At 43.8% G+C, this 499,893-nt stretch overlaps 1 protein-coding gene across 3 annotated transcripts; it reads left to right on the top strand.

Moving 5' to 3' along the window:
* The first annotated feature begins 15,317 nt into the window (after positions 1-15,317).
* On the top strand, positions 15,318-465,077 carry SACM1L (SAC1 like phosphatidylinositide phosphatase). 3 transcript variants are annotated; one of them, XM_073549855.1, is made up of 20 exons: positions 15,318-15,494; positions 93,836-93,933; positions 119,335-119,409; positions 166,353-166,480; positions 194,172-194,321; positions 205,431-205,490; positions 221,370-221,403; positions 226,904-227,005; positions 228,229-228,314; positions 264,851-264,937; positions 276,109-276,177; positions 306,672-306,751; positions 347,377-347,475; positions 384,033-384,171; positions 436,685-436,754; positions 446,392-446,464; positions 446,545-446,638; positions 452,856-452,948; positions 455,994-456,051; positions 464,442-465,077. In XM_073549855.1, exons 1-20 carry the CDS (start codon positions 15,466-15,468, stop codon positions 464,576-464,578), a joined length of 1,761 nt encoding a protein of 586 aa, XP_073405956.1. In that variant the 5' UTR covers positions 15,318-15,465; the 3' UTR covers positions 464,579-465,077. The 3 variants fall into 3 exon arrangements, with proteins under 3 accessions (XP_073405956.1, XP_073405958.1, XP_073405957.1); XM_073549856.1 differs by lacking the exon at positions 15,318-15,494 and adding an exon at positions 95,135-95,293; XM_073549857.1 differs by lacking the exon at positions 93,836-93,933 and having other exon boundaries at positions 15,337-15,494.
* The last annotated feature ends 34,816 nt before the right edge of the window (positions 465,078-499,893 follow it).

Here is a 499,893-nt window from a genome sequence, read left to right as displayed (position 1 = left end):
TGGCACCCGACCGCTATCTGCCGCACAAGCCTGACCTCACCATCAGAGGCTCCAGTGAAGACCGAGGTAGCTGTCGTAGTCACGCCCCTTCCAGGGTAGTCTGGTCTGTGGCACAGTGGGGCCACAAATCCCCGGCTCGCGCCATTCAGCCAAGGCGCGAGCGTGACAGTACCATATATCTGCTGGTTGGATTACAGTCAAATACATACTGGGAGAGCGTCTGGGTGTGAGTAAGGGTATATATAAAAGGAGATTTAAAATTTCCCCTACACTTTATACAACTGTCCGCTTCTGATACTGTACCGTGTATCTGCTGGTTGGATTACGGTCAAATACATACTGGGAGAGCGTCTGTGAATAAGGAAATATATATGGATATTTAACATTTTCACTACACCTTATACAGCTGTACGCTCCTCATTTAGTACCATATATCTGCTGGTATTTTTGGTACATTTTCCCAAACATGAAGAAGTATGGTGGAAGAGGCCGGGGACGTGGGCGGGGGGCAGCTGGTACTGATGGTGGTGGTGGTACATCTGCTGGTTATGCCAAAAGCACAATAGCAGCTAAGGAAGGAGATGTTGACCCAGCGTCATCGTCTGGTTCAAGAAGGCCTGTAAGGTTCCCATTCCTGGGTGTAGGTAAACCGCTTTTAAAGCCGGAGCATCAGGAACAAGTTTTGGCTTACATTGCCTCCATCTTTATCGCCTCCTCTTCTGAAGTTTCAAAAACTGCAAGCACTGAGTAGTCAGTGCAGGCTTCTGTGTTTTGAATGGGTCACCGAGGAGGAAAACAAGACCCAGCCAAGTCACAGAAAACCAGAGAGGTTGGTAACTACGCGGATTGCAGACCCCTGATCCTAACCACACAACTAACAGCAGCCGTCAAGCGTACCTACGATGATTCTAGATGCCTCGTCACAGCCGGAGGACTAAATAAGCCTAACGCAAGAAAAGGGAAAATCTAAAACTGCCCCAGAGCAGACCCCACAGGAATAGACAGCCCCCACACATGTATTAACGGTGAGACAAGATGAAAACACGAACACAGGTAGGAAAATAGGCTGAGCAAACGATGGGGCCCACACTAGCTAGAAATTACAGGAAAGGAATCTGTCTGCAATCACGCCAAAAAACCCTGCAAAAATGTCCAACACTTCTGATAGCAAAAATACCCTGAAGTCACTAGACTTCTCCCACTATATCAGCACTCTGGCATATTCTGAGAACAGAGCAAAAAGAGGCCAATCTAATAAGGGACAAAAAGCAAACTGGCACATACAGTGACATAAGAGTGGAAATTCAGCACAGCCCCAGCTGGGGCTGGCTGACCACACAAAAAACTGAATAGACCAAACCAAATCAAATGTGAACATTAACAAAGACAACTTAGCTTGAGAAGGCAGGAACTGAGCTGGAAACTAAGACCTCAGGAGGCAGGAACAAATCACCAGCATGGGAATAGGGAGTCGGCTGTCTTAAATCCAATCTGAGACTCCAGATGTCCACTCCTCTTCCTCATTATCAGGTGGCAGGTCTCTGTTAATTGGATCAGCTTCACTACCTCCTGCCACCACCAGAGGGAGCCCGGGAAGAGAACTCACAACTCCTCTGTCAGCACAACCAGCTCCCTCACCAGAAACCAGAGGCAGACCAGAAAATGAGTTCACAACACTTATGGTCATGAACAACACCTTTCCTTGTGTCCTACACACCCACCAAAAGTGAAAGATGCAGCAGGCCACACTTCAGATTACTCCATGGAGCTCTTTCCACATACCATGCCTGGATTATCAAGTCAAATCCTGAATTCCCCAGTCCAAGATGAATCTGACATGGAGTGCACTGATGCACAGCCACTGCTAGATGATTCTGCTGGTACATTGATCCAGAGCACTACCTTGCCCTCGCAGTCTACTGAGCCAGAATCTGACTCTGATGAAACTCAGGTGCCCCTTCCCGCATACTATACCACCTTACACGGTGACACAGAGGAAGGTGCAGATGAAATTGAAGAGGAGGTGATGGATGAACCAGTTGTTGACCTGGATTGGCATCCATTGGGGGAAGAGGGTGCCGCTGGCAATAGGTCAGAAGAGGAGAAGGATCCGCAGCAGGCATCGTCATCCCAGCAGCGGTTATCCGGCAGGCCCGTAGCTGTCCAAAAACGTGTTAAAAAAATGAAAAAGTTGCATGACAGCTTGGCCAGACGGTCAAATTAGCACTGCGTGCAAGCCCTGAAAAATTATACCATAGTAGGAAGAGTGCAGTGTGGCACTTTTTTGACCAAACTCATATTGATGAGGCAAAGGTTATCTGTAAGAAGTGCGGAAGGACCTTTAGCCGAAATCTCCGAAATGTCTGAAATTTGAATACCAGTTGCATGCTTAGACATTTAACCACCATGCACTTGCAAGCGTGGATGGATAAACAAAACCTCAGGTAGCACATGTGCACCTGCTTCAACTGAAGGTAGCCAGCAACGCTCCACTGCTTCCCCCACTGTAAGCCCACTGGTAAGCACACCAGCAGCAAGAAACATTGAGGTGTCGTCGCAAGGCCAAAGCAGTCAGGGAAGCACAATATTTTTGCAACAAAAGACTGAATCTAGGCCATCACCACCACCATCACCATCACCAACCCCCTGTCAGTCCGTCAGGTCCACCGCTAGTTCCCCCATATGCAGCTCTCAAGTCCAACTCACCCTACCAGACACTCTGAGTAGGACAAGAAAGTACTCATCCTTTCATCCGCGTACACTGGCTTTGAACGCCTACATTGCCAAACTGATCTCATTAGAGATGATGCCCTACCGTTTGGTTGAAAGCGAAGCGTTCCGAGAGCTCATGACCTATGCTGTCCCACGCTATGACCTACCCAGTCGGCACTTCTTTTCTAGAAAAGCCATCCCTGCCCTCCACCTGCATGTGAAAGACCGCATTGTCCATGCACTCAAACAATCAGTGAATGGAAAGGTGCACCTCACAACAGATGCATGGGTCAGTAGGCATGGCCAGGGCCGTTACGTGTCCATCACTGCGCACTGGGTAAATGTGGTGGATGCAGGGTTCACAGGGGACAGCGACGGTGGGACAGTGCTGCCTAGCCCACGGTATAGGAAACAGTTGGCTGTAGGAGTTCGACCCACCTCCAGAAGCGAAAGCTCATCGACAGAGCGCAGTCGCACGACCACTCCATCCACAGCTGCCAGTGTTGCACCCGAGGTGTCCCACTATCGAACAGTTAGTGGTAAGCGTCAGCAGGCTGTTTTAAAGATGATGTCTTTGGGCAACAACAGACACACTGCGGAGGTACTGGCTGACTACTTGCAGCGAGAAACTGAGTCATGGCTGGGCAGTCTAGATCTTGAGCCAGGCAAGGTAGTCAATGATAACGGCTGGAATTTTGTGGCGGCCATAGCCCTTGCCAAACTCACACACATACCTTGTCTGGATCACACCTTGAACCTGGTGGTGCAGTGCTTCCTAAATAATTATCCAGAGTTAACAGGCCTGCTCCATAAGGTGCGAAGACTGTGCTCGCACATCCGTCGCTCGCCCATAGACTCCAGTCGTATGCAGAGGCTGCAGCGATCGCTACACCTCCCCAAGCACCGCCTAATCATCTAATCATAGATGTTGCAACAAGGTGGAACTCCACCATGCACATGGTTGAGAGGCTGTGCGAACAGAGGCAGGCTGTAATGCATTTGTGGGAGGATACATGGTCAGGCAGTTTGAGGGCAGACATGGAGTTGTCGGGTGTGCAGTGGTGAAAGCTGAAAGACCTCTGTAAAGTCCTTCAGTATTTTGAGGAATGCACATGGCTGGTAAGCGCAGACGACGCCATCATAAGCATGAGCATACTACTTATGCGTCTGCTCATGCAAACTTTGACGCACATTAAGGATCAGGCGTCTGCAGCGGAGGAGGAACAGGAGGAGGAGGAGGAGGGAAGCCTTGCTGACAGTCATCCATTGTCTGCTCAGGAAACTGTCCTGGACGAGAGGAAGGAGAGGAAGAGGAGGAGGAGGAGGATGAGGGGGATGATTATTTTGGGGAGGAGGATGCTTCTCGGGGGGCAAGAGAATCATAGAATCATAGAATCATAGAATCGTAGAGTTGGAAGGGACCTCCTGGGCCATCTGGTCCAACCCCCTGCTCAAAGCAGGATTCGCTAAATCATCCCAGTCAGATGTCTGTCCAGCCTCTGTTTGAAGACTTCCATTGAAGGAGAACTCACCACTTCTCGTGGCAGCCTGTTCCACTCATTGATCACTCTAACTGTCAAAAAGTTTTTTCTAATATCTAATCTGTGTCTCCTCCCATTCAGTTTCATCCCATTGCTTCTAGTCTTTCCTTGTGCAAATGAGAATAAAGTTGATCCTTCTACAATGTGACAGCCCTTTAGATATTTGTAGACAGCAATTAAGTCTCCTCACAGTCTTCTCTTTTGCAAACTAAACATTCCCAAATCCTGCAACCTTTCCTCATAAGACAGGGTTTGCAGACCGGTCACCATTCTGGTCGCTCTTTTCTGAACTTGCTCCAGTTTGTTGATGTCTTTTTTAAAATGTGGTGCCCAAAACTGGACACAATATTCCAGATGAGGTCTGACCAAAGAGGAGTAGAGGGAAATAATGACTTCACGTGATCTAGACTGTATGCTTCTGTTAATACATCCTAGAACTGCATTTGCCTTTTTTGCTGCTGCATCACACTGTTGACTCATATTCAGTCTGTGATCTATTAGTATACCCAAGTCTTTTTCACATGTGCTGTCACTTAGCCCTATTCCTCCCATTCTATATATGCTTTTTTCATTTTTATTGCCCAGATTTTTATTGCCCAGATTTTATTTTATTTATTTTATTTTTTTTATTTATTGCCCAGATTTGCCCAGATTTTTTTTATTTATTGCCCAGATTTTTATTGCCCAGATGTAGTACTTTGCATTTCTCCCTGTTAAAAACCATTCTGTTAGTTACTGCCCACTTCTCCAGTTTATTTAAATCTTTTTGAATCCTCTCTCTCTCTTCTCTAGTATTAGCTATCCCTCCTAGCTTTGTGTCATCAGCAAATTTAATCAGTTTACCCTCAATTCCTTCATCTAAATCGTTGATAAAGATGTTGAACAATACAGGGCCCAGGACAGAGCCCTGTGGTACCCCACTTGAGACATTCTTCCAACTGGATGTGCAGCCATTTACGACCACCAAATGTTGGCTTTCCAAGGTCAGGTACAGGGTTTGTGCGTGACTGGAGGGATGTGGATTTGGCAGAAAGTGCTCCTCCACCCGCAACTGTCAGTGCATCATTGACACCTGGAACATTGGCCCACATGTGTTATTATCCTAAAAAGGGACCCCCGCATTGTCAAAATTATGAAGGTTGCTGACTACTGGTTGGCCAGCATCCTCGATCCACGCTATAAAGGCAAATCACAGAACATCATGCCACAGGAGAACCTAGAGCTAATATTGGTGAACAAACAAGCAACTCTGGTAAACCGTTTGATAGAGGCATTCCCAGCACACAGCAGCGGGGCAGGTTCTACCACGAGCCGTACTGGGCAAAATGGAAGAGGTGTTCGTGGTGCACACAGCCGAACTGGCGTTGGAGACAGGGGTTTCATGACCAGGTTGTGGACTGATTTCTCGAGGACCGCTCACACGACTGTTAATACTGAATCGATTGCAACAGACAGGAGACAAAATTACCTCTCCTCCCCTATCGATGTTCTCCCTCACAGTTCATTCCCCTTTGACTACTGGGCCTCTAAACTGGACACCTGGCCTGAATTGGCACAATATGCCTGACAGAAACAAGGACAAAGCTGTCGACCCAAAATGTTGGTTATCATACCTTCATTAAAATGAACCATGCCTGGGTTTCAAAGGATTTTGTACCACCTTCCCCTGATGACACATAGGTTGACAGCAAATGGCTCGCTTTGTCCTCCTCTTCCTCCGACTTCTGCAATTCCTCCATTTGCAGCTGCTGAATGTCCAGCCTACACCTCAACATATGCCAGTTTTTCCACCTCCCTAACTGGGCTGTACCCCCCCAGGGCCAGCGTCAGCACCTGGCGCACCCAGGCAAGTGTCGGGGCCCTGAGCAGGTGGAGGGGCCCACTCGTGGGCAATGGCACTGGCACAGGGCCCCTCACAGTACGCAAAAGTCTCTGACGGTGGGGGGCCCACTCACCATCACAGACACCGTCGTACTATGAGGGGCCCTGTCCCACTGCCGTCGCCCACAAGTGGGCCACCCCTGCTTGCTCAGGGCACCAGCACTTGCAATACTTACTTCTCCCTGCTCAGATCAGAGAGCGCGATGATGTCACGTCTGTATGCCATCTGTCTGAACAGTCCAAGTGCAGAGAGCTGGAATGTGGCGACACTGAGGAGTCTAGAGTCGAGTAGTGCCCAGCGAGGATAGGTGTTTCATTTTCTTTAATGTTTAGAGCAATATATGGGGAGCATTATACACTGGAGAATTATATATGGGGCCCATCATACACTTTAGCATCATAGATAGGGCCCATTATACACTGGAGCATCATATTGGGCCAATTATATGGAGCATTATATGGGCCCATCATACACTGGAGCATTATAAATGGTGCCCATCATACACTGGAGCATCATCCATGGGGCCCATCATACACCTGCGCATTATAAATGGGGCCCATTATATATGGAGCATTATACACTGTTTGCATATTTAATTTTTTTTATGTCAGGTAATTTTTTAGTAAACATTTTCCAAAATTGAAAAAACAGGTAGTCATATACAGGTTATTTCCCAAATAGTGTATTACATAAACACAATAGAACACCACAGAAATCCCTCCCAACTCACCCCCCCACCCTCACCCGAAAAAACACCTCTCGTCTCTCCTGATGCATTTGGTCTCTCACAGCTAAAATTTTTGGGTTATATCCTCCTCAACTCCTCAACGCTCTCATCCATGTTAATCTAGGAGGCGCCAACCCGGGTGTGTCCAACCAAGGTGCCCACATATCTTCCCATTTCTTAGTTGTTCTTCTGTTTTGATACACATATTTTTCCATATCTATATTATTATTAACTGCAGCGGTAACTTCCGTGATTGTGGGTACAGAAGATCCCTTCTAGTGAGCCGCCACCCTTATACGAGCTTGATATAATATTCATGAGACTGCCAGTTGGTCCTCCTCCGAAAGCAGCAAAGTCTCGACCCGCTACAGAAGAGCCATTTTGGGGTCTAGTGCCATTTGACATTGATAGACAGTATTAAGTAAATCATTCACACCTCCCCAAAACCTACATAAGCGAGGACAGTTCCAGGTCATGTGTATCAGATCCGCATTGGGCATTCCACATTTCCAACAATCTGCCTCTGTAGCATAGCCCATTTTCAACAGCCGTACAGGGGTTTGATAAACTTGATGAAGCAAATAAAGATGCGACACTCTCTGCGCCTCGCTAACCGAGACTTTCGTGACTTCTTGCAATGCATCTTCCCATTCCTCATCTGTTAAATCACCTACATCAACTTGACACTTATTCTTCAGCGTCTCCAAACTTGCAACTCTCTTCCAACATGGTTGCATATATCATGGATATAATACCTCTTAATCCTCTTCACATCACTACTCTATCCAACAGCGGAGTTTTAGCTGGATAACCTAGTGGAGCGAGTCGCTGTTGTGCTTCACAAGCATGTCTCAGCTGGAGATATTGAAAAAATCTTTTATTAGGGATGGAAAATGTCTAGATCCTCAAAAGATCAAAACTCCCCTTCAGAATAAAGCTGTGATACTAGTTTAAGCCCTCTCCTCTCCCCTAGCTCAAAACCCTCTAATTTATTTAGCTCTGTACATGTCAAGTTTCTCCAGATCAGGGAATGCGCCATGACTCCCTGTATATCCAATAATTATTTGGCCGTGTTCCATACCTTATCCATGCACTTCATTATCGGAATATTGATAGCTTGACCCTGACGGAACTGCCCTGAGTCTAGCGCCTGCACCAGTAAATCCTTTCCCACTACGCATGTAAGCATACATCCCGAGGAAGTTCGCATGAAGGAATCCTCCTCCCCATCCTCTGAAATGCTGCAACTGCGCTGCAAGATAATACAGAAACGGGTCAGGAACCGTTAATCTCCCCAGTTATTTAGATGTACGCAAAACCTCCAACCGAATTCTAGGAACACTCATCTTATAGATAAGCTCTCTAAATATTCTGTTTATCTGATAAAAGATTCGACCAGGAATCCAAATGGGCGCATTGTGGAGGGCATACAAAGCTTGTGGCATGAGAACCATTTTTCCCATGTTTGCCCTTCCAACCATACTCAGTGGTAACTTGCACCAGTCCTTTATTTTCGGATGAAATTTAGCAAGTAGCGGGGTAATATTTAAACGCTCAAAATCTTGTATATTATACCCAATATGAATTCCCAAGTATTTAAACTCTTTGACTACATTTAATCGTCCGGCCAATTCCAAGGAGTTCTCGGGAGCATCTCCCCCCCACATAATTGAAGATTTCTCCCAGTTAAAACATAAACCAGAGATCACTGCGAAGGATCCAAAGACTTCCATTGCCACCCTCAGAGAAGACGGCCACTCTCCCAAAAACAAGAGCATGTCATCAGCAAACAACGCTATTTTTTCTTGCAAAGACTCATACCCAAACCCCTTAATTTCAGGTGTCACCGGAATTACAACTTCCAAGGGCTCAATTGCCAGAGCAAACAGTAGGGGAGACAGGAGCACCCCTGTCTGGTCCCTCTGTGTAAGTTAATTGTATTTGAGATCTCCCCATTAATTCTACTTTTGGCCTCTGGACTCGAATACAGCAGCTGTATCCAGGCAATAAAATTTTTACGGGAACCCATCTTGGCTAATATAGCCCACAGATATGGCCATTCGACGCTGTCAAATGTTTTAGCAGCATCCAAAGATGCAACAGCCCTAGGTTCCTTTCCCTTTGATGGGATCTGTAAATTTAGATACAACCGCCGGATATTAATTGCAGTTGATTTCTCTGGCATAAAACCAGTTTGATCTGGATGGATAATACTAGATATTACTCTAGACAGCCGCATCGCCAGAATCTTTGCAAAAATCTTGACATCAACGTTTAAAAGGGAGATAGGCCTGTATGACTCTGGAAGACAAGGATCCTTATCAGCCTTGGGGATCACCACTGTGATTGCTTCATTCAAGGACCGGGGCAAGTGCCCATCTTCCCTAGCCGCCTCAAATACCTTCAACAGCTGTGGAAGCATTATATTTGAGTACTGTTTATATACCTCCACAGGCAGCCCATCAGACCCCGGTGTCTTATTCCCTGCCATAGAATCTAGAGCCTCCTCTAATTCCTCCAGACTAATTGGTGCCTCCAGCCCAACAGCTTCCGATTCCAACAGAGTAGGCACCAGCAGTCCCCAAAAAGCTACTGAGCAACTCGTCATAGAACCCGCCTTGCGAATTATATAATGTCTCAAAAAACTTGCTAAAAGTTGCTAGAATTGCCCCAGAAGATCTTTCAAGTTCCCCATTTTTGTTTTTTTTATCTCAGGTACCATTGCAGGACCAGATTGAGTCTTGATCAGGGTAGCTAGTAGATGTCCAGTTCCCTCCCCCTCCCCGAAGTAGACCTGCCGCCAGAAGTATCGTTTATCTGCAGCTTATGAAAGCTTATGTTGGGCTGATCGCTGTTCCGCATCTTTTAATGCATTAAAATGTATATCCGACGGAATTTTCAAATATTGCAATTCTGCTGAGATACAGTTGTGGCCAAAAGTATCGAAAATGATTGCAAACACAAATTCTTTGGTATTATCTTCATTTAATTTGTCTTAAATAAAAAAAACACAAAAGAGAATGAAGCAAAAAGCAAAACATTGATCATTTCACACAAAACTCCAAAAATGGGCCAGACAAAAGTATTGGCACCCTCAGCCTAATACTTGGTTGCACAACCTTTAGCCAAAATAACTGCGACCAACCACTTCCGGTAACCATCAATGAGTTTCTTACAATGCTCTGCTGGAATTTTAGACCATTCTTCTTTGGAAAACTGCTCCAGGTCCCTGATATTTGAAGGGTGCCTTCTCCAAACTGCCATTTTTAGATCTCTCCACAGGTGTTCTATGGGATTTAGGTCTGGACTCATTGCTGGCCACCTTAGGAGTCTCCAGTGCTTTGTCTCAAACCATTTTCTAGTGCTTTTTGAAGTGTGTTTTGGATCATTGTCCTGCTGGAAGACCCATGACCTCTGAGGGAGACCCAGCTTTCTCACACTGGGCCCTACATTATGCTGCAAAATTTGTTGGTAGTCTTCAGACTTCATAATGCCATGCACACGGTCAAGCAGTCCAGTGCCAGAGGCAGCAAAGCAACCTCAAAACATCAGGGAACCTCCACCATGTTTCACTGTAGGGACCGTGTTCTTTTCTTTGAATGCCTCTTTTTTTCTCCTGTAAACTCTATGCTGATGCCTTTGCCCAAAAAGCTCTACTTTTGTCTCATCTGACTAGAGAACATTCTTCCAAAACATTTTAGGCTTTTTCAGGTAAGTTTTGGCAAACTCCAGCCTGGCTTTTTTATGTCTCGGGGTAAGAAGTGGGGTCTTCCTGGGTCTCCTACCATACAGACCCTTTTCATTCAGACGCCGACGGATAGTACGGGTTGACACTGTTGTACCCTCGGACTGCAGGGCAGCTGGAACTTGTGAGGATGTTAGTCGAGGTTCTTTATCCAACATCAGCACAATCTTGCGTTGAAATCTCTTGTCAATTTTTCTTTTCCGTCCACATCTAGGGAGGTTAGCCACAGTGCCATGGGCTTTAAACTTCTTGATGACACTGCGCACGGTAGACACAGGAACATTTAGGTCTTTGGAGATGGACTTGTAGCCTTTAGATTGCTCATGCTTCCTCACAATTTGGTTTCCCAAGTCCTCAGACAGTTCTTTGGTCTTCTTTCTTTTCTCCATGCTCAATGTGGTACACACAAGGACACAGGACAGAGGTTGAGTCAACTTTAATCCATGTCAACTGGCTGCAAGTGTGATTTAGTTATTGCCAACACCTGTTAGGTGCCACAGGTAAGTTACAGGTGCTGTTAATTACACAAATTAGAGAAGCATCACATGATTTTTCGAACAGTGCCAATACTTTTGTCCACCCTCTTTTTTATGTTTGGTGTGGAATTATATCCAATTTGGCTTTAGGACAATTCTTTTTGTGTTTTTTCATTTAAGACAAATTAAATGAAGATAATAACACCAAAGAATTTGTGTTTGCAATCATTTTCAGGAAGAAACTGAGTATTATCTGTCAGAATTGCAGGGGTGTCAATACTTTTGGCCACAACTGTATATATATATATTCTATGTGTATATATATTTTCTTTCGTTTGTGTTTGGAAACCTGTCATTGGGCTCCATTATATGTCCATTTTGCAAGCCTGCGAGAAAATCATACGGATGCCATACGGATTACATACGCAGGGCCGCCATCAGGGCATGACAGCCCTTACTGCTGTATGGGGCCCGGTGAACAGCAGTACAGAAGGGGGCCCGCAGATCAGGGGCCCCGCTCATGTGCTTCTAGTCATCGGGCCCCAAGTGCTGTTCGTCATCGGGCGCCGGGCAGGCCCCAAGTGTGCGCTGCGGCCGGACCTGCAGCGCACACATCAGCAGAGCCGCCACAGCCTCCGACATCAGAGCTACAGAAGTGCTGAAGGACCTGTGGTGACGTCATCATTACCAAAGGCCTTCATCATTGATCAGCCCGCCCCCTGATCACATGACGATGACGTCACCACAGGTCCTTTCAGCTCACACAGCACTGCAGCAGCTCCATCTTCACCGCAGGAGTGTTGCCAGGTAAGAAGAAAGTTTTTATTTTATTTTATTTTATTATTGAAAGGGGAAAATGTTTCCCTGGCAGGATGAAGACAGACAGGGGCAGAATGGAGATACACAGGGGCAAATATAGAGAAATGGGGGCAGAATGCAAGACATGGGGGTAGAATGCAAGACATGGGAGCAGAATGCTGGACATGATCGTGGCAGAATGCAAGATATGGGGGCAGAATGCAGACATGGGGGCAGAATGTGCCAGTAAGACAGGATGGGGCAGAATGTGACAGTGAGACACAGGAGGGGGCAGAAAGTGAGACATGGGGGCAGAATGCAAGACATGGGTCAGAATGTGACAGTAAGACACAGCAGGGGGCAGAGTGTGACAGTGAGACACAGGAGGGATCAGAATGCGAGACATGAGGGCAGAATGTGACAGTGAGACACAGGAGGGGGCAGAATGTGACAGTGAGACACAGGAGGGGGCAGAATGCAACAGTGAGACACAGGAGGGGGCAGAATGTGACAGTAAGACACAGGAGGGGGCAGAATGGACATGGGGCAGAATGTGACAGTAAGGCACAGGAGGGGGCAGAATGTGACAGTGAGACACAGGAGGGGGCAGAATGTGACAGTAAAACACAGGAGGGGGCAGAATGTGACAGTGAGACACAGGAGGGGTCAGAATGTGAGTCACGGGGGCAGAATGTGACAGTAAGACACAGGAGGGGGCAGAATGTGAAAGTGAGACACAGGAGGGGGCAGAATGTGACAGTGAGACACAGGACAGGCAGAATGTGAAACACAGGGGGCAGCATGGGAGACACATGGTGCAGGATCATGGGGCAGGATGGATACGATGTAGACGGGGCAAGATCGGGAGATCATATGGTGGCAGAATGGATACTCATGAGGGCAGGATGAAAGAAAATATGGCTGAAGCCAGGAATGAGACACATGGGGGTCAGGATGGGGGATATTATTACCATAGGGGCTAATTAAGGGATATTATTACTGCAGTGATGTATTTATTTTATTTTTTTGCAGATACTGTTTTAAATGGGGGGGTAGGCGGTCCTGTTTCTGTGCAGAGTGACACTATGTCGCCTTTTTTTCTTCATCTGGTGTAGTGTAGAAGTTGGGAAAAAAAAAATAAGTAATGTGTTCTGCAAGTGGAGCTCTAGATAACTGCTATTTCCCGCACAGACGAGCCCTGGCTGGAAGACATCATGGCGATCTGTGCTGGATGAAAGATGAAAAGCAAAGATGAAGGACTTCACCTAGAGACGTCACTGGTGAGTCAGTGTGTTGCCTGTACACTGACAATATACACAATATACAGAGTGCCTTTGTACAATGTCACCAGTGATCCATGTATTACCTGTACACTATATACAGAGTTCCTGTGTGCAATGTCACCAGTGATCACTGTATTACCTGTACACTGGCACTATATACAAAGGTCCTGTGCATAATGTTACCGGTGATCACTGTATTACTTGTACACAGACTCTACATAATAAGTATAGATCTCCTGTGTACAATGGAACTTATGGTGATAGTATTGTTACAGAACCCCCCAGCACCCCGAATAGGAGATGTATGCCTTTAAAGCAGCAACCGGCCGGCTGCGACTACCTGGGCAGAGGTAAACAAGATATCCCACTTCTGACCTCCCCCCACCTTTGTAAATCCCACGGCTATTGTAATGTATGTCTGGTGTCTTAATTGGAGCCTGTTATCTACTGGCACGACACACATTGATTGTCCTGCTCTCTGTATGTATATATATTCTGAGACCGATGAGTAAAAAGTTGTCACACTGGAAATACATCGTGTAGCAGTGATCTTTTATATGTTCCCATGTTACAAAGCCTTTTGAACCAACGTCCTTCATTCAGAAGCGAGGAAAAGCAGAGTGAACCTCCTGAGAAACGGGGTGGTAATGTAAGAGGTATTACAGCACAGAAGACCCCGTTACAAGTATTATGTTTTTTTATTAATGATCAGTATTGCAATATTCAGACACCATGTGGTGGTAATATGTGGTCTGGGCATGGTGCAGTGGTAATTGTTCCCTGTATGTGCTATTATTCTGTCTCTGTGGTGGTAATATGTGGTCTGGCCATGGTGTGGTGGTATTTGTTCCATGTATGTGGTATTATAGGTCACTATGTGGTGGCAATATGTGGTCTGATCATGGTGAAGTGGTATTTGTTCTTTGCATGTGATATTATTCGGTCACTATGGTAGTAATATGTGGTCTGGTCATGGTGTGGCTGTATTTGTTCCTTGTATGTGGTATTATTGGTCACCATGTGGTGGTAATATGTGGTCGGGACATGGTGTGGTGGTATTTGTCCCTTGTATGTGCTATTATTCTGTCTCTGTGGTGGTAATATGTGGTCTGGCCATGGTGTGGTGGTAATATGTGGTCTGGCCATGGTGTGGTGGTATTTGTTCATTGTATGTGGTATTATAGGTCACTATGTGGTGGCAATATGTGGTCTGATCATGGTGCAGTGGTATTTGTTCTTTGCATGTGATATTATTCGGTCACTATTGTAGTAATATGTGGTCTGGTCATGGTGTGGCTGTATTTGTTCCTTGTATGTGGTACTATAGGTCACTATTTGGTGGTAATATGTGGTCTGGACATGGTGTGGTGGTATTTGTCCCTTTGGATGTGATATTATTGGTCATTTTAAAAATTGAAAAATAAATAAAAAATATACGTAAATTGTATTGGATATTTTAGCAAATGTTTAATAGGTTAGAGTAGAGTAGGGCCCAGCCAAAAGAGTCTACCTTGTTGTGGTGGCAGATCTAAAAAATCTTTTGGCCAAAACAACAGCTGCTGTCTATGTGTGTGATCTGGTAATGGGAACTGTTAATGTATGATTGGTGAGAAGTGGAGTTTTTCCAAGAGAGAGGCGGAACTGTGCACAATTTGAGGGGTGGAGGACGGGGCTGGGGTGGAGCCTGGGCGGAGTCTCAAGGGGGCCCCAAAAATTTTGCCAGTATGGGGCCCCGAAATTCCTAGTGGCAGCCCTGTACATAGGGATGCTTACATGAGAAAAATACGCGGCCGCACCCTGACAACGGATGACATACGGAGCACTATTTAGGGACCATTTATGCGTATTACTGCCGTACAATAGGTCCATATTTTTCTACGTTGTGTGTGACTCCAGCCTAAAACTAGGGCTACAAGGGGTTTTCTCAAATAGCTGCATATCCCTCCTTCGAAAGCACAGGTTATACCGGGAGCAGTAAGTGACCTCTGGTATCTAATAGTCTTCATGTGTGACAAAACCTGAGGAATATTAGTTTCACAGTCACGCTCGTTGCTGCCATGTTTTATCGCATCGCTTTGCTGCGCTCCCGCTTTGCTTTGTGGCTATGTTTGAGCCCAACAGCGCCCCGTCAGCCGTCTCACTGCAGTCCTCGCTGACCGCCGTAGGAATGAGTGCAGGAGCGCTACGTAAGCGGAAGTCGCGTACAGAATGTGACTTGCGCATACGGGCCTGTCATAGACTGCGGTTGTATGCCTGACACTCGGCTGTGGATTACTGTGAAGTCTGCACTGGCTGTGGAGCATGGCGCTGGTCTATGGAAACCTGAAGCTGTGAGTATTTCGTCAGCGCTCATGTCACGTGCAGACTATGGAAGTGTGCGGTCGGCTGTGACTGTGCAGGTCCCGGCGCCATTAGGTGCCGGACACCTGCAGATAAGGATCTGTATCTGACCGGGAAGCCTCCCCAGCAGGACTCCTGGCCCCACTCATCTGCTGGGAAGCCGCCACGGTGCAGCAGCATTTCCATCTCTTCATGCCCTGCATTGTAGGGCGCCACTTGATTATTACTCCTCACCCTGCGGTATTGGGGTGATAAAAGAACTGTACAGCGCCGAGTGCCTGCTCTGTGGCTTTCTGGTCCTGTCCCCGCCCATTGAAGGAATGACGGTGCAGATGTTGCACAGAAAGGAGTGTTCACGCTGTCAGTGCACTTAGTTCTCGGCGCAGAAGCCTCACGTCATAATCAAGATCCCAGTGAAACGCCGCCACGATTTGACACCACAAAGGCCGTGGTTCCCAAATGATAGCGCACTCAAAGGGAACCTGTCACCCCTTTTTTCGAATGAGCTGCTGACACCGCCATCAGGGGCTTATATACAGCATTCTGTAATGCTGGAGATCAGCCCCCGATGTAACCTGAAAGAAGAGAAAAAAGAGGTTATACGCACCGGGGGGGTATAAGCCCCGAAAGGCAGTGGCCGAAGCTTATAGCGGAAAAATGAGCTGACAGGGTCCCTTTTATCCCCTTCAGGACCCAGCCTATTTTGACCTTAATGACCTGGCCATTTTTTGCAATTCTGACCAGTGTCCCTTTATGAGGGAATAACTCAGGAACACTTCAACGGATCCTAGCGATTCTGAGTTTGTTTTTTTGTGACATAATGGGCTTCATGTTAGTGGTAAATTTAGGAGGATAATTTTTGCGTTTATTTGTGAAAAAATCAGAAATTTGGCAAAAATTTTCGCAATTTTGAATTTTTATTCTGTTAAACCAGAGAGTTATACGACACAAAATAGTTACTAAATAACATTTCCCACGTGTACTTTACATCAGCACAATTTTGGAAACAAAATGTTTTTTTGTTAGGAAGTTAGAAGGGTTAAAAGTTGACCAGCGATTTCTCATTTTTACAACAAAATTTACAAAACCATTTTTTTTAGGGACCACCTCACATTTGAAGTCACTTTGAGGGGTCTATATTGCAGAAAATACCCAAAAGTGACACCATTCTAAAAACTGCACCCCTCAAGCTACTCAAAACTACATTCAAGAAGTTTATTAACCCTTCAGGTTTTTCACAGGAGCTAAAGCAACGTGGAAAGAAAAAATAGACATTTAAATTTTTCCAACAAAAATTTTCTTTTAGCATCAATTTTTTCATTTTCACATGGGCAACAGGATAAAATGGATCCTAAATTTTGTTGGGCAATTTCTCCTGAGTACACCGATACCTCATATGTGGTCATAAACCACTCTTTGGGCGCATGACAGGGCTCAGAAGGGAAGGAGCGCCATTTGACTTTTTGAATGGAAAATATGCTGGAATATTTAGCGGTTGCCATGTTGTGTTTGGAGAGCCCCTGTGTGCCTAAACATTGGAGCTCCCCCACAAGTGACCCCATTTTGGAAACTAGACCCCCCAAGGAACTTATCTAGATGCATAATGATCACTTTGAACCCCCAGGTGCTTCACAAATTGATCTGTAGAAAAAAAAAGTACTTTTTTTTTTCACAAAAATATTCTTTTAGCCTCAGTTTTTTCATTTTCACATGGGCAACAGGATAAAATGGATCCTAAAATTTGTTGGGCAATTTCTCATGAGTGCACTGATACCTCATATGTGGTCATAAACCACTGTTTGGGCGTACGGCAGGGTCCGGATGGGAAGGAGCACCATTTGACTTTTTGAATGGAAAATTAGCTCCAATCGTTATCGGACACCATGTCACGTTTGGAGAGCCCCTGTGCACCTAAACATTGGAGCTCCCCCACAAGTGACCCCATTTTGGAAACTAGACCCCTTATGGAACTTATCTAGATGTGTAGTGAGCACTTTGATCCCCCAAGTGCTTCACAAAAGTTTATAACAGAGCAGTGAAAATAAAAAAATAATTGTTTTTCCTCAAAAATGATTTTTTAGCACGCTATTTTTAATTTTCACAAGGCTAACAGGAGAAATTGGACCCCAAAAGTTGTTGTCCAGTTTGTCCTGAGTACGCTGGTACCCCATATGTGGGTGGGGACCACTGTTTGGGTACATGTTGGGGCTCGGAAGGGAAGTAGTGACATTATGAAATGCTGACTTTGATGGAATGGTCAGCGGGCATCATTTTACATTTGCAGAGCCCCTGATGTACCTAAACTGTGGAACCCCCCCACAAGTGACCCCATTTTGGAAACTAGACCCCCCCAAGGAACTTATCTAGATGTGTGGTGAGAACTTTGAACCCCCAAGTGCTTCACAGAAGTTTATAACGCAGAGACGTGAAAATAAACAATTTTTTCCTCAAAAAAATTATTTTTAGCCAGCAGTTTTTTTTTTTCACAAGGGTACCAGGATAAATTGGACCCCAAAAGTTGTTGTCCAGTTTGTCCTGAGTACGCTGGTACCCCATATATGGGGGAGAACCATTGTTTGGGCACACGTAAGGGCTCGGAATGGAAGTAACGTTTTGAAATGCAGACTTTGATGGAATGGTCTGCGGTTGTCGTTACCCAAAGTGACCCCATTTTGGAAACTAGACCCCCCAAGGAACTTATCTAGATGCCTGGTGAGCACTTCGAGCTCCCAAGTGCTTCACAGAAGTTTATAACGCAGAGACGTGAAAATAAAAAAAAAATGTTTTTCCACAAAAATAATCTTTTAGCCCCCAATTTTATTTTCCCAAGGGTAACAGGAGAAATTAGACCCCCCAAAGCTGTTGTGCAATTTTTCCTGAGTATGCTGATACCCCATATGTTGGGGTAAACCACTGTTTGGGCACACGTCGGTTCTTGGAAGGGAGCACCGTTTGACTTTTTGAACGCAAAATTGGCTGCAATCAATGGTTGCACCATGTCGCGCTTGGAGACCCGCTGATGTGCCTAAACAGTGGAAACCCCTTAATTCTAACTTCAACCCTAACCACAGCCCTAACCCCAACACACCCCTAACCCTAATTCCAACCCTAACCCTTGTTCCAACCCTAATGGAAAAATGTGAGAGTTTATCACAGTGAACAAAATGAATGAAAGGAAATTGCAGCCGGCGGGCGCACTGCGCATGCGCCCGCCATTTTCCAATATGGCGGCGCCCATGGTCTGGGACCGCGGGACACCGGGAGCCATAGCGGCACTCGGTGAGTACCGGGGGGTGGGAGGGGGTCAATCGGAAGGCGGGGGGCAGATGATGACAGCGGCGGGGGGCAGATCACCCCCGTTAACCGGTGGGGGGGGGGGCGGCGGCGGATCGTTGTCACCAGCCATGTCCAATGCTACAGCAGCGTCGGACATGGCTGGATTGTAATATTTCATCAATTTTCATTGAAATATTACTATCACTCTGATTGGCTGTTTCACATTTAACAGCCAATCAGAGCGATCGTAGCCACGTGGGGGCGAAGCCACGCCCCCCGTGGTGAAGTACAAAGCCCCCTGTATCTGCGGGTCGAGTGACCTTTCAGTGACCTAGCAGAGGGCTTTAAAGTCATGACACCACGTAGGCGTCACTGGTCAGATTGGTACCAGTTTTCATGACGCCTATGTGGCGTCATTGGTCGTGAAGGGGTTAATGCTTTTTGGAAATGTCATTGTTTGATAATTGTGGTCAGGTACAAGTTTTATTTCATTGTTATCAAAAGAGACATGTCCTCTGATTCATGCTGGCCAAACCGCTCCAGTGTTTCAGAGAAAATAGATCATCCATCCGAAAACCAAAATAGTCTGGCACTGCTGTCTCTTCCCAGAAATGCTGCAGGTGATTGACCAGTGAGAGACCTGTCAATCACCAAGAGTGGAGCTGGGAAGAGAGAGCTGGAGGCAACCCCTGACTAGTCTCTTCTGCTATGGTTCTCTACTCAAAATTCTAATTCTACTGTGGCTACGGAAAGTATTCAGACCCCTTTAAATTTTTCACTCTGTTTCATTGCAGCCATTTGGTAAATTCAAAAGTTCTTTCAAACTTATTAAAATAGAAAAACTGAAATATCACATGGTTATATAAGTATTTAGACCCTTTGCTCAGTATTGAGTAGAAGCACCCTTTTGAACTAGTACAGCCATGAGTCTTCTTGGGAATGATGCAACAAGTTTTTCACAACTGGATTTGGGGATCCTCTGCCATTCTTCCTTGCAGATCCTCTACAGTTCCATCAGGTTGGATGGTGAACGTTGGTGGACAGCCATTTTCAGGTCTCTCCAGAGATGCTCAATTTTGTGTTTAGGTCAGGGCTCTGGCTGGGCCAGTCAAGAATGGTCGCTGAGTCGCTCTGAAGCCACTCCTTTGTTATTTTAACTGTGTGCTTAGGGTCAATGTCTTGTTGAAAGGTGAACTTTCGACCAAGTCTGAGATCCAGAGCACTCTTGAAGAGGTTTTCATCCAGGACATCTGTACTTGGCCGCATTCATGTTTCCTTCAATTGCAACCAGTCGTCCTGTCCTTGAAGGTGAAAAACACCCCCATAGCTGCCACCACCATGTTTGACTGTTGGGATTGTATTGGGCAGGTGATGAGCAGTGCCTGGTTTTCTGCACACATACCGTTTAGAATTATCACCAAAAAGTTAGATCTTCGTCTCATCAGACCAGAAAATTTTTATTTCTCATAGTCTGGGAGTCCTTCATGTGTTTTTTTTTTTTTTTTTTAGCAAACTCAGTGCGGGCTTTCATATGTCTTGCACTGAGGAGAGGCTTCCGTCAGGCCACTCTGCCATAAAAGCCTGACTGGTGGAGGGCTGCATTTATAGTTGACTTTGTGGAACTTTCTCCCATCTCCCTACTGCATCTGTGAAGCTCAGCCACAGTGATCTTGGGGTTCATCTTTACCTCTCTCACCAAGGCTCTTCTCCCACGATTGCTCAGTTTGGTTGGATTGGCCAGGTCTAGGAAGACTTCTGGTGGCCCCAAACTTCTTCCATTTAAGGATTATGGAGGCCACTGTGTTGTGAGCTCATCTGTTCCTTCACCTTTTGTGTCCGAGGATCTCCCTCTTCTGGTGAAGGAAGGTAGTGAGGCTGATTTGGATGAAAGAAACCAAACACCTGACCAGGTGGATTGTGACTGGGTAACAGCAACTTCTGACTGGATATAAGGCAGCCGACGCCCTTCTGAGTCGCTGGTGATTTCTCTGCTGGATTCTTGGAGACCAGTCTGATTCCTGCTTCCCAAAGATAAGTTTTTGCTCTGCTATTGAACTTATTAGTCTTGGTTTTGTTTACCTTGTTTTGGAGTTCAGCCATCCCCGGCTGGGGGTGTGCTGGATTATTATTCCTTGATCAGTGTTCTCTTTTGCTCTGCTTTCAGAATATTCTGAGTGCTGATATAGGGTTTGAAGTCTAGTGACTTCAGGGTCCTTTTTGCTTATCAGTTGTGTTGGTAATATTTTTAGCAGGGTTTTCTCGGATTGCAGACAGCAGCTTTTCTGTCCTGTCCTTTTTAGTTAGCTTGGGCCCCATCGTTTGCTCAACCTATCTTTCTATCTGTGTTAGTGTTTTCATCTTGCTTCACCGTCATTATATGTTGGGGGCTGCCTATTGCTTTGGGGTCTGCTCTGGGGCAGTCAGTTTTTCCCTTTTCTCTCTTTACGCTTATTTAGATCTCCGGCTGTGATGAGGTGTCTAGGATCACCGTAGGAACACTCCACGGCTACTGCTAGTTGTGTGATAGGATTAGGGGTCTGCAATCCGCTAGTTTCCAACCTCTCTGATTTTCTGGGCTGAGCTTGCATTTTTATTTTTTCCTCTCGGTGACTCAATCATAACACCACTGTGCTCTTGGGCACCTTGAGTACTGCAGAAATTCTTTTGTAACCTTGGCCAGATCTGTACCTTGCCACAATTCTGTTTTTGAGCTCCTTGGTCAGTTCCTTTGACCTCATGATTCCCATTTGGTCTGACATGTACTGTGAGCTGTGAGGTCTTATATAGACAGGTGTGTGCCTTTCCAAATCAAGTCCTATCAGTTTAATTAAACACAGCTGGACTCCAATGAAAAAGTATAACCATCTCAAGGAGTATTACAAGGAAATGGACAGCATGTGACTTAAATATGAGTGTCTCAGCAGAGGGTCTGAATACTTATGACCATGTGATATTTCAGTTTTTATTTTTGATAAATATGCAAAAATTTCTACATTTCTGTTTTTTTCTGCCAAGATGGGGGGGGGCAGAGTGTACATTAATGAGAAAAAAAATTAAGTTTTTTTGCATTTACCAAATGGCTGTATTGAAACAAAAAAGGGAAAATTTAAAGGGGTCTGAATACTTTCCGTACCTACCCACTGTATATTTTCTCTGAAATGCTGAAGAGTGCAGCTTAAATTTGTTTACTTCAGGTCCAATTTTTTTTTTATTTTACCAAGGGTAACAGGAGAAATTGTACTGCATAAGTTATTGTGCAATTTATCCAGAGTATGCTGATACCTGATATGTGGGGGGAACCACTGTTTCGGTGCATGGCAGAGCCCAGAAGGGAAGGAGCGCTGTTTTTTTTTACTTTATTTTATTGTCCCTGAGGGGACATCACTGTGAAGTGTCAGATCGCTGACACCTATCCTATAGTCTCTCCACTAGTCTGGGACCGATCCCCTACTGTGACCTGGTCCCTCCACCCGACTACAGTCGGCGTGCATTCGGGCGCCACTAGTGGATTCCTCACTTCTCGTGCCCCTAGGACGCCTTCTTCACTCCACTTTACTCTCCAGTCCTGGGACGAGCTCCTCACTACTTCCAGTCCCATCTACCAACTGTCTTCTCTTCCTGATTCCTCCTCCAACTGTCTCCTTTTACCATGACAACTCTCCACTACCAATTGTCAGTTTTCTCTCCAGCTGTCCTACCCTTATCTACTTCCTCCACCCACACCCTCTACCTAGTTCCTCCCTGGCCTAAAGAGGTCTGTTGTGTGCTAGTGTGTGGGTCCTGGGTAGTGCCCCCTCCTTACCAGAGAGTGGGATACCACACCTCTGGCTGAGGTGCACTACCTCTGTGGCGACTGGACCCTAAGGGGCGCCACACCTCTCCCTCGCATCAGTTGGTTTACAGAGCATCGGAACACCTCCAGGCTAATGACGTCAAAATTTATATACTTTAACATATTGCATATCAGAAAAAACACTGTGCCTATACATAAACACTACAAACATTAGAAACATGCTCACCCACACGGGATGGGAGGGAATGAATGGGTGCTGTCATGGGCTCTGAGAAATCCCGTTACTGGTAAGTAACTTCGTTTTTCTCTATCCTCCATGACAGCATCTCGGAGAGAAATAGAGATTTGTAACTTAGGCTAGTTTCACATTTGCGTCTTTGTGCGCATCGCGCACAAGTAAAAATGCACATGCGTTTTTGCATGCGTTTACGTTTTTTATGTGCATGCGTTCTGTAGGTGTCAAATTTCACAGCAGGAAAATCCTTGAAAAATTCTTTAAACAGACTCCACAAATGGGACATCAAACAATGTTTCTCTGTGTAGGGGGTGGTTTAAACCAGTGTCTAGACATGTTTACTCAAAAAACGCATGCGCACAAAAACACAGACGAACGCATGTCCATGCGCACGCCTGCAGTCCCATGGACTGTAATGCGTTATTTTGTCGCATTCCGTGCACAAGCGTGCGCATGCGTTTTTTTTATTCCTTTGGACGGACCCAAAAATGCAACATGTTGCGTCCGGCACGTCTAGACGCACACCTGAAAGAAATGCATGCGCACGAAAATGTAGACGAACGCATGCAAAAGCAAGACCATGCGTATACCATGTTAAACATAGGTACACATGACGGATGCGCACGATGCGCTGCGCACAAAAACGCTAATGTGAAACCAGCCTAAGGGAGGGACTACAGCCTGAAGAACCCTTTTCCTGAAAGTCAAGTCAGAAAAAGAGGCTAGGTCCAGCCGATAGTGCCTAAAAAAGGTTAAAGGTGATGACCAGGTGGCCAGCTTACAGATTTGTTCTATCGATACCTCCGACCTTTCTGCCCAGGAGGTTGCCATTGTTCTTGTGAAATGAGCTTTCAGCCCCTCTGGCGCGACATTTACACTGGATGAGTAGGCCAAGGCTATAGCATCTCTTATCCATCTTGCCAGGGTACTCTTGGAGGCTTTGAGTCCCTTTCTAGGTCCCTGGAAACACACAAAGAGAGATCCTTCCTACCTCTGGATGGACCCTAGGTACTGAACCAGACATCTCCTGACGTCTAAGGCGTGGAATCTTCCTTCGTCCCAATTCCTAAGGTTAGAGCAAAAGGAAGGAAGGACTACCTCCTGGGACCTATGGAAACAAGATGCTATCTTTTGTTAAGTAGGCAGTCAGGTTTTAATATAACCCGATCATCCAGTATCTTTGTGAAGGGAGGACCTGCAGATAAGTCCTGAATATCACTTACCCTCTGGGCTGATGTTAACCCCTTACTGCCATGTGACGTACTATCCCGCCCATGTGCCCTGGGACTTAATTCCCAGGGACGAGATAGTACGTCACAGTGATCAGCGGCGCCCACGTGGTGAGTGCCGCTGATCACGGCCGGGTGTCAGCTGATTATCACAGCTGACAACCGGCACAATGTGTCAGGGGCGGTCACGGACCGCCCTCGAAACGTTAACCCCTTGCACACCGTGATCAAACACGATCGTGGTGTATCGGGGGTTAAAGGGAAGCATCGGCAGGGAGTGGGCTCCCTCCGTGCTTCCTTGAGCCCCCCACAGCAGCGCAGTGTGCAGCGCTGCTGCGGGGGTCTCCTTCCCTGCAGGTCCCCGGATCCAAGATGGCGACGGGGACCTTGGGGGGGCAGGCAAGAGGAAGTCTAATTCAATGCCTGTGACAGATTGCTGATCTGTCACAGTGATCTGTGATGTGACAGATCAGCGATCTGTCACAGGACAGTGATGTCCCCCCTGGGACAACCTAATAAAGTTAAAAAAAAAAAAAAAAGTAAATATAATTTTTAAAAAATCGCTAAATTAAAAAAAAAAAAAAAAATTCCCTAATTCATTTTTTGGAAATAAAAAAAAAAAAAAAAAAAAAGTACAGTCATGGTCAAAAGTTTTGAGAATGACACAAATATTAATTTTTACAAAGTCTACTGCTTCATTTTTTCTAATGGCAATTTGCATATACTCCAGAATGTTATAAAGAATAATCAGCTTAACAGCAATTACTTGCAAAGTCAATATTTGCCTGGAAAATGAAATTTATCCCCCAAAACACATTTCAACATCATTGCAGCCCTGCCTTAAAAGGACCAGCTAACATTGTTTCATTGATTGCTCCATTAACACAGGTGTGGGTGTTGATGAGGACAGGGCTGGAGATCAATCTGTCATGATTAAGTAAGAATGACACCACTGGACACTTTGAAAGGAGGCTGGTGCTTGGCATCATTGTTTCTCTTCTGTTAGCCATGGTTATCTCTAAAGAAACACGTGCAGTCATCATTGCACTGCACAAAAATGGCCTAACAGGGAAGAGTATCGCAGCTAGAAAGATTGCACCTCAGTCAACAATCTATCGCATCATCAAGAACTTCAAGGAGAGAGGTTCCCTTGTTGCCAAAAAGGCTCCAGGGCGCCCAAGAAAGACCAGCAAGCGCCAAGACCGTCTCTTAAAAGTGTTTCAGCTGCGGGATCGGGCCACCAGCAGTGCAGAGCTTGCTCAGGAATGGCAGCAGGCAGTTGTGAGTGCATCTGCACGCACTGTGAGGCGGAGACTCTTGGAGCAAGGCCTGGTCTCAAGGAGGGCAGCAAAGAAGCCACTTCTCTCCAGGAAAAACATCATGGACAGACTGATATTCTGCAAGAGGTACAGGGAGTGGACTGCTGAGGACTGGGGTAAAGTAATTTTCTCTGATGAATCCCCTTTTCGATTGTTTGGGACATCTGGAAAACTGCTTATTCGGAGAAGACCAGGTGAGCGCTACCACCAGTCTTGTCTCATGCCAACTGTCAAGCATCCTGAAACCATTCATGTGTGGGGTTGCTTCTCAGCCAAGGGAATGGGCTCTCTCTGTCTTGCCTAAAAACACGGCCATGAATAAAGAATGGTACCAGATTGTCCTCCAAGTGCAACTTCTCCCAACCGTCCAAGAGCAGTTTGGCGATCAACAATGCCTTTTTCAACATGATGGAGCAGCTTGCCATAAAGCAAAGGTGATAACTAAATGGCTCAGGGAACAAAACATAGAGATTTTGGGACCATGGCCTGGAAACTTCCCAGATCTTAATCCCATTGAGAACTTGTGGTCAATCATCAAGAGACGGGTGGACAAACAAAAACCTTCAAATTCAGACAAAATAAAAGCATTGATTTTGCAAGAATGGACTGCTATCAGTCAGGATTTGATCCAGAAGTTGATTGAGAGCATGCCAGGGAGGATTGCTGAGGTCCTGAAGAAGGGTCAACACTACAAATATTGACTTGCTGCATTAACTCATTCTGTCAATATAACCTTTTGCTACTCATAATAAGATTGCAATAATATTTCTGTATGTGATAAAAACATCCAAACACACATAAAAACCAGAGGCCAGCAGATCATGTGAAAATATAATATTTGTGTCATTCTCAAAACTTTTGGCCATGACTGTACACATTTGGTATCGCTGTCCCATTAGTTAAGGCTACTTTCACACTTGCGTTTTTTTGTGGGCAAGTCGGACGCACAAAAAATGCAACAGGATGCATTTTGTGCGCCCGAGCGCACACTACAGAAAACCGCATGCGCATACAAACCCGTACAAACGCATGTGTATGTGCACCCATGTTGAAGTATGGGGAAAAAAACGCATGCGTTTTTTGCGATAAAAAACAGCGCAAAAACGCAAGTGTGAAACCAGCCTAACCCCTTTAGCGAACCCCTTAAAAAATAAAAAACGAAGCAAAAAAGTTTTATCATACCGCTGAACAAAAAGTGCAATAACGCGCGATCAAAAAGACCGTGGTACCGCTGAAAACGTCATCTTGTCCCGCAAAAAACGAGCCGCCACACAGCATCATCAGAGAAAAAATTAAAAAGTTATAGCTCGCAGAATAAAGCGATGCAAAAATAATTATTTTTTATATAAAATTGTTTTCATTGCATAAAACCGCCAAAACATAAAAAAATGACATAAATGAGGTATCGCTGTAACCGTACTGACCCGAAGAATGAAACCGCCTTATCAATTTTACCGCACACGGAACGGTGTATACGCACCCTCCAAAAGAAACTCATGAAACGCTGGTTTTTGTTCATTCTGCGTCCCAAAAATCGGAATAAAAAGCAATCAAAAAATGTTACGGGCCCCAACATGATGCCAATAAAAGCGTCAACTCGTCCTGCAAAAAATAAGACCTCCCATGACTCGGTGGGTCAAAATATGGAAAAATTATAGCTCTCAATATGTGGTGATGCAAAAACTATTTTTACAATAAAAAGCGTCTTTTATCGTGTGACAGCTGCCAAACATAAAAACCCGCCATAAATAGTAAATCAAACCCCCCTTTATCACCCCCTTAGTTAGGGAAAAATAATAAAAATTAAAAAAATTTATTTCCATTTTCCCATTGGGGTTAGGGCTAGGGTTATGGGTGTGTTGTGGTTAGGGTTGGAGTTAGAATTGGGGGGTTTCCACTGTTTGGGCACATCAGGTGCTCTCCAAACGCAACATGGCGTCTGATCTCAATTCCAGCCAATTCTGCGTTGAAAAAGTCAAATGGTGCTCCTTCCCTTCCAAGCTCTGCCATGCGCCCAAACAGTGTTTTACCCTCACATATGGGGTATCAGCCTACTCAAGACAAATTGCAAAACAACTATTGGGGTCCTATTTCTCCTGTTGCCCTTAGGAAAATAAAAAATTGGGGGCAAAAATATCATTTTTGTGTAAAAAAAAAAAAAAAAAAAAAAAAAAAAAAAAAATAATTTTCACGCCTGGGCGTTATAAACTTCTGTGAAGCACTTGGGGATTCGAAGTGCTCACCACACATCTAGATAAGTTCCGTGTGGGGTCTAGTTTCCAAAATGGGGTCACTTGTGGGGAGTTTCAATAGTTTAGGCACATCAGAGGGTCTTCAAACGCACATGACACCCGCAGACCATTCCATCAAAGTCTGCATTCCAAAACATCACTACTTCCCTTCCGAGCCCCGACGTGTGCCCATGCAGTAGTTTTCTCCCACATAAGGGGTATCGGTGTACTCAGGACAAATTGGACAACAACTTTTGGGGTCCATTTTCTCCTGGTACCCTTGGGATAAAAAAAAAAAAATTGGGGATTAAATGTTCATGTTTGTGGAAAAAATACGATTTTTTTTATTTTCACGCCCGGGCATTATAAACTTCTGTGAAGCCCTTGGGGGTTCAAAGTTCTCACCACACATCTAGATAAGTTCCTTAGGGGGTCTAGTTTCCAAAATGGTGTTATTTGTGGGGGGTTTCCACTGTTTAGGTACATGAGGGGCTTTCCAAACGCGACTTGGTGTCCGATCTCAATTCCAGCCAAAAACGTCAAATGGCGCTGCTTCCCTTACGAGCTCTGACATGCGCCCAAATAGTCGTTTACACCCACATATGGGGTATCAGCGTACTCAAGACAAATTGCACAACAACTTTTAGGGTCCTGTTACCCTTGGGAAGATAAAAATTGGGGGTGAAAAGATCATTTTTGTGGAAAAAATGATTTTTTAATTGTTCCACTGTATGTTATAAACTTCTGTGAAGCCCTTGTGGGTTTGAAGTTCTCACCACATATCTAGATAAGTTCCTTGGGGAGTCTAGTTTCCAAAATGGGGTCACATGTGGGGGATTTCCACTGTTAGGTACATCAGGGGCTCTCCAAATGTGACATGGCATCCGATGTGAATTCCAGCCAATTTTGCATTGAAAAAGTCAAATGGCGCTCCTTCCCTTCTGAGCTCTGTCTTGCGCCGAAACAGTGGTTCCCCCCCCATATGTCAGGTATCAGCGTACTCAGGACAAATTGCACAATAACTTTTCCAGTCCAATTTCTCCTGTTTCCCTTGGTAAAATAAAAAAAATTGAACCTGAAGTATTTTTTTTGTGAAAAAAAGTTAAATGTTCATTTTTTTTTTTAAATATTCAAAAAATTCCTGTGAAGCACCTGAAGGGTTAATAAACTTCTTCATTGTGGTTTTGAGCACCTTAAGGGGTGCAGTTTTTTTAGATTGGTGTCACTTTTGGGTATTTTCTATCATATAGACCCAGCAAAGTGACTTCAAATGTGATGTGGTCCGTAAAAATAAAATCGTGTTAAATTTTGGTTCCAAAATTGTGCTGATAAGTAATCATGTGGGAAATGTTACTTATTAAGTTTTTTGTGTGCCATATCTCTGTGATTTAAGGGCATAAAAATTCAAAGTTGGAAAATTGTGAAATTTTCAAAATTTTCACCAAATTTCTGTTTTTTTTCACAAATAAAGGCAAGTTATATGAATGAAATTTTACCACTATCATGAAGTACAAGAAGCCACGAGAAAACAATGTCAGAATCACCAGGATCCATGGAGGCGTTTCAGAGTTATTACCTCATAAAGGGACAGTGGTCGGAATTGTAAAAATTGGCCCGGTCATGAACGTGCAAACCACCCTTGGGGGTTAAGGGGTTAAAGTCTTCAGGAGAGCAGTTTTGAAAGATAGGATTTTGAGAGGAGCTGAATCTAGAGGCTCAAAGGGGGGACCTTTTAGTGCTGATAGGACTTGATTTAAATCCCAAGATGGTAGCCTCTGACTGACTGGCGCGCGGCTCTGATGAAGCATGCTACCCACGGGTCACCCGCTACATTATGATTATATAATGCTCCTAGTGCTGCTATTTGTACTTGTAAGGTACTGAATGCCAGGCCCTGTTCTAGTCATTTTTGTAAAAACTCGAGGATCGCAGTAATTGGGACCCCATCCTTAACTCTTACACCTGAGTTGGACAGTAACTTTCTCTAGGTCTTACCGTAAGCTCTTGTGGTGACAGCTTTTCTATTGCTTAAAAGGGTAGAAACTTAAGTTCTCTGAAAAGCCTCTTTCACTTAATCGTGCCCCCTCAAATTCCATGCTGTTAAATGAAGGTTCACTGATTGAGGGTGGAACACCTGCCTCTGGGAAAGGAGGTCCGGGAGATTCGGCAGAACCCAATGACATCCTCAGCCAGGAGAACCAAGTTTTTTTGGGCCAGAAGGGGCTATTAATATTAGTCTCGACTAGAGTTGAGCGACTTTGGTCGGATTGGTTTCACGAAACCCGATACGGCCAAAGTCGCTCAACTCTAGTCTCGACCCATCCTTCCTGACTTTCCATAGGACCGCCGGGATTAGGATAGTTGGGGGAAAGGCATATGCCAGACTGTGAGTCCACGGAATCATGAAGGCGTCCAGGGGCTTGAGGTTTCCCCCTGGGATCTAGGGAACAAAATGTTTCCACCTTTTTGTCGATAACATTGGCAAACAGCACACTGAAGGTTCCCCGTCAGGGACAGGAATCCAACTGATGCGAGTGAGAGGTACCGCTCTTTTATATGTAGGTTCCCTGTCCCTGAAGGGCAGATCCCCTTTCTCTGTGGTGCTGTCACGGGGGATAGAAAAATTAACTTTATGCTCCCCAGCAGCATTTGGCTTTAGTCTCTGGGGTGGTGTCGGTGTAACTTCAGTCACCGCTCTGAGAATAGAACACTGACTGACACTGGCTTTGCATTGTGGCTGGCTGTCAGTCAAGGCTGGGGCACGGTTACTGCGCCAGCAGGTTATTAAACGGAACCTGTCAGCAGTTTTGGCCGATATAGCATACGTCCACTGCCTTTCAAGGCTTATCTACAGCATTCTATAATGAAGATAAATACCGGTCTGACATGAAAAGATAAGGCTATGTGCACATGGTGCAGATTCTGTGCAGTTCTTCAGCAGATTTGGCCCGGCAGAACTGCAGCAGAACTGCAAGTGATGTACAGTACCATTTAAGGCTATGTAAAATAAAAAACGCTTTGCACATGCTGCAGATTTTTCGGCGCAGATTTGGTGCAGATTTAAAACTGCAGCATGTCACTTGTTTTGTGCAGTTCTGCAGCAGTTTTTCATCTGCTCCATTATAGAAATCTGCAGGTGAAAACTGCACGGGAAATCCGCACAAAAACAGCACTAAAGCTCTGTGCACACGGTGCGGATTCTCCTGTGGATTCGCAGTGGATTTGGCCCTGCGGATCCGCAGCAGAATTGCAGGTGATGTACAGTACCATTATTGGCTATGTAAAAAAAAAAAAACAACCCGGGGGGCGTGGCTATGTAGTGGCCGGGAGAAGACACGTTTGTGGAGAGCTCCTCATATCCTGAGTCCATCCTGTTGGCGGACCCGTGGTGCCACGGCGGACTTACCGGTGTCAGACCCCCCTGGCCTGCGGTGCATCTCGGGGGGGCCCCCCCGCTGGAGGCCGAATTTCGGTGGCGGCTGGGACGGCCAGCGGGGCCTGCACGAGTCGGCGGCCATTTTCAGAAGCGCGCGCTATGCTGTGAGACACGGCGCTGGCTCCCTCCTCGCAGCGCTGAGCAGGACAGTGAGCAAATATCCTGAGAATCTGAAGGGGAGTAGCGGTGAGTGCTCTGAAAGATTGGGTCCCGCACTCCCCTCTGCTAAATCGCCCAACTGATCAGTGCTATTACTCCAGGGTCCTTTGGACTCGTCCCTGGCTGCTGTCACTGCGAGCGCTGTGGATTCCTCCCCGGCCACAGGGCCTCTGGATTGCTCCTCAGAGCCAGGATCCATTCTCCTGTGTGGCCCCTCTGCTTTGTGCCGCCCTTATATTATTATAAATCTGCTGTGCATAACTTGGATCTGGGGGGTCTCCTGGACACACTATCTCTGCTACCCGGCTGTGTCATATTGCTACTGAGAATGAACCGCTCCAGGGGGGCAGGAGCAGCTGAAAAATTGAAAGAATTTGCTAGACCTGACCACTCTGATATGAACCGGTCCCTCAGAAATAACCCCTCACAGACTCAGCGTAAAAATCGCCCCTCTGAGGGTGAAGAGGAGCAGGAGGAATTAACCCTCAAGCAGGCATCTGAGCAACTGATGCAGGCCATCTCCTTAACAAGGACATCACTGACGGGGGAAAATAGAGGACGTGTATACCAAGGTGGGGCGTCTTAGGCAAGATATGCAGGCCATGAGGGGGCACATTACAGAGGTGGAGACAAGGGTGTCCAAGGTGGAGGACACCATTGCGCCCATGGAAGCCAAGCTTACGAAAGCGGCGGGCTTGGTGAACGCATGGAAGCAAAAAGCAGACGACCTGGAGAATAGAATGCATCGGAACAACATCCGGGTTATCGGTCTGCCGGTACGCTCGGAAGGTCAACATTCGGAACAGTTTCTGGAAGAGTGGCTCAAAACTTCTTTGGGAGACGAATTCTCCCCAACATTTGCTGTTGAAAGGGCTCATAGGGTCCCTACAAGACCTCTTCCTCATGGAGCCCCACCTAGACCTTTTCTGGCATGTCTCCTCAACTGTAGGGACAGAGACCTACGTCTGGCTCGACAGAAAAGTCCCATCAAGTTCAACAATGCTACGATCTCAATTTTTCCATATTTCTCCATGGAACTCCAGAAACAACGAGCACAATTCATGGAAATCAAGAAGCGGCTCCGGGAGAGGAATGTTGTGTATTCAATGATCTATCCGGCCATGCTTCAGGTGGTCTATGAGGGTTCTTCTATTTTTTTTTTACAGATCCGGCGGAGGCAGCTGAGTGGTTGCGGTCCCACAGAGGGTCTGCTGCAAAGGAATCCTAATGTTTTTTACCGTTAATCAGAATCCTTTCTTTTATTTCTATTATTAACGGTCTGGTTGGAGCTACTTCCATGGGCGTCCGGATTACCAACAATACCGGACACTGAGCCCAGTGATGGTATCCCCGTGTTTATTTCGTGTTAGGAGAGCAGGACTTTGCTCCCGTATTGTTTGTTTTTCCACTTTGATGTTTTTTGTAGTGGTTATATTTGTTCTCTAGATACAATTCGCAGCCAGCAGCATTTTCAGTTTACGTGTGGTGTCTCTTAATTTTACTCGGATATTGATGTAGGCCATGTCCAGCGGAGTAAATATGGGGTCTGAAATGATATTTATGACATGGAATGTGAGAGGTATAAAAACCCCCCGAAAAAAGATCAAAGTCTTTTCGCAGATTAGATATTACCGCCCACACATTGTGTCCTTGGTGGAGACGCATCTGACCAGGGATACAGCCCGGTGCGTACAGAAGCCTTGGGTACAATGGTCTGTTCATGCATTCCATACAAGCTACTCGAGAGGGGTTTTACTGCTGGTACACAGAGATGTTAGATGGGAGGCCAGGGTGACCCGGAGGGATCCTGAGGGACGATTTGTCTTTGTATATGCATCAATAAATGCCAGGAAATATGTAATTTTCTGTTTATAATCTGCCTTCGGCTAATTTGTCCATCCTTCAGAAGGCGGTGAGTTTCGCCCTAAATTATCCGGACGCGGATATTATCTGTATTGGGGACTTCAATATGGTTATGAACAATTGTCTCGACAAATTGAGATTGGATAATGTAGTGGCCGAAGGGGCTCCTTCGCCGACAGCAACCCAAATGTCGTTTATGGAGGGCAGCGGGTGGCTGGATTTGTGGAGAGTGCGGCACCCTAAGTTGAGAGAGTATACCTGCCACTCCTCCACTAAGCGCTCCCTATCGCGCATAGATTACATATTCGGAACCAGTGGTCTGGCAATGTGGGTGGATAGTGTGGAGCATGGTGGTAGGGGGATCTCAGACCACAGCCCGGTCATCCTCAGACTCAGGTATGGGCAATTAAATAACAGGATGGCTTGGAAGTTGAACCCTTTCTGGCTGAAATTGATAGTAACTCCCGATAGAACAATTGATCAACTGCATTGTTTCATTTTATCTCACCAGGAACCTCAGGATATTAATATATTTTGGGATGCCCTTAAGGCATATCTGTGGGGCTGTTTGTCCTCCACAATCTCTTATATTAAGCGGGAAACCTCAAGAGAGGATGGGGTGGTAGAGAGGCGATTGAAGGACTCAGACTGCATACATATCCAACCACACAAGTGGCAATAGGATTGAGTGGTTGGCGGCCCAGCGATTATACGTCCAGCATATAGATACTAAATCTAAGCGCAAATTATTCTTTGCTCGCCAATCCTATTTTGAACTGGGAAACCAAGCAAGTAAGCTTTTGGCCTATCTGGTGCGCCAACATAATACCTCTAACACGATATTGCAGATCCGTGGGTCGGATGCCTCGTTGGTGTCTTCAACTGAGGAGATTCTTGGCTGCTTTTGTAATTATTATAAGTCATTATATGAATCTAAAAGCGCCTCTGATAGTTTGGAGTGTTTGGATTACTTGTCGGATGTAACATTTCCTACCTTAGATCCTGATCAGCAAGCCTTTATGGACGCTGAATTTACTGTGGAGGAGATAGAGAATGCCATAACGGACATGGCCTCTGGGAAGTCCCCTGGGCCGGACGGGTTCCCTATTGAATTGTTTATAAAATACCTGGACATATTAACGCCACTTTTGAAAAAGGTATTTCGGGGAATATGGGAGGGGGTATCTATGCCTGAATCCTTTTACGAGGCAAATATCATAGTGCTCAGGAAGGAGGGGAAGGACCCTTTGGAATGTGGATCCTATCATCCCGTATCGTTAGTAAATGTGGACTATAAAATCTTTACTAAGATTCTAGCCTCCAGATTAAATTCGATTATACTGAATCTTATACATCCTGATCAGACGGGCTTTATGCCTGGTAAGAGCACTTCAATTAATATCAGAAGAGTCCAGTCAATAGTTCAATATAGTTCCTTAATGCCAGACAATAAATGAGCACTGGCATCGTTAGATGCTGCTAAGGCTTTTGACTCTCTTGAGTGGCCTTTCCTCTCCGCGTGCCTACAGAGGTATGGCTTCGGTGATAAGTTCATAAAATGGGTTAAGACACTATATATGAAAACTAAAGCCCGTATTATTGTGAACAATTCCATATCTGAGTCCTTTTCATTACACAGGGGGACCCGTCAGGGGTGCCCACTTTCCCCGGCCCTCTTCGCCCTTGCGATTGAGACATTGGCAATACGTATAAGGTCTTCCCGTGGCATTAGGGGTATAGATATAACGGGTCGGGTGGACACCATAGGTTTATACGCAGATGATATGGTGATATTTATGGATGAGGCGGAGGAAACTTTGCCCCAAGTGATTGCCACCATAGACAGATTCAGTAAATATTCGGGTTTATATATAAAATAGGAAAAGTCTGCCCAACTACCGATGCCCCGACTTGAGACTCTTTCCTCGCTGTCTATTGTATCTAGTTTTAAATATTTAGGAGTTCATATATCCCATAACAGCACGCTCGACTTACAACTTAATATTTACCCATTGCTGGAACTGGTTAGAGTTAAATTTGCAACCTGGAGCAAATTACCCCTGTCTGTGGCTGGACGTATCAACCTGATTAAAATATTACTTCCCAAACTCAGCTGTTCCCTTCAGCACAGTGCTGTAATGGTACCCAAGTCCTTTTTTGTGAATCTTAATTCCCAGGTCACATCTTTTATATGGGGGAAACCAGACCCAAACTTAAATTGTCCACTCTACAAAGGCCTAAAAAAGAAGGCGGGGCGGCGCTACTAGATTTCTTTCTATATTATTTGGCTGGACAGGCTAAAGCTCTCAGTAGATGGATGCCGGGTAATGATTTCCCTCAGGCTGTGTGCACACGCTGCGGATTTTGCTGCGCTTCCGCAGCGGTTTTGGCCGCTGCGGACCCGCAGCAGTTTCTGCTGTGGTGTACAGTACCATGATTCCCTATGGGAATCAAAAACCGCAGTGCAGATGGTGCGGAATTTTCCGCGAGGATTATCTGCGGTTTTCAATCCGCAGAAAGAATTGACATGTCAATTCTTTCTGCGGATTCCGCTGCGGTTTGCCATCTCCTCCATTGAGGAGATGAAAAACCGCAGGTCAAAACCGCAGAGCAATCCGCAGGTAAAACCGCAGGTCTTTTGACCTGCGGTTTCACCTGCGGATTTTACAAAATCCGCGCGGATGAATCTGCACCTAATCCGCAGCGTGTGCACACAGCCTCATTCTGAAAGTCACTTGCTTCACGCTGCAAGAACTGATTGTCCACTGGGTTTCCTGGAGCTGGAGAGGCCTGGTGTCCCTCGTCTACTGCCCCTGCTCCGTCTGGCACGATTAGTATGGAGACAGATCAAAAAAGTGATTGGATTTCGGGATATCATAGCTGAAATGCCCCTATGGAAAAACACCTATTTCTCTAGTCACCTTCCACGACAGCCACCTTGGAGGTTGTCTCCCCGCCCTAATAGGGGACAGGTAAACAAAGAGGTTAAATAACCCTCCCCTTCCTGCTACCTCAGTGTTTTTCCTGTCCCCCTATCGTGGTATGAAGAGGTGACAAGGGGCTGCCGTGGCCAGCGAGCGGAGCCCCTATATACTTACAGAGCTGGGCAGCCGAGGTCGGGGGGTTTGCCTCTCCTCCTCCAGGTGCTGCTCCCGTCTCCACCGCGATGTGACTCGGGACATGGCCGCTCCTCCCGCGCCCTCCGGGGTAAAGCGTGGCGGTATGGTGCCTGCTGGGGTCCTGCACAGCTCCCTGTCTTCCTCCTTCGTCCCAGCGCCACATTGGAGCCAGGGCGCGCGCGTCAGAGGGGGCGGGCAGTCGACCGGAAGTGGCAGTGACGCCCACTTCCGGTTTGCGGCATCCGGCGACCTAGGAAGAGGAAACGCGTGCCGGCTCCCAGGGAGACCCGGGAAACTATCACAATGGCGGCGGGGGTCGAGCATATCCTCCCCAGGGACCAGGGAGCAGGGAGGAGCACCAGGAATGAATGCCCCAATCACCCTTAAAAGGGTGCAGCAGCTCCAGGTAAGCGCAGAGTGTGTGTGCAGAATGGACAGTGAGAAGCCCTCAACTGCAGCATCAGCGGAGCCCAGCGTTCCCCCTCCTACAGTGAGTAGCGGGGCCGGTCCCTTGCCTGTCAGACGAACTAGTGGCACAGGTCTGAGTAAGCTTTCTCTTCTCTTGCAGGAAGACAAAGCCTCTGCCCCTAAAAACCCCAGGTTTCCTTCTGATTACAGAAAGAAGTTATGCCAGCCGTGTACGCAAAATATACTGCGTACCGAGCAACCCTCCCTGTTTGACAGCATAAAGACTCATTAGACAGGAGGTTCAGACCTCCATAGCAGCCTAAACCCCAGCCCAGGGCCCTGCCTCAAAAAAGAGGAAAAGGACACCTATAGAAGCCGACTCAGACTCAGGAGAGGTCCGTTCCTCGGGGTTGGAGGAGATTTGGGAAGATGAGGGCTCCACGTCCACCTCCAGTCATGATACAAAAAAATACTATTTCTCCTCGGAGGATATGGAGGAGTTAGTTTCCATGGTAAGAAATACCATGGGATTTGAGGAGGAGGAGGAGGTTAGGCTCTCAGTCCAGGATGAGATGTTTGGAGGGTTGAAACCCAGAGTTAGGGTTTCCCGGTTCATGAGGTTATACAGGATTTAGTAACTCAGGAGTGGTCCTCCCCCGAGAAAGCACTTACGGTGCCCTCTGAGCTAAAAATTCGGTTCCCCCTAGAAGGAGATAGTTCCATTTGGGAGATCACTAAGAAGACGTCCTTGCCCTTTGAGGATGCCTCCCAATTGAAGGATCCGATTTAATCGCAATATAGAGAGCCATCTTAAAAAGTCCTGGGAAGGCTCTACGAACCTGCTCATAGCAAATATTGTATCCACCTGCGTAGCCAGATCGTTGTTTTTCTGGCTACGTCCGTTGGAAGACCACCTGTCGGGGGGCACTCCAAGGGAGGAAATCTTAGACTCCCTGTCAATCCTCCAAAAGGCAACAGGCTATTTAGCTGACGCTTCGGGAGAAATGGTACGGGTGGCAGCAAGGTCCCTAGTCCTCTCAAACTCGGCCAGGAGAACCTTGTGGCTGAAGTCATGGGGAGGCGACATCACTTCCAAAACGAAACTTTGTGCCATCCCCTTCCAGGGACACCACGTGTTCGGGCCGGTCCTCGATGACATCCTTGAGAAGGCTTCTGACAAGAATAGGTCACTGCCGGAACAGAAACCCGCAAAAAGGCGTTTTTTTTCGTCCCTGAAGGGAACAGACTTCTCAAAGGGCGTTCAGAGGGAAGGGCAAAATGGGTCGATGGAGCTACCCGAAAGGGGGTAAAGGAAGAAACATCCTTGTGCCCCAACAGCAGCAGCCCCTGGAAAAACAGTGACTCCCAGGTAGGGGGTCGATTCACACAGTTTTTTGCCCAATGGCAAGCCACGACCTCGAATCAGTGGGTCCTGCACACTATACAATTTGGGCTAAAACTGGAGTTCGAGCACCCCCCCCCCCCCCCCGCATGCCCCATGGATTACCCCAGCGCATTCCCCAGGTCTGCAAAAAGTTCTGTGGCTTCAGTTAGAAGAACTGCTACGGGAGCAAGTGGTCTCGTATGTACCTCCTTAGGAGGAGGGCAGGGGACATTATTCTCGCCTGTTCCTGATAAAGAAACCCTCAGGAAAGCACAGGCTCATTATAAATCTAAAACCCCTGAACCACTTCATCAGGTACCGTCGATTCAAGATGGAGTCAGTCAGATCAGCGATTCCTCTTATTGGATGAGGCTGGCAGATGGCGACAATAGACCTAATGGATGCGTATTACCACGTACCAATTCATCCGGACCACCGGAAGTTTCTGAGGTTTGCGGTCACCCACGACCGAGGAATCGGCCACCTTCAGTTCAACGCCCTGCCTTTTGGGGTATCCTCAGCACCAAGGGTGTTCACGAAAATCATGAAAGAGGCAGTCATCTTCATTCGGCTTCAGGGGATATGCATTGTACTGTACCTGGACGATCTGCTTATCGTCGCCCCATCAATAAACCGGCTGAACCAGGAAGTATCAAGGACCCTACAGATTCTCGAAACTCTAGGGTGGATACCAAATCTCTAGAAGTCAGCTCTGTTCTTCCCCGAGGAAAAAATTCCTGGGAATCCTCTTGGATTCAGAGAACAGGACGTCCTTTCTTCCCAAAGATCGTCAAAAAGACCTTCGGCAGAAAGTAATCCAGTTCAGAGACCATAGGGCGCTGACGCTGAGGGACGCCATGTCCATCCTGGGCTCTCTGACAGCGTGCATTCAGGCGGTGTCCTGGGCACAAGCTCACACGCGAGTCCTCCAGTCGTATGTCCTGACAAATATGAAAAAATATCCAAACAACCTGTCAAAAAGAGTTCTACTTCCAGGACATGTAAAATCGGCGCTCTGGTGGTGGCTGAGCTACCGAAACCTGAGGCGAGGAGTAAGCTGGGATCAGTTTCCTTTAAAAATACTATGCACCAATGCCAGCCTGAAGTGGCTGGGGAGCCGTGGCCGAAGATTCATACTTCCAGGGACAATGGCCCCAGAACATAAAGGCTGGATCTTTAAACCTAAGGGAGCTGACGGCAGTGGAAGAGTCACTGGAGGCCGCAGCAGCCCTTGCCGAGAACCATCATGTCCGGATATACTCCGACAACGTGACCACAGTGGCATATCTCAGGCATCAAGGGGGCACAAGGTACGCCAGCCTAAAGAAAGTAGCAGCAAGGATCTTCCTGTGGGCAGAGAAGCACCTGTTATCCATTTCCGCGGTACACCTGAAGGGGTCGGAAAACATCCAGGCAGACTTCCTGAGCAGGAAGGACGGCCATCCAGGAGAATGGTGTCTGAACCAAGAGGTGTTCCAGGCTCTAGCCTCAAGATGGGGGGGATCCAGAAGTCGACCTGTTCGCGAATGCACAAAATACAAAGGCTGCGACCTATTTCTTCCTCAGTCCCACGTACGGAGCCAGGGGGACGGATGCATTTGCCCATCCATGGGTCTTCAGACTGGCCTACGCCTTTCCACCAATCCCGATGCTGGCAAAGACCCTACAAAAGATCAGGGCAGACGGAGTCAAGACGATCCTGGTGGCTCCGATGTGGCCAGGACGAAGCTGGTACAGCGCTCTGTTGGACATGGCCCAGGAAGGTCCCTTGCTATTACCCCAGAAGACCGACCTCCTCTTTCAAGGTCCGTTGCTACACCCAGACCCAGCCAAGCTATCCCTAGCAGCCTGGTTATTGAGGCCAACATTCTGAAGGCCAAAGGGTTATCGGATGAGGTAATCCAGACCCTTCAAAAGAGTAGAAAGCCGATAACGAATGCAATCTACGGGAAAATATGGAAAAGACTTTCCTCCTGGTGCCTCCTGAAGGTCCCTAACCCCTCCCATCCAAATATTGCCCACATACTAGACTTCCTACAGAAAGGGTTAGATCTAGGGCTTACTCCGAGTACATTAAAGGTACAGGTTTCAGCCCTAAGTACCTTTTTTGACCAAGACCTAGCCAAACACCGCTGGGTCAAGTGGTTCATGATAGCAGCAGGCAGGATTCGCCCTTCGCTCCCTAGCCGGGTTCCCCCCTGGGATCTTAATTTAGTGCTTAATAGCCTAACACAGGCCCCGTTTGAGCCCCTGTCAGATGTTCCATTAAAAATGCTCACACTCAAAACAGTGTTTCTCGTGGCGATCACATCAGCTAGATGGGTGGGGGAGCTACAGGCCCTTTCAGTACAGTAACCTTATCTCCTACTCAATTCAGACAGTATAGTACTACGCCTATACCCCTCCTTTATGCCCAAGGTGGTGTCAGACTTTCATAGAAGCCAGGATATCGTGTTGCCCTCATTCTGCCCAAATCCTTCTAACCCGAAGGAAGCGAGATTTCATACCCTGGATGTTCGCAGGGTAGTTCTCCGTTACCTTGAAGCAACCAAGGATTGGCGAATTGATCAGAACCTGTTCCTTCAGTATTCAGGAAGAAATAAAGGGAAGAAGGCGGCAAAGAACACGATAGCGGGCTGGATCTCTGGCATATTCTGCAAGACATATCTCTCCTCCGGAGTCGTTAAAGGCCCACTCCACTCGATCAGTCGCTACGTCCTGGGCAGCAAGGGGAAATACGTCTTCGGAGCAGATATGCAGAGCGGCCACCTGGTCCTCTGCGCACACCTTTACTAGACACTATAGTGGATTTGAATAGGGATCTGACGTTCGGCAGACGCGTCTTGCAAGCCGTAGTCCCTCCCTAAAAAATTAACGTTGGCATGACTCCAAGGTGGCTGTCGTGGAAGGTGACTAGAGAAAATAGAATTAGACTTACCGGTAATTCGGTTTCTAGGAACCTTCCACGACAGCACTAATTTCTCTCCCTATATGATATATTTACCTGATGATTCCTGCTCTACTGGCGGTAACTATTCTTGCTAGTATGTTCAGAAAAAACACTGAGGTAGCAGGAAGGGGAGGGTTATTTAACCTCTTTGTGTTCCTGTCCCCTATTATGGCGGGGAGACAACCTCCAAGGTGGCTGTCGTGGAAGGTTCCTAGAAACCGAATTACCTGTAAGTCTAATTCTATTTTTCTGATATTACTAAATCACCCGTCCACTGACTTTTGGATTCAACATAATGTCTCCCTGATAGGAGACCTGTACGATCATGGGACCTTAATGTCTTTCGAACAGATACAGGCTAAGCGTGGTGTCCCGAGATCTCAATTTTTCCGTTATTTACAACTAAGATCTGCTCTTCAGTCGCACATGAGGTGTGTGGGAGTGGGCCGTGCCATTTCATCTCTACCATTGATAGGAATACTTAATTCACAGGGTCCCCAGGGCCTTATCTCCTCTTTATATACGTACATGTTGTCGGTGGGAGCAGAGTCTGCCATAAGCTCAGTTAAAGGGAAGTGAGAAAGACTCATCCCTAATATGCAGGGAGAGGAGTGGGAAGAGATTCTGGAGTCTTCGATCGGAGTATCACCATCTATTAATAATAGAATGATACAGCTGTATATAATAAACCAATCGTATTTGACTCCAATAAAACTTTTTAGGATGGGTCGATTCCAATCATCAGAATGCTTGCGTTGTCATGCGCCAGATGCAGACTTTATTCACATGATATGGCAATGTCTCATTAACCTACAGTACTGGAAAGAGGTAACGTTATGCTTGTCATCACTGGTGCAAACTCCAGTCCCTCTGCAGCCACTGGTCTGCTTGTTTGGGGTATGGGAGGAGGAGGTTTGCGGTCACCATGTTGGGATATTTCTACGTGAAACGCTGTTCATGGCACAGAAAGTATTGGCATTACGGTGGATTCATGTCCCTCTCTCAGAACCTGGATTGATCTAGTAAGTACAATTATTCCATATGAGCGCACATTATATCAGAACAGGGGATGCTCGGGTAAATTTGAAAAGATCTGGGAGAAGTGGAATTCTTCTCATCTTACACTATAGAATGGAGACATTGCGTGTGAGACACTGTGGTGAAGGATAGTAGGCTGCGAATTGGTAAATAGTTGATATAGTTGTAGTTTAGTTTAGGAATTTATAATCGATCTGCATTATCTAAGCGACATGACAGAGGCCTGTGGGATATGATTGATATATGTGTTTACAATATGCAGGCCGTTGCTCTTTGTATATGCTTGAGGGATTATGCATGTATTACTTGTACATTAATTAGAGTGATTATGCTCTGTATAATTCATAACCACAGGCAAATATGTCTGCTGTACATTACATCCTTTCTTGCTTTGAGTTCAATAAACAAATTAAAAAAAAAAAAAAACCCGCTGTGCACATGCTGCGGATTTTTCCACGCAGAATAAAAAAAAAAGCAGCATATCACTTCTTTTGTGTGGTTTTGCTGCAGTTCTCCACCTGCTCCATTCTACAAATCCGCAGGTGGAAAACCGCAGTGGAAAACCGCACAAAAATGGCAGTAAAACCGCACAGAAAATGCACTAAATCCGCAGGAAAAATGCAGGTCATTTGTGCACATAGGCTAAGAAAAATAAGTTTTATTATACTCACCCGGGGAGGCGGTCCGATGGGTGTCACAGATCCAGGTTCGGCGCCTCCCATCTTCTTGTGATGCAACCCTCCTATTGCTTCATGGCCTCCCCGACATCGTGCTCCTATGCAGGCGTACTTATCTGCCCTGTTGAGGGCAGAGTAAAGTACTGCAGTGCGCAAGCGCTGGACTTCTCTGACCTTTCTCAGCGCCTGCGCACTGCAGTACTTTGGTACACAGTAATGTGAGGGCTCCCTCTTTAACCCCATTGGCACCCTGAGATAATCTAATATATAAAGCTCAAAGTGTGTATGTGTGTATGTATGTGTGTATGTCCGGGATAGGCATCCGCACCGTCGCAGCTACAGCCGCAAAATTTGGCACAGTCACACGTCTGGACCCCGAGAGCGTCCTAAGCTATGTTGTGAGGCAAAATTTTAACCCCGCACGTTCCAATTCACCAAACAATTTTGCCCCTATCTACATACTGGGGGAAAAAGTGTGTGCGTATCGAGCCCCGCCCCTCATTATGATGTCATAATGGTTGACTATGGGATGGAGGATGTGTGATGGGTATATGGGCACTGGTCTATGGGATGGAGGATATGTATGGGGTATATGGGCACGGGACTATGGGATGGAGGATATGTATGATGGGTATATGGGCATGGGACTATGAGATGAAGGATGTGTGATGGGTATATGGGCACTCGACTATGGGATCGCGACTATGTATGATGGGTATATGGGCTTGGGACTATGGGATGGAGAACATGTATATGGGCATGGTACTATGGGATGGAGGATGTGTGATGGGTATATGGGCATGGGACTATGGGATGGAGAATATGTATGATGGGTATATGGGCATGGGACTATGGGATGGAGGATATGTATGATGGGTATATGGGCACGGGCCTATGGGATGGTGGATATGTATGATGGGTATATGTGCATGGGACTATGGGATGGAGGATATGTGATGGGTATATGGGCACTCGACTATGGGATGGAGGATATGTATGATGGGTATATGGGCACGTGCCTATGGGATCGTGGATATGTATGATGGGTATATGGGCACGGGACTATGGGATGGAGGATAATTATAATTTGTTATAACTAACCACAGTTACCATGCCCGGGCAGCGCAGGGCTCTTCAGCTAGTAATAAATAATCTTTATATAGCGCCAACATATTCCGCAGCACTTTACAGTTTAACAGTTTCAAAACACAAGTCATAAGTAACGAAGTTAACAATACAATAATTAAAGCTAAAGAAGACGACCCTGCTCGTGAGAGCTTACAATCTACAATGTGATGGGGGAGATACAAAGTACAGGTGTGTATTTACAATGATGGTCCAGCCATCTTGAGGGAGTGACGACTGGATGGGCATAGTGAATGGGCTAGACATTCACATTCACACTTACACTAGAATGACTTTAATTAGTGAACGTGATAGGCCGCTCTGAACAAATGTGTTTTGATGGAGCGCCTGAAACTATGCAAATTGTGGATAGTCCTAATTTCTTGGGGTAGAGCTTTCCAGAGGATTGGCGCAGCACGGGAGAAGTCTTGGAGTCGGGAGTGGGAGGTACGGATTAGTGCAGAGGTTAGTCGAAAGTTGTTTGCAGAGAGCAGCAGTCGGTTAGACCGATGGAAAGAAATGAAGGAGGAGATGTAGGGGGGGTGCTGGACTGGGGAGAGCTTTGTGGGTGATAACAAGTACTTTGAATTGGATCCTATAATGAATGGGCAGTCAATGCAAGCAAAGAGCGGACGTGACCGAGTACCGATTAGCCAGATAGATGACCCTGGCTGCTGCATTAAGTATGAACTGGAGAGGGGATAGTCGAGTAACGAGGAGGCCAATTAATAGAGCGTTGCAGTAATCCAGGCGGGAGTGGATCCATGCTACACTGAGGGTTTTTGTTGTTTCCATGGTGAGAAAAGGGTGGATTTTAGAGATGTTCTTTAGGTGTAAGTGGCAAGAGATTGTATATGGGATGTGAAGGAGAGACTGGTGTTGAACATAACACCCAGACAGCGCGCCTGCTGCCAGGGTGTTATTGTGGTGCCACCCATGGAGAGGGAAATGTCAGATTTAGGGAGGTTAGTAGACGACGGGATCAGAAGAAGTTCAGTTTTGGAGAGGTTGAGTTTCAGAGAGCGGACATGATGTTGGAGACTGCGGACAGACAGTCTTGATTGTTTGGTCCTGATGTTTGCCATGGCCTTAGTCTGACCACTATAGTAGCCTGTTCAGAAATTAGCAACATTTAGGTGGTAAAAAATGTCGGACGCAGTGTGCTTGTCGAGATCTGCCGGCCGATCCCCTGTAACAATAGGAAATTTTTCCTAATGGTTCCTTTTGATCACCGATCACAGTGATTAACCCCTGGCACACTGCGATCAAACACGATCGCAGGGTACCTGGGGTTTAGGGAAGCATTGTCAGGGAGGGGGCTCCCTCCGTGCTTCCCTGCTGCACATGCGCTGCTGCGGGGGCCTCTTTCCCTGCAGGTCCCCGGATCCAAAATGGATGAGGAAGCCTGCAGCACTGCCTGTGACAGATCGCTGATCTGTCACATGACAGTTATGTCCCCTCTGGGACATTGTAATAGAGTTAAAAAAAAAAAAAAAAAGTGTAAAAATAATTTATGAAAAATTGCTAAATAAATTAAAAGAAGAAAAAAAAAAAAAAAAAAAATTCCCTCATTCATTTTTTGGAAATAAAAAACAAAACAAAAGTACACATATTTAGTATCGCTGCGTCCGTAACAACCCACCCTATAAAACTGTCCCACTAGTTAACCCCTTAAAGCATTATTTTTTGCTTTTGTTTTTTTTTTTTTTATTATCATACTGCTGAACAAAGTGCAATAACGCGCGATCAAAAAGACGTATATAAATATCCATGGTACCGCTGAAAACGTCATCTTGTTCCGCAAAAAACGAGCCGCCATACAGCGTCATCAGTGAAAAAATAAAAGTTTATAGCTCACAGAATAAAGCGATGCAAAAATAATTTTTTATATAAAATTGTTTTTATTGCATAAAAGCACCATAACATAAAAAAAGACATAAATGAGTTATCGCTGTAATCGTACTGACCCAAAGAATAAAACCGCCTTATCAATTTTACCGCACGCGGAACGGTGTAAACGCACCCCCCAAAAGAAATTCTTGAAATGCTGGTTTTTGTTCATTCTGCATCCCAAAAATTGGAATAAAAAGCGATCAAAAAATGTCACGTGCCCGAAAATGGCACCAATAAAAACGTCAACTCGTCCCGCAAAAAATAAGACCTCACATGACTAGGTGGGTCAAAATCTGGAAAAATTATAGCTCTCAAAATGTGGTGATGAAAAAACTTTTTACAATAAAGAGTCTTTTAGCGTATGACAGCTGCCAAACATAAAAACCCGCCATATATAGTAAATCAAACCCCCCTTTATCACCCTCTTAGTTAGGGAAAAATAATAAAATTAAAAAAATGTATTTCCATTTTCCTGCTAGGGTTAGGGGTGTGTTGTGATTAGGGTTGGAGTTAGAATTGGGAGGTTTCCACTATTTGGGCACATCAGGTGCTCTCCAAACGCAACATGGCGTCTGATCTCAATTCCAGCCAATTCTGCGTTGACAAAGTCTGCTATGCGCCCAAACAGTGTTTTACCCCCACATATGGGGTATCAGCCTACTCAGGACAAAATGCAAAACAACATTTGGGGTCCAATTTCTCCTGTTACCCTTAGGAAAATAAAAAATTGGGGGCAAAAACATCATTTTTGAAAATAATGATTTTTTTATTTTCACTCCCGGGCGTTATAAACTTCTGTGAAGCCCTGGGAGGTTCAAAGTTCTCACCACACATCTAGATAAGTTCCTTGGGGGGGGTCTAGTTTCCAAAATGGGGTAACTTGTGGGGGGTTTCCACTGTTTAGGCACATCAGGGGCTCTCCAAATGTGACATGGCGTCCAATCCCAATTCCAGCCAAAAAAGTCAAATGGCGCTGCTTCCCTTCCGAGCTCTGCCATGCGCCCAAATAGTGGTTTACCCCCACATGTCGGGTATCAGCGTACTCATGACAAATTGCACAATAACTTTTATGGTCCTGTTACCCTTGGGAAAATAAAAATTGGGGGTGAAAAGATCATTTTTGTGGAAAATTTTTTTTTTTTTTTTTTTTTTTTAAATTTTTTTTATTTTACGACTGTACGTTATAAACTTCTGTGAAGCCCTGGGAGGTTCAAAGTTCTCACCACACATCTAGATAAGTTCCTTGGGGGGGTCTAGTTTCCAAAATGGGGTCACTTGTGGGGCGTTTCCACTGTTTAGGCACATCAGGAGCTCTCCAAACGTGACATGGCATCCGATCTGAATTCCAGCCAATTTTGCATTGAAAAAGTCAAACGGCACTCCTTTCCTTCTGAGCTCTTCCATGCGCCGAAACAGTGGTTCCCCCCCCACATATCAGGTATCAGCGTACTCAGGAGAATTTGCACAATAACATTTGCAGTCCAATTTCTCCTGTTGCCCTAGGTAAAATAAAAAAATTGGACCTGAAGTAATTTTTTTGTGAAAAAAAGTTAAATGTTCATTTCTTTTTTTAAACATTCAAAAAATTCCTGTGAAGCACCTGAAGGGTTAATCAACTTCTTGAATGTGGTTTTGAGCACCTTGAGGGGTACAGTTTTTAGAATGGTGTCACTTTTGGGTATTTTCTATCATATAGACCCCTTAAAGTTACTTCAAATGTGATGTGGTCCGTAAAAATAAAATGGTGTTGTAAAAATAAGAAATCGCTGGTCAACTTTTAACCTTTATAACTTCCTAACAAAAAAAAATTTTGGTTCCAAAATTGTGCTGATGTAAAGTATACATACGTTAAATGTTACTTATTAGGTTTTTTGTGTGCCATATCTCTGTGATATAAGGGCATAAAACTTCAAATTTGGAAAATTGCGAAAGTTTTTTTTCACAAACGCAAGTTAATTGAATGAAATTTTACCACTAACATGAAGTACAATGTCACGAGAAAACAATGTCAGAATCACCGGGATCCATGGAAGCGTTTCAGAGTTATTACCTCATAAAGGGACAGTGGTCAGAATTGTAAAAATTGGCCTGGTCATGAACGTGCAAACCACCCTTGGGGGTAAAGGGGTTAAAAAAGAAAAGTAAATCAAACGCCCTTTAGATAAAAATGCTAAAATATTTTTTTCATTTTTTTCCATTCTTTGCAGCTGGGGTTAGAATTGGAGATTTTTCAAAAATGAAAAAAAAAAAAGACTGGCGTTGCATCGGGTCCTCGTGTATGCACGGATCACCACATGTGTTGTGTGTTTTTTTTTTGTTTTTTTTTGTGTCTAATAGCTGTGGGACTCGAGCATGTCACTTGAGCACCGGAGATATTAGGTTCGTACATGAGCATCCGATGCACAATGGAGTAGCGAGCACTTTCACTCAACACTAATGACATATTCAATATGACAACCTAATTGTCATGATCCCAGTGCAGGTTTTTGACCTGCACATCAGGGGTTAATTATTGTGGCATCTATTTGGTTCAGGGAGGTTTTTATAGCCCTGAGAAACTCCAATCTCTGTCAGTTATACTTTTGCCTTTGGCCGAGTGTTTTGACCCCCTGTGTGCCTGTTCGTTGTCTTATAGCTTGCTTATATGGTTCTGATCCAGTTCTGTTCCCCGTTGTGAGTTTGCCTGTTGATTCTGTACTGTATATCTGCTCTCTGGTTTCTGACTTCTTGGCTATGTCTTGACTATCCGTTCTGTCTAGCCCTTTGGTAATTGTCGTGCTATCTCGTGCTTTGACCCCGGCCTGATCTGGTTATGTCCCTGTTTATGCCAATTAGTAACTTTGTTCCATAGTTACCATTCTAGGAGTTTTCCTGCAGCTCCTAGCTCTCTGAAGTTTAGGCTACGCCCCCAGCAGCTGCGTGCTTCAGGTCCTGCGGGTCTGAAGCACGCGTCTTCTCTGCTGCTGTCCGCTCCACAGGTATCTCTGAGCTCAGTTTGTCTTGCTCAGGAAACGCGCACTGGCTCAGTGAGCAAGTGCAGTGTTCTTGACATTATAACTGACCTTTTTTCTCTCACTTCTGCAGCATGGACCCAATGCATGCCTTATCTGAGCAGGTGAAATGCTTGACTCAGTCGCTGCAGAAGCTAAGTTTGGAACACCAAACTCTGGCCCAGTTCCAACGGCAGGTTGCGGACTCGGTTCAGGGGGCGCTTTCCGCAGACTTTCAGCAGGTGGGGAATAGAGATGTCATTTTAGTCCCACCCGAATCCCCGGTTAAGTTACCAGATACATTTGCTGGTGACAAAAATGAAATTAGAGTGTTTAAGGAAGGCTGTAAACTCTTTTTCTCCTTGAGACCCCGTTCCTCTGGGGACGAGAAACAGAGGGTGGGGGTGGTTATGTCCCTGCTTAGGGGGTCCCCACAAGCCTGGGCATTTTCTCTTTCCTTTTCTGCCCCAGAGAGAATGACTGTGGATGCGTTTTTTGAGGCCTTAGGTTTTATTTACGATGCGCCAGAGTGCGTTTGGCTGAGGACAAGGTGGTGAGTGTCTGTCAGGGGAAGCACTCGGCCAAGTGGTTCTGTTCTGAATTTAGCCGTTGGGCAGCCGAGATTTCTTGGAGTGGTGCCGCCCTTCGGGGGCTGTTCCGTAGAGGCCTGTGTGAATGTCTGAAGGATGCCCTGGCATTCCATCCTCCACCTGACTCCCTGGAGGATGCCATGACCCAAGCAGTTCGCATGGATCGCAGACTGCAGGCAAGAGGTGTTATGCAACTTGAAACATCATTATTCTCCAGTGGAGTTGAGACCCGGACTTCTCCAGTGGCTATGGAGGTGAGCGCTGTCACCTGTGATGAGAAGGAAAGAAGACGCTGTCGGGAGAAGCAGTTGTGCTTCTATTGTGTGGAATCTGGACATTGGAAGAAGGACTGCCCCTCCTGTCCATCATCCTCCAAGGTGGCGGGAAATGACTAGGTCTGGGTAGTAGTCGAGGAGGCTACCCAGACCTTCAGGTACCTTTTTCCTCACTTGCAAAAATTGGGCTTCGGGTGGAACTGGAACTTGGTGATGGTCCTGTTCAGACTACCGCCTTTGTTGACTGTGGCTCTGCTGTTAACCTAATTGATGCCCGGATTATGACTCTTAATAAGATAGGGACAATCAGGCTTCAGGATCCTGTTAAACTTGTGGCAATTAACTCGTCCTCTCTTACCTGGGACGGTATCTGTTTCAGGTCCGAACTTTTTTCTCTGAAAGTGGGTTCCACTCATGTGGAAAAATTAACTTGTCTTGTGTTAGATAACTTGCCTGCAGGACTGGTACTGGGGATGCCTTGGCTACAACGCCATAATCCTACCATTGATTGAGTGACGGGAGAGATCACTCAAGGGGGATGTAAAGATAAATGTTGTAACCTGGGGCCTCTTGTTAACTCTGTTAAAACGGTATCTGTGTCTTCTGTCGGTCTGGAAGGTATTCCGGAGTACCTGAAGGATTTCGAAGACGTATTTTCCGAAAGTGAGGCTGAGGCGCTGCCACCACATAGACTCTATGATTGTGCCATTGATTTAGTACCCGGAGCCAAGTTACCTAAGGCTCGATTGTTCAATTTGTCCGGGCCTGAACGCCAAGCCATGAAGGAGTACATAGCCGAGAGTCTCCGCAATGGGCATATCAGGCCTTCTGTGTCACCCGTGGCAGCAGGATTCTTCTTTGTGAAGAAGAAAGATGGTGGGTTGCGGCCGTGCCTTAACTTTTGGGAACTTAAGATAACGGTTAGGAACACTTATCCACTTCCCCTCATCCCAGACCTATGTAACCAGTTATCTGGGGCCCAATGGTTCTCCAAATTAGATCTCCAGAGGGCCTACAACCTGATAAGGGTTCGGGAAGGGGACGAGTGGAAAACTGCGTTCCTCACATCAGAGGGACTCTTTGAAAACCTGGTTATGCCCTTTGGGTTAACTAATGCCCCCGCTATTTTCCAGAACTTTATCAATGTTGCGTTTTCTGACCTGATAGGCCGTTTTGTCATTTATTTGGATGACATCTTGGTGTATTGCCAAGACAGTCAGTCTCACTTACGTCTACAGACAGTTCTCCAGAGACTCAGGGAGAACCACTTGTTTGCTAAATTGGAAAAATGTTCGTTTTTCGTACAGGAACTGTCTCTTTTGGGGCTGATTGTGTCTTGTGAGGTGTTTCGTATGGACCCTAAGAAGGTGCTGGCGATCGCAGACTGGGTTCAGCCTCGTGATCTCAAGGTGCTCCAGCGCTTCTTGGGATTTGCGAACTATTACCGGAGATTCATTAAAGGTTTCTTTCAAGTGGTTAAACCACTCACAGATCTTACCCAGAAGGGGGCTGATGTAAAAAATTGGTCAGAACTCGCTAAGGAGTCCTTCTCAGCTCTTAAGAAATGTTTCATGTCCACCGCGGTGTTGGTCCAGCCAGACCCGTCCAAACCATTTATTGTGGAGGTGGATGCTTCTGAAGAAGGGTTGGGGGCAGTGTTGTCCCAGGGTCCGGCAACCCCTTACTAATCTCAAACCCTGTGCCTTCTTCTCCAAGAAGTTCTCATCCGCCGAGAGAAACTATGATGTAGGCAATAGAGAACTTCTTGCGGTCAAGCTGGCATTCGAAGAATGGAGGCACTTTTTGGAAGGGGCTATCACTGTTATCACAGATCACAAAAATTTGGCATACCTTGAATCTGCTAAGAGGCTTACGTCTAGACAAGCCCGTTGGTCACTTTTTTTTTCACGCTTTCAATTCTCCATTACTTTTCGACCAGGGTCCAAAAATGTTAAAGCGGATGCCCTGTCCAGAAGTTTTGACCCAGTGTCTCCCCCCGAGCTGCCGTCCTCCATTCTTCCCCCAGGGGTGGTAGTGGCGGGGGTCTCATCAGAGTTGGAACAAGAAATTTTGAGGGCCCAGGCCCTAGCTCCGACGGCCAGGCCAGGGGATAAATTGTTTGTTCCAGATTTATTGCGGCCTAGACTTCTGCTGGAGTTTCATGAGTCTAGGCTGAGTGCTCATCCCGGTATCGCGGCCACTAGAGAGGCAGTAGCCAGGGTTTTTTGGTGGCCTTCACTGGGGTCCAATGTCAAGAGATTCTTTGCTGCTTGTGGAGTTTGTGCCCATTCCAAAAGCTTGCATAACCGGCCGGCTGGGGAACTCATACCTTTACTGGTTCCTGATAGGCAATGGACTCGTCTCTCCATGGATTTTATTACCGGTCTTCCACCTTCCGGGGGCAATACCGTGATCTTGGTGGTGGTGGATAGGTTTTCAAAACAGGCCCATTTCATTCCCTTGACAGCACTACCCTCAGCAGAAACATTGTCAAGTTTGTTTGTGCAGCATATGGTCCGAATGCATGGGGTACCCCTGAATGTGGTGTCAGACAGAGGTGTGCAGTTTGTGTCCAAATTTTGGAGGGCATTCTGTATGAAATTGGGCATCTCACTCTCCTTCTCGTCATATCACCCGGAGAGTAATGGTCAGACAGAACACACCAATCAATCCCTGGAACAAATTCTCAGGTGTCTGACCTCCGCCAGACAGGAGGATTGGTGTGATGCGTTACCGTTGGCGGAATTCGCTTTTAACAACTGGGTGAGTCAGTCCACCAACATGTTCCCATTCCTAATCAATTATGGGTTTAATCCTCATTTTGGGGAGTTTTCACGAGTGGATTCCGGTTGTCCAGGGGCAGAGGGGTCCGTCCCACGGTTAAAAAACCTCTGGGCTGAAGTCCAGCGTAATATCTCTCGGGCCCAGGGGAGGTACAAATATTTTGCTGACAAAAAGAGGGCCCCGGGACACATGTTTCAGGTGGGGGAGAAGGTTTGGCTTTCCACACGTAACATCAACTTGAAGGTACCTTCAGCTAAATTGGGACCAAAGTTCATTGGTCCGTATGAGGTTGTGGAGATAGTCAACCCGGTGGCATATAGGTTGCGTCTCCCCGTCTCCTTTAAGATATCCAATGTGTTCCATAAATCTCTGTTGAAACCCGTGGGGTCTGTCAAGGAGGACTCAGAGTCTGTTGTTCCTCCAGTGTTGATGGAGGGTCACTTGGAGTATGAGGTCGGACATATTGTGGACTCTCGGTTGGTGCGCCGCTCTTTGCAGTACCTGGTCCACTGGAAGGGATATGGACCGGAGGATCACTCATGGGTCCCTGGTCCCTGCTCACTCTGTACATGCAGATCGCCTGGTTCGGGCTTTCCATGCCAAGTACCCGGGGAAGACTGGGGGTCCAGATGCCCCCCGTTGAGAGGGGGGGGTACTGTCATGATCCCAGTCCAGGTTTTTGACCTGCACATCAGGGGTTTATGTCTTGAGCTCAGTGCAGGCTTTGACCTGCACACCTGGGGTTAATTATTGTGACCTCTCTTTGGTTCAGGGAGAGCTTTTTATATCCCTCAGAAACTCCAATCCCTGTCAGTGATGGGCAGTCCGGCTCTTTTTGGTGATCTGGCTCACTCGGCTCCGCTCACCAAAAAGAGCCGGCTCTTTTTGGTGATCTGGCTCACTCGGCTCCGCTCACCAAAAAGAGCCGGCTCTTTTTGGCTCAAAAAAATGAGGTCACTTGGGGGAGTTCCACTGTTTAGGCACATCTGGGGCTCTCCTAACACGACATGGCATCCGCTAATTATTCCAGCAAATTTCACGTTCAAAAAGTCAAATGGCGCTCCTTCCCTTCCGAGCCCTGCTGTGCTCCCAAACAGTAAATTTACCCCATAAATAAGGTATCTGCATACTCAGGAGAAATTACAAAACAAATTTTGGGGTCCATTTTCTCCTGTTACCCTTGTGAAAATAAAAAAAAAAAATTGGGTCAAAAGTCAGTTTTTGGTGGAAAAAAAAAAAAAAAAAATGAAATGTTAATTTTCTTCCTTCCACATTGCTTCATTTCCTGTGAAGCAACTGAAGGGTAAATAAACTTCTTGACTGTTTTTTGAGCAGTTTTTAGAATGGTGTCACTTTTGGGTACTGTCTGCCATATAGGCCATGCAGTGCATTAAAGAGATTTTTAGATAATTGTCCAATTGCTTTTGGTCCCTTTTAAAAAGAGGAAGCTACTTATTAAAGATCTGTAATTCCTAAACCCATACTCCAATTAGGATGTGAATACCCTCAAATTAAGAGTTCATTCAGACGTAATTGATTTTTCATTAGTGTTTGAATGTCAACACGCCAAAAGTGAAACAAAGACAAAAGCTATAATTAAATGAAACATTATCATCTGTTCTGTGTTTTAGAGCAGTGGTCCCCAACCTTTTTTGCACCAGGGACCGGCTTCAAGCAAGACCATTCTTCCATGGCCCGGCAGGGCGGGGATGGAGGTGTGGCAGGGGCAGGGCTTTGGTCATAAGGGGGTGGGGCTATGGACGGAGTTGTAGTTTAGTAGTGCATACTTATCATTTGATTATAACATTTATAATGTGAATGTGACTCAACTCACCATAGGTTTTGAATGAGTGGGAGCACTGGGCTTGTTTTCCTGCAACAAGACTTTCCCATCTAGGTGTGATGGGAGACAGCGACACCCTTGTATGCATGGCTCTGCTCCCACCCTTGTATGCATGGCTTGGCTCCCCCATCCTCCCCCATCATACTTACCCTCACACCGTCTCTGAACCTCCCTGCAGCGGATCCCCAGCGTTTTTGACCTTGCGGAACCGCAGCAGATTTTGCTGTGTTGTACAGTACCATTGTATTCAATGGAAATGAAAAAACGCAGTGCACATGCTGCAGATTTTTCCGTGCGGATTTGCTGCGGTTTCAAATCCGCAGCATGTCAATTCTTGTGCGGAATCCACAGCGGTTTTACACCTGCTCCATTGTCCATGTGTCAAACCGCAGGTCTTTTGACCTGTGGGTTTACCTGTGGATTTTTCCAAATCTGCGCGGAAAAATCCGCAACACCTTCCACTACGTGTGCACATGGCCTAACAATTGTGCTGCGATTTCACTCCTTACCACTGGAGGCTGATGTTGTGTTCTGCAATATCCCTTTAGTAAAATGGCAGATTCTAAACATGTGGAATCCGTCTTGTTTACTGTTTGAGCCTCCTTAAGCCCCATGAATCTCTAGCTAATTATTTGAGTGTTGTGTCTATCTGTTAGTTCCGGAGCTGTAGACTGAAACTAGACTTTCTTACCAAAACTGTTCTTATTTATCTCTGGATTGTTTTCCTACAACCTTTTGCTATTCACATACATCTATTACTGCTTGCTGTTGCTGCTCATGCTCCTTCGGCCACTGGATTCTAGCATTACCACGCCAGTATCGTAATGTCAAGTATTCAATTCATACTTAGAGTGACCGTGGACTAACCACCTTATTATTATCAGTGTATTCTTATTGATTGGTTAACTGACTTATGCTAATTAAGAAGATTCACACATTAGCCTGCCAAATATGTTTCGCCAAGAATTGGTGTAATCAGAGGACTGAGGGTATTATCAGCTCTCCTACAGATTACATGATCTTTTGTAGGGAATCGGTCAGGTCCTCCAACCAGCAGCATTCACTTATTTATGAGTAAATGCCTGACAAACTATCCCTGTATAACCTTTTTCTGTAAAAATTAAGGTTTAAAAAAGCGTTTTTGTCTCCATTTCCTATGCTAATTAGGGCTTTGACTAGTCGATAACATAGCTTGATAACCTAATTTGTGGGATCTGTCATTGCCAGCTCCTACAAAACTCGCGCATGTGCGCCGCTCATTTCGGCAGCATCACTGCACCTCTTCAGTCGCGTGTAGGCTTCCTGGCTTCAGAGGCACACTGCTTGTGACTGGAAGCCATCTTTTGAACATCAGTCATGTGCAGTGTGTCTCTGAAGCTGGGTGTAGGATTCTCTGGCTTCGGAGGCACAGAGTACTTGACTGGAAGATCAGAAGATGGCTTCTGAAGCTGGGAAGCATACACCCCCGCTACAGAGGTGCAGTGATGCTGTGGAAATGAGCGGTGCGAATGCGCAAGATTTGCAGGTGAAGTTCTTGTTGGTAAAGTTTTCATCACAAACTAATAAGCTATTTTGTCTGTACAATGCCTGCTGGTGCAGGAGCATGTGACCAACCTTCTCCAATAGAAAAGCAGCTTTCCAACATGAGGTGTATTAGACTGTTATTGCGTATTTTATAGGAGCTACCGGCTGACAAAATTCCAGGGGAATAAGCAGTGTTGGGAACATGAACTAAAACTTACAAAAAATGTGGATAATGTTGTTGGCTTATTTTATTTAATCTTGTGACAGTATTGTCATGAGCTATGGATCGATATTGCTAATAAACAGCCTTGGTTGGCAGTAGTATCTCCTAAATCGGAATCTTCAGTCTAAATCTTTTCCCATCATTGTGAAAATAAATCACATATATTGTTTTTTCAGTATGCCTCCTTGGTTATTCACAGTGGCATGATGGAGAGAAAAAAAGAAATATACTAATGATGCACACTGTATCACCGATGTCTCTGCCTTCTACCCCGGCAGAGACGCAGAATTACTCGCTGCCGCAGCCCCGTCCCACACTTCCTGCTTTTTCTGCAGATCCCTGGGCACTGTACTCGGGGTGCGCAGTCTAGTCCTCTTAAATTGCTAACATGCGCCGTCCTAAAGTGTCCCCAGCCAATGGCTTAAAGACACTCATTATTTAAGGCACCTCCAATTGAAGGGAGATGCCTGTGCGATGTTGTAAGTTTGTTCCTAAACCCTCTAGTTCTCAGGTCCCAGTGATCGTATTTCTGTATACCTGCCTATGTCAGTCATGCTCGCCTGTCTGTTCATCACCCGGTCCAGTCTGCACCTGCCATTGACTATTTATTCATCAGCCGATCCAGTTTGCACTTGCCTTTGATCTTCTGAACATCACCTGTTCCAGTCCGAACCTGCCCATCTCATCTGTACGTCAGCCTATTCAGTCTGAATCTGTGGTTCCCGTGTTCCTATAGTGCTTGTCTGTATCTTCTGTTCCTTCCATTAGGCCATCCCTACTTGTCAGTCTCTACGGGGTCAGCTATCATCTACCTGAGGTCAGTCCTAGAGTAGCACCTCGTCCCACCTCCTTTTTCTCCTCAGATCATGGTAATGTCCGCCGCTGTGTATCAGAGATCGGATTTGATGTGACAGCTATTTATGCCCAGGCTTTCCTTGGGCCACAGCACAGTGTTTTCACCACCCAGTCCCTTACACGCACATCTAAAATTAAAACATCTTTTATTGGTGTTCAAGCGTACAAATATATAAAATATCAATGAAACAACCTGAGATGCAGACATGGGCAAAGTGACATACCAAAAGATAGGCATAGCAACATAATAATAAACAATGTTTACATAAAATGCTAAGCAACAGAAAACGTCACCCATGATGAACCATGGCTCATGGGTTACAGCTTCAGCAGGGAAAGTGCTACAGATGATTGAAATGTTAAGTATTTATTACATTATCAGAGACTTCATTACATTGTTTTACACATTGCACTTTATAGTATGTCAATTTTTCTGTAGCTCATCTCCAGTACTTTTATTCTGATGAAAAATAAATGGTTCTCAAAATGGTGCCTGCCGCGCCTGCTCAGTAGCATCTACTGCGCAGGCCTGGCCTGCGCCATTTTGAGAGATTTTTTTTTTCCAAATAAATGTATATCACTAAATAAAACAATTTAATACATGTTATAGACGCGATCATGCTGCAGCACAGGCGCTGACGCCTGCCTGCTGAATGTGATTTTTTATTTTTTTTTCAATACATATAATCGTATGTAAAATAGGGGGCAGTTCATTGAGGGATCACTGAGCTGTCATAAGCTATACTATGTAAGTAGAGCACCGCGTAATGACCTCTCCCACAGCCCCTCCCCAGAACAGGAGCATATCATTAACTGAAAATAAGTATTAAACAACCACAAGATGAATTTCATCACCCCAGGTATCATTTTAATCAGTATAACGGCGCCAACCTGACACTGTCTATAGGTTATTCAGCACAATCCTGCTAACAGGTTCCCTTTAAAACATTTGTCCAAAACTAACATTTTAATCCTAGATGCCCATCTACCGTGGGGAAAGAATTATTTGATACACTGCCGATTTTGCAAGTTTTCCCACAAAGTATGGAGAGGTCTGTAATTTTTATCGTAGGTACACTTCAACTGTGAGACAGAATCTAAAAAAAAAACCAAAACAAAAACAGAAAATCATGTTGTATGATTTTTAATTAATTAAATTCCATGAAATAAGTATTTGAATACCCACCAACCAGCAAGAATTCTGGCTCTTAAGGCCCCGTTACATATAACGATGTCCCAGCGATCCCACCAACGATCCGACATCATGAGATCGCTGGGACATCGTTAGGCTGATCGCTGGTGAGCTGTCACAAGACAGCCCCTCCAGCGATCAGGACCAGTGACGCTGGATGCTGGTTTCTAATGTAAACATCGGGAATCCAGGAGCCGCGGCTGTTTACCCGCTGTTTACATTAGAAACCAGCGTCCAGCATCGCTGGTCTCTCGCTGCTACACGCAGCGATGCGTGCTGGCCAGCGGGAGACCAGCGATCGAAAAATGGCCCAGGCCGATGGAGCACGATCGGCGATATCCGGCAGGGGGGCCAGTCGCTGCTCCCCGTCACACACAGCGATCTCGCTGGCGAGATCGCTGTGGTGTCACAAAATCAGCGATCTCGCTAGCGTGATCGCTGTGTGTGACGGGGCCTTTACAGACCTGTTAGTTTTTCTTTAAGAAAGCCTCCTACTCTGCACTCATTACTTTTAGTAATTGCACCTGTTTGAACTTGTTACCTGTATACAAGACACCTGTCCACACACAGTCAATCACACTCCAACTTCTCCACAATGGTCATGACCAAAGAGCTGTCTAAGGACATCGGGGACAAAATTGTAGACCTGCACAAGGCTAGGATGGTCTCCAGAAGAATAGGCAAACAGCTTGGTGTGAAGTCAAGAACTGATTTCACTTCTTGGGGTAATGCTGATTCTGAGAAAGGTCAGGATTCGGCCCAGAGCTACACGTTAGGACCTGGTCAATGACCTGAAAAGAGCTGAGACCACAGTCTCAAACAACATTATTTGTAACACTATGCTGTTGTGGATCAAAATACAGCATGGTACACCAGCACATGTCCAGGCCCATTTCAAGTTGGCCAATGACCATCTGGATGATCAAGAGGAGGTATGAGAGAAGATCATGTGGTCAGATGAGGGAAAATGCAAGAAGTGGTCTGCAATCCGTGTTCCGGTGTGGTGTTCTTGGAGGAAGTATAAATGGGAAGGCAAAGAATCCCGGCACTCGCGTATTGAGTAGTAGCTGTTTTATTGCAATCAAAGCAAATCCATAGACATTTCAACCCATTCCAGGCTTTTATCAATAAGGCCGGTTTCACACGTCAGTGTCCCCGCTACGTGTGGTGAGTTTTCTCACGTACCAGAGACACTGACACACGTAGACCCATTCAAATGAATGGGTCTATGCACATGTCGGCATGTTTTCACGAATCGTGTGTCTGTGTGCAAAGCATGCTGACAAGTCCTTTTCTCATGGACGTATGGGCCTCAAAACGTCCCGCACACGGAGAACACACATTGGTGTCCTACGTATGCACGTACAGCCGCCGGGGAAGAAGCGCTACTGTAAGTGCTGTTCCCCGGCGGCTGGTGCTGAACACGGCTGTCATTATTCTCCCCTGCTGTGCCGCGATCAGCGCGAGCAGAGGAGAATGGTTGAAATCCAAACCCGACGTGGGGTCCCCCTGTGTTTTTGAACCAACCCGGCAAAACTCACAGGTGTGGGCTGCTATTTTCAGGCTGGTAAGGGGCCACGAATATGCCCCCCCCAGCCTAAAAACAGCAGCCCGCAGCTGCCCAGAAAAGGCGCATCTATTAGATGCACCAATTCTGGAGCTTTGCCCTGTTCTTCCCACTTGCCCTATAGCGGTGCCAAGTGGGGTAATGGGGTTTAACGTCACCTTTCTGTTGTAAGGTGACATCAAGCCCGGCTTAGTAATGAAGAGGTGTCAATAAGACACCTATCCATTATTAGTCCTATAGTTGTGAAGGGGTTAAACACACAGCATGAATAAAGTATTTTAATGAAATAAAACACAGTTTTGCCATCTTTATTGTACTCCTAATCCAAGCGACGTCCTCAATCTCTTGTAATAAAATTTAAAATAACAAACCAACAATATACCATACATGTCCAGCGTTCAGTCCCACTGCGTAATTCATATCTGGGGAATAATCCGTTTATGACCGGAGCGGTGCTAATGCGACCGCTCCGGCTGTAAACTCCTGGTGAATGAATGAGAAGCAGCGGGCGCAGGCTCAGTAACTAGCGGTAACGTCAATGAGTCTGTTCTCGCTGCCGGCATGAACTCCTGTGACCTCAACCGTGGGAGAATCCAAGTAATGAGGTCACGGCAGTTCAAGCTCTTGTCAATGACCTCATCACTTGCATTATCCTATGGTCCGGAGGTCACAGCAGGTCAGTTTTCCATTCATTCATTCTCTGCTATTCTCTGATCGCGGCAAAGCAGGGGAGAATAGATGAAGGTTGCGTTCAGCACCTGCTGCCGGGGAACAACGCTTACAGTAGTGCTTCTTCCCCGACGGCCGTCCGTGTGGTACTGATGCGGCACACGGTTGCCATACATATGCTGCACGTAGTGGACGCATGGACACTGATATCCTGATATCTCCTATTCTTCTTTTTCCGGTCCTGGAAATATCAGGACGTGTGAAACCAGCCTAATTCAGATAGAATACAATTGAAAGTTTTATATACTTTCACATCAAGGAAATTGCATCACAATAATGACCATTAATTTAACATATGACTCAGAACAAATCTACAATAATATGCAAAAAAAAAAACCCATGCACATCAATAATTGTGATATTCCCAGAGTAAAAGCAAATCAATAGATCATAGCGTATTATCAAATTGTTCCGAATGGTTATCCCTTCCCATGAAAATTTTTTGTATACAGTGTGTGTGTGTGTGTGTGTGTGTATGTATATATATATATATATATATATATATATATATATATATATATATATATATATATATATATAATGCGTACTGAGTATAGAAGGTACCATTCCTATGTTCTGTTACTTTGTATGTTACCCCCTTTTCATGTACAGCACCATGGAATTAATGGCGCTATATAAATAAATAAATAAATATTAAATAAGATATTTGAACCAATCTTATTTATTGGTGTTATTATTATTATTCAGAGCTGGACAGTCCCACCACATGTGTTCTAGTGTCCCCTGAAGCCCACATCTCCTCCAACATAATGGGGATTGGTCCGGGCCAAAGTGATCCACTTGTACCGGAAACTTATACCAATGAAGGTGAATTTTTTCAATTGTTCAAGATGGTTAAGACATGATGAGACCCGTAACACCTCTCCCAGAGCATCTCTCCAAGCCCCCGGCTCCAGGGATATACCCAGTGAACAATCCCAGAGAGACATAAAAGGAAGTTTTATATCCACATCAGGATCATTCAGAGCCTTGTATAGGATGGACACTCCTTTGGGGCCGGATTCTGGTATTAAGAAATATCCATTAGCTCTGCAATCTATTTTGGAGTTAAAAAAGGGTGATTCCGGTGAAGTTGACAAAAGATGGCGTATCTGTAAGTATTGATAGAAATATCTGCATATACCTGGGTGTTTGGATGCTATGTGATCAAAGGGCAGAATCCCCGAGCTCCCCCTCAAGTCCTGAAGGTTCCTAATCCCCGCCGTTATCCAGACTTGTAAGTCTATATATTAAATATGTGCCTCAAGAGCTTTGAGACACAATACTTAGGGGGATTTTAATTAGGGACGGGGCTAATTTCCTCCAATACTGTAATGCAGCTACCATTGTTGGCAAACTTGGTATATACTGGCTAATCTTAATAGCTTCAGCTTCCAAAACTAGGCGAGGAGAGTTCCTTTTAGCCTAGAATATTTCAATTTGAAGCCATCTGTGGTCCCTGTCCATATGCCACCAGTCCCTGAGTCCAGTTAGAACAGATGCTCTGTGATATGCCAAGAGGTTCGGCATGCCCATCCCTCCAAGATCATATGGATAATATAATAGGTTACTCGCTATCCTTGGCTGTTTATGTGCCCAGATATAACGATTGGCCATTCGTTGAAGTAACAGGATATTCCTATTAGGGATTTTAAAAGGGATGCACCTAAAGAAATAGATAATTTTGGGAAATATTATTTTAAAAATATTGATTCTCGCTATCCATGAGGTAATAATATTATGAAGTTTATCTAACTCTGATTTAATAGTTTTAGCTAGATTAGAGAAGTTATCCACTACATTCTGGGAGCTTGTTAGTGTAATTCCTAAGTATGGGATACTGTCTGGCATCCACTTAAAGGGGAATCTATTCTCAAAAGATCTGCGCAGTGCATCTGGGAGTGCAGCTGGATATATCAAGGATTTCGTAGGGTTTAGTTTGTAATATGGTATTTTTCCAAATTCCTCCAGCACGGACATGACAGCTGAGAACGATGGCCCAATATTCATACACGAGATTGACGTCGTCCACATTAAGTCCCACTTTATGTGTTACCGGGCCCACTGTGATCCCCGAGATATTGGAATCTAATCTTATGCACTAAGCCAACGGTTCCATACATAGTGCAAATATAATGAGAGATAGGGGTCAGCCTTGTCGTGTTCCATTTGTTATTTGGAAAATTCCAGACAAGAAACCCGACGACAGTACCCTAGCTCAGGGAGTTGAATACATTGAACTAATTGCTGAAAAGATGGGACCCACAAAGCCAAATTTAGTCAAGACAGCCCGTAAATATCCCCAGTGCACCCTGTCAAATGCTTTTTCAGCATCCAGTGACAGGAATGCACAGGACACTCCAGAAAGCTCCGCCACCCCTATCAAATCCAGCATTCTCCTTGTACTATCTTTTGCTTCGCGTCCAGCCACGAACCCTACCTGGTCCGGAGAGATCAGTGATGGAATAATCAGTTTCAAACGTAACGCCAGAATCTTTGTGAATAGCTTGACATCACAGTTCAAAAGTGCTATAGGTCTAAAATTGCCTGGGACGGTGGGGGACTTCCCCGGTTTAGGGAGGGTAGTGATAGCAGCCTCCAACCTGGGCGTAGACACTTTGCCCGTTTCTCTCCACACTGTAAATAGACGTAATAGAAAAGGAATCAAATTTTGTTGAAGACATCGGTAATAGACATTTGAGAATCCATCCGGACCAGGGGCCCCATATCGTTTAGTATGGTTTATAGAGAATTGAACTTCTTTCTCAGTGGAAGGGGCATTCAAAAGCATTAATTGATCTGGGGAAATATGGGGCAGATTGATTTGAAGATATTTGTTTATCTCTTGTTGATCAGGTTGCGGAGTAGATGTATCATCTTTTAAATTATAAAGATGGGTATAGTATTTGGAAAATACTTCTACAATTTCAATCGGATTTCTAACAAGCTGTCCCTCAGAATCCACTAAATATTCCACTGTAGATTTCACTTCCCTATATCGAACTCTACGAGCTAGCAGGGCACCCGCCCTATCACCTGTGGCATATAATTTAGTTCTAAATTTCTTTAGATTATGGGCATATACAGTATAGACAGGAAAGTTTCACGTAGTTTAAATCTAATCTGGAAAATTTCTTTTGAAACAGCAAGAGAAGGATTAGACTTATTTGTGGACTCTAAATGGTGTAAACGGGATATACGGTCACTTCAGCTTTTCTCCCTTTTACGGTTTAAAAAGGACGCCTATTGTAGTAAAATTCCCCTAATCACCGCTTTGTGAGCGGCCCATAGTGTCTCATCAGTGATCTCTTTGGAGTCATTTGTCTGGAAATGGTGCTTCAGTTCAGATTTAACCTTTGCAACTATCCCATCATTCAGTAATAACGACTCATTTAATCGCCACCTGAAGGCTGAGCTAACCTGATGAGAGAGTGCTAGTTGTAGAGAAATAGGCACGTGGTCAGACCATGTGCTTAGGTCTATGTCCGCAGATATACACCTCCGGAGGACAGCACTGTCTATCAAGAAATGATCTATCCTGCTGTATGTACGATGTCGGAAGGAATAGAATGTATAGTCCCTTTCACTCGCATGGGAGTATCTCCAGAAATCGTGATAGTGATATTCATGTGCTAGCAATCTTAGCTCCCCCCCGACTTTGCCTTTTTCCTTGTGAACAATCCAAATTTCTATCCATAGGGAGATTAAAATCCCCACATACTATTTTCCCCCCTTGTTCTAATTCGGAAATTTTTTGAAAACTTTCCCCAGAAAAGAATGTTGTCCCTCATTAGGAGCATAAACAGCCGCAATGGTGTGAGGTTCACCATTAAGGGTGCATACAAGAATCAGAAATCTACCCGCCGGGTCTGCATATCTCTGCGTGCATTTAAAGGTCACTGTATGCTTCACCATAATACACCCCCCCGCCTTCTTATTAGAGTTAATGGCGAGAAATATATGTGGGAAATGAGGATGGTGAACACTACAGTTATTCTTCTCTAGCAAATGTGTCTCCTGCAGACAAACTGTCAGCCCGAGATTTCCTTACTTCCCTCCACAACATGGATCGTTTACCAGGGGCGTTTAGCTCTTTCACATTTAACGATAAGAGCTGCACACTCATGATTGTAAACCTGGGTGAAATACTTTTGCATAAATATATATATATTAATTTTGCCTCAGAGGGGTATATACTGGCTGTCACATAATTATATCCTATAGACTTAAGCTACCAAAGTAGACGCGCCTGAAAAAACAAAAAAAACATAGACAAATAAAAAGAGAAAAAAGGAAAAAATTGTAACACATAACCATGAACCGGAATCCTGGCCGACACCGGGTAATGACCGACATAGGTCGGAAGTGGCGCAGAATCAAAATCTGCAAAGGGCAAGATGAAACAGTCAGTCTAGGAGCCCAAACAGAGAAAGGACCCGTCAGTGAGATCGGTCATCCCGACCACAACCCTTCCCTCATTTCAAGCCGGAGTCCAGTCTGGAACAATTCTTTTCTCCCCTGCAGATGGCTGTCTAGGTGGCAGTGGAATCTTCCAACTTGTCAGCTTATCTTCTGCTTGTTTAGGAGATGAACATGTCACTGTGTGACCTCCATACATGATGATCAATTTTACAGGATTAAATCCCTATTTATACTTAATGTTGCCATCTCTGAGGGTCTTGCATATATGAGCGTATTCCCGTCTTTTAGCCAAAGTTGCTGCCGATAGATTGGGAATACCTGCAGATTGTTTAGTTCAGTATGTAATTCAGGAGGTTTCCTCATCTGCTGTATAAATGCATCCTTAGTAGAGGAAAAAATGGATACGGGCTACAGTGTCTCTAGGCAGCGCATGATCTATGTGCCTGGGTTTTGGAATTCTATGAATCCTGTCAATCAGGAGATCCCTTGGAGACAGTGTGGGAAGTACTGCTTGTATAAAATTATGCATGAAGGGGACTAGGTCTTTATCAGCTACCTCTTCTGGTATACCCCGTATACAAACATTATTTCTCCTGGATCTGTCTTCCAGGTCATGCAATTTGTCAAGCACATGAACTAGTTCCCACTTAAGTGCCTCATTTTCATCCACCAGGGCATTAATAGAAGTAGCATATTCCACCATTTTGTTTTGAACATGTGAAGTACGTTCTCCCATGGAGCGTATGTCCCCTCTTATTTCTTTTAACATGGAGTGCATGTCCTCTTTTAGGGAGGAACGGATGGAGGCTAAGAATTCCCTCATATCCCCTTTACTCATTGGGGTAGAGCTGCTATGCCTGTCCCCCTCTGCGTTCATACCTCTTCCAGAGCCTTGTGAGGACATGGAGGACCCGGAGGGGGATGCAGCCGCCATCTTCCCTGAAGCATGTGCAGTCTGTCCCTTGGGAAAGAAATCTGGCAGCCGCGGCGGGGAGCTTTTCTGCGTCCTACCGCGTGTCATGAGCCCAGATATGTGAGGCAGCCAGCATTTACTTTTTTGCAGGTCGGGTGCACCGTAGAGAGCCATCACAGTCTGCATGCAGGCCATGCCCCCATTAAATAAGATCTTGAGACAATTTCTACTCTCATTTTTTATGCATATACTTGTATCTTACACTTTATTCTAGTAAACAAACAAGCTTTGTGAAACAATTTTTTAGATTTACTTTAATTCTGTAATTTCATTACATTAAATCTTACCGTATATACTCGAATATAAGTCGAGATTTTCAGCCCAAAAAATTGGGCTGAAAGTCCCCCTCTCGTCTTATATTCGAGTCATATACAAAGGGGGTCAGAGGGGGAGGGGGGGCGGGGGTGTCAGGTCATACTTACCTGTCCTGACGCTGTCTCTTGAGCCCCCAGCTTCTCCCCGTGCTCTCTCTTCCTGCCTTCAGCGGTCACGTGGTGCCGCTCATTAAAACTCATGAATATGCGCATATTAATGAGCGGCACCACGTGACCGCTGAATGCAGGAAGCGAGAGCGCGGAGAAACTGGGGACTCAAGTGACAGCGTCAGGACGGGTAAGTATAGCGATACTCACCTGTCCTGCGTCCATGGCTGCTTGCTGCTGTCTGTCATCGGTCAGTGACTTAAGACAGCAGAGGGCACGGTGACGTGGTTAGTGCGCGCCGCGCCCCCTGCAGTCTGAACGTCACTGACTGATGACGTGCAGATAGCGGTGAGCAGCCATGGACGCAGGACAGGTGAGAATCTGACACCCAGCGACGGAGAGGTGAGTATGTCATTTTTTTTATTTTTACATGCAGCAGCAGCAGCATGTGGGCAGCATATGGGGGAACAACCTATGGAGCTATTTATGGGGGCAGCATATGGGGGAACCATCTATGGAGCTTCTGAGGACACCATATGGGGGAACAACCTATGGAGCTATTTATGGGGGCAGCATATGAGGGAACAATCTATGGAGCTTCTTGTGGTGCAGCATATGGGGGAACAATCTATGGAGCTTCTTCTGAGGACACCATATGGGGGGAATAATCTATGGAGCATTTCCCACCCTAGACTTATACTCGAGTCAATAAGTTCTCCCAGTTTTTTGTGGCAAAATTAGGGGGGTCGACTTATACTCGGATCGACTTATACTCGAGTATATACGGTATGTTTATTATATTTCATTATGTAAACAGATTTTTATAAATTTTATGTCCACATAAATCTTCAAAAAAATAATTCAAGAAAAATCCACAAAAGAGTTATAGGTATTTCAACTAGAGAGATCTATCAATTGTAGATCAACGTACAGACGACGTCTGCAAATTATAGAGAAAATATGAAAAAGGTGAATTAAAGAAAACTCCCCTAAAGTTTTTTCGAAAAAAATTCTTAAAAAAGATTTATATAAACAAAATAGGGATTTATTAACCCCTTACCTACAATTGACGTAATATTCCGTCCATGTGACCATGGACCTAATTACCATGGACGGAATATTACGTCATCGCGATCAGCGGCGCCCACGTGGTGAGCGCCGCTGATCGCGGCCGAGTGTCAGCTAATTATCATAGCTGACACCCGGCACAATGTGTCAGGGGCGGTCACGGACCGCCCCCGACACGTTAACCCCTTGCACACCGCGATCAAACGCGATCGCGGTGTACCGGGGGTTAAAGGGAAGCATCGGCAGGGAGGGGGCTCCCTCCGTGCTTCCCTGAGCCCCCCACGGCAGCACAATGTGCAGCGCTGCTGCGGGGGGCTCCTTTCCTCCAGGCCCCCGAATCCAGGATGGCGACGGGGGCCTTCGGGGGCCTGAGGAAGCTGGCTTCCTCAGTGCCTGCAAAGCGCAGGCATGAGGAAGCCTTCTGCAGTGCCTGTGTCAGATCGCTGATCTGTCACAGTGATCTGTGATGTGACAGATCAGTGATCTGTCACAGGGCAGTGATGTCCCACCTGGGACAAGGTAATAAAGTAAAAAAAAAAAAAAAAAAAAAAGTGTTAAAAATAATTAAAAAAAATCGCTAAATAAATTAGTAAAAGAAAAAAAAAATATTCCCCAATAAATCCATTTTTTCAAAATAAAAAAAACCCAAAAACAATAAAAGTACACATTTGGTATCGCCGCGTCCGTAATGACCTGCCCTATAAAACTGTCCCATTAGTTAACCCCTTTAGCGAACCCCTTAAAAAATAAAAATAAAAAACGAAGCAAAAAATAATGATTTATTATCATACCACCGAACAAAAAGTGCAATAACGCGCGATCAAAAAGACGCATATAAATATGGATGGTACCGCTGAAAACGTCATCTTGTCCCGCAAAAAACGAGCCGCCATACAGCATCATCCGCAAAAAAATAAAAAAGTTATAGCTCGCAGAATAAAGCGATACAAAAATAATTATTTTTTATATAAAATTGTTTTCATTGCAAAAAACCGACAAAACATAAAATAACGACCTAAATGAGGTATTGCTGTAACTGTACTGACCCGAAGAATAAAAACGCGTTATCAATTTTACCGCACGCGGAACGGTGTAAACGCACCCCCCCAAAAGAAATTCATGAAACGCTGGTTTTTGTTCATTCTGCGCCGCAAAAATCGGAATAAAAAGCGATCAAAAAATGTCACGTGCCCGAAAATGGTACCAATAAAAACGTCAACTCGTCCCGCAAAAAATAAGACCTCACATGACTCGGTGGGTCAAAATATGGAAAAATTATAGCTCACAATATGTGGTGATGCAAAAACTATTTTTACAATAAAAAGCGTCTTTTAGCGTGCGACAGCCGCCAAACATAAAAACCGCCATAAATCGTAAATCAAACCCCCCGTTATCACCCCCTTAGTTAGGGAAAAATAATAAAACTAAAAGAAAATGTATTTATTTCCATTTTCCCACTAGGGTTAGGGCTAGGGTTAGGGCTAGGGCTCAGATTAGGGTTAGGGGTGTGTTGAGGTTAGGGTTGGAGTTATAATTGGGGGTTTCCACTGTTTGGGCACATCAGGTGCTCTCCAAAGGCAACATGGCGTCTGATCTCAATTCCAGCCAATTCTGCGTTGAAAAAGTCAAATGGTGCTCCTTCCCTTCCAAGCTCTGCCATGTGCCCAAACAGTGTTTTACCCCCACATGTAGGGTATCAGCCTACTCAGGACAAATTACAAAACAACTTTTGGGGTCCAATTTCTCCTGTTACCCTTAGGAAAATAAAAAATTGGGGGCAAAAATATAATTTTGCGGAAAAAAATGTTTTTTTATTTTCACGCCCAGGCGTTATAAGCTTCTGTGAAGCACTTGGGGGTTCAAAGTGCTCTCCACACATCTAGATAAGCTCCGTGGGGGGTCTAGTTTCCAAAATGGGGTCACTTGTGGGGAGTTTCAATAGTTTAGGTACATCAGGGGCTCTCCAAACGCACATGACACCCGCATACCAATCCATCAAAGTCTGCATTCCAAAACGTCACTACTTACCTTCCGAGCCCCGACGTGTGCCCATACAGTAGTTTTCTCCCACATATGAGGTATCAGCGTACTCAGGACAAATTGGACAACAACTTTTGGGGTCCAATTTCTCCTGTTACCCTTGGGAAAATAAAAAAATGGGGACTAAAAGATCATGTTTGTGGAAAAAATACGATTTTTTTATTTTCACGCCCGGACGTTATAAACTTCAGTGAAGCACTGGGGGGTTCAAAGTGCTCACCACACATCTAGATAAGTTCCTTGGGGGGTCTAGTTTCCAAAATGGTGTCATTTGTGGGGGGTTTCCACTGTTTTGGTACATCAGGGGTTTTCCAATCGCGACATGGTGTCCGATCTCAATTCTAGCCAAAAACGTCAAATGGCGCTGCTTCCCTTCCGAGCTCTGCTATGCGCCCAAATAGTCATTTACACCCACATATGGGGTATCAGCGTACTCAGGACAAATTGCACAATAACTTTTAGGGTCCTGTTACTCTTGGAAAAATAAAAATTGGGGGTGAAAAGATCATTTTTGTGGAAAAAATATGATTTTTTAATTGTACCGCTGTACGTTATAAACTTCTGTGAAGCCCTTGTGGGTTAAAAGTTCTCACCACATATCTAGATAAGTTCCTTTGGGGGTATAGTTTCCAAAATGGGGTCACTTGGGGGGGTTTCCACTGTTTAGGTACATCGGGGCTCGCCAAACGTGACATGGCGTCCGATCTGAATTCCAGCCAATTTTGCATTGAAAAAGTCAAACGGCGCTCCTTCCATTCTGAGCTCTGCCATGCGCCGAAACAGTGGTTCCCCCCCACATATCAGGTATCAGCGTACTCAGGACAAATTGCACAATAACTTTTGCAGTCCAATTTCTCCTGTTACCCTTGGTAAAATAAAGAAAATTGAACCTGAAGTTTTTTTTTTTGTGAAAAAAAGTTAAATGTTCATTTTTTTTTTTAATATTCAAAAAATTCCTGTGACGCACCTAAAGGGTTAATAAACTTCTTGAATGTGGTTTTAAGCACCTTAAGGGGTGCAGTTTTTAGAATGGTGTCACTTTTGGGTGTTTTCTATCATATAGACCCCTCAAAGTGGCTTCAAATGTGAAGTGGTCCCTAAAAATAAAATGGTGTTGCAAAAATGAGAAATCGCTGGTCAATTTTTAACCCTTATAACTTCCTAACAAAAAAAAATTTTGGTTCCAAAATTGTGCTGATGTAAAGTAAACATGTGGGAAATGTTATGTATTAAGTTTTTTGTGTGCCGTATCGCTGTGATTTAAGGGCATAAGAAATTCAAAGTTGGAAAATTGCAAAATTTTCAAAATTTTCGCCAAATTTCCGTTTTTTTCACAAATAAACACAAGTTATTTGAATGCAATTTTACCACTAACTTGAAGTATAATATGTCACGAGAAAACAATGTCAGAATCACCGGGATCCATGAAAGCGTTCCAGAGTTATGACCTCATAAAGGTACAGTGGTCAGAATTGTAAAAATTGGCCCGGGAGTTAACGTGCAAACCACCCTTGGTAGTGAAGGGGTAAAAAAAAAAAAAAAAAAAAAAAAAAAATTAGGAATAAGGAGACAGAAAGTAAAGTGACTTCTTCTGATCCAAGTAAATTCATAATCCTTATTTAGGACATTAGTAGATAATGAATTCAGCCTATGTAGCCAAAACGCTTCTCTCTAGAGAAGGATTTTTTTTTGTTACCACCCCTCTGTATCGTTATTTGCTTGTTTTTTGTTTTTTTTTGATCAGATAAATTTTTATTAAGGAAAACAATTATAACATATATGACATCAAGCTATTGTTCACATATAATCATATATTTTTATGAACAAAACCCCCCCACCCTTCGAGACCCCCTCAGTGTCTTCCTCATTTCCCATCTGATATTCTTTCCTCAATCCATATACAATTGTATAGTATGAACATCATCTATAACATAATGCATCCTCCCCACAAATCTAATTGCATTCTATCCATGGCTGCCATATCTTTTGAAATACGTCGAGTTTATTTCTCTTAGTATAAATACTTTTTTTCAATAAAATTATATTAAAGTCTCGTCTAGTCAGAGGCTCTTCTCTGATCCAGAACCGAGCTATCAATTTCCTTGCTATGAATAGCAATCTAGCAATCGCCAGTTTGACCATAGATACCGCTGCTAATTCTTCCACATAACCTAATATACAGACCAAAGGGTCTCTGGGAATTACACACCTATATATCAATTCAATCCGATTCAATACTACTGTCCAGAAGGTAGACAATCTAGGGCAATGCCACAGCATGTGTAACATGTCTGCCCGTTCCTGCGAACATCGTGGACACCTAATCAGACCTCAAACCCATCTTGAACAGTCTATCGGGAGTTCTGTAAGCTCTATGTATCACGTATAATTGAGACATCCTCCCAGGTTCGCTCATAGAGATCTTAGGCACATATTCTAAAATGGATTCCCATCTATCATTTATCACTCCCAATTCAGCTTCCCATTTCACTCTAGACTTGATGGGATATTTGACTAGAAAGGTGAATAATAAATCTCTATACACTTCTGAAATTGCCCCCCTTGTCCCGCTGTTCTCCAAAATGGAAGCCAGTTATTTGCTTCTTGACTTGAAACTTAAGCTGCGCAATTGTGTGATTCTTATCCTTGAAGTGGATAGGAAATGGCAATACCATATCCCCCTTTATGAATCGTAGATTTCTGCTTATTAATACGGATTCCAACCAGGAACTCTCACAGATGTTGTTTTATAGACGATGCCAACTCAGTCTTGATCTTCAGCCTCGTATATGGGTAGGATAACCTTTTGCCATAAAGTTAGTTCTCATTTCCTTCAATCAATATTCACAAGTGGACGGTTCAGACACAATCCTTCGTATTCTTTGAAATTGCGATTTTCGGAATCGCTCTCAAGTGAATAAACATGGGCACTATAAAAATGTAAAATATTTTTCAGTGTTTTTCTTAGGCTAGTTTCACATTTGCGCCTTTTTGCGCAGTGTTTCGTGCACACTTAAAACGCAATGAAAAAATGCTTGTAAACGCAGCAATTTTTTTTTCGCATCAGCGTGCACATGACGACAAAAAAACGCAGTGTTTGTATGCGATGTCATGCATTTTTATGCGCATGTGTTGTCCAGATGTCACATTTCACAGGAGGAAAATCCTGGAAAAATTCTTGAAACAGACTCCACCAATGGGACACCAGTGGGCACAAGTCCTGGGAATTCTTTATATAGACCCTGTTTACAGCTGAATTCTTCAGATTTGCTTGCCTTTTTCCTTTGTGAACATGGATTTGCGTTGGAAGAGTTGTCACTTTAACTTGGATTTGGACATCGCGCTGGCTCAGGCTTTTGCATTTGCTTGCCAGCAACAAAGGGAGAGAGAGAGACAGCGAAGACGGCAGCAGGGGCGTTTGTGGATACATCCGATTTATTGAACTCCAGGAGAGCCGTGGAGCGGACCACACCCTCTACAGCGAGCTTCAGGGAAACCCGACGAAATTTACTGACTATACCCGGATGTCCCAAGAAAGCTTCTTGGATTTGCTTGATCGTGTTCAAGAAACAATCCGGAGACAGGACACACAGCTCCGTCGTGCGATTCCTCTCGAGGAACGGCTCCTGGTAACATTACGGTACGTAATATTTAAAAACCAATGCTTGCATAATTGTTTTTGTTCTGCCATGTATTAAACAAAAGCTTGCTGAATTATTTTTGTGCCAGGTACTAATCCTTTTTTATGTTATTGTTTTAAAAAACCTAGACCTACATATTAGTTTTTGTGCTTTCTCTGTTTCGCAGATTCCTGGCTACTGGAGAGACCCTTTCTTCACTCCACTTCTAGTACCTGATTGGAATATCCACCTTGTCGGGAATAGTTGCGGACACCTGCCGGGCTTTGTGGGACGTTCTCTGTCCAGAATTTATGCCCTTGCCCACCGCGGAAAAGTAGATGGAAATCGCTGAAAGATTCTGGACAGTCTGCAATTTCCCCAACTGTTTGGGAGTGGTGGATGGGAACACATCTGGATAATAAAACCCAAAAGAACAGGCTCTGAGTACTATAACTATAAAAAGTACTTTTCTACATTACTCGCAGACTGTTGCGGTGGGCATTGGGGCATTTGGCTAGGGGAATGACTCACAGGCTTTTAAGAACTCTGACTTGGGCCGTAGGTTGTATGGCAACCATTTTAATTTCCCCATGCCACGGCCTCTTCCCCACACCGAAGGTCCGCCACAGCCATTTGTAATGGTTGGGGATAAGGCATTCCAAATGTGCCAAAACCTGCTGAAACCCTACTCCAGTCGTGACTTGGACCACACCAAAAAAATGTTTAATTACAAACTGACCAGGGCCCGAAGAACTGCAGAGTGTGCTTTTGGTATTCTTGTCTCCAGATGGCGCATTCTCAGCACAGCCATTAATCTAAAGCTTGAAACAGTGGATGAGTTGTTGAAGGCATGTGTGGTTCTTCATAATTTTGTTATGGCTCAAGGGCACCCTAACTTTGAACTCGAAGAACCAGCTGCAAACCCATTGCCTGAATTCACTCAGCACCCTCTCAGGTCATCCATTGAAGTTGGCCAAATGAGGGACCAATTTGCGGCCTACTTTATCTCTATAGGACGTGTTGAATGGCAAGATCAAATGGTGTAAAAATGTTTTCTTGTGTGTATGTTAATAAAAAACCTGTTTGGATACCGGTTCTGAGTGCACTTTTTTTTTTTTTTGTACACTCCAACACAATAATCACCTGCCCAGGTGTACTTGTGAATTCATGATGCTGTTTTTTTTTTTTTTTATCATAAAGGTTTTTATTGAGTTTTCAGAAAAAATACAAACTTCTCATACAAAAACATCAAGAACAGGAGCAATGAGTAGCAAGAGGTGGAATAACCTCGAGCCATTATTAGAATATCAATCTGGGACATTAAATACCCCTTCCAACAACAACTTGAACATAGAAGCGGGGAGGGGGGGGGGGGGGAAGGGGAAGCAGCTCTACATGCATGGCATTCTTAGGCACAATCAATTTATTTATGGTGTAGGTGTCTGTATCTGGGGGAGGGCCGTTGCATAAAGGGACGTGGCCCACGGATGCCATTGTTTAAGTCTCACCGTTCTCTTCTCTAGATTGGGGGTCAAGTTGGTTTCGTATAGCCAGTGTAGGTTGGTCCTCTCAATTAGTTATGTTTTTGTAGGGGGGCTCACCGACCTCCACTTGTATGCCACACAGTACCTGCCGGCTATGAGAATGTGAGAAATGATATTTTTTAAAAGATCCGGGATCCCATCTAGGCCAATGTGTAGCACCGCTAAGGTTGGGTTTGGGGAAAGACGGAGACTAGTAACCTCATGGATTAGATTGAACACCTCCTGCCAGAAGTTAGATAACTTAGGGCAAAACCACCACATATGACACAAGGTGCCCCTGTGGTTGCATCCCCTCCAGCACAAAGGTGACATATGTGGGGAAAAAGAAGCCAGTTTAGTAGGGGAGTTGTACCACCGCAGATGAACCTTTTTTAATTGCTCTATGTGATTGAGACATGAAGAGAATTTGTGGATCCATTTTGAGGCTGCGAACCATTCTTGCGACGGAAGCTGAGAGGCTAGATCTTTTTCCCATTTGAGCATATACGGCAATTGTTTGTCCGGTTCCGGGGAGTTTAGCAAGTTATGGATGTATGAAAGGCCTTTGATTTTGCTATTTTGAAAGAATTTTTTAATTGCGGCGTGGTCGGCTGTTGTGGGAACCGGTAGGTGAGGAGCGGACTGAAGGAAGTGACGTATTTGAAAAAACTGGAATAAACTGTGTCGGGGGAGGTTAAATTTAACACACATTTCTGAGTACGGGAGTAGGACGCCTTCTCTATAGAGATCTGCTAGGGTAATTGGACCTCCACGTGTCCAGGCGGCAAGATTCAAATTCGGAATGAAGGCTTCCAGCGATCTAAGGGGAAGGCTGGGACCTAGAGCCTGTGACACTGGCTTGCTCCATAAGGACCAAGCTTTCTTTAGAGCTGCTGTGGTGGGTAGAAGATCGCCGGGGGGCGAAGGGGTTAGGAGCAGGAGTCTATGAATTGTTTAGGGGAGTGGGCCTGTGCCCAGGTGTACTCAATCTGTAACCATCTCAAGTCTGAATCATTCTTCCACCAATCTCGAGCCGGTTCCAGGATAGCAGCTCTGTGATATGTTAGAATATTAGGAATACCCATTCCTCCACCACTGAACGGGGCATGCATACATCTCAGGGCTATTCTAGGTTTTTTCCCAGCCCATATAAATTTACTCATTAGCGAATGAATTTTGGTGAGATACCGTTGCGGAATTGTTAGGGGCAGGCACCGAAGTAAGTAGATAATTTTTGGGAGACAGATCATTTTAAATGTCTGCATTCTCGCCACCCAAGAGAGCGGGAGAAGAGAAAGGCGAGTAAGTTCTTTATCCAATGAGGTGTGCAGGGTCAGCAGATTTTTCCGGATCACGGAGTGTAGCGGGGCCAGTATAATACCCAGGTAGGGGATTCCCTTGTCTTCCCATTTGAAAGGGTAAAGATGAGAAAGAGTGGCTCTGGTAGAGGCTGGCAAGAAGAGCGGAAAAATTAAGGACTTGGTAATATTAAGCTTGTAATACGAGACTTGAGCGAAGGAGGACAGGATCTCCATTACGTGTTGTAGGGACACCTCTACATTAGTGCAAGATAAAATCACGTCATCTGCATATAGACTGACCACATGATTTATACTCCCCACTCGAATCCCCGAGATCCGAGGGCATTCACGGATAGTCTGCGCCAGAGGCTCTATAGAAAGGGCATAGATGATAGGGGAGAGCGGACACCCCTGGCGTGTCCCATTGGTTAATTCAAAACTCCGAGATATAAATCCGGATGCCAGAACTTTGGCGTTAGGGTTAGAGTACAGCGCCATTATGGCATTAAGTATGGGGCCTTTGAAACCAAACTTGGCCAGAACAGATTTCAGATATCCCCAGTGCACCCTGTCGAACGCCTTCTCTGCGTCCAGGGACAGGAATACACTGGGGATTTTCCTCCCCTCAGCCACCGCAATCAGATCCAGCATACGTCTTTCGCCTGCCTCCCCGCCACAAACCCCACTTGATCCGGGGAAATCAGTGATGGAAGAACTTTATGTATTCTAGCTGAGATTATTTTGGCGTACAATTTTAAGTCGCAGTTTAGGAGGGATATTGGCCTGAAGTTTCCTGGTGAAATAGGGGGTTTTCCTGGTTTTGGCAGGGTAGTTATAATGGCCTCTAGATTATTTGGTGAAATATCTGCTGTGGCTCGCCAAGAGGAGAAAAGTCTCAGGAGGAAAGGAGACAGGGTTTCAGTGAATTGCCTATAATAGGAGTTAGTGAGGCCGTCTGGGCCTGGAGCTGAATTTCTTTTGGCTGTGGTCACCGCCTGGCGAACCTCTTCCAGAGAAAAAGGAGAATTTAGTTGCTCCAGCTGTACTGCAGATAACCAAGGAAGATTAATATTGTTTAAGAAGGAATTAATTGCCGTTTGGGTAGGCTTTGGGGCAGTGGGGTAATTTTTAAGGTTGTAGAGAGACTGGTAAAAGTCAGCGAATGCGTTGGCTATTTCCGTTGGGTTGCGTATTGTGGCATTAGAACCCGTCACGAGGTATTCAATTTTATTTTGCATTTCTCGTTTTTTAACCCTCCTGGCTAGTAAGGCACCCGCCCTGTCACCCATCACATAGTACCGCTGTTTGAGGGATCTTAAGTTTTTCTCATAGTCTGCCATCAACACCTGGCGGAGCTGTGTTCTTAGTTTCCTGAGTTCGTCAGATGTCGACAAGTTTGGGGCAGATTTATTGTGGGCTTCCAAAAGTACTATGTGGGACAGTAGAGCTTTGTAAGTTGCCTGACGCCTCCTTTTCTCCCTAGTGGCAATTTTGATGAATGACCCCCTAATATAGGCCTTGTGTGCAGACCAAAGCGTTTTCTCTGTCACCTCCTTGTTATCATTAAAGTTAAAAAACTCTGCGAGGTCGGCCTGCAACTCCTCAGAGATTTGTCTACAGGCTAGGAGGGAGTCATTCATGCGCCACCGGGCAAAAACAGGTGCGCGGTTTTGCTCCTGAACTGTCAGGTATATGGGGGCGTGGTCCGACCAAGCTATAAGTCCAATTTTTGAATCTGAGCAATCCATAATAAGTGAGCTATCAACCAGAAAGTAGTCCAATCTGCTGTAAGAGGTGAACCGAGGCGAGAAGAATGTGTAGTCCCTCTCATTTGCATGTTGGTATCTCCATATATCATGGAGATGCCTTTCTGAAATTATTGTGCTCATCTCCTTCCTCTTTACAGCAGTATTGGAGCAATCCAGAGTGCTGGACATTACCATGTTAAAATCCCCGCAGATTATTTGCTTACCCTCTTTAACGGATGAAAGCTTGGAAAGAAACCTCCGCAAAAAGCTGATCTGACCAGAGTTGGGGGCGTAAACGGTTGCAATAGTATACTTAGATCCATTTATGGAGCAATTAATAATGGCGTATCTACCGTCAGGGTCTAAATGTTGTGAATGTAGTGTGAACGCAACAGTATTTTTTACACAAATGAATACTCCAGCCTTTTTTTTTTTCCACAAGCCAGCAGTATGAAAGGAAATTTAGCATTATTTAACCTGTGCGAGTCCCCTTGGAGGAGATGAGACTCCTGACCACATATTACATCACATTTGGATTTAACCACTTCCCGCCAAAACATGGATCTCTTGGCTGGCGAGTTCAGACCCCTAACATTTATAGACATACAGTTCAGTACCATTGTACATGGAAAAAAAAAGTCTCTTGCCTAGAGCTGCAGGGGGAAAAGGAAGGTTAGGCAGGAAAGAGATAACACTAACAATATTGACATCACTAACATTACTGATGTAGGGAGCATCAGTCCACAAAGAAAAAAGCCCAAAAAAGGGGCCTGCGGTATGGTGGAAATTTACCGCCATGGGGGTTCAGGGTCCTGGTTGAACAGAACCAGCGGACCTTAAAAGTAGCAACTAAGTCTCAGCCGCGACTCAAACATATCACATAACTCACACGACGGACCAATCTTCATTCACTTTATCCTGTTGGGATGATCCTGTAGCTCTTGGAGATCTGGCCGGGAGATTTGCCAAGTTCCATGAGGATAGGAGCTTTGCCAACTGCTGTGGGGAATGGCAGGCGTGGGTATTTCCTGCTCGGAAAAGCAGGATCTTTACAGGGAAACCCCATCTATAGGATATAGCTTCATCCCTGAGAACTTTGGTATAAGGAGCAAATTCCCTCCTTTTTGCCCGGGTTCCTGCAGACAGATCTGGAAAAATGGACAGGTGCCGGAATTGCTCAGACAGAGGGGGTCTCTTTCTCAGGGCTTGCAGCAGGGCTTCTTTGGTCTTGTAAAAGTGCAGGCGAGCTAAAGTGTCCCGAGGGACATCAGCACTGAGGGATTTAGGCTTAGGGACTCTGTGTATTCTGTCCACCAGGAAATCAGTTGCAGTCAGGTCTGGGAGCAGCTCCTGCAGCAAGGAGCCCAGAAAACTCTGCAGCCCCTTGTCTGGTATGGCCTCTGGAATTCCTCTGATTCTTATATTATTTCGGCGGGACCTGTCCTCTAAATCCAAGACCTTGGTATGGAGCTTTTGCACTTGTTCCTCCAGTGCTGCATTGGCATCAATGAGGCTATTGTGTGACTTTGTCAGCTCCCCCATTTTAGATTCAATATGTGCTGTACGGCTGCCTATGGCAGTGATATCTCCCCTCAGCTCAGCCACCATATCTTTTCAATCCTGCTGCAGTGATGAGCGGAGGGCACTGAGCAGTTTCTGCATTGTACCTTTGGTAAGCGGTATATCTGCAGCGTCTGTGTCCAAGTCTGGGCCTGCTGTGGATCCCCTCCTGGATGAGCGTGAGGAAGCTGTGGAGGAGGATGCTGCCGCCATTTTCCCTCACCCCGTGCTGGAGAAGAAGTCTGTAACTTTCGCCGGGGACGGCTTCTTCTGGGATTTTCCCCTTTGCATGCTACGATCCTGGATACCTCCGCAGCACTCCCCCCGTGTGCAGAGAGATTGGTGCCGCTGGCGAGCCGCAATGAGCCGATTAGGAGTCGAAGTGGCTGGAGCTCAGCAGCTAAGTGACCGGTGCCATTAGCGAGCAGGCCACGCCCCCATGATGCTGTGTTTTGAGCATCATTAATTTACTAGAACTCTTGGCCTACATACACACAAGTTGTATGACCTGTATCATCTCTACAGTTTGTGTTCAATGTGCAGCGATGGTGGAGATAATACATATTTGTACCACATGGCCTGATGTTCAAAATAGTGATTTATGGATGCAATAGCATCCTTCACTGTTTGACATCTGACCATGTGAGAATAAATATTAATATAGGATCTCCACTGTGGCTTTAGTATGAACGCAGACTATAGCGATGATAAAGTTTATACAACTTCTACAATACCCAGGCCTGTTGTCATGGTGAAATTAGCACACCTGGGCAGTTGAATACACATATGATTTAAACTCCAGCATCGCTCCAGTATGCGTGCAATAGATAATGCAGACTGAAGCAACGCTGCAGGTTAACTCATTTGTGAATTCACCTGCCTAGGTGTGATAAATACGTATGATAAAAGGCCAGGGTATTGTGCATATGACGTGTATTTTCTCCATCTTCTCAGTTTTTTCACCACAAAATGAATAGAGGATGTAATTAATTACAAGGTATATCTAAAATCCCCTGGCCTTGTGTCACAAAGTGAAATGAGGATGGTAAAAACACACCAATCCTCAATTCACTCTTTATGATACCTGGCAAGGTAACAATAGATATGCCTTGCACTCAACACTATATTCAGTCTGTGCAATATTATCAGACTGAAGAGACTGGTGGTGAAAATACAAGTCATATATTTGTGGTTTTGACTACACATTTCTCCAGGTATGACACAAGAAACGTGTCAGTAATGGAGCTATGTGGTGGCAAAAACAAAGTGTACGCCGCGTTGTGTGTAGGCGGCGAAAGACACATTAATCAAACATTATTATGGTAAACCATAAATTAACATTTATTTTGAACCAAAAAAAAAAATATTTGGAACGACGTTTGGGGGTAGATGGTTGCACGTTGGGGGTATGGAGAGACGAACGGCTGGAAGGCGAGGAAGGGATTCTAGGGGAAGGTGAAACAAAAGGTGGGGCAGCAAGGAGCTCGGGGATGAAACTTGAGGCCTTTGGAGACACAGTGGGAGGTGAGGGGGGAGGGACAGTTAAAGTTTTTCTTTTTTTTTGTGTCTATTTTGTGTGTATGTGTCCTGCCTGAACCTCCTGGAGATGGCTGACTGCCTTGATGTTTCTGACCGCCTGGAGCTGAGTGACCTTGGCTGCATGGGAGCAAAAATTTAATGTAGGTCCCCACTTTGATGCTGCTGCTGTTTGGTGGTTGTATTGCCAGTGCTGCTCCTTGCAGGAGGATTGGTGGCGGCAGTGCTGGTCCAGGCTAGAGGAGTGGTGGCGGCAGTGCTGGTCCAGGCTGGAGTAGTTGTGGCAGCAGTGCTGGTCCAGGCTGGAGTAGTTGTGGCGGCAGTGCTGGTCCAGGTGGTAGGAGTGGTGGCGGCAGTGCTGGTCCAGGCGGTATGAGTGGTGGCGGCAGTGCTGGTCCAGGCGGTATGAGTGGTGGTGGCAGTGCTGGTCCAGGCGGTATGAGTGGTGGTGGCAGTGCTGGTCCAGGCGGTATGAGTGGTGGTGGCAGTGCTGGTCCAGGCGGTAGGAGTGGTGGCAGTGCTGGTCCAGGCGGTAGGAGTGGTGGTGGCAGTGCTGGTCCAGGCTGGAGTAGTTGTGGTGGCAGTGCTGGTCCAGGCTGGAGTAGTTGTGGCGGCAGTGCTGGTCCAGGTGGTAGGAGTGGTGGTGGCAGTGCTGGTCCAGGCTGGAGTAGTTGTGGCAGCAGTACTGGTCCAGGCTGGAGTAGTTGTGGCAGCAGTGCTGGTCCAGGCTGGAGTAGTTGTGGCAGCAGTGCTGGTCCAGGCTGGAGTAGTTGTGGCAGCAGTGCTGGTCCAGGCTGGAGTAGTTGTGGCAGCAGTGCTGGTCCAGGCTGGAGTAGTTGTGGCAGCAGTGCTGGTCCAGGCTGGAGTAGTTGTGGCGGCAGTGCTGGTCCAGGTGGTAGGAGTGGTGGCGACAGTGCTGGTCCAGGCGGTAGGAGTGGTGGTGGCAGTGCTGGTCCAGGCGGTAGGAGTGGTGGTGGCAGTGCTGGTCCAGGCGGTAGGAGTGGTGGCGGCAGTGCTGGTCCAGGCTGGAGTAGTGGTGGTGGTGGTCCAGACTGGAGCAGCACTTGCCATGGTAGTGCGGTGGAGCGAGTCAGTGGTGGCACAGGTGGAAATGCCACCACTGACTGCACGTACTGAATCTGCTGCATAGCCTGCAAGAAAGTATTGTTGCAGGCCTGCATCACAGTCAGCTGGAGATCTGGACTAAGGTGTTCCGCCATGGCCCATTCATTTTTGCTGAAAAAATGGTGCGCTGGTCTGTTGAGGTCCGCTTCCAGACGGTCAAGGCGACTGTCGACAGACTGGAAGCGGTGGTCCACTCGGTTAAAACCGCTGTCCACTCGGATAAAACCGCTGTCCACTCTGTCTGCCAGCGCCTTGAAGCCATTCTGAAAGGCCGACAGATATATTGTGGCACTACTGCGTTGGTGCACAAAAGAAGGTTCCCACACCAGTATAGATAATGTAATAAATTTTGGCACTCAACTTGTCGCAAAGTGAAGATTTTATTTGCAATCTCAATTATAGACGTTTCGGCTTCTACAAACAAGCCTTCATCAGTTAGCTGCAAATCAGATACAAGTGTACAATACAAGTCAGAGGCTACATAGTGTATAGTCATTTAAGATAACATCCGGCGAATACCAAAACAAATTTACAATAGTGCAATAGTGATAAGTGGGACGGGTTGAGGTATAAGGGAATAAAGGAAGAATGGGAAAAAAAAAGGGGAGGGGGGAGGAAACAATTAAGAGGAAGAAAGGAGGTATATAACCTACCCAGACTGCTCTCTTGGAGAGATTTGCAATGTATCTGTAGTGACAGAAAAAAAAAATATATATGTATATATAATGATTGAGCCAAATTAATTAAAAGAGGTAAAGTAAATTAATCATTGATCTGTCACTACTCACTCAGTATCAGGACACCACTGTAATAATGGTGTAAATAGTCTGATCCGTGTTAGTGATTAATCTTGTATATATCTTGAATAAAAAGGAGGGGGTTTTAACTGTAATAAAAAGCTTCCATATAAATGCACCAAACTATTGTGATAAGTGCAAATGAAATATTATAGATACCAACCGGTAAGAATTTGTAACTGGATTGACCGGTAATGATGCCGTAAGGAATCCTATATGAGGGGTCTATAAGTTATAAGGAGGATAAAGAAATTTCACTCAATGTACTGGAAAATTGAATAGTCAACATGCCCCCAATAAACCTACTCACTTAGTGTCAGGCTAGGAGTCACCTGTGAGTTCATGCTCCATAGAATGACCTTTACCACGCTGTGTGATGTGGCTGTTAACAGAGATACATGGTACATGAGGGGTTAACTACCCCTGCAAAGTACTCCTATGTATAGAGGTGTTGGGCTAAGATGGGCTTACCGTTGGTGGGTGGCGGCGTAGTATGCCTTGAAGAACGCGGTATCCACCGCTTGTAACCCAGGTGCCCATGGCTTGTAATGTGGACTTTAAATAGGCAGTGGACGGGACTCCCCTGGACTGACTGGACCGCGTCACCGGAAGTGACGTTGCCGTCCATGTGAATGTGCAGGCAGGGTTAGAGGAATGTAGGGGCGTGTTGTGGGAGGTGGCGCTGGAGTGCACGTCATCCCACTGCATGTAAACAAACGTCCGTGCTCTTTAGATTGTTGCACAGGGAGGAAGTTTGTAAGAGGTGGAAGATTAATCACTAACATTTGCACTTATCACAATAGTTTGGTGCATTTATATGGAAGCTTTTTTACAGTTAAAACCCCCTCCTTTTTTTTTTTTTTATTCAAGATATATACAAGATTAATCACTAACACGGATCAGACTATTTACACCATTATTACAGTGGTGTCCTGATACTGAGTGAGTAGTGACAGATCAATGATTAATTCACTTTACCTCTTTTAATTAATTTGGCTCAAATATATATATATATATATATATATATATATATATATATATATATATATATATATATATATATATATATATATATATATATATAATATAAATTTTTTTTTTTTTTTTTTTTTCTGTCACTACAGATACATTGCAAATCTCTCCAAGAGAGCAGTCTGGGTAGGTTATATACCTCCTTTCTTCCTCCCCCCTCCCCCTTTTTTTTCCCATTTTTCCTTTATTCCCTTATACCTCAACCCGTCCCACTTGTCACTATTGCAAATTTGTTTTGGTATTCGCCGGATGTTATCTTAAATGACTATACACTATGTAGCCTCTGACTTGTATTGTACACTTGTATCTGATTTGCAGCTAACTGATGAAGGCTTGTTTGTAGAAGCCGAAACGTCTATAATTATTGAGACTGCAAATAAAATCTTCACTTTGCAACAAGTTGAGTGCCAAAATTTATTACATATTCTGAAAGGCCGAGCTCAAGTGAAAGAATTCGGGCATGACATTCCTGTCCGAGGCCCTCTGCCGCTGGCGGGAAGTGCCCGCAAAACCAGTGGCAGAGACCTGGGACAGGGGAAGACCTGACATAGAATCATAGAATCGTAGAGTTGGAAGGGACCTCATGGGCCATCTGGTCCAACCCCCTGCTCAAAGCAGGATTCGCTAAATCATCCCAGTCAGATGTCTGTCCAGCCTCTGTTTGAAGACTTCCATTGAAGGAGAACTCACCACTTCTCGTGGCAGCCTGTTCCACTCATTGATCACTCTAACTGTCAAAAAGTTTTTTCTAATATCTAATCTGTGTCTCCTCCCATTCAGTTTCATCCCATTGCTTCTAGTCTTTCCTTGTGCAAATGAGAATAAAGTTGATCCTTCTACAATGTGACAGCCCTTTAGATATTTGTAGACAGCTATTAAGTCTCCTCTCAGTCTTCTCTTTTGCAAACTAAACATTCCCAAATCCTGCAACCTTTCCTCATAAGACAGGGTTTGCAGACCAGTCACCATTCTGGTCGCTCTTTTCTGAACTTGCTCCAGTTTGTTGATGTCTTTTTTAAAATGTGGTGCCCAAAACTGGACACAATATTCCAGATGAGGTCTGACCAAAGAGGAGTAGAGGGAAATAATGACCTCACGTGATCTAGACTGTATGCTTCTGTTAATACATCCTAGAATTGCATTTGCCTTTTTTGCTGCTGCATCACACTGTTGACTCATATTCAGTCTGTGATCTATTAGTATACCCAAGTCTTTTTCACATGTGCTGTCACTTAGCCCTATTCCTCCCATTCTATATATGCTTTTTTCATTTTTATTGCCCAGATGTAGTACTTTGCATTTCTCCCTGTTAAAAACCATTCTGTTAGTTGCTGCCCACTTCTCCAGTTTATTTAAATCTTTTTGAATCCTCTCTCTCTCTTCTCTAGTATTAGCTATCCCTCCTAGCTTTGTGTCATCAGCAAATTTAATCAGTTTACCCTCAATTCCTTCATCTAAATCGTTGATAAAGATGTTGAACAATACAGGGCCCAGGACAGAGCCCTGTGGTACCCCACTTGAGACATTCTTCCAACTGGATGTGCAGCCATTTACGACCACTCTTTGGGTCCGATCACTAAGCCAGTTATGAATCCACCTAACAGTTGCCTTGTCCATTCCATACTTAGTCATTTTTTCAATAAGGATTGTATGAGAGACTTTGTCAAATGCTTTGCTGAAGTCAAGATATACTATATCTACAGCATTTCCTTGATCCACCCAATCAGTGATACCGTCATAGAAGGAAATTAAGTTAGTCTGACATGACTTATTAGTTACAAACCCATGCTGACTCTGTTTAATCACTTCATTCTTATCCAGGTATTGACATACATGTTGTTTAATAATTTGTTCAAAGATCTTTCCTGGTATAGAAGTCTGACTAACCGGCCTATAGTTGCCTGGGTCCACCTTCTTCCCCTTTTTGAAGATAGGAACAACATTTGCTCTTCTCCAGTCTTCTGGCACTTCTCCTGTTCTCCAAGAATTTTCAAAGATTATGGAGAGAGGTTCAAAAATTTCTTCTGCTATCTCCTTCAGTACTCTGGGGTGTAATTCATCTGGACCTGGAGACTTGAATTCATTTAGGTTAGCTAAGTGTTTCCTCACTATCTTTCTGTTTATAGATATCCTGGATTCTTCTGTTCCCTTAATAGGACAGTGAATAACAGTTGATGTTACATTTCCTTTTTGAGAGAAAACAGATGCAAAATAGGAATTTAAAAGTTCAGCCTTCTCAACATCCTGTCTTACCATTTCATCATTTTCATCCTGTAAAAATCCTATAGCATCTTTGACTTTTTTACTTTTGACATATCCCCAAAATCCTTTATTATTGCTTTTGACATCTCTTGCAAACCTCAATTCATTTTCAGCTTTAGTTAATCTGATTTGTGCCCTGCAGGTTCTGCAGACAGCATTATATTCTTCTTTAGATATGCCTCCCTCTTTCCATTTTATAAACATTTTTTTCTTCCTTTTTAGCATGTGCTTAAGTTCTGTGTTCATCCATCCTGGTTTCCTTAAATGCTTCCTATTCTTCCCTCTTTTCGGAATTGTTAACAACTGTGCTTTGAGAATTTCATTTTTCAAGATTTCCCATCCTTCCTGGACATTTTTGTCCTTAAGGATATCCAGCCATTGGATCCCTCCAATTCTCTTTCTGAATCCCTTAAAATCTGCCTTTCTGAAATCTAACCTTGACGTCTGAGTCTTCACAGGTCTTCCGCCTCTAGTTATCCAAAATTCTAAAATAGCATGGTCGCTACCTCCTAGGGTCCCAGCCACTTTTACCTCCTCAACCATTTCCTCCCTGTTTATAAGGATTAGATCCAAGGTAGCAGTTCCCCTTGTTTTCTCCCCTACCTTTTGGAAGATAAAGTTGTCAGCAAGAGAGGATAAGAATTTCCTTGACCTGTTAGTTTTGGATGAGAGAGATTCCCAACAAATGTCTGGATAGTTGAAATCTCCCATGACAACTATGTCATATTTTTTGGAGAACTTGGCCATTTGATGCATAAAGAGTTCATCCATATCTTCAGCTTGCACAGGCGGCCTGTAGTAAATGCCTACAATGGTGTCCTTTCCATTGTTCTGTCCTTGTATTCTTACCCAAACAGTTTCCACAGAACTCCCAGTCTCTGAAGCTTCAATCTCTGTGCAGATATACGCGTTTCTAACATACAATGCGACACCCCCTCCTCGTTTATCAAGTCTGTTTCTTGCAAATAAGTTGTATCCTTCTAGTCTTGTATTCCAATCATGTGTATTGTCCCACCAAGTTTCAGTGATTCCAATGACATCATATTTCTTTTCCTGTGTTAGTAGTTCCAATTCTCCTTGTTTGTTGCCCATGCTTTGTGCATTAGTATAGAAACATTTTAGTTTGTGATTGTTTTCTCTTTCTCCAATATTTTTATTAATTAGATTCTTTCGTCTTTGTTCTTCCTTTCCACTTCTAATAGCAGAGTTCTCAATAGCATTTGTCAGGTGTATGGCTTTTTCTGGTCTTTTGCTTCCCTTCCCACGTTGTTCTAGTTTAAAGCTCTCCTTACAAGTGTAGCAAGGCGACTTCCAAATACATGTTTTCCAGTCTTCGTAAGGTGCACCCCATCTCTAGCAAGTAGTCCATCGTATAAGTAGTTCACTCCGTGATCCAGAAATCCAAATCGTTGCAGACGGCACCATCGACGTAGCCAGTTGTTCACCTGCAGAATCTTATTCCACCTCCTTGTTCCATGGCCATCCACTGGGAGGATGGAAGAGAAGACCACCTGCGCTCCCAGTTCTTTCACTTTCTTGCCTAAGTCTTCAAAGTCTCTGCAGATGGTTTCCAGGTCGTTTCTTGCGGTGTCATTTGTCCCCACATGTAGTAGCAGGAATGGGTAGTCATCTGTAGGTCTGAAGAGTCCTGATATTCTGTCAGACACATCTTTAATTTTTGCACCTGGAAGACAGCACATTTCTCTTGAAGTTATATCCGGTCTGCAGATAGCGGCCTCTGTTCCTCTCAACAGGGAATCCCGCATGACCACCACTCTCCGTTTCTTCTTCACAACATTTTTCTTTCTCCATCCAGGAGGACTCTGAAGGCGTACAAGGTTGCTGTTTGTTGGCAAAGTCTTATCCTGATGTATTTCTTCATCGTTTTCCTGCGTGAGAGCCTGGTACTGGTTTCTGAGCAGTATGGGTGCTGACTGCCTCCTGATCCTCCTGCTTCTCTGGGTCACATGTCTTCATTCCTCTGTTTCTTCAGGTGCACTTCGAATTTCTTCTCTTTCTGTAACATGAAGAGATAATTCTGCTCTGTCCAAGAACTCTTCACCTTCCTTAATGATCTTCAACGTAGCTAACCTCTCTTCGAGATTTTGCAACTTTTCCTCCAACAGGGCCACAAGCTTGCATTTGTGGCATGTGAAGTTTGGCTTTTCCACTGGTAAATCTGTGAACATGTAGCAAGAAATGCAGCTTACCAAATGGCTCCTGGCCTCTTCCATCTTGAGATTTCTTAAAAATGATGAAAGATGAGCCAAAATTCGCACGCCGATAGGCGCGCGGTTTTTCCGATTTCCTCTTTTCAGCTGCAACGGCCAAAACCCAGTGATCGTTGAGCTCGCGGAGACTCTTCACTTATCCCAGAAGGCACTGGGAATATGCAAATGATCTCCTCAAGACTCTTCCCCTGGTTTTCGTCCTCAGCTTCCTGGTCTCCAGTTGTCTGTTGCTGACCTGCAAGATGCTTCCTGGCTGTCGGATGGCTGGGACGGGTCCGAGGTCGTTCGATGAAGGACTGCTCCAGGGACAGGTTGCAGGGTGCTGCTCCAGGTGCTGTGAAAAGAAAAACATTAATATCATGCTTTTACAAACGCCAACTGCTGTGGAATAGAAAAGCTCAGATTAAAAAACAATACAATACTCCAAAATACTTAGGCTCTAGTGGCAAGGACCGGTCTTAGGAACGCCAACTCCTGATGATATCGGTATTTGCGCTGAACCACTGCGAACCTGGCCCTCATCACGAACATCCCTATTGAAGCGGTCCTTCATCGAGCGCCAACGAGTTCTGACTTTGTTCACTGTGGGGAAAAAGAAAAAAAATTAGACAATGCACTGATTGTCAAATCTCTAGAATCACACACCTGTGTGAGCACAGCCAAGAGTCACTGCGGCATCACAAAAAAATACAATATACAATGCACTCATTGTTGACCATGATAACACAAATGTGTATCATGCTAGAAATATGTCTAGCATGACACACACCTCTGTGATCACGGCCAAGGTGACTGCGGCATCACAAAACAATACAATATACAGTGCACTCATTGTCCATGATAACACAAATGTGTATCATGCTAGAATATATCTAGCATGACAATCACCTGTGTGATCATGGACAAGAGTCACTACCGCATCACAGAGCATTGAAATACTTATGAAAATCCTTGCGGACCCTTTGACATGCGTTGTCCCAGCCCTCCATCAGCGCTGCGGCCACCTCATTCCAGAGCTTCCGTGTCACCGACGTGTCTGCGTGCTGCGGATCACGGCTGTCCCACAACGGGACTCGCTCCTGGACCAAGTTGATCAGGGCGTCGTTGTCCAGGGCGATTTCTTGGTCCCGTTGGGGAGCCTAGAACAAGAAGAAAAACATTAGAATCTTGGAAAGATTTGGAAATGAAAAAGATAGAAAAAGATACAGAAAGGAAGCAAGATTGAAGATAAAAACAGGACGGAAAAAAAGGCAGGGGAAAAAAAAAAAGACATTCACAGTCATTCTATACTTACAGGCCATGTCACTGCCCGCACTTGGACTGGCTGCTCCTGCTGTTCTTCCTCACTTGCCATGGCTGATGAGGTCTGAAAAAGAACAACAATTAGCCACGTGTACATGCAGCAGCGAAAACTTACCCAAAATGTAGGGCAGGAAGATACTCTCTTCACGCTCTGCTTGGGCCAGCTCACCCCGGGACGGTGTGTACTCCTCTGAATAAGACATGCTGCAATACAAAAAAAAAAATACATTAGTACACAATAAATTTAAAAAAGGACAGGCAGACATTAGGTTCAGAATATTCACATTCTTGAAGTTGCTGCTTCTCTCAGAAATTATGGCTGCTGTTCTCTCTTCCAGGCTGTCTGTAGATAGTGGTCTGCCAGTGCAAACACCTTTTATCTACACTACCCCCCCTGCGACCCCATAGACTGTAATGTGTTTTTTTGGCGGATTCCGTACGCACGCGATCGCATGCGTTTTTTTGACTAGGTTAGGCGGAACAAAAAATGCAACATGTAGCGTCTAGCGAGTCTAGGCGCACACCTGCAAAAAGCGCATGGGCACGAAATCGCACGTGAACGCGTGCAAGCGCTAGACCATGCGCCCTACATGTTAAACATGGGCACATGGCGCATGCGCCTGATAGTGCTCGATGCACTGCGCGCAAAAACGCTAATGTGAAACAAGCCTTAAAAAGATTAATGCCAAAATGCATAGTCTCATTTTTAATACCAATGTATTTAGAAAATGTATCTTCTGCAAGTTATGAGACACCGTAAAATGAAGTTCCTGCCAAATAGTATTCAGGTATTGATGAAAAGCTAATAAGGGTTCCAGTGGCCCGTCCTATATGCAAATGATGTCATCAATAAATGTGGTCAGATTAAACCAGAATAGAACTCCACTTGCCCTGTTTGTATGAAGAAGGATAAGCACAACCCCAAAAACACTGGCTGAACTGTGAAGCGTGGTGGAGGAAACATCATATTTGAGTGCTATTCTGCAAAGGGGACAGGACGACTGCACCGTATTGAAAGGAGGATGAATGGGGTCATGTGTTGAGATTTTGACCTGCGCCCTCTTACCCTTAGTAAGAGCATTGAAGATGGGTCATGACTGGGTCTTCCAGCATGACAATGACACAAAACACACTACCAGGGCAACTAAGGAGTGGCTCCGTAAGAAGCATTTCAAGGTCCTGGGGTGGCCTAGCCAGTCTCTAGACCTGAACCCAATAGAAAATCTTTTGAGGGAGCTGAAACTCAATGTTGCCCTGCTATATCTGGAGGACTGGGCCAAAATCCCTGCTGCAGTGTGTGCAAATGGTCAAGAATTACAGGAAACATCTGATCTACAGTGAAGGAAATAATTAATTGATCACTTGCTGATTTTTAAGTTTTCCCACTGACAGACATGAACAGTCTATAATTTTAAGGGTAAGTTAATTTTAACATTGATAGATTATCAAATCCAGAAAATCATATAGTATAAATTGTCCTTCCATCTTTTTAGGGACAGGAAACACATAAGAGGTTAAAAGACCCCTCCCACATACACACACCAGTTATTTTCCAAGTACACCACCAGGATGGATGCAATTGTTGTTTATTGAAATTCTGTAAAAGTTTATCATCACACATACAACATTTAAGGGAGGGAATTACCAGTGCTGTCAGGATAGACTCATGGAATCAATATTATCGGTACGTCTAATCCCCGTTTTCCAGGACGTCCCTCCTGATAGCACCATGGAGAACACCAAAGTAAGACATCTGTAGGGTGGGACTACTGCTTGCAGAACCATCTGGACTAAGGGTCCCGTTTCACATAGCGACGCTCCAGCAATCCCGACAACGATGCGTTGGTACGTCGCTACATGGTCTCTAGTAAGCTGTCAAACAGGCAGATCTGTTCAACAACGCAGCAACGATACGGCGATCGATATAACGACCTCGGCAGTCGTTGGTACCTTGTCACACAGCAGCTATTCTGACGACTTATGCCTGCGTCCCTGAGTTGTGCGTCGCCAATGAGGTCGCTTGTTGGCGTCAAACACAGTGATGCATGCTGGCCAGCGGGATGCCAAAGATCAAAAAATGGCCTAGGACATTGGAGAACGATCAGCAATATCCAGCGGGGGGCGGTAGCCGCTATGTGTCACACATAGTGAGATCGCTGGCAAGGTCACTGTTGCATCACAAAATCTGTGACGTTTCAGCGATCTCGCTAATGATCTCGTTATGTGAGACGGGGCCGGCCATTTGGCTACCTGCCAACACATCTAGTTTATAATGTTTACAGAATGTGTTTGTTACACCATGCAGTTGCTCTACAAATTTGATCTACCGAGGCCCCTGCCCTTTCATCCCATGATGTTGCTACTGCCCTAGTGGAATGGGCGCTGAGACCTTCTGGAACAGGCAATTTCTCGGCCTTGTATGTTAAGGAGATGGTGGTTATTTATCTAGCTAAAGTAGGGTTTTGATACCCTTTTTCCCCTTATTTTTGCCCCCATGTTGGACAAACAGATTAGTGTCCTGTCTCTACTCACGGGTGGCCTCCAGATAGTGAATGACTGCCTAACATCCGAAGAGTGGAAGAGTTGATCTTTTGGGGGCAGGCAGAAGGAGGGCAGTATCATCTCCTTATTTAAATTTTGAGAAAAAACTTCTGTCCAAGGACATCTGTTGTCTGTCCCAGGTTGAAAGGATTTCTCTCTGTGTAGTCCCCTTGTGTGGAACTGACCCCATTGAATGCACGATATGCAAGAAGTTAACGTTCCCAAGACTCACATTGCCATCCTTATGGAGACCCAATTTCGAAGGAGCAGCCGAATCTTGTTCTTCACCGCTTCTTGCTTCTCCTCTGGCAACAGCGAGACTCTTTGCTTGGAATCCAGAATAGCCGCTAGAAACTTATTTTTCTGCAGCATTTCTGCAATGTGGCCACTTAGCAATAAAGCGGGGATTTGCCAGTTGTGGACAACCCTTTCAAAGATAATAAGTACCAGTCTGTTCAGTTTCTAAGGGCCCCGTTAAACGCATCAATGTCCCAGCGATCCCGCCAACGATCCGACGTGGATGGGATCGCTGGGACATAGCTGATCGCTGGTGAACTGTCACATAGACAGACCCACCAGCGATCAGGACCAGCGAGCAAGCTGGTATCCAAGGTAAACAGCGGGTATCTAAGAGGCTCTTAGATACCCTCTGTTTACATTGGAAACTAGCTCTCGGCGTCATTGACCGTTGGTCTCTCGCTGTCACACGCAGCGATGCGTGCTGGCCAGCGGGAGACCAACGATCAAAAAATGGCCCAGGATGTTCAAGCGCGATCAGCGATACCCGGCAGGGGGGCTGGTCGCTGATACATGTCACACACAGCGATATCGCTAGCGAAATTGCTGTGGCGTCACAAAATCGGCGATCTTGCTGGCGATCTCGCTGTGTGTGATGGGGCCCTAAGAGTGTTACAAAGTAAATACAGATTGATCTATCTAGTATTTATTTTGCAGATTTGTGTTCTCTAGAACAGTGGTCACCAACCTTTCTTTGTGAGCCATTTAGTTTTTAGCAATGTGTCACCCATAATCCTTTCAACAGGGGTTCCCACTTTACACTTGTTCAGAATTATTGCATTAAGCAATGCCATTAAACTGTTGCATCCAGCTTGCACACCCCTCTGATGGTATCATCTTTTCTCCAGCATACCATATTCCACAGCCTTTTCCCTCCTGCCGATATGAACATGCAGAACTGCTCTCCTGTGTAGGGCAACTCAGAAATGTCACTATCTGGAGACTCTCTCTTCATTCTTGTGTGCTAGACCTTGTGCTAATGCACCAAGCTGGCAAACAGCTGTAAGCCACACATAATGGGCCTGTGAGCCACAGATTGGGGACTGTGTTCTAGATATAAATTCCCAAACCAATTTTTTTTTTTCTTCTCGTAAGCATTTTAATTCCTTGCAAGTATTGGTACCTGGTAAAAGCACCTTCTTGTTATATACTTTTGTACAGCGGTTATCCTGTTATTTTCGGTTTGGTCACGTTAGCTTGTTGATGATTGTATGCTTTGTCTGTACTGCCACAGATTCTTTGGATTGTATTGTGGACTTTTACTTGATCATTGCAGAACATGTTCGGCACTTAGTCCTTTCTCTTGCTGTGTTTGATATTATGTTTTTACCAGGTGGTTGCAGAATGAAACAGTATTTTGTCTGATCCATCAATCTAATTTTCTAAAATTATCAGTTCTGCTAAGCAAAACCATCCCCACATGCTTTGCTCTAGGTATGGTTTTTGCTGTGCCATTTCAAGGTGCTTGATATAGGTAACTTGTGCATCTTGTCTGGTTGCTGAATTCTGTAGCTTTTATGAAGGTATTGTGTTGTATGTTGCTTCTCTTGGTATTCACCTCCTCACTCTGAGGTGTGGCTTAGTCTGTTGCCTACAGGCATTCTGTGCTTGTGGTTTCAGGGCCAGTTCAGGAGAGTTTGCACCCATGGAGCAGTCATGTGGGTACATCACACATTAACTGAAAGCACAGTGGCAGCTGAAATCACTCAAATTGGTCAACATTTTTAAGATTCATTACTGTGGATGCTTCACCTCAATATCAATATGATTTTTCACTCTGATCCCAATGTATTTTTGCAATTCATTTCTTGTTAATTCCTCTAGACACACAACGCCTGAGAAATTTTTTGTGGAAGCCTGTGACGATGGTGTTGATGATGTTCTTGCCATTGACAGAGTGTCTACAGAAGTTGCGCTTACAGGTAGTAATAACATTTTTGCTGTTTACATTTTTTTATGTAATATAAACTTGTCTGAAGAAATACAAAATGAGTGGATTTTAACATACGATAACTTGTCTCAAGAACTTAGGACTTAAAGAGAATCTGTCAGCTGGATTGTGCTCAGTAAACTACAGACACTGTCAAGTTGGCGCTGTTAAGTTGATTAAAATGATACCTTGGTTGATGAAATCCGTCTTGTGGTTGTTGTTTAATCTTTATTTGTAGTTTTCAGTTAGAGATTCTCGTGCTCCTGGGCGGCCTGTGGGGGGCTTTGTGATGCTCTGCTTACATATTCATCTGTATGGCTTATGACAGGTATATGATCTCTGTGACCTTACCCCAATTTTACATAATACATATACTATTTTGAAGAAAAAGAGAAAATTTATCATGCTGCTGTCTGCACTGTTGCATGACACAATGTATGATATACATAATTTTATTTAGGCATCTTTGTTATGTTGGCTTTTTTCATCTTAAAGGGAATCTGTCACCCCTTTTTCGAATATATGCTGTAGATAAGCCCCCGATGTAACCTGAAAGATAAAAAAGAGTTAGATTATACTCACCGGGGGGGGACGTTCCGGTCTGATGGGTGTCGTTGTCCGGTCCGGCGCCTCCCATCTTCATACGGTGCCGTCCTCTTCTTTCCTTCCTGTCATGGCTCCTCCTCTGTCCTGCGCCTGCGGAGGAGCCACAACAGGAGGGAAAGAAGAGGACGGCATCGTATGAAGATGGGAGGCGCCGGACCGGACCACCCCCCTCCCCGTTGAGTATAATCTAACTTTCTTTAATGTTTCAGGTTTCATTGGGGGCTTATCTACAACATTACAGCATGCTGTAGATAAGCCCCGGATGTCGATGCCGGCAGCTCATATTCGAAAAAAGGGGTGACAGATTCCCTTTAATCAAAATGACGGACCCCGCCGCACAGGCGCAGTAGCATCTGTTGCGTTCCGATAGATGCTACTGTGCAGGCACCACCACAGTTGTCATTTTGTAGAGAAATAAAAAGTTAGGCTCCATCAAGATGGTGGCGCCTGCGCAGTGGCATCTATTGGAACGCGATAGATGCAACTGTGCAGGCGCGCAGCCTCCAGCGCTATTTTGATTAAGAGAAAAAAAAATGCCTAAATAAAATGAATATGTGCATATCATAATATTGTATCATGCTATTCAGGTACGGACTGCGACTGAAATTCAGCCCTGGCATTTGATATCACACAGGCCCATGCTGTCACTGTCCCCAAGCACTGTTGGATATATTACTAGTGTTACCCTGGATCGAGGAAATCAAGATTTACTACAAGTCCAATATTGATACCCGTGACCTACTGGGGTAAGTGATGGAGTCAGCGACTTTGTGCTTCGTCACAACTCTCAACAGTATGGGTCTCTTGAGAACACTGATTCTGTAAACAGTGTAGCAGACAAGGCAGCCCACGATCAGACAGGCCCTTCTGGCATTTGCCAGAATTGGCAGATGACCAGTCTGGCCCTGATGCTATAGCGCAGACGCCTGCATGATGAATGTTATTTATTTTATTCTTTTTTTCCCAACAGTAGTATATACATTATGTAAAATTGGAGGTAGGTCACTGTGTGATCAGTGACCTGTCAGAAGTCATACACATGAATAGTTAAAGGGGTTGTCCGGGCTTTTCACATAATCTCAGTGCATATCTCGGCTACAGAATGCTGACAATAAGTAATTTACCCTCTGTGGCCAGTTTGCACTGGTTTGCTAGATATCATCTCTTGCTTGTAAGAAAAACGTCCAGGGGGGGGTGTTCTGGCATTGAAATGAAAACTGGTCGTTTCCTCCTCACTAGTTTCACTTTCCATAGATCACTGTTCAGGGTGTGTCTGGGAGAGGAGCAGCTGGGTGGTTCTACTCTCTGCACTGAGCCTGCTAGAGGGGGATGACTTGTTACTGTGTGAGGAGGGCTTATTCATGTGGTCAGGGAGGGCCTGTTGCTATGGAGGGTGGGGTTGTTGCTATAGAGGGCATGTTTTTAGTAGAGTAGGAGGAAACGACCAGTTCTCATTTCAATGCCAGAACAAACACCCCCCCCCCCCCTTGGACGTTTTTCTTACAAGCGAGAGATGATATCTAGCAAACCCTGCAAACTGGTGACAGAAGGTAAATTACTTATTGTCAGCATTCTGCAGCCCAGATATGTACTGAGATTGTGAAAAGCCCGGACAACCCCTTTAAGCAGAGCACCACATAAAGCCCAGCCCCCCCCTCCTTCCCACTAGCCGCCCCGGAGCACAAGAAGCTCATTAACTGAAAACTACTAACAAAGATTAAACAACCACATGCCGAATTTCATCCCCCCCAGGTATCATTTTAATCAGTATAACGGCGCCGACCTGAAAGTGTCTGTAGGTTACTTGGCACAATCCTGCTCACAGGTTCCCTTTAATTGGAACCTTTCATTGTTCTCTTATTATTGTTCTCTTATTATACATGCATGGGGTATTTACACACGCCGCCTTTTTTAAGCAGATCCCTCTAGAAAAAGCTCTGCAACAAAGTAAAGAATTAACATATGCACATCAATATCAAAACAACTTACTGTGCTTATAAGTCTGTCTTTTGTCAGGCTGTGAAAGCCACAACGAGGTTAAAAGTGACCTGTTCATTCTCATAGTGTTTCCACTTGAAAGTTATTGCTATTTTATATATACAGTTAAAATCAGAACTTTATATACACATTTGCTTATTTTTCTCAATATCTGATTTGAAATCAGAATAAACCTTTCCCATTTTATGTCAATTAGGATTACCATAATTATTAATATTTGCCAAATGCCAGAATAATGAGAGAGAGAGAATGTTTTAAGGCCTTTTAATTACTTACTGCAAAATCAAAGTTTACATACACTAAGATTACTATGCCTTTAAAAAATTCTGGACTGCCAATATGACTGTCTTGTGTTTGGAAGCTTCAGGTTTTTTTTTTTGGCAACATCTGAGTTAATTAGAGACACACCTGTGGATGTATTTTAATGCTCTCCTGAAACACACTGCTTCTTTATGTAGCATCATGGGAAAGTCCCAAAAAATCAGACAAAATATCAGGAAGAGAATTGTGAACTTGCACGAGTCTGGCTCATCATTGGGTACAATTTGAAGATACCTGAAGGTGCCTTGTTCATCTGTACGGGTATGTGCACATGGTGCGGATTCTGCTGCAGTTCCGCAGCGGTTTCTGCAGCTGCGGGTCCGCAGCAGATTCTGCTGAGTTGTACAGTACCTTTATTTCCTATGGAAATTAAAAAACGCTGTGCACATGCTGCGGTTTAAAATCCGCAGCATGTCAATTGTTTGGTGCAGAAACGCTGCAGTTTTACACCTCATCCATTATGAGGTGTAAAACCGCAGGGCAAAACCGCAGATAAACCCCAGGACTTTTGTCCTGCGGATTTACCTGTGGTTTTCTCTCCAAAATCCGCACACCAAAAAAACTACGTGTGCACATAGCCTACAAACAATTATACGCAAGTACAAACAAGATGAGAATCTCCAGCCATCATACCGCTCAGGAAGTAGACAGGTTCTGTGTCCCAGAGATGAACATGCTTTTGGTCCAACATGTACATAGCAACACAAGGACAAACCCAAAAGACCTTGTGAAGATAATGGCGGAAGCTGATAAGATTGTGTCAATATTCACAGTGAAACCAATAATGTATCAACATGGGCTGAAAGGCCACTCTGCCAGGATGAAGCCTTTACGCCAAAAGAAACATAAAAAAGCCAGATTAATGTTTGCAAATGCACACAGGAACAAATACCTTTAAGGCTATGTACCCACGTATGCAGAAAATTCCTGACTGAAAACCGGACTCCTTCCCAGAAAACTCGCTTTTTTTCCGCGTGATTTTTGCGCGTGTTTTATGTGTTTTTTTTCCGGAATGTCCCCAGTCTCATAGAAAATAGTTAGAAATGCGGATTTTTCCGCGACATTAATGAGCATGCTGCGTTTTTTACCGCAATGCGTTTTTTCGTGGAAAAAAAGTATCAATATGCACTAAAAGTGCAGAATTCATTAAAATGAATGGGATGCTTCTTTTAAGCGTTTTTTTAAGCATTTTTGCCAGTAAGAAACGCTTAAACGCTTGCGTGAGTACACAGCCTAATTTTTGGAGATATATCTTGTGGTCTTATGAAATTAAAATTGAACTTTTGGGGCATAATGACCATTGTTACGTTTTGGAGGAAAAAAGAAGCAGCACGGTGGCTCAGTGGATAGCACTGCAGCCTTGCAGCGCTGGAGTTCGGGGTTCGAATCCCACCAAGGACAACATCTGCAAGGAGTTTGTATGCTCTCCCCGTGTTTGCGTGGGTTTCCTCCGGGTACTCCGGTTTCCTCCCACATTCCAAAGGCATACTGTTAGGGAATTTAGATTGTGAGCCCCATCGGGGACAGTGATGATGATGTGTGCAAACTGTCAAGCGCTGCGGAATATGTTAGCGCTATTGAAAACTAAAGATTATTATTATTATTATTATTATTTTATTATTTAAGTTTGAAAAGCCTAAGAACGCCATCACAACTGTGAAACACAGGGATGGCAGTATCATGCTGTGAGGATGTTTTGCTGCAGGAGGGACTGGTGCATTTCACAAAATAGATATCATTAAGAGAAAAGATTGTGGCAATACTGAAGCAATACTTCAAGACATCAGCCAGGAAGTTAAAGGGGTGAAATGGTCTAACAAATGGGGGGGCGTGGCCTAGCTCACTAGCATGTGAGACTTAGGAATAGGGAGCTCCTGAGAAAAACCTCCCAACCCGACTCTCAACTCGACTATTTCATGCCATTCTGCCTGGATACATTTTAGGAACGACCCCCTGACCCTATTAGGAACATTTTGAGACCAAAACCGACATTTTTGGACCTCCTGGAGCATGGAAATCATCTGAGGCCTTCCACGCCACTGGGCCGCAAAGCCTCGGACTAAATTACCACTGTGTAGCCACCCGGACTTCCAGGGCTGCAGCCTCCCTGCTTCCAGAGCCTCAATCAACACTCCTCAACCCCTCTGGACCTGCTCCTAGCTCACCCACACTAGCGATGCTAGTCAGGACCCTCAACCTGCAAGTGGGAATCAGCATTTTATTGTAAGGCCTACCCAGCCTTCCCCTCTGGTTGCGTGATCCGGGACGCAGCTGCGTTTCCGTTGAGACCCCGGTCCAGATGCTGCGGCCTGCAAAAACAATCTCACCACGGGAGATAGTAGGGGCTGTGAGTATTACACTACAGATCGCCCTGACCTCCTCCCCTTAGCGTATATAGACTTTCTGGAGAGCCATAAATCAGCCTAGAATCGGCGCTCTTTATCAGCAGAGACATGAGATCGCAGCTGCATTCTCAGTTGATCAATCTTCTCAAACTGAAACGGTGACGCTGCAAAGTCTCTGAATGCACCTCAGTCTCCAATTCCATCACACCTGCGACCTCTCTTGTGCGTCTTCCATTGGAGTCGCAGCTGTGATCCCGGCAGAACTCATCCTGAGATAAATAATATCGCCCTCTGCGCACCCTCATTTGGAGTCACAACAGAGACCTCCGCCAACTTTATCATCCTTCTGAGATCGCTGGTGAAGTTTTTGCGGTTCAGCTTCTTAGTGGATCCTCCTATAGCATCATGAGCGGCCTTAAAACCATGGGGAAAAATTTATCCTCGCCCTTAAAGCTCAAAACCCTCTGAAATCTGACAAATCATTTAATAACCGACATCATTCAAGGGACCAAGTCAATGCTCGGAGACCCATTAGATCTAGATCTCCGAGAGACCTCTATCACCAAGCGGATCGAGGTAGAAAAGTTACATTTGTACCAGAAGTCCAATTACAAGAAAGCATGGACTCCTCCATAAACGCCAAACGGAGAACGCCGGGAACCTATGGTGAAAAATACTCAAATATGGCAGGGATATCTGAGTCTGAGGAAGAATCTAGTGACTACTCCCCAAACACCACTCCGGCCAAAAGCAGGTCCAAGATGGAAACACTTGGGTTTAATCTGGATCTCGACATTCCTCCTCTGAAATCACAAACCTCTGATAACATGGAGGTCCTATTCAATAAGTTAAGTACCCTACTTGACAAAAAACTCGACCTTCAAAGTAAAAAACTTGGCTTGCAGTTTCAAGAATTCCGCGAGACGGTGGAGAAAAAATTAGTAAACCAGGAGGAGAGGATACATAAGCTCGAGCAGAGATTGTCAGAATACTCAGTGAACCTGGAATACCTATCTTTGGAAATACTTAAGCTCAGGACCAAGATGACGGATCTTGAAGATAGAAGCCGCAGAAATAATCTAAAAATTAGAGGAATCCCGGAGAGCATTTCCCAAGATGAACTTTTGGGCCATATTTAGGAAATCTTTAAGCAGGCCATCCCTGATCTAACACCATCTGACCTTATCGACAGAGCCCATAGGCTACCCCGTCCTCCTAAGCTCCCTATAGAGGCCCCTAGAGATACCATTCTCAGGGTGCACTTTTATCAAACTAAAGAGAAGAGAAGATTTTGAACGATCTGAAATCCAACAAAACTTTCCTGGATCCACACAAGGATCTTAAAGTGTTTCCTGACCTCTCCAAGGAGACTCTGGACCTACGCCGATCATTCAAAAGCATAACATCTGCACTAAAGGAGAAAGGCATCCTTAACAAATGGGGATTCCCCGTGAAGCTGCTGGTTTTCTACAGAGGGAGGACAATACCTCTGTTCTCACTGGAAGAAGGAGCAGACTTCCTCAGGTCTATTAAAGAAGCTCTACCTAACCACGGCAAATGACTTGGGCCTTCGCCATGGAAGATTACCTTGTTTTAACAGGCAGCTTTGGCCTGATTAACCTTTTATTGAAGGTTTTCTCTTTTTTTTTTTTTTTTTCCCGTCCACATTCTGGACCCCGTTGTGAGGAGGTAGTTTCATAATTGAACTATTTGAACAATTTCTTTATTGTGTTAACCTTTTTGTTCAATTCAAAGTTGACGACAAGTTAACTAAAGGTTTGGTAGTTAGTAAAGTTCTATAAGCTTTGTTGTTGCTAGTTCAACCCTCTCCTTGAGCATCCAGCGTAACTCCGCTGCAGACTAATCTTAGTCGGTCACACCGCATTGTAACCATGAGCTTCAAAGTGGCATCGTACAATGTCAGGGGCTTGAACAGCCCAAGAAAGAGGCATATCCTCTGAAAGGAACTCATAGATTCTCGTGTAGATATTGCCTGCATCCAGGATTCAAAATTCCTACACGAGAATCACTCCTACTTTAATCATCATAAATATCCGCATATCTTCGAGTCCTGTAACTCAAAAAAGAAAGCTGGAGTACTGACAATGATTGGGAATTCTATCCCCTTCGAAGCCTTGGAGGAACACAGGGACGAGGGGGGTAGATTCCATATCTTGGTGTGCAGACTGAATGATCAGGTCTGTACACTGGTCAATATATATGCTCCTAACCGAGATCAAGTGTCATTCCTCAACAAAGTCATGAAAAGGTGTCTATTGTGAAAAGAGGTAATTTATTCCTTTTAGGTGACTTCAACATCACTCCCAACAATATTGTGGACTCTTCTTCAAGTTCAAGACCTAATTCCGATAACCTCAATGCATGGTTAGATAAAAATGAGTTACTGGATGCTTTCAGGTGTTTTAATTCTACATCGAGGGAATATTCACATTTCTCTGAGGTACATCAATCTGCATCCAGGATTGATTTGATCGTTACAAATGTATTTTCTCTCACTATATTTAAGGAAATCTCCATTGGAAACAGAACCATTTCTGACCACGCTCCGGTTTTTGGCAAACTTTTATTGGGTCCTCCCTTGAAGAATGCGAAAATCGAAGTGTAGTGCAAACATTTTCCATAATTCAATCCACAAGACCGTCATCCAGGAAGCTTAAAGCTGTGTGCACACGATGCAGATTTGCAGCGGATCTGCAGCGGATTTTACCGCTCAGAAACGTTGCATATCCGCATTGTGTTGTACAGTAGCCTTAAAATAAATGGAAAAAAAAACCGCTGGGCAGACGCTGCAGATTTTTCCACGCGGTTTTCCTGCTGTACAAAATCTGCAGCATGTTAGTTCTTTTGTGTGGTTTTCCATCTCCCCTGTCACCAAATCCGCAGGGGGAAAACCGCAGTGGAAAACAGCACAAAACCGCAATAAAACCGTAGGAAAAATGGAAGAAATCCGCAGGAAAAATGCAGGTCATTTGACCTGCTGATTTCTTCCATTCTGCGCGGAAAAATCCGCAGGGCTAAAAAGTCCGTCTGCACTCAGCCTTAGACAACTTCTTTAGAGAGAATAGAGCTGAAGTGACAAACCCATTCACTAATTGGTGTGCTCACAAGGCAGTTGTGAGAGGCGACATTATTAGCATTACGTCTAAATTAAAGAAAGAGAATAGGGAAAAAATTAACGCCACTCTCGTATCAATTCGTAAACTCGAAAGTACCATTTTGAACCTTGCCTCACCATCTCCCACCCTAAAATTAGAACTTATTAAACTAAGACAAGAACTCAGGACTCAGCTGAACTCCCCCTATGAAGCAATAGTAAAATCTTCTAAGTATAACTATTACACGTCACTCAATAAACCCACGAGGTACATGTCAAACCGAATCAAAAACAAAAGAATTCATAATAAAATTAATAGCATTAACTCGATTAATGGTAGCTCTAAACTTTCGCATCCCCAGTAAATAGCAAATGAATTTGCGAACTTCTACACCAAGCTGTATAACTTGAACCCTGACCCTAAACCACTTTCCCAAAACCTAGAAAAAATTTATAACTATCAACAATAAATTTGCCTTCTTTATCTTCCGATGATTTAGTGTTCTTGTCAGCCCCGTTTACTTCTATTGAAATTAAAGACACCATCAAGAATCTTAATCTCCACAAATCCCCAGGTCCCGATGGGCTAACCAACGCCTATTACAAAGCCTTCAACAATTCTCTCTCCCTTCACCTTACCGAGGTGTTCAATTATGCCTCAGGAAAGGGAGCGTTTCCATCCGAAATGCTGATGGCTTCGATCTCAGTCATCCCCAAAATGCAAGGGGATCCTGAAGCCATATAGAACTCCCGCCCTATTTTGTTAATTAACACAGACATCAAGCTCTATTCTAAGATCATAGCGAATAGGCTTAGTCTGATAATTCCTAAACTGATCAGCAATGATCAGATGGGCTTTACAAAAGGGAGACAACCAGCTGATGCAACAAGGCGAATCATCAATACCATAAAATGGGCTAACTCATCAAAAACACCCATGGCTCTGTTGTCACTCGACGCCGAGAAGGCATTCGACAGACTTAGTTGGTGCTTTCTCAAACAGACACTCAAAAAATTCGGGTTCGATGATAATCTGATATCCTTCATCATGGCCTTATATTCAGACCCAAGAGCCAGTGTAATTTGCAACAACCATGTCTCAGAGCCATTTGCCATAGCGAATGGCACTAGACAAGGCTGCCCCCTCTCCTCCATTCTATTTAATTTAGCTATAGAACCTCTGGCTGAACAAATCAGGAAAAAAACCAAAATAGTAGGATTAAACACCTTAAATCGTCATCATAAGATCAGTCTTTTTGCTGATGATGTAATCCTAACTTTAACCAAACCCGAGATATCCATCCCTGAGGCTCTCTCAGAAATTAACAAATTCTCATCATTGTCTAATTTTAAAATCAATGAACCCAAGTCTAACATTCTCCCGTTAAACATCAGCAAGGACCAAACCAGATGTATTAAAACTGCAGCCTCCCTTAACTGGTGTGACAAAGAATTTGTATATTTGGGAATCACAATGAACAGTAACCTCACTGGGTTAGTTTAAATCCAACCTTAAACTATCTGAATTAATAAATAAGGATTGCGTGATTTTCAGGGATAGATCTCTATCATGGTGGGGAAGGATCCTTACAGCAAAGCTCTTTATTTTGCCAAAAATATTATATATTTTAAGGTGTATACCACTCCCTATCCCTTCCATCCATCTTTCTTACTTACAGACACAGATTAATTCTTTCATTTGGGGCTATAAGAAGCCCAGAATGGCCACTCAAACCTTATTTAAGAAAGGATTGAATGGAGGTATAAGCGTCCCTAACATCACAGCCCACTATTATTCTTTGTTACTTAAACAAAGTGCCCATTGGTTATTAGATTTAGATCCCCCGGCTTAGCTTGACTTAGAGTTTACACTTAATAACAATAAGCACCCTAGATCCATAATCTATAATGCCATAGCGAACAACCTCCAAAAACTCTGTTGCCCATCTGATCTTTCAAGCTGTTGCACTCGCCTGGTTTAAGATCTCTAAACCAAAGAGAGGATCCCATAAAATAACCATCTTTAAAAAAACTCCCCCTAACACTCATTTACTCTATGACTAACCATTCATTATCCCCCATCTGGGCTGATTTAAAAATATCAAACCTTAGAAGACATTTTTAACGGGACGGAATTTTTATCCATTCAAACACTAAAAACTAAATATAATGGCGTGGCCTGGATCGCTTGTGGGGAGGACGTGCTTTGCTGCAGCTCCCGCTGCCAGCCACAAAGTGTGCCCTCTTTGGACCCCAACGAGGGTGTCTGTGTGCCCCCCAGAGAGAGTTGGGCTTGGGGAAGGTGGTGGAGGACAGTGAGGAGGGAACCGCGGCTCTCTGTGAGGAGAGCGGTCGCGGGGAACGGGCCTTGGCGCCAGAGGCGGTCGGGCGCCATCTTTGCTGCTTCTTCCTGAAGAGGCCCGGACAGCAGTCTGCGGAGAGCCGTTGGAGGTGGTGGAGGGCCCGTGGCCTCTGCCGGAGGAGAGACCGCTGACTAACAAGACAAGGAAAGGAAGGAACGGATTAGCTTACCGGAGGAGAGGGAGGTGAGCTGGTCGCACGTGCCTGGCTGGTGAACAGAGGGTGGCCGCAGTGCTGGGTGCTCCTGGTGCATTGCCCGGGGAATCTGAGGCGGTCGCTTCTGCTGCATACAGCGACTGGGGGTTTGGGGGTATCGCTCCCCCCTTTCAGAGATGCCAAGATCGGCCTAATTTTATAGCACGGCAGTGTGAGACTTAGTATATAGTGCACCACATTAGAGCACTGATACCGCCATATTCACTCATGTCAGCGCTCCACCTTTCAAGACGCATGGGGTTATCTTCATCTATGAACATGCATTAGTAGACTTTCCCTGAATGCACGAGGAGTGATTCAAATGCACGCTTTAATTAAGCATTATGGTTAAATCTAATAAAGAGCGTGCAAAATCGCTGGCTACTAGTGTACATCAGGGCAGGCAAAGTGAAATGGAGAAATTTCTGAAAAATAAACCTGGGTCGGCTAGGCCCACACCTAAAAAGCTACATGCAAATGCTGAGGTGGAGGAACAGGTCGAGGACTCGGACTCAAGTGATGATGTCTCAGGCAGGGATATTACCCACTCAGACTCTGGGAAGTTATCTAGATCAGTCTTCAAAAAACTTCTGGCTCAAGCTTTAAAGCCTTTGGTTACGGAGATATCTGGTATGAGAGCAGATTTGTCACATATTGGTAATAGAGTGGAGTCCCTTGAATCATCTCAGTCCTCTCTCATTAGCCACTCCAATGCCGTGAGAGATCATTTGGACTACCACAGAACACAGCTTAATAACTCTCTTCTGGCCTTAGAAGATCAAGAGGATAGGAGTCGCAGAAAAAATATAAGGATTAAAGGCTTGCCTGAAAGTGTCTCTACAGAAATATTAGAAAAATCCACAAAAGAGATCTTTGCCCTCCTAATCCCGCAAGAAAAATGTGACCAAATTGCAATAGAGAGGGTCCATAGATCACTCAGACCCAAGCCCAAGCCTTCTGAACCCCCGAGGGATGTGATCTGTGGCTTGTTGAGCTATGTGGACACCAATATTATTTTGTCTGCCTCAAGAGACGTTAAAAATCTCACCTATGAAGGATCTGCTATCCAACTTTATCAGGACATTGCACCGTCGACTCTTGCAAAGAGAAGGATTCTAAGACCCTTATTGGAAGTACTACGCTCGCGTAAAATCCTTTATAAATGGCTATTTCCGTTTGGAATATCGGTAAATGGGGACGGCAAGCAAATAACAGTGAGGAGTCCTGAAGATTTAACCAAAATATGGGACACATTTGACATTGCTCCTATTGATATTCCTTCATGGTTACCTTTAGATATGGATCTTCGCACGCCTCCTCCTATCAATGCTTATACAGGAGGTCAGGGGGATTGGGCCTCAGTGAAGAAACGCATGCCCCCTAAACGAGGGAAATCTGGGGCGAGAAAAGAGATGCCTCCCTGAGTTCTATTGTGCTCTGTCTAGCCGTATTTTCTTACATATAGACCCGGAAATTTTTGTATAACCCTGTAATGTTTTAGATCACTTTAGTCTGCCTTGATTGGCATCTGCTAATGTGTTGCTGCTTTCATTTAATTGCCTTATAAGCTAACATATACCACTCGTGTATTGGTGATGTAATTCCCTGCTCTGCTATGGGGGGTATGTTTGACCCCCTACCCCTGCCACAGGCAGGTAGTTGGTTATTGTTATCTATCTGTTACTTTACCTTGTATTTTGTATTTTTTGTAGCTCGTCGGCATAGGGCACTTTATCATTTATTTTTTTTGCTCCATCTATTTTACTATGGGTGATGAGGACAATTTCGCCACTATAGTAGTGGCTTCATACAATGTAAAAGGCTTGCGTTCCCCGTGTAAAAAGTCAGGTATTGAACCTTCTACATGCAAAAAAGGCTAGTGTAGTCTTCCTACAGGAGACACATTTTAAAGTGGGGAGAGTACCGGATATGTCTAGATCCCGTTACCCGACCTGGTATCATAGTACGGGTGGGTCGGCGTCTAGAGGAGTGAGTATTGCTATTAAAAAGAATGTTCCTTTTGTCTTGCATGATTGCCTCTCAGATTCCGAAGGAAGATATATTATACTAAAGGGCCTTATAGCCAATACTAAAGTTACTCTGTGTAACCTATACGCCCCAAATAGGAATCAGATTGGATGGCTGTGCAAAACAATGAATACCTTAAAACTATTTACTGAGGGTTTGTTGTTGATGGGGGGAGACTTTAACGTATAACTCAACCCATCCCTAGATACTTCCACAGGCAAGTCGACCCTTTCTCAAAGGGCACTGAGAAAATTACACCTTTCTTTCCAAGAATTGCACTTGATAGACCCCTGGAGGACACTCTTTCCTTCGGGCAGAGACTACACTTTTTATTCCCACCCGTGTGGTAGCTATCATAGAATTTATTATCTATTGACACAAACAACTAATCTCTCATTAGTTAAAAATGCGACTATAGACACTATCTATCGGACCATGCTCCTATTTTTCTCGACATAGGCATAGTAACCCTTCCGCGGCCAGCCAAGTCATGGTCACTTAATGAGACATTATTAGATTCGGATTCCCACATTACGAAACTGACTGGCACTCTTGAATTCTTTTTTCAGACAAATTTACACTCTGGCCCGCCCCTACCTGTGGTGTGGGAATCACATAAAGCGGTAATGAGGGGAGAATTTATAGCTTTGAGTTGAGTTCCCATCTCAAAAAAGAAAGAACAAAACAGGTTGTGTCTATTTTGCACCAAATTAATTCCTTGGAAAGATTGCACAAGAGATCTCAAGTAAATAAGATACAAACTGAACTGACGGACCTAAGGAATTCACTAAAAAATCTTTTAAATATTCAATCGGCCAAAACCTATATGAGAAGTAAACAGAGGTTCTATCTCCACGGCAATAAAAGTAGTAAGCTTATGTATTCACTGCTTAAAAAGCAGCAGGACAAGACGTTTATTAGACAACTCAAAGCTCTAGACGGCTCTTCAATTTTTGAGACCGCTGACATTGCCGAGGAGTTTAGATCCTTTTATGACAGTTTATACAATTTAAGCATACCAGATAGCATGCAAGACCCAATAACAGCTATAGAAAAAATCAAAGAGTTCCTGATTCCACTAAATCTCCCTAAAAGAACCCCGGAAGGCCAATTTCTATTAACTGCTCCGGTTACCCCTAAAGAAATTTTGGACACCCTCTCCACCATTCCAAATGGTAAGGCCCCAGGCCCGGATGGTCTCCCCATTATATACTATAAAAAGTTCATAAAATCATTCTTACCCCATTTGGTGACCTTGTTTAATTCCTATTTGGAGGGCCAGCTTCCCCTAAGCAATCCCTGGAGGCATACATTACGGTTCTCCCGAAGGAGGGTAAGGATCCCAACTTGTGCACCAGCTACAGACCAATCTCATTGCTTAATGCTGACATCAAAATGTGGGCTAAAATACTAGCGGGCAGAATAAGCAACTTTTTACCCAAATTAATTCATGTGGATCAAGCGGGCTTTGTGAGGGGTAGGGAAGGGAAAGATAACTCCACTAGGGCCATACAGTCTATAATGTTTGCCAAGACCCGGCAGGTCCCCTTGGTACTCCTGTCAACGGATGCCGAGAAGGCTTTTGACAGAGTGTGCTGGAGATTTATGGAACAGGTATTGATTAAATTTGGCTTTCCTCCTCAATATATAACAGCAGTTCTCTCTCTCTACTCTCAACCGACGGCCAGGGTCAGGATAAATGGCACCCTATCAAACAGTTTTGAGATTCACAACGGGACTAGGCAGGGATGCCCTCTGTCTCCATCCTTGTTCATTTTAGTCATAGAAACTTTGATACAAAGCATCAGACAAGAACAACGCATAGAGGGGTTGTCGGTGGATCCGGGGACACTCAAAACGCTAGCTTTCGCAAACGATCTGCTTTTCCTCATATCCAACCCGTCTCAGGCATTCCCGATCATCCTCCAAATTTTTCAACAGTTTGGCTCCTTTTCCAATTTTAAAATTAATCTAACCAAATCTGAAGCGTTAAATATCACTCTCCCTCATTCTCAACTTTCCACTATTCGTACACAGACTCCCTTCTCTTGGGCTAATAGCTCTATTAAATATTTAGGAATATTCATAACTAGGAACCCCACTAACCTATTTCAAAGCAATTTCATTCCCTTAATGAAAAAAGTTACAAACCTGATGCATAAATATAACCTACCCACTTTGTCCTGGATGGGTCGCATAAATGTGTTTAAGGCATATACATTATCATGCCTATCATATTGTATGCCATGAATATGGTTCCGATTCAGATACCCCTGACCTTTTTCGGGTCATTAAAGTCACTAATAGGAAAATTTATCTGGAAATCTAAACCGGCTAGGTTGCCTCATAGGCTTCTTACTAAGGCCTCTTTCACACATCCGGTGTCAGGGGTCCGGCGGCCTGCGGCGAATAGCCGGGCCGCCGGATCCGGCCTGCAGCGATGACACCGAATGTACATGCGGCCCCTGATGCGGCTTGGAGGACATTTAAAGGAGCCGCAGCACCGGGGGTCGTGAGAGCCAGCCGGAGAGAGATCGGGAGGCGAGAGAGCAGCCAGAGAGACAGCGGGGTACGAGAGAGCAGCCAGAGAGACAGCGGGGGACGAGAGAGCAGCCGAAGAGAGAGCGGGGGACGAGAGAGCAGCCAGAGACAGCGGGGGATGAGAGCGCAGCCAGAGAGACAGAGGGGGACTACAGAGCCAGCCAAAGAAAGGTATGGAGCGTATGGAGAGAGAGAGAGGGAGGGGGGGGGGAGAGAGAGAGAGATGCGCGCCGGGCACTTGTGGGGTTAAAACTCATAGTGCCCGGGCATGCGCAGTTGAAAAAGCCGGTCCGGCGCTGCAAAAAAAACGTTGCAGCCAACGTTTTTTGCAGACGCCGGACGGCGCATGTTTGCCGTATCCGGCAAAATCCGGAGGCGCCGCATGTCCATCCGGCATGATGCGGCGATCATTACATTCTATGTGAAAAAAACGGATCCAATTCCGGATCCGGTTTTCACAAATTTCGCCGCATCATGCCGGATTTAAAAAAACAGATGTGTGAAAGTAGCCTTATCCAGTCTCCTCTGGTGGATTGGGAGTCCCAGACCCCCTTTTATATTATAAAGCAATCCACCTTAGCAGATGGTTAAAGGTGGTGTCTTGCGCTGAAGGTGGGGAGGGAACTTGTGTTGACCTGGTTCTATTGGGCCCGAGGGGTCTACCTTATCTCTGGACCAAAGCTAAACCACCGGTCGCTCTTAGGCTAGACGAGATACATTACGTATCAAAAGATTGATGTTGGGGGAACTACCGGAGGACACTTTTCCCTCGACGTTAACGCCGATTGGCTCAATACCTTATCTAATAGATTTTGATTTTCAAGATCCATATAATCTATGGTCTACCCTCCCTAGAGAAACACTGAATAGCTTTTATGGTAATAAAATATTACAGGGAGGAGTTTGGCCACCAAGTGCAATGATTCAACCAACTAATTTTCTTCAAAGCCAGCACATTCGACGTACGCTTCTGCAGTTTAGGAAGAAATTCCCGACCAAATCCAATTGGTCCTGGCTAGATATTATGGTCAAACTTCCGCCTCCACGGCTAAAAATTTTATCTCGTATTTACTCACACCTTATCTCTCCGGGAGCACATTTTAAACCCTCATTTATTTACTCCTGGGAAATGGAACTCAACACTACATTCACAGAGAAACAAGTATCTAGAATGCTATCTAGTGCACGGGGATTCTCTAGGTGTGTACTTTTGCAGGAAAATTCTTATAAAATATTGACCAGCTGGCATTGGACTCCCGCGAAGCTCTTTCGGATAGGTCTTGCTGATAAAGTTTGTTGGAGATGCCTCAACTCTGGAGGACATCACACACATATATTTTGGGATTGTCCCAAACTGAGACATTTTTGGGATGGTGTTGAGCTAGTTCTCAAGAAATTGCAACTAATAAAGACTAACCTTAGGGCTATGGAAGTTCTTCTTTCGTGCCCGTCAAAAGATTTCTTACCAAAAAAGCATGGTCTACTCCCACTGATGCTATGTGCTGCAAAACAGCTGATAGCTGTACACTGGAAAGATGTTGCCCCCCCCACATTGGAGGAGTGGCACGTTAAGATAAATCAGGTTTCTCGTCTAGAAGAGCTGTCTAGCTGGGAGATTTTTGACCATAAATCTTATGTGTCGACCTGGGCCCCGTGGACTGGATATCTAGAGGATGATCCTCTGGGTGAGAAATCTAATATCACATGAAGTCTTACTTGGACCTGATGGCCTTTATACTGGGGTAGCTGATCCCATGGTTGCTTACAGAACAGTCCACCTACTCTATTTTCCTAAATACACCCATCAAATGCTAGTGTTCATGCCGACGGCTCCTTTTTGTTGTTATTGATATTGTTCATTATTATGTATCCCTCTTTACCCTTCCCTTCTTTCTTTTCTCTTTTTCCCACCCACATTTCCCTCCCCCCTTTTCCTCCCTTTCACCTTGGACTGACTCCTAAGCAATACTTCGCCAACTGTACTTGTAAAATGCTGTTGTGTCTAATGGTGTGGTTTAAATTTGAAAATAAAGAATTAAAAAAAACAAAACAAAAAACTAAATATAATATCTCCTCGTCCCTGTTTCTCGAATACCTTACTCTTAAAGATAACATAAAAATATTTCTCGACAAGAAACTAAACTTCACTGAGTCATCTATAAAAATACTAAACAATTGTGGTCATCGTATTTTCTGGAGTCATGGCTTTGTTTATGATAACTACAACCAAGATATGGCCTTGACAAAAAGCCCTTCAGTGCTGAGTTGGGAGAAAGAATTAAACTCATCCTTCACTGTAGAAGACTGGGTGGACTCTCTCTCTTTATCATATCACTCCGTACTCTCCATGTCATTGCAGGAGACCCATTTTAAGGTTGTATCTCGTTGGTACTATACCCCTAATAGACTTACCCATATTGGGACTACGAACTCGCCTCTATGCTGGAGGGACTGCGGCCAGAAGGGAGACATCCTGCATGTTTTCTGGAGTTGCCCAATGGTTAATTCCTTGTGGTCGCAGATCTCCTCCCGCATTATTAGCAAACTTACAGGCAAAACCACAACCCTCACACCTCACTCAGCCCTACTTTCCCTTAATCTAGAGGAATTGGACCCTGCCTTAAAAGATATAATCATCCATGTTTGTCTTGTGGTAAAAAATTCCATTGTATTCCATTGGAAGAACCATTTCCTTCCCAAAGTTGATGATATCTTACAGTTGATCACTCAACACAGATCTCACGAGTTGCATTTCGCATTGGCTAATGGCCACTTCAGTAACTTCTACAAGAAATGGTCTAAATGGGACCAAACTTTCCCTACTCCTATTACTTGACTGAATCCTTTAACACTTAGTAATCTCGCTAAAAGCTCTTTTAGTTTTGCCTGTAGCATAACTGATCTTGTATCTACTATTTGACATAGGGTTAGATCTGTAATGACAATCATTATGCTCATTTGTGTGTTTTATGTTCTTTATTACTATTATCATTCTATTGTATAATCTTGTATTCTACGTGTTTAGGCGTTGACAAGATACGTTTGTAAAATGACATCATTAATGCATGTTCTGCATTTGCTTTACATTTTGTCAACTTGTAATTTCCCTACTTCCCCTTATCTTTCCTTCTCATCCCCATCCCTCCCCCCCCCTTTTTTTCTTTCCCCTGCATTTCCCTCTCCCCATTGTTTAAAAGAATAAAATCTTTGGAAAAGAAATGGTCTAACAAACGCAGGCCTGCTATGCTGCTTACGTTCAGGCTATGCAGCAGACTCCGTACTTCCAGCAGCCACACGTGGCATTTCCACCTGTGCCACCACTAAGCCGCTTCAGTTCTTTACAGAGTTCTGCTGCATACCACTGTACCACCACCACCATGCCCAGTCCTGCCACACACCACTACACCACCACCACCATCATGCTGGGTGCTGCTGAACGCCACTCCACCACCATGCCGAGTCCCTCACAGCTGTCCACTGCCACCACCATGCCTGGTCAAGATCCTACACGGCTGACCACCACCACCACCATGCCTGGTCAAGATCATGCATGGCTGTCCACCGCCACCTGGATGCTAGATCCAGCACGCCCCTTCACATCTAGTACTGAAACCACCAGTCCAACCCTCAGACACAGACACAAAAGAATGCAGCAGCCAAAAACCAAAAAGAGACTAACTGTCCACCTACCTCCACCCTCACCTCCCAATGTGTCTGTGTTGTCCAGTTTGTCTCTCCCATCCCATGCTTCCACTCCTAATGTGTCTGCTTCCATCCTTGACCTCCCAGACCCGACACATTTAGTAGGCCCTTCCCCTGGAACACCTTCATCGTCCACACCTAGCCAATCCTCCCAGCTCCACAGTTCCCCCTCATTATTTTGTAATAAGTAATTTTTTTGTGTTGTAAATAAATGTGTTGTTTTTTCCCCTATCACTGCTTGTTCTTTCTTTCGTTGCCGGCAACTCAAACCGCGCGCCGTCAACACACGTCACCGTCTACACACAGTGTTTTTGCCACCTCATAGCTCCATGACAGACACAATCTGCTCCTCCTTTTCTTTCTTTGCTTTACACTGCAGCTCTGCTTCTTGTGTCTGTCATGGAGCTATGAGGTGGCAAAAACACAGAGGACTGAAGATCCTCAAAAAAATCAGAACTAATACAGCACAAAGGGTCAGGGGTCAAAAATGCTCACCTGCCCGTGTGTCAGAACTAGTGCCCTCAGGATGCTGGGTTTTCTGCATCCTGAGTGCACTAGTTCTGACACATGGGCATGTGAGTAAAGATATGAGGTGGATTTTCATCATCTACCACAGCACTGACGACAGAGAGAAGAGGTGTAGTGTAAAACATGGGTGACATAACCCAATCTGGGTATAATCCACTCCCTGTCTCATGCAATCTGCATGAGACAGGGAATGGATTTTTATAAAGACTGTAGTTGTGAACCGGTGATCACCTTATTAAACTTTAAAAAAAAAAAAAGTGTTGTAATGTAGAGGGCACTTGGAACAAGTGTTTCACTAGAGGTGTTTTATTGTCAGTAAACATTAAAGGGACATTTTAACATTCCAGGTACATAACATTTACAAGAACATTTTACTAAACCATTTCATCCTGCTATGCCACACGTCCAATATCAGAAACAAAGTAGGCAGCAAATGTATCCCTCATTTGGGCAACTTCCCTTGTCCTCAAAGGGTGATGATGGTAATCTGGCAATGGGTTACAAACAGATTCATCAAGTTCAACATTGGGTCGCTCTTTAGCCATTATGTAGTTGTGGAGAACCACACACGCTTTGACAACCTCATCGACTGTTTCAATTTCGAGATTAATGGCTGTTCCCAAAATGCGCCATTTCGAGAAAAGCATACCAAAGGCACACTCAACAGTTCTTTGTGCCGTGGTCAGTCGGTAATTAAAAATCCTTTTTATGTGGTTCAGGTCACGAATGGAATATGGTATAAGGAGGTTTCCACACATCTGAAAGGCCTCATGCCAAACCACAACAAATGGCATTGGCGGGCCTTCAGTGTTGGGAAGAGGTCGTAGTAAGGGGAATGTAAAATTATTGCCATACAACCGTCGACCCATGTCCGAGTCTTTAAATGTCTGTGAGTCATTACCACGGCCAAAAGATCCAATGTCCACGGCGAGAAATCTACAGTCCGCAGCTGCAATCGCCATGAGCACTTTAGAGAAGTATTTTTTATAATTAAAGTACTCTGATTCAGTTACAGCCGGTTTGGTAATCCGAATATGTTTTCCATCCACTGCTCCCAAACAGTTGAGGAAATTACAAAATTCAAAGAATTTTTTGGCATTTTCCTGCCAGATTTCTATGGTGGGTAGGGGGTTAAATTCTTCACGGAGAAAATCCCACAAAACCCGGCAGGTGTCTGCAACAATCCCAGAAAGTCTTGAAATTCCAATCCGGAACTGGAAATGGAGCTATGTTAAGCTCTCTTCGGTAGCCAGGAATCCGCCCAACAGAGAGAGAGAGAAAAAATTAAGGGCAAGGACATGGCTTTTAGAACAATAATACTTAGGACAGGTGTTTGGCAAAACAGAAAAAGGAAAAAAAAACAATTATGTACATTGCAGAACAATAATAATTATGACAGGCGTTTATTTTTAAATATTACGTACAGTTAGGTCCATATATATTTGGACAGAGACAACATTTTTCTAATTTTGGTTCTGGACATTACCACAATGAATTTTAAACCAAACAATTCTAAACCCTTCATCCAATTTTAATGTGGATACCCTCAAATGAAAGCTGAAAGTCTGAACTTCAACTGCATCTGAATTGCTTTGTTTAAAATTCATTGTGGTAATGTCTAGAAAAATGTTGTCTGTGTCCAAATATATATGGACCTAACTGTACCTTAGTGTCACCAGCAGACATTCCTCAGCAGGAATTGCGCTATGGAGCTGGGTGTCGTGCCTGCTGATTGTTCCTTGTACACGAAGCAGCAAATCCTGGAAGCTCTCTTGAGACAGCCTCGTGTACTCCAAATATTTTTCCGGGTTTTCACGGAGCTCACTGTATAAAGAGTGGTATGCTCCACGGCTATCCCAGACTTCAACAATGGGGTGTTGCCAAAAGCGCCAACGCCGTCTTCTCAGTCTTTCTCTTTTCCGTTCTTGCTCACAAGCAAATGCAATGGCAAGAAACAAGTTGACATCCAAATCCAGATTCCTATAGAAACTCTCCATGCGAAGATCCATCTTGACGCTGGATACAGTGGTGTCTGTTGTCAAGGAATTTTCTCCTGGAAAATCTTTTCCTATTGAACACGTGCGCATAAAAAATGCAAACGCATGCAAAAACGCATGCAAGCCCAGCGCTATACATAAATTTATGCGGATAATACACTGCGTTAACATGCGTTTGCGGACGATACGCTGTGGACTCAACCGCAAATATGAAACTAGCCTAACAGCAACAGTAAAGCAGCCTCAGGAAAACTGTGTTTTCTGAAGCAGCTTTGCCTCGAAAACTTGTCTGCTGCGCCAACATATAACTCACACTGAATGCAGATACTTGCATATGTGTGCTGTCCATATGACACATACCGGAATAGTAATTAAACATTTTTATGTGTTTAAAGATGTGCCAAGTTAGAGATTGTTAGGTATGAGGTAATAGATGATGGATAAATATCCGTGAGGTATAGAATCGGTACCTTGCATGTGTTGCTTACAGTACATGTTTTAACCAAATAAATGAAAAAAAAAAAAGACGTTGGGGTCCCTCCCATTTTTAGTAACCAGCAAAGGTAGAAGCAGACATCTGTGAGCTGTTACCAGCCCGCAGCCGCCCCTGAAGTGGACCATTGCATTAGATGCTTTAATTCTGGTTCTTCGCCTTCACTCTTCCCAATTACCCTGGTGAGTTGACAATCAGGGTAATAGGGCTTGGAATTAATGTCAGCTGTGAATTGTCCAAAAACACAGCTGACATCCCTGGAGTTGGTAATGGAGCAGTATCTTATCTTACTAACCCGATGCTAAAACCACAAAAAAAAAAAAAACACACTCAAAAGTACTTTATTAAAAAAGATATCCCAGACTCTTTCGTTGGTTCACCAGTTTATTAAAAAAAATCCCAAGCGGGTCCGACGTAGTCCAGGGAATCTAACGTAGCCCACAAATGGAAACCTGAAAAACATAAAATAAGAGAATTAAAATCTATAAACTGTCCCTCGTTCACTAATTTATTAGAAAGCAAAGTTCCTATGCAGGTCCGACATAGTCCAGCGCTTCCCTTGATGTTCCCCGACTCCATCATCGTAAGCCTAAGAGAATGGTTCTGAGACTCCCTAGCAGCCACTCCCAACTCGCACTGTGTTACTTAACTGCTTTTCACAGTCGTCGTGTCTCGCGTAGCACTGCATGAGCCAGGAGTGGCGGCTGCTCCATAGTCTTGGACGACTGATTCGGGGAAGAGCTTGGGAAGCGCTGGATTATGTCTGACCTGCTTGGGATTTTTTTTTCCGTTTTAATAAATTTATGTACCAGGGAAAGTGTCTGTTAGTCCTTCCCCCCCACACACAAAAAAAGTATGTATGTGTCTGTGCTATGTATATATATTTTTTTTAATCAAAATGACTGGTTAGGGCCCCCTTCACTCGTCAGTGTCTGCAGTACATGTGGTGACTGTTATCACATGTACTGGAGACACTTACACACTCAGACCCATTTAAATCTATTAGGCTCCACATCTGTTTGTTTTTTCAGTTGCATGGGTGTCAATACGTCTCGCACATGGATGACATAAAGTGCGCCATCTGTGTGACCCGTACCAAAATAGAAATTACAAATATTTAGGTGTTAGATGTGCAAAAATATAAATAAAAAGATATCAATTAGTGTGGTGTGTATATAGTTTGCTGTACATGTATTTAGCAAAAAACTAATAGAAAAAATGGCATGGGGGGGTCCACCTTATTTTTAATACTTAGCTAAGGGAAAGCAGACCATAGTGAGCTGGTTTTATTAGTTTTGGAAGGGCCCAATAATTCTAGAGCTTCCCAGCCTATTAATATCAGCTTAGTCTTAGTTTTTGCTTAGCCTTTACTGGTTAATAAAAAGCAGGGACTCAAAAAAATTGACGGTTCCCACCTATTTTTATTAACCAGCAAAGGTTAAGCAGACAGCTGCGGGATAATATTAATAAACTGGGAAGGACCATGGTTATTGTTCCTTCTCAGACTTGCAACACAAATTCACAGCTGTCTGCATTCCCTTAGCTGGTTACTAAAAATAAAGGGGACTCTGCTCCAGTTTTATTTTTTTTTACCTAAATGCATGTACCGTAAACTACACACGCATGACACTAATTATATATCTCATGAATAATAATCAAACACCTATACAGCTGGCATTTCTATTCTGCATTCTATTCTAGCACGTGTCACACGAATGGTACACACGGATACCACACAGTTTGGACATAGGGACACTGATAGCACTGTACAGATATTTCCGGTACTGGGAAAAACCACAACGTGTGAATGAGGCTTTCGTAATGAGGGTGTCTGATAGACATCTCTCCAATTCCAAACTTCAGGTTTTGACTTCAGCTGTGTTTTTAGACTGTTAACAGCTGACATTAACACCAAGTCCTATTACCCCGCTTGTCAACGCACCAGGGCAGTCAGGAAAAAGCAAAAGCGAAGCACCAGTATTGGAGCACCTCGTGTGGGCCGGGGGCTGATATCTGCTCACAGCTGTCTGCTTTTACCTTTGTTGGTTACCAAAAATGGGAGGGACCGCTCATCATTATATTTTTTTTTTTTTTGCTTCATTTGGTTAATTTTACATACTATAAGCAACACACTCAAAGCAATAGTTATATATCTCAGGGATATTACCATATCTAACTATCTCTATCTTTTCACATCTTTAAAACCTAAAAATGTTTAATTTCTATTCTGCATTCTATTCCGATATGTGTCACACTTAATGTCATCCGTTTGCGGTACGAATTGTTGTCATCCATGCTGTCAAGAAAAAAAAAAAAAGAAAAACTGACTTGCACAGCCCCATAGATGTTCGTGTGTCTGCTACGTGTTAAAACAGACTCCACGCTTATCGGGAACACATACAAGTGAAGGGGAACTTGTGCAAAACCAGGGCTTTGGAGTCTTGAGTCAGAGCTCGTTTTGGGTGGAGTCAGAGTAGAAACGTACCAATTCCAGTTTAAAATTAAATAAAAATATTTTCTATAAAACTATTAATTTTCATTGGAAATGTAAATAATTTTAGAAATGTTAATTACCTTATTTTGAGGACCAACCAACTCATATTTTGGGGAGGAAAATAGGATTTTGTTTTTTAGTAAAATGGTTGTGCATCTTATAGTGAGCTTTTATGGTAGCTTACCGGGGGGGCGGCAGCTGCGGTGGAGTCCAAGGAGGCAGAGCCGCTGCTGCAGGAAGATGGTAGGAGTGGGGCGATGCTGCAGTCCCCAGCCTGGGAGGAGGGGGTGTTCAGTGGTGCAAGGATACCATGAGCCCCCGGGCTTCCACTAAATGTTGCTGGAGGCGCCCCGCACTTCCCAGGGGTTTCAATGGTTGGATCCCATCGCCCCACTCCTACTGCCGCCAGCTTCTGGAGGAAGCGACCCTGCTTCTTAGGATCTCACTCCACCGTATCCACCCTCTGTAAGCTATATTTGGATTCTAAGATGCACCCCCATTTTCCCACCAAATTGGGGGTATATAAAAATGGGGGTGAGGATTTAAAATTTTGCTACTTCACAGCCCTGGTTATATTTAAGAATGGCAGCTTACAGGATATTTTGGTGGTGGGATTGTAGGATTCCTGCTGTTATACTATTTAAATATAATTTGTATTTTATTTTGCAGCAAAAAAGGACATTCCACCATCAGCTATTACAAGACCTATATGTGGTATTTTGGGTACAGTAAGATTAGTAGCAGGTAAGTAAATTATCCAAGGGGGTGTAGATGGCAAATTAATAAGCAGGGTTCAAGTCTGTGTTTGGGAATTCGTCCCCTCCCCCCCCCCCCGAACATACAAACAGAACAATTGTTTAAAATTGTGTAACACACAAAGTGAAGAAGTACCCTACTGACAATTATGGTGTCTATCTACGACTGGGCTTCATAGGAGATCAATAATTGTAGAGAACACTGCAATATTGTCTTTTACATATTTAATTAGACATTTTATCCTGCAGACACATCTAGAAAATCGTTTACTCTAATTTTTTTTTGGACTATATATGGCACATTTTTTAACAAGAAAAACTCTTGTTAAATGTGTGTGCGTAATATAGTCCAAAGGCAGCTTCCTGTGATGAAAGAATGCTGACACAGCATCCTTTCCCATCACACAGAGAGCTGCTCTCTCTCTCCTCCTTCTCTGTACTGATCTATGTGATCACTGCAAAGCAGGATAGGTAGCCTATTGGCACCTTAACAGAGACTGTACAAGCTGATCAGCTGAAGGACCTTCCACACAAGTAACTCGAGGACCTTTCATGTCATATGACTAATCACATGATGCGTTATGGCTGTTTTCGTTCTGACACTAAGGCTATGTGCACACGTTGCGGATTTTGTTGCGGATTTGCGTTTTTTTTTGTGTGGATTTACATCAAAGCCGCGAAGAGTACCTCAAGCAATGTTAATCAACTGGAATCCATAATTGGTGTGCACATGCTGCAAAAAATTCCTCACTGATTCTCAGCGGTTTTTTTTTCTGCAGCATGTCAATTCTTTTTGCGGATCTGCAGTGTTTCTGCACCCATTGACTTACATTGAGTCAGTCAAATCCGCAGCTAAACCGCAGGTGTAAAATGGTTTGCGGATTAGCTGTGGATTTGCGTACCAAAAACTCTCCTGAAAGGAAGGAGGAAGTGTGTGTGGGCGGACAATATTTGTGGTTGTCTGTGTGTAGCCAGGCATCGTCTGATGGGACTGCTACTCCTCTCTGGCTATGTCTGCTGTTACATATAACAGTGACAGCATGGCATGAGCCAATGATGGGACAGTAGTAGTCCCATCATCCGGCGACTGTTTTCAATTGTAAAAAAAAAAAAAATACAAAACACATTCATACTCGTCAAACACCTAATCCCTGACGCCCTCGATCACCTGCAACAAAAATAAAAACCAACATATACTTACCTTTCCGCCATAGTCCATTTAATAATGAGTGTCCCACGACCCATGACGAATTTGCGTGTAGAACGGTCACATCGGGAGATTTGACCGCACTACACGGCTCCGGTAATACACTGACAGGTGGTGATCCTCCCACAGTGTATCACCGCACCGCCGTCCAAGATCACCAGAGCTAGTGCTGCCCTAAGGCACTACCATTGTGTGAGAATTTTCTCACATAGTGGTGCCTCAAGTGAGAGCACAAACTCTGGTGAACTCTGTGATACACACTGCAGGAGCGATTATCTCCTGTCAGTGTATCACCGTAGCCGTGTAGCGCAATCATATCTCCCGATGTGACTGTTCTACACGTGAGATCGTTGTGGGACCCTCGGTAAATGGACTATGTCGGACAGGGAGTATTTGTGTTGGTTTATTTTATTTTTGTTGCCGGAGATCGAGGGATTCAGGGATTAGGCAATGCCACTTCGGAAGAGCGAGGCTAAGTACTAGAATTGGCGCATTTATAAGATGCGCCATTTCTCGGGCAGCTGAGAGCTGATGCTTTTAGCCTGGGGGGGTGCCAGTATACATGACCCCTTCCCAGGCTATTAATATCAGCCCGCAGCTGTCTGCCTAGCCTTTGCTGGTTTTATTTTTATAGAGGGACCCCATGTCAATTTTTTTCTGGGGTTCCCCTGTAAACTAGCCATTAAAGGCTAAGCAAACATCTGTGAGCTGATATTAATTGCCTGGAAACCTTTATAGCTATTGGCTCCTCCCCAGAATATTAACATCAGACGTCGGCTTTCCCTCTGCTGGTTATGAAAATTACGCAGGAGCCCACCCAATTTAGAACAATTTTTTTTTTTAAATAGATATTTCATTTAACGCAAATTTTGTGTGTTTAACTCTTTATGTACCATTTTATAAATGAGAGTATCTGGATGATGCTGTGTGTATGTATGTATAATTATATTCACTTAAATTTGTTTTGTTTGTAAACATATTTAACCCATTAGTGACAGAGCTATTTTGCAGCTTAATGACCAGGTCAATTTTTACAATTCTGACCACTGTCACTTTATGAGGAACTCTGGAACGCTTTAACGGATCCCGCTGATTCTGAGAATGTTTTTTCGTGACATATTGTACTTCATGTTAGTGGTAAAATTTCTTCAATATGACTTGTTTGTTTATGAAAAAAATGGAAATATGGCGAAAATTTTGAACATTTTGCAATGTTCAAACTTTTTATGCCCTTACATCAGAGAGATATGTCAAACAAATTTCTTAATAAATAACATTTCCCACATGTCTACTTTACATCAGCACATTTTGGAAACACAATTTTTTTTTGTTAGGAAGTTATAAAGGTTAAATGTTGACCAGCGATTTCTCATTTTTACAACAAAATTTACAAAACCAAAAGTAGACCCCCTCAAGGTGCTCAAAACCACATTCAAGAAGTTTATTAACCCTTTACGTGCTTCACAGGAACTAAAGCAATGTGGGAGGAAAAAATTACCATTTTACTTTTTTTTGCAAAAAATTTACTTCAGAACCAATTTTTTTTATTTTCACAAGTGTTAAAAGAGAAAATGAGCCACAAAATTTGTTGTGCAATTTCTCCTGAATACGCAGATACCCCATATGTGGGGGTAAACCACTTTTTCGGCGCACGGCAGAGCTCGCGAAGGAAGGAGCGCCGTTTGACTTTTTCAACACAGAATTGGCCGGAATTGAGATTGGATGCCATGTTCGTTCGGAGAGCCCCTGATGTGCCTAAACAGTGGAAACCCCCCAACAAGTGACCCCATTTTGGAAACTAGACCCCTTAAGGAACTTATCTAGATGTGTGGTGAGCACTTTGAACCTCCAAGTGCGTCACAGAAGTTTATAACGTAGAGCCGTGAAAATAATAAAAAAATCATTTTTTTTTCCACAAAAATGATCTTTTCGCCCCCAAATTTTTATTTTTACAACGGTAAGAGGACAAATTATACCCCCACAGTTGTTGTTCGATTTGTCCTGAGTACGCTGATACCCCATAATTGGGGGTAAATCACTGTTTGGGTGCACGGCAGAGCTTAGAAGGGAAGGAGCACCGTTTGACTTTTTCAATGCAGAATTGGCTGGAATTGAGATTGAATGCCATGTTGCTTTTGGAGAGCCCCTGATGTGCCTAAACAGTGAAAAAAAAACCCCACAAGTGACACCATTTTGGAAACTAGACCCCTTAAGGAACTTATCTAGATGTGTGATGAGCACTTTGAACCCCTAAGTGCTTCACAGAAGTTTATAACACAGAGCTGTGAAAATAAAAAAAAATACTTTTTTCATCAAAAATGATTTTTTAGCCCGCTATTTTCTAATTTCCTAAGGGTAACAGGAGAAATTGGACCACAAAAGTTGTTGTGCAATTTGTCCTGAGTACGGGGCGCATGGGAGAGCTCTGAAGGGAAGGAGCGCTATTATGGAATGCAGACTTTGATGGAATGTTCTGCGGGCATCATGTTGCGTTTGAAGAGCCCCAGATGTGCCTAAACATTATAAACCCCCCATAAGTGACTAGACCCCCCAAGGAGCCATCTAGATGTGTGGTGAGCACTTTGAACCCCTAAGTGCTTCACAGAAGTTTATAACGCAGAGCTGTGAAAATAAAAAAATCTTGTTTTCACAAAAGTGATTTTTTTAGCCCTCAATTTTTTATTTTCCAAAGGGGTAACAGGAGAAATTAGACCCCCAAAGCTGGTTAAATAGTGGAAACCCCTCAATTCTTGCTCCAACCCTAACCCCAACACACCCCTAACCCTTATCCCAATTCTTATCTCAATTCTTATCTCAATTCTTATCTCAATTCTTATCCCAATTCTTATCCCAATTCTTATCCCAATTCTTATCCCAATTCTTATCCCAATTCTTATCCCAATTCTTACCCCAATTCTTACCCAAACCCTAATTCTAGCCCTAACCCTAGCCCTAACCCTAATGGAAAAATGAAAAAAATATTTTCTTTATTTCATTATGTTTGCCTAACTAAGGGGGTGATAAACGGGGGGGGGGGGGGGGTTATTTACTATTTTTTTTATTTTGATCGCTGTGATAGTTTCACAGTGATCAAGATGAAAGAATGGAATCTGCCAGCTGGAGCCTGCAGATTCGTGGCGGGCGCACTTGCACTTGTGCCCGCCATTTTCTTCTGGATCCAAGATGGCGGCGCCAACTGGAGGATGCAGGAGGGATCCAGGACCACCGAGAGGTACCGGGGGGGATCGGGGACCCTATTTCTCTCTCCTCTGATGTGCGATCACATCAGAGGTGAGAGAAATTAAAGGCAAAATCGCGGCTTTTTTTGCGATCGCCGTTATAGGGTTAATAATGGCGATCGCAAAAGCAGGGTCGATAAAAACAGACCCGATTCATGTTCTCCCGGGGCAGCCAAAACCCCGGAGAAAATCCGACGCTGGGGGGCGCTATTTACTTACTCCACACCGCCGTGAATTAATGGCCCTGTGGTTTAAGTACCCTTAACGACAACCGTTAAAAGGCGTATCGGTGGTCTTTTAGGGGTTAAACATTGGTATGTAATGATATTATGGTCTTCAAAGGAGAATGTAGAAGAGGTTGAACAAGGAAATGACATCACAATTCTTTTTTTTTTTTTTTTTTTTTTGTTAAATAATATACACTCACTGGCCACTTTATTAGGTACACCTGTCCAACTGTGTGTTAAGACTTAATTTCTAATCAGCCAATCACATGGCGGCAACTCAGTGCATTTAGGCATGTAGACATGGTCAAGACAATCTCCTGCAGTTCAAACCGAGCATCAGTATGGGGAAGAAAGGTGATTTGAGTGCCTTTGAACGTGGCATGATTGTTGGTGCCAGAAGGGCTGGTCTGAGTATTTCAGAAACTGCTGATCTACTGGGATTTTCACGCACAACCATCTCTAGGGTTTACAGAGAATGGTCCGAAAACGAAAAAAAATCCAGTGAGCGGCAGTTCTGTGGCCGGAAATGCCTTGTTGATGCCAGAGGTCAGAGGAGAATGGGCAGACTGGTTCGAGCTGATAGAAAGGCAACAGTGACTCAAATTGCCACCCGTTACAACCAAGGTAGGCAGAAGAGCATCTCTGAACGCACAGTGCGTCGAACTTTGAGGCAGATGGGCTACAGCAGCAGAAGACCACCCTGGGTACCACTCCTCTCAGCTAAGAACAGGAAACTGAGGCTACAATTTGCACAAGCTCATCGAAATTGGACAGTAGAAGATTGGAAAAACGTTGCCTGGTCTGATGAGTCTCGATTTCTGCTGCGACATTCGGATGGTAGGGTCAGAATTTGGCGTAAACAACATGAAAGCATGGATCCATCCTGCCTTGTATCAACGGTTCAGGCTGGTGGTGGTGGTGTCATGGTGTGGGGAATTTTTTCTTGGCACTCTTTGGGCCCCTTGGTATCAATTGAGCATCGTTGCAACGCCACAGCCTACCTGAGTATTGTTGCTGACCATGTCCATCCCTTTATGACCACAATGTACCCAACATCTGATGGCTACTTTCAGCAGGATAATGCGCCATGTCATAAAGCTCGAATCATCTCAGATTGGTTTCTTGAACATGACAATGAGTTCACTGTACTCAAATGGCCTCCTCAGTCACCAGATCTCAATCCAATAGAGCATCTTTGGGATGTGGTGGAACGGGAGATTCGCATCAGGGATGTGCAGCCGACAAATCTGCGCCAACTGTGTGATGCCATCATGTCAATATGGTCCAAAATCTGAGGAATGCTTCCAGCACCTTGTTGAATCTCTGCCACGAAGAATTGAGGCAGTTCTGAAGGCAAAAGGGGGTCCAACCCGTTACTAGCATGGTGTACCTAATAAAGTGGCCAGTGAGTGTATCTTTTGTTTAGCTTGCAAATCCGCAGACAAATCTGCAGAGATAATCGCATAAAAAAACGCATGGATTTTCAACTGCGGTTTCTGCCAAGAGAGGCAGAATCCACGCAGAAATTTTACAACGGCAAATCCGCAACGTGCGCCCATACCCAAAGTCAGATATGCCGGATCACCAGTGAGGCCGAGTTAAGAGATTACGCCCCCTGGTAATGAGCTCTGAGAAAAGAATGCACACTGGTTGTGAGCAAGTCACTTTTCTTGTTTGTTTACACAAGAAGCAGTATTTTATACCATTTACAGCAATGTAGCGCATGTAGTCCTCTGTTACCCAGGTCATGAAGACCTTTATTTACCATGTACCCAAAACATGTTCTTGCAGACTCTTGAAAACATTGCTTATGATATAAGAAGTATAAAATCTTTGAATCAGAGAACTATAAGGCTACAACAATATAGGAACAAATTCTAGAACCAGGAGGAAAAGCATTCACCCTTCTATATCAATTTCTTCCCCCTTTTGTAAATGGTATAACCTTTTACAACAGGGTCAGTTGGTGTCCACAAAGGCGCTACTGTCTCATGGGTTTAGTACCCATACGGGGGCTTTCTATTTGCTTTGCCCATCTACCCTCAGTGTGGACACTAGCTTCCCTCGTCAGCAATGGTTATCTGGGGGCTGTGATGAGGGCTGCTTCATGCGGACGGGGAGGGCCTGTAGCTATGGAAGGTGGGGTTGTTGCTATAGAGGGCATGTGTAGAGTAGGAGGTTACGACTAGTTCTCATTTCAATGCCATAACACCCCCCCCCTTGGACGTTCTGTTCAGAATATCTAGAAAACCGTGCAAACTAGAGACAGAAAGTAAATTACTTATTGTCATAATTCTGCAGCCCAGATATATACTGAGATTATGTGAAAAGCCCGGACAACCCCTTTAAGTCTTTTCTGCAAAGTCTGGACATAGGCTGTCATAGAATCGCGTTGCATTTGTAGCACCTGTGGAAAGTACAGACCAGTCTTTGGCGCACTACCAAACAGGACTTCAAAAGGAGACAAGCCTGTCTTTCTATTTTTAGTGTGTCTGACTGAAAAGTATGCAAGAACACTAGGAAAGGTCCTTTAGTTACTTGTGTGGAAGGTCCTTTAGTTACTTGTGTGGAAGGTCCTTCAGCTGCTTAGCTTATGTAGCCTCCGTACCGAATAGGAACTGCAATATGTGGTAATGTATAGTGTGTTGCAGAGCTGTGTGTCATATACCTGGGGGTCAGCGGGGGAGGGGGGCGTGGGTGTCACAGATCATACTCACCCGTCCTGGCACTCAATGCAGGCCCCTCGCTTCTCCACTGTCTCCCTTCCTGCCTTCAGTGGTCACGTGGTACCGCTCATTAAACTCATGAATATGCGCATATTCGTGAGTGGTAATGAGCGGTATCACGTGACCGCTGAAGGCAGGAAGGGAGACAGTGGATAAGAGAGGCTGCAGAGTCATTCCAGGATGGGTGAGTATAGCGATATTCACTTGTCCTCGTTCCCACGCTGCTCACCGCCATCTGCTGCTTCCTGTGTCCGTGATGTTTAGCCAGCAGGGGGCGCGGTGACTTGGTTAGTGCGCACCGCGCCCTCTTTTGGCTGAACAGTCACTGACAGAGGACTCGCAGACAGTGGTGAGCAGCGATGGACCCCAGACAGGTGAATATCACAGGTGCCGGGTCCTGAGCAGGAGAGGTGAGTATGGCATTTTTTTATTTTTTTGCAGTGGCATCATATGGGGGCATATTCTATGGAGCAGCATATGGGGGCATATTCCATGGAGCAGCATATGGGGGCATATTCCATGGAGCAGCATATGGGGGCATATTCCATGGAGCAGCATATGGGGGCATATTCCATGGAGCAGCATATGGGGGCATATTCCATGGAGCAGCATATGGGGGCATATTCCATGGAGCAGCATATGGGGGCATATTCCATGGAGCAGCATATGGGGGCATACTCTATGGGGCAGCATATGGGGGCATACTCTATGGGGCAGCATATGGGGGCATATTCTATGGGGCAGCATATGGGGGCATATTCTATGGGGCAGCATATGGGGGCATATTCTATGGGGCAGCATATGGGGGCATATTCTATGGGGCAGCATATGGGGGCATAGTCTATGGGGCAGCATATGGGGCCATAACCTTTATGGAGCATTATAGGGGGCACATTATTCTATGGAGCATCTTATGGGGCCATTAACCTTTGTGCAGCATTATATGGGCTATCATGAACTGTATGGAGCATTATGTGGGGCTCCTGATTCAATATGGATATTCAAAAACATTTAACCTACTGATGTCGCAATTATTTTTATTTTTGAGATTTACCAGTAGCTGCTGCATTTTCCACCCTAAGCTTATACAAGAGTCAATAAGTTTTCCCAGTTTTTGTGGCAAAATTAGGGGGGTCGGCTTATACACGGGTCGGCTTATACAGGAGTATATTCGGTATTTATTTAATGTAGGGAAAGGAAAGAGGGAATAAATATGATTATAAAATTGATTTTTAAAAAAAAAAAAAATAGTATTTTATATATACCCTGGTAAATTTTTTTGTGCTTAGAATTATTAAAATGTATATTAAGGCATCATATACTCAGTATTTAGAGTGAATGCATATTGGATCACTGTTGCATGCTGATAAATTTGATTATTTGCTATGCGACTGAGCCACTAAACTTTAGCTGAGGTCCCTTATAACATATACCGTATTTTTCGGACTACTAGACGCATAGGACCATAAGACGCACCTAGAGGAGGGAATTGGAAAGAAAACCTGAAACAAAAAATGTCAATTCTGTACTTAACCCCTTCATGACCAAGCCTATTTTGACCTTAATGACCAGGCCATTTTTTGCAATTCTGACCAGTGTCCCTTTATGAGGTAATAACTCAGGAACGCTTCAACGGATCCTAGCGATTCTGAGATTGTTTTTTCGTGACATATTGGGCTTCATGTTAGTGGTAAATTTAGGTTGATAATTTTTGCATTTATTTGTCAAAAAATCAGAAATTTGGTGAAAATGTAGAAAATTTTGCAATTTTCAAATTTTGAATTTTTATTCTGTTAAACCAGAGAGTTATGTGACACAAAATAGTTAATAAATAACATTTCTCATATGTCTACTTTACATCAGCACAATTTTGGAAACAAAATATTTTTTTGTTAGGAAGTTATAAGGGTTAAAAGTTGACCAGCGATTTCTCATTTTTACAATAAAATTTACAAAACCATTTTTTTAGGGACCACCTCACATTTGAAGTCACTTTGAGGGGTCTATATGGCAGAAAATACCCAAAAGTTACACCATTCTAAAAACTGCACCCCTCAAGCTACTCAAAACTACATTCAAGAAGATTATTAACCCTTCAGGTGTTTCACAGGAACTAAAGCAATGTGGAAAGAAAAAATGGACATTTTAATTTTTCCAACAAAAATTTTGTTTTAGCATCAATTTTTTCATTTTCACATGGGAAACAGGATAAAATGGATGCTAAAATTTGTTGGGCAATTTCTCCGGAGTACAACGATACCTCATATGTGGTCATAAACCACTGTTTGGGCGCACGGCACGGCTCAGAAGGGAAGGAGCGCCATTTGACTTTTTGAATGGAAAATATGCTGGAATATTTAGCGGTTGCCATGTCGTGTTTGGAGAGCCCCTGTGTGCATAAACATTGGAGCTCCTCCACAAGTGACCCCATTTTGGAAACTAGACCCCCCAAGGAACTTATCTAGATGCATAGTGATCACTTTGAACCCCCAGGTACTTCACAAATTGATCTGTAAAAAAAAAAATACTTTTTTTTCACAAAAATTTTCTTTTAGCTTCAGTTTTTTCATTTTCACATGGGCAACAGGATAAAATGGATCCTAAAATTTGTTGAGCAATTTCTCCTGAGTGCACAGATACCTCATATGTGGTCATAAACCACTGTTTGGGTGCACGGCATGGCCCGGAAGGCAAGGAGCACCATTTGACTTTTTGAATGGAAAATTAGCTCCAATCGTTATCGGACACCATGTCGCATTTGGAGAGCCCCTGTGCACCTAAACATTGGAGCTCCCCCACAAGTGACCCCATTTTGGAAACTAGACCCCCTATGGAACTTATCTAGACGTGTAGGGAGCACTTTGAACCCCCAAGTGCTTCACAAAAGTTTATAACACAGAGCAGTGAAAATAAAAAATATTTTTTTTTCCTCAAAAATGATTTTTAGCACACTATTTTTAATTTTCACAAGGCTAACAGGAGAAATTGGACCACAAATCTTGTTGTCCAGTTTGTCCTGAGTACGCTGGTACCCCATATGTGGGGGGGAACCACTGTTTGGGCACACGGCAGGGCTCAGAAGGGAAGGAGCGCCATTTGACTTTTTGAAATGCAAATTACTTCCAATCGTTAGCGGACACCATGTTGTGTTTGGAGAGCCCCTGTGTGCCTAATCATTGGAGCTCCCCCACAAATGACCCCATTTTGGAAACTAGACCCCCTAAGGAACTTATCTAGATGTGTAGTGAGCACCTTGAACCCTCAAGTGCTTCACAAAAGTTTATGACGCAGAGCCGTGAAAATAAAAAAAAATTTTTTCCCCTCAAAAAATTATTTTTTAGTGCGCAATTTTTTATTTTCACAAGGGTACCAGGATAAATTAGACCCCAAAATTTGTTGTCCAGTTTGTCCTGAGTACGCTGGTACCCCACATGTGGGGGGGAACCACTGTTTGGGCACACGTCGGGGCTCGGAAGGGAAGTAGTGACATTTTGAAATGCTGACTTTGATGGAATGGTCTGCGGGTGTCATGTTACATTTGCAGAGCCCCTGATGTACCTAAACTGTGGAACCCCCCACAAGTGACCCCATTTTGGAGACTAGACCCCCCAAGGAACTTATCTAGATGTGTGGTGAGCACCTTGAACCCCCAAGCGCTTCACAGAAGGTTATATCGCAGAGCCGTGAAAATAAAAAATATTTTTTTTTCCACAAAAAAAAAAGATTTTTAGCCAGCAATTTTTTTTTCACAGGGGTAGCAGGATAAATTGGCCCCAAAAGTTGTTGTCCAGTTTGTCCTGAGTACGCTGATACCTCATATGTGGGTGGGGACCACTGTTTGGGTACACGTCGGGGCTCGGAAGGGAAGTAGTGACATTATGAAATGCTGACTTTGATGGAATGGTCTGCGGGCATCATGTTACATTTGCAGAACCCCTGATGTACCTAAACTGTGGAACCCCCCACAAGTGACCCCATTTTGGAAACTAGACCCCCCCAAGGAACTTATCTAGATGTGTGGTGAGCACCTTGAACCCCCAAGTGCTTCACAGAAGTTTATAACGCAGAGCCGTGAAAATAAAAAATATTTTTTTTTCCTCAAAAAAAATGATTTTTAGCTAGCAATTTTTTTTTTCACAAGGGTAGCAGGATAAATTGGACCCCAAAAGTTGTTGTCCAGTTTGTCCTGAGTACGCTGATACCCCATATGTGGGGGATGACCACTGTTTGGGTACACGTCGGGGCTCGGAAGGGAAGTAGTGACATTATGAAATGCTGACTTTGATGGAATGGTCTGCGGGCATCATGTTACATTTGCAGAACCCCTGATGTACCTAAACTGTGGAACCCCCCCACAAGTGACCCCATTTTGGAAACTAGACCCCCTAAGGAACTTATCTAGATGTGTGGTGAGCACCTTGAACCCCCAAGTGCTTCACAGAAGTTTATAACGCAGAGCCGTGAAAATAAAAAATATTTTTTTTTCCTCAAAAAAAATGATTTTTAGCTAGCAATTTTTTTTTTCACAAGGGTAGCAGGATAAATTGGACCCCAAAAGTTGTTGTCCAGTTTGTCCTGAGTACGCTGATACCCCATATGTGGGGGATGACCACTGTTTGGGTACACGTCGGGGCTCGGAAGGGAAGTAGTGACATTATGAAATGCTGACTTTGATGGAATGGTCTGCGGGCATCATGTTACATTTGCAGAACCCCTGATGTACCTAAACTGTGGAACCCCCCCACAAGTGACCCCATTTTGGAAACTAGACCCCCTAAGGAACTTATCTAGATGTGTGGTGAGCACCTTGAACCCCCAAGTGCTTCACATAAGTTTATAACGCAGAGACGTGAAAATAAAAAATATTTTTTTTTCCTCAAAAAAAATGATTTTTAGCTAGCAATTTTTTTTTCAGAAGGGTAGCAGGATAAATTGGACCCCAAAAGTTGTTGTACAGTTTGTCCTGAGTACGCTGGTGCCCCATATATGGGGGGGAACTATTGTTTGGGCACACGTAAGGGCTCGGAATGGAAGTAGTGGCGTTTTGAAATGCAGACTTTGATGGAATGGTCTGCGGTCGTCATTACGTTTGCAGAGCCCCTGATGTGCCTAAACAATAGAAACCCCCCACAAGTGACCCCATTTTGGAAACTAGACCTCCCAAGTAACTTATCTAGATGCCTGGTGAGCACTTTGGACCCCCAAGTGCTTCACAGAAGTTTATAACGCAGAGACGTGAAAATTAAAAAAAAATTTTTTTCCACAAAAATATTTTTTTAGCCCCCAATTTTTTATTTTCCCAAGGGTACCAGGAGAAATTAGACCCCCAAAGTTGTTGTGCAATTTTTCCTGAGTACGCTGATACCCCATATGTTGGGGTAAACCACTGTTTGGGCACACGTCGGGGCTTGGAAGGGAGGAAGCACCGTTTAACTTTTTGAACGCAAAATTGGCTGGAATCAATGGTTGCACCATGTCGCGTTTGGTGACCCCCTGATGTGCCTAAACATTGGAAACCCCTCAATTCTAACTCCAGCCCTAACCCCAACACACCCCTAACCACAGCCCTAACCCCAACACATCCCTAACCCTAATTCCAACCCTAACCATAACCCTAACCCCAACAGACCCCGAACCCTAATCCCAACCCTAACCATAACCCTAATTCCAACCCTAACCCTAATTCCAACCCTAACCCTAATTCCAACCCTAACCCTCTTTCCAACCCTAACCCTCTTTCCAACCCTAACCCTCTTTCCAACCCTAACCCTCTTTCCAACCCTAACCCTCTTTCCAACCCTAACCCTCTTTCCAACCCTAACCCTCTTTTCAACCCTAACCCTCTTTTCAACCCTAACCCTCTTTTCAACCCTAACCCTCTTTTCAACCCTAACCCTAACCCTCTTTTCAACCCTAACCCTCTTTTCAACCCTAACCCTAACCCTCTTTTCAACCCTAACCCTAACCCTAATGAAAAAAAAAAAAAATAGATTATCTTTATTTTATTAGTTCTGCCTACCTATGGGGGTGATAATCGGGGGGTTTATTTACTTTTTCTTTCATTTTGATCACTGTGAGAGTGATCAAAATGAAAGAATGGAATCTGCAGCCGGCAGATTCGGGCGGGCGCACTGCGCATGCGCCCGCCATTTTCAAAGATGGCGGCGCCCATCATCCGGACCCGAGGGACACCGGGAGGGACGGGGGGACACCGGAGGTACCGGGGGGGTGAGGGGGGGATCGGAGGCTGGCGGGGAGCAGAGGGAATGGGAGGGGGGCAGATGATGACAGCGGCGGCAGATCGCCGCTGTCATTCAGTTGCGGGGGGGCGATCGCCGGTGGGGGGGGGTGGAATCGGTGTCTCCAGCCATGTCCGATGCTACAGCAGCGTCGGACATGGCTGGATTGTAATATTTCATCAATTTTCATTGATGAAATATTACTATCGCTCTGATTGGCTGTTTCACTTTTAACAGCCAATCAGAGCGATCGTAGCCACGTGGGGGCGAAGCCACGCCCCCTGTGGTGAATTACAAAGCCCCCTGTATCTGCGGGTCAGGTGACCTTTCAGTGACCCTGGTCACCCGACCCGCAGGGGGGCTTTGAAGTCATGACGCCACATAGGCGTCACTGGTCAGATTTGAACCAGGTTTCATGACGCCTATGTTGCGTCATTGGTCGTGAAGGGGTTAAAGTGCACCTGTCACCTGTTTTAGCCTCTCTAAGATACGGCCACTGCCTTTCAGGGCTTATCTACAGCATTCTATAATGACCTATGACAATAGGTCATAGTCCCTGTTTAGACTCTTCGGGGTTAAAGTTTGCAACTCATGAATCCAATAGGATTTGTGTTATTTTAAAATCCTGATGCGGTCACCCCCACGTCTAGGGGCTGGGACGTGCTCTATGACTTGTAATTTTAATTGTGAGACACTATGTCCAAACTCGTGGAAATGATGGGGCAGGGGGAGAAGTAGGTTTTTGCACCTGATTGTGGACTTGTGCTTACTTATCCTATCCTTGATGGCCTGAGTTGTTTCGCCCACGTAGAGGAGCCCGCAGGGGCATTTAATGAGATAAGCTACATATCTGGTGTCGCAAGTTGCAAAATCTTTGACAGGGTATTTTTTGCCCGAGTGTGGATGGAAGAATGCATTACCCTTCTGTACATTATTGCACGGATGGACTGAAGACAAAGGGTCAGTGCCTGTTTTTGGAGTTTGTAAAAATCTCTGTATGGAAGTCTTTTCAGTGGGACCTATGTCAGCCCTAATAAGCTAATCGCGTATATTGTTTGGTCGTTTGTAACACGGAAGGAATGGGTTACGAAACTCTGGGATTTCAGGATGAGCCGAAGATAATAAACCCCAATATTTTCTTATTGTCTTGTGTAGAATGTTCACATATGGATGAAAGGTGTGAACAAAAGGTACACTCTCTCTCCTTCACTTGTGTACGCTGTGTCGTTTGTGTGTTTAATGCATCAGCAAAAAATTACAAACTTGGATTGCATCTGTTGGAGCCGTAGTTCACATTTGTCAGGATCAGAGACTATTCCTTGTACTCTTTTAAAGTGTGATTTGGGGATGGCCTTTTTGATGGCAGGTGGGCTTGTACCTGAGACCGAATGTTTAAGTTGGGATCTCTTCTTTCCTCTCTCTCGGTAAATCCTCTTCCACGTGGTGTTCTCCTCCTTTGTTCTAAAAAACGACCCCAGCCGGGATAGTGTGATCCTGTTGCTTGGTCTTAGAGCCTGAAGTTGAAAGTTATGTTGAGGACCTAAAATCAGACCCACTTGTTATAATTATTTCATCTAGAGCCTTGAGTATAGCCGAACATTGTCTGTTACGAAATGTTTGTCTTTTTGTCCTTCATATAATCTCAATACATTTAAGATGGACATGGAGTTGCAGTGATTCTACCGGTCTCTAAGACTCAAAATCTTCTTCGCTAAAAACAATACAGTAGATCCTGCACATCCATCTCCTCGTATTGACCTGTGTCTCATATCTGCAGCTAACCTTGGCCTCTGTCCCAAAAGTCCATTTATTCCCCCACGCAGTTCACACGCATTGGAGACCTTTCTTGATTTTGTTAACACATCGTTTAACTAATTGAAACAAGATATGAATAACCATAAACTCCATTGTCCTTCCAATTTGGACTCATCTGACTTCCAAGCCTTACAGTCACTACAATCTGATAGGAGTATAATCATCACACCCGCTGACAAGTGTGGTGCCATTGTGGTGATGGACAAGTCCAGTTATACGAAGGAGATTTATCGCCATCTCAATGACTCAACGGTTTATACCAAATTAGAGAGGGATCCCAAACCAGCCATTAGAGACCTGATACATGATATCTTAACAAATTTTTGCCACCGTAAAGTAATAGATACCAAGACAGTAGAGTTCTTAACTAAAACAAACCCCATGACTCCTGTGTTTTATACCTTGCCGAAGGTTCATAAAAATTTGGAAAATCCCCCAGGTCGTCCTATAGTGGCGTCCACGGACTCCATTTTGTCCCCATTATTTATCTTTATTGAGAAAATCCTCACACCCTTGATTAAAGATACACCCTCCTTCCTTTTGGACACAGGTGACTTTCTCAAAAAAAAAAAATGGAGAATTGGGTCCTCTACCTTAAGGGGCTATACTTGTTTCCTTTGACGTAAGGGACCTGTATACCTCAATTCCACATGATAGGGGCATACGTTGTGTAGATAACCTACTCACCCGAGCCGACATACATGTGGAAATTGTGGATTTGGTCTTACCATTACTCAATATTGTTCTGACAAGGAACTACTTTATGTTTGAAAACAATTTCTACCTACAAACAAGGGGTACCGCCATGGGATCTAGCATGGCACCTCCCTACGCCAACAGTTGCATGGCTGTTTTTGAGGAGGAAGTGGTTTACACTAATCCACTTTTTCAGACACACTGCTCTGTTATGAATGAGTCACCGGAGGAGGAAAAAACAAAAATACAAGCTAAGTCCAGAAAACCGGAGAGGTTGGTAGCTAGCGGATTGCAGACCCCTGATCTTATTCACAACAACTAACAGTAGCCGTGGGGTGTTCCTACGGTGGTCCTAGACACCTCGTTCACAGCCGGAGAACTAAATAAACCTAAAGAAAGAAAGGCGAAATCTAAACTGCCCCAGAGCAGACCCCAAAGCAATAGACAGCACCCAACATGTATTGACGGTGAAAACAGATGAAAACACAAACACAGACAGAAAGACAGGCTGAGCAAACGATGGGGCCCTCACTAACTAAATAGGACAGGAAAGAAAAGCAACTGTCTGCAATCACGCAAAAACCCTGCCAAAAATAATGTCCAACACGTCTGATAGAAAAGGCCCTGAAGTCACTAGACTTCAAAATCACTATATCAGCACTCAGGTATATTCTGAAAACAGAGCAAAGAGATCAACTGATCAGAGACAAAAATGGAGTTCAGCCAGTCCCAACCAGGGCTGGCTGAACACAAACACTAAGTAAAAAAGACAAAATCTCATGGAACAATAGCAGAGCAAAAACTTAGCTTTAGTAGAGAGGACTAAACTGGAGGCCAGAGCTCAGAGCAGAGAGGATCACCAGCAACCCAGCAGGGCATCGGCGGCTTTATATCCACTCCGAGATTCCGGATGTCCAATCACACTCCACCTGTTCAGATGATAGGTTTTTCCCATCCAAATCAAATTCACTACCTCCTTTCACCAGCAGAGGGAGTTCATCGGACATCAAAGGTGAAGGAGAAAATGAGCTCATAGCACTGCTCCATATGGAAAAGGTACATCGATGATGTATTTTGCATCTGGACAGGTCCTGTTGTGAGTTCATTTTCCCCTTCGTCACTGAGGTCTGGTGAACTCCCTATTCTGGTAAAGGAAAGTAATGAGCCTGATTATCAGGCACCTGAGCCTAATGAGGATGACTGGCTGAGTGGAGTCACGGACTGGATATAAGGCTGCCGAAGCCCTTCTGCCCTGCGGGTGATTTCTCTGTGGACTTCTAGGACACCAGTCTGATTCCTGCTCCTCTAAAGCTAAGTTTTCTGCTTTGCCTGTTAGCATTTGTGTTTGTTTTTGTTTTCCTTGCTTTTCTGGATTCTGCCATTCCCTGCTGGGGTGAGCTGAATCTCCTTTTGCCGGTTGCTCTGTCTTCAGAATATTCCTGAGTACTGACATAGCATTTTGAAGCCTAGCGTCTTCAGGGCCTTTTTCACTGTCAGTCTGTTGGCTCTTATTTTCATAGGGTTTTTCACGGATTGCAGACAGCAGCCTTCCTGTCCTTTCCTACCTAGTTAGCTTGGGGCCCCGTCTTTGCTCAGTCTATCTTTCTGTCTGTGTTAGTGTTTTCATCTTGCTTCACCGTCATATGTTGGGGGCTGCCTATTGCTTTGGGGTCTGCTCTGGGGCAGTTTAGATTTCCCCTTTCTTTCTTTAGGCCTATTTAATTCTCCGGCTGTGATCGAGGGGTCTAGGGCATCGTAGGAACCCCCCACGGCTACTGTTAGTTGTTGTGGATAGGATCAGGGGTCTGCAATCCGATAGCTGCCAACCTCTCTGGTTTTCTGGACTTAGCTAGCATTTCTGTTTTTGCCCCCTACGGTGACTCAATCATAACAGGGTCCCCAAGAGACCTTAACCACCTTATTTGATACTCTTAACACTACCTCGGCATGTCTTTCCTTCACTATTACCAGTAGCGTAAAATGTGTCAGCTTCCCGGACACGATGGTCATAAAAGATGACAAGGGTAAGCTTAGTACCGACCTGTATACCAAGACCACGGATCGTAACAGCCTTTTGCATTTTACCAGTTTACATCCACCTGCCATCAAAAGGCCATCCCCAAATCACACTTCAAAAGAGTACAAAGAATAGTCTCTGAGAAATGTGAATTACAGCTCAAACAGATGCAATTCAAGTTTGTAGAACGTGGTTACCCCCATACAATTTTAGCTGATGCATTAACCCCTTTCCTACAATGGGCGTAATATTCTGTCCATGTGACCTGGGACCTAATTCCCATGGACGGAATATTACGTCATAGCGATCAGCGGCGCCCACGTGGTGAACGCCGCTGATCGCGGCCGGGTGTCAATGTGTCGGGCGGTCACGGACCGCCCCCAACACGCTAACCCCTGGCACACCACGATCAAACACGATCGCGGTATACCGGGGGTTAAACGGAAGCATCGGCAGGGAGGTGGGCTCCCTCCGTGCTTCCCTGAGCCCCCCCACAGCAGCGCAATATGCAGCGCTGCTGCGGGGGGCTCCTTCCCTGCAGGTCCCCGGATCCAATATGGCGACGGGGACCTTCGGGGGCCTGCAAGGAGCTGGCTTCCTCATGCCTGCAAAGCGCAGGCAAGGAGGAAGCCTTCTGCACTGCCTGTGACAGATTGCTGATCTGTCACAGTGATCTGTGATGTGACAGATCAGCGATCCGTCACAGGACAGTGATGTCCCAGCTGGGACAATGTAATAAAGTTAAAAAAAAAAAAAAAAAAAAAGTGTAAAAATAATTTAAAAAAAAATCGCTAAATTAAAAAAAAAAATATATATTCCCTAATTCATTTTTTGGAAATAAAAAAAAAACAATATAAGTACACATATTTGGTATCACCGTGTCCGTAATGACCCGCCCTATAAAACTGTCCCATTAGTTAACCTCTTTAGCGAACCCCTTAAAAAATAAAAATAAAAAACGAAGCAAAAAATAGTGATTATCATACCGCCAAACAAAATGTGCAATAACGCGCGATCAAAAAGACGCATATAAATATCCATAGTACCGCTGAAACCGTCATCTTGTCCCGCAAAAAACGAGCCACCACACAGCATCATCAGTGAAAAAATAAAGTTATAGCTCGCAGAATAAAGCGATGCAAAAATAATTATTTTTTATATAAAATTGTTTTCATTGCATAGAAGCGCTAAAACATAAAAAAAGACATAAATTAGGTATCGCTGTAACCGTACTGACCCGAAGAATAAAACTGCTTTATAAATTTTACCACACGCGGAACGGTGTAAACGCACCCCCCAAAAGAAATTCATGAAACGCTGGTTTTTGTTCATTCTGCGTCCCAAAAATTGGAATAAAAAGCGATCAAAAGATGTCACGTGCCCGAAAATGATACCAGTAAAAACGTCAACTCGTCCCGCAAAAAATACGACTTCACATGACTCAGTGGGTCAAAATATGGAAAAATTATAGCTCTCAATATGTGGTGATCAAAAAACTATTTTTACAATAAAAAGCGTCTTTTAGCGTGTGACAGCTGCCAAACATAAAAACCTGCCATAAATAGTAAATCAAACCCCCCATTATCACCCCCTTAGTTAGGGAAAAATAATAAAATTTAAAAAATGTATTTCCATTTTCCCCATTAGGGTTAGGGCTAGGGTTAGGGCTGAGATTAGGGTTAGGGGTGTGTTGGGGTTAGGGTTGGAGTTAGAATTGGGGGGTTTCCACTGTTTGGGCACATCACATGCTCTCCAAACGCAACATGGCATCTGATCTCAATTCCAGCCAATTCTGCGTTGAAAAAGTCAAATGGTGCTCCTTCCCTTCCAAGCTCTGCCATGCGCCCAAACAGTGTTTTACCCCCATATATGGGGTATCCGCGTACTCAGGACAAATTGCAAAACAACTTTTGCTGTCCAATTTCTCCTGTTACCTTTAGGAAAATAAAAATTTGGGGGCAAAAATATAATTTTTGTGGAAAAAAATATGATTTTTTTTTATTTTCACGCCAGGGCGTTATAAACTTTTGTGAAACACTTGGGTGTTCAAAGTGTTCACCACACATCTATCTAAGTTCCTTAGGGGGTCTAGTTTCCAAAATGGTGTCATTTGTGGGGGTTTCCACTGTTTAGGTACATCAGGGGCTCTCCAAAGGCAACATAACACCCGCAGACCATTCCATCAAAGTCTGCATTCCAAAACGTCACTACTTCCCTTCCGAGCCCTGACATGTGCCCATACAGTAGTTTTCTCCCACATATGAGGTATCAGCGTACTCAGGACAAATTGGACAACAACTTTTGGGGTCCAATTTCTCCTGGTACCCTTGGGAAAATAAAATTGGGGACTAAATGATCATGTTTGTGGAAAAAATAAGATTTTTTTTATTTTCACGCCCGGGCATTATAAACTTCTGTGAAGCACTGGGGCTTCAAAGTGCTCACCACACATAAGATAAGATGGTGTCATTTGTGACGGGTTTCCGCTGTTTTGGTACATCAGGGGCTTTCCAAACGCGACATGGTGTCCGATCTCAATTCCAGCCAAAAACGTCAAATGGCGCTGCTTCCCTTCCGAGCTCTGCCATGCGCCCAAATAGTCGTTTACACCCACATATGGGGTATCAGCGTACCAGGAAAAATTGCACAATAACTTTTGGGGTCCTGTTACCCTTGGAAAAATAAGAATTGAGGGTGAAAAGATCATTTTTGTGGAAAAAATGATTTTTTTTAATTGTACAGCTGTACGTTATAAACTTCTGTGAAGCCCTTGGGGGTTCAAAGTTCTCACCACATATCTAGATAAGTTCCTTGGGGGGTCTAGTTTCCAAAATGGGGTCACTTGTGGGGTTTTTTCCCTGTTTAGATACATCAGGGGCTCTCCAAACGTGACATGGCATCCGATCTGAATTCCAGCCAATTTTGCATTGAAAAAATCAAACGGCGCTCCTTCCCTTCTGAGCTCTGCCATGCACGGAAACAGTGGTTCCCCCCCACATATCAGGTATCAGTGTACTAAGGACAAATTGCACGATAACTTTTGCAGTCCAATTTCTCCTGTTACCCTTGGTAAAATAAAAAAAATTGAACCTGAAGTGTTTTTTTTTTTGTGAAATAAAGTTAAATGTTCATTTTTTTTTTTTTTTAAATATTCAAAAAATTCCTGTGACGCACCTGAAGGGTTAATAAACTTCTTGAATGTGGTTTTGAGCACCTTAAGGGGTGTAGTTTTTAGAATGGTGTCACTTTTGGGTATTTTCTATCATATAGACCCCTCAAAGAGGCTTCAAATGTGATGTGGTCCGTTAAAATAAAATGGTGTTGTAAAAATGAGAACTCGCTGGTCAACTTTTAACCCTTATAACTTCCTAACAAAAAAAAATTTTGGTTCCAAAATTGTGCTGATGTAAAGTAAACATGTGGGAAATGTTACTTATTAAGTTTTTTGTGTGCTGTATCTCTGTGATTTAAGGGCATAAAAAGTTGAAAAATTGCGAAATTTAAAAATTTTCGCCAAATTTCCGTTTTTTTCACAAATAAACACAAGTTATTTGAATGAAATTTTACCACTAACATGAAGTACAATATGTCACGAGAAAACAATGTCAGAATCACCGAGCTCCATGGAAGCGTTTCAGAGTTATTATCTCATAAAGGGACAGTGGTCAGAATTGTAAAAATTGGCCCGGGAGTTAACGTGCAAACCACCCTTGGTAGTGAAGGGGTTAAACACACAAATGACACAGCGTACACAAGTGAAGGAGAGAGTACCTTTTGTTCACGCCTATCACCCATATGTGAATATTCTACACTAGACAATAAGAAAATATTGGGGTTTAAATATCTTCGGCTCATCCTGAAATCCCAGAGTTTCGTAACCCATTCCTTCTGTGTTACAAAATACCAAGCAATATACGTGATTCGCTTATTAGGGCCGACATAGGTCCCACTAAAAAGACTTCCATACAGAGATTTTTACAAACTCCAAAAACAGGCACTGACCCTTGTCTTCAGTGCCATCAGTGCAATAATGTACAGAAGGGTAATGCATTCTTCCATGCACACTCGGGCAAAAAATATCCCATCAATGATTTTGCAACTTGCGACACCAGCTATGTAGTTTATCTCATTAAATGCCCCTGCGGGCTCCTCTACGTAGGTGAAACAACTCAGGCCATCAAGGATAGGATAAGAAAGCACAAGTCCACAATCAGGTGCAAAAACCTACTGTACTTCTCCCCCTGCCCCATCATTTCCACGAGTTTGGACATAGTGTCTCACAATTAAAATTACTAGTCATAGAGAACGTTCCAGCCCCTAGACGTGGGGGTGACCACATCAGGATTTAAAAAAAAAACGCAAATTCTATTGGATCCATGAGTTGCAAACTTTAACCCCGAAGGGTCTAAACAGGAACTATGACCTATTGTCTATTATGTAAATGAATTCATGTTATCACGCAGTCGGACTGATGAAGGCCATGTAGGCCGAAACGTTTGCAGACTGCCTAAATAAAATGTATGTCTTTTTTGGACACTAAGTTGAGTGCCAAGTTATTTTCACCTCTTATGGTAAACTGTCTTTGTAATCGAAAAATACAGTAAAATATTTTTTAAAAATAAAGTATATAGTGTTAATCACTCTATTTTCCTCAAATGAAAATATGGAAAAGTAAAAAAAAAAAACCCTAATTGGTTTTGCTGTGTGCGTAATTGCCTGCAATGAATAAAATGAAAATGTATTTTTCCCATACTGTGAATGTCATATACAATACAAAAAATGGGGTCGGAGTTTGGCCACTATGGCTATGTACCTTTTGGGTGCAGAAATGTTTGAACAGTGACACAAGTTTTGACATTTTAGCTGTTTATCAAAATGTATTTAATATACAGTTCTTTAATCAATATGGGTTTAAAGTGCAAATTCTCATCTTTAATTTGAGGGTAATCACATCCTAATTGGAGTAAGGGTTTATAAAGTATGACTTTAAAGTGACCAAAATTAATTGGACATCTTAACTCAAAAGCTTTTTAACCTCTTTCCAACATCGTGCGTAATAATACGCTGATGTCAGACACCCTCCCTTTGATGTGGGCTCTGACTGTGAGCCCACATCTTTTCCTGCACATGTCCGCTGTTTTAAACAGCAGACATGTGCCACCAACAGCTGCGGGAGGAATCGTAATCTGCCCGCAGCTGTTAAATTCCGCTGTCATTTAACGGGTTAACACGCACTCCGGCAAGCGTGCTGGTAATCCCGCCCATCAGGGCCTGTGTCACATGACCGCGGGTTGCCAATAGGTTGGCATGAAACCAGGGGTTTCCAGCAGACCTCTATGGTGGTTGGCACTCATAGCAAGTCAGCAGTTGTGCTACATACAGGCAATCTGATGATCGCCTGTATGTAGCAGATGTGATCGGGTTATGGCAGCTTTTAGTCTGGAGACTATTGAAACATGCCAAAAGTAAAAAAAAAAAAAAAAAATAATTTTTTAAAAATATAAAAGTTCAAATCACCCCCCTTTTTGCCCCATTCAAAATAAAGCAATAAAAAAATCAAATATACACATATTTGGTTTCACCGCATTCAGAATCGCCTGATCTATCAAAAGACATAAGAATTAACCCGATCACTAAACGGTGTAACAAGAGAAAGTCAAAATGGCAGAATTGTTTTTTTGGTCGCTACAACATTGCATTAAAAAGCAATAACGGGCGTTCAAAAGATCATATCTGCACCAAAATGGTATCTTTAACCCCTTAACGTCCACCGATACACCTTTTAACAGCTGCATTTAAGGGTACTTATTCCTCAGCATTGCTTTTTAACAGAGGCTGAAAAATAAGTGTTAGCGCCACCCTCAGTATCAGAAATTCTCTGGGGTATTGGCTACCAGGGGTAGCTGGGACACCGAAGAACCAGGGTTGTGGAGTCTTAGTCGGAGCCCATTTTGATGGAGTCAGTATAAAATGGACCAGACTCCGACTCCTAAAATATATAATAAATTGGGTACAGTAGTTCAATGCAGTTTGCGGGGAGTGTTTTTTTTTTTTTTCATAAGAATTTGGGGACATTATGAAATGTCCTATAGATGTCTGTCCTATTCCTGATCTAAGGTGTAGACTTTTAGCTGAGATGAATCCGTGCTCCAGTTTATGTTCATTATAAGTAGTGAAGCTCCTCCTCTACAGATAAGGGGAAAATAAACACACAGGGAAGGAAAGCCTACATCCATCTCAGAACTTCTGGAGTGAACAGGAAAGCATTATTAAGTTAAGTACTTCTTAAAGCATATCTAAGCTTTCATTAAATTGTGCATAAATCAATAGTCCGGTATATGTTGTCTTTGTATGCTTGATGTTTAAGTTTGTTTTTCCTCTTAGCTACTGTTTGGAGAAAGTAGCTGCTCTAATGACTTATATACACCATACATAGAATATAAGTAACAGGATCGATGAGGACATATATCTTTTTGTGTGTGTTCTGAAATATGATTCAGCACAAACATGCTCCCTCCCTCCTCCCCTCTTCATAGACTGTGAAGAAATATGATGTGAAGCATTTAGTGAGTTGTACTCTGAGACAAGCTTGACATTGAAAGTTCAGAGTAAAACTATCTAATAACATATTTTACAAACTTTATACTTATCTGTCCTATTGATTTATGCAAAGATTGTTTTATTTCTATCCTAAATTATACAGTGCATGATCCCCTATTCTTGCAAGAATTACAATATACCTTATTTTTTTACAGGACAAAATTATTTTGAGAGCAAATTTACATAATTAAGCAAATATTTGAGAAGCATCTTTTGAAGTATGCTATATTTGAGCATTTCACAGTGACTCAAGATAAAAAAATAATTTTGTGTATAAGTGACCCAGATGAAAACAAATGCTGTGATGCAAAAATCCATGCATAGTCAGGCAGTGGTAAAAATGCTCCTTCAAGAGCTTCCAATTTAAAAAGACATTTACAGCGCTGCCACCCAGAAGTTTACAAAGCTGTGATTAAAATGACCACAGAGGCACCAAGAAACCAGAGACCAGCACTTCCGGCCAGCCAAAGGAGGAGGAAAGAGCATCTCAAACATCAGTTACAAGATATTTTGTAAGTGACAGTTACTGTAACAATGACAGCAGATGTTTTGTAAGACAGCTCATCGAGCTTGTTGTGAAGGACGGTGTACCATTATCATTATTTGCATGACCAGCTTTTACAACTCTTAATGGAGAAATGACCTGCAAACTTGGTGTGTCTCTGGAAAGAGAAAGTGATTTGAAGAAGCCCTTAGCCAAAAGGAAGATCTTAAAAAGACTCGAGACTAGTGATGAAAGAGTAAACTCGTTGGTCAGGTGGTCTCCAAGTATTGTAGCGTGCTCGGAGATTTAGTTTTTGTTGATGCAGCTGCATGATTTGTGGCTGCTGGACAGGCTGAATACATGTGTGCCTGTTTGTTAGGAAATTCCCACGTGTATTCAGGCTGTTCAGCAGCCGTAAATCATGCAGCTGAGGCGATGAAAACAACATCTCCGAGCACGCCGAAATACTCAGAGATCACTCGAGCATGCTTGGGGAAACCCAAGCAACGAGTATACTCGCTCATCACTACTCGAGACGCTTTGTGTTTCTTAAAATGGATGCCTGCACACGTTAGTGAACTATTTTGCTGTAGACATTCGATATGTTTGTGACAACAAAAAAATTGTTAAGACGCTGGCAGTAAAAGATGCTAAACCACATCACAGCAGCCAGTTTCTCCAGACCTTAGTGAAAAAAGTTCTGCAAGATTATGAACTCGCTAAAGAACAGGTTCTTGCTGTTGTAACTGATAATGCTTCAAACATAAGTACAATTAAACTGAATGAGAATAATGAAGGTGAACAGCATCTAGAAGAACATTTCACATTCAGTATGTTGGAGATGGAAGGCCACAGTTCTTTTCCCACAACGGAATGGAGGAACAAACAGATATTACTTCAGAAGAACCGCAAAATGATTCTTTACAATTAGATGATCTTGTTGAAGCAGCTTCACACCTCTTTCCTATTCATCACATGCACTGTGTTGTGCAAACTCTGCAGCTGGCAATAAGACAAGGTCTGGAAGAGGGATATGCTGGAACTCTGGTTAACAAAGTGAGGAAATTGGCTATTTCTGCCAGACCCCCTAAAATTGATTCGATCTTGAAGAGACGTGCTGGAAAAGAGGCAATTGTGGATCAAGCCACTTGGTGGGGCAGCACCTATTTAATGATTGAGCGATTGCTCGAGCTGAAATCCTTCCTTGTAGATATGGCCAACCCTCAAGTAACACTACAAGAAAGCCAATGGACACAGGTGGCTGAGTTGACAGAATTTCTTCACCCATTTAGAGTGACTATAAAGTTACAAGCTGAGGATTTAACTCCTGGCATGTTTATAAAGGAGTGGAAGAACTTGTTGTTTTGCCTGTCCCAAAGAGGAGGTTTAATCGCAGAATGCATTGCTGTTTCAATGAAATGGAGAGACATACTGTTATTAGAAAATAAAATTCTTCTGGCAGCTGTTTGTGGACCCGAGTCATCGTATTTGCTGGATGATCAGCTTACTAAAGGAAATGAAGCTCTGACGTAGCAGTTAGGATGAGTGGGCTATAGGACGGCTAAGAGTAAGAGGACTCGGGTCCGGCCAGTGCTGCTGCTGCCGTTTCTTTATCCTCATCAGATGACGAGTTTGATTTTGAAAAGTATTTGGACGATATGGAGCAGGCAAAGCGTTGCCTCAGGGGATAAAGATTCCACTCCCATAGAAAACAGATTGACCATATTTCAGCAAAATTTTTCACTTGCTCTCAAAGAAGTAGAAGAGTTCAATCGTTCATCAAAACTGACTGTGCAAGAGGCAATTCCTTTATACCCTGAAGTTGTTAGAGATGTTGCCTATGAGGTTACTGCTTTGCCACCAACCCAAGTTAGTGCAGAGATGTTGTTCTCTAGCCTTAAAATAGTCAGATTTAAGGTCAACCATGAAGGAGGATCTGATGGAGGCGATACTATTTCTCATAACAAATTCATAGACTGCACAAATGTTATTCAGTACTTTTTTGTTGAAAACTGTTTTTTTTCCACTTACTGCATAATTGTAAATATGCAAAATGTTTTTGTTCTAAAGTTGTATTCCAATAAATATATTTTATTTGTTCTATCTAAAGGGCTTGATTATTGTATCATGATTAAAAATCTGATATTACCATTTTACTACAGTAAATTTATCACTTAAACTTGAGCCATGTATGAGGGAGTCGGTGTCATGGAAATTAAGGAGTTGGAGGTTTGGCTTACCGCCTCCACAATCCTGCGGAAAACATGATTCGGCGCAGTTTTTACCAACTCCAGTGGTGCGATCACCGTTATTCACGGAATAACGGCTACCACAAAAAAAAAAAAAAACTAGTCCGAGTTCCCATTTAATTTTTCTCTCCTCTGATGTGATCTAGCACCCCAGTTCTTATAAGATACTTGGAATCTCCTGATCCCCCGGTCCTGTCCCCCCGCGTCGTCTTCTGGGAAGTAAACGGCAGGCGCATGCGCAGTGCGGCTGCCGAGATCTGCCGGCGGCACTTAGCAGCAATAGGAAATTTTTCCTATTTGTTGATTTTGATCACTGTGATAGATCCTATCACAGTGATCGAAATAAAAAAAAAAGGTAAATCCAGCTCCCCTTTATCACCCCCTAGTTAGGTAACAATAAATTAAAAAAAAAAGTATTTCCATTTTTCCGTTAGTGGTGGGGCTGGTGTTTTTGGGCTAGGGTTATTGTTGGCTAGAGTTAGGCTTGTGGCTAGGGTTAGTGTTGGGGCTAGGGTTACAGTTGACCTAGGGTTGGGGCTAGAGTTGGGGCTATGGGTATTGTTGGAGCCAGGGTTAGAGTTGACCTAGGGTAAGACACCCGGTCTGATGGGCTGCCTGTGGAGGTATATAAACAGTACTCAAATATAATGCTTCCACAGCTGCTGAAGGTGTTTGAAGCAGCTAGGGAAGATGGGCACTTGCCCCGGTCCTTGAATGAAGCAATCATAGTGGTGATCCCCAAGGCTGATAAGGATCCTTGTCTTCCAGAGTCATACCGACCTATCTCCCTTTTAAATGTTGGTCAAGATTTTGGCAAAGATTCTGGCGATGCGGCTGTCTAGAGTAATATCTACTATTATTCATCCAGATCAAACTGGTTTTATGCTGGAGAAATTGACTGCAATTAATATCCGTCAGTTGTATTTAAATCTACAGATGCCATCAAATGGAAAGGAACCTAGAGCAGTTGCATCTTTGGATGCTGCCAAAGCATTTGACAGCGTCGAATGGCCATATCTTTGGGCTATATTAGCCAAGATGCGTTTCCGTAAAAATTTTATTGCCTGGATACAGCTGCTGTATTCAAATCCAGAGGCCAAAATTAGAGTAAATGGGGATATTTCAAATACAATAAACTTACGCAGTGGGACCAGACAGGGTTGCCCCCTGTCACCCCTACTGTTTGCTCTGGCAATTGTGCCCTTCGCAGTAGTGATTCGAGCGACACCTGAAATTAAAGGGTTTGAATGAGTCTTTGCAAGAAAAAATAGCGTTGTATGCTGATGATATGCTTTTGTTTTTGGGAGATTGTCCATCTTCTTTGAGGGTGGCAATTGAGGTCTTTGGATCCTTCGCAGCGATCTCTGGTCTACGTATTAACTGGGAGAAATCTTCACTTATACCGGTGGGAGAGGCCCCCGAGAACTCCTTGGGATCGGCCGGACGCTTAAATGTAGTCAAAGAGTTTAAATATCCATATTGGAAATAATATACAAGATTTTGAGCGTTTAAACACTACCCCGCTACTTGCTAAATTTCAGGAAAAAGTAAAGGACTGGTGCAGGCTGCCACTGAGTATGGTGGGAAGGGCAAACCTAGTAAAAATGGTTCTCATGCCACAAGCTTTGTATGTCCTCCATAGTGCGCCCAATTGGATTTCTGGTCGAGTCTTTTATCAGATAAATAGAATATTTAGAGAGCTTATCTGGAAGAAGAGTGTTCTTAGAATTCGGTTGGAGGTTTTGCGTAGATATAAAGAACTGGGGGTCTGAGCGGTTCCTGACCCGTTTCTGTATTATCTTGTAGCGCGGTTGCAGCATTCTAGAGGACGGGGGAGGAGGATTCTATCATGCGAAGTTCCTCGGGGTGTATGCTTACATGTGTAGTTGGAAAGGACTTACTGGTTCAGTCGCTAGACTCGGGGCGTCAGGGTCAAGCTATCAATAGTCTGATAATGAAGTGCATGGACAAGGTATGGAACATGGCCAAAGAAATATTGGGTATACAGGGAGTCACGGGGCATTCTCTGATCTGGAGAAACTTGACATGTACAGAGCTAAATAAATTAGAGGGTTTTGAGCTATGGGAGAGGAGAGGGATTAAACTAATATCACAGCTTTATTCGGAAGGAGAGTTTGGACCTTTTGAGGATCTTAAACAGACATTTTCCATTCCTAATGCAAGATTTTTTCAACATCTCCAACTGACATGCTTGTGAAACACAACAGCGACTCATTCCATTAGGTAACCCAGCCAAAACTCCGCTGTTGGATAGAGTAGTGAGGGGAGGAGGACCAAGAGGTATTATATCCATGATATATGCAACAATGTTGGAAAAGAGTGGCAAGCTTGGAGGCATTGAAGAATAAGTGGCAAGTTAATGTAGGTGATTTAATAGATGATGAATGGGAAGATGCATTGCAAGAAGTCACAAAAGTCTCGGTTGGCTAGTTTCACACTTGCGGCATTTTGCGCAGCGTATCGAGCGCACATGAAACGCATGTAAAAAGCGCATGTAAATGCTGCGTTTTTTTGTAGCATTGTGCGCATAACGACAAAAAATCGCAGTGTTTTTATGCGTTTGTAAGCGTTTTTCATGTGTTTGCAATTTTTATGCGCAATAAACAGGAGAAAAAATCCTTGAAAAATTCTTGCAACACACTCCACCAATGGGACACCAGTGGGCGTGTCTTATGGAAATTCTTTATATAGCCCCTGTTTACAGCTGAATTCTTCACATTTGCTTGCATTTGACTTGAGAAACATGGATCTGCGCTGGAAGAGTTTTGACTTTGACTTGGATCTGGACATGAGGATGGCTCAGGCTTATGCCGCTGCTTGCCATGAACAGAGGGAGAGAGAGGGGCAGCGAAGACGGCAGCAGCGGCGTTTGTGAATACATCCCATTATTGAACTCCGGGAGAGCCGTGGAGTGTACCACACCCTCTACAGCGAGCTCCAGGCAAACCCGGAGAAATTTACGGATTATACCCGTACCCGAGAAACCTTTAACTATTTGCTTGGTCGGGTACAAGAAGTCATCCGGAGACAGGACACGCAGCTACGGCGTGCGATTACTCCTGAGGAACGGCTCCTGGTCACATTAAGGTACGTAGTTTTGCTAAACCAATGCCTGGTGATTTTTCTTGGTTGTGACATGTACTCTTCCAAATCTGGCAGAATTATAGTTTTGCCAAGTAGTTCACAAAAGGCTGCGGTAATTTTTTGATGGCATGTATTGAACCAAAGGCTGCAGATATCTAATTGTTTTTTCTTTTTTTAATTTAACGTGTGTAAAAAAAAAAAAAACCCTATACACAAATATTAATTTTTTTTTTTTTCTTTGTCACAGATTCCTGGCTACTGGAGAGACCCTCTCGTCACAGCACTTCCAGTACCGGATTGGAATCTCCACGTTGTCTGGAATTGCAGCGGACACCTGCCGGGCTTTGTGGAAAGTTCTTTGTCCCAAATTCATGTCCCTGCCAACCGCAGAAAAGTGGTTGGAAATTGCTGAAACATTCTGGACTGTCTGCAATTTCCCTAACTGTTTGGGAGCGGTGGATGGGAAACACATTCGGATTATCAAGCCCATAAGAACAGGCTCCGAGTACTACAACTACAAAAGTACTTTTCTACTGTACTGATGGCCATTGGCAGGAGGTTGTATGGCAGCAACTTCAATTTCCCCATGCCATGGCCTCTTCCCAACACCGAAGGTCCACCACAGCCATTTGTAATGGTTGGTGATGAAGCATTCCAGATGTGCCAAAACCTGCTCAAACCCTACTCCAGCCGTGACTCGGACCTCAACTAAAGAATTTTTAATTACAGGCTCACCAGGGCCAGGAGAACAGTAGAGTGTGCATTTGGTATACTTGTATCTAGATGGTGCATTCTTGGCACAGCTATTAATCTGAAACTGGAAACAGTGGATGAGGTGGTCAAGACCTGTGTTCTACATAATTTTGTAATTTCTCGAGAGCACCCGAACTTAGATCTTGATGATGTTGCTTCAAACCCATTGCCTGAATTCACTCAGCACCCTCTCAGGTCATCCGTTGAAGTTGGCCAAATGAGGGACCAATTTGCAGCCTACTTCAACTCAGATGTAGGACGGGTGGAATGGCAAGAGCAAATGGTGTAAAAAAAATTTTCTTGGTGTTATGCTAATAAAAAATAAAAACCTTTTTGTTACCTGTTGTTGGTATGTTAATAAAAAAAACCTGTTTTGATACCTGTACTGAGTGCATTCTCTGTTTTTACACTCCCAAAACCATTAGTAAGTAGCCAGGTGTATCAGTGAATTTATGATGCTGTGTTTTGTGCATCATGAATTCACTAATACTCCTGAGTAGGTAACTCTCTACATTTGTGTAATATTGCACAGACTGAATCAAGCAAGGTCCACCAACAGATCATGTTGTAATGAAATCCATAGCAAGAGCCAAAAAAAAGGATTCCATACAAGATGATTTGTTGGTGGCCCTTGAGGACTGGAGTTGGGGAACCCTGCTGGATCCATTCTGTGCAATATTACAAGAATGTAGATACTGCTGTGGAAAAGACAAATCATGTAGATTGGTTTGGTTTTTTGGCCAACACATATCTATATGACTTGTCTTTTCCACAGCAGTGTCTACAGTCTCTACATTCTTGTAATATTGCACAGAGTGGATCCAGCAGGGTTCCTCAACTACAGTCCTCAAGGTCCACCAACAGATCATGTTGTAATGAAATCCATAGCAAGAGCCAAAAAAAAGAGGATTCCATACAACATGATCTGTTGGTGGCCCTTGAGAACTGAAGGTGGGGAATCCTGCTGGATCCACTCTGTGCAATATTACAAGAATGTAGAGACTGCTGTGGAAAAATCAAGTGGTTTCGTTGACAACACATATCTCCAAGACTGACACAAGAAACATGTCTCAGTAATGGAGATATCTGGTGGCAAAAACACTAAGTGTACGACGCAGTGTGTGTAGTTGGCGATTGATAAATCCAAAGGGAGTTCGTAGCTATATTCCGCTCTGCCGCTTTAGACAAATTCCAGGAGAATGCTGTATGATTGCAGTGGTTTTATTCTACGCGTTTCAGGGGTCTCATGCCCCCTTCATCAGGAAATACCACAAAATACATACAGGTATCACAGACATAAATAGGTTTGAAACGACTCTGGATTTCAAAAAAATGAGCGCCAACAAGTCAGATGATGCAGTGCCAAAGTTCAATGACACCACATGGTTAACAGTTCACCTAGGATATATTACAAAAGTATGCGTATTTTAGAAGATTTTTTGATTAAATTTACATTTCCAAAAGAGATAATAAAGTCAAATTTATGATTTTAACATGGGAAAAAAAGAAAAACTGAAAGAAAAAAGAAAGAACCGAACATCTGCTCAGGTGGACACGAACCTGCAAAAAAAAGGGGGGGGGGGTTATTCCAGTTCAGAGGTGGATGCCTTACAAGAGGACTACCGTATGGAAGCAGCAAGCTACTTTTTCTCAAGGAAAGCATTGCAATCTTTATAAAAAAAAAGGGGAGAAAATAAAAGCATAATTTTAATTCTTTACCAATAAAAAATATAATATAATTTTAGTTAAATGCTGAAAAATTAAATATGAAGTTATTTTTAAGTATAAAAAAAGGAAAATGGGTTTAAAAGATGCTAGATTCAGCAACACACTAGAAACTGTACAGCAGCAGCTCAGAATGAGAACGCAGGACAAGCCGACAAAATAGATTCATTGCTTCATTGATTCAAGGATCGTGGGCAAATTTTATATTTAGCATGAGGCACATAAAAAAGGGTTAATATATCAGTGACAGCAACACACAGGAAGCTGTACAGGAGCCAACTACTGCTCAAAGTAAAAGCGCAGGACAAACCGGCAAAGTGAATGAGTGGCAATCATACAGCATTCTCCTGGAATTTGTCTAAAGCGGCAGCGCGGAATATAGCTACGAACTCCCTTTGGATTTATCATTTCTTCTGGTCACTGAAGACCTGTGGATCTGCAGCAGCCGCTACTTACACGCCTTTATCTCATCCTAATCAGGTGAGCATATTTCAAGATATACTGTCCTTTGTAACGTGGATAAGACCCTATTGCGCTTCTTGTCTCCTCCCCCCCCCCTTTTTTTTTTGCAATAGTTGGCGATTGACACAGTAACCAAACCAATTGCACATTTATTTTTTAACAAAAAGTAAAATAAAAAAACAATTTTTATTAGGAATGACGTTTGGGGGAAGATTGGGATACTTTGGGTGTATGGAGAGGCGAGGAACAACTGAAGGTTGAGGAAGGGGTTCTAGGAGAAGAGGCGATGAAAGTACTGGGGGAAGGGAGCTCTGGAATGGACATGGAGGCAGGTTGAGACACATTAGGAGGAGAGGGTGGATGGACAAGCAAAAGTTTTCTTTTTTTCTTTTGTTTTTTTTTGGCGCAGGTGTATTCTGCCTGGACCAACTTGCACCCTGTGACCGCCTTACTTTGCTCGACCGCTTGATGATGGTGGACTGTGGCGTTGCCCTATAAAATAGCGAATGGGGATCACCCCTTTGCTGCTCTGTGGTGGCGGTGCTGCTAGAAGTGGCAGTGGCGGTGCTCCTACAAGGGGACAAAGTTTGGTCGGTGCTCGAAGAAGTTGTCGTGTCGGTGCTCCTAGAAGGAGGCTGCCTGTCTGTGATCTCAGCAGAAGTTCTTGGGGGACTCCGAGGAGAAGACTTGGTGGCGGTGCTCCTTTGCTGAGGAGTGCTGGCGGTGCTCCTTTGCTGAGGAGTGCTGGCGGTGCTCCTTTGCTGAGGAGTGCTGGCGGTGCTCCTTTGCTGAGGAGTGCTGGCGGTGCTCCTTTGCTGAGGAGTGCTGGCGGTGCTCCTTTGCTGAGGAGTGCTGGCGGTGCTCCTTTGCTGAGGAGTGCTGGCGGTGCTCCTTTGCTGAGGAGTGCTGGCGGTGCTCCTTTGCTGAGGAGTGCTGGCGGTGCTCCTTTGCTGAGGAGTGCTGGCGGTGCTCCTTTGCTGAGGAGTGCTGGCGGTGCTCCTTTGCTGAGGAGTGCTGGCGGTGCTCCTTTGCTGAGGAGTGCTGGCGGTGCTCCTTTGCTGAGGAGTGCTGGCGGTGCTCCTTTGCTGAGGAGTGCTGGCGGTGCTCCTTTGCTGAGGAGTGCTGGCGGTGCTCCTTTGCTGAGGAGTGCTGGCGGTGCTCCTTTGCTGAGGAGTGCTGGCGGTGCTCCTTTGCTGAGGAGTGCTGGCGGTGCTCCTTTGCTGAGGAGTGCTGGCGGTGCTCCTTTGCTGAGGAGTGCTGGCGGTGCTCCTTTGCTGAGGAGTGCTGGCGGTGCTCCTTTGCTGAGGAGTGCTGGCGGTGCTCCTTTGCTGAGGAGTGCTGGCGGTGCTCCTTTGCTGAGGAGTGCTGGCGGTGCTCCTTTGCTGAGGAGTGCTGGCGGTGCTCCTTTGCTGAGGAGTGCTGGCGGTGCTCCTTTGCTGAGGAGTGCTGGCGGTGCTCCTTTGCTGAGGAGTGCTGGCGGTGCTCCTTTGCTGAGGAGTGCTGGCGGTGCTCCTTTGCTGAGGAGTGCTGGCGGTGCTCCTTTGCTGAGGAGTGCTGGCGGTGCTCCTTTGCTGAGGAGTGCTGGCGGTGCTCCTTTGCTGAGGAGTGCTGGCGGTGCTCCTTTGCTGAGGAGTGCTGGCGGTGCTCCTTTGCTGAGGAGTGCTGGCGGTGCTCCTTTGCTGAGGAGTGCTGGCGGTGCTCCTTTGCTGAGGAGTGCTGGCGGTGCTCCTTTGCTGAGGAGTGCTGGCGGTGCTCCTTTGCTGAGGAGTGCTGGCGGTGCTCCTTTGCTGAGGAGTGCTGGCGGTGCTCCTTTGCTGAGGAGTGCTGGCGGTGCTCCTTTGCTGAGGAGTGCTGGCGGTGCTCCTTTCATGTTGACTGGTGGTGTCGGTGGCCCAAGCAGGTTCTGTGTTGGTTTGGCTCCAAGCTGCTGGTGCTGTGGCGGTGGTGGTGCTCCATACAGGAGCAGCCCTTGCCATAGTGGTGGTGGCGGAGGAGGGTCCAGCAGCACTCAGACTTGAGGTGGTGTACTGGTGTCCGGCTTCGCTGGGAATGCAGGTGGCCGTGCAGTGGTATGCAGCAGAAGTCGTTAGGGATGTGTAGCGAGTCAGCGGTGGAACTGTTGGAAATGACACCACTGACTGCTGAACATACCGATTCTGCTGCATAGCCTGCAAGTAAGCAGTGTTGCAGGCCTGTAACACACTCAGCTGTTGCTCAGGACTAAGGTGTTCCGCCATGCCCTGTTCAATTTTACTGAAAAAAATGGTGCGCCGGTCTGTTGAGGTCGACCTCCAGACGGTCAAGGCGCTGGTCAATAGAGTGGAAGCGGTGTTCCATGTGGTTAAAACCACGTTCCATCAGGGAAAAACCGCTTTCCATTCTGGTGGACAGCGCCTTGAGGCTGCCCTTAACGGCCTTGCTCAAGAGCATGAACTCGGGCATGACAGGCCTGTCCGAGGCCCTCTGCCGCTGGCGGGTAGTGCCCGCATAACCAGTGACAGAGACCTGGGACAGGGGAACACCTGACATACCAGCTTCCTGGTCTCCAGTTGTCTGTTGCTGACCTGCAAGATGCTTCCTGGCTGTCGGATGGCTGGGACGGGTCCGAGGTCGATCGATGAAGAACCGCTCCCGGGACAGGTTGCAGGGTGCTGCTCCAAGAGCTGTGGAAAGAAAGGGAAAACATGAGTATCATGCATTTACAAGAAGCATCACCTGTGGAATTGAAAAACATATAGTAATAACAAACCAAAAAAAAAAAAAAACTTGCGCTCTGTGGCAAGGACGGGTCTCAGGAAAGCCAACTCTCAATAATAGCGGTACTACTTTCTTCTGCGCCTTGCCGCTGAACCACTCCGAACCTGTCCCTCAGCACGAACATCAGTGTTGAAGCGCTCCTTCATCGAGCGCCAACGTGTGTGGATTTTGTTCACTGTTGGGGGGGGAAAAATAACCTTAGACAATGCACTTAAGGCAACTTAATTATCAGCACACACACCTGATAGAACTTTGCAAACAGTCAATGCTGCAGCACAAATAAATTCTAGACACAATGCAGTCACTGTTGATCCTGAGGACACTGTTATGTTTCCTGCTAGAATATATGTAGCAGCCAAAACAACAGTATCATCTGGAGCAAGAGTGAAAACAGGATCAAGACAGCAGTTGACAAAGCAATCACTGGTTTTCCGCAAGGCATTTGTGTGTTTGATGCAAGAATATATCTTGCCACAAACACACCTGTACCATCAGGACCAAAAATAAAACCAGATTCAAGACTGCAGTTCAATACACAAAGCAATCACTGTTTTTCCACACGACATTGGTGTGTTTGATGCAAGAATATATCTTGCCACAAACACACCTGTACCATCAGGACCAGAAACCAATGCAGCAGTTGAATACAAATACAAAAATCAATCACTGTTTTCCACAAGGCATTGGTGTGTTTAATGCAAGAATATATCTTGCAAAAAACACACCAGCACCATCAGGACCAGAAACCAATGCAGCAGTTGAATACAAAAATCAATCACTGTTTTCCACAAGGCATTGGTGTGTTTAATGCAAGAATATATCTTGCAAAAAAACACACCAGCACCATCAGGACCAGAAACCAATGCAGCAGTTGAATACAAAAATCAATCACTTTTTTCCACAAGGCATTGATGTGTTTAATGCAAGAGTATATCTTGCAAAAAACACACCAGCACCATCTGGACCAAAAATCAATGCAGTATCACAGAGCATCTTTATACTTACTGAACGCCCTTTTTGAACTTGGAAAGGCGCTGTCCCAGCCATCCATTCATCGCTGCGGCCACCTCATTCCAGAGCTGCCGGGTCACCACTGTGTCTTTATACTGCTGGTCACGGCTGTTCCACAACGGGATACGCTCCTTAACAAGGCGGATTAGGTACTCGTTGTCTATGTACACTACTTCTTCATCATCCCGTTGTGGAACCTAGAAAAAAATATATTAGAATGTTTGGAATTTTGGAGAATGAAAAAGATACAAAAAGAAACCGAGAAGAAGCTAGATAAAGATGAAAATAAAGACAGAAAAAAACAAATCAAAAAACCCCATTACATACTAACATTGCGTCTCCTCGCCACGACTTGACTACGCTGCTCCCGCTCAGACTGCTCCTTCTCAGACCGCTCCCGCACTTCATCTTCACTGCCCGTGTCTGATGTCTGTAAAGAAAAAAAAAATTAAAACACATTTCTAGAGGCAGCTGTACTTACCCAAATGCAGCAACATCCTTACCTCACGATCAGCTTGGGCCAGTTCTTGCCGAGGTGGCGAATAGACCGATCCAGAAGAAGACATGCTGAAATGTAAACAAAAAATAAATTAGTTCATTATAAAATTGTACTGGACACACAGACATTATGTTGAAGAATACTCATATTTTGGCTCCTGAAGCTTGAATCCACAGTTGGAAGGCTCTTGTCTGGTCTCTGCAAGGCTGTCTGTAGAGTAATTGTCTGACCCTGAAGACACCTCCTTTTATCCACACTCCTCCCTAACAATGTTGCTTGTTTAGGGGGAGGTGAAGACAAGTGTCTAGACATTGTTTACTCAAATCGCGTGCACGCACAAGGCGCTGACGTGCGCACAGCCAAGCGCACGTCAGCGACCACATAGACTGTAATGCTATTTTTGGGCGCAAACATGCGCGCGCGACTTTTTTAATGATGTAGGCGGAACAAAAATGCAACATGTAGCGTACGGCGCGTCTGGGCACACACCTGTAAAATGCGCAGCGCACACTAAACGCTGATGAGCGCGTACAATGGCAAGACCCTGCGACCACCATGTTAAAGATAGGGGAACATTGCGCGTGCGCCCGATAGCGCACGATGCGCTGCACTATAAAACGCTAGTGTGAAACCAGCCTTAGCGAGGCGCAGAGAGTGTCACATCTTTATTTGCTTCATCGAGTTTATTGAACTCCTGTACGGCTGTTAAAAATGGGATATGCTAGAGAGGCTGATTGTTGGAAGTGTGGAATGCCCAATGCGGATCTGATTATTATTATTATTATTATTATTTATTGTTATAGCGCCATTTATTCCATGGCGCTTTACATGTGAGGGGGGTATACATAAAAACAAGTACAATAATCTTAAACAATACAAGTCATAACTGGTACAGGAGGAGAGAGGACCCTGCCCGCGAGGGCTCACAATCTTCAAGGGATGGGTGATAATACAGTAGGCGAGGGTAGAGCTGGTCGTGCAGCGGTTTGGTCGATCGGTGGTTACTGCAGGTTATAGGCTTGTCGGAAGAGGTGGGTCTTCAGGCTCTTTTTGAAGGTTTCGATGGTAGGTGAGAGTCTGATATGTTGTGGTAGAGAGTTCCAGAGTAGGGGTGATGCGCGAGAGAAATCTTGTATGCGATTGTGGGAAGAGGAGATAAGAGGGGAGTAGAGAAGGAGATCTTGTGAGGATCGGAGGTTGCGTGCAGGAAAGTACCGGGAGACGAGGTCACAGATGTATGGAGGAGACAAGTTGTGGATGGCTTTGTATGTCATGGTTAGGGTTTTGTAATGGAGTCTCTGGGCAATTGGGAGCCAGTGAAGGGATTGACAGAGGGGAGAAGCTGGGGAATAGCGGGGGGACAGGTGGATTAGTCAGGCAGCAGAGTTTAGAATAGATTGGAGGGGTGCGAGAGTGTTTGAGGGGAGGCCGCAGAGCATGAGGTTGCAGTAGTCAAGGCGAGAGATGATGAGGGCATGGACTAGGGTTTTTGCAGATTCTTGGGTGAGGAATGAACGGATGCGTGAAATATTTTTGAGTTGAAGTCGGCAGGAAGTGGAAAGGGTTTGGATATGTGGTTTGAAGGAGAGATCAGCATCAAGGATTACTCCGAGGCAGCGAGCTTGTGGGACTGGGGAGAGTGGGCAGTCATTTACTGTAATTGATAGGTTCGTAGGGGGGGTCACGTGAGATGGGGGAAAGATGATGAATTCTGTTTTGTCCATGTTGAGTTTCAGATATCTAGTGGAGAAGAAGGATGAAATAGTGGACAGACATTGAGGGATTCTGGTTAGTAGGGAGGTGATATCTGGTCGTTTATTGAACTCCTGTACGGCTGTTAAAAATGGGATATGCTAGAGAGGCTGATTGTTGGAAGTGTGGAATGCCCAATGCGGATCTGATACACATGACCTGGAACTGTCCCCAGTTACGTAGGTTTTGGGGGGATGTGACTGATTTACGTAATACTGTCTATCAATGTCAAATGGTACTAGACCCCAAAATGGCTCTCCTGGGTCGGGTGGAGAATTTGTCGCTCTCGGAGGGACACCAGCTGGCAGTCTGACGAATGTTATATCAGGCTCGTAAGAGTGGCGGCTCACTGGAAGGGATCTTCTGTACCCACAATCACGGAAGTTACTGATGCAGTTAATAATAATATAGATATGGAGAAATATGTGTACCAAAAGAGAACTGTTAAGAAATGGGAGGATATGTGGGCGCCTTGGTTAGACACACCCGGGTTGGCTCCTTCTAGAGTAACATGGATGAGAGCGTTGTGGAGGATATAACCGGAAAACTCTGGCTGTGAGAGACCAAATGTATCGGGGAGAGAAGAGCGTTTTTTGTCGGGTGAGGGTGGAGGGTAAGATGGTAGGGATTTTTGTGGGATTCTATTGTGTTTTTGTAATACATTATTTGGGAACTATCCTGTATGTGATTACCTGTTTTTTCAGTTTTTGAAAATTTTAAATAAAAAAATTACCTGATAAAAAAGAGTTGGCCTGGGGTTAGAGTTGGCCTGGGGTTAGAGTTGGCCTGGGGGCTAGGGTTGGTGCCTAGGGTTAAGGCTGGGGTTGTGGTTAGGGTTATAGGTGTGTTGGGATTAGGGTTGTAGTTAGAATTAGGAACAATGGAAAGGACACCATTGTAGGCATTTACTACAGGCCGCCTGTGCAAGCTGAAGATATGGATGAACTCTTTATGCATCAAATGGCCAAGTTCTCCAAAAAATATGACATAGTTGTCATGGGAGATTTCAACTATCCAGACATTTGTTGGGAATCTCTCTCAGGCAAAACTAACAGGTCAAGGAAATTCTTATCCTCTCTTGCTGACAACTTTATCTTCCAAAAGGTAAGGGAGAAAACAAGGGGAACTGCTACCTTGGATCTAATCCTTATAAACAGGGAGGAAATGGTTGAGGAGGTAAAAGTAGCTGGGACCCTAGGAGGTAGCGACCATGCTATTTTAGAATTTTGGATAACTAGAGGCGGAAGACCTGTGAAGACTCAGACGTCAAGGTTAGATTTCAGAAAGGCAGATTTTAAGGGATTCAGAAAGAGAATTGGAGGGATCCAATGGCTGGATATCCTTAAAGACAAAAATGTCCAGGAAGGATGGGAAATCTTTGAAAAATGAAATTCTCAAAGCACAGTTGTTAACAATTCCGAAAAGAGGGAAGAATAGGAAGCAGTTAAGGAAACCAGGATGGATGAACACAGAACTTAAGCACATGCTAAAAAGGAAGAAAAAAATGTTTATAAAATGGAAAGAGGGAGGCATATCTAAAGAAGAATATAATGCTGTCTGCAGAACCTGCAGGGCACAAATCAGATTAGCTAAAGCTGAAAATGAATTGAGGCTTGCAAGAGATGTCAAAAGCAATAATAAAGGATTTTGGGGATATGTCAAAAGTAAAAGAAAAGTCAAAGATGCTATAGGATTTTTACAGGATGAAAATGATGAAATGGTAAGACAGGATGTTGAGAAGGCTGAACTTTTAAATTCCTATTTTGCATCTGTTTTCTCTCAGAAAGGAAATGTAACATCAACTGTTATTCACTGTCCTATTAAGGGAATAGAAGAATCCAGGATATCTATAAACAGAAAGATAGTGAGGAAACACTTAGCTAGCCTAAATGAATTCAAGTCTCCAGGTCCAGATGAATTACACCCCAGAGTACTGAAGGAGATAGCAGAAGAAATTTTTGAACCCCTCTCTATAATCTTTGAAAATTCTTGGAGAACAGGAGAAGTGCCAGAAGACTGGAGAAGAGCAAATGTTGTTCCTATCTTCAAAAAGGGGAAGAAGGTGGACCCAGGTAACTATAGGCCGGTGAGTCTGACTTCTATACCAGGAAAGATCTTTGAACAAATTATTAAACAACATGTATGTCAATACCTGGATAAGAATGAAGTGATTAAACAGAGTCAGCATGGGTTTGTAACTAATAAGTCATGTCAGACTAACTTAATTTCCTTCTATGACGGTATCACTGATTGGGTCGATCAAGGAAATGCTGTAGATATAGTATATCTTGACTTCAGCAAAGCATTTGACAAAGTCTCTCATACAATCCTTATTGAAAAAATGACTAAGTATGGAATGGACAAGGCAACTGTTAGGTGGATTCATAACTGGCTTAGTGATCGGACCCAAAGAGTGGTCGTAAATGGCTGCACATCCAGTTGGAAGAATGTCTCAAGTGGGGTACCACAGGGCTCTGTCCTGGGCCCTGTATTGTTCAACATCTTTATCAACGATTTAGATGAAGGCATTGAGGGTAAACTGATTAAATTTGCTGATGACACAAAGCTAGGAGGGATAGCTAATACTAGAGAAGAGAGAGAGAGGATTCAAAAAGATTTAAATAAACTGGAGAAGTGGGCAGCAACAAACAGAATGGTTTTTAACAGGGAGAAATGCAAAGTACTACATCTGGGCAATAAAAATGGAAAAAGCATATATAGAATGGGAGGAATAGGGCTAAGTGACAGCACATGTGAAAAAGACTTGGGTATACTAATAGATCACAGACTGAATATGAGTCAACAGTGTGATGCAGCAGCAAAAAAGGCAAATGCAATTCTAGGATGTATTAACAGAAGCATACAGTCTAGATCACGTGAAGTCATTATTTCCCTCTACCCCTCTTTGGTCAGACCTCATCTGGAATATTGTGTCCAGTTTTGGGCACCACATTTTAAAAAAGACATCAACAAACTGGAGCAAGTTCAGAAAAGAGCGACCAGAATGGTGACCGGTCTGCAAACCCTGTCTTATGAGGAAAGGTTGCAGGATTTGGGAATGTTTAGTTTGCAAAAGAGAAGACTGAGAGGAGACTTAATAGCTGTCTACAAATATCTAAAGGGCTGTCACATTGTAGAAGGATCAACTTTATTCTCATTTGCACAAGGAAAGACTAGAAGCAATGGGATGAAACTGAATGGGAGGAGACACAGATTAGATATTAGAAAAAACTTTTTGACAGAGTGATCAATGAGTGGAACAGGCTGCCACGAGAAGTGGTGAGTTCTCCTTCAATGGAAGTCTTCAAACAGAGGCTGGACAGACATCTGACTGGGATGATTTAGCGAATCCTGCTTTGAGCAGGGGGTTGGGCCGGATGGCCCAGGAGGTCCCTTCCAACTCTACGATTCTATGATTCTATGAGTTTCCAGTGCGCCCACCATTGATTACAGCCAATTTTGCTTTCAAAAAGTCAGTGCTCCCTCCCTTCTGAGCCCTGCCATGCACCCAAACTGTGACTTTCCCCCATATACGGGGTATCGGCGTATTCAGGAGAAATTGCACAACAAATTTTGTGGCTCACTTTCTCCTGATACCCTTGTGAAAAAACATTTGGTTCCAAAGTAATTTTTTTTATGAAAAAAAGTAAAATGTTCATTTTTTTTTCATCCACATTGCTTTAGTTCTCGTCAAGTACCTGAAGGGTTAATAAACTTCTTGAATGTGGTTTTGCGTGCCTTGAGGGGTGCAGTTTTTAGAATGGTGTCAATTTTGGGTAATTTCTGTTATATTGACCTCCCAAAACTCACTTCAAATGTGAGGTGGTTCCTAAAAAAAAAAAAAAAAAAAAGTGGTTTTGTAAATTTTGTTTGAAAAATTAACAAATTGCTAGTCAACTTTTAACCCTTAGGCTATGTGCACACGTATGCAGAAAATTTCTGCATGAAAACAGGACTCCTTCCCAGAAAACGCACGTCTTTTTTCTGCAAAATTAATGAGCATGCTGCGTTTTTTTCACGGAAAAAACGCATCATTATGCACAGAGTGTGGAATTCATTAAAATGAATGGGAAGCTTCTTTTAAGCGATTTCTAAGCGGTTTATTTGGTAAAAATCCGAAAAAAACGCAAAAAAAGGCAACGTGTGAACACAGCCTTATATTGTCTTAATTTTTTTTTTTCGTTTCCAAAAGGGTCATTTGGGAAATGTTATTCATTAACTATTTTGTGTAACACCACTCTATTCAAGGGAACAAAATTTTTTTCATAAATAAATGCAAGTTATATTGAAGAAATTTTAACACTAACATGAAGTACAATGTCATGAAAAAACAACCTGAGAATCGATGGGAAGTTCATAAAGAGACAGTGGTAACAATTGTAAAAATTAGCTTGGTCATTAACCCCTTTACTCCCAAGGGTGGTTTGCATGTTAATGACGGGCCAATTTTTACAATTCTGACCACTGTCACTTTATGAGGTAATAACTCTGCAATACTTCCATGGATCCCGATGATTCTGTCATTGTTTTTCTCGTGACATATTGTACTTCATGTTACTGGTACAATTTCTGTCATATAACTTGCATTTATTTGTGAAAAAGAAAACGGAAATTTGACGAAAATTTTGAACATTTCGGAATTTTCCAACTTTGAATTTTTATGCCCTTTAAATCAGAGATACGGCACACAAAAAACTTAATAACATTTGCCTCGTGTTTACTTTACATCAGCACAATTATGGAACCCAATTTTTTTTTTGTTAGGAAGTTATAAGTGTTAAAAGCTGACCAGCGATTTCTCATTTTTACAACACCATTTTTTTTTTTTTTTTTTTTTTTGGGACCACATCACATTTGAAGTCACTTTGAGGGGTCTATATGATAGAAAATACCCAAAAGTGACACCATTCTAAAAACTGCACCCCTCAAGGTGCTCAAAATCACATTCAAGAAGTTTATTAACCCTTCAGGTGCTTCACAGGTATTTTGTGAATGTATAAAAAAAATGAACATTTAACTTTTTTCACACAAAAATTACTTCAGGTCCATTTTATTTTACCAAGGGTAACAGGAGAAATTGGATGCAAAAGGTATTGTGCAATTTGTCCTGAGTACGCTGATACCTGATATGTGGGAGGAACCACTGTTTGGGGGCATGGCAGAGCTCAGAAGGGAAGGAGCGCCGCTTGACTTTTTCAACGCAGAATTGGCTTGACGCCATATCACATTTGGAAAGCCCCTGATGTGCCTAAAAAGTGGAAACCCCCCACAAATGACACCATTTTGGAAACTAGACCCCCCCAAGGAACTTATCTAGATGTGTGGTGAGAACTTTGAACCCCCCATGAGAATCTGTTGCTGTGAACCCAAAATATGTGATCAAAGGAGCTCTCAATGGAACAGAAACAGACCCTTATTAAGCTGAATAAAAAGAAGCAACCCATTAGAGATACAGCGGTAATGATAGGAGTGGCTAAATCAACAGTTTGGTACATTCTGCAAACAGAGGGCTTTGGTGGGCTGGAGGACTCAAAAAGGCCTGGTGGTTGTCCATTGAAGACAACCGTGGGAATGATCGCAAAATATCCTTTCTGCTCTGGAAAACAAAAAACCTTTCACTACTTCCACCCAAGTGAAGAACATTCTTCAAATAGTAGTTGTTTTGGTATTTGTCTACTATAAAGAGAAGACTTTGTGAGGGCAAATATAGAGGGTTTACCGCAAAGTGTAAACCATTGTCTGCATTAAAAACAGTCCATATTAGACGTTGCCAAAAAACATCTAGTATTCAAAATGAATATCTAATTTATAGTAAAGTTAATTTGTTCAATGATTTTTGAGACCTTGAAATGAGAAGGGTTTGTAGAAGAAAAATGGTTGCAATTCCTGAACTTGTCACAGAATATTTTTCTTCACCTCCTTTAATTAAACCTGAAAGCCTACACTTCAATTGCATTTTAGTAGTTTCTTTTAAAAAAGGCATTCAAAGTCCAAATCGCGAAGAGTGGGTCACTGTCCATCCATTTCTGGACCTAACTGAACATTTGTTGATTCTAATATGGTGTACTTAATTATTTGTACTAAATGTCCAACTGGGGGTCTGTATGTGGGTGAGACAGGGCAAAAGCTTACAACAAGGATGAATGCTCATCGTCACACAATAAGAGAAAAAAGAATGGATCTACCTGTGGCAAAACAGTTCTGTATCCCTGAACACAGCAGCGTGGATATGAAATTACTGGTATTGAAAGGTAACTTCAATTCTCAGAGAGAGAGACGAGTTTGGGAGTACAAATTTATGACGACCATTGACACTCTCAGTGCTGGAATGAATGTGTCGCATGGATTTATGTCTTTTTACATCAATTAAGGAATTTCCTTTTAAAACCGTGTGGGGGCTTCACAACACAGAACTAGACCCCAGTCAGAGGACCTTAAAACATCCGGACTCCTTATCTATGAACTGGTCCAATGTTTATATTTATGTTTCTCCCTCTCCCATATTGATAGTTCTGCTTCACGTCACTTGTCTTATCTATTGCATTTTTTCTAGGCTGTATTGTGCATAAATATGTGACTTCTGATTTTGTATTAGTCTAGCCTGATGAAGAGACCTGAGTAGTCTTGAAAGCTTGTAATGTGTTACCATCTTTTCAGTTAGCCATTAAAAGGTATCAACTACTGAGGACTCTCAATCCTGAATATTGTTGATTCTTGAAACTGTAGAAAGTTATTCTGAAAAAGACTTATGCCGTCCGTGGGATGTGTGATTGACATGGACTTAGTGAGCAGTCAGTGAGTAACATTGCTAAGGAAGGCAGAATATTTGCAATTTATTTATCCATGCGTCAAAATTGCTGATGAAGCACAGATGATGAAAACTGACACTGATAAAACACTCATAAAACTCGGATCCAAAACACTGATGACAATCTGATCCTTTTTTTTTTTTTTTTTTGCATACGTGAACAAACACTGATGTCTGAGGGTGTGTGCACACGTTGCAGATTTTGCTGCGGATCCGCAAGCGGTTTTGGTCCTGCGGATCCGCAGCAGTTTCCATGCGGTTTACAGTACCATGTAAACCTATGGAAAACCAAATCCTCTCTCTTTCCCTCCCCCCCCTCCCCCTCTCTCTCCCTCTCCCCTCCCCCTCTTCCTCTCCCTCTCTCTCTCCCTCCAAACCGCACTAGAATCTGCATCAATTCAAAGTATAGGAATCCGCAGGGAAAACTGCATGCATTTTACCCTGCTGTTTCTGCCAAGCAATGCGGATTGTTCTGCACAAAAAATCTGCATCGTGTGCACACACCCTGAGGCTTTAAGAAGGGATTGTTTTCTTGCCTAATGTTTTTCTCCAATCTCTCAGGAATGTATCTGATTGTGATTACCCGTAAGAAGAAAGTTGGTGATCTTCTTAACCATTCCGTTTGGAAAGCCACAGATTTTGATATTATATCTTATAAGAAGACAATTTTGCATCTAACCGATACTCAGGTGAGTTTTGACAACATATTTCTTTTTATGTCATATGTAATTAAGGTTAATCTAACTTTATAAATGAAAGGGATGACATGCCCCTTCCTATTCAAGCCTGGAGACCCTTTTGTCTTGTGTTAGTTTCATTATTGCATTCTGTTATACTTGTATTCTCTTTTTTGCCACCTTATTACGTATACATCTTTAGTGGGTCCCAGTCTTCTTACAATGGCAGGTGGGCAGGCACTTATCAGGGTATAGTCGCATGTGTATTATTGTAGCTAATCCCCTTTTTTGTTTTTACTGCTTGGAGCTATTGGTGCGTTTTTTTTAGTCAAGCTTATTTCTATTGGTATCAGGGCTGTGGAGTCGGTAAGCCAAACCTGCGACTCCGACTCCTCAATTTCCCTTACACCGACTCCAACTCCGACTCCGACTCCACGACTCCGACTCCGACTCCCACACATATTGCTTATATTTAAGTGAAAAATTTATTGTAGTACAATGTGAACCTCAGACATTTAATCATTTTTATGATCCAATAATCAAGATGTTTAGATAGAACAGAATATATATTGGTGTACTACCCGGTTTTCATTCTTTTTGGTACAGATACGATATGGATAGACAGATATGGATAAATGGATAGAGCAGATTTCTAATCTGCTTTTGCTATTGAAAACATTATCTATGAGCTCAAAAACCTTTCAGGTGATGCAGTTTTTTAAAAAGATGATCAGCTTTTGCAGCTGAAAAACGTATCCTCAAAAAACACAGGAAAAACGTTGTGTGTGAATGTAGCCTTAGATCAGGAATATAACAGCCATTTATAGGACATTTCATAACTTTCCCAAACTCCTATGAAAAAATATTCAGCACATCCTGCATTGAATTACTGTACCCAATTTATTATATATTTTAGGAGTCGGAGTCGGTCCATTTTATACCGACTCCAACTCCGACTCCACCAAAATGAGCTCCGACTCCGACTCCACGACTCCGACTCCGACTCCACAGCCCTGATTGGTATCTGGTAGATTGTATAGTGTATTCTATTTACACTTGACCTTATCACACATACTTGTCTCTTGTTCGGTAATGATCACAGCAAAAAATGCAATCATTGCATTAAATGTGTATATATCCCTCAAACATGCATATCTGCAAATGAGTGGTTAATAGTTCTAGATACTCGTTACTGATCGGGGTACAGGGCAACTGCCATATAATATTAGTCCCTTTATGGATTCACTGTCTATTTAAGACCTGTTTAGATTCCTGGCAATAAAAACAGCGTTTTGTTTAGATAATTGCACTTTTCTCATTTAACAATGTATTGTGACAAAGTACTGGAGGGGACATATGTTTCACTAAAGGGGTTGGCTTCAGTGATGGCAACCTAGGAAAATGCTCCAGCACACGAAGTGCTGAAAGGGGTTAATCAGCCATGTTTAGTGCTAGGTTGACTCAGCCTTCTAGAGCAGGGTTTCCCAACTCCAGTCCTCAAGGCACACCAACAGATCATGTTTTCAGGATTTCCTTTGTATTCCACAGGTGAAGCAATTATCACCTGAGCAATACTAAGGAAATCCTGAAAACATGATCTGTTGGTGTGCCTTGAGGACTGGAGTTGGGAAACCCTGTTCTAGAGCATTCAGTGTGGGGTTATTTTCAGGTGCAAGCTCTGGAGCTGTGCTTTCATGTTAACAAGCTGAACCTTTTGTTTGTTCCTGAGCGGGCAGGTTCCTGGAGAAACATAGACTACGCCATATGTTATGTTATGTTTTTATTTTCCTTAAACCAAGAAGGCCGGGTTTGTTTTGTTGACATTGATGTGGAAATATTTTTGATTTGGGTAGATTTACCCCTGTGTGTACTGTGGCCTGTCCTAATTAGACAGAGTCTTATTGAGCGCTCAAGGAAGGAAAGACGCCACACCTGGTTAGCGGCAATACCTTCCAGAAAAACTCTGGAAACTTTATTCACATTCATGGTCTTTTATCAGTTCGTACAGAAGGAGTGGTTATTCATTAACATAAAGGCTTTACTTATCTAATTGGTCAGTTTGACTACATGAACATATATGGGAGAGTTTACCGAAAAGCTGATTCTAGCAATATAATTTACGGCCCATTTTCCTGCTGTCTCAGCATGTTCTGGTATCGGCTGGCACATCTGGCCTTTCTTCCTCTTCTGTATGTCTGGGACAAATGTCACAAGACAATGCTATCATGAGATCACATCACCTCCCCAGACTCTCTCATGGGGGGGGTAGCAGGTTATTTCCACCAACTAGTTATAGAGTTCAAACTGTAAATATGTATCTGTGTGCATTATGGCTATATAAGAATACATAAGTATATAGCAGTATATGGAGTATATAGCCTATAGCAGGCAAGTGAGATCTATATGAAATACATATACATTTCCATAACAACATTGCACTGCTTTATGCACTACTTTTATTAAACCAGTGGAAGATTTATAGAGACTGTGTTCTTGTGTCTACCTGTATGTGCAGTCAAGTGAGCCTATCACCACAGTATAAAATATATTTTGACTGAAATAGTAAGTCACTGTACATGTTTTGACGGTTATATATGTATTAGAAAATTTATGTAATTTATATTGTGTATACAGTGGGGAAAATAAGTATTTGATGCACTGCCAAGTTTTCCCACCTACAAATAATGGAAAGGTCTGTAATTTTTATCTTAGCTACACTTCAACTGAGAGAATCTTAAAGCTAAAATTTAAAAATAAAAAAGTCACATTGCATGATTTTTACTTATTTCATGCCATAAAATACAATTTAATTACGGTAAGTATTTGATCACCTACCAACCAGCAAGAATTCTGGCTCTTATAGGCCTGTTAGTTTTTCTTTAAGAAGCCCTCTTAGGGTACCGTTACACTTAGCGATGTACCAGCGATCCCGACCAGTGATATGACGCTGTCAGGATCGCTGGTGCATCGCTAAGTGGTCGCTAGTGAGCTGCCACACAGGCAGATCTCACCAGCGACATAGCAGTGGTCGGGGGTCACTACTTACCTGTCAGACGAGGCAATCCTGTTGTCCGCTCGCCCGTGTCCACACGTCGCTCGTCGGCGCCACAGGAAGCCCAGCAGGAAGTGGCCGACGAGAAACGGCCCAGGACGTTCTCGTGCGATCAGCGGTAATCAGCGGGGGAGCTGGTCGGAAGTAAGTATCAGACATAGCATATCGCTAGCAATATCGCTGCTGCGTCACAAAATCGGTGACATTACAGCGATATTGCTAGCGATATCGCTTAGTGTAACGGGCCCTTAACTCTGCACTCATTACCTTTTATTATGAATGCATTATCTGTATAAGACACACTGTCCACACAATTAATCACCCTCCAACCTCTCAACCGTGGCCAAGACCAAAGTGCTGTCTAAAGACACAAGGTAAAAAATCGTAGACCTCCACAAGGATGGGTATGGGCAACAGGTCAATAAGCAAGCAGCTTGGTGAGAAGGCAACAACTGTTGGTGCAATTATTAGAAAATAGAAGACATACAAGTTGACTGTTAATCTTCATTGGTCCAGGGCTCTATGCAATATCTCGCCAAATGGGGTAAGGATGATTCTGAGAAAGTTCAGGCATCGACCCTAGTTTAACCCCTTTCTGACATCAGACGTACTATCCCGTCCATGGGACCCGGGCCCCTATGCCCATGGACGGGATAGTGCGTCTAGCGTGATCAGCGGCGCCCACGTGGTGAGCGCCGCTGATCGCGGCCGGGTGTCAGCTGATTATCACAGCTGACACCCGGCACTATGCGTCAGGGGCGGTCACGGACCGCCCCCGACACGTTAACCCCTTGCACACCGCGATCAAACACGATCGCGGTCTACCGGGGGTTAAAGGGAAGCATCGGCAGGGAGGGGGCTCCCTCCATGCTTCCCTGAGCCCCCCACAGCAGTGCAATGTGCAGCGCTGCTGCGGGGGGCTCTTTCCCTGCAGGCCCCCGGATCCAAGATGGCGACGGGGACCTTCCGGGGCCTGCAAGGAGCTGGCTTCCTCAGTGCCTGCAAAGCGCAGGCATGAGGAAGCCTTCTGCACTGCCTGTGACAGATTGCAATAAAGTAAAAAAAAAAAAAAAAAGTGTAAAAATTTTAAAAAAATCGCTAAAATAAAAAAAAAAAAAAATCCCTAATAAATTCATTTTTTGGAAATAAAAAAAAAAACAATATAAGTACACATATTTGGTATCACCGTGTCCGTAATGACCCGCCCTATAAAACTGTCCCATTAGTTAACCTCTTTAGCGAACCCCTTAAAAAATAAAAATAAAAAACGAAGCAAAAGATTTTTTTATACCGCCGAACAAAAAGTGCAATAACGCGCGATCAAAAAGACGCATATAGATATCCATGGTACCGCTGAAAACGTCATCTTGTCCCGCAAAAAACGAGCCGCCACACAGCATCATCAGTGAAAAAATAAAAAAGTTATAGCTCGCAGAATAAAGCGATGCAAAAATAATTATTTTTTATATAAAATAGTTTTTATTGCATAAAAGCGCCAAAACATAAAAAAAGACATAAATGAGGTATCGCTGTAACCGTACTGACCCGAAGAATAAAACCGCTTTATCAATTTTACCGCACGCGGAACGGTGTAAACGCACCCCCCCAAAAGAAATTCATGAAACGCTGGTAGAAATTCATGAAACGCTGGTTTTTGTTCATTCTGCGTCCCAAAAATTGGAATAAAAAGCGATCAGAAAAAGGTCACGTGCCCGATCATGATACCAATAAAAACGTCAACTCGTCCCGCAAAAAATAAGACCTCACATGACTCGGTGGGTCAAAATACGGAAAAATTATAGCTCTCAATATGTGGTGATGCAAAAACTATTTTTACAATAAAAAGCATATTTTAGCGTGTGAAAGCTGCCAAAAATAAAAACCGCCATAAATAGTAAATCAAACCCCCCGTTATCACCCCCTTAGTTAGGGAAAAATAATAAAATTAAAAAAATGTATTTATTTCCATTTTCCCGTTAGGGTTGGGCTAGGGTTAGGGCTGAGATTAGGGTTAGGGGTGTGTTGGGGTTAGGGTTGGAGTTAGAATTGGGGGATTTCCACTGTTTGGGCACATCAGGTGCTCTCCAAACGCAACATGGCTTCTGATCTCAATTCCAGCCAATTCTGCGTTGAAAAAGTAAAAGGGTGTTCCTTCCCTTCCAAGCTCTGCCATGCACCCAAACAGTGTTTTACCCCCACATATGGGGTATCAGCCTACTCAGGACAAATTGCAAAACAACTTTTGGGGTCCTATTTGTCCTTTTGCCCTTAGGAAAATAAAACATTGGGGGCAAAAATATCATTTTTGTGGGAAAAAAATTATTTTTTTATTTTCGCGCCCGGGTGTTATAAACTTCTGTGAAGCCCTTGGGGGTTCAAAGTGCTCACCACACATCTAGATAAGTTCCTTAGGGGGTCTAGTTTTCAAAATGGTGTCATTTGTGGGGGGTTTCCACTGTTTAGGTACATTAGGGGCTCTCCAAAGGCTACATAACACCCGCAGACCATTCCATCAAAGTCTGCATTCCAAAATGTCACTACTTCCCTTCCGAGCCCCGACGTGTGCCCATACAGTAGTTTTCTCCCACATATGGGGTATCAGGGTACTCAGGACAAATTGGACAACAACTTTTGGGGTCCATTGTCTCCTGGTACCCTTGGGAAAATAAAAAAATGGGGACTTAGTGATCATGTTTGTGGAAAAAATACGATTTTTTTATTTTCACGCCCGGGCGTTATAAACTTCTGTGAAGCACTGGAAGAGTTCAAAGTGCTCACCACACATCTAGAGAAGTTCCTTAGGGGGTCAGTTTACAAAATGGGGTCACTTGTGGGGGGATTCCACAGTTTAGGTACATCAGGGTCTCTCCAAACGCGACATGGTGTTCGATCTCAATTCCAGCCAAAAAAGTCAAATGGCGCTGTTTCCCTTCCGAGCTCTGCTATGCACCCAAATAGTGGTTTACCCCCACATGTGGGGTATCAGCGTACTCAGGACAAATTGCACAATAACTTTTAGGGTCCTGTTACCCTTGGGAAAATAAAAATTGGCGGTGAAAAGATCATTTTTGTGGAAAAACTATGATTTTATAATTGTACGGCTGTACGTTATAAACTTCTGTGAAGCCCTTGGGGGGGTTCAAAGTGCTCACCAAACATCTAGATAAGTTCCTTGGGGGGTCTAGTTTCCAAAATGGTGTCATTTGTGGGGGGTTTCCACTGTTTTGGTACATCAGGGGCTTTCCAAACGCGACATGGTGTCTGATCTAAATTCCAGCCAAAAAAGTCAAATGGCGCTGCTTCCCTTTCGAGCTCTGCCATGCGCTCAAATAGTCGTTTACACCCACATATGGGGTATCAGTATACTCAGGACAAATTGCACAATAACTTTAAGGGTCCTGTTACCCTTGGGAAAATAAAAATTGGGGGTAAAAAGATCATTTTTGTGGAAAAAATGATTTTTTAATTGTACCGCTGTACGTTATAAACTTCTGTGAAGCCCTTGTGAGTTCAAAGTTCTCAACACATATGTAGATAAGTTCCTTGGGGGGTCTAGTTTCCAAAATGGGGTCACTTGTGGGGGGTTTCCACTGTTTAGGTACATCAGGGGCTCTCCAAACATGACATGGCGTCCGATCAGAATTCCAGCCAATTTTGCATTGAAAAATTCAAACGGCGCTCCTTCCCTTCTGAGCGCTGCCTTGCGCCGAAACAGTGGTTCCCCCGACATATCAGGTATCAGCGTACTCAGGACAAATTGCACAATAACTTTTCCAGTCCAATTTCTCCTTTTACCCTTGGTAAAATAAAAAAATTGAACCTGAATTATTTTTTTTGTGATAAAAAGTTAAATGTTCATTTTTTTTTTTAAATATTCAAAAAATTCCTGTGAAGCACCTGAAGGGTTAATAAACTTCTTTAATGTGGTTTTGAGCACGTTGAGGGGTGCAGTTTTTAGAATGGTGTCACTTTTGGGTATTTTCTATCATATAGACCCCTCAAAGTGGCTTCAAATGTGATGTGGTCCGTAAAAATAAAATGGTGTTGTAAAAATGAGAAATCGCTGGTCAACTTTTAACCCTTATAACTTCCTAACAAAAAAAATTTTGGTTCCAAAATTGTGCTGATGTAAAGTAAACATGTGGGAAATGTTATTTATTAAGTTATTTTGTGTGCTGTATCTCTGTGATTTAAGGGCATAAAAATTCAAAGTTGGAAAATTGCGAAATTGCGAAGTTTTTTTTCACTAATAACCGTAAGATATATGAATGAAATTTTACCACTAACATGAAGTACAATATGTCATGAGAAAACAATGTCAGAATCACCGGGATCCATGGAAACGTTTCAGAGTTATTACCTCATAAAGGGTCAGTGGTCAGAATTGTAAAAATTGGCCCGGTCATGAACGTGCAAACCACCCTTGGGGGTGAAGGGGTTAATAGATTAAAAACTCAAAATTTGAAAATTGCAAAATTTTTGCCAAATTACTGATTTTTTTTTTCCACAAATAAACGCAAAAATTATCGACCTAAATTTACCACGAATGTGAAGCCCAATATGTCACGAAAAAACATTCTCAGAAATGCTAAGATCCGTTGAAGCATTCCTGAATTATTACCTCATAAAGGGACACTGCTCAGAGTTGCCAAAAATAGTCAGGTCATTAAGGTCAAAATAGGCTGGGTCATGAAGGGGTTAAAGAAAAACTTAACAGGTGTATAAGAGCCAGAATTCTTGTTGGTTGGTTGGTGATCAAATACTTAAAGTAATTAAATTGCATTTTGTTGCATGAAATACCGTATTTTTCACTTTATAGGACGCACCTGATTATAAGACGCACCCCCAAATTTGGTGAAGAAAAAGATAAATTTTTTTCTATGTTAAATGGAGGTGTGTCTTATAATGTCAGTGTCCGTCTTTCAAATTATATACTGTATATGTCCCTCATCCTGGTATCTATATAACCCCCATCCTGGCACATTGCCCCCTTGTGCTGGCACACAGCCCCCCACCCATCCCATCCTGGATATGGCCCCCCGGTCACTATATGCCCCCCTGCTGGCACTCGCATGGCCCCCCTCTATATGCCCCCCTGCTGGCACGCACATTGCCCCCCTCTCTCGTTATATGCCTCCCTGCTGCATATGGCCCCCGTGTCCCTATATTCCCCCCTGCTGGCACACATTGTCCCCCCCGTCCCTATATTCCCCCCCCCGCTGGCACATATTGTCCCCCCTTCCCTATATTCCCCCCTGCTGGCACACATTGCCACCCCGTCCATATATTCCCCCCTCCTGGCACACATTGTCCCCCCCGTCCCTATATTCCCACTTGCTGGAACACATTGTCCCCCCTGTCCCTATATTCCCACTTGCTGGAACACATTGTCCCCCCCCCGTCCCTATATTCCCACTTGCTGGAACACATTGTCTTCCCGTCCATATATTCCCCCCCTGCTGGCACACATTGTCCCCCCCCATCCCTATATTCCCCCCTGCTGGCAGACATGGCCCCTGTCCCTATATTTCCCCCCTGCTGGCAAGCACATGATAAAATAACAAACAGTTAACTCACCTTCCGATGATGGCTCCTGCTTCCAGCTCCCCCCCGTGGCTCTTCCTGTGTCTGTGTGTGCTGACATCCTTCTCCTGCGAAGGCACGAGGCAGCAGCTGCTCATTCTGGCACTTGATTGTAGCTACAGGACCTTCCATGATGTGACCAATAGGACCTGCGGTCACGTGACTCGCAGTGCACTGCTTCCCTGTCTACCAACTCGGCGCTGCTTCAGCACTGAGGTGATGGACAGCGGGTGCAGTGAATATTACATGATCCTAATGAGCGGGAGCACAGGACCTCCCGCTGTCTCTGCAGCCAGCCCACCCCAGCCCTCTGACATGACTCCAGAGCCGCCCCCTTCCTCTACAGCACACAGATTCGGATTAGAAGACGCACCCCCCACTTTCCCCAAAAAATCTGGGGGAACAAAAGTGCGTCTTATAATCCGAAAAATACGGTATGTAAAAATCATACAATGTGATTTTCTGTTTTTTTTTATTTAAAGATTGTCTCTCAATTGAAGTGTAGCTATGATAAAAATTACAGACTTTTCCATATTTTGTAGATGATACACTGCAGATTTTGTAAGTTTTGTCAAATACTTATAGTCCCCACTGTGTGTATGTATGAATTTTACAGTTGTGTTAAAGTGTTTGCTCCCCTCCTTATTTCCTATTCTTTTGCATATTTGTCACACGTAAATGTTTCAGATCAACAAATATTAGACAAAGATAACAAAAGTAAACACAAAATGCAGTTTTTAAATGTAGGTCTTATTAAGGAAAAAGAAGTTCAAACCTACAGGGCCTGTGTGAAAGTGATTATCCCCCCAAAAAATGTAAATTAACTGTGGTTTTGCCACGACTCTGTTGTCGGGTGTCCCGTGACCAAGGGGTCCTTCCCTGTTCCTAACGCTATGGGCGTCCTAGCTCGCCCTATTCCCCGGATTTATTCTGATGGTGAAGATGCTGGGGCCCACGTACCTTGCCTTAGCTCCTGAATCCGCCTTCAGTCTGTACCCTTCCCCCACCCAGGGAAGAGGGGAATGGTAGTATACTGTAGTACACGAACCAAACAAACAAGTTAATAGGAGTAGCAAAAAATACCAAACATACAGATATACTGACACTTGTAACATAAAATGCATCAGAGAGTGGAGAGTGCGGTTAAACCAAAATAGGAGAAGAAAGTGAATTATCAAACACTCAAAACCTAGCCACAACTGATAAATCCACCAAACACCTTCTCCAATAATAGCCACCAGCCACCTCCAGCCATGCAGCCAAAGCTTGCTTTGACAATGAATTCTAGTCAGTCAAGATTATATAGGAGTTGGGAGTGCCTAACAGTGGACAGCTGAGCCTTAATGCAAGAAAGGTTTCAGGAGCTCTCAACTGAGCAGATTAACCCCTGCACTGCTAAAATAAACTTGCACCGTTTAATATGAGGTTGAAGTGCTTCTAATCAGTGCTGGAGTAGAAGATATAAAACGCTGCGGTCTTCTGGCTCCCTCTCTGTTGCAGTAAACCCGTAATGGGTTTATCACATCTTTGGAAAGCGGAGTTGAAATTCTCTGTTACATCCAGGCCTGATTACTGCCACACTTGTTCTCCACCAAAAAAGCCCTTAAATAGGACCTGCCTGACATAGTGAAGTAGACCAAAAGAGCCTCAAAAGCTAAACATCATGCCACAATCCGCAGAATTTCTGGAACAAATGAGAAAGTAATTGAGATCTCAGTCTGGAAAAACTTTTAAAGCCTTCTCTAAAGCTTTGGGATTCAGCAAACCACAGTGAGAGCCATTATCCACTGTGACGTGTGTTTATTACAGTTTATTACACAGTGATATATATATATATATATATATATATATATATATATATATATATATATATATATTCGATATTACATAGTGTATTACATATTTACAATTTATTAGTTTTTTTGTGTTCTAAAGTTGTATTCCAATAAATAATATATTATCTTCTATCTAAATATCTTGATTATTGTATCATAAAGATGATTAAATGTCTGATGTTCACATTGTACTACAATAAATTTTTCACTTAAATATAAGCAATATATGTGGGAGTCGCAGTCAGTATAAGGGAAATTGAAGAGTCGGAGTCGCAGGTTTGGCTTACCCGACTCCACAGCCCTGTTCATGACTGCACCATAAGAAAGAGACTGGGCAAAAATGACCTTCAGGCCAGAGTTCCAAAATGAAAATCACTGCTTACGAATAAGGACATTCAGGGTCGTCACGACTTTTGGGAGAATACTCTGTGGACTGAGACAAAATTTGGACTTTTTAGAAGGTGTATGTCCCATTATATCTGACGTAGAAGTTAAAAAACATTTCAGAAAAGGAACATCATACCAACAATAAAATATGGTGGTAGTGTGATGGTCTGGGGCTGTTTGTTGCTTCAGGTCCAGGAAGCAAAAGATAATACTGACATTACAGCAGGAGAATGGCAGAGGAAACATTTTGTGAGGTAAAATATTGTTTAAAAACAATCAGTGAAATATTTTACCTCACAAAATAAATCCTCTGTGATTTCCCAGGAGTTGTGGTATAGTCCGTACATGGTCAGATACATTCAATTTTTAAATGAACTTTCGTTCGTGGGAAAACCCTTTTAATGTGATCGGCTTCCTCTGCCTGTAGACACGTTGCGCATCTGCCTCCAGGATCAGCCGAATGATTCACTGCACCTGTGTGTAATTCGCGCAGGCGCAGTAAATCAGACAGCCGCCATCTTTGTGCAGACAGATAGCGGCGGTCACATTAAAACTGTGCATGCGATCCTGTACAAAGATGGCTGCAGTCAGTGAATCACTCGGCTGATCCCGGCAGCAGGGTGTTTGCGATGGTGTTCCACTGGTCGTAGCGCGCAAGAGGCTGCGAGTGTGAGCGAGAGAGTGTGAGAGAGAGTGTGTGTGTGTGAGAGAGAGTGTGTGGTGCGATTGTGTTCCGCTGGTGGTACCACGCAATAGGTTGGTACCAGCAGCAGCTTCCATATTGAGACACCCATCACTTGGGTGTCCCAATATGGCAGTCGGTGAACTTCCTCCGCTTGGGATTCTGGGATACGATGACATCTGGACAGAACAGGAAATGAAAATATTAAAAGCAATTATATAAATAGACTTTTATATCCTTTTATTGTAAGAACTGTACCTTTTCTATGAAAACTTAGGCTGTGTGCACACGATGCAGATTTGCAGCGGATCCGCAGCGGATTTTACCGTGCAGAAGCGTTGCATATCTGCATTGTCATGTACAGTAGCCTTAAAAGCAATGAAAAAAAAAAACGCTGTGCAGACGCTGAAGATTTTTCCGCGCGGTTTTCCTGTGGTACAAAATCCGCAGCATGTCACTTGTTTTGTGCGGTTTTCCATCTCCCCTGTCACCAAATCCGCAGGGGGGGGGGGAGTCCGCAGTGGAAAACCGCACAAAAACCGCAAGGAAACCGCAGGAAAAATGGAAGAAATACGCAGGAAAAATGCAGGTCATTTGACCTGCGGATTTCTTCCATTCTGCACGGAAAAATCCGCAGGGCTCAAAACTCCGTCTGCACTCAGCCTTAAAACTGTAATACGTTTCAACCTTGTATACTCTAAAAGAACCCATAACCTTAGAGTGTGTGATCCTGGCGATAAGCAGACAGTAGTATTTCCAGGACTCCTCACCCGTATGTTTGGTGAGTGGTGGCAGCGTGTGTGAAGCACGGTCTTTGTCGGGGTGTGATTTATGCTCCCATTGTAGCATAGAACAGAGGTTGCACGCTGGAATGAGTGAAAGGAGATTAACCCTTGCAGACGCAACCCCCAAGTCATAGGCTGAGAAGCGGGTATGTGACATATTGGTGCAGCGATGGGATAGAATTTATTTCTATTAGAGCATTAGTGCATGGTTTAAGCAATTGTTCCCTGTACTAAAGATTTGGTATCCTTGCAAGGAGTGCACCAGTTCTATAAGGTTCAACTTGGTGCTTACTTAGACATACTTGCAAACAGTTACCCTCCCCCATTTTTCTTTTCTATCTTTTATTTTGCAAAAGGCTGTTCATTGATATGGCAGCCCTGTACAAGAAGCAAAGCAAGGAGGCTCTGATCGCTCTCTGTGAGCTGAGAGGAATAGAGACAGCTGACAAATCCAAGGAACTGCTGATGCGCGCCTTGGTCGAGCAGGACATAGAGCAAAATATTGAATTACCTAGCCAAAAAGAGTCCACCTTGGAGCGGCCCAGCGATGCCAGTTCTTGCACCGGTGATACCCTCTGGAGGTGCCAGTAATGCCAGTTCTGAGAAGCCTATGGACTTTACTTTACAAATGACCTTATAATAGCTGTGAACAAGTGATCCCAATCTGCGCCTGCAGCGTATTCTACAGTACTGACTGAGAGAGAGAGGCTGCTGTTGCAGAACGCTAGTTAGAGAGAGAGGAGGTGGAACGCCGGGCTGAGAGGGCTTTCAAGCTTCAGATGGCTCAGAGAGGGGTAATAGTCCTCAGCTAACCCCCTCCCAGGACATAAATCCAAGGAGACCATGTTTGGGAAAACTTCCCTGTGATGGAGAAGGATACGGACTTGGATACTTTTCTTCGGGGGTTTGAAAACACCTGCAGACCATTCTACCCCGTAAGCAGTTGGTGCAGTACTTAACTCAAGGGTTGAAAGGCAAATCCTTGGAAGTTTTTGCTGGCCTCCCACCAGAGCTAGATGGGAACTATAAGGCAATAAAAGTGGCCCTGATCAGGAAGTACAACCTAACTCCAGAAGTGTATCAGAGAAAGTTTCGGAACCTACAATGTGGAACAGCTGACAGCTATGCGGATGTTATAAGCACCTTGAGGACCACGTTCCACCAATGGATCAGGGGACTTTCTGTTAACAGTTTTGAGGACTTAACGGATCTTATGGTCAAGGATCATTTTCTTCATGTGTGCACCATGGTTGTACCACAATTTGTGTGTGATCGAGAGCCACAAACTGCAGGTCAGGCTGCAGAGATTGCAGATTATGTGGCAAACATGCTGCCTGAGGCGCAGAAGTCATCAGGATTCAGCTGGAAAAGGAGGTAAGTCAAACGGGGACCCTTCTCCCTATGCCTATCGATCACCAGTGCTGTCCAAACCCACCTCCTATAGGGTCCCGGAGACTAGACATTCTTTAGGCTATACATTTCGATGCCTCTCTTGCAGCAAAGTGGGGCACAGTGCAGGCTTCCCTGATAGGGAGAATCGCCCAACTATAACCACAAAGCCACCTGAGCCCCCGCCTTCTGTCCTCTTTGTGGCCAGCTTTGTTGTGAGGACCAATGAGAACTGTCAATCTGTCACTGTTGGCAATAAAATTACCATTGGTCTCAGACACTAGAGCAGAGGTAACTCTGGTGCATCCAGAAATGGTAAACCCTGCCGATATATAAGGACCATGGTCTGTGTGTATCTGGACTGAGGGAAGTGGGAAGACCAGAGGCTATTCTCCCAATGTGTTGTTAGGCACAGACTTGGGGAGGATGATGTCCCACTATGTCCCTCCCTTGCAAGTAAATGCTACAGAGAAGGTGGAAGTAAGTGACTCACCTGAGATCCTGTGTGTGGAGGGAAAATGTACCAATGCACCGGAATGTACGTATGTGGCAGCTGTGACCCCAGAGATTAGAGAATTAGTCTCAAATAGAACTGCCAGAAGAAGAGGGCCATACTATGGCCCGGGAGCCTCCTCACATGGCAGACCTACCGAGGTCCCTGATAACTGACCCTGCAGACTCCGCTTCAGACCAGAGACTGGCATTCACACTAGGACAGGGCCTGCTGACTGACAGTCAGAGCTTCCAGGAGACCCTGCTGACCGATGTCAGTCTTGAGAAGCTCAGATTTCTTGCAGACTAACCCCCTACTGCTTCTGACAAAGAGAATGTACTGGGACCAGGGCAGACTGTATAAATAGACTCTTCCCACTGATACTACAGAGCAATTGGGACTGCAAAAAGCGGCTGGTCGTGTCTTATCTATTTAGGGAACAATTATTAAGAATTGCTCATGAAATTACTCTGGCTGGACACCTTGGAGTACAAAAGACTAAAGCTTGGCTCACACAATTTTTATTGGCCCAAGATGGGGATAGAGCCAATTACTGTCGATCCTGTGTAGTTTGTCAGAGTCGGAAAGTCTGGGAATATACAGAAAGACCCATTGATACCACTGACAGTGATGAGCCTTTCCAACGAGTGGCTGTAGATATCATAGGGTCACTTGCAATACCTAGCAACTCTGTCAAAAAGTTCATCCTCACAGTGGTGGACTATGGTACACGATATCTGGAAGCTGTGGCGCTGTCCTCCATCCGAGCGGACAAAGTGAAGGATGCTTTACTGTTTTCTCTCATGTAGGTTTCCCCAGCGAAATGTTAACTGATCAGGGAACCCAATTCATGTCCAATCTGTTGGAAAGCCTCTACGAAAAAATACAAGTGCTGAATTTTGTGGCCAGCGGCTATCATCCCTAAACCAACGGACTCTGAACGTTTTAACGGGACATTAAAACAAATGCTCAAAATGCTGATGGAGACTGAAGGAAGAGACTGGGAGTGGTTCCTGCCTCATATGATGTTTGCATACAGAGAGGTACCCCAGGTGTTTACAGGATTCTCCCCCTTCAAACTGGTTTATGGGAGGAGGGTCAGGGGGCCACTTGATTTGATTCGACTGTTGGGAGGGTGACCCCAAAACTACGAGAGTCTCGGTGGTTGAATATATACTGTGACTCAGGGAAAGAATGCAAAAACTGAGCAACATGGCCCATAAGAACGTGACCCAGGCAAAATCAACCAGAAGGTCTGATATGACCGTAATGCCAGACTGAGGGCCTATGTGGTGGGACAGGAGGTTTGGATGTTGGTCCCTATGTTACAGAATAAATTACAGGCTGCATGGGAAGGACCATACCCTGTACACAACCGGCTAAATGATGTTAACTATGTTGCGACCCTAGATGAACATGCAAAGCATCAGAAAGTACTCCATGTAAATATGTTGAAGGCTCAACATGACAGGGAGACCTGTGTCTTACCTGTCTGTAGCATGCCTGAAGAGGGGGAAGCTGATTTTTTACTAAATGTGTGAGTCCCTGGAGTCAGCAGAGTTTAACCCTGAGCTATTCTACAGTCAGAAGTCTGAGCTGATGGGGGTGCTCAGCAAGTTCACAGAAGTCTTCACAGGGAAGATCGGTATTACTCACTTAGCAACTTGCTATGAGGATACTGGTACTAATCCCCTGGTAAGGAAGTCTGCATACCGGGTGTCAGCAGAGGTGAAAGGCACACATGAAGGAATAGGTAGAGAAGATGCTAAACCTCGGGGTAATACAAAAATCACAGAGTGCCTGTGCCTCGCCTGTGGTTTTTGTCCCAAAAAGGGACCGTACTATCAGGTTCTGTGTAGACTATAAGAAATTAAATCTTCTTACCACATTTGAGGTCTAACCCATCTAGAGGGTAGAAGAGCTGTTTGAGCAGCTAGCTAATGCATCGTACCTCACTTTCATGGGCTTAAGTAGGGGATATTGGCAGACACCCCTAACCTAAGAAGCTCGGGAGAGGTCTGCCTTTATAACGCTATTTGAGCTGTTTGAGTTTCTGGTGATGCCATTTGGTATGAAAAATGCCCCTGCCACCTTCCAGAGGTTGATGTTATGAACAGGTCACCGAGGAGGATGGCAGGAATAGGCTAGGCCACCAGGAGACCAGAGAGGTTGGTCACTTAGCGAATTGCAGACCCCTAATCCTAACAACACAACTAACAGTAGCCGTGGAGCGTGCCTATGATGCCCTAGATGCCTCGACACAACCAGAGAACTAACTAGGCCTAAAGCAAGAAAGGTGAAATCTAAACTGCCCCGGAGTAGAACCCCAAAGAAATAGCCCCCAAACATATATTGTCCGTGAGACCAGATGAAGGACAAACACAGGCAGAAAATAGACTGAGCAAATGATTGGGCCCAAACTGTCTAGATAGGATAGGAAAGGAAAGACACTGTCTGCAATCACGCAAAAACCCTTATAAATCCAACACGACTGATGTACAAAAAACACTGAGGTCTCACGACCTTTTCCCCCACTATATCAGCATTCTGGTGTAAACTGGCAGCAAAGCAAGAGAGACTAATGTAACGGGGGACTGAACAAACTGACGCAAGCTTAAATACTCCCAATCAGTAACCCCAGATTTCCAATCATCATCGTCAGGTGGCAGACCTCTGTCAATCCGGCCAGCTCCACTACCCACAGTAACCACCAAAGGGATCCCTGACTCAGAAGTAAGAGAATTCACATCAGGTTGGTTAATCACTTATTATTATTATTATTATTATTTATTGTTATAGCGCCATTTATTCCATGGCGCTTTACATGTGAGGAGGGGTATACATAAAAACAAGTACAATAATCTTAAACAATACAAGTCATAACTGGTACAGGAGGAGAGAGGACCCTGCCCGCGAGGGCTCACAATCTTCAAGGGATGGGTGATAATACAGTAGGCGAGGGTAGAGCTGGTCGTGCAGCGGTTTGGTCGATCGGTGGTTACTGCAGGTTATAGGCTTGTCGGAAGAGGTGGGTCTTCAGGCTCTTTTTGAAGGTTTCGATGGTAGGTGAGAGTCTGATATGTTGTGGTAGAGAGTTCCAGAGTAGGGGTGATGCGCGAGAGAAATCTTGTATGCGATTGTGGGAAGAGGAGATAAGAGGGGAGTAGAGAAGGAGATCTTGTGAGGATCGGAGGTTGCGTGCAGGAAAGTACCGGGAGACGAGGTCACAGATGTATGGAGGAGACAAGTTGTGGATGGCTTTGTATGTCATGGTTAGGGTTTTGTAATGGAGTCTCTGGGCAATTGGGAGCCAGTGAAGGGATTGACAGAGGGGAGAAGCTGGGGAATAGCGGGGGGACAGGTGGATTAGTCGGGCAGCAGAGTTTAGAATAGATTGGAGGGGTGCGAGAGTGTTTGAGGGGAGGCCACAGAGCATGAGGTTGCAGTAGTCAAGGCGAGAGATGATGAGGGCATGGACTAGGGTTTTTGCAGATTCTTGGGTGAGGAATGAACGGATGCGTGAAATATTTTTGAGTTGAAGTCGGCAGGAAGTGGAAAGGGTTTGGATATGTGGTTTGAAGGAGAGATCAGCGTCAAGGATTACTCCGAGGCAGCGAGCTTGTGGGACTGGGGAGAGTGGGCAGTCATTTACTGTAATTGATAGGTTCGTAGGGGGGGTCACGTGAGATGGGGGAAAGATGATGAATTCTGTTTTGTCCATGTTGAGTTTCAGATATCTAGTGGAAGGGTTGATGGTTTTGGCATTGCTTATCTCAGTGATATAGCCTTTTTTAGTAATTCTTGGGAGGAACACCTTGTATCTTTCTCAGGTGTTACAGAGGCTTAACACTGCAAGTCTTATTGTTAAGCCTGGGAAGTGTCAGGTAGCCATGTGGGATGTACAATACCTCGGACACCGGGTGGGGGGAGGGCCGCTAAAACCTGAACCAGGAAAGGTACAGTTGTGGCCAAAAGTATTGACACCCCTGCAATTCTGTCAGATAATACTCAGTTTCTTCCTGAAAATGATTGCAAACACAAATTCTTTGGTATTATTATCTTCATTTAATTTGTCTTAAATGAAAAAACACAAAAGAGAATGAAGCAAAAAGCAAAACCTTGATCATTAAACACAAAACTCCAAAAATGGGCCAGACAAAAGTATTGGCACCCTCAGCCTAATACTTGGTTGCACAACCTTTCGCCAAAATAACTGTGACCAACCACTTCTGGTAACCATCAATGAGTTTCTTACAATGCTCTGCTGGAATTTTAGACCATTCTTCTTTGGCAAACTGCAACAGGTCCCTGATATTAGAAGGGTGCCTTCTCCAAACTGCCATTTTTAGATCTCTCCACAGGTGTTCTATGGGATTCAGGTCTGGACTCATTGCTGGCCACCTTAGAAGTCTCCAGTGCTTTCTCTCAAACCATTTTCTAGTGCTTTTTGAAGTGTTTTGGGTCATTGTCCTACTGGAAGACCCATGACCTCTGAGGGAGACCCAGCTTTCTCACACTGGGCCCTACATTATGTTGCAAAATTTGTTTGTTGGTTGGTGTGGAATTATATCCAATTTGGCTTTAAGACAATTCTTTTTGTGTTTTTACATTTAAGACAAATTAAATGAAGATAATACCAAAGAATTTTTGTTTGCAATCATTTTCAGGAAGAAACTGAGTATTATCTGACAGAATTGCAGGGGTGTCAATACTTTTGCCCACAGCTGTAGAAGCCATTACAGCCGGGCCCACCCTACAAACCCAGAAGGAGGTACTGTCCTTCCTGGGTACGGCTGGCTATTGTAGGAAGTTTGTGCCAAACTACAGTGCTCTGGCTAAGCCGTTAACTGATCTGACCAGGAAGAGGCTCCCCCAAATTGTTTCACGTACTCCTCAGTTTAAAGAATAATTTTCTGACCTAAAGTCAGCATTGGCTAGTTCACCCGTCCTTCAGGTCCCAGATTTCACTCGCAGGTTTGTAGTGCAGACAGATGCCAGCACCTATGGGCTAGGTGCGTTTCTCAGCCAGGTGAACCAGCAAGGTGAGGAGCGCCCAATTCTCTACCTAAGCAGGAAACTTCTGCCCAGAGAAGTGGCTTATGCCACAATTGAAAAGGAATGTTTAGCAATTGTGTGGACCTTGCAGAAACTTTAACAATACCTCTATGGGTGCAACGTCACATTGATAACATATCATAACGCCCTGAGTTGGCTCAGCAGAGTAGTTTGGGACAACGGGAAATTGCTTAGATGGAGCCTGATATTACAGTAATATGATTCAGCATAAGAAATTGATCACAGCAACCTTGATGGCTTATCTCGCGAAGGGGGGGCAGAACCAGATTTGCGCTCGGGAGCTGACCTGTAAGTCAACCCCTGTGCACGTTCATAATGAGAGAGGTGTAGTGAAAATATGTATTTGTAGGCGATGTATGACCGGCAGTAAATTATCATCGGTTCTTAGGCTGCAGCTGTTCACAAAGGTGAACCTATGCACCTATGTTACCCTGGGCAAAGGCAGCTTTTCTGGTTGCAGAGTCCCTTCCTGAGAACTCAGAGAATTAGAACCTTTTCACACCTCTGATGCCTTTTGAAGGAAAACACCAAATGGCACCTAGTTGCAGCCTGACACTTTCTATTTACTATGGGAAAGAAAGGTTAAGACAAAGTGCATTTAGAAAAAATAATGTATTCATTGGTAAAGTAGCCATGGTCCAGTAACAAACCTGGAATTAGAATATTAACATGAAAGGCTGATCTATAGATCTGGTCTCCAGGCTAAGCCTATAAAGTGGGCCCACCACAAAGAAAGTTTTTCACAGATTGAGGGAAGCCAAGCTGATGTGATCCATTTTCATATTTCCTCCCTCAGGAAACGGAATAACAGACTGCAAAGTTTAGATATTTCTGTAAGTTTCTCCCTTTTGTTATATAACTGTTTTGCATATTTGTATGTCACTTTCTTTCCATATTTTTATATCCTTTTATTGTAAGCAATGTACCTTTTTAAATTAAAGCGTAAAACTGTAATACGTTTAAACCTTGTATACTCTAAAAGAACCCACAACCTTAGAGTGTGTGATCCTGGCGATTGGCAGACAGTAGTAGTAGTATTTCCGGGACTCATCGCCCATATGTTTGGTGCGGGGTGCGTGGTCTGTGTTGGGGTGTGATTTATGCTCCCATTGCAGCACAGAACGGAGGTTGAACGCTGGATTGAGTGAGTGGAGATAGATTAACCCTAGCAGACACAACCCCTAAGTCAAGCGGGTACGTGAAAGAAGTTTTCAAACCACCCCCTTTTCATTGCCTTTTTACCTATTTTGTTAATTACAACCTGTGTTTAGCAATATATTTAATCTTATTTGTGTGTGATGCATCAGCACTAAACAATCTCAGTTGGTGAAGTGAGAATAATATAGGCATAAATTAAATTTATGGGATCAAATAACTAAAAATTGGCACATGCATATGTATTCACCCCTTTTGCTATGAATCCCCTAAAAATATTTATGCCAATTTCCTTCATAAGTCACATTCTTAGTGAAAGGAAGTCCACCTGTTTGCAATCAAGTTTTACATTGTCAGTATATACACACCTTTGCTGAAAGGCTTCCAAGGCTGCAACACCATTAAGCAAGAGTCTCTGCTAACCAAACACCATGAAAACCAAGGAGACTTCCAAACAAAGCAGGGACAAAGTTAAGTACAAGTCAGGATTGGCTTATTAAAAAAATAAAACAGCATCGCAATCGATGAAGATCTCTCCCGCCCCCACTCCCCAGAGCACCATCAAATGGAAAGAACATGACACCACAACAAACCTGCCAAGAGAGGACCGCACACCACAACTCTCAGCTGGGCACTAATCAGAGGCACAGTACAGAGACCAAAGGTAACCCTGAAGAAGCTGCAGAGTTTGGAAGCAGTGACTGGAGTATATGTCCACACAACCCCAATAAGCCATATACTCCATAGAGGTGGCCTTTATGGAACAATGGACCAAAAAAGCCTTTACTTAGAATTTTTTGTTTAGTGTTAGTCTGGTTTTGAGTTTGCCAAAATATATGTTGGTGACTCCTCAAATGTATACTGGAAGCTGCTCTGGTGAGATGAGTCCAATAATTGAGAATCTGATCAGGCTTGAAGATCACTGAGGAAGCCATCTAACTTGAAGGAGCTGGAGCAATTTTTCCTTGAGAAATAGACAAAAATTCCAGTGGAACGCTCATGGAGACTTGTCTAAAGCAACTTGCATCTGTTATTGCCACAAAAGGAGGGTCTTAAAAGTGCTAACTTTAGGGGGAGAGGGAATAGTTATACACACTGAAATTTATGCAACCCCTGGCAAAAATTATGGAATCACCGGACTTGGAGGATGTTCATTCAGTTGTTTAATTTTGTAGAAAAAAAGCAGATCACAGACATGGCACAAAACAAAAGTCAATTCAAATGGCAACTTTCTGGCTTTAAGAAACACTAAAAGAAATCAAGAACAAAAAATGTGGTAGTCAGTAATGGTTACTTTTTTAAACCAAGCAAAAATTATGGAATCACGCAATTCTGAGGAAAAAATTATGGAATCACCCTGTAAATTTTAATTCCCAAAACTAACACCTGCATCAAATTTGATCTGCTCGTTAGTCTGCATCTAAAAAGGAGTGAGCACAGCTTGGAGAGTGGTTGCACCAAGTGGACGGACATGAATCATGGCTCCAACACGAGAGATGTCAATTAAAACAAAGGAGAGGATTATCAAACTCTTAAGAGGGTAAATCATCACGCAATGTTACAAAATTAAACAACTGAATTAACATCCTCCAAGGCCGGTGATGAATTTTTGCCAGGGGTTGTAGTTATGCCAGATTTCGTTTTTTTTATTATGACGCTAACAAAAAAAGGGATAAATACTTTTGCAAACCACTGTACTAAATCTATACACTACAATGCACAAGAAATTAAAATATTGGCCCAGTACACAATTACACAATATATTGGGATAGATATAATACACACACTCCTGAACATTGAAATTGCAACACAAAGAATAAAAAGTCTGGATTTATGGAAATCATAAAATGATTATGCAAGTGATGAAAAACATGCAGACCACATTTTCCAAACATGTCATAAAAGTAGAATGAGCAACAACATGCGGCCTGGTGTTGTGCTGAAAATCGGCTCCTGGGACACTTTCACGTTACTTCATGAAGGTCGCTTTGCTTACGTGATTGCTAGATCAATGCCCAGTTACCTCTGCATTCACGATAAAAGCGGTCAGTTTTACAAATTTTGCTTGATGGTACTACCACTAGCTTAAACCTTGCTAAACTTGTGTTTTGTACAGGTAATTGTGTACTGGTCCAATATTCTCATATTTCTTTTGTGTTGTAAATGTACCAGTGGGTCAGGATTGTGTTTGTCATAATGCAGAGATAATCATGACATTTTGATTACTATAATTTTTGTGTTTAGTCTTCTCTTCGTTATGGTTATACAGTCCATGTTCCCAACGATGCTGGGTCTACATAGTCATTTATACAGAAATGTGATTTCTTCCCTTTTGGTAATGTCACTTTTTCCTCACCACATTATTTTTAATTAGTTTTTTATTTTTTTTTAAAGTATGTGTTTTATATTTGTATAATAAAGTTTATTACAATAATAATTCGTAACTATTTCTTAAGTTTGTAGATGTGTATAAATTTAAAAGGGATCCTATCCATAAAATGCATCTAGTCCAGGAAATGTTTGTTATACAGAGTACTAGTGAAATATCGTTCGATAATGATGTGTGTAATAAGTATCAGGTGGTTTATTGTACCGTATATACTTGTGTATAAGTAGACCCGAGTATAAGCCAAGGCACCTCATTTTGCCATGAAAAACTGGGAAAACGTATTGACTCAAGTATAAGCTGGGTATAAACAAAAGAGAACATTCAGCTCACCCCTGAGATGTAATTCCAAGCACATGAAGGAGCACGGCTTCCTCACTGCTGCACAGCGTCCAAGGCAATAGGAAAAATAGAAGTGGATCCAGCTCACTCACAGGGCTTATTTAAAAATGAGAAAATTTTGATTGGATGATCCTTAAAAAATTCAAAATGACAAAACAGACATCTCAGATGGCACAGCAATGACAGGGGGTGGTGTGTAATGAGACCATACGCGTTTCGAGCAACACGGCTTTTGAACACTGGTTACAAAGTGAAATACAAACAAGGATTAAAATATACTAATGCACTAATGAGGAAGCACAAAACACATGGGAAGGTATAAGGAAACCGACAAGGAATGAACTTTGCTCCATTTGATCACAGATTGGACATTTTCAATACAATTAAAGACATAAATAAATTTATTAGGGACTTGACTGTCAAAAAGCACTTTTGGTCAGAGGAATCCGTAATTACCAGCTCCGCTGAAGTCATTGTTAATGAATTTAAGAATCTTGCATTTTGTGAGCTGCAAGCATTAATTGATCTGAAGGAGTTAAATCCTTCTCAAAATGACACCCTGGTCAACAAAGTAGCTGGTTTTGTTACTAAGAACCCAGAATTCTATCCAGTCCAAAGTAGAACACCTGCAATGGACAAATTCCAAGACATTGTTACTAAAGACCTTAAAAAACTGTGTGACACTGTTCACCCAAAGAAAAAGCCTAATTTAACTGTAGAGGAAAATGACGCCCTGAAAACCCTTATGACAAATAAAAACTTGGTCATTAAGATGTCAGAGAAAGGTGGTTCTGTAGTAGTTTTGATCAGCTGTGATTATGTTGCTGCTATAGAAACTCATTTATAGGATACAAAAAAGTATTTAGCACTGACTAATGACCCCACCTTATTTTTCAGAGACTAAATCAACAAAATTATTTCTGAAGGCTTTACTTTGGGTATTTTTTCCAAAAAAGAAGCTGAACTTTTAACGGTAACATCGCCTGTTATTCCTATCATGCATGCGTTGCCCAAAACACATAAATCTTTGTCACCTATTTCTATCAGACCTAGAGTCTCAGGCATAGGTTCATTAAGTGAGCATCTGGGCGCGTGGCTTGACAGTGCGCTACAGCCATTAGTATATCGCATACCTGGTTTTTTGCAGGATTCACGCAATGTCTTGTGTATGTTTCAAGATTTTCCATGGTCTCATGAATACACCAGGATTCCATGTGACGTCTCCTCACTCTATACCTGCATTCCACAACACATAGCGGGTCTGGCCATCCAACATCATTTAGACAGGTACAGTGTATACACAGCCGAATTAAAGGAATACATAAAATCTACACTCTCTTTTCTACTCCAACATAATTATTTCATGTTCAATGGAAAGTTTTTCCTACAAATTGGTGGAGTGGCAATGGGGGCCAGATTTTCACCGACTGTAGCCAATCTAACTATGGCGTGGTGGGAGGAGTGCTATGTGTACACGTCTTGCAATCCTTTCTCTTCGTCTATAAAATTATATGCCAGGTATATAGATGATCTGAGTATTGTTTGGGCAGGGGAGACTTCAGAGATTAAAAAATTTATTTTTTATTTAAATGATAATAAGTTCAATCTCCATTTCACATGTAATCATCAACGTGAGAAAATCACTTTTTTCGATTTAGAACTTAATGGTATAGATGGCTGTGGTATGGTCAGCAAAACTTACAGGAAATCTCCTGCTGGCAATACAATACTTGAGGCATGCTCTTTTCATCCTTCTCATGTAACCAAGGCAATTCCTGTAGGCGAATTTATTAGAGCAAAAAGAAACTGCAGCTCTGCTGTAGGTTTCCATATTGAGTCTGAAAACATCAAACAGCGCCTCTCCAAACGACTATATCCCAACTGGAGTCTGAGCAGGGCACATATAATTGCTGACAAGAAGGATAGGACAGATTTACTTAATAAAGTAAAAATTCCAACAACAGATAATTCCAACAAGCTTCCAACTTTAGTTTTGACACACAGTTCATATTTTAAGTCTATTTCCCAAATAGTGCAGCGCAACCTACACATTTTATATGATGACCCAGTTATCACAGACATTTTGAAAGATGGTATTAAAATAGTGCCAAGGAAAGCAAAAACCTTAGGAAATGCATTGTCACCTAACTTACATGTAACTTATGATAATTGGCCCACATCACAACCATGGCTATCCCTCAAAGCTTTTTACAAATGCGGTCAGGCTCCGTGTAAAACCTGTATCGTAGCTTTCAAAACCAACCATTTTTTACAACCATGCTCACAGCAAAAAATTCAGTATTAAGAGCTTCCTAAACTGTAACCGTGACCATGTGGTATATATTATGGAATGTTCGATTTGCAACCTTAAATACGTTGGTTCTACCATCCGTAAGCTCAAGACAAGAATCAGAGAACATCTTTATGACATTGAGGAGTCCACTGCCAGAAATATGTCACATGTATCCAAACACTTTATTGAGTGTCATAATCGCAGCAAAACAGGCTTACGAGTTTATGCTATCGATCGTATACCCAAACATATCCGAGGCGGCAATCACACTGATGCGGTACGTAACAAAGAAGCATACTGGATTTTTTTACTGAGTACATATGCCCCCACAGGGTTAAATCTCAGACGAGAAGTTATGCTAAATTATTAGGAAGAGAAAAGGAAGAGAAAAGGAGAGGAGGGAAGAAAGTAGAAAATATATATATATTTGTTTTAATTTTCAAAAAATGTTTGTTGTTTTTTTTTTGCTAATACAAAATGGTTGTTTCCTATTGTGAAGAATTTAGTATTGATGCATTTACAGGTTATTATTCTTCTCCCCTTTTTGGTGATTTTTTTCCACTTCAAATTATATACATACATTTTTCTGATACATATCAAGTATATTTTGAATTTTTTATAACATATCTTTACTTGTCTTTTAATCGTTTACTGCGCTGCTTGCAATTGTGCACCTAGCCCTTTGTCATTATCTGTTTCCTTATACCTTCCCATGTGTTTTGTGTTTCCTCATTAGTGCATTAGTATATTTTAATCCTTGTTTGTATTTCACTTTGTAACCAGTGTTCAAGAGCCGTGTTGCTCGAAACACGTATGGTCTCATTACACATCACCCCCTGTCATTGCTGTGCCATCTGAGATGTCTGTTTTGTCATTTTGAATTTTTTAAGGATCATCCAATAAAAAATTTCTAATTTTTAAATTAGCCCTGTGAGTGAGCTGGATCCACTTCTATTTTTCCTATAAGCTGGGTATGCATTGTCCCCTAATCCCTATTCTCGTATGCACGGCTCCTCATCCCTGTCCTTGTGTGCATGGTTCCTCATCCCTGTCCTGGTATGCATGGTGCATCATCCCTATTGTATGCATGGGCCCCCCATGAGAAAAACATAAAAATGAAAAAAAAAAACCCTCCTACTCACCTTCCCTGTGCACCCTCGCAGCATCCTATTTCGGCTTCCAGCCGCTCCTGTTACCAAGCGATCACGTGGTGTCCCCGCTAATTAAGGTAATAAATATTCACCTATCTCCACTCAGCTGGGACATGTGATCGGCCGGTCGCAGGAGCTGCTTGCAGCGGAACAAGATTCTGGTGCTCGGGAGGATTCTGAGGGCGCACAGGAAAGGTAAGTAGGAGGTTTTTTATTTTCATAGCTGCTGGAAGCCGGAGGCTGTGGCTGTAACTGTGCGTGCGCTATAAGTAAAATGAATATTCAATGCCAGTGCAGTGAATATAGATTTCTCTTGAGCAGCGGGCACAGTTACCGCCGCAGCTGCCGGCTCCTACCTCTTGTGACCAGCTGCTCCGCCGCTCCCTGTCCCCCGCTGGCTACTTGGACAATGACTCATGTATAAGCCGAGGGGGGTGTTTTCAGCACAAAAAAGTGCTGAAAACTTGGCTTATACAAGAGTATATACGGTATTCAATTAAAAAAGGGTTTTCCTCCTAATTGCTGCATATGCATTTACCAGGTTACCTGGAACTGTTTCTAAGATATTGTTGGTCCCTCTTGTGGTGTTGTAGCGTTCTTTAGCAATTCACAGGACTGTGGAGTTGGTAACCCAAACCGCCGACTCGACTCCTCAATTTCCATGACACCGACTCTGTCTCCACCAAAATGGCTCCGACTTTGACTCCACGACTCCGACAGGGCTGTGGAATCGGTAAGCCGAAGCTGTGACTTCTCAATTTCCATGGCTCTGACTCCACAGCCCTGGCATTTCGCATTGATTTTTTTTTTATTTGAGTTGTATTTGGTTACCACATTAAAGATGTCTGTAATACTCATTAGAAACTCCTCTGCTCTTGACCACAAATAAATGACCGATTTTAGTTCCATGAAAATATTATAAAATCTGCATAATTTTTTATTGTACTAGGACCAATACCGCCATACTACTAGTTTTAGTAAAATTGTGTTGACAGGTTCTCTTTAAGGTACAGTCACCTTTTTTCAATATTTTTTGTTGGTGTTTTTACTTTTATATAGGGGAGAAAACTGTTAACATGAATTTCCTTCAACAGTTACAGGATAATAAAGGGTTCCTTTCCATGATCAACCATGTTCTCAGTGTTGATGGATTATACTTCTCCACTTCTTATGATCTTACCCATACCCTGCAAAGATTGTCCAACACAAGTCCAGAATTTCAAGAAATGAGTCTACTAGAAAGGGTGAGAAAAACACCTCTAAATTACTTTTAGTGTATTTCTTTCTAAGAGTTATGTACAGTGTTGTGAGATTAACCTGATGTATTTAATTGCCACTTTATTCCAGTAGAAGCTGTCATATTTTAGGTTTTCTTTTTAATATAGCAACAGCATGGGGAATTTAAAAAAAAAAAAAAATAATAAAGATGGAAAGAAAACCTGTTTAAAATTTGCAAAAAAATAAAAAAAAAAATAGACCTGACACTCATGCGGCGCCCAGCAAGGAGAAGCTGTCAAGTGCCCATTTGTAACTAGTCATCCTAGTTATCTTATTAGGAGTCCTCTTCTTTTTTTTTTTTTTTTTTTTTTTTTTATAGTACATTTTCTTTAAATGCCAGACCATTTCATAGTGAAACATAGGTATTTGTGATAATCAAGCTGTTTCTGGCCCATGCTGTCCTTGGTTTCGGGAAAATGTATCAGATGGCAGTTTGCCTTTATCGTTGGCATATAGAGAACAATAGTAACCCTGAATTTTCTGCACTGCTTGAGATATATTGGATGTGTTTTGGGCACGCTTTCTTGTTTCACATCTGTCTGTGGAGTTTAACCCCTTAGCGACCGCTTATCTGTACTAAAACCACAGCGCCACTAATTCACGGCGCTGTGGAGAAAGTGAATAGCGCCCCCCAGTGTTGGATTTTCTCCGGGGTCTCGGCTGCCGGGGGTAGCCGAGACCCCAGAGAACATGAATTGGTCGGTTTTTACCAACCCCGCTTTTGCAATCGCCGTTATTAACCCTATAACAGCGACCGCAAAAAAAAAAAAGTTGCGATTTTACATTTAATTTCTCTTTCCTCTGATGTGATCGCACATCAGAGGAGAGAGAGGGTCCCCGATCCCCCCCCCGGTACCTCTCTGTGGTCCTCTGTCCCCTCCCGGTGGTCCTGCGCCCCGCTGATGTCCTCCGGTGGGCGCCACCATCTTGGATCCGGGGAAAATGGCGGGCGCATGCGCAGTGCGCCCACCGGGAATCTGCCAGCTCCGGCTGGCAGATTCTATTCATTCATTTTGATCACGATGATAAACTATCATTGTGATCAAAATAAACAAAATAGTACATAACCCCCCCCGTTTATCACCCCCTTAGTTAGGCCAACATAACGAAATAATGAAAATATTTTTTTTTTTCAGTTTTCCATTATGGTTAGGGCTAGGGTTAGGGTTAGGGTTGGGCTAGGGTTAGGTTAGGGTTAGGGTTGGGGCTAGGGCTCGGGTTAGGGCTAGGGTTAGAATTAGGGCGAACTAGGTTTAGGGTTAGGATTAGGGTTGGGATTAAGGTTAGGTTTGGGGTTAGGGGTGTGTTGGGGTTAGGGTTGGAGCAAGAATTGAGGGGTTTCCACTATTTACCAACTTTGGAGGTCTAAAAATTGGGTCTAAAAAATCACTTTTGTGGAAATAAAAAAGACTTTATTTTCACGGCTCTGCGTTTATAAACTTCTGTGAAGCGCTTGGGGGTTCAAAGTGCTCACCACACATCTAGATAAGTTCCTTATGGGGTCTAATTTCCAAAATGAGGTCACTTGTGGGGGGTTTCCACAGTTTAGGCCCATCAGGGGCTCTGCAAACGCAACATGATGCCCGCAGACCATTCCAAAATGGCACTCCTTCCCTTCCAAACTCTCCCATGCGCCCAAACAGTGGTTGCCCCCCATATAAGGGGTATCCGCGTACTCAGGAGAAATCACACAATAACTGTGGGGGTATGATTTCTCCTGTTACCCTTGTAAAAATAAAAATTTGGGGGCGAAAAGATCATTTTTGTGGAAAAAAATGGATTTCTTATTTTCACGGCTCTACTTTATAAACTTCTGTGAAGCACTTGAAGGTTCAAAGTGCTCACCACACATCTAGATAAGTTCCTTGGTGGGTCTAGTTTCCAAAATAGGGTCATTTGTTGGAGGTTTTTACTGTTTAGGCACATTAAGGGCTCTCCGAACGCAACATGGCCTCCGATTTCAATTCCAGTCAATTCTGCGTTGAAAAAGTCAAAAGGCGCTCCATCCCTTGCGAGCTCTGCCGTGTGCTGAAAAAGTGGTTTACCCCCACATATGGGGTATCGGCGTATTCAGGAGAAATTGTACAACAAATTTTGTGGTTGATTTTCTCTTTTAACACTTCTGAAAAAAAAAAAAATTGGTTCTGAAGTAAATTTTTTGCAAAAAAAAGTTAAATGTTAATTTTTTCCTTCCACATTGCTTTAGCTCCTGTGAAGCACGTAAAGGGTTAATAAACTTCTTGAATGTGGTTTTGAGCACCTTGAGGGGTCTAGTTTTTAGAATGGTGCCACTTTTGGGTATTTTCTGTCATGTACACCCCTCAAAATGACTTTAAATATGACGTGGTCCCTAAAAAAAATGGTTTTGCAAATTTTGTTGTAAAAATTAGAAATCGCTGGTCAACTTTTAACCCTTATAACTTCCTAATAAAAAAAAAATGTTGCTTCCAAAATTGTGGTGATGTAAAGTAGACATGTGGGAAATGTTACTTATTAAGAAATTTAAGGGCATAAAAATTTTAAGCTTTAAAATTGCAAAATTTCTGTTTTTTTCATAAATAAACACAAGACTTATCGAAGAAATTTTACCACTAACATCAGAATCAGCGGGATCCATTAAAGCGTTCCAGAGTTTTAACCTCATAAAGGGACAGTGGTCAGAATTATAAAAATTGGCCTAGTCATTAAGCTGCAAACTGGCTCTGTCGCTAAGGGGTTAAACAGTTATGTACGTGGAGTAATGTTTACTGGATAAATACCTACATTGCCTTACTTGCTTAGAAAATGTCCCTGGAGCTCTTCCAACTCATTTTATACAATACATTTACATCCCGATTCATTAAGACCAGTGTTTTGCTGCTTGCCAGTTTTAATGAACAGTCAGTGTAATTCATTAAAAGTCTCTTGTTACTTCATGAATTTGGCTCATCAGACAAGTGCACCACCATCAGAATTTCTGACAACCTTTTCAGCACCACTGTCCCGTAAGGTCTGATGCATTAGCCACATGCTCTGCCCATTTTATCAGACCTGGCAGGGACTACATTTTTGTGGTTTCCTTTTTTGATCTTCATTGGAACTGTATACTTCTTTTTACTAATAAAATCTTCAGTACTCTTAATAAGGAGTATCCAGTTGAAGGGAACCTGTCAGCAGGAATGTACACAGTAACCTACAGACAGTGTCAGGTCGGCGCCATATCTTTTACTCAAAGCTGAATATAAAGATTAAACAACAACCACAAGACTGATTCCATCACCCAAAGTATCATTTTAATCAGTATATCTACTTACCTGACACAATCCTGCTGACAGGTTCCCTTGAAGAGAACCCATTTTTCCAATTCTTTGCAAGCACATTCTAGTGTGTGGGGGAAATCACTCATGGGATCTCCGTTTAATATTCTATCATGCTTATTGTTCTAGCTACCAGTGCGGTCTTCGGTCTTCTAATCCATATTTTCATATCAAAAAGGAAAAATAACCTTTGCGTAATTTAGAATAATCTCCAAGCATTACCCAGAAATATGATACAACCAGAAAAAGTATAAAGAAATATTTGCTAGTCTTCAGTCTTAACACCTTTACCCCCAAGGGTGGTTTGCACGTTCATGACCAGGCCAATTTTTACAATTCTGACCACTGTCCCTTTATGAGGTAATAACTCTGGAACGCTTCCATGGATCCTGGTGATTCTGACAATGTTTTCTCGTGACATATTGTACTTCATGTTGGTGGTAAAATTTCATTGATATAACTTGCGTTTATTTGTGGAAAAAAAAAACAAAACAGAAACTTGACAAATTTTGAAAATTTTATGCCCTTAAATCACAGAGATATGTCACACAAAACACTTAATAAATAACATTTCCCATATGTTTACTTTACATCAGCACAATTTTGGAACCAAAATTTTTTTTTTGTTAGGAAGTTATAAGGGTTAAAAGTTGACCAGCGATTTCTCATTTTTGCAACACCATTTTATTTTTACGGACCACATCACATTTGAAGTCACTTTGAGGGGTCTATATGATAGAAAATACCCAAAAGTGACACCATTCTAAAAATTACACCCCTCAAGGTGCTCAAAACCACATTCAAGGAGTTTATTAACCCTTCAGGTGCTTCACAGGAATTTTTTGAGTGTTTTAAAAAAAAAATGAGCATACTTTAAAAAAAAATGAGCATACTTTTTTTCGCAAAATTACTTCAGGTCCAATTTTTTTTTTATTTTACCAAAGGTATCAGGAGAAATTGGACTGCAAAAGTTATTGTGCAATTTGTCCCGTGTATGCCACCTGATATGTGGGGGTGAACCACTGTTTCGGTGCATGGCAGAGCTCAGAAGGGAAGGAGCACAGTTTGACTTTTTTCAATGCAAAATTGGCTGGAATTCAAATCGGACACCATGTCACGTTTGGAGAGCCCCTGATGTGCCTAAACAGTGGAAATCCCCCCACAAGTGACCACATTCTGGAAACTAGACCCCCCAAGGAACTTATCTAGATGTGTGGTGAGCACTTTGAACCCCCCAGTGCGTCACAGGAATTTATAACGCCTGGACTTGAAAATAAAAAAAATCATATTTTTTCCACAAATGTTATCTTTTTGTCCCCATTTTTTTATTTTGCCAAGGGTAACAGGAGAAATTGGACCCCAAAAGTTGTCCAATTTGTCTTGAATACTCTGATACCCCATATGTGGGAGAAAACTACTGTATGGACACACGTCAGGGCTCGGAAGGGAAGTAGTGATATTTTGGAATGCAGACTTTGATGGAATGGTCTGCGGGTGTCATGTCGCGTTTGGAGAGTCCCTGATGTGCCTAAACTGCTGAAACTCCCCACAAGTGACACCATTTTGAAAACTAGTCCCCCCCCCCCAAGGAACTTATCTAGATGTGTGGTGAGCACTTTGAACCCCCAAGTGCTTAACAGAAGTTTATAACGCAGAGATGTGAAAATAAAAAAATCATATTTTTTTTTCCACATAAATGATATTTTTGCCCCCAATTTTTTATTTTCCTAGGGGTAACAGGAGAAATTGGACCCAAAAGTTGTTTTCAATTTGTCCTGAGTAGGCTGATACCCCATATGTGGGGGTAAAACACTGTTTGGGCGCATGGCAGAGCTTGGAAGGGAAGGAGCACCGTTTGACTTTTTCAACGCAGAATTGGCTGAAATTGAGATCAGACGCCATGTTGCGTTGGAGAGCACCTTATGTTCCTAAACAGTGTGGAAACCCCCCCAATTCTAACGCCATCCCTAATCCCAACACAACCCTTACCCTAATCTCAGCCCTAACCCTAGCCCTAACCCTTGCCCTTATCCTAACCCTAATGGGAAAATGGAAATATAGAATTTTTTTTTTTAAATTTTATTATTATTCCCTAACTAAGGGGGTGATAAAGGGGGGTTTGATTTACTATTTTATAGCAGGCTTTTTATGTTTGGCAGCTGTCATGCTAAAAGACATTTTTTATTGTAAAAATAGTTTTTGCATCACCACATTTTGAGAGCTATAATTTTTCTATATTTTGACCCACCGAGTCATGTGAGGTCTTATTTTTTGCGGGACGAGTTGACGTTTTTATTGGTACCATTTTCAGGCACGTGACATTCTTTTATCGCTTTTTTTTCCGATTTTTGGGATGCAGAATGAACAAAAACCAGCATTTCATGAATTTTTTTTCGGGGGGGGTGCACCATTTCGCATGTGGTAAAATTGATAAAGCGGTTTTGTTCTTCGTGTCAGTACGATTACAGCGATACCTCATTTGTCTTTTTTATGTTTTGGCACTTTTATGCAATGAAAACAATTTTATATAAAAAATAATTATTTTTGCATTGCTTTATTCTGCGAGCTATAACTTTTTAAAATTTTTTTTACTGATGACGCTGTATGGCGGCTTGCTTTTTGCTGGACCAGATGACGTTTTCAGCTGTACCATGGTTATTTATATGCGTCTTTTTGATTGCGCGTTATTGCACTTTTTGTTCGGTGGTATGATAATAAAGCATTGTTTTTTGCTTTGTTTTTTATTTTTATTTTTTAAGGGGTTCACTAAAGGGGTTAACTAATAGGACAGTTTTATAGGTTGGGTCGTTACGGATGCGGCGATACTAAATATCTGTACCTTTTTATTGTTTGTTTTTTTTATTTCCAAAAAATTAATTTATTATGGAATTTTTTTTATTTAGCGATTTATTTATTTATTTTTTTTTTATAAATTATTTTTACTTTTTAAAAAAATTTTTTTTTTTTACTTTATCACATTGTCCCAGGGGGGACAATACTGTCAGGTGTCAGATCGCTGATCTGACATGTCACACAGCGCTGTGTCAGATCAGCGATCTGACAGGCGCTGCAGCAGGCTTCCTCGTGCCTGCTCTCTGCAGGCACTGAGCAAGCCATCTCCCTGCAGGCCCCTGAAGGCCCCCGCAGCCATATTGCATCCGGGGACCTGCAGGGAAGGAGGCCCCCAGAGCAGCGCAGCACATCGCGGGGGTCTCAGGGAAGAGGCCCCTCAGCACAGCGCTGTGCTGGGGGTCTCAGGGAAGCACGGAGTGAGCCTCCTCCCTGCCGATGCTTCTCTAAACCCCTGGTACACTGCGATCGTGTTTGATCGCAGTGTGCCATGGGCTTTCGTGTCGGGGGCGGTCCGTGACTGCCCCTGTCACGTAATGCCGGGTGTCAGCTGTGATAATGACATCTATCTAATTACCAGAAGGAGGGGGCTTCCTCTTTAATCCCATTGTTGCCATCGCAACTGGATTGTGGTAAGCCGATAGTTGCTATGGAGACCCAAGCCCAAGTAATGTCCTTGAGATCTGCCAGCTACAGTAGCCTGAGAGGCCCAGTCATAAGCAGAATCTAGCAGACATGTAAAACTGACATGTCTTATGCAGTATAATACCTTAGCATTGAAGTGTAGGGATGAGCAAACCCAAACTGTAAAGTTCGTGGTTCGTGCCTGACACCTAGTGTGTGGTGCCAAACTCCAAACAGACTTTCCTTTTACAGTTCAGTGCAGTATACATTTTGTTGAAAGGCTGCAGCTTTTCAATCAACAAGCGTTTAGGCTTTGGACAGTTACGGAGCCATGACAAATATTGGCATGGCTGTGATTGGCCGGCATAACAAGTGACCTCGCTGGATGTCGTGGGGAACCACAGTGGCTTACGTCGCAGCTGCAAAATTTTTTTTTTTTTCTTGTTTTATAACAAATGGGTGAACCAGGGAATGTGTGTGTCTGTCTGTCTTTTATTCGAATAAATTTTTCGGATGTGTAGTTTTATATTTAAATACGGGGTTAGTAATGGTGGTGTCTGATACACTACTCCATTACTAACCCCTGAGCTTGATGTCAGCTGACATTACATAGCTAACATCAACTCCCAAAAACTTTTAACCCGATTGCCACCACACCAGAGCAATTGGCAAGAGCTGAGGCTAAGTGCCAGAATTGGTGCATCTAATGGATGCACCATATCTGGGGTGGTTCAGGGCTGGTCTTATTAGACTGGGTAGGGGCCAATATCAATGGACTTTTCCCAGCCTTGCTATCAGCCTCCAACTGTTTGCTTTGCCTTAGCTTATTTGTAAAAATAAGTGGCCTCGTTTTTTTTTTTTTTTAAATAATGTGCAAAGGCGAATCAGACAGATGGAGTTGATATCAATACGCAGGGAAGGTCCATGGATATTGGTCCTTTCCCAGCAAAATAAGACCAACCCACTGCTTTCCCTTGGCTGGTAATTTATCCCCTTCACCCCCCAAGCCTGTTCCGACTTTCACGACCAGGCCAAATTTTACAATTCTGACCAGTGTCATTTTACGTGGTACTAACTCTGGAATGCTTCAATGGATCCCATTGATTCTGAGATTTTTTTTTCCGGACCGACTGTACTTCATGTTAGTGGTAAAATTTGATCGATATAACTTGGGTTTTAGCTGTGCAAAAATTGAAAATATAGAAAATTTAAAAATTCTCAAACTTTTAATATTTATGCCTTTAGACCTGAGAATCATGTCACACAAAATGGTTAACATTCCTACATGTCTACTTTACATCAGAACAAATTTTGAAACTTAACTTTTTTTGTTAGTAAGTTAGAAGGGTTGAAATTTCGCCAGCAATTTTTCATTTCCCAAATAAAATTTACAAAACATTTTGTTTATTTTTTTTAAAGGGACCACATCACATTTGAAGTGACTTTGAGGTGCATATATGACAAAATAACCCAGAATTGACACAGTTCCCTTCCAACTCTACCGTTCTATGATTGGCATACTTGGAGAAATTGCACAACAAACTTTGAGTTCCTTTTACTACTTTTAACCATGTGAAAATAAAAAAAAACTGAGGGTAAAAAATTTTTTGGTGGATAAAATTTGATTATTTTGTTTTCACTGCTCTGATCTTCTATGAAGCACCTGTGGCTCAAAAAGAATCACATTAAGGTCATGGAGTGGCCTAGCCAGTCTCCAGACCTTAATCCCATAGAAAACCTATGGAGGGAGTTGAAGCTCCGAGTTTCCAAGCAACAGCCTCAAAATCTTAAAGATTTTAGAGATGATCTGCAAAGAGGAGTGGACCAAAATTCCTCCTGACATGTGCGCAAACCTCATCTTCAACCACAAAAAGTGTGACTGCTGTGCTTGCCAGAAAGGGTTTTGCCACCAAGAATTAAGTCTTGTTTGCCAGAGGGAGCAAATACTTATCTCACTGCAAAATGCAAATAAATTTATATAAGTTATACGAGTTACAATGTGATTTTCTGGATTTTATTTTTGATAATTTTAGCATTGCGCTATAGGATAACTTACCCTTAAAATTTTAGACTGTTCATGTCTGTTAGTGGGCAAACTTGCAAAATAAGCAAGGGATTAAATAATTATTTACCCCATTGTATGTCAAAGCCAACAACCATAAGCGAAACAGACTTGTGGCTTATTAGATAAATGTCTGATCGTATATCTTCAACTAAACTGCCATCCTAGAGAGAGGTTATGTCACTGTTATACTACTACAAGAAATGGTCTAAACAGACAGTTTGTGATGCAGCTCGTTTAGCAGATAACGAGTTCTTCATGTCTGGGCAAAGGCGGGTATACCCACGAGACTTAAAAAACATGTGGTTGAAAAAATGGAAGGTCTCTTCAAAAAATGTCAAGCTGAAGAAAAACCAAGAAAAGAAAACTAAACGTTCTGAAAAGGAGGAAGAATGGAACACAGGTTTAGACAACTTGTTTGATATTGCGCATGCTAGGGCTATGGATATGACAATAATGCCGAAAAACAAGGTTTTTTTTTTTTTTTTATGCTCCGATACAAACTGGATACCACGGAAAAATAGAAAGTGTTGATAATAAGTTTGAGGGAAAAAAACAAGAAATTTTGAGGAAAGAGGAGGAAATTACAAGAAAAGATTCAAGAGACAAGTAAACTGGCATTTTGACTTTTTTTTTCTCTCAGTACGTCGTTTAGTGATGGGGTTAATTTTTTTTTATATTGATCGGGCGATTCTGAACATGGCAATACCAAATGTGTATCCCACTTTCCAACAAATCAGACATCAAGAGGTAGTCAGAGTGGCCACATCCCTGGCTTCCTGCTGATGTTCAATATGTCCGAGGTGGGGGCAGTGATGTCAGCACTGACTGGGCGCTTGGCTTGGGTTACGTAACCAATTTCTTGTGAACCCTGGGAATGGGAGTGCCGACGCTACTGGAATTATGCCGGCACGGTAGGTGACAAAGTGTTAATGGAGCCAGATGTGAGAAATGAGAAGACGTTGTCCTAGAGGACAGCTCCCTTTTAAAGGAATCTGTCTTCAGGTTTTGCTATGAAATATGAGAGCACCATAATGTAGGAGCGGAGACCTGGATTACAGTGATGCGGGCTGTGTTGCTGTTTCAATGTAGTTAGTTTTTTATCAACAGGAGATTACTACAGGACTACTAAAGTCTTGCCTGAGAGACAAAAGGACGCCCAACACGCTATACAAAGAGATAGGCGGTAGCCTGTACATATAAACCGCCATTACAATAAGAATTCTACTCCATACGTACTTGAGGCAAAGAGAGAAAAAGGAGTAATGGATTCAGAAGTTAGTAAAAAAGTACAAAAGTTTTTATTTGGCACACAAGATAATAATAAATGCAGTGCTACTGATAATGGCCGTAAGTTATCTCCGCAAAAAAATCCACAGGGCCATAATAGGTGTATATAAAGTAGATGCCGGCAGCTTACCAAGTGGTGCACAGAAGACCAAATCCAGAGGGCGATTTTTTTGCTTACATAACTTACCGCCATTACCGGTAGCACTGCATTTATTATCTTGTTTGGCATGATCACCCCCCTTTTCATAGTTTATGTGCCTTTTTTTGCCAAATTACTTGTTATCGGCGGTTCTGCTTGATATGCAACATCAATGTACTGCATGTGTTGCTGTGATCATGGTTATGTTGGTGCATAGCCATGTACTTCCCTTTCCCTGGTCTGTCCTGTTCGTGTCTCATGATTTTTGCAATTTTGCTATTTACATGTTATTTGTCTGTGCATGTGCCAAATTAAAACTTTTGCACTTTTTTTTTACTTACTTCTGAATCCATTACTCCTTTTTTTTTTCTCTTTGCCTAAAGTCTTGCCTGGTAGTCAAACCAGTCTCCATCACTGATTAGCAGCTTTGTCATTATACAATGTTCACAGAAAGCAGTGATGTAGAGGGGGCTATACACAGCTGAATATCTGAGCTCTACTAGATCTGCAGCAGAGAAAACTGTGATTTTATAATAATGGCAGCACCCAGGAAGCTAAGTGATACATTGCTGGAATCTGGGTCTCTTTCCCTACTTCTTGCTGCTGTCTGATTACATTCTAAAAACAAGCTGACAAATTCCATTTAGCACAACATAAAGAACCCAGGCATCTTTGCTTTTTTTATGAACATATAAGTATGTGGATAAGTCGAATTGACAGTAAATGTTTTGTTTCTTATTCTTTGAATTGACTACTTTCTTGTGCTCACAATATTCATATTCTCTTCTGTTGATTTTTATTTTTTTTCCTTCAGGCTGATCAAAGATTTGTATGGAATGGTCATTTACTAAGAGAATTTTCTGCCCAACCTGAGGTAAAAGTTCTTGGCAATTTTTTGGGAGTATTGCAGGAGACATCCATGCAAGACAAAATGATCTCTAATTTCACAATTCCCTAGTTGCATATAAATGTAACTAGTGAGCTTTACAAGTGGTAGCATACAACTGTTGCATATATCTAATAAGGTTTTTAAATTAGAGTTTTTCTAAAACCTCAGAAATCCTATTAGAACTTCTGCTATAAGGCCCCATGATTTCCATGTACACCCCTGTCACAAAGTTTACTGTATATACTTGAGTATAAGCCGACCAGAGTATAACCGACACCCCCCCCCCTAATTTTGCCACAAAAAAAAAACTGGGAAAACTTATTGACTTGCGTATAATCCAACGGTGGGAAATGGTAAATTATAAAAATAGATATCCATAAAATTAATTGAGACATCAGTAGGTGAAATGTTTTTGAATATCCATATTGAATCAGGAGCTCCACACAATGCTCCATACAGTTCATGATAGGCCCCATAAGATGCTCCATACAAAATACACCTCATATAATGCTCCATATGGTTCATGATGGGCCCCATAAGATGCTCCATAAAGTTCATGATGGGCCCCATAAGATGCTCCATACACAAATGTGTTAGCATGGCTGGTCTGGAGCTGGAATCTCTAGGAGTGGACCCCATGGGCCGTGGCACCGAGGGACCCCGGGCGAGCTGCCTGGTGGAACCGACCCCTATACAGGGACCGTTAGGAGCAGGCCCAGGGGTTCGAGTACCACGATAGCCGGTACCGAGAGGGGCGGCTCAGGATGGACTGGAGTAGGACTGTGGGACTGAAGTGTAGATGACAAGACAGAGCTGGAACACAGGAGACAGGAATAGAGCAAGACAGTAGACTGGAACGTGGAGGGATGGCTGGAGCAGAACAGGAGACAGGATTAGAGGAGGATGGAAGGACTGTAGCAGGATGGAACTGGAACACCGGAGGCAGGACTGGAGTAGGACGGAAGGACTGGAGCAGGATGGAACAGGAGCACCGGAGGCAGGACTGGAGTAGGATGGAAGGACTGGAACAGGAACATCGGAGGCAGGACTGGAGCAGGATGGAACAGGCACATCGGAGGCAGGACTGGAGCAGGATGGAACAGGAACATCGGAGGCAGGACTGGAGTAGGATGGCAGGACTGGAGCAGGATGGAACAGGAACACTGGAGGCAGGACTAGAGCAGGATGGAACAGGAACACCGGAAGCAGGGCTGGAGTAGGACGGCAGGACTGGAGCAGTATGGAACAGGAACACCGGAGGCAGGACTGGAGTACAGCAGGGGACACGGATAGCCGGACTGAGAGGCTGCTGCAGGGAACACACGAGAACGGGACTGTGAGACTGCAGAGAACACACGAAGAAGCGAGGCCCAGTGTGCTAGGAAACAACGATCAGGCGCCTCCCTCAGGGGGAAGCAGCCTGATATGCCCCTGTCTGGTCTGCCATTGATCAGGGGGTGCTTCCGGCTCAGGGCATAGCCGGAACACAAGAAGCAGAAGGGAGGACCGTCCTATGGCGCATGCGCATTGCATGCAAAGACGCCGTTGGTCGCGTGCCTGTCAGAGGTGACCGCCGTGGCTGTCGGGCGGCGAGGTGCTGCGGCATGGGAGCGAGATTTAAAAAAAAATGACATACTCACCTCTCGTCGCTGCCTGCTGCTCCTCAGCATCACCGGCTCTCTGCAGTGACTGTTCAGGCAGAGGGCGCGCACTAAACACGTCATCGCACCCTCTGACCTGAACGTCACAGCCAGAGGACCCAGGAGACAGCTCAGCGTTGGAACAGGGACAGGTGAATATGGCATGGCTCACCCTCCCCAGTCCTGCTCACCCTCCTGGCGTCTGCATATCAGGCTCTGCTACATCTCATTCCCGGCATCTGTATCTCTCTTCCTGTCTTCCTTCCTGTGCTGAGCGGTCAGAGATACCACTCATTAAAGTAATGAATATACGCTCCACCCCCATGGGAGTGGAGACGCGTCCACATATTCATTACTTTAATGAGCGATGTCACATGACCACACAGGAAGAAGACAAGAAGAGAGAAGCAGTCGCCGTGACTGAGATGTAGCAGAGCTGGATATGCAGACACCAGGAGGGTGAGTATATGTCTTCTGCTCCCCTCCCCCGCCAGCTTTCTGGCGTATGACTCGTGTATAAGTCGAAAGGGGCGTTTTCAGCACAAAAAATGTGCTGAAAATCTTGGCTTATACACGAGTATATACGGTATATCAAACTATCCTGCAGCCAGCAGTAAACAATGCAGTGCAAGGTAAATGGTGCAATGGTTTTAATGAAAATTAATTGCTAAAATTCATTTTAGAACAAAAGAGGAAAAAAAAAGCCCTAATGTAAATCTTTTAAGCCAGAAGTTATTTATGAAGGTAAAATACAGATGTATTGGTTTAAAGGAGCAGTCATGTGCCCTGAGTCATCTGTAGGATCTCAATGTGTAGATCAGATTACTGTATCTAAGCCCAGACCTGTGTATCTATTCCCATTATGCACGATACACCACACTGAGCCCTGTATCTAGATATGTGGAGTGTATGATGTGCTGAGATTAGATTCACAGAATGTAAAATGCTGGGATTAATCACAGCACGTGATACACACCACGTATTCAACACCAGGGTATTTGCACACGATCAGGAATGGCTCAGTTTTTGTTCAGGATTTGCCGCAGGTGAAATCTGCACCAAATTTGCATCTGAGGTCACTGACAGGTAACCTGCGTTTTTTGCATGCGTTTTTTCCACGTGCGTTTTTATGTCACTTGAAATAAAGCTAATTGAAAGTTGGCTTCTGGGAAGGAACAAAAAGTGATTTCCTGTTTGCAGATATATTGGGGTATGTGGACCAAGGGGAGAGAGAGACCAAACAATAAATGGTATGCACACCTGAATAAATTTTAAATAGAAAAATCACAATATATTTATTTGGAAAAGCAAGACACACAAATTATGTTAAAATCATTTAAAAACAAAAACATGTACAATATCATAATACAACACCCCTGAACCAAAATTCATATATAGCAATACCACAATCCCTCATAGGGTACAATGCCGGTACATGAAAAATACATGTGTAAAACCATGCTCTTGAAGTCAAGCAATAGTCATGATATGGTCAAAACATGAAAAAACCACACATGTTGGGATATCTAGAAATGGCTGTTATGAAAGAAATTTACCCTAAAATGATGAAAACCCATGGATATCATGTATAGCAGGGACAAATGACCCATGCACACTGCAAGAGAGAGGTGATGAGTACCATCAATATGGACACCAAACCGCATGGTAGCCAGCAGTCCTCTCTCTCCCTCTCTATCTGACCTCCTGGTAGGTGCCCCCTAGAAAGAATATGGGGAAGTCAAAGCACAGAGTTTGTGCTCTATGCGGGCAGGATCTGGACAGTCCATGGCCCACAAAATTATGCCAGCCGTGTATCAGTGACACGGTGGCCAATGAGACCCCTGACTTTTCTTCCACCCTGAGGGAAACCTCAAGAAGGGATAGAGCTGAAGTATGTCCTTCACCGTCAATGTCATCGGATGAGGGAGTTCTGAGGGATACTTCGGATTCCTCTTCATCAGAGGCTTACTCGGGCCTGGGTTACTGCTTTCCTCTGGAGGAGGTGGACAATTTAGTGAAGGTGGTAAGGTCCACAATGGGACTGGTGGACCAGAGACCTAAGAAATCTATCCAAGATGTTATGTTTAGCACCCTAGATAAAAAAAGCATAGTGTGTTTCCTATGAACGAGAAATTGCAGAGTCTCATCAGTAGAGTGGGGAAAAAACGGGTAGGAAAGGCCCCCTACCGTCCTCCTTCAAAAGAAAGTATCCCTTTGAGGAGGAGACCTCCTCATCCTGGAGTAAAGCTCCCAAGTTGGACGTTGCCATATCTAATGCCTTAAAAACCTTATCCCTCCCCTTTGAGGACTCAGGACTATTAGGGTGAGTGCACACGCTGCGGATTCACCTGCGGATTTTTCCACGCGGATTTGCAGGTAAAACCTCAGGTAAAGTGACCTGCAGTTTTCCTGCGGATTTGCCAGTGGTTTTCCACTGCGGATTGACACCTGGACAATGGAACAGGTGTCAAACCGCTGCGGAATCCGCAGAAAGAATTGACATGCTGCGGATTTAAAACCTCAGCAAATCCGCGTGGAAAATCAGCAGCATGTGCACATACCCTTAAAGGGAACCTGTCACCAGTTTTTGAGCCTATGAACAACTGCCACCACCTTTAACTGCTCCTGCACTGCATTCCGCAAATGTGTCTGTCCGCTTTTGACTCCCCCTGTATGCCCCCCAAAATACCATTTGATATGCTCCCGCGCTGTATGTAAATAAGAGTGGTCCGGTCAGATGGGCAGCTTTGCTGCGGCGTACGTCCCTCCTCTTTGCTCCTAATCGCATCCTCCTGCTTTAATTGATATGATGCGTCATCCACATAGCAAACCTAGAGCTCGCGTCTGCGCAGTAGCCTCACAGGACCGCGCAGGCGCACTCTGCTCTGCCCTAATGTGAACAGAGCATAAAATAGCAATGTGCAAGCACATAGTTGTGATTTATGTGAATGGTGAACCAGATCTTGTGCCTGTGCAGTAGCCTCATTCAAATGACGTTGCAATGCACTTTCACAGTGCTGTTTAATGCTCTGCTCACAGTAGGGCAGAGCAGAGTGTGCCTGCGTGGTCCTGAAAAGCTACTGCGCAGGCGGGAGCTCTAGGTTTTCTATGTGGATGACGAATCATATCAATTAAAGCAGGAGGACGCGATGTCGCATGTCTCTGAAAATGAACTTTTTGCATTCACATTTAGATTTCTTCCCTCAAAATCTTGGAGATGTAAGGCTAGTTTCACACTAGCGTTTTTGAGCGCAGCGACGGCCTGCGCACGGCCGCCGCTAAGCCCCGCCCCCTGCCGCGCCTCCACCGGTAGCTCCGCCTACCGGCGCATGACGTTGCTTGCGCCCTGCGTCCCCTATCTTTATCACTGGGGGCGCAGGCCGTGCGCAGTATGCGTTTGGCGGTGCATGCGCCTTTTTGACGGTGCGCCGGCGCAACCAAACTGCAGCAGGTTGCGTTTGGCGCAGGTCGGCGCACCGTCAAAAGGACGCATGCGCTGCCAAACGCATACTGCGCACGGCCTGCGCCCCCAGTGATAGAGAGGGGATGCAGGGCGCATGCAGCGTCATGCGTCGGTAGGCGGAGCTACCGGCGGAGGCGCGGCAGGGGGCGGGACTTAGCGGCGGCCATGCGCAGGCCGTTGCTGCGCTCAAAAACGCTAGTGTGAAACTAGCCTTAGCGATGAACAAGGTGAGCGGTTTCACCAGGACATTAAACTAATGGAACACCATTACCAGGGTTTTTGGAATGACTCAGTGATGGCAGATTACCGTTGGATGTCATATAGGGACAACCCTGAAAAATTGTATCAACGGCAGTCTAATGTCAAGCACTTTTAATTTCTGCTCATATTTTAGTTTATATTTTGCATGTAAAATTATTTTGGTTCAATAAACTGTTTAGTAAGGTGAAGCATTTTTTGTCTGATATGTAGATTACTGTTTTCTTAATGTCGCCAGTATATTTCCCATACATTATCATAATGATGCTGCTCCATGGAAATTTTACATGCTACAGAAAAACTATATACCGTATTTTTTGCTTTATAAGACCCACTTTTAAAATCCCCCAAAATTAGGGGGAAAATGGGGGTGCGTCTTACAAACCGAACACTGTTCTTACTGATGCTTCGGGCCCAGAGATGAGGATGTTACGGTGGTAATGCGGTGGTACGGCGACGAGCGGTGGCCCTGCAGTGGCGGCATATGGCGGCCACCATTCTTCTGAGGTCCAGCTTCTCGGAGAAAATGAAGCAAAGCAGAGATCTGCATCAGTGCCTGCCTCTACGCGATGTCTCCAGGAAAACGGATGCTGCCCAGGCACGGATGGAGCTCTCGGCCCAGCCTCGATGTCACCGCTGTTCAGTGATACTGCGCTCGCAGCTGTTAATTCACAAGTGGATTTCAGCCGGGACGGCTGCAACTTGGCACCGTCCAGGTTGAAAACTTTATTCCCCAGACATTGATTACGGGGTGGGAATTAACGACGGAGAGGTATGGTATATTGTTGTTTTTTTATTTTTCTTTTATTGCAGTTGAACGATCGCTTTGGTGGAATTAGGAGTTTTAAATAAAATTGGAAAACTGTGTTTAGTCTTATTTCAAATAAAGGACTTTATTCTTGCTGTGTCTTTATTTACCATACAACTATAGGATTAGAAATGGATAGGTGTCTTAGACGCCTCTCCATTATTAGGCTATGTGCCCACGTAGCGTTTTTCATGCAGAATATTCCTGAGCGGAAATGCACACCCTCTTCCCGGGAAAAACGCATGCGTTTTATGAAGCGCTTTTGTAAGCGTTTTTGACGCTTTTGTTAAGCGTTTTAGCATGCGTTTTCCTATGCGTTTTTGCAATACAATTGAATGTATGCGGAAATGCGTGCATTTCGGCAAAATTAATGAACATGCTGCGTTTTTTTCTGCTAAGGCTGTGGGCACACGTAGCGTTTTAAAACGCTCACTAAAAACCGCACTCCTTCCCAGAAATCTTGCGGTTTTTTTCCGCGCGATTTCACCGCAATTTTACCGCGATTATGATCGCGATTTTGCCGCGATTTTCACGTGCGATATTCAAGCACTTTCCAAGCGATTTTAAGCATCGCTTGAAAAGTGATTGACAGGTTGGTCACACTCGTCAAACATAGTGTTTGACAAGTGTGACCAGGTTTTTACTATTGAGGCCGCCTATGCGGCTTCAATAGTAAAAGATAGGATGTTAAAATGCTAAAAAAAATAAAAAAAATCGGTGTATATTTACCTTCCGGCGTCCCGCGCTGCATTCCCGGGCCTCAGCGTTCCCAGTAATGCCTTGCGAGACCTGTGATGACGTAGTCTCGCGTTGCTATAGCGATCTCGCGAGACCACGTCATTACAGGGCCTTGCTGCAAGGCACTACTGGGAATGCTGAGGCCGGAAATGCAGCGCGGGACGCCGGAAGGTAAACATACCCCGATTTTTTTATTTTTTATTCTTTTTTTTACAGGGGTATGGTACCCAGGGCCTGGAGGACATTCTCCTCTCCTCCACACCGTGGGTACCAACCGCACATGAGACGCTTAACTTCCCGCATGGTGGGCATAGCCACATGCGGAAAGTAAGCGATTCTCATGCATTCCTATGGGTGCGGAATCGCGGCAATTCTTTGCGATTCCGCACAAAAGAATGAGCATGCTGCGATTTTTTTCCGCGATGCGATTCCGCCACGGAAAAAAGCGCAGCATTAGCACAGCATGTGCGGAATGCTATAGGAATGCATGGGGGGGCGTTCTGTACACGATTTTTAAGCGTTTTCGCTCCGAAAATCGCGGCAAAAAAGCTTAAAAATCGCTACGTGTGCACATAGCCTAAGCGTTTCCGCAGCGGAAAAAAATGCACCATTATCCATGTGCGGATTCCATTATGTTTCCATGGGATGCTTTTCTTAAGCGTTTCCGCAGCAGAAACGCTCGTCTAAAAGCGCTGCGGAAGCGCTTAAAAAAAAATGCAACGTGGGCACACAGCCTTAAGCTGTGGGCTTGATGTCACCAGACAATACAAAGGTGACATCAACCCCAAAAATATGAACCCCACTTGCCACCGCTACAGGGCAAGTGGGAAGAGCCTGGCAAAGCGCCAGAATTGGTGCATCTAATAGATGTGCATTTTCTGGGCAACTGCGGGCTGCTATTTTTAGGCTGGGGGCCTATAGCAATGGCCAATTACCATCCTGAGAATACCAGCACCCAGCAGTGAGCTTTAGCAAGGCTGGTTGTTAAAAACAGGGGGACCCCACGCCGGGTTTTTAAATTATTTAAATACCGTAATTTAAAACAAAAACAGCGTAGGGATTCCTGTATTCTTGATAACCAACCTTGCTGAAGCTGACAGCTGAGGGTTGCAGCCCCCAGCTGTGAGTTTTGCCTGGCTGGTTATAGAAAATATGAGGGAACTCACCCTGGGTATTTCATTAATTTACGGTATTTTGGTTATATCGAATGCAGTGGGTGAGGAATACCCCCATCTTCCGCTCCTGCTGTCACTGTTATTAGCGGCAGCAGGTGTAGGTTGATGGGAGTAATAGTCCAAAAAAACCCCACCTGCTGTCATTGTTCTGATTTGAATATAACTCTCATCATTCTCTGCTCGCACCGATCGCTGGCAGAGCAGGAGAGAATGTTGAGAGCCGTCTTCAGCACTCTACGCCGGGGAACAGCGCTTACTGTAGCGCTGCTTCTCTGGCACTGATGCGTGTCACACGAATGACATCCATGTGTGTTCTTCGTGTGCGGGACGTTGTCTACGGACATGTCTATGTATGTCAGCGTCTCAGGTATGTGTGAAAACTGTCACCACATATACCGGAGACACGAATGTGTGAAAGAGGTCTATAGCTGAGGAGGGAGAGAAGAGCGATTTTCCTCCTCCTCTGCAGGGATGGTTAGTGATTGATGGAGGGAACGGTTGTTGAACTGCCTCTACCAATCACATATTTGTCCCTGCACACTATTTAATGTTGAAACTACGGTACTCACAAGTCCGAGATCCTTTTAGGAAAGGTGAGCAAACAACCCCCATCATCCTTCAGAATATACTGCATCAATGGGTATATCCTAAAGGATGATGGAGGTTCTAGCCATATTTAGTGTAAATATTCACTGTAATGTCGTATCCAAAGTGTTTATTGCAAATGTGACTACCAGTTCCCTTATCTTTCAGAATACATCCATGTATACAGTAAGGCTGTGTGCACACGATGCAGATTTGCAGCGGTTCCGCAGCGGATTTTACCGCGCAGAAACGTTGCATATCTGCATTGTGATGTAGCCTTAAAATCAATGGAAAAAAAAAAACGCTGTGCAGACACTGCGGATTTTTCCGCGGTACAAAATCCGCAGCATGTTACTTCTTTTGTGCGGTTTTCCAGTGCCCTAGAAAGCAGTGCCCACATTCAGGGTTGGACTGGGCCTCCGGAGAACCGGAGGATTCTCCGGTGGGCCCAGGCACTGACACCTGCTGGCATATAGGACCAGCTGACTAGGGCCCCTGCTGCTCCAGGGGCCCCCAGCCAGTGGTGTGTTGCTAATAGCGGCACCCCAGCAGCTGCTATGGGGGGCCCCCGGTGCCAGCAGAGCAGCAGCGGGTGACAGAAAGTCAAAGCCTGTTCCCGCTGCTAAAGTGAAATGAATATTCACGCTTCCCCACACCCCCCTGGGCGTGGAGAGGAGTGACTATTAAGCGGGCAGTGTTTGCTGCAGGCTGCGGCTAACACCGCCCGCTATAAGGATCCGCAGACCAGGGCCCCCGCACCCCCCAGCCCATGGGGACAAAAGACAGGGGGAAGCGGCGTCAGCGTGGCCCCCCAGTGCGCTCCGCAATAATGGAAGAGAGAGCGTCACATGACGCTCCCTCGCCCATCATTACCCTCTTCCTCCGACACACAGTGGGTGCGCGATGATATCACTTCATCGCATCCCGGCTGTGTGACGGTCTGACTGCAGCGCAGCTCCTGACATTGGAGCAGAGCTGCCGTCAAAATCAGTGTGGGAGTGAGGAGGAGAGGTGAGTATAGGTTTTTTTTTTTTAAATTTTTATAGTGAGTCCTGGTTGCATGATTATGATACCCCGTATAGGGAGGGGACAGCATGACACCCCGCATGAGGGGCGGCATGATATACCCCGTATGAGGAGGGGGCAGCATGACACCCCATCTTGTAGATTGTGAGCCTTCGCGGGCAGGGTCCTCTCTCCTCCTGTACCAGTTATGACTTGTATTGTTTAACATTATTGTACTTGTTTTTATTATGTATACCCCTCCTTACATGTAAAGCGCCATGGAATAAATGGCGCTATAATAATAATATAAGGGAGCGCAGCATGATACCCTACCCTATGACGGGGGCTACATTATATTCTTTGGGAGGGCTGTATTATACCATATGAAGGGGGGCTACATTATTGAGAAAGAAAGAACAGAGAACGAACAGAGAGAGAGAGGAAAGAAAGAACAGAGAGAGGAAAAAAAAAGAAAAAACAGAGAAAGATTCTATAAAGATACTATAGCATCCCGGCTCCCATTGTAGTGCCCACCTGAGCCTCCTGGTGACGACATCCCAGAGTCCAAGGCGATCCCACTGTCGGTGGAGGACACGGTGATGGATCTGAAGCATTCCCTGAAGTGCCTCCATGGTTCCGTCACCATCTCCTCCTGGGACACCTTCTAGCACGTCACTTCCGGTGGAACGTCACGTGCAAATTTTAAAGTGCTCCTCGTGGCTCCGCCGTGTACTCCTGTGTAGGCAGGAAAAATAAACTCCCGGTCGGGGCAGTGGTGCAGACTCTATCAAAATTGGGACGGTTGGGAGGTATGAATGCTCCCCACGATACACATTGTACATGCATGGCTCCGCACACCTCATACACACACTGCTCCGCTCCGTACACCTCGCGCACACACCCAGCTCCACTCAGTACACACATGGCTTCACTCCGTAAACCTTGTACACATGAGGCTCTGCTCTGTACACCTTGTACAGACGCGGCCACGCTCTGTACACACATGGCTCCACTCCGTAAACCTTGTACACATGCGGCTTTGCTCCATACACCTTGTACAAACACGGCTCCACTCCTTACACCCCGTACACCTGGCTCTGCTCCACTCCGTACACCCCGTACACACGCGCCTCTGCTCCATACACGTGGCTCCACCCCGTACACACACGACTCAGCTCCGTATACTTTGTACACACAGGGCTCCGCTCCGCACACCTCGTACACACGGCTTTGCTCCACACACCTCGTACACGCACACATCCGCTCCGTACACCTCGTACACGCACACCTCTGCTCCGTACACCTCGTACACGCACACCTCCGCACACCTCGTACACGCACACCTCCGCTCCGTACACCTCGTACACGCACACCTCCGCTCCGTACACCTCGTACACGCACACCTCCGCTCCGTACACCTCGTACACCTCCGCTCCGTACACCTCGTACACCTCCGCTCCGTACACCTCGCACACGTCCGCTCCGTACACCTCGTACACGCACACGTCCGCTCCGTACACCTCGTACACGCACACGTCCGCTCCGTACACCTCGTACACGCACACGTCCGCTCCGTACACCTCGTACACGCACACGTCCGCTCCGTACACCTCGTACACGCACACGTCCGCTCCGTACACCTCGTACACGCACACGTCCGCTCCGTACACCTCGTACACGCACACGTCCGCTCCGTACACCTCGTACACGCACACGTCCGCTCCGTACACCTCGTACACGCACACGTCCGCTCCGTACACCTCGTACACGCACACGTCCGCTCCGTACACCTCGTACACGCACACGTCCGCTCCGTACACCTCGTACACGCACACGTCCGCTCCGTACACCTCGTACACGCACACGTCCGCTCCGTACACCTCGTACACGCACACGTCCGCTCCGTACACCTCGTACACGCACACGTCCGCTCCGTACACCTCGTACACGCACACGTCCGCTCCGTACACCTCGTACACGCACACGTCCGCTCCGTACACCTCGTACACGCACACGTCCGCTCCGTACACCTCGTACACGCACACGTCCGCTCCGTACACCTCGTACACGCACACGTCCGCTCCGTACACCTCGTACACGCACACGTCCGCTCCGTACACCTCGTACACGCACACGTCCGCTCCGTACACCTCGTACACGCACACGTCCGCTCCGTACACCTCGTACACGTCCGCTCCGTACACCTCGTACACGTCCGCTCCGTACACCTCGTACACGTCCGCTCCGTACACCTCGTACACGTCCGCTCCGTACACCTCGTACACGTCCGCTCCGTACACCTCGTACACGTCCGCTCCGTACACCTCGTACACGTCCGCTCCGTACACCTCGTACACGTCCGCTCCGTACACCTCGTACACGTCCGCTCCGTACACCTCGTACACGTCCGCTCCGTACACCTCGTACACGTCCGCTCCGTACACCTCGTACACGTCCGCTCCGTACACCTCGTACACGTCCGCTCCGTACACCTCGTACACGTCCGCTCCGTACACCTCGTACACGTCCGCTCCGTACACCTCGTACACGTCCGCTCCGTACACCTCGTACACGTCCGCTCCGTACACCTCGTACACGTCCGCTCCGTACACCTCGTACATGTCCGCTCCGTACACCTCGTACACGTCCGCTCCGTACACCTCGTACACGTCCGCTCCGTACACCTCGTACACGTCCGCTCCGTACACCTCGTACACGTCCGCTCCGTACACCTCGTACACGCACACGTCCGCTCCGTACACCTCGTACACGCACACGTCCGCTCCGTACACCTCGTACACGCACACGTCCGCTCCGTACACCTCGTACACGCACACGTCCGCTCCGTACACCTCGTACACGCACACGTCCGCTCCGTACACCTCGTACACGCACACGTCCGCTCTGTACACCTCGTACACGCACACGTCCGCTCCGTACACCTCGTACACAAGCGGCACTGCTACATCCACACTGTAAACCCCTCCTGACCCCACACCTAAACTTCCCCTCATCCAGCACCATGACAACCAGCTCTGCAGAGACCTGCATACACTTACACTGAGGGCCCTGATCATGTGACCCTTGACTCCTCCCCTCCTGTGACCTCATCACAAGTCCTGTGCACACAGAAGAGAAGAACATAGCGGCCGGGTGGCAGGGAGATGATCGATTCCTCCTGTTCTGCCGCAGATACAGTTAACGGGTGGGCCCCCTCAGAGCACGGGGCCCTGTGCTACTCCCCCCCTTCTGCCTCCCCCGGTAGCTACGCTACTGTGTGAGAGGGATCTGTGCACCTGCCCGACTCCTTCATTGACACTGCGTGCGCTCTCCACTACTGCAGTGCCAGTGTGCATGTACACACAGTCTTATTTCCAGTTTTGGCAGTACATAAAACAATGAGGAATGCGAAATAATGGTGCACGGTGAGCTTGATCACATTACGAGTGCACATAGCTTCCTTATTTGCAGTCTGAGAACAGACAAACTCTTTAGTATGACAAAAACACATGGACCATGCACACAGTGAGTAAGTGTGTATGACAGTATTCACACCACCAAAAGACTGAAAACACAGTGAAACAAACGTAAAAAAATACCCTGTTGTAAAAAAGTAACAGTAAGTAGCAAGTGCTAGTAAAAAGATAATTACAAAACGGTATTTAGTTGATACGTTTTTTTTTTCAAAAAATGTATACTAAGCCGCTCTACCAAACGTCAAGGTATACTCATCTCAGAGCAGTCCTAACCAATGTATTTAAAAAGCTGATCACGTGTATAGTACCTGCATAAGCAGGATTCAGGCAGGTAAGGTCCGATGTGGACACACTATGGAAGACTGCTTTTGTGTGCACGGCCCATAAGGAAGGGGTAGAACACTTCCCATCTTGCATGAACAAGAGACCAATCAGACAAAAACACATGGGCCATGCACATAGTGAAAAAGTCTGTATGACAGTATTCACACTACCAAAAGACTGAAAACACAGAAAAACATAGTAAAACAAATGTATAAAAAATACTCTGTTGTAAAGATGGGAAGGTTTCCACCCCTTCCTTATGGGCCGTGCAGACAAAAGCCGTCTTCCATAGCGTGTCCACATCGGACCTTACCTGCCTGAAACCTGCTTATGCATGTACTATACACATGATCAGGTTTTTAAATACATCGGTTAGGACTGCTCTGAGATGGGTATACCTTGACGTTTGGTAGAGTGGCTTAGTATAAATTTTTTGCAAAAAAACATATCCACTAAATACCCTGTTTTGTAATTATCTTTTTACTAGCACTTGCGGTTTACTGTTACTTTTTTACAACAGAGAATTTTTATACGTTTGTTTTACAGTGTTTTCAAACTCTTTAATATGTTTGCTTATCTATTGTTTTTTTTAGATTACATGTTAAAATGCATTAAAAAGTACAAAGTTTAGATGTACAACTTATAATAGAAGGCCATCATTGTGTACACGTTCAATATTCATAAATGTTATTGTAATTTATATTTCTTGTAAAACAACCAAGAAAAAGTGTGCGCTTGGATAAACTCAAATGTGGGTGGTACCAAAAAGGGGATGAGTAAGAATAAAGCTATTTAGGACGCTGTTTATCTGGCTGATAGCAGTGGTTTTCAAAGTAATAGTGGTAATAGTTAAAGGGCCTCGAATGGTCCCTAAAAGACTAAACTGTTAGCGCCTCAGAAATAGTTAATACAAGACAATCCCCTGTCGAGGGCTCTGCATAAAAGTCACAATACAAATGCAAATAAAGGATGCCTGTAATAATGCCACGCTGGAGTGCCATGTGTTACTTTTATCTGTATCTTTTACTGCAGTAATGATTTTTTGTAGCTGTACAGGTATCTCTCCCCAACTACTGAACTCACTTTAGTGTTGTTTGTGTTTTAGCCTTCTATAGGCTGCAGCTTTATACTATTATACTTGCAGACGCTGTAGTGTTAAGTATTACCTTTATTTACACTGCTTTTGGCATTATTACAGGCATCATTTATTTGCATTTGTATTGTGACTTTTATGCAGAGCCCTCGACCGGGGATTGTCTTGTATTAACTATTTCTGAGGCGCTAACAGTTTAGTCTTTTAGGGACCGTTTGAGGCCCTTTAACTATTACCGCTATTACTCTGAAAACCGCTGCTATCAGCCAGATAAACAGCTTTCTAAATAGCTTTATTCTTAAGGTACTGTCACACTTAGCGATGCATCAGCGATATGACGCTGTCAGGAACGCTGGTGCATCGCTAAGTGGTCGCTAGTGAGCTGCCACACAGGCAGATCTCACCAGCGACATCGCAGGGGTCGGTGGTCGATACTTACCTGTCAGACGAGGCCATCCTGACGTCCTCCCGCCCGCGTCCACGCGTCGCTCGTCTCCACAGCAGGGAGCCCAGCAGGAAGCTGACGAGAAACGGTCCAGGACGTTCTCACGCGATCAGCGATAATCAGCGGGGGAGCCGGTCGGAGGTAAGTATTAGACATAGCGATATCGCTAGCAATATCGCTATAACATCACAAAAACCAGTGAATTATAGCGATATTACTAGCGATATCGCTTAGTGTGACAGGCCCTTTACTTATCCCCTTTTTGGTACCACCCACATTTGAGTTTATCCAAGCGCACACTTTTTTTCTTGGTTGTTTTACAAGCATTCTTCTGACACTGCTGTGACGGGTGTCTTAGTGTTGCTGCTGGAATCAATCTCTCACATAAGCGCCACTGAATCTCCATTTATATGGGCAGCACGGTGGCTCAGTGGTTAGCGCTGCAGCCTTGCAGCGCTGGGGTCCTGGTTTCGAATCCCACCAAGGACAACATCTGCAAGGAGTTTGTATGTTCTCCCCGTGTTTGCGTGGGTTTCCTCCGGGCACTCCGGTTTCCTCCCACACTCCAAAGACATACTGATAGGGAATTCAGATTGTGAGCCCCACCGGGGACAGTGATGAAATGTGTGCAAACTGTAAAGCGCTGCGGAATATGTTAGCGCTATATAAAAATAAAGATTATTATTATTATTATAGAAATTATATTTCTATATATATTGGAAGTTCCTATAATTACTATTGCAGCTTCCTGCATGATCGATCATAATTGGCTGAGACATGCACTTAAGTTTTTATTAGTTCTTCCCTATTATGATTAATAATGATTAGTAATATGTTACTCTTTTCCCTTACAGATTCATAAATTTGCAGTTCCAGTCATTCATGGATGTATCTTTTGAAATTTAATCACTGAATATTGGGGTTTTAAGATTTTCTAACTTTTATAGGAGAAGCCGTTTTGAGTATTATCATTTGGTTACATACGCTTTTAATGCAATTTTCGGCAACTGTAGGAATATTTAGGTGGAAAGAAGTGAATGGCTGCATGTATCAAGGAGATTTCTTGCACAGCTTTTGAGCAAAATTGAATAAGACATTTTCCATTTACATTCTCGACTATTTTGACTATAAAAACTAGACCAAACACACTGATCAAAACCTGCGAATGTACTTGCATTTTTTTAAAGTTAATTTACCATAAGTACCACTCCAAGTTTTGTTATTCATTTAACCACCTTATTGGTATCAGTATTATATGTTCCTCATCTGTAGTAAAATGCTTAGCAGTGGCCATCTTCTACTGTTGCTCGCGCTGCTCCAGTCACTATATTCCCTCCAAGTAAAATTATCACTATACTCACCTCTATCCTGTGTGGGTGCCATTCTAGCAGTGTTGTCACTGTCTCTTCCAGGGCTCATTTGACATTGTGCCACGTGAGTCCTGCAGCAATTCAGCTGCGCTTCACTCTTCCCTTATTTTGACAAATCTGACATCCGAAGTAAGAGAAAGTTGAGTCTTTTCTCTGACTTCATACGGATGTGAGATTTATCCCAAATGGAGAGAGTCCGAAGAGAACGCTGATTGTCTGCGGGGCTCACCAAAGCGTAATGGTCATACGAGCCCTGCTAGAGCCAGTGTTGACACTGTTGGAATGACACCGGAGATGAGAAGGGCTGGTATTATTTTACTTAGGAGGAACATAACTGAAAAGTGGTTGTTTGAGTAGTGAACAACCCTTTTAACCACTTACCAATATGACGTATACCGATGGGTTGCCATAACAGCCAGGGGTTGTGTTGAAGACCCCTGTGCCTGTCGTCATAATTCTCCTATGAATGCCAGCATTTAGCTGGTGTTCATAGAAGATAGTGATTTTCTCTATACATAGCAGTGCCGAATCAATGCTATGTATAGCACAAGTGATCTTCAAGTCCCCTTAGAGGAGTATTAAATACACTAAAAAGTAAAATAAAAAATCTGGAAAAAAAGGTGAGTTCAAATCACCCCCCTTTTGTCCCATTAAAATCAAACCAACTAAAAAAATAAAAATACAGATTTGGTATTGCTGCGTTCAAAAAAAAGTCCGATCTATCAAAATATTACCGTATATATTCGAGTACAAGCCGACCAGAGTATAATCCGAAGCACCTAATTTTGCCATGGAAAACTGCGTAAGCTTATTGATTCGAATACAAGCCGGGTATACATTATCCCCTCATCTCTGTCCTGGTATGCGTGGCTCCTCCCGTCCTTTCCTAGTATGCGAGGCTCCCCCGCCGCTGTTCTGGTATGTGTGGCTTCCCCCGTAGCTGTCCTGGTATGCGTAGCTTCCCCTCTCCCATCCTGGTATGCATGCTTCCTATTACAAAGATAAAAACAAGCAAACATCCTACTCACCCTCCAGTGTATCCTTGCAGTACCTCGTTCCGGCTTCCAGTAGCTTTTTCTGTGCTGAGCGATCACGTGGTACCGCTCATTAAGGTAATGAATATGCACTCCACGCCTATGGGACTGGAGATGCGTGCATACTCATTACCTTAATTAGCAGTTTCAACGTGATCACTCAGCACAGGAAGTGCTGCTGGAAGCCGGCACCAACGAGGTGCTGTGAGGGCGCCAGGACCAACGAGATGCAAGGCACCCTGGAGAGTGAGTATGATGTCTTCTGGAAGCCGGCGTCTGCAGCTGTCACTGTGCGTGCTATTTGAGAAATGAATATTAATTTCTCTTTAGTAGCGGCACAGGCTGTAGCCACAGCTGCTGGCTCCTGCCTCTGTCACTCATTGCTCCCCCTCCCCGACTGGCCCTCTGGTTAATTGCTTCGTGTACAAGCCGAGGGGGGCGTTTTCTGATTATACACGAGTATGTACAGTAAATAAATTAATCCGATTTGTAGTTCATTGGCCCGGCTGGGAACACAGCCTCAGTGCCAGCTGTGACCTCTATGAGCTCATTCATCAGTAGTTCTCAGCCTGGACGGTCGCATCTTCACACTGTCCTGGTTGAAAACTATATATCCCCAGAAATGGATTACAGTGTGGGACAGAATGATGGACAGGTGAGGGATATTGTTGTTTTTTGTTTTTTTTTTTTGTTTTATTACAGGAGACAAGGGATTCAATGGAATGGGCGTTAGTTGAGTATAACCGGGTTTGTTATTTTTAAATAAAGTAAAAATGTGTTTTTGTTTTTATTTCAAATAAAAGACTTTATTCTTGCTGTGCATTTATTGACAATATAGCTATAAGATTAGTAATGGATAGGTATCTTATAGATGCTTTTGCATTACTAATCTGTCGACTTGATGTCACCAGACAATACAAAGGAGCTCATCTAATGGCTGTGCCTTTTCTGGGCGGCTGCAGGTTACTATTTTTAGGCTGGGGGAGGGCCAATATACAATAGACATGGCCCCTTACCAGTCTGAGAATACCAGCCCCCAACTGTCTGCTTTAGCAAGGCTGGTTTGTCAAAAATGGGTGGGACCCCATGCTGTTTATTTTTTTTTATTATTTAAAAAAAAAAAAAACAGCATGGGGACCCCTCTATTCTTAATAACCAACCTTGCTGAAGCTGTGAGGCTGGCTATCAAAAATGCAGGAGAACCCACACGGGTTTTTTAAAAAAATTATTTAGAGTGCGGGCATCGGCTGATGAATACTCTCAACAGCTGATCCTGCTTTCACTGTTAGTGGCAGCAGGTGTCGGCTTTTTCTAGCTGTAGTCCCATCAGCCGACACCAGTGACCGGAGTTGAACTTTATACCTCTGATCACCGCTGCGGGCTCACACTGTCTTTTGACAGCATGGGAATCGTGGCGGTCTGACCGTTGGTGATGATTTTACCGCCGATCAGAAGCCGTGTTCAGGCACCCTATTCAAGTGACTGGTCTTCGGGTCCGGGTATTGTTCTGGCACCTGGACCCGATCTTTTTTTTTTTTTTAACGTGTTCTGCTGAACCTGCCTTATCCGAACATCCAGGTGTCCGCCCATTTCTACCTATGAGAGCCTCGTTCTGCGTCTGCTAAACTGGTATTGAGAAATGACTTCCTGGCTACTTAGCAAATATAGGATTGATTCGGCCAGTCACAACTGCGGGCACATGGTGCAAAAAAGGATCGGAGTGGCGCTAGGAACAGCAGAAGATGGTGAACATTAAGTATTTTGCTACACCCAGATAACGACCGTTTCTTATTCAACCAATTGTGCTTAGCAGATTAGTGCTTAATCCCTTATTGACCACCACTACGACTTAAAACTGACCAGCAATTATAAGAGAATAGCATCCTCCGACGGGTGACGATTCAGCAGCTGTATACTATAGCTGACAACTTGCTGCATCAGCCATGATTATTGTTGGCACCGACCATGACCTTTTAATCCCTTAAATACTGCTGTAAATAGTGACTACGGCATCTAGATGATAGAGTGTGGGGGCTCCCTCTTTATTCCTATCGGCACCCTGAGATCTTGATCGTGTTGTCCTGATGTTTGCGATGGCAATTCATGTCTGAATAACGGCCGTAAAGTCATCCAGCTATAGTGACCTGTTCTGAAGTTAAAAACATTTAGGTGTTAAAAATTTTTCATTCCTGCCATGTCACTTTGCATTAATTCCTGAAAAGCACCTAATAAATAATAATTAATAAACTACCTGACAGCAGTTTTGAATACGTTAAGGTGTGCTGTTTTTAATATGGTATCACTATTGGGGGATTCCAATTTATAGGACCCCCAAAGTCACTTCAAAACTGAATTGGCCCCTAAAAAAATAAGTTTTGTAAATTTCCTTACAAAAAAATGAAAATTACTGCCACATTTTTAAGCCTTTTAAATTGTTAATAAAATAAATCAACATTTCACAAATGGTGCTCATGTAAAGCAGACATGAGGGAAATGTTATTGTGTTTGTGTTGTATGACTATCTGGATTAAAGGGATAATCATTCAAAGTTTAATAATTGCTAATTTTTTACAAATTTTGTCAAATATCTGATATTTTTATAAATAAACACAACATATCAACTTAAGGTTACCATTATCATAAAGTACAATGTCCCATGAAAAAGTCCCCAAAAAATGGGATATGTTAAAGCGTTCCAGAGTTATTGTTACATAAAGTGACAATGTTCAGACTTAATAAATTTGACCTGATCATTAAGTAGTTAACGTTTACAGGAAGCATGAATAGAAGAGAAAGAGAAAGCTATCGGCATGTAACTGGAAATGTGCAAATACATACTGTATAATCGGTCATTCCTTGACTGTGGAAGAGAGCAGGATATTAAGTGTGTACATTACTTTCTTGGACCTCATTCAGACAACTGTGTTGTATGCCCATATTCTATCAGTGTTTATCACTAATACAACATGTACTCCTTATAGTCTATTGAGCTGTTCACATGTTTTGTGTATTTATTTTTTTTCATAGACGGTGTGTCCGTGAAAAACTTAGAGATATGTCTGTCTTTTTTTTCTGGCAGAACAGATGAAAATTAACAATAAAAGTTCTATGGGTCTGTGACAAAGTCACTGGTAAAGTGCTAGAGGGGAGATATGTGCCACTACGCTTAATGGATCAGTGATCTAAAACCCAGAGTTTTATTCTCCAGCACACCAAGTGCCGTGAGGAGTTAAGCTAATTTATATAATGGGCTGGCTTTTATGTGGACATCCATAGAAGCAGGTGGGTTATGTGGACATCCATAGAGCCGGTGGGAGGATGTCCACCTTACCTCAACCCCAGGGTGTGGCCTGGGGCTTAAATAGCTGGGTTCTAGAGGCAGTCTTGGTTCAGCAGGACTGTAGAAAGCATCTCCATTGGTTTGTGTCCTCAGGAGGAAAGACAAAACCTGTGGTGCTGCAGAGTGGGCAGCTCCCTGCAAATGTATGGACTGTGTACAGCATTTTTGTTTCCTTTGTTTTCCGGTTTTTGCCTGAAGGGTTGTGTTTTACTTTCCCCTTCTTCTGTTGGTTTATGCCACCATATAATAAATCAACTGAAGATTTAAAGTGAGTGTTCCTGTTTTCTACCTGTGTACCGCTGTGAGTTAAATTGCCTCAGGTCCTTGAAAAACATGTACAGCACACTGGGCAGCTGTTTTCTGTCCATGTTTAACATGGCATAGGATAGGAGAAGCTTTGTAATTTATCCATATGTGAAAAATACTAATGAAACACTTTGATACACAGATCCAAAACAACGATGACACCATATTTTTATGTATGTGAAAAACAGGGTGTCTGAATGAGACCTTGGGATTCCTGCTTTTACACTACATCACTAGTTTTCTTTGTGGTCTGGAAAACCCATTTAACACTCTTTTGTGTCATTTATTTAATGTTTCTGTATTTTGTATCAGCTTGTTTTTCTGACCTGTGTTTCTAGTTGTTGCCATACATTCCTGTTCTGTTAATGGAAAATACTTTGATTGGATTCTCATCTCTAGAAGAAGTTGCTTCCGAGCTGGTGTCAGATATTATGTTAGAGGTATTGAATTTATCTTCTTTTTGCTATTCCAAAAACAAAGTATCATGAAATTTTAGAGTCACTATGTGGTAATTAGTGTTCATAAATAAGTTGTTTCCACTTTTTGCCGCTTAATTTTTGACTTTGAAGAAACAGCATTTTTTTGTTAAGTCCCTTTTTTGTATTTGGGTATTAGTTTTTTTTTTTATGCTGAATATTTCAAAATGGCTCCCATGGTTTGTGAATTTTACGCAAAATCAATACGGTAATTCTCTTAATTTTTCTCTTTAAACTTTTTTGAAACTTTTTAGCGCACAGTTGCATTTTCTCCTAAAATGGCACAAAATTTTTGATAATATCTTTTCAGTTTAGGGACTGAAGTACATTTGACAAATTTCAGTAAAAAAAAAAAATTGAAAAATCAGCCAAAAACATCTGGAAACTCCACGCACACTGAATAAACTTTAAAATAGATGCAAATGGAAAACAGACAAAAAATGCCAAAAGCTAGAAAAAAAGAAAGTGCAAATGCAATAATGCATTAGACCCAAAGTGTTTAAATAAGGGAAAAAAAACATATAAATGCTGTATTTTTTGCATGCATGGCAATAGTTCACCTATTAACTTCAGTCCAAGAGTTAGTACGATTATGGTGATCCCAAATATATAGTATTTCTTTGCCTTGTTTTCCTACTTTTGTGCAATAAAATCCTTATTCTGAGAGCCATATTTTTTATCAACAGACCTGTATTAGGGCTATCTCTTTTATGGGTTGAGTTGACGTAACATTTTGAGCTACTTCCCCCCCCCCCCCCCCTTATTTTGTCATTAACTGCAAGGGTTAAAGAAACACTTGCAGCAAATCATTTAGCTCACATTGTGCCTGTAACGTAGTGTAGATGCATTAAAATATTGAGGTGTGGGGCGTTACCCAGTAAATGTGTAAGGGGTGAAAAATTTGTTTTGCATCTCTGTAAAATATGTCAAATTATAAATGATGTACACCAGTTTTGGCTTGAGAAATCAATTGTTGTAAGCTAGATTAGACAGTCTCAATATGGATCTGGATTATTATCCAGCATTAGCCAATATGATAGATTTGCTGTATTTTAAGACTGTATAGACTAAGTTTACAATGTCTGTCCATTGCACATAATTAGTAAGTCTTTCTCCGTGTTCTATACTAAAGAGGCTTTTTGCCGGTGTCTGCTTAAATTCCCTTTTTATTCTGCTTTATATTTTAGGTATAGATTCCGAGGGACATGCAGCAAACTTTGTGGAGACAGAGCAAATTGTATACTGTAATGGCGGAAAAGCCTCATTTGTGCAAGTGAGTTTACTTGTTAATATATTTTTTTATTGGCTTTTAAAATTCACACTTTTGGCCTGCATACAATATTGGAAAAGTGAAGCATCGACTATATTTACTATGAGCATTAAGAATAATTTCTTTCTGGGAAAATAAGAGCAGGTTAATTCAAAATAGGACATATTCAAAGATTGCAAACCATATTGTTGGAAATTTTCTTCACATAATAAAATTTTCCCCTTTCCCAGATCCACCCCAAACCAAAAAAGGGGGCCAAGGCCTTATGTAATTGACCACTAGAAATTGCAATTAGATTGAAACTATCCTCATCCCTGTTAGGGTAATTTATCAAATTTTGCATATCAATCATGGAGAGCTTTAGACTGTGTAGTTCTGGTGAATTATTAAAGAATCTGGAAGACCATGCGTCAGGGACATGCACAGGGGTTGGATGGGAAATTTGAGCCAAAGCAGCAATCACACAGCACTGGCGCTTAAGTTACAACTGTCTCTTCTTTAACATGCTTACCGCTGTATAAAGGCAGGAGGTAGCAGGGTTTTGTAAAAGAAAAAAAAAAAGGCTGATGTTTTCATATTAGGATCACATACACATGTGCAATCCTAAATACATTATCCAGATGTTTTCTAAAAGTGCAATGATTTAGAGGAGTCAAAAATAGTTTTCTTGTGTTTTAGTTGTAGATGTAGTTCGGTTATATGGCCAGTTTCGCACGGACTGTATTCTGACTGAAAGAACTGGCCAAACCACTGGGTCTACCGACCTGCGTTGAGTGCCTTATAGGGATATATGAAGCAATTTGCTCAGATCTGGAGGCCTGGTGGTCATTCTGGGTCTTCCAATTGAGGCATAATTTGTGTTTTATGGATATGTGAAACTGGACTATGATATAGGCAATTATATTTATAAGGTTATCTCAAACATAAAATATCAACAACCCAAATGCCATTCTGGTAGTCCACTATAACATAGACCATCTTGATGATCAATGATCTGACATTTACTGCATAGATAAAGTACCAGAAACCAAGTTTAATGCACAGATTTGGGAACAGAGCCAAGTTTATTTCATAAATGCCGGAAAATAACCAACTAACTACCGTATATACTCGTGTATAAGCCGAGATTTTCAGCCCATTTTTTTGGGCTGAAAGTCATCCTCTCGGCTTATACACGAGTTATATACCTGGGGGTCAGCGGGGGAGGGGGTGTCACAGATCATACTCACCCGTCCTGGCACTCTCTGCAGCCCCCTCGCTTCTCCACTGTCTCCCTTCCTGCCTTCAGTGGTCACGTGGTACCGCTCATTAAACTCATGAATATGCGCCTATTCATTAGTGGTAATAAGCAGTATCATGTGACCGCTGAAGGCAGGAAGGGAGACAGTGGAGAAGCGAGGCTGCAGAGACGTTCCAGGACAAGTGAGTATAGCGAGATTAACCTGTCCTCGTTCCCACGCTGCTCACCGCCATCTGCTGCTTCCTGTGTCCGTGATGTTTAGCCAGCAGGGGGCGTGGTGACGTAGGTAGTGTGCGCCGCGCCCTCTGCTGGCTTAACAGTCACTGACAGAGGACGCGCAGACAGTGGTGAGCAGTGATGGACCCCGGACAGGTGAATATCACAGGTGCCGGGTCCTGAGCAGCAGAGGTGAGTATGGCTTTTTTTTTTTTGCAGCAGCAGCAGCATATGGGGGCATAATCTATGGGGCAGCATATGGGGTATATTCTATGGAGCAGCATATGGGGGGTATAATCTATGGAGCAGCATATGGGGGCATAATTTATGGAGCAGCATATGGGGGCATATTCTGTGGAGCAGCATATGGGGGCATATTCTGTGGAGCAGCATATGGGGGCATATTCTGTGGAGCAGCATATGGGGGCATATTCTATGGAGCAGCATATGGGGGCATAGTCTATGGGGCAGCATATGGGGGCATAGTCTATGGGGCAGCATATGGGGGCATAGTCTATGGGGCAGCATATGGGGGCATAGTCTATGGGGCAGCATATGGGGGCATAGTCTATGGAGCATCTTATGGGGGCATAACCTTTATGGAGCATCTTATGGGGGCATAACCTTTATGGGGCATATTCTATGGAGCATCTTATGGGGCCATTATTAACCTTTGTGCAGCATTATATGAGGTGAATTTTGTATGGAGCATCATATGGGGCTCCTGATTCAATATGGATATTCAAAAACATTTATTCTACTGATGTCTCAATTTAATTTTACTTTTATTGGTATCTATTTTTATTTTTGAAATTTACCAGTAGCAGCTGCATTTTCCACCCTAGGCTTATAAACGAGTCAATAAGTTTTCCCAGTTTTTGTGGCAAAATTAGGGGGGTCGGCTTATACACGGGTCGGCTTATACACGAGTATATACGGTACATAGATAGAGGAACAGTACAAAGCTTACTTACATAGGTAAGGAAACAGATCCAAGCATACCACATAGATCCTGGGACAGAACTTTACTACATAGATACTGGAACAGAACTAAGCTTGCTACATAAATGTTTAGGATAAACAAAGAGCTAATAATGCTAAAAATTAACCTTTTATTATAAATCTTTAAAAGGAACTATATAGTCTGATAGAAATTTCCTACTGGAAATATGACGTCAGACTTCTCAACAAGTGATGAGGTGCTTCTGATTGCTGAGGGTCTGCTTATATCCCTCTTTTTTGGACTTCAGTACCTCCATACCCTTAAACTGCTTAATACTATGCAGATCTCTGCAAGGCCATTGTGGAGATTCCTGTAACTGCAGAACGCCACTTTGTAACTTACCTGTTGTTATCGGAATCTCTATCCCTGCCCCCTACTTGCAAATACACTCCCCTGATGATTCCTGCTTATGTGGGATGAAACGCATCAGTGCTTTTGTAAGGGCGGGAGCAATTGCAAGGCGCACGGCAGGGGACTTTAGCACATTCGTGCCCCCCAATCTTCAGAATTATCTACCTATGTTGAATCTTCATGACAACAAACGGGGGAGATTGATCCATTAATGTGCACTGTTGATATTGAGCACCTTTATTTGGAATTATGGACCTTACTTAGGGCCCTGTTTGGTTTTGGTTCTTGAGTCTGTCAGACTACACTACCGTTCAAAGGTTTAGGGTCACTTAGAAATTTCGTTATTTTTGAAAGAAAAGCACAGTTTTTTTTCCACTTAAGCTAACATTAAATGATTCAGAAATACACTCTATACATTGTTAATGTGGTAAAGGACTATTCTAGCTGCAAACATCTGGTTTTTAATGCATTTTCTTCCTAGGTGTATAGAGGCCCATTTCCAACAGCCATCAGTCCAGTGTTCTTATGGTACTTTTGTGTTTGCCAACTGTGTAAGAAGGCTAATAGATGGTTAGAATACCCTTGAAAACACTTGGGCAAGTATGTTAGCACAGCTGAAAACAGTTTGGCTGTTTATAGAAGCTATAAACCTGACCTTCCTTTGAGCTAGTTGAGAATCTGGAGCATTACATTTGTTGGTTCCATTAAACTCTCTAAATGGCCAGAAAAAACGAACTTTTATGTGAAACTCGACAGTCTATTCTTGTTCTTAGAAATGAAGGCTATTCCATGCAAGAAATTGCCAAGAAACTGAAGACTTCTTACAACGGTGTGTACTGCTCCCTTCAGAGGAAAGCACAAACAGGCTCTAACCAGAGTAGAAAGAGAAGTGGGAGGCCCCGCTGCACAACTGAGCAACAAGACAAGTACAGTTTGAGAAATCGACGCCTTCACAGGTCCTCAACTGGCAGCTTCATTAAATAGTACACGCAAAACGCCAGTGTCAACGTCTACAGTGAAGAGACGACTCCGAGATGCTGGCCTTCAGGGCAGAGTGGCAAAGAAAAAGCCATATCTGGGACTGGCTAATAAAAGGAAAATATTAATATGGGCAAAAGAACACAGACATTGGACAGAGGAAGATTGGAAAAAGTGTTATGGACAGACTAATCCAAGTTTGAGGTGTTTGGATCACACAGAAGAACATTTGTGAGTTGCAGAACAACTGAAAAGATGCTAGAAGAATGCCTGACGCCATCTCCCCTTATCTCTTCTTCCCACAACCGCATACAAGTGTCATGATACAGGTTGGATTATGACAGATTTTGCACAAATAAACTTTTTTTTTTCCCTTTAAGCTGTTTGCTTAAAGTTAGTTTTGCACCCGGTGGCCATTAGGGTCATTACACTGTGGTTGTTTTAGTTCTAGTTTTGCCCCCAGTGGTCGTTAGGGTCATTGCACTCTGGTTACTTTAGTTTAGTTGCCCCTGGTGGCCGCTAGTGTTAGTGCACGTGATTATGAAGCAGGTGTGATTCCCTGGCTCCTACCTATAAAGGAGTAGCAGGTGGTCTCACTCACTGTTGGTGATATTGCTCATTTCCAACCAAGTCTGGTGAAGGAAGGAACGACAGAAAGGCGTTCCTTGCCGCTCAGGGGAGCTCTGGTGTAATTTCTTCAGGCGGAAGCTGAATTCAGGTGTCGAGCTTCAGGGGTGAAGCTAAACTTTGGTGTCGTACTCTGTTGCTGGGAGCAATAGTAACAGAGCTAAGCTAAGTGGTGTTTCTCCCTGTTTGTTACTTTCCTTGTGTGTGTATTAGTGCAGTGGTGGGATTAGTTTCTGCACTGTCCAGTTCACTAGAAAGGGATAGGTGCAGGGCAAGCTAGGGATTTGAGGTATCCAGTTCGTCGCCAGGTGTGGAACCTGCCTAGGGATCGTCAGGAGTGTAGGGACACTGACTCAGGGGAGTACAGGAGGTCTCCACGTCCCCGTTCCCTATTGCAGGGCCCTCCATTGTAACGGTTTCCCTGGTGTTTCCCTTAACTCTGTTTAAATTCGCCCTGTTGGAGGCGGTGTATCCAGTCACACGTGACATTACAACAAGACTTCTCCCGTGCTTCCTCCATACTCTGGAACTCTCTGCCGCAACACATCAGACTCTCACCATCAACGGAAACCTTCAAGAAGAACCTGAAGACCCACCTGTTCCGACAAGCCTACAGCCTGCAATGATCCTCGTCCTACTGAACCACCACACGACCTGCTCTACCCTCTCCTACTGTATCCTCACCCATCACTGTAGACTGTGAGCCCTCGTGGGCAGGGTCCCCTCTCCTTATGTACTTGTGTGTCCCTTGTCTTAAACATGTTTATTATACTTGTGTATATTTCCCCTTTTCACATGTAAAGCGCCATGGAATAAATGGCGCTATATAAATGCATAATAATAATAATCTGTCAAGCATGGTGGAGGTAACGTGATGGTCAGGGTTTGCTTTGGTGCTGGTAAACTGGGAGATTTGTACAAGGTAAAAGGGATTTTGAATAAGGATGGCTATCACTCCATTTTGCAACGCCATGCCATAATATGTGGACAGCGCTTGATTGGAGCCAATTTCATCCTACAACAGGACAATGACCCAAAGCACACCTCCAAATTATGCAAGAACTATTTATGGAAGAAGCAGGCAGCTGGTATTCTATCTGTAATGGAGTGGCCAGCAGAGTCACCAGATCTCAACCCCATTGAGCTGTTGTGGGAACAGCTTGACCGTATCGTACGCAAAAAGTGCCCATCAAGCCAAACCAACTTGTGGGGGGGCTTCTGGAAGCATGGGGTGAAATTTCTCCAGATTACCTCAGCAAATTAACTGCTAGAATGCCCCAAAGGTCTGCAATGCTGTAATTGCTGCAAAGGGAGCGCATTCTTTGACGAAAGCAAAGTTTGAATGAGAAAATTATTATTTCAAATAAAAAATCTTTTTTTCGAACCTTGTCAATGTCTGGACTAGATTTTTAAATTCATTTGGCAACTCAATTGATTAATAAAAGTATGAGTTTATATGGAAAACACAAAATTTGTCTGGGTGACCACAAACTTTTGTACGGTAGTGTATATAGATCCTTTTAAAGATCATGCTAAAATTTAACTTTTATTATTTATCATTCTCTTTGCTTTATCCTCTACATTCATTTTTACAGATTGGTACTGCTATTATTGGCTGGTCCCCAACATTGGTTTATTATTACATAGATGCCACATGCAAATTGCCTCTTCAGAAAAGAGGTCATGTACTCTATAGCACCACCTGTTGTAAGCAGCAATTCTACAAGTCACAATCGACCCTTTAAACGAGTCTTGCAGTATGACTCCGAATAAAAGCCTGATAGTTGCCATAACAGAACAGAGCTAACTACATATATTCAAGAACAGAACTGAGCTTATTGTATACATCTGGTAATAGAACCAAGCTTACTACTTATATACAGAACAGTGCTTACTAAATACAACTGCAAATTCCAAAAAAGTTGGGAGACTTTATAAAGAAAACAATAATTCATTGATTTAGAAATCTCTTGTAGCCACATTTTATTCACAGCAGAGGACAAAAAAATACTAAAAGTTGAGAAAGTTAAACATTTTTCCATATTAAAAAATATATCTTATTTAGAAATTAATAACCGCATCACATCTCATAATTTGGCTGTGTTATCGCACGTGGTACTAGTGAAAAAGATCTGGAGAGTCAATTTTTAAAATACAGCCCCAATTCCAAAAAAGTCTGGGACGCTTTGTAAAATGTAAAAAGAACAAGAATTAAATTATTTTGAAATCCTTAAAAACATTTTATTTACAACAGAATATAGTTCTATATCATAAAGTGAAAGTTAAACTTTTAATTTGAAAAAAATAACTCCATTTAGAAATTGATGGCAACAACTGTTGTGAGTTCATTTTCCCCTTCATTACTGAGGCCCGAGGAACTCCCTCTTCTGGTAAAGAAAGGTAGTGAGTCTGATTATCAAACACCTGAGGCTGATGATGATGACTGGCTGAGTGGAGTTACTGACTGGATATAAGGCTGCCGACTCCCTTCTGCCCTGCGGGTGATTTCTCTTTGGGATCCTTGGAGACTAGTCTGAATTCCTGCTCCTCTAAAGCTAAGTTTGCTGCTCGGCCTTTTGCTTTGGTGCTTTGACTTTGTTTTGCTTTGTTTTTCTGGATTTCTGCCATTCCCTGCTGGGGTGTGCTGAATTCATTTAGCTCTGTCTTCTGAAAATACCTGAGTGCTGATTTAGTTTTTGAAGCCTAGCTGCTTCAGGGCCTTTTTCATATCAGCTTGTTGGCTTATGTCTTTGATAGGGTTTTGGCAGATTGCAGACAGCAGCCTTCCTGTCCTTTCCTATCTAGGTAGTTTTGGGCCCCGTCTTTGCTCAGTCTATCTTTCTGTCTGTGTTAGTATTTTCATCTTGCTTCACCGTCATTATATGTTGGGGGCTGCCTATTGCTTTGGGGTCTGCTCTGGGGCAGTTTAGATTTCCCCTTTCTTTCTTTAGGCCTATGTAATTCTCCGGCTGTGATCGAGGGGTCTAGGGCATTGTAGGAACCCCCCACGGCTACTGCTAGTTGTGTTGATAGGTTCAGGGGTCTGCAATCTGATAGTTGACAACTTCTCTGGTTTTCTGGACTTAGCTTGTATTTCTGCTTTTGCCTCCTACGGTAACTCATTCATAACAAACAACTCAAGTTGGGACAGGAAGAAGCTGGAGAAGGGATGCTAATGAAAAACAGCTATAGGATCTGTTTTTAACTGTCACATGACTTTGTAAAAAAGTTGGAGAAGCAGAGTTTCAGAAGCAAAGCTGGGAAGAAGCTCACCAACTGCATCTAAAAATTGTAGAACCATTTTAGAAATATTGTAAAGACTTTGAATATTCCACCATCTAGAGTACATAATGTCATCAAAAAGATTCAGAGATTCTGCAAATATCCAGGTACACAAGGAGCAAGACTGTTTGGCCGTATTGGAATATCATGATTTGCGACCCTCAGGTGGTACTATTTTTAAAACTGCCAAGATTCAGTCGTGCAAATCACTGCATGTGCACTGGAATACTTCCATAAATCAGTTTGTGAGCCCAGTTGGCTGTGCCATCCACAAATGCAAGTTACAGCTCTATCATGCATTAAAGAAGCAAAATCTAGAAGCACTGCTGTCTTTATTGGGCAACAGTTCATTTAAAACGGACTAAGGCCTGTTTCACACTTGCTTTTTTTTGCAGCGCGTTTTTCCCGCAAAAAAACGCATTGAAAAACGCATACAAAAGCATACAACTGCTGCGTTTTTTTCAAGCATTTTTATGAGCATGCATGAAAAAAATGCAGCGTTTTTATGCGTTTGTATGCGTTTTTAGTGCGTTTTTACCGCGTTTGCGTTTTTTTCCAACATTAGGTGGCCCCTCACACTAACCCAAACCATGACTTTACTAACCCTAACCCTGACCCTAACCCTAACCCTTAACCAAACCATACTTAACCCTGACCCTAACCCTTAACCAAACCATACTTAACCCTAACCCAAACCCTAACTAACCTTAACCCTAACCCTGACCCTAACCCTTAACCAAACCATACTTAACCCTAACCCTGACCCTAACCCTTAACCAAACCATACTTAACCCTAACCCAAACCCTAACTAACCTTAACCCTGACCCTAACCCTAACCCTGACCCTAACCCTAACCCTAAACCCCCTTAACTAACCCTAACTTTACCCAAACCCCTAAATTCCATTGTCTAAACTAATGGTAAAAAAAAACGCATGTGCAAAAAAACGCATACATAAGCATGCCAATGCGCACATATGCTCACCATAGACTTATAATGGGTGTCTTGCTGTAAAAAAACGCATTGCGCGCGCATGCGTTTTTTTGAGGCAAATCGGACGCACAAAAAATGCAACAAGTTGCATTTTGTGCGCCCGAGCGCATACCGCAAAAAAACGCATGCGCGGTAAAACGCGTACAAACGCATGTGTATGCGCACATAAGCGCATCCCATGCAAAGTATAGGGAAAAAAAACGCATGCGCTATTTAGCGCTAAATTACCGCGAAAAAAAACGCAAATGTGAAACCAGCCTAAGACAAAAAAGAAATGTTATCTCATCAGACAAATTTAAATGTAAAATTCTTTAATGGAAACCACGGATGCAGTGTCCGTCAGACTCGGCAGAGTAATCCTGAGTGTTACTAGCGCACAGTTCAAAAGCCTTCATCTCTGATGTTATTCGGTTGCATTAGTGCCTATGGCCTATGTTCAGCTTGCACATCTTGAAAAGCGCCATCACTACTGAGCATAATATAGACATTTTAGAGCAACATATTCTCCCACCCAAGACAGTGGAAAACCACATACTGCATCCATCGCAATAGCACGTCTTCACAGAAGAGTTCAGTGAATAAACTTGTTCGCCTTCAGTCCAGATTTTTGACCAATAGAAAACATGTGATGCATTAAGTAAAAAATCTGGTAAAGAAGACTCGGGACTGTCAAGCAGTCAAAATCCTACATCTCACAAGAATGGGACAACATTCCTCTACCAAAACTCCAGCAATTGATCTCATCACTCCCCAGACATTTATAAACTGTTGTAAATGGAAATTGGATTCTGCACAATGGTAGACATGGCCCTGTCCAATTTTGAGATGTTGCTGATATCAATTTCTAAAGCAGTTGGATATATTTCCATTTTATTTGAAAATATTAACGTTCATCTTCTAATATGTTTTATGTTCTCTTGTGAATAAAATTTGGCTCTAAGATTTCCAAATTTTTGCATTCTTGTTCTCTTTACAATGTATACATCCTTAACAGAACCATGCTTACTACGTAGATACAGGTACATAACTAAACTTACTACATATAGTGCCATGGCTCACTCTATATAGGGAGGCTATGTGGCACCCTGATCTTGTATCCTGTGCACAGTCTCAGCATCAGCGTGGTTAAACGACAAGTAATATGAATATAAATAATACCGTATATACTCGTGTATAAGCCGAGATTTTCAGCCCATTTTTTGGTGCTGAAAGTCCCCCTCTCGGCTTATACGTGAGTCATATACCGGGGAATGAGCGGGGGTGTCAGAGATTATACTTGCCTCTCCTGGCACTTCTCTGCAGCCCCTGCTTCTTCCTCTGCCCTCTGCTTCCTGCATTCAGCAGGCACGTGGTACCACTCATTAAACTCATGAATATGCACATATTTATGAGTTTAATGAGTGGTACCACGTGACCATCTGAATGCAGGAAGCAGACGGCAGAGGAGAAGCAGGGGCTGCAGAGAAGTACCAGAAGAGGCGAGTATGACTGGGGCAGAGTAATATTCACCTGTCCCCGTTCCAAGCCGTGCACCGCTGTCTCCGGGTCCTCCTGCTGTGACGGCAGAGGGCGCGATGACGTAGTCAGTGTGCGCCCTCTGCTGTCACTGCAGAGAGCCGGGAGACAGAGCGGTGGATATCGCCGGTGCCGGGGGCTCAGGACACTGGCGCCTGCCCCCAGCGACTGAGAGGTGAGAATGTCATTTTTTTCTTTTAATGCAGCAGCAGCAAATAAGGAGTATATATGGAGCATTTATGGGGCAGCATTAACCCTTGTACAGCAGCATATGGGGGGTATTTATGGGGCAGCATTAACCCTTGTGCAGCAGCAGCATGAGGGGTATTTATGGGGCAGCATTAACCCTTGTGCAGCAGCATGGGGGGGTATTTGAGGCAGCTTTAACCCTTGTGCAGCAGCATATTATGGGGGGTATTTATGGAGCATCTTATGAGGCAGCATTAACCCTTGTGCAGCAGCATATTATGGGGGGTATTTATGGAGCATCTTATGAGGCAGCATTAACCCTTGTGCAGCAGCATATTATGGGGGGGTATTTATGGAGCATCTTATGGAGCAGCATTAACTCTTGTGCAGCAGCATATTATGGGGGGTATTTATGGAGCATCTTCTTGGGCCAGCATTAACTCTTGTGCAGCAGCATATGGGAGGGTTGTTTATCTGTGGAGCATCTTCTTGGTTCACCATTTAACCCTAGGCTTATATGCGAGTCAATAAGTTTTCCCAGTTTTTTGTGGCAAAATTAGGGGGGTGGGCTTATACACGGGTCAGCATATACACGCGTATATACGGTAATTGTTATTAATATTGAGCAGAATTAATTTCCGTTTAGTCACTGTCTCTCGTGGCTGCTGGGGAAAATTAATTGCCCACCTCTGATGTAAACCATTCCATTGTAGCTCTGGTAGTATGTTTAGGGTCATTGTCCTGCTGGAAAGTGAACCTACGCCCCAATCTCAAGTCTTTTGAGTGTTTAACGGTGGGGATGGTGCTTTCAGAGTGAAGTGCAGTGTTACTTTATCACCACACATAGCATTTTGCATTTTTAGCCCAAAAAGTTGCACTTTTGGTCTCATATAACCAGAGCACCTTCTTCCAAATGATAGCTGTGTCCCCTATATGGATTTTTGCAAACTGCAAATGGGCCTTTTTATGCCTTGCTTTTAAAAATGACTTTCTGTTTGCCACTCTTCCATAAAGACCAGATTTGTGGGATAAACGACTAATAGTTGTCCTCTGGCCAGATTCTCCCATCTGAATTGCAGAACTCTGAAGCTCCTCCAGAGTCACCATGGTCCTTTTGTCTGCTTCTCTAATTAAAGGGGAGGAAAGGAAGAAAACAGTCAAAACGTCCATCATAATATAAAGTGAAAAAAAATGTATTAATCTCAAAGTTACAAACAGATGGAAAAAAACTGTAGCTTACAAAACAGCATACATAAACTACCACAAGGCAGGTGTGACCACGCTTAGTGATGGAAACATCAGTACATACATACTACAATAAATAAGATCCATAATAACTGGAAGCAGATGTCTGTTATGAAGTTACATATATGCATCCAGGAACTCCAAGCAAATGCAAACACGTGTGTGTGTGTGTGTGTGTGTGTGTGTGTGTGTATGTATGTGTATATATATATATTTATATAGTGGTATAAAACCATAATAGTACCTTATGCAGAGTATCAACAGGATCCCACGTGGTCCACCCACCCCAATGCACGTTTCGGAGATATCTCCTTCCTCAGGGGGCGTACAGATAGCACACATGCTCAGGTATAAATATAAACTGAACCGGAAATGAGCAGGGAGAATGAGGCACAGCGTCAACATGGTAGCAGTCACACACACTGGGTCGCTTGCCGCATAGCATAAGATGCCAGAAGCAGGTCGGACCCCATGAGATCCAGTGCCCGAATGCATCGTGGGAGCGGAAGCTGGCGGGGGCAGCAGCAACAAGACGGCGCATGCGCACAAGATTACATCCATCAGCAGCCATAAAGGTTACTGGCAAATGTAGATAACTCTATATAAATAGAGACCGTGCTAATAATCCCATAAATATGCCGAATTATCAAATAAATCCTAGCACATTAAAATAAAAATAAAACTAAACTGGACAAATTGTGTATGTATGTGTGTATGTATGTGTATGTGTATATATATATATATATATATATATATATATATATATATATATATATATATATACTGTATATATATATATATACTGTATATATTAGCAATGAACCCGTTCTACGCCCGGGTGGCGAGCATTTTTATTGGTATTGGTATATGGTCTCCCATCCTGGTATATGCTTGCCCCTCTCCTGTCCTGGTATGCATGGTACCCCTAATCCCTATCTTGGTATGTATAGTCCCTTCACCCCCCAATTCAGTTATGCATGGTCCCCTCACCCCCCTTTCTTGATATGCATGGTCCCCTCACCCCCCTATCATGGTATGCATGATCTTCTCACCCCCCCATCCTGGTATGCATGGTCCCCTCACCCCCCTTTCCTGGTATGCATGGTCCTCTCACCCCCCTTTCGTGGTATACATGGTCCCCCTCACCCCCCTTTCCTGGTATGCATGGCCCTTTCACCCCCCTTTCCTGGTATGCATGGTCCTCTCACCCCCAATCCTGATATGCATGCTACCCCTCCCCCCCCATCCTGGTATGCATGTCCGGCGCCATTTTCTTCAAAAGGTCTGAGGAGTGTGGGATTGTGCGGCCATAACTTGCACCCGATTTCGGTGCCACAACCCGCCGTCTCCTGACTTCACGGCGAATACCCATTCGGTAATCTTTTGTGCCGTGCTGTGAGAAGGCGTGTTGCTCCGGAATCGGCACCTGCGCAATCCTCTTTCCGGTGCCATTGTCTTGAAGACACACTGCAGTGTGAAGACAGTGTGTTTTCCACAAAATGGCGCCGGAAAGTGCGGACTGCGCATGTGCGGCTTCCGGCGCCACAACTCACCCTCTCCTGTCATCACAGCAAGACGCAAGACCCCGCGGCCACACCAAATCGGTATGGTGTTGTGCCGGCGATCTCCTGGGGGGTGCATGTGCCGTCGATCTTCTGGGGGGGGTGCGTCACTCTGTCTGGAGCCAGACTGCGCAGGTGCGTCGTGCTTGTGCAGTCTATAAAGGCTTCAGACAGAGTGACATTTAGCCCATGTGTATATATACACATGTTTCTCTCTCGCAAAGACAATCATGTCAAGTAATGCCGCACCATTCCCACAAACAAAGAATAGATCACATGTGTGTCGGATAGATATCCAAGGTCACATGTTCAATTAGGATAAAAAAAATTTGGGCCATGGGTTCCTAATAGCCACTCGACATGGTCATTCTTAAGGGAAATGGTTGCGGTTTCACGGATACAAGCCCGCATATGTAAGTGTCCTAATTAGACCCACAGCATTTGGCACTCATTTAGAAATGTTCAAAGAATAGAGCCATATTGAGGAAAAAATCCCAAGATCTTAAAAATATAGAATAGGAGAACATGCATATGTATATACATGTCCCTATTAAAGATTAAATTTGAGAACCTATGTTCAATATAACCCCAATGATATTACAGAAGGTAAAGAGAAATGGATCTATTAATGAAAAATGCCAAGCTGCTGGTATATTGAGAAGGTGGCATAAATGTGCAACAATCACAAGTTGATATATGTTCTACAACAGAGCTCCTCATTTTATTTTATTTGTTATTAGTACAATTGCCACAGTAATTAAAAGAAATCCAGCTGGATCAGGCCCAAAAATAAGAAAATCTCACATGTAACAATTGCGCGATGAGATCACAGAAGGTGAGTCCCATATGGTACTGTAGAAGAGGAAAACACATTAATTCCCTAAAAAGAAGGCTCTAAACACTAATAGGATATAATAATTCATGCACAAGGTACAAAATGTTATTAAAAAATTATACAGCATAATATTTAGAAAAGAGGGCCATAAGGCTGACATAAAAAGAACCCTAATAAGCACAAATCTTCTCAAGGTTTCGAGGAAAAGTTCGACAAAATGGTCCTGTAACAGGTAAGTCATGCAAGTGTCCAAAAAAGGAAGAAGAATGATGAAGAATGTCCCGCCACAGTTGATGTAGGAAGATGGTATAATCTCCCAAAGAAAGGGCAGACTTCTGGAATGGAGCACAAATTTGTAAGAAAAACTGACAATGCAGAATAAGAAAATGGCCGTTGGAAAGCAGATGTTAACCATAAAAACCGGAAAAAAGAAGCTCCTCATTTAGTCCATTCGGTGACATGCTTTTGAGATTATATATCCAATGGGGTTCCCGGCGGAGAAGTTCCTTGGTCAGGTTGCCACCCCAGATGCTTCCAGAAACCTGGTCCGCCACCATAACACGCAATCTATGATACCTGCCATTATGGTGTTCTAAAAAATGGGATGCGACCGAAGAGATGGGCTTACTCATTTCTTTACCCTCCTTCGCTTTGCCAATATTCGAAATGTGCTGTTGAACTCTTCGTCTGACCTCTTGGTTTGTCTGACCTAGTATATTTTTGGGCATGAGCATATAAGAAGGTATACCACATTTCTAATTGGCAGTTAGAGTACAACTTCGTCCTTATCGCTTCTGGAAAAATGGCAAGGGTAATAACATCAGTGGCAATCATGTAGGGACAAACATTGCAGTTTCCCAATTTTCTGGTGGGTCTCCTGAAATGGCTCGATGTCAAATGATCCTTTAAATTCCTTGCTCTTCTAGCAACTATCCTAGGGGAATCGGATAGAAAAGGTCTGTTTGGGTTCTTTTAACAGAATACCCCAATATTTTCCCAAAATGTTGGAAACATCCTGCCACTGATTATTATATACCGTAATTAGGTTGGTTGTACACTTATCCCGGACTCTTGGTTGAAGGAGAGCTGTCTGGTCACTCTTTAAAGAGTGTTGAAATGCCTTTGAAATAATCTTTCATGGGTACCCTGTTATGAATGGGTCACCAAGGAGGATAGCAGGCCCAGGCTAAGCCACAGAAAACCAAAGAGGTTGGCAACTAAGCGGATTGCAGACCCCTGATCCTGTCCACACAACTATCTGTAGCCGTGGAGCGTACCTACGGTCCTAGAAGCCTCGGCACAGCCAGAGAGCTAACTAAGCCTAAAGCAAGAAAGGTGAAATCTAAACTTCCCCGGAGCAGACCCCAAAGGAATAGATAGCCCCCAAACATATATTGTCAGTGAGACAAGATGAAAACACAAATGCAGGCAGGAAAATAGACTGAGCAAATGATGGGGCCCACACTGACTAGACAGGACAGGAAAGGAATGACTGTCTGCAATCTTGCAAAAAACCCTGCATAAAGTCCAACACGTCTGATGCACAAAAACACTGAAGTCGCACGACTTTGCTCCCACTATATCAGCACTCTGGTATATTTTGAAAGCAAAGCAAAAAGAGACCAATATAACAGGGGACAAAACAAAGTGGCACAAGCAGTAACATATGGACGGTGATTCAGCACAACCCCAGCCGGACCTGGCTGACCCGCACAAACCAGAGGTAGACAAAACCAGATCAAATGCAAACAGACTAGCAAATGAACCACTTAGCTGAACCATGCAGGGACAGAGCAGGAGACATCAGACCTCAGGAGGCACAGGAAGAAAATCACCAGCAGGGATAGAGGGAGTCGGCTGTCTTAAATCCCAGTCTGAAACCCCAGATCTCCAATCGTCATCCTCATTATCAGGTGGCCAGCCTCTGTCAGTCAGATCAGCTCCTCTACCTCCAGAAACCACCAGAGGGAGCCCAGAAAGAGAACTCGCAGCCCCTCTGTCAATCTGACCAGCTCCACTACCTTCAGTATTAACCAGAGGGAGGCCAGAAAGAGAATTCACAACAGTAACCCCTTTCAGATAAACAAGCAGATGGATCTTGTGCACCTTTCCCGAAATCAGCATCAGAGCTGCAATTTCTCCTTACCCTGAGAAACTGGCCCTTGGGAAGGTTCTTTCGTAGATGCTGGGAGTGAAAGCTTGAAAAGTGAAGCAAGCTGTTTGTAGCCGTGGTCTTGCGGTAAATGTTAGTCTGAATCTGGCAACCCACTTTCATCACCTTTAAGTCTAGAAATTCCACCAATGTTGTAGACAGAGAAGCTGTTAGAGATGTTAAATGGATTATTGTTCAATTCTACAATAAAATGCTAACATTCAGCCTCTGACCCAGTCTAAAGAACTGACAGGTCGTCAATGTAGCGGAACCAACATAGCACCTTGGTTTGGAAGGCATGCAACGGGCGCACCTGTGTCTCCTCCCACCAGCCCATGAAGAGGTTGGTATAGGAGGCCGCACAGCGTGCGCCCATTGCAGTGCCTGAGATCTGCTTGTAGACGACCCTGTCAAACACAAATTAGCTGTTCGAGAATATAAAAGATAGATCTATAATGAACGACTGGTGTCTATGATCACCTGTGTGTTATGAATTCCCTGGCTCAGACTTCTGAGCCGAAGCTCCCCCTGCTCCCTCCGTAGGTACGCTCCACGGCTACTGCTAGTTGTGTGGATAGGATCAGGGGTCTGCAATCCACTTAGTTACCAACCTCTCTGGTTTTTTGGTGGCTTAGCCTGTTCCTGCTATCCTCCTCAGTGACCCATTCATAACAGAATCACCAGCCATACTGTAGACTCTAGGGTACTCAAAGGAGGAGAGAATTGTAAAAAAAAAAAAGTGTCAGAATTTTTTTGTAAATTTTTTCCTCTTTTTCTCTGGGGCCGTAAGACTATTTTTTGTCTAAATGGAGACTAAGCAATTGTCTGATCGTGTTGAGCAGCTCGCTGCTGAAGTGCTGGGAATTTCTGCCTGTCTCACTCAATCATCTGCTGTTGAACCAAAAATCCCTACTCCTGATATGTTTTCTGGGGATCGGTCTAAAGTTTTGAATTTTAAGAATAATTGTAAACTATTTTTTGCCTTGAAACCTAACTCATCGGGGAGCTCTGTGCAGCAGGTTAAAATTGTCATCTCTCTGCTGCGCGGTGATCCCCAGGATTTTGCTTTTTAATTGACACCCGGAGATCCTATTTTGGCTAATGTGGAAGCGTTTTTCAAGCCCTGGGATTGTTGTATGATGAACTTAATGCTATTGATCAAGCTGAGAAAACCTTATTGACATTGAACCAGGGTCAGTATTCTGCAGAGTTATATTGTCAAAAATTCCAAAAGTGGTCGGTCCTTACTAAATGGAATGATGATGCCCTGGCAGCTCTCTTTCGGAAGGGCCTGGCAGAAACCATAAAATATGTTATGGTGGGATTTCCTGTTTCCTCTGGTCTTGACGACTCTGTCATTGGCCATTCAAATTGATCGTCGTTTACGTGAACGTAAAACTACACGAGAAGCGGTGCCGCCTTTCGAACGAACTTCTGAACTCATGCAATACGATAGTTTTGTCTAGGGCATAAAGTCAGGAGTTTAGAAGGCGTAATAAGTTGTGCTTCTTTTGTGGGGACGCCTCTCATACTATTTCTGTCTGCCCTAAACGAGAAAAGCGTTTTGCTTATGCATTTGCGGTGGGCAGTGTACAGCCTAAGTTCCTTTTGGCGATTACCTTGATCTGCTCCTTGTCTACATTTTCCGCTAAGGCTTTTGTTGATTCAGGAGCAGCTCTGAATCTGATGAATTTTGACTTTGCCAAACGTTGTGGTTTTCCCATGATACATCTGTGGGCGCCTATCCCTTTGAGGGGTATTCATGCTACTCTTTTGGCGGAGAATAAACCCCAGTTTTGGACCCAGGTGATAATGCGGGTCGCCCCGGACCACCAAGAGAATTGTAAATTTTTGGTGTTGCACAATTTGCATGATACTATTGTTCTGGGTTTTCCTTGGTTGCAAACCCATAATCCTGTTTTGGATTGGAAATCTGTGTCTGGTGAGTTGAGGTTGTCAATGTGTTCTTAGTGACACTCCTGTTTTCTCCACCTCTCCCCAGTCTCATGATATTCCTGACTATTTGGCTAATTTTTCTGATTTATTTAGTGAGAATAAGTCTGTGTCTTTGCCTCCTCATAGGAGTTATGACTGTGCAATTTAGTTAATACCCGGGTGTAAATTTCCCAAGGGTCGGCTTTTCAACTTATCGGTACCTGAACATGATGCTATGCGATCTTATATCAAGGAGTCGTTGGAGAAGGGTCATATCAGACCATCCTCTTCACCTTTAGGTGCTGGGTTTTTTTGTTTGTGGCCAAGAAAGATGGCTCATTAAGGCCATATATTGACTATCGTTCCCTTAACAAAATCACTGTTAAATATCAGTACCCATTACCCCTGATTTCTGATTTATTTTCCAGAGTTAAAAGTGCCTGTTGGTTTACCAAACTTGACCTCAGGGGGCGTATAATCTTATTCGCATCAAGCACGGGGGAGGAATGGGAGACGGCGTTTAATACCCCGGAGGGACATTCTGAGCTCACTAATGCCCCTTCCATCTTCCAATCTTTTATGAACGATATTTTCCGGGACTTTGTGGATAAGTTTTTGATCATTTATCTGGATGATATTTTGATCTTTCCAGTGATTGGGATTCTCATGTGGAACATGTCCGGACTGAGTTCCGGATTTTGAGGGAAAATATTCTGTATGTTAAGGGATCGAAGTGTCTCTTTGGTGTACAGAAGATTTAGTTTTTGAGATTCTGCCTGCCCAGGTGTGGATTCTGTGGTAGAGAGAATGTAGCAGATTTGGGACAAAGTAGTGGATAAGTTGTCCCACTCTCAGGAAAAGGCCCAACGGTTTTCCAACAGGCTTAGGACCATTGGTCCGCGGTTTAAAGTGGGTGATATGGTTTGGTTGTTCTCAAAAAATATTCCCATGAAGGTTGCATCTCCAAAATTCAAGCTAAGGTTTATTGGACCTTATAAGATTTTGGAAATCCTTAACCCCATTTCTTTCCGTTTGGCTCTTCCAGTTACGTTTAAGATTCATAATGTTTTTCATAAATCTTTGTTGAAAAGGTTTGTGGAGTCAGTGGTTCCCATGGCGGCGCCCCCTCACCCTGTACTAGTTGAGGGTAATTTGGAGTATGATGTGGAGAAGATACTGCTGCTGACATCCATGCCAAGAGATTGGTTCGTGCCTTTCACCGGGGGCCCATCCTGGTCAGCCTGGTGTCGTGGATGAGGGTTCGGTGACCCCCTCCTCAAGGGGGGGTACTGTTGTGAATTCCCTGGCTCAGATTTCTGAGCCAAAGCTCCCCCTGCTCCCTCTGGTGATTACTGGAGGTAGTGGAGCAGGCCAGATTGACAGAGGTCTGCCACCTGATGATGATGACGATTGGAGATCTGGGGTTACTGATTGGAGTATTTAAGTCTGCAGACTTCCTGCAATCCCTGCTGGTGATTGCTTTCCTGTGCATTCAGAGGTCTGATGTCTCCTGCCCTGATCCTGCATTGTTCAGCTAAGTGGTTCATTTGCTAATCCTTTGCATCTGATCTGGTTTTGTCTCTCTCTGCTTGTTTTGCGGGTTCAGCTTGCTCCTCTGGGGGCTGTGCTGGACCACCGCTCCATATGTTACAGCCTGTGTCAGTGTGTTCAGTCCCCTGTTATATTGGTCTCTTTTGCTTTGCTTCCAGTTCATACCGGAGTGCTGATATAGTGGGGGCGAAGTCGTGTGACTTCAGTGCTTTTTGTACATCAGACGTGTTGGATTTTTCAGGGTTTTTGTGTGATTGCAGACAGTGTCTTTCCTTTCCTGTCTTGTCTAGTCAGTTTGGGCCCCATCGTTTGCTCAGTCTATTTTTCTGCCTACGTTTGTGTTTCATCTTGTCTCACCGACAATATATATTTGGGGGCTGTCTATTCCTTTTGGGGTCTGCTCCGGGGCAGTTTAGAGTTCACCTTTCTTGCTTTAGGCTTAGTTAACTCTCCGGCTCTGCCGAGGCGTCTAGGGCATCGTAGGTACGCTCCACGGCTACTGCTAGTTGTGTGCACAGGATCAGGAGTCTTCCATCTGCTTAGTTACCAGCCTCTCTGGTTTTCTGGTGGCTTAGCCTGTTCCTGCCATCCTCTTCGGTGACCCATTCATAACACCTGTGATTTGCTGATTCATGTAGAAAGAGACTGCCTCGATGCCCAATGTATGACTTATGCACGTACTGTATATAACGATGCAACATCCATCGTGGCCAGTATAGTATTTTCTGGGACAGTCAAATCCTGCAGTTAACACATTAAATGAGGTATCTTGCACATAAGAACCTCGACAAATAAATGGTTTTAAAAAGTGGTCCAAATAGATACATGGTCTCTCAAAAAGACTGCCAATGCCCGCCACTATCGGCCTACCTGGTGGCTCTTGGATTGATTTGTGCACTATGGGAAGTAAATACTAAGTTGGAACAACCGGAAAGGGTATAGTCAAAAATTTATGCTCATTATTACTCAAAATATTATGTTTGGCCGAGGTTAACAGACGGTCCAATTTTCTTTTAAAGATGTCTGTAGGATCAGAGGGGAGCACTTGATAACAGTTAAGATTACTCAACTGTCGTCGTGCTTCTTTTAGATACAAATCAGTAGGCCATAAAACAATGTTGCCGCCTGTATCCGCCTCCTTAATATCAAAGATGGATTTTCCTTCAATTTGGACAAAATTCGTCTCTCCCTGGATCCAAGATTCTCCACTTGATGATCCGTCAAACTGAATTTTGCGATATCTTGACTTAGCATTTCAAAAAATATTTGAACCCCAGGAGAAATCGACAAAGGGGGTGTAGCTTGTGAGGCAAACGACAGTTTATTTAAGGCAGCATCTAAACCCTCATTTTCCTTAAGCAACTCAGTGAAATCATTAAACACCTGTCTCTCATCTTGAGGTAATGAATTGATCGATGGTTGATGGTAGAGAAGCTTGAAGATGAGTTGCCTACAAAAAAGATATACCGTACATCTTTTGTAAGAGTTAATTTATCCAATCTGTTCATAGGGGAGAAAGACAGTCCCCTTGATAATAGTTGTATTTCCATATCCGATAAAATGTAATTAGACAGGTTAATTACTTGTAAATTACCTAAGTTGGATGTGTTCACTGTTATCACTTCCTCCTGTTGTATCTCAGCTGCCTCTAGTGCATTAAATGAACATAAGGATGAGTGACCTCATGGAGATCAACATCCAACACTGCGGAGACACCATCACATGTTTCTCAACGCAGTGATCTAGAGCAATGCCCCCATCCCTTGTGGGAAATATGCAAAAGCATGTAAATCAACAGCCGCGGAGACACCATCACATGTTTCTCAACGCAAGCAATGACTAGCCAGGTCTTTCCCCGGGAATGAACAACCACGGGAAGGGCAGTCTCCAATGAAGGAAACCACCTATGCCAAAACATGGTATCCATCCACAGACAGCCGTTTCGGGGTATTGCCCCTCATCAGTGTGGAGTAGGAAACTGGCTAGTAGGAGCAATGCCTAGTGAAAGGCTATGAACATAAGGATGAGTGACCTCATGGAGATCAACATCCAACACTGCGGAGACACCATCACATGTTTCTCAACGCAGTGATCTAGAGCAATGCCCCCATCCCTTGTGGGAAATATGCAAAAGCATGTAAATCAACAGCCGCGGAGACACCATCACATGTTTCTCAACGCAAGCAATGACTAGCCAGGTCTTTCCCCGGGAAGGAACAACCACGGGAAGGGCAGTCTCCAATGAAGGAAACCACCTATGCCAAAACATGGTATCCATCCACAGACAGCCGTTTCGGGGTATTGCCCCTCATCAGTGTGGAGTAGGAAACTGGCTAGTAGGAGCAATGCCTAGTGAAAGGCTATGAACATAAGGATGAGTGACCTCATGGAGATCAACATCCAACACTGCGGAGACACCATCACATGTTTCTCAACGCAGTGATCTAGAGCAATGCCCCCATCCCTTGTGGGAAATATGCAAAAGCATGTAAATCAACAGCCGCGGAGACACCATCACATGTTTCTCAACGCAAGCAATGACTAGCCAGGTCTTTCCCCGGGAAGGAACAACCACGGGAAGGGCAGTCTCCAATGAAGGAAACCACCTATGCCAAAACATGGTATCCATCCACAGACAGCCGTTTCGGGGTATTGCCCCTCATCAGTGTGGAGTAGGAAACTGGCTAGTAGGAGCAATGCCTAGTGAAAGGCTATGAACATAAGGATGAGTGACCTCATGGAGATCAACATCCAACACTGCGGAGACACCATCACATGTTTCTCAACGCAGTGATCTAGAGCAATGCCCCCATCCCTTGTGGGAAATATGCAAAAGCATGTAAATCAACAGCCGCGGAGACACCATCACATGTTTCTCAACGCAAGCAATGACTAGCCAGGTCTTTCCCCGGGAAGGAACAACCACGGGAAGGGCAGTCTCCAATGAAGGAAACCACCTATGCCAAAACATGGTATCCATCCACAGACAGCCGTTTCGGGGTATTGCCCCTCATCAGTGTGGAGTAGGAAACTGGCTAGTAGGAGCAATGCCTAGTGAAAGGCTATGAACATAAGGATGAGTGACCTCATGGAGATCAACATCCAACACTGAGGTCACTCATCCTTATGTTCATAGCCTTTCACTAGGCATTGCTCCTACTAGCCAGTTTCCTACTCCACACTGATGAGGGGCAATACCCCGAAACGGCTGTCTGTGGATGGATACCATGTTTTGGCATAGGTGGTTTCCTTCATTGGAGACTGCCCTTCCCGTGGTTGTTCCTTCCCGGGGAAAGACCTGGCTAGTCATTGCTTGCGTTGAGAAACATGTGATGGTGTCTCCGCGGCTGTTGATTTACATGCTTTTGCATATTTCCCACAAGGGATGGGGGCATTGCTCTAGATCACTGCGTTGAGAAACATGTGATGGTGTCTCCGCAGTGTTGGATGTTGATCTCCATGAGGTCACTCATCCTTATGTTCATAGCCTTTCACTAGGCATTGCTCCTACTAGCCAGTTTCCTACTCCACACTGATGAGGGGCAATACCCCGAAACGGCTGTCTGTGGATGGATACCATGTTTTGGCATAGGTGGTTTCCTTCATTGGAGACTGCCCTTCCCGTGGTTGTTCCTTCCCGGGGAAAGACCTGGCTAGTCATTGCTTGCGTTGAGAAACATGTGATGGTGTCTCCGCGGCTGTTGATTTTCTAGTGCATTAAAGACCATGTGACCATGTCTGATATCACCGTCCTTTTCTCTTTTGATTTGGCCGATTTTCGGCGACCTCTTCTGTTGCGCTTTCTTGGTCTCCTGTGCCTGAGGATAATAAAGTCCCCTTTATCACGTACAAATGTTCTCTTTTTTTGTATGATGTCTTTCTCAAAGGCATCAATAGTCTCCTTAAGACGTTGTTGAAAGGGTAACACCACACTCTGAGTCAAAAGCATTTAGTTGGACTTCCTTCTTAATATTCTTTCAGTTTGTTGATAAGGTTGCGATCATGGTCAATTAGCAAATTAATCAAAATGGAGGAACATTTTAGAAGACCAGCTTCCCATGTTTGTTTGAAATCATTCTCTGCTTCCCAGGCCGGGAACATTTTTACCCTTAGCCCCGTGGGAACAATCCCCAGTTATACTCTTCCAGACTTTTTACATTCCACCATGTCTTTGTTAATAGTTTATGAAGATTAGTGATTTCAAAGCATAATGCAGTTGAGGAGCTATCCTACACACCATCCGTACTGCCTATGCCAAAGGCATTTTCAACCTGACCCCTCCATGCTGATTCCCTGGTCAAATCCATAGTGAAAAGCACAGAAGTATTTTTTTACATGCAAAAAAAATTCTGAATAGATGCTATAAAGGTGTTTTTATACTAATTATACCTAAAAAAACACAATAACCAAGAATAGTAATTGTGACAATATTCACGAATAAACAGCGTGCCAACACTCCACAAGAAAATTCGGAGGAGAAACCACCAAACAGGAACCGGAGAATATATATATACAAAACGTGGAGGGCATCACTAATGAATATCAAGCAAGAGGGCTCACCATGGGCCTGGAGAGAGCATAACATGAAGAAACAAGAAAAAGATCACACCCATATACCAAGGGAGCACCTCAATTGCATATATAATAAAATAGTAACACTTTATTAGCCAATAAACCAAACAAGCAGAAAAACACACAATTTAGGTTAAAAACATTTAAAATACAGCAAAGAAAAGGACCTATGATGAGTTAGTTGTTCATTCACTCTTTTTGGACCTCTCTCATGGTCCTTATCGAAAATGAATTGCACAGCCATATCTATGTCCTTGTATCCGTGAAACCGCAACCATTTCCTTTAAGAATGACCGTGTCAAGTGGCTATTAGGAACCTATGGCCCAAATCTTTTTTTTATCCTAATTGAACATGTGACCATGGATATCTAGCCGACACACATGTGATCTGTTCTTTGTTTGTGGGAATGGTGCGGCATTACTTGACATGATTGTCTTTGTGAGAGAGAAACGTGTGTGTATGTGTATATATATCTATATATATGAACGCCTTAGCATGTCTGTCTGTAACTGAAATCCTGCTGCGCTGATTGGTCGCGGCCGCCAGGTCCCCCCGCCAGGCCGCAACCAATCAGTAATATGCGCAGTGCGCAGGCGCAGTTCGCAATTAGGATGCATGCCACCGCTACCGCACGGGCGTCAGCAGCGATGCAGCCAGAGATGCCCAGCGCTAGCCTGTGCCCAGGGTCCCGAGGAGAAGACTCCTCCGGACCCTCGGTACCATAAACGTGTAAAAAATAGAATTAAAATAAAAAATAGTGATCTACTCACCTTCCGACAGCCCCCGGAATCTGTCCCTCCTCTCCACGCTCTTCCGTTCCCAGTACTGCTTTGCGCGAAATACCGCTGATGTTGCACTCTTGCGAGAGGACGTCAGCAGCAGTCTTTGGCGCAAAGCAGTACTGGGAATGGAAGATGCCGGCAGCGTGGAGAGGAAGGACAGATTTCGGGGGCCGTCGGATTGTAAGTATATCACATTTTTTATTTTAATCTGCCGCTGGCCATATTCTAGAGTACCCGATGCTTTAGAAGGGTGGTCGTGTGGTTAATGGGAGGTATATGTCACATGGATGGATGCTCCCTGCAATGCAACCCAGAGTATTTTGTTGTTAGTGTACATGAGCACTAATATGGCGTTTAGTGCACTGGGTCTGGGTTGCGGGTAGCTATGAGAGATGGGAGGGTCTGGCTACCCATATTGCCTCACCTTTGGGTGAGGGTGCGGACTGTACCCCATTTTGCCTGAAGATATGTGTATGTTCAGGACCTGTAGTGAGGCCCTGACCATGTGACCAGCTTATGTGATCCATACCTCACCTATGTGTGTGTTATGATTGGGTCACCGAGGAGGAAAACAAGACCAAGCTAAGTCACAGAAAACCGGAGCGGTTGGTAACTACGTGGATTGCAGACCCCTGATCCCAACCACACAACTAACAGCAGCCGTGGAGCGTACCTACAATGATTCTAGACGCCTCGTTACAGCCGGAGGACTAAATATGCCTAAAGCAAGAAAATGGGAAATCTAAACTGCCCCAGAGCAGACCCCAAAGGAATAGACAGCCCCCACACATGTATTGACAGTGAGACAAGATTGAAAGCACAAACATTGGTAGGAAAATAGGCTGAGCAAACAATGGGGCCCACACGAACTAGAAAGATACTGTCTGCAATCACGCCAAAAAACCCTGCAAAAATGTCCAACACTTCTGATAGCAAAAAAACCCTGAAGTCACTAGACTTCTCCCACTATATCAGCACTCTGGCATATTCTGAGAACAGAGCAAAAAGAGGCCAATCTAATAAGGGACAAAAAGCAAACTGGCACATGCAGTGACATAAGAACGGAAATTCAGCACAGCCCCAGCCGGGGCTGGCTGACCACACAAAAAACTGAATAGACCACAGCAAAACAAATGTGAACATTAGCAGAGAACACTTAGTTTCCATCTCAGTTCCTGTCTTCTCAAGCTAAGACCTCAGGAGGCAGGAAAAAATCACCAGCATGGGAATAGGGAGTCGGCTGTCTTAAATCCAGCCTGAGACTCCAGATGTCCAAATCTCATCCTCATTATCAGGTGGCAGGTCTCTGTTAATTAGATCAGCTTCATTATCTCCTGCCACCACCAGAGGGAGCCCGGAAAGAGAACTCACAACTCCTCTGTCAGCACAACCAGCTCCCTCCCCAGAAACCAGAGGCAGACCAGAAAATGAGTTCACAACAGGTGTGGTTACTGGGCTATGTAATTAAGGTGTTCAGCACATGTGAGTGAGTGTGAGGGAGTCTGTCAGAGTGTGGACAGACTTCCATGTGTCCTGGTGGGACACTACAGAGTGGTCTGTGTTCTAAAGAAGGAGAAGCCTTCCTGTGTCTGCGGCTGCAGATAGAGCTCTGCTATGGAGATTGCCCTGGCCTGTGTGTGCATAGGACCTGAGGGAGCCAAGCCCAGCTAAGGACTGTTTTTGTGTTGCTGTAAGACTGTTTGCCTTTTGTTCATGCTTCAATGGTTTATGGAGAAATTAAACCAAATGGACTCGTTTTAACCCTGCGTGTTCCAGTGTTTACCTCCAAGACCTGCAAAGTGAGCAACCCCCGTCCACAGACAGTGTGGAACGCTACTATATATATACACTCACTGGCCACTTTATTAGGTACACCTGTCCAACTGTGTGTTAAGACTTAATTTCTAATCAGCCAATCACATGGCGGCAACTCAGTGCATTTAGGCATGTAGACATGGTCAAGACAATCTCCTGCAGTTCAAACCGAGCATCAGTATGGGGAAGAAAGGTGATTTGAGTGCCTTTGAACGTGGCATGATTGTTGGTGCCAGAAGGGCTGGTCTGAGTATTTCAGAAATTGCTGATCTACTGGGATTTTCACGCACAACCATCTCTAGGGTTTACAGAGAATGGTCCGAAAAAGAAAAAAAATCCAGTGAGCGGCAGTTCTGTGGCCGGAAATGCCTTGTTGATGCCAGAGGTCAGAGGAGAATGGGCATACTGGTTCGAGCTGATAGAAAGGCAACAGTGACTCAAATTGCCACCCGTTACAACCAAGGTAGGCATAAGAGCATCTCTGAACGCACAGTGCGTCAAACTTTGAGGCAGATGGGCTACAGCAGCAGAAGACCACACTGGGTACCACTCCTCTCAGCTAATAACAGGCATCTGATGGCTACTTTCAGCAGGATAATGCGCCATGTCATAAAGCTCGAATCATCTCAGATTGGTTTCTTGAACATGACAATGAGTTCACTGTACTCAAATGGCCTCCTCAGTCACCAGATCTCAATCCAATAGAGCATCTTTGGGATGTGGTGGAACGGGAGATTCGCATCAGGGATGTGCAGCCGACAAATCTGCGCCAACTGTGTGATGCCATCATGTCAATATGGTCCAAAATCTCTGAGGAATGCTTCCAGCACCTTGTTGAATCTCTGCCACGAAGAATTGAGGCAGTTCTGAAGGCAAAAGGGGGTCCAACCCGTTACTAGCATGGTGTACCTAATAAAGTGGCCAGTGAGTGTATGTATGTATATATATATATATATATATATATATATATATGTGTGTGTGTATATATACATATAGATATGTACACATACATACATACATTTGGTGTAATCAGCGTATTGTTTTTTGCTGCGAGAATAGTGTTTCTGTGCTCAATATGACTATACTTTCGCAGTGTATAATATATTATACATATATGCGCTTTGAAAATTCAGTACATCTTGCATGCATACCTTGTGAGAGGATGACGCACGTGCATTTTTCTCTTGTATTTGACACGGCTATGCGAGCTTTTAAATGATCTGCATGTGCGCATTGGCTTTTTGGCACTTTGCAGGCAGATGATCCTAATGCGCCTGTGCCGTCATGGTATGCCTGACGTATGCACGGCAATGAGCATACCATTGACCTGCCTGTGTACATTGAGTCTGCATCTTAAGGGCATGATGTTTCTAACGTGCCTGCGCCTTTACGTCATATCTGACGCGTGCGCACTCCATTCCGATGCTTTTGCATCCTGCACTTGGTTTTCTGCGCATGCACTGTGTACTTTTTTACTGAACTTTATTTACAACGCCTCTGCGTGGACATTGACAAGATGGCCGCATTCATGCTCTCCCATGTGGTCCATCGCGTTCTCCTCCCTCACAGGTGAATTACATATTGAATATTTATTTGTGTGTATATATAGTTCACAACCGCCAAGCAGAGCATGCTACCCTTTCCCTGAGGAAGCCACAATCGTGGCGATACGTGTGGGAACCTATCCCACACTCTTTCTCCCCAAGCATCCAGAGCTCTGGTTTAAATCTTGAAAACCACACCTATTTTGGTGTGTGAGTGCTCTTTAGTCTAGGAATGGGTTTGTTATTCCTTCTAATATCTGTGTGTTATCAGCCTTGCATTTTTGGCTATTATTGAAGGACCTGCATTTTACAGGCTAATTACCTTTTTCTCAAATGCTCTTTCTTATGTTTCTCTGAGCCCATATGGTACTGTTCACATGCACTTTATAGCCATATAGGACTTATTTGGTGATGTCTATATGTATTCCTTAGCCATATAGGATTCACTATTGGCTATTGTAACATACATATGCAATATCTTTGACAGTGGTTTCTTTGTATCCACTTATCTGGGGATAATTTTGTGTGGGAAGTCATTACCTATATAAAAGGTATGACTCATCATAGGTCCTTTTCTTTTTTTTTTATTCCAAATGTTTTTAACCTAAATTGTGTTTTCCTGCTTGTTTGGTATATTGGCTAATAAAGTGTTACTATTTTATTATATATGCAATTGAGGTGCAACCTTGATACAGTTGTGGCCAAAAGTATTGAAACCCCTGCAATTCTGTCAGATAATACTCAGTTTCTTCCTGAAAATGATTGCAAACACAAATTCTTTGGTATTATTATCTTCATTTAATATGTCTTAAATGAAAAACACAAAAGAGAATGAAGCAAAAAGCAAAACATTGATCATTTCACACAAAACTCCAAAAATGGGCCAGACAAAAGTATCGGCACCCTCAGCCTAATACTTGGTTGACCAACCGCTTCCAGTAACCATCAATGAGTTTCTTACAATGCTCTGCTGGAATTTTAGACCATTCTTCTTTGGCAAACTGCTCCAGGTCCCTGATATTTGAAGGGTGCCTTCTCCAAACTGCCATTTTTAGATCTCTCCACAGGTGTTCTATTGGAAACAGGTCTGAACTCATTGCTGGCCACCTTAGAAGTCTCCAGTGCTTTCTCTCAAACCATTTTCTAGTGCTTTTTGAAGTGTGTTTTGGGTCATTGTCCTGCTGGAAGACCCATTACCTCTGAGGGAGACCCAGCTTTCTCACACTGGGCCCTACATTATGCTGCAAAATTTGTTGGTAGTCTTCTGACTTCATAATACCATGCACACGGTCAAGCAGTCCAGTGCCAGAGGCAGCAAAGCAACCCCAAAACATCAGGGAACCTCCGCCATGTTTGACTGTAGGGACCGTGTTCTTTTCTTTGAATGCCTCTTTTTTTCCTCTATGTTGATGCCTTTGCCCAAAAAGCTCTATTTTTGTCTCATCTGACCAGAGAACATTCTTCCAAAACGTTTTAGGCTTTTTTAGGTAAGTTTTGGCAAACTCCAGCCTGGCTTTTTTATGTCTCGGGGTAAGAAGTGGGGTCTTCCTGGGTCAACTACCATACAGTCCCTTTTCATTCAGATGCCGATGGATAGTACGGGTTGACACTGTTGTACCCTCAGACTGCAGGGCAGCTTGAACTTGTTTGGATGTTAGTGGAGGTTCTTTATCCAACATCCGCACAATCTTGCGTTGAAATCTCTTGTCAATTTTTCTTTTCCGTCCACATCTAGGGAGGTTAGCCACAGTGCCATGGGCTTTAAACTTCTTAATGACACTGCGCATGGTAGACACAGGAACATTCAGGTCTTTGGAGATGGACTTGTAGCCTTGAGATTGCTCATGCTTCCTCACAGTTTGGTTTCTCAAGTCCTCCGACAGTTCTTTGGTCTTCTTTCTTTTTTCCATGCTCAATGTGGTACACACAAGGACACAGGACAGAGGTTGAGTCAACTTTAATCCATGTCAACTGGCTGCAAGTGTGATTTAGTTATTGCCAACACCTGTTACGTGCCACAGGTAAGTTACAGGTGCTGTTAATTGCACAAATTAGAGAAGCATCACATGATTTTTCGAACAGTGCCAATACTTTTGTCCACCCTCTTTTTTTATGTTTGGTGTGGAATTATATCCAATTTGGCTTTAGGACAATTCTTTTTGTGTTTTTTCAATTAAGACAAATTAAATGAAGATAATACCAAAGAATTTATGTTTGCAATCATTTTCAGGAAGAAACTGAGTATTATCTGACAGAATTGCAGGGGTGTCAATATTTTTGGCCACAACTGTATATGGGTGTGATCTTTTTCTTATTTCTTCATGTTATGCTCTCTCCAGGGCCATGGTGAGCCCTCTTGCTTGATATTCATTAGCGGTGCCCTCCACGTTTTGTGTGTGTGTGTATATACAGTACAGACCAAAAGTTTGGACACACCTTCTCATTCAAAGAGTTTTCTTTATTTTCATGACTATGAAAATTGTAGATTCACTCTGAAGGCATCAAAACTTTGAATTAACACATGTGGAATTATAGAATTAACAAAAAAGTGTGAAACAACTGAAAATATGTCTTAAATTCTAGGTTCTTCAAAGTAGCCACCTTTTGCTTTGACTTCTGCTTTGCACACTTTTGGCATTCTCTTTATGATCTTCAAGAGGTAGTCACAGGAAATGGTCTTCCAACAGTCTTGAAGGAGTTCCCAGAGATGCTTTGCACTTGTTGGCCCTTTTGCCTTCAGTCTGCGGTCCAGCTCGCTCAAAACCATCTCGATTGGGTTCAGGTCTGGTGACTGTGGAGGCCAGGTCATCTAGCGTAGCACCCCATCACTTTCCTTCTTGGTCAAATAGCCCTTACACAGCCTGGAGGTGTGTTTGGGGTCATTGTCCTGTTGAAAAATAAATGATGGTCCAACTAAACGCAAACCGGATGGAATAGCATGCCGCTGCAAGATGCTGTGGTAGCCATGCTGGTTCAGTATACCTTAAATTTTGAATAAATCCCCCAACAGTGTCACCAGCAAAGCACCCACCCACACCATCACACTTCCTCCTCCATGCTTCACGGTGGGAACCAGGCATGTAGAGTCCATCCGTTCACCTTTTCTGCGTCACACAGAGACACGGTGGTTGGAACCAAAGATCTCAAATTTGGACTCATCAGACCAAAGCACAGATTTCCACTGGTCTAATGTCCATTCCTTGTGTTCTTTAGCCCAAACAAGTCTCTTCTACTTGTTGCCTGTCCTTAGCAGTGGTTTCCTAGCAGCTCTTTTACCATGAAGGCCTGCTGCACAAAGTCTCCTCTTAACAGTTGTTGTAGAGATGTGTCTGCTGCTAGAACTCTGTGTGGCATTGACCTGGTCTCTAATCTGAGCTGCTGTTAACCTGCGATTTCTGAGGCTGGTGACTCGGATGAACTTATCCTCCGCAGCAGAGGTGACTCTTTGTCTTCCTTTCTTGGGGCGGTCCTCATATGAGACAGTTTCTTTGTAGCGGTTGATGGTTTCTGCCACTGCACTTGGGGACACTTTCAAAGTTTTCCCAATTTTTCAGACTGACTGACCTTCATTTCTTAAAGTAATGATGGCCACTTGTTTTTCTTAGCTGCTTTTTTTTCTTCCCATAATACAAATTCTAACAGTCTATTCAGTAGGACTATCAGCTGTGTATCCACCAGACTTCTGCACAACACAACTGATGGTCCCAACCCCATTTATAAGGCAAGAAATCCCACTTATTAAACCTGACAAGGCACACCTGTGAAATGAAAACCATTTCCGGTGACTACCTCTTGAAGCTCATCAAGAGAATGCCAAGAGTGTGCAAAGCAGTAATCAAAGCAAAAGGTGGCTACTTTGAAGAACCTAGAATATAAGACATACAGTATTTTCAGTTGTTTCACACTTTTTTGTTAATTAAATAATTCCACATGTGTTAATTCGTAGTTTTGATGCCTTCAGAGTGAATTTACAATTTTCGTAGTCATGAAAATAAAGAAAAGTTTTTGAATGAGAAGGTGTGTCCAAACTTTTGGTCTGTACTACATATACATACATATACACACTTACACCTCAGCGCCATTAAAAAGCAGCGCTCTGGTTTAAGTACCCTTAACTGCCGCCGTGAAAATCTGTATCGGCAGTCGTTAAGGGGTTAAGCATGTAAAACAGTGTCACGCCAGCTATATAGGTGGTCACATTTCATCATTCAAATTGGCAGTGGTGGTCTTGCCTACAGCAATCAATATCAAGATCATAAAGATATCCCACCAGTGCCACCAATTGTCAGGACAATAACACAATTGACTGGCGATTGATGGAGAAGACGACTCATTGCTACTTGACAGATTATTGGGCACTTTCACATTGAACGTATAGTAAATACACATCCGATTCCACCATTAACCAGCAGCAGTCTAGGGAAAGCCAACACAGATATTTATGTTATTTGGTATGGTCACTGCCAAGCTCCCCAATAACCAAAGCAAAACTAAGTTGATTGGACACCTGTGATTTGTGACACTGAGGCTTCAGGGGTTAAGTTTGAAAAGCAAGAGGAACAAAGCTATAACATTTTATAGATTTAAGGGGAATCTGTCACCGTCTGGGACACTTTTCAGCTATTACTATGGGCAGACAGGTAATAGAAATGTTAATCTAGTCTTACCTGTATGCCTCATAGTTGCTGTCTGGATGTAGAGAAATAGACTTTTATTTTAGGTTAATGATTTCTTCCAGGCTCCGGTGCGTGCGGTGCCTGGAAGAAATCCCTGCCTCTTCTCTTCATTATACTATCACACCACTCCTTTTCACTTCATACTGACCTTTGACGTGCAGTTGTGGCTCCGGAATCCCGCGCATGCACCCTGCACTTGCTCGGCAATCTGCACCTTTTCCTTCTCTCTATGGTCAGTGTATTCGGTGTTCTTGTGCGCCTGCGGACCATAGAAGAAAGCAAGAGGAATAGATTGCTGAGGAAGTGCATGGCACATGCACGGGATTCAAGCACCACAACTGCATGCCCATGGGCGTGGAATGCAGTGAATATTCAATTCTCTTTAGCAGCGGACTCAGGCGTTAGCTGCAACAGCCAGCTTCTGCCTCATGTGGCCTGCGTCTCCCTATCCACAGCCAGAGCAGGTACATCCAGACTATAAGATGCACTCCCCCATTTTCCTCCACATTTTTGCTATGAGACAGCTTCTGTCAAATAACAAATTGCCTGGATGTGACAATAATTCAATAGAGCTAATAGTCTTCTGAAGTAGCAATTGATGTCATCACATGCCTGAGTAATTTATGGATAACTGGTAAATGGGACAACGACTGGACAACATCAGTGTTTATTCCTGTTCTTCAGAAGGGAGATGATACAGATTGTGGAAACTATCAGACTTTTGCGCTCATAACTCATATCAGTAAAATACTACTGAAGATCCTGCAAAGACATTGTGAGGGATCGGCTCTGCAGTAGACGCTGGTTCACACATGGGACTTAGTTCGTTAATTGAAAACAAACAATCTGTTTATTAAAAAGTTTATAAACCATCAGGGTTACAAAATAAAGTACCCTCTTCCAGGTAAACAATGGTATAACAGAACAAAACAGAAAATAACAAGTCCACATAACACACGGGCTCAGCCGTTTAAAAAGTGAGTCTTTTCCTCACCAGACTCCAGCAGGGTCTGAGCAGCACATGCAAGGCCTCCTCACCTTGCACAACACACAGACCAAGTGAGACAGCCCCAGCTACCTTAAATCAGACAATTCAAGACCTGGACTGAGGGTAAGTGAGCAACTGATCCCACCCAAATCTCTCAGCTGCTTGTACAACATGGACCCATTATCCCAGCCCATTAAAACACCTCTCAGCACTAAATGAGCCTGCTTCTCCAGGTCCTGCATCACCGAGGCATTACACCTTGGTGGACACATACATCCCATCCACAACCTGTCCAGCTGGCACCATACAACTGTTACAGCCTTACTTGACAAAGAGCTGCCAGATGAGCAAGCGGGGTTCAGAAAAGGCATAGAAACAAGATATGCGATTGCTAATATTCCATGGATAATGGAAAAGGCCAAAGCAAACAACATGGAAATGTATTTTTGCTTCAACTACAGCAAAGCCTTTTTTTTTGTGTGGATCACTAGAAACTTTGTGTTGATCACTAGAAACTTTGGAATACCATGATAGATATGGGTGTGCTCGAACCATCTGATCAGCCTCATTAGGAACCTTTACATTGTTCATGTAGTAACAGTCCGAACACTGCAACACAACATGATTCAAAGGAAAGTGAGGCTTCACACAAAGCTGCATCCGGTCATCATTTCTCCTCTTCTCTTCAGTTTATGTGCAGTAACTATTTTCAGGAAGGCTGGACTTGCCAAAAAAGAAGGAATCAAAATTGCTGGACGAATCATAAGCCATTTTAAATACAACAGACGATACAACATTGATAACAATAAGCGTAGATGGATTAGATGACTTATTACGGAGCATCAAGAAGGAAAGCTCGAACATGGGACTGCTCATCAACACCAAGATATTGACTACTGCCAGGTAAGACTAGGACACAATTGAGATGAATGGCAACAAACTGGAAGTTTTAATATTACCTCAACCTACTCTGAAAGATAATGACTCCAAATGCAGCGATGACACCGGAAGCCAATACAATAGCTATGAGCAAATCAACAATGAAGTCACTGGACAAGGTCTTCAAATCCAGGAACATTTCACTGACAACGAAGACACAGTTTCTACATAGTTTGGTCTGCGCGGTGGCTCAGAGGTTAGCACTGCAGCCTCACAGCGCTTCGGTCCTGGGTTCAAATCCCACCAAGAACAACATCTGCAAGGAGTTTGTAAGTTCTTCCCATGTTTGCGTGGGTTTCTTCTTCGTACTCTGCTTTCCTCCCACACTCCAAAGACATGATAGGGAATTTAGATTGTGAGCCCCATGGGGGACAGCAATGATAATGTGTGCAAACTGTAAAGCGCTGCGGAATATGTTAGCGCTATATAAAAAGAAATATTATTATTATTAAGATTATTCTCTATGTTAACGTATGAATGCGATACTTGGAAGATAAAGAAACCCGACAGAAGATTCAACGCCTTTGAAATATCGTGCTGGATAAGATGATTTCAATACCATGGATGGCAAGAAGAACAAAGAATCAATTTTGGAACAGATCAAGCTATGACTTGCCTAGTTTGGATACATCATCATACGAAGCGAGCAATCTCTGGAGAAGGACCTCGTGCTTGGAAGAATAGAAGGAACAAGACGTAGAAAGAAGACCAGCAACCCGATGGCTTGATACTATGAAGATAACTTTGGAGAAGACTCTGGGCTTACACGAGATCGATCTTTCTGCAATGCATTCATCCATCAAGTCGCCATGACGGAGTTATAATAATAACACTCTGTATCTCTGCCCACTGAATATGGGTTGTAGGTCAGAACCTACTTTATCAAGTACCAGCCACTCCCACCTACCTCCCCTGATGACCTCAGGGCTCAGGTACCAAAAAATACTTTCCATACATATGAGACATGTCATATACAACTAGCTGGACAATATTAATTCTGGCCTAAAAGGCAGGCCACACAGCAATGCAGGTGAACACATTCAGCACTGCACCATGATGCTGAAAATGTCCACCATATCTATAGAACCTACACCTGTCACAAAAAAACTATGCGTAACTAGTACGTGGTCCCACAAAGACTGGGATATTGCCCTATGTTGCCGTAAAGTCAGGAAAAGCATTATTACACAAGCATAGAAAAGTATCACCACACCAGTCTTTTTCTGCTCAACGGGGTTTGGTGACAAATGGGAAGAGATTGCCAGCTCTTTTCACCATGGCCCTGATTCACAATTCATAGTTAAGCCATGCGCCTTTGCTTAATATGAGGGTGACAATTGTACCAATTATACATTTATGACTGGTAAACATACCTTTAGCCTTCTGAATAGAGCATATTGGTGTATAACCAATAAATGTGCTTATCTCCTATCCCATAACATTATTACAATCTACACATTACTAAAGAAGGTAGCAGTCTCATACAAATATTGCAGAGTCCTTTAAATATAACACAATGGGTTGAATATATTTTGCTTTCTTTTGTAGACTCGTGGATCAATGCCGTTTTTCTGGTCACAGAGACCAAACTTGAAATATAAACCAAAGCCTCAGATCAACAACGCTGTAAATCATGTAAGTATGCGTTTCCATTTATTAATTTCGTGCCACATCTTAAGCATACTATCAGAGTTAAAGAGTAACTAAAATTTGTATTAATTTTTATATGCTGTTTTAATAAAAGGAATCTTATTTTTTTTTTTTTTTAAAGTACGATACTAATGGTATCTTAAAATTGGGCTTGGGCAGCCCTTTTGAAGTATGTAACTTTTATTGCTGCAGTTTCTTTGGTTTGCATGCTGTAAACACTGGAGAATTCACAGCCGTGCACCTGCTTGTCAAGTATATGTAAGTCGAAAATGATTCCGGAGACAAAGGCGCATATCTACTCGCTGAGCGCACACATAGATGGGAGTACAGATGCTGTACATAACATGTTCTTTCTGTTGCGTCTGTACTGAACTCTGATGGAGAAGCTATCCTCTCTGGGTGTTTTTGAGAGAATTTAGAGAAAAATGGCATATAGGATTCCGCCCCCCTACAATCGACTGAAACTGCACTCATCAAAGTGACCAATGACCTTCTGACAGCAAAACGTAGCGGTGACCACTCTCTGCTCATTCTTCCGATACTATTGACCACTATCTCCTAATCTCTAGGCTCCAGTCACTAGGCATTAAGGACACTGCTCTCTCCTGGTTCTCTTCCTATCTCTCTGACCGCTCCTTCAGTGTTTTGTTCTCTGGCTCCACGTCATCTCCTCTTCCACTTGCTGTCGGGTACCTCAGGGCTCAGTCCTTGGCCCCCTTCTTTTCTCTCTCTACACGGCCCCAATTGGACAGACCATCAGCAGATTTGACTTTCAGTACCATCTTTATGCCGATGACACATAACTTTATAAGTCTTACCCCGACCTTACCCCCGCTGTACTACAGAACGCCAGTGACTGGCTGTCCGCAGTCTCCAATATCATGTCCACTGTCTGAAACTCAACCTCTCCAATACTGAACTACTTCTCCCGCCATCTGCTAACCTCCCTAAATATGACATTTCCCTCTCCGTGGGTGGTACCACAATAACACCCCGGCAGCAGGCGCGCTGTCTGAGAGTAATGTTTGACACCAATCTCTCCTTCACATCCCATATACAATCTCTTGCCCGCTCTTGCCGCTTACACCTAAAGATCATCTCTAGAATCCGCCCTTTTCTCACCATGGAAACAACACAAACCCTCACTGTAGCATTGATCCACTCCCGCCTGGATTACTGCAACGCTCTATTAATTGACCTCCCCGTCACTCGACTATCCCCTCTCCAGTCCATAATTAATGCAGCGGCCAGGGTCGTCCATATGGCTAATTGGTACTCGGACGTGTCCGCTCTTCGTCAGTCATTACACTGGCTGCCCAGTCATTATAGGATCCAATTCAAAGTTCTTGTTCTCACCCACAAAGCTCTCCACAGTGCGGCACCCCCCTACATCTCCTCCCTCATTTCTGTCTATCGGCCTAGCCGATCGCTGCGCTCTGCAAACGACTTTCGACTAACCTCTGCACTAATCCGTACCTCCCACTCCCATCTCCAAGACTTCTCCCGTGCTGCTCCTATCCTCTGGAATGCTCTACCCCAAGAAATTAGGACTAACCACAATTTGCATAGTTTTAGGCGCTCCCTCAAAACACATTTGTTCAGAACGGCCTATCACATGCACTAATCAAAGTCATTCTACGTGTAAGTGTGCTTGTGTAGCCCATTCACTATCTCCATCCATCCTTCACTCCCTCAAGATGGCTGGACCATCATTGTAAATACACCATTGTAAATACACACCTGTACTTTATATCTCCCCCACCTCATTGTAGATTGTAAGCTCTCACGAGCAGGGTCGTCTTATTTTGTCTTATTTTGCTTTAATTATTGTTAATGTTGTTACTTATGACTTATGTTTTGAAACTGTTATTGTTGGCGCTATATAAAGATTATTATTATTATAGGAAAAAACAGGACACGTTTAGTTACTGTTTATGCACCACCCCTTTTGTTGAGTGACTTCACATGGCAACCATCGTTTGTGGCTGACTTTCTATTTGTGTGTGTGTGTATGCAATGATTTTTCAAGTTATTTGAAAAAATATCTTAAATGGGTTGTTCAAGATACATTTTTGCATGCTGCCAAGCTTTTCTCATCATAAACGGACTTTTAATGTATGTTTATTATCAATTCTGTTACTATTTTGTCATGTATGATGGTCATGTGGGCTGTGATGTCACTCTGGTGGCGTTACAGATACAGTCCAACCAAGACTGAACTGCCTAGGAGTCCACGCTTTCCACTTCAGTTACGAGCAGTTCAAAAAAGTTGGATCACACATGCTCCTTCCTCAGTGTCTCTCTTCCAATAGTTCATGCTTCTCTCTTTCCTATGTGATCCCTGCAACAATGCAGAATACACGGCACTGCAGGGATCAAACATAAATGAGAGCGTAGTGTGACCCTGTTCCCTGTCCCACTGTAGTGGAAAGTTGACTGTGGAGACCCGTGTGTACCCTTACGTCGCCCCAGGCCATAAAAGGCAATGCAATGTTTTGCTTTAATTAAAGAGCCAGGAAAAAACTCTTTGAATCTCTTAAAACAAGGGTGCAAACTTTTCTGGCTCCCTTTGACTGACGGAAGCACATGGAGACAGCGCGGCACACATACACATATCCGCCAATTAGTATGGTAATTTAACCACCTTTGACATGTATAAGGGAAGGAGGGTGGGACAAAAGCTTCAAGGGGTCAAACGGAGGTAAAAGAAAGTTACTGACCTGGGCACCTGGATTTAACCCTTCCAGGTGTGGCTGTTAGGACCCTTACTCTTTAAACCCATTGGACAGCTGGCATCCCAACTAGTGTATCACCTGGAGAATGGTGAGAGGGGGGAATTGGGCACTGAACTGTATTTTTCTAGCTTTAGTCATATGGGCTCCACAGTCAGTGGCACGTTCCTTAATTTGTACCGTGCCTACCAGGTAGGCAGCACATGCCCCAGCTCAGTCATTTTTGTGGGGGTTATGCATGAATCAAGTGAAGGGTATCCTCACTCCTTCGCCTCCCAGTAGACTGGTTTAGAACGCAGCCCCTGCTCTGTCATCTTTTAGTCTTGTGGAGATTGCACAACCTATCATCCATAGAAGTTAGTATTGTGCTGGATCAGATAGAGAGAACACAGTAATTACAGAATGGGGTGAAGTTAGAGCATAAAAACACTGGAATGTGTAGTTTATGATGATAAAGGAATGCCCAATTACCAGGATGTTAAGAGACAAAGATGAGGCATGTGTTTACCTATATAAAATAATTTTGTGGGTATTGTCAATAAATAAAACTGATCTACTTAGAGATATTTCAGGTATTTTTTTATGTGAATCTTAGAAAACCTGTTTAATGTACCGTATCTTGCACTGCTCATAACTGTAAATCTCAATGGGGCCATGGACTATAACTATAATGATGCTGGCATATCGAACGTGCGCTCTGTCGTGCATCATTTTTGGGAGTATATGCCTACTGGAGGTGGGCACCCCAACACAGTCTGCTACATAGTCTAATACGCTCAAATATGATGAATGCCAGAGTGCGCGTTTACTCTGCTAGCACCAATGTAGTCTATGTCCCCGTCGGTGCATACGTCCGAATCCCATTTTACGGAGGATTTCGAACGCAAGACCCGACGGGACCCACGATAAGAGCGCAAATTGGCGCAATGTGAAAGCACCCTAAATTACATCACTGCAGCCGATCAACAAAGACCTGAACTGTGACAAAGCATTCCTGTATCTGGGGACTATGAGTAATAGGAAAGTTTATTTGATCAGAACCTATGGATTAATAAAAGCCTAAATACTACAACCCCTTTATTCTTCTTTGTGAACAGTCCTCATGTGAGGTCACTGATCCAGTATAGCCGAGCCACTACATAGATCAGGGATGAGGAACCTCAGGCCCGTGGGCCATTTATGACCCATGATGACCTTTTCTCCAGCCCCTAGGCAGATTCCTGCATTGCTTGGTCTGGCAACTGCATTGACTACTGAACACTGTGGCGCATACAGTGAAAGATTACATCATGACAGTTGTCAGTGTCAGGACGTACTTAATGGGCAGAGATGGCACATGATGCGCTTCTGTCACAAGGTAGAAGAGGGAGCTGCAGGGTTTCCTGTGCTCCTGCCCCATGTCTCCTGAGATGTCTAAAAGGGAATTTTTCATTAGTAACAAACCTCTTAAGCCATTTATAAGTGCAGGCAGGTCATAGGAAGCTAAATTACCAGTGTGAAACATGTAGATCAGGAGAACAGGCTCAGCCAATACAAGTGTCTCACTGGTTTTGCCCTTTTTCATTTAAAGGGAACCTGTCACCAGGTTTAACCTATATGAAATATGGCCATCACCTTTCAGGGCTGATTTATAGCATTCTATTATGATGCATGAAAGCCCCCTATCTGACCTGTAAGAGAAGAAAAGGAACTTTTATTATACTCACCTGCAGGGCAGTCCAATCCGAGGGGAGGTTAATGTTCTTGTTTTGGCGCCTCCCATCTTCTTATGATCGTTGTCTTCCTTCTGGCTTTGTATGGATGACGTATCCCTGTGTCATCCACATAGTCTCCTCTGCATCATGCTGCTGCGCTAACGCACTTCTCTGTCCTGTTGTAAAATTGCGTGGTCACAGAGAGACCTTGACGCGTGGCTGCTCCAGCGCATGCACACACATTCAGTGAAGCTGGGTACATACACCCGAATTCAGAACTCGCGTGCGGGGAGCCTCCCCACACTGCAGAAGCATGGGTTTTTACAACATATTTTAAACCGTGTTAGTAATGCAGATTGCGTCACTAAAAACGCACTTGCGACAGTTTAGTTGCTACAAATGACATGACAGGTTCCCTTTAAAATAAGCTCCGTGATGTAGGGTAAAACGAAAAGAGCAGCAGAATCAGGGGAGCGAATGGTCTCTTTATTAGTCCCAGTACGATCCAACAAAAATCATATCATAGGCAAAAAAAACTTCAGCACCGAAAAGACTATGGCGAACGAAGATCATAATATAAGTGAATATTTTATTTTGATCCGTTTCCACCAAAAATGGCATTGATCAAGGACATCTAAAATGCATATAAGTACCATCAGAGGTATATTAGCACATATAATGTGATAAACACAAGACAGACAAATAAAAAAAATGTATAAAAATTATATGCAAAAAAAAAAACCCAGGGGTGTTGAGAACAATTAATAAATAATAAGCAGGTAATACATAATTGAGAAAAAGTGAGTGGAGTGGCATTTCTGAAGGAGGAAAAAATGGAGGGTGGAGGGATCAGGATTACATAGAGTCAAGGAGCATAATGAAATCGGGCATAGTATTTAGAGAACTGCTTACAATAGACATAAATCACATTAGTACAAACTAGCATAATCATCACAGGATAGTAGTCAAATGCATTGAGGTATAGGGAGAAGAGACCTAAAAGTAAGGGAGATCTTAATTTATTATTTTGATCAGAGTTTGATTTGCATAATCGACCTGATTCTCTCAGATGAGCGAATATAAAGTCCTGAGTTCAAACCCCACCAAAGACAACATCTGCAAGGAGTTTGTGTGCTCTCCCCGTGTTTCCACACTCCAGAGACATACTTATAGGGCGTTTAACCCCTTCATGACCACCAATACGTCTTTTTACTGACCTGAGATATAAGAAAATATCATCCCCACACAGGTGACAATCCAGCAGCTGTCGGCTGTCCACTATAGCTGACAACTTGCTGTATCACAAATGATTAGTGTTCGCACCATCCAGATCTGTTTAACCCCTTATTTGCTGCTGTCAAAAGTGACTACATCTAATAAATGGTTAATAGATTGTGGGGGCTTCTGCTTTAATCTAATTGACACACCGTGATCATGATTGTGTGGTCCTGATGTTTGCCATAGCAGTTCATGGCCAAATAGCCCCCTTTAGAGTCTCCCGGCTATAGCGGCCAGTTCAGATGTCAGCGTCATTTAGGTGGTAAGCAAACACTGTTTCCTTCCTGCTATACCACTTTGCATTAATTCCTGAAAATCACCTGAAGCGTTAATAAACTACCTGACAGCAGTTTTCAATATGTCGAGGGGTGCTGTTTTTAAAATTGTATCACATTTGGGATCTTCCAATATCTAGGACCCCCAAAGTCACTTCAAACCTGGATAGGTCCCTCAAAAAAATAAATTTTGTAAATTTCCTTAAAAAAATGAAAAATTATTGCTACATTATTAAACCTAAAAGGCTAATAAAATAAATTAGCGTTTTAAAAATGGTGCTGATGTAAAGCAGGCATGAGGGAAATGTTATTTATTAATGTTTTTGTGTGATATGACTATCTAGATTAAAGGGATAATCATTCAACTTTTGAAAATTGCAATTTTATTTACATTTTTGTCAAATTTCTGAAACTTCTATATAATAATAAATGCCCTAAGCAACTTCCGGTTGTAACAACTTCCGTCCAGTTGTAACCGGTGACGTCACCGCACACCTCTTTCCATGTTAACCCTCAACACACACACTCCACTCACCTTTCACCATCTCCACTCACGTCCACTCACGCTTTCACTCCACATACGACCCTTTCTCTCACTCCGTCTCTCATACTCACGCCGTCATCGCCGCTGATCCACGATCCCCGACATCATCTTCCGCCGGCGCCATCCTGGATCCAGACGTCCTCCACGCCGGCGACATGTTCTTGCGGCGACGCCATTTTGGATCGGCGAAATCCCGCGATAGTCAAGATGGCGTCGCCGCAAGAACATGTCGCCGGCGAGGACGACGTCGGGATCCAAAATGGCGTCGGCGAAAACTCGCGTGATTTCACCGACGCCATTTTGGATCCCGACGTCGTCCATGCCGGCGACATGTTCTTGCGGCGACGCCATTTTGGATCGGCGAAATCCCGCGATAGTCAAGATGGCATCGCCGCAAGAACATGTCGCCGGCGAGGACGACGTCGGGATCCAAAATGGCGTCGGCGAAAACTCGCGAGATTTCGTCGACGCCATTTTGGATCCCGACGTAGTCCACGCCGGCGACATGTTCTTCCGGCGACGCCATCTTGACTATCGCGGGATTTCACGATACTCAAGATGGCGTCGCCGCAATAACATGTCGCCGGCGTGGACAACGTCTGGATCCAGGATGGCGCCGGCGGAAGATGATGTCGGGGATCGTGGAGCAGCGGCGATGACGGCGTGAGTATGAGAGACGGAGTGAGAGAAGGGGTCGTATGTGGAGTGAAAGAGTGAGTGGACGTGAGTGGAGATGGTGAAAGGTGAGAGGAGTGTGTGTTGAGGAGTGTGTGTGTTGAGGGTTAACATGGCAAGAGGTGTGATGCTATCGCATCCTCCCGATGCGATAGCATCGGGCCATAATCTAGTTTTATAAATAAACACAAAACTTATCGACCTAAATTTACCATTATCATAAATTAGAATGTGCCACGAAAAAACAAACTCAAAATCAATGGGATTTGTTGAAGCGTTCCAGAGTTATGACCACACTAGATTAAGGCCCGATGCTATCGCATCGAGAGGATAGTGACACACATCTTGCCATGTTAACCCTCAATACACACACACCTCCTCAACACACACTCCTCTCACCTTTCACCATCTCCACTCACATCCACTCACTCTTTCACTCCACATACGACCCTTTCTCTCACTCCGTCTCTCATACTCACACTGTCATCGTGGCTGCTCCATGATCCCCGACATCTTCTTCCGCCGGCGCCATCCTGGATCCCGACGTTGTCCACGCCGGCGACATGTTCTTGCGGCCATGCCATCTTGAGTATTCTGAAATCCTGCGAGTGGACATTAGTGGAGATAGTGAAAGGTGAGAGGAGTGTGTGTTGAGGAGTGGTGTGTTGAGGGTTAACATGGCAAGAGGTGTGCTGTGACGTCACCAGTTACAACTGGACGGAAGTTGTTACAACCCGGAAGCTGCTTAGCGCATTTATTATAGTAGATTAAGGCCCGATGCTATCGCATCGAGAGGATAGTGACACACCTCTTGCCATGTTAACCCTCAATACACACACACCTCCTCAACACACCACACCGCCTCAACACACACTCCTCTCACCTTTCACCATCTCCACTCACGTCCATTCACTCTTTCACTCCACATACGACCCTTTCTCTCACTCAGTCTCTCATACTCACACCGTCATCGTCGCTGCTCCACGATCCCCGACATCTTCTTCCGCCGGCGCCATCCTGGATCCCGACATTGTCCACGCCGGCGACATGTTCTTGCGGCCATGCCATCTTGAGTATTCTGAAATCCTGCGAGTGGACATTAGTGGCTCACCATTGTCAGTTTGAAACACGACTGCTACTTCACTGACAGTGGGATTATTGTAGCGTCGAGGGTCTTGAGTACGATCTTGTTTAATAGCCATAGTGATGTTTGGCATGACAGTTCCGTTTTGTAGAGATTTAATTTTTTCTTGTTCTTCCACATCACGTAACATTTGATAAGCTTCCACAAAAGGATTAATAGTTTGGATTTGAAGGGCAATAATGTTCATCAATGTAGGATGACATTTTTGATTTTCTTTACATCGTAAGCGTTGTTCGTTTGCGGTAGTGGTATCGAGAATGTAAAATTGGGCAAATGCGCGTTGCTGGTCATCTGAGGGATGTAGTGTTTCAGTTCTATGATAGATCTGGCCATGTATGCGGAAACAGTATGGGCCATATCCAGGAGGTGGTGAAATATTTGCACCCATGGAGGCAAAAGCAAAGGAACTGTTAATACTTCGAATATTATCCATGAAATTTTTGCTAAATTCACTTTGCCCTTTCAGCAAACATGTAAAGACATCAGGGTATTGTAGTATGGGTACATGGACTTTACCCTTCTGACAGCAGAGCGTAAAGTTGTTATCAGAAGGTATCTCTGCTACAAAATGCAAAGCTTCGCAATGCTCACATACATGGGTCATGTCACCACAGCTGTGTTCGGTAATACTATTTTCATCATTAGTGAAAATGTGAGGTTGTAGTAGAAGTGCATGTCCAACCGATGGGGTGCGCCTAGTTTTGAGACCAACGTATATTTGTCTTGGTTGCACTTTCTGCGGGCTAACTGCAGCTTGTATGTGAAGAAACTGTGTGTTGGTATTGACTAATGGTGGTATTGATAGGGCAGAAACAGATTGCTGATTAGTTATGTCAGTGAACGGCATATGGCATGAAGTGTGGTAGTAACTTGTTCCACATGCTGATGTGGAAGCATCCTGTTGTGAGTCTACTAATAATGATGAGGAAGAAGCCGTCTGTTGTTGGCGGTGATGGCGTGTAGAGGCTTCTTCAGCCAATGTAATAGATTTAGAGTTAGGGGATTCGTGTGTGAGACGACGGCGTTTATAAGCCTTAATCTTGTCAAGTCGATGCTGTTTTTCCTCAGGAGTCTCATTAGCACGGCGTTGTTTTTGTCGTAGTGCTAAAGCTGCTTTCCTTTCACTGGCATTGGCATACTTTTTGTTATGACTCATGTTGGCACAGGTAAAGGAGTCTATTTGGCAGTTATCTGGCAGTGAAGAAGGCGTCCTGGAGTATTGTAGAGTAAACAGATACTAATTGACCCTGTAATTGCCCAGCAGTAGTTATGAAGTGGTAGTGGCAAATTGGCCCTGTAGTTAGACACCGGCAGAGGAGCAATGCAGCAGTAGTTATGGCGGTAGAGGCAAATTGATCCTGTAATTAGACACCGGCAGAGGAGCAAGGCAGCAGTAGTTATGGCGGTAGAGGTAAATTGGCCCTGTAATTAGACACCGGCAGAGGAGCAAGGCAGCAGTAGTTATGGTGGTAGAGGCAAATTGGCCCTGTAATTAGACACCGGCAGAAGAGCAAGGCAGCAGTAGTTATGGCGGTAGAGGCAAATTGGCCTTGTAATTAGACACCGGCAGTAAACAGGCAGATGACCAAAGCAGCAGTAGTTATGGCGATAGAGGCAAATTGGCCCTGTAATTAGACACCGGCAGAGTAGCAAGGCAGCAGTAGTTATGGCAGTACAGGCAAATTGGTCCAGTAATTAGACACCGGCAGTAAACAGGCATAGGACCAAGGCAGCAGTAGTTATGGTGGTACAGGCAATGCCAAGCGTCCGCACAGCAAGTCGGCGTGAGGTAAATGACGCAATTTCACGAATGCAAGATGGCGTCGGTGAAATCTCGTGAGATTTCGCCGACGTCGTTAACACCTCTTGCCATGTTAACCCTCAACACACCACACCGCCTCAACACACACTCCTCTCACCTTTCACCTCCACTCATGTCCACTCACTCTTTCACTCCACATACGTTCCTTTCTCTCACTCCGTTTCTCATACTCACACCGTCATCGTCGCTGCCCCGACAATTTCCTCCGCCATCCAAAAAGATGGCGTCGGCGAAATCTCGCGAGATTACGCCGACGCCATTTTGGATCCCGATGTCGCCCACGCCAGCGACATGTTCTTGCGGGACGCCATCTTGGATATCGTGAAGTCCCGCGATATTAAAGATGGCGTCGCCGCAACAACATGTCGCTGGCATGGGCGACATCGGGATCCAAAATGGCGTTGGCGTAATCTCGCGAGATTTCGCCGACGCCATCTTTTTGGATCCCGATGTCGTCCACGCCAGCGACATGTTGTTGCGGCGACGCCATCTTTAATATCGCGGGACTTCACGATATCCAAGATGGCGTCCCGCAAGAACATGTCGGCGGCCTGGAGAACGTCTGGATCCTGGATCGCGGCGGCGGAGGAAGATGTCGGGGCAGCGACGATGACGGTGTGAGTATGAGAAACGGAGTGAGAGAAAGGAACGTATGTGGAGTGAAAGAGTGAGTGGACATGAGTGGAGGTGAAAGGTTAGAGGAGTGTGTGTTGAGGCGGTGTGGTGTGTTGAGGGTTAACATGTGCGTGTGTGTGTGGTGACGTCACCGGTTACAACTGGACGGAAGTTGTTACAACCGGAAGCTGGTTAGGGCATTTATTATTATAGATAAAGTGACAGTGGTCAGAATTTAAAAAATTGGCTCTGTCACTAAGGGGTTAAATTGTGAGCCCCTTTTGGGACAGCAATGGTAAAGCACTGTGGAATATGATGGCACTATATAAGCAATGCATAATAATAATAGGTGTTTTTTGTTTTTCATATTTTTTCAGATGGATGGATTTCAGCGACATTTTGACTCACAGATAATTAGTTATGGAAAACAAGTTATAATTAACTTGGTAAGTGTTTAGAATTTGTTTTGAGTTGAAAGGGCATTTCCAACTAATATAGAAGGAAGCAACTTGTATGTCGTATCACTGTCCACTTGTGAAAAGCTGAAATGTATTTTCATTATATTTTATTCTGCAATATACCGGTAATATTTCAGATTTTCTAATGTCTCAGAGGAGACCTGATTTATATGTATAAACATGTGTAGTCAGTACAAAGGACTGGCACACAACTTATTCTTTCCAAAGACCGTACTAAGGACCAGGGGGCACTCATTTTTGATTGAAGTCAGACCATTCTGTCAGCTAAATAGGAAAGGGTTCTTTACAGTTAGAGCAGTCCGACTGTGGAATGCCCTTTCAAAAGAGGTAGTAATGGCGAACAGTATGACAGCCTTTACCATCCGAGCCGTATCCATACGTCCCTGAGATCTGGTACTTACTGACCTGGAACATATGGATACGTCCCGGCGAACTCCTGCACCGCTCCTGGCACTTTAACCCCCTAAATGCTGCAAACTAATGCGATTGCAGCATTTCAGGAACAGGCAGAGAGAAGAAAGCCCCTCTGCCCTATGATCAGAGATCATGTGATGTCATCGCTGGGTCCCGATCGTTGCCAAGGTGACCTAATGTTGTCATGGTAACATCCAGGTCACGTAAGCTAGCAAACTTGATGAAGCAACTTTGTCCGTGCACAGCTAACAGTTTTCATAGCATAGTGTTGTGAGTTCATTTTCCCCTTCGTCACTGAGGTCTGGTGAACTCCCTATTCTGGTATAGGAAGGTAATGAGCCTGATTATCAGGCACCTGAGCCTAATGATGATGACTGGCTGAGTGGAGTCACGGACTGGATATAAGGCTGCCGACGCCCTTCTGCCCTGCGGGTGATTTCTCTGTGGACTTCTAGGAGACCAGTCTGATTCCTGCTCCTCTAAAGCTAAGTTTTCTGCTTTGCCTTTTTGTTTTTGTTTGCCTTGCTTTTCTGGATTCTTCCATTCCCTGCTGGGGTGAGCTGAATCTCCTTTTGCCGGTTGCTCTGTCTTCAGAATATTCCTGAGTACTGACATAGTCTTTTTGAAGCCTAGCGTCTTCAGGGCCTTTTTCACTGTCAGTCTGTTGGCTCTTATTTTCATAGGGTTTTTCATAGATTGCAGACAGCAGCCTTCCTGTCCTTTCCTATCTAGTTAGCTTGGGCCCCGTCTTTGCTCAGTCTATCTTTCTGTCTGTGTTAGTGTTCTTTCTTCTTGCTTCACCGTCATTATATGTTGGGGGCTGCCTTTTGCTTTGGGGTCTGCTCTGGGTCAGTTTAGATTTCCCTTTCTGTCTTTAGGCTATTAAGTCCTCCGGCTGTGATCGAGGGGTCTAGGGCATCGTAGGAACCCCCCACGGCTACTGCTAGTTGTGTTGATAGGTTCAGGGGTCTGCAATCCGATAGCTGCCAACTTCTCTGGTTTTCTGGACTTAGCTAGCATTTCTGTTTTTGCCTCCTACGGTGACTCATTCATAACAGCATAGGAATGCTCCTGCATCTCTGTGCTATACAAGCAATCAACCTGTAAAAGTGAAAGTCCCATAGTGGGACAAAGTAAAAAAAAAAAAATTTTACTAAAAATTAAAAAATTGTAACTATTAAAAAAAATCAAGATAATAAAAAAAATCAAAATATATTGTACGCATGAATAAATATTTTTATGAAAAAGAAATATAAGCAATAACAGTACACATTTGGCATCACCTCATCCGCATTGACCCAAGCTATAAAACTGTCCCACTAGTTAACCCCTTTAGTGAACACCATAAAAAAAACAAAAAAACCCAAAAAACATTGCTTTATCATTATACCACCGAACAAAAAGTGGAATAAAACGCGATCAGAAAGAGTAATATAAATATTGGGCCCGCTTCTTTTTTTTGTTGGGCCCGCTTCTTAACATATTTATTAATGACCTTGTAGGGGGCATATGGAGTAGAATTTCAGTATTTGCAGGTGACACTAAACTCTGCAGGGTAATCAATACAGAGGAGGACAATTTTATATTACAGGAGGATTTATGTAAACTAGAAGCTTGGACTGATAAATGGCGAATGAGCTTTAATGGGGATAAATGTAAGATCATGCACTTGGGTAGAACGAACAAGATGTATAATTATGTGCTTAATTGTAAAACACTGGGCAAAACAGTCACTGAAAAAGACCTGGGTGTATGGGTGGACGACAAACTCACATTTAGTGGCCAGTGTCGGGCAGCTGCTGCAAAGGCAAATAAAATAATGGGATGCATTAAAAGAGGCATAGATGCTCATGAGGAGAAAACAATTTCACCTCTATATAAGTCACTAGTGCGACCACACTTAGAATACTGTGTACAGTTCTGGTCTCCGGTGTATAAGAAAGACATAGCTGAACTGGAGCGGGTGCAGAGAAGAGTGACAAAGGTTATCATTCGCATATTATAGTGAGGTTTCAGGCCCAGCTTCACCCTCCTCTCCCCCCCAGTAGGTCAAATTGCCTCTCCATCAACAATCCTCTTGATGGCATCCCAGAAGTATCCAACCATGGACCCCATATTCTCTCAAATTTTTTCATTGTTTCACTTTTTGTATATACCCTTTTCCAGACTAATATTATTTATCCTATTTTTCAAATCGCTAATCAGTGGAGGTAAGGGATTAATCCATTTGGATGCGATATTTTTCCTGGCTTGGAATAAAATGCATGATATTCCTCTATTTACTGGATCAAATTTCATGTCATCTAATAATCCCAATAGACATTTTTGGGATCTGGTTGAATAACAATTTTATAGACTTTCTTTATGATAGACAGAACTTTCCAGTATATCCTCCCAGTTCCAAACATTCCCACATCATATGTAATAATCCCGCATCATCCATTTTACATCTTGGACGCTTAGCATCAGTTCTATACCCTAAACTCTATAAGAATCTGGGCGTCTTGTATTTCCTATGCATTAATATAATTTGAGAAAAACTCTCGTTTAAAGATAGTTGAGGTATCAGATCCAATGCCAAACTCCATTGATCTTCTGAAATCTACCCTATAACTTCCTCCCATTTTTGTCTAGCTAATGTAATGAAGGGTAGTTTTTTTAAAAATTATTTAGAAGAAGTCTGTATATATCAGAAATACAGTTCTTGGTATTTCCTTTTTACAATACCAGATTAATAAAGGAATTATCTGTCCGCAAAGGGGTCAATTTTATTTGTGCATTAAATGAGTGAGTAAGCTGCAAATACTGATAGAATTGTTTTTGTCAACCTAAATTCCTCCTTCAATTGATCAAATGATTTTAATATACCATCACATAATTTTTGTTGTACCGAAAGTATTCCTTTATTCATCCAGTTCCGAAATCCCTCTAGTTTATAGGACTCTGCATATTATTTATTAAACCATATACCGTAGGTGTATATTCATTAGTTTCCTATTACCATTAAATGTTTACCTCTATCCCACACCTTATAGAGTAATGCTAGTGCTGGGCATATTGATTTCTTATCCACGTTATTTAATTCAACCAGATGAATAGAGATATTCCATGGTGTCCCAGAGGTAATAATCAGCTTCATAGAACTATTTGAATTTACAGTACTATTCCAGCTACTAAAATTCTGTAGTTGTGCTGCAACGTAATATATTAGCGCATGGGGGACCGCCAGTCCACCAGACTCCTTGTCACTTTGTAAGTGCTAAAATTTTATTCTTGCAGATTTTTTTTTTCAAAATGAGAGAGTGAAACATACTATGAACTTTCTGAAAATAAGAACTAGGGATCCATATAGGGGCATTATGCAGAATATAATTGGGGCATCAATATAATTTTTAAAACGTTTCCTCTCCCCACAGCTGATAGTGGTAGTCTACACCATGCTTCTATTTTCATTTTAAACCTTTCCAGAAGAAGGTGTAAGTTCGGGGATGTATAATCGTGAGGTTTTCTTTGTAGTATTTATACTAAAGTATTTAAATAACTCCACTATTTGTATCTGAGTATGTTCCAGTATAACCCAGCTAGGGGGATTATCAATTGGTAGAAGAATTGACTTATCCCAGTTAATTGATAGGCCTGACCATTTACCAAACTCTTCAATGATATTCATAATAGAATCAATATGTTTTTGGACATCACCTATGTATATCAACAAATCATCTGCATACAGGGATACCCGTTCATCTAAATTACTATATTCAAAACCCACTATATCCAGGATGGAACGTAACATACAGGCCAAAGGTTCAATGGCCAATGCAAAAAGGGGAGACAATGGACATCCTTGCACTGTGCCCCTCCCCAACGCAATTGTATCAGGTAAAAGACCATTGGTTCTTATTTTAGCATGAGGCCCAGAGTACAAAAGTTGTATATATGATAAAAATTTAGGACCCACCCCCAATTGTTTAACCCCTTTCCTACATTAGACGTACTATTCCGTCCATGTGACCTGGGACCTAAGTCCCAAGGACAGAATAGTACGTCTAGCGCGATGAGCTGCACTCACGGGGGAGCGCAGCTGATTGCGACCGGGTGTCAGCTGATTATCACAGCTGACACCCGACACTGTGTCAGGGGCGGTCACGGACCACCCCCGACACGTTAACCCCTGGCACACTGCGATCAAATATGATCGCAGTGTACCGGGGGTTTAGGAAGCATCGGCAGGGAGGGGGCTCCCTCCGTGCTTCCCTGAGACCCCCACAACCGCAATGTGCAGCGCTACTGCGGGGGTCTCCTTCCCTGCAGGTCCCATAATCCGAAATGGCGGCGGGGACCTTCGGGGGGCCTGCAGGGAGGCGGCTTCCTTATGCCTGCAAAGCGCCGGCATGAGGAAGCCTGCAGCACTGCCTGTGACAGATCACTGATCTGTCACAGCAATCTGTGATGTGACAGATCAGCGATCTGTCACATGACAGTGATGTCCCTCCTGGGACAATGTAATAAAGTTAAAAAATAAAAAAAAGTGTAAAAATAATTTATAAAAAATCGGTAAATTAAAAAATATATACAGTGGGGAAAAAAAGTATTTAGTCAGTCAGCAATAGTGCAAGTTCCACCACTTAAAAAGATGAGAGGCGTCTGTAATTTACATCATAGGTAGACCTCAACTATGGGAGACAAACTGAGAAAAAAAAATCCAGAAAATCACATTGTCTGTTTTTTTTTCATTTTATTTGCATATTATGGTGGAAAATAAGTATTTGGTCAGAAACAAAATTTCATCTCAATACTTTGTGATATATCCTTTGTTGGCAATGACAGAGGTCAAACGTTTTCTGTAAGTCTTCACAAGGTTGCCACACACTGTTGTTGGTATGTTGGCCCATTCCTCCATGCAGATCTCCTCTAGAGCAGTGATGTTTTTGGCTTTTCGCTTGGCAACACGGACTTTCAACTCCCTCCAAAGGTTTTCTATAGGGTTGAGATCTGGAGACTGGCTAGGCCACTCCAGGACCTTGAAATGCTTCTTACGAAGCCACTCCTTCGTTGCCCTGGCGGTGTGCTTTGGATCATTGTCATGTTGAAAGACCCAGCCACGTTTCATCTTCAATGCACTTGCTGATGGAAGGAGGTTTGCACTCAAAATCTCACGATACATGGCCCCATTCATTCTTTCATGTACCCAGATCAGTCGTCCTGGCCCCTTTGCAGAGAAACAGCCCCAAAGCATGATGTTTCCACCACCATGCTTTACAGTAGGTATGGTGTTTGATGGATGCAACTCAGTATTCTTTTTCCTCCAAACACGACAAGTTGTGTTTCTACCAAACAGTTCCAGTTTGGTTTCATCAGACCATAGGACATTCTCCCAAAACTCCTCTGGATCATCCAAATGCTCTCTAGCAAACTTCAGACGGGCCCGGACATGTACAGGCTTAAGCAGTGGGACACGTCTGGCACTGCAGGATCTGAGTCCATGGTGGCGTAGTGTGTTACTTATGGTAGGCCTTGTTACATTGGTCCCAGCTCTCTGCAGTTCATTCACTAGGTCCCCCCGCGTGGTTCTGGGATTTTTGCTCACCGTTCTTGTGATCATTCTGACCCCACGGGGTGGGATTTTGCGTGGAGCACCAGATCGAGGGAGATTATCAGTGGTCTTGTATGTCTTCCATTTTCTAATTATTGCTCCCACAGTTGATTTCTTCACTCCAAGCTGGTTGGCTATTGCAGATTCAGTCTTCCCAGCCTGGTGCAGGGCTACAATTTTGTTTCTGGTGTCCTTTGACAGCTCTTTGGTCTTCACCATAGTGGAGTTTGGAGTCAGACTGTTTGAGGGTGTGCACAGGTGTCTTTTTATACTGATAACAAGTTTAAACAGGTGCCATTACTACAGGTAATGAGTGGAGGAAAGAGGAGACTCTTAAAGAAGAAGTTACAGGTCTGTGAGAGCCAGAAATCTTGATTGCTTGTTTCTGACCAAATACTTATTTTCCACCATAATATGCAAATAAAATGAAAAAAAAAACAGACAATGTGATTTTCTGGATTTTTTTTTCTCAGTTTGTCTCCCATAGTTGAGGTCTACCTATGATGTAAATTACAGACGCCTCTCATCTTTTTAAGTGGTGGAACTTGCACTATTGCTGACTGACTAAATACTTTTTTTCCCCACTGTATATATTCCCTAATAAATTAATTTTTTGAAAAGTACACATATTTGGTATCGTCGTGTCCGTAACGACCCGCCCTATAAAACTGTCCCACTAGTTAACCCCTTTATTGAACCCCTTAAAAAATAAAAATAAAAAACAAAGCAAAAAATAAAGCTTTATCATCATACCGCCGAACAAAAAGTGCAATAACGCGTGATCAGAATGACAGATATAAATTAACCATGGTACCGCTGAAAACGTCATCTTGTCCCGCAAAAAACGAGCCGCCATACAGCGTCATCAGTGAAAAAATAAGTTATAACTCGCAGAATAAAGCGATGCAGAAATAATTATTTTTTATATAAAATTGTTCTCATTGCATAAAAGCGCCAAAACACAAAAAAAGACACGCGGAACGGTGTAAACGCACCCCCCAAAAGAAATTCATGAAACGCTGGTTTTTGTTCATTCAGTGTCCCAAAATCGGAATAAAAAGCGATAAAAAAAAGTCACGTGCCCGAAAATGGTACCAATAAAAACATTTCCAAAATGGGGTCACTTGTTGGGGGTTTCCACTGTTTAGGCACATCAGGAGCTCTCCAAACTTGACATGGAATCCGATCTGAATTCCAGCCAATTTTGCAGTGAAAAAGTCAAACTGCGCTCCTTCCCTTCCAAGCTCTGCCATGCGCCCAAACAGTGGTTCCCCCCCACATATCAGGTATCAGCGTACTCGAGGACAAATTGCGCAATAACTTTTGCAGTCCAATCTCTCCTGTTACCCTTGGTAAAATAAACAAAAACTGAACCTGAAGTAAAATTTTTTTTGTGAACACTTTGTTATTACACTGGTTTACAAAATTAAAAACAACAGTGTATGAATTAGTAGCGTTCATTCTCATGTCTGGTCATTAACCGTCCAGCAATATTTCACATACATCTAACCACACATTCTAACTTGTCATCTCAGTATACATTTACATTTGCGTATAACGTTGACCTCGAAACTTGGATCGATACCCATTAACTATTTACATAACAATAACTAAAAATTAACATTTCCGCTGGAAATACTGAGGCACCTGTAAATGTGGTTTGGGCACACACTCCCACGTCCATATTCTTAGGCACTTGTTACATGGTCATCGGTGTTGCGTTCCAGAAGTCCCATATTTTAAAGAATTTCCCAGGGCACCCTCTATTTTGATTACCATGTTTTTATATGGAATCACTGAATTGACAAGTTCTACCCATGATATAGTGTTGGGTGTAAACTACCCTTTCATCTCAGAGCAATTAATTTCCTGGCCAAAAATAGCATCTCTGGGAGAAATATATATATATTTTTTTCTAACATATTTATTGAATTAAAGAGCATTACAATAAAAGAGATACATACAAATCTTGAAGTAACAAGCTATTTGGCAGGTGTAAAACTCACAATATCGGTTTAAAGAGCATTACCAGAAAGTAAGTCATGCAGGTTTGAAGGAGTCCAGCTTGTTATGTGCTTTTATTTGATAGGCATAATACTCATAAATGTTCCCCACCTCTCGTAAACCCCCCCCCCCAATATATAAACCCCTTAAACGACTCTGCATTTGATTAACGATCAAGTTCAAGGAATAGGATTATGTTCGCTAATTTTCTGAAGAAGATACCACTGGGTGTTTTCAAAGTGTGTCCTTAGTGTGTCCCTGGTATCTTGAGACGGTGATGGGATGAACAATGGCCACGTACTCAAAAATCTCCCAGTCAATTTTGAGAAATATTTTAATATAATGGTCCCCATTATTTTCTTCCACAACCCCAAGCAGCCAAACCAAGGAATCCAGGGGAATTGGTATTGCTATTAGGGATGACAAGAAGGTGGTAACCTCCTGCCAGAATGTATGTACACCATGGCACCTCGGACATTTAGAGGTCTGAGTATGACCCATTTTTGCTAATTTAGCTGCTTTAAGATATGCTTGATGGATTCTATATAATTGGGTCATTTTGTTGTTAGCTGATGGGGAAACCTTGATTGAGGACTCCAGCATCTCCTCCCAGTCCTCCTCCTCAATGATAGGAATCAAAAGCTGCCTTTTTCCCTTAACCGACAATGGAGTAGAGTCCATGTTTTGGCTTCTTGGTGTTGTGTGTACAATCTATGAGAGCACAGCCATTCTGACCTGTTGCCACTCGAGGGCTCTGCAATATATTTCTTTTCAGATTCTTTTAATTTAATGTCTATTTCTGCATCTTTCCTGGTTGTGACTCTCTTATCGTATGAGATTGTAGATGAGAGACGGCCCCTTAAGGGCCCGTTACACATAGCGATATCGTTAGCAATATCGCTGTAGTGTCACTGGTTTTGTGATGTAGCAGCGATATTGCTAGTGATATCGCTAAATGTGATACTTACCTCCGACCGGCTCCCCCCGCTGTCTGTCGCTGATCACGCGAGAACTTCCTGGACCATTTCTCTTTGGGCGCTTCCTGTGGCGCCGACGAGCGACGCGTGGACGCGGGCGGAGGACGTCAGGATCGCCGCGTCTGACAGTTAAGTAGTGACCCCCGACCACTGCTATGTCGCTGGTGAGATCTGCCTGTGTGGCAGCTCACTAGCGACCACTTAGCGATGCACCAGTGATCCATATAGTTGTCGGGATCGCTGGTGCATCGCTTTGTGTAACGGTACCCTTAGATATGCTTTCAATGTGTCCCAGAGTAAGTTGACATTATGGGGTTCAGTTGTTATAAAACGGTCTAGTTGTGCAATTGTTCTGTCACATGGGCCAATTAATTTAAGCCAGAATGAATTTAATTTCCATAATGGTCTGCGAGTGATACAGCCAAACTTAAAGGCCCCGTTACACATAACGATGTCACATCGATCCCACCAATGATCCAACATGGATGGGATCTCTGGAATATCGTTAGGCTGATCGCTGGTGAGCGGTCACATAGACCCTCCAGCGATCAGGACCAGCGAGCAAGCTGGTTTCCAATGTAAACAGCGGGTATCTAAGAGCCACGCGGCTCTTAGATACCCGCTGTTTACATTGGAAACCGGCGTCGCTGATCGCTGGTCTCTCGCTGCCACACGCAGCGATGCGCGCTGGCCAGCGGGAGACCAACGATCAAAAAACGGCCCAGGACGATGGAGCGCGATCAGCGATACCCGGCAGGGGGGCCGGCTGCTGATCCATGTCACACACAGCGATATTGCAGGCGAGATCACTGATGCGTCGCAAAATCAGCGATCTCGCTGGCGATATCGCTGTGTGTGACGGGGCCTTAAGAGTTAACACCACCGGGCTGTGGTCTGACACTCCTCTGCCTCCATCTTGTGCTATATCTACCCAGAACGCCAAATTATATAGTCCAGACGCAACAAGGTGCGTCTGGTAGAGGAGTGAGTGACAAGTGTATTCTCATGTGCTCGGGTGTCTCAACCTCCACAGGTCTATCCACCCATTCCCTTTTATATATGTAGCCATGTTGGTGGTAGAAGGTGTTGTTGAAGTGTCGCCACTATCTAGTCGTAGTTTATCTAATGTATTATCCATTATGAGGTTAAAATCGCCCATGCATAAAATATATGCCTCTGGGTAGTTCAATGCAAAGCTCACAGCTTTTTTTACAATGCTTATATTGGCTGGTGGTGGATTATATATACAAAGAATAACATCATTTTTAGAATTAATACTCGCATGGACAAATACAAAGCGTCGCTCTGGGTCTCTACAGGAGGCTTTAACCTCCCATTTTACTGACTTACGTATAAAAAGAGATACTCCTCTTGAATAGCTTGTGTGTAAGGAGTGTAACGACCATTGCGCACCCATGGTTTATGGATCCATTTGGCTTTATCTCTAGTGAGATGAGTCTCTACCAGGGCTATTATATGAGGGTGGTATTTCTTTACCTGTGAGAAAAATTTGATTCTTTTCCATGTGGATTTTAGGCCCCTTACATTCCTCATACATACTAGCTCAGAGTTCACAAATTCCATTCTATAACTTTTTACCAGTCTAGTCGTTTGGGCTTCGGTACGTTCTTATGAGATTCCATATTTATCCACATTGCAGAGATTGCATAATCTTGAGGGGGTTCCTTCTAAAGTACCTAGCAGCTATCAACCAATGAATAAGAGTCATTGCAACAAAACCAAGAGGAAGAAAAGCATACAGTTGACACAAATAGACATTCTTGGTGTATAGCATTTTTGTACTTGGAGGATACCTTCACTGATCACAGTGTCCAGTATAGTTGGATTTCGTGTCTTCCAAGTGGAGTTCCTAATGCTCGATTAATGGAAACAGAGTTTTACAAGCCACAGTAATGATCGCTCTGGATAACTTAAAGGGAATCTGTCACCCTTTTTTTTTGCCCTATGAGCTGCCGGCATTGACATCAGGGGCTTATCTACAGCATTACAGAATGCTGTAGATAAGCCCCGATGTAACCTGAAAGATAAGAAAAACACGTTGGATTATACTCACCGGAGGGGGCGGTCGGTCTGATGGGTGTCGCTGACCAGGCCGGCTCCTCCCATCTTCATACGATGCCATCTTCTTCCCTTCCTGTAGTAGCTTCGGCGCAGGCGCACTGCTCTGCCCTGTTGACAGATTCCCTTTAAGGAGTTCATTTCTTATTCGGTCCAGGATGTCGTTGAAGCCATTCTGACAATTCTTTAGGAGTTGAAAAGAATGTCGATGATCCCTCATGGAGAATGCGCAAGCGGACAGGGTAAATCATGGAGTAGATGATATTTCTGTCCTGGAGTTTCGGTTTCACATCCATAAATTGTACGCGTTGTTTTTGTAGGTCCACTGAGAAGTCAGGAAATACTGAGATTGTGGTGTTATCATAATTGATGGGACCTTTATGTCTGGCCAAACTTAGAGTGATATCTCTTTCCTTACAATTCAGAATACATGCAAGGAATGGACGTGGAGGTGCACCGGGTGGGAGAGGTCTGGCCAGGACTCTATGCACTCTTTCTACCGCAAACACTGTATCCAACAGAGAAACACTGGCTGTGGGTCTCTTATTCAGGGCTCTACACCACCTCTCCCACATTGTATCTGATAAAGTTCAGATCCCCAAGCAGGTTGTGGGGGAGGGAGTGCTCTCATTGCTCTCTCTCTTAATGCCACAGAACTAGGAGCCAAGATGGCCGTTGACACCTCCAGAGCTGTATTCTATGTGGTTGATTTGTTGTTCCCTGCCCAACTGAGGCTGAACCAAATCAGCCACTCTGGAGCCAGGTTAATTCCACCTCAGGATGATGACGTTTACGGGCTTACCAGAGCCTCAGGTGTCAGGTATGATGCAGGATCATGTACGGATGGCAGAAACTCCACCAAGATGCAACCTCTCAGGGCTTACATAGCCACTTTCCCCAGTCATTTGCGATATTCTTGGTGTCAACTGATAGAAGTGAGATGGGACGATATGACTCGGGTTGCATTGGATCTTTTCACGGTTTTAAAATTACTACTACAATTTTTTCATTTAAGAAAGTCCTTACTGAGAGCTAGAAGAACCTGGAAAAATATGTAGACAATCCTTTTATGAAGCTGAGGTTGAAGTTTTATTCAGAGATGAGCAGCAGCACAGTTCATGGAAAGTCAGTTAAGATGAAGCATGCAGGCACAAACAGGGGTCCAGACAGGCAGAGTAACGCTGGGATGTCTGGCGATGGTTTGGCCCCGAATTATGCCTTTTTATACATGATACAGACAAAAAAAAACTGCATTTTTCAGCGAAATGCATATACATGGTAACCTCATAGAAAGAAACATGTTTTTAGAATGATGAACACGATAACACAATATGACAGTATTAATGAACATTTCCCCAAACTACATTAAAACCCGTAAAACTCAATGTTCCTTTCAGAAACTGTCATTAATCTAATCACGGGTCTTGGGCTGATCCCATAAATCCGTACCTTTTGACAAGTATACAGGTCTGTTTTCCAATATCACCACCACAAGTACACTTATTCACCATATTATTACCTCATTGCCCTGTAGCTGATCCAATTAACGTGTGCGTATGTCCACTACACCTGCTAATGGATATGATCTCATTTTACATCTCTTATTTGCCTAGGGCTTCCAGGAGAGCATCTCATTAGCTCTTTTAGGTACATCTTATTCCTTTTTTTAGAGGCTGAATCAGTTGGTTCCTAACTTTGCACCAGATGGCGGCCTGGTTCATCATGGCTGCTCAGTATATTATAGCTGATCATTCTCTTAGAAGTCCACCTCTTGTACTCTGTCCAGAGTACAACCTTTACATTGAGGTAACTGGAGGTGAATTGCAGTAGACGGAATCCATTGTTTCATATCCCCGAGATACAGAGGTAGAAGGGCTGTCGGTACCTGGATCCAGTGGTAGGTGGAGTGGGTCTTTCAGAACTACTAACCCTGGGGGGACGTGGTCTCCTGTAACGCCTTAACACATGGGTGTAATTGTCGACACGGGCTTGCAGCCGGCACAGCTCTTGGACATGGTTAAGATTCTGGTGCAGAAATGTTTGCTTACAGCTTATATAGAGCAAACAGCTGAACACAATCCCGCCAAGGAGGAACGCCCAGAGTGCGGGATGTGTGAAGAACTGTACTGCTGCATTTTGGAATGGGGGGAAAAATTTTCCCGTGAAAAATTTGATAATCTTTGCCCACCAAGAGTTATTCAACTCCTCATATTGTTTAATCACCTTCTGAATTATTTTTTTTATTGTTGGCTACAGTGAGTAAACTCTGACTGGTCTGAATGTACAGTTTCTGGAAATGTTCCAGAAATTCCAGGTCTTGAATCATCTGATACAGGCCCTTGCCCATGGATATATGGGGAGAGGCTTACCTTGGGGTACAGTATATTACATTGTACTCCCTTCTTAACAGGATGACTGGCTGATAAACCCATTTTTGTTCATCAACTCTAATATCGATAATTGGTGTGACTGTACAGTATAATGCTGGCCGTGCTAGGCCTGTAATCATGCCGGAAGGAGTGCGGAAATTGACATATTCTTTAGTAGGGACGTGGAAGCACATTTCTAAATTATTAAACTGCCAAAACAAAGGGCCTCTGAGTTCCTTGAGAATGAGAGGGCAGGTAGTTTCCTCATTCTCCAAACAGGGGCGGTTCTGGACATAATGACTCCATAAGAACACACCAAATCAGAAAGTTCTTGGCCACATAAGGTGGTAGAAATTTTTTGAATACCATCTGGAGTTCGAACATAATTAAAAGTATTGTCTGTCTGGTTCCTAACCCCAATAAGTTTTGATGGACTGAGCCCATATCAATTTGACTCAGGAGAGGGTGAACAGAACCTCGGATGGGTAATAATGCACCGAAGGTACAATCTTCCATATCAAGATTAGTACATCCCATCCTCCCAATTTTCCACCAATCAACATGCTTTTTTGCAAATTCAGTTATACCTGGCCATGTGCGGCCCATTTCCCATGGCCAGTGACCGTTGAGAAGAGTTTGGAGAAGTATCTTGGTGTTGGTATGCATTTCCCCCTGTAGGGCACTATAAGCAAGAGCATGTTGGGTTACATTGCTAATTTCCTGGGTAACCTGGAATAATGCTCTAATCTGACTTTTAAGATAATCCATCATTCGGGCCTGTTACTTTTGATTGTTGATGTTCATTTGGCCTTGGATGGCACTTTGGACTAGGGACACATTTTCAGAGTCAGCTCCAATAGCTGCAAGAGAGGATAATCTACTACTGGGTGTCTGGAGGTCTACAGTATTAAGGACACCTGCTGCTGTCTCTGCACCTCACAAAAGAGTATCATACCACTCTTTTCTTTCTTTGTAAACCAGATTCAGGGCCTGAGAATTCCTGTTTTACGAATAATGCTACGCTTTGAAACCCTAGGGTTTTGAGTGGATACAGTCCTGGCTGTCAACTCTTTGAAAATTCATGCTGAACCCATGTAGGAAAGGGGCACATGCTGGGATATGTTTTACTAAATCCCATACTGACACATTGAGGTGCCATGTGAACAAACCATACTGAGTATTTAAAGAGATAAAATGGACAGTATTGAGAATGCGGATTGGGTTCACTACTCGTGTGAAAACCGTTTTTTTACATGCTGGACTAGTTCCCAAGGTATTAGACCAATTATGGTTGGTACTGGAGTGTTAATTCTAGAGGGCATATTATACTGATCCATGCTGAATATCAAGGATCTACGTGGGACTGTGTGTAATTCGTAGATAATACAAAGAAATCAAAGTTAGTCTGTAGTAATCTCTGGTCAAGGTCTTGGAATGTAAAGGGTACACTGTAAAGTCAGTAGCACAACCCCAGGATGTTTTTCTCTTTCCCATTTCCCCCATCTGGGGCGTTTCCCCACCAAAGAGAATCCCTCCACTCTTTTCCAATCATGACAGGACAATTGCCCTGTGTAGATTCGTTTGTAAACTGAGTAAGTATTTGATCTTTCCATGGGGTCACAATGTCTACACTAGAAGCACACATTTGTCTTCCTAAGTGCAGGGTCAATGTAGAATTGTCTAATGATGCTGCATTATTAATACTTAAAGCTCTATTCATTATATAACACTCATTGACACAGAGATACTGTGGTTATATAATATTTTCTACGTGAAAGACCAACACATGTTGATGCTACTTTATCAATACCAAAAATGAAGGAACAAGGCCTCCCTTTTCCACTTGTTACTGCCCCATCCTCGAAGAAGAGATCTTTTTCCATAACTGGTCTACTAAAATGAAAAACTTGTTCCTGGGCACAAAAAGGGAGAACAAACAACCCCAGTTCAAGACACTAAAGTATAATAGAAGTCAGTAACGTTTGAGTCCCAAAGTAATAAGGAGTCCTTGAATCTTCTGCTCCATGTATCCCGATCCTCCTGTCCTCTCGTCTCTGGATTCTCCTGAGTCTTCTCCCTCTGTCACTGTATAGTGTGAACCACCATCTCCAGATACTCCGGTGGATCCGTGGCTTCAGAGTTCCGTCAAGGATCTGTGAAAAACAAGAAAGCGAAGTATCAGTTCTTACCAATAGTCTTAGAAGAATTCTTAAGAAGCTTACATTAATCAATATGAACAATTTTGACACCCTTGTCCCTTGGTTGGCTGCTCCTCCGTACTCCCAAAACTGTGGGGCCAATGATTTGAGTAACAACAAAGGGACCTTCTCAATTAGCTTCCCAGGGTCCTATTTTTCTGAATTTTTTAACCATGACCTGAGCTCCTGTAACAATTTTAGACTCGTAGGATTTGGTATGGGCAGTATTAGTGGCCGGGAGTGCCTCTACTCAGTTTGAAAAGACAGCCACTAAAACCTGAGCATATCGGAAACCACCTTTTAGCAGGATTGAAGGGGCCAATGAAATCAATTTGGATAGACTGCCAGGGTCCCTCCGCTACTGGTATTTCGCGGAGATGATGCTTGCCTTTTCCTTTAGGGATTTTTTTGTAAGCAAATTAGGCATTCATCATGTATCTCATGGCACAAACCTCATAATTGGGGATGCCACATTTTGTTTTGTATAAGCTCCAGTAGAGCTTCTGGTCCTGAATGAGCAAAAACTGAATGGTTAAATTTAATCAAAGGCTTAATCATTGTTTTGGGGATATGAGGTACCAGCCTGTAATTAACCCTTTTGTAATACAGGCACTCCCCTTTTTCAATGGGCAGAGAGTCCAGGGAATGGAATAGGGATGAGTCCTCCATCCTTCTCCTCTGCCTTTATGAGGTCTTGGGAAAAAAAGAAGAAACAAGGGGAGCACTCAGGGCTTTTTAGTGACTGCAGTGATGATCTCTTAGGAATATTTGTCATCGTCTATAAGGGCGACTTTCTTGACTGCGTGATCCACATATGCATTGCCAAAAATTTTGGGGTAAGGAGTCAGCTTCTGGTGTACTTTAATTTTACAGGAGGAATATAAATTTGGGAATTGTTTGCCCCGTTGCACAATTTGTCTGAGAATATCTGCATGTTGTAAGGGCTTATTTTGTGAATCTACCATCCCCCTCAGGGCCCACACATTGAGATACAGAGTGAGGGAAGAAACAACATATGCACTGTCACTGAAAATATTCATAGCTTTGGTGAACGCTAGAATGACCTGCAGAGCTTCTTACAATTCAGCTCTCTGGGCAGAGAAGTGACCTGGGAGCTTATACTGCAGCAGCATTGGTTTAGCTGGAAACATCAGAGCGTCTGTCCTTGCCCATGGAAAGGGGGGCAAGGGGAGCACCCCATCAATCGTTTCCTGCGGTGGGAAGCCCCAAAAATCGATCCTCGTCTGGACACGGCTTCTGCCCAACAGCTCCCACCTCTGCCCCAAAGAGATCCTCAGTAAGAGGCCGATCCTCGTGTTCCACAACTCCTTTATCAAAGCAGCATAGGGGCGAGGAGGAGTGACCGCTCCCTGAATGGCATGGATCTCCGGGCATGAAGGATTGGTAGCTACTGGGGAGGAAGCAGGAGCAGAAGGCTCTTCTTGAGACTGGGCTAACCATTTGGAGACCGTTATACTGCTGATACTGCCTAGGGTCATTCACCACTGGATGCGGAGGTCTAACTCCAAAAGGAAGTCTGAAGAACTCCCACGGCTGCTGGGTGAGGTTAAATGGCGCTCGGGCTTCAGTCCCTGGCACAAAATTGGGATAAAGACATCTGTGTCCAAGCTGCCCACAAAAGTAACACATAGGATGACCCCTTGTGGGATTCCGGGGGGGGATCTGCCAAATGGAACCTGCTCATTCTTGGCACTTGCGCATACACCCAAGGAATTTCTGGTCTCCTTGAATCAGCAGATACACCCCGAGGTGATTGGTACGCAAAAAACATTGGACTAATCACCCTTCACCTCGGACTGCATTGTCCTAACATTTGTCAGCATAGCCTCCACAACACCTTCAATAGATTCTGCAAAACTCCTGATTTAAAAACCCCTTCCAAGGGCAACCTTTTGTTACAAATTGTTCCATCTTAGCAAATTTATCACCCTGGTCCATAGTATCTAAGGTCTTATCAAACAGAACACATCAGGCAGCAACCCATTTATCTGCTTCTGCTCTGAGATCATTCCCCTTCTTAATTTTAAAGGAATCTAACAATGCCGGAGAAGGCTTCCTCCCCCCTAACTTCATTCTCCCCTGAGATGCTGTTAGATCATATTGAATCCTTTTTGCTTGCTGGGCTTTAACCCTGCTGTGGAACCATGAAAAAAAGTTACTTCTTTGGTACCATGGGGTCTAAATGACCCCAGTCTCAAAATCATCATATTTCATTAAAATGAACATACTGGTTGTTCAGAATAATCAAGTTTCATTCTGTCATCATTTCAGAACAGTTATAAAATCAAACGTAACTTTGAAGTGATTTATTTGTCATCATCAAACACAAACTGAAATTTATACCAAAAAATGCTCATGTCATACAAATATCCAGACTGGGTCTTGTATTTCACTTTAGCACTTTGAATTTTTTGGTTCGACCATTTGACAACTTCTTCAATCAAAGCATTGTTGAAAAAAGTTCGAATGATTTCAAGGGTGTTATCTGCAAGATGTCCATAACCCTTTGGTACTGGTTTGGTCTTGACAATGTTTCGGATTGGAGTTTGTTGAATAGTCTTTGGCTGTAGCAACCACTTATAGCCATCTTTGCCAAGAATTTCACCTGAAGTATCATCGTTGTCGTCCTCCTCATCGGAGGAATTAGCGTCGCCAATGTCAGACAGAATAGCACTTTGTTCGCTTTCTGAATCCGATGCGGCATTGAGATCTGCGTCACTTTCGACCCAGCTCAAATTATCTTCCAAATTACCTTCATTATCAGTATCCACATCGCTAGAAGCATCCAAAGCTGCTAATATTTCATCAGAAGTCATCACAGTTCGTCTAGCCATTGTTTATTTACAATTCTATTACAAACCTGTGAATAAACAGAAAATATAAAAAAAAAAAAAAAATCAGACAATAAAGGTACTATGGGGTCAGGAGAGTCCCAAACACAGAAAATTGAATATAACTTTGAAACAAAATTGAAAAACAAACTCAAAATATCATCAACATAAGCAGAAATAGTTAGGTCCATATATATTTGGACAGACAACATTTTTCTAATTTTGGTTCTAGACATTACCACAATGAATTTTAACCCCTTTCTGTCACGTGACCTACTATCCCGTCCATGTGCCCTGGGACTTAATTCCCAGGGACGGGATAGTACGTCACAGCGATCAGCGGCGCCCACGTGGTGAGCGCCACTAATCGCGGCCGTGTGTCAGCTGATTATCACAGCTGACACCCTGTACAATGTATCAGGGGCGGTCACGGACCGCCCCCGACACGTTAACCCCTTGCACACCGCGATCAAACACGATCGCGGTGTACCGGGGGTGGTTAAAGGGAAGCATCGGCAGGGAGGGGGCTCACTCCGTGCCTCCCTGAGCCCCCTACAGCAGCGCAGTTTGCAGCGCTGCTGCGGGGGCTCCATCCCTGCAGGTCCCCGAATCCAAGATGGCGACGGGGACCTTCGGGGGCCTGCAGGGAGCTGGCTTCCTCAGTGCCTGCAAAGCACAGGCATGAGGAAAGCCTGTGCAGTGCCTGTGACAGATGGCTGATCTGTCACAGTGATCTGTGATGTGACAGATCAGCGATCTGTCACATAACAGGTATGTCCCCCCTGGGACAATGTAATAAAGTTTAAAAAAAAAAAAAAAAAAAAAAGTGTAAAAATAATTTTAAAATCGCTAAATAATAATAATTAAGAAAAAGAAAAAAAATATTCCCTAATAAATTCATTTTTTTGGAAATAAAAAAAACAAACAATAAAAGTACACATTTGGTATCGCCGCGTCCGTACTGACCCGCCCTATAAAACTGTTCCACTAGTTAACCCCTTTAGTGAACCCCTTAAAAAATAAAAAACTAAACAAGAAATAATGATTTATTATCATACCCCCAAACAAAAAGTGCAATAACGCGCGATCAAAAAGACGCATATAAATATCCATGGTACCGCTGAAAACGTCATCTTGTCCCACAAAAAACGAGCCGCCATACAGCATCATCAGCAAAAAAATAGTTATAGCTCGCAGAATAAAGTGATGCAAAAATAATTATTTTTTATATAAAATTGTTTTCGTTGCATAAAAGCACCAAAACATAAAAAAAGACATAAATGAGGTATCACTGTAATCGTACTGATCCGAAGAATAAAACCGCTTTATCAATTTTACCGCAGGCGGAACGGTGTAAACGCACCCCCCAAAAGAAATTCATGAAACGCTGTTTTTTGTTCATTCTGCGTCCCAAAAATCGGAATAAAAAGCGATCAAAAGATGTCACGTGCCCGAAAATGATACCAATAAAAACGTCAACTCGTCCCGCCAAAAATAAGACCTCACATGACTCGGTGGGTCAAAATATGGAAAAATTATAGCTCTCAATATGTGGTGATGCAAAAACTATTTTTACAATAAAAAGCGTCTTTTAGCGTGTGACAGCTGCCAAACATAAAAACCCGCCATAAATGGTAAATCACACCCCCCGTTATCACCCCCTTAGTTAGGGAAAAAATAATAAAATTAAAAGAAAATGTATTTATTTCCATTTTCCCATTAGGGTTAGGGCTAGACTTAGGGCTGAGATTAGGGTTAGGGGTGTGTTGGGGTTAGGATTGCAGTTATAATTGGTGGTTTCCACTGTTTGGGCACATCAGGTGCTCTCCAAATGCAACATGGCGTCTGATCTCAGTTCCAGCCAATTCTGCGTTGAAAAAGTCAAATGGTGCTCCTTCCCTTCCAAGCTCTGCCATGCGCCCAAACAGTGTTTTACCCCCACATATGGGGTGTCAGCCTACTCAGGACAAATTGCAAAACAACTTTTGGGGTCGAATTTCTCCTGTTACCCTTAGTAAAATAAAAAAATTGGGGGCAAAAATATCATTTATGTGGAAAAAAAATGATTTTATTTTCACGCCCGGTCGTTATAAACTTCTGTGAAGCACTTGGGGGTTCAAAGTGCTCACCACACGTCTAGATAAGTTCCTTAGGGGGTCTAGTTTCCAAAATGGGGTCACTTGTGGGTATTTTCCACTGTTTAGGTACATCAGGGGCTCTCCAAAAGCAACATGACACCCTCAGACCATTCCATCAAAGTCTGCATTCCAAAACGTCACTACTTCCCTTCCGAGCCCTGACGTGTGCCCATACAGTAGTTTTCTCCCACATATGGGGTATCAGCGTACTCAGGACGAAATGGACAACTTTTGGGGTCCAATTTCCCCTGGTACCCTTGGGAAAATAAAAAAAATTGGTGACTAAAGGATCATGTTTGTGGAAAAAAAGCGAATTTTTATTTTCACGCCCGGGCGTTATAAACTTCTGTAAAGCACGGGGGGGTTGAAAGTGCTCACCACACATCTAGATAAGTTCCTTGGGGGGTCTAGTTTCCAAAATGGTGTCATTTGTGAGGAGTTTCCACTGTTTTGGTACAGCAGGGGTTTTCCAATCGCGACATGGTGTCCGATCTCAATTCCAGCCAAAAAAGTCAAATGGCGCTGCTTCCCTTCTGAGCTCTGTCATGCGCCCAAATAGTCGTTTACACCCACATATGGGGTATCGGCGTACTCAGGACAAATTGCACAATAACTTTTAGGGTCCTGTTACCCTTGGAAAAATAAAAATTGGGGGTGAAAAGATCATTTTTGTGGAAAAAATGATTTTTTTAATTGTACCGCTGTACGTTATAAACTTCTGTGAAGCCCTTGTGGGTTCAAAGTTCTCACCACATATCTAGATAAGTTCCTTGGGGGGGTCTAGTTTCCAAAATGGGGACACTTTTGGGGGGTTTCCACTGTTTAGGTACATCAGGGGCTCTCATTCTCATTCAGAGATCACTGAAGAATGGGCTCTCCAAACGTGACATGGCGTCCAATCTGAATTCCAGCCAATTTTGCATTGAAAAAGTCAAATGGCGCTCCTTCCCTTCTGAGCTCTGCCATGCGCCGAAACATTGGTCCCCCCCCACATATCAGGTATTAGCGTACTCAGTACAAACTACACAATAACTTTTGCAGTCCAATTTCTCCTGTTACCCTTGGTAAAATAAAAAAAATTGAACCTGAAGTATTTTTTTTTGTGAAAAAAAAGTTAAATGTTCATTTTTTTTTTTAAATATTCAAAAAATTCCTGTGACGCACCTGAAGGGTTAATAAACTTCTTGAATGTGGTTTTGAGCACCTTAAGGGGTGCAGTTTTTAGATTGGTGTCACTTTTGGGTATTTTCTATCATATAGACCCCTCAAAGTGGCTTCAAATGTGATGTGGTCCGTAAAAATAAAATGGTGTTGCAAAAATGAGAAATCGCTGGTCAACTTTTAACCCTTATAACTTCCTAACAAAAAAAAATTTTGGTTCCAAAATTGTGCTGATGTAAAGTAAACATATGGGAAATGTTACTTAAGTTTTTTGTGTGCCATATCTCTGTGATTTAAGGGCACAAATATTCAAAGTTGGAAAATTGCGAAATTTTAAAAATTTTCGCCAAATTTCCGTTTTTTCCACAAATAAACGCAAGTTATTTACGAAATTTTACCACTACATGAAGTACAATATGTCACGATAAAACAATGTCAGAATCACCAGGATCCATGGAAGCGTTTGAGAGTTATTTCCTCATAAAGGGACAGTGTCAGAATTGTAAAAATTGGCCCGGTCATGAACGTGCAAACCACCCTTGGGGGTTATGGGGTTAAACAAAACAATTCAGATGCAGTTGAAGTTCAGACTTTCAGCTTTCATTTGAGGGTATCCACATTAAAGTTGGATGAAGGGTTTAGGAGTTTCAGCTCCTTAACATGTGCCACCCTGTTTTTAAAGGGACCAAAAGTAATTGGACAATTGACTCCAAGGCTATTTCATGGAAAGGTGTGGGCAATCCCTTCGTTTTGTCATTCTCAATTAAGCAGGTAAAAGGTCTGGAGTTGATTTGAGGTGTGGTGCTTGCATTTTGCTGTGAAGGAAACCAGCGGTCAAAGGAGCTCTCCATTCAGGTGAAACAAGCCATCGTTAAGCTGCAAAAACAGAAAAAACCCATCCGAGAAATTGCTACAACATTAGGAGTGGCAAAATCTACAGTTTTGGTACATCCTGAGAAAGAAAGAAAGCACTGGTGAACTCATCAATGCAAGAGACCTGGGCGTCCACGGAAGACAACAGTGGTGGATGATCGCAGAATAATCTCCATGGTGAAGAGAAACCCCTTCACAACAGCCAACCAATTGAACAACACTCTCCAGAAGGTAGGCGTATCAATATCCAAATCTACCATAAAGAGAAGACTGCATGAAAGTAAATACAGAGGGTTCACTGTACGGTGCAAGCAACTCATTAGCATCAAGAATCAAAAGGCTAGACTGGACTTTGCTAAAAAAAAATCTAAAAAGGCCAGCACAGTTCTGGAAGAACATTCTTTGGACAGATGAAACCAAGATCAACCTCTACCCGAATGATGGAAAGAGAAAAGTATGGTGAAGGTGTGGTACAGCTCATGATTCAAAGAATACCACATCATGTGATGGCTTGGGCATGCATTGCTGCCAGTGGCACTGGGTCACTAGTGTTTATTGATGATGTGACACAGGACAGAAGCAGCCGAATGAATTCTGAGGTATTCAGAGCCATACTGTGTGCTCAGATCCAGCCAAATGCAGCCAAACTGATTGGTCGTCGTTTCATACTACAGATGGACAATGACCCAAAACATAAAGCCAAAGCAACCCAGGAGTTTATTAAAGCAAAGAAGTGGATTATTCTTGAACGGCCAATCCAGTCACCTGATCTCAACCCAATTGAGCATGCATTTCACTTGTTAAAGACTAAACTTGAGACGGAAAGGCCCACAAACAAACAGCAACTGAAAACCACCGCAGTGAAGGTCTGGCAGAGCATCAAAAAGGAGGAAACACAGCGTCTGGTGATGTCCATGAGTTCAAGACTTCAGGCAGTCATTGCCAAGAAAGGGTTTTCAACCAAGTACTAGAAATGAACATTTTATTTACAATTATTTCATCTGTCCAGTTACTTTTGGTCCCTTTAAAAACAGGGTGGCACATGTTAAGGAGCTGAAACTCCTCATACCCTCAAATGAAAGCTGAAAGTCTGAACTTCAACTGCATCTGAATTGTTTGTTTAAAATTCATTGTGGTAATGTCTAGAACCAAAATTAGAAAAATGTTGTCTCTGACCAAATATATATGAACCTAACTGTATGTTACTTGAAAATACATAGGAGGTCAATGTCTGAGGTTGACCATTTTTAGAAATATTTCAATTTATTCAGTGCTGGCGTCTATGTGACCCCATGGTTCCACATCAGCGTTAAGATGGGGACATGAACTCGGAGCACAAAAGACATGAAATAACAGGAAGTATCCTCCTTAGATTTAATCTGAAATTATACAGTCATAATTCAAAACCAAGAACATTACGAAACACTCCCTTCCTTTCCTCCCAATTAGGCAAATTTTTAACAAATTTAAGATGGATCAGGGACATTTGTCCGGGGACTGTTCTAGGGGTAGAGGCAGCATCAAACTTAAACTCCATCTGGGATGAATCCTCTCTCTCCTCCTCATCTGCCAAATCTTTCCTCAAGTGTTGTCTGCATATGCTGGAGCTGTCAGGACAGTATATCTTGTGTTTTGCATAGTCCCTCACCCATTATCCTATCATTGTTCTCCATTTTAGAACTGTGTCTATATTAGCCCCGCACTTTGAAGCTGCAGTGTCCATCTGTGCCAAAACTGCTCTCAACTGCAGCTCACACCCCTCCTTTTGTGTTTCTTCTGCTAACTTCAGTGTCTCATTCAGCTTTTGTAATCTCTCCCCATATGCTGCACCACCCCGGATTATCATGTTAACATACTGTCATGTAGGTTGCCTATCAGTAGCCTGATCGAAAGCTACGACTATCTAAGGCTAGTTTCACACTAGCGTTTTTGAGCGCAGCGACGGCCTGCGCACGGCCGCCGCTAAGCCCCGCCCCCTGCCGCGCCTCCGCCGGTAGCTCCGCCTACCGGCGCATGACTCTGCATGCGTCCTGCGTTCCATATTTTTATCACTGGGGGCGCAGGCCATGCGCAGTATGCGTTTGGCGGCGCATGCGCCTTTTGACGGTGCGCCGGCGCAACCAAACTGCAGCAGGCGGCAAGATGGCGGCAACACAGGTGCAAAAATACCGATGAGACAACCGCTCACATCCTAACAATCCATGGAGGGGGTGGTTGCTTGGTATATTGATGCACAATGAAGACTTACTTGTATGCCAGGCTGTTCACACTATGGCAATGCACAGCATCCAGGTTAGCAGCCTAGTAGTTACACCCTTCTATTAGATCAGGCGGGCTGCCCAGTGCTATCAAAATGCATCCCATGTGAACAGACACCACAGTTTACAAGACCAAATGGGCCCAACTGCACCCCAAAAAATAAAGTGCAAAAAACACATAAAAAATGTGAGTTATTAGTTGATATTTTGGCCAAAATACGTGAGCTAGTGTGAACAGGTCTGCATACAAGTCTTCATTGTGCATCAATATACCAAGCAACCGCCCCCTCCATGGATTGGTAGGATGTGAGCGATTGTCTCATCGTTATTTTTGCACCTGCGTTGCCGCCATCTTAACTATATGGGTCCACTGCATCCTGAGAGTGCATTTGTTTGGATGGCTCAAGACATGTAAAGATAGAAAGAAGCCTTTCATCAATGAGAAGCAAAGGAGAGCCAGGCTGAAGTTTGCCAAAGACTATAAGGATTGGACCATAGAGGACTGGAGTAAGGTAATCTTCTCTGAGTCTGAATTTTCAGATTTGCCCAACACCTGGTGGTCTAATGTTTAGACGTAGACCTGGAGAGGCATGCAAGCCACAGTGTATTGCACCCACTGTGAAATTTGGTGGAGAATCGGTGATGACCTGGGGATGCTTCAGAAAGGCTGGAATTGGGCAGGTTAATCTTTGCGAAGGACGTATGAATCAAGCCGCATACAAGGTTATGCTGGAAAAACAGTTCATTTCTTCTGCTCAGGCAATGTTCCCCAACTCTGAGGACTGTTTTTTGCAGCAGGACAATGTGCCATGCCACACAGCTAGGTCAATCAATGTGTGAATGAAGGACCACCACATCAAATCCCTGTCATGGCCAGCCCAATCACCATGCCTAAACCCCATTGAAAACCTCTGGAATGTAATTAAGAGGAAGATGGATAGTCACAAGCCATCAAACAAAGAACTGCTTAAATTTTTGTACTAGGAGTGGCATAAGGTCACTCAAAAGCAGTGTGAAAGACTGGTGGAAAGCATGCCAAGACGCATGAAAGCTGTGATTAAAAATCTTGGTTATTCCACAAAATATTGATTTCTTAACTCTTCCTGAGTTAACATTAGTATTGTTTTTTCTAAATGATTATGAACTTGTTTTCATAGCATTATTTGAGGTCTGCTAGCTCTGTTTTGTTTTGTTTTTTGTTTGTTTTTTTAATTTTGACCATTTTTCTTTGTCAGAAAAAGAATAAAAAATTTATTGCTTGGAAATTCGGAGACATGTCAGAAGTTTGTAGACTAAAAAAACAATTTACAGTTTGCTCAAAAATATACCTATAAAGGTTTATATACATACATGCGCACACACACACACACACACTGGTACTACAAAACTAATACAGTAATATCACACATTCAAACCCATGATTAACTGTCCAAGTTACCCAAATCTAACATGCAATATCAGCCCACCCGCCTATCATCTGCGATCCCTAAAGTTTCATAAGTAAGTGGTTACAGGGGGAAGAAAATACTTAGTCCAAATCTGCCCATCACGTTTCCAAGGAGAAAGAGACAGAGCAGCACATGTGTCTTGGGATTTACATCCAGCCAAAGAGAGGTGTCCAGTCCCTGGTGTTAGGGATGTTGTCACCAGTCTATTGTCTCCATTGGCTAAGGTTCATTCCCCCCAATCTTGATTAAATCTGTTCTAGCACATGTAATGGACATTCCTTTGTCTCAAGGCAACTACAGTCAGCATGCTGTGTTGTTGGAGGAGGGGCCCCCCATCTGTGGGGAATTCATGCGCAATATATGTGGGGGATTGTAAATTATTTATAGCTTACCTGCCTGCTGGGCACAGCGCTGTTCTACCTCAGCACATATCTGACACAGCCAGTTCCCTCAATTAGGCAGCAGGGATTCAGCTATATTAGAATGACATAGAAAGTCCCACCCCATCAGCAGATTAGAAGCCTCCGCTATGTAGATGTGACCACTCTATGCCCGGGAAGAATGATGCAATGTATAGCAGGTAGGTAAGCTGCAATTATCTGGCTGTTTGTGCTTAGGTACTTTTTTTTTTTTTTTTTCATAAAGGCCTGGATATACCCTTTAACTTTTTTTTTTTCTTAAACTTGGTAGGGCACTTTGATATGCTCATACTTTATGTAATACCTTTAATTAGAGGGTAACTGTGTTTTTAAGTAACTTTCCAGAATAAGCTGTCCTGTGTGTGTATACATCTGGTGGTTAAGTGATTTGTAGCCTATATTCTCACCAGTTCCCTCCTCTGTATGTTCCGTCTGTAATTTGTAATCCACTGAGAGCTACAGTGATTTCTTTGTTAAACAGCACAGAAAGGCTGTGCTGTCTATCTGAATCAACCTCTAATGTAATGTAAAATGCTACTTCAGCGCTCTGTGCCTTTTTCCAGGACTTTTTTTTTCCTGTCCATTTTTCTCTCCTCAGCCCCCCCCTCCACCTCTTTGCATCACCTCTGTGCGTGTCCTGCAACCAACGTGCCACTAATCAGACGCACATAACTGATCAATACCCGTACTCGTTTTTGGACAAGACTTTATTTTCCCTGTCAATTTTTTCCCTCCTTTTACACCACGTTCTTGCTTGCGTCCTACAGCCAACGACTGCTGACCAATGAAGCACATCACTAATTAGCATCCGGTTGTTGTTGTGTTTTAGTTTCTTTTCTGTGTGCCAAAAAAGAATATAATAAAAATAATTTAGATTACTTTATGGGGCTAAATTAGGGACAGTAAAAAATATACCCTAGCAATCAGTGTCTGCTGAAGTATTTTTTAATGTATAAAGTCAGGGTTAGTGTCAGATAGTAAAGCATAAAAAAGGAGGCATGCCACTTCCTTTCCTACGACACGGATAATGAGGAAGAGGATGCCACCTTTCTTTTTTTTTTTACTCCTCCCCTTGAAGTGATACCGAAGCACCTCGCAGATGCTCCATGACAGAATATAGACCAGAGCCCACCGTTAATGACCCCCTATGGACCTCACTCCTGAAGATTGAGCCACAGATTTCTGATTTTGTGGTGCACTCAGGCATCAAATTTGAAACTACCTGACTCTCAGAAAAAACTTTTTCAAAGTCTTTTTCTCTGAGGATTTTGTAAACCTCATATTGGCCCATATAAATTTGTATGCCCCAATAATTTATGGCCCAAACCCCACTTCATCATTTTCAAAGTGGACCCCTGTAGATGCAGCAGAAATTGATATTTTGGGGCCTTGTTTTATACAACATGCCACTGTTCTTCGTGTCTATGACCCATAAGTACTTTGAGGTCATCTACAAATTTTTGCATTACAATGATAATGCACAATGTCCTCCCCTATATGATCCCAACTTTGACCAACTTTTCAAAGTTCGGTCGATCATTGATCACTTCAACGACAAATTTGCTAAGGTGTACGTTCCCTAAACTGATATCTGCGCAGATAAGTCACTAATACATTTCAAGGGGAGGCTCAAAATTCCGATAATACCTTCCCAGTAAGAAGACCAGGTACAGAATTAAACTTTACAAACGTTGCAAGAGTACCTCAGAGTACACACAGATTTTTCCCCAGTCCTGGGAGAAAGTGCAAAAACTGTGGGATTTGGTGCACCCACTGCTGGATTAAGGTTATCACCTGTACATAGATAACTATTATAGCAGTATCCCTCTTTTCAAATCTCCCTCTGCCAAAGCTACCACAGCATGCGGTACTGTCTGCAAAAATTGGAAAGGGCTCTTTAGGACACTAATTGGGCAGCTGCTCAGAAAGGGTAAGAGCAGAGCCCAATGTAGCGACCTCATTCTGGTGGGCAAGGACAAGAGGGATATCTTTTCCTTTACCATCATCCATGGTGATGGCAGCACCCCCACCGCTGTACGAGGTTTCTCTACACAGGACCTCAAACAACACTGTGTCCTGGGATTTAATAAAAATATGAGGGGTGTTGATCTCTTTGATCAAGTCTTCCATATGTACAGTGCCGTGAGAAAAGAAAAAGCTGGCTGTGCACATCGCACAGATGGCAGTGCAGAATTCTTTCACACTATCATATTACATTCCTTTAGTTCCAAGAGGTAGTGATCAATCCTCTAATATTTGGAAATCAGAAAGAGGGAGGGCCCAGTACTTCTGAAACTGAAGAAGCCCATATTGTACCAGGGCAACATTTTCCAGCTGAGGTCCCTCAAACCACAAATCGGACGTAGAAGGTCGCAAAAAAGATTCCGAGTGTGTTACAGAAGGGGGATAAGAAAGGACACCACCTGTGAATGCGATATCTGGCCTGTGTATAAAATAATGCTTCAAACTGTACCACACATCCATTGATTACTAAATTCATTTATGACTTGCACAACTCGCCTATGCCAACCTAATGCACTGTTCACTACTCGCATATGGCAACCTGATGCACGCTGCACTACTCTTGTATGCCAACTTGATGCACTCTGCACTACGAATGTATGCGAACCTGATACACTTTACTCAACTCACATATGCCAACCTGATGCACTCTACATAACATACACCACATTATAAAATAAGTATACGGGGAAAAATCCTAGATAATTTCCAAAATATAGGGTCACTTGTGGGGGAGTTTCCACTATTTAGGCACAACAGGTGCTCTCCAAACGGGACACGGGACCATTCCATCAAAGTCTGCCTTACAAAACATCACTCCTTCCTTTTCTGAGCCCTGTCATGTTCCTAAACAGGAGTTTTCCCTAACATATGGGGTATCTGCGTACTCAGGAAAAATTGCACTACAAATTTTGTTTTCCATTTTCTCCTGTTAACCTTGTGACTAAAGTAAAATAATTGTGAAAATGTTAATTTTTTTCCTTCTACATTGCTTTAATTCATGTGAGGCATCTGATTAATAACCTTCTTGAATTGAATGTAGTTTTGAGGATTTTGAGGGGTGTAGTTTTTAGAAAGTCACTTTTAGGTATTTTCTTTCATATTGGTACCCAGCGTCACTTAAAATGTGATGTGGTCCCTAAAACAAATTGTTTAGTAATTTTTGTTGGAAAAAAATCGAAATTACTGATCAATTTTGAACCCTCCTAACTTACTAACAAAAAAAAAATGAAAGTTTAAAAAATGATGCAGATGTAAAGTAGATATGTGAAAAATGTTATTTATTAACTATTTTGTGTGAAATAACAATCTGGTTTAAGAGCATAACAATTAAAAGTTTGCAAATTCAGAGATTTTCACCAAATTTCCATTGTCTTCACAAACGAAGTCATAGCGAACAAATTTTACCACTGTCGTGAAGTACAATATGTCACGAAAAAACAGTCTCATAATCACTGGGATCAGTTGAAGTGTTCCAGAATTATCACATATAGTGACACTGGTCAGTATTGTCAAATTTGGCCTGGTCGTGAAGGTGAAACAGTCTTGAGGGTGGTAAAGGGGTTGCCTGTATTTGGTGGTGTGTTGCTTTGACCAGAATACCATATATAAATTTAACCATATATATTTACTCAATTGTGTTTTTGTGTCTTTCAGGTTAATCAAAAAGGATCAGAAAAGCCACTTGAACAAACATTTTCACAGATGGTAGATGGCTTTGGAAATGGAATGGTTAGGTAATCATACAGTCGCAGCATCATTTATGGTTGTTTAGTAGTTTTCACATAAAACAGAAAATATTGTGTTTTTAAATGTATTGACAATGGAGCTAACTTTTAGGTTCACACTTTTGGACACGATACCAAGGTTACTTTTAGGAGAACAGTATTAAACAATTTACCAGAAACATGAAAGACAAATATATTTGTACTTCTTTATTAGTTATGCAGATTTTCCAGAGAAATACTTAAGAAATCTTAGCGTCTCAAATGTTATGCCCACTTTTTCCATCTTTGTGATCAAGTAGCATTGAAAATATGTTTATGGTCTCCTGAAGTCTCCTACCCTTTGGAAACTGTTGTTATAGTGATTAAAGATGCTGATGTTGGCATTGTAATACACCATTTGAAGTTCTATTCTATTACATTTCTGTGTTTCTAAAATAGCAATTTGTCTTCAGCATGTCATATTTAATTAAGCAAGGACTTGTGCGGCAGGATGTCACTTTTCCCTGACTAGTACTACCTCTGGTTCTAAAATCAAGGTTTCTAGGCATGGAAGACATCATTCATATGATCTGTTTCATGGCAGGACCACTGAAAATCTGTAGTGTTTTGGCGGTTTTCCTATGAAATGGATTATATAAAGGATATCAGTAATGCTGAAGGGGTATGATGAGAGGATCCATGGCAGTAGTAGTCTGGTGGAAGTGACATCCAGCCACACTATTTCGAGCCCATGTACATATGACTTTTTTTAATAAACAGAACCGTTCGCTTTGAACTTCAAGGGCTTTAGTAAAATGCTGCTATCAGAGCAGCTAGAACTGTAACAGTGGTTTCCAATGGTTGATGTACCTTACAGAGGTTACCATTACTTTGCTTCCTTACACCAACAGATCCAATTTTAGGCTATGTGCACACGTATGCAGAAAATTCCTGACTGAAAACCGGACTCCTTCCTAGAAATAGCTAGAAATGCGGGATTTTCAGCGAAATTAATGAGCATGCTGCGTTTTTTTTCGCGGAAAAAAACACATCAATATGCACAAAAAGTGCGGAATTCATTAAAGTGAATAGGATGCTTCTTTTAAGCATTTTTAAGCGTTTTATTTGGTAAAAACGGGAAAAAAACGCTTATGTGTGCACATACCCTTAAAAACCTTAAAACCTGTTTTAGGTTTAAGTGCCTTGTCAATATAGTGTAGTTTCTTCCTTTGCCCATCATGCACTTGTACAGTGGCATGTAAAAGTTTGGACACCCCTGGTCAAAATTACTGTTATTGTGAACAGTAAAGCAATTTGAAGATTAAATTATCTCTAAAATGCCTAAACTTAAAGATGGCATATTTCCTTTGTATTTTAGACAAAAAGAAAAAAAAATTACAGTCCAAAAATTTCAAACAGAAAAATGGCCAGATGCAAAAGTTTGGGCACTCTTGGAGATTTGTGAGCTCCGATAACTTTGTCCAAGGTTTCAGACCTCAATTAGCCTGTAACATAGTTAGGCCGAAAAAAGACATTAGTCCATACAGTTCAGCCTAAAAAATTCTGTCAGAATAAATCCCCAGATCTACATCCTTCTAAAGAACCTAACAATAACTGTAAGATACAGTATTGTTGCGCTCCAGGAAGACATCCAGGCCTCTCTTGAACCCTTCGACTGAGTTCGCCATCACCACCTCCTCAGGCAAGGAATTCCAGATTCTCACTGCCCTAACAGTAAAGAATCTTCTATGTTGGTGGAAAAACCTTTTCTCCTCCAGACACAGAGAATGCCCCATTGTGACCGTCACCTTCCTTGGCATAAACAGATCCTCGGAGAGATATTTGTATTGTCCCCTTATATACTTATACATGGTTATTAGATTGCCCCTCAGACGTCTTTTTTTCTAGACTAAATAATCCTAATTTTGCTAATCTCTCTGGGTATTATAGTTCCCCCATCCCCTTTATTAATTTTGTTGCCCTCCTTTGTACCCGGTCTAGTTCCATTATATCCTTCCTGAGCATCGGTGCCCAAATCTGTACACAGTACTCCATGTGCGGTCTAACCAGAGATTTGTACAGAGGCAGTATAATGCTCTCATCATGTGTGTCCGGACCTCTTTTAATGCACCCCATGATCCTGTTTGCCTTGGCAGCTGCTGCCTGGCACTGGCTGCTCCAGGTAAGTTTATCATTAACTACGATCCCCAAGTCCTTCTCCATGTCAGATTTAACCAGTGGTTTACCGTTCAATGTGTAATGGTGATATTGATTCCTTCTTCCCATGTGTATAACCTTACATTTATCATTGTTAAACTGCATCTGCCACCTTTCGGCCCAAGTTCCCAACTAATCCAGATCCATCCGTAGCAGAATACTATCTTCTCTTGTATTGACTGCTTTACATAGTTTTGTATCATCTGCAAATATCGATATTTTACTGTGCAAACCTTCAACCAGATCGTTAATAAATATGTTGAAGAGAATAGGTCCCAACACCGACCCCTGCGGTACCCCACTGGTCACAGCGACCCAGTTAGAGAATATACCATTTATAACCACCCTCTGCTTTCTATCACTAAGCCAGTTACTTACCCATTTACACACATTTTCCCCCAGACCCAGCATTCTCATTTTGTGTACCAACCTCTTGTGTGGCACGATATCAAACGCTTTGGAAAAATCAAGATATACCACATCCAATGACTCACCTTGGTCCAGTCTATAGCTTACCTCTTCATAAAAACTGATTAGATTGGTTTGACAGGAGCGATTCCTCATAAACCCATGCTGATATGGCGTTAAACAGTTATTCTCATTGAGATAATCCAGAATAACATCTCTCAGAAACCCTTCAAATATTTTACCAACAATAGAGGTTAGACTTACTGGCCTATAATTTCCAGGTTCACTTTTAGAGCCCTTTTTGAATATTGGTACCACATTTGCTATGCGCCAGTCCTGTGGAACAGACCCCATCGCTATAGAGTCTCTAAATTATAAGAAATAATGGTTTGTCTATTACATTACTTAGTTCTCTTAGTACTCGTGGGTGTATGCCATCCGGACCCGGAGATTTATCTATTTTAGTCTTATTGAGACGGTTTTGCACCGCTTCTTGGGTTAGATTGGTGACCCTTAATATAGGGTTTTCTTTGTCTCTCGGCATTTCACCTAGCATTTCATTTTATACCGTGGAGAAGGTGTTTAATATATTTGCTTTTTCCTCATCATCTACAACCATACTTTCCTCACAATTTTTTAATGGGCCTACACTTTCACTTTTGCTTCTTTTACTATTGATATAGTTGAAGAACAGTTTGGGATTAGTTTTACTTTCTCCTTAGCAATGTGCTTCTGTTTCCTTTTTGGCAGCTTTAATTATTGTTTTAGATAAAGAATTTTTCTCCTTATAGTTTTTTAGAGCTTCAACGGTGCCATCTTGCTTTAGTAGTTTAAATGCTTTCTTTTTACTGTTACTGTTAATTGCCCCACTTACTTTTTTTTTAGCCACATTGGGTTTTTCCTATTTCTTGTCCTATTATTCCCACAAGGTATAAACCGCTTACAGTGCCTATTAAGGATGTTCTTAAACATTTCCCATTTATTTTCTGTATTCTTATTTCTGAGGACATTGTCCCCGTCAACCAGATTAAGGGCATCTCTAAGCTGGTCAAACTTTGCCTTCCTAAAGTTCAGTGTGTTTGTGACTCCCTGACATGTCCCCCTAGCAAAAGAGAAGTGAAACTGTACAATATTGTGGTTGCTATTTGCTAGATGCCCAACAACCTGCAGATTTTTTATTCTGTCAGGTCTGTTAGATAGTATTAGGTCTAAAAGTGCTGCTCCTCTGGTTGGATTCTGCACCAATTGTGAAAGATAATTATTCTTGGCTATTAGCAGAAATCTGTTGCCTTTATGGGTTTCGCATGTCTCTGTTTCCCAGTTAATATCCGGGTAGTTAAAGTCCCCCCATAACAAGGAACTCATTATGGGTTGCAGCTTCATCTATCTGCCTTACTAGTAAACTTTCCATGATTTCTGTTATATTTGGGGGTTTGTAACAGACCCCAAAGAGAATTTTGTTACTATTTTTCCCTCCATGTATTTCGACCCATATGGACTCGACATCCTCATTCTCTTCGCTAATATCTTCCCTTAAAGTGGACTTTAGACAAGACTTTACATAAAGACAAACCCCTCCTCCACTCCGATTTTTCCGATCCTTTCTAAACAGACTGTAACCCTGTAAGTTAACTGCCCAGTCATAGCTTTCATCTAACCATGTTAGGGTTATGGCTTGGTCACAATCATCGTTACAAAAAGCCAAGTAATACAAATTTCCCACCTTTATGAATCCCAGCCTCCTCTAGTCTCGTGCAAAAAAAAACAGCAGCCATGCATTCTTTTAAGTAGTTTTCTAGCACTCTGAAAATGAAAATGGTAGAGGCGCACAAAGCAGAAGAAAGCTATAAGAATATAGCAAAGCTTTTTGAAGTAACCCTTTCCCCGTTCAAAATGTAATTAAGAAATGGTAGTTAACAGGAACAGTGGAGGACAAGATAAGGTCTGAAAGACAAAGCAAAATTCCAGTGAGAGCTGCTCATAGGATTGCTAGAAAAGCAAACATCTCTTCACTGCAAAAGACCTCAGAAATATTTAGCACATTAGACTTTATGGTACATTATTCTATTGTTCGTAGACACCTGGACAAATATGGCTTTCATGGAATAATTATCAGACTAAAAACCTATCCTGCGTCCTCACCATAAAATTCAGCATCAGAAGTATGCTAAAGAACATCTAAACAATCCTGATGTGTTTTAGAAACGTTCTGTGGACCGATAAGGATAAAGTAGAAATGTTTGACCACAATAATCAAAGGTATGTATGGAGAGAAAAAGGCACAGTATTTCAGAAAAAGAACATCTCTCCAACCATTAAGCATGGGGATGGATCAATCATGCATTTCATGGGTAGAGGGAAGAATGGAGTCAATGAAATTGCAACAAGTTCTTGATGCAAACAAAACGCCATCTGTAAAAAACTGAAGTTGAGAAGAGGGATGGCTTCTACAATTGGTCAATGATCCTAAAAACAAATCAAAATCAACAATAAACTACCTCAAAAGGCGTAAGGTGAAGGTTTTACAATGGCTCTCACAGTCACAGTCCCCTGATCTGAACATCATTGAAAATCTGTGGCTAGACCTCAAAATAACAGTGCATGCAAGACAACCCAGGAATCTCACAGAACTGGAAGAATTTTCCAAGCAACAATGGATGAAAATCCCTCAAACAAGAATTGAAAACTCTTGTCTGGCTGCAAAAAGCGTTTATTACCTGTGATACTTTCAGAAGCTGGTGCTAATAGGTTCTAATCATGCCGGATGCCCACACTTTTGCATAGGCCTACTTTTCTTTTAAGAATTAAAATGTAAAAGATGAAAATATATATTTTTATTTCCCTAAAATACAAGAGAAATGTGTGATCTTTAACTTTAGCCCTATAGAGATCATTTCATCTTCAACTTGCTTAAGGCTGAGTTTTTTTCGCGTTTCCGCGGCGGTTTTAACCGCGCGATTTTGCCGCGAAAACGCGAAAAATAAGCATCCCATGCATTCCTATGGGATTCCGCAATGCTGTGCTAATGCTGCGGTTTTTACCGCGGCAGAATCGCTTCGCGGTAAAAACCGCAGCATGCTCATTAATTTGCGGAATCGCGGCGATCCCGCACCCATAGGAATGCATTGTTCCGCTTATTTCCCGCATGTGGCTGTGCACACCATGCGGAAAGTAAGCAGAACAATTGCGGATGGTACCCATGGTCCGGAGGAGAGGAGACTGTCCTCCGGACTCTGGGTACCATATCCCTGTAAAAAATAGAATTTAAAAATAAAAAATATTGTTATTCTCACCCTCCGGCGTCCCGCGCAGCCTTCCCGCTTCTCTTCACGCTCTCGTTCCCAGTAGTCCTTTGCGAAAATGCTCGCAATGACGTCCCTTCTCACGGGATCGCGAAGTCTCGCGGTCATTCGCGCGACGTCATCGCGAATTACCGCGAGACGTCGCGATCCCGTGAGAACTGACGTCATCGCGGGCATTTTCGCAAAGGATTACTGGGAACGGATGCGCGGGACGTCGGAGGGTGAGAATAACAATATTTTTTTTTTTTTTTTTACATTCTATCTTTTACTACTGATGCTGCATAGGCGGCCTCAGTAGTAAAAAGTTGGTCACACTCGTCAAACACTATGTTTGACGAGTGTGACCAACCTGTCAATCAGTTCTCCAAGCGATGCTACAGATCGCTTGGAAAACGCTAGCATTTTGCAAGCTAAATACGCTTGCAAAATGATAGTTTTTCAGCGGGAAAATCGCGGGAATTTAAAATGCGATTTTCCCGCGGACTGGAATTCCGGAATTCTCGCGGTAATTTCCGCGAGAGTTCCGGTACGTGTGCACTTAGCCTAACTGTTGACAAAAACAGTAATTTTGACCAAGGGTGCAAAAATTTTACATGCAACTGTAGCATATTGAAGGTGTATTATCTCAGATGTTTGATTCATTAACAGGAATATATAATAGAAGTATTTGCCACTGGTGCCCGCTATTATGTTGGCTACAGGGGTCCTGTGACCTCTCTTCCTGGAGAAGCAAATGTGTGTGGCGACCTTTTCATTCTTTTCCCACCTGGATTCATTGGCTGCTTTATGCCTGTTTCACACTTACGTTTTTCCTGTGCGTTGGCAGCCGCTAAAATGGTGGATAACGGATCCGTGGGCGATGAAACACCAACGGGAGCCACCGGACCGTTGGTGTGCCAGGATCTGCCGATTTTGGAATTTTAAAGGAACGGCGGCTGAAAAGAAAAAATGACTACCGGCGATGTAACGGTAGCAGGCAGAGGAGGCGAGATCTCGGGCGATGTCGCGGTGAGTGGAGGCGAGTTCTCGGGCAATGTCGCGGTGAGTGGAGGCGAGTTCTCGGGCGAAGTCGCGGTGAGTGGAGGCGAGATCTCGGGCGATGTCGCGGTGAGTGGAGGCGAGATCTCGGGCGATGAGGCGAGATCTCGGGCGATGTCGTGGTGAGTGGAGGAGAGAGATTTTATCCAGTAGCCAGATTGGATATAGGCTGAGTTCACACGTGGTGTTTTTTTCGCGTTTACGCGGCGGTTTTAACCGCGCGATTTTGCCGCGAAAACGCGAAAAATAAGCATCCCATGCATTCCTATGGGATTCCGCAATGCTGTGCTAATGCTGCGGTTTTTACCGCGGCGGAATCGCTTCGCGGTAAAAACCGCAGCATGCTCATTAATTTGCGGAATCGCGGCGATCCCGCACCCATAGGAATGCATTGTTCCGCTTACTTCCCGCATGTGGCTGTGCACACCACAGAGACTGTCCTCCGGGCTTTGGGTACCATACCCCTGTAAAAAATAGTATTTAAAAATAAAAAATATTGTTATTTTCACCCTCCGATGTGCCGCGCAGCCTTCCCGCTTCTCTTCACGCTCCCGTTCATAGTAGTCCTTTGCGAAAATGCCCGCGATGGCGTCCGTTCTCGCGGGATCGCGTCATCGCGAATTACCGCGAGACGTCGCGATCCCGCGAGAACTGACGTCATCGCGGGCATTTTCGCAAAGGATTACTGGGAACGGATGCGCGGGACGTCGGAGGGTAAGAATACACTATTTTTTATTTTTTTTACATTTTATCTTTTACTACTGATGCTGCATAGGCGGCCTCAGTAGTAAAAAGTTGGTCACACTCGTCAAACACTATGTTTGACGAGTGTGACCAATCTGTCAATCAGTTCTCCCAGCGATGCTACAGATCGCTTGGAGAAAGCTAGCATTTTGCAAGCTAATTACGCTTGCAAAATGCTAGTTTTTCCGCGGGAATTTAAAATGCGATTTTCCCGCGGACTGGAATTCCGGAATTCTCGCGGCAATTTCCGCGAGAGTTCCGGTACGTGTGCACTTAGCCTTAGGGTTAAACATGTAGCAAAAGAGGAAAATACGGATCCGGACAACAAAAAAAGCGTTGCATTGTCCGTTCGGTGATCTCAGCGGACGCCAAAATTTTGGCGGATCAGCAGAAATACGGATGCAACGGACGATCGTCAGCGAAAATCCGCCGATAGTGAAAGTCAATGGGGAAAAAAACGGATCCGCCAACATAAATGGTGGATCCGGTTTTTTTTTGCAAATCGGCGGATTTTGACAGATGGTGACAAACGGATGTGTGAAACAGGCCTTACTCAGTGGAACCAGTGTCAGTAAACCCCTGTATGTTTGATGTTTTGAAGTCGCAGTACTAAAGATTTGACATATTTCAGACATTTATGCTCTGCTATAAATGTTGTAGATCAGAATTCTTTTTTAACCCCTTTCTGACCTTGAACTAGTACGGAAATACGTGCATCACTGACCACCGTCACGTGATCGGGGGTCAGTGATACATTGGCGTAACAACCAGAGGTCTCCTGGAGATATCTATGGTTGTTGATGCCAAATTGCTATGAGTGCCACCCGGTGGTCGGTGCTCATAGCAATGCAGTAATTCAGTTACATATAGGTGATCTGCTCATCACCTATATGTAGCCGAGCCGATCGGGCTACTGCAGCTTCTAGCCTTCCATGGAGGCTATTGAAGCATGCCAAAATAAAAAAAAAATAATTTTTTTTTTAAAAAATAAGAAAAAAAAAATAAGTTTAAATCACCCCCCTTTCGCCCCATTCATAATAAAACAATAAAAAAACCACACATACATATATTAGAAACACATGTGACATGCGCAAGTGTGAACAAGTCGGTAAGACAACATTCACACCACCCACTAACTGAGACACAACAAGAAAACAGATTTGCAAAAATACTCTGCAGTAAAATATGACAGTAAATCAGCAAGTGCTGGATAACAAATACAGGGTATTTAGTCGATAGTTTTTTTGCAAAAAAATGTATACCACCTGCTTCACCGCGTCAAAGTAACCCGTAATTGAAGCAGTCCCTATCTAATGTATTTAAAACCTGAACATCTGAACAGTGTCTAAAATAAACAGGATTCGGTCAGGCGATTCTTAGTATGCGCTTGTGGTGCAAGACATACATATATTAGGTATCGCCATGTTCAGAATCGCCCGATCTATCAATAAAAAAAGGATTAACCCGATTGCTAAATGGCGTAGCCGGAAAAAAAATCAAAAATGCCAGAATTACGTTATTCTTTGGTCGCTGTGACATTGCATTAAAATGCAATAATGGGCGATCAAAAGATTGTATCTGTACATAAATGGTATCCTTAAAAATGTCAGCTCGGCGTGCAAAAAATAAGCCCTCACCCAACCCAAGATCACAAAAATGGAGACGCTACGGGTATCGGAAAATGGCACTTTTTTTTTTTTTTAAGCAGACTTTGGAATTTTTTTTCTCCACTTAGATAAGAGAACCTAAATAAGTTTGGTGTCTATAAACTCGTAATGACCTGGAGAATCCTAATGGCAGGTCAGTTTTAGCATTTAGTGAACCTAGCAAAAAAGCCAAACAAAAAACATGTGTTAGTTTACACAACCTGCTAAAACCAATGTTGTCATTCAAAAGTACAACTTGTCCCGCAAAAAATAACCCCTCACATGGCTATATTGACAGAAAAATTAAAAAGTTATGGCTCTGGGAAGAAGGGGAGCGAAAAACGAAAACTCAAAACTGAAAAAAGCTGGGGTCATTAAGGGTTTAACAACTCGTGGTTCCTTGATTGCCTTTGTCGAAGATTAATCAGCTACCATATCCAGGCCTCTTATTTTGCTTACAAACCATATTAAATTGTTTACTGCGGTGTTTTCATAATTACCATAGACTAAAATTGGAGAACTGTACTAATGCAGCTATGTCCACCTACAGTGGTTTGCAAAAGTATTCACCCTTCGCTTAGCTTTTTACCTGTTTTATTACACTACAACCTGTGTTGAAGTATTTTTGTAATCCTATTTTGTGTGTGATGCATCAGCACTAAATAGTCCAAGTTGGGAAAAATGGGAAAAATATAGGCATAAATTCAATTTATGGGATCAAATAACTATAAAAATTGTCATGTGCATATGAATTCAACCCTTTTATGAAGCGCCTACAAATTTCTGGTGCAAGCAATTACCTTCATAAGTCACATGCTAAGTGAAAGGAAGTCCACCTGTGTGCAGTCTTAAGTGTCACATTGTCTGTCAGTATATAAACACCTTTTCTGAAAGGCTACAGAGGCTGCAACATCATGAAGCAAGATGCACCCCTAACTAGAGATGGGCGAACCCGAACAATAAAGTTCGGCATCTGTACCGAACACTTACTGTTTGGGCACGGAATTCACCAGGAAGTGTTCAGGTTCGGCCCCCCAACCACCGGGTGTTTTGTCACGGTGTCATGTGCATGAAAGCGTGACAAACACTGCTTCTGACCCACTGTAAAATCATTACTGCCGGTCATACCTCCACGGTTCCCACGCTTTCAAATGACAGCATGAGCCCGCAGCTGTGATCGGAGGTAAAAATACCTCCAATTGCTGGCGTCGCTGATGGGACTACTGTTACCATCAGCCTGCACCTGCTGCCACTCATAACAGGGAGAGCAGGCGCAGCTGATGGGAGTATTTGTCAGCCGGCGCTTGCGCTCTAAATAAATAAATAAATAAAAAAAAACTGCATCAGTTCCCACGTATTTTTGATAACCAGCCAGCCAACACTGACAGCTGGGGGCTGCAACCTTCAGCTGTCAGCATTAGCAAGACTGATTATGAAGAATATCAAATTATGTTTGCTGCCGCTAATAACAGCGAGCGCAGGTGCCGCTGGATGGGAGTATTCATCAGCTGGTACCTGTGCTCTAAATAAAAAAAAAAAAAAATGCTGTGGGGTCCCCACATTTTTGACAACCAGCCTTGCTAAAGCAGACAACTGGGGGCTGTTATTCTCAGGCTGGTAAATGGCCATGTATATTGCCCCCCCCAGCCTAAAAATAGCTGTCCGCAGCCGCACAGGAAAAGGCACATCTATTAGATGCGCCAACTCTGGCGCTTTGCCCGACTCTTCTCACTTGCCCTTTAGCGGTGGCAAGTGGGGTTCATATTTGTGGAGTTGATGTCACCTTTGTATTGTCTGGTGACATCAAGCTCATGGATTATTAATGGAGAGGTGTCTATAAGACACCTCTGCATTACTAATCCTATAATTATATTGTAAATAAACACACAGCAAGAGTAAATAGTCTATTATTTGAAATAAAAGCAAACCACACTTTTCCTTTTTTATTTAACCCCTTAACGACTGCCGATACGCCTTTTTAACGGCGGTAATTATGGGTACGTAAACCACAGCGCGGTGAATTCACGGCGCTGTGGAGTAACTAAATAGCGCCCCCAGTGTCGGATTTTCTCTGGGGTCTCGGCTGCAGGGGGTAGCCGAGACCCCAGAGAACATGAATCGGGTCGGTTTTTACCGACCCCGCTTTTGCGATCACCATTATTTACCCTATAACGGCGTCCGCAAAAAAAAAAAGCCGTAATTTATTCGGTCGTCCATGACAGCACCACCTGAGAGAGGGGATCCGCCCTTCAGTAACAGGAAATCCTACAGATACATAAGGGCGGCACCTCTCCCACGCATCAGTTGGTTTTCAGAGCACAAAGAGGACCACCAATGTTAATAGCATAATTTATGTACAATAATCTACTCAAATATTTATTACCAGTGTACATATAAGAGGAAGAAGTGCACACCCAAATTTAAACTAAAGGGAGGGAATATACGGGTGCTGTCATGGACTCCGAAAGAATACCGTTAACTGGTGAGTAACTAAGACTTTATTCGGTCGTCCATGACAGCACCACCAAATGAGTTGGTTTCCTGTTCTTAAAAGGTCAGGATTCCCTACAGATCATATCATCATGGACGAGGAATCCCCAGGTCGACTGACCGACTCAGGTAGCGGGGGGTCTCCTACCTCGGTCAGTGCGGGGTCCTTGGAAGCACCACAGTGGGTCCGGGTAGGGCTCCACGACAGTGTGCGGAGTGATTGGGAGCGGGGTCCGGAGGATGCCCGTCTCCAGGGCCAGCACCGGCACGTATGTTGCCTCCGAACCCCCGTCCTGGTCTCCTCCTGGAGCAGTCCGGGCCGTCATCCGGGGCCGGCTGGCGTGGTGGTGGACACGGAGCGGGTCGGGCCATGGCGCCGCGCCGCTGTCATTTTTCGATCCCCGCGTGTTCACTGAAGCGCTGGAAGTGACGTGGTTGGGGGGGCGGGGCCGGCGGCGCCAGGCCGGAAGTCAGAGGCCGGCCGGCTTTTCTCTGTTGTTCGCCGCTGGGTGGCGGCGCTGGTGCCGGCATGGTGCAGGAGCGACGGGGAGGCGTGGGGGGGGAGGGAGGAAAATGGAACCCCTGGCATATCGCCTGTGGACCCGGGTTTCCGGGGGGAGGAGCATAAAAGGCCACAGAAACGCTGCAGGGCTGCTTTTGGCCCATTTGCAGCAATGGATGAGACCGAAGCTCCCGTGGCCCGGCTGGACCGAGAGCAGGAACGTACCTCAGAGAGGTCCCAGACAAGCTCCCAGCAGAAAAAAAGAACTGGACAATCCAGCCATAGAAGTTCCTCCAGGCTGAAGGATCCAGCTTGCCCCACCCCCCCGTGATCCGGTACCTACCCCTACTTCTAGGGTAAGAGATCTTCGTGAATGTGCCCTGATGCAGTGTTCCCCTTATATTTTTTTCTCCTATAGGGGAAGAAGCGCGCTGATAAAGCGAAAAACAGGGAGTGCGCCCTTTGCAGTTATCCCTTGCCAGACACCTACCCTAAAAAACGGTGTCAGTCATGTATACGGCAAACGGTAGGGGTGAAAAAAAAGGGGGTAGTCCCAAAACTACCATACATACTTCCTTACACTTTCCCCCCCTTCTGCAGGTGGCAGAAGAAACCCCTGACTTCGCTACGGGTCTAAGGGAAATTATCAGGACCAAAGTTAAAGCTCTAAAGTCTGTATCCCAAGGGGAATCATCTAAGAAAAGAAAGAGAGCGAGTTTCTCAGGGTCGGACTCCTCAGCTGGCCCTAGAGGAAATGAAGATTCCTCAGAGTCCTCAACCTCTTCTAATGCGTCCTCTTCAGAGGAGGACTCCAGTCGTTTCTGCTTGAGTCTAGAACAGATGGATAAGTTGGTCAAGGCAGTTAGGGCCACCATGGGGGTAACAGACGCAAAACCAGAACCGTCAGCACAGGACCTGATGTTTGGTCCAAAACCTGATCAGTAGGGAATGGAAGAAACCAGAAAGAAAGGGCTCCCTACCACCGGCTTTTAAGCGACGATATCCCTTTGAGGACCCCTTGGTGAACAAATGGGATAAAGCCCCAAAATTGGACGCAGCAGTGGCTAAAGCGTCCAAAAAATCTGCTATTCCCTCTGACGACATGGCTTCCTTGAAAGATCCGCTGGATAAAAAGGCAGACTCCTACCTGAAAGGGACAAGGGAAATGTCAGCTGGTGCCCTAAGGCCGGCAGTAGCGGCTACCTGCACAGCCAGATCTATGATGGTCTGACTGGACCAGCTTGAGTCACAGTTAGAGGACAGAGCCTCGAGAGAATCTATCTTGAAGACCCTGCCTACCATCCAGAATGCGGCAGCCTTTTTAGCCGATGCTTCGGCAGATTCTGCGAGGATGGCGGCCAAAGCCGCAAGTCTATCGAATGCAGCCAGAAGGGCTATATGGCTGAAGTGCTGGCCCGGAGATATCCAGGGAGGATATCTCTTCGGTCCAGTTCTAGATGAACTTCTGGAGAAAGCCGGGGACGATAAAAAGAAATTCCCTACCCTGCCAGCCCCTTCCTATAGACGTCCCTTCGCTAGGAAGAGATTTTTTTCCGTAGAAGGTCATCCAGAGACCGAGGCAGATGGGAAGATAAGAAGAAAGGTACCGGGTTTATGTTTGGAGGGGGACACCAGGAAGCATCCTGTGAGACCAAGAAGCCTCCCCAATGACTAGCGGCTGGGAGGTAGACTATCGGCCTTCTACCAAGCCTGGTCACTGATTTCAAACAGTAACTGGATCCTGGGGTTGGAAGCCTCAGGTCTAAGGCTAGAATTTTCCTGTACCCCCCGGAACAGTTTTAAGGTCACCCCGCTCAGGTCTTCCCCATGGGAACAAGCTGCCCTAGAGATCGAAATTCGTGACCTATGCTATAAAAAGGTACTGATAAAGGTACCAGAGACAGAGAAGGGCAAAGGCTTCTACTTCTCTCTATTCCTGGTCCGTAAGCTGGATGGCTCTTAGAGGACCATAATCAACCTGAAGACACTCAATAAATTCCTGATCATTCACCCATTTAAAATGGAAACGATTAATTCCTCAATAAAGTTACTGTTTAAATCAAACACCACCATAAAGCAGTTTTCAAAGGACGCCTACTACCATATACCCATCCATGCGTCTCATCAGCGTTTCCTCAGAGTGACGGTTCATTTAGAGGGGTCGGTACAGCATTTCCAATATGTCGCCCTTCCCTTTGGTATTGCAGTCGCCCCCCGAGTGTTCACTAAAGTTATAGCGGAGGTTATAGCCCATCTACGCGAAGCAGATATCCTGGTAATCCCCTACCTGGATGACTTCCTTATTGTAGGCAAAACAGCAGACCATTGTCGGGATCAGTTGCAAAAAGCAAAATCTGCTCTGGAACGGTTGGGAATATAACGCAACCCGAGTAATCACCACAGACGCAAGCCCTACTGGTTGGGGGGCCCACATGGGGGAGGTCTTAATCCAGGACCTATGGGATTACCATCAGATAGAAATGTCCTCCAACCTGAAAGAGCTAACAGTCGTAGAGCAGGCAGTTAAAAACCTTCTTGTGTATATACAGGGTCACCATGTTCGAATATTCTCCGACAATCAGGTCACCGAGGCTTACATCAATCACCAAGGTGGGACTCGTTTAAGACCCCTTATGAAGGTAGCAGAGCGGCTGTTCCAATTGGCAGAACAACATCTTCTGTCTTTAACAGCTCTGCACATAAAAGGAAGAGAAAACATCACGGCGGACTTCCTAAGCCGCAACCTTCTAAGACACGGGGAATGGTCCTTGAAAACCTCCATCTTCGACCTGATCGTACAAAAATGGGGGCAGCCAGAAGTGGACCTCTTTGCCACCAGGGAGAATAGGAAGGTGTATCAGTTTTGCTCTCTAAATCCCAGAGAAGGGCCTCTGGCAGTAGATGCTCTTCTGATAAAATGGGACTTCAGGCTAGCATATGCCTTCCCTCCCCTGTCTCTTCTACCCTTGGTGATGAGGAAAGTTAGGAAGGACAAGGCGAAGATTATAGTGATCGCCCCGTTTTGGCCCAGGAGGGCATGGTTCTCATGCCTCAGGACCATGTCGGTGTCCGACCCATGGGTGCTACCAGACATCCCAGATCTCCTATCCCAGGGCCCAGTTTACCATCCTCAGGTGGCTGGCCTACATCTGATGGCATGGATTTTGAACTGTCACTACTAAAGGAGAAAGGTTTCTCCCCAGCCCTAATTAACACCCTGCTTAAGAGCAGAAAACCAATTACAACCAAAATCTACATTAGGATCTGGAAAAGATTCCTTCAGGTTTCAGGGGTAGTAGCTGGGCAGTCCGCACCAATAGCGCAGATCCTAGAATTCTTACAAAGAGGTCTGGACATGGGGCTTTCCACCAGCACCCTTAAAGTACAGGTGTCAGCCTTAGGGGCCCTTTTGAACTGCAACATCGCCAGTGACTATTGGATCAATAGATTCATTAAGGCAACAGGCAGGTCCAGACCAGAAGTAAGAAATAAATTTATGCCATGGGATCTAAACCTAGTCCTCACGGCCATGACAGAGGCCCCATTTGAACCTCTCATCAGCCTCTATAAAAAAAATCCAAGCGTTATCTAGACTTCCTCCTTACATACAATTCAGGGACGACAGGGTAATACTTACACCCGATCCAGCATACTTGCCTAAGGTAGCCTCCAGTTTCCATAGAACACATGAGATAGTCCTTCCATCCTTCCTCACTAATCCAACGAGCGAAAAGAAAAGGAAACTACACATTCTAGACGTTAGGAGATGTCTCCTTGAGTACCTGGCAGTTACCGACCCCTGGAAAAAAGATAATGCCTTGTTTATCTCCTATCAGGGCACTAGGAAGGGCCTTATGTCTTCAAAAAGCTCGCTAGCGAGGTGGATTAGGGAGGCCATTTCGTTAGCATACACCTCAAAGGGCAGATCGGCTCCTGGCAAGCTGAGGGCGCATTCCACCAGGGCCATCGCAACTTCATGGGCAGAGAGATCGGAAGGCTCGATAGAAGGCTCGATCGACCAAATATGTAAGGCAGCTACTTGGTCCTCTCCGAGCACCTTTTACAACCATTATAGACTAGACCTGGGTGCTTCCTCAGACCTCTCCTTTGGTGTAAGGGTTCTGCAGGCTGTAGTCCCTCCCTAAGTAATTATTACTCTCTGTAATTCTCTCAGGTGGTGCTGTCATGGACGACCGAATAAAGTCTTAGTTACTCACCGGTTAACGGTATTTTTCGGAGTCCATGACAGTACCCGTATATTCCTTCCCTTTAGTTTAAATTTGGGTGTGCACTTCTTCCTCTTATATGTACACTTATAATAAATATTTGAGTAGAGTATTGTACATAAATTATGCTATTAACATTGGTGGTCCTCTTTGTGCTCTGTAAACCAGCTGATGCGTGGGAGAGGTGCCACCCTTATGTATCTGTAGGATTTCCTGTTCCTGAAGGGCGGATCCCCTCTCTCAGGTGGTGCTGTCATGGACTCCGAAAAATACAGTTAACCGGTGAGTAACTAAGACTTTTCCATTTAATTTCACTTTCCTCTGATGTGATCGCACATCAGAGGAGAGAGAAATAGGGTCCCTGATTCCCCCCCCCCAGTACCTCCGGTGGGCGCCGCCATCTTGGATCCAGAAGAAAAATGGCGGGCGCAGTGCGCTCGCCGGGAATCTGCAGGCTCCGGCTGGCAGATTCCATTCATCCATTTTGATCACTATGATAAACTATCATAGTGATCAAAATAAAAAAATTAGTAAATAACCCCCCCCCCCGTTTATCACCCCCTTAGTTAGGCAAACATAATGAAATAAAGAAAATATATATTTTTTTCCTCTAGGGTTAGAATTAGGGTTAGAATTAGGATTAGGGATAAGGGTTGGGATTAGGGATAGGGGTGTGTTGGGGTTAGGGTTGGAGCAAGAATTGAGGGGTTTCCACTATTTACCAACTTTGGGGGTCTAAAAATTGGGGGCTAAAAAAAAAATCACTTTTGTGGAAATAAGACTTTTTATTTTCACGGCTCTGCGTTATAAACTTCTGTGAAGCACTTGGGGGATCAAAGTGCTCACCACACATCTAGATAAACTCCTTGGGGGTCTAGTTTCCAAAATGGGTCACTTGTGGGGGGTTTCCACTGTTTAGGTACAGCAAGGGCTCTGCAAACGCAACATGACGCCCGCAGACCATTCCATTAAGGTCTGCATTCCAAAATGGCACTCTTTCCCTTCCCAGCTCTCTCTTGCGCCCCAAACAGTGGTTCCCCCCACATATGGGATATGAGCGTACTGAGGACAAATTGTACAACAACACTTGTGGTCCAATTTCTCCTGTTACCCTTAGGAAAATAAATAGCGGGCTAAAAAATAATTTTTGAGGAAAAAAATGATTTTTATTTTCACGGCTCTGCATTTATAAACTTCTGTGAAGCACTTGAAGGTTCAAAGTGCTCACCACACATCTAGATAAATTCCTTAAGTGGTATAGTTTCCAAAATGGGGTCACTTGTTGGGGGTTTCCACTGTTTAGGAACATCAGGGGCTCTCCAAACGCAACATGGCATCCAAGCTCAATTCCAGCCAATTCTGCGTTGAAAAAGTCAAACGGTGCTCCTTCCCTTGCGAGCTCTGCCGTGCGCTGAAAAAGTGGTTTACCACACATATGGCGTATTCAGGAGAAATCGCTCAACAAATTTTGTGGTTCATTTTCTCTTTTAACACTTGTGAAAATAAAAAAAATTTGTTCTGAATTAAATTTTTTTGCAAAAAAAAGTTAAATGTTAATTTTTTCCTTCCACATTGCTTTAGTTCCTGTGAAGCACGTAAAGGGTTAATAAACTTCTTGAATGTGGTTTTGTCGCTTTTGTGTATTTTCTGTCATGTACACCCCTCAAAATGAGCGAACCGTATATTTGTGTGATTCACCATGCTATGCTGAGCAGATGTATACAAAAAAAAAAAAAGGGGGGGGGGGAATAAATACTTAACAGCAGTTATACGTACTTACTTAAAAATGAAGTTGATGTAGAATATTCTGTGTAAGTTGAGATGTCTATGTGGCAAGTAGTTTGCAGGTTATCTGATGGTGGAGATCTCGTTTTTGATAGCTGCTGATGATATTGGAACAATGATATATTAAGGTACCAATAAAACATACAAAAGGTCACACCACTCCTTGCATGTCCACCATACTCACTGGTTGTATCTTAACGTTTATATTCTCTTCGGGGTGTTCCCTTTATGGTGGATCAATTGATAAAATACTAAATATGAAGAGAATTTCAATTACTAACAGTGACCACAACCTTGATATTCAGTCCCAGTTCCTGGGGTACATATGCACTTACTTGTGCTAGAATTGTTATGCTACCCAGGTGTAAATCCTGATAGACTCTCTATAATGGTCTTTGTTGGCTTTATTTAGAGCCAATGCAGGGACGATATCCACTGTTGAAAAAAATGACAACGTGCTGGGTAAGGAGGGATCCACTAAACCCACAAATAGTGCTAGCGTTCCAGTATCCAGTTAGTCCTGGTAGGACTTCTATGCACTTCTGGTGATTGCTCTGGCGCAATCTGGCTGAGACAGCGGCTCTGGCTGAGGCAGCGGCTGCTGATGGAGCGATAAGCTATGCAGCGTGTAGTAGGGGAGCGGGTAGACGCCAGCACCTCGTGTACTCCTGCCGGAAGTATTGACGAGGACGCCGCGAGAGTGGGGGGGCGGAGCTACTGTGACGTCACAGGCAGGGAGGAGGACGGGTGCACGAGAGGCATAAAGGGAACACCCCGAAGAGAATATAAACGTTAAGATACAACCAGTGAGTATGGTGGACATGCAAGGAGTGGTGTGACCTTTTGTATGTTTAATTGGTACCTTAACCCCTTCACCCCCAAGGGTGGTTTGCACGTTCATGACCGGGCCAATTTTTACAATTCTGACCACTGTACCTTTATGAGGTCATAACTCTGGAACGCTTCCATGAATCCCGGTGATTCTGACACTGGTTTCTCGTGACATATTGTACTTCATGTTAGTGGTAAAATTTCATTCAAATAACTTGCGTTTATTTGTGAGAAAAACGGAAATTTGGCGAAAATTTTGAAAATTTCGCAATTTTCCAACTTTGAATTTTTATGCCCTTAAATCACAGAGATACAGCACACAAAAAACTTGATAACTAACATTTCCCACATGTTTACTTTACATCAGCACAATTTTGGAACCAAAATTTTTTTTGTTAGGAAGTTATAAGGGTTAAAAGTTGACCAGCGATTTCTCATTTTTACAACACCATTTTATTTTTAGGACCACATCACATTTGAGGTCACTTTGAGGGGTCTATATGATAGAAAATACCCAAAAGTGACACCATTCTAAAAACTGCACCCCTTAAGGTGCTCAAAACCACATTCAAGAAGTTTATTAACCCTTTAGGTGCGTCACAGAAATTTTTTTGAATATTTAAAAAAAAATGAACATCTAACTTTTTTTCACAAAAAAAATACTTCAGGTTCAATTTTTTTTTATTTTACCAAGGGTAACAGGAGAAATTGGACTGCAAAAGTTATTGTGCAATTTGTCCTGAGTACGCTGATACCTGATATGTGGGGGGAACGACTGTTTCGGCGCATGGCAGAGCTCAGAATGGAAGGAGCGCCGTTTGACTTTTTCAATGCAAAATTGGCTGGAATTCAGATCGGACGCCATGTCACGTTTGGAGAGTCCCTGATGTACCTAAACAGTGGAAACCCCCTACAAGTGACCCCATTTTGGAAACTAGACCCCCCAAGGAACTTATCTAGATATGTGGTGAGAACTTTGAACCCACAAGGGCTTTACAGAAGTTTATAACGTACAGCGGTACAATTAAAAAATCATATTTTTTCCACAAAAATGATCTTTTCACCCCAATTTTTATTTTCCCAAGGGTAACAGGACTCTAAAAGTTATTGTGCAATTTGTCCTGAGTACGCTGATACCCCACATGTGGGGGTAAACCACTATTTGGGCGCATGGCAGAGCTCGGAAGGGAAGCAGCGCCATTTGACGTTTTTGGCTGGAATTGAGATCGGACACCATGTCGCGATTGGAAAACCCCTGATGTACCTAAACAGTGGAAACCCCCCACAAATGACACCATTTTGTAAACTAGACCCCCCAAGGAACTTATCTAGATGTGTGGTGAGCACTTTGAACCCCCCAGTGCTTCACAGAAGTTTATAACGCCCGGGCGTGAAAATAAAAAATTCATATTTTTTCCACAAACATGATCTTTTAGTCACCATTTTTTTATTTTCCCAAGGGTACCAGGAGAAATTGGACCCCAAAAGTTGTTGTCCAATTTGTCATGAGTACGCTGACGCCCCATATGTGGGAGAAAACTACTGTATGGACACACGTCAGGGCTCGGAAGGGAAGTAGTGACGTTTTGGAATGCAGACTTTGATGGAATGGTCTGCGGGTGTCATGTTACCTTTGGAGAGCCCCTGATGTACCTAAACTTTTGAAACTCCCCACAAGTGACCCCATTTTCGACACTAGACCCCCCACGGAACTTATCTAGACGTGTGGTGAGCACTTTGAACCCCCAAGTGCTTCACAGAAGTTTATAACGCTCGGGCGTGAAAATAAAAAAATCATTTTTTTCCACAAAAATGATATTTTTGCCCCCAATTTTTTATTTTCCTAAGGGTAACAGGAGAAATTGGACCCCAAAAATTGTTTTGCAATTTGACCTGAGTAGGCTGATACCTCATATGTGGGGGTAAAACACTGTTTGGGCGCATGGCAGAGCTTGGAAGGGAAGAAGGAGCACCATTTGACTTTTTCAACTCAGAATTGGCTGGAATTGAAATCAGACGCCATGTTGCATTTGGAGAGCCCCTGATGTGCCCAAACAGTGGAAACCCCCAATTCTAACTCCAACCCGAACCCCAGCACACCCCTAACCCTAATCTCAGCCCTAACCCTAGCCCTAACCCTGCCCTAACCCTAACCCTAGCCCTAACCCTAATGGAAAAATGGAAATAAATACATTTTTTCAATTTTATTATTTTTCCCTAACTAAGGGGGTGATAACGGGGGGTTTGATTTACTATTTATGGCGGTTTTTATGTTTGGCGGCTGTCACACGCTAAAAGACGCTTTTTATTGTAAAAATAGTTTTTGCATCACCACATATTGAGAGCTCTAATTTTTCCGTATTTTGACCCACCGAGTCATGTAAGGTCTTATTTTTTGCGGGATGAGTTGACATTTTTATTGGTACCATTTTCGGGCACGTGACATTTTTTGATCGCTTTTTATTCCGATTTTTGGGACGCAGAATTAACAAAAACCAGCGTTTCATGAATTTCTTTTGGGGGGGTGCGTTTACACCGTTCCGCGTGCGATAAAATTGATAAAGCGGTTTTATTCTTCGGGTCATTACGCTTACAGAGATACCTTATTTAGGTTGTTTTTTTATGTTTTGTCGGTTTTATGCAATGAAAACTATTTTATATAAAAAATAATTATTTTTGCATCGCTTTATTCTGCGAGCTATAACTTTATTTTTTTGCGGATGATGCTCTGTGGCGGCTCCTTTTTTGCGGGACAAGATGACGTTTTCAGCGGTACCATGGATATTTATATGCGTCTTTTTGATCGCGCGTTATTACACTTTTTGTTTGGCGGTATGATAATAAATCATTATTTTTTGCTTCGTTTTTTATTTTTTAAGGGGTTCGCTAAAGGGGTTAACTAATGGGACAGTTTTATAGGGTGGGTCGTTACGGATGCGGCGATACCTAATATGTGTACTTTTATTGTTTTTTTTTTTTGTTGTTTTTTTTGATTTCTAAAAATGGATTTATTTGGGGGAATATATATTTTTTTTTTTTCTAATTTATTTGGCGACTTTTTTAAATTTATTTTAACACTTTTTTTTAGTTTTTTTTTACTTTATTAAATAGTCCCAGGTGGGACATCACTGTCCTGTGACAGATCGCTGATCTGTTACATCACAGATCACTGTGACAGATCAGCAATCTGTCACAGGCACTGCAGAAGGCTTCCTCATGCCTGCGCTTTGCAGGCACTGAGGAAGCCAGCTTCCTGCAGGCCCCCCGAAGGCCCCCGTCGCCATCTTGGATTCGGGGGCCTGCAAGAAAGGAGCCCCCGGCAGCAGCGCTGCACATTGCGCTGCCGTGGGGGGCTCAGGGAAGCACGGAGGGAGCCCCCTCCCTGCCGATGCTTCCCTTTAACCCCCGGTACACCGCGATCATGTTTGATCGCGGTGTGCAAGGGGTTAACGTGTCGGGGGCGGTCCGTGACCGCCCCTGACACATTGTGCCGGGTGTCAGCTGTGATAATCAGCTGACTCCCGGCCGCGATCAGCGGCGCTCACCACGTGGGCGCCGCTGATCGAGGTAGACGTACTATCCCGTCCATGGGCATAGGGTCCCGGGTCCCATGGACGGGATGGAAGGTCTCATGTCAGGAAGGGGTTAATATATCATTGTTCCAATAGCATCAGCAGCTATCAAAAACGAGATCTCTACCATCAGATAACCTGCAAACTCCTTGCCACGTAGACATCTCAACTTACACAGAATATTCTACATCAACTTCATTTTTAAGTAAGTACGTATAACTGCTGTTAAGTATTTATTTCCCCCCCCCCCTTTTTTTTTTTGTATACATCTGCTCAGCATAGCTCGGTGAATCACACAAATATACGGTTCGCTCAGACTTTATAACAGGAGCCGACACAGTCCTGTCTCTTCACCAGCTGCATCTGAGTTTTTTGGATAGGTAGCGCCCGTGTTACTTTACCGTAATTATTTTTTACCCCTCAAAATGACTTTTAAATATGATGTGGTCCCTAAAAAAAAATGGTTTTGTAAATTTTGTTGAAAAAATAAGAAATCACTGGTCAAATTTTAACCCTTATAACTTCCTAACAAAAAAAATGTTGCTTCCAAAATTGTGCTGATGTAAAGTAGACATGTGGGAAATGTTATTTATTAAGAAATTTGTGTGACACATCTCTCTGACTTAAGGGCTTAAACATTTTTTTCATAAATAAACACAAGACATATCGAAGAAATTTTACCACTAACATGAAGTACAATATGTCACGAAAAAACAATCTCAGAATCAGCGGGATCCATTAAAGCGTTCCAGAGTTATAACCTCATAAAGTGACAGTGGTTAGAATTGTAAAAATTGGCCTGGTCATTAAGCTGCAAACTGGCTCTGTCCTTAAAGGGTTAAAAATAACTTATGGATCTGCAACTCATGACTAGGGTAGAAGGGGGAAAAGCTGACCCTGTACAAGGACTAGGCTGAAACCCTACGATGAAGCGGGCGACATATTCCTTGTGAATAGACCCACCACCGTTTCCAAGGCTAAACTCAAACGAAGACCTATAGGTAGGGGACGGGTATTCCTGAAAGATCTAGGGACTGGGAACCAAAACAGGTAACCTCCTAGTACGAAAATAGAGGAAGCTACGGAAAACCGAAAAACAAAACAGGCAGAACTAGAGGAGCCAGAACTACACAATATCACGCACAGAAAGCAATCAAAGCACCAAGCCAGAACAGTAACGGATTAACACTGTTGTCCAGCAAGGACTGGGAGGCAGGTGCTGGGTAATAAAGCGTGATGCAATCACCTGACCTATGACGAACCCAGCACCAATGATAATGTGTGTAAACTGTAAAGCTCTGCGGAATATGTTAGCGCTATATAAAAAATAAATATTATTATTATTACCAGAGGAAAAAGACAAGCAGCCAGAAAACCACAACAAGATGGTGGATGATCAAAATGAAATAGACTCTAACAATAGCAAACAGTTATTCTCACCTAATGACCATTCAATTAAATCTCTTGTTTACTGTGTTAAAACAAATAAAAAAAAAAAATCCCTCAACTGTCCAACATTCTATCCCACACCATAATCAATGTGTGTGAGATTACTAGTTTTCAACCAGAACGGTGCCAAGATGCGACCATCCAAGCTGATAATCACTGATGATTGAGCTGCTGCATGCGCAACATCAGTGAGCTGTGTTCCCAGCTGGGCCCCTGATCTGCGGTAACCTCCATACGCTGAGATCACCACTAGCACCATGAGAACATTTCTCGCGGTGCGGAGGTGAGTTCTCCGGGAGAATTTCACTGCAATGAATTTGAATTTACTAAAGGCAACCTTGAAGGAGCTGCAGAGTTCCCAAACGGAGACTGGAGTATCTGTGCATGCGATCACACTCCAAAGTTGACCTTTATGGATGAGTGAGCAGAAAAAAGTCTGTGCTTGCGCAAATTGTAAGGCTTGTTTCGTGTTTTGCAAAAGAAAAAAGTCAAAGAAAATAATGGATATTGCGAAATTCAGGGATATGGAGCAAAACATGTTTCAGTCTGTCAGTGATTTGAAACAGGGACAGAAGTTTACTTTACAACAAGACAATGACCCAAAGCGTATTGCTAAAGCAGCATTCGGGTTAAGGGGAAACTTGTGAATATCCTTGAGTTGCTTAATCAAAGCCAAAACCTTAATTCAATTGAAAATCTGTGGTCAGATGTGAAGATTGCTGTTCGCCAGAGGAAACCCTCTAACCTGGAGGAGCTGGAGCAGTCTTGCCTTGAAGAATGGGCAAAAATCCCAGTGGAAGATGTTGAAAGCTCAAGAGACTTATCCAAAGCTACTTGGAGCTGTACTTGCTGCAAAAGGAGGTTCTATAAAGTAGGGGAGTACATAGTTATGTACACTGAAGTTTTCAGTTATTTTCTCCTATTTGTTGTTTGCTTCACAATAAAAAGAAAACCAAATGTTCACAGTTGTAGGCACGTCGGCACGTTCTTTTACATAAACTGCTGCAAACCTTAAAAACAGTGAAAATCCAGGTTGTGAGGTAGCATAACATGAAAAATGCCAAGGGGGTGAGTAATTTTGCCAGCAACTGTAGATGTGATGCTTGTCTTACCTGATGGACCAGAGACAAGTTAGTTTTGTTCTTTAGGTGTGGGTACTAAAGGGGGAGACATGCATAAATATATGGTATCTTTGATTGCAAATCTGAGCAAAATAAATTTTAGTGTCTGTCTGGGTGCTGCTGCAGAAAATACAGAGCTGAGCCTGCTTTAATAATTAGGGCATGGGTAGAAGCTTCATGTACATCTAGACTGAGAAAGTACAGTAATTTGAGAAGGGCAAAAGGTTTCAGATGTTTTCTTCTTGAAACTCCAGTGCCACTGGCAATCATCCGGGAAAGTACAGGGTTTAAGGCAGCAAATAAAGGTTCCTACCCAGTGGAAGCAGAATGTTATCAATGAAAACTACACCTATTGCTTTAATAACACATTAGGCTCTTACATAGACTCTAAAGTAACACACAAGCTCTGCCACTCAAAGCCAATTCTTGGCAGATCTTTTCTATAAATGTCTTAATTACATTTTTAAAAAATCTATTTGTATAAACGGGATTAGCAAGCACTAAAATGCTCTGGTGCTCATTGCTCGAACCCAGCAATTCCTAATACTTGCATGCTCGGTTCGAATAAAGAGTATAATGGGAGTCGATGGGCAAGTTGAGCTTTTTTTCTTCAGACCAAACAGAGTTCTGGGGGCATGAAAAAAGTTTAAATGGATTGAAAAAGTGTTGACTGGAAGGAGAACATGAGGAGGATCCCTGGAAGCATCTCTGACTCCCAGATCACTGCTGAGAACAATGGTGTCACACTTATATTCCACTTTTTTTTTGCAAGTCAAATATATTCAACGTGTGCATGACACTGCAGGTTTCTCATTCATTTTGCTGGCATTAGGTTTTGTCACAAATCTGCGCAGAAAAGCCACGACAAAACGCACCAAATCTGCAAAGTGTGTACGCAGCCTAAAATTTTTGAGGCTTTTATAGCCAAAAAGTCTACCAAAGATGTAATACCCTATAGGCAAGCAATATATTACCGACAAATTTTGAACAAGTTTTTAGAGGGTTATATACCAATGAAATGTACTCCAGACCACAGAATAGTCTAAAGGTGAACATTAAAAATAGAGATCAATTTTTGGATGCTTATATAACACTGAAATCTACCCAAGAAAATATCTAAGTCTATGAATTAGCAATATAATACCAATACATTTTGGAAACAAGTTTTGGGAGGTTTATATACCAGCGAAATGTACTCCAGTCCACAGAATAGTCTGGATGAGCAATATCATACTGATAAGATTTTGAACAATTTTTCGACACTTATATGGCAAAAACATTTACCCAACGAGATGTAATACTCTATGGTTAATCAATTTAATAGCTATAACATTTTGAAAAAAGGGTAATTAGACCTACCAGTGATTGTGTTTCCAGGAATCCATCCTGACAGCACACTGGAGGACGTCCTTCTTATCCGTAGTGGGACAGGAAACCACTAGAGTTTAAAAGGATCCTCCCCCTACCACCCTTCAGTGATTTCTCAAAGTAACACCTCTGGATGGATGCAAAACATAAACTTTATTTAAACCAACATTCTTCATACACATGTTACATCACAGTTGTATGGTCGTGTTTGTCGGGAGGGAACTAATAGTGCTGTCAGGATGGATTCCTGGAAACACAATTACCGGTAAGTCTAATTACCGGTTTCCAGGTCACCACCTGACAGCACACTGGAGTAGTACCAAAGGATATTGGTCCTAGGGTGGGACTACTGCGTGGAGTACCTTTTTCCCAAATGCTAATTGTGTGGAGGCCACGTCTAGTTTATAGTGCTTAGAAAAAGTACTACTAAGACTGGCCCAAGATGCTGCTCTGCAGATATGTTCGGCCGAGGCTCCCCCCCTCTCTGCCCATGATGCGGCCATGGCCCTAGTTGAGTGGGCTCTTAAGACTCCCTGGGGGGCTCTGACCCTGTGCTCTATAAGATGCACTAATAATGGATTTAATCCACCTTGCTATTGTGGATTTCGACGCCTTCTTCCCTTTATTAGGACCTCTGTACTGGACAAAGATTATTATCCTGCCTCCAAGGCCTGGTTGCGTCCAGGTACCTGAGCACTGTTTCCCTGACATCCAGGTTATGGTAATCTTTCTCCTTGCTATTTTTAGGGAACTGACAAAATGAAGGGAGCACTACCTCTTGATTCATGTTTGAGTCTGAGATAACCTTGGGGAGAAAAGCCGGGTCTAGTTTTAGGACTAACCGGTCTTCGAATATTTGTAAGTAGGGATCATGGACCGATGGGGCCTGAAGTTCCCCTAGTCTTTTGGCTGACGTAACTGCCACTAGGAAAGCCATCTTCAGAGAGAGGTTACCTATACTTATTTCTACCCCTAGTTGGTATGGCTGTCTACATAGCGCATTGAGGACTAGGTTAAGGTCCCAAGGAGGGAAGGTCTTTCTTATCAAGGTTTTAAGCCTCTGCACTGCCCTTGAGAACCGGGCTATCCAAGGGTGTGATGATAGGGTTGTGTCATAGAACACGCTTAAGGCTGCAACCTGTACTGAGTGCTGGGTCTAAGGCCCTTTTTGAACCCTGCCTGCAAGAAGCAAGGATCTTCGGGATGTGTGGTTGGTCAGTTTCGACTGTCGCCTCTCCACAAAAGCTGCAAAATTTCTTCCAGATCTTGTTATATATTGCTGCGGTCACGGGTTTTCTACTTTCTTGTAGGGTAGATGTGACATCGTCCGATAGACCCCTTGCTCTTAGGACCTGCCACTCCGGATCCAGGCTGATAACTGAAGCGCTTCTGGCCTTTGGTGGAAGACCGGACCTTGGTGGAGGAGGTCTTCTCTTTTTGGCAGAATAGGATCTTCCCGTGATATCTTCCTGAGTAGAGGAAGCCAACTTCTTCTTGGCCAATAGGGGGACTACCAATTTGACCCTGGCTCTGTCCTCGTAGACCTTCCTGAGAACCCATGGAATGAGAGCTAGAGGTGGGAAGGCGTACAACAGGCCTCTGTTCCAGGACTGTGATAGAGCATCTATCCCTGTCGGGTTTCCCACAGGGTTCAGGGAGTAAAAGGCTTTGACCTTTGTGTTCCATTTGTCCGCAAAAAGGTCTATTTCCAGTTGTCCCCAACTGTCGCACAGGCTGCTGAACACCTCGTCGTTGAGTTCCCAATCTGTTGCGGTTATTCTTCTGCTGAAGAAGTATGCAATTTGGTTCCTGGTGCCTTCCAGATGTACTGCTGAGATTGAGAGGACCTCTCTTTCCGCCCAACTGAAGATCTGTTCTGCTAAGCTCTGAAGTGTCGGGTGTCTTGGTCCGCCCTGGTGACGGAGAAAGGCTACTGTCGTGGTATTGTCTGACAGTATTTTGACGTGCTTGTTCTTCACCAGAGACCGGGTGATGAGTAGTACCTTCCAGACCGCCTGTAGTTCCCTGAAGTTGGAGGACCTGTTGCTGTCCTACGGACTCCATTGTCCCTGGTAGTACCTTCCTCCGATGTGTCCACCCCAGCCATACAGACTCGCGTCCGTGGTCACTACGATTTCTGGAGATTGAATCCATGAGACACCGGTTTTTAGGTTTCTCGGGACGGTCCACCACAGCAGCGACCTTCTGACCTGGGGGATTAACTGTATTTTCTTATCCAGTGAGTCCTGCCTTCTGTCCCAGGACGCTAGGACTGCCCGTTGTAGTTTGCGGGAGTGTAATTGACTCCATCTGACACAGGAAATGCAGGAAGTCATCAGCCCAAGGATCCTCATTGCGTCTCTGATCGATACCCGGTTCTTTGAGAACTGACGAATCTTCTTTGGCATGCTGGTCTGCTTTCCCTCTGGGAGATAGGACATTCTTCTTTCCGAGCCCAGCATGACCCCCAAAAATTTTATTCTGGGCTTGGGTATGAGATCTGATTTTGACCAATTTATGACCCAACCTCTGCAGCGTGGAGATCGAGGACTGACAGTCGACCCAGAGCTGGGCTGCTGAATCTGCTATGATTAAGAAGTCATCTAGGTACGGGACCACTGTGATGTTTCAAGCTCTTAGGTAGGCCAGTACTTCTACCATTAATTTTGTGAAGACTCTTGGGGCTGATGCTAGGCCGAAGGGGAGGCAGCAAAACTGGTAGTGGTGTATCCTGCCCTCCTTTTCGACTGCAAACCTGAGATATTTTTGGTGGTCTGGGTGGATGGGGACGTGGTAGTATGCGTTTTTTAGATCGAGCGTGCACATTACCACCGCTTTTCCCAGCAGAGGAATCGTGGATCTTATTGATTCCATCTTGAAGTGTTTGTATGCTACCCACTTGTTTAGGGGCTTGAGATTTATTATGGTTCTGGTCTCCCCCGATTGTTTTTTTATTGCGAAGAGGCTCAAGTAGTGTCCTCTCCCTTCTTCTTGAGTGGGTACTGGCATAATCGCCTCCATTCCTAGGAGGTCCTGGATATCCAACCACATGGGGGAAGTCGGACAGAGTTGAGAGCTGGTCACTAAGAGCCTGTTCGGGGGTAGGGAGTGGAATTCTTTCCTGTACCCCTGATAAATGACCTGTAGTACCCATGGGCTGGTGGTAACCTCCCACCATTCTCCCCTGAACTTGAGCAATCGCCCCCCTACTCTGGTGGGGTCATTTTTTCCAGGAGCTAGACCCTGGGCCGGAGAAGATGGTATCTCTGTTCCTATTTCTACCCTCGCCCCCTTTGGGGTAGCTCCATCGACCCGACTTCCCCTTCCCTCTGTAGTCCGTTCTTTGGTTGTAACGGGGTCTATGAAAGGGCTGATACCTCTTACGTTTCTCTTCAGGGAACCCCTTTTTTTATCTGACGCCTTCTCTAAGATATCATCAAGCACAGGCCTGAAGACTCTACCCCCCGAGAAGGGAATTGAGCAGAGTTTATTCTTTGACTGCATGTCACCTGACCAACTTTTAAGCCAGATAGCCCTTCTGGCTGTGTTGGACAAGGATTGGCTTCTGGCCGTGAACCTAACGGACTCTGCTGAGGCGTCAGCCAAAAACCCCGTAGCTAATTTTAGTAAGGGAAGGGATTTCAAGATGGTTTCTCTCGGAGCTATATCCGACAGGTGCTCCTCCAAATCATCTATCCATAGATGCATGGAGCGTGCCACTGATGTCGCGGCTATATTTGTTTTTATGACCGCTGCTGAACTCTCCCAGGACCTCTTTAAGAGGCCGTCTGCCTTCCGATCTAAGGGCTCCTTTAAGCTTGAGGAGTCCTCGAACGGAATAGCTGTCTTTTTTGATACTTTCGCTACTGGGATATCTATTTTAGGGACCTCTTCCCAGACCTTGACCTCCTCTGGGTCAAACGGCAGGCGAAGCCAGAAATCTCTGGGGATAGTGAATCTCTTCTCTGCTTCCTCCCATTCGTCTAATATCATCGCCCGTATATGGGTGTTTACTGGGAAGACCATCGAAGTCTGAGGGCGCAATCCCCCGAACATTTCATCCTGTATTGAGAGGGTAGTCAGGGGTTCCTCGATCTGCATAGTCTGCCGCACTGCCCCCAATAGCTCATTCGTATCGCCGGATGAAAAGAGATATTTCCTTCCCCTTTCTGGGTGCTCTCTGATCTCCTCCTCCTCTGCGTCTGATTCGGACCGGATGTCTTCGGAAGACGTGTTCGACTCCCTCTGTCTCTTTCTGGATGCCTGGGGGTTCACCTGCGGGGTTTGGGACATGGCCAGGCTGGAAACCGAAGCCTGCACTTCCTCTCTAATTATTGCTCTCATGTTAGACATGAGTGTAGCTTGTTCCTCCCCCATTATGCGTTTTGTACTTGCATCACAGAGGGTCTTTTGCCACGTGTCCTTTAGCTTCTTAGAGCAAACTGGACACTTCTTATCCTTCCTCCTGGGCTGCTTTCTCTCTGAAGTGGCGGTTCCCCCCTGGAACACATAAAATACGTGTTCTGTGGGGTTTGCCTTACCGGGGCCCCACCATGACCTCATCTGAGGTTACTCACGTGACCCTGCCTCTCTGCTCCCGTCTCCGTCTTTGCCTGGTTCTCCATCCTGGATAGAGAGGCTCACTGTGGCTGCCTGCTGCTGTGGAGACACAGACGTGTAAGTGGCCACGGACGTAGCGTCCGTCTCTTACTGCCGCAGAGCCTGGCGTACCGCTGCTGTTCCTTCCTCCTGCCGTGCTGCCGATCCGCTCCACCACTATAGATCTGCCCCCCTTCTCAGGTGGATCTATGCCGGCAGTGCCTGTGATGCCGGGCGGTCGCACTTGATGACGCGACCGGAAGTGACGTGCCTCGGCCTCGATGACGCGACCGGAAGTGGCGCGCCCCCGCTCCGATGATTTGCCCGGAAGTGACGCGCCCCCGGTCCGGGCACAGCGCGGTCCTCCAGGTATGCCGCGTCCCACGGAGGGGGGAGAGGTGCGGCGATATGCTGCCGGGGTCCGCTTGTGGAACCAGTGGACTCCATAGAGGCGGCCCTGGTTCCCGTCTATCGGTGGAGGCGGCGGCATCCAGGGTCGAGAGCCCCCGTCAGGAGGAAGCGACCCCCATCTCCTGAAGCAGCGCTACACTGGATGGGGCTGAGGGACCCTGTGCCGGGTGTCAGCTGCAGAATTTTTGAGGTAGGAAGGGAAAGGCTGGGCCCCCCAATTCTAATCAACTGCGTGGAACGGTCGGATCTTCCTCTCGTCGTTCCTATCCGCAGTGGGACAGGAAAAACACTGAAGGGTGGTAGGGGGAGGATCCGTTTAAGCTCTCGTGGTTTCCTGTCCCACTACGGATAAGCAGGACGTCCTCCAGTGTGCTGTCAGGTGGTGACCTGGAAAGTATTTTGAGGGTTATGTACAAAATAAATGTAACCCAGAAACCTTTTTAAATTTTTTCTCAGTGTTACATTAAACAAAAATTAACTCCAGAACACTGAATAGTGTATGGGTAAGAAAGGTGAACAAACGAGCAAAACTTTAAAACACTTTTTTCTACTATTATATACCACCAAAATGTGACAGAAAGCATGTAATACTATATAGATGAGTAATCTAATTCTGAACTATTTTTCTAGGCCTTTTGTAAGTTTTACATACTACCGTAATGCAACAAAAACAGTGTTAAACTATATGGATGAGTCATTGAATCCATAAAAAATTTAGAACTAAAAATATTTTGAAAGTGTAGTTGATGTACTTATACAGTCATAAAGGCTTTGCAGAAAGTACAAAGCTGGACAGAAATTATGAGGAGGTTTATCCATAGTCCCCTAAAAGGCAAATATCTGGCTGGGCGCATTAAAATATTGAATATTACAAACAGTTTAAATGCTGCTGGTGTCTGGTGGTGTGGAAAAGTGTGGGCTAATCCAGGCTTTGTTCATTTTTATGAGCGTGAGCCTGTCTGCATTCTCTGTTGAGAGGCGAAAGTGCCTTTCTGCTATGACCCCCCTACCCGCAGCACTAAAAACCGGCTCAGGCAAGATGTTACAGTGCCTTGCGAAAGTATTCGACCCCCTGGAACTTTTCAGCCTTTTCCCACATATCATGCTTCAAACATGAAGATACCAAATGTAAATTTTGGTGAAGAATCAACAAGTGGGACACAATTGTGAAGTTGAACAAAATTTATTGGTTATTTTAAATTTTTGTGGAAATTCATAAAATGAAAAGTGGGGCGTACAATATTATTCCTCCCCTTTACTTTCAGTGCAGCAAACTCACTCCAGAAGTTCGTTGTGGATCTCTGAATGATCCAATGCTGTCCTAAATGACTAATGATAAATATAATCCACCTGTGTGTAATCAAGTCTCTGTATAAATGCCCCTGCTCTGTGATAGTCTCAGGGTTCTGTTTGAAGCACAGAGCATCATGAAGACCCAGGAACACAACAGGCAGGTCCGTGATACTGTTGTGGAGAAGTTTAAAGCCGGATTTGAATACAAAATGATTTCCAAAACTTTAAAGCGATCATATTGAAATGGAAGGAGTATCATACCACTGCAAATCTACCAAGACCCGGCCGTCCCTCTAAACTTTCATTTCAAACAAGGAGAAGACAGATCAGAGATGCAGCCAAGAGGCCCATGATCACTGGATGAACTGCAGAGATCTACAACTGAGGTGGCACAGTCTATCCATAGGACAGCAATCAGTCGTACACTGCACAAATCTGGCCTTTATGGAAGAGCGGCAAGAAGAAAGCCATTTCTCAAAGATATCCATAAAAAGTGTTGTTTAAAGTTTGCAACAAGCCACCTGGGGGAGACACCAAACATGTGGAACAAGGTGCTCTGGTCAGATGAAACCAAAATCGAACTTTTTGGCAACAATGCCAAACTATATGTTTGGCGTAAAGGCAACACAGCTCATTACCCTGAACACACCATCCCCACTGTCAAACATGGTGGTGGCAGCATCATGGTTTGGGCCTGCTTTTCTTCAGCAGGGACAGGGAAGATGGTTAAAATTGATGGGAAGATGGATGGAGCCAAATACAGGACCATTCTTGAAGAAAACCTGTTGGAGTCTGCAAAAGACCTGAGACTGGGACGAAGATTTGTCTTCCAACAAGACAATGATCCCAAACATAAAGCAAAATCTACAGTGGAATGGTTCAAAAATAATCGTATCCAGGTGTAAGAATGGCCAAGTCAAAGTCCAGACCTGAATCCAATCGAGAATCTGTGGAAAGAGCTGAAAACTGCTGTTCACAAATGATCTCCATCAAACCTCATTGAGCTCGAGCTGTTTGCCAAGGAAGAATAGGCAAGAATTTCAGTCTCTCGATGTACAAAACTTATAGACCTACCCCAAGTGACTTGCAGCTGTAATCGCAGCAAAAGGTGGCGCAACAAAGTATTAAGTTAAAGAGGCCGAAGAATATTGCACGCCCCACTTTTCAGTTTTTTAATTTCTACAAAAATTTAAAATAACCATTAAATTTTGGTCAACTTCACAATTGTGTCCCATTTGTTGATTCTTCACCAAAAATTTACATTTGGTATCTTTGTTTGAAGCATGATATGTGGGAAAAGGTTGAAAAGTTCCAGGGGGCCGAATACTTTCGTAAGGCACTGTAGTAGCGGCAAGGCAGCACAACAACACCTAGGTATAGAGGCACAACTCGTTCCAGGTGTCCAGCTTTGAGACCCAATAGTTGAAAGTCACAGAGGAATTGGGGAGTATACTGGTTTGGTTGATCATCTTTGAAAACTTTTGCCCTCCTTGTCAAAAGTACCCTGATCACTGGGCTGGTGTCATGAAATTGGCCCACACCTTTTGAACAGAGTACCCCTGCTTCTGCTGTGTGTCTCCATGCCTCTACTCCTTAGATGGGCAAGGAAGCTTGCTCCTGCCACTATTGTCTGTTGGGATTTTTTTAAACATATTTTACACTATTGCCTTCTTGCATAGCATCATTTGCAATGTTCTCCTTGTAGTGTGGTTCTTGCAGGGTGAACAACCAGCACTTTTTTTGGCCAAGATGAATGTAATGCGAGGGTCATGGGAAAGGCAGCGGCAAATAGTCGGCCATATGTGCCAAGCTCCATACGGCCAACACTTCCCTGTCTCCACCATGATGATGACTCTCCATCTCTTCCTCCCTCTCTTCAGCCCATCCATGTATAAGAGACATGACGAAGGTTGTGTTGCTACTAACCTCTGTTACGGTAGCCAACAGATTCTGTTCCTGCTCTTCCCCCTCCTCTGCCTCCACTTCCTCATTGTTACCCAGTCTGCTCTGAGCAGATGAGATGAGGCTGGATTGAATACAATCTGTGTTATGCCTTCCTCCATCCCCAACTGGTCCACATGCTAATCTTAATCTTTAATTGTGAGCAGCAACTGGTTAAGTAGGCACAGAAGCCAGATAGTTGCGCTGACTATGGTGTCATCGCCGCTCACCATCTTTGTGGAGTCTGCAAAGTCTTGGAGGACCAAACAAAAGTCAGACATCCATGCCTGTTCTTCAGTTATGCATGGAGGCTGACCAGAATACTCACAGGTGTGTGTGAGCTGGTACTCAATCACTGGTGTCTTCTGCTCACAAAGCCTTGCCAACATGTGCAGTGTGAAGTTCCAGCGCATGGTGATGTCGCACACCAGTCGGTGAGCTGACGTGTGTGCCCTACTGCAGCATTGCCAGAGCAGTGGCAGCTGTACTCGACTTGCGGAAATGGTGCTTATGTGGCGTACCTGGACCAGAACCGCTGGCTAATCTGGGTTTGTTTTCAAAAACCGCTGAACTACCAAGTTGAGCACCTGTGCCAAGCATGGTACCTGTTTGAACTTGTCAAGCTTCACAGTGGCCACCAGGTTACGCCCATTATCACACATGACCATGCCTGGTTGGTGTTTCAGCAGCAAAAAACACAGATCTATCTTGTCTGTTATTCCTTTAACCCCTTCCCGACATGCACCGTACTAGTACTGCTCTGCCGGATTTGCTTTCCCGCAAATAGCAGTACTAGTACGGCGCACCAATCTCATGCTGAGCGCCACAGGGATCAGGTGAGGGTGTCAGCTAGCACCGATCGCGGGCATTTAACCTCTCTGATGCCACTGTCAGTAGTGACAGTGACATAGAGGAGCCCCCTCCCTCCACGCTTCCATGAGTACAACGCGATGCGATCGTGTCGTCCTGATAGTCTCACAAAATGGCTGCGGGGTCCTTCCGGGTCCTGCAGGGAAGGTGGCTTGTGAGCACTTGCAGAAAGCAGGCACTGGCATGCTTCCTTCCCTGCCTGTCAGATCCTGATCTGATAATCTGCAGTGCATTGTGTCAGATCAGTGATCTGATATAATAATGTCCCATGCTGGGACAATGTTAAAAAAATAAATAAAAATTACAAAGTGTAAATTTTTTTTTTTTAAAAATACCTAAATAAATGAAAAAAATATTTTCCCAATAAATATTTATGTAAATGAAAAAAAAGCAAACAATAAGAGTATGTTTTCATGGTCAGTAAACACTGCAGATTGGATGCTGCGTACAGCCACAGTGTTCAATCCGCAGTGGCCAGATGTTACAGCATATTAGACGGGATTTTATGAAATCCCATCTCCACTATGCGTATAGGGACGCCTCCAGCTTGCCTGCGTAACCAGACCGCAGCATGTCTATTTATCTTGCGGAGACACTCAGTATACGCAAGATCAATATCACCGTCATATGTATAGGATGCGGTGATTCAGCATGGTTCAATGAACACATGCAAAATCACTTGTCATACAAAAGCCGGCAGCGCTTTTGATGGACCTGCGTCCAAAGCGTTGCCAATACTGACCATGGAAACACCCTAAAAGTACACATATTTCGCCATGTCCGTAACTATCCAATCTATAAATGTGTCCTACTAGTTAACCCCCTCAGTGAACACCATGAAAAAAATAAACTTGGCAAAAAACAATGCTTTAACATTATACTGCCAAACAAAAAGTGCAATATATATATATATATATATATATATATATATAATTTATGAGATAGATAGATATTTTCACTGCTTAACGTATAAACTTCTGTGTTCCATCTGGGGGCTCAAGGTGCTCAATACGCATCTAGATAAGGTCCCGAAGGAGTCTAGTTTCCAAAATGGTTTTACTTGTAAGGGATTTCCACTGTTTAGGCACATCAGGGGCTCTTCAAACGCAACATGGCGTCCACTAATTATTCCATCAAATTTTGCATTCAAAAACTCAAATGGCGCTGCTTTCCTTCCAAGCCCTGCCGTGCACTCAAACAGTTGTTTTCCAAGACATATTGGGCATCTGCAATCAGGAGAAATTGCACAACTAATTGTATGGAGCAATTTCTCCTGTTACCCTTATGAAAATGCAAAATATGGAGCAAAAAAGATTTACCGTATGTAGGAAAAATGTGTTGTGTTTTTTTGTTTTTTGTTTTTTTATGCAGCTTAATGTTATAAACTTCTGTCAAGCACTATTGGGTTCAAGGTGCTCAATACGCATCTAGATAAGTTCCCTAAGGGGTCTAGTTTCCAAAATGGTGTTATTTGTGGGGGGTTTCCACTATTTATGCACATCAGGGGCTCTCCAAACATGACATGGCATCCGTTAATTATGCCAGCAAATTTTACATTCAAAAAGTGAAATGGCGCTCCTTCCCTTCCGAGCCCTGCCATGCATCTAAACAGTAGATTTCCCACACATATGGGGTATCGGCATGTTCAGGAGAAATTGCACACCAAAATGTTTGGTCCATTTTCTCCTGTTACCTTTGCAAAAGTAAAAAATATTCAGGTCTAAAGAAAATTTTTGTGAAAGAAAAGTAAATGTTTATTTTTTTTTCTTCCACATTCTAAAAATTCCTGTGAAGAACCTGAAGGGTTGATAAACTTCTTGAATGTAGTTTTGAGCACCTTGAGGAGTGTAGTTTTTAGAATGGTGTCATTTTTGGATATTTTCTGTCATATAGGCCCCTCATAGTCATTTCAAATGTGAGGTGGTCCCTAAAAAAAAAAAATGGTTTTGCAAATTTTGTTGGAAACATTAGATATCGCTGGTCAAATTTTAACCCTTATAACTTCCTAAAAGATTTTATGTTTCCAAAATTGTGCTGATGTAAAGCAGAAATGTGGGAAATGTTATTTATTAACTATTTTGTGCAATATGACTCTCTGATTTAAGGGCTTAAAAATTAAAAGTTTGAAAATTGCTAAATTTTCACCAAATTTCCGTTTTCTTCAGAAATAAAGTGACATCAAAGAAATGTTACCACTTTCATAAAGTACAGTATGTCTCAGAATCACTGGGATCTGTTGAAGCTTTCCATAGTTATGACCTTATAAAGTGACAGTGGTCAGAATTGTAAAAATTGGCCTTGTCAGGAAGGTGTAAACAGGCTTTGGAGAGAAGGGGTTAAAGGGAACCTGTCACGTCGTTTTTCCGCAATAGGCTGCGGCCACTGCCTTTTGGGGCTTATCTACAGTATTCGATTATGCTGTAGATAAGCCCCCGATCTAACCTGAAAGATAAGAAAAACAAGTTTTATTATACTCACCTCGGGGCGGTCCGGTCCGATGGGTGTTGCAGGTCCGGGGCTTCCAATCTTCTTGCGATGTCGTCATCTTCCTTGCTTCATGTCATGGCTGCACAGGCGTACTGATATGCCCTGTTGAGTGCAGAGCAAAGTATAGCAGTGTGCAGACGTAGGGCCTCTCTGACCTTTCTCAGTTCTTGTGCACTGCAGTACTTTGCTCTGCCCTACACAGGGCAGATCAAGTACGCCTGTGCAGGATCCATGAAACGAAGCCACAAGGATGACGACATCGCATGAAGATGGGAGGCGCTGCTGTGGATGAAGTGCTCTGAGATACCATACCTGAGATAAAGGATGAGGAGGCGCAGGAGGGGTGCAGCAACTGCTGTAGAAGGTGTAGGAAAACATGGTAGAAGTAGGACCAGCAATCCTCGGTGTTGGGAGCACATGCCAGGATGTGACTCATCCATGGCATGCAGAATTTTCACCTGGTGTGCCATAAGGGAAATGGGGCCTCCATGGCCACAAGCGCTTATCCGCATGTCAGTCATTACGTGGACCATGATAGTAAGCGGTAAGGACACGGGTGATGTTCCTGAACATGTGCTGCAACAAGGCAGGGATGCCACACCAGGACGCCTTACGCTTTATGTAATTGCTAGGTCTCTTGAAACCATGTTTATTTTGAATAAAAGGAAAAAAAATGGTCACCTGCAGCAATCAAAGCAGATTTTGTGAGTTTACTCAACCGTAAATTAACAGAACGCAAAAGAAAAATGTTTCGATGCTTTTTCTCAGTTTTGGAGATCCCAAAAATATTCACAGACTACGTAACACTGTGTGACTGAAAAATGGAAGCCTACAAAATGTTTATAAGCTTTTTTTCACTTTTAAAGATCACAGAAATGTACTCACAGAAATGCTAAGAAATGTAGCCCAGGAAAATATTTCAATGATTTTTGGTGTGTTTTATAAAACTAAAAAGGACCTCAAAGCATGTAATATTTGATGGATCAAAATATTTAAAAAATTTTCAGCCACCACAAAGAAATACTGCAGCTATATATTTACCAACAGAGTGCACAGACCTAATCCTTGTATACAGACTGGATTCTGTCATTCTCCATGTTCCTGCAGCTCTCTCCCTACTAGGCTAAATGCAGATTGTATGTGATACAAACGATTAGCCCTTAGAAGTGCTGTTAGTATGATGGCTCAGCTTCAGCACCAGTATCAACACTGCAGGCCTCTGATTCATTATACAGTGCACACACGGACCTAGACAAGCTCACTCTCCATCCAATACGCAGTGTCACAGAGCTGTGCAATGGTGTCAGTGTGCTGAACCGGGCGGTGCCTGTCCTTTTATAATCCTGATTATGTCAGCCGACCATCCGGTCACAGTAATGTAACAACCAACATGGCTATGGCATTGCAGTGACTCACACGCAATCCCTACTTATTAGCTGTGTAACGGGCTCTAAAGATACGGGAGCAGAAATTCAAGTTTTACTCACTGAGTAGTGAACACCGCAAAGTATCACCGAGCACGTTCGCTCATCCTTAATAAATACGTGTATACATTTCCCAGAGGAGCATTGCACAGATAATAAGCCTCCTTACCTTGGCATGCCAGAGCAGTTATATCATTCTCCACAAAGAGAAATATTACCACTTAGACCTCAGTCCAGAGCCTCTCACCTAGCCATATCCGTTCTCATACTTTGCACTAACGAGGGGCAATACCCCCCCAAACAGTGTCTGCAAATTGTGATTTTAATTTGGCTTTTGATCTAAGGGTTTGTGCACACATAAGCGTTTTTTTCGCGTTTTTTAAGCGTTTGTACCGGCAAAAACGCTTACAAGAAGCATCCCATTCATTTTAATGAATTGTGCACTTTTTGTGCATATTGATGCGTTTTTTGCCGCGAAAAAATGCATCGCGGTAAAAAAAGCAGCATGCTCATTAACTTTCGCATTTCTAACTATTTTCTGAGACTGGGGACGCTCCGGAAAAGAACGCATAAAAAACTTGTTTTTTGCGCAAAAAACGCGCGTTTTCTGGGAAGGAGTCCGGTTTTCAGTCAGGAATTTTCTGCATATGTGGGTACATAGCCTTAATCACATTTCAAGGTTCGTTAAAGGGTCAAAAGTGACTTGTAGGATTGCTGCTTCCAACAGGAGACCTCTGAAGAGTCAATTTGCATATAGTGTGTGATACCAAGTCAAAAAAATGAAGCCTTAGCAGGTTTTATATGAGAAAAAGGCCTTTACTGACCTGCCTAAATTTAATTGGATCTGTAAATACACTGTAAACCAAGAGCACAATCCTAAGAAAAAAAGTAATCTACATGTAATGCCATCTCCTTTTTTTCTTTTAAATAGGTACTTTGCTTTTGACTTCCACAAAGAATGCAGTCGTATGCGCTGGGAACGATTACAGATTCTGGTGGATCAAGTGGCTGAAATTCAAGATGAATTTGGGTGAGATTATACTAATCGGCTACTTTTCTAAAACAGAAAGCTGCAATGCCATCATACCACATAAAATACTTGCATCGAAACTGACAACAGTAGCGGTTTCTGCAGTGCCTTGTAGGTTGGTGGGGAGGTGAGCGGTTATAATTTGTTACATACGTAGGGGAATGTTTATTATAAGTTGTATATATGAACAGGGAGTGCACGAAATGTTTACTACTAGCACCTGTGTAGTCATAGCCAGTGTGTTTTTTCCATCCCCCCTCGTATGAAAAAAACCAAAGCTTTATAATTAAAATGTTTCTCATATATAAGAATATTCATGGAAAGTACTTTTAAGACTGAGAATTTATTCAAAATGTATGCTTTAAACCTTAAACCATATTAATGTTTGAAAATCAATGTCTGACATTCATTTGGATTTGGATATCTTTGTACCGTGTTAGCCAGTAGATAGAAGAATATTTAGAATTGAGAGTCCTCAGTGGGACAAGCGTCTGAAGGATAACATGTTTATACAAAAGACAGCACAGATTTCCACAGACAGCACAGATAAATCGCATGGATTTATGTCTTTTTACATCAATTCAGAAATTTACTCTTTATACTTTCTGGGGTCATCACAACACAGGACCAGACAGAAAACCTTCACACTGCTTATCTATGAACTGTTCCAATATTTATGCTTATCACTCCCTCCATAATGACTATTCCACTTCACATCACTTGTCTTAGCTATTGGGTTATTTCTGTGCTGTCTTTTGTATAAATGTTATCCTTCAGATTTTGTATTAGTCTAGCCTGATGAAGAGACCTGAGTAGTCTCGAAAGCTTGCAACTTGTTACCATCTTTTCAGTTAGCCATTAAAAGGTATCAACCATTGAGGACTCTCAATTCTAAATATTCTTCTGACATTCATTTGTTCATTTTCATTGATTTTTGATTTATTACTTTTGTCAGATTCATGTTATTTCTGCCACCATGGTGGGTTTTTCTGTCATTAAATAAGGGGGTACCAACAATTTTGACCACGTGTTTGTGATCCATAGGGTGTATAGAACCCCTGATATGTTATTTAAAGCAGGGTTGAAGTTTAACTTCAACTGCCCAAGGTACTTGCAATCTCAGGCAGACATACTGCATATGCTTTGTCATTGTCCCAGATTGTCCCCCTTTTGGATCGTAGTGTTGAGCCGTATTGGAATGATGTATAGGTGCATTGTCTCTAGTGACCCACTGACATGTCTATTAGAGTACATTGAGGAAATAAAAACAGTCAACACGACCAAAATATCAATTGCGAGATTGTTTATTGCCAGAAAATAGATTGCAATCTATTGGATTAGAGGAGCACCCGTCCAGATGCGAATTTATTGCTTAAACGAACTATACTGTATAATTCAACTTGAAAGAAGGATTTACACCAAGAGGAATAAACAGGAATACTTCCATAGACTATGGCAGCCATGGTTGGATAGTATTAATTAAAGTACCGTGTAGACTCGCGTATAAGCTGAGACTTTCAGCCCATTTTTTTGGGCTGAAATTCCCCCCTCGGCTTATACGCGAGTCATATAGCCAGGGGGTAGGTGGGGGAGGGGGAGCGGTGTGTCAGATCATACTGACCCCCCTGGCATTGTCTCTGCAGCCCCTCCCCCCCGCTTGTCCCACGGTCTCCGTTCCTTCCTACAGCGATCACTTGGTACCGCTCATTAAAGTCATGAATATGCTCATATTTATGACTATAATGAGCGGTACCACATGACCGCTGAAGGAAGGAAGAGAGACCGTGGGGCAAGCAGGGGGGGGCTGCAGAGACCACGCCAGGGGAAGGTAAGTATATGCTATATTCACCTGTCCCAGTTCCAACGCTGCTTGCCGTTGTCTGCCCGCCGGGTCCCTCTGTCAGTGACGTTCAGACAGCAGAGGGCACGATGACGTAGTCCGTGCCGCCCTCTGCCTGAACAGTCACTGACAGAGGGACCCGGCGGGCAGACAGCGGCGAACAGCGTTGGAACCGCGACAGGTGAATATCTCAGGTGCCTGGTCCTGAGCCAGCGGCAACACCTGTCCCCCATAGCGCGCCGGTGTCCCCGCCTGCTCAGCACTCCGGCACCTGTCCCCTAGCAATGAGAGGTGAGTATGTCTTTTTTTTTTTTTTTTCTTTTTTAATACCTGCGGCAGCCGCAATATATGGGCGCATAATCTATGGGGCATCTTATGGGGGGCATATTCAATAGAGCATCTTATGGGGGCATATTCAATAGAGCATCTTATGGGGCAGCATATGGGGGCATATTCAATGGAGCATCTTATGGAGGCAGCATATAGGGGCATATTCAATGTAGCATCTTATGGGGGAAACATATGGGGGCATATTCAATGGAGCATCTTATGGGGGCATCTTATGGGGGATATTCAATGGGGCATATTCAATGGAGCATCTTATGGGGGCAGCATATGAGGGCATATTCTATGGAGCATCTTATGGGTCAGCATATGGGGCATAATCTATGGAGCATCTTATGGGGCCTATTCTATGGAACATTTTATGGGGCATAATCTATGGAACTTCTTATGGGGCCATAACCTTTATGGAGCAGCATATGAGGCATATTATTCTATGGAGCATCTTATGGGGACATAATCTATGGAGCATTTTATTGGGCCATAACCTTTATGGGGCAGCATATGGGGCATATTATTCTATGGAGCATCTTATGGGGCCATTATTAACCTTTGAGCAGCATTATATGGGGCGTATTTTGTATGGAGCATCTTATGGGGTTCCTGATTCAATATGGCTATTCAAAAACATTTAACCTACTGATGTCTCAATTAATTTTACTTTTATTGATATCTATTTTTATTTTTGAAATTTACCAGTAGCTCCTTCATTTTCCTCCCTAGGCTTATACGTGAGTCAATAAGTTTTCCCAGTTTCTGTGGTAAAATTAAGGGGTCGGCTTATACACGGGTCGGCTTATACACGAGTATATACAGTTATGGATTTTAATGATGGACGTAGCAGTGTTGCACTGGGAAAGGTCTCCATGGGAGGGGAAGGGGGGGGATTTACTGTAAGATTAAAAAATGAGTGTTTCCATATAATCTGTTCTAAGTTTTGTTATGTTTAATTAAAATTTATTTGATTTAAAAAAAATTTAAAAAATCTGTGTAATGGTACCAACCTGACACTGTCTGTAAATATCTCACATTGCGTTTCCTTTTTTAGGTCCTTTTTATTCATAACTCTATTCTACATTTTTTTTTATGCTTTTACACTTGAAAGCAAATGGGGGGCTGCTTGGCTTCTATGTGTGTACATACGCTTTGGCATGGGCAGCCATTTTAGTTTTCCTGCCGTGCCCGCCCTGCCATTGTTGGATCTTTGTTGCGTTTCCTTTTTTAGGTCATTTATCTATTATATTTAATCATAACTCTATTCTACATTTTTTTAATGCTTTTTCACTTGAAAGCAAATGGGGGGCTGCTTGGCTTCTATGTGTGTACATACGCTTTGGCATGGGCAGCCATTTTAGTTTTCCTGCCGCCCCCGCCATTGTAGGATCTTTGCAGCGTTTCCATTTATAGGTCAGCTATCAATTATATTTAATCAGAACTCTATTCTACATTTTTTTTATGCCGCGTCCGCCCCCACCATTGTAAGATCTTTGTAGTGTTTCCTATAAAAGGGTCTCTTTGTCTCTGAACCATGTGCTCAGCTACTCTCATAGAAAATAATGGCGATCTCATCATTCGCTCATAAAACGCGGCGCGTTTATGATAAAAACACGAAAATTACATTTCTGCGTATGGCACGAAACCCGCGTTCTAGCCCATAATTTTCACGGTTCCAGCAACCACAGAAACCAAGAACTGGATTTCTCCTAAACGGTGGGACATAATTACTGCATTTTTGGTCTTTAATTATTGTCTATGACAGGCTAAAGAGAATGATACCATGTGCGTGTTTATACGATTTACCCTCTGCGAGATATAGTCATTATAAGTTTTGTAGTCAGAATTGTAACTCCTATAGCAGGGGGAGGAACATACCAGATGGCCCCTTTCGTGATGTCACAAACCCAAAGCTATAAGGTATTCCCTCCATAAAATTGGTTATTCGAGCTGGAGGTTTGATGCCAAAAGGACCCCAGATGCAGGGCGACGTGTGGCCCTGCCTCCCTACATGGTTAGCCTAAAGACCATTAAGCAACTGTACGTGTTGATTTCTTTGTTAATCCCATTTATTTTATATTTGCATTGTACATACCTAATGTCTCAACTTTGTAACATCTTTATCTGTGTAATCACTGCCCCCCCTTTTGGGGTGTCCGTATGAAGGGCAAACTGCAACATGCTTGTGAGATGCTGAAGCAGAGAAAGCAGATCAGTGTTGGAGGAAAGCCAAACAGACTGATGGATGCTCATGAAAAACTTAGTTTAAAGAGGAGTGCAGTGGCTGTAACTATCAACACACCCATGGCACAAAGTTCATCATGTTCTTCACCCATACATATAACCAAGAATATCCAAATGTTACAGCCGAAAACTATTTGTTCCAGAGTAACGAACATTGTTAAAGGAATGCCAATAAACATAGATAACCACGAAGCTGGGAAACAGATTTTTTCTTTACAAGATATGGACGATGATGGTATTGATGACGACTTTACCTCAACCCCACCAAGAAGATGAAGATCACAGCTGCAAATAATGTGCAGAAAAGGCCGTGAATGTCTGGAAATTCACTTTCTCTTGGGCAAACTTTACCTCTTACTAAAGTGTTAGAGAATGATGCATACACAGCTCCCATGTCTAGTCAGCAAGATACTTCGACACCTTTATTGCACACACAGGCTGTAACTAACGTGTCACGGACACTTGTCACAAAGGAGGCCAGTTCAGGGCCCATTCATAAAGAGCCTGTCTTTAACTCTTTAGAAGGGCCAAAAATGACCATTAATAATTTTCATCCAAGAGTCACAGAGGAAGATATTGTGGAGCTTTTCTGTGTATGCGGTGTCTTGAAGTACACCTGCTTGTTAAGCTACGGAGTTGCAGAGGTTGTGTTGGTAAGTAAGGAAGATGCAGTTGGTGCCTAAAAAAATACAACAACAGATACCCAGATGGACAACCATTGAAATGCAATCTTCCTTTGAATGGTAGTGCGATAACATCAGACCAGCCCATACTTGTAAGATTAAGTGACACCCCTTCAAAGAAGGAAGGTTAATTCAGTGTTGCTTTAAATCCTCCAGCTGAAGTTGATCCTGATACTATCTTAAAAGTACCTGCAATTAAGATTAAGCTCTGATGACAGCAACACAATTTGGAGACTGTAATAACAGATAATCCCAATTAACATATGGGCCCAGAGATTCCTTTAAAAAAAAAATATTTCTTCATTTTGGTTTTTGTTTAACGCCGGTGATTGACACCAGCAGGTAGTTGATGTTTGAAGGAGTCTGGCATCAGACATTGGACAATTTATCTTGTTCACAGCATTGTAGTACAGTTCACCTTGGCTGTGGTGCAGGTGCGTTATTGCATCAAGAATTTCTGTTTTCCACTTACTCTAGTATTTGTAATACAGCACAATTATAGTTCTATTGTTCTGTCAAGGGAGGCTAAATAAATGTTGAATAACTTGTTTAAATGTATTCCATAATCTGTTTCCACTTAAAAGATAATATTTGTTGTTTGGTAGCTTTAATATCTGGATTCCTACAAATGGATCTCCAGACCTTCATATTCCAGTAGATGGAAGGGGGGAGGAGGAATTACTAAGTGTCCACCGACTGTGTTATAGAGAAATAATTTTTTATTACTAATTAATGTTTCCCACTGCAAAAATTTAATCCAGAACTGTTCAATCGAAGGCCATACTCGTTGCCCTGTGGCTGAAGCATTTTGTGATATCTGTGATCTGAAGACAGAGAAATGCTGAAGGGAAAGAGTTCATGGTAATAGTGATCTAAATACTGAGATGTGTACAGAGGAATGCAGGGAGGACATAGATTGTGGTTTTTTTTAATCAACTTCAGCTGCATTTGAAAATTTGTATGTCATGCTGCTAATTAAAAAAAAAGGTACTCTACTGTTGACAGGGCGCAGTGCCATACCACGACTATCTATTGGCTCTTCCTGTACAACCCTATCATTTTTGGATAATTGATATTTATTTCTACTCCTCATTGGGAGGGGGGGGACACAAGAACCAATAGGTAAACTCTGCTGAGACCACAGTCATACCATTGCACACAATAACATGGCTGTTACATCGCGAAACACGCTCACCCTGGTGTTTTAGTGGTGGTGTCTGAAGAGATGTGGAGGATGTGTGGTATCCCACTAAGAAGCCATTTCTATGGGATACCGTATAGTGCGTTTTCATATAAAGGTTCACCATTTTTAGGTGGGATGGGCATTTTAAATACATTGTGTGATAGGCTTCGGGTTCCTGCCTCTGCACAGCAGGAATCCCGAGCCTTGCCATCTGCGGTCTTCCATTCCTCTCAGGCCACAGAGGAGTCTGCTCAGCAAAGAAGTCATTCTCAGCGTCTTGCGCAGTCTACTACTGTTGGCTTGGTTACTGCTGCTAATCAGGGTTCAGCTATAGTAACCTGCAATAGCCAGCAGCGAGCAGCTCCTGGGACTAAGTCCTTCTCTCGGTCCACTGAGCATGCCCGTGGGAAGTCCTCTCATTGGAGGTCTGAGGTCACATGCTCAGGTGTTATGAATGGGTCACCGAGGAGGATGGCAGGAACAGGCTAAGCCACCAGAAGACCAGAGAGGTTGGTAACTAAGCAGATTGCAGACCCCTGATCATATCCGCACAACTAGCAGTAGCCATGGAGCATTCCTACGATGCCCTAGATGCTTCTTCAGATCCGGAGGACTAACTAAACCTAAAGACAGAAATATGAAATTAAAACTGCCCCAGAGCAGATCCACAAAGGAATAGACAGTCCCCAAACATATACAGATGTGGCCAAAAGTATTGACACCCCTGCAATTTTCAGATAATACTCAGTTTCTTCTTGAAAATGATTGCAACCACAAATTCTTTGGTATTATTATCTTCATTTAATTTGTCTTAAATGAAAAAAACACAAAAGAGAATGAAGCAAAAAGCAAAACATTGATCATTTCACCAAAACTCCAAAAATGGGCCAGACAAAAGTATTGGCACCCTCCGTCTAATACTTGGTTGCACAACCTTTAGCCAAAATAACTGCAACCAACCGCTTCCGGTAACCATCAATGAGTTTTTTACAAAGCTCTGCTGGAATTTTAGACCATTCTTCTTTGGCAAACTGCTCCAGGTCCCTGATATTTGAAGGGTGCCTTCTCCAAACTGCCATTTTTAGATCTCTCCACAGGTGTTCTATGGGATTCAGGTCTGAACTCATTGCTGGCCACCTTAGAAGTCTCCAGTGCTTTCTCTCAAACCATTTTCTAGTGCTTTTTGAAGTGTGTTTTGGGTCATTGTCCTGCTGGAAGACCCATGACCTCTGAGGGAGACCCAGCTTTCTCACACTGGGCCCTACATTATGCTGCAAAATTTGTTGGTAGTCTTCAGACTTTATAATGCCATGCACACGGTCAAGCAGTCCAGTGCCAGAGGCAGCAAAGCAACCCCAAAACATCAGGGAACCTCCGCCATATTTGACTGTAGGGACCGTGTTCTTTTCTTTGAATGCCTCTTTTTTTCTCCTGTAAACTCTATGTTGATGCCTTTGCCCAAAAAGCTTTACTTTTGTCTCATCTGACCAGAGAACATTCTTCCAAAACGTTTTAGGCTTTTTCAGGTAAGTTTTGGCAAACTCCAGCCTGGCTTTTTTATGTCTCGGGGTAAGAAGTGGGGTCTTCCTGGGGCTCCTACCATACAGTCCCTTTTCATTCAGACGCCAATGGATAGTACGGGTTGACACTGTTGTACCCTCGGACAGCAGGGCAGCTTGAGCTTGTTTGGATGTTAGTCGAGGTTCTTTATCCAACATCCGCACAATCTTGCGTTGACATCTCTTGTCAATTTTTCTTTTCCGTCCACATCTAGGGAGGTTAGCCACAGTGCCATGGGCTTTAAACTTCTTGATGACACTATGCACAGTAGACACAGAAAAATTCAGGTCTTTGGAGATGGACTTGTAGCCTTGAGATTGCTCATTCTTCCTCACAATTTGGTTTCTCAAGTCCTCAGACAGTTCTTTGGTCTTCTTTCTTTTCTCCATGCTCAATGTGGTACACACAAGGACATAGGACAGAGGTTGAGTCAACTTTAATCCATGTCAACTGGCTGCAAGTGTGATTTAGTTATTGCCAACACCTGTTAGGTGCCACAGGTAAGTTACAGGTGCTGTTAATTACACAATTTAGAGAAGCATCACATGATTTTTCAAACAGTGCCAATACTTTTGTCCACCCTCTTTTTTATGTTTGGTGTGGAATTATATCCAATTTGGCTTTAGGACAATTCTTTTTGTGTTTTTTCATTTAAGACAAATTAAATGAAGATAATAATACCAAAGAATTTGTGTTTTCAATCATTTTCAGGAAGAAACTGAGTATTATCTGACAGAATTGCAGGGGTGTCAATACTTTTGGCCACAATTGTATTGTCTGTAAGACAAGATGAAACACAAACACAAGCAGAGAACAGACTGAGTAAACGGTGGGGCCCAAGCTGTCTAGACAGAACAGGACAGAAAAAGATACTGTCTGCAATCATGCACAAAACCATGAAAAAGTCCAACACTTCTGATATACAAAAAAAACCCTGAGATCACACTATCTCACCCCCGCTAGATCAGCACTCTGGTATAAACTGGCAGCAAGCAAAAAGATACTAACATAACAGGGGACTGAACATGCTGAAACATATGAAGCAGGGCCCAGTGCTGCCCCCAGCAGTGAGCACGCTGAACACTAACAGCAAAACAGAAAGCAAAAAAAGACACAACCAGATTAGATGCAAAGGATTAGCAAAGGAATCACTTAGCTGAAAATGCAGATCAGGCAGGGATAAAAGAGCTCCAAATGCACACAGAGGAAAAAATCACAAGCAACCTTCAACAGCAGCCAGCTCCATTATATGCTCCCAGTCAGCAATCACAGATTCCCAGAGCCTCCATCCACCTGGCCAGCTCCAGTACTCTCAGTAACCAGCAGAGGGAGCTTCAGCTCAGAAATTCGAGCAAGGGAGTTCACAACAGTACCCCCCCTTGAGGAGGGGTCACCGAACCCTCATCCACGCCACCAGGCCGATCAGGATGGGCCCGGTGAAAGGCAAGAATCAATCTCTTGGCATGGATGTCAGAAGCAGAGACCCAAGAATTATCCTCCTGGCCATAACTCTTCCACTTGACCAAGTACTGAAGCCTCCGTCTAGCCAGACGAGAATCCAATATCTTCTCTACCTCATAGTCCAAATTACCCTTAACCAGTACAGGGTCAGGGGGCACTGCCATGTGAACGACTGGCTCCACAAACCTTTTCAACAAAGATTTATGAAAGACGTTATGAATCTTAAACATAACTGGAAGAGCCAAACGAAAAGAAACAGGGTTACGGATTTCCAAAATCTTATAAGGTCCAATAAACCTTGGCTTGAATTTTGGAGATGCAACCTTCATGGGAATATTTTTTGAGGACAACCAAACCATATCACCCACTTTAAACCGGGGACCAATGGTCCTCTGCCGGTTAGAAAACCGTTGGGCCTTTTCCTCAGAGTGGGACAACTTATCCACTACTTGGTCCCAAATCTGCTTCATTTTCTCTACCACAGAATCCACACCTGGGCAGGCAGAAGCTTCTACCTGCCCCGAAGAATATCGAGGATGAAACCCAAAGTTACAAAAGAAAGGAGACATCAAAGTGGCAGAGCTAGCCCTATTGTTTATCGTGAATTCAGCCAAGGGCAAAATGAGACCCAATCATCCTGATCAGCAGATATGAAACACTGCAAACAGGGCTCCAACATCTGGTTTGTTCTCTCAGTCTGCCCATTGGTCTGAGGATGAAATGCAGAGGAGAAAGACAACTGAATTTCCAGTTTGGAACAGAAAGGCCTCTAAAATCTGGAAACAAATGGACCCCTCTGTCCAACACAATGTTCTCAGGAATCCCGTGCAAACGAACCACTTATTGTAAAACAAGGGCACCAACTCAGAAGAAGATGGCAACTTTGGGAGTGGTACAAGATGGGCCATCTTAGAAAATCTATCACAGATCACCCAAATAACAAGGCCCACCTAGCCTGTCTAGTATTCAAGCGCTTGGCTGATTCAAGATAAATCAAATTCTTGTGATCGGTGAGGACCACAACTTGATGTCTGGCTCCCTCCAACCAATGTCTCCACTCTTTAAATGCCCACTTCATGGTCAATAATTCCCGATTCCCCACGTCATAGTTACATTCTGATGGAGAAAATGTTCAAGAAAAGAAGGCACAGGGATTCATCTTAGAGGTTACCGGATTTCTTTGAGACAAAACGGCTCCTGCACCAATCTCAGAAGCATCTACATTTGAAAAGGGAGTGAAACACCAGGTTGCCGTAAAACCAGAGCAGAAGTGAATCTCTGCTTAAGCTCCTGAACTGCCGAGACTGCCTCTGGAGACCAATTTACCACATCAGCGCCCTTTTTGGTCAAATCCGTCAAAGGTTTAACAATACCAGAAAAATTACTTATAAATTTACAGTAGAAATTAGCAAAACCCAAAAACTTCTGAAGAGCCTTCAGACAAGTGGGCTGAACCCAATCATAAATGGCCTGTACCTTGGCCGGGTCCATTTCAATAGCAGACAGGGACAAAATGAATCCCAAAAACAAAATCCTCTGTACACCAAAAAGACATTTCGATCCCATAACATACAGAGTATTTTCCCTCAAAATCCGGAACACAGTCCAGACATGTTCCACATGAGAATTCCAATCACTGGAAAAAATCAAAATATCATCCAGATAAATGATCAAAAACTTATCCACAAGGTCCCGGAAAATATCGTTCATAAAAGATTGGAAGACGGAAGGGGCATTAGTGAGCCCAAAAGGCATCACCAGGTACTCAAAATGTCCCTCCGGAGTATTAAATGCCGTCTTCCATTCATCCCGTGCTTGATGCTAATAAGATTATACGCCCCCCTGATGTCAAGTTTGGTAAACCAACAAGCACTTTTAGCTCTGGAAAATAAATAAAAAATCAGGGGTAACGGGTACTGATATTTAACAGTGATCTTGTTAAGAGAACGATAGTCAATACATGGCCTTAGTGAGCCATCTTTTTTGGCCACAAAGAAAAAAACAGCACCCAAAGGCGAAGAGGATGGTCTGCTATAACCCTTCTCCAATGATTCATTGATATCAGATCGCATAGCATCATGTTCAGGTACAGATAAGTTGAAAAGCCGACCCTTGGGAAATTTGCAACCGGACATTAACTCAATTGCACAGTCATCACTCCTGTGAGGAGGCAAAGACGCAGACTTCCTCTCACTAAATACATCAGAAATATCAGCCAAATAGTCAGGAACGTCTTGAGACTGGGGAGAGGTGGAGAAAGCAGGAGTGTCACTAAGAACACATTGACAACCCCAACTCACCACAGACAGAGATTTCCAATCTAAAAAAGGATTATGGGTTTGCAACCAAGGAAAACCCAGTACAATAGTATCAAGTAAATTTTGAAACACCAAAAATTTACGATTCTCTTGATGGTCCGGGGCGACCCGCATTACCACCTGGGTCCAAAACTGGGGTTTATTCTCAACCAAAGGGGTAGCATCAATCCCCCTCAAGGGAATAGGGGTTCTTAGGGGCACCATGGGGAAACCACAACGCTTGGCAAAGTCAAGATCCATCAGATTCAAAGCTGCTCCTGAATCCACAAAGGCCTTAGAAGAAAAAGTAGACACGGAGCAGATGAAGGTAACAGCCAAAAGGAACTTAGGCTGTACACTGCCCACCGCAAATGCGTGAGCAAAACGTTTTTTCTTGTTTAGGGCAGACAGAAATAACATGAGAGGCGTCCCCACAAAAGAAGCATAACTTATTACACTTTCTAAATTCTTGACGTTGCGTCCTAGGCAGAACCCTATCACATTGCATGGGTTCAGAAGTTTGTTCAAAAGGCAGCACCGCCTCTCGCGTACTTTTACGTTAACGTAAACGTTGATCAATTTGAACGGCTAATGTCATGGAGTCGTTAAGACCAGAGGGGACAGGAAATCCCACCATAACATCTTTTACGGTTTCTGCCAGACCTTTCCGAAAGAGTTGCTAGGGCATCATCGTTCCATTTAGTAAGGATCGCCCACTTTCGGAACTTCTGGCAGTATAACGCCGCAGCATCCCGACCCTGGTTCAATGCCAATAAGGTCTTCTCAGCTTGATCAATAGTATTAGGTTCATCATACAACAACCCCAGGGCCTGAAAAAACGCATCCACATTAGCCAGAATAGGATCTCCAGGTGTCAGAGAAAAAGCCCAATCCTGGGGATCGCCGCGCAGCAGTGAGATGACAATTTTAACCTGCTGCACCGAGCTCCCCGATGAATTAGGCTTCAAGGCAAGAAATAGTTTACAGTTATTCTTGAAATTCAAAAATTTAGACCGATCCCCAGAAAACACATCAGACGTAGGGATCTTTGGTTCTACAGCAGATGATTGTGCAAGATAGGCAGAAATTCCTCACACTTCAGCAGCGAGCTGCTCAACACGATTGGATAATTGCTTGGTCTCCATTAAAGAAAAAAAAATCTTCCAAGAGAGAAAAAGAGAAAAAAATACATTAAAAAATTCTGACACTTTTTTATTTTTAACAATTCTTTCATTCTTTTGAGTACCCTAGAGTCTGCGGTTAGGCTGGTGATTCTGTTATGAATGGGTCACTGAGGAGGATGGCAGGAACAGGCAAAGCCACCAGAAGACCAGAGAGGTTGGTAACTAAGCGGATTGCAGACCCCTGATCCTATCCGCACAACTAGCAGTAGCCGTGGAGCGTTCCTACGAAGCCCTAGATGCTTCATCACAGCCGGAGGACTAACTAAGCCTAAAGACAGAAAGATGAAATCTACACTGCCCCGGAGCAGATCCCCAAAGGAATAGACAGCCCCCAAACATATATTGTCGGTGAGACAAGATGAAACACAAACACAGGCAGAGAAAAGACTGAGCAAACGGTGGGGCCCAAGCTGTCTAGACAGGACAGAAAAAGATACTGTCTGCAATCACGCACACTTCAGTCAGGAGATTTAGTCCCTCCTTTTGTTCCAATGCTAGGAACCCAAAGTGGAAAGGTTCAACACGCTGGATGTTAAGAGGTCTTTAATAAATTACATGTCAGTAACAAAATCAATGGTTAAAGAGCCAGTCGTGGTCTTCCATGGCTCTAGGAAAAGCCTTAACCCCTTTACCCCCATGTTAATGACCGGGCCAATTTTTACAATTCTGACCGTTGTCCTTTTATGAGGTAATAACTCTGGAAAGCTTCCATAGATCCCTGTGATTCTGACATTGTTTTCTCGTGACATATTGTACTTCATGATAGTGGTAACATTTCTTTGATGTGACTTGCGTTTATTTGTGAAAAAAAACGGAAATTTGGCCAAAATTTTGAAAATTTCGCAATTTTCCAACTTTGAATTTTCATGCCCTTAAATCAGAGATATGTTACATAAAATACTTAATAAGTAACATTTCCCACATATTTACTTTACATCAGCACAATTTTGGAACCAAATTTCTTTTGTTAGGAAGTTATAAGGGTTAAAAATTGTCCAGCGATTTCTCATTTTTACACCATTTTTTTAGGGACCACGTCACATTTGAAGTCACTTTGAGGGGTCTATATGATGGAAAATGCCCAAAAGTTACACCATTCTAAAAACTGCACCCCAGAAGGTGCTCAAAACCACATTCAAAAAGTTTATTAACTCTTCAAGTGCTTGACAAGAATTTTTGGAATGTTTTTAAGAAATGAACATTTAACTTTTTCACAAAAAATTTACTTCAGATCCAATTTTTTTTATTTTACCAAGGGTAACAGGAGAAATTGTACCCCAAAAGTTGTTGTGCAATTTGTCCTGAGTATGCTGATACCCCCATATGTGGGGGTAAACCACTGAGCGCACAGCAGAGCTTGGAAGGGAAGGAGCGCCGTTTCACTTTTTCATCGCAAAATTGGCTGGAATTAAGATCTGACGCTATGTCGCGTTTGCAGAGCCCCTGATGTGCCTAAACAGTGGAAACCCCCCACAAGTGACTCCATTTTGGAAAGAGCCGGCAGAGCAGAGGACAATAATGAGAGCCATGTTCAGCACCGAGCACCCATCTCCGGTACCGGAAATATCAGGATGCGTGAAAGAGGCCTTATAGCGGGTTTTTATGTTTGGCTGCTGTCACACACTAAAAGATGCTTTTTATTGCAAAAAATAGTTTTTGCATCACCATATTTTGGGAGCTATAATTTTTCCATATTTTGGCCCACAGAGTAATGTGAGGTCTTGTTTTTTTGTGGGACAAGTTGTTGATGTTTTTATTGGTTCCATTTTCAGGCACATGACTTTTTTTAATTGCTTTCTATTCTGATTTTTGGGAGGCAGAATGAACAAAATCCAGTAATTTGTGAGTTTCTTTTATTTATTTTTTTTTTTGGGGGGTGTTATACTGTTTCATGTGTGGTAAAATTGATAAGGCAGTTTTATTCTTCAGGTTAGCACGATTACAGCGATACCTCATTTATATCATTTTTTTGTGTTTTGGCAATTTTATACAATAAAAGCTATTTTATATAAAAAATAATTTTTGCATTGCTTTATTCTGAGATCTATATATTTTTCCAGTGATGGAGCTGTTTTCTGCCTGTTTTTTGCGGGACAAGATGACATTTTTAGCGGTGCCATGTTTATTTATATACATCTTTTTGATTGCGTGTTATTTCACTTTTTGTTCGGCGGTATGATGATAAAGCATTGTTTTTTGCCTTTTTCTTATGGTTTTCACTAAAGGGGCTAACTAGTGGGACAGTTTTATAGATCAGGTCGTTGCGGACGCGGCGATACCAAATATATGTACTTTTATTGTTTACATTTTTTTTTCATTCAATTATTTATTTAGTGATAGAATATATTGATTTTTTTTTTTATCTTTTTTTATTTTTTCTGGCCTTCTTACTTTGTCCCACTGTGGGACAATCATTTTTTGCAGGCTGATCGCTTCTATAGCATGCAGATGAAGCAGCATCTGAATGCTTTAGAAGCTGTCAGCGTTGCACTTAGGCTGGTTTCACACTAGCGTTTGATCGTGCAGCGCATCGTGCGCTATCGGGCGCACACGCAATGTTCCCCTATCTTTAACATGGTGATCGCAGGGTCTTGCGAATGTACGCGCTCATCAGCGTTTAGCGTGCGCTGCGCATTTTACAGGTGTGCGCCCAGACGCGCCGAACGCTACATGTTGCATTTTTTGTTCCGCCTACTTACTTTAAAAAATCGTGTGCGCTCGGTGGGCGCCCAAAAATAGCATTACAGTCTATGTGATCGCTGATGAGCGCTTGGCACCGCGCACGTCAGCGCCTTGTGCGCGCACACGCTTTGAGTAAACAATTGTCTAGACACTTGTCTAAAACTCCCCCTAAACAAGCAACATTGTTTGGGAGGAGTGTAGATAAAAGAAGGTGTCTTCAGGGTCAGACCATTACTCTACAGACAGCCTTGCAGAGAGCAGACAAAAGCCCAGAAGAGCCTTCCAAGTGTGGATTCAAGCTTCAGGAGCCAAAATGTGAGTATTCTTCAACATAATGTCTGTGTGTCCTGTACAATTTTATAATGTACTAATGTTTATTTTGTTTTCATTTTAGCATGTCATCTTCTGGATCGGTCTATTCACCATCTCGGCAAGAACTGGTCCAAGCTGATCGTGAGGTGAGAATCTTGCTGCCTTTGGGTAAGTATAGCTGCCTCTAGAAATGTGTAATATTTTTTTTTATTTCTTTACAGACATCGAACAGGGGCAGTGAAGATGAAGTGCGGGAGCGGTCTGAGCGGGAGCAGCCTGAGTGGGAGTATTCAGAGCGGGAGCAGCGTAGTCAAGTCGTGGCGAGGAGACTCAATGTGAGTATATAATGCGTCTTTTTTTTTTCCTGTCTTTTCCTCTTTTATCTTGCTTCTTCTGTTTCTTCGTCTATCTTTTTCATTCTCCAAAATTACAAACATTCTAATATATTTATTTTTTTTCTAGGTTCCACAATGGGATGACGAAGAAGTCTACATCGACACCGAGCACCTGATCCGCCTCGTTGAGGAGCGTATCCCATTGTGGGACAGCCGTGAGCAGCAGTACAAAGACACAGTGGTGACCCGGCAGCTCTGGAATGAGGTGGCCGCAGTGATGTTGGATGGCTGGGACAGTGCCTCTGCCGCTTCCAAAAGGGCGTTCAGTAAGTATAACGATGCTCTGTGATACTGCATTGATTTTTTGTCCTGATGTTGCTGGTGTTTTTTTGGCAAGATATATTCTTGCCTTAAAAACACCAATGCCATTTGACACACTGTGATTGATTTTGGTCTTCAACTGCTGCATTGATTTATGGTCCTGATGGTGCTGGTGTTTTTTTGGCAAGATATATTCTTGCCTTAAAAACACCAATGCCATGTGGCACACTGTGATTGATTTTGGTCTTCGACTGCTGCATTGATTTATGGTCCTGATGGTGCTGGTGATTTTTTGGCAAGATATATTCTTGCATTAAAAACACCAATGCCTTGTGGCACACTGTGATTGATTTTGGTCTTCAACTGCTGCATTGATTTATGGTCCTGATGGTGCGGGTGTTTTTTTTTTTTGGCAAGATATATTGGAGTGAAAAGTTCAATCTGTTGTGTGTGCTGATAATTAAGTTGCCTTAAGTGCATTTTATAATTTTTTATTTTTTTTCCCAACAGTGAACAAAATAAGCACACGTTGGCGCTCGATGAAGGACCGCTTCAACGCTGATGTTCGTGCTGAGGGACTGGTTCGGAGTGGTTCAGCGGCAAGGCGAGAAGAAAGTACTGCTACTATCGAGAGTTGGCTTTCCTGAGACCGGTCCTTGCCAGCAGAGCGTAAGTATTTTTTTTTTTGTTATTACTATGTGCTTTTCAATTCAACAAGTGATGCTTCTTGTAAATACATGATACTAATGTTTTCCCTTTCTTTCCACAGCACATGGAGCAGCACCCTGCAACCTGTCCCAGGAGCGATTCTTCATCGATCGACCTCGGAACCGTCCCAGCCATCCGACAGCCAGGAAGCATCTTGCAGGTCAGCAACACAGACAGCTGGTGACCAGGAAGCTGGTCCATCAGGTGTTCCCCTGTCCCAGGTTTCTGTCACTGGTTATGCGGACACTACCCACCAGCAGCAGAGGGCCTCGGACAGGCCTGTCATGCCCGAGTTCATGCTCTTGAGCGAGGCCTTTAAGGGTCCTCAAGGCGTTGTCCGCCAGAATGGAAAGCGTTTTTTCCCTGATGGAACGTGATTTTAACCACATGGAACACCGCTTCCACTCTGTTGACCAGCACCTTGACCGTCTGGAAGCCGACCTCAACAGACCGGCGCACCATTTTTTCAGTAAAATTGAACAGGGCATGGCGGAACACCTTAGTCCTGAGCAACAGGTGAGTGTGTTACAGGCCTGCAACACTGCTTACTTGCAGGCTATGCAGCAAAATCGGTATGTTCAGCAGTCATTGGTGTCATTTCCAACAGTTCCACCTCTGACTCGCTTTACCACACTACCGACTTCTGCTGCATACCACTGCACGGCCACCTGCATTCCCAGCGAAGCCGGACACCACTACACCACCCCAAGTCTGAGTGCTGCTGGACACTCCACCACCACTATGTCAAGCGCTGCTCCTGTATGGAGCACCACCACCGCCAAAGCACCACCAGCTTGGAGCCAAACCACCACAGAACCTGCTTGGGCCACTGACACCACTAGTCAACACCAAAGGAGCACCGCCAGCACTCCTCAGGAACAGAGCACCGCCAGCACTCCTCAAGTGGTTTTTTGAAACCAATCTATATGATTTGTCTTTTCCTCAGCAGTCTCTACATTCTTGTATATTGCACAGACTGGATCCACCAGGGTTCCCCAACTCCACTCCTCAAGGTCCACCATCAGATCATGTTGTAATGAAATAAAAAGAGGATTCCATACAACATGATCTGTTGGTGGCCCATGAGGACTGGAGTTGGGGAACCGTGCAATATTACAAGAATGTAGAGATTGCTGTGGAAAAGACAAGTCATATAGATTGGTTTGGTTTTTTTGAAACCAATCTACATGACTAGTCTTTTCCACAGCAATCTCTACATTCTTGTAATATTGCACGGTTCCCCAACTCCAGTCCTCATGGGCCACCAACAGATCATGTTGTATGGAATCCTCTTTTTATTTCATTACAACATGATCTGTTGGTGGACTTTGAGGACTGAAGTTGGGGAACTTTGCTGTATCCAGTCTGTGCAATATTACACCAATGTAGAGAGTTACCTCCTCAGGAGTATTAGTGAATTCATGATGCACAAAACACAGCATCATAAATTCACTGATACACCTGGCTACTTGCTAATGGTATTGGGAGTGTAAAAACAGAGAATGCACTCCGTACAGGTATCAAAACATTTTTTTATTAACATACCAGCAACATGCAATAAAATTTTTTTACAACATTTGCTCTTGCCATACCACCCGTCCTACATCTGAGTTGAAGTAGGCCGCAAATTGGTCCCTCATTTGGCCAACTTCAACGGATGACCTGAGAGGGTGCTGTGTAAATTCTGGCAAAGGATTAGGAGCAACATCATCAAGATCAAAGTTCAGGTGCTCTCGAGAAATTACAAAATTATGTAGAACAACACCTGCCTTGACCACCTCATCCACTGTTTCCAGTTTAAGATTAATAGCTGTGCCAAGGATGCGCCATCTCGATACAAGTGTACCAAAAGCACACTCTACTGTTCTCCTGGCCCTGGTCAGCGTGTAATTAAAATTCTTTTTTGTAGGTCCAAGTCCCGGCTGGAGTAGGGTTTGAGGAGGTTTTGGCACATCTGGAACGCTTCATCACCAACCATTACAAATGGCTGTGGCGGACCTTCGGTGTTGGGAAGAGGACGTGGCATAGGGAAATCGAAGTTGTTGCCATACAACCTCCTGCCCATGTCCGATGTCTTAAAAGCCTGGGAGTCATTCCCACGGCCAAATGCCCCAATGTCCACTACAATAAACTTACAGTCTGCATCCGCAATGGCCATCAGTACAGTAGAAAAGTACTTTTTGTAGTATTAGAACTCAGAGCCAGTTATTTTGGGCTTGATAATCCGGATGTGTTTCCCATCCACCGCTCCTAAACAGTTTGGGAAATTGCATACAGTCCAGAATCTTTCGGCGATTTCCAAACACTTTGCTGCAGTGGGCATGGGCATGAGTTCGGGACAAAGAACGTTCCAGAGAGCCCGGCAGGTGTCCGCTACAATTCCAGACAACGTGGAGATTACAATCCGGTACTGGAAGTGCAGTGACGAGAGGGTCTCTCCAGTAGCCAGGAATCTGTAACACAAAGAAAACAATAATTAATATTTGTGTATATGTAATTTTTTTACACACGTTTAATCAAAAACCCCCCTAAAAAAAAATTCTGCAGCCTTTGGTTCAATACATGCCATGAAAAAATTACCGCAGCTTTTATTAGTTAACGACATGGCAGAACTGTACTTCTGCAAGATTTGGAAGAGTACATGTCGCAACCAAGAAAAATCAGCAGCCATTGGTTTATGAAAACTACGTACCTTAATGTGACCAGGAGCCGTTCCTCAGGAGTAATCGCACGCCGGAGCTGCGTGCCCTGTCTCCGGATGACTTCTTTTACCCGACCAAGCAAATAGTGAAAGGTTTCTTTGGTCATCCGGGTATAATCCGTAAATTTCTCCGGGTTTGCCTGGAGCTTGCTGTAGAGGATGTGGTACGCTCCACGGCTCTCCCGGAGTTCAATAATGGGATGTATCCACATACGCCGCTGCTGCCGTCTTCGCTGCCTCTCTCTCTCCCTCTGTTCATGGCAAGCAGCGGCATAAGCCTGAGCCATCCTCATGTCCAGATTCAAGTCAAAGTAAAAGCTCTTCCAGCGCAGATCCATGTTTCTCAAGTCAAATGTAAGCAAATGTGAAGAATTCAGCTGTAAACAGGGGCAATATAAAAAATTTCCATAAGACACGCCCACTGCTTTCCCATTGCTTGAGTGTGTTGCAAGAATTTTCCAAGGATTTTTTCTCTAGTTTATTGCGCATAAAAAATGCAAACGCATGAAAAACGTTTACAAACGCATAAAAACGCTGCGATTTTTTTTGTCATTATGCGCACAATAATGCTACAAAAAAACGCAGCGTTTACAAGCGTTTGTATGCGCTTTTCACATGCGTTTCATGTGCGCTCCTAACGCAGCGCAAAAAACCGCTAGTGTGAAACTAGACTTAGTGCACTGACACTGAGAGACTTCCTGATCATGCCCTGCACATGACAGAAAGTTTCTTAGCTCTGGTAACCCGGGTGTCGTCGTGACGACATCGGGTTACCATGGCAGTGATCGAATCCCCGCGTCACGCCGCTGGGTCTTCGATCCAAATGCAGAGGGTCTGTCAGCCCTCTGCCTGCTACCGGAATGCTGCGATCGTGTTTGATCGTAGGATTTCGGGGGTTTTAGTGCCCGGAGCCGTCTGTGACCGCTCCTGGCACCTAGTGCCGGGTATCACCTGTGAAAATCAGCTGACACCCGGCGGCGATCGGCCGTGAACCCTCCAGGCCCCCACCCCCACCTCGGCCGATTTCCATGACGTACTCTTCCGTCCATGGTCAAATTCGCCCGGGCCACATGGACGGAATAGTACGTCTAATGTCAGAAAGGGGTTAAAGTCTCAAGGGGTACCCAAGCTAGATGGATTAGCGAAGTCTTTAGGTTAGCCTACTCCTCTAGCGGTGTATCAGTCCCAAAGGGTAGAAAAGATAATTCTACATGGGCTGTCACTACCTCTTGGGCAGGCAAGAGATATGTAAGGTGGCAACATTGTCCTCTCCTTCAACCTTCTATAAGCACTATAGGCTTGATCTTACTTTCTCTGCTGATCTATCCTTCGAAAAAAAGGGTTCAGCAAATGGTGGTCCCTCCCCTAAGGTGGATTTGACTTCTCTGGAAATCTGTTGTGTTGTGCTGTCATGGAGGGAAAGTAAAAAATTACTGGTAATGGTATTTTCCAAAGCCCATGACAGCACCTTTTTACCCCCAACACTTGTTTTAGTGTGCACTAATAAAGATTTAGGTGTAAAGTCTAGAGGGTATTATAATTGTCTGATGGTATGTAAATGTAACTGTCTTGGATGTCCTCTCATGCCCTGTAACACAAATGATGTGAGGGAGAGCTTCCACCCTGTTATCCAGTAGGTTTCTGTCTTTATGGACGGATCCCTTTTCTCGTGTGGTGCTGTCATGGGCTTTGGAAAATCCCATTACTGGTAAGTACGGTAATTAGTCTTTCATTTTCACAGTTTATCACTATAAAATATTGTGAAGCACCTGTTTGGTCAAGGTGCTCACTACATCTCTTGATAAATTTAATGAGTGGTGTAGTTTCCAAAATGGTGTCACTTGTTGCTGGGTTTCCACTGTTTAGGCAAATCAATGGTCTTACAAATGTGACATTGCGTCATCCAGCTATCTATTCCAGCCAATTTTAAGTTTCAAAAGTCAAACGCAGCTTCTTCCCCTCTGAGCGCTGCTGTGAGTCCAAACTATAGTTTTTCACAACATTTTGGATATCGGTGTACTTGTATAAATTGCACAACAAATTGGAAACTGAAAGATTTAAGGTTAAAGCAACATTTTGTTGGAAAAAATGTTTCATTTTTTTCCTTTCATATTGCTTTAACCCCTTCATGCCACATACCTTTTTCTTTTTGGTTTTTCACTCCATTTCTTCCCAGAGCCATAACTTTATTTTTCTGTCAATATGGTCATGTGAGAGCTTGGTTTTTGCAGGACGAGTTGTTTTGAACAACACCATTGGTTTTACTATGTCGTGTACTCGAAAATGGGAAAAAAATTCCAAGTGCGGTGAAGTTGCAAAAAAAGTGCAATTCCACAACTGGTTTTTGGATTTTTTTTATTTATGTTCACCAAAGGCTGAAACTGACCTGCCGTTATGATTCTCCAGGTCATTACGAGTTCGTAGATCCCCAACATGTATAGGTTGTTTTTTTATTTCAATGGTAAAAAAAATTCAAAGTTTGTTTAAAAAAAATATATACAGTGCCTACAAGTAGTATTCAACCCCCTGCAGATTTAGCAGGTTTGATAAGATGCAAATAAGTTAGAGCCTTCAAACTTCACACAAGAGCAGGATTTATTAACAGATGCATAAATCTTACAAACCAAAAAGTTATGTTGCTCAGTTAAATTTTAATAAATTTTAAACATAAAAGTGTGGGTCAATTATTATTCAACCCCTAGGTTTAATATTTTGTGGAATAGCCCTTGTTTGCAATTACAGCTAATAATCGTCTTTTATAAGACCTGATCAGGCCGGCACAGGTCTCTGGAGTTATCTTGGCCCACTCCTCCATGCAGATCTTCTCCAAGTTATCTAGGTTCTTTGGGTGTCTCATGTGGACTTTAATCTTGAGCTCCTTCCACAAGTTTTCAATTGGGTTAAGGTCAGGAGACTGACTAGGCCACTGCAACACCTTGATTTTTTCCCTCTTGAACCAGGCCTTGGTTTTCTTGGCTGTGTGCTTTGGGTCGTTGTCTTGTTGGAAGATGAAATGACGACCCATCTTAAGATCCTTGATGGAGGAGCGGAGGTTCTTGGCCAAAATCTCCAGGTAGGCCGTGCTATCCATCTTCCCATGGATGCGGACCAGATGGCCAGGCCCCTTGGCTGAGAAACAGCCCCACAGCATGATGCTGCCACCACCATGCTTGACTGTAGGGAAGGTATTCTTGGGGTCGTATGCAGTGTCATCCAGTCTCCAAACGTCACGTGTGTGGTTGGCACAAAAGATCTCGATCTTGGTCTCATCAGACCAGAGAACCTTGAACCAGTCTGTCTCAGAGTCCTCCAAGTGATCATGAGCAAACTGTAGATGAGCCTTGACATGACGCTTTGAAAGTAAAGGTACATTACGGGCTCGTCTGGAACGGAGACCATTGTGGTGGAGTACGTTACTTATGGTATTGACTGAAACCAATGTCCCCACTGCCATGAGATCTTCCTGGAGCTCCTTCCTTGTTGTCCTTGGGTTAGCCTTGACTCTTCGGACAAGCCTGGCCTCGGCACGGGAGGAAACTTTCAAAGGCTGTCCAGGCCGTGGAAGGCTAACAGTAGTTCCATAAGCCTTCCACTTCCGGATGATGCTCCCAACAGTGGAGACAGGTAGGCCCAACTCCTTGGAAAGGGTTTTGTACCCCTTGCCAGCCTTGTGACCCTCCACGATCTTGTCTCTGATGGCCTTGGAATGCTCCTTTGTCTTTCCCATGTTGACCATGTATGAGTGCTGTTCACAAGTTTGGGGAGGGTCTTAAATAGTCAGAAAAGGCTGGAAAAAGAGATAATTAATCCAAACATGTGAAGCTCATTGTTCTTTGTGCCTGAAATACTTCTTAATACTTTAGGGGAACCAAACAGAATTCTGGTGGTTTGAGGGGTTGAATAATAAATGACCCTCTGAATAAACTTTTCACAATTTAAAAAAAAATTAAACAAAGAAATCACATTCTTTTTTGCTGCAGTGCATTTCACACTTCCAGGCTGATCTACAGTCCAAATGTCACAATGCCAAGTTAATTCCGAATGTGTAAACCTGCTAAATCTGCAGGGGGTTGAATACTACTTGTAGGCACTGTATATATTGTGTCATTTTCCGAGACCCGTAGCATCTCCATTTTTCTTGATCTGGGGCTAGGTGAAGGCTTATTTTTTGTGTGCCAAGCTGATATTTTTAATTATACCATTTTGGTGTGGATGCGATCGTATCTGTCACGATTTCTAGAGTGGACCCTCTGGGCCGTGATACCAATCCAGCCTGTGCGAGCTGACCTCGTGAGACCGACCCCTATACAGGGAGCATCAGGGGCAGGCCCAGGGGGGTAAAGTACCACGATAGCTGGTACCAGGAGGACGGCTCGTATGAGATGGAGGAGGCTATGTGAAACCGGAGGCAGACAAGGGACACAGAGAAACGGAGATAGGAGCTAGGGACAAACTGGATACTGAGGCGGGAAGCTGAGACGAAGGAACGGCGTCCGAGGGACCAGAGACTGGGGAGACTGAACCGGATCCAAGACCACTCGAGCCCTGGCGAAGGCAGGCGCTGTAAGAGAGGGAGGCAGAGCTGGGATCAGGTCAGAGCCAAGAACGCACAGGGAAGCACACTGGAAACAGGAGTGAGCAGAGCACGCTCTGGGAAGCACACTAGGATCAGGAGTGAGCAAAGCGCACTCTGGGAAGCACACTAGGATCAGGAATGAGCAGAGCATGCACTGGGAAGGACACTAGGATCAGGAGTGAGCAGAGCATCCACTGGGAAGCACACTGGGATCAAGAGTGAGCAGAGCGCGCATTGGGAAGCAAACTGAGATCAGGAGTGAGCAGAGCGCGCACTGGGAAGCACACTGGGAACAGGAGTGAGCAGAGCGCGCACTGGGATCAGGAGCGAGCAGTGCACTCACAGGGAAGCACACTGGGATCAGGAGTGAGCAGCGCGCGCACAGGGAAGCACACTGGGATCAGGAGTGAGCAGCGCGCACAGGGAAGCACACTGGGATCAGGAGTGAGCAGAGTGCGCAGGGACCTGAGTTATAGAAAAAGCACCCATACTGGTACCAAGACTGGCCCCAGGACAGACAGTAGTGCAATATTCATTTGCTTCCTCTTGCAGGAAGCAGCCTGATTATACCTGTTGCTTGCCGCCACGCAGGGAGGACGTTTCCGGGTCAGGATCTTTTGAACGCATAAAGCTCTGAGGAAGCACGTGGCCTAAGCTACCCAGCGCGCGGGCGGTGGGATCCCTGACATGGCCGAAAAGCAGGAAGTACAGGAAAGATGCTAAGAGGCCCCCCGGTTAGCGGCATGCCGGGGAGTGAGGGGAAGTATCGTGGGAACGGGGGCCGAAGCTGTAACAGTATGTCATTTTAATGCAATGTTGCGACCACCAAAAAACTGTAATCCTGGCGTTTTGACTTTTTTTTTCTTACACCGTTTACCGATCAGGTTAATTCTTGTTATAGCTTGATAGATCAGGCGATTCTGAAGGTGGCGATAACAAATGTGTATTTTATTTTTATTTTATTTTGAATGGGGCAAATTTTGAATATACTGTGTGTGTGTGAATATATATATATATATATATATATATATATATATATATATATATATATACACACACACACACACCGTATATACTCGTGTATAAGCCGACCTGTGTATAAGCTGACCCCCCTAATTTTGCCACAAAAAATGGGAAAACTTATTGACTCGTGTATAAGCCGAGGGTGGAATCCATAGACTATGCCCCCATATGCTGTTCCATAGTTTATGCCCCCATATGCTGCTCCATAGACTATGCCCCCATATGCTGCTCCATAGTTTATGCCCCCATATGCTGCTCCATAGAAAATGCCCCCATTTGCTGCTCCATAGATTATGCCTCCATATGCTTCTCCATAGTTTATGCCCCCATATGCTGCCCCATAGACTATGCCCCAATATACTGCTCCATAGACTATGCCCCAATATACTGCTCCATAGACTATGCCCCAATATACTGCTCCATAGACTATGCCCTCATATACTGCTCCATAGACTTTGCCCTCATATACTGCTCCATAGACTATGCCCTCATGCTGCTCCATAGACTATGCCCCCATATGCTGCCCCATAGACTATGCCCTCATATACTGCTCCAAAGAATATGCCCCCCATATGCTGCCCCATAGACTATGCCCCCATATGCTGCCCCATAGAATATGCCCCATATGCTACTCCATAGACTATGCCCCCATATGCTGCCCCATAGAATATGCCCCATATGCTGCTCCATGGAATCTGCCCCCATATGCTGCCCCATAGAATATGCCCCATATGCTGCTCCATAGACTATGCCCCCATATGCTGCTCCATAGAATATGCCCCCATATGCTGCAAAAAAAAAACCATACTCGCCTCTCCTGGGTCCATCGCCGCTGTCTGCCGCTTCTTGTGTCAGTGACTGTTCAGCCAGCAGAGGGGCGGCGCGCACTAATCAAGTCACCGCGCCCCCTGCTGCCTAAATGTCACTGACACAGGATAAAGCAGAGACAGCGGTGAGCAGCGATGGACCGGGGGACAGGTGAATATCGCTATACTCACCCATCCTGCCGCGGTCTTTGCAGCCTCGCTCGCTTCTCCATTGTCTCCCTTCCTGTCTTCAGTGGTCATGTGGAACCGCTCATTACCACTCATGAATATGCACATATTCATGAGTGGTAATGAGCGGCACCACGTGACCGCTGAAGACTGGAAGGGAGACAGTGGACAAGCGAGCAAGGCTGCAGAGACCACGGCAGGACAGGTAAGTATGATCTGACACCCCCGCTCCCCCGCCGACTAAATATATAATCTTAATCTTTATCTAATATATAAAGCTCAAGTGTGTGTATGTTCGGGATTGGTATCCGCACCGTCGCAGCTACAGCCACAAAATTTGGCACAGTCACATGTCTGGACCCCGAGAGTGTCCTAAGCTATGTTGTGAGGTGAAATTTTAACCCCACGCGTTCCAATTCACCAAACAATTTTGCCCCTATCTACATAATGGGGGAAAAAGTGTGTATCAAGCCCCGCCCCTCATTATGATGTCATAATGGTTGCCATGGCGACGCTGATGTCATCATAGGTTGCCAGCCCTGCCGCTCATTATGATGTCACAATGGTTGACTATGGGATGGAGGATGTGTGATGGGTATATGGGCACTGGACTATGGGATGGAGGATGTGTGATGGGTATGTGGGCACCGGACTATGGGATGGAGGATATGTATGATGGGTATATGGGCATGGGACTATGGGATGGAGGATAATTATAATTTGCTATAACTAACCACAGTTAGTTACTATGCCCGGGCAGCGCTGGGCTCTTCAGCTAGTTTTTTATATAGCGCTAACATGGTGGTGGTTGATACCAGAAAGTTCTATTTTGGTCTCATCTGACCACATGACCTTCTCCCATGCCTCCTCTGCATCATCCAGATAGTCATTGGTGAATTTCAAACAGCCCTGGACATGTGCTGGCTAGGGTTGATCGAATAGCTTCGGATAAGAGTTTATCCGAATAGCTATAGCGCTTACCGAATAGCTGCCTTAATAACCTGAATACCTGAAGCGCTCCCGATAATTAGCTATTTGGTGCCGCAGCTGCATGTGTCGCAGCTGTGTGAGAGTCACAACAACCAGGCTCTCCATGCGTGTGCTGTGACTGTCATGCACATGCAGTTGCGGCGCCGAACGTCTAATTAACGGGAGCGTTTAGGTATCTAGGTTACCAAGGCAGCTATGCAGTAAGCGCTATAGAATTTCAGATAAAACTTATCCGAAGCTATTCGATCAACCCTAGTGCTGGCGTGAGCAGGAAAACCTTGCGTGCACTGCACAATTTTAATCCATCATGGCATAGTGTGTTACTAACTGAGATGTTTGAGTCTGTGGTCCCAGTTATTTCTCCTTCGCCTCATTGGGGGACACAGGTCGGTGGGTGTATGCTACTGCCTCCAGGAGGCTAACACTAAGTGAATGAAAAAAAAGGTGCTATTAAGCACGAAACGGCCGTCGTCAGACATTGCTCACTCCTCCCGGCCGTGAAGTTTTAATGTGGATTGCTAAATAAAGTGGACTTTTTCACCTGGATCGGTGAGTGCTATGCTATTCTTTCTTCTCATTGGATTCATACATTGTGTTTTCTGCACTAGCACCCGAGATCTCGGGGTTCAGCCTCCATGAGCAGTATGGACATGACAGCCTCACATCGGCAGTAGTATTGGCAGTGCCGACCAGCTTTTTCTTTACACGTTTATTTGAAAAAAAAAGTTAGCGCCTCCTCCGCAGTATACACCCTCACCTCGATTGCAGGCGAAACCAGTTCTTGATTAGTGTCCTAGGAGGCACACATGTTGTGAACTCTCTTCATCTGACTTCTGAGTCGGGGCTTCCACTGGTGGTCACCGCGGCTAGTGGAGCTGATCGTATTGACAGAAGTCTATCACCTGAAGACGATGATTGGAAGTCAGGGGGTACTGACTGGGAGGATTTAAGTGAGCAAGCTTCCTTCAGTTGCTGCTGGTGATTTGTTTGTCTTCCTGTGCATTGTGAAGTCTGCTTTTTCCCCTCCTTGGCCTTGCATCATTCCGATAAGTTATTTGTTTGCTGGAATCTTTTGCATTTGATATAGTTTTTGCCTTTCTCTGCTTTTTGCTTTGCTGTGTGGGTTCAGCATTATTCCCTGCTGGGATTTGTGCTGGACCCCGCTCATATGTCACAGCTTATGTCATTCTGTTCAGTATTGCTAATCCCCTGTTATATTAGTATCTTTTGCTTTGCTTCCAGTTCACCCCAGAATGCTGATCTAGCGGGGGGGAGAGGTCGTGTGGCCTCAGTGTTTTTGTATATCAGACATGTTGGATTTTTTAGGGTTTTTGTGTGATTGCAGACAGTATCTTTTCTGTCCTATCTAGACAGTTTGGGCCCCATCAATTGCTCACTCTATTTTCTGCCTGTGTTTGTGCCTTATCTTGTCTCACCGACAGTATATGTTTGGGGGCTATCTATTTCTTTGGGGTTCTACTGTGGGGCAGTTTAGCTTTCCCCTTTCTTGCTTTAGGCTTAGTTAACTCTTTGGCTATGCCAAGGTGTCTAGGGCATCATAGGCACGTCCCACGGCTAATGCTAGTTGTGTTAGGTTTAGGGGTCTGCAATCCGCTAAGTTGCCAACCTTTCTGGTTTCCTGGTTGCTTAGCTAATTTCCCATAATCCTCCTCGGTGACCGAATCATAATACACACACGTCTTGTCTTTTTTCAGACTTTTTTTTTTTTTTTTTCCCATGAAAATGAGACAGGGACGAAGGACCCTATTGGAAGGGTCCGATCTCCCCAAACCAACAACGGGCAAGTGTCGCCTCCACGTATCCTCTCCCGCGTCGTGGGACATGATGCCGGACTCGCCCTGACCAGCCTAAGGTAATGAAACCCTAGGCTGTACAGAGGCACAGGTAGTCCGTGCGGCCTCCCACTGCACCACCAATGCAAGGACTGCGGTAGTGGAAGGAGGCGGATGGTCCCTCTCCTCGTCCCTTGGAGGGAGGATGGAGTTAGAGTGCCTGCACCGTCCTTGATTTTTTGATTTGGCCCCCCCTCCCCCCCCCCCCCAATCTGAGGATCAGCTGGAGCTCCAGGGGTGAGGCGCAGAAGGAGGTGGGCCGGGAGTGCTCCTGAGACCCCTGGAGTCGGCACATTCTGGATTCCTGGGCTGCAGCACGGGTTCAGGTGCCAGCTTGCGCCCCCACAGCTGTAGTTCTCGGCAGCGCATGTCCTGCCCAGGCCTCTGTTTCTGATGGTCCCGTGTCTAGGCAGGCGCCGTAAATTTAGTCCCCATCTTCTGCCGGTGCTAGGCCACGGGCGTAAGTCCCGCCCCCGTGATGCATGTACTTCCGGCGGACCCGCCCCCGAGGCCTCGGGCACCGAAAAATGTAGTCCCCAGCTTCAGCTGTTGCTAGGCCGCGGGCAGAAGCTCCACCCATATGACATCACCGGCGGCACCTCTCCTTCCGGCAGGACCGCCCACACGCCGAGGCGCATTTTTTGAAAGAAGGTGCAGCTGTTCGGCAGGCTGGACACCTGAGGGGATCCAGGATTGGGGACACAGGACTGGGGTAAGTGCTACCCCCAAAGGAGGAAGGCCACCCTCTGTGTTTAGCCCGAGGCTAAGCAGTAGCCCCCCCCCTTCCTGCAGGCATATCACCTAAGCAGGGCCATATGTCCAGAAAGGCTAAGACACACACGTTTCTGTATACTGCGTGCACCTCCTGTCAGTCCGCCTTCCCACATGCACAAAGTAGGCAAATCTGTGAGGCCTGCGAGTTCGCACGTGCCCAGGAGCCCTCCCCTGCGACCGAGCCCAATGTATCTAGCCCCTCGGAATGGGCCCTGTCTCTGTCGCAGTCCATGGCATCGCTTACGAGAGCAATCGAATCCCTTCGAGCCCCAGATAGGGGCACGGATAGTGGCTCGCCTGTCTTAGAGGGGTCCTCCACCTCACAGGAGCCTCCGGCCTGCAGGGGCCGCTCTATCACTAGGCAGATGCGGGGGAAACTAACCCACACAGCGTCTCCTGGTCCGTCCGGTGCCTCGGCATCCGTGAGCTCTGCCACTCGCTCGCCCTCGCCAGTAGTCGATAATGAGCAGAACTCAGATTACGACTCGGGCGAGCCCCTTGACTTAGTTACTCCGGGTTACCAGGAAACTTTGGACAGCCTTATCGAGACCGTCAACCAGCCCCTGGGGACTGACAATGAATGCACCCTGGCCTCAGGGCACAGGGTGTCATTTAATCGGGTTAAGCGGCCTCATAGAATATTTGCCTCTCACCCAGAGTTTGACGAGATAGTACAACGACACAGGGAATGGTCGAACAGGCGTTTCTCAGGCCAGAAAGCGCTCGAGGCAAGATACCTGTTTGCCCTTGATCTCCGTAAAAGGTGGGCGGAATCCCCGGCGGTAGATCCACCCGTGTCGTGCTTGGCCTCTAAAACCCTGTTGTCCATACCTAATGGTTCCTCTATCAAGAATCCCACTGACCATCTCATAGAGAGCCTGGCTCGCTCAGTATTTGAGGCGTCGAGTTCAGCACTCTCTCCCTCGTTCGCAGCAACTTGGGTAGCTAAGGCCATGGGTTCTTGGTCTGAATCATTAAACAGAGCCTTATAGGGTGTGGATCTGCCTGCAGAGGTAGCAGATATTGCTAATCAGATTACGTTGGCCGCAGACTATTTGATTAATGTGTCTTTGGATGCAGCTAGCTGCGCAGCACTCGCTGCCGCAAATGCAATTTCTATTAGAAGGGCTCTGTGGTTGAGAACTTGGCGTTCAGATTCAACCTCCAAGAAGTCCTTAACTTCTTTACCTCATTAGAACGGCCGCCTATTCGGTGAGAAGTTGGACCAGCTTATCTCTGACTCCACAGGGAGCAAGAGCAGTTTTCTCCCTCAACAAAGGGTTAAACAGCCTTTTTGTCACCAGCTTCAGACACGGTTTCGGTCCTTTCGTAACCCCGGGTGGGCTTCAGCAACTAACTCCGTCGTTGCAGGTCGCCCCAACGAGTACAGGGATCGTCAGGTCTCATATAGAGCCAATCCATTGGGGAGAATGCGATCCCAACAGCCCAGATCAAGGGGACCTAGGTCCCAAAGTTCTTCAGCCAAATGACTTGAGGCAAATTCCGGGCGATTCCAGCAGAGTAGGCGGTCGCCTACTCTGGTTTCGCCATGTCTGGCTCTCCGTCGTGCACGACACATGGGTAAGGGAGCTGGTATCCTCGGGGTACAAGTTAGACTTTGTCAAACAGCCTCCAAGACGATTTTTTTCTTTCTCATCCTTCCAAAATGGAATCCCGGGCACAGGCCTTGTTCAAGGCCATCAAATTGCTCCGGCAAAACGGTGTTGTCATCCCCGTACCGGAAAATGAAAGATGTCAGGGGTTCTAATCCAACCTGTTCACGGACCCCAAAAAGGACGGGACTATCAGGCCCATTCTGGACCTAAAGCTTTTGAACAGATTTGTCAGAGTCAGACATTTCCGGACGGAGTCTCTCCGCTCGGTCGTAGCTGCCATAGAACAGGGAGAATATTTGGCCTCTATCGACATCCAAGACGCATACCTGAACATCCCCATTTTCGCTCCACATCAGAAATTTCTACGCTTCGCTATCAACGGCCTACACTTTCAGTTCGCAGCTCTCCCCTTCGGGCTAGCTACCGCCCCCAGAGTGTTCACGAAGGTCATGACGGTCGTCATAGCCATCCTGCACTCCTGTGGCATAGTCGTCTTGCCTTATTTAGACGACCTCTTGATCAAGGGTCCTTCATATCAAGCATGCGATAAGAGCATCAACATCACACTAGATGCTCTTGCGCGCTTAGGGTGGTTGGTCAACCTGAAGAAATCATCCCCGGTCCCAGCTCAGAGGATTTCCTTTTTAGGGATGATCTTCGACACCTCCCGAGGGTTGGTAATTCTCCCTCGAGACAAGGCCCTAGCTCTTCGGCAGGGAGTCCAGGTACTTCGCCAGCCAGTCCCTCATACCATTCGTTTTTGCTTGAGTGTCTTAGGGAAGATGGTGGCAGCAATGGAAGCAATTCCATTTGCCCAACTCCATCTTCGCCTCCTGCAGCACGGCCTCTTGGCATCGTGGGACAAGAACCCATTTACACTCCACCACCCGAGTGCCTGTCTGACCTGCACGGACAACCGGCATCGGTGGTCAACAGTCAGTTCCTCCCTTCTTCAGGGGAATCGTTTTCCCCCGGACCATTGGTTGGTGGTCACAACCGACGCCAGTCTCCTCTGCTGGGGAGCGGTTTTTTGCCATCACGCAACCTAGGGACGGTGGTCTCCGCAGGAGGCACGCCTCCCGATCAATTTGCTAGAGATACGAGCGATCCGGCTGGCTCTGCAACGTTATCATCTTCTAGCAGGCCGCCCCGTCCAGATTCAATCGGACAATGCCACGGCCGTGACTTACATAAATCACCAGGGGGGCACCCGCAGCGGGGCAGTCATGCACGAGGTGAGGCACATCCTTCACTAGGCCAAGAGGAACCACTCCGTGATCTCAGCAGTCCACATTCCGGGCATAGAGAACTGGGCGGCAGACTTCCTCAGCCGGCAGGGTCTTGCATCCGGGGAATGGTCACTACACCCCGATGTCTTCCGGCAAATTTGCCTTCATTGGGAAACGCCGGATGTGGACCTGATGGCCTCCAGGGTAAACACCAAGGTGGCTGCATTTGTCGCTCGGTCCCAGGACCCGCAGGCAATCGCCGTGGATGTGTTGGTTCTGCCATGGAACCATTTTCGCCTCCCATACCTATTTCCCCCCCGCCGCTATTCCCGAGGGTCATTAAGAAGATCAAGGCAGAAAGGGTTCCAGTGATTCTGCTGGCCCAGATTGGCCTCGTCGGGTGTGGTACACAGACCTGGTGCAGCTACTCGCCGACGTTCCCTGGTGACTACCAGAGCGCCCAGACCTAATTTCCCAGGGCCCGATCTACCAACCGAACTCAGGGGCCCTGTGTTTGACGGCTTGGCCATTGAATCTTGGATTCTGACCCAAGCTGGGTTTGGACGCAATGTGGTTACTACAATGGTTAGCACCCGGAAGCCCGCCTCAGCACGTATTTACCACCACACCTGGAAGATTTTCTTCACATGGTGTCAGGACCATGGTTGTCCTCCACTGAGATTCTCTATTCCCAACATCTTGACGTTCCTCCAATCTGGCTTGGACTCGGGTTTAGCCCCAAGTTTCCTCAGGAGACAGATATCTGCCTTATCCGTCCTGTTCCAGCTCAGAATTGCTACCAATCTGCAGGTAAAGACCTTCATCCAGGGGGGTCTCACACTTGGTATCCCCCTATAGGACCCCTATGGACACCTGGGACCTTAACCTGGTCCTAAGCGTTCTGCAGGAAGCTCCATTCGAATCACTACAAGATGTCTCTTTGACATACCTTTCCTGGAAGGTGGTGTTCCTCGTGGCGATAACATCAATCAGGTGGGTCTTGGAGCTGGCAGCTCTATCTTGCCAAGCTCCGTTCCTGATATTTCACAAGGATACGGTGGTTCTCAGGCCAGCTCCCCCTTTTCTGCCGAAGGTGGTTTCCTCATTTCACATTGAGGACATTGTCTTATCCTCGTTTTGCCCGGCACCGGTTCACTGGGTGGAAAAGGCTCTTCATATTTTGGACCTGGTGAGAGCTCTCAAGAGGTACGTGTCACGGACGGCATCCTTTCGTCAGACACGCTGTTCGTGCTCCCCGAGGGTCGCAGGAAGGGACTTGCTGCCTCAAGGGCGACCATAGCCAGGTGCATTCGGCTGACGATCCAGGAATCCTACCACATCAGAGGCACAGCTGTTCCAGCAGGGACCAGAGCGCACTCAACTCGAGCAGTGGGCGCCTCTTGGGCTCTTTGGCACCAGGCATCAGCAGAGCAGGTATGCAAGGCGGCAACCTGGGCCAGCCTGCACACATTCTCCAAACATTATAATTTTCATACTCCAGCTTCAGCAGACGCAAGCCTGGGTAGAAGGATTCTCCAAGCAGCGGTGGGGCACTTTTAAACAGAAGGTGCGTGTAGCTTGGACCGGTGAGTCGACTTCCCACCCAGGGACTGCTTTAGGACATCCCACAGTCCTGTGTCCCCCAATGAGGTGAAGGAGAAACATGGATTTTTGTGATAACTCACCGTAAAATCCTTTTCGCCGAGACTCTCATTGGGGGACACAGCACCCACCCTGCTAGCCAATTGGCTCCTTTTTGTTTATTAATAGATATTTGATACCAGGTGGGTTTTCTAGACATGTTGTTACCAGCATTGAGGTTGATTTTGTCTTGTTGTGATCTCCTACTGCTTTTGCACCAAACTGGTTTTGCCTGCAATTGAGGCGAGGCTGTATACTGCGGAGGAGGAGCTAACCTTTTTTTTTTTCATTCACTTAGTGTCAGCCTCCTGGCGGCAGTAGCATACACCTACAGTCCTGTGTCCCCCAATGAGCATCTTGGAGGAAAGGATTTTACAGTGAGTTATCACAAAAATCCATGTTTTCAGGTCTTTGACCAGACCCTCCTGTGTAGTTCTGAGCTGATTACTGTACTTTCTAGTAATCATCCTTGCCCCATGAGGCAGGATCTCGCATGGAGTCCCAGAACAGGGAAGATTGACAATCATCTTGTGTTTCTTCCATTTTCTAATAAATGCCCCAACAGTTGCCGCCTTCCACCAAGCTACTTGCTATTGTCCTGTAGCCCATCCCAGCCTTGTGCAGGTCTAGAATTTTGGTCCCTGGTGTCAGCTCTTTGGTCTTGGCCATGTGGAGAGATTTAGATTGTGATTGTGTGGACAGGTGTCTTTTATACAGGTAACAAGTTTAAACAGATGCAATTAATACAGGTATTGAGTGGAGAGTAAGAGGACTTCTTAAAGAAAAACAGGTCTGTGAGAGAATTATTGCTGGTTGGTTGGTGATCAAATACTTGTTTAATGCAATGTGCTTTTCTGGTTTTTATTTTTAGATTCATATGCTTGTCATTACTTTATTGGGCAGAGCCCACTGAATAATTTCTGGGGTGAGTCACCAGAAACACAAATTGGGCACTAAGCTCAAATGATTGCAATTTTCAGTTTGCATCATCCTCTGTGTTTTTTTTTCCTGGAGGCAGTAGTAGGGCTGCGTAAGCACTTTTGCTCCCACCAATAAAATAACTTTATTTGTGGAGATGCAATGTGCCCAACATGGGGGTGCACTTTTATGAAAGAAGTCCCTGTGAATTGACATATACATGTATGCTTCTACACTAGATTTCTTATAACTTGCTCATCCCATCTCTACAAAGATATTTTTACTGGGGGACATACAGCAATGCCTCTACTTTCATATGTAAAAAACGTGCTGACTGGTTCCTTCAAAAATGCTGGAAGCAGCACGGTGGCTCAGTGGTTAACAGTGCAACCTTGAAAACTGTAAAGTGCTGCAGAATATGTTTCCGCTATATAAAAATAAAGATTATTATTATTATTAAAATTCACAAAGGCTAAACTAAAGATCTGCAGAAGCGCCCATGGATTTATTGCTTCTAACTTGCCTATCTAGACCTCATTCCCATCCCTCTTACTTCCTCATACCCCAGCTTTGTCATGTATATTTTCAAAAAAATGTTTTGTTAAAAAATTAATCCTTTATAATTTATTTGAAAGCATCGACCTGCAGATACATTATTCAGTCAGATCTAGTTAGCCAGAGGTACTGCTGCAGTAGCAACAGAAAAGACTACCATTGTTTTGATCCAACAGGAAAAAGACACATTTGAGAAATAAATGCTCATCCGTAATAGTTTTGGTGTCCATTAAAACTATGCAGTCCATGACACTATATTTAATTCACTTCATCTAGCCCTACAAATTTTTGTTTTTGATCACTAAGCTATTGTTTGAATTTCAGCATGTCCGATGCTTTGTTCCCCCAGGGGAATGACTTTGACTTTGGTTTGTGACTTTGGTTTACATTACTTTAGAGAGAACATGCTTAATCTGCTGATATTATATTTTTGTAGTGTATTTAAAAAAAAAAAAAAAAAAAAAAATGTTTTATTCAATCGTTGAAAATATGACCTTATATGTTTACAGAATGTAAAAATCAATGGTTTCTTCTATTTAGCTATTTCCTAGTGGACTCTGAAGGGAAAGTGTTGATGACCCAAGATGGAATATTCCGAAGTAACTGTATGGATTGTTTGGATCGTACAAATGTGGTTCAGAGTTTGCTGGCACATCGCTCTCTTCAGGCTCAGTTACAGGTATACCAATGTTATTAATTTACTATATTACAGTAAATTGATATTTTTAACGATTTTTCAAGAATTTTAAAAATATGGCTACTTTCTTCTAAAACCAGTTCCGTACCTGTCCATATATTGCAGTTATGCTACATTCACACAAATAAGGATAAATATACAGTGCAACGCACAACCTGTGAATTGGTTTTCCTGTCTTTCTAGAACAGGGATCCCCAACCTGAAGCTCGGGAGCCACATGTGGCTCGCGATCTCATGAATTGTGGCTTGCGGCTGTCTGCTAGCTTGGTACATTAGCTCCAGGTCTAGCAAAGAGCTATGAAGAGCACAACTCAAAATGGTGAATTTAGTGAGTAGTCCAGCACAGAAGAGCAGATGCACATATACTGGTCTTGGGGGTTTAGAGATAATTTAAAGGGAAGGTGCCATCCAAAAAATTTTTTTTCAGCAATTGAAAAAATGTAAAGAATTAATGTTTACATTTTCTTAAAAAATATTATCGTTTGTTTTTAATTTTGCAAAATATGAAAAATAATTTTAAAAAGTTTGGCATTTCCACTTGTTAACACTAGGGGGAGCAGCTACTGAAATCTGGCACAAAAGCCTATGACATCTATAGACACAGTGAGCAGCCATTTTGATGGGGCTTGCAAAGTTACTGACTGTCTTTGCATGTAAAGTCTGGATCAGAACAGGCCATCAATCAGCAGAAATGTTTCCTGGATTTCTGTGGAGCAGACAAGCAGACGGTCCATCCATGTGAATAAAACACAGCGCTCTTTGTACAATCCCTGGCACCGAACAGGGCGCCCCCCACAGACCAGCACACTGCTCTCCTGAAATACTCTGTGCTGCTGTCGCCCTGCTCCTTCCACCATATATCAGGCCCCTGTTCCCTCGGTTTCACACATCGCCAGGACGGGATCTGAGGAGAGGAATGGGGTCTTCGGTCACCGAGGATGGCAGGCAGCAAGGATTCTGGGAGCAGAGTGACAGCAGCACAGAGTATTTCAGGAGAGCAGTATCAGACGGGATAGGATTAGATACACGGCTCAGCAGGCAGCATCACACAGGAGAGGATTAGATACACGGCTCAGAATACAGTATCACACAGGATAGGATTAGATACATGGCTCAGCAGTCAGTATCACACAGGATAGGATTACATACACGGCTCAGCAGTCAGTATCACACAGGAGAGGATTACATACACGGCTCAGCAGTCAGTATCACACAGGAGAGGATTAGATACACGGCTTAGCAGGCAGTATCACACAGAAGAGGATTAGATGCACGGCTCAGCAGGCAGTATCACACAGAAGAGGATTAGATGCACGGCTCAGCAGGCAGTATCACACAGGAGAGGATTAGATACATGGCTCAGCAGTCAGTATCACACAGGAGAGGATTAGATACACGGCTCAGCAGAAAGTATCACACAGGAGAGGATTAGATACCTGGCTCAGAATACAGTATCACACAGGATAGGATTAGATACACAGCTCAGCAGACAGTATCACACAGGAGAGGATTAGATACACGGCTCAGCAGGCAGTATCACACAGGAGAGGATTAGATACACGGCTCAGCAGGCAGTATCACACAGAAGAGGATTAGATGCACGGCTCAGCAGGCAGTATCACACAGAAGAGGATTAGATGCACGGCTCAGCAGGCAGTATCACACAGGAGAGGATTAGATACACGGCTCAGCAGACAGTATTACAGATATGCCCACACTGGTGAAACTTCCAGCCCCCCCCAATTATACACAAGACTATGGGCTGTATAAGTCACTGTCCTCCTCAGACGGCCATAAAAGCAAAGGTGTCAGATTACCGGAGATCACTGGGCCTGTGAGTGAGGAGGCGGAGACAGAGCAGGAGGACGCTGGAGCAGGAAGCACAGGGCTGAGCCTGGAGTAAGCAGTACAGAGGAGCATAGATGAAAGTCACCCGCACTCACCACTCTCCATCCTCCGGCTCCAGTGAGCGCTTCTCTCCTCTGCTGACCACCTTCTCCATCTCTTCAGCCTCTCCTCACAACACAGGACCCATTATGCCACAAGTGGTCCTGTGATAGAGGGTAAGTGGAGCTCAGCAGATAGCACTGGGCTACAGTAAAATGGCGCCAGCCACACCTACAGCAGTGAATGGTGCAGCCCACAGGGGCGTGCCCAGTTCACTGCTAATGAGGCTGCTTGGTGGGGTCGGGAGCCGTCCGCAGTCTCCTATGTCCAGGGACGGCCATATTTGCAGACTGTATGAGTCCTCCACAGATCTGCAAATCAAGATGTCAGCGCCCAGTGGCTACATGAAAACATTATTACAAACAAACCATAAATCCTGGTTAGTACAACATTTTCTGAAACAACATGTTTTGTAACTTACTATTTTTTTGCAAATTATATAAAATTGCGGCACCTTCCCTTTAAGGATGGTGTGCTGGAGACAGGATGATACTATCGGTCAGAGGAGGTGCTTGATGCTGGATACGACAGTGTGGTGGGAACGCTTAATGGGAGAATACTGAAGGGGATTGTGGGAACCCTTGCATCTTGGTATGCTGCTTCTGTGGAAAAGCTTTGGCTGTCATTATACCCATAATAGGGGCTTTGGTCGCCACTAATTTGAGAGAGTGTGGGAGCCAGATATGGCTCGCGACCCTCTCTCAAAGCTGGATGTGGCTCGCGACCCTCCCTCAAAGCTGGATGTGGCTCTCAAGGTTAGAAAGGTTGGGGACCACTGTTCTAGAAGATAGCAGTAATGTTTTTAGGGATTCTGTTAGGCGATTCTTTCTGCCTAAACAGTGAGCAATATGAATCATAGCTTGACCGTATGGTTGCAGCCAGGTATACTATTCTGTAAAACACACAGCGTTTCAAAGAAAATATACTTTCATTATCTGTCCAGAGACCATAACCAGAGACCAGACTAGACTTGCTCTGCTTCCCGTCAGCTCTTCCCAGTTGCTGCTACATTTGATTGAGAGGTCTGTCTCTTGTGTGCAGAAGCCTATCTGCGGGAGCAGCTGGGGAATGTGCCCCGGGCGCAGCCGGCAGTGGTGCTGCTTAAAGCGGCGGTTTAAAGTATCACCCTCTGCGGCTGCATTCTGCTGGCAGTTCTCCAAGCTGGCTGTCAAGCTGACGGCTGCTACAGAGAAGCTGCAGAGCTCCAGCTCTGAGGGATCAATTTTACTTGAGTCTAACAGATGTGAGTACAATTGAGGCTCTGACCCAGCACCAGCAGCGTGATCAGGTAATGTGATCTTGCTGCTGACATCACTCTCTGGCAGGCAGAAGAGAGAAGAAACTCTGTGGTATGTGCTCCAGTGGTTGTGGAGCTGAAGACACTGAAGATTCAGCGTTGTGTGTATGTAAGTGAATATTTATTCAGTGTGTGTGTGTGATTTACTCAGTGTGTGGGTGGGGAGGTTGGGGATTTGATCAGTGTGTGTGTCTGTGTGTGGGGGAGTCAGGGATTTATTCAGTGTGTGGAGAGGGTGATTTATTCAGTGTGTGTGGAAGGGGGATCAGGGATTTATTCATTATGTGTGTGGGGGGGTTGGATTTATTCAATGTGTGTGGTGTGTGATTTATTCAGTGTGTGATTAGGAATTTATTCAGTGTTTGTGGAACGGGGGTCAGGGATTTATTCAATGTGTGTGGGGGGGTTGGATTTTTTTCAATGTGTGTGTGGGGGGATTTATTCAGTGTGTATGTATTCAGTGTGTGCGGGGGGATTTATTCAGTGTGTATGTACTTTTTCTGTGTGTGTGGGGGGGGGTCGGGAATTGTGTGTGGAGCAGGGTGCATTTATTCTGTGTGGAGGGGGATTGATTTATTCTGTCGGAATGGGAGTGGATATATTCTGTGGGGGTGAGTGGGGAGATGGAGGTGGACACAGTAAGTAACGAAGGGAAAAATGTGTGCTGACACAGTATTGGGAGTTAGGGTGATGGGATGTGTGAGGATGAACTATGGGAAACAAGGGTAATGGGATGTGTGTGGACACAGTATGGGGAGTCGGGGATGTGTGAGGAGGAAATATGGAGAGCAAGGGAGTAAATAGTGTAAGTGAGGAGACAGTATGGATAGCAGGGGACGTATATGAGGAGGGAACAAGAAATGTGTGCAGACAGTATGGAGGTAGGAAAGTGTGAGTGGGCACAGAATAGATACTGAGTAGTGTGAGGGTAACAGCCAGGAGGAGACAGTATGCCAAGTAGGAGGAGTGTAATGAAGGGGCACAGTATAGAGACGGGGCTCTATAGGAGGGACACACTGTATGAGAAGATTTTGTGAAGTATGGAAAAGAGAGAGGGCAGTGTGGAGGGCATGTACCATAAGAGGGACAGTGTGAGGGTCACATTTTGTGTTGGGAATATAGTGAGGGGCAATCACTTACTTAGGGGCTCAGCTTAGGGCACATATTTTTAATCAGGAACATTATAATAACACTGCTATCTTTAAGGGCGTTGTGTCGGGATATGCTGCCGAAGACCGCAGAAGATGGAAGTCTGCAGAAACAAGCTCTGGCTGTGGATGAGAAGAGTCATCATGGTATCTGGACAAGATGAAGATGAAAAGAAAGGCGACTCCAGAGACGTCATCTATCAGGTACCTGGATGTAAATGTTTTTTTGTGATACTGACTAATTCTCATATTGTTATTTATGTTAGGAGCATTAAAGGGATTGTCCAAGTTTGTAATATGTCTGCAGTAATTCTGTGTGACTTCAGACTTCTGTGAATTCTCACAGTGCACACTGCACTCTGTCAGGATTCTCTGGTGTTGGCGATTTCCATACATGTGGTCACTTGCTGACTAGACATGTGTGGTCTCACTCAATGAAAATGAATTGACTGAGGTCAGGCAGGTCTGGTCAGAATGTGGCCAGAAGTATACAAATCACATACTTGTGCTGACATGACCGTTCACTCTTGCTCCTGGCAAGGGAGAATCCTAATAGTGTACAGTGCTTGCACTGTGAGAATTCAGAAGCCTGCAGTCACATAGAATGACTGCAGACTTTCATCTCAAACCTGGGTGAGCCCTTAAATTATAAAATGAAGCCCTGTAGCCAATCCTAACAACGTGTAATATCCTAACGGTCTGGATTCAGCTCTGCTTTCAGATTCCAGCAGTCATTACTTGGCCACTTCACTCATATGCAATTTTCATACTGTCACGTGACAATGAGATGTTCTTCCTGCATCTCTCAGTTTTTCACTAAACATTGAGACAATTAGGAAGAGAAGCTCGTCGGCACGTGACTAAGTGTGCAAACCGCATATGTGCTGGGGGGGTGCAAACTGAATTCTTGCCCTGGGTGACAGACAACCTAGATACATCTCTGCTTATGTGTACATATGGATAACTTGTACATTACCTCTAGCTACATTGGGTAGGGCCAGCCGGGCAGCATTGGTCTAGTCTCCTCTCTGGCTATGTCTGGATTTTCAACGTTGTTTTTTTTTCTCTTAAACACTCGAGAATCATATATCTGCCTGCAATCGGGCAACCAAGCAGCTGTTTGGGCAGCATGAATCGCCTGACGAGTTTAATTCTAATCCAGCACCAACATGACCTCATTTGTACCATGCTATATGTCTCAATAAAGTTCATAAATTAAGATATACAGCTTCCAGGTGAGCAATGTAAGGTGTTAGGCCACCAATGCAAGACATATGTGAAACCAGAAAACCATTTTGGAAAAGGGGGAATTTGATTAAATTATTTAATGGTAAAAGATTTTTAGGTCTGAAAAAAGTGACTATTCTGAACAAAAACGTTTACATGAGTATATTAAAAATACACATTTACAAATGTAACAGCAGGTGGAGTAGAATTGGTCCTTTATAATTTATCGTATATACTCGAGTATAAGCCGAGATTTTCAGCCCATTTTTTAGGCTCCGCTTATGCTCGAGTCATTGTCCCAGGGAGTCGGCGGGGGAGGGGGAGCCAGCAGCTGTCACATCATACTCACCCCCTCCTGGCGTGGTCTGTGCACTTCCCTGCTTGTCCGATCATCTTCGGTGCCAGCAGCTTGTTCCTGTGTTCAGTGGTCATGTGGTACCGCTTGTTAAAGTAATGAATATGCACGTGACTCCACTCCCATAGGCATTACTTTAATGAGCGGTAACACATGACTGCTGAACACAGTAACAAGCTGCTGGTGCCGGAGACCATTGGAGAGAAGCAGGGAAGTGCAGAGACCTTGCCAGGTGGGGGTGAGTATGACGGGGAAGCCGTGCATACAACAGGAGGAGGACGGGGGAGCCATGCATACAGCAGGGGGAGAACGGAGGAGCCATGCATACCAGGACAGGGATGAGGGGACAATGCATACCCGGCTTATACTCGAGTCAATAAGCTTACCTAGTTTTCCATGGCAAAAATTAGGTGCCTCGGCTTATACTCGAGTATATACGGTACCTAAGACATTGGCAGTGCATTGAATTTGTAGGACACTGTTTACTTTCACACTTTGTTGACCCTTGAGTTGGTCAGGTATGGTTCAATTTCACACATTGGTCAGCCAATGTTTAATCCTTAATTTATTTAAACTATATACTAATCCTAACTGCCATTCTCAGGTGAGGAGACCAAAACATTAAAAGGCTTATCTCTGAAGCGCATAGGTTGCTCATATGTGCATCATCTATCTGTACAGTTGCCCATATAGGTTGCTTACAATTTTAAATGGTTTAAATAAAAAAGTGTTTTTTATCCCTCCTTTGGGACCATTTTTTCATCGCTGGAGAACTTTTTATTTTTTTTTTTTCCTCCAAGACATTATGGTTTAAACTTGTGAAAATCACAAAAATAAAAGGGTTTCACATACTGCTGTACCAGCTTTTTATTCACAAAAAATGCAGCAAAACTTGATACCTGTGTTTTTTGCACTTAATCATTGGTTTCCATGGGTGAAAAAAAATGCTTGGAAAATACTGAAAGTAGTGACATGATGCAGTTTTGCAGTTCAGTCAGGGAAAAAAATGTGTGTACATGAGATTTCTGAAACTTCATATCTTATGCTGGTAATGTAAAACGTAGCTTAAAATTTTCATTAGAAAAATCGTAACGTGTGAACATCGCCTTAGGCTGTGTGCACATGCTGCGTTTTTGCTTTTTTTTCAGTGCAGATTTGTCACAAAGCCTGAAATGTTTTCTGACGCCAGCAAAGTGAATGAGAATGTTGGAAGTCTCATGCACACGTTGCTTATTTGTGGCTTGTAGATTTGGTGACATTGAGGGGTCTATATGACAGAAAATACCAAAAAGTGACACCATTCTAATAACTGCATTCCTGAAGGTGTTCAAAACCACATTCAAGAAGTTTATTAACCTGTCGGGTGCTTCACAGGAATTAATGGAATGTGGAAGGAAAAAAAATAAACCTTTTACCTTTTTTCCATTCTACATGACGGCACCACGAGAGAGGGTATCCGCCCAACAAGGACAGGAAACCTTCAAGATAAAAGGGGCAGCTCCTCTTTCCACATCAGTTGGTTTCCTGTCCTCGATGGGGAACCCTCAAGATGAAAAACCTCTTGAAGATTCTGGATGAAAGAAGAAAGAAGAGGATGCCTGGTCCTGGGTCGGGTGATTACTGGCAGGCACGGGTCTGCTACACCCGTCACCAGGTACCGGTAGTCGCCTCGGGGGCCTTATATTCCTATGCCCCCCTGAGCGAGTGCATGGCCACAGTCCGTGAGGCAGATGCCTGGGTGAAATTTGGATCTCGGAGACCACAGTTCATGTACCCTCCCTGATGACCGACATGCCCCATAGATGTCCACGGAGGCCACTTTGTGCTCCCTCCCTGTTGACAACCAGTGGCCATGCAGCCCGTGAGACACATCGGTGCCCGGGCAGAAATTAAGCTCCTCGGAGGCCACGTAAGTGTACCCTCCCTGTTGAGTCCAGAACGCCGGGCCACCAGAGAAGGAAAAAAAAAAGGAAAAGAGCTGAGATGGAAAGTACCTGCAGGACTCAGTGGTGGCCAGCGGCATAATTGCTCCCTCCAGGTGATGTCCAGATCCAGGAGGCAGGTATGGAGGGGGCAGCGGTGCGGGGTGTCATGGCGCTGGAACACCAGGTACAGGCAGATGCGCCGGGCGCGCACCAGAAGTGATGCTCGAGCACCGGAAGTAAGGGTGCGCGCAACATCTAGTGGCTAGCAGGGCCAGGCAGCGGAACGTCAGAGGTTGGGCGTGCTCCGGGAGGTAGTCCTCTGGTGCGCACACAGGCGGAGGTGTGCACACGGGAGGAAATACAGAGCGTGCACCGGCAGTGGTCACCTTGTGCGCGCGCGTGCATTCACAGCCGAAGGGGGCGCAAGCACCGGAGGAGAGCGCGCACCGGATGTGGTTGCCGGGTGCGCACTTAGACCAGCGGTAGTGCGCATGCGTGGGGGTACAGCCAGGAAGCACAAGCGGCCGGCAGGTGCAGGATCAACCAGGTGGTCAATTAATTAATTAATTAATTGAAAAAAGATTAAAAAAAAAAAAAAAAATGACGAATTCAGTTATTTAAAGGCAGCAGGAAGTGCTGGCAGGCGTCACCACACCAATATTGGAGTAGATGTGACTGCTCTCATCAGGTAGCGACGGCAGCGGCAGCCAAGCAGTTTATAGGATGGAGAGCCCTTCACCAGACCACTTGCAGCCGCACCAGGAGGTGCAGGAGAGACGGTCTCGCTCAGAGGAGAAGAGCCAGACGCGCCGCAGCAGCAGTGGGAGCCGCTCGGGCAGCGTACGGGCGGATCGTCACCGCAAAAAGGAGGGGTTCTTAGTCTCTTTGGGAGACAGTGAGAAGACCAGTCAGCCTCCAGATCCGGTACCCATTCTGTGAAGCGTCCGAGTGGTGAGTGAGCTTCGAGAAAGTCCAGCACGCTAATGTCTGTTCTCTTTCTCTCTCTCGTGTCTCCTCTCTCCCCTCTTTTTACATACATTGGCGGGGTGGAGTATAGGAGTTCCCTAAGAAGAGTAGGTCAAAATCCAAGAATAAGGAATGTCCCTTATGCAATAGTCCCTTAGGAGCATCTTGGAGTAAAAGATTGTGCCAGGACTGTATTAACAAAACAGTGGCGGTGGAGACACCCTCCTTCTCTGACAACTTGATATCCCTAATTCATTCAGAAGTCTGTAAGTCAGTGAGGGCATTACAATCAACAGATAGAAAAGCAAGAGATTGATCCAGCCCCTCAGTAGTCTCTCAGGAGGACTCCACAGGGTCAGAGGGAGGACTCAGATAAATCTCACTATTCAGATAGCAGTTCTGATGCGGAAGACGCATTCCCAGTAGAAGCTACAGATAAACTTATAAAGGCAATCCGGTCTACTATGGGGCTGGTAGATGAGCGAGCAGAAAAGACGGCTCAGGAACTCATGTTTAGCGGGTTGTAAAAGAAAAAACATAGAGCCTTCCCTATTAACGAACAGCTGGAAGGACTCATAAAAAGGGAATGGGAAAAACCAGAGAAGAAGTCCCAGAAGATCAATTACCTGAAAAGGAGGTACCCCTTTGAGGAAGAGGCATCCTCATCCTGGGATAGAGCTCCAAAGATTGATGTAGTGATCTCAAAAGTCACCAGGAAATCTTCCCTACCCTTTGAGGATTTAGGTTCCCTAAAAGAACCTCTTGACAGAATGACAGATATTTGTCTTAAAACAGCTTGGGAGGCCTCAGCTGGGGCACTAAGGCCCGCCATCGCGGCCAACTTGTGTGGCTAGATCCCTAAAAAATATGGGTTGATAACGTGGAGGATCAGGTAGAGCAAGGAGTCCCCAGGGAGTCTATTCTGGAAGCAATACCGGCCATCAGAGCAGGGGCAGTCTTTCTCGCTGAGGCTTCAGCAGATTCAGCCAGGCTAGCAGCAAGATAAGCAGCCTTAACTAATGTGGGACGCAGTGCAGTATGGCTCAAATGCTGGCCGGGGACACACAGGCAAAGATGAAACTCTGCTCTCTGCCATGTGAGGGAAATTTCCTGTTTGGACAAGCACTGGATGGCGTATTGCAGAAAGCCAGCGACTAAAAGAAAAATTTCCCAAAACAGCCATTTCAGACCTTTCGGCGCTCCTTTCAGAATGGCCGAAAATTCAGAAGGCAGCAATACAGGGATCGAGACAGAAACAACCCTGACAAGCGATCCAGAAGTGGGAGAGGCTTCTACTTTAGCAAGCCCTCCAAAGACGCCAAAAAACCCTCCCAGTGACGGTCCTTCTCAGGTGGGGGGAAGGCTTTCTCACTTCCTCCAAACCTGGGAGAGGATCTCATCCAGAACCTGGATCCGACAAATTGTGGGGTCAGGTCTGGAGTTAAGATTCCACCACTGGCTGCCACGAAGATACATGCAGACTCCAGTACAGTCCTCTTAAAAAAAAAAAAAAAAAAAAATCTGGAGGGAGAAGTATTATCACTCCTAGAAAAACATGTCATAGAATCGTAGAGTTGGAAGGGACCTCCTGGGCCATCTGGTCCAACCCCCTGCTCAAAGCAGGATTCGCTAAATCATCCCAGTCAGATGTCTGTCCAGCCTCTGTTTGAAGACTTCCATTGAAGGAGAACTCACCACTTCTCGTGGCAGCCTGTTCCACTCATTGATCACTCTAACTGCCAAAAAGTTTTTTCTAATATCTAATCTGTGTCTCCTCCCATTCAGTTTCATCCCATTGCTTCTAGTCTTTCCTTGTGCAAATGAGAATAAAGTTGATCCTTCTACAATGTGACAGCCCTTTAGATATTTGTAGACAGCTATTAAGTCTCCTCTCAGTCTTCTCTTTTGCAAACTAAACATTCCCAAATCCTGCAACCTTTCCTCATAAGACAGTGTTTGCAGACCGGTCACCATTCTGGTCGCTCTTTTCTGAACTTGCTCCAGTTTGTTGATGTCTTTTTTAAAATGTGGTGCCCAAAACTGGACACAATATTCCAGATGAGGTCTGACCTAAGAGGAGTAGAGGGAAATAATGACTTCACGTGATCTAGACTGTATGCTTCTATTAATACATCCTAGAATTGCATTTGCCTTTTTTGCAGCTGCATCACACTGTTGACTCATATTCAGTCTGTGATCTATTAGTATACCCAAGTCTCTTTCACATGTGCTGTCACTTAGCCCTATTCCTCCCATTCTATATATGCTTTTTTCATTTTTATTGCCCAGATGTAGTACTTTGCATTTCTCCCTGTTAAAAACCATTCTGTTAGTTGCTGCCCACTTCTCCAGTTTATTTAAATCTTTTTGAATCCTCTCTCTCTCTTCTCTAGTATTAGCTATCCCTCCTAGCTTTTTGTCATCAGCAAATTTAATCAGTTTACCCTCAATTCCTTCATCTAAATCGTTGATGAAGATGTTGAACAATACAGGGCCCAGGACAGAGCCCTGTGGTACCCCACTTGAGACATTCTTCCAACTGGATGTGCAGCCATTTACGACCACTCTTTGGGTCCGATCACTAAGCCAGTTATGAATCCACCTAACAGTTGCCTTGTCCATTCCATACTTAGTCATTTTTTCAATAAGGATTGTATGAGAGACTTTGTCAAATGCTTTGCTGAAGTCAAGATATACTATATCTACAGCATTTCCTTGATCCACCCAATCAGTGATACCGTCATAGAAGGAAATTAAGTTAGTCTGACATGACTTATTAGTTACAAACCCATGCTGACTCTGTTTAATCACTTCATTCTTATCCAGGTATTGACATACATGTTGTTTAATAATTTGTTCAAAGATCTTTCCTGGTGTAGAAGTCAGACTCACCGGCCTATAGTTGCCTGGGTCCACCTTCTTCCCCTTTTTGAAGATAGGAACAACATTTGCTCTTCTCCAGTCTTCTAGCACGTCTCCTGTTCTCCAAGAATTTTCAAAGATTATGGAGAGGGGTTCAAAAATTTCTTCTGCTATCTCCTTCAGTACTCTGGGGTGTAATTCATCTGGACCTGGAGACTTGAATTCATTTAGGTTAGCTAAGTGTTTCCTCACTATCTTTCTGTTTATAGATATCCTGGATTCTTCTATTCCCTTAATAGGACAGTGAATAACAGTTGATGTTACATTTCCTTTCTGAGAGAAAACAGATGCAAAATAGGAATTTAGAAGTTCAGCCTTCTCAACATCCTGTCTTACCATTTCATCATTTTCATCCTGTAAAAATCCTATAGCATCTTTGACTTTTCTTTTACTTTTGACATATCCCCAAAATCCTTTATTATTGCTTTTGACATCTCTTGCAAGCCTCAATTCATTTTCAGCTTTAGCTAATCTGATTTGTGCCCTGCAGGTTCTGCAGACAGCATTATATTCTTCTTTAGATATGCTTTCCTCTTTCCATTTTATAAACATTTTTTTCTTCCTTTTTAGCATGTGCTTAAGTTCTGTGTTCATCCATCCTGGTTTCCTTAAATGCTTCCTATTCTTCCCTCTTTTCGGAATTGTTAACAACTGTGCTTTGAGAATTTCATTTTTCAAGATTTCCCATCCCTCCTGGACATTTTTGTCTTTTAGGATATCCAGCCATTGGATCCCTCCAATTCTCTTTCTGAATCCCTTAAAATCTGCCTTTCTGAAATCTAACCTTGACGTCTGAGTCTTCACAGGTCTTCCGCATCTAGTTATCCAAAATTCTAAAATAGCATGGTCGCTACCTCCTAGGGTCCCAGCCACTTTTACCTCCTCAACCATTTCCTCCCTGTTTATAAGGATTAGATCCAAGGTAGCAGTTCCCCTTGTTTTCTCCCTTACCTTTTGGAAGATAAAGTTGTCAGCAAGAGAGGATAAGAATTTCCTTGACCTGTTAGTTTTGCCTGAGAGAGATTCCCAACAAATGTCTGGATAGTTGAAATCTCCCATGACAACTATGTCATATTTTTTGGAGAACTTGGCCATTTGATGCATAAAGAGTTCATCCATATCTTCAGCTTGCACAGGCGGCCTGTAGTAAATGCCTGCAATGGTGTCCTTTCCATTGTTCTGTCCTTGTATTCTTACCCAAATGTGTATTGTCCCACCAAGTTTCAGTGATTCCAATGACATCATATTTCTTTTGTTAGTGTTAGTAGTTCCAATTCTCCTTGTTTGTTGCCCATGCTTTGTGCATTAGTATAGAAACATTTTAGTTTGTGATTGGTTTCTCTTTCTCCAATATTTTTATTAGATTCTTTCGTCTTTGTTCTTCCTTTCCACTTCTAATAGCAGAGTTCTCAATACCATTTGTCAGGTGTATGGCTTTTTCTGGTCTTTTGCTTCCCTTCCCATGTTGTTCTAGTTTAAAGCTCTCCTTACAAGTGTAGCAAGGCGACTTCCAAATACATGCTTTCCAGTCTTCGTAAGGTGCACCCCATCTCTAGAAAGTAGTCCACCGTATAAGTAGTTCACTCCGTGATCCAGAAATCCTGAAGAAGTTCCGGAAGAGGAAAGGAAGGAAGGATTTTACTCCCCCCCCCCCCCCCCCCTATTTCTCATAAAAAAAATCAGACAATTCCTGGAGGACGATTATAAACTTGAAAGGCCTCAACAAATATCTGATAGTCCCATCATTCAAGATAGAAACAATAAGATCGGCGGTGAAGCTCCTCTTTCCTCAGTGCTACATGGTAGTCCTGGACCTCAAGGATGCTTATTATCATGTTCCAATCCGACAACAAGATGGCAAATATCTCAGTGTGGCGGTCCAGATGAAGTCTCAGTGGCGTCACTATCAATACAGGGCTCTGCCCTTTGAGGTAGCAATAGCCCCCCGAGTCTTAACAAAATTAATTGCAGATGTCACAGTGCATCTCAGGGAAAAAAGACACTCTGGTGATACCATATCTGGACGACTTCTTGATAGTGGGAAGAAATTTCTCTCACTGTCAAGAGCAAGTCAAAATAGTGATGGAGACTCTACAGACGCTGGGATGGCAGCTGAACCTCAAAAAGTCCAAACTGCAACCAGCAATGATCCAGAATTTCTTAGGCTTAACAATGGACTCTGTGGTACAAGAGTGTCGCCTCCCAGAGGAGAAAGAAGGAAAGATCAAAAATCTAATCGTGACAACATTAACAAAAAAAAACCAGAAATGACTCTGAGAAGGGCCATGTCAGTCTTGGGGTCCCTAACCTCCTGCATATCAGCAGTGAAATGGGCCAAGTTCCACATAAGAGAACTTCAGTGGTGTGTGCTACAAAAGGACCTGAGGCTTCAGGGACAGTTAGAGCAAAAGCTCACCCTCCCGGACCCTGTACTCCAGTCACTCAGGTGGTGGTTACAGACAGAGTCCTCTCCGAGAGGGGAACCCTGGACGTACACAGCTTCCAAGGTAGTCACAATGGACGCCAGTCCTTAGGGGTGGGGAGCCCACCTAGACACACTATGGCTCCAGGATCCCTGGGCCCAGGAGGAAAGAAATCTATCCTAATACGATTGGGAACTACTAGCAATCGAAAGGGCACTGAAAGGATTGTTGACACACCTAAGAGGGCACCATGTGAGAGTCCTATCAGACAACCGAACGGCGGTCGCATATGTGAACCACGGGGGGGCACCCGTTCTCAGTCCTTGATGCAAAGAGCAAAAAGGATCATGACTCTGGCAGAACACCAGTTCCTCTCATTATCGGCCCTGCATATCTGAGGCGTGGACAACCTGAAGGCAGACTTTCTGAGCAGGAACCACTTTAGGCAAGGAGAATGGTGCCTAAAAGAGTCAATTTTTCAACGGATTGTGCATATGTGGTGGAAATCCAACATAGATCTTTTCGCCTCAAAAGCTAACAGGAAGGTTCAAAAATTCTGCTCCCTAAGTCCAGCAGATAGGCCATTGGCAGTAGACGCCTTCAGGATAGAATGGACATCAGGTCTCCTGTACGCCTTCCCTCCACTATGCCTCATTCCAGAAGTTCTGAGGAAGATCAGGGAGGGCAAAGCCAGAGTGCTTGTGACAGCTCCCTTTTGGCTAAAAAGACCATGGTTCTACTGGCTGAGAGTGATGTCGGTGACGGACCCATGGGTGCTCCCAGAGGACCACGACCTCCTAACACAGGGTCCCTTCAATCACCCTCAGAAGTCCGGGCAGCATTTGACAGCCTGGAATTTGAAAGGTCACTACTAGAAAAGAAGAGATTCTCAGCGGGGTTAATATCCACCTTACTCAGTAGCAGAAAACCAGTGACTACAAAAATTTATGGTAGAATATGGAAAAAAAAATTATCTACCTCGGGCCCAATACAGGAAGGGAAAGTCCCGATAGTGGCAATATTGGGATTTCTGCAGAAAGGTTTAGAGTTGGGTTTAGCTGTCAGTACCCTCAAAGTACACGTCTCAGCCCTGGCAGCCTTATTCGACTGTGACCTAGCAAACAATAGGTGGGTGGCCAGGTTTATCCGGGCCTGTTCTAGAGTGGACTCTGTCCCGTCGCCTATTGCTCCTCTTTGGGATCTAAATTTAGTCCTATCATCTCTGACAGAAAGTCCGTTTGAACCACTAGACACAACATCAGATAAAGTTCTAACACTAAAAACAGCCTTATTAGTGGCACTCACTTTGGCCCGTAGGGTTGGGGACTTACACGCACCCTCCCTACACTCAGGTCATGGACGATAGAGTTGTGTTAAAATTAGACCCAGCATACCTTCCTATCGTGGTATCGAAATTCCACAGGGCTCAAGAGATAGTCTTAAGGGGCCTTTACACCGATTTTGTGACGCAGCAGCGTTATCGCTATGTGTGATACTTACCTCCGACCGGCTCCCCCGCTGTCTGTCGCTGATTGCGCGAGAACGTGCAGCTCCATTTCTCGTCGGGCGCTTCCTGCTGGTGCCAACGAGCGACGTTTGGACGCGGGCGGGAGGACGTCAGGATCATCGCGTCTGAAAGGTAAGTAACGACCGCTGCTGCGTCGCTACATCGCTGGTGAATCTGCCTGTGTGGCAGCTCACTAGCGACCATTTAGCGATGCACCAGCGATCCTGACTGCGTCGTATCGTTGTCGGGATCGCTGGTGCATCGCTAAATGTAAAGGGGCCTTTACCATCCTTTTGTCCTAACCCTAGTAACCAGAAGGAGGAGAAGCTTCATTGCCTAGACGTTAGGAGATGTATCCTGCAGTATTTAGAGGTGACAAGACCTTGGAGAAAACAGAGGGCCTTATTTGTTTCATACCAGGGGGCAAGAAAGGGCCTTAAAGCCTCTAAACAGACTGTAGCTAGATGGGTGAGAGAGGCCATCATGCTAGCTTATAGTGGTGCAGGCAGGGATGTTCCAGAGGGCCTAAATGCTCACTCCACGAGGGCCATGGCGACGTCCTGGGCGGAGAGAGCTGACTCCTCCATCGACCAAATCTGTAAGGCGGCCACATGATCCTCTCCGTCAACCTTTTTCAAACATTATAGGTTAGACCTATCTGCTACCTCTGATCTCACATTCAGGAGAAGAGTGTAACAAGCAGTGGTCCCTCCCTAAGAGAATACAAATCTCTGTAACTCTCTCATGGTGCCGTCATGTAGAATGGAAAAACACGGGTATTACATACCTGGTAATGTGTTTTTTCATGAGACATGACGGCACCCTTATATTCCCTCCCTATTGATCACATCATTCATTAGTTGGGTGCATTATTAGCATTATACACTCCCTTGGGTGTTGGAAATTTAGTAGTGTAAAGGATGTATTATTTATATGTACACTAACCTGCAGAGTTCCTCTTGTGCTCTGTAAAACAACTGATGTGGAGAGAGGAGCCGCCCCTTTTATTTTGAAGGTTTCCTGTCCTTGTCGGGCGGATCCCCTATCTCGTGGTGCCGTCATGTCTCATGAAAAAACACATTACCAGGTAGGAAATACCCGTGTGTTTTCACTAAAATTTAACTTTAGACCCAATTTATTTATTTTTTTTTTTTACAAGGGTAACATGAGAAATTGTACTGCAAACGTTGTTGTGCAAATTCTCCTGAGTAGGCTAGGAAGGGAATGAGTGCCGACTGACTTTTTCAACGCAAAATTGGCTGGAATTGAGAGTTGACGCCATGTCGTTTTTGGAGAGCCCCTGATGTGCCTAAACAGTGAAAAAAAAACCCACATGGGACCCCATTTTGGAAACTATACCCTCTCAAGCAACTTATCTGGATGTTTGGTGAGCATCTTGATCCTCCAGATGCTTCGCAAAAGTTTATAATAAGGAGACATGCAAATAAAAAATCATATTTTTTTTTATAAAAGTGATCTTTTGGCCACAAATTTTTTTATTTTCACAAGGGTAACAGGAGAAAGTGGACCCCCAAATTTTGTGATGGCATACATGAGTTATATATTGTTCGTCAAGTTGGCATTTATGAGTAGTGTAGAGTTCTTCAGGTGGGTATATGAGTTGTGTGGTTTACGTCAGGTAGTCATATGTGAGTTGTGTAAGTCAGAAAAAAATTTATTAGTCCACAGGTGAGTGGTAGACTTTGAAACTGTCTTTCATACACAGACCAGGTTTGTCAGAGCAGGTATCACACTGATAAGTGATGTCCTTGCGTATCCCCCTATTGTAACACACTTTGCACCTTTTATGCATCCTTCCTCTCAATGCAGTTTGAGGGATCTCACCGGGGAAATGTTGACCTGGTACAACACCGGCACTTTGAGTTCCAAAAGTCCTGGGGCCCGCTGCTTTCTGACTGCCAAATGTTAGGACCTTGATCACTACTTCTTGGAACTGAAGGAAGGTCTCAGTCTGGCCTGCACATCATAGCACAAAGGCGTTGTACATTGCCCACCTGTATGATGTGCATGGCCTGCTTCTTGTACCACACCTTGGCTTTTCTCATGGCACATGATAGCTTGAGAACTTCATCTTTAACTTTATAGATTAACTCCGTCCATGTTCTTGTTGTACCCCACTACACAGTGTGGTTTGTGGACCTGTGTAGAGGTATCACTTACAGTGCTGGGGTGCTGCCATCACCATGTATGGTGGTCAAGAAAAGGACATCCCTCTTGTACTTGACCACCAGCCTGTTGTCGCTACATTGGGCTCTTCTCTCGCCCTTTCTGAGCATATGCCCAATTAGCGTCTTAGGGAGGACTCTCTGATTTTTGTGGATCGTACTGCAGGCTGCGGTAGGTCACACAGAGAGGGACTTGCACTGTGGGACATTGGTATAAAGGTTATCTACATAGAGGTGATAACCTTGATCCAGCAGTGGGTGCACCAAATCCCACACATTTTTCCCACTCCCAGGGCAGGGTGGCATTTAGGGAGTTGAATCTGGGTGTCCTTCCCTTCATAAACACTAAACTTGTGGGTGTACCCTTAGGTACTCTTGCACAGTTTGGATAGCTTAATTCCATATCTGGCCCTCTTACTGTCTAGGTATTGCCGAAATTTGAGCCTCTCCTTGAATTGTATCGGGATTCATCCCCACAGATGTCCCTTTGGGGGTTGTACACCCCAGCAAATTTGTTGCTGAAGTGTTCAACGACTGGCCGAGCTTTGAAAAGTTGGTCATAGTTTGGGTCATCTCGGAAAGGACATTGTGCATTATCACTGTAATGCAAGAATTTGTGGATGGCCTCATAGTGTGTCCATGCCATAGCCATACGGAACACTGAAATGTTATGCAAAACGTCAATACTCCAGTATTGCCTGATTTCTGGCTTCTTCACTATCCCCATGTGAAGAACCAGGCCCCAAGTCGGATTTTGGGATAAAAATTTCTGTGCGTACAAATTTAGATAATCTTCAGAGAAAAAGACTTTGAAAAAGTCATGACTTTGAAAAAGTCATTTTCTGTGAGGCCGGTAATCTCAGATTGGATTCCTGATCGTGCCACAAAATCAGGAATCTGTGGCTTATCATAATTTTCTGGAGGTGTGGTCCATACGGGGTTAGTAACTGTGGGCACTGTTTCAGTTTCTGCCCTGGGACTTCTTTGTGGTGGTTCAGTATTACGGAAGGAGGAGGAGTATGTCGGAAAAATAAAGGAAGGTGCGTCCTCTCCCTCACTGTCCTTGTCAGAGGCAAGTAAAGCGTATGCCTCCAACGCTGAATACTGGGTTTGGGATGAGCAGCACAACATTTTTTTTTAACATTATATGTGGTGTATTTCTGTGTATGTACTAAATTTTATTATTTATTTAAATATAGAAAGAAAAATATAAAAATTTGGTAAAATAAAAAATAAACTTACTAAACAGAAGTCAGTAAAAAGCAAATTACTGAATGCCTGCAACTGACACTAAACCTGATTCAATTCAGTAAAAAGTTTTGTAGTAGTTGACGATTACTATGGTATATTTTATGATCCCTCATCTCAAATATTTTTTGATTCTTTTAAAAAAAAAAATCTCCAGCAACTGGAGGTTGATCACTGATCTGTGTCAGTGATCAGCGGTTGCAGGGGCGCATTTTTTTTTTTGTGTAAACACTAACTCAATTCAGTAAAAATACCGTAGTAGACGACGATTACTACAGTATACTTTTACTGTCCCTAATCTAATCCAATCAACTAATCTAATTTTTTTCTCCTTACTGACACTAACTCAATTCAGTAAAAAATACTGTAGTAGACAACAATTACTACAGTATAGTTTTATTGTCCTTAACTGACTTAATCCTATCAACTAAAATAAGTGATTTCATCCTTGATTCTTCCCCCCCCCCCCCCCCCCAAAAAAAAAAAAAAAAAAACAAGCGGAGGCCGGGTCATAATAAAAGTTGTTGGGACCAGTGATTTGCGTTAGGCCCCTTTCACACATCAGTTTTTTGCGATCAATCGCAATCCATCAAATTTTGAAAAAAACGGATCCGGAGACTGATGCCGCTGGATCCATTTTTTTCCTAATAGACTTGTATTCACGACAGATGGCCTCACATTTCATCCGTCGGATCCGTTGAAAATTCTTTGTCTGTCGGCCGGAGACGACGGATAAAGCAGCGTTTTTTGTCTTTGTCGAAGAATCGGACCGTGACCGATCCGTCGCCGTCCGTCGTTTGCTAGAATAGAAGCCTATGGGCACAGGATCCGTCGTAATCTGTCAAATGACGGAATCCGGCGACGGATTCCATTTTTTTCCTTTTTTTTTTTAACTGAGCATGCTCCGATTACTATCTCCATCGCAAACTATCTTAATTTATAATTCTTAAATAAATAAAAATAATTTTTTTTCATAAAAAAAACTTTATTGTCTTTCATTTAATTAATGATAAGGTACAATACTTTGGGTAAGGCCAGAGTCACAATAGCGAGAAATACGGACGAGTACTATGCGAGAAAAAAATCGCATAGCACTCGTCCCAATGTTAATCTATGGGGAAGCTCCCACCATCGATTTTTTTTTTTTCTCGCCCGTATTATATGTGCGGACGAAATGGCAGCATGCTGCGATTTGCACCGTATTACACCCGAGACTCGCCAATGCAAGTCTAGGGGTGCGAGAAATACGCACCGGTGTCCTTTACAAAAGCCGGCAATTCAGTGCACGATACAGTAAAATCATACTGACATGTTTAATAAAGAATATATATATATATATATATATATATATATATATATGCTATTGAACCCGAGCATTTTTATTGGTATATGGTCTCCCATCCTGGTATGTGCTGCCCCCTCCTATACGGGTATGCATGGCACCCCTCATCTCTATCCTGATATGCATGATACCCCTCATCCCTATCCTGATATGCATGATACCCCTGATTCCTATCCTGCTATGCATGGCCACCTCATCCCTATAATGGTATGCATGGACCCTCATCCCTATTCTGGTATGTATGGTCCCCTCACCCCCACCCAATCCTGGTATGCATGGAACCCCATTCTTTATCCTGGTATGCATGGTCCCCTCACCCCCCAATCCTGGTATGCATGGTACCCTCTCATCCCTATCCTGGTATACAGGGTACCCCCTCATCCCTATCCCTGGTATGTATGGTCTCCTCACCCCCAATTCTGGTATGCATGGTACCCCCTCATCCATATCCTGGTATTCAGGGTTCTCACACACCCCAATCAAGGTATGCATGGTACCCCCTCATCCCTATCATGGTATGCATGGTCCCCTCATCCCAATCCTGGTATGCATGGTACCCCTCATCCCCCTATCCTGGTATGCATGGTCCCCTCACCCCCCTGTCTTGGTGTGCATGGGCCCCTCACCCCCCAATCCTGGTATGCATGGTCCCCTCACCCCCCAATCCTGGTATGCATGGTCCCCCTCATCCCTATCGTAGGATGTATGGTACCCCCTCACCCCCCCAATCCTGTTATGCATAGTCCCCTCACCCCCCAATCCTGGTATGCATGGTCCTCTCACCCCCCCAATCCTGGTATGCATGGTCCCCTCACCCCCCAATCCTGGTATGCATGGTACCCTCTCATCCCTATCCTGGTATGCATGATACCCCTCATCCCTATGATGGTATTCATGGTCCCCTCACCCCCCAATCCTGGTATGCATGGTCCCCTCACCCCCAATCCTGGTATGCATGGTCCCCTCATCCCCAATCCTGGTATACATGGCCCCCTCACCCCTCCAATCCTGGTATGCATAGTCCCCTCACCCCCCAATCCTGGTGTGCACGGTCCCCCTCATCCCTATCGTAGGATGTATGGTACCCCCCAATCCTGGTATGCATGGTCCCCTCTTCCCCAATCCTGGTATACATGGCACCCCTTACCTCCCAATTCTGGTATGCATGGTCCCCTCATCCCCAATCCAGGTATACATGGTACCCCTCTTCCCCCTATCCTAGTATGTATGGTCCCCTCACCCCCTATACTGGTATGCATGGTCCCTTCACCCCCTATACTGGTATGCATGGTCCCCTCACCTCCCAATCCTGATATGCATGGTCCCCTCACCCCCCTATCCTGATATGTATGGTCTCCCTCACCCCCCAATCCTGGTATCCATGGTACCCCTCATCCCCCAATCTTGGTATGCATGGTCCTCTAACCCCCCTATCCTGATATGCATGGCCCCCTGACCCCCCTATCCTGAAATGCATGGTCCCCTCACCCCCCTATCCTGGTATGCATGGTCCCCTCACCCCCCCTTTCCTGGTATTCATGGTCCCCTCGCCCCCTATCTTGATATTTATGGTCCCTCTCACCCCCTATCCTGATATATATGGTCCCCTCACCCCCCCTATCCTGGTATGCATGGTCCTGTCACCCCCCTATCCTGGTATGCATGGTCCTCTCACCCCCCTATCCTGATATGCATGGTCTCTTCACCCCCCTATCCTGGTATGCATGGTCCCCTCACCCCCCTATCCTGATATGTATAGTCCCCCTCACCCCTATTAACTGCACACATACAAAAAAAACATTTATACTCCCCTTTCTTTCCTGTGCTCCAGCGCTGTCCTGTTCTGCCGGAGGCTGGGGGAGGAGTGTGGCGCCGGAGTGCGCGCAAGCCCATACCGCGCTGTCCGGCGCCATATTGCTGAAGACACACTGCAAATGTGTCTTCAGTAAAATGGCACCGGATAGCGCTATGTGCATGCGCGATTCTGACGTGCACTCCTGCCCCGGTCTCCGGCGAGAAGAGAAGCGCCGCGGCAACGCTCTTCCCGGTCAGGTAAGTATAGCACCAGAGATCGCGGTATGCATTCAGTGTCTACCGCGATATATATGCACACGTCATTGAGACATATATATATTATTTTATATTTCATAGAGTTCTACATGGCATAAAAGCCGCTAAATCAATTGCCGGCTTCTGTAAAATCATTACAGAACCCGACATGATATGACACATGGTTTCCATATACTAAACCATGTCATATCAAAATGATTTATATATGTCAGTGTGTACTAAATTTATTGGTTTGCGTTAGGAAAAATTTGGAACTCTAGGGGTTAAATTTAAGGCTATAATTGCGGAAAAAAATTGCGTGGGCTTCCGTGCAATTTTCTAATTTTCTCCGCCAGAGAGGGAAAGCCAGTGAGTGAGGGCAGATATTAATAGCCTAGAGGGGGACCATTGTTTTCGGGCCCCACCTGGCTAAAAAAATCTGCCCCCAGCCACCCCAGAAAAGGCGCATCTATAAGATGCGCCAATTCCGGCACTTAGCCTCTCTATTCCCATTTCCTTTAGTGGTGGCTCATGGGTTAATAAGGGGTTAATGTCACGTTGCTATTGAAAGGTGACCTTAAGCCAGGTTAATAATGGAGAGGTGTCAATAAGACACCTATCCATTATTAATCCTATAGTAGTAAAGGGTTAAAAAAAAATACACACATTAATTAAAAATTATTTTAATGAAATAATTACACAAAATTTTTGACCAAATTTATGCTGCCAATCCAACAGAATCCCTTGTTCTTCTGTAAAAAAAAACTAAAATAAAAAACCAACAATATCCCTACGTCTCCGCAGTTCAGTCAGGTTCCCCACTGCAATCCATCTCAAGGGGTTAACTAGTTTACAACAGGGACCAGTGCTAATGCTACCAGCCCCGCTGTAAACCACTGCAGAATGAATGAAATCATATCTGCGCAGGCTCCTCCGCTGACCAGAGATGAACTGATTAGCGTGGGAAAGTTTCTGAACTTTTTCCCACGCTCCTGATTTCACCTCAGGTCAGGTGGGGACTCCGCGCAGCCTCAGTGATGTCAGCGGTAGTCAATGAGGCTGCGCGGAGCCCCTGCCTGACCTGAGGTGAACTCAGGAGCGTGGCAAAAAGTTCAGAAACTTTCCCACACTTATGAGTTAATCCCCGGTCAGCCCGGGCGCCTGCCCAGACTTGATTTAATTCATTCTGCAGTGGTTTACAGCCGGGCCAGTAGCATTAGCACTGGTCCCAGTTGTAAACTAGTTAACCCGTTGTGATGGATTGCAGCGGGGGACCTGACTGAACTGCCGAGAGGTATGGATATTGTTGGTTCTTAATTTTTTTTGTTTACAGGAGAACAAGGGATTCTTTTGGATTGGCAGCATAATAAATTTTGTTAAAAACTTTGGGTAATTTTTTACATCATACATGATGGCACCATGAGAGGGGATCCACCCTTCAAGGACAGGAAACTTTTAAGATAAAAGGGGTGGCTCCTCTCTCCGCATCAGTTGGTTTCCTGTCCTTGATGGGGAACTCTCAAGATGAAGTCTCTTGAAAATTCTTAAAGAAGAGGATGCCTGGGTCGGATGGTTACTGGCAGGCACCAGTCTGTTACATCCGTCACCAGGTACCGGTAGTCGCCTCGGGGGCCATGTATTCCCATGCCCCCCTGAGCGAATGCATGGCCACAGCCCGTGAGGCAAATGCCCGGGTGAAGTTTAGAGCCTCGGAAGCCACATTCGGTGTACCCTCCCTGATGCCGACAGGCACCATGGAAGTCCTCGGAGGTCACTTTATGTGCTCTCTCCCTGTTGACATCTGGTGGCCATGCAGCCCGTGAGGCACATCGGTGCCTGGGCAGAATTAAAACTCCTCGGAGGCCACCTTTTGGAGGTCCCTCCCTGTTGAGCACAAGCCAGGATACCGTGGACTACCCTGGAAAAAAAGAGTACCTGCTAACAGTGGTGGCCAGGGAATCGTTGAAGCTTCCTCCTGAGTCCAGATCCATGGGGGCTGCAGGTATGAGGGGCAGTGGGTGTCATGGTGGCTGATGGCGTGGGAACGCCGCAACAGGTGCACGGTGACCCGGGCGCACACCGGAAGTGAAGCTGGGTGCGCGCAGCTGGGGGACACCTGGGAGCAGGCAGCTATTGCGAACGGGAGCACACACCGGAAGCAGGCGCGTGCAGGAAGTAGAAGCCAGGAGACGCATGGCGGGTGCACCCGGACGTGTGCCAGCAGCTGCGGGGCCAGAATATTGGGGAGCTTGCACTGGAGGGATAGTGCCCTCAGAAAGTAACCCCGGGTACGTCCACATGACAGGGTGCGTGCACTGGAACTAGTACAGAACGCGCACCGGAAGTGGTTGCCGATGTGCGCGATCCTGGAGCGGCATAGTAAAGCGTTGATTGCCAGAGGCGTGCACAAAGACACAGCGCACATTTGAGGCATGAAGCGCAGGCAGCCAGCAGGTGCAGGATCAACCAGGTGATCAATTAATAAAAAAAAATGGGTAATGCTGTCAAGTGCTGGCATGGGTCACCAGCCATTCTAGGTTGAATGTGACTGCTCTCATCTGGAAGTGGCAGCGGCTAAACAGCTTGTAAGATTGAGAGCCTTTCGCCAGAGCACTTACAGCCGTGCCAGGGGGTGCAGGAGTGGCGGTCTTACTCAGATGAGAAGAGCCAGACGCGCCATAACAGTGGAAGCCGCTCGGACAGCGTACGGGCGGATCGTCATGGTTTTAAAAAAAGAAGGGGTCCAGAGTCTCGATGGGAGACAGTGAACAGAGTCGAAATAATGGATCCGTTGCATCAGTTCTTCACAATCTGTGATGGATCAGTCGATCTGTCGAGCCAACGGATTTTGACTGACAGCAAAAAACTGATGTGTGAAAGGGGCCTTACTGATCAGGAGGTGGTGGTGGGGAAATGGACAGGGACAAAAAAAGTCCTGAAAGACAGCCAGCACAGACGTTGATCGGTGAAATGTGTCACAGATCAACACTCTGCAGCTACAGGATGCACAAAACAGAAAAAAAAATGGCCAAAAAACAAGTAATTAAGTACTGATTAGCGATCAAGTACTTATCAGCGCTCAGCGGTAGAGTGTGGGGGAGAGGTGTATGCTGTATACTCCCTGTCCGACGCAGTCCAATTAATAACGAGTGTCCCACGACGATCTCCCCTATATAACAGTGGCATCAGGTGATGTCACTGCTCTATAGGGCCTCCAAGTGATGAACTGACAGGATATAATCCTCCTGCAGTGCATCATGGAAGAGGTCAAGTGAGTTCGTTCTCTCACTTTACGGCAATGCTACGTGGGAATTTTCTCACCCAGCATTGCCGGTGAGAGAATGAACTGAAGTGACCTCTCTCCCAGCAGCGGAGGAGGGGTACATTGCAGAGGGTTACTTGTCCCATCGGACGATGCCTGCATACACACACACACACACACACCACTGCAGCTCCCCCCCCCGGACGATGCCTGCATACACTTACACACCACTGCAGCTCCCCCCCCCCGCACAGCCGATGACCCCCGCACAGGCCCGGCAGACGCCCCCCCCCCCGCACAGCCGATGACCCCTGCACAGGCCCCGTGCAGTCCTGGCAGACCCCCTCGCACAGCCGATGACCCCGCACTGGCCCGACAGACCCCCCCGCACAGGCCCCGTACAGTCCTGGCAGACCCCCCCCCTCACAACCGATGACCCCCGCACAGTCCCGCAAACCCCCCCCACACACACAGAGGCCCATGCACGCACTCAATCACCGCCCACACCCCCCCATCTGCAGCATTTCATCCACAGCAGATCCTTTTTAGACCTGCGGTTTTGCTGCGGATATGCCCGACTCCATGCAAGTCAATGGGTGCAGAAACGCTTCAGATCCACCCAAAGAATTGACATGCTGCGGAAAGGAACCCGCAGCGTTTCCGCGTGGATTTTTCCGCATATGCACATCGGTTTTTAATTTCCATAGATTAACATTGTACTGTACATGACTTGTGGATCTGCAGCGGATCCGCAGGCAAATCCGCACTGTGTGCACATATCCTAAGTGGTCAAAAACTACGGTACTTTTGAAGCACAGAGCAAACTCCGAAGGGAAGGCGCGCCATATTACAGTGAAGATTTTGCTGCACTGGTTTGAGGGTGCCATGCCACATTGGCAGAGCTCCTGAGGTGCCAGTACAGCAGAAAACTCCCATAAATGACCCCATTTTACAAACTACACCTCTCAGTTCATCTAGGGGTGCAGCAATCATTTTGACACCACAGGTGGGTCACAGTATTTTATACTATTGGGCAGTGAAGAAAAACTAATTGATTTTTTACCACCAAAATTGTGTTAGCCCCAAATTTTACATTTTCATACTTGGAAATTATTAAAAATGGCACCTAAATTTGTTCCACAATTTCGGCTGAATGTAGAAATACCCTATATATGGCTGCACAGAACTGCTTAGTCTCACGGCGAGCCTTGGGAGGAACCGAGCGCTGTTTGCCTCTTGGAGAATAGATTTTCCTAGAATAGTTTGCGGACTCCATAAACAGAGCCCCTAAGTGCTAGTAAATCAGAATTCCCCCTCAAGTGACCCCATTTTGGAAATTATACCCATTTGGGACTTTATCTACAGGTGTAGTGATGATTTTGACTCCATGGGTGTTTTCCGAAAACCAGCAGTAGCAGATATTGCTGAAAATTGCAAGCTGCCATTGTAGTGTTCAGCATGTTGAAGTGACCAGTATATTATGCTCATCTCATGCTTCTGGAGACACGTACCCATAAATTAGGTGGGCTCTCATCACTACAGAAATGCCAAACATGTGGGTGCCAAATGTGGTTTAGACACACTGTGGCTAAGAAAGAAAGTGGGCATTTGTATATGGGAGTGCAGAATTAGCTGAATTTCTTTTAGGGGGGTGAGGAGCCATAGCTCTTTTCTAAAGCCTTTGTACTACCAGTTATATGGAAGCCCCCTATATTTGTTGAAGCTTTTATTAGGAATATTTTACATAACATTTGGGATCACATTTATCCAGCGCTCTATGCTGACCATTTACTTTGGAGTTTCCATCTAAATCTCAGAGTGACATGATTCAGATGAAACCTCCAAGGGATCCATTCACTATAATGAGGCATCAGACTTACTCTAGACTTTGTCCGGCCTTTGTTCAGTGGTGTCCTTCTTTTCAGAAATGCACAAAACTTTGCCCGAAGGCACTTTTATGCTTTCCTTCAAAAATGGGACACCGCCGCATCTCAGGTCAGACGGCTTCATAGTGTCTCCATTTGCCTCATTATAGGGAATCTTCCACCAGGGGTTTTATCTGAATCTTGTTTTTCTGAGATCTACACGGATACCCCGGTGTAAATGCTCAGTGCATGATAAATGTGAGCCGAACCTTTCTGCAATCTTTGGGAGGCAGAATGAAAAAATCAACATCAGGTGAAGAGTTGGTTTTATTTATTTTTTCCGCCATTTCTCATATTTTCCCCTATCACCATTGTTCTCATTTTATGTATCAACCTTTTGTGTGGCACCGTATCAAAAGCTTTTGAAAAGTCCATATGCATTTCCTTGGTCCAGACATAACTTACCTCTTCGTAGAAGCTTATCAGATTAGTCTGACAGGAACGGTTCCTTGTAAACCCATGTTGATATTAGGTCATGAGGTTATTCTTCCTCAGATACTCCAGTATAGCATGTCTTAGAAAACTCTCCAGGATTTTACCCACAGTAGAGGTTAAGCTTACTGGCCTATAATTTCCAAGTTCAGTTTTTGTCCCCTAAAGTTGAATGTAAATAAATTGGTACCGCTGAAAACATCATCTTGTCCGCTTAAAAATAAGCTGCTGTAAAGCTCAATCACCTGAAAAATAAAAGTTATAGCTCTTTGAATAAAGCGATGCAAAAATAATAATTTTTGTTATATAAAATAGTTCTTATTTTATAAAAGCGCCAAAACACAAAAAAAATAAATGAAGTATTGCTGTAATCTTACTGACCCTTAGAATCAAACTGCTTTATCAATTTTACCACACACGAACGGTATAAACACCCCCCCCCCCCCAAAAAAAAAAAAAAAAGAAATTCATGAATCGCTAGTTTTTGTTCGTTCTGCCTCCCAAAAAGTACCAATAAAAATGTCAACTCGTCCCGAAAAAACAAAACCTCACATGACTCTGTGGGCCAAAATATGGTAAAGTTATAGCTCTCAAAATATGGTGATGCAAAAACTATTTTTTGCAGTAAAAAGCGTCTTTTAGTGTGTGACAGTATCCAATCATAAAAACCAGCTATAAGGCCTGTTTCACACATCCTGATATTTACGGTACCGTAGATGTCAGTGTCCGCGTGTTTAATACTTGTAGCACATGTGTGGCATGCGTGTGCCGCATCAGTACCACAAGGACGAGCGCCAGGGAAGAAGCTTTACAGTAAGCGCTGTTCCCCTGGCGTCGGGTGCTAAACACTGCTCTCATCATTCTCCCCTGCTGTGTCGGCGATCGGCACAAGCAGGGGAGAATCGTGGTGTCAATATGATCACTGCACCCCTAGATGAATTTACTGAGAGGTGTAATTTGTAAAATGGGGTCACTTATTGGGGTTTCTGCTGTTTTGACACCTCATGGGTTCTCCAAGTGGGTCATGGCACCTGCAAACCATAACAGTAAAATCTGGCGCTCCTTCCCATCTGAGCTCTGCCATGTACCCAAACAGTGGTTTTACACCCACATATGGGGTATCCGCATACTCAGGACAAATTGCACAATAATTCTTGGGGTCCAATTTCTTCTGTTACCCTTGGGAAAATAAAAAAACTGAGGTGAAAAGATAATATTTGTGATTTTTTATTTTTATGGCTCTAAATTATAAACTTCTGTGAAGCACTTGGGGATTCAAAGTTCTCACCACACATCTACATAAGTTCCTTGAGGGGTCTAATTTTGAAAATGGGGTCACTTGTGGGGAGTTTCCACTGTTTAGGCACATCAGGGGCTCTCCAAACGCGACATGGCATCCGATCTCAATTCCAGCCAATTTTGCATTGAAAAGTCAAACAGCGCTCCTTCCCTTCCGAGCTCTGCCATGCGCACAAACAGTGGCTTACCCCACATATGGGGTATCAACGTACTCAGGACAAATTGCAAAATAACTCTTGGGTTCCAGTTTATCCTGTTACCCTTGGGAAAATTTAAAAAAAAAATTGGAACTGAAGTAATTTTCCAGTTTATCCTGTTACCCTTGGGAAAATTTAAAAAAAAATTGGAACTGAAGTAATTTTTTTGTGAAAAAAAAGTTAAATGTTCATGTTTTTAAAAAACAGTCTTAAAATTCCCGTGAAGCACCAGAACTTCTTGAATGTGGTTTTGAGCACCTTGAGGGGTGCAGTTTTTAGAATGGTGTCACTTTTGGGTGTTTTCTATCATATAGACCCCTCAAATTGACTTCAAATGTGATGTGGTCCCTAATAAAAAAAAAAATAGTGTTGTAAAAATGAGAAATCGCTGTTTAACTTTTAACCCTTATAAATGCCTAACAAAAAAATTTTAAATTTTGGTTCCAAAATTGTGCTGATGTAAAGTAGACATGTGGGAAATGTTACTTAAGTATTTTGTGTGACATATCTCTGTGATTTAAGGGCATGAAAATTCAAAGATGGAAAATTACAATATTTTCACCAAATTTCCGTTTTTTTCACAAATAAACGCAAGTCATATCAAAGAAACTTTACCACTATCATGAAGTACAATATGTCACGAGAAAAGAGTCTCAGATTCACCAGGATCCATTGAAGCGTTCCAGATTTATTACCTCATAAAGGGATAATGGTCAGAATTGTAAAAATTGGTCCGGCCATTAACTTGCAAACCACCCTCCGGGGGTAAAGGGGTTAATGTATAAATATATGAGGAGACAGACCTTTCTTTACTCTTAGACCTGTGACGGGGACAAGGGGGCATCCTCTACATCTGGAGGAAAGAAGGTTTAAGCATAATCACGGACGCGGATTCTTTACTGTAAGAGCAGTGAGACTATGGAACTCTCTGCCATATGATGTTGTAACGAGTGATTCCCTACTAAAATTTAAGAAGGGCCTGGATGCCTTCCTTGAAAAGTACAATATTAGAGGTTATATATACAGATTCCTTGATTAGGGCGTTGATCCAGGGAGTTAAGGGGGTTTTACACTAAGCGATATCGCTAGCAATATCGCTAAAACGTCACTGGTTTTGTGACGTTATAGCGATATCGCTATGTGTGATACCAGCGACCGGCTCCCCCGCTGTCCATCGCTGATCGCGCGAGAATGTCCGGCTCCATTTCTCGTCGGGCGCTTCCTGCTGAGACTTCCTGCTGTGACGACGAGCGACGCGTGGAGGCGGGCGGGAGGACGTCTGGATCGCTGTGTGTGAACGGTAAGTATCGTGCGCTGCGTCGCTGCTGCATCGCTGTGAGATCTTTCTGTGTGAAAGCTCACTAGCGATCATTTAGCGATGCACCAGCGATCCTGACCGGGTCGGATCGCTGGTCGGATCGCTGGTGCATCGCTAAATGTAAAAGGGCCTTTAGTCTAGGTATGTGGATTCCGGAAGGAATTTATTTCCTCCAATGTGGAGCTTAGTGTTTGCCACATGGGTTTTTTTTTTTTTGCCTTCCTCTGGTTCAACGTGTTAGGCTATGGGTTGAACTAGATGGACTTGGTCTTCCTTCAACCTTAAAAACTATGTTACTATGTTTTGTTTTATTGCACTTTTTATTTGGCAGTATGATAAAGCATAGTTTTTTGCCTCATTTTTTTTCTTTTCATTTTTTTATGATGTTCATTGAAGGTGCTAACTAATGAGGCAATTTTATAGGTCGGGTCATTCTGGACTCGGCGACACCAGATATGTGTACATTTTTTGTTCATTTTTTTTTTACATAAATGTATTTATTGGAATAATTTTTTTTCTTTGAATTTTTTATATTTTTACTTGTTTATATTGTTCCAGGATCTGACATCATCTAAACATTGACAGATTGATGATCTAATGCTCTGCAATGCTTCTGCACTGCAGAGCATCAGATCAGCATCTGACAGGCAGGGACAGAGGCTTGGCAGGTCCTGCTCTTAGCAGGCACTCACAAGCCACCTTCCTTGCAGGACCCAGAAGGACCCTGCTGCCAACTTGCAGCCGGGGGTCACCATGGAGAGAAACCGCGCAACACGATTACCGTATATCTCGTTGTGATGATGAAATCACACAGCGAGACCACTCCCTGTGCTATGCTTCTCGATGTTGCTGTCACTGTTGATGGGGGGTTAAATGTCCACAATCGGTGCCTTGCTGCAGGGTGTCAGCTCTCAAGTAGAGCTGGCACCCGATCGCTGTGGTGCTCGGCGTGAGCCCTCGCAATCGCGGTTCTGTACATAGAGAATTATATGTTCTCTTCTCTTTGCGGAAATGCAGCTCCTGCAGAGCAGTATATGAACAGCGCATGTTGGGAATGGGTTAAAAACAGGCAGGGAAATGTAATTAAACCAAAGAACTATTCCACATAGTCAGGTGGAAAAAGCCTCTAGACCAGTAATTTTAACCAAAAAACCAAGAAAATGCAAGAAAAAAGTTGAAGAGGTATTATCTGAGCATGCTCAACATCAGCAAAATATAAATGTGTAATCATATAAATAGATTCTCAGAATGGAATCATATATATCACAAAATCCTGAAAAAGATAGAGGCTCGTAATGATTTCAGAAATAATGCAAAATTTATTGATATAAAATTGTGACAGAGTGTCTGGGTATGCACACACAGAAGGCAAGGAAAAGGGGAGAGGGGGAAGGAGAAAATGTCTGGAATAAAGATGCAAAGTAACAAAATCACAATGAAAGTACAGTCTCTAAGTCATCTAAGCTCCAAAATAGAGGCACGCCATGACCATGCAGGATTTAATGATAATACTACTAATCTAGTGAATCAGAATCCACCCATATCTCAATGAAGGCATATATGACTGCATATGGGTCTGCATAAAGGAAGGCAAAGTGTTAGCACAAATAACACGTTATGTGTGTGAATGCATTACCTTCAGACATGGTGGGACATGAGCGTGGAGCAGGAGCTAGATGGCGCTTCCAAGGGCCTCGACGCGCGTTTCACCACCCTTAATAATAAATAATAATCTTTAATTTTATATAGCGCTAACATATTCCGCAGCGCTTTACAGTTTACACACATTTTCATCACTGTCCCCGATGGGGCTCACAATCTATATTCCCTATCAGTATGTCTTTGGAGTGTGGGAGGAAACCGGAGTGCCCGGAGGAAACCCATGCAAACACGGGGAGAACATACAAACTCCTTGCAGATGTTGTCCTTGGTGGGATTCGAACCCAGGCTAACCACTGAGCCACCGTGCTGCCCTTGTGGTTTCATCAGGAGTGCCTCTATTTTGGAGCTTAGATGACTGTTTTCCCTTTACCTTTCATGTCCGGTATACGTTTACAATTTACCTGTTCACATGAAGGTATAATTAAGTAATCATATTAACTTACATGTAACTTCACTACTTTGGAGACTGTACTTTCATTGTGATTTTGTTACTTTGCATCTTTATTCCGGACATTTTCTCCTTCCCCCTCTCCCCTTTTCCTTGCCTTCTGTGTGTGCATACCCAGACACTCTGTTTGTCACAATTTTATATCAATAAATTTTGCATTATTTCTGAAATCATTACGAGCCTCTATCTTTTTTCAGGATTTTGTGATATATATGATTCCATTCTGAACATCTAATTCTTTGATTACACATTTATATTTTGCTGATGTTGAGCATGCTCAGATAATACCTCTTCAACTTTTTTCTTGCATTTTCTTGGTTTTTTGGTTAAAGGCAGGGAAATGTGTTACCTCACAGAAAGAATCAGCTGTTATCCCCTGCTGTAATGTTTGTATCCTCTTTTGCTTCCTCCCCTGCCCAGGAGCTGTGGTATGATCAGACCATGCCCCTGTACGGTAAGACACAGGCATTACACAGTACACAGCAGGGGCACATTCATAAGATTCTCAGTACAGGAACATGTTATTTTAAAACCTATTGATTGAAATATACTTTTGTTTGTGAGGAAAACGCCTTTAACCCCCTCGTGACTGAGCCCTTTTTCGTTTTTGCATTTGTTTTACGCTCCCCTTCTTCCCATAGCCATAACTTTTTATTTTTATTTTTCCATAAATATGTGAGGGCTTGTTTCTTGCGGGATGAGTAGTACTTTTTAACGGCACCATTGGTTTTACCATATCGTGTACTCGAAAACAGGAAAAAAATTCTAAGTGCGGTAAAATTGCGATTCCACAACTGTTTTTTGGATTTTTTTTTTTACTGTGTTTACCAAGTGCTAAAACTGACCTGCCATTATGATTCTCCAGGTCAAACATGTCTGCGTTCTAACAAAGTAAAAAATAGGTATAGTCAGCTCACCACTGTGTAGAGTTTCAGCTGCCAGCTAACGCCCAGCACGGTTCCAGTTGAGCAAGCATGAACAGCAAAGCAGGAAGGAAGATCCAGCGAAGTTAGTAGCAGTTAAAAAAAATAACTTTTAATCCATTTGAAATAAAACATGGAAACGGACATGAATTGTCGGGTATATTGTACATTGATGACAGATCGACTATAAAAAAGTCTTTGTCAAGATCTGATGCCAGAATGCAATAAACATGATCTTATAGTATAAAAAGGTCATTGGACAAGCAATAGACAAATTACATATGCTGATACTAATTACACAAATTAGAAAGCTTGCTGTTAAACAAAAAATAGAAAGTAAAAAAAGGGGAAAAAGGAGTCCATACACAAATATGGAAAATGAAAGAGGAATCAAAAAATACACAAGAACACTACACATCAAAGCTATGTGCCCACGTTGCAGAAATGCTGCGGAATTGTCCACAGCATTTCCGCAACTCCCTGCCGCGGGTAAAACGCATGCGGGGACCGCTACGTTGTCAGAGGTCATTGGCGCAATGCATCCCTGGGAACGGAAGTTGCCACCAGCGCCAGTGAGGACTTGGTGGACTCCGGGGGCCGAGAGAGGGTAAGTATATCCCTATTTTTTTATTTTAATTCTATTTTTTACAGGAATATGGTACCCAGGGCATGGTGGAGAATCTCCTCTCCTCCAGACCCTGGGTACTATCTGCACATGAAATGCTTACTTTACACATGGTGGGCATAGCCACATGCATAAAGTGAGCGTTTCAATGCAATCCTATGGCGGCGGAATCGCCACGATTCCGCAGAAATAATGGACATGCTGCGGATTTTACCGCTATGCGATTCCACAGCGGAAAAGTCTGCAGCATTGGCGCAGCATTGGCACAGCAACTGCGGAATCCCATAGGATTGCATGGGAATGCGTTTTTTAAGCGTTTCCGCAGCGGAAGCACTTAAAAAACGCAAAGTGGGTACACAGCCTTATAGTAATATTTAATCAGATCTTGTCTGCTATTTAGCCCAAGTTGTGTTCTACTGGATTTTTACATTAAATACGAGAATACCACTTGGTCTAAATAGCAGACAAGATCTGATTAAATATTACCATTAATGTGTAGTGTTCTTATGTATTTTTTGATTCCTCTTTCATTTTCCATATTTGTGTATGGACTCCTTTTTCCCCTTTTTTTTTCCTTACTATTTTTTGTTTTTTAACAGCATGCTTTCAAATTTGTATAATTAGTATCAGCATGCGTAATTTGTCTATTGCTTGTCCAATGACCTTTTTAAACTATACTATAAGATCATGTTCATTGCATTCTGGGATCAGATCTTGAAGAAGGCTTTTTATAGTCGAAACGCGTTGATCTGTCATCAGTGTGCAATATACCCGACAATTCATGCCTGTTTCCATGTTTTATTTTAAATGGATTAAGTTATTTTATTTTAACTCCTACTAACTTCGCTGGATCCTCCTTCCTGCTTTGCTGTTCATGTCTGGGTTCTTTTTTTTATTTAAGTGGTGAAAAAAAATCCAATGTTTTGTTTTAAAAAAAAAAATATATATATATCATTTTCCAACACGTGTAGTGTCTCCATTTTTCAGGATCTGGGGCTGGGTGGGGGCTTATTTTTTGCGTGCCGAGCTGATGTTTTTATTGATACATTTTTGGTGTGTATACAAGCTTTTGGTCGACCGTTATTGCATTTTAATGCACTGTTTTAGCGACCAAAAAAAATGTAATTCGGGGGGTTTTGACTCTTTTTTTCGCTATGCCATTTACCGATCGTATTAATTCTTTTTATATAGCCTGATAGATTGGCGATTCTGGACACGGCAATACCAAATATGACTGATTTTTTATTGTTTTATATTGAATGAGGGGGGTGATTTAACCCCTTAACCCCTTACCTACAATTGACGTAATATTCCGTCCATGTGACCATGGACCTAATTACCATGGACGGAATATTACGTCATCGCAATCAGCGGCGCCCACGTGGTGAGCGCCGCTGATCGCGGCCGAGTGTCAGCTAATTATCATAGCTGACACCCAGCACAATGTGTCAGGGGCGGTCACGGACCGCCCCCGACACGTTAACCCCTTGCACACCGCGATCAAACGCGATCGCGGTGTACCGGGGGTTAAAGGGAAGCATCGGCAGAGAGGGGGCTCCCTCCGTGCTTCCCTGAGCCCCCCACGGCAGCGCAATGTGCAGCGCTGCTGCGGGGGACTCCCTTCCTCCAGGCCCCCGAATCCAAGATGGCGACGGGGGCCTGAGGAAGCTGGCTTCCTCAGTGCCTGCAAAGCGCAGGCATGAGGAAGTCTGCAGCAGTGCCTGTGACAGATCGCTGATCTGTCACAGTGATCTGTGATGTGACAGATCAGCGATCTGTCACAGGACAGTGATGTCCCACCTGGGACAAGGTAATAAAGTAAAAAAAAAAAAAAAAAAAAGTGTTAAAAATAATTAAAAAAAAATCGCTAAATAAATTAGTTAAAAAAAAAAAAATATTCCCCAATAAATCCATTTTTTGAAAATAAAAAAAAAACAAAACAATAAAAGTACACATATTTGGTATCGCCGTGTCCGTAATGACCTGCCCTATAAAACTGTCCCATTAGTTAACCCCTTTAGCGAACCCCTTAAAAAATAAAAATAAAAAACGAAGCAAAAAATAATGATTTATTATCATACCACCGAACAAAAAGTGCAATAACGCGCGATCAAAAAGACGCATATAAATATCCATGGTACCGCTGAAAACGTCATCTTGTCCCGCAAAAAACGAGCCACCATACAGCATCATCAGCGAAAAAATAAAAAAGTTATAGCTCGCAGAATAAAGCGATACAAAAATAATTATTTTTTATATAAAATTGTTTTCATTGCAAAAAACCGACAAAACATAAAAAAACGACCTAAATGAGGTATCGCTGTAACCGTACTGACCCGAAGAATAAAAACGCGTTATCAATTTTACCGCACGCGGAACAGTGTAAACGCACCCCCCAAAAGAAATTCATGAAAAGCTGGTTTTTGTTCATTCTGCATCCCAAAAATCGGAATAAAAAGCGATCAAAAAATGTCACGTGCCCGAAAATGGTACCAATAAAAACGTCAACTCGTCCCGCAAAAAATAAGACCTCACATGACTCGGTGGGTCAAAATATGGAAAAATTATAGCTCACAATATGTGGTGATGCAAAAACTATTTTTACAATAAAAAGCGTCTTTTAGCGTGCGACAGCCGCCAAACATAAAAACCGCCATAAATCGTAAATCAAACCCCCCGTTATCACCCCCTTAGTTAGAGAAAAATAATAAAACTAAAAGAAAATGTATTTATTTCCATTTTCCCGCTAGGGTTAGGGTAGGGTTAGGGCTAGGGTTAGGGTTAGGGCGAGGGTTAGGGCTAGGGTTAAGGCTAGGGTTAGGGTTAGGGCTAGGGTTAGGGCTAGGGTTAGGGTTAGGGATAGGGTTAGGGCTAGGGCTCAGATTAGGGTTAGGGGTGTGTTGAGGTTAGGGTTGGAGTTATAATTGGGGGTTTCCACTGTTTGGGCACATCAGGTGCTCTCCAAAGGCAACATGGCGTCTGATCTCAATTCCAGCCAATTCTGCGTTGAAAAAGTCAAATGGTGCTCCTTCCCTTCCAAGCTCTGCCATGTGCCCAAACAGTGTTTTACCCCCACATGTAGGGTATCAGCCTACTCAGGACAAATTACAAAACAACTTTTGGGGTCCAATTTCTCCTGTTACCCTTAGGAAAATAAAAAATTGGGGGCAAAAATATAATTTTGCGGAAAAAAATGTTTTTTTTATTTTCACGCCCAGGCGTTATAAACTTCTGTGAAGCACTTGGGGGTTCAAAGTGCTCTCCACACATCTAGATAAGCTCCGTGGGGGGTCTAGTTTCCAAAATGGGGTCACTTGTGGGGAGTTTCAATAGTTTAGGTACATCAGGGGCTCTCCAAACGCACATGACACCCGCATACCAATCCATCAAAGTCTGCATTCCAAAACGTCACTACTTCCCTTCCGAGCCCCGACGTGTGCCCATACAGTAGTTTTCTCCCACATATGAGATATCAGCGTACTCAGGACAAATTGGACAACAACTTTTGGGGTCCAATTTCTCCTGTTACCCTTGGGAAAATAAAAAAAATGGGGACTAAAAGATGATGTTTGTTGAAAAAATACGATATTTTTATTTTCACGCCCGGTCGTTATAAACTTCTGTGAAGCACTGGGGGGTTCAAAGTGCTCACCACACATCTAGATAAGTTCATTAGGGGGTCTAGTTTCCAAAATGGGGTCACTTGTGGGGGGTTTCCACTGTTTAGGTACATCAGGGGCTCTCCAAACGCAACATGACACCCGCAGACCATTCCATCAAAGTCTGCATTCCAAAACGTCACTACTTCCCTTCCGAGCCCCGACGTGTGCCCATACAGTAGTTTTCTCCCACATATGAGGTATCAGCGTACTCAGGACAAATTGGACAACAACTTTTGGGGTCCAATTTCTCCTGTTACCCTTGGGAAAATAAAAAAATGGGGACTAAAAGATCATGTTTGTGGAAAAAATACGATTTTTTTATTTTCACGCCCGGTCGTTATAAACTTCTGTGAAGCACTGGGGGGTTCAAAGTGCTCACCACACATCTAGATAAGTTCATTAGGGGGTCTAGTTTCCAAAATGGGGTCACTTGTGGGGGGTTTCCACTGTTTAGGTACATCAGGGGCTCTCCAAACGCAACATGACACCCGCAGACCATTCCATCAAAGTCTGCATTCCAAAACGTCACTACTTCCCTTCCGAGCCCCGACGTGTGCCCATACAGTAGTTTTCTCCCACATATGAGGTATCAGCGTACTCAGGACAAATTGGACAACAACTTTTGGGGTCCAATTTCTCCTGTTACCCTTGGGAAAATAAAAAAATGGGGACTAAAAGATCATGTTTGTGGAAAAAATACGATTTTTTTATTTTCACGCCCGGACGTTATAAACTTCAGTGAAGCACTGGGGGGTTCAAAGTGCTCACCACACATCTAGATAAGTTCCTTGGGGGGTCTAGTTTCCAAAATGGTGTCATTTGTGGGGGGTTTCTACTGTTTTGGTACATCAGGGGCTTTCCTAATGCGACATGGTGTCCGATCTCAATTCCAGCCAAAAACGTCAAATGGCGCTGCTTCCCTTCCGAGCTCTGCCATACGCCCAAATAGTGGTTTACACCCACATGTGGGGTATCAGCATACTCCGGATAAATTGCACAATATCTTTTAGGGTCCTGTTACTTTTGGAAAAATAAGAATTGAGGGTGAAAAGATCATTTTTGTGGAAAAAATATGATTTTTTAATTGTACTGCTGTACGTTATAAACTTCTGTGAAGCCCTTGGGGGTTCAAAGTTCTCACCACACATCTAGATAAGTTCCTTGGGGGGTCTAGATTCCAAAATGGTGTCATTTGTGGGGGGTTTCCACTGTTTTGGTACATCAGGGGTTTTCCAATCGCGACATGGTGTCCGATCTCAATTCTAGCCAAAAACGTCAAATGGCGCTGCTTCCCTTCCGAGCTCTGCTATGCGCCCAAATAGTCATTTACACCCACATATGGGGTATCAGCGTACTCAGGACAAATTGCACAATAACTTTTAGGGTCCTGTTACCCTTGGAAAAATAAAAATTGTGGGTGAAAAGATCATTTTTGTGGAAAAAATATGATTTTTTAATTGTACCGCTGTACGTTATAAACTTCTGTGAAGCCCTTGTGGGTTCAAAGTTCTCACCACATATCTAGATAAGTTCCTTGGGGGGTCTAGTTTCCAAAATGGGGTCACTTGGGGGGGTTTCCACTGTTTAGGTACATCAGGGGCTCGCCAAACGTGACATGGCGTCCGATCTGAATTCCAGCCAATTTTGCATTGAAAAAGTCAAACGGCGCTCCTTCCATTCTGAGCTCTGCCATGCGCCGAAACAGTGGTTCCCCCCCACATATCAGGTATCAGCGTAGTCAGGACAAATTGCACAATAACTTTTGCAGTCCAATTTCTCCTGTTACCCTTGGTAAAATAAAGAAAATTGAACCTGAAGTATTTTTTTTGTGAAAAAAAGTTAAATGTTCATTTTTTTTTTAATATTCAAAAAATTCCTGTGACGCACCTAAAGGGTTAATAAACTTCTTGAATGTGGTTTTAAGCACCTTGAGGGGTGCAGTTTTTAGAATGGTGTCACTTTTGGGTATTTTCTATCATATAGACCCCTCAAAGTGGCTTCAAATGTGAAGTGGTCCCTAAAAATAAAATGGTGTTGCAAAAATGAGAAATCGCTGGTCAATTTTTAACCCTTATAACTTCCTAGCAAAAAAAAATTTTGGTTGCAAAATTGTGCTGATGTAAAGTAAACATGTGGGAAATGTTATGTATTAAGTTTTTTGTGTGCCGTATCGCTGTGATTTAAGGGCATAAAAATTCAAAGTTGGAAAATTGCGAAATTTTCAAAATTTTCGCCAAATTTCCGTTTTTTTCACAAATAAACGCAAGTTATTTGAATGCAATTTTACCACTAACATGAAGTACAATATGTCACGAGAAAACAATGTCAGAATCACCAGGATCCATGAAAGCGTTCCAGAGTTATGACCTCATAAAGGTACAGTGGTCAGAATTGTAAAAATTGGCCCGGTAGTTAACGTGCAAACCACCCTTGGTAGTGAAGGGGTTAATCCCATGTGACGTACTATCCCGTCCATGTGCCCTGGGACTTAATTCCCAGGGACGAGATAGTACGTCACAGCGATCAGCGGCGCCCACGTGGTGAGCGCCGCTGATCGCGGCCGGGTGTCAGCTGATTATCACAGCTGACACCCGGCACAATGTGTCAGGGGCGGTCACGGACCGCCCCCGACACGTTAACCCCTTGTACACCGCGATCAAACACGATCGCGGTGTACCGGGGGTTAAAGGGAAGCATCGGCAGGGAGGGGGCTCCCTCCGTGCTTCCCTGAGCCCCCCACAGCAGCGCAATGTGCAGCGCTGCTGCGGGGGTCTCTTTCCCTACAGGTCCCCGGATCCAAGATGGCGAAGGGGACCTTCGGGGGCCTGTAGGGAGCTGACTTCCTCAGTGCCTGCAAAGCGCAGGCATGAGGAAGTCTGCGTCTATGCCTGTGACAGATTGCTGATCTGTCACAGTGATCTGTGATGTGACAGATCAGCGATCTGTCACAGGACAGTGATGTCCCCCCTGGGACAACCTAATAAAGTTTAAAAAGAAAAAAAAGTGTAAAAATAATTTTAAAAAAAATCGCTAAATAGAGGAAAAAAAATTCCCAAATTCATTTTTTGAAGAAAAAAAAAAAGCCAATAAAAGTACACATATTTGGTATCGCCACATCCGTAACGACCTGCCCTATAAAACTGTCCCATTAGTTAACCCCTTTAGCGAACCCCTTAAAAAATAAAAAAACGAAGCAAAAAATGATTTATCATACCGCCGAACAAAAAGTGCAATAACGCGCGATCAAAAAGACGCATATAAATATCCATGGTACCGCTGAAAACGTCATCTTGTCACGCAAAAAGACGAGCCGCCATACAGCGTCATCAGTGAAAAAATTAAAAAGTTATAGCTCGCAGAATAAAGCGATGCAAAAATAATTTTTTATATAAAATAGTTTTCATTGCATAAAACCGCCAAAACATAAAAAAAAACAAATGAGGTATCACTGTAACCGTACGGACTCGAAGAATAAAAGCGCTTTATCAATTTTACCGCACGCGGAACCGTGTAAACGCACCCCCCAAAAGAAATTCATGAAACGCTGGTTTTTGTTCATTCTGCGACCCAAAAATCAGAATAAAAAGCGATCAAAAAATGTCACGTGCCTGAAAATGGTACCAATAAAAATGTCAACTCGTCCCGCAAAAAATAAGACCTCACATGACTCGGTGGGTCAAAATATGGAAAAATTATAGCTCTCAATATGTGGTGATGCAAAAACTATTTTTACAATAAAAAGCGTCTTTTATCGTGTGACAGCTGCCAAAAATAAAAACCGCCATAAATAGTAAATCAAACCCCCCATTATCACCCCCCTTAGTTATGGAAAAATAATAAAATTAAAAGAAAATGTATTTATTTCCATTTTCCCATTAGGGTTAGGGCTGAGATTAGGGTTAAGGGTGTGTTGGGGTTAGGGTTGGAGTTAGAATTGGGGGTTTCCACTGTTTGGGCACATCAGGTGCTCTCCAAATGCAACATGACACCCGCAGACCATTCCATCAAAGTCTGCATTCCAGAAAGTTACTACTTCCCTTCCAAGCCCTGACGTGTGCCCATACAGTAGTTTTCTCCCACATATGAGGTATCAGCGTACTCAGGACAAATTGGACAACAACTTTTGGGGTCCAATTTCTCCTGGTACCCTTGGGAAAATAAAAAAATTGGTGACTAAAAGATCATTATTGTGGAAAAACTTTGTACGTTATAAACTTCTGTGAAGCCCTTGTGGGTTCAAAGTTCTCACCACATATCTAGATAAGTTCCTAGGGGGATCTAGTTTCCAAAATAGGGTCATTTGTGGGGGGTTTCCACTGTTTAGGTACATCAAGGGCTCTCCAAACGCGACATGGCGTCCGATCTCAATTCCAGCCAATTTTGCATTGAAAAAGTCAAACGGCGCTCCTTCCCATCTGAGCTCTGCCATGCTTCGAAACAGTGGTTCCCCCCCACATATCAGGTATCAGCGTACTCAGGACAAATGGCACAATAACTTTTGCAGTCCAATTTCTCCTGTTACTCTGGGTAAAATAAAAAAAAACTGAACCTGAAGTATTTTTTTTGTGAAAAAAAGTTAAATGGTCATTTTTTTTAAATATTCAAAAAATTCCTGTGTTGCACCTAAAGGGTTAATAAACTTCTTGAATGTGGTTTTGAGCACCTTAAGGGGTGCAGTTTTTAGAATGGTGTCACTTTTGGGTATTTTCTATCATATAGACCCCGCAAAGTGGCTTCAAATGTGATGTGGTCCGTAAAAATAAAATGGTGTTGCAAAAATGAGAAATCGCTGGTCAATTTTTAACCCTTATAACTTCCTAACAAAAAAAAAATTTTGGTTCCAAAATTGTGCTGATGTAAAGTAAACATATGTGAAATGTTACTGATCAAGTTTTTTGTGTGCTATATCTCTGTGATTTAAGGGCATAAAAATTCAAAGTTGGAAAATTGCGAAATTTTCAAAATTTTCCCCAAATTTCCATTTTTTTTACAAATAAACGCAAGTTACTGTATTTGAATGAAATTTTACCACTGACATGAAGTACAATATGTCACGAGAAAACAATGTCAGAATCACCGGGATCCATGGAAGCGTTTCAGAGTTATTACCTCATAAAAGGACAGTGGTCAGAATTGTAAAAATTGGCCCGGTCATGAACGTGCAAACCACCCTTGGGGCCTAAGGGGTTAAACTCTTTTTTTAAAAATTTTTTAATATTTTTAAAAACTTTTTTTCTATTTTTTGCACATTTCATTAGTTTCTCCATGGGAGACTAGAAGCTGCAGTTGTCCTATCGCTTCTGTTACACACAGTTGATGATCAGATCGCCTGTGTGTAGCAGAAATGCTCACTTATCAATCTATGACAACCATAGAAGTCTTCTGGAGACCGCGATCACGTGATGGGGTCACCGATGGGCAGGCTTTCCTGCACGCTTCTGGTAAGCGCGAGTTAAATGTCGCTGTCAATGATTGACAGCGCCATTTAACAGGTTAACAGCCGCGGGTGGCTCACCATTACACCCACAGCTGTTAGAGGCACATGTCAGCTGTTCAAAAGAGACATGTGCCGGGGATGATGTGGGCTCCGCACCGGAGTCCACCTCAAAGGGGGAGACACGACATGTGCTGTACATGTACGGCGCATGTCCTGAACGGGTTAATGGCCTGACAGTCCAACCCGCAGCAAGTACTGATCGTGTGCACATACCCTTACTGGGAAATAATTAGATTTTTTTAATGTAAATATAAAAGTTTTTTTCTATCTAGATTTATGAGTGGGTTTATTATATTTGAATATTCTAGTTAATATTTACACAGAGTTGAAAAACACCTGGTAGACTTCCTTTTGGAGACTGAATTTTAGTTTGTCTAGATGCATATTTACCTGTAATTAAGCAACATTTGCAAGCCTTCCAGCATTTCTACACCATGTTTTCTATGAGGTTTTTCTTAATCCCTTCATGACATCCATCCATCATAACATCAATATGTATTTCATTGCTGCATAGGGAAGGGTTCTCTTAAAGGGTTCCCCAGGTCTAATCATTGATTATCTGTCTGCAGGATAGTTTTTCAATAGGAGATCGATGGTGGTCCGACACCTGTGCGCACGCACATTTCAGCTGAAAACTGAAGCCGAACCTAAGCGATGTACGGCATAACATAGCAGCCTTGTGCATTGCTTAGTAGACAAGTACTGAGCCTTATCTCCTATTTAAGATGAATATACTGCATTATTCAGGCAGCGGCCAACAAGCGTTATACAGGGTTACTGTATATAGCCCTGTACATCACTTAGACTAGATGACTGTCCATGCACCTAGCCTACAGTATACATCTGGAACCTTTTCCAGACATATACTACAACGTTACCATGGCCAATTGTTAACCAGATGCAGGCTAAAAGTATGATTTTTCAGCCGCTGGCTGGCATACGCTTAGGTACGGTAACTGTATAGGAAAGCGCAGCAGATTGTACTTTTCTATACAGGGGTAAACTACAGAGAAATGTATACCAAGCGATATACGTCTCATTGTAGAGGGTCCCTATGGTGCTTCAGGATCCATCTTGATGGGTGCATACGCTTGGGAGGTATGTGCACTAACAGTGTCCACAAGCGCAGTGTGGATCTAGCTTAGTTTGAGACACTGCCAGAGCAGTATCGGATGATTTTGAGAGTATTAGAGTAGTCAGTTAGGTCCTGGACAGACTTTACAGATCTTTTAACAATCTATGCGGCATGTGTCTCCAGAAGCACAAACCGGACACTGTGTTGGGCACTAAAATGGCATATTTGCAATTTTCAGTCTGCAACATTCATTCCTCACTAATTCCAGAAAAACATCAGTGTGATCGAAAAAATGTTTGTGTCCACTTTTTCCTATTCATCTTTGTGAAAATTAAAAATTTGGGGCTAAAATAACAAAAAAAAAGTATTTTTTAATTTTCATATGTCCCAGTGTTATAAAATTATATTCAACTGTGGGTTCAGTATACCCACCACACTCCTAGATGAATTCCTTGAGAGGTGTAACTTCAAAAATGGGATTTATTGGTATGTTGATGACTGTCCACAAACCATATGAGCAAAGTCAGTTTCCCAAAACATCACTCCTTTCTCTAATCCCCTCCACGACAGCACACAGTAGGTTGCCTCCCCATCCTAATTTGGGACAGGAAACAAGAGATTAAATATCCCTCCCCTTCCTCTAATCCCCAGTGTTTTCCTGACCCTATAGGGATGAAGAGGTTCTGTGAGCTCCGTGGATAGGGCCGGCGAGATCCCGGAGTTTTCTGCCGGGCAGCCGGGGTCGATCGTCCCGGACCTTCCTCCCCGGACGCTGCTCCCGCTGCTGGCGGGACCTGCACCATCCTCCGGCGCTCCGGCAATGCTGGACGGTGAAGTCGGGCTGGGGGCCTCCCGTAGCTCCCCAGCCCAGGATCCACTCCCCCTGCGCGCCGCATGCTCCTCTCTAACCGAGCGTTATGCACAGGAAGTGACGTTCACCGGCGGGCCCGAAGGTGCGACGTCACTTCTGCCCTGCGTTCCATAGTGGAACGCACCGCCATCTTGGTGGGAAATTTGAATTTGAAAAAAAAAAAATCAGAGAGAAAAACAGGTGGCGCCAGGAACTGAGGGGGAGTGATCTCATCCGATTGGATGAGGTAAGGAAATGCTGGATCTCGGTTCCTATTTAAGGACCCTGATGGAAGACTCCATAAGGTAGGACTAATGTCTGCATGATGGATGCGTCTTCCCTGAAAGCTGCTTCTGCAGAGCCCAGCACAAACCCTGGCCCAGTGAGTACACTTGGAAAATGGTATATACCTTTTTGGTTTAGGACCCATCCTTATGGGCCCCCCTCCTTTTCTCTCTTTCAGGGAGACAAAGATCCTACACCAAAAACGGAAGAAAAACCTACAAGCTGAAAATGCGCCATCTGTAGGAAAAAACTCGCCTCTGATTATAAAAAGACCCTGTGCCAGCAATGCACAGCAAAAATCATCCGGGAGGAACAACCATCCCTGATAGAGGAAGTAAGAGGGATGGTGCGACAGGAGATCCAGTCGTCCCTGGCTACCTTTTCCCAATCATTCGGGGGGGGGGGGGCCTCAACCTCAAGGAAGAGGAAATATGCCCCTGAGGACATCTCAGATTCCGAACCCGAGTCATCGGTTTCAGCGGATTGGAGGGAAGAGGGTGAATTAACCCCAACCCAGACAGAAGATAAGAAATGGTTCTTTTCCTCAGATGATATGGAGGAACTACTCTCAGCAGTCAGGAACACGGAACACAATGGGAGTAGAAGAAGATAGACCACCCCGCTCGGTGCAGGATGATCTATATGGCGGCCTGAAGTCTAGGAAGAAAATGGTTTTCCCTATCCATGATAATATCCAGAATCTAATCTTGGAAGAATGGGAATTCCCGGAAAATAAACTAAGTATCCCAGGAGAAATGAAGGATCGGTTTCCCCTGGATGAAGAAGCCGCGAAACCTTGGACTGATATTCCTAAAGTAGATATCCTGGTAGCCAGAGTAGCTAAAAAAAACTACGCTACCCTTCAAGGACTCCTCGCAGCTCAATAATCCGCTTGACCGAAAGATGGATAGTCTACTGAGGAAGTCCTGGGAAGCCTCAGCAACTTAACAACAAATGTCGCATTGGCCTGTGTAACTAGAACCCTGTACCTCTGGCTTCAACAGCTAAAAGACCAGGTAAAAAGAGGAACTCCGAAGGAAGATCTCCTAACCTCTCTACCGCTTCTACAGAAGGCAGCTGCCTTTTTAGCGGACTCCTCAGCAGAATCGGTCCGTATTGCGGCAAGAACATCCGTACTTTACAACACCACCCGAAGGGCCTTATAGCTGAAAATGTGGAGTGGCGATATCCTATAAAAGTCAAAATTATGCTCTATTCCATTCAAGGGTGAATAAGTATTTGGTCCAGCACTGGACAAACTATTAGAGAAGGTGACTGACAAGAAGAAAAATCTCTCTGAGCTGAAACCGCCCAAGAAAAAGCCCTATCACCCACCCCAGGCTCAAAACCCTCAATACAGGGGAAAAGGGAAAACAGGACGATTTAGCTACCCAAAGTTGGAAGAGGCAGGAATATTTTTCACGACTCCCACTCAGACAGAGATAAGAAATGACGCCAAGCAGGTAGGGGGCAGAATCGCAAACTACTTCCCGAGCTGGCAGAAGATAACCACGGATCAAAGAATTCTAGACTCAGATGGGGAGTAAAAATAGAATTCTCCTTCAGCCCCCCTCAAAACCTGGAAGTGACACATCTTCCTTCAGCAAGACTTCAAAAAGTTCTGCATTCAGAACTCCAAAAGATGCTATCATCGGCGGTAATCTCACCAGTTCCAGAACTGGAGCAGGGCCAAGGCCACTGCTCCCGGCTGTTCTTAGTAAAAAAAAAAAAAAAAAAAGCCAAGCGGGAAATACCGGGTCATTATCAACCTAAAGAAGCTGAACCAACATGTCCGGTACCAATGCTTCAAGATGGAATCGATAAAGACCACGATACCATTGATTGGAGAAGACTTTGCCATGGCCCCCATAGATCTCCAAGAGGCCTATTACCACATACCCATCCATCCATCTCATTGGAGATATCTAAGGTTCGCAGTCACTCTAGACGAAGAAGTGCACCACTTCCAGTTCAGAGTTCTGCCCTGCCCTTCGGCATATCTTCGGCACCCCGAACATTTACAAAAATAATGGCAGAAGTGGTAGCATTCTTCAGAGGAAAGGATATATGTGTCGTCCCTTACCTGGACGACCTCCTGGTCATGGCTCCTTCCAACGCCACTCTAAGATAACACCTGCAATCAGTCCTGCAGACCCTGGCATCCCTGGGCTGGATGGTAAATTGGGAAAAATCAGACCTGAATCCCTCAACCAGGAAGGTCTTTCTAGGGATCCTCCTAGATTCCCAGAACCAAATATCCTTTCTTCCGTCCACCAAGCAGGTAGGATGAGATCAAAAGTTCGGACTCTATAAAAAGTCAGAAAACAGTGACCATAAGGTTTGCCATGTCAACATTAGGGTCAATGACTTCTTGCATCCAAGCGGTCCCCTGGGCCCAGGCCCACTCAAGGATACTCCAGACATATATCCTATCCCGCTGGAACAAAGACCCGGAGACCCTCAATTCGAGAATCTCCCTACCCCAGCACGTAAAACTGTGTCTCAACTGGTGGTTCAACCAGGGAAACCTAGCAAAAGAGACACCCTGGATACAATATCCCATGACGTCAATCACAACAGACGCCAGCTAACGTGGTTGGGGAGCATCCTCAGGGAGTCTTCCAGGGACTCTGGCCCAAAGACATGGAAAAACAATCTTCCAATTACAGAGAACTGAGAGCGGTAGAAGAAGCACTAAAGGCAGCAGAAACATCAGTCCAGGGAACCCATGTCCAGATTTACTCCGACAATATGACCACCGTGGCGCATCTACGTCATCAGGGCAGCACAAAATACGGAAGCCTGCAAAACGTGTCAGCACGAATATTCGGCTGGGCAGAACGCCATCTCCAGTCCCTATCAGCTCTCCACCTGAAAGGATCCGACAACATCGAGGCAGACTTCCTATACAGGACAGACTTAGATCCAGGAGGATGGAGCCTCAATATGAGAGTATTCCATGCCATAACCAAAAAATGGGGTCTCCCAGAGGGAGACCTATTTGCGAACCGGGAGAATGCCAAAACAAAGTAGTATTTATCCATAGGTCCAAACGAGAAACAGTCAAGGGTGGATGCCTTCGCTCACCCGTGGAACTTTGGACTGGCATACGCTTTTCCACCAATTCCCCGAATACCAAGAACTCTGCAAAAGGTCAGGACAGACGGGGTCAAAACTATCCTGATTGCCCCTCTATGGCCAAAAAGGAGCTGGTTCTGAGCCCTAAAACTAATTAACTCAGAGGGTCCCCTGATCCTACCTTTGGACCGCGACCTTCTACATCAAGGTCCCATCCTTCACCCGGCTCCCCACAGCTTAAGCTTGGCAGCCTGGCTTCTGAAACCACAATCCTGAAAGCCAGAGGCCCTCTCAGATGCGGTGATATCCACCTTACAAAAGAGTGGGAAACCAATCACAAACGCCATATATTCCAAAATATGGAAGACTTTCTCAGCATGGTACGGATCCACTCCCATGGATCCCTTCCACCCAGACTTAACAAAGATCCTAGATTTCCTACAACACGGATTATCCAAGGGTCTAAGACCAAGTACCTTGAGGGTCCAAGCCCTGAGTTCTTACTTTGACCAAAACCAAGCAGAGCATCTATGGATTTAAAGATTTATGTCAGCAGCTTCCAGAATCCATCCAAATAAGTCCAGCGTGGTCCCAGCTTGGGACTTAAATATAGTACTAAAGGGTCTAACGATCCCTCCATTTGAACCTATCGACCAGACCCAGATAGATAAACTATCCTGGAAAACCACACTACTCGTAGCCCTTACAACGGCAAGGAGAGTGGGCGAAATTCACTCTCTGTCCATCAGAGAGCCTTATCTAAGAATTCTGGACGATAGACTAATTTTCCGGCTAGACCCTTCCTTTGTGCCAAAAGTGTCTTCGGATTTCCACAGGTCCCAGGAAATAATACTGCCCTCCGTTTGTGATAACCCAAAGGATGAGAGGGAAGTGGGATTCCATTCTCTGGATGTCCGGCGAGCAGTCCTGGTCTATTTGGAAGAGACAAAACTCTGGAGGAAAGATCAGAATCTTTTTGTTCAGTATGGCGGACCGAACAACGGGAAAAAGAATCCAAATGCTCCTTGGCTAACTGGAACAAGAAATCAATCACGGCCGCTTATAAAAATCAGGATCTACCTCCGGTATCCCTGAAAGCCCACTCCACTAGAGCGGTCTCCATCTCCTAGGCAGAAAAGGCTAATGCATCCATCGAGCAGATCTGCAAGACTGCGACCTGGTCTTCAGTCCATACCTTCACTAGGCATTATAGATTAGATCTTATGTCAGTACGAGATCTAGCCTTTGACCGGAAAGTGCAATGGTCCCTCCCTAAACCATTATCCTTTGGTATACCTCCTGTGTGCTGTCGTGGGGGGGATTAGAGAAAAGAACTACACTTACCGGTAGTTGGGTTTCTAAGACCCTCCACGACAGCACAGGCAATTTCCCCCCCTAACAAATTTTGTTCATGTGACTTATATAAATAAATAATACTTCAAGCATTCACTCTGTGGTCCTTGGAAAACACTGGGGATTAGAGCAAGAGGAGGGCTATTTAGCCTCTTGTTTCCTGTCCCTAATTAGGATGGGGAGGCAACCTCCTGTGTGCTGTCGTGGAGGGTCTTGGAAACCCAACTACTGGTAAGTTTAGTTCTATTTTCTTTTGGAGCTCTACTGTGTGGCCAATCAGTAGTTTTTCCCTACATATAAGGCATCGGTGTACTCAGGAGAAATTGCACAACAAATTGGGTGATCCCTTTTCTCTTGGAAAAATGAAATATTTACAGGTAAAGCAACATTTTTAATGGGAACACTTTTTTTTTTTTTTCTTTTCATGGCTCAAGTTTTAAATTTCTGTGATTCACCTGTGGGTTCAGATTTCCCACCACACCACATATTCCTTGAGGGTTGTAATTTCCAAAAAAAGGTGTCAATTGTGGGTGGTTTCCATTGTTTATACACATCAGAGGTTCTTCAAATGCAACATGGCATCCTCTATCTATTCCAGCCAACTTTGCACTCCAAAAGTCAAGTGGTGCTCCTTACCTTCCGAGCTGTGTCGAAAACAGTAGTTTCCGCCTGCATATGGGGTGTCTGTGTACTCGAGGAATTGCAGAACAAATTTTGCCATCCATTTTCTCTTATCCTTCTGAAAATGAAAAAATTGTGGCTAAAGCAACATTCTTGTGGGAAAAAATTTTATTTTTTCCTTCAACACTCCTTTAATTCTGGTGAAGTACCTAAAGAGTAAATAAACGTCTTGAATGTGGTTTTGAACATTTAGAGGAATGCAATTTTTAAAATGCTATCACTTGTTGGTATTTTCTGCCACATAGGAACCTCAAAGTTACTTCAAATGTGATGTGATCCCTAAAATGAATTGGTTTTGTAAATTTTGTTGGAAAATTTAAAAAATGCTTAAACTTTAATCTTTTCTATCTTTCTAACAAAACAAACCTTTCAAAAATTATACTGATGTAAAGAAGACATGTGTTACATGTTCAAGAGCATAAAAGTTCAAAGTTTGAAAATTGCTAAATGTTTGTAAAATTTTCATAAATAAACACAAATCATGTTGAACAAACGTTACTACTAATATGAGGAACTATGTGTCACCAAAAAGCAGTAATCAGAATCAGTGGGATATGTTGAAGCATTCCAGAGTTACCACATAGTGAAACTGGTCAGAATTGAAAAATATGGTTTGGTCAGGAAAGTGAAGGGGTTAAAGGGAACCTGCCATTAAATTATGGGCAGCATGAATCATAGCTTAGCTGCACAGTTGTTCCAAGGCTTTCTATGAAACCCTGTCACCTCCCTAGTCTGATGCAGCCCCCAGCCACCATCTCTTTGCCCTGCTCCAACAGATTTACAAGTCTCTCCCAAGTGTGTACATAGAGAGAGAACTGTCAATCAACTAGGGGAGGGAGAAATTCAGAGGGCTTTGCCAAACTAGTGAGTAGAGTTGAGCGAATATCTTCGGTTCCCCTCTTATTAGGCAACCTGTAGCGCTTGCCGAATAAGCTACAGCGGGAACCCGGCTTCCTGGATCGCAGCGGCTGAACAGCTGATCACTGCATCTGTATGTGTCACGAATGGGTCATTTGCATGGAGAGCCCAACACACAGCTGTGGCAGCGATCACCTGTTCAGACGGCGTGATCCAGAAAGCCATGTTCCCGCTGTAGCTTATTCGGCAAGCGCTATAGCTTGCCGAGTAAGCGGGAAACCGAAGATATTCGCTCAACTCTCTCAACTCTACTAGTGAGGTCTCTCCCTCGATTGTCCCCAACTTGCTTTTCAAACAATATTTTTTCTAAAAACACTGCAGCATTTCAAAGAAAGAAATACCTGAATTAACGAAAACAAGTAAACTACTAAAACCCTTTTTTTATTATATTTATATCCACTACAGTCTGTTTTAGTCATTGTCTTGTTTATCTCACATAAAAGTCTACTTTTTCATGTTTTAGAGACTTGGAGTTCTCCACATTGGGCAGAGAATTGAAGAGCAAGTACAGTTTGAAAAGATTTATAAAAACGGTAATGTTCTTGCTTTTTAAAAAAAAAAACAAAAAAAACAAAACGTTTTTATTGAAATATTCACATAACAGTGTAACAATCACCAGAGCAATTGGATTTGACAGGATTCCCATAAAGGTAAAACATGGGTAAAGAACATATTTGATTTTTTTCTGGTTCTAAATGAGAAACAGCATTTTAATCTCTACAACACATTTCCACCCCAAACCCCCTCTCCCTTTTTTGGAATATGTAGCCTGAAAATACTCATTCAAGGTTCAATCCAATATTGCAATACATTAATTTAATGATTTGCCAAGCTGGAAGTGAGAAACTATCCAAGAGTAAACCAGTTAAATGTCACTTCACCTGCTAGTACTTTGTATACCATTGTTGGGTATCTAATCCAAACCCCCAATATTGGCAGTAGCACTCCCTAATTATAGATCTTTTTCTCCATTAAAATAGTGTTATTTAAAGGGAATCCGTCACCCCTTTTTTTAGATATCATATAATCATATCATTCAATTGTGTGTCACATAAGGATTCTCTTAGTACTTTTGTTTCCGCCTGACCCCGCACCTTTCATGCATAAATAACTTTTATATCGGTTCAGATGTATGTAAACTGCCACAGTCCGATGGGCGGGGCTTACTCAACAGCTCCTCCCCTTCCTGTCTTGCTCTACACAAGAAGAAATGCATAGAGCAAGACAGGGAGCGGGCGAGCAGGTGAATAAGCCCCGCCCAGCAGACCAGACAGCGACAGTTTACGTACATCTGAACTGATATAAAAAAAAAGAAGGTATTTATGCATGAAAGGTGCGGGGTCAGGGGGAAACAAAAGTACTAAGAGAATCCTTATGTGACACACAATTGAATGATATCATTATATGATATTTCAAAAAAGGGGTGACAGATTCCCTTTAAGCACTGACCTCCTTCCACTACAATAGGTTGAGTACTAGCCAACCAATGTTTAGCAAAAGAGTTCCTGGTTTGATAAAGTATTTTAGCTATAGCTAGCTGTACTGGAAGAGGGCCTACAATATTCCCGACATATCCTAGTACACAAGATTTAATATTTAGGGCCAATTGGATGTTATACACACCATTAATCAGTCTGCCAACTCTGTGAAATAATTTTAGTCGGGAACATAACCAGAACATATGAACCAAGTCTGTACCCTCCTCTCTGCATCTTGAGCAGTGGTCATCTGTTCTAAGGTTCATCTTATGTAGAATCTTTGAAGTTCTATATGCTTTATGTATGAGAAATAATTGGGATTTTTTTTTTGAGCCACGTTAATTGCAACATTTTTCGGAGACTCCAAAATATCCTCCCACTCTTCTGAAGAGATTTGTCCTACATCCCTCTCTCATCTAGACCTTACCAAGATCACAGGGTCCCCCAGAATATTGGTTAGCATAGATTTCTACATTAGACATCAGGGCCCCTAGTTGCTTTAGCTTTAACTGCATAATCCAATAGCCCAATGGAAGGGATAGAGAGGTAATATATAGTTTACTGGGCTTTTATTGCATATCTTAACTGGAAATACTTGTGCCCGCCCCCTAAAATGTTAGAACTGAGGTACGCGGTGAGGCTAATCCACCTTTGTCTTTGGGCAACAGTAGTTTTTTCAATTTTATTCAATGGATACCTTTTTATTCCTCACCAGATCTCTAAAAATCTTGTGCATTTTTTTAATCCAGTATTTTGGAATCCAAATTGGAAAATTATGCAAGACTTTTGGAACACAGGGCATAAAGCACATTTTAATACGATTTGTTCTTCCAAGGGCAGAAAGGTAATTTCCCACACTCTCGAACATTTTCTCGACTAAGACACTAGATGGCTCAGATTTTAGGGGATGTAATCATTAACCACATTAACCTCCCTGGTAACACATATGCCTAGGTATTTGAACTTGTGTACCACTGGAATAGCCTAGGATCCATGTAATCGGAAGATATCATTATTATCCAGTGGAAACGGAGCTTACTTCGATCAGTTAGTGGTTAACCCATCGAAGCGAACCTTTCAAATGTTTCCATTATAATTGGAAGAGAAATGAGATGTACAAAGAGCAACAAATCATCCTCATATAGTGCAGTAGATCCTCTTTACCTCCATAATTAAAGCCCTTAATCCCCGGGTAATTTCTAATAATACAGGCTAGATGTTCTATTGCAAGAGCTAAAAGTAATGGAGATAGTAAGCAACCTTGTCTTATTCCTTTAAAGATCTTGAGAGTCTGAGATACCATCATTAGCTTTAATTCTAGCAGTCAGGCTATATAACTGATTCGCCCATTTGATGAAATTAGGCCTGAATCCCATTCCCACACTGCCCAAATGCATTTCCACCCTACACTATGAAATGTCTTTGTGGCATCTACAAATAAAGTCTGTGGAGCCTCATTTAAGAGTCTCAAACACGGGACTAGCCAGATCTTCCTCCAGGGAAGGACCCAGCCAAGGAGTGGCTCCTTTCGGAAACCACCATTACCACCATATTAAGTGGCCCTTTAAGTCAATATCCTGCTCTTTACCAGTTTACAGATATGACAAGGGAAATACCAAGGCTAGGTATCCATCCACAGACAGCTGTTTTGGGGTGTTGCCCCTCATCAGTGTGGAGTAGGATTCTGGCTAGGTGGGAGCAATGCCTAGTAGACCAACATCACGAAACAATCACTGACCTCAGGGAGACCAGTCAAAGAAAGCACTGCGGCAGCCGGCAAAGGTGCTCAATCAGTGAAATCCTAGGTGCATTGCTCCCTGGGAAATACGAATATGCAAATAAAGTCCGTGGAGCCTCATAGAATCATAGAATCGTAGAGTTGGAAGGGACCTCCTGGGTCATCTGGTCCAACCCCCTGCTCAAAGCAGGATTCGCTAAATCATCCCAGTCAGATGTCTGTCCAGCCTCTGTTTGAAGACTTCCATTGAAGGAGAACTCACCACTTCTCGTGGCAGCCTGTTCCACTCATTGATCACTCTAACTGTCAAAAAGTTTTTTCTAATATCTAATCTGTGTCTCTTCCCATTCAGTTTCATCCCATTGCTTCTAGTCTTTCCTTGTGCAAATGAGAATAAAGTTGATCCTTCTACAATGTGACAGCCCTTTAGATATTTGTAGACAGCTATTAAGTCTCCTCTCAGTCTTCTCTTTTGCAAACTAAACATTCCCAAATCCTGCAACCTTTCCTCATAAGACAGGGTTTGCAGACCGGTCACCATTCTGGTCGCTCTTTTCTGAACTTGCTCCAGTTTGTTGATGTCTTTTTTAAAATGTGGTGCCCAAAACTGGACACAATATTCCAGATGAGGTCTGACCAAAGAGGAGTAGAGGGAAATAATGACTTCACGTGATCTAGACTGTATGCTTCTGTTAATACATCCTAGAATTGCATTTGCCTTTTTTGCTGCTGCATCACACTGTTGACTCATATTCAGTCTGTGATCTATTAGTATACCCAAGTCTTTTTCACATGTGCTGTTGGTTAGGCCTATTCCTCCCATTCTATATATGCTTTTTTCATTTTTATTGCCCAGATGTAGTACTTTGCATTTCTCCCTGTTAAAAACCATTCTGTTAGTTGCTGCCCACTTCTCCAGTTTATTTAAATCTTTTTGAATCCTCTCTCTCTCTTCTCTAGTATTAGCTATCCCTCCTAGCTTTGTGTCATCAGCAAATTTAATCAGTTTACCCTCAATTCCTTCATCTAAATCGTTGATAAAGATGTTGAACAATACAGGGCCCAGGACAGAGCCCTGTGGTACCCCACTTGAGACATTCTTCCAACTGGTTGTGCAGCCATTTACGACCACTCTTTGGGTCCGATCACTAAGCCAGTTATGAATCCACCTAACAGTTGCCTTGTCCATTCCATACTTAGTCATTTTTTCAATAAGGATTGTATGAGAGACTTTGTCAAATGCTTTGCTGAAGTCAAGATATACTATATCTACAGCATTTCCTTGATCCACCCAATCAGTGATACCGTCATAGAAGGAAATTAAGTTAGTCTGACATGACTTATTAGTTAGAAACCCATGCTGACTCTGTTTAATCACTTCATTCTTATCCAGGTATTGACATACATGTTGTTTAATAATTTGTTCAAAGATCTTTCCTGATATAGAAGTCAGACTCACCGGCCTATAGTTGCCTGGGTCCACCTTCTTCCCCTTTTTGAAGATAGGAACAACATTTGCTCTTCTCCAGTCTTCTGGCACTTCTCCTGTTCTCCAAGAATTTTCAAAGATTATGGAGAGGGGTTCAAAAATTTCTTCTGCTATCTCTTTCAGTACTCTGGGGTGTAATTCATCTGGACCTGGAGACTTGAATTCATTTAGGTTAGCGAAGTGTTTCCTCACTATCTTTCTGTTTATAGATATCCTGGATTCTTCTATTCCCTTAATAGGACAGTGAATAACAGTTGATGTTGCATTTCCTTTTAAGAGTCTCAAACACGGGACTAGCCAGATCTTTCTCCAGGGAAGGACCCAGCCAAGGAGTGGATCCTTTCGCAAACCACCATTATCATCATATTAAGTGGCCCTTTAAGTCAATATCCAGCTCTTTACGAGTTTACAGATATGACCAGGGAAATACCAAGGCCAGGTATCCATCCACAGACAGCTGTTTCGGGGTGTTGCCCCTCATCAGTGTGGAGTAGGATTCGTGCTAGGTGGGAGCAATGCCTAATAGACCAACATCACAAAACAATCACTGATTGAGCGCCTTTGCCGGCTGCCGCAGTGTTTTCTTTGACTGGTCTCCCTGAGGTCAGTGATTGTTTCGTGATGTTGTTTTGTGGCATCTAGGGAGAGAATAGCTATATTACAGGGATCAGGCTGTGCTACTTGCAGGTTTAAAAATTTGTGTATATTAATAGCAGTTGATTTGGAAGGCATAAAACCAGTTTGATCAGGGTGAGTAACCAACATTATAACAAAACTCAGCCTATTCAAAAGGATTTTAGGAATAATGTTAACATGTAGTAGTAGAAATGAGCAAACCTGAACTTAAAAGTTCAGTGCAAAACTCCCAACACAGACTTCTCCCTGAAGTCCATTTTAATGTTCGGTGTTCCAGAGACAGATCCAACTTTGGACTACAGTTTGAGTCGGATGCCAGAACCCGAAATTCCATGGGTCCACTCATCTTTAGTCTAAAGGAGTCTGGCAATTCCTTATTTTTTCCTTCTTTGGGCAGAACAACTATTATTGCCTCATACTGTGACCTTGGCTGTATACGCTCAATAAATGCATTATTGATCGTTTCCAGTTAATAAGGCAACAGTTCCCTCTAGAATATTTTAAAAATCTCTACTAGTCTGTTGGGCCCAGGGGCTTTATCATATCACATTCACCCCACTGCCTTTTGAATCTCCTCTAGAGAAATTGGCAATTCTAAATAATCTCCATCTCCTTCACCCAAAGTTCGGAGACCAATCCTAGCCAAGTATTCCGTTAATTCTTCTTGTGAGCACGCCGTCCCTGATGAATACAAATAGACATAGAAACTGTGCAAACTCTGTAAAATTTTGGGTGTTTGAGGATTGCTTTTCCCCTCCACGCTCCTTTTCTGATGTATAAAGACATTCTCTCTGAGCTTTGGCTAATTTAGCTACTAATTTCTCAGTAGTTTATACCTCCTCATAAAACCGTTTTAAAAACATGTGTTTATTATTAGCTTATTCCAATTGCAATGCTAGTTGTTTTGGGGCCTCTTTCTAAAGCTTCATATTTATAGGATTATTCTGGGTAAACAGTACTTCATTTTTGAGGAAAGGAAAAAAAAATTACTCATCGTACATGGGTAATGAAACCCATCTTTATCTTAATGGATGGCATTCCCAATATTGCTGACTAACAGAAAATGCAAATAATGGGAAAAAAGGAGAGGAGGAATGGCATATCCACGTTGAATAAATCTATGTCTAAAGGCCCCGTCACACACAGCGACTCACCAGCGATCCCGACAACGATATCAATGTGTCAGGATCGCTGGTGAGTCGCTACATGATCGCTGGTGACCTGTCAGAAAACTTCAACAGCGATCAGTACCGACGTCACTGTGTACATTAGTTACCAGCGCGCTGATACAGGAAGCTGGTAACTAAGGTACACATCGGGTATCTAATGGACGTGCATCCCTTAATACCCGATGTGTACCTTAGTTACCAGCTCCCTGCATCAGCGCGCTGGTAACTAAGGTACACATCGGGTTTCTAAGTGACGCACGTCCCTTAGATACCCAATGTGTTCCTTAGTTACCAGCTGATCGCTGGTTTCCCGCCTGTCACACGCAACGATGTGTGCTGGCCAGCGGGAGACCAGCGATCAAAGAAATGTCCAGGGCTTTCCAAGAGCGTTCAGCGATACCAGCAGAGGGGCTGATCGCTGTCACACACAGCGATCTCGCTGGTGAGATCGCTGTTGTATCACAAAACTTGTGACTCAGCAGCGATCTCGCTAGCGAGATCGCTATGTGTGACTGGGCCCTAAGGGCGCAACTAGCAAAAGAAACGCAGCATTTTTTTTTTCCCGAATAAATCATGTGGATTTTAATCTGATGAATATGTAATCAAGTTTGAAGATTTTTTTTTTTATTCAAATGTGCCATTATTGGATGTGCCATTCCTCCCCTCCTATTTTTATAATACTTCGGTTTCCCAGACCTTTCTCTTTAGTTCAAAGATTTGTTATTGTGAATTGTCTTTTACTAACTTAATCTCACTGATCATTACCTCTCTCAAAAAGGCCTTCATGGCATCTAAACTATATTAATAGGTATCGAGCCCAAATTTGTATTAAATTCCAAGAGCCTCTCTTTAACATTAGAACAATTGATAATCTTGAACCATAATGGGTTATATTTCCAGCCCTTCAAATATCTAGATTTTAAAGGAAATCTATCACCACATTTGACTTATCTAAACTATTAATATGGGCATAAAGGATAGGATTTTTTACAGCAGGCTATCTGTATACCTCATATCAGATGTCTTGTTGTTGAGAAATCATTGTTTATCACTTTATGTAAATAACCTGGCTGAGACGAACCTGCAGATGTGTCAGTTATAACCACACACAGCTCTGCAGTGAAATCAGGAGAGCAGAGAGCAGCCATTACATATCACACTGGTAGCTCCCCCTTCATGTAAAATAAGCTCTGGAGGCAGAGTTTTCTTCCAGACATCATCCTCCCCATAGCCTGGAAATAACTCTGCCTCCAGAGCTTATTGTGACACATTTGCAAGTTCTCAGCAGTAGCTTCCATCTCACAGGCAGACAGGGTAGCAATATTGTTCCAATACAGCAGAGCGTGTGAACAGACAATGCAGGGGTTTTCTGAGAATTTCAAAATTATTAGCATGAAATAATAAATCGCCTGCAGCTCCAGCGCCAATGCTCCTGGGGTCTCTGCCAGTCTTAGCACTGGGCTGCAGTCATTTTGTGGCTGCACCTTATATTATAGCTGCAAAGTGAATAATAACTATCAGTGACCCTGAAGCCAGAGTTGATTTAGCAGAGTAGTTTGGGACATGTAGGACTTTTTTTTATCGCTTTTTATTCTGCAGTTTGTGAGATAGGATGTACAAAAAGGCGGCAATTCTGCTAATGTTTTCTATTATTTGACTTTATGGCCACTTTCACACAACCGTGTATCATGTTTTTCACAGATGCCATGTGTTCCCTATTTAACCTCTGGTGCTGCACTCATGTCTGTGTTTTCCCAACAGCACAGATGACAAGAGCCAATACAAGTCTATGGGTCTGTGTAAACATGCCGTCCTTGTTTGGCACACGGACGACACACTGAAAACATTGGTGGCAACGAAACCGGTGTAACACATACATGTTTTATATGGACATGTGAAGGGGGCGAACAGTGTTGTTGGTGGAATATTTCAGGATTTGGGGCCCCACTTTGAATTATGCCCAGGGCACCAATTTGTATAAAACCGGCCTGTATAAGGGATAAGGTACAAATATAGTCCAGTTCAAGTCATGTTGTCACTGAATCTCTGCATGCGGTTTACCCTCTGGGCTTCCTAAGGAGGCGTGGCTTATTAAAAGCTGGGGCTCTTAAAAACTGGGCTCATTAAGTAGTGTCAATTAGATTGATTAAATAAAAGCTGCTGTGTGGCTACCCTCTGTGCGGCGCAGACCCGCTGTGTTGCGGGCCAGAGCTGTGCTAGCAGTGAGGTCATCAGTAAGCAGCTCTGTGAATATAAATGAACAAATAGTAAGTCATTTAATGCTATGCTGCCAACCCATAGGTGTAATGAGGGAACCTTCAATATATACATCAAGCGTTGGGCAGATCTTGCTCCACCCACAATGGGAATGGTTAAATTTATAATACAGAATCAAAAGGATCAGTCTGTGGTCTAGAGGCATGGCAAACATCCACCGGATATTGATGTGTTGGGGGGGGTGTCACCAGGCAAGTGGAAAGTCGCCGCACAATGCACTGTGATGCTCCGCCCAAGGAAGTGACACAGGCGGGAGACTCCACACACGATTGGAGGAAGGAACAGTGGGGCATTCCCCCAATCTCCACTGCAACTGGACATCACGTTCCAGACCCCGGTGCATGGAGAAAATGCGTCTATGCCTCAAAGCATATGGGGAGAAGCTCAATTTTGGTGACTAATAGTCATGAGTATTGTATAAGGCCCAATCAATTCTTGATAAATATTGATATGTGGATGAGGCACAGGAAAAGACACTTGAATGTGGGAACTTTTCCCTCCAGATGTGAGAAACACTTACCTCCCCTATAAGGTGACCAAAAGGGATTCCTCAGGAAAACTATTTCTGTGAGTATTGCAAATGTTACTAAAAATCTCCCTTAACTACCAGGAGAATGTCTGTCCATTCTGAAAGTTTCTCTAAGATTTCTTTTAAGCAGAACATTTGAGTATGTTGTAGAAACACAGAGAACAGCAATAATGCATTCAAAATGTAAGATTTTGCATCTATCCCCTACAAATCTTTCCATCCTTATCTTTAAAGGAGCCAATGTATTTAAAAATTAAGGTTTGATATACTACTGTATATCTATCTATACTGTATATAGGCTAACTCCACTATCATAATTAGAGTGGAAAGAATGTATGCTATAACCCATCTAGGACATATATGATAAATTAATAGATTTATTTGTTAGATATGGCTCCTGTAGCCCTATTAATTGTGGAGTTGATGTTTTTCATATAATTGAGGACTGCGTATCTTTTCGAACTATTGCTCAGCCCACGTATTTTCCATTAAATAAAGTTATCCTTTGTACCTATCTTTAAGAACACACATGGACACAGACCCCTTGTGGTTTAGCCAACCCCTAACATTGAGACTGCAGACTTTAGAACCCCCCCCCAGCGCATGCACTGCAAAGATTTGCCGGATTTTGAGCTGGTAATGGGTGGATGTATGCAATCTGCATACTCTGGGGCAGAAGCAGAGTGGGCAGTGGAGTGGGGGACACAGCCGTCTAGTGGGCGAGGCCACTGCATGCACCACTCGGCCATGCCTATTGTTGCTAATTTTAATAAAGTTGTGTGTAAAATCAATCATGTAAAGAGATTATGTGCCACTGTTCAGTTGTGTAGTTACATATTACACTATATTTACAGCTTGGGCCGATAATGCAAATGCTTGTGCAAAGCAATATGCAGGAACAGGAGCTCTAAAGACAGACTTCACGAGGTAAGTTGAAATGCTGCTGTATGAAAATTCACTTCATCACAAATTTGTGTTTCTAGTAGAGCATGTGTTTATGTTTTTAGAACTGGCAAACGGACACAGTGGGGTCTTATAATGGATGGCTGGAACTCTCTCATACGGTACTACAAAAACAACTTTTCCGATGGATTTAGACAGGTAGGACACTGTTTTGAAAGATTTTGCTAAGTCACAGTGGCTGTATATGGCAACAGGGCTGTGCAGTTGGTAAGCCAAACCTCCAAATCCTCAATTTCTTTGACTGTCTCCGTGACTCAGACTACACAGCACTGTAGAAGCGTCGCTACTGAGCATGTGCATAAAGTGCAGCACAGATTCATCACCAGTAAATGCCTAGATCCTTAAATCAGAAATAGAACAGACATTTATAGGACATGTAATAACACTCCAAAATTCTTATGAATAAATATTCAGCACATACTGCATTGAACTACTGTACCCAATTATCTATTTTATACAGACGCTGACTCCACTAAAATGGACACAGACTCCACAGCACTGTGTGGCTAGCGATATTTTCTTTGAATGTTTAAGGCTAGTTTCACACCAGCGCTTTTGAGCGCAGCGACGGCCTGCGCACGGCCGCCGCTAAGCCCTGCCCCCTGCCGTGCCTCCGCCGGTAGCTCTCCTGCGTCCCCTATCTTTATCACTGGGGGCGCAGGCCGTGCGCAGTATGCGTTTGGCGGCGCATGCGTCCTTTTGACGGTGTGCCGACCTGCGCCAAACGCAACCTGCTGCAGTTTGGTTGCGCTCGGCGCACCGTCAAAAAGGCGCATGCGCCGCCAAACGCATACTGCGCACGGCCTGAGCCCCCAGTGATAAAGATAGGGGACGCATGCAGCGTCATGCGCCGGTAGGCGGAGCTACCGGCGGCGCGGCAGGGGGCGGGGCTTAGCGGCGGCCGTGCGCAGGCCGTCGCTGCGCTCAAAAGCTCTAGTGTGAAACTAGCCTAATACATTTCTATGTGTAGTGGACTCTATATGGATATAGATATAAGAAAGCACTTCTAAAATGGGAGTCTGTCAGCAGGATTTCACACCAAGCTATTTATATATACATGTAAATCTTTCAAAAGACAAGTCAAGTAATACCTTTACATGGCCAGTCTGTTCCTTCATTATTAAAAAAAAAATCAGAATTTGAATTGATGTGCAAATTACCGTACTATGGAATTCTATGGAAGTCTTCAAACAGAGGCTAGACAGACATCTGTCTGAGATGGTTTAGTGAATACTGCATTGAGCAGGGGGCTGGATACAATGACCTTTCACCTTCCAACTCTAACATTTTATGATTATACTATGGTAGAGCTGAAGCTTTTGTCACACCAGCTCAATTCTCCGCCCAGCGGCCTCTCCTGCTTACCTGCAGCCTCTATACTGTGTGACTTCAGGAAAAGGAGCTGTCAGTCAAACAAGAGGCGGCAGCACTGGGTGAGGAATAGAGCTGGAGTGATAGAGGCTTCAGATATAGACATCTCCCTATCATATTCAAATGCTGATTTCTCAGAAACATAGGAACTTATTCCCCATGTAAAGTTATTGCTGGACTTGTAATTGAAAGAGCTACATATACATGAAAAACTGCTGACAAATTCAGACTACGGGATGACCACTGAGACCCAATAGTGGAAATCGGCTGCCTTAGTCACGAGCGCCCGGAGACGTGGATGCACACAAGTAAGCATATGCATTTCTGTAAATTCCCCTGTAAGCAATTTTCTTAAATCATTTACAGAAAAAGTAACACTTCATGCTAAGTTCCCTTTAGAAGTACCACCAAACTCCTACTTCTCAGGAATATGTCGATTAATTTTTAGTTTTCGTGCCTTTTCCAGTATACTACCAAAACATACAGTTTTGAAAAATATTGCATATGAGATAAGAAAATATTAGACCAAACACAAAAGCTTGAAATTTTAAATCTTTTATATTACCATGAAGTCTACCTTTACTAACATTTGTGAAGAAATGGGTTTGTTTTGATTTATTTAATAAAATAATAGTATAAGTGAAGATAAGAAATGTTTTAGATCTCTTTAGATAAATCTACATCTTTCTCCTCCTTGAGATATCGTTCTCTCTTTATTGGTAAAATAAGTCTCTCATCAGTAGTTTACATTTTCCCATTACTTAGGAGTTGACATAGATGAGAAGGAGAGGAGGAAGAAGAATGCAAAAAATGGGGAAATCCGACACTACATGAAAACTCCTAATGAAACACAGGACATACACTGCAGCCGTTATAAATCGTGGTGCTCAAATTGAATATGTAGTAAAACTTCAGAAAGCAGAAGTGGCACTCTCCACCCATAAAATCTTGCTTTACTGCGATAGCACTAAAACATGAATGGGAGGAGACTGAGAGCATTCTGGAAGATGGCCTTTTTGCGTGACACAACACTTCTATGAGTCCCAGCACAGTTCCCAGTGCTGGGAAACATACAATGCCTTGCGAAAGTACAGTATTTGGCCACCTGGAACTTTTCAACTTTTTCCCACATATCGTGCTTCAAACATAAAGATACCAAATGTAAATTTTTGGTGAAGAATCAACAATAAGTGGGACATAATTGTAAAGTTGAACGAAATTTAATGGCTATTTTAAATTTTTGTGGAAATTCAAAAACTGAAAAGTGGGGTGTGCAATATTTTTCGACCCCTTTAACGTAATACTTTGTTGCGCCACCTTTTGCTGAGATTACAGCTGCAAGTCGCTTGAGTTATATCTCTATCAGTTTTGTACATCGAGAGACTGAAATTCTTGCCCACTCTTCCTTGGCAAACAGCTTGAGCTCAGTGAGGTTTGATGGAGATCGTTTGAGAACAGCAGTGTTCAGCTCTTTCCACATATTCTCGATTGGATTCAGGTTTGGACTTTGACTTGGCCATTTTAACACCTGGATACGTTTATTTGTGAACCATTCCATTTTAGATTTTGCTTTTTTTGTTTGGGATCATTGTCTAGTTGGAAGACACATCTCCGTCCCAGTCTCAGTTCTTTTGCAGACTCCAACAGGTTTTCTTCAAGAATGGTCCTGTATTTGGCTCCATCAATCTTCCCATCAATTTTAACCATCTTCCCTGTCCCTGCTGAAGAAAAGCAGGCCCAAACCATGATGATGCTGCCACCACCATGTTTGACAGTGGGAATGGTGTGTTCAGGGTGATGAGCTGTGTTGCCTTTCACCAAACATATCGTTTGGCATTGTTGCCAAATGTTCGATTTTGGTTTCATCTGACCAGAGCACTTTCTTGCACATGTTTGGTGTGTCTCCCAGGTGACTTGTTGCAAACTTTAAACAACACTTTTTATGGATATCTTTGAGAAATGGCTTTCTTCTTGCCGCTCTTCCATAAAGGCCATATTTTTGCAGTGTATGACTGATTGTTGTTCTATGGACAGACTGTCCCACTTCAGCTGTAGATCTCTGCAGTTCATCCAGAGTGATCATGGGGCCTCTTGGCTGCATCTCTGATCAGTCTTCTTGTTTGAGATGAAAGTTTAGAGGGACGGCCGGGCCTTGGTAGATTTGCAGTGGTATGATACTCCTTCCATTTCAATATGATCGCTTGCACAGTGCTCCTTGGGATGTTAAAGGTTTTGGAAATCATTTTGTATCCAAATCCGGCTTTAAACTTCTCCACAACAGTATCACGGACCTGCCTGTTATGTTCCTTGGTCTTCATGATGCTCTATTTACATCAAACAGAACCCTGAGACGATCACAGAGCAGGTGCATTTATACGGAGACTTGATTACACACAGGTGGATTATATTTATCATCATTAGTCATTTAGGACAACATTGGATCATTCAGTGATCCACAATGAACTTCTGGAGTGAGTTTGCTGCACTGAAAGTAAAGGGGCCAAATAATATTGCACGCCCCACTTTTCAGTTTTTGAATTTCCACAAAAAATTAAAATAACCAATAAACTTTGTTCAACTTCACAATTGTGTCCCAGTTCTTGATTTTTCACCAAAAATTTACATTTGGTATCTTTATGTTTGAAGCATGATATGTGGGAAAAGGTTGAAAAGTTCCAAGGGGCCGAATACTTTTGAAAGGCACTGTACAAGCATATTGGCACACGAAACGGTCGTCGTTCAGGATGCTCTCAGCCTCCTCCCGTTCATGTTTTAATGCTGTCGCAATAAAGTAAGATTTTATGGATGGTGAGGGCCACTTCTGTTTCCTACATTTGAAAGAGGAAGAAGTAGAAGCTAGTGGTAGAAACAGACATTGTACTGCAAGTTCTCCTGAGGAGCTCTCTGAATTCTTGGGTGGTTCTGTAGTACAAGTCACTTCATGAAATCTCATCTGAGTATTTCACAATCAACTTTGAGTGGTAGTAAAGTGGAAGCAAGCATTTAGGAACCACTACAACTTGGGCACAAGACCACATAAAAGTTACACAGCACACTGCCAAAAGCTGTGGAAACCTGTTCTGTGGAGTGACGAAGTGAAGGCAAATCTTATAGTTTCAGCACAAGTTATGTTGGACAATTGTATGCTGGAACAGAAAAAAACTTCTCTAGAAGAAAAAATAGATTGTTATATTGGCTAGAAGAACAAATAGACTCATTATAGCCAGCAATGAATCCTGATCTCAGTCCAATTGAAAGTCAGACAGGTGCAAGAAACTCACAAATGCTGTAAAAAAAAAATGTTTGGAGCTTGTTATTATTGCCAGAAGTTGTGCAACCATGTTTTTTCAATTTCTTTTAGATAGACTGATAGATATAGATGCATGTGTGTGTGTGTGTATATATATATATAATGTGTGTGTGTGTGTATGTATGTATGTATGTATGTATACGTGACGTAGCGATCAATAGCTGGTTGGGGTTTACTAGCTAGGCAGCGATATAACATGCAGGAGGACTCTATTTTTCTTAAAAGTTCATCTGGGTTTATTGCTCCACATCCCCAGCAGCACAAACACAAATTAAAACAGCCTTTAGATCTGGCAAAACAAGATAACAATGCCCATAAACAGTGCTTGGCTCCGTCAGGCCTGTGGGCACACAAGCTGTGTCATGTCCAGGACACAGGCTCTATAGCCTAAACACAGTCTTTCTGACCCCGGTCAGCATACCATGGATCCCTGTCTGTTACCTATTGGTGTCAGCCACACAGGTTCCCGGATTCCTCTTTTCCTCAGAGGTGTCCCACAACGTCTCTAACTGACCCCGGTCAGTATCAGTCAAGGTTGTCAGACTGTCCACTTCGGAGGTGTCTCACAGGCCTCCATCCTCTGGCTCAGACTAACCAGCACTGCCACATGTGCCCCAAACACAGGCTCCATTGGATAGCCTCTAACCACACCCACAAGTGAGGTAACATCCCATGCACTGGTCATGTGATCATGACATCACCACAGGTCCTTAAACATACACAACCACACAGGCTTCATTAGGTATTCAGACACACACCCCTTGGGTGGATATGTTGGTGACTGGGCCCACCCATCTCTCCAAGTCACCTGGTAGCCTCCAATGTATAGCAAAACCCTCAGCAGTAGATCTGCTGAGCAAAATACGCCGAGGATTCCATCACAGGGCCACCCACCCCTGCGATACATACTGCCTATCAATCACATGACCAGTCGCAATGCTATCTATCTATATATATATTTGGGTGCCAAGGAAATGCATGGCAAAAATTAAGTAGCAAGTTTTTGAAGGTTTTACCTCCTAATTTTGTTCCTTTTTGGTCATAGTTATTTTGTAATTTTCTTTTTTTTTTTTAAGATTAGTTATTTACTGGTTGCTCAATGGCACATCATATTGCAGTTTTAAATGTTTGTTTAGTATTTATTGTCATGCATATCCCACGTTATGTATGGTATGTTATGCCGTTTACGATCAGATTAATTGATATATCTTGATAGATCGGGCGTTTCTGAACGCGGCGATACCAAATGTGTGTGTGTGTGTATGTGTGTATATATATATACTTGAGCAAGTGGTAAATCTAAATTTAATGTCAACATATTTTACATGGTGAATCCTTATGCCAAAAGGAACAAATTTGAGGGGTAAGACTTACCAGTTTGCATAGTTAATTTTTCCTTGGCACCCTAATATATGTATATACGAGTATGTTAACGTTTTTTTTTTTTTTCATCACTTAAATAAAAAATTAAATGTGCAAGTTTGGTATCATTGTAATCGTATTGAACTGGACAGTCTTGTCATTTTGAGGTCTTTTTTTACTGCAAAATGAATGCCCAATTTCACTTCACTGGGAATTCTTTCCCCACTTTGCAATAAACCATATGACAAAATGGATGGTGTCATTCAAGAGTGTGTGTATTGCACATTTTTAGGCATATTTTTTATTTTGCAGGATTCAATTGATTTGTTTCTTGGAAATTATTCAGTTGAAGAAGTCTATTCTACAAGTCCTTTACAAATTCAGAAAGACTGGAAATTTTTAGCTGTAAGTTTGTAATCTTTATCATTGTTGTCCTAATGGTAATGGTTCCTGTAAAGTATGGGGTCTGATTTGCTAAGCAAAGTAGGTTTTAACTTTTTGTTGTGTTTAGGCAGTCATAATCATTTGATTTAAATTATTTGTTCAATGCCTCAAGAATGTAAAATGAAGCAATTTACAAACTGACCATCTTGATACACCTTTTTGTATTGTGCTTGTGTAATCTAACCCACAGATACATAGCTCCCTGTAGCTAGACTACAAACAAAACAAACTTGGGTCTCCAATGTATTATTTTCGGGAGGGGGAAGATAAGTTGATTTCATTTTTTTTGTATTGAGATCTTTTTTTCTTGCTACTAATTATTTAACATGTTGTACATGCATTGATAAATTTTCCACAAAGTCAAAGAAGCTTTGTTTGTTTTACCCTTTTTGTGCATTTTTAGTGCAAAAAATCCACTCTTAAAAAGTCCAATCATAGTCTTTAACTGTAACAATAAAATTGGAGTGCTACGACTTAAAAATGTACAACATTTTAAAAAGTGTCAAATGATGAATCAGGCTAAAATATATGGATAACGTAAATCATGCCCATGTTTCCACATGGTGAGGCTGTGTATAACATAATGGATTAATTTTTTTTTATGCAGATAGAATGAATCATTAAAAAGGTTGTCCACTTTAAAAAATAAAAATTCCCTCCAGGCTCAGTTAATTTAAAAGAACAAACTGTGGTCTTTTCCTTTGTTCAGCGCTAAGACTCTGCCGCTTCCACCTTTTGTATTGTTTGGGTAAAGCTGTGAAGTCACATTGACAACGGTTCAGCCAATCACTGTGCTCAGAAGCTCTGCTGAAGTAGTGAGCAAAAGCAGATGCGTTCAGGTAGTTGCTTGATGTGATGTCACCACTGTAACAGCTCAACCAGGGAAGCGGCGGAGACACAGTGTAGCCCTGAGGAGGAATGAGTAAACCACAGTTTTGTTTTATTAAATGGGTTGTCTAGGACTTCGCTTAAGTCATCAATATCTGATCTGTGAAGATGTGACACTGAGCACCTTGGTCCCAGTTGTTCCCAGTTCAGTTATGGAGTTGCACAAATCAATAGAGGAGTGGATGTGCAGTACCCGGCTGTGACCACTATTCTCTCAACAGAACTTAAGTGTGCAGCTCTATAACTGATCAGTTTGGGCAAACACTGGACACAGCTGATCGGCAGGAGTGTCAGGTGTCGCACACCCACCGATTGGACATTGATGACCTATTCTAAGGGCAGGCCATTAATATTAACCACCAATATGTCTTCTACTGACCTACGATATAAGAGACTAGCATCCCGCAGCAGGTGACAATCCTGTAACTGTCACTGTACACTATAGCTGACAACTTTCTGCATCAGCCACGATCAATATTGGCACTGACTATGGTCATTTAACCCCTTAAAAACTGCTGTCAATAGTGACTACGGCATTCTAGGTGGTTAGCAGAGTGTGAGGGCTTCCTCTTTAATCGCATTGGTACCCTGAGATCTTGATCGTGTTGTCCTGATGTTTGCCAATGCAGTTCATGACCAAATAACGGCCTTAAAGTCTGCCAGCTGCAGTGGCCTGTTCAAAAATAATCGCATTTTAGATGGTAAAGATCAACTTTTTCATTCCTGTCATGCCATATATTAAAGGGAATCTGTCACCCCATTCTTGCTGTTTGAGATGCGGCCACCGCATTCAGGGGCTTATCTACAGCATTCTGTAATGCTGTAGATAAGCCCCCGATGTAACCTGAAAGATAAAAAAAAACAAGTTAGGTTATACTCACCGGGGGGCAGGGTAGGTGGGTGTCGCGGTCCGGTCCGGCGCCTCCCTATTGAGGGCAGAGTAAAGTACTGCAGTGCGCAGGCGCCGGGAAAGGTCAGAGAGGTCTGGCGCCTGCGCACTGCAGTACTTTACTCTGCCCTCAACAGGGCAGATAAAGTACGCCTGCGCAGGAGCCGCGGCAGAAGGATGAAGGAGGATGTCATCGTATGGAGATGGGAGGCGCCAGACCGGTCCTCGATACCAATCGGACCGGACCAGACACCCGGGTGAGTATAATCTAACTCTTTTTTTTATCTTTCAGGTTACATCGGGGGGCTTATCTCCAGCATTATAGAATTCTGGAGATAAGCCCCTGATGGTGGTGGCTGCATCTCATACAGCAAAAATGGGTTGACAGATTCCCTTTAATTCCTGAAAAGCACCTGAAGGTTTAATGAACTGCCTGAAAGAGTTTTTTTAATACGTTGACCTGCGCGGTTTCTAAAATGGTATCAGTTTTGTGGGTTTCCAGTATATAGGACCCCTAAAGTCACTTCAAAACGGAACAGGTCCCTAAAAAAATAAGTTTTGTAAATTTCCTTAAAAAAAAAAAAGAAAAATTACTGCTACATTTTTAAACCTAAAATGCTGACAAAATAAAACATTTCCCTCATTTCTACTTTCCAAAAGCATCATTTGTAAAAATGTTATTTCTTAATGTTTTTCTGGATTAAAGAGATAATCAGTTTGAAATTGGCAATTTTTGGGGGGTCAAATTTCCGACCCGGAGGAGTTGGCAGTTAGGACCTCGAACCTCCTGGCCCCGGTAAGTTCTCTGTATGCCGCGGCTGCGGCGCTCTCATGCCTTTCCTTTACAGGGACAGGAAAAACACTGGAGTGTGGTGTTGGAGGGGACCTTTTAACCTCTCTTGCATTTCCTGTCCCTGGAAGGATGAAAGGACAACCCCCATGGTGCTGTCAGGATAGGACGTCCTGGAAATTGCCTTTTTATTCCAGTTGAGAAAATTACTGACTAGTGAATTTTATGCTGTTCACAATTATTTGTCTTGTGTAAAGTGGTGTTAGCGTAAAGTTGCGTGGTATAGATTAGTCTTTTTGGATTTTCATGATCTGATCCAAAACACCCTTTGAGTGGGCTAGAGTTCTACTTTTATTCAAATAGCATTGCATTTCTTAAAATGTAATTTTTGCTGACCAGGAACATTTAAACAAAAGTTTTGCATTCTTGTCTCTTTTAGCTGCCAATCATTATGGTGGTTGCATTTTCCATGTGCATTATCTGTCTACTCATGGCTGGTAAGTCATCTATACTGTATGTATTTACAGAATTAAGATATGATGTGAAATTCCACAAAAGCTAACTGATCAAAGATAAGCAGTTAGGAACCTTCTAATCTAACATGCTTCAAAAACTTTGGGACAGATTTATGAAACTGTGTAAAAGAAAATGTGTTTTTTCACCTTTAAAAAGCAATTACAGCACAGCTTTCATTTCTAGAAAAGTGAAAGCTGAGCTGTGATTAGTTTCTATAGGCAATAAAAATTTGTAGGTGACATTTTCATAAAATTGCTTTTAAAGCTGACAATGCCAATAATGCAAGGATGAGAGACCGTGACTGTAGTGGAGGCCGAACCAGTAGGCTGAAATGAACCCCTTTCTGACATTAGACGTACTATCCCGTCCATGTACTCTGGGCCGTATGCCCATGGATGGGATAGTTCGTCATGTGCGATCAGCCGCGCTCTCTAGAGGGAGTGCGGCTGATTGCGGCCAGGTCTCAGCTGATTCTCACAGTTGACACCCGGCACTAAGTGCCAGTAGCAATAACGGGCCACTTACGGCACTTTAACCCCCGGAACACTGTGATTAAACATGATCGCAGCATTCTGGAGCCCATGGGCATGGCGCAGGGTCCAGATCGCTGCAATGGAGACCCACCCTCTGTCGTCATGACAACATCTGGGTTTCCAGACCTGAAAGACTTCCTGTCATGCGCAGTGATGACCAGGAAGTCTCTCACGTCAGTGTAATAGAAGCTGCAGCGCTGACAGCTTCTATAGCACGCAGATCTGCATGCTATAGAAGCGATTAGCCTGCACAAAATGTGACCCATAATGGGACAAAGTGTAAAACTTAGAATGAAATTTAAAGAAATTTAAATTGTAAAAATATTGAAAAAAAAATCAATATTTATTTGATCACTAAATAAATATTTGAATGAAAAAAAATCTAAACAATTAAAGTACACATATTTGGTATCGCCACGTCTGTAATGACACGACCTTTAAAACTGTCCCACTAGTTAACCCCTTTAATGAACCCCATAAAAAAACAAGGCAAATAACAATGCTTTATCATCATACCGCCGAACAAAGTGGAATAACACGCAATCAAAAAGACGGATATAAATAAACATGGCACTACTGAAATCATCACCTTATCCCACAAAAATGAGCCGCCGTACAGCGTCATCAGCGGAAAATTAAAAAGCTGTCAGAATAAAGGGATGCAAGAACAATTATTTTTTCTATAAAATAGTTTTTATTATATATAAGCACCAAAACAAAAAAAAAATATAAATGAGGTATCGCTGTAATCATACTGACACGAAGAATAAAACTGCCTTATCAATTTTACCACATTCGGAATGGTGTAAACGCACCCCAAAAAAAAGAAATTCACGAATTGCTGGTTTTTGCTCATTCTGTCTCCCAATAATCGGAATAAAAAGCAATCAAAAAATGTCATGTTCCCAAAAATGGTACCAATAAAAATGTCAACTCGTCCCACAAAAAAACAAGACCTCATGTGTCTTTGTGGGCCAAAATGTGGAAAAATTATAGCTCTCAAAATGTGGTGATGCAAAAACTATTTTTTGCCATAAAAAGCATCTTTTAGTGTGTGACCGCTGTCAAGCATAAAAACCCGCTATAAATAGTAAATCAAACCCCCCTTTATCACCCCCTTAGTTAGGGAAAAATAATAAAATAAAAAAATGTATTTAAATTTTCCCGTTAGGGCTAAGGTTAGGGTTGGGATTAGGTTTGTTGTTATGGTTAGGTGTGTGCTGGGGTTAGGAGTTTCCACTGTTTAGGCACATCATGTGCTCTCCAAACGAAACATGGCATCTGATCTCAGTTCCATCCAATTCTGTGTTGAAAAAGTCAAACGGTGCTCCTTCCCTTCAAGCTCTGCCGTGCGCCCAAACAATGGTTTACCCCCATATATGGTGTATCAGCGTACACAGGAGAAATTGCACTTGTGAAACTAAAAAAAAAATTGGTTCTGAAGTAAAATGTTTTTGAAAAAAAAGTTAAATGTTCATTTTTTCCTCTTCGCCACGACAGCACCCACTGAGAGAGAGGGGATCCGCCCCTAGGAACAGGAAACCTACAGAGAGATAAATGGGGCGGTCCCCCTCGCTCCCTCAGTTTGGTTTCCTGTTCCTAGGAAGGACCCGCAGAAGAGGATACCTGGTCTGGTAGCCACCCGCGTGCATGATATGAGCAGCGGGGGGCCCCAGGACTGGAAGCAGCGTTCGGGAGGAAGAGATGAGGTCCCCCCTAGCTGGTAATGCAGGTGAGGCCTCGGTGGGGAGTACCGAGGTTCACTTAATGGGGCAGAGCAACGCGCCCCCCCATCCCCATAGAGGGATATGCACGCATTACGGGGCAGCACCGGGGGATGTTCGTGCCCCCCGCCCCCGATACGGCAAGGGGGGCTAGAGGTGGCGCTAGGAAAAGCGCAGATTGAAGATGGAGTTACCTGGATTCCGGTGGCAGCGGTCGGGAGGTAGCCAGCGCTCCCAGACTGAGGCGACCCGGAAGTGTAGTATCAGCTTCCAGGGTGAGGGGGGAAAGCGCGGTATCGCGGCAACAGGCCTGCGCAGTGGAAAGAAAAATGGCCAACAAAAAAAAAAAAGAAAGGGAAAGAAGGAGAAAGAGGGGCTGAACCGGTGAGCTGCATAAGAAGCGCCGTTAATGTTACAGCGGTGCGCAGCTATGTCATCCATAGATGACCCGGTTTCGCTCCAACAGAGCCAGCCGAATGAGTCCCACAGGGCAGCAGAAAGAGCGGCACTACGAGAAGGACCAGCAGTACCAGGAGAAGTGGCAGCTCCAGAAGGGAGTCCAGCAAGCATTCCAGACAGAATGAGCCCACACAAAACAAGCGGAAGGAGAAAAATCCGTCCCACGCTTCGCCTCAGCCTGAATTGCGAACCCCGCAGCCGGTAAATTGCTGACGAGATTCACGGGTGAGTGTTTTTAGTCAGACTTATAGCTAATGGCGTTCCCTTGATCCATACTTTTAGGCCAAGAGAACGGAGAAGGCGAAAAATAGAGAGTGTGCCTTATGTTCTCAGCCCCTCCCAGATGGCCATCCTAAAAGATTATGCGAGTCTTGTATTGAAGAGACCCTACAGGAAGAATCCTCAGGGAGAAAGAAAGATATCCATGCTATAATTAGAGAGGAGCTACGGGCCTTGGGCGGCTCCAGTAGTCTGGGGGGTCGTTCTAGAGGAATGGTTTCACCAAGAGGAATGGTTTCACCGGTGTCAGGATCGCCGTCAGAAACTGGAGAACTAGACTCAGATAGATCCCAGGAATACTTTTCCTCAGAGGAGGAGGAACAGACTTGTTTCCCTACGGACAGTGTTAGTAACCTTGTTAAATCTGTCCGAAATACCATGGGGTTGCCAGAGAGTAAGGACCCCAAGACTCCGCAGGACATGATGTTCGCAGGCATTTCCCGGAAAAAGGTCCGAGCATTCCCAGTAGTCCCAGCCATAAAAGAGCTGGTAAAGAGGGAGTGGGAGAAACAGGGTCAGAGAACCTTCCTCCCCTTAACGTCAAAGCGCAAATACCCGTTTGACGATGAGGAGTTGACTTCTTGGTCGAGAGCCCCTAAAGTAGATGCGGCAGTGGCCTCTACCTCTCGTAGATCCTCCCTGCCGGTGGAAGATTCAGGGACGTTGGCTGACTCGTTAGATCGTAAGACAGATACCTTTCTTAAACGATCCTGGGAGGCATGCACTGCAGCCTTTAAGCCCGCAATAGCAGCCACGTGCACAGCAAGGTCAATGTTGGTGTGGCTGAATGACCTAGAGGAGAAAATAAAGAGCGGAGTATCCCGAAACAAACTCCTTTAGTTTATTCCCCTCATTAAGGGAGCAGCGGCTTTCCTGTCTGACTCCTCAGCGGACTCTCTCCGATTATCTGCTAGAGCAGCAGGGCTAACCAATTCGGGCCGGCGGGCCTTATGGTTGAAGGGGTGGAGAGGAGATACGCAGACAAAGACTAAACTTTGCGCTATACCCTGCCAGGGTAAGTACCTATTTGGCACGGAATTGGACGAGATCTTAACAAAAGCGGGGGAGAGAAAGAAAGGTTTTTCTAACCCGTATATTCCCTTTAGCAGGAGGGCCTACAGGAAGCCTCCATTCGGAAAAAAGAGAGATTTCAAACCTCAGGACCGCTGGGGAAATAAGGATCCCAAACAGAGGGGCAGCCTTTTTGGGAAACGTCCCTTCAGAGGAGACAGGTTCCGCTAGTACCAGTACACCGGTAGGTGGCAGACTACTGAAATTCAGCCACCAATGGGGGAAGATTACATCCAACCCCTGGGCCATTGATATCATCTCATCGGGCCTAAAGCTAGAATTTGTTCGGCATCCACCGAACTCCTTCCTATTGACTTCTATGAAGTCCCAAGCACAACAGGAAGCACTGGAGATGGAGATTGCAACGCTGTTAACTAAGCGTGTTCTGATAGAGGCCCCGGGGACGAAAAGGGAGAGGGCTTTTATTCTCCCCTATTTTTAGTCCCTAAGCCAGACGGCTCTTTTAGGACTATAATAAATTTAAAAAAGCTTAACACATTCTTGAAGCTGAGGTCGTTTAAAATGGAATCAATAAATTCAGCAATAAAACTCTTGTTCCCCAGGTGCTGTATGGCAGTCTTGGACCTAAAGGATGCCTATTACTATCTCCCCATATACCAGCGGCACCAGAGGTTCCTGCGGGTAGCAGTCTGGTTCGAGGGTCGGATTCAACATTTCCAGTTTACGGCGATGCCGTTCGGACTATCTATGGCCCCTCGAGTGTTTACCAAATTGATGTTGGAGGTGATGTCATATATAAGGCTGAATGACACCCTAGTGGTCCCCTACTTGGACGACCTGCTCATAGTGGGAAATTCTGTGGCCCAATGTGAAAAAAGAATAGCTGATATTGTCTCATCCTTACAGACACTAGGCTGGCTAATCAACTGGGAGAAGTCCAGGCTAAAACCAGTAACCTGTCAGAAGTTCCTAGGCCTGCAAGTAGATTCCGTAAGTCAGAAATTCTTTTTACCAGATGCTAAGGCGCAGGCCATAGTTAATAAGATACGGATCATCACTGAAAAACCTGTAATATCATTGAGACAGGGTATGTCCTTGCTGGGGTCCCTAGTATCATGCATTCCAGCAGTGCAATGGGCCCAATTCCACTCCAGAAAATTGCAGTGGGCTATTTTACAGGAGACAGACAGATTGCAGGGGCGGTTGGAAGGGAGGATATCCCTATCGCCCGAAGTCGTCAACTCCCTAGATTGGTGGTTGGATCTTACCAATTTATCAAAAGGAGTTCAATGGTGGGTTACTCCCTCTTGGGTACTCACCACGGATGCTAGCCCCTCGGGGTGGGGAGCCCACCTGGAGGAAGAGATGGTACAGGGCCAGTGGCTGGAGGAAGAAGCAGAAAGCTCCTCTAATATGAAAGAACTAACAGCAGATTACTATGCTATATCTCAATTTATCCTGCAGTTAAGAGGCACCCACGTGAGGATCCAGTCAGACAATACCACCGCAGTGGCATATATAAACCGGCAAGGAGGTACGCGATCAGGACCATTGATGTCTATCGCGGAAAAGATCTTTCAGATAGCCGAGGTGCATCTTCACTCCTTGTCTGCGCTCCACATAAGAGGAGTAGACAATTCTCGAGCAGACTACCTCAGCCGCCAGACCCTATATCAGGGCGAGTGGGTCCTCAGCCACCACATCTTCGAAATGATAGAGGCAAAATGGGGCAGACCAGAGATAGACCTGTTCGCAACGAGAGCCAACAGACAGGTAAAAAAGTTTGCTTCTCTCTACAGAGCAGACAACCCAGACATACTAGATGCCCTCCAAGCACCCTGGACATTCCAGCAAGCCTATGCCTTTCCTCCAATGGTTCTGTTACCAACAGTGATCAGGAAAATAAGACAAGAGAGGGCGAGGGTCATCTTGATAGCACCATTTTGGCCCAAGAGGCCATGGTTTTCATGGCTGAGAGCCATGTCAATAACCAACCCATGGATTCTGCCGCTACACCGGGACCTTCTCTCGCAGGGTTCCTGCTACCATCCACAGGTCAAAGCCCTGCGCCTAGCGGCCTGGAATTTGAAAGGGAACTATTGAAGCAGAAAGGCTTCTCAAAAAACCTGATTAATACCCTTCTGCAAAGTAGGAAAGAATCTACAACAAGAATATACTCTAAGGTGTGGAGGAAATTTCTGGCCTTTCACCCAGCAAAATTATCCGGTGAAGTGCCCATTACGGCCATTCTAGAATTCCTTCAGAAGGGTCGGGAATTGAGGCTCTCAGTAAATACTCTTAAGGTCCATGTATCGGCCCTAGGAGCCTTGTTTAACTACAACGTGGCAGGTAATAGGTGGGTGACCCGGTTTATTTCAGCTTGTCAGCGGTCAGAGCCAGTTCATATTCCTCAGCTACCAGCATGGAACCTTAGTCTTGTTTTAGATGCCTTCACTCAGCCCCCCTTTGAACCCATAAGTTCAATATCAATGAAATGCCTCTCATTAAAAACTGCTACGCTAGTGGCCTTAGTATCAGCTAGAAGAGTAAGTGATCTTCACGCCCTGTCAGTTGACCCCCCGTTCCTGTCAGTAACACGAGACAGACTGATATTGAAAACAGACCCGTCCTACCTTCCCAAACGGGCAACTAAGTTTCATAGATCTCAGGAGATCTGCCTACCTTCTTTTTATGAGAACCCAACAACACAGGACGAGGCTAAATATCATACTTTAGACGTTAGAAGAGCTGTGCTAGCCTACTTAGATAGGACCAGTCCCTGGAGGCAGAGTAGGTCTCTTTTTGTCTCCTTCCAGGGTAACAAGAAGGGGGCTAGAGTTACAACGGGCACGTTGTCCAGGTGGATCAGAGATGCGATCGCAATGGCATATTCAGCAAAAGGAGAGGACCCTCCACAGGGTATTAAGGCGCACTCTACCAGAGCCATGTCATCCTCCTGGGCCGAGAGGGCGAACGTCCCAATTGAGCAAATATGTAAGGCTGCAACCTGGTCTTCTCCATCTACCTTCTATAGTCACTATAGACTAGATTTGTCCTCTACAGAGGATCTGTCCTTTGGTAGATCTGTCCTTAACACAGTGTGCCCTCCCAGGTGATTATCTCTGGAAATATCTCAGTGGGTGCTGTCGTGGCGAAGAGGAAAAAACGGATTACTTACCGGTAATACTCTTGTAGAGTCCACGACAGCACCCGCTCACTTCCCGCCCGTAAGAATTCACAGGTGTTTCTCCTTGGTGGTGGAGATTAGAATTAGGATTTAAAATGTAGAAAGCTATAGCAGGTGTAGAATTGTTTATATATAAGGACAGATGAATTGTGTTAACAAATTGACTAAAACATGTATGACGGTTCCCCCGTTGTTCTCTGTAATGCAAACTGAGGGAGCGAGGGGGACCGCCCCATTTATCTCTCTGTAGGTTTCCTGTTCCTAGGGGCGGATCCCCTCTCTCTCAGTGGGTGCTGTCGTGGACTCTACAAAAGAGTATTACCGGTAAGTAATAAAGTTTTTTCCTTCCACATTGCTTCAGTTCCTGTGAAGCACGTAAAGGGTTAATTAACTTTTTGAAAGTGGTTTTGAGCACCTTGAGGGGTGCAGTTTTTAGAATGGTGTCACTTTTGGGTATTTTCTTTCATATTGACCCCACCAAACTCACTTCAAATGTGAGGTGGTCCCGAAAAAAAATGGTTTTGTAAATTTGGTTGGAAAAATGAGAAATCGCTTGTCAACTTTTAACCCTTATAACTTCCTAACAAAAAAAATTGTTTCAAAAATTGTGCTGATGTAAAGTAGACATATGTAAAATGTTATTTATTAACTATTTTATGCAATATGACTCTGATTTAAGGGCATAAAAGTTTGAAAATTGCGACATTTTCGCCAAATTTCCCATTTATTTTTTTTTCTTACAAATAAATGCAAGTCATATCAAAGATATTTTACCACTATCCTAAAGTACAGTATGTCACAAGAAAACAGTCTCAGAATCCCCAGGATTTGTTGAAGCATTCTAGAGTTATGATTTCATAAAGTGACACTGGTCAGAGCTGAAAAAGTTGGCCCGGTCACGAAGGCATAAACGGGCTCTGGCTCGAAAGGGTTAAACCCATATTGATTAAATGACTGTATATTGAATGTTATGGTAAGCAGCTAAAGCGCCAAAACTTGTCACTGTCCATATATTTCTGGACCTTCTTGTATATCCATCATGGAGTTCTTATTAACAAGCACTCATGACTGATACATGCCATATAGCAAAAAGGCGTTAAATATATTTTTTTGTGTATGAATAGTGTGTACTGATGTAGTAAATTTGTTTCTTAAAGGTGAGACTTGGACTGAGACCCTTGCCTATGTACTGTTCTGGGGTACTGCTAGCATTGGAACAGCTACTATTATCCTCTACAATGGCAAAGACTTTGTTGATTCTCCAAAACTAGTGCAAAAGGAGAAGATGGACTGAATTTGTAATTGTTCAAAGCTTCTTGGCAGTGATTGTACCACAAGCCATAATTGGAGTCTTTACTAATCTGCTATGAAACACATTGTTGATCTTCCTAATGTTGACATTTGAAACCATCATTATCAATGAATCTTTACGCCATGCGCATGAAGATACAGCGGTATTATACGAAGTAACCTGGAGCACAACATTCTCTTAAATAATGTTCTGCTTTTCAGTGTGCATTTTCCATTGATATGCAGCTTATTTTCAACTACTCCACCATTGCAGAAGAGACCTAATCTTGGGAGCATTTTAAAGTCAATAGTTATCAATAAAGATTTTCATTTTGAGTTCTTTGTCTTACAATTGTCTCTAAATCACACTTTTTTTTAAATTTTACCTTGAATAATAACAAAATTACAAGCATAAATACATTATTTCTTGGGCATTTCTCTATTTTCTTTTCTTCATTTGTATGCCTTAATTTATACTAATAAAACATGTAAATGATGACTTATTACTAGAATATGATTGTTTGCCTTAAAATGTTAAAAATTTAATAAATCTGCCAGAATTACAGAAAATCACAGTGTAAAATAGAAGCGAGAACTATCAAAGGTAAGCACAGTTGTAATAAGCCTAATTGTTTTGTGCTGTAATATAAGCTTGCATTGTAATATATTGCACTGTATGGTTGCATCTTTATTTAGTCTTTTAATAGTCATTATGGTTAATTATTTATTAGGTAAATTAAAATCTAAAAATATACACTACTGAACAAAAGTTTTTGGAATATGTGGGGGGGAAAAGTGCCTCAAAGTAAGAATACTTTTGAAAAATAGAAGAATTAGTAGTTTATTTTTATCAATAAACTAAAAGAAAAGAGAATGAACAAAAAAGAATTTTAAATCAAATCAATATTTGGCGAGACCACTCTTTGCCTTCAAAATTTCATAATTTCCTTTTGGTAAACTTGCGGAAAGTCAGGGGTTTTGTACCATCGGCTTATACGTGAGTCATTATACCAGAAAGCCGGTGGGGGAGGGAGTGGTGGGTCACAGAGGCAGCAGCTGGTGAGGGAGGGGGAGCGGCGGGTCACAGGCAGGAGTCGGCGGCTGTGGTTAAAGCCTGTGCCGCTGCTAAAGAAAAATCAATATTCATTTCTCTTATAGCGCGCACAATTATAGCCGCCAGCTTACAGTTCACATCCTACTTACCTTCATGCGCGCTGTCGCTGCTTCTCTTTCTGGCGCCGGCAGCTCCTGCGGCCGAGCGATTACGTGGCCCTGCTCATTAAGGTAATGAATAGTCATGCCTCTCCACTCCCATAGTTTTGGAGTGAATATTCATTACCTTAATGAGCAGGGGCACGTGACCACTCGGCCACAGGAGCTGCCGGCACCAAAACAAGATGCTGCAAGGGCTCGCAGGAAGATGAGTAGGTTTTTTTTTTTTATTTTTTTTTTTTTATAGGAACCATGCATACAAGGATGGGGAATAAGGATCCATGTGAACAATGGTAGGGGCATAAAGGAGCCATGCATACAAGGACAGCAATGGGGGAGGCATGCATACAAGAACTGGGACAGGAGAAGCCATGTGTACAAGGACCGTGGGAGCCGTATATACTAGGAGAGGGATGAGGGGGCAGTGTAAGTTTACCCAGTATTTTGTACAAAATTTGGTGCCTTGGCTTATACTCGAGTCGGCTTATACGCACGTGTATACAGTATAATACTCTTTATTAGCAAATTATTAAAACCAAAATAAATAAAACAATTTTAAATATACTAAAATGACCAGATAGGGAAAGAAGGCCTCCTATAGGGGAAGGTGCAAAGCGGCTGCCTATTATCGAAATCCTTAAGTAGACCCTTAAAAAATTAGGTATTGAATGGTGATTTTAAAAAAATGTCTCTCTGTGATTGTCAAAAGTAAAATACTGGGTACAATGTAGAGACAGGACTAAAAAAAAAAAAGATATCAGCATAGATTATATAAATTCTTTAAAGGGGGCTAAACAGTCCAATTAATTTCCCATGGCCACTATTTTCTTTTTATGATCCGTTGCATATATCAAAAATGTCAGCAAAGAGCAAAAATATCCAAACAATAAAAAAATGCAATGTTTCTTTAAGAAATGCAAAAAGGACCAAACGTCCTATGCTAGGGTGGTCTCAAGTAGACCATAAAGTATATTGGATGGTTTTCAAATATTAGGATGCTCAAGCAGATGGATTCACACAGAGACAGGTTGTTTCTGTATCAGAAAGCCATAACATTAATTGCACAGCTCTAGTTATATATCATTTAAGATGGGTGTATACATCCTGATCACGTGCATGCTATCTTTAGCCATAACCTTTACTTAAGGTAGAATCGTCTTGATCTATCATCGAGACATTTCATTAAAAGGTAAAGCAAACCGGCATTAATCATGTGAAATTTACACAGTTAATGTAGTTAATCTTATCATGATCCGGCTTGTGAATCTTTGTTCATGTGAAATTTACACAGTTAATATGAATGAAGATCTTTATTCATATTATCTGATATTTGTAGTATCTGATTGTTCCCAGCACCAATACCCATATTAGCCTCCCTTAGTCAATACAGCACTTGGTGATCACGTAACTATTAAAGGTCACTCACAGCGAGCTGAACAGAGACAAGTAACTAAAATTAAAAATCCCATTTATAGAAGAAAAAGATCCTAGGGGTCTTGAATCCCCTATCAATCCCTCCTTTTGAGAACAAATATGATTTTTCCCTTGACCCACAGATACTTCAGAGGCCTAATGCCAGTGTCGGACTTTTCCGAAATCCCCATAAGGTGGGAAGATTATATTCTATTCTCAATTACAGCATCTTATCATATTCATCATTGCAAGGTTTCAAATCCAAGTACATAGTTTTGCTAATGGATCAGTCTTTGGAGCAGTCCTCGGATACAGGGGATACAGCAACATCCACAGGTGACAAGTATCGCTGCTGCTACCAGAGAAATGAGAAGACTAGACATCAAATGGCTCAATTTTCCAAACCATGACAAGCCATTCTGAGAAAACGTTGTTGACACCAGAATTTTCTGCTAGTTCGTCAGACTATTTTACTAATCCCTCCTTTTTCTGCTAGGAACATGTCTAAAGCCATTTGATTCTGCTATGTCATTAAAGAAGTTGGACCTAGTTTCACTGCTATTCCTTTTATTGCATCCCTAGTAAAATTTAAAAACCTTTGATGATTATAGTAGATGTAATTTATCCAGTCCACATTTTTATTGCGTGTAAGGGCCCCGTCACACACAGCGACGCACCAGCGATCCCAACAACGATATCAACTTGTCAGGATCACTGGTGTGTCGCCACATGATCGCTGGTGAGCTGTCAAACAGGCAGCTTCACCAGCGATCAGCACCAGCGACGCCGAGCGGGCGCGTCGCGGTGTACGTTAGTTACCAGCGCGCTGATGCAGGGAGCTGGTAACCAAGGTACACATCGGGTTTCTAAGGGGTGTGCGTCACTTAGAAACCCGATGTGTGCCTTGGTTACCAGCTCCTTGCATCAGCGCGCTGGTAACTAAGGTACACATCGGGTTTCTAAGCACCGCGTACTGCTTAGAAACCACAACGTTTACCTTGGTTACCAGCGCGCTGGTCGTTGCTCTCCCGCCTGTCACACGCAGCGATGTGTGCTGGACAGCGGGAGACCAACGACCCAAAAAAAGTCCTGACCTTTCAGGAACGATCAGCGATAACTGGCAGGGGGGCCGGTCGCTGATAGCTGTCACACACCGCGATCTCGCTAGTGAGATCGCTGTTGCATCACCAAACTTGTGACTCAGCAGCGATCTCGCTAGCGAGATCGCTATGTGTGACGTGGGGCTTAACCCACCAAAAGAAGGCTGATTCAAATCCTGCCGCTATCTGGTTCCAAGCTTTGTATTCATCTGGTATTCCTCTAGGAACCCCTATGTTATCTGTGTAGATTTTTGGATCAAAAGATCCAGCACGTAATGACCTTTTATTTCTGCGTAGCATTTCGACATTTATCTTACCCCTCTGTATCTCTTCTGATGAGATTATTTGGAATGGCATGAGTATATAGGCCAAATCACAGCTACCAATCCAATTTGCTGGCCCTTAACTTCATATCTCCACATAAACACCATATATCACGCCTAGCTGCAGTTTGCGCATTAAACCACTTGGCTTCATAACCATCCATATCTGTGTCTATTGGGATGGGGTTTCACAAAATTCTGAAGTTAGGTTTCCTACCCATTTCACCGCTCTTGTCCCTATTCTTTGGAAACGGGTGTAGTTCCCTGGATATGCGAAAACCCTAGGGGACACTTGGTCAGTTTTTACCAGTGAGTACAGGATTGAGCGCGTGTAACAGTATCATTAGTAGGGTCATATGCGGTATCATACAAGACTAAAATACACTGCAAATCATTTTGGTCTTGTTCTCAGAGTTTGAGGGAAATTGTCCCTAAATGGGGTCTGGCTGTTGCACATGCAATACAATTGGACTTTTTATTTTGGTCCACAGTGTATTTCATCCACATAAGCCATTCATTTCTTTCTGCATAACCTGTTTCTATAGTTAACTTTTCCTTGTAACTCACATCTTCAAATACCTTAAACTTTGATTTTTTTTTTATTGCTGACTCCTGGGGGCTCTCCTTAAGGGCCTGTCACACTAAGCGATATCGCTAGCAATATCGCTATAACGTCACTGGTTTTTGTGACGTTATAGCGATATTGCTAGCGATATCGCTATGTCTGATACTTGCCTCCGACTGCTCCCCCGCTGGTTATCGATGATCGTGCGAGAACGTCTTGGACCGTTTCTCGTCGTCAGCTTCCTGCTGGGGCTTCCTGCTGTGACGACGAGCGATGCGTGGACGCGGGCGGGAGGACGTCAGGATCGCCTCGTCTGACAGGTAAGTAGCGACCCCCAACCCCTGCGATGTCGCTGGTGAGATCTGCCTGTGTGGCAGCTCACTAGCGACCACTTAGCGATGTACCAGCGATCCTGACCGCATCATATCACTGGTCGGGATTGCTGTTACATCGCTAAGTGTGACAGTACCTTTACTCTCATTGTCCTGTTGGGGAATAGCCTTCAACCAAAACGTTCCCAACTTAGCCCTTCTATCTAGGACATAAAACCCTTCATCTTCAGGAGAGGGGTCATCTATAGTTATAAGGAGAGAGTTACAAGATGATCCCCAGGTCAGGAGCTCCGGATCACAATCCCATCTTGGAGTAACTAGCAATTTTCATCCTCTCAAGAAGAGGCTTTCCTGATGCGCTAACGCGAGTCATAGCTTCCTCTGGCTTATATCTCCATGAAGTTCTGGTGTTCCAGGCTACATCTGACCAGAAGTTACACTTTTTATTCCCAGGTCTAGTTACACACACACATATTACAGCCCCTTTACTTCCTGTAAGAAATCTATAGTTAGTTACTACTCTTCCTACGAAATGTAAGATTCCATTGGCAGTTCACTATTTTACAAAAATCAAATGTAAAAGTTGCTGATGTCTTCGAAGTATCAAACCACAGTTATTGTATCATTTTGGGTTATCTTAGCTGTCTGTCCCTCTTGAGGTGAGGTTGCCAGCATCATCAGGAATAGGATCGTCATTCTTTCACTCGAAGACCTTACAGTGGCTTGCATGGATCCAAGTAGGTTTTCCATCGAGTTTTACTGATGTGGCTGTAGTGAGGAGAACTTGGAAGGAACCATCAAACCTCGGCTCCAATGGTTTTCTTGTATGTCTTTTGACCACTACCCCAGCTCCAGGCTGGAAAGAATGGGTTCCTTCTTGATATTCTGGGTCTGGAATAGAATCAAAGACTTGTTTATGCACGAGTGAGAGTCTCTTTTGGAGGCTCTGGACATAACTGGTGAAGTTGTCACACTGCAGTTGCAATGTCTGTGGGAAGCTCTGTGGAAGTACAGGCTTAGCCTTGGTGCTGATCCAAACAGAACCTCAAAGGGGGACATTTTTATCTTTCTGTTGGGTGTGTACCTAATGGAGAACAGAGCGAAAGGCAAACATTCTGTCCAAGGTTTCCCCAATTCCTCTCTTGCTTTTTGAATCTTTAGCTTAAGTGTACCGTTTAGTCCTCAACCTTACCACTTGCTTGTGGTCTATAGGGGGTGTGAAATGCCTGTGTGACTCCCAACATTTGCATAGTATTCTGCATTACCTCACCAGTGAAGTGCGTACCTCCGTCGGACTCTATGGTTTCAGGTAGTCCGAATCTTCAGAAAACCTCTGACATCAATTTCTTTGCAGTGTGCCTTTCAGTAGCTTTCAGCATCGGGAAGGCTCCCGGACACCCTGAGAAGAAGTCAACACACACAAGAACATATTCATACATTCCTACCTGGGCTAGTTGTTTGAAGTCAATCTACAGTCATTGAAACAGGTAGAGGGGCTTAGGCGTGTGTTTTTGTGGTACCTTCACTACACTTCCTCGTTTATTTTGTGCGCATGTCAGACATGCCTGTGTAAACCTAGTGGCAACCATTATGCAATAAAGTCCGTGGAGCCTCATTTAAGAGTCTCAAACACGGGACTAGCCAGATCTTCCTCCAGGGAAGGACCCAGCCAAGGGGTGGCTCCTTTCGGAAACCAGGGAGCATTGCACCTAGGATTTCACTGTGATTGAGCGCCTTTACCGGCTGCCGCAGTGTTTTCTTTGACTGGTCTCCCTGAGGTCAGTGATTGTTTCGTGATGTTGGTCTACTAGGCATTGCTCCCACCTAGTCAGAATCCTACTCCACACTGATGAGGGGCAACACCCCGAAACAGCTGTCTGTGGATGGATACCTGGCTGTTGTGAGTTCATTTTCCCCTTCACCATTGAGGTCTGATGAACTCCCTCTTCTGGTGAAGGAAGGTAGTGAGGCTGATTACCAAGCACCTGGGCAGGATGATGATGATGACTTGGTGATGGGAATTACTGATGGGATATAAGGCAGCCGACGCCCTTCTGCCTTGCTGGTGAGCTCTCTGAGGGATTCTAGGAGACCAGTCTGATTCCTGCTCCTCAAAAGCTAAGTTTTCTGCTCTACTTTTTGCATTTGTGTTTTGGTTTGATTTGCATTGTTTTCCTTGATTTCTGCCATTCCCTGCTGGGGTGAGCTGAATTCCTTTTTGCTCTGTCTTCAGAAAATACCTGAGTACCGATATAGTCTTTTTGAAGCCTAGCGTCTTCAGGGCTTTTTTCCCTATCAGCTGTTGGCTCTTGTTTTGATAGGGTTTTGGTGGATTACAGACAGCAGCTTTTCTATCCTGTCCTATCTAGTTAGCTTGTGCCCCATCATTTGCTCAGCCTATCTTTCTATCTGAGTATTTTTTCATCTTGCTTCACCGTCATTATATGTTGGGGGCTGCCTATTGCTTTGGGGTCTGCTCTGGGGCAGTTTAGATTTCCCCTTTCTTTCTTTAGGCTATGTAGTTCTCCGGCTGTGATCGAGGGGTCTAGGGCAACGTTGGAACCCCCCACGGCTACTGCTAGTTGTTGATAGGTTCAGGGGTCTGCAATCCAATAGCTGCCAACTTCTCTGGTTTTCTGGACTTAGCTAGTATTTCTGTTTTTGCCTCCTACGGTGACTCATTTATAACACCTTGCCTTGGCATTTCCCTTGTCATATCTGTAAACTCGTAAAGAGCTGGATATTGACTTAAAGGGCCACTTAATATGGTGGTAATGGTGGTTTCCGAAAGGAGCCACCCCTTGGCTGGGTCCTTCCCTGGAGGAAGATCTGGCTAGTCCCATGTTTGAGACTCTTAAATGAGGCTCCACGGACTTTATTTGCATATTCGTATTTCCCAGGGAGCATTGCACCTAGGATTTCAATGTGATTGAGCGCCTTTGCTGGCTGCCGCAGTGTTTTCTTTGACTGGTCTCCCTGAGGTCAGTGATTGTTTAGTGGCAACCATTGTGAAACCAGGGGTGACCCATTGCCTATCTACCAGAGCACACCTGGAATTTTTGGACAGGTGCGTTGGACCTTGAGCCATCACAGGGTACAAGGATCTTGGCAGGCACACCTGCTGTCCCACCTTCCATAAACCTTCATGCTCCTGAGCTCCAGCTTTTGACCAGACCTTTTTTTCCTCCCCGGTGGCTTGCTAAGTCAGAGACTGTAAGATACTCAAGTCTATCTGGTTACACTCAGTGCTTACCATAATCAGTGGAGGTGCCTCAGGGGTCTCATTTTGCCTCAGCTTCCTTGGCTGCTCGGTCCTCCTTGTCATTGCCTCGTGCTTCATCGGTAGGGAGTTTTGTGTGTGCCTTTACCTTTTTTATGGCAACCTCCTTTTGGGATCATCAACGCTTCCATTAGCTGTTTGATGAGTTGCCTGTGTTTATCAGGAGTGCCTGTTCATGTAGGGAAATTCCTCGCCCTCCATATAGGCCCATAATCATGGGCCACCACAAAACAATATCTGGAGTCAGTGTATATGTTGTATGGCTTACCTTCTGCCCCCTAAGCACTTCAATGAGTGCCGTCAACTCCGCCTCTTATGCAGACATGTGAGGGGGGAGTGGTTCAGCTTTTATTACCTCATGCTGTGTGACCACTGCATACCCAGTGTGGAACCGGCCATAGTCACTGATGCTTCTTGAACCATCTACAAAAAACTCAACATCTGGATTAATGAGTGGTACATCAGAACTATGTGAGAACCCTGCGGTTTCTTGAGCCATAAGAACTATACAGTCATGTTCATGGTATGCATCAAAGAGTTCATCCTCTGTCAAATTATGCAAAAACAGTGGTTTTCCTTTCCCCCCTCTCCTCCCCCTTTTGAATCCACTTCATAAATCGGAATTAGAGTAGCTGGATTCAAAGACATGCATTGTTTTAAGGTTACATTGGGAGGCATTAAAAGTGCACATTGAAGTTTGAGATGTCTAGCCACAGAAATGTGTTTCGGTTGGACCTGGCTGAGGATGCTGTGTAGATCATGTGGAGTGTAGATGGTTACTGGATAGTCCAGTACAATCTCTAAAGCTTTGTCTAGTAGAAGTGAGACAGCTGATACTGCTCGAACACATGAAGGGGCTCCTCTCGCAACAAGATCCAACCGGGCTGAGTAGTATGCGACAGGGCCTGTTCTGTTGACCATGTTTCTGGGCTAGGACCCCTGTAGTATGTTCTTGAATTTCTGTACCATAAAGGAGGAAAAGTTTTGCCTACTCTGGTGTGCCTAGGGCTGGAGTAGAGATGATTGCCAGTTTGAGTGAGTAAAAGCCATTTAGTGCTTCCTGAGTGAGGGAGAAAGGTCGTGTGGGTAGCAAATCATATAAGCGGCTGCATGGAAAGGGATGCAGAATATGAACCCAAGGCCTACAATATGATACCAGCCCCAGGAAGGTGCGTAGTTGATGAACCCCTGTAGGTGGCTGTAGCAATTCAATTTCCTTTTTTCTATCTGTTAGATGGAGTGCTCCCTGGGATATGCAATGTCCTAAAATCACAAATATAAGTTGACAAAACTGCAACTTTTCCCTGGATGCCTTACTGCCTTACGCCCTTTGGAAGCAAGGTGTTGAAGTAGTGAGATTGTGGCTTCACAGCACACATCTCCGGGGCACAAAGGAGAATGTCATCCACAAACTGGAGTAGAACAACCTCAGCATGTGGAATAACCCATTCTTGCAAAACAAGTTGCAGTGCAGCAGTATATAAGGTAGGGGAATTATGGGCTCCCTGTGGTAACGCCATCCAAGTATACTGCTGGTCCCTGAAAGTGAAAGCAAACATTGACATTCTGGATGTAGAGGTACAGAAAAGTAGGCATTTGCCAGATCAATGCAACTGAAACAAGTTGCTGTTGTTGGGATCTGGGACAGGATGGTATGTGGATTGGGTACCACTGGTGTGAGTAGTTCAGTAACGGCATTTATGGCTCTGAGGTTATGCACCCTTCTGTAATTAACTGGCTCCCCTTTCTTGCCGTTTTTCTTCACTGGAAATAAAGGGGTGTTGCTACAGATTTTGTAGGTTTTATGGCCTCAGAAGCAATTAAATCTGTAATGTTTTTCCCTATTACCTCTTCCTGGGCGTCACTCAGTGGATACTGTCTGATTTGAATGAGCTTTGCCCCTGGCTTTAAATGAATCATCAATGGAGGAACTTGCATATGTCCAATATCTGTTTTAGATTTTGTCCATAGTGTGTCAGGGACCTGTGCCAGGTGTGGGGAGGTATAGTCCGATATGTGCAGACATTCTAAAGCTTTACACAATGTGGGTTCTGGGATCCCAGCTGTCAGTTTAACTGTACCGTCCAGTTCATATGATATGTGCCTGTATTGCTTGGAGTACATCGGAGCCTAGCAAATTAACAGGTGATTTGTCACTGATCAGTAACCTAGTCAGACATTCGTGGTCAACTAGTTGAAGGGGCAATGGTTTGGTCAATTTACATTCCTTAATCAGTCCCTCAAAACCTTGGATATAGAGGGTATCATCTGATACGTCTGAAGATCTGACATGTTCCTGGCAGATAACTTTTGGCTGCCCCGTATCCATCAGAAATAGGATTTTTCTACCACTTGGGAGATGTACTGGGAATACCCCTTGTGGGCTTGGGTATGAGGGTGCCCTAAGAAGGTAGACGGTTATGGGGTTGCATGTTTCCTATTGTGAGTTTTGGGTCGGAGCGTCCGTCCTGGCCTGGTCCTCTTTCCTAGGTAAGCTGCATTGACTGCTTATGTGCCCCTTCTTCCCATAGTTATAACACTCAATCTGTTGACGATCCTTTCTGGCTGAATTAGCCCTCTGACCTTTCTGAACGTCATTGGAAACATACTGTATCTAGACTGGCTTCATCTTCTGATATAATTCAACTCCTTTTGCTACCTGCACCAACTCTTCTATTGGGCATGTTCTCCAGTTGGGCTTACTTGCCTGAACCTTTTGTCTTGGCTGCGATCTAAGATCTGCTTATAAAAGCTCCATGGAAAAGTTTCCTTCCCACATCTCCTATTCCCTCATAGCCCAAATCTGTATGTCTCAGTTTTTGATTCCCCCAAAAATGGTCTACTGTGTCCTTAGGACCCTGTACCACAACTAGAAGGGAAATTGTGGATTCTCCCATCCTCGCTTGGTATCATGCATGCAGAAGGAAAATACCCTAGAGGTCTTAAATCCCCTATCAAAAAAGGATCAAGCAGTCCTATATAGTCCATAAGGCTACAAGTTACTGCCTGTAATCACATTGCACTTGTTATAAATATTTGCAAAAGTATTAACATGAAGCAAACATCAGAACAATGGCTTATATCAATCAATACATTACCTGAGTAAATAAGGACAAGCGAAGTCCAGTAATGGGAAAGAATAAAGTCGCACTGACCCAACCCCTATGCCGTTTTGCATTCAAGCCTGTTCCAGGGGGTGTCTCGAAAGCAGGAAAAGGCATACTGGATCCAATAGGAATCTCTAAATGTGCCAGAGAAAGATGCTAAAGAAGTATCTCACAATGTTATTGGTACACAGGTCTCATGTGGTGCCAGAGAACTGAGGGGAGCGATGCAGCTGCTCAGTTATTATTGATCGGCGCATGACACGCCTGCTGCATACCTTATAGCCAAAGGATACTTCCAGATTAGTGTCCCGTGACACGCAAGTGGCCACCTGACTCGGCACATCCAGAAGTCCTAAAGGTACGGAAGGCACACATGCGCACATTTAACTGTAGCTGCCGTTATCTAACTGAAGTTATCTAATGCCCGGTGACATGCTTAGTGGAACACAAGCAGAAAATACCCAGTGACATGCTTAGAGGAACACAAGCAGTTAGGTTGATTTGGCACATACAGGAATCAAACATGTAAAAGAAATATACACACACATTTATTTGTAAGGGTTAAACAGCATTAAGTCTTAAAGATATCTAAAAGTATTACGGTAAGAATAATTAATAATGAATAATGTTAATAAAAAATAATATAGAAACTTTTTAACAAAACATACTCAAATAATAAAAGGAAAATAAAAATTGTAAATAAGGGAAGTGCGTATAAATAAGGGGTGGAAGTGCCAATGAATATTAATATCAGTCCATTATATAATGCTTTAATTAAGATGAAATAAGTGATAGTGACAAAAATTTGTGAAGAGAGTAGTGACTAATAAATATATTTGTTTATTAAAAAGCTAATTTACATAATGCTGTGAAAATATGCAGGAATAAATAGAAAAAAGTGCAATCAGTGTAGTCGTAAAAAGGTAGTAAATCATACAATAAATCTTGTATATATAAAAGTTAGTGCATAAAGAAAAATATAATAAATGCTATCAAAAAGTAGTGTGTTGTACTTATGACATGGTGAATAGAAATATAAATAAATGGGAGGGGGATAATTTAATATAAAAATAAATAATGAATAATAAAAATATTTAATTTGATAATTAAGCCTAATATATATTCCATGAGGGAATTGTTGACATAATGAACCTAAGAAGAAAGTCCATAAAATATTCGCTTGTCAGCCCCATTGCCTCCAAAAAATACATGTACTTGGCAATTTCTGTCTTCATAACTAAAAGGCTTTTTACATTAATTATGGAGGATAGTGAAAAAGGGTTTTCTCAAGAAGAGGAGCTTTAATTCCAGAAGATTTCTCTTACTGCCATCACACGATATGTAATGAACTTCAAACTGTTGGTACTCACTAGCGGATCAGTACCAGGAAAATACAAACAACTAACAATTGCAAAAAGACAAAAAGAAAATATAATACTAGTAAATGGGATAGGAGTAGAAAGAAAAATTATAAATAGTCTTGTAGATACAGTTGATCGAGTATTTGGAGGGCAGCTGTGGTGTCTCGGATAAACGATGGTAGGGTGGACACTTGGTTTTAAATAAGTCAATGACATTGGATACAATTTCACATAAATCCCCATTTCTCGCAACTAACAGCCTACACGGAGGTCGACTTTGTTCTTATGAAGTTTTGGTATAAGTTACAGAGCGGTTAGTTTTGGATGAATATTCTTTATAGTATTCACCATTTTTTTAAATAATGCCTTTCTCATAGGCCTTCTCCAAAATAATCAGCAATTCCTCCTGAAAAGTAGGAAGTGGATTACAGGGTAGTTTTTTATAACACTGCCATATTCAAAAGTTTATGGGCCTGTTTCTCATATAAATGAGTGGGTCAAATAGCTAAATTTCCCCCTTTATCCGCCGCCTTAAAGATGGCGTCTGTCAAAGTTTGTCATTCACATAACGCCACCCTTTAAGTATAACTAAGATTATTTTTCCATTTAGGACAGGGTGGAAGTGATTGAATATCCTTTCTGATCAGTTTAGTAAAGATTTCCACAACGGAACAAGTGCTCAGTGGGGGAGAACTTTTTAGATTTTGAAAATTATCTCAGTGAAAAAACTACTGACCTTAGTCACTTCACTCTCTTTAGCCAAGGATTCCAAAGTACGTAAAGCTTCCCTTTCCTCATCCGTTAAAAAAAAAAAATCCCGTCCTCCTCAGTCTTAGAATATCATTTTTTAAAAATCAACTTTCTGGCAAAAACGTGTACATTTATTGTGGTAAACGAGTCTAGAAAAGATGTGGGAGAAAAGGTTAAGCCTCCCTCAAGTATTTGAACCTGCACTGCAGATAAAACATGTGATGATAAATTAATTACCCTTAGACTGTCATCTTTCTTCCTGTTTCCTCCTGGCTTAGAAAAGATTTCTGGATATTGTTATATTTGTTGGTGACCATTTCTGGTACGTGAGGAATTATAGTTTCTAGTTCCCTCCATGTCACTAGATGAGGAATACTCGTCCATTTGTGATACTGAGGAATTATCCAGCATATTTTTAACCCCTTCCTGACATCCGACGTACTATCCCGTCCACGGTACCCGGGCCCATATGACCGTGGACGGGATAGTACGTCGGGCCCTTTAATGCGATACCGCGACTAAAGTCGCGGTGATCGCATTAAAATTCCGACGCCATCTCACCTTACAAAAGATGGCGTCGGCATCCCGGGCTGCGATCCCGCCCCCCCGGCATCCAGAGCGCTGTGATTGGCTGTTCAATTCTGAACAGCCAATCGCAGCGTTTCTCATTGTTTCAGCCAATCAGCTTGACTGAAACTATGTCCTAGGCTGGGATCGAGTACTGATGTACTCGATCCTAGAGCCGGTGCCTGGCAACGCCAAGCACCGGCAAAAAGCACCCGGATTGGCGCGATCGCCGATCTGATCGATCGCGCCAATCGCAGTGCACAGCGGCGCTATATCGCCGCTGTGCCCTGCCAGTACCGGCCGGATCGGTGCTATATTAGCACCGATCCTAGGCTGGAGCCTGATGCAGGGCCTGCAGGAGTTGGCTGGCGCGATCGATTAGATCGGCGATTGCGCCAACCACAGGGCACAGCTGCGGTCACCATGTGACCGCTCTGTGCCCTGCTAGTGACCTGGGCATGACCTGCCTAGTAATCGGAGCTGTGAGCTCCGATTCTAGGCAGTTGCCATGGTCACCAGGCTGATCAGGGATTGGTGGGATCGATGTAATCATTCGATCCCACCAATGACAGGTCACAGCAGCGATGTGACCGCTCTGTGACCTGCCTCTGACCTGTCTGCAGGGGTCCTCACTCTAGCTGAGGATTCCTGCAGAGAGGTCGGACGCAGCAAGAGCTCCTGTGCTGGGTATTGTGGTGCCACAGCTTGTAGCATCACAATCCCTGCAGAAGAAAGAAGAAAGAAAACTACAACTGTAAGTGCTAATTGATCCCTGATCCCCTGCCCAATCTATCTTCACCCCCCCAATCTATCTTCACCTCCCCCAATCTATCTTCACCCCCCCAATCTATCTTCATCCCCCCTCCACCCCCCCTCTTACCCCCCTCCACCCCACTTGTGCGCCACCTCCGTGCGCAGCCGGCGAGCGTTGATCGGTGACGCAGTTCACCGATCAACACTCGAGCTCGCTTTTTTCCTTAGCCCCCTTTGCGCCACTTCTGTACACCCATCCCGCAGCCGCAAAAGTTGGATAAGTGACACACGTCACTTATCCAAGCTTGTGCCTGCCGTTTTTTCATTTTTTTTTCACCCCCCTTTGTGCCACCTAACTACAACCCTAACTGTTGATCCCTGCCCAATCTCTCTTCATCCACCCCAATCCCCCATCTCCCTTCCCCCTATTTTTACCCCCCTCCACCCCACTTTTGCACCACCTCCGTGCGCAACCGCCGAGCGTTGATTGGTGACGCAGTTCACTAATCACTCGAGCTCGCTTTTTTTCCTTAGCCCCCTTTGCGCCACTTCCGTACACCCATCCCGCAGCCGCAAAAGTTGGATAAGTGACACACGTCACTTATCCAAGCTTGTGCCTGCCGGTTTTCATTTTTTTCACCCCCCTTTGTGCCACCTAACTACAACCCTAACTGTTGATCCCTGCCCAATCTCTCTTCATCCACCCCAATCCCCCCATCCCCCTTCCCCCTATTTTTACCCCCCTCCACCCCACTTTTGCGCCACCTCCGTGCGCAGCCGCCGAGCGTTGATTGGTGACGCAGTTCACCGATCAACACTCGAGCTCGCTTTTTTTTCCTTAGCCCTCCGTACACACATCCCGCAGCTGCGAAACTTGGATAAGTGACACAGTTCACTTCACTTATCAGAGTTTGTGCCTGCCATTTTCCTTTTTTTTTTTTCCACCCCCCCCTTGCGCCACCCCGTGCGCACATCCAGCAGCCTAGTTTTGATAAGTGACACTTATCAGCTAGGGCCTGCTGTTTTAGACTTTTTTCCACAGCCTTTTCTTTACAGAAAGTTTACACCAATCACTCCCCCCCTCACATACACATACAGTTTTCAATAAAGTGTACACCCAAGCACCATATTTACACAAAAATGTCATCAAATTCATCCCAACTGCGCTATTCAGTGGAGGAGGCATATGCTTTACTTGCCCCCGACACTGATAGCGATTTGGATGGCGATCCGACTTTTCTTTATTTTTCGGATTCTTCATCCTCTTCTTCCTCTTCCCCCTCCTCATCTTCCTCCTCGGGTCCTGCGGAACCGCCACGCAGACGCTCCAGGACAGAAGATGAGGCAGCGCCCACCATGCCCGCAGCTGACCCAGTGCTCCCAGTATGGACCTCGCCCCCCAAAAATTACGAGCCACTGATTCCTGATTTTGTGGCAGAATCAGGAATCAAGTTTGACACCACCGGCCTCACAGAAATTGACTTTTTCAAAGTCTTTTTCTCTGAGGATTTTGTTAACCTCATGGTGGAGCAAACTAATTTGTACGCTCGTCAATTTTTGGAGCAAAACCCGCGTTCAACATTTTCAAACTGGTCTCCTGTAGACGCAGTTGAAATGATGCAGTTTTGGGGCCTGGTCCTCCATATGGGGATACTGTAGAAGCCGGAAATTCGGCAATATTGGAGTGTTGATATTTTATACAACACTCCAGTGTTCCGAATGGTCATGGCCCGGACGCGTTTTGAGGCCATCCACAAGTTTCTGAATTATACTGATAATGCAGAGTGTCCTGCACAAGATGACCCCAACTTTGACCGTCTGTTCAAAGTTCGGCCGGTCATCGAACACCAACAAAAAGTTTGCTGAAGTGTACGTGCCCCAAAGGGACATCTGCGTGGATGAGTCCTTGGTTCACTTCAAGGGAAGGCTGCGATTCCGTCAATACCTGCCCAGTAAGAGGGCCAGGTACGGAATCAAACTCTATAAGTTGTGTGAGAGTACCTCAGGGTACACCCACAAGTTTAGCGTTTACGAAGGGAAGGACACCCAGATTGAACCCCCTGAGTGTCCTCCTTTCCTGGGAGTGAGTGGGAAAATTGTGTGGGATTTGGTGCACCCACTGCTGGATAAAGGTTATCACCTCTACACTGATAACTTTTATACCAGCATCCCACTCTACAAATCCCTCTCTGAGCGACGTACCGCAGCCTGCGGTACTGTCCGCAAAAATCAGAGAGGCCTCCTGAAGACGCTACTTGGGCAGATGCTCCGAAAAGGTGAGAGCAGAGCCCAATGTAGCGACCACCTGCTGGTGGTCAAGTACAAGGACAAGAGAGATGTCCATCTCTTGACCACCATACACGGTGATGGCAGTACCCTCTGCACTGTATGGGGTACCTCTACACAGGTCCTCAAACCGACATGTATAGTGGGGTACAATAAAAACATGGGGGGAGTTGATCTCCGATCAACTCCTCCAACCGTACAATGCATTGAGGAAGGCCAAGGCGTGGTACAAAAAGCTGGCCGTGCACATCGTCCAAATGGCAATGCTCAACGCATTCCTGCTGTCACAATGTGCATGCCCCAGCGATACGGCGTACCTTCATTTCCAGGAGGTAGTGGTTAAGGCCCTGATGTTTGGCGCTCAGGAAGGAGCGGGCCCCAGTACTTCTGGTACTGAAGGTGCTCGTATTGTCCCAGGTCAGCATTTTCCGGGGGTGGTCCCGCCAACCCCAAGAAAAGGTAAGCCGCAAAAAAGGTGTCGAGTGTGTTACAAAAAAGGAATACGCAGGGACACCACTTATCAATGCGACACCTGCCCCGAAAAACCTGGCCTGTGCATGAAGGATTGCTTCAAATTGTACCACACCTCCATGCACTACTAATTTACATTAGATTAGTTGGGGGCACATCTAGATTTGTTCTTTGGGGGTCTAGTATCCAAAATGATGTCATATGTGAGGTTTTTTCCTGTTTAGGCACATCAGGGACTCTGCAAATGGAGCATGACGCCAGCAGACCATCAAAGTCTGCATTCCAAAACAACACTGCTTCCCTTTCGAGCCCCGACGTGTGCCTAAACAGTTTTTTCCCACATGTGGGGTACCAGAGTACCCAGGACAAATTGGACAATGACTTTTGGGGTCCAATTTCTCCTGTTACTCTTGGGAAAATTAAAAATTGGGGACTAAATGATCATTTATGTGGGAACAAAACAGGATTTTATATTTTCACGCCTGGGCATTATAATCTTTAGTGAAACACTTGGGGTTCAAAGTGCTCACCACACATCTAGATAAGTTCCTTAGGGGGTCTAGTTTCCAAAATGGGGTCACTTGTGGGGGGTTTCCACTGTTTAGGCACATCAGACGCTCGTCAAACGCGACATGGCGTCCGATCTCAATTCCAGCCAATTTTAGGTTGAAAAAGTCAAACAGGGCTCCTTCCCTTCTGAGTCCTGCCATGTGCCCAAACAGTGGTTCCCCCCCACATATTGGGTATCAGCGTACTCAGGACAAATTTGACAACAACCTTTGGAGTCCAATTTCTCCTGTTACCCTTGGGAAAACAAAATATTGGCGACTAAATGATCATTTATGTGGGAACAAAACTGGATTTTATATTTTCACGCCTGGGCATTATAATCTTTAGTGAAACACTTGGGGGTTCAAAGTGCTCACCACACATCTAGATAAGTTCCTTAGGGGGTCTAGTTTCCAAAATGGGGTCACTTGTGGGGGGTTTCCACTGTTTAGGCACATCAGACGCTCGTCAAACGCGACATGGCGTCCGATCTCAATTCTAGCCAATTTTAGGTTGAAAAAGTCAAACAGGGCTCCTTTCCTTCTGAGCCCTGCCATGTGCCCAAACAGTGGTTCCCCCCCACATATTGGGTATCAGCGTACTCAGGACAAATTTGACAACAACCTTTGGAGTCCAATTTCTCCTGTTACCCTTGGGAAAACAAAATATTGGCGACTAAATGATCATTTATGTGGGAACAAAACTGGATTTTATATTTTCACGCCTGGGCATTATAATCTTTAGTGAAACACTTGGGGGTTCAAAGTGCTCACCACACATCTAGATAAGTTCCTTAGGGGGTCTAGTTTCCAAAATGGGGTCACTTGTGGGGGGTTTCTACTGTTTAGGAACATCAAGGGCTCTGCAAATGGAACATGACGCCCGCAGACCATTCCATCAAAGTCTGCTTTCCAAAACGTCATTACTTCCCTTTCGAGCCCTGACGTGTGCCCAAACAGTAGTTTTCTCCCACATGTGGGGTATCGGGGTACTCAGGACAAATTGGACAACTTTTGGGGTCCAATTTCTCCTGTTACTCTTGGGAAAATTAAAAATTGGGGACTAAATGATCATTTATGTGGGAACAAAACAGGATTTTATATTTTCACGCCTGGGCATTATAATCTTTAGTGAAACACTTGGGGGTTCAAAGTGCTCACCACACATCTAGATAAGTTCCTTAGGGGGTCTAGTTTCCAAAATGGGGTCACTTGTGGGGGGTTTCCACTGTTTAGGCACATCAGACGCTCGTCAAACGCGACATGGCGTCCGATCTCAATTCCAGCCAATTTTAGGTTGAAAAAAGTTAAACGGGGCTCCTTCCCTTCTGAGCCCTGCCATGTGCCCAAACAGTGGTTCCCCCCACATATTGGGTATCAGCGTACTCAGGACAAATTTGACAACAACTTTTGGAGTCCAATTTCTCCTGTTACCCTTGGGAAAACAAAATATTGGGGACTAAATGATCATGTTTGTTGAAAAAATATGATTTTTTATTTTCACGCCCGGGTGTTATAAACTTCTATGAAGCCCTTGGGGGTTCAAAGTGGTCACCACACATCTAGATAAGTTCCTTAGGGGGTCTAGTTTCCAAAATAGGGTCACTTGTGGGGGGTTTCCACTGTTTAGGCACATCAGACACTCGTCAAACGCGACATGGCGTCCGATCTCAATTCCAGCCAATTTTAGGTTGAAAAAGTCAAACGGGGCTCCTTCCCTTCTGAGCCCTGCCATGTACCCAAACAGTGGTTCCCCCCCACATATTGGGTATCAGCGTACTCAGGACAAATTTGACAACAACTTTTGGGGTCCAATTTCTCCTGTTACCCTTGGGAAAATAAAAAAATTGTTGCTAAAATATTATTTTTGTGACTAAAAAGTTAAATGTTCATTTTTTCCTTCCACGTTGCTTCTGCTCCTGTGAAGCACCTGAAGGGTTAATAATCTTCTTGAATGTGGTTTTGAGTAGCTTCAGGGGTGCAGTTTTTAGAATGGTGTCACTTTTGGGTATTTTCTGCCATATAGACCCCTCAAAGTGACTTCAAATGTGAGGTGGTCCCTAAAAAAATGGTTTTGTAAGTTTTGTTGTAAAAATTAGAAATCGCTGGTCAAATTTTAACCCTTATAACTTCCTAACAAAAAAAAATGTTTCCCAAATTGTGCTGATGTAAAGTAGACATGTGGGAAATGTTATTTAGTAACTATTTTGTGTCACATATTTCTCTGTTTTAAGGGCATACAAATTCAAAGTTTGAAAATTGCAAAATTTTCGCCATATTTCTGTTTTTTTCATAAATAAACGCAAGTTATAGCGAAAAATTTTTACCACTAAAGTGAAGTACAATATGTCACGAGAAAACAATCTCAGAATCGCCTAGATCCGTTGAAGCGTTCCAGAGTTATAACCTCATAAAGGGACAGTGGTCAGAATTGTAAAAATTGGCTCGGTCATGAACGTGCAAACCACCCTTGGGGGTGAAGGGGTTAAAGTCTTTCCGCCCCTGATTGTTTTTTGATTTTTTATACAGTATTGCCATTGATAGATCTTTTTATTTTCAGGCTGTCGTATCCCTTTCATACCTCTTTGATTTAATCTGCCAAATTTAATTTTCCCACTTGTCCACATCCTTATTAATATCAGTCATCACTTTCTCAAAATTTTCAGTCTGTAATTCTTGGCATAATGTTTTTTCCAATCCCATTATTTCCACGTTAGTTTCTTTAAGGGAGGCTGTATTCTTTTCTTTAATGATTCGGATTAATTCTAAAGAACATGTAGTAGCCGCCATCATCCATCTATGAGAAAGCATTTCATCATCTAGGTCAAAGGAAGGGAAAGCCTGAATGCGTAGACCTTGTGGAATAATTTTCCTATTAGAATAATCTTTAAGAGACGTTTTATTCCACCATGTACGCGTTTTTTTTTTTTTGTTTGTTTTTTAAAAAGGCTTTTTTATACTGATGAATAAGTGGTTTTACTATTGGTATTGGTTTTGTGAGAGACGTAACCCAGACCTTAACCCCTTCCCGACCCATGACGCCTACGTAGGCGTCATGAAAAGCTGTGCCAATGCGATCCATGACGCCTACGTAGGCGTCATGATATAAATCACCCTCCTGCGGGTCCAGTGACAGGGGCACTGAAAGGTCACCTGACCCGCACACACAGAAGGCTTTGTGCTTCACCACAGGGGGGTGGCTTAGCCCCCACGTGGCTACGATCGCTCTGATTGGCGGTTAAAAGTGAAACAACCAATCAGACCGATAGTAATATTTCATCAATGAAATTTGATGAAATATTACAATCCAGCCATGGCCAATGCTGCAGTAGCTTTGGACATGGCTGGAGATGCTAATCCTGACCCCCCCACACCGGCTGGCAGGGGCAATCGGCCCCCGCCACAGACTGACGGCAGCGATCGGCCGCTGCTGTCACGATCTGCTCCCCCCCACAGTCCGATCCCCCCTCACCCCCGGTACCTAGTATGTCCTGCTCTTGTTCCCAGTGTCCCGCCGTCCCGGATCATTGGCGCCACCGTCTTGGAAAATGGCGGGCGCATGTGCAGTGCATCCGCCGGAATCTGCAACGCTTCAGATTCATTCATTTATTTTGATCACTGTGATAAACTCTCACAGTTATCAATATAAAAAAAAAGTAAATCACCGCCCTTCTTATCACCCCCATAGGCAAGCACAAATAATAAAATAAAGAAAATATTTTTATTTTTCCATTAGGGTTGAAATTAGGTTTAGGGTTGGAATTAGGGTTAAGATTAGGGTTAGGGGTGGGTTAGAGTTGGGATTAGGGTTAGGGGTGTGTTGGGGTTAGGGTTGTGTCTAGGGTAATGATTAGAGTTGGGATTAGGGTTAGGGGTGTGTTGGAGTTAGAATTAAGGGGTTTCCACTGTTAAGGCAAATCACAGGGTCTCCAAACATGACATGGCGCCACCATTTATTCCAGCCAATTTTGCATTCAAAAAGTCAAACAGTGCTCCCTCCATTCCGAACCCCGACGTGTGCCCAAACAGTGGTTTACCCCCACATATGGGGTATCAGCGTACTCAGGACAAACTGGACAACAACTTTGGGGGCCAATTTATCCTGTTACCCTTGTGCAAATAAAAAATTGGGGGCTAAAAAATAATTTTTGGAGGAAAAAGATTTTTTATTTTCACTGCTCTGCGTTATAAACTTCTGTGAAGCACTTGGGTGTTCAAAGTCCTCACCACACAACTAGATAAGTTCCTTCAGGGGTCTAGTTTCCAAAATGGGGTCACTTGTGGGGGAGCTCCAATGTTTAGCCACACAGGGGCTCTCCAAACGCGACATGGTGCCCGCTAACGAATGGAGCTAATTTTCCATTCAAAAAGTCAAATGGCGCTCCATCCCTTCCAGGCCCTGTCGTGCGCCAAAACAGTTTTGACCACATATGAGGTATCGGTGTACTCAGGAGAAATTGCCCAACAAATTTTAAGATCTATTTTATCCTGTTGCCCATGTGAAAAAGAAAAAACAGAGGCCAAAAGAAATTTTTTGTGAAAAAAAGTACAATTTTTTATGGATCAATTTGTGAAGCACCTGGGGGTTCAAAGTGCTCACTATGCATCTAGATAAGTTCCTCGGAGGGTCTAGTTTCCAAAATGGGGTCACTTGTGGGGGAGATCCAATGCTTAGGCACACAGGGACTCTCCAAATGCGACATGGAAACCGCTAAATATTCCAGCATATTTTCCATTCAAAAAGTTAAATGGTGCTCCTTCCCTTCTGAGCCCTGCTGTGCGCCCAAACAGTGGTTTATGACCACATATGAGGTATCATTGTACTCAGGAGAAATTGCCCAACAAATTTTAGGATCCATTTTTTCCTGTTACCCATGTGAAAATGAAAAAATTGATGCTAAAAGAAAGTTTTTGTTTGAAAAATTAAAATGTCCATTTTTTTCCTTCCATGTTGCTTTAGTTCCTGTGAAGCACCTGAAGGGTTAATAATCTTCTTGATTGTAGTTTTGAGTAGCTTGAGGGGTGCAGTTTTTAGAATGGTGTCACTTTTGGTATTTTCTGCCATATAGACCCCTCAAAGTGACTTCAAATGTGAGGTGGTCCTAAAAAAAAAAATGGTTTTGTAAATTTTGTTGTAAAAATGAGAAATTGCTGGTCCACTTTTAACCCTTATAACTTCCTAACAAAAAAAAAAATTTTCCAAAATTGTGCTGATGTAAAGTAGACATGTGGAAAATGTTATTTATTAAATATTTTGTGTCACATAACTCTCTGGTTTAACAGAATAAAAATTCAAAATGTGAAAATTGCGAAATTTTCGCCAAATTTCCGTTTTTTTTCACAAATAAATGCAAAAATTATCGACCTAAATTTACCACTAACATGAGGCCCAATATGTCAACAAAAAACATTCTCAGAATCGCTAGGATGCGTTGAAGCGTTCCTGAGTTATTACCTCATAAAGGGACACTGGTCAGAATTGCAAAAAATGGCCAGGTCATTAAGGTCAAAATAGTCTCGGTCATGAAGGGGTTAAAGTCCATTCTCAAATGGTAAAGTGGGCCAATCTGTTTGAAAACAGTAAGCTTATTTATTTACACATGTCCCAAATTCTTAAAGTATAGAATGCTAGACAATTCAAACACAATAAATATATTTTTTGCTAACAACTGTATTTTCTTTTAGCTGTTAACAAAATACAAAAAGATTCCAGCTTAGGTAAAAAGTATAATGCTCCTTATTAACAAATTATTAAAACCAAAATAAATAACAAAACAATTTAAAAATAACAAAATGACCAGATAGGGAAAGACGACCTCCAAAATGACCAGATAGGGAAAGAAGACCTCCTAAAGGGGAAGGAGCAAAGTGGCTGCCTATTATCAGAATCCTTAAGTGGAACCTAAAAAAGTTATTGAATGGTGACTTGAAAAAATGTCGCTCTGTGTGATTGTCAAAAGTAAAATGCTGGGTACAATGTAGACTTAGGTATATACAGTAGAGACAAGACTAATAAAATGTTCTCATAGATATCAGCAAAGATTATATAAATTCTATGTGCAATTCACTATAATGGCCGTTGTTGTGATGTTTGCTCCATGGTAATACTTTTGCAGATATTTATAACATGTGCAATGTGATTATGTAATTATAGGCAGTAACTTGTAGCCTTATGGACTATATAGGACTGTTTGGTCCTTTTTTTCATTTCTTAAAGTAACATTTAATTTTTTTTATTACTCGGATATTTGTGCTCTTTGCTGACATCCTTGATATATGCAACTGATCATAGGCAGAAAATTGTGGCCATGGGAAATATGACTGTTTAGTCACCTTTAATTTATTCATGTTTACATTGCACTCTGCAATCTCTATATAGGTCTGGGCAATTATGCTGAATTGCACATAGAATTTATATAATCTATGCTGATATCTTTGAGGACTTTTTTTTAGTCCTGTCTCTATATACCTAAGTCTACAATGTACCCAGTATTTTACTTTTGACAATCACATAGAGCGACATTTTTTTAAATCACCATTCAATACCTAACTTTTTTAGGGTCTACTTAAGGATCCTGATAATAGGCAGCCACTTTGCACCTTCCCCTTTAGGAGGTCTTCTTTCCCCATCTGGTCATTGTGTTATATTTAAATTGTTTTGTTATTTATTTTGGCTTTAATAATTTGTTAATAAGGATCGTTATACTTCTTACCTAAACTGGAATCTTTTCGTATTTTGTTAACAGCTAAAAGAAAATACAGCTGTTAGCAAAAAGATATTTAAATATTTCAAGGCAGACTGAGGTTTCAAGATGTGTTGTTCAACCTCTTTTGAAGAAGCACTAAGGTATGGGCAACATTGAGGAATGTAGATGCAGTGATTCGGTCAAGGAAACTTACAAACATTGCATGCTTCTCTTCAGAATCGGTAGGTGTCTAGCAATGCCAACAACTCTGAACTGACAGCATCTGTGCTCCAGCTACATCCATCTACTGGCCAGAAGTGGAAAAATTGTAGCCAAAAAGCCATAACTGCGATGTGGAAACAAGGCTAAGCAACATTACTATGCACAAAACATGGGGACTGGCATGCAGAAAAAGAACAGCAGATAATCTGGACTGATGAAGGAAAATGTGAAATATTTTGCTTCAGCAGAAAGCAGTTTGTTTGCCAAAAGGCTGGAGGTCAGTACAAAAAAAAATGAGTGTCTACAGGCAATAGTCAAGAATTTATGCAGTTTCCTTGCAGGTGTGAGGCTGAAATTCAGCAAGTTGCAATAGTTGATTTGGTTAGAATTAGTGCTAATTAGTTAGCATTAATAGCATCCTTAATGCAGAAAAATCAAGGCAAATACTTAGCCATCATGTAATGCAATAACAATGGCACAAAACATACAGCTAATGTCATTAAGAACTATCTTCCACGTAAAAAAAAAATCAAGGAGACCTGGGAGTGATATGGCACCCACATGTCATGCTGTGACTGATCGTGATTAGGGAAAAGGGCCCTGAACCATCCCTAGAGTTGGGGCCCTTACTATCTCTGCTCCCAAAGGTACCGCTAAAGTTGAGGAGGTTTGGACCACCAGCCTTACTGTTCTCCTGTAATACCCTAAGATGTTCCCTCCCCAGGAGGCCTGGGACAGAAATGTTAGTCTATAAACACTTAAGACAAACAGGGATAACAAAAAGCAACTTACATACAAAACCCTCAGGTAGAGGGTAGAGGAGAATATAGGGAAGCATAGGAATGTACAAACCAAATGGAAATAAGATAATGAGGAAAGCATACATGCAAAAACAGGATACAACAATCTCCAGCAGCAACAGCGAACTGCAACTTCAGCACAGCAAGCCAGGAAGTAAACTTTCACTGGTGAGGATGAGAAGCTCTGGACAGATTTTATACTGTGGAAATGAGCAGGGCAGGAACAGCTGTTTGATGGAGCTGGTGTCTCTAACCAGCATAGAAAGTCGTTAACCTCTTAACCGCCAAAGGAAACAGTCCATTTAATATGAGGAACAAAGCACACAGGCTAAATGGAAGACCAACAATTCACGAAACGTGATGATTGCCTAATCCCAAATCTCCAAGGAGGTCGTGACCCCACAGGACCCTGATCCTTCAGTCAGTCTGGGATTACATGAAGAGAGAAAAAGGTTTGCACAATCCAACATCCACAGAAGATCTGTGGCTAATTCTCCAAGATGTTTGGAACATCCTCCCTGCTGAGTTCCTTTTAATAACTGTGTATAAGTGTATCTAGAAGAATTTCCTTAAATATAGAAAAATTCTAGCTCTCAAAATATGGCGATGCATAACTGTTTTACAAAAAAAAGTGTCTTTTAGTGTCTGACAGCAAACAAAAATAAAAAAACAATGTAAATCTGGTATCGCTGTACCCCCAGTTTTGTACACCTCTGAACAAAGGCCAGACAGAGTCCAGAGTAACTCTGCTGCCTCATTACAGTGAATGCATTGCTTGGGGGTTTCATCCAAATCACATCACTCAGAAACACGGATGTACAGTGCTGTGCAATATAACTGGGACAAAGCATTTTTTTTAAGTAAAATCGTAAGTTGGTTACCAGTCAGTGATTCAAACCAGTTTTAACTGCTTTGAACAGGCAATCACACCTGGTCAAAGCAATTAAAACTGGTTTGAATCACTGACTGGTAACCAACTTACGATTTTACTTAAAATGCTTTGTCCCAATTAATTTGCACAGCACTGTAAGTGTGCAGTGTATCATGCAGGAAGAATATGTTCCCAAATGTTATGCAAAATGTTCCAATAAAAGCTTCAACTCAATCCACAAAATACAAAACCCCCACTCAAGTCCGTTATCTGTTACTGGAAATATAGGTGGCTGTCACGTTACTGGTAGTTCAATGGCTCCTTGCCACCCAAAAGAAATCCAGTGAATTCAGATCTCCCAAATCTTAATGGACTTCTGCCTTCTGAGCCCCACAGTGTGCCGTCCACATGTTTGGCATTTCTGTAATGACGAGAGCCTGCCTAATTTATGGGTGCATGTCTCCAGAAATATGAGCTGGGCACAAAGTACGCACACTACAATGTACTGGGCACTACACTGGCAGATTTTCAATTTCCACTCAGCAACATTTACTGCTTCTTGTTTCTGCCAATCACCCATGGAGTCAAAATAGTCGCTACACCTGTAGATAAATTCCCAGAAGGGTGTAACTTCCAAAAGGAGGAAACTTGAAGGGGGATTCTGTTCTTCTGGCACTTAAAGGCTTTGTAAATGGAGCCCGCAAACTATTCTACCATAATTTGTTCTCCAAGAGTGAAATAGTGCTCCTTCTATCCTGAGTCCCGCCATATGGCTAAGCAGTACTGTACAGCCGTAAATGAAGTTTTGCCACAATCAGCAGAAATTGTTATAAATTATTGTGCCATTTTTACCCATTTTCCAATATGATAATGTAAAATCAGGCTACAACTACATTTTTGTTGGTAAAAATGTAATTACTTTTTCTTCATTACCCAATAGTGTTAGGTTCTGTGACACACCTGTGGTGTCAATATGATCACTGCACCCCTAAATCAATTAATTGAGCAGGTAGTTTATAATTGAGGTCACGCATGAGGAATTATACTGTTCTGGCACCTCGTGGGCTCTGCCAATGTGGCATGGCACCATCAAATCATTCGAGCAAAATGTGCCTTACAATACTCCTTCACTTTGGAACTTTGCACTGTGCCTCTAAAGTAGTTTTTGACCACATATGAGGTATTTGCACACTGAAGAGAAATTGTGTAACATATTGTGTTGTCCATTTTCTCCTATTTTCCATTCTGAAAATTGAAAACTTGAGGCCAAAGTAACATTTTGGTGGATTCTGTGAATCGCTTGAGGTTTAAAAATGCTCCCTACACTGTGAGATGAATTCCTCAAGGTGTGTAGTTTCCAAAATGGTGTGATGTGAGGAGATTTCTGCTCTTTTCACATATCTGGGGCATTCTCAATCTAGCGCAGCCAAAATAGCACTCCAGAATTCAATTGGCGATCCTTCCCTTCCGAGCTGCTGTGTATCCAACGTACGTGCTTTCGGTGTTCTCAGGTCATCCGGAGAGATAGAGTTCTGCAAGAGAGAGCAGATCCAGTCAGTGAAGTTCCAGTAAGGTGGACGATTCTACAGCCTCCAGAGATGATGTCCCGGCTGAGTCATCTCCTTCCTTTAAACTGGTACCATTCGATTGCATTGGGTGGTAAGTGATCTTTGTGAAAGTTCACTTGATAATGTGGTTTCCTCTTCTTTCTTGTCATTTATTACAAGGGAAAGATGTGGCTAAAGCAAATCACAAGGAATGTGCACTTTGTAAGACCTTATTGCCTGATTCTTATCACAAGAGGCTGTGTCAATCCTGCATAGAGCAGACAGTGGTGGTGGAGACTCCTAATTTCGCCACTGATTTAAGGTCTATCATGAGGGTGTTGGTCATGGAACCCTCTCAGATAGAAAAACAGGGAACAAGGATAAAGGGGTTAGAGGAGCTTCCTCGGGGTCAGATTCTTCCTCTAAATCAGAGTATGAGGACGACTGGGCTGGTTCCTCCTCACTGGCCTCCTCTTCAGATAGCTGCTTGGGGCAGCATAGTTTTCTGCTGGAGAACGTGGATAGGCTGGTGAAAGCAGTCAGATGCACAATGGGCATTGTGGACACTAGGCCAAAAATATTGGTGCAGGATATAATGTTCCGGGACCTAGATCAGTTAAAACAGATTTTTCCCATTGAATGAAAGAATCTGGGTTTCAGTACAAAAGGCCAGAGAAGAGATTACTTTCTTCCCCCATCTTTCAAAAGCAAATATCCCTTTGTCGAGCCTTCATCATTATGGGACAAAGCACCTAAACTGGACGTGGCAATAACTAAAGATAATTAAAGCCTCCAAAAAAGCTTCTCTGCTCTTTGATGATATGTGAGCATTGAGGGATCCCCTCAATATTAAAGTGGACACATTTCTCAAGGGTAAATGAGAGACATCAACAGGGGGCCTGAAACCGACAGTAGCCGTACTGTTCTTGAAGGTCTGGCTGGATCGTCTGGAATCCCAGTTAAAGGACAGAGTGGCAAGGGACTACATCTTAGAACACTATTCCACTTGGAGCAGTGGCTTTGTTTCTGCAGACTCTGTAAGAGTGGCGACAAGGCTGGACAATCTTTAAAAATGTATCCCGTAGGGCTTTGTGGCTGAGATGCTGGCCAAGGAACATTCAAGTCAGATCTAAACGCTCTTTCATCCCTGTGAGGGAGAGTATCATTTTTGGCCCAGCCCTTCATGAAATCCTAGAGAAAGCAAGGGATGCCAAAAAGGGATTCCCTAGTCTGTCTATGCTTGCCTACAGATGATCCTTCTGAAAAAGGAAGTTTGTCTGAAGGAATCCTCCCAGGGAGCAAGAGAAATGGGAAGATTGCAGAAGGAAAGGTAGAGGCCTCATGTTCAGAACCTCTTCCCAGGAGGCTAGGAAATCGGGACATTGACTCCTGACTCAGGTAGGGAGAACACTTTCCTCATTCAATGTTTGGGAGGGCATTTCTGCCAGTAGCTGGATCCTCAAATTGATTAGATTTGGGTTGAGATTAGAATTCCAGTCAATCCCACAAAGAAGTGTTATTTTGACTTCCCTTTGATCTTCAATAAGAGAGCAATTGGCCCTAGAGAGTGAAGTGGTTCTCATGGCTAAGGATAATGTCAGTGTCCGATCCATGGGTTCTTCCAGAGATTACGAATCTCATTTCTCAAGGGCCAGTGTACCTTTCACAAGCAGCCAGCTTCCACTTGACAGCATAAAATTTGAAAGGGTTCTATGGTTTTCCCCTAATCTCATCTCCACCATGCTTCAGAGTAGGAAAGCAGTAACAATCAGAATATATGCTAGAATTTGGAGAAAGTTTTTATCCTCTTCAGGGTCTAGAGTCAAGGATGGGGCAGCTGTGAGGAAGATTTTGGAATTTTTGCAGAAGGGTCTCGAGTTAGGTTTGTCCACCAGTACCCTAAAAGTCCAGTTGGCAGCCCTTGGGGCTCTGTATAGCTGTGATTTGGCTGGTAATTATTGGTATCACAGTATTAAAGCATCATCGAGATCTAGGTCCATTTCTAAAGTAAAATTAGTACCATTGGATTTAAATTTGGTACAAACAGCCTTAACGGACGTACCGATTCTGCAACCCTGAAGGTTCTTTCACTCATAACACTCATATTGGTAGCATTGACATCAGACAGAAGAGTCCGTGATATTCAGGCTCTTTCTATAGCTCCACCATTTACCCAAATTCTAGATGACAGGGTAATCTTTAAGAAAGATCCAGCCTACCTTCCCAAAGTAGCATGTCGGGTCCATAGACTACAAGAAGTCATGCTTTCTTCCTTTTTTTTCTAATCCAAGGAACTAGAGGGAGGAAAGACTTCATACTTTGGATCTTAGAAGATGCGTAGTCAGATACCTGACTGCTACCTACAGAAAGCAGAAGAAAAGATAGATCATTGTTCGTGTCCTTCCAGGGTTCTAGGAAAGGGTTTAGAGTCCAAAACCCACAATTGCTAGGTGGATTAGGGAGACCATTTCTTTAGCCTACTCAGCAAGTGGGAAGGAAGTCCCGGAAGGTTTAACCCCTTCCTGACAGATGACGTACTATTCAGTCCATGTACCCTGGGACTTAACCCCTTCATGACCCAGCCTATTTTGACCTTAATGACCTGGCCATTTTTTGCAATTCTGACCAATGTCCCTTTATGAGGTAATAACTCAGGAACGCTTCAACGCATCCTAGCAATTCCGAGATTGTTTTTTCGTGACATATTGGGCTTCATGATAGTGGTAAATTTAGGTCGATAATTTTTGCGTTTATTTGTGAAAAAAATGTAAATTTGGTGAAACTTTTGAAAATTTTGCAATTTTCAAAATTTGAATTTTTATTCTGTTAAACCAGAGAGTTATCTGACACACAATAGTTAATAAATAACATTTCCCACATGTCTACTTTACATCAGCACAATTTTGGAAACAACATTTTTTTTCGTTAGGAAGTTATAAGGGTTAAAAGTTGACCAGCAATTTCTCATTTTTACAACAAAATTTACAAAACCATTTTTTTTAGGGACCACCTCACATTTGAAGTCACTTTGAGGGGTCTATATGGCAGAAAATACCCAAAAGTGACACCATTCTAAAAACTGAACCCCTCAAGCTCCTCAAAACTACATTCAAGAAGATTATTAACCCTTCAGGTGCTTCAAAGGAACTAAAGCAACATGGAATGAAAAAATGGACATTTTAATTTTTCCAACCAAAATTTTCTTTTAGCATCAGTTTTTTTCATTTTCACATGGGTAACAGGATAAAACTTATCCTAAAATTTGTTGGGCAATTTCTCCTGAGTACACCGATACCTCATATGTGGTCATAAACCACTGTTTGGGCGCACGGCAGGGCTCAGAAGGCAAGGAGCACCATTTTACTTTTGGAATGTAAAATATGCTTGAATATTTAGCGGTTGCCATGTCGCGTTTGAAGAGCACCTGTGTGCCTAAACATTGGAGCTCCCCCAGAAGTGACCCCATTTTGGAAACTAGACCCTCCAAGGAACTTATCTAGATGCTGTGATAAAACACTCCGGGGTCGCCTTTGCTGGGGTCAAAGGTCACGTGCATTCAGCATGAAACTCAGGCGCAGAGCTGGGATTCGGGTGTAACTGACCCTGGGTCAGGTTTATTAACGGTGAAAGCAATGCAAAAGGAAATAAAACATAAAACAAATCCTTGCCTGTCCGGCACTAACTAAACAATGGACAACCTAACTACCAACTGGCGGGCTTCCCCCGTCCAGCCAAACCACAGTTGCAGTGGGCACTGCTTCCACTCACGTGTGTGTCTCTCACACAGACAAGCTCTCTGTGTTCCCAGGCTGAGACTCACACAACCACCTTGCATCCTTTTATATCCACCTCCCATTATCCATTAGTAAGCAGGTGCGATACTGACCAGACTAGGCCACATAGGAAAGGTATCTGGGCGAGATATACCTGCCCTCATCCACTATTCCCACATGATTCTCACAATGCATAGTATGCACTTTCAACCCCCAGGTGCTTCACAAATTGATCTGTAAAAAAAAAAAAAGTTCTTTTTTTTTCACAAAAATTTTATTTAGCCTCAGTTTTTTCATTTTCACATGGGCAACAGGATAAAATGGATCCTAAAATTTGTTGGGCAATTTCTCCTGAGTACATCAATATCTCATATGTGGTCATAAACCACTGTTTGGGCGCACCGCAGGGCCCGGAAGGGAAGGAGCGCCATGTGACTTTTTGATTGGAAAATTAGCTCCAATCGTTAGCAGACACCATGTCGCATTTGGAGAGTCACTGTGTGCCTAAACATTGGAGCTCCCCCACAAGTGACCCCATTTTGGAAACTAGACCCCCGAAGGAACTTATCAAGATGTGTGGTGAGCACTTTGAAACCCCCAAGTGCTTCACAGAAGTTTATAACGCAGAGCAGTGAAAATAAAAAATAATTTTTCTTTGCTCAAAAATGATTTTTTAGCCAGCTATTTTTTATTTTCACAAGGCTAACAGGAGAAATTGAACCACAAAAGTTGTTGTGCAATTTGTCCTGAGTACACTGATACCCCATATGTGGGGGGGAACCACTGTTTGGGAGCACGGGAGAGCTCAGAAGGGAAGGAGTGCCATTTTGGAATGCAGACTTTGATGGAATGTTCTGCGGCCGTCATGTTGCGTTTGCAGAGCCACTGTGTGTCTAAATAGTAGAAACCCCCACAAGTGACCCCATTTTGGAAACTAGAACCCCCAAGGAGCTTATCTAGATGTGTAGTGAGCACTCTGAATCCCCAAGTGCTTCACAGAAGTTTATAAATGCAGAGTCATGAAAATTAAAAAAAAATTTTTTCCTCAAAAATGATTTTTTAGCCCGCTATTTTTTTATTTTCCCAAGGGTAACAGGATAAATTGGACCCCAAAAGATGTTGTCCAGTTTGTCCTGAGTACACTGGTACCCCATATGTGGGGGGAAACCACTGTTTGAGCGCACGGCATGGCTCAGAAGGGAGGGAGCGTCATTTGACCTTTTTGAATGGAAAATTAGCTCCAATCGTTAGCGGACACCATGTCGTGTTTGCAGAGCCCCCTGTGTGCGTAAACTTTGGAGCTCCCCCACAAATGACCCCATTTTAAAAACTAGACCTCCTAAGGAACTTATCTACATGCATAGTGAGCACTTTGCACCCCCAGGTGCTACACAGAAGTTTATAACGCAGAGCCGTTAAAATAAAAATATTTTTTTTTCCTCAAAAAATAAATTTTTATTCTGCTATTTTTTATTTTCACAAAGGTAACAGGATAAATTGGACCCCAAAAGTTGTTGTCCAGCTTGTCCTGAGTACGCTGGTACCCCATATGTGGGGGGGACCACTGTTTGGGCACACGTTGGGGCTCAGAAGGGAAGTAGTGACGTTTTGAAATGCCGACTTGATGGAATGGTCTGTGGGCGTCATGTTACGTTTGCAGAGCCCCTGATGTACCTAAACAGTGCAAACTCCCCCACAAATGACCCCATTTTGGAAACTAGATCACCCAAGGAACTAGTCTAGATGTGAGGTGAGCACTTTGAACCCCCAAGTGCTTCACAGAAGTTTATAACGCAGAGCCGTGAAAATAAAAAATATTTTTTTTCCTCAGAAAATGATTTTTAGTCCACTATTTTTTATTTTCACAAGGGTAACAGGATAAATTGGACCCCAAAAGTTGTTGTCCAGTGTGTCCTGAGTATGCTAGTACCCCATAAGTGGGCGGGGACCACTGTTTGGGCACACGTTGGGGCTCGGAAGGGAAGTAGTGACGCTTTGAAATGAAGACTTGATGGAATGGTCTGTGGGCATCATGTTACGTTTGCAGAGCCCCTGATGTACCTAAACAGTGCAAACCCCCCACAAATGACCCCATTTTGGAAACTATATCACCTAAGGAACCAATCTAGATGTGAGGTGAGCACTTTGAACCCCCAAGTGCTTCACAGAAGTTTATAACGCAGAGCTGTGAAAATAAAAAAAATATTTTTTTTTCCTCAAAAAATGATTTTTAGCCCACTATTTTTTATTTTCACAAGTGTAACAGGATAAATTGGACCCCAATAGTTGTTGTCCAGTTTGTCCTGAGTATGCTGGTAACCCATATATGGGGGGGACCACTGTTTGGGCACACGTTGGGGCTCGGAAGGGAAGTAGTGAAGCTTTGAAATGAAGACTTGATGGAATGGTCTGTGGGCGTCATGTTACGTTTGCAGAGCCCCTGATGTACCTAAACAGTGGAAACCCCCCACAAGTGACCCCATTTTGGAAACTAGACCCCCCAAGGAACTTATCTAGATGTGTGGTGAGCACGTTGAACCCCCAAGTGCTTCACAGAAGTTTATAACACAGAACCGTGAAAATAAAAAATCTTTTTTTTCCACAAAAATAATTATTTTAGCCCCCATTTTTTTATTTTCCCAAGGGTAACAGGAGAAATTAGACCACCAAAGTTTTTGTGCAATTTTTCCTGAGTACCCTGATACCCCATAAGTGGGGGTACACCACTGTTTGGGCACACGTCGGGGCTCGAAATGGAGGGAGCACGTTTGACTTTTTGAACACAAAATTGGCTGGAATAAATGGTGGCTCCATGTCGCGTTTGGAGACCCCGTGATGTGCCTAAACAGTGGAAACCCCTCAATTCTATTTCCAACCCTAACCCCAACACACCCCTAACCCTAATCCCAACCCTAATCAGAACCCTAACCACAACCCTAATCCCAACACACCCCTAACGAAATCCCAACCCTAACCCTAAGTCCAACCCTAACCCTAAGTCCAACCCTAACCCTAAGTCCAACCCTAACCCTAAGTCCAACCCTAACCCTAAGTCCAACCCTAACCCTAAGTCCAACCCTAGCCCTAAGTCCAACCCTAGCCCTAAGTCCAACCCTAGCCCTAAGTCCAACCCTAACCCTAAGTCCAACCCTAACCCTAAGTCCAACCCTAACCCTAAGTCCAGCCCTAACCCTAAGTCCAACCCTAACCCTATTTCTAACCCTAACCCTAACCCTAGCCCTGGACCTAACCCTAATGGAAAAATAAAAAAAAATATTTTTTTTTATTTTATTTGTCCCTACCTATGGGGGTGATAAGGGGGGCGGTGATTTACTTTTTTTTTATTTTGATC

Source organism: Dendrobates tinctorius, unplaced genomic scaffold (assembly GCF_039654945.1).
Source record: "Dendrobates tinctorius isolate UK_male_01 unplaced genomic scaffold, ASM3965494v1 ptg000162l, whole genome shotgun sequence".
Taxonomy (NCBI): Eukaryota; Metazoa; Chordata; class Amphibia; order Anura; family Dendrobatidae; genus Dendrobates; species Dendrobates tinctorius.
The sequence above is the reverse complement of the archived record's forward strand: the minus strand, read 5'-3'. Positions and strand labels throughout refer to the sequence as shown.

Excerpts from the sequence above, each read along its gene's own strand:
- SACM1L (XM_073549855.1), top strand. The coding sequence starts at position 15,466 with ATGGCGCTGGTCTATGGAAACCTGAAGCT. Across the intron at positions 93,934-119,334 it reads TACAGAAGTTGCGCTTACAG|CAAAAAAGGACATTCCACCA; the intron begins GTAGTAATAACA and ends TTTATTTTGCAG. Across the intron at positions 264,938-276,108 it reads TCAACAACGCTGTAAATCAT|ATGGATGGATTTCAGCGACA; the intron begins GTAAGTATGCGT and ends ATATTTTTTCAG.